Source organism: Anomaloglossus baeobatrachus, chromosome 2 (genome assembly GCF_048569485.1).
Source record: "Anomaloglossus baeobatrachus isolate aAnoBae1 chromosome 2, aAnoBae1.hap1, whole genome shotgun sequence".
Classification (NCBI taxonomy): domain Eukaryota; kingdom Metazoa; phylum Chordata; class Amphibia; order Anura; family Aromobatidae; genus Anomaloglossus; species Anomaloglossus baeobatrachus.
The window spans coordinates 77,967,714-78,544,429 of NC_134354.1; the positions used below are offsets into that span (position 1 = coordinate 77,967,714).

General features: G+C 44.7%; 1 protein-coding gene across 3 annotated transcripts; it reads left to right on the forward strand.

Annotated features, from left to right (window-relative positions):
• The first annotated feature begins 54,108 nt into the window (after positions 1–54,108).
• On the forward strand, positions 54,109–471,769 carry HTR1F (5-hydroxytryptamine receptor 1F). Of its 3 annotated transcripts, XM_075333085.1 has the most exons (5): positions 54,109–54,386; positions 278,632–278,701; positions 333,770–333,833; positions 430,351–430,499; positions 468,977–471,769. In XM_075333085.1, exon 5 carries the CDS (start codon positions 469,017–469,019, stop codon positions 470,106–470,108), a length of 1,092 nt encoding a protein of 363 aa, XP_075189200.1. In that variant the 5' UTR covers positions 54,109–54,386; positions 278,632–278,701; positions 333,770–333,833; positions 430,351–430,499; positions 468,977–469,016; the 3' UTR covers positions 470,109–471,769. The 3 variants fall into 3 exon arrangements, with proteins under 3 accessions (XP_075189200.1, XP_075189199.1, XP_075189201.1); XM_075333084.1 differs by lacking the exon at positions 278,632–278,701; XM_075333086.1 differs by lacking the exons at positions 54,109–54,386; positions 278,632–278,701; positions 333,770–333,833 and adding an exon at positions 410,617–410,734.
• Positions 471,770–576,716: the final 104,947 nt, after the last annotated feature.

Below are 576,716 nucleotides of genomic sequence, written 5' to 3' on the forward strand. Positions count from 1 at the left end.
TAGATATGATACAGTAATAAGATTGTACAGACCTGGAGTCCTGGGGTTGATTTAACTGCTAGTTAAGACACGTGCAGTACTTTGTAAGCAAATGTAGAAAGTTGCCCAGCGCGCTACAGGGACCGGATGGCTTGTGCGTGGACAATGGCATGCAAGCCACTAATATTGCAGAGACCCTCAAACTTCCCCAATCTGCATGCAGTAGGGTCTGGTATATACTCAGTATGCCCTAATGTCTGAAGATATGTATATTTGGCCAGTGAGGATTCAGGATAGGAAGCCTTCAGTATATTGGCTGTAAAAGTCAGTAAATGGTGAAATTCTAGGCCTCGGGCCTAGCAGGAGTCTTGTGGTGAAGAGAAACTCCACATAATGTCTTCCCTCAGAGGAGACTCAGCCAGAACCAGAACATTCCAGTTCTTTCCAGACAGAGGCTGGAGAATAGCTCCACCTTTTGAGCCATGTGACCAAGAACTGGCCAATAGGAAAACACCCAATGCACACTTCAGATTCTTACAGTTTTCACCAGTAGATGGTGCTAGAACACAGCAAATGAAAAATGCTTTACTTATAACATATAACATAATATTACATATAAGTAAATGTACTTAAAGAAACAGACACACTCTGGACCAGGCCACTACACCAGGACACAGGAAAAGATACAGGAACTCAGGCTGGCATCGGGCACAGGAATGGATACAGGAACACAGGCTGGTAAAGGGACACAAGAACGGATATAGGAATACAGGCTGGTACTGAGACACTGGAATGGATACACTAACTCAGGCCGCTACCAAGACATACCGTAGAAACTAATACTAGAACATAGGCTGGTACCAGAACAAATAAATGGATACAGGAAGACAGGCTGGCACTGGGACACAGAAACAGACATAGGAACACTGGCTAATATCGGGACATAGGAATGGCTACAGTAACACAGGCTGGTTCCAGGATATAAGAACAGATACAGGAATTTAGGCTGGTACTGGGACACAAGAACAGACACAGAAACACAAGCAGGCACCAGTATATGGGAACAGATACAGGAACTCAGGCTGGCACTGGGACACAGAAACAGACATAGGAACACTGGCTAATACCGGGACATAGGAATGGCTACAGTAACACAGGCTGGTTCCAGGATATAAGAACAGATACAGGAATTTAGGCTGGTACTGGGACACAAGAACAGACACAGAAACACAAGCAGGCACCAGTATATGGGAACAGATACAGGAACTCATGCTGGCACTGGGACACAGGAATGGATACAGGAACCCGGACTGGTTACAGCATATAAAAATGTGTATAGGAACTCAGGCTGGCACCAGAAACCAGGAACATACACAGGGACACAGGCAGGGATCAGGATACTGGAAGAGGTTTAGATACTCGAACAGGTACAGTTTTGGGTTCAGAATCAGGACTGGTTCAAGCATAAGGGCCAGTATGAAATCTGGAACAAGATCCAGTGACCAGACAATGAGCTTATAGCCACAAAGCACAGCAGTTAAATGTTGCACAGGTACCTCCCAATAGGGGAAGGTGCCTCAAATACCTGGTACTTCCCAGTGATAGGTTGAAAATACATCAAGTGTTACCTCTTACTCCCCAGTTATAGGCTGGAAACACATCAGAACTCACCTGGTACTCTACAGCAACAAGTTGGGACACATCAAGAAATATATCATACTTCCCATAGGCTGGGAACACAACAGCAGTGTGTGTTGCTGCTTTAAGAAGCAAGGAGCGCTTGTGCTTCTATAGCACCCCAGGGGTCGGGGGAAAATTACTCGTCACTGGGCCGGTAAGGATCAGGGGATGTCACGGGTGGCCCTGCCTGGTTTTGTGACCCCGAGGTGTACAATAAAGGGAAGGGGTGGTGATGGATAATGGTGAGGTTGATTTTGTTATGCTACCTGTGGTATGCGGCCAGGGAATTAGCCGCCATTGCTGTTGCTGTCCTCCAGGGCGGATGGTCATAGCAGCTGAGGTGTTTCTGCTCCCCACAGGTAGAGCGGGCCCTGGGGAGGATAATGAGGGGAGTAGTAATGGTGGCCGCCGAAGCGTGGGGCGTCAGTGCCGGCAAGGACAGGCGGATACAGTCTCTGCGGGTTCCAGGTGTTTTATTCACAGTTCTTTAAGTAACCCGGATGCCGCTTCCAAAGCACTGGCCACCGCTGAGATGAGCCCCAGCCAATCCCTAGCAATTCGAGGTCACCGCCGGTGTCGGGTTGCCTCCTATCCCGGTGTATGTGGATTGTGGAACGGTTCGCGGGTGTTTCCTGCACTCACCGGAGAACTTGGAATCCCGTGTAGCTGTAAAGAACTAGGGCTGAGCTGGATGCTCCTAGCTACGGGTCCTATGGCGCTCCCAGAAGTGTGAGTAGAAGAAGATTGGACCAAGGTCCTAGGTGCGTCTCACCCCACGAAGTGCCCGGGGCTAACTGACTATGTGTGAAGATGCTCCTTCCCTTTCTCCAAGTGGTGCCCGCCCCACAGGTCGCTGTCCCAGTAATCGGGAAAGTCCCATGCTTCGTGATGGCCACCCCCTATCTACCCCAGGCCATCCCCCCAGTGGGAAGGCACCTGACTGTGTATGGTTGTGAATGTGGGAATCACCAGCAATTAACCTCTCCTTACCTGGGATGAGTATTACATCTTAAAGGAGATGCAGTACCATGTGACAACTGAAGCCTCAGGGGCGCCACACTTCCTAAGTATGCAGCCAGTAGGCCTGCTTGGTGTGCACAGGCCCTGGGATATGGGAGCCGCCTCAGGCACAGAAGTTGAACAGATGGACAACTGGGCGGAGAGGAGCTGTAACTACGGTGGTGAACCTGCTGGTTAGTGCAGTGAAATCTAGTCTTATGTCACACCCCTGGACTATTCAGGTCGTCACAGGGTACTGCAGAAACTGCCTTCCCCATGCAGTATTCAACCCCCAATGGTTCTGGGTCTCTATCCTGCAGTGTTGCCTCCATCAGCATTCACAAATCCTAGTGACACCTTGCAACACACCTGTCAGGCACACCAGTGGGTTGCTTAAGCGGAATAGGGCAGTTCACCTAGGGGTCAGACAGAGTGGTGGGAGGGGGGAAGTCAGCAAGGGAGGAAGTGCAGAGCAGAGCTGACAGGCAGAAAATAAGTAGCTCCCAGTGAGAGAGGAGCTGGGAGAAGGAGCTCCCAGAGGAGGAGAATCCTAGGTCGCAGGCAGTGGTCTGGACCTAGATGAGTCGGATCCCCATTTGCAGGGGATTGAGGTGAGGTGCAAGGACCCGTCGAGTGGACAGTCAGCAGCCTGGGCCTAATCGCCGGTCTGGGGCCGAAGGCACAGCGGGGTGCATGGACCCTAGGTCGGGGAGAAGCTGTATGGAACCCGGCAATTAACCTGAGGAGAACGGCGCCTTCATGGACTGTTCCCACTAGCTCCAGAATCGGGGCACTAGTGCAACAATGGGGATAGGGCTTTCCAAACAAGCGTCGCATTGAAATCCCGAGCGTGAGCCCTGAGAGCAGGCTCCTTCACGTAGCCATAGTGGGGAGCGGGGCCCGGATAGCTCCAAGCTACCGGACCACAACGTACACTTTAAAATTAAGTGCAGGAGGCAGGTTACAGACTACCAGGCAACACTGTAGGGGACGGGACCCAGACGAGCTCCCTCTGAGAAACAATGGCAGTCAGAGACTTAGTTTACCCGGTTGTCAGCGTTTGCTTAATGACTGAGTACCTGAGTGGTCACTGCACCCTACGGCACCCCACCGAGTCCCGGAGCCTCCCCCAACTGTGGAGGGCAACGACACCTTGCTGCCCCACTCCATCACCCCGGGTACTCCCATCGGCAGTCGCGGTATCCCTTCATTACCGTACACCATGGGTGGCATCACGAACTATACCTCCCCTGTAAATAACTCCCCCTTAACGTTTAGAAGTGGCCCTAAGCCCCCGGGTCCGGAGACCCTCGAGCCACAAGTCATTACACGGATCCGAGCGGTTCGATCTGCTGCAGGGGCGGCACAGTTACGTACCCCCCTCCTTACGTACCCTCCAACTAGGCCCGAAAAAACTGTCTGAAGCCAAAAAAGCAGAAAGCCAAGCTAAAACAAAGTACCACCAACAGTAGCCAAAAATTCTGCCAGGCACAGACATACAGCTCAAGTAATGGGCAGTGTCACAAACCACCGGGGGGGTCACTCAGAAGTCCCCCGCGCTGGCTACCAGTACGTCACAATCGGGGGGTAACAAGTGGGGTCACCCCTCCTTTATACCTCCCGACCGACAGACAGAGCACGTGACGCGCTCTCTAGCGCCCCTCTTATAGTCAGGCCAATTATGGAATTGCCCGACAATAAGCAAGGAGGCCGCTATACTACTTATGCCGATTATTGAAGGGTCCCCGGTGAGAGTAAGGTATATATTCCCCCGACCTCCGCGGGCGGAATATATAATATCTTCCCGAGTCTCACTGGCCTCCCCACAATAATCCTTGGCACAACTCGCTGCCACCAACCGCTTCACGGTAACTATTAGCCGAACACACAGACGTGGGATTCAAGATCGAGATAACAGAACAGCCCAAGATTAATTATATAATTTAATCAGCCTAAAGCACACTAGAACTACAATATATACAATAGGGAATCTACAGAATATACATATGTCAGAGTACAGTTACAGATAAAGCATGGGTTACAAACAGGCATACACAGTTCCAGCAGTTACCTTGTTGCGTCTGGCCACAGGGGGGCGCTGTAGACCAGGTTTCCAGGAACCCCCTCACAGGTCTTTCCCAACCAGGCCCCCGAGCAGAAGAACACTGGAAAATGGCCGAAGTAGGGTTATCAACCTGGGCAGATCCAGGTCCCCTCCTACCTTAGTGACCTCACAGGGAAGCACTGCCACTCCCCCTGCATGGATCAGAATTATCCAGCAAAGGGGATATTGGCCATAACTTTGCCTGGGAGCGTCGTAGGCAGACGCCAATGCTCTCATTGTGACAGTTATGAATCTAGCTACAGAACGAGGGGACTCATGACCTGTCTACGAGTTCCCATATGGCTGATATCACGCCTGGGGTATTTCCCAAGCTCCCCCTTCCATAAAAAAGGTGTGCCAGCATCGTCCGCCTGCGCAAACACCATTTTTATGGTTGCCATATTTATCGGAGATATGGCTTGCGAGATATGAACCATTTTTTACTGGAGTCGTTCTGTCTGGCTACTTCCAAGCCTTGCTAATGAGATACAACTCTTGTTACAGGGTGACGGCAGGGAGTCATCCTGGGTCCATTGTCCTCACATCATCTCATCTCCATATCAGAGGAGATGGCTGTTGGAGGTGTAAGTGGGATGTGACACCTTCACAGATGCTGGACATTTGAGCACAAGAAGGGAGGGGGGCACTGCCAGGGAGTGATGAGAGCAATTATGACTTCTAGTCATAATTCCTCTTCATATCCCAGGATTTACCTCACACCTCCCCCCTTTTGAGGGCGCTAGGGGGCAGCACACTCCGGTGTTCCCCCGTGCGCCCGTCCGCGACCTCTCCTTGTCGGGACAGCCCGTCTGCGTTACCGTGGTCACGGCCCCTTTTGTGGCGAATGGTGAAGTCGTATTGCTGGAGCGCAAGGCTCCATCGCAACAATCGCCCATTCGTCCCAGAGACGGTGTGCAACCAGCTGAGGGGATTGTGGTCCGTCTCCACGATGAAGTGGCGCCCGTATAGATAGGGTTGCAGACGCTGCAGGGCCCACACTATGGCCAGGCACTCCTTCTCCATTGTAGAATAGGCCACTTCCCTTGGTAACAGCTTCCTGCTCAGGTACAAGACTGGGTGCTCTTGGCTCGCAGAGTCCACCTGGCTGAGCACCGCACCGAGGCCGAAGTCACTGGCGTCGGTCTGTACTACAAACGGCCGCGTGAAGTCGGCTGCCTGTAGCACGGGCGGGCTGGACAGGGCGTCCTTTAGGGCCCGGAAGGCTGTCTCGCAGTCCATTGTCCAATCGACTGCAGAGGGCAGCTTCTTCTTGGTGAGGTCCGTCAAGGGCTTTGCCAGGCTACTATAGCATGGAACAAACCTCCTATAGTACCCAGCGGTCCCCAAGAAGGACATCACCTGCTTCTTGGTCCTGGGGGTGGGCAAGGATGCGATGGCCTCCACTTTCTCAGGCTCGGGCTTCAGCGTTCCCCCACCTACCCGGTGACCGAGGTACTGGACCTCGCTCATGGCCAGCTGACACTTTCCCGGCTTGATGGTCAAACCTGCCCGGTGGATCCGCCTGAGCACCTGTGCTAGATGCTCTAGGTGGTCCTCCCAGGTGGGACTGAAGACGGCAATGTCATCTAGGTACGCGGCCGCGTACCCTTCAAGTCCCTTGAGCAGGGTGTTGACCATCCGCTGGAAAGTGGCAGGGGCATTCCTCATCCCGAATGGCATCACCGTGGACTCGTTGAGGACCCTTGGGCGAGCTGCTCCTCATCTTGTCCAGCAGTGCCCGGTTGTGCAATGTCCTCTGCAGAGCTGTTTTCTGGCGTCGAGCTCCTGGAGGACTCGTGGACAACCTCCTCATCGTCTCTGGCCTGAGCATCGGCCATTCCTTTGGCTTTGCTCCTGGTGCTCTCAGCCATTCTTGCAGACTTTTGGTCACTGACACAGAACTGACACCTGATGCCTCCACACACCTTACAGTATCTGCACTCTGACACTCTAGTGTTGAGCTAGTCTGAAGACCCCAGCAGCCACAGCTGCTGCAGGCAGTCTTTAGTGTCTGGGAGTATGGGTCTCACACTCACACACACTATTATCTCGATCCCACCGCTTGCCACCAATATGTCACAAACCACCGGGGGGTCACTCAGAAGTCCCCCGCGCTGGCTACCAGTACGTCACAATCGGGGGGTAACAAGTGGGGTCACCCCTCCTTTATACCTCCCGACCGACAGACAGAGCACGTGACGCGCTCTCTAGCGCCCCTCTTATAGTCAGGCCAATTATGGAATTGCCCGACAATAAGCAAGGAGGCCGCTATACTACTTATGCCGATTATTGAAGGGTCCCCGGTGAGAGTAAGGTATATATTCCCCCGACCTCCGCGGGCGGAATATATAATATCTTCCCGAGTCTCACTGGCCTCCCCACAATAATCCTTGGCACAACTCGCTGCCACCAACCGCTTCACGGTAACTATTAGCCGAACACACAGACGTGGGATTCAAGATCGAGATAACAGAACAGCCCAAGATTAATTATATAATTTAATCAGCCTAAAGCACACTAGAACTACAATATATACAATAGGGAATCTACAGAATATACATATGTCAGAGTACAGTTACAGATAAAGCATGGGTTACAAACAGGCATACACAGTTCCAGCAGTTACCTTGTTGCGTCTGGCCACAGGGGGGCGCTGTAGACCAGGTTTCCAGGAACCCCCTCACAGGTCTTTCCCAACCAGGCCCCCGAGCAGAAGAACACTGGAAAATGGCCGAAGTAGGGTTATCAACCTGGGCAGATCCAGGTCCCCTCCTACCTTAGTGACCTCACAGGGAAGCACTGCCACTCCCCCTGCATGGATCAGAATTATCCAGCAAAGGGGATATTGGCCATAACTTTGCCTGGGAGCGTCGTAGGCAGACGCCAATGCTCTCATTGTGACAGTTATGAATCTAGCTACAGAACGAGGGGACTCATGACCTGTCTACGAGTTCCCATATGGCTGATATCACGCCTGGGGTATTTCCCAAGCTCCCCCTTCCATAAAAAAGGTGTGCCAGCATCGTCCGCCTGCGCAAACACCATTTTTATGGTTGCCATATTTATCGGAGATATGGCTTGCGAGATATGAACCATTTTTTACTGGAGTCGTTCTGTCTGGCTACTTCCAAGCCTTGCTAATGAGATACAACTCTTGTTACAGGGTGACGGCAGGGAGTCATCCTGGGTCCATTGTCCTCACATCATCTCATCTCCATATCAGAGGAGATGGCTGTTGGAGGTGTAAGTGGGATGTGACACCTTCACAGATGCTGGACATTTGAGCACAAGAAGGGAGGGGGGCACTGCCAGGGAGTGATGAGAGCAATTATGACTTCTAGTCATAATTCCTCTTCATATCCCAGGATTTACCTCACAGGATTTACCTCACAGGCAGGTACACAGGGGACAGACAAGAAGCCCAAAAGTGGAGCAAAAATAAAACCCCCAAGACTAATAGGGATATCTGTGGGATCCATGGTCTGACCTTACTTCCATGGCCAGAGCGGAATGGCCAAAATGAAAAACGGGTCTGCACTATCCGCAGGTAAGTGAGGGTTATTTCTGATTTAAGGCTAGAGTGGAATGGCGGAAGCAGAAATTGGGTGTGCACCATCCACAGGTCCATGGTCGAAGCAGAGAACCGGTGTATACAATCCAAAGGACCTTGGTGAGGAATTGATCCTGTTAATCCTGCAGGAGAGACCCCTATAGAAAAACTCAGAGAGCAAGGGTAACCAGAGTCAATGTGATTCATAGCCTGTGCAATCCTGTGCAATCTTTTACAGGTGGAATGGCAATGACCGTTCTGGCTGATGCAGGGATATGGATCCACTGGGCCATGGATCATGGGCTTACCCTGAAAGGGCATGATTTAGCGGCTACTTGGTCTTTTCTAGAGTTTCTGGTGGTGAGGTTAAGTTTGTGTTGCAGGTAGTCTTCAGGTACCACTCCAACGCAGTCCCCAGATCTGCAGTGACAGAACAAAATCTAGATTACCTGCAGGGTGGCAGCTAGTACTGTACAGACGAGGCAGATTCAGGTCCGGTAGGGCCGGCATCAGTGCATCCGAGCAAGTGCCAGGGCCCTGAACCACTGGGGGAGCCCACTTGCCGTCGGCAGGGGTGGTGATGTATTCTGCAGGCCCCAGGCAGATTTCTAGGGACCGTAGTGTTTGGGTCAGCAGCTGCACTTTCCTGGCTGCCAGCCCTTTAAATCCACACTTGCACGTAGTTTTCACAGGTTTCATCAGACTCCTGTCCCGTCCCTCCCTGTGAGAAGGAGACGGGAGAATCAGATCAGAATTGGTAAGGTGCAGGGCAAAGATGGAGACTCAGGCCTCTCTACTATCAGAAATGTCCCTGAGATTAGGGATAGCATAGGGCCCCTTGCTTGAGGGACAGCTTAGGAGCCTGATTCCTCGCTATCCCATAGTCATCATGACATTCCCCTGCTCCTTCCTCACTAGGCCTTATGACTACATCTAGACTCTCTATAACACAATCTATGACATGGTAAAAGATAAAGCATATATACACATTAAAGTGGATCTTCCGGCAGGAGATCTGTGGCATTTGGGTTTTACGAGTGGTAAAAAATACTGAAGATAGTTATGTGTTCATTGTATTAATTAGAAGCAGAACTATTACGTAGACCTTCTTGACCTTTCTCTTAGATAAACTAGAGAGAGGAAAATAGATTTTTTTTTTATAGAAAAAATAAATTCTCTAATTTAAATATTGCCTCACTTTCTGTCATAAACAGATCTACTTGTTTTATTACTGATTTTTACTTTGACTCCTCAGAGACTGAGCAGAAGATGAATTTTAAAACAGTAACACTCAGATGTCAAGGCGCTCCCGGTTATCAGCGTCTATAGGCATACAGTATATGCAGGTCACACTGATAACCAAGACCGCCTTGACATCTAATTCTTTAAGTTTTAAAATTCATCTTTTGTTCAGTCTCTGATGAGTTAAAGTAAAATTCAGTGATAATATGTATCGGGCTGTAGGGTAGCCTCCTGTACTCATAGAGACAGCTCAGATTTCAGTTAGAAGTTTTCTCTATTTTGTTAGACTTTCTTGTAGTTTTTTGGAAAAGATAGAATTGTCTAGATGACCTTCATTACAAGATAATACACACTGATATTGCAGAGCATGCTTATTTAGCTCATTTTGGCAAGAGGACGATCAGAAATTATAAAGTGTGAGACATATACCGCCCTTTAACAGGTGTGGTTATTTTTTTATCTGCTTTTTTAATTGGTGGTGATTTTTTCTGACTTTCGAGGCATTTTTGCACTTGTTTACATTAATTTTTAAAAGTGAAAATGTTAATGTTATTGTATTTTTGACAAATCCCATGATCTCATTATGATGACTTGTCATGCTTTAAACACAACTAAAAAAACACTACAAAAAATGCAGGTATTAAAATTATTGGGGAAGATTTACTAAGTTTTAATAAGGCAGAATTTGCAGAAAAAGAAACTATCATAGAGGTCTTTCATCATATTTATGATTTAATTCAGGTGCTTTGTGGTCTAATTTGATAATATAACATGGGATTGCATGATAGGGCATCACTTGAGATGTGCATGAATGCAAAATAAGTCAAGCAAAAAGTAATGTAAACCTAGACAAAAGTATTATAAATGCACTAAATGGTAAAACATTTGTTTGTTTATATGCATTTTTTTTTCTAATATAAAAATTGAAGTGTAAATGAAGGTAACCATAAAGTTACATTTTACCTAACCCTTGGATGAATTAACATTGAAATGCAAGAAGGTAAAAAGTTGTGTAACTTATTATTTATGCACTGATCAACTTGTTATTTCTAAAGCCTGCTTTACATGTTACGATTCTGCATACGATATCGTATACAATCGTAACCGCCCCCATCGTATGTGCAGCATGTTCAATTTTGTTGAATGTGCCGCACAACCGATTAACCCCCGTCACACGTACTTACCCGTCCATACGACCTGGCTGTGGGCGGCGAACGTCCACTTCCTAGAGTGGGAGGGACGTTCGGCGTCACATCGACATCACGCTGCAGCCGGCCAATAGAAGCGGAGGGGTGGAGATAAGCGGGACTTAAACATCCCGCCCACCTCTTTCCTTCCGCATTGCTGGCCGGCAGCTGCAGGACGCAGGTAAGATCTGTTAATCGTTCCCGGGGTGTCACACACTGCGATGTGTGCTGCCCCGGGTACGATGAACAACCTGACGTTCAAGTCATGAGGAATGAACGACGTGCGTGCGATGAACGTTTCACCGTTCATTCGCAATCGCACGTAGCTGTTACACACTATAATGTACCTTACGATGCCGGATGTGGGTCACTTACGACGTGACCCCGCCGACACATCGTAAGATATATTGTAGTGTGTAAAGCGGGCTTAACTCTCCACCATTTATGCCAGGGCCTAAATGTGTATCGGGCAATACTGCCAAATGCCAGATGGGCCGGGCGGGCAGTGGGCCGTTTGGGTCACCTTACACGTATCAGATGTGAATACTGTTAAAAACTGAAAGAGGGGATAGTTTTTGTCTCCCTAATCCACACTCCCTCTGGCAGACCATATGAGGCTTGTAAGAGGTCAAGGACCACATAGGGGGTCAATGCCCTATACATCATATATTAATGATATGTATATACACTGCTCTATATAAAATAATACTGATAATCATAATAATTATATTATTTGTGCTCAAAAGTTTACACACCACAGCAGATTTTTTGCTTTCTTGGCTTTTTCTCAGAGAATATGAATCATAACACAAAAACTTTTCTTACCCTCATGGTTAGTGGTTGGGTGAAGCCATTTATAGTCAAACTACTGTTTTCACTTTTTAAATCATAATGAGAACCCGAATATATATATATGTATAGATGTATAAATGTATAGCTGTTTAAATGTATATATACATGTATAGACTGTTCATGCTAGTAGAGGCTTGTCAAAGGTTGGGATCACATATACTGACTATGACATTATGCAGAAACAAAAGGCCATCACCTTGTGGGAGTGAGGTGAGGTTTTTTTATTTTTGGGGTTCAATTTACAGAGTGTAAACCTACTAATAAATGGAGACAGAGATGGGGCACTGCTATTTTGTGGAGTCACAGAAGGTGCACTATCTATATTTAGAGGCAGAGGGGGGCACTATTACTTCATTGAGTTAATAATGGAATCTGTGATTTACAGTTAATTGCAGTTTTTCTAACAGACGGACATTCCTTGTCCTCGGTAACCCACCGAGTCCATCAGCCAAACAATATTCAAAGAGAAGCAAAATGCTATCCAGCATCTTCACATGGAAAAGTACTAACGTTAATCCACCTCTGCCGCCATCTATTCACCATGTAGGGAAATCCCCTGTAAGAGTCAGTATGTGGTGGTGTGAAGCATTAAGCTGGGTTCACACATAGTGACAGTGACAACGACGTCGCTGTTACGTCACCATTTTCTGTGACGCAACAGTGACCTAGTAAGACGCTGTTATGATCGCTGCTTAGCTGTCAAACACAGCAGATGCAGCAGCGATCATAACGACATGCGTCGCTGTGGAAGCCATGCTGTAATTGGTAACTAAGGTAAATATCGGGTAACCATTACCCGATATTTACCTTGGTTACCAGCGCACACGCTTAGCACTGGCTCCCTGCTCTCCTAGCCAGGGTACACATCGGGTTAATTACCCGATGTGTACTCCGGCTCTGGCTACGTGTGCAGGGAGCCAGCGCTAAGCGGTGTGCTCTCACGCTGCCAGTGCCGGCTCCCTGCTCACGTAGCCGGAGCCGGAGTACACATGGGGTAATTAACCCGATGTGTACTCCAGCTACGTGTGCAGGGAGCTGGCACTGGCAGCGTGAGAGCGGCGGTGCTAGTAACTAATGTAAATATCGGGTAACCAAGGAAAGGGCTTCTTGGTTACCCGATGTTTACCTTGGTTACAGCTTACCGCAGGCTGCCAGAAGCCGGCTCCCTGCTCGCTTCAGTTCGTCGCTCTCTCGCTGTCACACACAGCGATGTGTGCTTCACAGCGGGAGAGCGACGAGCAAAAAATGAAGCAGGACATTCAGCAATGAGCGGCGACCTCACAGCAGGGGCCAGCTCGTTGCTGGATGTCACACACAGCAACAGTGACGGGACGTCGATGCTACGTCACAGAAAATGGTGACGTAGCAGCGATGTCATTGTCGCCGTCGCTGTGTGTGACACCACCTTTACCCTCCATACACTCTTCCATGTGGAGACTGGTGAATTCTCTTCTCTTTCCACCTTCACACATTTACATAATTATCAGGTAATGATCGGCCACCAGTGTCTGTACTGGATGTGAATAGTCATTCTGTGGGAACAGAGACCTATAAAAGCCTCACTATGGTTTCCAAACTAGTTTTCCATGTTGGGCAAACCCTTTACTAGTACTGTTTATTCTGACAACAATGCTGTATAGGCAGATCAGGCTTTTTTTTTACATATACATTATTTATATTGAGGCCCCTCCTGTACTATCATCACATATAGAGGCCCCCCTGAAAAGTAAATACATATAGCCTAAGATAATGACACTGACACTAGGGGTACAGGATAATGACACTAGGGGTATGTGACGCCCTGGCCTGCCAGGTCGTCACAGGGTATTGTGCAATCTGCCCTTCTGTGCAATATCCACCTCCTCCTTGGTTGTGGGTCCCCAACCAAAGGTGTTGCCAACAGCAGCTAATTAAAATCCTAGGAACACTCTGCACCACACCCACCAGACATACCAGTGGATGGCCTGAGTGGAATAGGGTCGCCCACTTGGGGGGTTAGTTAAGGGGAGGTCAGGAGTGTCAGAAGACAGTAAGAGTTAGTGAGAGTCTGAGACAGGAAGTGAAAGGAGGTCAGGAGCTGGGCTCCTTGGAAGTACTAAGTAGCAGACAGTGGTCTGGGCCTGGTAGGAGTTAGACCCCCGGTCACAGGGGATCGTGATAAGGGGCACGGGATGGTCTAGGAGGACAGCCGGCGGTCTGGTACCATCACCGGGTCGGGACCAGGGCACGACGTGGACGCTAGGTCAGGGAGTAGCTTCAGGCAACCTGACAATTGAGCTGATGAGAACGGAGCCTTCGAGATCTGCTGTTGTGTCGCCCGGGGGATAGGGGTACTCAGATCCGGGCCAAGGGTCACTTCAGTAAGTATCACGGTGGCGCGACCTGGTCTGTGATCCCAGGCTCCACAATAAAAGGGGGATTAAGTAGGGGAAATTGTCCGTGACGCCACCTGTGGGTTGCGGTAATAAGGTGGTGGCACCGCCGCTGCCTCTGGGGACCGTGTGGGGGCAGCAAGGTGGGATCCCCTCCACGGGTAGGGGAGTTGTAGTCCCAGGGCCTAATTGAGAGTGGTGGTTTGGGGAATAACAGGTGCAGTCCACGGCTTGGACCGGGTGGTGCAGGAGTACTCACAGTATAAGCAATAACTGACACGAGTCCAGAATTGAACCAAGTTGCTGGTAACTGGTGCCCACGGCCAGTTGCTGTGAGGACGGGTCCCACACCCATGTGTGTGATTCAGGTGCTCTTTTCCTGCCCGAGGTCTGTGTCTGCTCTGCACACTGGTCCGGACTGCGTCCCGACAGCTGGCACTACCCTAGCCCAGTCCACTCCGGGTCCCCACAAGTGGCTGGCCTGCTCCTGAGGCCTTTACTACCACTTCTCCTCTGCTCCCAACGGAGCTGCTTCTAGAACTCTCTCCTCCTGCAGACTGACTCTAAACTCAACCCTGCTCTGCTCTTTCTAAGCTCCTCCCGCCCCTCCCTTTTCCTGGGGAGGAGGTGAGTGGGACCTGATTGGATGGTGTGTTTCTGTGTGTGGGGAAACTTCCCAAGGAAGTGTGAGATCGGCACCACAAACATGGATGCAGACCTTTGTGACACCCTGGTTTTGCCAGGGCGGCACACTCTCCACCTGCTCCAAAATCGGGGTAATAGCGCAACGAGGGGGATAGGACTTTCCACTAAAATGGTCCAGGAAATCCCAAGCATGAACCCTGAGAGCAAGCTGCCTCAGTTAGGCAGACTGGGGAGCAGGACCCAATTAGTTTCAGTCTATAGGGGCCATCTAGGAAGAGAACAGTGTGCCAAGGGAAAGATCACAGATCAGCAGGCAACACCAGCGGGAACAGGACCCAAATGTGCTTCCCTGAGTAGCAGCGGTGTCCATAACTTTGGTTTATCAAGTTGTCGGTGTCAGATTTCTTTGGACTGAGTGAGTACGCAAGTGACCCTTTCACCTCAACGGCACGTCCCTGTCACCATCACCGAGTCCCGAGGCACTTTCCCCCATCGCCACCGGGTACTCCCAGCTGCAGCGGTGGTACTCCATCTTACCAAACACCACGGGTGGCGTCACGAACTTTAACCATACAGCCCCCTGTAAATTCCCCCCTTTTATTTCGAGTGGCCAGACGACCCCGACCCCTGGGTCTGGACGCCCCTCGAACTACCGCGGATCCGGATCCCAGCAGCCCGGCTGCTGACGCGGGGGCAGCACAGGTACAAGTTAATGACACTGACACTAGGGGTACAGGATAATGACACTGACATTGGGGTAGAGGATAACGGCAGTGACATGGGGGTACAAGATAATGACACTGACAATGGAGTACAGGATAATGACACTGACACTGGGGTACAGGATAATAACACTGATACTGGGGGTACTGGATACTGATACTAGGGGTACAGGATAATGACACTGACACTGGGGGTACTGGATAATGACACTGGGGTCAAGGATAATGACACTGGGGGTCAAGGATAATGACACTGGGGTACAGGATAATGACACTGGGGTACAGGATAATGACACTGGGGTACAGGATAATGACACTAGGGGTACAGGATAATGACACTGAGGTACAAGATACTGACACCAACACTGGGGGTACAGGATCATGACACTGACACTGGGGTTACAGGATACCGACGCTTGATACTCGGTACAAGATAAGACACATGAGGTACAGGATAATTACTCTGGACACTCAGTTCTTTTCCTCAGCACCCAGCTTTTCTATGTTCTGATATCCATCTTGTCTTCAGTACCCAGCTTTCCCATGATATCAGAGAATGGAAAAGCTGAGAGCTGGGGAGCTGAGGACAAGATGGATATCAGAATATAGAAAGGCTAGGTGATGAGGAAAAGAGCCTCTTTGTCTCAGCTCATTAGCCATCTTTCCCAATCCCATCCCATACTCTGACTGCTGCTATCCCTCTTTCCCTAATCCCAACTGATATATGGTCACTGTGTGGACTTCTCCACATCACGTAGCAGGGACTGGTGCACACACCCTGCACCCCTGAATCACACACCCAGCCCCTTCATGCCCTGCATATCTCAGACAGACTGGTTGCACCCCAAACTACCCCTCAAACACACTGACACCCCATGTCCCACACACACAGTATCCTTTAACACCCCTCTGTCACAGTCTGGACCCCTGATATACCTCTCATCCTGCACCCCCCCATGATCCCTCCTTACCGGGTGCATCTTCCTCGGTACCTCCTGCCCGGCTCCTCCCACACGGTCACATGAGCATGACATCACCGCAGGTCCTGGCCATTGGATCATTAGGATGCATTTTCTTCTTCTCGGAAGGAGCTTTCTGCTCTGTCCCAGCCGCGCTTGATGATCATAAGCTCCGGATGCCCCTTCAGGTCAGGACCGCCCCCTCTGCCCCCCTGTAGCTACTGGCGCTGTCATAATCTGACTGCTGCCTACATACAGTATCATCACCTGCGGCGGCGTTCCAACAATCTAAAGAGCCACAGGTCATTTTAATACACCCCGTGGGGGCCCCTGCAGGCTGCCGGGGACAGCTTAGTTTGAAAACAAGGTTGGGGCCTACTGGGGGTTTCCCCGGTACCCTGGCACACCAGACCAACACTGTTCACATAGACATTAGAGGCTGGATTGTGGATATGTCATATAAAGTTAGAAGTATGCTTCCAATCTTCAATTGCGTAAACAGGGTTATTCTCATCATTAAAAGTTAAATCCGAGCGCTGTGGCTATCATTGGCAGTCCCATAGAAAATGAATAGAGCATTGGCTCACAACCACATTGGACAGCCCCATTTTCATGATGTGTTGGGGTCACAGTGGTCGGACCCACACTGATCCACAACTTATAAAAAGAGATGGATGAAACTTTTAAACTTCGAATTTGCCAGTTTTATCAAATTTAAAGAAAAAAAAATGATATGCAGTGAATTGAAGTACTGCGATCACTTTGGAAAAATGTGAAGGACACTGAGAACACCTAGGACTGTATCCAACCCATGTTATACCCTGTAACACAAACGCAGCCTTTGTAATGTCATACTAACCTCCAAGTATATGGCCGTGGGTAATCTGATTGAAACTGCTCTTCATTTATGTGCTGTCACACTGTAAAATGTGTTCACTCTTTTATGGCTTTCTCTCCTTATTTATATTGCTAAGCTATAAGCTGAAGCCATCAGGAGCTACAGGGAACTGCATCCTAGCCATGATGCAGGGTCTACTCCCAGGGATCCAGAAGACCAGTGCTGGTAACACCAAAACATTTATTCTAATCCCTATTTTTCCCTTCCCCAAAGACTGGTGACAGACTAGGGTTGGACCCAATGGATGGCCACCTGGGGGTGGAACTGATCCAGTCCACTAGACAACAACCAGGGAGGAGGGGTCAAACAGTCAGTTAGTGGAAGTGAGAGGAGACGGACATAACCGTACTGAGAGTAGAGTGTAACGGTGACCTGAGGGCCCAGGCGTGTGGCTGCCGGTGGAGTACGGTGGAATGCTCCCGGAATCAAAGCACTGATGGGGTACAGAGCCATAAGTCAGGCAAACGATCCAGACAGACCTGATAAAATCTGCACAGTGAGGGGACCATCCAGGACCTCACTGACCTTAAAGTTTGGGACAAAGTAGCAACGGGAGAACCGGGAAACAGAACCAGAGAAAACGACCCCACAGGGTTCAAGCTACCTGTTATACGGACTAAGACTGAAAGCGAACCGAGAGGGGACCCCCAGACACTCCAAACCACAATGACCCACTAACCAGAGACGGGTGCAGGGGAAGACAGCCACCAGGTCATCATGTTGGTACTGGAACTAAGTGGACAAGTGGTGAGGACCAGCCTTCATTGGGTTGCCAGCCATAACAATGCTGTGAGTAAAGAAACCAGTTACACTGCAATCCCTTGTGTGGCCTACCTTCTTTCTGTGCCCAACAACATCATCTACCCCCTGAGGTCTGGCCCTACTTACGGAGGGCCCAACATCCAGGCTGCCACCAACATCAGCCCCAGTAGTGAGAACTGTGCAGCGGTGGCTCCACTTAAATAGCTGCAACCCGCAAGCGGCATTGCGTTAAAAACTTTTATTCCAACGCCCCTGTAAATAACCCCCTTTTAAAGCGACCCCCAGGGTCACTGAAGCAGGCAACGGCCACCCAGTGACAGATCCCAGTGATACACCACCCGGGACCGAGTACCCCATAGACCTGGGGCGCGTCACTGTGACATCCTCTCCCTATCCTAACATGCCTATGCAGTACCCCTTTATTGGCTATACTATGCCATGTGATGCGATAGCCAGTGCTGGAATACCAATACGCATAGTAGGCAACAGGCTATCGGGTTCCGCATCTTTAAGGGGCTGAAACAACAGATGAAAAATAATATTGATTTGATATTGAAAGAAATTTACAAATGGCATGCCTACGCTGCTGCCTGACATTGGGGGTCAGGTGAAGTAACGGAGCTAAGATGTGAACATTACAACAAACAGCAGTGAAATTATGTTTTGGCTGTTGTGGGTTATTTGCAAGAATTCATGAGTAGTAGAGGAGGAGCATCTAAGTGATCAGGCGTGGCATGTGTGTGATTGGCCAGAATGAAGAATGGGAGTGGAGGAGAGGCAAGTGACCTCGAGTTCTAGCCTTCTTTAGATCATAACAGAACACTAATGAGTAGAAGCTTTGGGAACACAAAGTATTTTTTTAAGCCCTCGCCCGAGGTATTAGTTAATTTGATTTTCATGAAATTGCTTTGCTCCTTATTAGTTATTTCTTGTCCATTGAATCTTCATAGAATCATAGAATGGTAGAGTTGGAAGGAACCTTAAGGGTCATCGAGTCCAACCCCTTGTGAGTGCAGGTTATCCTAAATCATTCCAGCTATATGTTTATCCAGCTTTCACTTGAAGATTTCCATTGATGGAGAGCTAACAACCCCCTGCGGTAATTATAATTATAAATAAATAATAATTATAATTTAAAATGAAAAATAAATTAAATTCTTTACCAGGGCGGCCGGGCCAGGACTTGAACTCGTGAACTAATGCTTCTTAGGCAGTAGCTCTAACCATTGAGCCACTGCCTCTAATGAGAAGCATAGACAGATTTGGTAATCTTGACCTCTGCATTGCAGAGTGAAGTCTCCGGTGACAGCATGGCTCACTTCAGGTGCTGCGTGGAGAGGACACAGAGCGCTCGTGTTCTACGGCGCTTCCTGTCATCTTCATGAAGCAGAGCTGAAAGCGTCGTGTGGATTACGTCGGACCTGGATTGTTGTTTGGGGATTAATAAAGAGGTAAATGAGGGGTTTTTTTGTCTTTTATTCCAAATAAAGGATTTTTTGTTGTGTGTGTTTATTTACTTTCACTTACAGGTTAATCATGGAAGGTATCTCGGGAAGATACCTGCCATTATTAACCCCATATTACCTCAATTGCCACCACACCAGGGCAATTCGGGATGAGCTGGGTAGAGTCCCGGGACTGCAGCATCTAATGGATGCTGCAATTCTGGGTGGCTGCTGGGTGATATCGTTAGGGTGGTGAGCTCTCCATAACGTGGTGCTCCCCATCCTGACAATACCAGCCTCCAGCCGTGTGGCTTTATCCTGGCTTGTATCAAAATTGGGAGTGACCACAGTTTTTTTTTTTTTTTTTAATTATTTATTTATTTTACTGCACGATATAGACCTGCCCGCCGGCGGCTGTGATTGCTTACAGTGAGACAGCTGTCACTCATTGTGGGGGCAAGTCTGACTGCAACCAATCATGGGCGCCGGTGGGCGGGGAAAGCAGGGAATACCTGATTGAATATTTTAGTGGCAGCCATTTTCAAAAGAGGAAAAGCCGCCGGAGCTTTGTGACAGCCGTGCAGCGCCGCGCCCATGATTGGAGAGTAGGAAAGAGAGAGGGATTGTGCTGGGGACGCAGGACGCAACGTGCGCACATAACCTTACTGTGAAAAGCCAGGCTTTTGGTGATCGAACCGTTATCGAACGGTAACTCGAACTGCAGAACTTGAAGCAAATCGTTCAAGTTCGTCAAACGACTCGAACGCCGCCCAAAATCATTCGAATTTGAAATTGGCGAACCGTTCGACTCGAGCATCGCTCAACTCTAGTCAAGACACATTGTCAGCAAGGAGACTAGAAATGTGGGACTAACATAGTCAATTACAATCAAATAGATAGTAAAAAAACTATTGATGTCTCAGTTGTGGAGATTCAATTGAGTGTTACAAATACCAGCAGGGACAGGCTCTAGAACATGTCTCTATTCTATAGACATACGGTGGACGTGTGTACACCAACGACAATGTATAGAATTTATGCACTTTATTTCCTATCAGCAGAAAATAGGTCCATCTGTTAGAATAATTGTATCACGTCACAATTTCAATTACGGATTATTTTTCTCCAAATGAAAAAAGAATAGTGTTCTTGTGTTTATTGGAACTTCTCCAGATCAAGTATATTTATCCTTTTTTGCTTCTAGATGAAAGTCCTGCTTGTTTCAAAGAGATCAATCCAGTAGATTGCATATAAAATTGAAATCCTCTGTTACATATAGTTATTGTCAACATCACAATTACCACATATGATTTGTCAGGACTGTGCTGTAAATAGTAAAATGTGAAACACTGAGAGTTGCCTTTCAAGAATTTATGATTTATAGAAAGAGATAAAATCCTGTGATCACAATGTATTATTCTTATTGTTACCCCTCTATAAATCACTTGTAAGGCCACATCTAGAATATGGGATCCAGTTTTGGGCTTCAAATTTGATAAAGGATATTCAGAAGTTTGAGTCAGTTCAAAGGCGGGTAACTAGATTTTTACAAGATATGGAAGGCCTCACATATGGTGAGAGGTTGAAAAAGTTGGGCTTATTTAGCTTAGAAAAAAAGACGTCTCACAGAAGATCTCATTTCTATGTATAAATACATGTGTGGTCAATATAAAGGACTGGCACATGACTTATTCCTTCCAAAGACAATACTAAGGACCAGGGGGCACTCACTGGTGGAAGAAAGGCAATTCCAGCAGGTAAATAGGAAAGGGTTCTTTACAGTTAGAGCAGTCAGACTGTGGAATGCCCTACCACAAGAGGTAGTAATGGCAAATACTATAACAGCTTTAAAAAGGGCTGGAAGATTTCCTCACAACAAATTGTAAGTGGGTTATAAGTAATCTAGTGATAGAGAATGTATGGTTGGTGGAGAAAGGTTGAACTTGATGGACCTGTGTCTTTATTTTAACCTATACAACTATGAAGCCTGTCTTTGCATATGGAAGTGATAATATGGTTTTGAAGGTATTTTTCCCTAATAGATATGATACATTTTTTGTAGAGGTCTGATGTGCCAGTCATCAAAAATGTACATTATTAGCAGTATGGTAATCGGGCAGTGAGGGCGCTGGGGTGAGTCAGTGGACTATGATGCCTTCTTCTAAAAGGCATTAATACGCCCCCAGTGCACTTCTAAATCAAATTTGCATATGGTTTCTAGTCTAGATTTCTCATGACTGGCTGTCACATGAAGGTTTTTAGAAACATCACCAACTGTCATGGTGGTGTTGGGATCTGTTCAGACAACTGATTCTGACACTACACTTGATAACTCCTCTGTGGTCTGTAACCAGAGCTAGCAGACCCAGGCAGAGACCAAAAGATTGATTGTTCAATGGCAGGCTAGCCAGGGTTAATCTCTGCTGCTCCGTTTGTGAGTCATGTTTGATCACATGTTGTGTGGGAGCCAATCAATTTGCTATATTCCTATATATGCTGGCTGGAGAATTCCATTGGTGTCATCTATAGTTTATCTTAGCTGGTCTGGTGAGGTGTTGTGATCTAGACTGGTGGTTGTAGTAGTTGTGCATGAGTAGTTAACCCTTGTTGTCTTTTTGTCACTACATTCCTGTTCTTACTTTTCTCCAAAGTGTCTCACTGTTGGTTCCTGTGCATATACAGTGTGTTAGAATTTTTGTTTTTATCTGTCTGTCTTTATCTGTCTTTCCATCTCCCCTGCCCCTTCCTTCCATCGCTTTCATTGTGGGAGGGGGGAATTAGATCAGTTCTAGTCAGGAGATTAGCTAGGCATGCGACTCAGGCATCTCCACCATTAGGGGTAACCCTGAGGTTAGGGAAAGCCTAGGAACCCCTAGCGTGAGAAACAGCATCGGAGCCCCTGAATCTGCCTTCCTACAGTCACATCGTGCACAACTGATCTCTGTTGAAAAGGTATAATTTCTATTGGGCAACAAATGCCTACTGCGATTCTACTACTTCCATATGTAAAAGTATGCTGACAGGTTTCCTAGTTAATACAAATAGTCTTCTTACTTATGATAAGCCCATTTGCTGTTCACTGTGGTTTTGTATAACCTTCCTTGCAATGGCGACCTTAAACATGAAAACTTGTCATGAGTGGACCATGCAAAAATAGGTATTCCTAGTTTAGAAACCATGTTTCTTATTTAAGTTATTGTATTACGAATAGAGGAGTTTATCTTCTAAATTTCATATGGCTGGCTTTGCCAAATTTTTCAAAATATTTAATTTTCAGCAAATTAAGTCACTCAAATTTCACCAGTGGAAAGCTAGTAATTGCTCAGCAAATACAAGAGGGGTAGAGAAAGAGAGAGAGGACCGTGCTGTCACGGTTCTGATTTGCGGTGCATTTTTTGCGCTGTGACATTCTGATATGCTCTCCTGCAGAGCTGGTGATCGCCTGTTATTCCGCACAGAGCATTTTCTTTGATGCTCTGCTGTCTTGTACTCCTGTCGATGGGTTGCTTCCCTGCACCGGGTCCTATGCTGGTGCTGGGAGGGGCTTGCCCACATGCTCCGCATTCCAGGTGATTGCTCTCCTTTATTAGGGAGCATGCTTGGCCGGAACAACGCTAGCCATATTTCCTGTTCTACAGTAAGTGCTTGGCTTCTGTTATGTCTTGTTATCTGATCTCAGCTACTCGAACCTGGACTGTCATTGCCTCTGCTCTGCCTGTCCCCCTGGACCTTCTTGTTACCTTCTGGCTTCTGACCTCAGACATCCTCCTGACCACGTCCCTGCCTGCTCATTGCATCTCATACGTACTCTCCTGGTGTCCTGGCCATCGGTCTGTATCTTGACCTCGTTTCTGCCTGCTCCCTGTGTTCTGACATGTCGTCTTGGTTACTGATCCTGGCTAGTTTGATATCCCTCTGCTCTCTTAGTACACTAGTGCTTCCAGTGCCATCTAGTTACTAACTTCATACTACATCACATAGTGTCTAGCTTTTCTTCCAGCACCACCTAGTGACTAGTATCACACTACTCCGTAGTGCCAAGCATTACACCTGTTGACCATAACAGATTACACTCTACAGAATAATGAGAGAAAGGACCCTGCTGACCATAGCAGCTTACACTCTACAGGAGATAGAGAGAGGACCCTGCTTATTATAAGAGCTTACACTCTACAGGAGAGAGAGAGAGGACCCTGCTTATCATAAGAGCTTACACTCTACAGGAGAGAGAGAGGACCCTGCTGACTATAAGAGCTAACACTTTACAGGAGAGAGAGATGACCCTGCTTATCATAAGAGCTTACACTCTACAGAAGAGAGAGAGGACTCCATTGACCATAAGAGCTTACACTCTACAGAAGAGAGAGATGATCTGGCTGACCATAAGAGCTTACACTCTACAGAAGAGTGAGAGGACCCTGCTGATGATAAGAGCTTACACTCTACCAGAGAGAGAGAGAGGACCCCACTAACCATAAGAGCTTACACTCTACAGGCTTACAATTTACAGAAAAGAGAGACTTTCCCAGAGACTTGAGATGGAAAATGATGGCTGTACAAACTGTGCTCACTAGTACTCCGCTAATCTGTGATGTCTCAGGTACCAAATTGTCATAGACACAGGGCATCATGCTCAAACCTATGCTGCTATATAAAATAACATTGTAAAGGAACGATTTTGTTTTGCAAACTGTAAATCAAATCTCAAAATGTTAGAACTTACATTAAACTGTGAATTTCAGGAAATTCAATTTGAACTTGATCCTCGTCGGATCACTCCGCTCATCCCTGGTATTGTGTGAAATATCATGCTTTTGTATTTCCCCATCAGTAAGGTTATATAGGAAACATTTTAACACATGGACCATACATGTTCTACCAAAATGGTACTATATTCCAAAAAACATACATGTATATCTTCCATTGAAAGTATCATTTCTTTACCAGACACTACAGAGAGTAATAATAGTGGAAATCTTGCCACAATGTTGGTTAGGACTTGCTATATAAATACTTATTTTTATAGGTAAAAGTGCTGATGTCAACTTTCTCTTGCAAGAACAATGAGACCAAAGCCAGTCCCTGAGGGAATCTGGATATATATATATATATGTATATATATATATATATATATATATATATATATATACTGTTCCATATTTTGCGCTGTTCCCTGTACAACATAAGGAAGTATTTCTGTCTGTATAGGACTTCGTGTTCCCATTGAGAAAGGTCATGTCAAATGTTTCTAGGATGTCAGACTGTCAAAATGTAGACGACTACTATGAACTGTACAGTACTACTTTTTCATTTACAGAGGATTTATATCTTCATTTTGGATTGAGTCTCATTAATAAATGATAAAATTTTGGCTACATATAGCCATGGTCAAATGCTTTGATACTTGCACAAGTTTTAGTTTTCTCAATGTTCGATGCTTCATAGAGATGAGTGAGCACTACCATGCTCAGGTGTTCGGTACTCGTAAGTAGTGAAGAGCGAGCACTACCATGCTCAGTACTCGTTACTAGTGATGAGCAAGCGCTACCATGCTAGAATGCTCGGTGCTCACAACTAGTGATGAGCAAACACTACCATGCTCAGGTACTTGGTACTCGTAACTAGTGATGAGCAAGCACTACCATGCTCGGTACTCGTAATTAGTGATGAGTGAGCATTACCATGCTTGGGTACGCATAACTAGTGATGAGTGGGCACTATCATGCTCGAGTGCTCCATACTCGTAACTAGTGATGAGCGGGCACTACCATGCTCGAGTGCTCCATACTCGTAAGTAGTGATGAGCGGGCACTACCATGCTCGGGTGCTCAGTACTCACAACTGGACTGGCTACCGGAGGAATCTCCAGTAATGCCAGGCCTGGATTTAGTAACCTGCATTGCACTCCAGAGTTCTCACCTGAACTCCAGAGTACAGCCTAGACTGAGCCGCGAGCACCGAGTGATTGATTCCCCAGCGATTGCGGGTCAGTTTATGACAGCTACAGACAGGCCGGGGTGATCTCCAGTGCTCTCACCTGAACTCCGGAGATCACCCCGGCCTGTCTGCAGCTGTCATGAACTGAACCGCAATCGCCGAGAAATCAATCACTCGGCACTCGCGGCTTAGTCCTGCAAACTCTGAGATCAGTCCAGGCTGTAGGGGAAGCTCCGGAGTGCAATGCAGGTAACTGAATCCAGGCCTGGCATTACTGGAGATTCCTCCGGTAGCCAGTCCGACGCTGCTCGTAACTAGTGGTGAGTGAGCACTACCATGCTTGGGTGCTCGGTACTCATTGAGAGCAGTTGGATGCTCAAATGGATGCGACTGGAGTACTGAGTATAATGGAAGTCAATGGGGATGTTAGCATTTTTCAGTGAAATCTTCCAGAGAAATGCTTGAGTCCCCTTATTGACTAACATTATACTCGGGTACTCAAGTCACGCCCATCTGAGCATCAACTGCTCATTACGAGTATGGCGCACCCGAGCATGGTAGTGCTCGCTCATCACAAATGCTTCAGTTTTAATAAAGGCAGTTTGCATTAACATTGTTATGAAGTGTGATCAGATAAATTTCAAATTTCATTCCTTGCTATGAATATTAATTTAATAGCAAAAAATTGAAAATCAAATGTGAGCTCTACCCTGACTCTTGTATCATGCCAACAGAAAACCATCCTGAGACTATTCATGTGTGGGGCTACTTGTCATCTTTGGAGTGGGCTCACTCACAATTTTTGCCAAAACACTGCCATAAGTAAAGATTGAGATCTACACATACTTTAAGAACAGCTTCTTATAACGATCCCCCAGCATGATTGAGACAATGTCATAAGTCAAAAATGATAATTAAATGACTTGGTGAACAAAACACTGATATTTTTAGTCCATGGCCAGGAAACTCTCCAGATTTCAATCCCATTAAAATCAGAGGTTAAATCTTCAAAAGTAGGTAGGCAAAAAATCAAATTGTGATAAACGCTGATTAGACAACAATGGGTGGCCATCAGTCAGGATTTGGTTGCGGAAATCTTGGAAAATGAGGACAAACACAGTAAATATTGAGTCTTTCCGGAGACGTGATGTATTTGTCAATACAAGTTTAAACATTTCTGAAACGCTGATAGTTGTACTTCAGTAACCATAAAAATATCTACCTAAATGATCTAAAAACAACGAAGCAGCAAACTTTGTGAAAACAAAAATTTGTGTCTGTCTCAATACTTTTGGCCATTACTGTACAGTATGAGTGCAACTAAAGGAAAGATATTAAATATAGTATCATAAAGTAATAAAGTGTTATTGAATGTATTTGTACTAATAAATGGCCAGATAACATACTCTCATTTGATAGATAATGTCATAAACATAAAATATACAAATCTCCTTATTTGAAGATCAGGTAAACTTACACCTGAAAAATTAGTCCAAAGCTCTGGCCACTAAGTGACTTACTTCTATTGTCTTGTGTAGGTAGTCTGTAGCAGCACAGACACCGGATGGATCTCAAAATATGGGACTCAACCTTTGGCTCAAGGCAGAAGGGAGCCAAAGCAGAGCCATGGGCGTAGTGTCCCACGACTCTCCTTTGCAGGACAACCAAGGGGTTAATTTAGCTGCAGGGGAAGATCGGGCTTTTGTGGGGTCAATAGTTTAAGGGGTGGGTTAATAGGGCCAGGGGAGGCTAGAAGGGATGGGATGTTAAATATATGTCCAGGGGAGAGGGGGGGCCACCATATCGTCGCAAGGCACCAACAGAGGAGGTTCCGCCCTCCCGCCCTACGTTTCAATGTTTTGTGGGGGAGATGCTGGGGTAACTGTATTTTACTGTTGTGTGTTTGGGTCATTTCGGCGAGTGGTGGCGAGGGGGTTCTTGTAGTTGGTGGAAATGTCGGGGCATGGGGGTGGTACATTGGATGGATGGGGACCCCCCCCTTGTTTATTCTGGAATGGTAATTGCCTTGTGGACTTGGGGGCTCTCCAGGTTGGGGACCCCTGAGAGTCGATTAGGAACAAGGTTTTCAGGCAATGGTGGTGCCCCGAGCTTGTAGTCGCGGCTGGGGGCAAAAATGCCAGATGGTTTGATAAATAATTTTTTGTGTCAGTCAGGTTTTGGGGCTCCAAGAACCTCCCTTGTGTTTATCTAAATGGTTATTTATGTGTATTGTTTGTCAATAAAAGGGGCCGATCTGGCCAATTTATCCAATAATGGTGTTATGTGTTCATTAAGGGATGGGGAGTGGGAGTTGAATGGGTTAGTGGGTTAACAAGCTAGTTGGGAAGCCTCTGCAGTAGGGCAGTCATGGCTTTAGCTCCACCGTCTCCTGAGCAAAAACACAGACAAGTGATATCTGATGTCAATTTGGTATGAGAAAACAATTGCAACCTACTACACTTAGAAGCTTATATCGGATCATACACCCATACAAGTCTATGAGTATGTGCAAAACATACGAGTGAAGGCTGATATACACAGACACAGACAATGGAGGAGAAGGAGAGATTATGCTCTCCATCTTCTCCGCAACTGTTACCCGATTCTTTGCATGTGAGAGAATGCCATTCTTTTTAATTATTTTTGAGCAGTGCAGGTAAAACAGACAGTTGGGGACTGCAATCCTAAGCTGTTTTTTTTTTTTTTTTTTTACCTTGGCTTGTTATCAAAAAAGAGGGGATCCCTTGCCATTTTTTAAAAATATTTTTTTTACAACCAGCCAAGGTAAAGCAGACAGTGGGGATTTAGTATTATCGGGGTGGGAAAGTCCATGGCTATTTGGACCCTTCCAACCTAAAAATAGCAGCTTGCAACCACCCCAGAAGTGGCACATCTATTAACACTAGAAGTCCCAGAAATTTCGAGCTCCCCCCTGAAGTCCCGAAAGAGGGTCAAATGACCCTTAGTCCAAACTGAATAGAACTAACTAGAAACTAAATGGCTAAACTCAATGGAAAACATCAACCTCCTGTGGTGCGATAGTAATGGCCTAAATTACAGAACAAAAGACGGTGATTATAGGATGTTAGCTAAAATCCTTCAGGTCATTCGACCCGTCTCTGGGTTCCAAAGGTAGAAATGTTAAATGACCCCTCTCTGGTACTTCTAGTGTTAAATGAGCCAATTCTGTCTCTTTCCAAAGCTCTTCCTGAATGTCCTGATGCAGTGGCAGTCAAGGTGATACTTTTAAGGTTCCTGAGCAGAAGACATTCCAGGTCTGCCACTTAACGGCAGTGACCTATGGAGCCTTGTTCTGAGGATGTGAATTGATGGGCATTGTGGGACATTACTCCAGTGGATTACAGCAGAACTTCAAGGATTTTTTTTATTCAATAAATTGGTGAACAACGGAGTATAAAGAAGTATTTATTGAAAAAAAAAACTTTTTCCCTATCTATGTGGTTTTTTAACTCTATACTTATCAGGTTAGTAATGGGAGTGTCTTATATAGGCCCCATTACTAGCACCTGAGCTTGATGCTAGCTATCAATTCACAGCTGACAATAAACCCCAAAAGTATTACCCTGATTGCCACTGCACAAGGGCAATTGGGAAGAGCTGTGTAAATCACCAGAATTGGTGCATCTAATCGACGCTCCAATTCTTGGGCAGCTGCAGCTATTTTTAGGCTAGGAGGGGTAAAATAACTGTGGGTATTTCCAGCCTGATAATACCAGCCCAAGCTCCCTGCATTATCTTGGCTCATTATCAAAAATAAGGCAGAACCCCTGCTGTTTTTTAAAATTGTTTCTTTGAATAATTTAAAAAAAAAAAAAAAAATGTCATGGGATCCCCTCTATCTTTGATAACTAGACAAGGTAAAGCTGACATCTGAGGCTGCAGCCCTCAGTTGTCTTCCTTACCTGTGCTGGCTAAAATGTGGGAGAACCCATGTCACTTTTTTTAAATAAAATATATTCCTTATGTACATTAGTTTGCAGTGCAATTGCCCCCATTTTGTTGTCTTTTGCAGCCCCCTAGCCCTTACTGCGACCATTTTACATCCATTTTACATCCCAAAAGTTTGGGTCTCTATTGACTCATATGGGATTCGGGGTACAGTTTGGGTCATGTTCGGGTCCCGAACTAAATTTTTAACTAATGTCCAGCTGAACCCAGAGAATCTGAACTTGCAATTCATCTATAGTTTTACATATTACATAGTAAATTATCATATATCACATTAATGAAACTGAAGAATTTAACAATCCATAAATGTAGCAAAATTATATCTAATTCTTAATAATATCTGTATAATTTAACTGTAGCATTATTTCAAGTATAACAGGAGAATTAACAAATTAAGGCCTCATTCAGATATTCGTGATTTGTCATGTGTGCAAAAATATGCTCTATTTTCATCAGTGTTTTGATCAGTGTTTCAGTTTTTGCCAAGTGTCACTTTAGAATTTTAAATTTTTTACCAAGACTTGACCTGGACCCCAACGGAAGTCATTAAGTGGGGTTCAAGTCAAGTCCATCAGTGTACGGTCTGTGTGTTCGTTTTTGCCATCACTGCGATCAATGTTTTTCAGGATGGATAATGAAATAAATGATGAAGCCACTCCTATACTTTCCAATGTGAAACACGTACGGCATATGGATGCCATCAAGTGTTTTTTGAAAATCTTGTTATATTGACAATTATTATTTTTGAGAGTCCATAAATTAATTCAAACTTTCAATTAAGTGAATGGAAAGGATATGGAAATTTGTAGATGTATGAGTCACTTCTGATGAGAAAAATACATCTTTCTTTATAACTTAAATGTGGAAAAGCTATTTAGATGGGGAATAGTCTGCACTCTGGTGTGTTGCTGTGTTCAATAGTGGTGATGCGAGCTCTGCTATTATGCAGTCATCTTAGTTGATGCCTGAACCCTGCCCATCTTGTAAATATAGTTGGTTCTAGCTTATACAATGGTTCCTTGAGCTAACCATCACCAGATATGTCTAGCAGAAGATAGTTATTAGCCAATTCATAGTATAGTCAAAAACTATATTATGGGAAAATAATCACACTGCAGTGATACCTTAGTTTTTGTTGATAATCCGTCCCAAAAAAATCAGACAAATCCGAAACTGATGAAAACCAATGGCAATTTTTTCCATAGTAATCAATGTAAATCCAAATAATTTGTTTTAGACACTCCAAAATACATACCAACAACACATTTCATAGAAAAAAGATAGAATTTAGTACAAAAAAACCAAAAACAAAATAGTGTAAAATTAACATAAAAGACTAATGTAAAGAATAAGTCCGGCGTGAGCCAAAACACACACCAATAAGGAAAATGCAACAACAAACAAGGGGTACATCAGGGACACTTTAACAGCGGAGGACCCTAGGACTAGTGAGAGGGAAGATGGACACCTCCTCCACTCACCTGCCACTCTTCTCTGCACTCCAAGCCAGTCCCTATACAGGTTACTCACCTGTCACCAAGCCAGAACTTGAAGCCCTCAGAGACACTACAATTTTCCGGGACTAGGGAGTGGGCAGATGAAGGATGTTAGTGATGTGCCCGCTGGGTCTTGGGATTTACTCATCACCGCGCCGGTTTCGGGGTTTGTGTTATCACAGTGGCCTGGCATGGCTCCGTGATCCCGTGGTGTCAACCAAATGAGGGAGGGATGATGATGATGATGGGAGTAGTTGTCTTTCGTGAAGCCACCTGTGGTATGCGGCCAGGAAGGCAAACGCCGCTGCGCAAGGTCTCTCTCTGCTGGGGCGGATGGTAACGCACCTCAGATGTTGCAGCTCTCGACAGATAGAGCTAGACCCCAGGGAGGATGTTGAGAGTAGTTGTCCACCCCAGTGTGGGAAGCGCGGGGCGCGGGAAGGATCAGATGACACAACGGTTGCAGTTTAAGGTATTTAGACAAACAAAGAAAAAGAGCATGCCACAATAGGGATCACCAGAAGAAATGTTATTTTTTAGAAAATTGAAAAAACTTTATTATATCATAAGTGTACAAAATAATGGCTCAAGGGACATGGCTCCTGCTGTTGGACTGCCAGACTCCATTGTGATGGGCTCCAAGCAATCCAGGATAGTTCGGGGGCCAGTACCAATGGGATACTTCGTGAATCCTTCCGCCGTACACTCTGTTGTGTGAGTCCCTGCGACTTGAAGCTACACAGGGACCTGCATCCTGGGGGTGGTTATGTTCCCCGTCCCGTATAGCAGGCAGCATCAGTCCGTTGATGGGCTGCCCTGTAGTCATGGCTCCTGGCTCTATATGCTGCTTTGCCCCGGATGCTGTTGTGAGCCAGAGGACTTGAAATCCTCCGCCTGGCAGATTCTACAGGCAGGCCGTGAAGTGCCCACCAGCCTATGGCTCCGCACCTGAGATGTGCGCCGGTCCTGAGCTAATAGCTGTACCCTCAGTGACCGTGTTCTCCTGCATCTCACTTGGTTCCCGGTGGTGTCTCGACTATCAAAAATGTGTCTGGCTCCTACTCCCCAGAACAGTCGACCCGCCCACTTGAGCCCCAGAGCTAGTGGGTGGGAGGCCCCAGACGATATGGTGACCATCCTAAATGACCCTACCCTAACCCCATCTTGTGAGAGGGCAACTGGCTTATGTGTGGTTGTGGATGTTGTGAACTGGCACCGACCTCTTCCTTACCGGGATGAATACCGCACCTCTGGTGAGATACAATACCCTGTGGCAACTGAAGCCTCAGGGGCGCCCCATTAGCCTCACCGTCGGACTGAAACAACACACCGTGAAAGGAAAATAGACAGGGGGAGCATAACAACAGACTGCTGCAGTCAATACCAATACTGCAGTCACCAAAGCAACAGCAGCAGAGGCTTTTCAGCAGCTCCTTACACCTCCTGGCTCAGCATTCAAATGAAAAAGAGAATAACTGACAACCTCTGGAGGTAGCAGAGAGTATATAAAGAAACTGGGAAGGGTCCAAACCGGAAACAACTGAGCTAGTAATTAGTCTGCTTGCTGGCAACTAATACTGACATTCACCCTACAACTGCCAAAAGAATGGAAAACACATTTAATATTTAGAGTCAAGAATGGAAAATGACTCTTAAGTCCTGAATCTATCACTAGTCTCATAATACAGAGAGATGACTATGACAGGTACTCACACAATGCGACACAGAGCAGTAGAATGACTGGGTTGCTCTTTGTTGTCACAAAATTAGCAGCGTGGTCATGTGGGCATGTCGACACAAATCAACGAAATCCGAGGCAAGCAAAGAAAACCGAGTCAAATTTTCAGCGGAAAAAATTGTCAAACACCAAAACCAACGATAAACGACGACAATGAAAAACAAGGTATTACTGTATTTATTTGCTGAAACCAAAAAACTCTAAGATGCACTATCCAGCTGACATATATGTTCAATGCGTGTTGGAATGATGACATCTGCCAGGAGCATGAAGTTCAGGAGCTCAAAAAAAAGTATTTAAGGCAATCACTGCTGTCACTTTCTGGCCATCCTCATAGTGTCTGTACTTATTGCATATTAGCAACAAACTCTCTTGAGGATAATAGAGGTTTACAATAAAACTATAAGATCTTTGACTGTAAAAGAATACTTTTTTGGTTTATTTCTTATAAATGAAAAGACGTCAGCAGTTGACTTCTGAGCATTATATGAAACTAATCTGTTTTTTTTTGACTGTCTGGGTTCTTGGTGATTCAGACATATTTCCAGGGAACGCGTACTAGCAACAACAATCTGTACATCCCAATAAGAGCAAAAGAAGCCGAGCGCAGGAAACATGTCCACTTTAATCTGCCTTTGCTGATGACCTTATTTCTTTATCTTCCCACGTTGTTCCTCAGCACAGAGTGTTATTTGGTTCAGAATGAGATTACTGGATAGTGGCGATGTATGTTTCTCATCACATTTCATTCTAATTCATAGAACAGTATATCATTCATCTCAAGCTGTACTGTGATATTGCAAAAAAAACACAAAACAATTCAGAATAGCATCCGCAGGGACACAAGAAATTTAGTACCTCTAAAAGTCAGTGTAACTGATCTGCATTCAAAAAATATAAGAAAACGAAGATTTTACATCATTTAACAATGCATCATGCGTGTTTTAAAGAGACACTAAACTTTCAATTTTCTTTGCTAATTCTAAACAGCTTTGAAAGTTATTTAGGTTTGCAAATCCCTTTATTTAGAATTTTGGCTACAGTCTCATAAAAACGTTGTACCTAAGTTATCTCTGTCATGGGTGCACTGTTTGTGATAACGTGGTAGATATTAATAGGGCTGAATGGAAAGCCTTAGTGCAAGCCACTAGGGATGGGCGAACCCGAACTGTAAAGTTCTGGACCCGTACCGAACACATAGTGTTCGTGCACAAGGTCCCGAACACAGGTTTTCCTGGGAAACCCGTATTACAGTTTGGGTCAAAGGACTGTAAAAAAAAGCACTTTATTAAAAACATTATGATTATACTTACCGGTCCCTCGACGCATCCTGCAGACCTGCTATCTTCCAGCCACTTCTATTTTTGGGTTTCGATCATTAATGTCCGGTGGTATTCACTGCACTGTTCATCACTATGCAGTCTTTGGCTTTTTTCGGTTCATGGTGATGTCAGGGTTCACCCGAGTCCATGGCTTAGCCGTGGACTTGATTGAACTTTGACTATCACTGTCAGCTTGCTTCTCGCTCTGTATAGACACTTGTCTGTACAGAGAGATGAAGCAGAGCTGACATTGCTCTCCCTGTGGACTAAGTCGGACTAAGGATTTTTTTATAATAAAAATGGAGTCTCTAAATGTTTTTTTGTTTTATTTCTAATAATTTTTTATGTGTTGTGTTTTTTTTTTTTACTGTTTACTAGAAATTCATGGTGGCCATGTCTAATTTGGCATGACACCATGAATTTCAGGCCTAGTACCTGTTGATAATACAAAGCCGTCCGTAACCTCATTATTACCCAGCGTGCCACCACCATCAGGGCCGTTGGACGAGCCTGGTAAAGCACCAGAAAATGGCGCTTCTATGAATGCGCCATTTTCTGGGGTGGCTGGGGGCTGCAATTTGTAGTGGGGGAGGCCCAGCTTGGGCCACCCTGCGCCGAGGATTCCAGCTCTCCGTTGCCTTGTTTTAACTGGCTGCCCATCAAAATATGGCGGTAGCCCAATTTTTTCTTTAAAATATTTATTTAAATAATTAAAAAAATTGGGCTTCTCTGAATTTTGATTGCCAGCCAAGGTAAAGCTAGGCAGATGGGTGTGGCAGCCCGTAGCCGTCAGCTTTATCTGTGCTGAGAATCAAAAATACTGCGGAGCACTATGTCATTTCTTTTAATGATTTATTTGTTGGCAATGCTTAAGCATTCTGAGCCTCTCATGCTAAAAACCGCAGCCTGCAGCCACCCCTTAAAATGGCACATTGTTTCTTAGCGCCATTTCCCTACCCTAGCCCAGTCCCCAGTGGAAACAGTGCAACCTGATGTGTATTTGAGTGTGTAATGTGGTGTAACTGAGACTGATCTCCTCAAGAACCGGGTTTAGCATTACACCTAAATTTGGGTGCAATACTCTGTGGCGACTAAAGCCTCAGGGGCGCCACACTAACATATTCTGCAGCACTTTACATAAACCATCACTGTCCTCATTGGGGCTCAGAATCTAAACTCCCTATCAGCATGTCTTTGGAATGTGGGAGAAAACCGGAGGAAACCCATGAGAACATACAAACTCCTTGCAGATGTTGTCCTTGGTGGGATTTGAACCCATGATCCCAGCGCTGCAAGACTGCAATGCTAACCACTGAGCCACTGTGCCGCCCTATGATTAAATGATAATCAAAGCAAGATGTAAAATACTAACCATAACATACTGAATGTCATAGCCTCCAAACCATAGCTTACTCCTTAGCCTACTTCTCTGGCTTTTCTGTACTCCATTATTACTCTCTGGGAGTGCGAATTCTGACAGTGGAGGTGGAGGCACCTAAGGTATGTGTTCATTCCCTTGCAGGTTATTCAGTGCAGGTATCTCTCAGCGCTCAGGAGGATTCTGCTGTGTGCCCTGCATAAGTTCTGCAGCAACATGTGTCTCCTGCACTGAGCCATCATCACTAACTCTTCCAGCATGGTTGTGCCAAGTGTTAGTCACATTCATCTGCACTGCCGGCTTTATGGGTTTGTAGAATGAGCGTTTTTTCAAATATAAATATGAGGGGGATAATATATTTGATGTCCTAGTTAGCATTACTGCCCAATTCACTAACCTATTTGAAGGGTTTTAGTAGGTGCCATGTGTCCATCATAAGCTGCCAATAGTGGATTCCAAATTAACCCAAATTCCAGTTTGCTCTCTATACTATGTAATCAGTCATGTCTTTATGCTAAAATTATAAACACTCCAACATAGTGAACAATGAATTGTATCTCGTGTCAGTGTAGCAAATTAGGCACTCCGGTAAATTGTTCATTTTTTGCAAAACATTTTGCCTGTTTTACTTGTGATGGGCACTAACATCTTTAAGTGAGATATTTTTCTTTAATTTTCACATTCAAATTTAGACCCTGCACAACACATGCGTTACTTTGCCCAAGCGTGGTGCAGCCACAATGTCTCAGCCACTGACGTTAAGGGAAGCTGTCCCACTCCTGCCTCGCGAGCTGCCTTTTGATCGATCAATGAGGTTCTCAGGGCTCAGACCCTCACGATCTGCAGACATGGATATTGCCTACAATCTAATACAAAATATTAAAAGTTCAGTTACTCTTTAAAATAAAGTTGCTTGAAAGTCAGTGGACTGCAATACCCAGCGCTTGTACGGATGAGATTACACTTGGTGGACTATCTCAACCTCTTCATTATCCAGGGTTCCCAGAAGGTTTCCTTTTTCACTGAACATGTTTAATTATTGGAAAATGCTTTCATTTTTAAACATTGAAAGGTGGATTTTCATTAATTTAATAAAATAATAGGCAAGTGTGGTGCCCCTGACCTGGTCAGGCACCACTGAGTACTGCACCCATGCTGGGGACAGTATAATACAGGTAATCCAGAAGGCTGACCGGGGTGTGGAACACAGGCGCATAGTAATCAGCTCTCACACATGTACCCATGAGAGGACCCCTGGGGATCCCAGGAGGGGGAAAAGCCTTGACCTTCACTGGAATAGTGGAGGGGGCCAAAAGCCTCCATCTCCTCTCAAGGGGTGTGGTAAGAGAGTCTGGTTGCTAGGTGGCGTAGGCAAGAACAGGAGAGGAGGGGCAGTGAGTCAGTTAGAGCAGAACTCCATAGGGCTCAGTGAGGAGCAGACCTGTGGGGCTGTTGCTGTCTAACAGCGCCCGCGCAGTGGCTACTGACGGGGGAGAACGGTCAACTAGGAGTGCTACCCGAAATCCATCTTCAGCTAGAGAGAGAGCAACGGAGTGGGAAGTAAGGAGACTGCTAGAGAGCACCAGGCCCAAACGGGCGGCAGATCCCGAAGCGGAGATAGATTCAGCTTTCTTTTGCTAAACCTGCCGGTGTGGGGCTCTCAAAGCCCACGCCACAACACCACAAAAGCCGCAGCCACGTAGCCACAGTTAGGGCCCATAGGTCACAGGAGGCAAGCAGCTGGAGTGGCCTGGCCCAGGCGACAAGCACACGGCAAACGAAGGGGAGAGAGGCTTCAGCATCTTCCCTGGGTGACCCCCATAGGGACTCAAAGTCGGGGTTACCCCAAACCACCAAGGGCTAAGGAAGGCGAGTTAGTAGTCACCCTCACAAGTCAGCCTGAAGGATACCTGGTTCCCGCCTGGTTCATCCCAGCTACGCCCGGGTTACTCACCCTGCCATCAATTGTGAGTAAAAACCCTGAAAGACATTCTGCCTGTGTGGAGTCATTCTGCGCCTTGTGGTACTACGCACCTACATCGGGCCCTGGGGCTTGCCTCACTCTCAGGAGGCTATTCCAACTAACTGCACATACCATCAGCCCCAGGCGACCCTCAACCTGCAGTGGCGGTCCCTACTGGCCGCAATACTGAGAGTGGCGTCACGACAAGAAGAAGATCTCCTACCTGTGACCAGATCCAGCCGAGTGGAGTCCCTGAAGGTAATGCACCGACACAACACCTGTGGGGCTTCACACAAGCACTGAATAGTGATGAACTGCTAGTTACTCAGTCGAGTATCAGGGTTCTTGGGTACTAATCGAGTACTGAGTATAATGGAAGTTAATGAAAAACTTGAGTATTTTTAAATTCTGATGCTCAATCGAGCAACAAGCAGTGGTGAGCACGCTCTCTCATCATCACTAGCATTGAACGAAAAAAAGTCAGAAAAATAGTATTTCACTTTTTTTCCTCTGGCTTGCTCAAACATATTCTCATATTAATGTATGCAAAATAACATCCTCTTGAAGAAAGTAACCTATAATGTAATGTCATATGCATAGGGTATCTGTAAGACTATGTACAAAGATTGCAGGGACTAAGGGTACCTTCACACTTAGCGATGCAGCAGCGATCCGACCAGCGATCTGACCTGGTCAGGATCGCTGCTGCATCGCTACATGGTCGCTGGTGAGCTGTCAAACAGGCAGATCTCACCAGCGACCAGTGAACAGCCTCCAGCCAGCAGCGACGTGCAAGCGACGCTGCGCTTGCACGGAGCCGCCGTCTGGAAGCTGCGGAGACTGGTAACTAAGGTAAACATCGGGTATGGTTACCCGATGTTTACATTAGTTACCAGCGCACAGCTGTGTGTGCAGGGAGCAGGGAGCCGCGCACACTGAGCGCTGGCTCCTTGCTCTCCTAGCTACAGTACACATCGGGTTAATTAACCCGATGTGTACAGCAGCTACATGTGCAGAGAGCCGGAGCCGGCAGCACAGGCAGCGTGAGAGCTGCAGAGGCTGGTAACTAAGGTAAATATCGGGTAACCACCTTGGTTACCCGATGTTTATCTTGGATACAGCTTACCTCAGCTGTCAGACGCCGGCTCCTGCTCCCTGCTCGCTTCATTTGTCGCTCTCTCGCTGTCACACACAGCGATCTGTGTGTCACAGCGGGAGAGCGGCTTTGAAGAAAACGAACCAGGGCTGTGTGTAACGAGCAGCGATCTCGCAGCAGGGGCCAGATCGCTGCTCAGTGTCACACACAGCGAGATCGCTAATGAGGTCACTGCTGCGTCACAAAAAGCGTGACTCAGCAGCGATCTCGGCAGTGAGCTCGCTGTGTGTGAAGCACCCCTTAAGCAGGATTTACACTAAAAGATAGTAGTGAACAGTCGTAAACAGGCTGCCAATCACCCGGTGAATGATCAAAATGCTCATCCATCAGGTGAAATTATCTTTTTTCTAACAAAAATGATCTTTATTCTCGGTGATGCACTGTCTTGTGGAAACAGGACTCACGATGCCAAGAATTATGGAAGCCTATGTGCCCTGAACGATCTTCTGTGTTTTCCAGTTGGCGGTTGTCTAGTGCCACCCGTCGGTCCATCTAAATGGACCCCTAGGGTATGTGTGCAGGTAAAGTATTTGGTCCAGCACCATTTCTACAACTGTCTGTAAGGAATACACAGCATAGAGTATCACCTGAGGAACGGGACAGATCGTCCCAGAAACAGATTATGTATGGAAGTGAATAAACAGTTTTATAAATTCATGTGGAACCAGCTAATTGCAGCACCCAGATACCGCCGATTTCTTTCTTTTATTCTATTGTCTCATCTGGGAGCTGGTGGATGGTGCAGCAGCAAGTCCTGAGCCCACTGGGATTAGTAGATCAATAATTCCGCTGGTCAATCATTGCCCTACCTGGCAAATATGGAGGACGGAACCACATGTGCGTAGACTTGATGGGTCCGCAGTGAGAGACATCACTTTAGCCTCTGGCGGCACGGCCAGTTCAGCTCCTATTGTGGAGCCTCCAATTGTCTCCTGGGATTCACTGACAATGCCAGGAGTACAAGTCCCCTTTTACTTCCGGTAGAATGACTGAATCTCAGCAGTGGAGCCATCTCAACAATCCCTGAGACCAGTTACTAATGCTGGGTTTCAGTGTTGTATCTGTAAGCACAACCATCATAGATGAGTGAAACTCACTTTTAATCTACAATCCAATATCAGCCAGATGCGCACAGTAGCTGTCACAGGGGTGTACAGAGCTGTCACAGGGGTGTACAGATGGAACAGGGGCTCCTAGGCTGACCCTGAGACTGGGGCCCTTTTACTGTCCATTATCTTGAAGGTAGACTTTGTGGTAGCCAGGTTCAAGCCTCCAATGTGGCCCTGTCTCCAGTCCAATCCCTGATACTACTTCCCCCCACCCAGGGAGTGGGCCGGAAGCCCAGTTACTAAAACCCTACAAGTAACAGACAAGGGTAAATGAAAACTCATGCATACTGCACTCAAATACAAAGGAGGGATAGTATATGAACTGGGGAGTAACACAAAAAGTGTAGGAAATAACTACACAACTTGAGGATTCACATACCACGCTGAACTACAAACTGAAGATCACCATGCAAGTGGATTACAACAGGAACCAGGAAGAAAAGAACTCTATCCAGCAAAGAGCCCCAGAATCCAGAGCCTTATAAAGGCTGGAGATGGTGATCAGCAACCTGAGCTCCCAGCAGCTTGATCACATCCTGCCAGCATTGAGAAACATGTGATGGTGTCTCCGCGGCATTCTTGTTTTGCATATTTTCCCAGGGGGCCTTGTTCTAGTGTCACTGCGTTGATAAACACGTGATGGTGTCTCCGCGGTGTTGGATGTTGATTTCCCCGAGGTCAACCATCCTTACCTATGTAGCAGCTTGATCACAGGCCAGCAGAAATTAACTCCCGCTGTACTGGAGAGCAGTGAAGCCAGAACAAGCCGACGCCCATGAAAGGCTGTGCAACTAATGAATCCCAGGCAGTTTGTTGAACTCTGCAGTGTGAACAGAGTCCAACATCGCCATGACACCCAGCGAGTGCAACGCAAAACATTGCATGACAGTAGTGCTCATTGTCTCTTTTCTACTACATGTTCACGGATAAAAATAATGGTAAAATACATTAGTTGTTTTGTCTTTGGTGTTTTCACTCATTAGTATGGCTAAAATCTGTAGCAAAAATGCTTAAAGAATTGACAGACTACAGATTTAAATCTGCACCAAATCTGCTAGTCAAAAATAAGCAACATGTGCATAAGACTTCAGGATTCTCATTCGCTTTGTTGGTATCAGGAAACCTTTCAGAATTTTTTTTACAAATCTTCACAGAAAAACATCAAAAGTGTAAAAAAAAAACGTGTCTTATACTTTTACCTCTAAAGTCTTTGTTAGATCTTCTTAGGTTGCCACTAAAAAATAATCAGATGTCCTTAAGTTGGGGATCGCATGTACACAGCTTTTGGAGCCATCATGTGATGAGTATTTATAAATATTTATTGTGTTCAGTGATATAGCACCAACCTTTTCCAAAATGCTAGAGAAAGATACAGTCAGGATGTTTTTTCAGGAAGGGAGAAATTCCACCTAAACATGGGCAGAACATATAGTGTATATGTGACGCCCTGGACTAGCCAGGTAGTCACAGGTAGACCCCCGCATTACACCTGTCCCCCAATACGGTGTCATCAGCCAAACTTTAAACCCTAGTCACCCACCTCAGGACTGGATGGACACACCAGGGGGCAGAACCAAGCAGTTGGCCATGCCCACCAAGGAGTTCTGAGAGCTTGAGGCGGGAAAACGTGAATTAGTTAGTCAGTCAGTAGTTGGGGAGTTGAGTAGGGAGGAGTGAAGTGAAGGAGTCTGACGGGTGCCGGGGTCGGAGTCCTGGTACCTTGGCTAGGAGGCGAATGGTGGCCTTAGCCTGCAGGAGCTGGGAAGACGGCTCGGTGGAACTATGGTGAACCGGGACAGGGTAGTGGCCCGCCGGTACCGACCCGGGGAACCGACTCGGAAATCGGAGTACAAAGGAGGGTACTCAGACCCTGAAACGAGGTCCAGAACCCACTGGACTGAGTTAATTAACTGATTGCGGTCTGGACTATAGGTCCTTTCCCACCCAAGTCCCGACTGAAGACAGCAGCCCAACGAGGGGGATAGAAAGCCACCACACAGGCTGAGAGATCCCACGGGCCAGCGTCTGCAGACAAAAGGGCTCTCCCAACATCTACCAAGCCGGGGAGTGGACTCCTGACGCTGAAGTGCAGGCAGCCCAAGTACACAACACGGTGCAGGAGAAAGGCCAAGACCACCAAACCGGGTGGGGGACCAGACGCAGCCGGCTGCGGGCACCGACCACCATCAACTTGGTTTACCAGAGACTTGTGTGTGTCAATAACTGTGAGTACAACAGTGCCATCCAGCCGCGCACCGCCCTGCACCACCCAGCTATCCCCAATGGGTCCCGGGACCATCATCCCTACCCACGGAGGGGTTAACATCTTGCTGCACTACCATCTCCCCCGAGTGCCCAGTAATTGCAGCAGTGGTGTCCAACTTCACCACAACCCATGGGTGGCGTCACAAACTCAAATACGGCTCCGGCCGTGCACCTTCCTACCCCCTCCAAAAGCGCCAGCACCCCTTTCAGAGCGAGGTGACCCCGGGTCCGGAGGCGCTCGGGCCACCCACCAGCGAGCCCGGATCCAAGCGGCTCGGCTGCAGCCGAGCACGGGGCGGTGCATATACTTACACTTTCCAACTCTCACATCCGGTGAACTCGTGAAAAATGGGGATACCACCCAGAAAGGATGCACTTGGTTGAAGTCAAACCCCAAGCTATGGTTCTGCATAATAAAGGGATTTATGTTACAAACAGAAGCCTCACTTTAGATATGAACACTGTATGATGAAATGTTATACATTTAAATATGATTTATGGCTGACTTTTCCAGATCCCTGCTTGATGTCAGTGAGTATGGTCATCATTAAGTGGTCTCTCCAGATCAGCTTTCAGCAGTGATTGAGTCAGGTTATCAGATAGAAGACAACATATGAAAACACATAGGACATTCTTCATTCTTTCAGTAGTCATTGTTGGACTGGTAATCATTACCGAAGAAGAGTAAACCGATGGCTTACAGACAATTCATAATTAAGATCACTTCATGATTGATGAATAATGAAAGACAAGTAGTTGGTTTGACTTGGATTGGGTAGAATACTGATGAGCTGTATGTTACGGAATATCCTATTGTTTCTATACAAGGGGAAAAAAGTCAACTTGATAGGGCTTAGAGTTGAAGATAAAAGATACTGGAAATTGGAAAGATGTAGTAGGTCTATAGGGAATAACTGAATGCCATTGTAAAGCCCTTCAAACAAACAGCAAGGGTAAAACTGAATACAGAGTGTGGTTAGACATGATGGAAATTAAAAAGCTTAATGATTGCTGAAAAAAAAAGAAATTCTGCCAATGTGTTTTATGCAATTTACAGAACATGGTCATACTGTCCACATTCCTCCTGGAAGACGCAAATATTGTTGTGTTGTATGATGTATATTGTGACAATGTCATGCTTCAATCATGACGAGCACATTCGCACCAAAAGGAGTCTGACGCACAACGAAAAAAACACCAAAAACACACCACAAACACGGGGGAGATACACTGGCAACACAATAACAACAGTGGACCCTGACAATAGTTGTTGGTTAATGGGTATCTACTACCCTCACCTGAGGCTATCCCTACTCTCCTAGCCAGTGCCTATATATTGTCTGCAACTGTCGTTGAGCAACACCCTGAGTCCCTGGGAATCCCTATAGATGCCCTAACTAGGGAGAGGGAGGTAAGGTTCACTAGACCCACCGCTGCACTAATAAGACAAGAGGGTAGAGGAGACAAACAGGGAAAAAACTGCAATACAAAAAGATAAAGATCGGCTTCTGGAATGCTCCAACACAGCTCCTTCCACCAAGGGAGCCAGTATACAAATGGATTTGTATCTTCAGCAATGATTGCTGGGTAACACCTCTATTTAAACCTGAAGGGCATGACTACAAAGCTACTGCAGCTGAAGCACTCAGCTGGGAACTGCTGAAAAAGCTGCCAGCAGCAAAACTGATATTAGCCGTTTCAGTACAGAAGGAAACAAAACCCCATTTAAATGTAAATAGCTAGATGGAGATGAGAGGCTCCATTCTGAATGCTGCCACTAGGTCCAGAAACAGGGAGATGACTGTAACAGACATGCGTTATTTGTGACAGATCGTGCTTTGTTGATAGTAGGGAGAGTCAGGGTTAATGTTTGGGAATAGACCAGATGTGAGGAGCTAAAGTGAATAAACAGAGAGAGTTTCCTGTTAAGAGGTCAGATAAGCAAAGAGAGTGTCCCATGACAGAGTTCCCAAGTGTCAGAAACAGGGAAACTTAGTCCAGCCTTGTTGGCAAACCAACTCCATTAAATGGAAGATGATTGGAACTGCTGCTTGGGAATTGTACTCTTAATGACTGGACTGTATGACTGAACTGGATTGTGGTGACGGAAACAAGACTAGTTAAGACAATGACAAGTAGTGATGTGTTGGTCGTGAACGATCCGACACAAAGATCCGGTTCCCTGCTGTGAACGACAGGGGCCGGATCACCAATGTGAGCCACTCAAATCTCTAAACATCTTTTTTTGCCGCCAAAACCCCGCCCACCGTCGGCTAAACTCCGCCTACTCAGCAATCTAATTGGCCGCTTGTAAGTGGGCGGGGTTTACCCATGGGTGGGCAGGGATTTTGCGGCGTCACTATAATCTTAAATATGTGTTCACCTGGGTTGAACACATATTTAATGAGGATCCGAGAACGATCCGAAAGATCCGGTTCTTTTTGGTGAGTGGAGCCATGGGAACCGGATCACCAAAAAGAGCCTGGCTGTTCCAGTGTAAGTGACTGGAGTATGTGTTTAATATTCACCCCCTTCCTCCGCCCACCCTCTGTGCCGGCATCAGGGATTGGACTCTATGTTTATTGCCCATGAATATTCACCCTCTTCCCCGCCCATATTCCTACCCACCTTTCTGCACAAGCGTCATTGATAACGCAGGTAAAGCAAACAGCTGCTGATTGCAAGCCTCAGCTGTCTGCTTTACCTTGGCTGGTTATCAAAAATATTGGGGACCCCAAAACATTTTTTGAAATTATTTAAATAATTAAAAAAAAATGGCATTGCCTCTGCCCTATTTTTGTTAACCAGCCAAAGTACAGCAGTCTGAAGGAAGGGCTGTTATCATTAGGCTGGGAGAGCCCATCATTATTTGGCCCCTCCCAGTCGCAGCGTCTATTACATGAACCAATTCTGGCACTTTTCCTGGCTTTTTCCAATTTACCTGATGCAGTGGCAATTTGGGTAATTTCATTTGGCGCTAATATCAGCTGTAAATTGATAGCTGGTATCAAGCCCAGGGGTTAGTAATGGAGAATCATCTATCAGACACCCCCAATACTAACCCAGCAAATGTAGACTTAAAAAACACACACAGGAATAAAATAGTTTATTTAAAGAAAGACTCCCTCACACTCCCTCATTCACCAAGTTATTAATTTAAAAAAATCCTCCTCAAAGTTCCAATGTAATCCACTGGTGTAATATCCCATGAACGATTTCATGAGACTCCGTAGTTCACTGCTGGTCTACGGCAGGCATGGAATTTTTCCCATGTGAGAAAAATGCAGGGCCCACCTCTGGCCAAGAGTGACATATTCTAAACCTCTCTTAGAACAAGATCCATAGGAGTAAATGGGCATCATGGGACATTATACTGTTTGATTAAGATGGAACTTTGAGGATTTCTTTTTAAATAATAAATTGGTGAGCGAGGAATTATGGGGAGTCTTTATTCAAATAAATTATTTTTTTCCTGTGTGTGCATGAGTGATTGTTTTTAACTCTTCACTTGCCAGGTTAGTAATGGAATGTCTGATAGACACCTTTCCATTACTAGCCCCTGGACTTGATGCCAACTGTCAATTCACAGCTTACATCAACCCAAAAGGATTACCCTGATTGCTACTGCACCAGGGCAATCTGGAATAGCTTGGCAAGGTGCCAGAATTGGCATGTCTAACAGATGCACCATTTCTGGGGTGGCCGTGAACTGCTATTTTTAGGTTGGGAAGGACCAAATGACCATTGGCCTTCCCTGCATGATAATATCAGCCCCCAGCTGTTTGCTTTGCCTTGGCTGGATATCAAATTAGGGGGGATCCAGGGCTTTTTTTATTATTTAACTAAATTTAAAAAAGGAGTGGGGTCCTCTCTATTTCTGATGACCTGCCAGGGTAAAGCAGACAGCTGAGGGCTGCAGCTCCAATTGGTCTGCTTTACCTGCGCAGGGTATTTAAAACAAGCAGAACCCCTCATCATTTTTTTTTTCTTCTTTATTGTTCACAGCAGTGTACAGGCATTTTCCCCATGCAATAAAGCTTAATGATTGCCTGCATTGCAGCATTTCAACAAACTTTATTAGCCTACAAACAGCACCCTAACTCCGAACTCAGCCACAGATTTTTTTTAAAAAGTCCATGTTCGAGTTTGTGTCCTAGAGACACAGGTATCCGGTGTCTGGTATTGAAAGGAAATTTCAAATCCCAGAGAGACAGGAGACTATGGGAGTACAAACTTATGATGACCTTTGACACATTCAGAGCAGGAATAAATGTATCACATGGATTTATGTCTTTTTACATCAGTTAAGAAATGTGCTCCTCAGAGCATCTGGGGTCATCACAACTATGGGCCAGACCTCAATAAGAGGTCAATATAACTTTCACACTGCTTATCTATGAACTGCTCCAATATTTACTGCCACAACAGTTTGTCCTCTTCCTATACTGATAGTTCTGCTTCACATAACTTGTCTTATTTACTGCTTCATTCTATGTCCTGTTGTGTATCAATATTTGACTCTTCAGATTTTGTGTTATATTGAGCCTGATGAAGAGACCTGAGTAGTCTCGAAAGCTTGCTATTATTACCATCTTTTCAGTTAGCCATTAAAAGGTATCAAGCACTGAGAACTCTCAGTTCTTTTAAACATTTTTTTTTTATCTCTACTGGCTAACACTATACAAAGACATATTTTACCTGATATAAACCCAAAACTTTACCATTCAGGTTCGCTCATCCCTAGTTTTAACAAGCTCCAAGTTGACAAATAGGTCCTAAAAAAATCAAGTATACTGTAACATGTAAAAGTTTAGGCACCCCTTGTTAAAATTACAGTTATTGTCAACAATTAAGAAAGTTGGTAAAGAAATGATCTCTAGAAGACATAAAATTAAAGGTGACAAATTTTCTTTGTATTTTAGGGAACTTGAAACATTACAAAAAGGAAAATGGGCTGATGCAAAAGATTGGGCACCCTTGGAGACTTGTGTGCACATACAGTTAAGTCCAGAAATATTTGGACAGTGACACAATTTTCGCGAGTTGGGCTCTGCATGCCACCACATTGGATTTGAAATGAAATCTCTACAACAGAATTCAAGTGCAGATTGTAACGTTTAATTTGAAGGTTTGAACAAAAATATCTGATAGAAATTGTAGGAATTGTACACATTTCTTTACAAACACTCCACATTTTAGGAGGTCAAAAGTAATTGGACAAATAAACCAAACCCAAACAAAATATTTTTATTTTCAATATTTTGTTGCGAATCCTTTGGAGGCAATCACTGCCTTAAGTCTGGAACCCATGGACATCACCAAACGCTGGGTTTCCTCCTTCTTAATGCTTTGCCAGGCCTTTACAGCCGCAGCCTTCAGGTCTTGCTTTTTTGTGGGTCTTTCCGTCTTAAGTCTGGATTTGAGCAAGTGAAATGCATGCTCAATTGGGTTAAGATCTGGTGATTGACTTGGCCATTGCAGAATGTTCCACTTTTTTGCACTCATGAACTCCTGGGTAGCTTTGGCTGTATGCTTGGGGTCATTGTCCATCTGTACTATGAAGCGCCGTCCGATCAACTTTGCGGCATTTGGCTGAATCTGGGCTGAAAGTATATCCCGGTACACTTCAGAATTCATCCGGCTACTCTTGTCTGCTGTTATGTCATCAATAAACACAAGTGACCCAGTGCCATTGAAAGCCATGCATGCCCATGCCATCACGTTGCCTCCACCATGTTTTACAGAGGATGTAGTGTGCCTTGGATCATGTGCCGTTCCCTTTCTTCTCCAAACTTTTTTCTTCCCATCATTCTGGTACAGGTTGATCTTTGTCTCATCTGTCCATAGAATACTTTTCCAGAACTGAGCTGGCTTCATGAGGTGTTTTTCAGCAAATTTAACTCTGGCCTGTCTATTTTTGGAATTGATGAATGGTTTGCATCTAGATGTGAACCCTTTGTATTTACTTTCATGGAGTCTTCTCTTTACTGTTGACTTAGAGACAGATACACCTACTTCACTGAGAGTGTTCTGGACTTCAGTTGATGTTGTGAACGGGCTCTTCTTCACCAAAGAAAGTATGCGGCGATCATCCACCACTGTTGTCATCCGTGGACGCCCAGGCCTTTTTGAGTTCCCAAGCTCACCAGTCAATTCCTTTTTTCTCAGAATGTACCCGACTGTTGATTTTGCTACTCCAAGCATGTCTGCTATCTCTCTGATGGATTTTTTCTTTTTTTTCAGCCTCAGGATGTTCTGCTTCACCTCAATTGAGAGTTCCTTAGACCGCATGTTGTCTGGTCACAGCAACAACTTCCAAATGCAAAACCACACACCTGTAATCAACCCCAGACCTTTTAACTACTTCATTGATTACAGGTTAACGAGGGAGACGCCTTCAGAGTTAATTGCAGCCCTTAGAGTCCCTTGTCCAATTACTTTTGGTCCCTTGAAAAAGAGGAGGCTATGCATTACAGAGCTATGATTCCTAAACCCTTTCTCCGATTTGGATGTGAAAACTCTCATATTGCTGCTGGGAGTGTGCACTTTCAGCCCATATTATATATATAATTGTATTTCTGAACATGTTTTTGTAAACAGCTAAAATAACAAAACTTGTGTCACTGTCCAAATATTTCTGGACCTAACTGTATAACCTTTGACCAAAGATTTCAGACATTAATTAGCCTTTTAGTTTTATGGCTTGTTCACTGTCATCGTTATGAAAGGCCGGGTGATACAAATTTCACAGCTTTATAAATACCTGGCCTCCTCTAACCTTGTGCGAAAAAAACAGCAGCTATGGGTTCTTCTAAGTAGCTACTTAACACTCTGAAAATGAAAATTGTGGATCCCCACAATGCAGGAGAAGAGAGCAAAGAGTTTTCAAGAAACCCTTTCCTCAGTTTCAAATGCAATTAAGAAATGGAAGTTAACAGGTTCAGTGGAGGTCAAAATAAGGCCTGGAAGACCAAGCAACATTTGTGATAGCTGCTCATAGGATTACTAGATAGGCAAATCAATCAATAGCCCAGTTTGACTGCAAAAGACCTTCAGGAAGATTTAGCAGACTGTAGAGTTGTGCTTCATTGTTCCGCTGTTCAGAGACACTTGTACACATAAAGCCTTCATGATAGAGTCATCAGAGGAAAACCTCTCCTATGTTCTCACCACAAAATTCAGCATCAGAAATATGTAAAATAACATCTTATCAAGCTTGATGCATGTTGGAAACAAGTTCTGTGGAACAATAAGCTTAAAATATAACTCTTTGACCACAATGATCAAAGGTATGTGTGGAGAAAAAAGGGCACAGAATTTAAGGAAAAGAATATCTCGTCAACCATTAAGCATGGGGGTGGATCAATTATGCTTTGGGGTTATGTTGCAGCCAATGGCACTGGGAATATTTCATGAGTAGAGGGAAGAATGAATTCAATGAAATTTTAATAAATTCTTGATGCAAACATAATACCATCTGTAAAAATGCTGAAGTTTTAAAAAGGATGGCTTCTACAAATGGATAAGGATCACATCAAATACACATCAAAATTAACATTAGGCTACCTCAAAAGGCGCTAGCTGAAGGTTGTATAATGGCCCTCACAGTCCCCTAATCAGTCCCAAATCATTGAAGCTCTGTGGCTAAACCTCAAAAGAGCAATGCATGCAAGACGAGCAAGGAATCTCACAGAACTGGAATACTTTTCCAATGAATAATGGATGAAAATCCCACAAATAAAAATTGAAAGACTTTTGGCTGCCTACAAAAGTGTTTACAAGATGTGATATTTGCCAAACATTTGGATTGCACTGTAACAAAGACTACTATCAGTAACACACTACGCCACCAGGGACTCAGATCCTGCAGTGCCAGAAATGTTCCCCTGCTTAAGCCAGTTCATGTCCGGGCCCATCTGAAGTTTGCTAGAGAGCATTTAGATTATCTAGAAGAGTATTGGGAGAATGTCATATGGTCTGATAAAACCAAGGTAGAACTGTTTGGTCGAAACTCAACTCATTGTGTTTGCAGAAGACAGAATGCTGAGTTGCATCCAAAGAACACCATACCTACTGTGAAGCATGGGGGTGGCAACATCATGCTTTGGAGCAGGACGACTGATTCGTATACATTAAAGAATAAATGGGGCCACGTATCATGAGCTTGTGAGTGCAAACCTCCTTCCATCAGCAAGGGCATTGAAGATGAAACGTACCTGGGTATTTCAGCATGATAATGATCCCAAGCACACCACCAGGGCAATGAAGAAGTGGCTTTGTAAGAAGCATATGAAGGTCCGGGAGGGGCCTAGCCAGTCTCCAGGTCTCAACCATATTGAAAACCTTTGGAGGGAGTTGAAAGTCCAAGTTGCCCAGCGACAGGCCCAAAGCATCACTGCTCTAGAGGAGATATGCATGGAGGAATGGGCCAACATACCAACAACAGTGTGTGCCAACCTTTCAGAAGAGTTACAGAAAATATGTGACCTCTGTCATTGCCAACAAAGGATATATAACAAAATATTGAGATGTACTTTTGTTAATGACCAAATACTTATTTTCCACCATAATTTGCAAAAAAATCTTGCCAAATCAGATAAGATGATTTTCTGGATTTGTTTTCTCATTTTGTCTCTTATAGTTGTGGTCTACCTATGATGTCAATTAGAGGCCTCTCTCATCTTTTGAAGTGGGAGAACTTGCACAATTGGTGACTGAATAAATACTTTTTTCCCCACTATATAGAGTAATTACAGAGTGATCTATTTCAAGTGTTTATTTCTCTTAATGTTGATGATTTCAGAAATTTAGAATAATTACCACAAAACATCTGCAAAGGCTTCCTAAGCATTTAAAATGGTCCCTTAGTCTGGTTCAGTAGGCTACACAATCATGGGGAAGACTGTTGACTTGACAGATGTGCAGAAGGCAGTCATTGTCACACTCCACAAGGGGGGTAAGCCACAAAATGCCATTGCTAAAGACGCTGGCTGTTCACAGAGTGCTGTATCCAAACAATTAATGGAAAGTTGAGTTGAAGGAAAAAGTGTGGTAGAAAAAAGTGCACAAGTAACTGGGATAACCACAGCCTTGATGGGATTGTTAAGAAAAGGCCATTCAAAAATTTGGGGTTAGATTCACAAGGAGTGGACTGCTGCTGAAGTCAGTGCTTCAAGAGCCACCACACACAGACATATCCAGGACATGGGCTACAACTGTCACATTCTTTGTGTGAAACCACTCATCACCAATAGACAACGCCAAAAGCGTCTTACCTGGGCCAAGGAGAAAAAGAACTGGACTGTTCTCAGTGTCCAAGGTGTTGTTTCAGATGAAAGTAAATTTTGCATTTCATTTGGAAATCAAGGTCCCAGAGTCTGGAGGAAGGGCGGCTTTGCACACTACGACATCGCAGGTGCGATATCGGTGGGGTCAAATAGAAAGTGACGCACATCCGGCGTCACTTGCGATGTCGTAGTGTGTAAATCCTAGATGATACAATAAACGAGCGCAAAAGCGTCGTTATCGTATCATCGTTGCAAGCTCAGACTTTTCCATGATTTTGCTGCAGCGATGGTACAATGCTGTTCCTTGTTCCTGCGGCAGCACACATCGCTGTGTGTTACGCCGCAGGAGTAAGGAACTTCACCTTACCTGCCGCAGGCGGCTCTACGGAAGGAAGGAGGTGGGTGGGATGTTTACATCCTGCTCATCTCCGCCCCTCCGCCGCTATTGGCCGCCTGCCGTGTGACGTCGCTATGACGCCGCACGACCCGCCCCCTTAGGATGGAGGCGGGTCGCCGGCCAGAGCGACGGTCGCAGGGCAGGTGAGTGCATGTGAAGCTGGCGTAGCGATAATTTTCGCTACTCCAGCTATCACACGATATCGTACCTGCGACGGGGGCGGGGACTATCGCGTGTGACATTGCAGCATTGGCTTGCGATGTCGCAACGTGCAAAGCCCACCGAAGAGTGGAGAGGCCACAATCAAAGCTGCTTGAGGTCTAGTGTGAAGTTTCCAAAATCAAAGATGGTTTGGGGAGCCATGTCATCTGCTGGTGTAGGTCTACTGTGATTTATCAAGAGCAAAGTCAGTGCAGCCGTCTACCAGGAAATGTTACAGCACTTCATGTTTCCCTCTGCCGACAAGCTTTTTGGAAATGTAAATTTCTTTTTTGCAGCAGGACTTGGCACCTGTCCACACTGCCAAAGTACCAATACCTGGTTTACTAACCACAGTATCACTGTGCTTAATTGGCCAGCAAACTCGCCTGACCAAAATCCCAGACAGAATCTATGGGGTATTGTCAAGAGGGAGATGAGAGACACCAGACCCAACAATGCAGACGAGCTGAAGGCTACTATCAAAGCAACCTGGGCTTCCATAACACCTCAGCAGTGCCACAGGCTGATCACCTCCATGCCACATCGCATTGATGCAGTAATTCGTGCAAAAGGAGCCCTGACCAAGTATTGAGGCATTTACTGTACAGGCTTTTCAGTAGGCGCCAACATTTCTGAGTTTAAAACCATTTTTTCAGTTGGTCTTATATAATATTCTACTTTTCTGAGATAATGACTTTTGGGTTTTCATAGGCTGGTAGCCATAATCATCAACATTAACAGAAATAAACACTTGAAATAGATGACTCTGTGTGTAATGACTCTATATAATATATAGAAATAGATTCCTCTGTGTGTAATGACTCTATATAATATATAGGAATAGATCCCTCTGTGTGTAATGAATCTATATAATATATAGGAATAGATCCCTCTGTGTGTAATGTCTCTATATAATATATAGGAATAGATCCCTCTGTGTGTAATGTCTCTATATAATATATAGGAATGGATCCCTCTGTGTGTAATGTCTCTATATAATATATAGGAATAGATCCCTCTGTGTGTAATGACTCTATATAATATATAGGAATAGATCCCTCTGTGTGTAATGACTCTATATAATATATAGGAATGGATCCCTCTGTGTGTAATGAATCTATATAATATATAGGAATAGATCCCTCTGTGTGTAATGTCTCTATATAATATATAGGAATAGATCCCTCTGTGTGTAATGTCTCTATATAATATATAGGAATGGATCCCTCTGTGTGTAATGTCTCTATATAATATATAGGAATAGATCCCTCTGTGTGTAATGACTCTATATAATATATAGGAATAGATCCCTCTGTGTGTAATGACTCTATATAATATATAGGAATAGATCCCTCTGTGTGTAATGACTCTATATAATATATAGGAATGGATCCCTCTGTGTGTAATGACTCTATATAATATATAGGAATAGATCCCTCTGTGTGTAATGACTCTATATAATATATAGGAATAGATCCCTCTGTGTGTAATGAATCTATATAATATATGTGTTTCCCTTTTCATATTGAATTACTGAAATAAATTAACTTTTTGATTATATTCTAATTTATTGAGATGCACTTGTACAGGCAAGAGAAGAGAACACAATGAGCATGTGTTGCCTATTTTGATGCTCAGTAGGATTTCTTTTCTCACCAGCAGTTAGAGAGGCTTTAGAGCAGAGACCACTGACATAAAGAGAGGACACACTGAGTAGTAGTTTTCTACTAGTAGTCACTACAGCAGGATATCTACTGAGGGAAAAATACACTGAATAACATGCTGGGTGAAATCCACCATGAAAATCTGAATCATAAGTTGACGTACTGGAGATCTCAAATTTTTAGCGCAGGTCAATTATCGCTGCAGATTTACTAGAAATATGTACAGTATATGACATTTCATAAAATCTTTTCTTTAATTCTCAACCAGCATATTTGCCCTAAAATAGACATCCAGTCTTGGCCGAAAGTGTTGCCACCCTTCAAATTGTTCCAGAAAATGAAGTAGCTATTTTTCCCAAAACATTTTGCATTTGAATTTATGGGTAAATCATGAGTATAATTTGTCATGACAGTATATACATTTGAACACTCTTGTTACGCATGTCGAGGAGGCTTTTATTTGATAGCTTTGTATGTTGCAGTTGTAGGGATCTTTAGAATATACTGGACCTTAAAAAGTGATAAATGAGAGGTGGAAAACAATATGTAACAATGGATATTATATATTTGTTGCACTTTTTGGTAATGTGAAATTACAACTTTGACAAATGTAGCCATGAACGGATATTAATGTAATGACGTCTATGTCCTCAGCTGTTAGGCACAGTCCCATTTATTGAATACAGCTGTATATATGACCTTACAGTGTAAGTTGGTAACAGAGAAGCTTGTGTGCTCAGTGCTGAATCTTCACACAATGCTGAATGTGCCCAGCAGGTGGCAGTATCCTCTCTAGCTGGTGCCTATCCAGATCATGGAATGTTGCACAGTGGAGAAACACTCAGTACAATGAGCTCCTGGGCTGCCTGCGAGTCTCTCTCAGAACAGCTTTTGCCTTATTTTCCTACACAATTTTGCCTTGTCTTATTTAGTACGTTAAGGGTTTTCACATTGCCTTGTCCTTTCTTTCTGAGTTCACACATGGATTAACAAGGAATCAGATTCCAGGCGATATCTTCATATTCTCCTGCGTGTTTTTGGGGAAATGATAAGAAAGTTGGATCACACATTCTGAAGGGATATCAGCCAGGGCATACTCGGCGAACAGGTAAGATCTCACTTCAAATTAATTTACCATAAGTATTGGAAGGGTTAATTAATTCTGCACATGAAAAACTACACTTTTTTGTTTTCTCCTAATACCTGTACTAAAGTTACTGAAATATAGAAATACCCTTTAAATGAGTCTTCAGGTTATTTGGATTATTTTCAGTATAGCAGAGCTGTGAATGTGCAATGTGCAATTTGTGTTTTTACATGTTTTGCATTATCTTTGCTCATATGCACTTAGGTTCTGGCCAGAAGGGTTAAGTGACGCATTCAGCTCTGCTACATCTGTATAATTTTGTTTCTCACTTTGTCTGTAAACTTCTTTAATGTCTAGATTGCAAATACTAATATGACCCCAGACTGCAGCTCTACAGTATAGCGGAACCTAAATATTTGCTCTAGAGGGAGATGAATGGACGAATTCCACATTTCACGTGAGAATGGAAAGACTAATGGGATCTATCAGATCAGTTCACACACATTGTTCTCAGCATTTTTGTGTTTTGGGCATTTTTTTATTTCTTTTTTTTTTTTAAATAAAATACTCCGGGTTCTGATGTTGCTTTAAAGACTTTGGGGAAATATAGAAAACTTTAGAAATGCAGGCTTTTTTAAACTATTGAGTGTTTGTTTAAGCAGCATGCTACCGCTATGGAGGAGATGTTTTGGCATTTCCCCCATCGGCATCTTTATAATGCTTCAAGAACCTTAAGAACAAAATGTACAAAGGGTTACAAACTACAAATAAACCCCACTACATCCACCAGTATTTAAAATTCATTGGGCTGATTGATCAATACTGGCGCGGCGCACACTCACACTACACCAGGTTTATTGAAGAAGAAGGCGCCAAATTCATTATGAGGCACACACAACTACATGAACTTGGCGCCTCTTCTGAGTAGTGTGTGACTCCGAGTGTGTTGCGCCAGAAATGTTTTCTAGTCGGGGACTGGAGCGGTATAGACAATGAATGGGTCGGTGGTGCGCATACTTCACCTCCGTCCTATTTAAATGGGTATCTGCAGAGTTCCATTCACAACCTCTGTTGGGGGTCAATCTCTAGTTATTTTGGAATAAGTAATTGCTTTAACATTGGAAATTGTCCTTTAACGTTCAGCAAATTTGTCCAAAAGTTGTAAGCAATGCCCCTTCCTTATACTTCAAAGAACTGAAAATAAATGTTTGTGTATATATCACTACAGTACAAAAGCGTGTATATACTCGTAATCCAGCTGTCTGGTCACTGATATTCTCAATCATGTGTGACCACCAGCAAATATTATTAGAATTATTCCTTTATAGAGTACTATTGACCCCATGGCGCTGTACATGAGAAGGGGTTACATATAAAATACAGATATAAATTACTGTAAACAAACTAACAATGACAGATTGGTACAGAGTGGCGAGGGCCCTGCATTAGTGGGATTACCTTGTAGGGGATGATTGGTAGGGAGGCAGTGGGTTGGGGGAGGAGGGTTAGCCACAGCTCTGGTGGTGAGGTGGCAGCGGGATTATTGCAGGGTGTAGTTTTCTTGAAGAGATGGGTTTTCAAGTTCCATCTGAAGGTTCCAAATATGGTGGATAAATGGACATGTTGGGCACAGAATTCCAGGAGGATGAGGGTTAGTCAGGAAAAGTCTTGGAAATGAGTGAGGAATGAATAAGTGTGGAGGAGAGAAGGAGGTCCTGAGCTGACCAGAAATTACAAGATGGTAGATATCGGGAGATTAGTTTCGAGACATACAGAGGAGACAGTTAATTAACAGCTTTGTAGGTCAGTTCTAGTAGTTTGAACTGGATACATTGGGGAATTGAGAACCATTGAAGTATTTTGTAGAGGGAAGAAGTGGAGGAGTAGCGAGGAGGAAGATTGATTCATGTGCAGTAGAGTTAAGAATGGGCTAGAGAGGTCCGAGAGTGATAGCAGGAAGGCCACGGAGGATGATGTTGCAGTAGTCAAGGTGGGATATGAGTGCATGAACTAGCATTTTCATTAGTCCAGAGATGAGGAAGGGATGAATTATGGAAATATTTTTGAGTTGGAGGCTTGGATGTGCGGTTTGAAGGACAAGGCAGAGTCAAGTGTTACTCCAAGGCAGCAGTCTTTTGGTACAGGGGAAAGTGTGAAGGCATTTATTGTGATAGATAGATCAAGTAGGAGAGTTAAGTGAGATTTAAGATGGTGAGTTCAGTTTTGTCCACATTGAGCTTTAGGAAGCGTGATGAGAAAAAAGAAGATATGGCTGATGCCTAGGGATGATCGAATACCTCAAATATTCGGCAACGCCCATATTCGCCGAATAGGTCGCCGACTCGCCGGTATTCGACTATTTGCGAATATTCGATGCGCAATGTAAGTCTATGGGAAACCCGAATAGTTGCCGATTAGCAACTATTCGGGCTTCCCATAGACTTACATTGCGCATCGAATATTCATATAGCGCAACCTATTCGTCGGATATTCGCGAAGCCGAATATTGCCAAATATTTGTGATAGTCGATCATCCCTACTGATGACACTCCAGGACTCTGGACAGCAGAGGAGTGATGTCTAGGCCAGAGAGGTAGATCTGAGTGTAATCAGTATATAGATGGTACTGAAAGCCATGAAACTTTGAGTTTTCACAGGCGAAAAGCATAGCTGGAAAAGAGTAGAGGTCCCAGGACAGAGCCTTGAGGAAAAGCAACAGAGAGAGGGCAAACTAAGGAGGTCGTGTGGGAGTCTAAGACGCCAACGGAAGAGAATATTTATAGTAGGAGGGAGTAGTCAACTCTTTTGAAGGCAGGGGACACATCTAGGAAGAGAAGTATAGAGGATTGTGAGTTAGCTTTGGCAGTAAATCGTTAGTAAATTTGGTCAGAGCAGTCTCAGTAGAATGGTGGGGATGGAAGCCATATTATAGGTTGTCGAAGAGAGAGTTAAGGGTGCTTTACATGCTACAATATATCGTACGATGTGTCGGCGGGGTCACGTCGTAAGTGACGCATATCCGGTATCGTAACTTACATTGTAGCATGTAACAGCTACGTGCGATTGCGATTGAATGGTAAAACGTTCATCACATGCACGTCGTTCAATTCCTAAAAATTGAGCGTCAGGTTGTTCATCGTACCCGGGGTAGCACACATCGCTTCATGTGACACCCCGAGAACGATGAACTGCAGCTTACCTGCGTCCTGCGGCTCCCACCGGCAATGCGGAAGGAAGGAGGTGGGCGGGATGTTTACGTCCCGCTCATCTCCGCCCCTCCGCTTCTATTGGCCGGCTGCCGCGTGACGTCGATGTGACGCCGAACGTCCCTCCCACCCCAGGAAGTGGATGTTCGCCTCCCACATCGAGGTCGTATGGATGGGTAAGTACGTGTGACGGGTGGTTACTCGTTTGTGCGACACGTTCAGCAAATTGAAAGTGCCGCACATACGATGGGGGCAGGTACGATCGCATACGATATCGTATGCTGGATCGTATGGTGTAAAGCAGGCTTTAGATGAGAAGTTGCAGGAAAGTTTATTGCCAGGGCAAGGAGTATGGGTCCAGGGAAGGCCGCTGTAACTCAGCACCCCAGGGGAGGCTGTTTCGGAGGGTGTCAGCCATGTTTCAGTGAAGCCCAGAATGGAAATATTGCAAGAGGTAAGAGGTTTTAAATGACATGGAGTTTATTGTAGATTGAGAGGGCATTGCTGAATGGTCCAGAGGGATCGTGGAGTGGGCAGCAAGAGAATGGGTTTTATGTTGGAGAGAATAAGGTAGTTTCTAGTAGGCTTGGAGCTGTAAAATGGAGAATTAATGGGGAAGGGAGAATTAATGGGGAATATCATTAAATAATTGATAGACTATAACGGTTAAAGGCCGATAGACTATAACTGACAAAAACCCACAATAAAATCAGTAGTGATAGCCAAGATAAATAGAAGTATTTATTGAACAAATATTAAAATAAAACTTGATTAAAAGGAGAAAGTCAAACAAGGCAAAAACCAGCCAGGACTCCTCCAGAGGAAAATATAGAAGAAAACAGCTGTAGTATGGAGTGACATTTACAACAAATACACAGATTGCAAAAGTACCAAAACAAGTTGATGATGTTAGTAAACAATAGATCGCATCATCATAAATATACTGTGGAAAAACTCATACAGGGATCAGAGAGTTAATATACTCTAGACATCAACTGGTCAATTGTGTGAAAATACAGGATTCAATTGTAGTGATGAATGTGAATAGGGACCAAAAGCAGCTAAGAATGTGCAGAAATAATGAGGGCAAAACTTCTGCAAGATTGTACAAATACTACTGTAGTACAAATTAATAATGTATAAGTGAAAATGTAAATGAGGAGCTATACACAGGCATCTGTAGATTGTGTCTAGGCTAGGTCAGTGAAAAAATAGCCAAAAGTAAGTCATAGTAATTGTGAAAGAGCCAGTGTCTGCCTAAAAAGGAGGACAAAGGGTTAAATGCCTGATAAGGAGACTGCTGAACACTGCAGAGCTGAGAGAGAATAGACAATGTTGATGTGAATATAGGAGGACAAAAGACCTATGTGATAGCCAGAGAAGAACCCTTGATGTGTGTTTCGCGTGCAGCCTCCCCTGCAGGGGTTAAAACATAGATCTCAGCTGATGTGTCTCTTACCAGGCTGTGTGGTGTTGTTTACTTACAATGATTGTTTCAGCACCAAGAGATTATCATCGCTCCTTCAACAGTGTGTGCCTGGTAGTCTGATAAGCCCCTCTTCTGATAAGCAGCTCAGTGTCAATAGACATTGTACATAGAGAGTCTGGTGTGGGCAGGAGCAGCTTTCCCAGCTCTGCTGCATTGCTAAGTCTAAAAACTCTGATTCTATAAGAACTGCTGCACTCCGTAAAGTAAGTGATACATCGTTGGATTCAGGGTCTCTATGCCTACATCCTCCTGCTCTCAGATGAGGTAGCAAAAACCTGGTGACAAATTCACTTTAATAATATTGCAGTGATCTGAGATAGGAGAATAGTTTTTGTCCCTCTTTGCTGAAAGAAGATGTTCAGGTTCGGTATAAGGCCTAAAACACACTTCCGCAAAAAAAACCATCCATGTGACACGGTCCGTTTTTCGGGTCCGTGTTCCGTTTTTTTGGGGCGTTTCTCCGGTACGTATGGCATCCGTGTGATGGCGTATGCGAGCCGTGTGTACGTGTAAAATGTCCGTGTTTGTGTGTAAAATGCCCGTGTATGTGTACGTGGAATGTCCGTGTGAAATGTCCGTTTGTGTGTTGCACAATGTCATTGATACATGTCGGCTGACAGCAGACAGAGTTGCGCGATGAGAATCAACTCGGGTGAACTTCACCCGACTTCATTGTCATGCCGCGGCTCTGTCTGTGTGCCGCGTACTGATTAGCGGTCAGCTGTGAAGGATTCACCAGTGACCGCTAATCCCCCGAGTGACTGAAGTGAGCAGCCCTCTCTCATACTTACCGCTCCCCGATCACCAGCGCGGCGAGGAACAGCTGTGCAGAGAATACGCGGCAACAATTACTTTGAATATGCCGGCCGCTCATTAATCAATCTCCTATTCCCTGCTTTCCCACCCACAGACGCCTGTGATTGGTTGAAGTCAGACACGCCCCCCACGCTGAGTAACAGCTGTCTCACTGCACCCAATCACAGCAGCCGGTGGGCGTGTCTATACTGTGCAGTAAAATAAATAAATAAATAATTTAAAAAACGGCGTGCGGTCCACCCAATTTTAATACCAGCCAGATAAAGCCATACGGCTGAAGGCTGGTATTCTCAGGATGGGGAGCTCCATGTTATGGGGAGCCCCCCAGCCTAACAATATCAGTCAGCAGCCGCCCAGAATTGCCGCATACATTATATGCGACAGTTCTGGGACTGTACCCGGCTCTTCCTGATTTGCCCTGGTGTGTTGACAAATTGGGGTAATAAGGAGTTTTTGGCAGCCCATAGCTGCCAATAAGTCCTAGATTAATCATGTCAGGCGTCTCCCCGAGATACCTTCCATGAGTAATCTGTAAGTTTTAGTAAATAAACACACACACCCGAACAATCCTTTATTAGAAAAAAAAACACTAACAAATTGCCTTGTTCACCAATTTAATAAGCCCGAAAAAGCTCTCCATGTCCGGCATACTCCAGGATGGTCCAGCGTCGCTTCCAGCTCTGCTGCATGAAGGTGACCGGAGCTGCAGAAGACACCGCCGCTCCTGTCAACTCCACGCAGCTAATGAAGGGAATAGCGCGATCAGCTGTATTCAGCGTTGGCTGCGAGTAACCTCAGTGACAGCTCAGCTGATCGCGCTATTCCCTTTATTAGCTGCGTGGAGCTGTCAGGAGCGGCGGTGTCTTCTGCAGCTCCGGTCACTTTCATGCAGCAGAGCTGGAAGCGACGCTGGACCATCCTGGAGTACGCCGGACATGGAGGGCTTTTTCGGGCTTATTAAATTGGTGAACAAGGCAATTTGTTAGTGGTTTTTTTTCTAATAAAGGATTGTTCGGGTGTGTGTGTTTATTTACTGTAATTTACAGATTAATCATGGAAGGTATCTCGGGGAGACGCCTGACATGATTAATCTAGGACTTATTGGCAGCTATATGCTGCCAAAAACTCCTTATTACCCCGATTTGCCAACGCACCAGGGCAAATCGGGAAGAGCCGGGTACAGTCCCAGAACTGTCGCATATAATGTATGCGGCAATTCTGGGCAGCTGCTGACTGATATTGTTAGGCTGGGGGGCTCCCCATAACGTGGGGCTCCCCATCCTGAGAATACCAGCCTTCAGCCGTATGGCTTTATCTAGCTGGTATTAAAATTGGGGGGGACCGCACGCCGTTTTTTTTAATTATTTATTTTACTGCACAGTACAGACACGCCCACCGGCTGCTTTGATTGGGTGCAGTGAGACAGCTGTCACTCAGTGTGGGGGGCGTGTCTGACTGCAACCAATCACAGGCATCTGTGGGTGGGGAAAGCAGGGAATACGAGATTGATTAATGAGCGGCTGGCATATTCAAAGTAATTGTTGCCGCGTATTCTCTGCACAGCTGTTCCTCGCCGCGCTGGTGATCGGGGAGCGGTATGAGCCGGGGGAAGAAAAAAACCGAGCGCCAATGTAAGTATGACTGAAAACAGCAGGAAAAAAGGTAAGTATACTGAATTTAATTTAAAAAAAAACAAAAAATAAGATCGCTAGTGTAAAAACGCACACGCACGAAACGTGCTAAACACGGACATACTCCCTGTGCGGTACGTGCAGGCACGGACCCATAGACTTTAGCGGGTCCGTGCCTGCGTGATGCTGGCCAAAAACGGACATGTTGTCCCTGTAGAAAAGCGCACACACGTACTTACCACACAGACACACGTTCCGTGTGATTTTACGTGTGGTTGCCATCTACCATTGAATAACATGGGTCTCCGTGTGTTCGTGTCTCCGGTACGTGCAAATACGTACCTCACACGTACAAATTAAACAGATGTGTGTTGCGGGTCTAAAGAAGTGTATATCTGTGTTCTTCTTGCAAAGTGGAACATGAGTACATCAGCTCAGATTGCTCATATTGTACATCATCTTCCTCCCTTTTTATAGGGAATGACAATTGTTCTCACCATTGCCCTTAATATCTGCATCAATTTATATAAAATAGTCCCAGCTGCCCTAGATAACAGTACCATTCATCACATGCACCTGTACAATTATATTGGGGCCTTTGCTCTGCTGTTTATATACATCACCAGAATGACTGTGCTTATACTGTCCACATGAAATTTAAAATTGAGCAACATCTAATAAACAAAATTTGCAGAAATAAAAATGTAAATATTTCTTAATAGATAAAAGTAGATATTCCCAGTATATATATATATATATATATATATATATGCAGACAAGCACATTTTTTATATATATATATATATATATATATATATATATATATATATATATAAATATATAATGTGCTTGTCTGTATGTGTACAACCACCTAATGAGCTACAATGCATGGTTTAGAATACCATATATATATATATATATATATATATATATATATATATAATGTGCTTGTCTGTATGTGTACAACCACCTTATGAGCTACATATTTTATGCATGGTTTAGAACAAAGCATATTCATGTGTGTGAATGGTCCAGTCACAGTCCAGACCTAAATCCCATTCAGAATCTGTGGCAAGGCTTGAACGTTGCTGTTCACAAACACTCTCCATCCAATCTCACTGAGCTAGAGCTAGTGTGCAAGGAAAAACTGCAAACATTTCAGCCTCTAGATGTGAAAAGCCTGTAAAGACATCCTCCAAAAGACTTGCAGCTGTAATTGCAGCGAAGGTTGGTCCTACAAAGTATTGAGTCAGGGAGGTAGAATACAAATGCACATTCCAATTTTTAGATACATAGTTTTCTTAATACTTTAAAAATATATATCACTTCCATTACACTTCACATATATTTGCTATTTTATGTTGGTATATCACACAAAATCTCAGTAAAAATACATTTAAATTTGTGGGTGTAATGTGAAAAAAATGTATAAAAGTTAATGAGGTATTAATACTTTTTCAAACCACAGAATATGTATGGCGAAAAACTAACAATGTGCATCATCCTCAAAACACCAACCCCACCATCAAACATGTTGGTGGCAGCATCATTCTGTGGGGATGTGTAGCGCCCCATGGGGCAGGTGATTTAACCAACTTGTTGCCTGGTCGGGGCTGCAGATCCTCTGCATTGTCATGGGGTAGCCTGGCCTGGTTCCGTTACTCTGAGACATACAGGAAGAAGGGTTGGAGGATAGCAGGGAGGATGGGGGTAGTAGTTGGAGGTTAGGAAAGTCTTTTTGAATCGTGACACCACCTGTGGTATGCAGCCAGGGATGGAGGCCGCTGCTGCAAGGTCTCTCACCGGGGCAGATGTCAGATGCAGCCGGGATTGTGTTGCTCCCCACAAGCGGAGCAGTCACTGGAAGGATGGCGGGGGTGGTGGTAGTCCCCGTTGGCACCGCAGCGCTAGGCAACGGAGCCTGTCAAGGAGAGGCAGAGACAGGGGCTGTGATTTCAGGTCTTTTTACTCACAGCTAGTTCAAGCGCTGCCCCAGAGCACCGAGCTCCACTATGCTGGGCTCCAGCTGATCCTGGATCTGTGAAAGGTCAAGTCTGGTGTGTGTGTCAGCCTCTGAGACATTTCTTCCTTTGATGCGCTAAGTATTTGACCTCCGTGGCGTGAAGTACTTGGGGATAGCAGTGTCAGTAAAGTGTCCCGTTCTGTATGCTGATAGCACGGTTCCGTTATGGGGCCAGCGTCAACCCAGGATCCTATGTGCTAACTGCTGTAGACTCGTTGAGACGGGTCCAGTGATTGTTCTAGCCGTTCCCCGCGACCCTTGCAGAGTTGGTAGATAACGGGAAGTATATGTGCCCTAGGATTCTGTATCTCGACAGCGCCGGTCCTGTAGAAACAGCCGCCTGCTTCTCCCCAGCGACAGTGTTAAACACCTTGGCCTACAGAGCTGCTCCCGGCATGTGCACTCTGCTCTGTGTCTGAAGCTGTGCTGTCATGCGCTGCTCCGCTTACACACTAAAGTCAGTTGCCTGCATTAGAAGAGGTGGGGGAGCAGAGGTATGGGGAGTATAATTGTTTATTTTTTTATGTGTGTGGCATGTTGGGGGACTATATACCAGAATGCGGGACATATATACCAGGATGAGGGTCATATATACCAGAATGAGGGACATATATACCAGAATGGAGGACATATACACCAGGATGGGGGTCATAAGTACAGAATTGGGGGACATTACCCCTACAACAGTGTCAACAGAAGATCCCCCCCATAACAGTTCTTCATGACCACATTTTTGCTTTAATTTTTTTTTCCTATATTCCTCCTCTAAAATCTGGGTACATCTTATGGTTCAGTGTGTCTTATAACTAGCAAAAAATGGTACTTAGGAGGCATCATGAACAAAGTAGGAGAACTTCTCAGTTAAACACTTTTCTACTGTGAGCACAGGCTGCTCAGACTTTCTATTGCATTATCTTCAATATTGGAATAAAGCAATGCTTAGATGAATAACTCTGCTCCTTCGGTTTAGGGATCAACGGGGTTTCCAGAGCCCATACTGCTTCAATCAAAATGTCTCTAAAACATTTCAAATGTTTTTTGAAATTGCACTTTCTCTTTGCATTAATGTTTTGCGGGAGCCTGGATTAGAAATCAAGAGGATTGGTTCATATATAGTTAACTTTAATTATACAATTATTCTTAGAGCCCTGCATGCGTAACGAAATTGTGACACGTCCAAAATATTTGCAGCAAAATACACTAATCAACAATGAAATAGCAACACCATGATCAAAAAGTTGAGGAATTATGGAAATTACGGAACGGAGAAGCACAATAATGATATGCAAATGTGAAAAATTGTAAACATTTTCAAAACTTCTCAATTTATTGATTTAGTGAATAGTAACACCATTTACAGGAATCCCTACACTTACAAATCTTGTAATGGTATCAATAAGGTTATTAATGGTTCTCTAAGGAATGTTCTGCTGCACTGAAAGCACTAGAGCAAATCATCAAGATCTGTTGCTGGCAGCTCACTTTTCAATTACTGACCAATGATGTCCCAGGGGGGCTCAATAGGAGACAAGTCTTAACATGCTGCAGGCCATGGTGGCACGTATAGGCTTAAGGCCACTTTACACGCTGCGATATCACAAGCAATATCACTAGCGAGCATACCCGCCCCCGTCGGGTGTGCGTCACGGCCAAATCGCTGCCCATGGCGCACAACATCGCTAACACCCATCACACATACCTGCCTAGCGTCGTCGCTGTGGCCGGCGAACCGCCTCCTTTCTAAGGAGCCGGTTCGTGCCGCTTCACAGCGACATTACTAAGCGGCCACCCAATAGAAGCGGAGGGGCAGAGATGAGCGGGACGAACATCCCGCCCACCTTCTTCCTTCCTCATTGTGGGTGGCCGGAGGTACAAGGTTGTTCCTCGTTCCTGCGGTGTCACACGTAGCGATGTGTGCTGCCGCAGGAACGACGAACAACTTGCATCCTGCAAAACCAACAATAATCGGGAATGGAACGACACGTCAACGATCAACGATAAGGTAAGTAATTTTGATCGTTAACGGTCGTTCGTGCGTTTCACATGCAACGACGTCGCTACCGAGGTCGCTATGTGCGTCAAAAATTCCGTGACCCCCAACGACATCTCGTTAGCGATGTCATTGCTTGTAAAGCGGCCTATAGTCTCATTTTGAACAACGGCTCCTGGTAAACATTGGAGAAATCGTTATTCTATATTTTTTTAAGCTACCATACAATTTCTGAGATATGAGCCTTTTTATTTAGTAAGAATTTTTCTGGGCTTTATAAAGGGGGCGTTGCTTACAGGGTAATAATGCAGAGAAGCTGAAGGTCACACCCGTAGAGAATTTTGAGCCACGCCACCTTGGTAAACACTAGGGATGAGCAGACCCATGGAAATTCAGGTTCTCCAGGTTCAGCTGGATTTTATATAAAGCCCTGTTCTGGACCCGGACTTGACCCAAACTTCATTTGAAGTCACTGATTGGCAGTATGGCTCTCCACCCACATGTAGTCAGCTATAAGCAGAACACTTCTAAGGAAGGGTCAGTGAAGTTTTCCATTTTTTTAGTTTGGTGTACACTACATTTGATCATGCTGCTGTTACCTCCAGCGTGAGCCATTCAAGCGCTGCAAGCGGCTGCGCTGGGCCAAGCACCAAGTGTACTCGAGCACAGCGATGTTTGCTTGAGTGATCAGCATACGCAAAGCACTCAAACTCGAATTCTGATTTTTTTGTAAAGTCTGTGCTCTGTACAAACACCGAACTTTAAAGTTCAGGCTTACTCATCTCTAATAAAGACCATAAAATGTACCACTAAGTAAGAAAAATGTAATTAGAAGAGCAGTGGGAATAACATTAGAGCAAACACTAGCCACTTTTGACTTTGTGACAGGTTCTATTTATTTAAAAAATGTTCAAATGGTGTTTGTTACCTTAAAAAAACTACAGTGCATTGTAAAACCTGATGACATTGTAGGTGCGTAGAACACAATAACTTGTGTACAAGCAAGATCACAGGACAGGTCATTATATTTAGACTTACAGTATTTTTCATTTTATAAGACGCACCCCAAAAAAGGGAAAAAAAATGGGGTTGTCTTATAATCCGGTGGTGTCTTACCGGACTGGGGTGTCAGCGGTGGTGGAGCGGGGTCACAGGAGGCAGGCGCAGTGCTGGAGTAGGACGATGCTGCTGTTGGTGCAGCGGTTGTCCCAGATGCTCGCTGCGGGCACTGTGAAGCAGGAGAAACATCCAGGAACTGTTGGCGGTGCGGGCTTCAAAGAAATGGTGCCCAGAGTCAGCGCATGCTCAGATTGAGCTATCAACTCAATCACAAGCCGAGATCTCATCTGCGAACGCGTCACTTCTGGGTGCGATTTTCCTTAAGTCCATTGCTGAAAATCAATGGGCCGGGGGCAACGCGTGCGCAGATGACATCTTCAGCCGAGAGCTCCATCTGCGCACACGCTGACTCCGGGCACCGTTATTTGAAGCCCGCACTGTCGACATTCAGGATGGTGGCGCCTGCCTCACCACCTGCAGTACAGCAGAGCTTGCAGCGCATCACCCGCAGCACAGCCCAGCGCACAGCACAGCCCACAGCATCACTCCTGCCTCCTATGACCCCTCTCCAGCACCCTCCTAATAAGCTACATTCGGCTTATAAGACGCACATTTTTGGGAGGAAAACTGCGCCTTATAGTTTGAAAAATACAGTACATTTACATGAACATTTTCCTACCAGAGACAGGACTTTGACAAAATATGGTGATCCCCATTAACAGCAGATCTTGTGTGCTCCTCGTGAACTCCTTCAGTGTTCAAATAAATCCAGGATGATGGTGATGCTGTGGAAATATAATTACTATGAAGTTTCTTGATGTTTTCCCTTAATAAAATATCATTACATTATGTAGTATATGTAGTTATACTGAAGTAATACCATCCATTACATGCAGCAAAGCAAATCTAAAATTAGTTCTGCTATTAGATATGTACAGTGCGCACATACATTACAGCCGCCAGGTGTTCAGCTTCCGCTCACGGTTTACTAGGAAACCAATCATTTACCTTAATTAATTTAACCCAGTTATGAGGCTGAAGGATAAAAATCAAATAAAACATATCTATATATTCAATTATTTCTGTATATATTTGTTTTTCATCTTAAGTACATACAGTGCCTACAAGTAGTATTCAACCCCCTGCAGATTTAGCAGGTTTGATAAGATGCAAATAAGTTAGAGCCTGCAAACTTCAAACAAGAGCAGGATTTATTAACAGATGCATAAATCTTACAAACCAACAAGTTATGTTGCTCAGTTAAATTTTAATAAATTTTCAACATAAAAGTGTGGGTCAATTATTATTCAACCCCTAGGTTTAATATTTTGTGGAATAACCCTTGTTTGCAATTACAGCTAATAATCGTCTTTTATAAGACCTGATCAGGCCGGCACAGGTCTCTGGAGTTATCTTGGCCCACTCCTCCATGCAGATCTTCTCCAAGTTATCTAGGTTCTTTGGGTGTCTCATGTGGACTTTAATCTTGAGCTCCTTCCACAAGTTTTCAATTGGGTTAAGGTCAGGAGACTGACTAGGCCACTGCAGCACCTTGATTTTTTCCCTCTTGAACCAGGCCTTGGTTTTCTTGGCTGTGTGCTTTGCGTCGTTGTCTTGTTGGAAGATGAAATGACGACCCATCTTAAGATCCTTGATGGAGGAGAGGAGGTTCTTGGCCAAAATCTCCAGGTAGGCCGTGCTATCCATCTTCCCATGGATGCGGACCAAATGGCCAGGCTCCTTGGCTGAGAAACAGCCCCACAGCATGATGCTGCCACCAGCATGCTTGACTGTAGGGATGGTATTCTTGGGGTCGTATGCAGTGCCATCCAGTCTCCAAACGTCACGTGTGTGGTTGGCACCAAAGATCTCGATCTTGGTCTCATCAGACCAGAGAACCTTGAACCAGTCTGTCTCAGAGTCCTCCAAGTGATCATGAGCAAACTGTAGACGAGCCTTGACATGACGCTTTGAAAGTAAAGGTACCTTATGGGCTCGTCTGGAACGGAGACCATTGCGGTGGAGTACGTTACTTAAGGTATTGACTGAAACCAATGTCCCCACTGCCATGAGATCTTCCCGGAGCTCCTTCCTTGTTGTCCTTAGGTTAGCCTTGACTCTTCGGACAAGCCTGGCCTCGGCACGGGTGGAAACTTTCAAAGGCTGTCCAGGCCGTGGAAGGCTAACAGTAGTTCCATAAGCCTTCCACTTCCGGATGATGCTCCCAACAGTGGAGACAGGTAGGCCCAACTCCTTGGAAAGGGTTTTGTACCCCTTGCCAGCCTTGTGACCCTCCATGATCTTGTCTCTGATGGCCTTGGAATGCTCCTTTGTCTTTCCCATGTTGACCAAGTATGAGTGCTGTTCACAAGTTTGGGGAGGGTCTTAATTAGTCAGAAAAGGCTGGAAAAAGAGATAATTAATCCAAACATGTGAAGCTCATTGTTCTTTGTGCCTGAAATACTTCTTAATACTTTAGGGGAACCAAACAGAATTCTTGTGGTTTGAGGGGTTGAATAATAAATGACCCTCTCAATAAACTTTTCACAATTTAAAAAAAAAAGAAAAAAAGAAATAAAATTCTTTTTTGCTGCAGTGCATTTCACACTTCCAGGCTGATCTACAGTCCAAATGTCACAATGCCAAGTTAATTCCGAATGTGTAAACCTGCTAAATCTGCAGGGGGTTGAATACTACTTGTAGGCACTGTACATTAACATTTCTGTAGAAATTGGTAAAATTATAGAATTTTTGATATTACAATTTCTTAGTTAATTTTTTTTTTTACCTTTTTCAGAAGAAATGTTTTATAATTACAAATAAAACAATTTTAAGCCTTTGTACATTGTACTTATTTTCTCAAAATTATTCCATCCCCTATTTTTTGGAATATAGGACACACCTAAGGTTTAGATAGCAGAGAATGGAAAAAGCAGATTTCCTACTAAATAAAACTTTCCTTGTGGTGTAAAGAAGTTGAGGGATCAGTTCCAATAATCTCAATGTGTATATTTAAAATAGGTTCTTGGGGGTATCCGCTCTCCTGATAATGTTTCTCTGCTTTATACATATACAGCCGGTGAAATAAGTATAGAACATGCCACCAGTTTTTTAACTAAAGTTGCTATTGAGATAAATTTCCCACCAGATGTCAGTAACAACTCATCTAATCAACACAGACAAAGAAATCAAACCATTGTTGTCCATAAATTTAGTGATCTTTAATAAAAATGACTTTATAATACTTATCTAAACGGTAGGTGCGGTGCAGGTGGATCAGATAGGTGTCTCCGTTCTCCAGGTGCGGCGCCTCCTCTTTCAGCCATCTTTGTCCTTCTTCTTCTGAAGCCTGGATGCATGATGCGTCCTACTTCATCCACACTCGCCGGCATTGAGGTCCTGCGCAGGTGCACTTTGATCTGCCATGAGCAGGGCACATCAAAAGGGTGCTTTACACACTGCGACATCGCTAACAATATATCGTCGGGGTCACGGTGTTTGTGACGCACATCCGGCGTCGTTAGCGTCATCGTAGCGTGTGACAGCTAGGAGCAATGATCAACGATCGCAAAAACGTCAAAAACCGTTGATCGTTGACACGTCGCTCCTTTTCATATCGTTGGTGGTGCATGCCGATGGTTGTTCGTCGTTCCTGCGACATCGCACATCGCTATGTGTGACACCGCAGGAACGACGAACATCTCCTTACCTGCGTCCACCGGCAATGAGGAAGGAAGGAGGTGGGCGGGATATTCCGCCCGCTCATCTCCGCCCCTCCACTTCCATTGGATGGCTGCTGTGTGACATCGTTGTGACGCCGCACAAACCGCCCCCTTAGAAAGGAGGCGGTTCGCTGGCCACAGCGACGTAGCAGGGAAAATAAGTCCGTGTGACGGGTGTAAGCGATGTTGTGCGCCACAGGCAGCGATTTGCCCGTGATGCACAACCGACGGGGGCAGGTACGCTAGCTAGCGATATCGATAGCGATATCTCAGCGTGTAAAGGGCCCTAAAGTATTGCAGTGCGCATGAGCGTGACCTCGATGCCGGCCTGTGTGCATGACGTAGGACGCGTCATGCACCCAGGCTTCTTCTATTAATTCTGAGGTTCAGTTCCTTAAATTTTCTATGTGATTCAGGTCCTGGAATCGGCTGGGCCATTCTAGCTCCTCTCTGAAACCAGTTGAGCTTCCTTGGTTGTGTGTTTTGGATCATTACCTTGCTAAAATGTCTACCCAAATTTCATCTTTATCATCCTGATAGATGGCAGCAGATTTTTATCAGGAATGTCTGGATACATTTGTCCATTCATCCTTACTTTAATCATATGACTTTGGCCAGTGCCGTATGATGAAAACAGCAGCACACCATGATGTGCTCACCTCCAAACTTCACATTTGTTATATTGTTTTTGGCGCTCTATGCATTACCTTTGAGCCTCCAAACATCTAGTATCTTATGGCATCTAAAGAGTTTAATTTTGTTCGCATCTGACCAGACTATATTCTCCCAGTATTTCACAGTCGTGTCTAAATGTTGTTGAGCAAACTTTAAACGTACCTTTTATTCAGCCATGGGGTCTTGTGTGTTGAGCATGCATACAGGCCAAGGAGATTGTGCATTCATTATTGTTTTCATTGAAACAATTATACCTACCTACTGATTCCAGGTCTTTCTGAAGCTCTCCACAGGTGGTCTTTGGCTCTTGGACAACTCTTCCGATAATTCGTTTCATGTCTCTGTCTGAAATCTTATGGGGAGCAACTGGCCATGGCTGGTTTATGGTGAAATTATGTTTTTTTCTACTTCCGGATCATGGTCCCAACAGTGCTCACTGTACACTTCAACAGTTTAGAAATTCTTCTGTAACTAATATCATCAGTATGTTTTGCAATAAGACAGCTCACTGATTTTACCCATCATGAGATGTTTCTTGTGTGGCACCTTGGTAATGAGACACCTTTTATAGGCCATTAGTTGAACAACCTGATTTTATTTTTCACTATGTGGCAGGGTTGCTTTCTATTTACTGATAGATTTCAGTTGGTGTTTTGAATGTCAATGTATTTTTGCATATCTCTTCCTTCCTGTGTTAAATGCTTTTTCCCTGTGCAATTTCTCATTATTACACATAACTTAATTTATGGTTATCTATGGTTTGATTTCTTTGCCTCTGTGTATTGAATGGGTTGTTACCGACATCTGGTGAGAAATTCATGTCAAGAACACGTTTACAAATACATTTACATAGCAAATTGGCGATGTGTTTAATACTTATTTCACATGCTGTAAAGCTTTACAGCACGCATCATTATGTACACTCTCTGAAATGCACACAGATATACAACAATGCTGCATGCACAGTACATGCACACAGCTCTCCTACATACACCCACAGCTCATTTACACACTCTGCTACATGCACACATCGTTGTTACATACACATATAGCTTAACTACATATACATAACTCCGCTACATATTCAGATACCTTTACTACAGAAATGCACACATAACTTTCCAATGGGATATGAATGCACATACAGAAATCAGACAAATCTAACTGTCAGACAGCAAAGTGAACACAGTTATTTATTGAACTCACCCATGGTAATCTCTGTCAGTATATGGCACTCCATTGACCCCTATGCGCGTTTCGGGTCTTGAGACCCCTGCATTGGAGACATTACTCCCTCTCTATGGACTTTTGGTAATTGGCACTAGGCACTTTATTCTGCTTGTAGTCCTGCACCACGCCCTTTGTTGTAATGTATTGACTTGTTTTGTTGAGATATATATATATATATATATATATATATATTTAATAAAATGTATATGAAGTTTTTCAACATTGGTGGCGATTTATATGGCTCCATTTTGGTATAGTGTTATGATTATGCACAATTATAGATATTGCTTACATTATAATCTTCTCTTAAAGGAGTTGACTGGTTTTCAAATTTAATAGGAATTTGTAGTTCTTTTGGGGGGAATCCCTCATTTTATTAAGCAAAACACAGGGTGGTTTCAAAAAAGGTTTTTTTTTGCTGTTTAGGACCCAACATCTCCATGTACATTGTACACGTGAAGATGCACAATTAACCCCTCACTTTTTGTTATTACTCAATGTGGTAGTGATACAAGTTCATTATATTCTTCTCTTTACGTTTGTTATTATCACTATACTTTATCATTCTGTGATGTGCATTTTATTAAGTAGTGCATGTAATTAGCAGTGTTTGTGATCTGCAGCTAGACAGGTGACATGGCACCTCAGAGAATCAGTCCTGACTTCATGTATCTTTAGGCTACAGTCACTAAAGAGTAACCTGATGTGACATTATGGCGCAGTGGATAGGTAAAAATTATTGTGTTGTGCATGTGCATCTGTTTCAGTGGTGGTAGTTTGAAGTGATTGTTCGTTGCAGGATACCTGCTTATGTAAGGTGACTTCCCTTCTTGGTGAAGAGAGAAACAGACCTCCCCATCTTAAGAGTGAGAATATTCACATGGTGTTGGTGCTGCATAGTGTCCATTGTTGCTGTGGTGCTTGTGGAGTGGTGTGGCCTGGAGTCATGGGTACTGAGCCTCAAAACATGGCCACTGTAGAGCACCAGGTTGCCCACCATGGTGGTGCGCTATCACTGTAATGGTGGATGGCGCATGGTGCTACACCTTTTAAGGCTAGGAATCTACTAAGTGTTTCAAGGCAGTGGGCTTCTTACAGTTTGATCAGAATAGTAAAGGGGTATTGTGGGAAGGTACACATTTTTTGTACTGTCTCTGCCATCATGCACTGTAAAGCTGGGTTGCCTAGTAAAGTTCTATTATCTTTAGAACAAATGTAATTCACTTATACAGTAGCTGCTCTTTACTTCTCACCCCACCTGGATGGTGTGTTATGTCACACATCAGTGTGCAGCTCTTTTCTGTACCAGTCAGTCTCCTGCTGCTTCCACAGTTAAAGAACAGGGGTCATGACATCCCAGAAGCACTGTGCAGTATCAGTCTCCTGATATCTGCTTCTATGCAGAGAACAGAACTCATGGCCATGCCCTTTCTACTCAGACTGCAGAAGCATCAGGTAACTGATACTCATATCACGGAGCTTCTGGAACATCCTGGACCCTGATCTTTAGCTGCGGAAGCATCAGGAGACACAATGATACAGCACAAAGCTGCACAATGATGTGTGATGTAACATCCCATATAGGAAGGTCAGAAGTGTACTAGGTATCCCAGGGACAGCAATTTTTTTTTTATTTCCCCGGAGTGCTCCTTTAAACTAAGAACCAAATGCACAGTTTTGTCCATTTTTGTCTAGTGGCGCTAGAGCAATGTATGATTTCTGGATGTGCGGTCCATGTTTTTATCCTACAGTTCTGGTATGAATTATGGCATTGCCTACGACATCGTAGCACTTTATTTTCTTTTTCAGCCATTCTGATGTAGATTTGTTCATGTGCTTGATATCTCAGTCGTGACCCACATTTGGCCAAGTTTTACCTCTTGGCTAAATGACTTCAAATTAAAATCTACAATACTTTTGCAATTCAGAGGCTTCATGGTTGACTGAGTACCAAAATATTCCAAGGACCAGTAGTAGCAAATCAAGTTGAAATCATCAGCTCTCCACCAAAGTGCTGAACAGTTGGTATGACATGTTTGTTGTTTGCCAAACGTGGCTCAGGGCACATCTCCACTTAGGTCTCATGTAACCAAATGACATTCTTCCAGAAGTCTTGTGGTTTGCAAACATCACCCTGACAAATTATTTTTAGAGAAAAAGGCTTTCTCATGGCAACCCTTCCAAACAAGCCATACTTATTCAGTATTTTCTAATTGTACAACAGCAAATTTGAACATTTTACATTGCTAACAGAGGCCTCTATAATCTGAGCTGCAGGGTTTTTTTCAATCTCTGTGAGCATTGTGCAAACTGACCTTGGGGTGAATTTGCAGAGACATCCATTTCCCGGGAAGATTGTCATCATCAGGCTTGAATTTCCACTTATGACTTATCTTTCCCATTGTAGAATTATGGATACCAAATTATTTGGATATGGCCTTACAACCATTCCCAAATTGATTGGCAGCAACAATTGCCTCTTTAAGATCATTGCTGGTGTCTTTCCTCCTTTGCATTGAGTTTACATACACTAGCCGCTATTTACGCTCTTAATTCTTACGGGAGCAATTCTTAATTTTTCACACGCTGCTTCTTCGTTTTGGCCTAGTTTTTGTTAAATTTACCTAGGTTGTTGTTCATCTGAGATTGTATTTTTCTAATTTTAAGATTTTCTACTAATCTAATTTTTTATATCCTGATATCTATAACCACAGTTTTCAATTGTGTGTATTCAATGGTATTCTAACCCTAATAGTTTAAATCTACTTTGTATTTTCTTAAATAAAGGAGAAAGTATAACAATATAACTAAAGATAGTATCCCATTTCAGCAATCAGCGTCGTTAGCGTTGATTTAATGATGTCAGTGTAGGGGTGATTATCATTTTACCACTTTAGCAGTTTCCTATATGGAAGTGTTAGGGTACGTGCACACACTGCGTTTTTTTGACGCTGCGTTTTTGTGCGTTTTGGGCCGCTAAAAACGCACAAAAACGCACCTGCGTCGAAAAAACGCGGCAAAAAACGCACGCGTTTTGCCACGATTTGGTGCGTTTTTTTGCTGCGTTTTGCTGCGTTTTTGCTCACTGCGTCCTTATGCGTTTTTTATCAGTGAACAAAAAAAAAAAGGTCTGATGTCATTTCCTTCTTCAATGTGTTCTTCATTCTCCACTAGTGTATGCAGAAGAGCAGACAGCTGCAGAACTACAAGGCTCAGCATCCTCCATCCAATAGTGTATGCAGGAGAGCAGACAGCAGCTGTCGAACTACAAGGCTCAGCATCCTCCTTCCAGGACTGTATGCAGGATTTCTTTGCCCCCCCAAACAAAAAAAATGACGTGGGCTTCGCCATATTTTTGTATGCTAGCCGGGTACAGCAGGCAGGTACGGGCTGCCCCCAACCCCCAGCTGCCTATTTGTACCCGGCTGGGAACCAAAAATATAGGGAAGCCTTTTTTTTAAATTATTTCATGAATTTCATGAAATAATTTAAAAAAAAAATGACGTGAGCTTCGCCCAATTTTTGAGTCCAGCCGGGTACAACTAGGCAGCTGGGGATTGGAATCCACAGTGCAGGGTACCCATGCTTTCTGGGCACCCCCGCTGTGAATTGCAGTCCTGCAGCCACCCCAGAAAATGGCGCTTTCATAGAAGCGCCATCTTCTGGTGCTGTATCCAACTCTTCCAGCTGCCCTGAAGCCGGGTGGCTAGCTAGGTAATAATGGAGTTAGGGCTAGCTGTATATTATCAGCTAGCCCTAAGCCCGAAATTCATGGTGTCACGCCAATATTAGACATGGCCACCATGAATTTCTAGTAAAGATAAAAAAAAAACACAACACACAGAAAAATATTTTTATTAGAAATAAAACACAACACAATTAGTGACTCCATCTTTATTGAAACAAAGAACCCCCCTCCGCAGTAATCCTGGGTCAAGGGTCCCGCGCCGTCCAATCCGGATCCAATATCATCTGATCGGTTTGCTGGAAGGCAAAGCGATCAGATGATGTCAGGATCAAGTGCCTGAATCCCATCACACACATCACACATCAGCTGATTGTATAAAAGCCGATTATACAATCAGCAGATGCATCGGTGCAAAAAAAAAAAAAAAAATCACTTATGTGCTGATTACCGGCAGCTCCTGCAGCGATGGGGCGCGAGTCTGATCCTGTCCGATCGCTGCAGCAGCTGCCAGTAATCAGGGATGAAGTCTCCTGACGCATCCGCTGATACCGGCCGGGCGCCCGCGTCACCGCGATACTTACGATCACCTGATGCGTCAGGTGACTGCATCAGGTGATCCATCGCCAGGTCCTGCATCCATCGGAGCTTTCCCGGCCGTCTGCACACAGCCGGAGCGGGGGTGGCGATACCGTGAGAGGAGATGGGAGCGGGCATGGCACCGGGAGTCTGCAGACAGGTGAGTATAACTTTTTTTTTTTTCTACTGTTAACTTTTGTTTTCGCAGCCGCTTCCACCTCCCGCCCAGACATGGCGCCGCACGGCAGCATACATGCACAGGACGGGAGGTGGAAGCGACGGTGACGGTACCGGGAGGATTCACGCTTCTGTATATACGGACAGAAGGAATCCTCTTCCTGTACACGTCACTTCACTACCCACCTCCTGCGTTTATAGCTGCGTTTTTGGTCTTAGAAACGCACCAAAACGCACCAAAACGCAGCTATTTGCGTTTCTCATTGCGTCTTTCAACATCCCATTGCACTCAATGGATGAAAAGCGCAGTGAAAAACGCGGGAATAATTGACATGCTGCACTTTTGTGGTCACCACAAAAACGCAGCTGAAAAAAAACGCTGTGTGGGGACAGCAAAAATGAAAACTCATAGACTTTGCTGGGGAAGCAAAGTCATGCAGTTTTGAGGCCAAAAACGCACCCGAAAAACGCGCAAAAACGCCGAGAAAAACGCACTGTGTGCACATAGCCTTAATGTCATTACTTTTCTATACCTTAAGAAAAAATTTCTCACTTCACTTCCGTCATTAATGGCCTGAGTGAGAGATGTAGCACCTACCCTACTTCTGAATCATTGCTTTAATGTTTAGTAGAACTTTTGGTATCTATATGAATGCATCCCAGAAGCACATAAATAATATTGTGCAAGAAACCAAGCATCAACTTATTAGCAGAATACAGGCTTTTCTATGACAGTCTGCAGTCTGCATTCACAAATTGAAATACAGACTGCACAATACAATTGCAGCTTGTGGACTGATGACGAATATGAAAAAGGTCGATGTACTTAAATGGTCCTTTTTAAAAATATACCAAAAAATATAACCTCCCTTAAAAAAAGTCTGCATTAAATATTGTTTTAGATATATTGTTTTACTCCATGATTTTATGGTATTCAAAAAATATTAAAAAAGTATTTTCCCACTCACATGGATCTATTTCATGTCCTTAGGGATGTTGTGTGTGTATTGCATCTAACTAAAGGGTACTTTACACGTTGCGATATAGGTACCGATATCGCTAGCGAGCATACCCGCCCCCGTGGGTTGTGCGTCACGGGCAAATCGCTGCCCGTGGCACACAACATCGCTAACACCCGTCACACAGACTTACCTTCACTGCGACGTTGCTCTGGCCTGCGATCCGCCTCCTTTCTAAGGGGGCGGTTCGTGCGGTGTCACAGCGACGTCACACGGCAGCCGTCCAATAGCAGAGTAGGGGCGGAGATGAGCAGCCGGAACATGCCGTCCACCTCCTTCCTTCCTCATTGACGGTGGACGCAGGTAAGGAGATGTTCGTCATTCCTGCGGTGTCACATATAGCGATGTGTGCTGCCGCAGGAATGACGAACATCATACCTGCAGCAGCAACGATAATTGGAAAAGGAGTGATGTGTCAATGAGCAACGATTTTTCACGTTTTTGCGCTCGTTGATCGTCGCTCCTTGGTGCCACACGCTGCGATATTGCTAACGGCGCCGGATGTGCGTCACTAATGACGTGACCCCAACGATATATCGTTAGTGATAGCAATGTCGCAGCGTGTAAAGCACCCTTTAGGCTCCTGTCTGGTGCCAATATGTGTTGTTAACCTTTCCCGTTACAGTATATCTGTTATTTCAGACAGCTGTTCAGAAAAGCATTCACATCCGTAAACCAAAGGAGTAATACTATTGGTTACCATTATATGGCTTCTGTCCTTCATTTTTCACCAATACTGCAGGCCATAGTTCTAACTTTCAGTTCTCTGAGCTAGTAGTTGTGGAATGTTTCTCACGCACAGGACACTGAAACATGAGAGATCTGTTTTCTTCTGTCTATGTAATGTAGGTTCATTCCCAAAGTTCAGCATGGAGAACATTATTGTCATGGGTGCGCTAGGCTAGCTATGAGGACCTGAACTGGCCCTAAGACTGGGCTTACTCACAACCCAGAGGTACACTTAAAGGTAGTGAGGTTTGTGCCCCAGCATGTCCCTGTCTCCTATTTATGCCCTGTCCTAACCTCCTGCAACCCCCAACCCAGGGTTGGCAGAACACGCCAAAATAGCCCCTCTCTCAAAAAGACAGACGGGGGAATAACTGAAACTCATTCACTCTGCAATCAACCATGAATGGGAGATGATAATGGCACAGGAGAAAATAAAATATAGGGGAGGAAGTAAAACACACCAAGGGAAACTTCCACACCACACAAGCAACAGAACAGAGGTCACCAAAGAGGATCACCATGGGTACCAGATATTCGCAAGAGCATGAGCAAATGCTATCTTTGGCAATCTCTTTACAAACTCCCCAGTCTTAGATAGGGAGGCACCAGCTATGGATGCTAATCAGCAACCTGACTTTCCTAAGAGTTGCAAACTGCACATAAAAGGATTAACTCCTGCATGGCTGGGACAGTGGAAACAACTCAGCCAACGTCCAGCCGAACTTAGCACTTAAGAGAAACCAGGTTGCGGATCCGTATAGCGCATGACAATTATACAGCATTAATGAACAGTGTAGTCCTGAACCTAGTGTATTGAGGTAAGATAAAAAAAACTAGCCTGAGTATAACTAGTTAAAGGACTCATAGATTTTACATCAAATCTTTAAGGCATCATTTTCTCAAGCCACAAGTACTTCGCAAGGTAGCAAAAGTGCATAATCTTTTTTCATTACAGATACTCATGAAACTAGAATTCAACAGTATTGCTGATTTTCATTTTTAAATTTCATTTACAGAAAATCAATTTTTCATATATAGTAAGTACGGTAAAGCTTGTAATTGACCTTGAAAGGCATGTATTACACTCTGTGGTCTCCTAGGACTGTATGCAATCAGTTTCAAGCTCTTTAGTGTAAACAAAACATCAATAGTAATGTAAAATTGAACTCAACATATATAGCTACTAGTAAATGGATGGTAACTGTTCTTCAGCTCTGTGCTGCCACACACAGACTCTGCATGTTCTGTGGCTTTCTCTCCCTATCTTTATTGCCAAACTGTCAGATGTGAAGTCCTCTCACAATCATGATTTGCCAAGAAATGTCTGCTGCATTCCCTGCTTCTGCTTTTAAACTGACTCTGATAGTCGCTCCTGATTGTCAGCACTATATAATGTGATGTGATAGCTGCAAAGCATGATGGAGAAGTATGACCGAAGGTATACAAGGTCAGGTGACCATCCTCTTGCAATTTGTTGCAATGTTTAAGATGGCAGTGTCCATTTTAGTAGAGTCAAATCCAGCGAATTCCTAAAAATTTCACATAAATTTGATTGACATTGAATCACTTCATGTATCCTAAGTTTTCATAAAGTTCAAGGTAACAGATGTCAGTCACAGCTTTAAAGGAAAATTGTGAAAAAAACAAACTTGGTTTTTTAAGCCTCTTCATATCTTATTTCCCAGGTTTCAATATATTGACTTTTTCATCCTATATTTACAGCTATGAATCACAGAGAACGGCAAGGTTAAACCTGTTGACCTATGGCTGGATAGATGCTGCATTGCATGTACTATACTGCTATAATATCCAGCATTTCATAGCATAACCTCATTAGTTTACAGATATTTTAAACATGTGCCATGTGCTACGCCACATGATAGAAAACATTCAATAAAATCCCATTGTTGTAAAGATATTTTTCATCCATCATCTTGAATAGCAGTCAGTGGGAGCAATAAGCCAAGTAGGTTTTGATATAGCGTTAAAGGGAACCTGTCATGTGTAAAAACGCTATTAACTCCTTTATCCCCGAGCTGTTTTTCACCATAATGACTGGGCCATTTTTTTTTCAATTCTGACCAGTGTGACTTATAGCCTGCTTTACATGTTGTAATTTCGCATACGATATCGTATGCGATTTGCAATGCCCAATTCAATTTGTTGAACGTGCCGCACAAACGATTAACCCCCGTCACATATACATACCTTCCATACGACCTTGATGTGGGCGGCGAACATCCACTTCCTGGAGTAGGAGGGACATTCTGCGTCACATCGACATCACGCGGCAGACGGCCAATAGAAGCGGAGGGGCGGAGCTGAGCGGGACGTAAACATCCCGCCCAGCTCCTTCCTTCCGCATTACCGGCCGGGAGCCGCAGGACGTAGGTAATATCTGCTCATTGTTCCCGGGGTGTCACACACTGCAATGTGTGCTAACCCGGGTACGATGAACAATCTGACGTACAATTCATGAGGAATGTATGACGTGCATGCGATGAACGTTTTACCGTTCAATCGCAATCGCACGTACCTGTCACACACTGCAATGTAACTTACGATGCCGAATGTGCGTCACTTACGACGTGACCCCGCCGACACATTGTAAGCTACATTGAAGCGTGTAAAGCGGGCTTATGACTCTCGAATGCTTCAATGAATCCCGGTGATTCTGAGATTTGTTTCAAAGTTTATCAGCAATTTCTAATTTTTCCAACAAAATTTACCAAACTATTTTTTAGGGACCACATCCAATTTGAAGTGACTTTGAGAGGCCTAGGTGACAGAAATTACCCAAAAGTGAAATCAATCTAAAAACTGGTTTCCTCAAAGAACTCAAAACAATATCCAACAAGTTTATTTACCCTTCAGGTGCTTCACACTAACTAAAACAATGTGGAAGAAAAAAATGAAAATTTTACTTTTTCCCACAAAAATTTATTTAGCCCTAAATTTTGTATTCATTTTCTCAAGGGTAATGGGAGAAAATGCCCTGAACATTTTATTGTGCAATTTCTTCTAAATATGCCAATACCTCATATTTGGTTACAAATCTACTGTTGGGCTAACAGCAGGGCTCAGGAAGGAAGGAGCGCCATTTGAATTTAAGAGCGCACAATTGTCTGGAATATATAGCGGACACTGTGTCAAATTTGGAGAGTCCCTGATGTGCCTAAACAGTCGAGCTCCCCACAAGTTACCCCATTTTAGAAACTAGACCCATAAAGGAATTTATCTAGATGTGTGATGAGCACCTTAAACCCTCAGGTGTTTCACAGATTTTTATAACATTAAGCCATGAAAATAAAAAAATACATTTTTACGACAAATCTTTCATTTTGACAAGAATAACAGCAGATACTGCACAGTACAATTTGTTGATCAATTTCTCCTGAGTATGCCAATACCCAATATGTGATGGAAATCTACTGTTTTGATGCATGGCAGAGCTCAGCAGGGAAGGAGCACCACTTGACTTTCTGATCGCAAAATTGACTGAAATCATTAGCGGATGCTATGTTGCATTTGGAGAGCCCCTGATGTGCCCTAACAGTGGACCTCCCCCATAAGTAACCACCATTTTGGAATCTATACCACTTAAGAAATTTGTCTAGATGTGTGGTGAACCCCTTTAATCCTCAGGTGCTTAACAGAATTTTGGAACTTTGAACCGTGAAAATAAAAAAAATACCTTTTTATTGCAAAAATGTTGCTATAATCACAAATTTTTCATTTTCATTAGGGTAACAGGAAATAATGCACCATACAATTTGTTGTGCAATCTCTCCGTTGTTCGCCAATACCCCATATGTGGTTAAAAACTACTTTTGAGTCATAGTACAAAGTGAAGAAGTGAAAGAGCGCCATATTTTAGTTCAGATTGGTTGGAATGGTTAGCTGGTGCCATGTCACATTGGTAAAACTCCTGAGGTGCCTCAACAATGAAGCTCCCCCACAAGTGACCCCATTTTTGAACTAGACCCTCTAGGAATTTACTTTGGTGAGCACCGTGAACTCCCAGGTGTTTCACAGAATTTTATAATGTTGATAATGTTATAATGTTGAGCTGTGAAAATAAAAGAATACATTTTTAACCACAAAAAAGGTTGGTCTAAAGGGGGCTTTACACGCTGCGATATCGTTAATGAATTATCGTCGGGGTCACGGTGTTTGTGACGCACATTCAGCGTCATTAAAGATATTGCAGTGTGTGACAAGTACGAGCGACCTTAAACGATCGCAAAATCGGTCTAAACCATTTGCAACACAGAGGTGTCGTCCTGAAACAAAAAATTGTTCTCTGCTTATTAGCGATGTTGTTCCTCGTTCCTGCGGCACCACACATCGAGCGACGAACATCTCCTTACCTGCCTCCACCGGCAATGCGGATGGAAGGAGGTGGGCGGGATGTTACGTCCCGCTAATCTCCGCCCTTCTGCTTCTATTGGACGCCTTCCGTGTGATGTCGCTATGACGCCGCACGAACCGCCCCTTAGAAAGGAGGCAGATCGCCAGCCAGAGCGACATCGCAGGACAGGTAAGTGCGTGTGACGGGGTAAGCGAGGTTGTGCGGCACGGGCAGCGATTTGCCTGTGTCGCACAACCAACGGGGGCGGGTATGATTGCTTGCGATCTCGCTAGTGAGATCACAGCGTGTAAAATACCCTTAACTCCAAATCTTTACTTTTCATTAGGGTAACAGGAGATAATGGGCCATACAATTTGTTGTGAAACTTCTCCATAGTATGTCAAAACGCCATATGTGGTTGAAAACTACTTTTGAGGCACAGTACAAAGTGAAGAAGGGAATAGCAATCGTATTTGAGTTTAGATTTAGCTTGAATGGTTTGCGGGTGCCATGTTACACTGGCAGAGCTCCTGAAGTGCCAGAACAGCAGAAATCCTACACGTGACCCCATTTTACAAACTGAATGAATTCATCTAGGTGTGCAATGAGCATTTTGACACTACAGGTGGATTACAAAATGTTATATTATTGGGCAGTGAACAAAAAATAATTACATTTTTACCTCTAAAATGTTTTAACCCCAGATTTTGAATTTTTACAAGGGGAATAGGTAAAAAAAGGTCCCATAATGTGCTATAAAATTTCTCCTGAATGTGTCAATATCTCACATGTGACTCTACAGTACTGTTTGGCCGCACCACAGGGCTCGGGAGGGAACAAGCGCTATTTGATTTTTGAAGTACAGATTTTCCTAGAATAGTTTGTGGAGCCCCTAAGTGCCAGAACAACAGAAATCCCCTTCAAGTTACCAAATTTTGGAAATTATACCCCTCTGTTAATTCATTTATGAGTGTAGTGGCGATTTAGTATCTGGAAAAAAACATTGTGTCAAATGCAGTGAATGTTGCAGAATTAAAAATTGCAAATAATTCCATGCCATCCTGTACATTGTGTCCAGCTCAAGTTTCTGGAAACCTGCACCCCGTACATGAAGTGGGCTCTTCTCACTATAACAATGCCAAACATGTGGACATTGACTGTGGCTTAGGCACATTGTGGTACTCAGAAGGGAGGAGGACATTTGGGGAGCACAGATTTTGTTGGATTTCATTTTTGAAGGAGGCACAGCATTTTTCTACTGCTTTGGTGCTACCAGTAACGTGGAAGCCCTCTCTTTTTTCATTAACAGATGACCGATCTGAGTGGGGACTTGTGATTTTGTGGGCTGAGTTAAATGCTATTTGGTGGCAATTTGGGGTGTAGAACATTTTGAATCAGTTCACATTTATCCTGTGCTCTATCCTGAGTGCTTACATCAGTGGTTTCCATCTACATCTCCGAGATGCATGATTCATTGAAAACCCCAATAGATCCATTCACTAATGAGGTAGCTGAGTTACTCCGGACTCTGGCCTCTGTTCCGTGGTGTTTGTCTTTTCAAACGTGAACAAAAGTGTTGATGACCGCACTTTTGTGCACATCAAAAAGGATGGACACCGCCAGATCACAGGCCAGACGGGAGTTAAAAGTGACTCCATCATTTTCATTACAATGAATTTTCCATTGGGAATCTCGTTTTTCAGCTATTTTAATGTATTCCACAATGTGAACGCTCAGTGTAGAGTGCAGGATAAATGTGATAAGAGTTTGACCTGTGGATCTGCAGATATGTGGTTAATCTGCAGGTTAATAGTTTGAAATCTGCCGACACCTGCACATTAAATGTCAGTGCTCGGTGGAAAATAACTTTATTCCCCGCTGTAGTGTTTGGGTTTCAGTCATGGGGGAAGTGCTGGCATGGGTTCAGTCACTGCTCCTTGTATACAAAGCAGCAGCTATAACCACGCACCGTCCACTTATTGACAGCTACCTCCACTGCTGAGCGGCTGTTGGTCAGTGCAGGGGGCATGGTTACAGCTGCCGCTCTCCATATACAGATTGGTGACTGAACACACACTGGCACCGCCCCCATGACTGAAGCCTGAGAGCTGCCAGGGGAAATAAAGCTCTTTTCCTCCCAGCAGCAGGGATTAATATGCAGACGCCAGGCAGGTTTCAAGTGCTATTAATCTGCAGATTAACCCCATATCTGGAGGTTAACAGGGTGTTTACACGTGACAGGTTACTTTTAAAAGTCATTGTGGTTTTCCTTCACCATGAGGGAAATCAGTCATGCAAGAACATACTGTATCATCAGCCTAAAGATGATGGAATTGTATCAGATGTAATTACCTGTTATTAGTCATCACTTATCAGAACTTGAAAAACGACTGCATGGAAATGAAACATTATACTGAGGAACTGAAGCAATACGCTTTTCCATATTCATCTTGGTAAGAATTATTTGTAAATTCATATTTTTTCTGTAGTTACAAATTGCAAGTCAACCATTAATATTTTTTAAACCCCTGAGGCTCCATTCATTGTGCACCATGATATAGTAACTTTATTAAAAGGCATCTGTGAATGATAATCTGCCTTTGGAAACCTGCGATTTCGCAACAAAGAGAAGGTTAACACATTTCTAAGGGAACCTTTGATGTCATCATCTAGGGCTCTGTTGTGCTGAAATTCTTTACAATGGAGAACAGAAGAGACGTCATGCAGTAAAGCCTCTGTCACCACTATCAATCAAGATCATGGATCGGCACCAGCGAGACAAATGAAGAGGAGCCAAGCACTGCAAGTACACTCATATGCCTACAAGTGCACCAGTGAACCTAATTTGCATATGAATAAAAAATGAGTTTCAGTGAAGTGGATTCCCGGATGAGGATGGAATATAAACCCTTGGAAATATGTTATCCTACTCTATCCTGAATGGTTTCCTTGGCACATTATAACTTACGGGATCACTTTAATTCAGTGCATTAGACTTTCTAGCAGTTCACTGTAAACTGAAATGAATAATCACAGATAAAGATAAATGATCTTGCACTGAGTCATAACAAACTTGCTCCACAGTGCCTTGCGAAAGTATTTGGCCCCCTTGAATTTTTCAACCTTTTCCAACATTTCAGGCTTCAAACATAAAGATAAAAATTGTAATGTTATGGTGAAGAATTAACAACAAGTGGGGCACAATTGTGAAGTTGAATGAAATGTATTGCTTATTTTAAACTTTTGTAAAAAATAAAAATCTGAAAATTGGGGCATGCAATATTATTCATCCCCTTTACTTTCAGTGCAGCAAGCTCACTCCAGAAGTTCATTGAGGATCTCTAAATTAGGATCTGAAATGTGGGAAAAGGTTGAAAAATTCAAAGGGGCCAAATACTTTCGCAAGGCACTGGACGTCTGTATTGGTAAATCTTTCCCATATTAGGAGATTGGTTTTATTTTCTATATTAAAATATACTGTATATGCTTCAATATGAGTTCTTACTTAGAAGGAGGCATTTATTAGAAGACCTTATACTCCCTTTTTACTTTAAAGCAGATGTGACCCAGATTTTATGTCATTAATGGTATGCATTATTAATTAGATCTGTTAATGTTGAGGATGCTGGTGTACTTACATTGAAAATTTATGTCAGAATGACCGAATAATGTTGAAATTAAATTGAGCCTTTTATGAGTCCAGCTCAAGAATGAATTAGTCCAAGTATATTCAATATCATCCCATCCAGCTTGTACTGAGCAATGTCATGACCCTGACTTGTGGTGCAGCTCCTGTGCCAGGACTTTCTTTTGTGTCCTCTTGTGTGCGGCCATCATGTTATTCTTTGCATGTGCTGGCCGTTCCCTGCACTTGGTCTCTCTCAGGCAGTGGGTGGGGCTTACTCACATGCGCCACTTCTGGGCAATTGCTCTGCTTTATATGGGAGTGTTCGTGCCTGGAGCGGCACCAGTCATAATTTGTAGCACCCAGGGGGCAGGAGTTGTCAGGCATGGGGTATCTCATTCCTGCTTTACTCGTCACTGGATCGGAGTGATGATCTGGGATGTCACGGTGGCCTGCCCGGCTTCATGCACCGAAGTGTACACCAATAAGGAAGATGATGGGGATAGTAGTAGGATGAATGTCGTAATGCCATCTATGGTATGCGACCAGGGATTTAGCCGCCGCTGCTGTCGCTGTACTCCGGGGCGGATGATAGTAGCAGCCAGAGATAGTATCGAACCCCACAGGTGGAGCGGGCCCTGGGGATGATGGTGAGGGGAGTAGTGATGGCATCTGAGCGCCGAGGCGCGGGGCAGCGCCGGTAATAAGAGTCTGAGTCAAATGCTGCGGTTCCAGGTGTCTTTTCTCACTCTTTGTGCTGTGCCGCTCATCCGGATAGTACTGATCACTAGCTGTGATGGGCTTTGTCAACCTCGGATAAGTTAGGAGAAGTCACTGGTGTTTGAAAGAAGAAGAAAGTCCTTTTTCAGAGTTGCCCTTCCAGGGCGTTTCGCTCCAAGCCTCAGGCCCCGTGAAGAGAAGAGAAGAAAAAGAAGCTGGTGTCGTGTCCCAGAACTGGTGTCCCGTGTAGACTGACTAGTGATTGTGTGAGTGTGCTTCTACTTCTACCCTAAGTGGAAGGTGGCTGGCTTCAGTGACCGGGCAAGTCCCATGACTCAGAATGACCACCCCTCTGCCTACCCTGAGCTATTCCCCCTTGGGAGAAGGCTCCTAAGCTTTATGGAAATTGTGAATGTGGAACACCGGTGATTAACCCTCTCCTTACCCGAGGTGAATACCGCAGCTTAAATGAGCTGCCATACTCTGTGGTGACTGAAGCCTCAGGGGCGCCACACATTCTCTTGTTAAGTTGCAGTAAACGCCCGGATACTGGTTACAATGATTGATTTTGGTTCTTGACCCCAGACTGACCTCTGACTTGTCTCTGCCTGCTCCCCCTGACTTCTCTGTTCCCGTCTGGTTCCTCACTTTGGCTTCCCTCTGATTATCCTTAGCCTATCCCTTGTGTGTGTGCATACTTTCCTGGTTACCTGAACCCCAGCTTGTTTCAAGACCTCTCTTCTGTCTGCTCCCTGAGTCTCTTTGCGTCCTCTCGGTTCTGACCCCAGCCTGCCTGACTCCCCTCAGTCTCTAGCATCCTTATTGCCACCTAGCGTATTGCCTGTTTACTGCACCTCTCAGTGATTAGTTCCTCACTCCCCTGTGAGTGTGACGTTACAAGCAATACATCAACAGTGTGGAGGGTCACTGAAGAGTCGTACAGAATGCTAAGTGGCAGAGATTAAACAGCAGCATGAAGTACCGTATTTATTAACCACAAACATCAAATCAGAACATGAAGGAAAAATTGAGGAGCAAAGTATTTCGCAAAGCAATTTTTTTCCCCTTGCATAACATAGTTACATATACATAGTTACATAGTTACTTAGGTTGAAAAAAGACCTAGGTCCATCTAGTTCAACCTTCCTTGTATAGTGCTATACAGAATAGAGCAGGGTGGGTAGTTAATTTTCCCGAGGGGCCACATGAGAAACTGTAACTGTTGGGGAAGGTTGAACCAAAAGGCTGTATTTAACTTGGCCAAGACATCGCTCCTAATCACCAATTTTGGGGTCACCTGAGGTCCCATGGGTCTGACTACCAGTGATCAGCAAGTTTTGTCAAATGCCATATCTTGGGAATAACTTATTCTTGTGAATAACACTTGAATGGAATATTCACACTTGAAACTTGAATTTGTTAGTGCATATTTACAAGATATGTGCAGCAGTTTCTGAAACTCCTATAGATTTTGTTAAGGGAGCCATGCGGGTTCTCATAAAGTGTTAGTGAGATTTCAAAAAATATTTTTCCACTTCATAGAGACATGTCAAAACTAAGCGTGATCAGTAGGAGTCCAGGCGCTGAGACGCCCCAATTACTAAAACAAAGAAGTTGAATTGCTCAACTTTCTGAACTGATCTACAATGTCAGAGAAGAGCAGAACTCAATTCATCACTTCTGTTTCTTTATTTTAGATATCTCGACAGTTGGGCCCCAGCAATAAAAACTTTTGACCTCTCAGTAATAACTTAAAATAACTTTTAAATCACAGTTACATTTTAACTTTATCTGCTATACAACCCTGAGTTACTCAATTGTCTTGGTAGGTAATATTTTCTAAAATGAAAACTGTATTCACCTAACATTGTCAATATTGGGTTTAATGCTTATCTTGCACAATTAACTCATTAACGACCTAGGACATACTGTATATATACGTGCTAGGTCTCCTCCTTCCCTTTGATGTGGGCTTATTATTGGTCATCAGACATATGCAGCTAACATGCGCGGGTGGATCTCCGATCCACCCATGCCTGTTAACCATTTAGATTGCACTGTCAAACTCTGACAGCACACTCTAAAATGCACCGATGGGGATCATACTGTTCCCTGCCGCCATTGGCGGCCCCATGAGGCGGTCACGAGGTGACAGTGGGTTGTCATGACAGCGTGGGGTCAGCTAATAAACCCTGTCATGACTCACTTCCTGTGAATGCTGGCAGAGCATCAGCATTCACAGATTATCATTTCTGCTGTGCAGAGCTGTATTGAAGCATCACTCTGATCAGCAGAAGTGATTAGATAATGCAAGCATAAAGTTCCCTAAGGGACTAAAGTCAATTAAAAATGTAAAAAAAGTTTTAAAAAATATAAAAAAAACTAAACGTTCAAATAACCCCCCCTTTTTTCCATTGAAAACAAAACAATAATAGTACATACAGAAAGAATCAGGAAAAAAAAGTTTTAAAACCTATGAAGAAATTAAAAAAACTCAAAAGTTCAAATCACCCCCCTTTTGCCCCATTGAAAATAAAACAATAAAAAAAAATATATATACATATTTGGTATCGCCGTGTTCAAAAATGCCCAATCTATCAAAATATAAATTCAATAGATTAATTGATACACAGTTTAGTGAGAACAACAAATCAAAAAGCCAGAAATTAAGTTTTTTTTGGCCGCCGCAACATGGCATTAAAAAGCAATGAGGCGATAAAAACATTGTGTCTACCCAAAAATGGTATAATTAAAAGCGCCCACTCAAGACACAAAAAATAAGCCATCACTGATCCCCAGATCCCGAAAAATGAGAACACTACGGGTCTCGGAAAATGGCGAAAAAAGCGTAATTGTTTTTTTTACAAACTTATGATTTTTTTTTCACTGTTTAGATAAAAGTAAAGCTATACATGATTGGTATCTGTATCTATTAACTCTTCCTCACTTGAATCTTAGTGCCAGGTGAGTTTTACCATATAGGGAACATGGTCAGTAAAAAAAAAAATGAAAAACAATTGTGCAATTGTAGTTTTTATTTATTTTGAAATTTCACCACACTTGGATTTTTTTTTACCATTTTCCAGTACAATATGGAGCAGTGTTGTTCAAAAGCACAACTCGTCCCACAAAAAAACATGCAAAAATACAGCAATATGATGGAAAAATAAAAAAAAGTTATGGCTCTTGTTAGAAGGGGAGGAAAAAATGAAAACGAAAAACGGAAAATCGCATGGTAGTAGAGTTTATGTAAAGGTCTATAGATAAAATTGACAGTAAAGTTCAGGTCAGGTCACGAGAATTATAGCAAAAGTTGTTGATGATTTTAGAAGAATTTATTGCGTCTGAACATCTTTACCGTGTGTCAGAAGTATTTAAGGTCATCAGAACCATCAAGTATTTCCAAGGAACTTGTCAATTTTTATCACTTTCTATTTGACAGTGATAAACCCAAGAGCAGGAGTCAAATAATCTATCAAGCATTTCCTTCGACTTAATGTTTCCTTCAGTCTTGGCATAAAGAGCTTCACATCTTCACCCACCAAATATGTTAATACCAGCCAAGCTCCCGCATGACAATTCCATAATGTTTTATTCATCTTGTATTTGGCTTTTTAATGTCAATTCGTCTTCTTTTCTGGTTACTGTACTTCCTTACATCTCCATTTGGTAGTAAATTAAATAGTAAAAATATTATTTTATGTTAATTATTATTATTTTTTTTTCAAATATATAAGATCTTACTACCAAAAAGTGTCTTTGAAGTGACACAGCCTCTGGTGGATTTAGTTTTCCTAAGTTTCCATTCAGTGCTCTTTGTTGTAGCAAATCCATCTTTAGCTGCAGCGAAGCCGAGACAAATTTCTGGAAGTAGGACTGTCTCGATGCTTTATTTCTGCTTAGTTTATCAAGCTAGATCCATGAATAATAAGAAGAATCTTTTTTATATTAAATATTATTGCAATATAATATTATTAATAACATATTATTGTAATACATATTCTGTGACACTTCACAATTTATAGGGAACATGTACAGACCATAAGAGATATTACAATAACAGGAGAAGCAAGGGCCTGGCTCACAAGCTTACAATAGAATCTGGGGAAATAGGGGGGACACAATAGGTAAGATGTTCTTGTCTTGTGTGGTCCAGTCATACCGTCCAGCCATCAGTATAATAAATAAGGATATTAAAATAAAACAGTATGAGCCATCATCAGCCAGTATCTGTCAAAGTACAGATACAAATACTATTTTGTACATAGAGAGAGTCAGGAGACAAATGATAGAATGGACCAGATTCTAAAGAAAAGTTAGGAAGGGAGAGCAAGGAGAAGTTATATTGGGGAGGAGAAGTGATAGGCCAATCTTAGGAGTTACATTTTTAGAGCATGTTTAATACTGTGGACACTTGTCACGTCTCCACCAGAGTCTGCGGCTGTGATTTCTGCTCTGGGCACCAGGCTCCGCTGCATTCCCATGGTGGGCAGTGGTGGTGATAGAGGTGGAGCCAGTACTAGTAGCTCTGGTGAGCTCAGTCTCCACCCATCCACCAAGCTTGGTAGGCCTGGGACTTGCAGTACCACTGAATGACTGTGGTGGTGTGTGCCTTCCAGGTGAAGTTATCAGCTTCCAGCTCCAGCCTATTGGAAGGCACCACACCCTTCTTTTACCTTCAGTGGTCTGCATTTCTCTGGTTCACACACTGCTCTGAATATTTGATCCCTGTGTTTTGACCCCTGCCTGCTCTCTGATGACTCTCCTGCCTGCTGTGCTTGTATTTTGCTGTCATCTCTGGTTTAACCTTGGCCTGATTTCCCGACTACACATTTGCCTGCCAATTTTGTCCCTTTTCTGTACCTTCTGCCTGATGACTACTTGCCTCGGGATTGCAGCCTTCCATAGGCAATTACCTCCTGGGTCCTGTAGTAATTCCAGATCCCTGTACGAGGTTAAAAGGGTTTTGGGGTTATTGGGATCCTGCTGAGTGGGCAGTTAGCCTTTAGTCTGTCTGTGACAACCATCATGAGACTGTGGTCCCAGGCAAGCGTTAGAAATCCTCACCCATCCCTTGTAGACTGTGAGCCCTCACGGGCAGGGATCGGTCTCCTCCTGTACCTGTCTTTGCATTGTTTTGTTTATGATTATTGTATTTGGCCCTACTATTTGTGTACCCCTTTTCACATATAAAGCACCATGGAATAAATGGCGCTATAATAATAAGTAATAATAATAATAACTGAATGGACTGGGGTAGTAAATTCCAGGTTTGTAGAGAGATCGGGGAGCAGATGTAGGGCAGTGCAGAACTGTGGAGAGCTTTGTGGGTGAAAATAATCAGTTTATATAGGACTCTGATGCCTATAGGTAACCAGTGCAGTGACTGGCACAGAGTAGAGGCATCGGTGTAATGGCTGCATTCAGAATAGATATGGGAGGGGAAAGTTTACTAAGAGGGAGACTATTAGTAGAACATGATGATCAACTACCGTAAATTCTAGCACATGGGAGTGCTTACCTTAGTAGTAGATAGTGACATGCAAAAATAAATGATAGTGAAGACAATGTATTTCTATATGCCAACTAAGTTTTTTAGTTCATATATCTGAGTGTTTGCTTTTTAAGTATTGTGTTCTTGCCCCCGAATGGCTTTTTACCGAACAAATACTTGCTTATGTATTCCCTAAATAACTCATAGAAATTTTAACGATTTTAGTCATTGTTTTTTTTTTTTGTTAAAATGTCAACTATTCAAGGAAGATCTTTACCGCTGATCGGCATAAGATCTGATTTTCTATTTAAATAACGAGTGTGCTGGTAACATAGCTGCCGATCTGTCTTGTATAATGCAACTTTGCTATTCCTGATTAATGAGCACTTGAAGGAACAGTAGATATCCTGTAGCTATAGAAATATAATAAAGAACCAATCTAAATGGAAATGTACGACACCTCATTTTTCATGTTTTTTGTCCATCTTGCTACTCTGGTCTTCGGTAGGTAACGGAAATAATCAAACCGCATAGCTAAAAATATATTTTAACACACAATGAACTTAGAGCTTCATTTTGTTTAGTGACCACACTAAAAGATTTGCTAAAAGTAAAGCAAAAGACTAATGGAAGGTACTGGGTGAAAGTTTATTGTATTTAGCAAATATCCTATTTCATTTTTATATGATAAAAAGTCAAATTCTCTCTAAAACTTTCAGAATTTTTCAGGAAAACACTATCTCAGAAGGTAATAAGTGGCTGAAGTCACTGACTATACATAGTGACTTTCTGTCATTTCTCCTCTCCCCTCTATCTCCTAAATGTATCTACTATGGAAAAAAAATAGCTAAAAGCCCTCTTGTTTAGACAAGACTGACTGTAAGCTTAGTGTCATATTATCACACACAGAAAATTATACTCTATAGAGACGGGAGAGGGAAGAGAGAGGAGCAGAGTGAGGAAACAGGCAGAGGCAGACTCAGAAAGATTGTAGTGAACTTTCTAACAGGTCTTTTACCTCACATCAGAGTTCAATCCTCATCCCCACAGCCCGTAATTATTAAATGATGCCCTTCACATTGCTGCTGCTTATTTCTGTGATAAAAAAAGGACTGAAGAGCGAGAATCCATCTATGTGTACGGAGTTGAGTATTGGAGACATATAGCTAGTCTCCTTACATCAGCTAAATTCCAAGTTGCTTGCATGTATAAGTACATATCCATATATTTTTGAAAGGAATAGGGGAGCTACCTTGGTTTATACATCATTGCCTTCAACTTCTTACTTTGTAATTGATGTGGTTAATTTCATATATCATTACTGTAAGTTAATGACAGGCAATTTATTGCGGTAAATACTGCTGTGATGTTTGAATCTGGTCCATTACTAGGTACATGTGTGTATCCCAATGAGGATTGCTGACAGGTAGGAAGGGTCAATGTCCCTGAATCCTTGTGCTAAGTGTGAGATCACTATAAACAGCCAGCCAAAATGCAGGACAGCCCAAAGAAAGACCAGTAGTGGTTGATTTAGACTTGGATAGATGAGATGAATCAGTTAATGTAGTTTGCTATGGTTGGTGGGAACACAGATTTGAGTTTAAGACAAACGTTTGCTGAGCATTGCGATGGTCACAGTGGATTTGGACTGCTGGAAATATGAATGTAGAATTAATAGGAAGGAGCATTTGGTGACCAATTGTCTCAGAAAGTTAAAGGGATTGTCCACTACTAGAAAAACCTTTTAATTCCACATGTTTCCACAATTAATATAAAAAACGCACACATCTCCAGTGGTGGCGTTGTTTCAATAATATCGTAGAGCACTTGAGGTTGTTACATTGTGCAAGCCCCATGCCAAATCACCGTACCATGCCGTGCCTGTCTTCAGGCAGGACAAATCAATAAAAAGCGAGTGGTAGCCTCAGGTCTCACTTCCTGATGAGGAACTCAGATGTCTGAGGGTGTTGAGACAGAAGTGGTTGAGTTCAGGGCTTGTTTGACATCAGAACTTCATGTGTGCCCCAAGAATAGTGCCACCACTGAAAGTGAGTATGAGCTTCTTTATTTTATTTGGGGGACCATGTCATGTGTCACAGCTGGCTGACAATCCAATGGCAGCAAGTGTTAGAAAATCCCAGAGATTGGCAGCATGTGTTGTTATTTGACTGTTCCCTGTTTCTGCAGCAGCAGACTCTAGGACCCTGTGAAACAGTCAGTTTTTCCTCTCAATTGCCAGCTTCTGACTTCCTTTATAAACCTCACCCTGGGGGGATTTGGGTGTGGTTTATAATTTGTTCCTTGCTGAGCTCTGGAAATTTTGTCTTCTGTTGCTTTTGCTATCTACCATGGTTCTGGTGGTTGCAGTTGTATTTCCCTTATATTGTTCCCTTGTGTCTTCCTTTAGTAATAGTGGTGTTGATGAAGATCTCATACCTTCTATCCTTACGTAGGGCCCAGATCAGGATTTACCTAGAGTGAGGCATTCCTGCTCGGTGACCGATGCAGAACTTGTATAGGGTCGGTGAGGGCAGTGAGGGTGAGCTGCAGGTTGTTGTCATCACTTCCCCCTTTTACCTTGCGATAGGGCATTCCTCTCCTCTTCTCTTTGTGTTGTCCTATATGGCCGGTATAGCTTCTATCCCCGGTCGTGACACAGGTGGGAAGATATAATTAAATGATTAGACCTGCAATGAAGCATCGAGCACTTCAAATTGACTTGAGCAGTCACTCTGTAGTGACAGAGTCCCTTTAAAGGTTGTGGATTTAATTTATATAGGAAAAACCTGGTGACAGGTTTCTTTTAAGTAATGTCATAGTCAATGTGGTATGAGATGCATGGGAAAAGCATCTCATACCAAATGTTCACTTTCAATGGTGGCTGGTACGTTAGAGAGGTGTTCTCTACATGGATCAATTCTGGTTTTCACTGTATTGGGCAGATAGCAGACTGGCAAATGTGGTCACACCAGATACTTATTGGTTTTCTGACCTCCCGGACCTCCTCTACTTTAAAATTATATATTTTAGAGTGGCCTTGTATTGTGGCCAGCCTAAGGCACACCTGTGCTATTTAATCAGCATCTTGATATACCACACCTGTGAGGTGGATGGATTATCTCCGCAAAGGAGAAGTGCTCACTAACACAGATTTAGGCCCCCTTCACACGTCCGTGATACACGTGCGTGTTTGGTCCGTTTCCGTATATACCGGAGACACGGCCAAACGTGCACCAATGTTAATCTATGATTGTGGTCACATGTGCGTTATTTCATTATGTCTGTGTGTGCGTGTCCGTGATCCGTATGTGTTTGCGTTTTGCATGGATGCATGTCCGTTATCTGCACGGAGCACGCACACGTGGACACAATGAAAGTCTATGGGTATATGCACACACGTTAGTAAACACGTATGCATCTACTTATAGTCCGTGTCCGTTTGGTGTTTTTATTTCTAGTGATGTCGGCTATTCTTTCTATTTCTGTGTATGTCGGCAATCTCCCTGAGTCCGTCGGTCGGTCTCTCTGTCGGTCTCTCTGTCCCTCTCTCACAGTCTGTCGGTCAGTTTCCCCTCCTCTCTCATACTTACCGTTCCCCGATCACCGGCTCGGCGCTGCACGGCATTCACACTGCTGCGGCGGCTTTTACTATTTTGAAAAAGCCGGCCGCTCATTAAACAATCTCCTATTCTTTGCTTTCACCCCCCAACGGCGCCTATGATTGGTTGCAGTGAGACACGCCCCCACACTGAGTGACAGGTGCCTCACTGCACCCAATCACAGCAGCCGGTGGGCGTGTCTATACTGTGCAGTAAAATAAATAAATAAATAATTAAAAAAAAACGGCGTGCGGTCCCCCCCAATTTTAATGCCAGCCAGATAAAGCCATACGGCTGAATGCTGGTATTCTCAGGATGGGGAGCTCCACGTTATGGAGAGCCCCCCACCCTAACAATATCAGTCAGCAGCCGCCCAGAATTGCCGCATACATTATATGCGACAGTTCTGGGGCTGTACCCGGCTCTTCCCGATTTGCCCTGGTGCTTTGGCAAATCGGGGTAATAAGGAGTTAATGGCAGCCCATAGCTGCCACTAAATCCTAGATTAATCATGTCAGGCGTCTCCCCGAGATTCCTTTCATGATTAATCTGTAAATTACAGTAAATAAACACATACACACCAGAAAAAAATCTTTTATTAGAAATAAAAAACACACACATATACCCTGGTTCAACAATTTAATCAGCCCGAAAAAGCCCTCCATGTCCGGCGTCATCCAGGATGGTCCAGCGTCGCATCCAGCTCTGCTGCATGGAGGTGACAGGAGCTGCAGAAGACACCGCCGCTCCCGACAGCTCCACGCGGCAAATGAAGACAGCCGCGCGATCAGCTGAGCTGTCACTGAGGTTACCCGCTGTTACTGGATCCAGTGACAGCGGGTAACCTCAGTGACAGCTCAGCTGATCGCGCTTCTCACCTCAGTTGCTGCGTGGAGGTGACCGGAGCGGCGGTGTCTTCTGCAGCTCCTGTCACCTCCATGCAGCAGCGCTGGATGCGACGCTGGACCATCCTGGATGACGCCGGACATGGAGGGCTTTTTCGGGCTGATTAAATTGTTGAACCAGGGTATATGTGTGTGTTTTTTATTTTTAATAAAAGATTTTTTCTGGTGTGTGTGTGTTTATTTACTGTAATTTACAGATTAATCATGGAAGGCATCTCGGGGAGACGCCTGACATGATTAATCTAGGATTTAGTGGCAGCTATGGGCTGCCATTAACTCCTTATTACCCCGATTTGCCAAAGTACCAGGGCAAATCGGGAAGAGCCGGGTACAGCCCCAGAACTGTCGCATATAATGTATGCGGCAATTCTGGGCGGCTGCTGACTGATATTGTTAGGGTGGGGGGCTCCCCATAACGTGGAGCTCCCCATCCTGAGAATACCAGCCTTCAGCCGTATGGCTTTATCTGGCTGGCATTAAAATTGGGGGGGACCGCACGCCGTTTTTTTTTAATTATTTATTTATTTATTTTACTGCACAGTATAGACACGCCCACCGGCTGCTGTGATTGGGTGCAGTGAGGCACCTGTCACTCAGTGTGGGGGCGTGTCTCACTGCAACCAATCATAGGCGCCGGTGGGCGGGGAAAGCAGGGAATAGGAGATTGTTTAATGAGCGGCCGGCTTTTTCAAAATAGTGAAAGCCGCCGCAGCAATGTGAATGCCGTGCAGCGCCGCGCCGGTGATCGAGGAACGGTGAGTATGAGAGAAGGGGGGAAACTTCAGTCACTCGGGGGATTAGCGGTCACCGGTGAATCCTTCACAGGTGACCGCTAATCAGTATTCGACACAGACAGAGCCGCGGTATGAGGATGAAGTCGGGTGAAGTTCACCCGAGTTCATTCTCATCGCGCAACTCTGTCTGCTGTCAGCCGACATTTATAAACGACATTGTGCATCACACACACGGACATTACACACGGACATTACACGTACACATACACGTTAATTCCACACGCACACACGGACGTTCTACACACAAACACGGCTAGCATACGCAATTCACACAGGTGCCACACGGACCATAAAAACGGACACAAAAACGGGACACGGACCCGAAAAACGGCCCGTAACACACGTGCGTGTTTTTCACGGACGTGTGAAGGGGGCCTTAGACAAATTTCTGAACAATATTTGAGAGAAAAAGTCTTGGATCTTTGTGTTTGGCTCAGGAAAAATGGGAGCAAAACCAAAAATGTTGTGTTTATATTTTTGTTCGGTGTATTTAATTATCTGATTTAGAGAAAAAAAACATTTATAGCTCTTTTAAATTACATGTATGAAAAAAATGGATATTGTGTTTCATGTTGATCTGGTTAATTAGCGGCTTCCCTTGAGTTCAGACTGCAAAACATTAATGTCCTTTTCCTCTTGGCTGAGCACAGTTTGGGATCATTAGTAGGGGGTTTATAAGAAAGATGGTTTGTATTTTTGTGGCTAACAAAACACGTTTTTATTTTATCAAATCGAAAAACAATCATAAATTTTGTAGAACAAAATTTTATCCAAAGAGCAAAGAAATAAATGTAATGTTATTGCCCGTGGTTGCTGCTCAATGGTTAGACTCAGGTTAGAGATACAGTCATATGAAAAAGTTTGGGCACCTCTATTAATGTTAACCTTTTTTCTTTATAACAATTTGGGTTTTTGCAGCAGCTATTTCAGTTTCATATATCTAATAACTGATGGACTGAGTAATATTTCTGGATTGAAATGAGGTTTATTGTACTAACAGAAAATGTGCAATCCGCATTTAAACAAAATTTGACCGGTGCAAAAGTATGGGCACCCTTATCAATTTCTTGATTTGAACACTCCTAACTACTTTTTACTGACTTACTAAAGCACTAAATTGGTTTTGTAACCTCATTGAGCTTTGAACTTCATAGGCAGGTGTATCCAATCATGAGAAAAGGTATTTAAGGTGGCCACTAGCAAGTTGTTCTCCTCTTTGAATTTCCTATGAAGAGTGGCATCATGGGCTCCTCAAAACAACTCTCAAATGATCTGAAAACAAAGATTATTCAGCATAGTTGTTCAGGGGAAAGAGACAAAAAATTGTCTCACAGATTTAAACTGTCAGTTTCCACTGTGAGGAACATAGTAAGGAAATGGAAGAACACAGGTACAGTTCTTGTTAAGCCCAGAAGTGGCAGGCCAAGAAAAATATCAGAAGGGCAGAGAAGAAGAATGGTGAGAACAGTCAAGGACAATCCACAGACCACCTCCAAAGACCTGCAGCATCATCTTGCTGCAGATGGTGTCAATGTGCATCAGTCAACAATACAGCGCACGTTGCACAAGGAGAAGCTGTATGGGAGAGTGATGCGAAAGAAGCCATTTCTGCAAGCACGCCACAAACAGAGACGCCTGAGGTATGCAAAAGCACACTTGGGCAAGCCAGTTACATTTTGGAAGAAGGTCCTGTGGACTGATGAAACAAAGAGGCGTTATGCATGGAGGCAAAAAAACATGACGTTCCAAGAAAAGCACTTGCTACCCACAGTAAAATTTGGTGGAGGTTCCATCATGCTTTGGGGCTGTGTGGCCAATGCCAGCACCGGGAATATTGTTAAAGTTGAGGGCCGCATGGATTCAACTCAGTATCAGCAGATTCTTGACAATAATGTGCAAGAATCAGTGACGAAGTTGAAGTTACCCAGGGGATGGATATTTCAGCAAGACAATGATCCAAAACACCGCTCCAAATCTACTCAGGTATTCATGCAGAGGAACAATTACAATGTTCTGGAATGGCCATCCCAGTCCCCAGACCTGAATATCATTGAACATCTGTGGGATGATGTGAAGCGGCTGTCCATGCTCGGCGACCATCAAACTTAACTGAACTGGAATTGTTTTGTAAACAGGAATGGTCAAAAATACCTTCATCCAGGATCCAGGAACTCATTAAAAGCTACAGGAAGCGACTAGAGGCTATGATTTTTGCAAAAGGAGGATCTACAAAATATTAATGTCACTTTTATGTTGAGGTGCCCATACTTTTGCACTGGTCAAATTTTGTTTAAATGCGGATTGCACATTTTCTGTTAGTACAATAAATCTCATTTCAATTCAGAAATATTACTCAGTCCATCAGTTATTAGATATATGACACTGAAATAGCAAAAACCCAAATTGTTATAAAGAAAAAGGTTAACATTAACAGGGGTGCCCAAACTTTTTCATATGACTGTATCTATTGCATATTATCTGCATTGTCTTGCTGGGCCATAAGATTTATTGATGCTGGAGATGATTTGTGAATTCTGAAAACACCAACATGGGCCTATATGTATCATCCTGATTCAATAGTGCGGCAGCGATTACATTCATCCTCTATATGAAGCAAAGGACTTTTCTGCTACCACCTGCTATTTCCTCTTAGCTTTAACTGACACAGATTATTGATTTGATCGATGTAATTTGTTAAATTTATATCTTCCTAGAGATCCTCATTATGGGTATCCCAGGGAAATTTATATATCCAAGATTCTATTAAAGCATTTTTACCATTAAAGTGCAACTGTAATTTTAATTTCTATTTATAAATCAATAGTACACATAAAAATAAGCAACTTTGTGTTATATGTCTTATAAGAGAAAGTGCCTATTTACAGAATTGATCGGTCATTATCAAATTTCTCAATTCCAAGGTGAAATCTGTGTTCAGTGAAGGCTTTCCTTTTCTTGAAACAGGAGATGGTAGTTGGTGCTGATGAGATTCTATGTAGACAGAAAAGGGAGGAAGGATGGAGCTCTGCCTCTAGCTTCTCCCTGTGCCTCTAGCTTCTCCCTGTGCCTGTAGCTCCTCCCTCTGCCTCTAGATCCTCCATGTGCCTCTAGCTCCTCCCTCCGCCTCTAGCTCCTCCCTCTAGCTTCTCCCTCTGCCTCTAATGTCTCCCTCTGGCTCTAGCTCCTCCCTCTGCTTTTAGCTCCTCCTTATGCTGCTAGCTCCTCCCTCTACCTCCATCTTCTCCCTCTGCCTCCAGCTATTACCTGCACCTCTAGCTCCTCCCTCTGCCTCTAGTGTCTCCTTATGCCTCTAGCTCCTCAGTCTGCCTCTAGCTTTTTCCGCTACCTCTAGCTTCTCCCTCTGCCTCTAACGTCTCCCTCTGCCTTCAGCTATTCCCTGCACCTCTAGCTCCTCCCTCTGCCTCTAGCGTCTCCTTATGCCTCTAGCTCCTCACTCTGCCTCTAGCTTTTCCCTCTGCCGTTAGCTCTTCCCTCTGCATCTAGCTTCTCCTTCTACCTCTAACTCCTCCCTCTACCTCTAACTCCTCCCTCTGCCTCCAGCCTCTCCCTCTACCTCTAGCTCCTCCCAATGTCTGTAGATTCTACCTGTACTTCTAGCTCCTCCCTCTTCCCATCATCATAGAATCTCATCAGTTCCACTGCCATCTTCTTTATTAGAAATTTGATAATGACTGATCAATTCTGACAGAGAAAGAAGCAGATTTGTGGGATAAGATATATTGCAAAGTTCTTTATTTTCATGTGCACTATTGGTTTAAGAAATAAAAATGAAAACAACGGTTACACTTTAAATATATAGTATAAAAATAAAATAGAAATTATCATATTCTATGCAATCTTCATTTATTTTTGCCATTGCTGATTTTTTCTTTAATTATTTATTTTTCATTTTTACATATTTTTCTGTCATTTGGGTTATGTATGGGCATGTACATCTGTGGCCATATAAACTGGCTATTTATTCTGTTAATGGGTATATAATTGCTTATATTGCAATACTTTGTATATTCTAACTGATGCCTTTGTTATATACATGCTGTATTTTGTTGTTTTTTTTTATACTGCCCACTACATATATTGACTCCTGACTAATCATCGCCCCTACAGATCAGGGTGCCTCCCTGGCATGCACTGCACCACCCTACTTTGCCGTCGCTTTGTGGGTCTGTTGCCATAGGGACGTGGTGAATAATGCTTGTCATCCCCCTTGTTATGCATGCTACCAGCCACTCGTAGCATCATAGGAGGATGGGCATCATGTGATGAGACGCGCCCTCCTATTCTGCACTACCTTGTTGGAGGAGAGTTCATGATATCGGCGGAGTTCCGCCTCATCACATTGTCGCATGCCGGTCCAGAACTGTAATGATATAGGGGATGCCCTAGCCTTCCTCCCTTTATGCGCTGTGAGGTTCGGTTTCAGTGCCACAGACGGCTGCATACCATGCACGTTCTCGCACCTCATCACGCCATCCATGCCTTACAGCTGTGCAGTTCACATGATATAGTTGCTATGACAACTTGGGCTGGAGTACACATTCTGCCCACCATTTATTGACCTACTAATTCTATTAAAGGTGCCCTGTTTGTTACTAGCTATGCCTCCTGACGAAGCCTAGAAATGCGAAACGCGCATCAAGGTTACTTTCTTTTTCCCATCTGTGTATTACCACCCTGTTTAACGAAGCTCAAAGTATGTTTAAGATTGCTATTTGCCTGCCTCACTTGTGTTATTCTGTCTATTCTCTTTACTCGTATTATCTAAGCCACATAGTACTCTAAAAGCTACATAAGCTATTTAGCTTGTGATTAATGCCTGAGATTCATTAGACTTCTGTTGCATCATTGGTATTTTCCTGTATATGGGTCATTAGTTTTCCATACTTTGAGCCTGCATAACCCATTTATATGATTGATATCATTGCTTATTTTATCTACCATTGTGGATTTTTTTTACTGTTATACACTAGGGAAAACTGGTCTCTTCATAATCAGACGGTCTGATTTGGTTTGTGTACTGTGTGCCCATAGTTCTTTAACAGACCCTCTGACTGTTGTTTTTGTACACCTATTTTGAATATTTAATAAACTTTATACCTTTTTATTCATATTATCTCTAATAGTCGACTATTTATATGTCTCTCCTAGACTTAATAGTGACTTAGTGACTGACATATTGTTGTTTGGTTTAGATATCCTATATACAGTATTTGTCTTCATCCTCCAAACATCTGAGTTATTTCCTTAGTGACCATTAGTGATAAGCGTGCACTAAAATGCTCAAGGGCTCAGTACCCGAATCTAGTAGTTGAGCATTCGGACGGGCTCGACTCTATGTCGAGTGTACAGGTATGTGCGATTTCGTGAGTGTGTGTGAATGTATGCGATCGGATGTGTGAGTGTATGCTGTCTAATGTGTGAGTGTGTGTTCTGATGTGTAAGTGTCGGCAAGAGGCAGAGGAGGATGGTGTTCAGCACAACTGCTGGGAATGCCCACCGGAGATCACAGGGAGTAATGATGTGGAATCTCATGTGTGTGTGTATGTGTGTATGTGTGTGTGTGTGTGTGTGTGTGAGTGTGTGTGCTATCTGATGTGTGAGTGTGTGATCTGAAGTATGTGTGTCGGCCAGACGCAGGGGAGGCTTGCAGCATACCTGCTGGGAGATCACAGGGAGATCTGGGAGCCATACAGATGCCCGGGGCTGGTAAGTATGACAATCCTGGAAATGGGGGGTCTGCTTTTTTTGGGGGTAAACTTACCCCCAACCATGTCTCCTTGAGAATAAGACACCCCTGAAAATAAGACCTAGTGCTTTTTTCGGGGCAAAAAACAATATAAGACAATGTTTTATTTTCGGGGAAACAGGGTAATTAGAGGTACTTTACACGCTGCTATATCGCTACCGATATATCGTCGGGGTCACGTTGTTATTGACGCACATCCGGCGCCGGTAGCGATATCGTAGCGTGTGACACCAATGAGCAACGATCAACGAGCGCAAAAACGTGAAAAATCGTTGCTCGTTGACACGTCGTTCATTACCTTAATATCATTGCTGCTGCAGGTACGATGGTGTTTGTCGTTCCTGCGGCATCACACATCGCTATGCGGAAGGAAGGAGGTGCGCGGGATTTTACGTCCCACTCATCTCTGCCCCTCCTCTTCTATTGGCTGGCCGCTTAGTGACGTCGCGGTGACGTCGTTGTGACGCCAAACGCACCTCCCCCTTGAGGGAGGGATTGTTTGGCGGTTACAGCGACGTTGCTGACAAGGTATGTGCTTGTGACGCTGCCGTAGCGATAATGTTTGCTACGGCAGTGATCACCACATATCACAAGAACGACGGGGGCGGGTGCTATCGCATGCGACATCGCTAGGTATCGCTAGCGATGTCGCAATGTGTAAAGTGCTACTTAGAGTTAGCTATCAGCCTACTAGCATAGCTGAACAGGTAGGGGAGGAAATGCTGCAACAAATTAAAATGGCAGCAAATAATAATAATTGGGTCCTTATTAGAGTGGATTTCAACTATTCAGAAATTCAACGGGACATATAATCTTCTGTACTAAAAGCTGCAAGTTCTTATCTACAATTAAGAGAACATCTCTTAGTTGGTAGATGAACCAAACAAAAGAGATAATTTGCTGGATCTAGTTCTGTAAAACAGACCAGATACAATTTCAGATCTACAGATTTGGAAGCACTTGGGCAACAGCGACAATAATATGTTACGTTTAAATGTAATATTTTATAGAACACTTCAAAGGGAAATGCTAAAACCTGGAACTTCATGAAAAAGCTTAATTAGGAGGACTGGGATCATGTCATGGTAACTGGGGATACAAAAGTAAATGGGGACAAGTTTAATGATATGCTACTAGAATCCTGTAGAAAATCTATACCCTCTGGTAATAAAATGTCAAGGAATAAAAAGCAACCACTATGTAAAGGACAAAGAAATGGCTGAGATATTAAACAAGGACATTACATTCATGTTCATCAAGGAACTCACTGTTCCTGGGATCATTCAAAAAGGCAAAAATATTTTTTTTAATTTAACACAAGAAGAAGTACACCTGCATCTGAGCAAATCACACATTGACAAATCTACAAAACCAGATGGCATTCATCCACAGATATTAAAGGAATTGAGGTGAGGAATTAACAGACCGCTGTATCTTATCTTCTTAAGGGTGCTTTACACGCTGCGACATCGCTACCGATATATCGTCGAGGTCAGGTCGTTAGTGACGCACATCCGGCGCCGGTAGCGCCATCGCAGCTTGTGACACCAAGGAGTGACGATCAACGATCGCAAAATCGTTCAAAAACGATGATCGTTGACACGTCGCTCCTTTCCTTAATATCGCTGCTGCCACAGTTACGATGTTTTTCGTCGTTCCTGCGGCATCACACATCGCTATGTGTGACACCGCAGAAACAACGAACATCTCCTTACCTGCGTCCACCGGCAATGAGGAAGGAAGGAGGTGGGCGGCATGTTCCAGCCGCTCATCTCCGTCCCTCCTCTGCTATTGGGCGGCCGCTTAGTGACGCCGCAGTGACATCGCTATGACGCCGAACGCACCTCACCCTTGAGGGAGGGATTGTTCGGCGGTCACAGCGATGTCACTGACAAGGTATGTGCGTGTGACGCTGCCGTAGCGATAATGTTCGCTACGGCAGCAAGCACCAAATGTTGCACGAACGACGGGGGCGGGTGCTATTGTGCTCAACATCGCTAGCAATCGCTGGCGATGTTGCAGCGTGTAAAGCACCCTTTAGACTCTTTTGTAACAGAGTTGGTGCCTCAGGTTTGTAGATGGCTGATGTGGAACTGATGTTTATGAAAGGTAAAAGCATAGATCCAGGCAACTACTGTCCAGTAAGTCTGACATCAGTGGTGTGCAAAGTTTTTTAGGGTATTATTTAGAATAATATAATGACTGGCAACTAGAGATGAGCGAACCTCTGAAGTCTCGAGTTCAGTTCATCAAACGGAGGCTCCGTTCGACGAACCGTTTGATGAACCTCTCGAACCCCATTGAAACCAATGGCAGGCAAGCACAAACACATAAAAAAACATTATAAATGTACATATACAGTTAATAAACATTGCCATAACACTTACAGGTCCCCGCGACGCGTCCTGCACTCTGTCTCCTGACGCTTTTCCTTCCGATAATCACTAGAGTTGAGCGCGGTTCGTGGTTCGTGGTTCTCCAGTTCTAGGCTCGAGTGATTTTGGCGCCTGTTCTAGATCGAACTAGAACTCGAGCTTTTTGCAAAAGCTCGATAGTTCTAGAAACGTTCGAGAACGGTTCTAGCAGCAAAAAACCAGCTAAATCCTAGCTTGGTTTCTGCTGTAATACTGTAAGTCACTCTGTGAATCACACTATTATGACATTTCAGTGTATAGTGTGCGTGAACAGCGCCTTCAGATCACTGCTGTTTCTATAATGGCGATCGCCATTTTTTTTTTTTTTTTCTTGTCTTCCTTCCCTAAGCGCGCGCGTCTTGTGGGGCGGGCCAGCATGTCAGCCAATCCCAGACACACACACAGCTAAGTGGACTTTGAGCCAGAGAAGCAACGGCATGTGTGATAGGATGTCCATGTCACATGTCCCTGCATTATAAAACCGGACATTTTCTTCCAGGACGCCATTATCTGCCTTCTGCGTCTTTGGTGTCAGACATCACTGTCGCAGCTCCGTCCTCCTGAGTCCTATCGCCGATACAGCTGTATGCGCTGCATACACAGCGTTAGACAGCTTAGGGAGAGCACTTTATAGCAGTCCTTTTAAGGGCTCAAACCGGCAGGGTCAGAGTTAAGGTGACAGGTCCTGAAAACAGCGCCAGCGTCTGTGTAGCCAAGGTCAGGGATTTCCTCCCTGCATTTCACCATTAGGAGGGAATAGAAAGGCAGGCTTCCATTCCTCTACCCAGAGCCCCAAAATCCTGGCACTGTACCCTCCTGTCCTCTGCACACTCCAACTCATTATAACTAAGCCATTATACTAGCAAACACTCAGTGTACCTAGTGGCATCCTATACGTGGCTATTGGACTTTGCTATAGTCCCACTAGTGCAAAGACATTTGCAGAGCGCATCTGCCTGTGTTGCACACTCCAACTCATTATAACTAAGCCATTATACTAGCAAACACTCAGTGTACCTAGTGGCATCCTAAACGTGGCTATTGGACTTTGCTATAGTCCCACTAGTGCAAAGACATTTGCAGAGCGCATCTGCCTGCGTTGCACACTCCAACTCATTATAACTAAGCCATTATACTAGCAAACACTCAGTGTACCTAGTGGCATCCTATCTGTGGCTATTGGACTTTGCTATAGTCCCACTATTGCAAAGACATTTGCAGAGCGCATCTGCCTGCGTTGCACACTCCAACTCATTATAACTAAGCCATTATACTAGCAAACACTCAGTGTACCTAGTGGCATCCTAAACGTGGCTATTGGACTTTGCTATAGTCCCACTAGTGCAAAGACATTTGCAGAGCGCATCTGCCTGCGTTGCACACTCCAACTCATTATAACTAAGCCATTATACTAGCAAACACTCAGTGTACCTAGTGGCATCCTATCTGTGGCTATTGGACTTTGCTATAGTCCCACTAGTGCAAAGACATTTGCAGAGCGCATCTGCCTGCGTTGCACACTCCAACTCATTATAACTAAGCCATTATACTAGCAAACACTCAGTGTACCTAGTGGCATCCTATACGTGGCTATTGGACTTTGCTATAGTCCCACTAGTGCAAAGACATTTGCAGAGCGCGTCTGCCTGCATTGCACACTCCAACTCATTATAACTAAGCCATTATACTAGCAAACACTCAGTGTACCTAGTGGCATCCTATCTGTGGCTATTGGACTTTGCTATAGTCCCACTAGTGCAAAGACATTTGCAGAGCGCATCTGCCTGCGTTTCACACTCCAACTCATTATAACTAAGCCATTATACTAGCAAACACTCAGTGTACCTAGTGGCATCCTATACGTGGCTATTGGACTTTGCTATAGTCCCACTAGTGCAAAGACATTTGCAGAGCGCATCTGCCTGCGTTGCACACTCCAACTCATTATAACTAAGCCATTATACTAGCAAACACTCAGTGTACCTAGTGGCATCCTATACGTGGCTATTGGACTTTGCTATAGTCCCACTAGTGCAAAGACATTTGCAGAGCGCATCTGCCTGCGTTGCACACTCCAACTCATTATAACTAAGCCATTATACTAGCAAACACTCAGTGTACCTAGTGGCATTCTATACGTGGCTATTGGACTTTGCTATAGTCCCACTAGTGCAAAGACATTTGCAGAGCGCATCTGCCTGCGTTGCACACTCCAACTCATTATAACTAAGCCATTATACTAGCAAACACTCAGTGTACCTAGTGGCATCCTAAACGTGGCTATTGGACTTTGCTATAGTCCCACTAGTGCAAAGACATTTGCAGAGCGCATCTGCCTGCGTTGCACACTCCAACTCATTATAACTAAGCCATTATACTAGCAAACACTCAGTGTACCTAGTGGCATCCTATCTGTGGCTATTGGACTTTGCTATAGTCCCACTAGTGCAAAGACATTTGCAGAGCGCATCTGCCTGCGTTGCACACTCCAACTCATTATAACTAAGCCATTATACTAGCAAACACTCAGTGTACCTAGTGGCATCCTATCTGTGGCTATTGGACTTTGCTATAGTCCCACTAGTGCAAAGACATTTGCAGAGCGCATCTGCCTGCGTTGCACACTCCAACTCATTATAACTAAGCCATTATACTAGCAAACACTCAGTGTACCTAGTGGCATCCTATACGTGGCTATTGGACTTTGCTATAGTCCCACTAGTGCAAAGACATTTGCAGAGCGCATCTGCCTGCGTTGCACACTCCAACTCATTATAACTAAGCCATTATACTAGCAAACACTCAGTGTACCTAGTGGCATCCTATACGTGGCTATTGGACTTTGCTATAGTCCCACTAGTGCAAAGACATTTGCAGAGCGCATCTGCCTGCGTTGCACACTCCAACTCATTATAACTAAGCCATTATACTAGCAAACACTCAGTGTACCTAGTGGCATCCTAAACGTGGCTATTGGACTTTGCTATAGTCCCACTAGTGCAAAGACATTTGCAGAGCGCATCTGCCTGCGTTGCACACTCCAACTCATTATAACTAAGCCATTATACTAGCAAACACTCAGTGTACCTAGTGGCATCCTATCTGTGGCTATTGGACTTTGCTATAGTCCCACTAGTGCAAAGACATTTGCAGAGCGCATCTGCCTGCGTTGCACACTCCAACTCATTATAACTAAGCCATTATACTAGCAAACACTCAGTGTACCTAGTGGCATCCTATACGTGGCTATTGGACTTTGCTATAGTCCCACTAGTGCAAAGACATTTGCAGAGCGCATCTGCCTGCGTTGCACACTCCAACTCATTATAACTAAGCCATTATACTAGCAAACACTCAGTGTACCTAGTGGCATCCTATCTGTGGCTATTGGACTTTGCTATAGTCCCACTAGTGCAAAGACATTTGCAGAGCGCATCTGCCTGCGTTGCACACTCCAACTCATTATAACTAAGCCATTATACTAGCATTTTTTGCTGCCAGTTTAAGGGCCGTAGTTGCATTGTCAGGGATATTTATTCTTTATTATTCTGCTGTTAATAAAGCTAGACCACCACTGCAATCTTCACCACCTCTCAATTTTTACTACCACATTTTCAGTCCACAATCTTGTCACAATCAACATGAGTGGCAAAATGACAGATGCTGGTGGAAAGGGGAAGAGGCGTGGTGGAAAAGGCAAAAAAGGTTTTGTCTGTGGGGAAGGTGGCAAAGCTCCATTATCATCTGCTGAAGATAGACCATCTACCAGCAAAAGTAAGATGTCTACTACTTACCGTGGACAATCCGATGTGCTCCCTTTTTTACGGACACGAACAACAGGAAGAAAGGTAGATGATGGGCAAAAAAGGAAAATGCTTGAATGGATCTCAAGTGGTCCAACAAGTGCCCTCTCAGCCACTTCAAGTACCGCATCCAAAAAACACCAGTCCTCTGAGTTGTCATCCCAATCACACTTGATTTCTCCCAGCTCTGAAGTCTCCATCAGCCCTGCACAGTATGGTGGAACTGAGATGGCTGAGTCTGCAGAGCTGTTCAGTCACACTATAGCCTGGGAATCAGAGGTCTGCTCCCAAGCTACAGTGAGTACAGAACAGGAAATGGTCTGCAGTGATGCCCAGAACCTTTGTGACTCTGATTCAGGCCGTGAGGACCAAGTTTCTGAGCATAATGTTGACCCTTTGTCACAAACTGTAACACCTGTGGTTATAGACAATGAGGAACATACTGATGAAGATGAGACGCAGATACCCGATTGGGATGACAACTTAAATATTCGGTCAGGGCAAGAAGAGGCTCGGTCTGAGGGTGAGGGGAGTGCAAACACAACAATTGATGATGAAGTTCTAGATCCCACCTACTGTCAACCCCCAGTCAGGCACTCGAGGAGGTCAACAGAGGCGGTGGAGGAGGATGCAACCGACGACGAAGTTACCTTGCGCCTTCCTGGACAGAGTCGGAGCACTGGTAGCACGTCTACAACTGCATCCTCAGCCACCACTCTGCCTATGAGCATTATTCGGGGTGGATCAACAGGTCGCATGGCCTCTAAGCCTTGCCTAGCCTGGTCCTTTTTTGACATAGAAAAAGATCGCCCAAATTATGTGATCTGTAAACTTTGTCATGATTCTCTTAGTAGAGGTCAAAACCTCAGCAGTTTGACAACTTCTTCCATGAATCGTCACATGAATAAATATCATAGGTCCCGGTGGGAAGCTCACTGTGCTGCAATGCGGCCTAGCAGAGCGAACCATCCACCGCCTGCCCCTTCCAGTGCATCCGCGCGCTCTTCATCTTCTAGGACTGTGGGGACAGCTGTCACACCTATTTTTCCACGCACAACTTCCACCACTGTAACCGCAACAGGCAGTTTGCTTGGTAGGTCGTCAGTTGGTTTGGAAGGGGAAACAAGTGAGTGTGTACAGCTCTCTCAGACATCGATAGCACCAACGCTGGATGAAGGCAACATCATGTCTCCGCCTGCACTTTCCTCACAAACCTGCATTTTTCCAGGGACACCCTACTCAACACCGTCTACACACAGCAGCCAGATCTCTGTCCCTCAGATGTGGTCAAATAAAAGGCCACTTTCTCCGACCCATGACAAAGCTAAGAGGTTGACTCTATCCCTCTGTAAGCTGTTGGCTACCGAAATGCTGCCTTTCCGCCTAGTGGACACACAGGATTTTAGAGACCTTATGTCTGTCGCTGTGCCCCAGTACCAGATGCCTAGTCGCCACTACTTCTCTAAGAAAGGTGTGCCCGCGCTACACCAGCATGTCGCACACAACATCACCGCTTCCTTGAGAAACTCTGTGTGTGAACGGGTGCATTTCACCACCGATACTTGGACCAGTAAGCATGGACAGGGACGTTACATGTCGCTGACTGGGCACTGGGTAACTATGGTGATAGATGGTGAAGGGTCTGCTGCACAAGTCTTGCCGTCCCCACGACTTGTGTGTCAATCCTCTGTCTGTCCAAGTTCCGCCACTGCTTCTGCATCCTCCACCTCATCTGGGTCCTCCACCTCCGCCCCAAGCCTGCCTGGTCAGGCCACCAGCGTTCTCACTGCGCAGAAGGAATCACGCACGCCTCATTACTATGCTGGCAGCAGAGCGCAACGGCATCAGGCGGTCTTTAGCTTGACATGTCTTGGGAATAAGAGTCACACAGCTGAGGAGTTGTGGTCAGCTCTGCGGTCCGAGTTTAATAAATGGTTGGCTCCACTCAACCTGCAGCCTGGTAAGGCCGTGTGCGACAATGCTGCAAACCTGGGTGCGGCCCTTCGCCTGGGCAAGGTGACACACGTACCTTGTATGGCTCACGTGTTGAACCTTGTCGTCCAGCAATTTTTAACACACTATCCCGGCCTAGATGGCCTTCTGAACAGGGCACGAAAACTGTCTGCTCACTTCCGCCGTTCAAACGCCGCAGTAGAGCGACTTGCATCGCTCCAGAAGTCTTTCGGCCTGCCGGTTCATCGCCTGAAATGCGATGTGGCGACACGCTGGAATTCAACTCTCCACATGTTACAGCGACTGTGGCAGCACCGCAGAGCCCTGGTGCAATACGTCATGACGTATAGCCTGGGCCAACGAGATGCAGAGGTGGGGCAGATCACCCTGATGGAGTGGTCTCAGATCAAGGACCTATGCACCCTTCTGCACAGTTTCGACATGGCGACGAATATGTTTAGCGCTGACAATGCCATTATCAGCATGACGATTCCAGTCATTTACATGCTGGAGCACACGCTAAACACTATTCGGAGTCAGGGGGTGGGACAACATGAAGGGGAGGAACTACAGGAGGATTCATATGCGCAAGGGACAACAACATCACCAAGGTCCAGACGTTCATCATCACCAACGCAGCAGGCATGGGACCATGGGGGACAGGGATCGACAAGGGCGCATAGTAGCAGGCGAAATGTTGAGCAAGGTGCAGGAGAACATGAAGAAATGGAGGACGAACTGTCCATGGACATGGAAGACTCAGCGGATGAGGGAGACCTTGGTCAAATTTCAGTTGAAAGAGGTTGGGGGGAGATGTCAGAGGAAGAAAGAACGGGTAGCACCTCTATGCCACAAACACAGCGTGGACTTGGTCCGCATGGCTGCGCAAGACACATGAGTGCCTTTTTGTTGCACTACCTCCAACATGACAGTCGTATTGTCAAAATTAGAAGTGATGATGACTACTGGATTGCCACACTATTAGATCCCCGGTACAAGTCCAAATTTTGTGACATAATTCCAGCCATAGAAAGGGACGCACGTATGCAGGAGTATCAGCAGAAGCTGTTACTCGATCTTAGCTCGGCTTTTCCACCAAACAACCGTGCAGGTGCAGGGAGGGAATCTCCCAGTTGTAACTTGACAAACATGGGACGGTCTCGTCATCTTCAACAGTCTACCCGTACCAGTAGGACCGTATCTGGTGCTGGTAACAGCAATTTTATGGAATCTTTTCATAATTTTTTTAGACCCTCTTTTGCAAGGCCACCAGAGACAACAAGTCTGACACATAGTCAACGGCTGGAGAGGATGATACAGGAGTATCTCCAAATGAACATCGATGCCATGACTGTGCAACTGGAGCCTTGCTCCTTTTGGGCTTCAAACCTAGAAAAATGGCCAGAGCTCGCAACTTACGCCTTGGAGATTTTGTCGTGTCCAGCTGCCAGCGTTGTCTCTGAACGTGTCTTCAGTGCTGCTGGGTGTGTGCTGACAGATAAGCGCACGCGTCTGTCCAGTGACAATGTGGACAGACTGACGTTCATCAAAATGAACAAGTCATGGATCCACAAGGAATTTACTACCCCTGTGTCATCCTGGGGAGAGTAAATGCTTGTTGATTTGGAATGTGCTTGATGCAAATCAAAACATCCTGTTTGCAACTAGGGCCCAAGTGCTGCCACTGATGGGGTTGGGTGTCTGTGTGGCCCAATTTTTGGAAAAAAGGGAGACTCCGCTTGGAGTAACCCTTGCTTGCTGTGTTTTTAAAAGAAGCCAAGATGAACAGAGCTGGGATCAGGAAAGACTTTGCTACCTACCCCGGTGTCATCCTGGTGACGGATAAGAATGGCGTATTTTAGAATGTGCTTGATGCAAATGTAGCTGTGAAGTGTACAACTGGGGCACAACTGCTGCCACTGAAGGGGTGGGTGTGTGTGGGGCCCAATTTTTGGAAAAAAGGGAGACTCCGCTTGGAGTAACCCTTGCTTACATTGTTTTTAAAAGAAGCCAAGATGAACAGAGCTGGGATCAGGAAAGACTTTGCTACCTACCCCGGTGTCATCCTGGGGACGGTTAATTATGGCGTATTTTTGAATGTGCTTGATGCAAATCAAAACATCCTGTTTGCAACTAGGGCCCAAGTGCTGCCACTGATGGGGTGGGTGTCTGTGTGGCCCAATTTTTGGAAAAAAGGGAGACTCCGCTTGGAGTAACCCTTGCTTGCTGTGTTTTTAAAAGAAGCCAAGATGAACAGAGCTGGGATCAGGAAAGACTTTGCTACCTACCCCGGTGTCATCCTGGGGACGGATAAGAATGGCGTATTTTAGAATGTGCTTGATGCAAATGTAGCTGTGAAGTGTACAACTGGGGCACAACTGCTGCCACTGAAGGGGTGGGTGTGTGTGGGGCCCAATTTTTGGAAAAAAGGGAGACTCCGCTTGGAGTAACCCTTGCTTACATTGTTTTTAAAAGAAGCCAAGATGAACAGAGCTGGGATCAGGAAAGACTTTGCTACCTACCCCGGTGTCATCCTGGGGACGGTTAATTATGGCGTATTTTTGAATGTGCTTGATGCAAATCAAAACATCCTGTTTGCAACTAGGGCCCAAGTGCTGCCACTGATGGGGTGGGTGTCTGTGTGGCCCAATTTTTGGAAAAAAGGGAGACTCCGCTTGGAGTAACCCTTGCTTGCTGTGTTTTTAAAAGAAGCCAAGATGAACAGAGCTGGGATCAGGAAAGACTTTGCTACCTACCCCGGTGTCATCCTGGGGACGGATAAGAATGGCGTATTTTAGAATGTGCTTGATGCAAATGTAGCTGTGAAGTGTACAACTGGGGCACAACTGCTGCCACTGAAGGGGTGGGTGTGTGTGGGGCCCAATTTTTGGAAAAAAGGGAGACTCCGCTTGGAGTAACCCTTGCTTACATTGTTTTTAAAAGAAGCCAAGATGAACAGAGCTGGGATCAGGAAAGACTTTGCTACCTACCCCGGTGTCATCCTGGGGACGGTTAATTATGGCGTATTTTTGAATCTGCTTGATGCAAATCAAAACATCCTGTTTGCAACTAGGGCCCAAGTGCTGCCACTGATGGGGTGGGTGTCTGTGTGGCCCAATTTTTGGAAAAAAGGGAGACTCCGCTTGGAGTAACCCTTGCTTGCTGTGTTTTTAAAAGAAGCCAAGATGAACAGAGCTGGGATCAGGAAAGACTTTGCTACCTACCCCGGTGTCATCCTGGGGACGGATAAGAATGGCGTATTTTTGAATGTGCTTGATGCAAATGTAGCTGTGAAGTGTACAACTGGGGCACAACTGCTGCCACTGAAGGGGTGGGTGTGTGTGGGGCCCAATTTTTGGAAAAAAGGGAGACTCCGCTTGGAGTAACCCTTGCTTGCTGTGTTTTTAAAAGAAGCCAAGATGAACAGAGCTGGGATCAGGAAAGACTTTGCTACCTACCCCGGTGTCATCCTGGGGACGGATAAGAATGGCGTATTTTTGAATGTGCTTGATGCAAATGTAGCTGTGAAGTGTACAACTGGGGCACAACTGCTGCCACTGAAGGGGTGGGTGTGTGTGGGGCCCAATTTTTGGAAAAAAGGGAGACTCCGCTTGGAGTAACCCTTGCTTGCTGTGTTTTTAAAAGAAGCCAAGATGAACAGAGCTGGGATCAGGAAAGACTTTGCTACCTACCCCGGTGTCATCCTGGGGACGGATAAGAATGGCGTATTTTTGAATGTGCTTGATGCAAATGTAGCTGTGAAGTGTACAACTGGGGCACAACTGCTGCCACTGAAGGGGTGGGTGTGTGTGGGGCCCAATTTTTGGAAAAAAGGGAGACTCCGCTTGGAGTAACCCTTGCTTACATTGTTTTTAAAAGAAGCCAAGATGAACAAGTCATGGTTCAGCAAAGACTTTATCTACCTACCCCGGTGTCATGCTGGGGACGGTTAATTATGGCGTATTTTTGAATGTGCTTGATGCAAATCAAAACATCCTGTTTGCAACTAGGGCCCAAGTGCTGCCACTGATGGGGTGGGTGTCTGTGTGGCCCAATTTTTGGAAAAAAGGGAGACTCCGCTTGGAGTCACCTTGCGGTGTTTTACATGACTTTAGAAGGGCGTGCCATGCCTATATCTGTGTGTCCTCCTCTTTTTCCTTGTCCAGCTGTTTTGTTTTCGCATGAGTATATGTCCTTGTCACTTTCCCATGTGTTTGAGTTGTTTGTCACCTTTTGGACACCTTTGAGGGTGTTTTCTAGGTGTTTTTCTGTGTTTGTGATTGCCTGCCATTGTTTCCTATGCAGTTCGAGTTCGGTTCGTCGAACGTTCGACGAGCCGAACTCGAACGGGACCTCCGTTCGGCGAACCGACCTCGAGCCAAACCGGGACCGGTTCGCTCATCTCTAATAATCACTGCGTCCTCCTGGTAACCAGCACTGATGATAGGACCTTCCGTGACGTCAAAATAGCCATGTGTCTATTATCTCATTGGCTACAGACTGGTCACATGGCTAGACGTCATGCTTGGTCCAGTCAGTGCATCTCTCTGGTACGCGGTGGTCCGTGTACCGGCGAGATGCGCTGGCACATGGTCGGCTTCCCCGTTCTGCTTCCCCCTTCCGTTATTCACCGGCTGCCACAGCCGGTCAATAACGGAGAACACCGTTGCTATACCAACCCGCCTGTCAGCGGTGATGTCACTGCTTACAGCCTGCAGCTTCTGCTCATCCACTGAGTGAATAGACTGCACGGGGAGCAGCAGTGTCTTCCTCCCATGCAGTGCTGTCTGATGAAGCAGAGCTGCATGGGTTGAAGGAGAAGGAAGACAGAAGACCATGGATCGTGGAGGGCTGACAGGGAGTAATAAACATGGAGTCTCTAAGTGTGTCTGTGTATTTATTTCTATTAAAGTATTTTTTCTATGTGTGGTGTCTTTTTTTTAACCCTTTATTGGAGATTCTTAATCGCCGGGTCAAACTTGCCTGACATTAAAAATCTCTGACTTAATACTAGCTAGTAAAACAAAGCTAATATTAACTCATTAGTACCCAGCAAGCCATCCGGCTTCATGGCTGCTGGAAGAGTTGGATACAGCGCCAGATGATGGCACTTCTATGAAAGCACCATTTTCTGGGCCGGCTGCGGACTGCAATTCACAGCAGGGGTGCCCAGAAAGCTCAGGCTGACCTGTGCCGCGGATTCCAATCCCCAGCTGCCTAGTTGTACCTGGCTGGACACAAAAATGGGGTGAAGCTCATGTCGATTTTTTTTTAATTTCATGAAATTAATGAAAAAATTAAAAAAAGGGCTTTCCTATTTTTTTTGTTCCCAGATGGTACAAATAGGCAGCTGGGGGTTGGGGCAGCCGTACCTGCCTGCTGTACCTGGCTAGCATACAAAAATATGGCGAAGCCCACGTCATTTTTTTGGTGGGCAAAAAACTCCTGCATACAGTCCTGGATGGAGTATGCTGAGCCTTTTAGTTCTGCAGCTGCTGTCTGCTCTCCTGCATACACTAGTGAATGGAGCATGTTGAGCTTTGTCGTTCTGTAGCTGCTGTCTGCTCTCCTCCAAATGACGTGGGCTTTGCCCAATTTTTGTGTCCAGTCAGGTACAACTAGGCAGCTGGGGATTGGAATCCGCAGTTCAGGTTGCCCAAGCTTTCTGGACACCCCTGCTGCGAATTGCAGTCCGCAGCCGCCCCAGAAAATGGCGCTTTCTTAGAAGCGCCATCTTCTGGTGCTGTATCCAACTCTTCCAGCTGCCCTGGTGACGGGTAGCTCGCTGGGTAATAATGGGGTTAGGGCTAGCTGTATATTATCAACTGGCCCTAAGCCCAAAATTCATGGTGTCACGCCAATATAAGACATGGCCACCATGAATTTATAGTACAGATAAAAAAAAAACACAACACACAGAAAAATATTTTTATTAGAAATAAAACACAACACAATTAGTGACTCCATCTTTATTGAAATAAAGAACCCCCATCCGCAGTAATCCTGGGTCAAGGGTCCCGCACCATCCAATCCGGATCCAATATCATCTGATCGGTTTGCTGGAAGGGAAGAAAAGAAGAGAAGGAGAGAGAGAGAAGGAGAGAGAGAGAAGGAGAGAGGGAGAGAAGGAGAGAGGGAGAGAAGGAGAGAGAGAGAATGCAGCCTCATTCTGTGAAGCGGCTCATAGATGATGTCCGGTTACTCCCCTCTGTGCATAATTAAAATAATAATATTTTATAATTAATTATAAATAAAGAATAATAATTAATTTAAAATAGAAAATTAAAAAAAATCTCTACCGACACAGCCAGGACAGGACTTGAACTCGTGAAGTTATACTTCTTAGGCAAGTGCTCTATCCATTCAGCCACTGGCTCCAATGAGGAACATAGGCAGATTTCGTTATCTTGAGGTCTGCAAAGCAGATTGAAGTCTGAGCTGACAGTGCGGCTCACTTCAGGTGCTACGTGGAGAGGACACAGATCGCTCCCTGTCATCTTCATGTAGCACAGCTGACAGTGTCGTGTGGATTACTTCGGACCTGGAGGGGTATTTGGGGATTTTAATAAAATGGGGAAATAGGATTTTTTTTGTCTTTTATACCAAATAAAGGATTTTTCGTTGTGTGAGTTTCTTTACTTTCACTTACAGTTTAATCATGGAAGGTATCTCGGGGAGACGCCTGGCATGATTAACTCCTTATTACCCCAATTGCCACTTCACCAGGGCAATTCGGGGTGGGCTGGGTGGAGTCCCAGGACTGTCGCATCTAATGGATGCAACAATTCTGGGTGGCTGCCTGCTGATATTGTTAGGGTGGTGGGCTCCCGATAATGTGGTGCTCTTCATCCTGACAATACCAGCCTGCAGCCGTGTGGCTTTATCCTGGCTGGTATCAAATATGGGGGGAACCGCATTTTTTTTATTATTATTATTTATTTATTTATTTTACTGCACGATATAGACCTGCCCGCCGGCAGCTGTGATTGGTTGCAGTGATCGTCGGGGCGTGTCTGACTGCAACCAATCATGGGGGCCAATGTGCGGGGAAAGCATGGAATAACTGATTGAATAATGAAGCGGCAGCCATCTTCAAAAGAGGAAAAGATGCCGCAGATTTGTGACAGCCGGGCAGCGAGGCGCCTGTGATCGGTGAGTAGGAAAGAGAGAGGGATTGTGCTGGGGACGCAGGACGCATGCAGAGAGGAACATGTGCACATAGCCTTACTGTGAAAAGCCACGTTTTTGGTGCTTGAACCGTTCTCGAATGTAACTCGAACTGTCGAGCTTTTAGCAAAAAGCTCGAGTTCGGCGAACGTCTCGAACACCCCCCAAAATCACTCGAACATGAAATTGGCGAACCTCGAACCTTGCTCATCTCTACTGACAACCAGCATGGATTCATGAAAGAGAAGCTGTGTCTAACCAACATGTTGGGATTCTATGAAGAGGTAATTGCAAATCTGGATGTTAGTAATGCAGCTGATATGATTTATCTGAAGTTTGCAAAGCCATTTGATACTGCACCACATAAAAAACTTATAATGAAGCTACAGATGCAAGGACTAGGGGAAACTATATGCAGATGGATAAAGAATTGGATAAAATACAGGAAACAAAAAGCCATGGTAAGTGGTACATTCTCTAAATGGGATTTAGTCAGCTGTGGGGTACTGCAGGCATCTGAGCTAGCACCGATTCTTTTTAATCTCTTTAATAATGACTTTCTTTATGAGATTGAGAGTAAAGTGTCAGTCTTTGCTAACGATACCAAACTATGTAGGATATTAAAAACTGATTCTGATTGTACAATATTACAAAACATTGTGGATACAATGTCTGAATAGGCAAACACTTGGCAAATGAAAATTATTGTTGATAATTGTAGAGTAATGCACCTAGGATGAAATAATCCTATTGCTGCATATACATTAAATGGAAGTAAGCTCAAGACTACAGAACAGGTGAAGGACTTGGGGATTCTGATTACAAGTAAGGTGAGCAGCAGTACGCAATGTGAAGCAGCAGATGCAAAAGCAAAGATTTTAGGGTGTATAAAAAAAGAGATTAGATCCTGTGATCTCAAAATATTGTTACCCCTCTATAAATCTCTTTCCAAAGACAATACTAAGGATCAGTGGGCACTCACTGGCAAAACCAGCAGCCAACTAGGAAAGGATTATTTGCAGTTAGAGCAGTCAGAGTGTGGAATCAGTGTTAAAGGAGTTGTTTATGACTTTAACATTGATGGATTATATCTATAGGATAGATTGTCAGTATCCAATTAATGGGGGTTTGGCACCCAGCACCTCCACTGATCAGCTGTTCTTGGTGTCAGCGGTGGGCATAACTGCATAAATATGAAGCTGCACAGCACAACTTTGTTAACAGAATAGTAGCCACGGCTGGGTACTGCACATCTGCCCCCTATTGATTTGCATAAGGAAAATATATGCAGTACTTGGCCATGGACACTATAGAGTTGACGGAGCTGCGAAGTACAGCTATGGCTGCCATTGACACAGAGAACAGCTGACCTATAGGGTGTCACAATCTCAACGATAAGTCATTAATGACCTATGCTAAGGAAAAGTCAACAATGTTAAAGTCATAGACAACATCTTTAATCTTTGTATAGAGATTTTAAGCTAACAACATTATCATCTGCTGAGGTTCTCCTATAGCTGTCATTAAGGAGGGCCACCATTGGTGTAAACCGGTGTTATCCAGTAAGAGGCCAATTCAGATGTTTTGCACCTCTGAGCTAAAACCCTAGCTACGCCTCTGTGAGAAACTACATGTAAGGACTCAAATTACCTTGTTGTCTGGGGATTAGAGAGTTAAGGCGGCGTCACACGGTACGATATATCGTGAGATCGTATGAGCGATCGCACCCGCCCCTGTCGTTTGTGCGTCACGGGCAATTCGTTGCCCGTGGCGCACAATGTCGTTAATCCCCGTCACATGTACTTACCTCCCTAACGACGTCGCTGTGGACGATGAAAATCCTCTTCCTGAAGGGGGAGGGACGTTCGACGTCACAGTGACGTCACACAGCGGCCGCCCAATAGAAGCGGAGGTGCGGAGATGAGCGGGACGTAACATCCCGCCCACCTCTTTCCTTCCTCATTGCCGGCGGGACGCAGGTAAGCTGTGTTCGTCATTCCTGGGGTGTCACACGTAGTGATGTGTGCTGCCTCGGGAACGACGAACAACCGGCGCACAGAAGAAGGAACGACATTATGAAAATGAACAACGTGTCAACGAGCAACGATAAGGTGAGTATATTTGCTCGTTAACAGTCGTTCGGAGATGTCACATGCTACGACATCTCTAACGATGCCGGATGTGCGTCACAAACTCCGTGACCCTGCCGACATATCGTTAGATATATCGTAGCGTGTGATGGGGCTTTTAATCTGTTGCTATAAATCCAATCCTGGAAGACCTCATGGATGATCTAACTCTCTGCAATGTATACTGGATATTTAATAAAAGTTAATTTTCTAATGGAATCCAGTTTAATTGTAATACTGTTGCGTCTAATCTTATGGCTCCAATAGAACGATTTTCAGCTATTGTTCTATCTGTATTCTTAGGGGTACTTTGCACGCTGCGACATCGGAGGCCGATGCTGCGATGCCGAGCGCGATAGTCCCCGCCCCCGTCGCAGCTGCGATATCCTTGTGATAGCTGCCGTAGCGAACATTATCGCTACGGCAGCTTCACATGGACTCACCTGTCCTGTGACTGTCGCTCTGGCCGGCGACCCGCCTCCTTGTTAAGGGGGCGGGTCGTGCGGCGTCATAGCGACGTCACACGGCAGGCAGCCAATCGGAGCGGAGGGGCGGAGATGAGTGGGATGTAAACATCCCGCCCACCTTCTCCCTTCCGCATATTCTACGGAAGCCGCAGTGACGCCGGTAGGAGATGTTCCTCGCTCCTGCGGCTTCACACACAGCGATGTGTGCTACCGCAGGAGCGAGGAACAACATTGGACTGTCGCGTCTGCGTAATTATGAATTACGCTGACGCTGCACCGATGATACGTTTACGATGCTTTTGCGCTCGTTAATCGTATCATCGAGCCTTTACACACTACGATGTCGCATGCGATGCCGGAAGTGCGTCACTTTTAATTTGACCCCACCGACATCGCAGCTGCGATGTCGTAGTGTGCAAAGTACCCCTTAGTCTCTAGTGCCATTGAGAGCCTATGAAAATCAGAGTGGTCAGAAAATCTCATCAGACATGCAATTAGTATAACAAGAAATATATTCTGTGCTAAGCAAGAGGGAAGTGATTGTGAGATCTGTTTTTAAGAAATAGGCCGAATTCAGAGCTGATAATACAATGTAGAGGAAGAAGGGACGATGGCCAATAATAATATATGCAATTAACAAAAAAGATCAAACAAAAATCTTTATGCACCAAGATCTGAAATATAAAGATTATACATTCGACAAACAATTAAACGGAGTCTGTCAGCTCAAAATTAAACATATAGATTTATAGCGGATATACAGTCAAAGCCGAATGGCACCTTTCAAATTGGTCTAGAAAATAAGGTATTTTTTCCAGAAAATTATTACAATTACACATTTTGTTATAAACATGTTTATTTCCTTTGTATGTAATGGAACAACACAACAAAACAGATAAATAAAGGCAAATTGGACATATTTCACAAAACTACAAAAATGGGCCAGACAAAATTGTTTGCACCCCCAACTAAAGGCCGCTTTACACGCTGCGATATCATTTGCAATATAGCTAGCGTGTGTACCCGCCCCCATCGGGTGTGCGACATGGGCAAATCGCTGCCCGTGGCGCATAACATCGCCCGAACCCGTCACACTACTTACCTGCCTAGCGACGTCGCTGTGACCGGCGAACCGCCTCCTTTCTAAGGGGGTGGTTCGTTCGGCGTCACAGCGACGTCACTAAGCGGCCGCCCAATAGAAGCGGAGGGGCAGAGATGAGCGGGACGTAACATCCCGCCCACCTCCTTCCTTCCTCATTGCCGGCGGCCGCAGATAAGGTGAGTTTCCTCGTTCCTGCGGTGTCACACATATCGATGTGTGCTGCCGCAGGAATGACGAACAACATCGTACCTGCAGCAGCAACGATAATTGGGAATGGACCTCCATGTCACCGATTAGCGATTTTGAATGTTTTTGCGACGATTCAAAATCGCTCATAGGTGTCACACGCAAGGACATCGCTAACGCGTCCGGATGTGCATAACAAATTCCGTGACCCCCAACGACATCGCTTATGCTTTAGCGATGTCGTAGCGTTTAAAGTGGCCTTTAATGTTTAGTTGCACACTGTTTGGAATTAATAACTTCAATCAGTTGCTGCCTATATCCATCACCAAGCTTCTTACACCTCTCACCTGGAATTTTGGACTCTTCTTTTGCCAACTGCTCCAGGTCTCTCATATTTAAAGGTTCTTTCTCTCAACAGCAATTTTAAGATCTTTTCACAGATGTTTAATGGGATTTAGATCCGGACTCATTGCTGTCATTTCAGACCTCTCCATCACATATGTTTCCATCCATTTCTGGGAGTGCCTTGAAGTATGTTTAGGGTCATTGTCCTGCTGGAAGACCTATGATCTAGGACACAAACCCAGCTTTCTGACACCTGGCACTTCATTACCCCCCAAAATACTTTGGTAATCTTCAGATTTCATTATGCCTTGAACACAGTCAGGGCACCAAGTGCAAGGGGCTGCAAAACAACCCTAAAACATCTTTGAACTTCTGCCGTATTTGACTGTAGGTCCTGTGTTCTTATCTTTGTAGGCCTCATTCTGTTTAAGTAAACAATACAATGATGTGATCTACCAAAAAGCTGTTCCTTGGGCTCATCTGTCCACAAGACAGTTTTCTAGAAGGATTTTGGCTTATGTACATTCTTGCAAACTGCAGTCTAGCTTTTTTATGCCTCTGTGTCAGAAGTGGGGTCTTTCTGGGTCTCCGCCATAGCAAATGTGGACAGATAGTTGGAGCTGACACTGGTGCACCCTTGACGCTGCAGGATTGAATTCCTTTGGAACTTGATTGGGGCTGCTTATCCACCATCCGGATTATCCTTTGTTAAAGTCTTTCATCAATTTTTCTCTGCCGTCCACGTCTAGGGAGATTAGATGCAGTGCCATGGGTTGTAAACTTCTTGAATATGTTGCACACTAGGGACAAGAAACATCAGCATCTCTAGAGATGAACCTGTAGCCTTGAGAGTTCTAATGTTTTTTAACAATTTTGGTTCTCATGTCCTCAGAGTTCTCTTTTCTTTTTATTATCCATGCAGACACATAATACAAAGATTGAGTCAATCTCTCCCTTTTTATTTGGTTGCAGGTGTAATTTTCATATTGCCCACACCTATTACTTCCCACAGGTGAGGATAAACAAGCCTCACATGTTTGAAACAAAGTTGCTTACCACAATTTTGGAAAAGTGGCAACAATTCTGTCCGTCCAATTTTTGGAGTTATGTGTGAAATTATATCCAATTTGCCTTTTTTTCCTCTGATCCATTCTGGTCCTCATAGACTTATATGGGGACTAGCGTCTGGCCAGATATCCGGGATCAATTTCGGTCCGAACCGTTTTTTATTAAACCCAGTTGGACCCACCTATCTCAGGTATCTGCGAGTCTACTTACATATGGTTTGAGTCGTCCACTTACATATGCTGTGCAGCTCTCTACTCTTGTATATCTGTTACATCACCATCGGAGTCCGCTCCATCGACTTCTACTCCAATTGCCGTGTTCCTGCCGTGGATAGTGCTGGTGATGGGAGAGGAGTCGATGCCAGCAGCGCCGGTGGGTGCAGGCTCCGCTCATCCACTGGTCTGGGTTTCCTGGGGATCTGCAGTGCAACTGGCTGACTGTAGGTGGCGGGTGTCTCCCAGCTTAAGTACCATCATTCAGCTACAGCCTATGGGAAGACACCACACCCTTTTTAATGCCCCTCCTGTCTGCTGACCTCTGCCAGAGATAGTTCTGAAAATTCTGGCTCCTGTTTCGTCCTGTTCTGTGATTTTGTGTGCTGATTACCGCTTGTTTCCTGACTACCCTCCTGTCTGCTGTTTTTGTACCTCACTGCCCAATCCGGTTTTGACCTCTGCTTGTTTCTGATTATGTCCTTGACTGCCAATTCTGTTCCTCCTCCACAATTCCTGGTTTGACCCTGCCTGACGACTAGTCTTTCAGACTGCAGCCTTCCACAGATAGTGATCTCCAGGGCCCTGTGTAATTCCAAATCTCTGTATAGGGGTTAAAGGGTTTCAGAGTTCTGGGGTCCTGCTTGGTGAGTGGCTTCCCTCTAGCCTGTCCATTACAGCCATCTGAGTCTGTGGATCCAGGCAGGCGTTACAATATCCACCTTTAATATTTGCTTTTTGAATATTTTAGAAATGAAAAGTAAGTTTGTCAATAATATTATTTTAAGTTTTCTTTTCTGTGATTTATATCTGTTCATAAGAAGCTGGCAGAAAGTGACGATAATCTACACGAATATGGCAGAATGATGAGAGCAAAATACAAGTACCAACTATCCTTTAGTCAATGTGAATTCCCTTTCTCTGAAGTAGTCACAGACCATTGTAGATGTGACGATCACCGTGACCACTGCAATTCAGAGCAAATTCTATGTTATAAACCAAACATGTAATTAGATTTAGATGACGACAGTCAGTTTCATAGAATCGCTACAAATCCTAGTGTTAAAATGACAAATAGAAAGAAATTGTCTGCACATTCTGCCTAACAGCAGTGTAGTTAATGTTTGTTTAGATTTAAAGGGCTAGTCTGATAACACAGGATAGGTAATACGTTTTAGATTGGTATGAGTCCGACCGCTGAGACTCCTAATGAGAACTTTTTGCTCCCCATGGAGCGGTAGGCAATGCCCATGTTGGATCACCGCTTGACCTTTCCAACAATTCCTTGGAGAACAAATGGAGCAGTGATTGAGCATATCCACGATTGCTCCATTCACAAGAGGGAACAATTCCCCAATCTGCCTATCAGTGGTGATGTTAGTAGTCAGACCCTCTAATCTAGACAATATCCACAGCATAGGAAATATTTTGGTTACTGGAATACTCCTCTACTAATTTTTAGTTGCAAATCAACTTTTCTTATTTATATTATGACGTCACAGGGGAGAGATTGAGTGTATGCCACGCTATCACCAGAAAAACGATGTTGATTATTTCATCTCAAAGACTGTTCATTTTTACTTGAAGTCCTGATGAAGGAGACAGTGTTCTCTGAAACGCGTTGACCTGAATAAAGAAAAAAGAGATTAAATAACCAACATCAGTTTTTTCTGGTAATAGTGCGGCATACACCGGATCTTTCTCCTGTTAAGTCTTAATTAGTAATCCAAGAAGAACCAACAAATAACAGCATTGTATATCCCCTAAACCCCATGACAGGCATCCCTACAGCATTGCACACATCTCACCAAATCCCAACACAGGGACCCCCACAGCTTTATGGACCCTTAACATCCCACCAGCTGCATCCCTGAAAGCACTGTACACTCTCCAAAACCCACCACAGGCATCCCCCCACATTATAGACCCCACAAATCCCACAAAAGGCATCCACTTGTATTATAGACCCCCAAATTCAAACAGCATTATAGACCCCCTAAGCTCTACCACAATCATCTCACTCGACATTATACACCCCCTTAAACCTCACCCCAGAAATACCCATAGCATTATAGACCCTTCAAATCCCAACACCCCTTCACCTTTTTTACCTGCAGCTTCTTACTGATGCAGTGAACGAGGGCTAAAGATAGGGAGTGCACATCACATCGCTCCTGGGTACCAGCCACTTCACCCCGGACCGTAAATTGATGGCGACAACAAGTGATGAAAATTATGCCACATCTACTAGAAGCCCCTACATTATACTGTCTACCATTTGTACTGGGCGTTGCAGCCTCTTTAGCAGAAAAGTGTAAAAATTTCCCAACGGTTCTTTTTTTTCCCGTACGTTATGGATGGCAGAGAAAAGCACCCAGATTTCACATAAAATAATGTGATGGGCCAGATTTGGACCACGGGCCTTGAATTTGACAGCCCTACTTTAAAGTGTCACTTTACTTTGGAACCCGATTTTACCTCTGATGTGCAGAAAATGTGAGCACCAAAATTTTCGTATATAGGACTCCACTCAGATGTCATCCGAGTGCAGTCTAATGTCTTACACGCAGCCGCAGACTTGTATGGGTGCTCGTTATCTGAGATACGTTGCCAATGCCAGCATGCCACTTTTTTCTCATGCTGATTCGCTCATTCCATAGTATAACAATAGAGTGAGTGCTATCCAATAGAACATCGAATGGCACTTTTCCAAGTTATACAGTGGTGTGAGCTAGTCCTTAAGGAGTATTTCCACACATATTCCCATGCATAAATACCTACGCTGCCTTCACATAATAGTGCCTTTTAGCTGCATTCTATTGTTGATGTATACTTCAACTGCTGCAGACACTGGTGGAGCTAATAAGACTCTAATCTTACATTGAAACATGATGATTGCATTATGTACAGATGGGCACTGAAGGATGAACAGTGATCCTTAATTATGTGTGCAGATACAGATTAATGTGGTGCTGGGGTGGAGCTAGACTTCTTAAGGAAGTGTTTAGTACGCGGGAGGGAAGTGATGTGTCACGTGTAGACTGTAAGGGCTATTAGTTGGAAAAACGGTGGCCTATGGAGACTCCTTGGGGAGTGTCAAAATTCATCACTGTCACAGTGTAAAGATGGCGAGCATCTTCTATTGAGATTTTCTGTATGACATAATAGTTTCTTCTTTATATTGCTGCATGATATACTGGCATTAGATGACATGGCTGCAAAGTATTGTGATTGTACAGTTAATGCTATGGTGTATTATAATCTCTTTATGTGAATGTTATGGGAGAATAGGCAACTGGGCAAGGAAGAGTCAGACAGTTATAAAAATTGGGGTAAGATCAGAATACAGTGTTCGGACCAGCCTCTCTTACAACTTGAGAGGGACAGCTGCATAGAAATACATGAAGCTGTGGAACTCGGATTGGGAGAACTGTCGCGGGCGGGGAGGAGGGTGTCAGCACTGCGCTTACCCCTCTGCTCGGGTCCGGCTGCTGCTGCTCAGTGGTGGCTCGAGCGGTGGGCCGGATCCCGGGGGTTCTCGAGCGGCACTCCTCGCCCGTGAGTGAAAGGGGATTGGGTTTTGGGATTTAGTCTATTGTCTGTGACGCCACCCACGGTTGTGGTGATTTATTAGCACCACCGCTGCTCGGTGTGGGGATCCCGGGAGTGATGGTGTGAAGCAGCAAGTTGTTGTGTTGCCCCTCCGTGGGTAGGGGTTGGTGATCCCGGGGCCCAGTGATGAGATGGGAGATGCAGGGCTTGGTGGGCGCAGGGACGCGGGGGCAGCGCTGTGCCTTGCGGCACTATGGTACTCACTCAGCCTGAGACAATGACACAGTTCTCGGTAAAACACACGGCTGGAAAGACGGTTCCCACGGACGGCTGCACTTGCTTTCCCCAGTAGGTGACGGTGATGTCCCTTTTTCCTGCACCTAATGTTGTTGATGGTCTCGATGGGTTCCCACCGGTAACCCGCTCCCCGGCTTCAAGCTGGACCGGAGGACCTCTACTCATTGCCCGCAGGCGCTGGCCCTTAGAAACTGGTGCCCTGGCGGTGGCGGTGTCTCTACTGTAATGGTTGGGCTGTTGCCTTCAATCGGGACTTGGTTGTTGGGAGACAGATGTCCCCTTCACTGACGGATTTGGCAAATTATGGCGACTCCTAGCCTTGCCGGGGTCCGAGAGGCCCCTGCCCTGGTGCTGACTGTCCTTTGTACACTGCTCCAGACCGCCGGGCCACCACCCGTCCGCGGTCCTTCCAGGAACTTCCAAACGGTCACCCCTCCGGACAATCACCGCCGCTGCTGACCTTGCTGACTCTGTCCTGCACACAGCTGGACCAACTTCAGGCTTTTCTACTCTCACTTTTACTCCTTTTCTCCAGTTTTCTCCTTTGCTCCTCTACCACTTCACCTCCTTCCACTTCCTCCTCCTTTCCCTAACCTTTCTTGACTGTTCCACTTGTTTACTCCTCACTCAAGCCCTGCCTGGGCTAAACTGCCTGGTTCTTCCCGCCTCCAGGGCTGTGAACTCCTCGGTGGGCGGAGCCCACCGCCTGGCCCACCCCCTGGTGTGAACATCAGCCCCTGGAGGAAGGCAACAAGGATTTTGGTTAGCTGTGATGTTCCTAACTGGGGTGTAGGGTGTGGTGGTGTGATGACCTGTGACCCCTGGCTTGCCCAGGGCGTCACAGAACCGCTGGCCAATTTGTACTGTGTTCTGATCTCGCTCTGATTTATATGGCCACCTGACTGCACCCCAACAAAGATATGGGATAGAGATAGTGGAAAATATGGGTATAAATATTTTCCTCCCATATGTGACCCTCTTTTCTTTGACTTGCAGTGACACACGTAACCTCTGGTTTTGATTTGATGATTTAGAAGTTAAATCTGTTTTCCCCTTGTCCCATCAAAACAAATGGAGATATTCTCTCTCCTGTGAGCTGATAAGACAGGTGAAGTTTTAGTTGACACCTAAAAATGATATAAAGTGCCTCAAACTTTGCCCCTTTTTGTGTATTTTAAACTTTTGTTAGCAGACTGAGAACATTTTAGAAAGGGATCCATGTACTGATGATGGGACTAAGGAAAAACAGGTTTACATTCTAAATCCTCACATCCATTATGTCCCTTACCGCAGCACAACAAAATGGGATGTAGCAAGTTAATCCCTCGGGAGGAACCTACGCATAGATGTCAAAATTGACTGTCAAAGGCAGTATTTTCTGTAAATCTATACGAAAAGTCTTACGCTCAGTATAGAAAACTAATAGGAGTGGCCGAGGGGCCACGTTATACATTTGCTCCTCTGAATCAAGGAGCATAATGCAATTTATGAGGATGAAACTCCAGGCAGTCTCAAGAAGTTTAGCCTACAAACAACTGTTTGTTTTTAAAGTCAACCAATGACTAGCAAATCTTTGAGGAGGTTTTTCCCCTTTTTATCTTTTTGTATGAAAGTATTTTCTTCCAAGCTGGTGGTCCAAGAAGAGACAAGATGATTCCTTTGTCATATCAAGATAACACCACTGAGAATGATCTTCAGATGAGGTTGTCTAGCTAAGGAACTGGGAAAGAGAACACATATTATTAGTTTTGACAAAGGACAGACATTTTTAGGTAAAGAAATGGTGAAATCTCTGTACCAACTATTCTGGATGGGATAGAAGGCTCTGAATAACCCAGAGATTGAAGCTCATTCATCCTCTGCATACATTTAGCTAAAGAGATTTCCCTCAAGGACTCAAAGTGAGGACCACGTATTTGCAAAATTTTGATCCACACATGACACTGAAGTTAATTTTTTTTTTTTTGCAAGAAACCATATTAGTGTAATGGCAGTTCGGGACCACAGACACAAATTGGTTAACCTGAACCGATTACAGCAAGCCGCCCACTAAGCAGGATCCCAAGGTACCCTGAAACCCTTTAACCCCTATACAGGGATCTGGATTTACGGCAAGGTCCAGGATCTCGCTGCCTTTGGAAAGACTGCAGTCCAGGATGGGGAAATTGCCGGGCAGGGTCAAAACCAGGATGTCAGCAATGTACAAAGTCAGGAAACATGAGAAATGTCCAGAAAACAGGCCGAGCTCAAAACCAAGATGTCAGGCAAGTTACAGAGACAGAAGGCAAGAGGAATGTCAGGAAAACAGGCCGAGGTCAAAATCGATGGAACTAAGCATAAAACTAGTAAGTGGGAACCAGAGACACAGCAGTTAGAGTACATTTAACTATATCTGGCAAAGACCAGCAGGCACTGAAGGTATAAAAAGGGTGTGGTGCCTTCCAATATGCTGGAGTGGTAGTTGAAATGTGTCGCCCAGGGAAGGGGGTACTCGGTCCCGGGCAGAGTATTCAGTCGGGGATGTCACTTCTGTGGTCGTTGCCCAGTTCCATGCCCTGGGCCCCTTTTGTAAGTGGGGATATTTACAGGGGAGATTAGAGTTAATGTCATGTAACGCCATTTGCGGCTTGCAGTTAAGGATGAAGAACCGCCACTGCTAAATGTGGGTACTCCTAGGGCTGGTTGTTTTTGCAGCAATGGTGTTAGGCCCTCCGCAGGTAGGGCTGTGCCTGGAAGATATTGCAGGGTAATAACGGAGACCACACTGGGTTGTCTTTAACAGTCTTTACTCACTCTGACCTTTGGACCACTGGTTCAGGTCCCCTAGAGTATCAGTGCCAATGTAGTGACCCAGGTTGCTCTGTCCCCGGCACTCTCTGTTGATTGGGTCCCCGTAGCGTGGAGTGTCCCTTTTGGGGTACATTCTCTTTCTCCGTATGGTGGGCAGTGTGGACCCTTCGGGGAGGTAAGTGTCCAAACCCCGATTCTAGTTTACTGCTGATGCCCCCGGATTATTTGGTTCGGTGAAGTCTGTGAAGGTGTCTTCACTGGGCAGATATTTATCAAACTGTTTGAAACTGACGCTTGACCTAGGGTCCTGTGCCCCCACCGGTATCTCTGGTACCCGTCCTGGCGACCTCTCTCCTGTGCCCCCGGGCCCAGCTCAGGCACATCCGCACACCTCTTCCTCTAGACTGACTACAGACTGATCCCTCCCACCAGGCTGGCTAAACCCAGGGACTCATTCCCATGGCGATCATCCCCTTCCATGGTTATCCCTCTATGCCCACTGTGGAGTGGAGAACTAGGATTTTGGTCATGTTTTGGTGGTATCGGCACTAATACTGCAAGTCCCAGGGGTTAGGTCTTGCATCCCCAAGAGGATGCAGTTCCCTGTAGTGCCCTGAGGGTCTCAGGGGCACTACAGATACATCAGCTAGAATGCACACACCACCACAGTTAGCCAGTGGTACAGAGAGAGAGAGATAGAGAAAAAAAAAAAACGGATCCGGATCGTGCACCCCGCATCCCGGGTACTGGTCGGACTCGGATCGGGCTCTCAAACCGTGCGGATCTGGATTTTGCGGATCCGGGTCCGCTCAACACTAGTACTGACTCCTCCCTATCATTTGCACCACCTAACTTAGGTATACGGTGGCGCCTGGTGACCAGAGCAGTTGTTGCATGAGTAGACTCTGGTGGAGATGTGACAATTAGTAGGAGATCTATTAACTGTAGTAATTTATGAGATAGTGACAAGCTCTTGGAAGTCAGTTGACAATATGAATTTAGCCTAGAAGTTGACAAGTTTGGCTTCCTTTAGAAAATAGATTTTCCATAACTTCTTCTGCATTAATTTGTGAAAAAACACTCTACCTCTGGCTGCTATGACTATGACTGAATAAGCAAAAAATGAATCCCTAGTTACAAGTTAGAGATTGGCTGGATGCATAAATGATACTGCGCCAGATCCTGATAATCAAAAGATGCATTGAGGATGCCAGATGGTAAGAGATTTGTGGGTCTCCCTTCCAGCCTTTAGGTACCACTGAACCAGGATGCTGGACTGAAATGGGGTCCTGAGAATTGATCCTCTCATCTCTAGTCCCAACCGTTCCGGACACAGCAGGACAGTCTACACCCTCCAGTATCAGGTGTCTGCTGAATGTCCATCACTGCCACTGTTCATCACACATCTCTTTCTGCCAGAGTAGGAGGAGATTGTAAATAGGTGTAGATTGGGCATGATCAAAATTTTCCGCTACACACACTGCTTGGTTTGTCGCTCTTTCTTTTCTATAAAAGTTGGAAGGTATATAGTTAAAATACTAACCAAACGCTGCCTTCTGCCATTTCCATCACTGCTCTGGTTCTCTCCTCCATCATGTGACCGTAGTTCTTTCTTTACAGCAGAGACTGTGGTCCTTTTTTAAAAGTAAGTATATGAGATCCTTTTTCTGACTCTCATAGACATACAGTTAGGTCCAGAAATATTTGGACAGTGACACAAGTTTTGTTATTTTAGCTGTTTACAAAAACATGTTCAGAAATACAATATATATATATATATATAATATATATATATATATATATATATATATATATATATATATATATATTATATTATATATATATATATTATATAATTAAAATGGGCGGAAAGTGCATACTCCCAGCTGCAATATGAGAGTTTTCACATCCAAATCGGAGAAAGGGTTTAGGAATCATAGCTCTGTAATGCATAGCCTCCTCTTTTTCAAGGGACCAAAAGTAATTGGACAAGGGACTCTAAGGGCTGCAATTAACTCTGAAGGAATCTCCCTCATTAACCTGTAATCAATGAAGTAGTTAAAAGGTCTGGGGTTGATTACAGGTGTGTGGTTTTGCATTTGGAAGCTGTTGCTGTGACCAGACAGCATGCGGTCTAAGGAACTCTCAATTGAGGTGAAGCAGAACATCCTGAGGCTGAAAAAAAAGAAAAAATCCATCAGAAAGATAGCAGACATGCTTGGAGTAGCAAAATCAACAGTCGGGTACATTCTGAGAAAAAAGGAATTGACTGGTGAGCTTGGGAACTCAAAAAGGCCTGGGCGTCCACGGATGACAACAGTGGTGGATGATCGCCGCATACTTTCTTTGGTGAAGAAGAACCCATTCACAACATCAACTGAAGTCCAGAACACTCTCAGTGAAGTAGGTGTATCTGTCTCTAAGTCAACAGTAAAGAGAAGACTCCATGAAAGTAAATACAAAGGGTTCACATCTAGATGCAAACCATTCATCAATTCCAAAAATAGACAGGCCAGAGTTAAATTTGCTGAAAAACACCTCATGAAGCCAGCTCAGTTCTGATAAAGTATTCTATGGACAGATGAGACAAAGATCAACCTGTACCAGAATGATGGGAATAAAAAAGTTTGGAGAAGAAAGGGAACGGCACATGATCCAAGGCACACCACATCCTCTGTAAAACATGGTGGAGGCAACCTGATGGCATGGGCATGCATGGCTTTCAATGGCACTGGGTCACTTGTGTTTATTGATGACATAACAGCAGACAAGAGTAGCCGGATGAATTCTGAAGTGTACCGGGATATACTTTCAGCTCAGATTCAGCCAAATGCCGCAAAGTTGATCGGACGGCGCTTCATAGTACAGATGGACAATGACCCCAAGCATACAGCCAAAGCTACCCAGGAGTTCATGAGTGCAAAAAAGTGGAACATTCTGCAATGGCCAAGTCAATCACCAGATCTTAACCCAATTGAGCATGCATTTCACTTGCTCAAATCCAGACTTAAGACGGAAAGACCCACAAACAAGCAAGACCTGAAGGCTGCGGCTGTAAAGGCCTGGAAAAGCATTAAGAAGGAGGAAACCCAGCGTTTGGTGATGTCCATGGGTTCCAGACTTAAGGCAGTGATTGCCTCCAAAGGATTCGCAACAAAATTTTGAAAATAAAAATATTTTGTTTGGGTTTGGTTTATTTGTCCAATTACTTTTGACCTCCTAAAATGTGGAGTGTTTGTAAAGAAATGTGTACAATTCCTACAATTTCTATCAGATATTTTTGTTCAAACCTTCAAATTAAACGTTACAATCTGCACTTGAATTCTGTTGTAGAGGTTTCATTTCAAATCCAATGTGGTGGCATGCAGAGCCCAACTCGCGAAAATTGTGTCACTGTCCAAATATTTCTGGACCTAACTGTACATTCAGTAAGTGACTTCCAGATTTCACATAAGATGCTGTGTGAGCCAGTTAATCATAATTGCTGTCACATGGTGCAGTAGAGGACCAGAGCATTGCTGAAAATGGCAGAAGACAGCAATAGGGAAGTTAAAAGCATAAACGACATATATATTACTGATTGATAAAGGAGGGGGTAAAAAAAAAACTGCTGGAGTTGGCTTTTAAGAAAACATATACAATACTTTTAATTCTATTTTCTTACTGAGTGTAAAAACCCAAACTAGGTTAACAGTCCCTGTCTTAAAGGGAATTTGTTAGCATGTTTTTGCTAGGTAATCTGATGACAGCATGAAGTAGCGGTTAAAACAAAGATCTCAGCTGATGTGTCTCTTATCACAGGCTGTGTACTGTTGTTTACTTGAATGATTGTTTTAGCACCAGGAGATTATCATTGCTCCTACAGCAGTGTGTGCCTGGTAGTCCAATATGTCCCTCCTCTGATAAGCAGCTTACTGTCTACAGACATTGTACATAGAGAGTCTGGTGTGGGCAGGGGCAGCTTTCTCAGCTCTGCTGAATTGCTAAATCTAAAAACTTTGATTGTATCATAACTGCTGTCCTCAGTAAAGTAAGTAGTACATCATTGAATTCAGAGCCTCTTTGCCTACATTATGCTGCTCTCAGATGCAATAGCAAAAACCTGCTGACAGATTCCCTTTAATCATTCTCCAGAGGGACATCACAATATTTGCATGTTAAATCTGCTGCTGCTTTTCTTTCAGTGCTTTAAATATGCGGACACTCATTTGCATCAGACTGTTAGCAGGATACAAGCTCTTTACCCTTGCGTTACATGGCAGCAATGGTGACTGTTATCAAGAATACATATGTTATTATTATTATTATTATTTATTGTTATAGAGACATTTATTCCATGGCACTTTACAGGTGGAAAGGGTATAGAAAATAAAAAGGAGTACAATGATCATAAAAAATGCAAAACACAGACTGGTACAGGAGGAGAGAGCACTCTGCCCACAAGGGTTCACAATCTACAGGGGATGCATGAGAATACAGTAGGTGGGGGCAGAGCTGGTCGTGCAGCGATATAGTGGACTGAGGGTTACAGGCTTGTTGAAAGAGGTGGATCTTCAGGTTCCTTTTGAAGGTTTCCATAGTAGTTGAGAGTCTGATATGTTGTGATAGAAAGTTCCAGAGTATGGGCGATGCACGGGAGAAATATTGAATGCGATTGTGAGAAGAGGTGATAAGAGAGGAGTAGAGAAGGCAATTCTGTGAGAATTGGAGGTTGTGGGCAGGTAGGTACTGGGAGACTAGGTGAAAGAGGTATGGATGAGACAGGTTGTGGATTGCTTTGTATGTCCTGCTTAGGGCTTTGAACTGGAGTCTTTGGGCAATAGGAAGCCAGTAAAGGGATTAGCAATGTGGAGGGGCCAGGGAAGGGGAGAGGTGGATTAAACGGGTCGCCGAGTTTAGGATAGATTGGAGGGGTGTAAGAGTGTTAAGCTCGCTTTACACGCTGCAATGTATCTTACAATGTGTCGGCGGGGTCACGTCGTAAGTGACGCACATCCGGCATCGTAAAGTACATTGCAGTGTGTAACAGCTACGTGCAATTGCGATTGAACGGTAAAACGTTCATCGCACACACTTCGTTCATTCCTCATGAATTGAACGTCAGATTGTTCATCGTACCCGGGGTAGCACACAGTGTCTGACACCCCCGGGAACGATGAACAGATCTTACCTGCGTCCTGCGGCTCCCGGACGGTAATGCGGAAGGAAGGAGGTGGGCGGGATGTTTACGCTCCGCTCAGCCCCTCCGCTTCTATTGGCCAGCTGCCACGTGACGTCGCTGTGACGCCGAACGTCCCTCCCACTCCAGGAAGTGGACGTTCGCCGCCGACATCGAAGTTGTATGGACGGGTAAGTACATGTGACGGGGGTTACTCGTATGTGCGGCACATTCAACAAATACGATGGGGGCGGTTACGATCGCATACGATATCGTATGCTAGATCGTAAGGTGTAAAGCAGGCATTAGAAGGGAGGCCACAGAGCAGGAGGTTGCAGTAGTCGAGGCGGGAGATGATGAGGGCATGCAGTAGTATTTTTGCAGATTCTTGTTTAAGGAATGTACTAATCTGGGAATTATTTTTGAGTTGGAGTCAGCAGAAGGTGAAGAGGGCATGGATGTGTGGCTTGAGGGATATAGCAGAGTTGAGGGTTACCCCGAGGCAATGAGCTTTTGGGACTGGGGAGAATGGGCATCCATTGACTTTGATGGATACGTCAGTTAGGGGGTTGAGTGAGGATCAAGAAATATAATGAATTCAATTTTGTCCACGTTCAATTTTAAAAACAGAGCAGAGAAAAAGGATGAAATAGCGGACAGAGTTTGTGGGATTTTGTTTAGTAAGAAGCTGATATCAGGGCCAGAGAGGTAGATCTGCGTATCATCAGCATGGAGATTATACTGCAACATATGGGACTGTATGAATTGTCCTAGGCTGAAGGTGTAGATGGAAAAAAGTGGGGTCCAAGAACGGAACCTTGAGGGACACCGACAAATAAGAGGCGAGATGAGGAAGTGCTTAGAGAGTGGGAGATGCTGATAGTTCAGCCAGTTAGGTATGAGGAGATCCAAGATAGGGCCAAGGCTGTGATACCCAGAGATGAGAGAATCTGTAATAGGAGGTAATGGTCCACTGTGTCGAAGGCAGAGGACAGGTCCAGGAGGAGGAGGAGGACAGAGTAGTGTCGCTTGGCTTTGGCAGTTAGTAAATCATTGGTGACTTTAGTTACAGCAGTTTCAGTGGAATGATGCAGTCAGAAGCCAGATTGTAGTAGGTCAAAGAGGGAGCAGGAGAAGAAGTGAGAGGACAGTTCAAGATGGACATGCTGTTCCAGTAGTTTTGAGGCATTATGGAGAAGTGATATGTGGTGATAGCTGGACACAGAGGATGGGTCAATGGAGGATTTTTTGAGGATGGATGTGATCAAGGCATATTTAAAGCATGAAGGGAATACACCAGTTGTTAGTGATAGGTTGAAAAGATGGGTTAGAGTCGGGACTAAGACTGTAGTGAGGTATTGGATGAGATGGGCTGGGAGAAGGTCAAGTGCACAGGTGGTGAGATGTGATCTTGAGAGTAGAGCGGAAAAATGATCTTCTGTCATGGTATAGAAACTGGATTTGGAGGAAAAGGGCTGAGTAAATATGAAGAGGTGCTGTGGGGAATGTGGACCAAAAATTACTCTGATGTTGTCAATCTTCTGTTTGAAGAAAGAGGAGATGGAAGTGGCATTGGGGGATGTAGAATTGAGTTGAAAGTGTTGAATAGCTGGTAAGGGTGGTGAGACAGGGAGAATATAAGAGCTGAAAAGTCGGTTTGTTTTGCAGTAGTGAGTATGGCCTTGAAATTGGTGAGGGACTGTTTATATGTGATGGAGTACTCAGCGGAATGAGATATCTTTCATCTCTGCTCAGCAACCATGGAAGCCCGTCTTAGTTCTAGAGTCAGACATGTAAAACATGTCTAATACATATTATCTTGGATCCACTGAAAGAGGCAAAGTCTGCAGCTGAGATGAGAGGAGAGGGAAGTAGCATGGGGGGATGGAGGAGTGAGTTGAAAGTGTTGGATAGCTGTTTAGGGTGGTGAGACAGGGAGAATATGAGAGATGAGAAGTCTGTTTGCTTTGCAGTAGTGAGTGTGGCCTTGGAATTGGCGAGGGACTGTTTGTATGTGATGAAATACTCAGTGGAATGAGATCTCTTCCATCTCTGCTCAGCAACCCTGGAAGCCCATCTGAGTTCTAGAGTCAAACATTTAAAGCATGTCTAATACATATTATCTCGGATCCACTATGCTCCATGTTTACATAAAAGAAATAATTAGATAAACAATTATTGCACTATATAACTACTGAAATTAACATGCGCAGTTGTAGTATGATGCATGACCACAAGGCGGCTACAGTAGAGGATTTACAATCTCTCATTCTGGATGCTTACAAGGTGATAACTAGTAATGACTCATGAGCTAACTGCTCAGTGCTCAAGTGCTTGACAAGTGTAATGAGCATTTTGATGCTCAATACTCGTTTTACGAGTATAATGGAAGTGAAAGTTGAACCTAAGCATTTTTCCAGAAGATTTTACAGAAAAATGCTCGAGTTCCACATTGAATTCCTCTATACTCTGTAAATATGTACCGAGTGCCCGAGCATTAAAAAGCTTGTTACACTTGCCAAGAACTCCTACACCGCGCAATTCGCTCATTACTAGTGATAACAGAAAACAAGAGCTCACATAAGATTCAAAATCAAGCAGCAATTATTTAAGTATATCTGCAACAAAATACCAAAGTGAGAAGAGGTCAGAAAATGCACATCTATAATCATATACGGTATGTATTTTCAGACTTGTCTGTATCGAAGGAATTTTTTCTTTTTTATTTTCATTTATCTATTGATCTGTGGCAACCTTTGGGATTACATTAATCTACGGTCCTCTAATACATGTAAACTATGCAGGCATCAGGTACTGACAGTATGACGAATGTGCTTACATCTGACATTGATCTGCATATTAAAAGATTAGCACAGGTTTTTGATGAACCAATTCAATTAACTTCTACATCAACAGATCTTAAAGGGTCAGTGAACCAACCGGAGAAATATTCCAATCAGAAATTGAGAACTTTTGTGGATAGACGCATGATCCCACCTGATCTGCGTCTCCAAAAACCTCCCACATACATTTTTTCAGAAGAATTTTCATTACAATGGAATAATGTCCTCACCAAATGCTCTCGAACCAACATCACTTTAAAGGAGTATCTTAAAGTCAACGTGTCAGGTGTAATATGGGAACATATTCCTAATCCCTGCCTAACCGTCCCTGTACACACTAGCATAGATAAAGAGATCTTTAGAAAAAGTATTTACAAAGATCCTTCATTATATGCTAATGAGGCCAGTGACTAGTTGCAAGGGGGTTAATTCCCTTGGCTAGTAGGCCCCCTTAGCATGCAAGCACACCCCTGTAGGAATGCGTAGCATTAGAGGCACTTACCTCTGCTGCCACTGACTCCAACGCTGGATTTTGGGTCAGCGCACATGATCCCTGGACTTCTGGTCATGTGCACTATGAAGCCGGGTGTACTTGTCCCGGCTTCAAACTGATGTAGTGTGTATGACCGGAAGTGTCGGGGACTTCTGATCATGCGCACTCATCCTATGCCCAGCACTCTGAGGCGGTGAAAAGGACACAGTTACGTGCATCACTGCTGATGGTGACGCTGGCAGCGGGCATTGAAGAGCATGTTAGCATGCCCCGATAGGTGTGCTAACATGCTAAGAGGCGGACTAGTCGGGGGAAGTGATGCCCTTGTGACTAGTCCCTGCGCTCATGAACATGTAATAAAAGATCTTTAGAAATACTTTTTCTAGAGAACTCTTTCTACTAGATACAGGGATAGTTAAGCAGGTATTAGAAATATGCGCCCAGAACTGCTTGTGGTACTGGGTGCATATTGCACCTGACAGATTCCCTTTAAACCTATGGAGTTAAACAAAAAGATGTTGAATAATATTAAAACCTTGGAGAATACAATTATACAATTGAAAAAAATCAAAGTTTTCCAGGAACTTTAGAGATTACAGGATGGACGAGGTTTATACATGGAAAAAAAATAATTAATCTGGGCACAAAATGATCCAATTTGAATTTTGAAGCCCCGACAAACACATACAAACAAAACCAAAACCGACCTTTCCTTCGAGAGTTTCCTTTTCATCATTAGACTCTAATGGTTTCTGCTCTGATGCTTGCTCTTCTAGTAATTATTAGGACAATGCCTCCAGATTTCCAGCAACAAAAAACATAAGAGAACGAGGAGAGGTGGTAGAAGATCCAGGAATCTCAGAAGGGAGAACATATCCCATGAGGAACAGAAAGGAGATATCATTTGTAATGAGTTCAAATTTGCGATTTATCACAAACAAGAATTGTCCTCAACACATGGAGTCAGCCATTTGATTCAATCTTTTATCAACTGTGACTCTCACCCTGTTTATCTACTGCATTAAAGGGAACCAATCACCAGGATTTTTGTATATAAGCTAAAGCCAGTGCTATACTGGCACTATCAGGCTGAGTCTGTACATACCTTTAGTGGTCAGCTCGGATGTATAGGTTTTGAAACCCAAGAAAGTAAAGTTTATAAAATCAGCAGCTTCTTGAGTGACAGCAGCTGAGGATCAGACAGTATCTGAGGGGGGTAATTCATAGTTATCTGCTCCCCCTGTTATAGTTATCATAAGTATTATACAAAAGATTCACTTTTTTCCTTTCGTCACGACAGCACCCACGAGAGGGATCCGCCCCCTTCAGGACAGGAAACCTACAGATAAAAAGGGGCGGTCCCCCTCCCTCATCAGTTGGTTTCCTGTCCTGCAGGGATCGTAAAATACAGTACCTGGGTCCAGTTGAGTCCGTGCGGTCTCCAAGGGAACGGCGGAGCTCAGGAGCACGGTCGGTGGAGCTCCCCTCGTGGACTCCGTCCTCCGGTGCACCTCGTCCTCTTTCTCCTGGTCCGGCTTTGCCTCCGGGGATATGACGCCTGCAGCAGAGCGTGCTTCTACCGGAACGTGTGCGCGGGGGGGGCCCTGCCACGTCGGCGCACGCTCCCTGCTGCAGTGACCCGGAAGTATACAGGAGCGCTTCCGGGGGAGCAGCCGGGAAGGTTCCTGGTGAAGCCCGTGGTCCCCTCCATCCTGGCCGGACGCTGCGGTGATGGTGAGTTGCTATGGAGGTCGGGCCGGAGCCTCTCCCTGACGCGTGCCTGCGTCTTCACAGCTGAACGGCGTGTGTACGCGGGAGGGGGTGTCCTGGGCCTGCCGCGTCCGCGTTCTGTCTCCTCGACGGTAGCCCGGCAGTGCTCCTGCTTCTGCGGATCGGGGAGGGCTCGGCTGTGGATCTCTGCCAGCCCTTCCCCCTGCCCTTCTGTCCATGGTCGGTCCCCTTCTGGGACGGTCCCTCTGCCATCAGCGTCCCACATGCTGTGGAATTCCTGGCCGCCTCTGTTCTCTGTGGAAGGCGTCCTGGTGGTGTCTGCACTGGAGTGTGCGCTGGGGTGCCCTCTTGGTCTGTGCTCGGTGGCCTCTGTGCCCTCCTGGCTTCTGTAAGCTCCTGGGCCCCAGTGGACTCCTGGCCCCTGTGGCCTCCTGGCCTCGGTGGACTCCTGGCCCCTGTGGCCTCCTGGCCTCTGTGGCCTCCTGGCCCCTGTGGCCTCCTGGCCCCTGTGGACTCCTGGCCTCTGTGGCCTCCTGGCCTCTGTGGACTCCTGTGGCCTCTGTGGCCTTCTGTGGCCTCCTGTGGCCTCTGGGCCTCTGTGGCCTCCGGGCCTCTGCGGACTCCGGGCCCCTGTGGACTCCTGGCCATTGTGGACTCCTGGCCCCTGTGGCCTCCTGGCCCCTGTGGCATCCTGCCCTCTGTGGACTCCTGGCCTCTGTGTCCTTCTGTCCCCTGTGGCTCTGTGCCTCTTGGCCCCTGTGGTCTCCTGGCCTCTGTGTCCTCCTGGCCTCTGTGTCCTCCTGGCCTCTGTGTCCTCCTGGCCTCTGTGTCCCCTTGGCCTCTGTGTCCTCCTGGCCTCTGTGTCCTCCTGGCCTCTGTGTCCTCCTGACCTCCGTGTCCTCCTGGCCTCTGTGGCCTCCGGGCCGCCTGCCTTCTGTGGCCTCCGGGCCTCTTGGTTTCTGTGGCCTCCGGGCCTCTTGGCTTCTGTGGCCTCCGGGCCTCTTGACTTCTGTGGCCTCCGGGCCTCTGGGCTTCTGTGGCCTCTGGGCCTCCTGGCTTCCCTGGCCTTCGGACCCCCTGGCTTCTGTGGCCTCCTGGCTTCTGTGGTCTCTGGGCCTTTTTGGCTTCTGTGGCCTCTGGGCCTCTTGGCTTCTGTGGCCTCTGGGCTTCTGTGGCTTCTAAGCCTCTTGGCTTCTGTGGCCTCTGGGCCTCTTGGCTTCTGTGGCCTCTGGGCCTCTGGGCTTCTGTGGCCTCTGGCCTCCTGGCTTCTGTGGCCTCCTGGCTTCTGTGGCCTCTGGGCCTCCTGGCATCTGTGGCCTCTGGGCCTCGTGGCTTCTGTGGCCTCTGGGCCTCGTGGCTTCTGTGGCCTCTGGGCCTCCTGGCTTCTGTGGCCTCTGTGCCTCTTGGCCTCTGTGCCGCTTGGCCTCTGTGCTTCTTGGCCTCTGTGCCTCTTGGCCTCGGTGCCTCCAGGCTTCTGTGCTTCGGGGCCTCGGTCCTCTGTGCCTCCTGGCCTCGTGCTTCTTGGCCTCATGCTTCTTGGCCTCGTGCTTCCTGGCCTCGTGCTTCTTGGCCTCGTGCTTCTTGGCCTCGTGCTTCCGGGCCTCATGCTCTGGGCCTCGTGATTCCTGGCCTTGTACTTCCTGGCCTCGTGCCTCTGTCCCTCTGTGCCTCCTGGCCTGGGGCCTCTATGCCTCCTGGCCTTGGGCCTCTGTGCCTCCTGGCCTTGGGCCTCTGTGCCTCCTGGCCTCGGGCCTCTGTGCCTCCGGGCCTCGGGACTCTGTTCCTCCTGGCCTCGAGCCTCGGTTCCTCCTGACCTCGGGCCTCTGTGCCCTCTGGCCTCTGTGCCTCCTGGCCTCGGGCCTCTGTGCCTCGTGGCCTCGGGCCTCTGTGCCTCCTGGCCTCGGGCCTCTCTGCCTCTTGGCCTCGGGCTTCTCTCCCTCCTGGCCTTGGTGCCTCCTGGCCTTGGTGCCTTCTGCCTAGGTGCCTCCTGGCCTCGGGCCTCTGTGCCTTGTGCTTCCTGGCCGCTTGCCTCTGTTGCCTCCTGGTCTCGTGTCTCCGGCCTCTGTGCTTCCAGGTCTTGTGCTTCCTGGCCTCTGTGCTTCCGGGCCTTCTGGCCTCTGTGCTTCCTTGCCTCCTGACCTCCGGCCTTCCTGGTCTCTGGGCCTCCTGGCCTTTGTGGCTTCTGTGGCTTCTTGACCTCTGTGGCTTCCTGGCCTCTGGCCCTCCCGGCCTTGGGCCTCCGGGCCCTGTGCCTCTGTGCCTCCTGGCCTCCTGCTTCTGTACCTCCTGGCCTCGGGCCTCTGTGCCTCCTGCCCTCTGTGTTTCCTGGCCTCCTGCCCTCTGTGCCTTCTGCCCTCTGTGCCTTCTGCCCTCTGTGCCTCTTGGCCTCTGTGCCTCTTGGCCTCTGTGTCTCTTGGCCTCTGTGCCTCTGGGCCTCTGTGTCTCCTGCCTCTGGGCCTCTTGGCCTCTTGGCCTCTTGGCCTCCTGGCCTCATGGCCTCTGGCCGTCTGGGCCTCTGGGCTTCTGTGCCTCTGGGCTTCTGTGCCTCTGGGCTTCTGTGCCTCGGGGCTTCTGTGCCTCTAGGCTTCTGTACCTCTAGACTTCTGTGCCTCTGGGCTTCTGTGCCTCTGGGCTTGTGTGCCTCTGGCCCTCTGTACCTCTGGCCCTCTGTGCCTCTGGCCCTCTGTGCGTCTGGCCCTCTCTGCGTCTGGCGCTCTGTGCGTCTGTGCCTCTTGGCCTCTGGGCCTCTTGGCCCCTGGGCCTCTTGGCCTCTGGGCCTCTTGGCCTTTGAACCGCGGGGGCCTGTGTTCTGGTCTTCCGCCTCTGCCGCCTTGCGCCTCCCTGGCCTTGCGCCGGGCCTGGCGCCTCGGGCTTCATGCTTCGCTTCTGGTGTTCCTTGCTGCTCCCTTCTGGCCCTGCCATCCCTGGTTCTCTCTCCTGGGTGCCGTGCTTGTTCGAGCGCCCCTAGGTTCTTCCGTCCCGGCCAGCCCTCCTGTCACGGAGTCCCTTCCTTCCCCCCGCGTCACGGAACTCCCCTTGCCGGTGTGTTTTTTGTCGGGGCGTTGCTGCCTTCCCGTCCTTGCTGCGCTGTAGGCCGCCAGTCCGCACCCAACCTTGTGGTCGGCTGCGGATGCTCTTCCTGCCCTCCCTTCCTACCTCCTCATCTGCTGTATTCCGTTGTCCTCTGTTCTGCCATTCTCCTGTCGGGAAGGGTTATGGGTCTCTCGGTCGGTCCCCTCCGGGTGCCTGTTTCTGCCCTGGGTGCCCTGTTTAAATCCCGTCTTGCGGGTTCTGAAAGGTTGTGCGCTTCCTTCCGGCTGTGGGCCGCTGCCAGCCGGTCCGTATACCGGCTCTCCTCCCTGGGGTCTTGCTCTAGGGTTGGGCGCCCTACCCTTTGCGCCCTTCGAGCCCCTCTCTGTCGTGTGCTCTTTCTCCCTTCCTTCCTTTCGCGTCCTTGATTGGGGGGGCGCTGTCCGCCCCCCCCTGGGTCGCTCGGCGGCCCCTTGGCGGCTGGATGGGTCTTTTGTTTTTTGTCTTTCAGGGTTCCGGCTGTGCTCCGCTGGTGTCGTGCCGTCCCTTGCCCCGATGGCTGTGGGCTACTGTTTCCCTCGCGTCTGTGGTGCAGCCTGTTCTCCTGTCCTCCTCGGTGACAGATCGTTCTCCTGGGAGGTGGCTTCCTACTTGGTGGCTGTGGCGGATGTCTCCTCGACGGTTTTGTAAGGCTGTGCCTGGTCTTCTCCTTCCACTTTTCCGGGCTCTGCCGGCTGGCCTTTGGTTCTTCCACTGACCTTCCATTTGGCAGCTTGGCTCTTCACGTGGTTATCCCGCCCCTGGTGTGTCTTCTCTCTAAGTCTCTCGTGGGTGCTGTCGTGACGAAAGGAAAAGACTATATTACGTACCGGTAATGGGATTTTCCTGAGTCCACGACAGCACCCTTTATACCCCTGCCCTTTCTTTGTTTGTTTTTTCTCATGCTTCGGTGTCCTGGGCTTGGTCTGTGTTATTTACTAATTCTTTGGCGGTTCCTCTCCCGGTCTCTGCAACCAACTGATGAGGGAGGGGGACCGCCCCTTTTTATCTGTAGGTTTCCTGTCCTGAAGGGGGCGGATCCCTCTCTCGTGGGTGCTATCGTGGACTCAGGAAAATCCCATTACCGGTACGTAATATAGTCTTTCTCTTGCAGGGCCTGTGTGAGGTCATACCCATGTGACCAGAAGGGGCGGGGCCTCAGCCAACAGAAATATGTTGCTTCGTGGTATCAGCTTTGTTAGCTGAGGCCCCACCCTTTCTGGTCACATGGGTATGACCTCACACAGGTCCTGCAAAAGAAAAAGTGAATTGTTTGTATAACAATTATGCTAATTACAACAGGAGGAGGGGATAACTATGAATACCCCCCAGATGTTATCTGATCTTCAGCTGCTGTCACTCAAGAAGCTGCCGATTTTATAAACTTTACTTTCTTGGGTTTTTAAATCTATACATCCGAGCTGACCACTACAGGTATGTATAGAATCAGCATGATGGTGCCAGTAAAGCACTGGCTTTAGGTTAAATACCAAAATCCTGGTTATTGGTTCCCTTTAAGTGTAAACAGTGTTATTTAGGCTGTACCACAAGAGAATTAAAAATAAACAAACGCATTTCAGAACACATGGCCAATATAGGTAACTCCAACAGCTCATATTCCAGAGTGGTTAGACATTTGATAAATCAACACAGTTCGTATATGACATCTTTTTCCTTCATAGAAAGAGTGTAGTCTCTAAAAGGAGGTGAGGGATGGCGGAAATTACTCATGCTACTAGAAGCTTACTGGATATTAACCCTAGATAATAAAATACTCAGAGAAATGAATCAAAAAAAATATTTGTACTACAAGTATTACGTTTTTTGTTGGAGACAATGTAAGCATGTATTACTAATCTGTTTTCTAATCCCAATTAACAAGGCTTCGATGGACAGGTCTTTTCTTTTTGAAACATTGCGATTTGTTCAGGTTAATCCCAGATGTTATTGGTCATATATACTTGATCCTTTCATTTGTATTCATGCTATGTTTAAGAGCACTTGGTTGCTGGAAAAGCGTCAGAAGATGTAATCATGGATCTGTACTGGTTTTAATCTTTTTTTCTAATAAAGAAAAGGTTTTCTTTATTCATTGGGTGGTCGTGCTTTAGATTTTTTTTCTGATCTTCCATTGTATTTCAATATACACTACTCACAAAAAACTATATATATATATATATATATATATATATATATACCATAGCAGGCATATGAGAAGGTGCGGGAGCGCTTCATTTATTCTGAACAGTATTTAACCCTTGATGAGCCATGTGTCACCTTTCAAGGTGCTTTATGTTTCCATGATATATTCATGTGACTCAGCAAACACAGTGACACTGTGAATAAGGCCTTGGGTTAAGGTCGAAACGTCAATTTCTGTCGCATTTTCCTCTTGTATATATTACCCGCACCATCTCTACAGATCCACATGTGCACCTGCATTGTATAAAAAATGAAAAAATTCTTGTTAATAAGCAAATCAAGGAGTATGCAGCAAAATTTTCTTCATTTAGACATAATAGGGGTCCATAGGAACCCCCTTACACTTGCACCCTGCTCCACAACTGTGTGCACATCATATTGCTCTACTGAAATTTCAAGATGATCCTAAAATGCCCTCTAACATCTTCAGGTGACCTTAATGTGACCTTCTCTAAACTTTTGGATGCACATGTCCAAGTGTACAATCCTTCAATATTTTTTGCACAACTTGCTGTTCAGAGATTAATGGCAAAATTCATAACAGGTTTTTGATCCACGAATCACTCAATTAATTTCAGGGTTCAAATAGAATTGGTATTTAAATAGTCCTCCTCATCATGCTGTTCATATTTTGACTTCATGAGACCAAGACGAGACCTAATAGTTAATCAACAGTACCTCGCCATTGTGAAGCTTCAAGAAGGATGTTCTCAGATGGAAGTGGCCACTCACATTAGAGTGTCATAAGAAGGTTGCAACAGAGATACAGAGAGACTGTAGGAGTTACAGAAAGTGGACGTCCTTTGGCCACATCCCACACTGATGAACGCTTCATTGTGAAAAGTGCCCTTCGGAACCGGATGATGAATGTCACAAAACTCCAGGCACATTTAAGAGAGGTAAGAGGCATCCAAGTGTCACGTCAGACCTTTTGAAACCATTTACATCACCGTGATCTGCATGCTAGACGACCTGCAATGGTACCTGACCATGCCACCAGACACAAGCTTCATCATCTTGCATGGGCAAGGGAGCATCCACCCTAGATGAGGGATCAGTGGGCCTCAGCACTTTTCACTGTTAAAAGTCGATTCACACTGAGCAGAAATTATGGCTGCCAATAATATTGGAGACTTAAAGCGAGCGCTAAACATCAGCTTCTGTTGTTACCGTACAAGTCTTTGGTAATGGTGATGTTATAATGTGGCTAGGTGAGGCTAGTTAATAGAACTGCCCTACACTACCATGACTGGTACAGTGACAAGCTCCTACTACTTGAATAACATCATTAATGAAATCATTGTGCCTCTATATGAACAACACAGACCTAATTTCATTTTAATGGATGCCAGTACTCCAGCTCACATGCCCACAGGGGTGTGATACCATTGAAAAAGGGCAAACTTGTCTGGGAAACTAACGCCAACTAGTCACAGGCTTAATTAGCAGAGAGAAAGTGAGGTTTATAAGTAGTCCTTTAAAAAACATTAACATTAGTGAATATTGTTACACAGGGCTGGTTAGGGAGGGCATTTGGACATACAGGTATCAATGCTGCTGGGTTAGAATGCATGGGGGTCCTGACAGGTTCACTTTAACAGGACGACAACATATAATCTTCTTAGTTATTAGCATATATATTTGGATGACTTTAAAACCTAATATACAGTGCCTACAAGTAGTATTCAACCCCCTGCAGATTTAGCAGGTTTGATAAGATGCAAATAAGTTAGAGCCTGCAAACTTCAAAAAAGAGCAGGATTTATTAACAGATGCATAAATCTTACAAACCAACAAGTTATGTTGCTCAGTAGAGTTGAGCGCGGTTCGCGGTTCGAGGTTCTCCAGTTCGCGGCTCGAGTGATTTTGGGGGCTGTTCTAGATCGAACTAGAACTCGAGCTTTTTGCTAAAGCTCGATAGTTCTAGATACGTTCGAGAACAGTTCTAGCAGCAAAAAGCAGGGCTTTTTACAGCTACAGTGTGCAGGAGCCATCTCTGGCAGCCTGCCAGAAGCTAGTAACCAAGATAAACATCTGGTATACAAGCAAAGCGCTTTGGTTAGTAACCCGATGTTTATCCTAGTTACGTGCAGGAAGCCCACACTTCCCCGCTCAGCTCACTCCGCCCCCTCCTGCACGCGGCATGTACACACACACACACACACTCACACTCACCTGTCCCCAGCCAAGCAGTCCACAACACTGACGTCCTCAGCGCCACCCACTTCGCACTCCGCCGCCAGCACACATGGCTCCGCCCACCTGCACTCTGCACACATGGTCCCGCTCGGCTTAGCAGCGGTGATGAAGTCCCGACCTCAGCGCTGTCACTGTCCTCCATGGCCGCCGCTTGTCACATCACCTTCTCTCGCTTCCGACCCGAGACTGACTAGCGGTGACGTCACGGGCCGCTCGCGATACTTGGCTGTGAAGGCAGCAGTCATTGAACTCAGTGACAGGTGCTGTCAGCAGTGCATAAGATCAGCGCAGGTAATGTACCTCGCTGACAGCAGCACTTGTCATTCCCTGCAGTGACCTGGGCTGACCCATTGATGTTAGCTCAGGTGACTGCACTGCTCTCCCAGCCAATGGGGAACATCCTGCTCTTCATTGACTGGGACAGTGTGCATCGTCATGGCAACCCCTTGGATTACACCAGACCTGGATTTGTTTTTCTTTCTAATAAATTGGTTAAAGAGGCAATGTATTGGGGAGTGTTTTTTCAAATAAAAATGTGTTTGTCGTCTATTTTTTTTTATTACTGACTGGGTTGGTGATGTCGGGTATCTGATAGACGCCTGACCTCACCAACCCCAGGGCTTGATGCCAGGTGACATTACACATCTGGTATTAACCCCATATATTACCCCGTTTGCCACCGCACCAGGGCACGGGATGAGCTGGGGCGAAGCACCAGGATTGGCACATCTAATGGATGCGCCACTTCTGGAGAGGCTGCGGCCTGCTATTTTTAGGCTGGGGAGAGTCCAATAACCATGGACCTCCCTAGTCTGAGAATATCAGACCCCAGCTGTCTGCTTTACCTTGGCTGGTGATCCAATTTTGGGGGGACCCCTACTATGTTTTTTTTTTTTTAATTATTTATTTAATTTAAAATCACAGCGTGGGGTGCCCTCAGTTTTGGTTTACCAGCCAAGGTGAGGCTGCCAGCTGTGGTCTGCAGGCTGCAGCCGTCTGCTTTACCCTAGCTGGCTACAAAAATAGGGGGAACCCTACGTCATTTTTTTTTTCCATTTTTTTGGCTAAATACAAAGCTAAGCACCACTTAGTGCCACATGAAAGGCACCAAAGGTTGCAAAATTACAAAATGCAGGAGAGTTGGACATTATGTGTCTTTCTGCCATTATAATGACAGAAAAGACTGATATGAAGTGCACAAGCACAAGAAAATCACCAGAGCGCTCTACGCTGTGAAAAGCAGTAGAAAATGGCACTGGAGTGAACATGTTACCGCCTCATGTAGGATGAAGCTATGGATCCTGGGTAAATTTATGTATTTTCCCTTTTTCAGTGTTTTTGCAGTACACAAAAACAAAAAAAACGGAAGGCACACGGATGACAAACAAATGACATACGGACCGTCTACGGAACGGAAACGGATGCCACACGGATGCACCCGTGAAAAAAACCGGACTGTTTTTTGCAGACCGCAAAAATGGATCGGTCGTGTTAATGTAGCCTTATTCTGATCTGCCGTTTATAAACAGCAGGCAGAAATAAGTGAATAATGCCCCCCAGCGTCAGAAAATCTCTGGGGTTTCAGGGCTAGCTGAGACCCTGGAGATCATAATTCAGGACGGTTTTTCCGGTCCCCGCTCACGTGATCACAGGTATACAGCGTATACCGATTATCACGTTATAGTAAATGACAGCGTCGGTAAAAAATTATTCATCTCCTATCTGGCATGAACAAACATGATAAATCTCCTCCCCGGTCCCCCGGTGTCGCCAAAGTGCCCCCCCTGATGCCCTCCCAGAAATCCAAGATGGCCACGCGCACAGCAGCTCGCCGGCCGCATTCACCCTACTCCTCTGATTTCTGTCGCATGTGCCATGACACATGTGACAGAAAACTCCTCCCCAGGCCCTGCCAGGTCACCCCCTATAACCCCACCGGTGTTCCCCGGTGTCCCACGGTACCTGTGCAGCGTTGATCCCCCCACGGCCCTCTCCTTCACAATAGAGGCTGCCGCATGCACAGAACGGCTGTCAGCTCAGCTTCCTGTGTTCAGACACAGTGAGTGGTGGTTATGCATCTGTAAGCTAAATGGGCGTCACGGTGGCTCAGTGGTTAGCACTGCAGTCTTGCAGCACTGAGGTCCTGGGTTCAATTCTCACCAAGGACACCATCTGCAAGGAGTTTGCGTGGGTTTCCTCCAGGTACTCCGGTTTCCTCCCACACTCCAAAGACATGCAGCGCTATGGAATTAATAATGCTATATAAATGAATAAATTATTATTATTACCGCAATGCCCTGCTCATGAGGTAAGGAACATAATTGATCAGGAGAGCAATATACTACATTTCCAAATGGAGGGATTTGCTTTTATAGTTTCCCTGCTGAACGACTACCAAACATGAGAGTCCGTTATACGCCACAAGAAAACACATCTAAATAGCGAGCTCTGTTGTTAAGTATTCATTCAGCTGGATAACTGGACTTAAAGGGGTATTCCATCTCCAAGATCCTATCACCAATATATAGTAGGTGGAATAGCAATAATATCAGCAAATACCAATATTTGGAAATGTAGAATAGTTCTCCTGATTAGGCATGCCCTTACCTCATGAGCAGGGCATTGCAGCTTTGGTAGCAACCATTACGACATGGACTCTGCTGCTGTGGACCCGGGGAGAGTGAGTGCAAATTCATTGCACCCACACTCCTCACATGAAGGGTCTGCACTCCTAGAAAATGGGGGATACGTTCCCCGAGTGTCTCCCCCCATATTCTAGACGGTCCAGAGTCGTCGTGGGACCCCTTTATTTTTTTTCTTACAATAAATTGGTGAAAGAGGAAATGTTTTGGGGACTGTTTTTTCAAATAAATTTCTTTTGTCGATTTTTTTTTTGTTAGTACTGACAGTTTATGATGTTGGGAATCTAATAGACGCCATGACATCACAAACTGCTGGGCTTGATCTCAGGTGACTTTACAGCTAGTATCAACCCGATTTATTACCCCGTTTGCCACTGAACCAGGGCATGGGATGAGCTGGGGTGAAGCGCCAGGATTGGCGCATCTAGTGGATGCGCTACGTCTGGGGTGCCTGCGGCCTGCTATTTTTAGGCTGTGAAGGCCCAATAACTATGGACCTTCCCACCCTGAGAATACCAGACCACAGCTGTCCGCTTTACCTTGGCTGGTGATCCAATTTGGGGGGGACCCTACTTTTTTTGTGTAATTATTAATATTTATAAAATAATTATAAAAAAAGAGCCTGGGGGGACCTCCACATTGGATCCCCAACCACGATAAAGCTGCCAGCTGTGGTTTTCAGGCTACAGCCGTCTGCTTTACCCTAGCTAGCTATCAAAAATGGGGGGACCCAACGTCATTTTTTTTTTAACTGTTTTTTAAATAGAAAAAATTAATGGGCTTCCCTGTATTTTGATTGCCAACCAAGGTAACGGCAGGCAGATGGGGGTGTCAACCCATAGCTGTCTGCTTTATCTGCGCTGAAAATCAAAAATACCGCGGAGTGCTACGTCATTTTTTTTAAAGATTTATTTTTACAGCACTGTGGTGTCCAGCAATCAAAATACAGGGAAGCCCATTTTGTTTTTAGTTATTTAAATAAATAATTAAAAAAAATATATATGGTCTCCCGCTGCATTTTTTGTATTGCTAGCTAAGGGTAATCCAAGCAGCTACTGGCTGCTAACCCCCACTGCTTGGTGTTACCTTCACTGGCAATGGAAAATCCAAGGAAGCATTTTTTATTTTTTTTGCCAAAAAACTACAAAAAAAGGACGTGAGCTTCGCCATATTTTTGTATGCTAGCCAGGTATAGCAGGCAGGTGCTGGAAGAGTTGGATACAGCGCCAGAAGATGGCGCTTCTATGAAAGTGCCATTTTCTGAGGCGGCTGCAGACTGCAATTCGCAGCAGTGGGGCCCAGAAAGCTCAGGCCAACCTGTGCAGCGGATTCCAATCCCCAGCTGCCTAGTTGTACCTGGCTGGACACAAAAATGGAGCGAAGCCTACGTCATTTGTTTTCTAATTATTTCAGGAAATTCATGAAATAATTAAAAAAGGGCTTCCCTTTATTTTTGGTTCCCAGCCGGGTACAAATAGGCAACTGGGGGTTGGGGGCAGCCGTACCTGCCTGCTGTACCTGGCTAGCATACAAAAATATGGCGAAGCCCACATAATTTGTTCAGGGGGCAAAAAACTTCTGCATACACTCCTGGATGGAGTATGCTGAGCCTTGTAGTTCTGCAGCTGCTGTGTGTCTGTATGGAGAAGAGCAGATAGCAGCTGCAGAACTACAAGGCTCAGCATACTCCATCCAGGACTGTATGCAGAAGTTTTTTGCCCACCAAAAAAATGACGTGGGCTTTGCCATATTTTTGTATGCTAGCCAGGTACAGCAGGCAGCCACGGGCTGCCTCCAACCCCCAGTTGCCTATTTGTACCCGGCTGGGAACCAAAAATATAGGGAAGCCCGTTATTTTTAATTATTTCACTTATTTCATGAAATAATTAAAAAACAAATGACGTGGGCTTCGCCCCATTTTTGTGTCCAGCCAGGTACAACTAGGCAGCTGGGGATTGGAATCCGCAGCACAGGTTAGCCCAAGGTTTCTGGGCGCCTCTGCTGCGAATTGCAGTCCGCAGCCACCCCAAAAAATGGCGCTTTCATAGAAGCGCCATCATCTGGCGCTGTATCCAACTCTTCCAACAGCCCTGAAGCCGGGTGGCTTGTTGGGTAATAATTAGTTAATACTAGCTTTGCTTTACTAGCTAGTATTAAGCCAGAGATTCTTAATGTCAGGCACGTTTGACCCGGCCATTAAGAATCTCCAATAAAGGGTTAAAAAAAAGACACCACACAGAGAAAAAATACTTTAATAGAAATAAATACACAGACACATTAGAGACTCCATCTTTATTACCCCCTGTCAGCCCTCCACGATCCATGGTCTTCTGTCTTTCTCGTTCAACAAATGCAGCTCCATCACTGCTGCATGGGGGAAGACGCTGCTACCGTGCAGCCTTCACTCCGTGAGAGATCAGTGCTGCTGGCTGTTAGCGGTAACAGCGGTAACGCTGACAGATGCGTTACCATAGCAACGGTGCTCCAATCATGTAATTCCCGGACGTCACCGCTAACTGCGTTGCTATGGCAACGGTGATCTCCGTTAATGACCGGCTGTGTCAGCCGGTCCCTAACGGAATGGGGAGTCGACCGTGTGCTAGAGCATGTCGCCGGTACATGGCGATACACAAATGTGGACCCTGTACTGGAGAGTGCAATGACAGGACCTAGGACAGGACATGATGTCAAAGCCATGTGACCAGTCTGTAGCCAATGAGATAATAGCCACGTGACTGGTCACATGGCTATTTTGACGTCACGATAGGTCCTGCATCACTGCTGGCAGTGCTGGTCACCGGGAGGATTCAGCGATCATCGGATGGAATAGCGGCAGGAGACAGAGTGCAGGAGGGATCGCGGGGACCGGTAAGTGTTATGGCAATGTTTATTACCTGTATGTGTACATTTATAATGCGTTTTTATGTGTTTGTAATTGCCTCCCATTATTTCCTATTGGTTCGAGTTCGGTTCGCCGAACGTTCGCCGAAGTGAACTCGAACGAGACCTCCGTTCGACGAACCGAACTCGAGCCGAACCACAGCCGGTTCGCTCATCTCTATTGCTCAGTTAAATTTTAATAAATTTTCAACATAAAAGTGTGGGTCAATTATTATTCAACCCCTAGGTTTAATATTTTGTGGAATAACCCTTGTTTGCAATTACAGCTAATAATCGTCTTTTATAAGACCTGATCAGGCCGGCACAGGTCTCTGGAGTTATCTTGGCCCACTCCTCCATGCAGATCTTCTCCAAGTTATCTAGGTTCTTTTGGTGTCTCATGTGGACTTTAATCTTGAGCTCCTTCCACAAGTTTTCAATTGGGTTAAGGTCAGGAGACTGACTAGGCCACTGCAACACCTTGATTTTTTCCCTCTCGAACCAGGCCTTGGTTTTCTTGGCTGTGTGCTTTGGGTCGTTGGCTTGTTGGAAGATGAAATGACGACCCATCTTAAGATCCTTGATGGAGGAGCGGAGGTTCTTGGCCAAAATCTCCAGGTAGGCCGTGCTATCGATCTTCCCATGGATGCGGACCAGATGGCCAGGCCCCTTGGCTGAGAAACAGCCCCACAGCATGATGCTGCCACCACCATGCTTGACTGTAGGGATGGTATTCTTGGGGTCGTATGCAGTGCCATCCAGTCTCCAAACGTCACGTGTGTAGTTGGCACCAAAGATCTCGATCTTGGTCTCATCAGACCAGAGAACATTGAACCAGTCTGTCTCAGAGTCCTCCAAGTGATCATGAGCAAACTGTAGATGAGCCTTGACATGACGCTTTGAAAGTAAAGGTACCTTACGGGCTCGTCTGGAACGGAGACCATTGCGGTGGAGTACGTTACTTATGGTATTGTCTGAAACCAATGTCCCCACTGCCATGAGATCTTCCTGGAGCTCCTTCCTTGTTGTCCTTGGGTTAGCCTTGACTCTTCGGACAAGCCTGGTCTCGGCATGGGTGGAAACTTTCAAAGGCTGTCCAGGCCGTGGAAGGCTAACGGTAGTTCCATAATCCTTCCACTTCCGGATGATGCTCCCAAAAGTGGAGACAGGTAGGCCCAACTCCTTGGAAAGGGTTTTGTACCCCTTGTCAGCCTTGTGACCCTCCACGATCTTGTCTCTGATGGCCTTGGAATGCTCCTTTGTCTTTCCCATGTTGACCAAGTATGAGTGCTGTTCACAAGTTTGGGGAGGGTCTTAATTAGTGAGAAAAGGCTGGAAAAAGAGATAGTTAATCCAAACATGTGAAGCTCATTGTTCTTTGCGCCTGAAATACTTCTTAATACTTTAGGGGAAACAAACAGAATTCTGGTGGATTGAGGGGTTGAATAATAAATGACCCTCTGAATAAACTTTTCACAATTTAAAAAAAAAAAAAAAGAAATAACATCCTTTTTTGCTGCAGTGCATTTCACACTTCCAGGCTGATCTACAGTCCAAATGTCACAATGCCAAGTTAATTCCAAATGTGTAAACCTGCTAAATCTGCAGGGGGTTGAATACTACTTGTAGGCACTGTAAATCAATATATCCACATAAAAAGGGGATCAGACATCAGTATAAAAAAGATATATGTAAATTGTAAGCTCTGAAAACAGAGCAGTCACTGAAGCACGGACCTGCTATCAGGCTGCTGAAATGAATGCAATAACGGATAAGATTATAAAGGAGGATAATTCTATGTAATCTCTGTGATTTAGAGTCCAATAAGGACCTGAAAAAGAAAAGAAATATGTTAGTTTGCTTACCACCTGTCAAATTGAGCTCAATAAGAAATAAAAGCTTAAAGGGGGCAAAATTTAGGTCGCCCTATATAGTGTTCACATATCTAATACAAGTTCCCCTTGTCGTATCAGCTTGCAGAGTGGAGAATTTCCCATCTGTTGTGCTGCTCTAACGGACATAAGGAAAAGTAATATTTTCCCTTGCAATCATAATAGCTAAGCCTACCATACCTGCTAGAGATACTTAATATACTGTACAGTTTGTGTAAATCATAGGAAATAATCATGAGGATCCACACTTTACTCTGCACTGATGTTCAAAAATGTCAATGCGGCATTGGCAGATTGTATAAAAATATTGCATCTGCAAAGGTGGGGGATCGGCTGTCAGACACAGCCTGACTCCACACAGAGAAGGCAAACGTGGTTTATTATCATGGCTTTCTTTTTGATCGATGCATAAACAGTGCTGAGAAAGCACTGACAATGCTTCCTGCTCTGGACACAGTAGCCATGTGACCGCTGGGTATAGGGCGGGAAAAGGAGCTGCTGAGTGTTACAAATTACGGTGGATATACAGTAGATCCTGATACTTGTTTATTGGGTAGGAGAATTGGGACATTGGTACACAAATTTTTGTCTAAAAAATGCTACTTGGGAGACCAGCAGGAATATATTGGTTAGACTAACAGGAAAATTTAAGAACTGGTATATCACAATAAAGGACAAATTCTGTAGTCTAATAAGTTCTGGTGTCCATTAATGACATGTATTGTTGATAATTTGTCCCTCTCTAGCACTGTCCTTCATTACCAATAGCAACCAATCAAAGCTCCTATTAATGACCTGTAGCAAAATAGAAGCACAACTGTGATTGGTTGCTATAGGCCACCTGATAAATATCCAGGCTAACCGTCAAAACAGCCAATGTATTACCTCATAAAACCTCACACAATTAACATGTAAGGTAATTTGACTTACATCAGCCTCTACAACAGTGTTGGTTAAGTGTCACCACCAAAATCATATTAACTCACACATAAGCTGTCCTATACTAACAATTAGAGATGAGCGAACCGGTCCCGGTTCGGCTCGAGGTCGGTTCGCCGAACGGAGATCCCGTTCGAGTTCGGTTCGACGAACGTTCGACGAACCGAACTCGAACTGCATAGGAAACAATGGCAGGCAATCACAAACACATAAAAACACCTAGAAAACACCCTCAAAGGTGTCCAAAAGGTGACAAACAACTCACAACACAACACAAACACATGGGAAAGTGACAAGGACATATACTCATGCGAAAACAAAACAGCTGGACAAGGAAAAATAGGAGGACACACAGATATAGGCATGGCACGCCCTTCTAAAATCATGTAAAACACCGCAAGGTGACTCCAAGCGTAGTCTCCCTTTTTTTCCAAAAATTGGGCCCCACACACACCCACCCCTTCAGTGGCAGCAGTTGTGCCCCAGTTGTACACTTCACAGCTAGATTTGCATCAAGCACATTCAAAAATACGCCATAATTAACCGTCCCCAGGATGAGACCGGGGTAGGTAGCAAAGTCTTTCCTGATCCCAGCTCTGTTCATCTTGGCTTCTTTTAAAAACAATGTAAGCAAGGGTTACTCCAAGCGGAGTCTCCCTTCTTTCCAAAAATTGGGCCCCACACACACCCACCCCTTCAGTGGCAGCAGTTGTGCCCCAGTTGTACACTTCACAGCTAGATTTGCATCAAGCACATTCAAAAATACGCCATTCTTATCCGTCCCCAGGATGACACCGGGGTAGGTAGCAAAGTCTTTCCTGATCCCAGCTCTGTTCATCTTGGCTTCTTTTAAAAACACAGCAAGCAAGGGTTACTCCAAGTGGAGTCTCCCTTTTTTCCAAAAATTGGGCCCCACACACACCCACCCCTTCAGTGGCAGCAGTTGTGCCCCAGTTGTACACTTCACAGCTAGATTTGCATCAAGCACATTCAAAAATACGCCATTCTTATCCGTCCCCAGGATGACACCGGGGTAGGTAGCAAAGTCTTTCCTGATCCCAGCTCTGTTCATCTTGGCTTCTTTTAAAAACACAGCAAGCAAGGGTTACTCCAAGCGGAGTCTCCCTTTTTTCCAAAAATTGGGCCCCACACACACCCACCCCTTCAGTGGCAGCAGTTGTGCCCCAGCTGTACACTTCACAGCTAGATTTGCATCAAGCACATTCAAAAATACGCCATTCTTATCCGTCCCCAGGATGACACCGGGGTAGGTAGCAAAGTCTTTCCTGATCCCAGCTCTGTTCATCTTGGCTTCTTTTAAAAACACAGCAAGCAAGGGTTACTCCAAGCGGAGTCTCCCTTTTTTCCAAAAATTGGGCCCCACACACACCCACCCCTTCAGTGGCAGCAGTTGTGCCCCAGTTGTACACTTCACAGCTAGATTTGCATCAAGCACATTAAAAAATACGCCATTCTTATCCGTCCCCAGGATGACACCGGGGTAGGTAGCAAAGTCTTTCCTGATCCCAGCTCTGTTCATCTTGGCTTCTTTTAAAAACACAGCAAGCAAGGGTTACTCCAAGCGGAGTCTGCCTTTTTTCCAAAAATTGGGCCCCACACACACCCACCCCTTCAGTGGCAGCAGTTGTGCCCCAGTTGTACACTTCACAGCTAGATTTGCATCAAGCACATTCAAAAATACGCCATTCTTATCCGTCCCCAGGATGACACCGGGGTAGGTAGCAAAGTCTCTCCTGATCCCAGCTCTGTTCATCTTGGCTTCTTTTAAAAACACAGCAAGCAAGGGTTACTCCAAGCGGAGTCTCCCTTTTTTCCAAAAATTGGGCCCCACACACACCCACCCCTTCAGTGGCAGCAGTTGTGCCCCAGTTGTACACTTCACAGCTAGATTTGCATCAAGCACATTCAAAAATACGCCATTCTTATCCGTCCCCAGGATGACACAGGGGTAGGTAGCAAAGTCTTTCCTGATCCCAGCTCTGTTCATCTTGGCTTCTTTTAAAAACACAGCAAGCAAGGGTTACTCCAAGCGGAGTCTCCCTTTTTTCCAAAAATTGGGCCCCACACACACCCACCCCTTCAGTGGCAGCAGTTGTGCCCCAGTTGTACTCTTCACAGCTAGATTTGCATCAAGCACATTCAAAAATACGCCATTCTTATCCGTCCCCAGGATGACACCGGGGTAGGTAGCAAAGTCTTTCCTGATCCCAGCTCTGTTCATCTTGGCTTCTTTTAAAAACACAGCAAGCAAGGGTTACTCCAAGCGGAGTCTCCCTTTTTTCCAAAAATTGGGCCCCACACACACCCACCCCTTTAGTGGCAGCAGTTGTGCCCTAGTTGCAAACAGGATGTTTTGATTTGCATCAAGCACATTCCAAATCCACAAGCATTTACTCTCCCCAGAATGACACATGGGTAGTAAATTCCTTCTGGATCCATGACTTGTTCATTTTGATGAACGTCAGTCTGTCCACATTGTCACTGGACAGACGCGTGCGCTTATCTGTCAGCACACACCCAGCAGCACTGAAGACACGTTCAGAGACAACGCTGGCAGCTGGACACGACAAAATGTCCAAGGCGTAACTGGAGAGCTCTGGCCATTTTTCTAGATTTGAAGCCCAAAAGGAGCAAGGCTCCATTTGCAAAGTCATGGCATCGATGTTCATTTGGAGATACTCCTGTATCATCCTCTCCAGCCGTTGACTATGTGTCAGACTTGTTGTCTCTGGTGGCCTTGCAAAAGAGGGTCTAAAAAAATTATGAAAAGATTCCATAAAATTGCTGTTACCAGCACCAGATACGGTCCTACTGGTATGGGTAGACTGTTGAAGATGACGAGACCGTCCCATGTTTGGCAAGTTACAACTGGGAGAATCACTCCCTGCACCTGCACGGTTGTTTGGTGGAAAAGCCGAGCTAAGATCGAGTTACAGCTTCTGCTGATACTCCTGCATACGTGCGTCCCTTTCTATGGCTGGAATTATGTCACAAAATTTGGACTTGTACCGGGGATCTAATAGTGTGGCAATCCAGTAGTCATCGTCACTTCTAATTTTGACAATACGAGGGTCATGTTGGAGGTAGTGCAACAAGAAGGCACTCATGTGTCTTGCGCAGCCATGCGGACCAAGTCCACGCTGTGTTTGTGGCATAGAGGTGCTACCCGTTCTTTCTTCCTCTGACATCTCCCCCCAACCTCTTTCAACTGAAATTTGACCAAGGTCTCCCTCATCCGCTGAGTCTTCCATGTCCATGGACAGTTCGTCCTCCATTTCTTCATGTTCTCCTGCACCTTCCTCAACATCTCGCCTGCTACCATGCGCCCTTGTTGATCCCTCTCCCCCATGGTCCCATGCCTGCCGCCTTGGTGATGATGAACGTCTGGACCTTGGTGATGTTGTTGTGTCTTGCGCATATGAATCCTCCTGTAGTTCATCCCCTTCCTGTTGTCCCACCCCCTGACTCCGAATAGTGTTTAGCGTGTGCTCCAGCATGTAAATGACTGGAATCGTCATGCTGATAATGGCATTGTCAGCACTAAACATATTCGTCGCCATGTCGAAACTGTGCAGAAGGGTGCATAGGTCCTTGATCTGAGACCACTCCATCAGGGTGATCTGACCCACCTCTGCATCTCGTTGACCCAGGCTATACGTCATGACGTATTGCACCAGGGCTCGGCGGTGCTGCCACAGTCGCTGTAACATGTGGAGAGTTGAATTCCAGCGTGTCGCCACATCGCATTTCAGGCGATGAACCAGCAGGCCGAAAGACTTCTGGAGCGATGCAAGTCGCTCAGCTGCGGCGCTTGAACGGCGGAAGTGAGCAGACAGTTTTCGTGCCCTGTTCAGAAGGCCATCTAGGCCGGGATAGTGTGTTAAAAATTGCTGGACGACAAGGTTCAACACGTGAGCCATACAAGGTACGTGTGTCACCTTGCCCAGGCGAAGGGCCGCACCCAGGTTTGCAGCATTGTCGCACACGGCCTTACCAGGCTGCAGGTTGAGTGGAGACAACCATTTATTAAACTCGGACCGCAGAGCTGACCACAACTCCTCAGCTGTGTGACTCTTATTCCCAAGACATGTCAAGCTAAAGACCGCCTGATGCCGTTGCGCTCTGCTGCCAGCATAGTAATGAGGGGTGCGTGATTCCTTTTGCGCTGTGAGAACGCTGGTGGCCTGACCAGGCAGGCTTGGGGCGGAGGTGGAGGACCCAGATGAGGTGGAGGATGCAGAAGCAGTGGCGGAACTTGGACAGACAGAGGATTGACACACAAGTCGTGGGGACGGCAAGACTGGTGCAGCAGACCCTTCACCATCTATCACCATAGTTACCCAGTGCCCAGTCAGCAACATGTAACGTCCCTGTCCATGCTTACTGGTCCAAGTATCGGTGGTGAAATGCACCCGTTCACACACAGAGTTTCTCAAGGAAGCAGTGATGTTGTGTGCGACATGCTGGTGTAGCGCGGGCACACCTTTCTTAGAGAAGTAGTGGCGACTAGGCATCTGGTACTGGGGCACAGCAACAGACATAAGGTCTCTAAAATCCTGTGTGTCCACTAGGCGACAAGGCAGCATTTCGGTAGCCAACAGCTTACAGAGGGATAGAGTCAACCTCTTCGCTTTGTCATGGGTCGCAGGAAGTGGCCTTTTATTTGACCACATCTGAGGGACAGAGATCTGGCTGCTGTGTGTAGACGGTGTTGAGTAGGGTGCCCCTGGAAAAATGCAGGTTTGTGAGGAAAGTGCTGGCGGAGACATGATGTTGCCTTCATCCAACGTTGGTGCTATCGATGTCTGAGAGAGCTGTACACACTCACTTGTTTCCCCTTCCAAACCAACTGACGACCTACCAAGCAAACTGCCTGTTGCGTTTACAGTGGTGGAAGTTGTGGGTGGAAAAACAGGTGTGACAGCTGTCCCCACAGTCCTAGAAGATGACGAGCGCGCGGATGCACTGGAAGGGGCAGGCGGTGGATGGTTCGCTCCGCTAGGCCGCATTGCAGCACGGTGAGCTTCCCACCGGGCCATATGATATTTATTCATGTGACGATTCATGGAAGAAGTTGTCAAACTGCTGAGGTTTTGACCTCTACTAAGAGAACCATGACAAAGTTTACAGATCACATAATTTGGGCGATCTTTTTCTATGTCAAAAAAGGACCAGGCTAGGCAAGGCTTAGAGGCCATGCGACCTGTTGATCCACTCCGAATAATGCTCAGAGGCAGAGTGGTGGCTGAGGATGCAGTTGTAGACGTGCTACCAGTATTCCGACTCTGTCCAGGAAGGCGCAAGGTAACTTCGTCATCAGTTGCATCCTCCTCCACCACCTCTGTTGACCTCCTCGAGTGCCTGACTGTGGGTTGACAGTAGGTGGGATCTAGAACTTCATCATCAATTGTTGTGTTTGCACTCCCCTCCCCCTCAGACCGAGCCTCTTCTTGCCCTGACCGAATATTTAAGTTTTCATCCCAATCGGGTATCTGCGTCTCATCTTCATCAGTATGTTCCTCATTGTCTATAACCACAGGTGTTACAGTTTGTGACAAAGGGTCAACATTATGCTCAGAAACTTGGTCCTCACGGCCTGAATCAGAGTCACAAAGGTTCTGGGCATCACTGCAGACCATTTCCTGTTCTGTACTCACTGTAGCTTGGGAGCAGACCTCTGATTCCCAGGCTATAGTGTGACTGAACAGCTCTGCAGACTCAGCCATCTCAGTTCCACCATACTGTGCAGGGCTGATGGAGACTTCAGAGCTGGGAGAAAGCAAGTTTGATTGGGATGACAACTCAGAGGACTGGTGTTTTTTGGATGCGGTACTTGAAGTGGCTGAGAGGGCACTTGTTGGACCACTTGAGATCCATTCAAGCATTTTCCTTTTTTGGCCATCATCTACCTTTGTTCCTGTTGTTCGTGTCCGTAAAAAAGGGAGCACATCGGATTGTCCACGGTAAGTAGTAGACATCTTAATTTTGCTGGTAGATGCTCTATCTTCAGCAGATGATAATGGAGCTTTGTCACCTTCCCCACGGACAAAACCTTTTTTGCCTTTTCCACCACGCCTCTTCCCCTTTCCACCAGCATCTGTCATTTTGCCACTCATGTTGATTGTGACAAGATTGTGCACTGAAAATGTGGTAGTAAAAATTGAGAGGTGGTGTAGATTGCACTGGTGGTCTAGCTTTATTAACAGCAGAATAATAAAGAATAAATATCCCTGACAATGCAACTACGGCCCTTAAACTTGCAGCAAAAATTGCTAGTATAATGGCTTAGTTATAATGAGTTGGAGTGTGCAATGCAGGCAGAGGTGCTGCAAATGTCTTTGCACTAGTGTGACTAGACAACAGTCCAATAGCCACGTTTAGGATGCCACTAGGTACACTGAGTGTTTGCTAGTATAATGGCTTAGTTATAATGAGTTGGAGTGTGCAATGCAGGCAGAGGTGCTGCAAATGTCTTTGCACTAGTGTGACTAGACAACAGTCCAATAGCCACGTTTAGGATGCCACTAGGTACACTGAGTGTTTGCTAGTATAATGGCTTAGTTATAATGAGTTGGAGTGTGCAATGCAGGCAGAGGTGCTGCAAATGTCTTTGCACTAGTGTGACTAGACAACAGTCCAATAGCCACGTTTAGGATGCCACTAGGTACACTGAGTGTTTGCTAGTATAATGGCTTAGTTATAATGAGTTGGAGTGTGCAATGCAGGTAGAGGTGCTGCAAATGTCTTTGCACTAGTGGGACTATAGCAAAGTCCAATAGCCACGTTTAGGATGCCACTAGGTACACTGAGTGTTTGCTAGTATAATGGCTTAGTTATAATAAGTTGGAGTGTGCAATGCAGGTAGAGGTGCTGCAAATGTCTTTGCACTAGTGTGACTAGACAACAGTCCAATTGCACGTTTAGGATGCCACTAGGTACACTGAGTGTTTGCTAGTATAATGGCTTAGTTATAATGAGTTGGAGTGTGCAATGCAGGCAGAGGTGCTGCAAATGTCTTTGCACTAGTGTGACTATAGCAAAGTCCAATAGCCACGTTTAGGATGCCACTAGGTACACTGAGTGTTTGCTAGTATAATGGCTTAGTTATAATGAGTTGGAGTGTGCAATGCAGGCAGACGTGCTGCAAATGTCTTTGCACTAGTGTGACTAGACAACAGTCCAATAGCCACGTTTAGGATGCCACTAGGTTCACTGAGTGTGTGCTAGTATAATGGCTTAGTTATAATGAGTTGGAGTGTGCAATGCAGGTAGAGGTGCTGCAAATGTCTTTGCACTAGTGTGACTAGACAACAGTCCAATAGCCACGTTTAGGATGCCACTAGGTACACTGAGTGTTTGCTAGTATAATGGCTTAGTTATAATGAGTTGGAGTGTGCAATGCAGGTAGAGGTGCTGCAAATGTCTTTGCACTAGTGTGACTAGACAACAGTCCAATAGCCACGTTTAGGATGCCACTAGGTACACTGAGTGTTTGCTAGTATAATGGCTTAGTTATAATGAGTTGGAGTGTGCAATGCAGGCAGAGGTGCTGCAAATGTCTTTGCACTAGTGGGACTATAGCAAAGTCCAATAGCCACGTTTAGGATGCCACTAGGTACACTGAGTGTTTGCTAGTATAATGGCTTAGTTATAATGAGTTGGAGTGTGCGGAGGACAGGAGGGTACAGTGCCAGGATTGTGGGGCTCTGGGTAGAGGAATGGAAGCCTGCCTTTTCATCCCTCCTAATGGGGAAATGCAGCGACGAAATCCCTGACCTTTGCTACACAGACGCTGTCGCTGTTTTCAGGACCTGTCACCTATGGCTCTGACCCTGCCGGTATGAGCCCTTAAAAGGACTGATGGAAAGTGCTATCCCTATGCTGTCCAGCGCTGTGTATGGAGCGCATACAGCTGTAGCAGCGATAGGACTCAGGACGGAGCTGCCCAAGTGATGTCTGACACCAAGGACGCAGAAGAGATAATGGCGTCCTGGAGAAAAATGTCCGGTTTTATAATGCAGGGACATGTGACATGGACATCCTATCACACATGCCGTTGCTTCTCTGGCTAAAAGTCCACTTAGCTGTGTGTGTGTCTGGGATTGGCTGACATGCTGGCCCGCCCCACTACACGCGCGCGCTTAGGGAAGGAAGACAAGGAAAAAAAAAAAAAATGGCAATCGCCATTATACAAACAGCAGTGATCTGAAGGCGCTGTTCCCGCACACTATACACTGAAATGTCATAATAGTGTGAGTCACAGAGTGACTTACACTATTACAGCGGAAAGCCAGCTAGGAATTAGCTGTTTTTTTGCTGCTAGAACCGTTCTCGAACGTTTCTAGAACTATCGAGCTTTTGCAAAAAGCTCGAGTTCTAGTTCGATCTAGAACAGCCCCCAAAATCACTCGAGCCTAGAACTGGAGAACCTCGAACCACGCTCAACTCTACTAACATTGTCCTTTGTTGCCTATAGCAACCAATCAGAGCTCCATGGCCTCTAACAAATTAGAAACAGAGCTGTGTTTGGTTGATATAGGCCATCTGATAAATATCCAGCCTGTCAAAACAGCCAATATAATACCTCAAACATCCAGTTTCTGTGTGTCTCTGTGTTTGTGTCTCTTTCTATGTATGTGTCTTGTTCTGTCTGTGTGTCTCTTTCTTTATGTCTCTTTCCGTGTGTGTGTGTGTGTGTCTCTTTATGTGTGTGCTTCTCTTTCTGTATGTCTCGTTCTGTGTGTGTGTGTGAGTGTGTCTTTTTCTGTGTATGCATTTTTCTGTGTATGTGTCTCTTTGTGTGAATGTCTCTTTCTGTGTGTGTGTCTCTTTCTGTGTCTTTTTCTGTCTGTGTGTGTGTAGCTCTCTGTGTGTCTCTGTATCCATAATAGGAGAATATAATAGCAGATCTGTTCCCAGCTCCGTTGACTTTAATGTAAACAGGTTTTTTGGGGAATAACTGTAAAGTGTGGGGTTCAATTTTCCCCTCAAAACATAGTCTATAATGTTCCCTGAGTCAAATGACGCGGTTGTGCAAAATTTTGTGATCATTAATGCAACGGTGCAGATTCCTTTAGCGGACATACACACACACATTTACATACTGTACATACACTCAGCTTTATGTATTAGATTTTTAGCTCTGTTGGAATCCATTTCTCTCTGATTCTAATGCGGGCGTCACACGAGACGATCTATCGTGCGATGCATCATCGGGGTCACGGTTTTCGTGACGCACATCTGGCATCGTTCACGACGTCGTCTCGTGTGACATCTACGTACAATCGCAAATCGGTAAAAAATCGATGATCGTGTACTCGTCGCTTATTTTTAAAAAATAGTTTATTCTTAAAAGCGCAGGTTGTTCATCGTTCCCGTGGCAGCACATGTCACTCCGTGTGACACCACGAGAATGATGAACACAGCTTACCTGCGTCCCGCGGTACCCGCCGGCAATGCTGAAGGAAGGAGGTGGGCGGGATGTTTACGTCCCGCTCATCTCCGCCCCTCCGCTTCTATTGGCCGGTGGCTGTGTGACGTCGCTGTGACGCCAAACGTCCCTCCCCCTTCAGGAAGAGGATGTTCGCCGCCCACAGCGAGGTCGCTCATCAGGTAAGTACGTGTGATGGCGGTTTAACGATTTTGTGCGACACGGGCAGCGATTTGCCCGTGACGCACAAATGACGGGGACGGGTACGATCGCTCATGCAATTGCATGATAGATCGTATTGTATGAAGCCCGCTTAAGGCTGGGTTCACACAAGCATATTTTCTCCATTTGAGAAAAACTGTCTTATTTTTGCTTCAGAGTTTGATCAGTTTGATCATGATATTTTTCTTGGATGTGGAGAATATTACAAAAAAGTTTCTAAATCTTCTTCATTCTCTCAGTCTCTAAAAATCGGATGTCATCCAAGTACGGTCCGATTTTTTTCAAAAACCCATAGTGCTATCTAAGTCTTGGAGACAAATCGTGTATGCTGTTTATTTTTTAATCGCATCACTTGGTCCACTGCATGACTTGGTAACATTGGTCCAAGTGCAATCCGATTTTTAGGACAGATCACGTTTGGTTCAAAAGAAAATTAGCCCTAAATGTTTATGGGGGTGGGGAGGTTGATGAGAAAATAATCAGAAAATAATCAGAAAATAATTAAATAATTGTAATCGGTGTCTAAGTCAAGATTTTGTTTGTATGTTATGTTAAATAATTACTACTGGGGACATTATTCACATGAAAATTGAAATTGGGCACCCCATATGCTGGACACCATGCACATTTGTGCAACCTAATGGCGATATACTCTCTAAAAGCACACTGAAATGACTTCATCAGTAAAAGCTCTGATTCCATAGGGTTAAAATTGAAGCGTATCCCGCAACAAAAAGAACAAAAATTGGAACTAAAAATAGAAAAGATTTTAACTGGAATGGCAGAGACAATATAGAGGAACAGTGCTGCAAGCTACACAAAAAAAAGTCATTATAACAAAATAATGTGAAGATACCAAGGTCATGCCCGGGCACTGGAACATGCTGGGCTATCCAATTCATCTACATGCTTCTGCTTCACGGCTACCTTTTAGGAAGAAAACAAACCGCAATACGTACAGTAAGCCATGCATATATCTGAATTTAGCACAGTTCATTTCATCTGCTGTATTGCCAAATGAAACTCAAATGGGTAAGACGTGATCACTGTCTGAACCTGATTTCACATACATTACTTTCTTTGGAAACATAGACCATTCTGACAATTCATACAGAATAACTGAGAAATAATATCACTGTCCGGTATTAGGTTTAACCTACGTGCTCCCAATTCTTTTTACAATATATTATTTTTATCCTTTTTTTTCTAAATTTTTAAAAAAGCCAGGATCACAAAATATACGAGGACTATTCTTTAAAGTATTTAAGAGAATCTTTCAACAAATGTTTCATGTTTTACTGGACACACAATATAATAGGTCATTAGAGAGGGGGGAGCCAGCACTGCCTATGAATGGCATCCAACAAATAAAAAGTGTAAAATTCACAAATTCTTTCCTACTGTACTATAATGCAAAATGAGATTTTTTGCAAATAATTGATCAATAATTTGACCCACCCCTGCCTCGTCACAGCAAATCTCAATAGGGTGGTCCTACTCTATATTATATAGTTTACCATTGTGTCATTGTGTCATACAGCCTCCTAAATATTTCAATAAGTATCGTATCAATAGTATAGTATTGCAGTATATAGTATAAGCAATAGTATAAGCAGTTGGATAGTCGTATGGTAGAGTGGAGTAGAGATGAGCGAACCTTTGTTAGGTTCAGTTCACAGGCACATTTGAACCTTAGATAAAGTTCGATTTGTGACCTTGTCTTGAATCGAATCTTAATGGAAGTCAGTTATTGGGTAGTTTGTGTAAACCCAAAACATGCGGTTAAAGGAGTATCTCAATGGAAGAAATAGCAGAAATGTTAGGAGTGGCCAAATAAACAGTTTTGTACATTCTGGAAAAAAAAGCACACTGGTGAGTAAAGTTGAGCAAACTTGTTCAAAAAAGTTTGTGAATCTCAAATTTGGCAAAAGCTTTACCCATTTATATTCGGATTCCTGAACGCTTTCTCGAAATCGGCAAAATTTGGCCTTTGTTCGGTAACTGTTTGCATTTGCACTAATTCTTTTCTTCTACCTTATTAAGACTTTGGCTACGATAGTGGTTTTGCTTCCAGGTCCGCTAATAACATCTCATATAAATTCACTGCTTCCCCTGCCAACCATCTGTGACAATGGCTATGATTGGTTGCAGTCACTACTGGCTTGCCGGTGTCTCTGATTGATTGCCCTCACTGAGTCTGTTTGGGTACAGTGCCATCGCTGCCCGACACTGGATTTTGGCTCAGTGCGAATGATCCTGGACTTTCGGTCATGCACACTACTTCAGTTTGAAGCCGGGATGGGTACACCCGGCTTCATTGTGCACATAACTGAAACTCCATGGTCATGCGCACTGAGCCGAAATCCAGCGGCGATGGCAGCGGAGAGGTGAGTGAGATCATCCTCTGATGCTGTGCATTCATTAACATGATAGCACACCCATAGGGGGATGCTAACATGCTAATGAGGCCGACTAGCCAAAGTAGGTAACTCCCTTGAAACTAGTCCCCGCACTCATTAGCATACAATAAACGATCTTTAGAAATACGTTTTCTAAAGATCTCTGTATGTATGCTACTAGATACAAGGACTGTTGTGCAGGGATTAGCAATATGGACCCAGAACTGCTCGTGTTTCTGGGTTCATATTGCACCTGACAGGTTCACTTTAAAAGATGTACTGTACGCAGAAAATTAAGAGGCTGTTTTCTAATGATATACTTCGTCACGTTGAGGAATGATGTTGAAAATATTCCATCTTTTATCATAGTTTAATTTTGAAAAAAATACCTTTTTTAATGCATTACAGATGTTTTAAATATTGTCTCAGTTGGATGTAATAATATTGCTTAAGTTAGAATTGTTTGAGTGATAGGTTCCTAAAATGTGAGGGAAAGATCAAAATCACATAAATCTATAATGGTTTGCAAGATAAATGAGAAAATGTTATAATGAGGAAATCTATTCAATCCGGATTTAGTTTTGTGCATTTGTACATAAAACAATATTCTTAGTCGGGTACACTTAGTTATACAAAAAGTTTATTATATACACTTGGACATTTCTGAATTGATAGATTGGACATTTCTGAACGCGGCGATACCAAATATGTGTATAATTTTTTTAACCAATTTTCAATGGGGTGAAAGGGGGGTGAACTTTTAGGGGTTTTTTTATTTTTTAAAACTTTTTTTAACTTTTTTTTAAATTTTACTAGTCCCCCTAGGGGGCTATAGCGATCAGCAATCTGATTGCTCTGCACTATCTGCTGATCACAGCTATACAGCTGTAAACAGCAGATACGGTCACTTCCTGATTCACTCGGCTCCGGGCCGAGTGAAAACGAAAGTGATTCGTTATAGCTGCAGGCGCCATCACATGACCCTGTGCTACCATGGCAACCACCAAAAGTCACGTGATCACTCACGTGACTTCCGGTGGGGGCGGCGGTAAGTAAAAATCATGACCGCGCGTATATACATCTCGCTGCCAGACTTTGGCAGCGAGATGTAAGGGGTTAATGTTACGGATGGAATGCGATACCATCGTAACATGCAGGCACACATGACAGCTGTTAAAAACAGCTGATATGTGCGCGGATCGCCTCATCTTGCCCGCGGCAGGGGGCGGGTCTAACGTGACACGCTACATGACGGAAAGATCCGTCAAAGGTCGTGAAGGGGTTAAGGAACAGTGGCAGAACTGGGGACATATATACCAGGATAGGGGACACTGGATTTTGGCTCAGAAGGATTTAGAATGCAACAAGGGCCTATACATCTGACTAACATGCGGGGGAGGGTGGATCAAAATTTTACACTGGGAGCCATTGGACTCTAGTAACGCTACTGGACATTATTGTATATTTTCCTACCCAACCCCCAGACGCGTTGTAATAATGGGATTGAAATTTTTTTTTACCTGGTTTCCAATCCCTTTCAGCTCAGATTTCTGATTGTTATTTAGCCTGAAAGTTGTTTTCAATACACATGTAAAATTAGATCCAAAAACTCATGGATTCCTCCGTATTTCATTGTAGAAGACTCCCTAGACTATGACAATATCAATGATGGTCCTCTTTAATTGAGTAATTGTTTTTCATTGTCACCTTAAAACTTCCAACAAATAAGCTAATGGATACTAAATGGATTAATTAGAAATTTTTAATTTTAACTATGGTGATGTTTCATAATTAAGCGGTCAGGGGTGTAACCCAGTGTGCTGTCATAAGATGTTTATGATGCAGGAAGTTTTGTGAGTGCACATGGGTGCAGTATCTTGAAAGGGCCATATGTCTGTATGTAATGTCTCATATTGTGGTCGTAACCATGGATAATTAATCTGTAATGCCCTGTACATGAGGTATGAGACATGGCTATATCAAGAGAACTGTGCTACATTTCTAATTGGAGATATTTGCTAATAATATTATTATACCTACTACGGTATATATTGAGGTAGGATATTGGAGATTTGAATACCCGTTAAACCCCTTCAGCCCCCGGGCGTTTTCCGTTTTTCTGTTTTTTTGGGGGTTTTTTGCTCTCCTTCTTCCGAGAGCCGTAACCTTTTTATTTTTCTGTCAATCTTGCCATATGAGGGTTGGTTTTTGCGGGATGAGTTGTACTTTTAAATGAAACCATAAGTTTTACCATATAGTGTACTGGAAAACTGCAAAAAATGTGTGATCGCACAATAGTTTTTGGGATATTTTATTCACCATGTTCACTATATGGTAAAACTGATGTATGAATGTGATGCCTCAGGTCAGTGTGAGTTTGTAGACACAAAACATATATAGGTTTACTTGTATCTAAGGGGTTAAAAAAAAATTCACAAGTTTGTCTGAAAAAAGTGGCGCACGTTTTGCGCCATTTTCCAAAGCCCATAGCGTTCTCATTTTTAGGGATCTATGGCTCAGTGATGGCTTATTTTTTGTGCCTTGAGCTTACGTTTTTAATGGAACCATTTTTGCGCAGATGCTACATTTTGATCGCCTATTATTGCATTTTGCGCAAAACTCGTAGCGACGATAAATTGTAATTTTGGCGTTTGGAATTTTTTTTGCTGCTACGCCGTTTACCGATCAGATTAATTGATTTTAGATTTTGACAGATGGGGTATTTATGAATGCAGCGATACTAAATATGTGTATAATTTTTATTTTTTTTAACCCTTTAATTTTCAATGGGGTGAAAGGGGGGTGATTTGAACTTTTAGGTTTTCTATTTTTTTTTATTTATTAAAACTTTTTTTTTACCTTTTTTTATTTTACTAGTCCCCCTAGAGGGCTATATGGATTAACAATCCGATCGCTCTGCCATATCTGTAGATCTCAGCTACAGAGCCGAGATCTGCAGATATGCTGCTTTACTCTCAGTGCTGGCACTATGCCGACACTGAGAGAAAGTGACTCATGTTAGCTACCGGCGTCATCACATGCCCGTGTGCTACCATGGCAACTACCGGAAGTCATGTGATCATGCACGTGACTTCCGGTGGGGGCGGTGGTAAGTAAAAGTAATGGCCGCGCGCATATACATCTTGCTGCCAGATTTTGACAGTGAGATGTAAGAGGTTAAAAGTAGCGGGTGGAAAGCGATTCCACTCGTAACTAGCAGGCGCACATGTCAGCTGATATGTGTGCGGATCGCCGCGGCCTGCCCGAGGCAGGCTGCGGCAATGATAGTGATATGATCCATGAGTAAGTTTTTGTAAAAATATTTCTGGTTTGATTACATGAAATTAGAGTTGGAAAGATTAACATTCTTAAGTTGTATTATTTGTTATTTTCAAAATGCATCCAAAATTAAAAATCTTAATAATTTATTGCTCCAGCTTCAGGGATATACTCAGCTGCCACATGTGACACTAAAAGTGAATGCTATTCATGACAAATAGAAAGTGTTAAATGCTTGACACGTAGCTGATGTTTTTATAGAGGTGTTTATGTCTCCAGAGAATATGGCAAATCCAGCACTGTTGCTTTAGGAAATGAGATGTTTATCAACTAAATTCAAACATTATCTTACCACATATTGCATGTATACAGTATATTTATAGTCATAGCCAAAAAAGTGTTTGCACCCTTGAATTTGTTCCAGTAAATGAGTATTTTTCCCACAAAATTATTGCAATTAGGCCTAAGACACATGGCAAGAAAAACGGTGCGAGTGGAGTGCAATAAAAAATCGCATTCCACTCGGACCAATATTAGCCTGTGTGTCAGCGCACATGAGCGATTATTTTCTCAGCCTTAATCGTACCGAGAAAACAATCGCAGCATGCTGCGGGTGCAATGCGAGACTCTTCTCTCGCACCCATTCAAGTGTATGGGGCGAGAGAAAAATCGCACTGCACTCGCGGTACAACTGTGTACCGTCAGTGCAGTGCGAGAATGGCAATAGCTGGCTACGGAGGAGAGAGGGTGATAAATCTCTCCCTCCCCTCCTCTGTGCCAGCCCGCCCCTCCGCAGCGCCGGCCCTCCCCTCCTCAGAGCCAGCCCACTCCCCGCAGCTGAGGTCCACTCGCACGAACAGACCTCAGTCGCAGGGACACTCGCATGACACTCGGCTCTGCTGTACATCCAGCATGAGCCGAGTGTCATGCGAGGGGATCGCAGTAATCCCCGTGTGGCCCCGGCCTTACACATATTTTGGTATACAGGTTTATTTCCTTGGTGTGTATTGGAACAACACAAAAAAGACCAAAAAAGGCAAATTGGAAATAATTTCACACAACAGCCCAAAAATAGGTCAGACAAAATTGTTGGCACCTTCAACTTAATATTTGGTTGCACACCCTTTGGAATAAATAACTGCAACCAATCGCTTCCCATAAACATCAACAAGCTTCTTACATCTCTCAACTGGAATTTTGGACCACTGTTCTTTTATAAACTGCTCCAGGTCTCTCATATTTGAAGTCGCCTTCTTTAAACAGCAATTTCTTGATCTCTTCAGAGGTGTTCAATGGGATTTAGATCCAGATTTAGATCCAGACTCATTGGTACCACTTAAGAACTCGCCGACAGTTTGTTTCCATCTATTTCTGGGGGCTTCTTGAAGTTTGTTTGGGATCATTGTCCTGCTGGAAGAACCATGACTAGTGGTGAATGACGTGACTTGTGTGCCTAGTATACAACGATGAACAAAAGGCTAACAATGTTTTGAACTTTTGGCTTTCAGGATCCATATCTCACTATCCTTTACATATTTGAATGTGAGACTACCTTCATTTTATAGACAATCATCTTGGCTACGTCATACATAAATTTGACTTGCAATTATTTAGAATATGATTAGTTATGCAGAATCTTGTCAAGTCACTGCATTGTTACTGTTTTGCTCCTGGTGTTTGAAAACATTTTTCTTTTGTATATTACAAATTACAACCTGTTCTCACATTCCCTAATTGCTCAGTGCTTTATTAGGTTGATAAGAGGCTTATTTCAGCCACTACAGTTAGGTCCAGAAATATTTGGACAGTGACAAAATATTTTTTTCATTTTAACTAAAGATGAGAGGACCCATGGATATTGTGGTTCGTCAACTCCACATGGACTAAAAAAAATTGTCTTGGGAACTGAACTTGACCCAAACTTGACCTCGGACAATGACCCCCATGAAAGTCAATGGGGACAACATGTTCTCTGCTGTAAAATGGTCGTAGTAAGGACTAGGGGGCTGAAAAAGCAAAATAAATGAGGGTAAGAGCAGGACAGTTATACATACCATGTTTCTCAGAAGATAACACTGCAGTCAGACTCTTTTACTGGCCCATTCATTAAGCTTCATGAATATTCACTGTTTCCCCGCCCACGCTTTATGCCAATGTCTGTGATTTGTTACAGACTGCTATATATTCCCCAATCCTTTCTGTTGGCATCTGTGATTGGTTGCAGTCAGTTTGCTGTATAGTACTGTAAAATGAAATAAAATAATAATTTAAAAAAATAGCGCCGGTAAAACAGACGGCTACAGGCTGCAACCCCAGAGGTTTGCTTTGCCATGGCTGGTTATCAAAAATAGAGCATGAGTCCACACATAGCCGCTTATCTACACCATGACCACCACACAGTTCCCTGTATACAGCATGACCTCACACACAGCCCCCTATATGTTACTTGAGCCACACATAGGCCCCTATATACAGCATGAGCCCACACAAAACTCCCCTATATACAGTATAATACCACACATAGCACCACTGTATACAGCATGAGCCCACACTCAGTCCCCTATATACAGTATGAGACTATACATAACATCCTAAATAGAGCATAAACCCACACAAAGCTTCCCCATATACAGAATGAGCCAAACATAGCACTCTTGTATACAGCATGAGTCCTCATCCCATCCCCCTATGTACAGCATGATCCACACCCAGCCCCTTAAATAAAGCATGATCCACACACAGCCCCCTATATACAGCATTAGTCCACACACAGCCCCCTTATATACAGTGTGAGACCACTCATAGCACCCGTGTATACAGCATGTCTACACTCAGTCCCCCTATATACTGTATCAGACCACACATAATACCCCAATATACAGCATGAGCCAACACACATCTTCCTATATACAGTATGAGCCCATACATAGCCCCTTCTATATACAGAATGAGCCCACACGCAGCCCCCTTTATGCAGTATGAGCCCACATACCATGTGTGGAGCTCATGCTGTATATCAGAGGCTGTGTGGGGATCAGGCTGTATATAGGGGGCTGTGTGGGGATCAGGCTGTATATAGGGGGCTGTGTGGGGATCAGGCTGTATATAGGGGGCTGTGTGGGGATCAGGCTGTATATAGGGGGCTGTGTGGGGATCAGGCTGTATATAAGGGGCTGTGTGGGATCCTACAGTATATAGGGGACTATGTGGGGGCTCATACGGTATATGGAGGGGTGTCAGCATACTTAATTCTCAATATTAAATTATACAATTAATATTAATATAACATAATATGATTAATATGTTAATAGTAATGTTGAGCATAATTTATTTCAACCTGTTGGTTCAGCCTCCACAATAGTCACGGTTTCTCATATATATAGGATACAGATGAAGACTATTTTGGTTTGTAAATTAATATAAAGCTAAGCAAAACAAGAACAAAAGCTAAATATGAAGTGACAGTAATTAAAATTTTAAAGTCTTAGTGGAGATTGAGTCTTCTTAAAGTATAATTGAAGTTTCAGGGAACTTGCAGCAGACTGTGTCTGCCTCTAGCTCCCCCTCCATCTAACCCTTTCTCCATAGAACTTTGTAAGCACCAACTGCTCTCACCAATCTTAGTAAAGTAAAAGATTTTACCTTTGAATTGAAAATATTGTGAAAGATTATTCCAAGGGACAAAAATAGTAAAATTTTTCTCAAATAAGTTACATAACTTACAAGTCACATGACTTATTTCTTCCAAAGACAGTACTAAGGACCAAGCATACACTGCGAGTGGAAGAAAAGCGATTCCGGCAGCTAAATAGGAAAGGGTTCTTTACAGTTAGAGCAGTCAGACTGTGGAATACACTACCACAAGAGGTAGTAATGGCAGATACTATAACAGCTTTTAAAAAATGGCTGGATGATTTCCTCAGTACACACAACATTGTTAGTTATAAGTGACTAAAGCCTGCTTTACACGGTACGATCTATCGTGCAATTTCACGATCGATCGTACCCGACCCTGTCGTTTGTGCATCACGGGCAATTAGTTGCCCGTGGCGCACAAAGTCGTTAACCCCCGTCACAGTCACTTACCTCCTGTGGGACGTCGCTGTGGGCGGCAAGAAAATCCTCTTCCTGAAGGGGGAGGGACGTTCGGCGTCACAGCGACGTCACACAGCGGCCGGCCAATAGAAGCGGAGGGGTGGAGATGAGCGGGGCGTAAACATCCCGCCCACCTTCTTACTTCCGCATAGCCGGCGGGTGCCGCGGGACGGAGGTAAGCTGCTGTTCATCATTCCCGGGGTGTCACACAGAGCGGCGTGTGCTACCCCGGGAATAATGAGCAACCGGCGCCATTTTAATTAAACGAGATTATGAAACCGAGCGACGAGTACACGACTCACGATTTGTGAGCGATACTGCGTCGCTCGGAGGTGTCACACAGCCCGACGTCGCAAGCGATGCCGGATGTGCGTCACAAAAAACGTGACCCCGACGATATATCGCACGATAGATCGTCTCGTGTAAAGCCCCCTTAAGGGACAAAAAGGAGAATTGGTGGAGGAAGGTTGAACTAGATGGACCTAGGTCTTTTTTCAACTTATGTAACTATGGTTACAAGGTTTCTTATTTTCATGTGCGCTGTTGATATACATGGAATATATAGAAAGGAAAAAAAATGCTTTATGGGTAAACATTGAAAATTAGTGTTTTCCTATAAGAAATAATCTATTTTGCTAGTGACAGTGGCTTTTGTATAAATCAATCCACGCCTCATCAAGCCTTGCAAATTTATATCTTAAGATGATTTTTCTTTTAACTAAAAATATTAAGATTTTTTTTCCTATAAGATTGAAGAAACATATTTCTTGCTGTATATTTACACTTAGATTTTACAAACAAAGAAGTTAAAAGAAAGGAATGGTTAAATCAGTTGTTTGTTGTGTAGTTTTCCACCCACTTCTTTATTACTACTTCGCATTTCTACCGTCTGTTTTTGTTCCTGAAAGTCATACATATCATTTGCATTGAAATCATCCTCCCACAGCAAAATGTTCAAGACTTCATATACCAGGTTTAAAATGAATAAACAAATGAAAACCTCTGTATCAACATAATCAATTCATATGCATTGCAGATATCTGCTAGACGAAGCGAGAGATGTTCAAAGTTTACAAATACAATATTAAGCCTGCCTGTAGAGTAATTGTGCAGAAGTAAAAGAGCACCTTCCGTAAGTTCATTTTAAGCCACAGTTTTCTGATATTTTGCATATTGAACATTTATCATGCCCTTTACTGTTCCCTCCTCATGTACTGTATATGCCAAATGTATTCATAGACCACGCCAGCTCTGAAGTACCAAAAGAGTATTCTGATAATAGCTATAGATTAGGGAAATGTTTTCTATCAGCAACAAAGGCCCTTCAAAAATTATTTTTATTGGATAGAGGATATGGGCACTTAGGGGCATTTTTTAGTTACCGTACTTTTCGTTTTATAAGGTGCACTGGATTATAAGACGCACCCTAAATTTAGAGAAAAAAAGTGAAAAAAAATATGGGGTCCGTCTTATAATCCGGTGCTGTTTTACCAGAGGGGGGGTGACAGTGGTGGTGGATCAGGGTCACAGGAGGCCTGGGCAGTGGTGGAGTAGGGCGATGGTACAGATAGTCCAGTGTGTGTTCCAGATGCTCGCTGCGAGTACAGTGAGGCAGGAGGCGCATCCAGAAATTTTCAGCTTTGCGAGCTTCAAAGAAATGGCATCTGGAAGCGGCGCATGCACAGATTGAGCTCTCGGCTCAGTGACAAGCCGAGATCTCATCTGCGCATGTGCCATGTCTGAGTGTCATTTTCCTTAAGTCCACTACAGGGGATCAGTGGGCCAGAGGATTCGCGAGCGCAGATGAGATCTTGAACCAGGCACCATTACTTGAAGCCAATGAAGAATAAAATCCAGCTCACCACTATTTAACTTGAATGGGAGTGAACCACAGCAGATCCAGCAAGGATTTCTCAGGCCAGAGAATCAACAAACAGAACAACAAATTTCCAGAGGATCCAGGATGGGTAAAGTATAAAACTTACTTTTATTAAATAATTTAAAATGCCGGTTCACAGGTGTTCCATGGAATACAGTCATCCTACGCGTTTCGACATAAAAGTCGTATGGTCCTATTATTTTATACTTTACCCATCCTGGATCCGCTGGAAATTTGTTGTTCTATTATTTGAAGCCCACACCGCCGATAGCAGCCCCTGCCTCACTACCAGCAGCACAGCACTCAGCAGCACAGCACACTGCCCTCAGCATCTCCCCTGCTCCTTTGACCCCTCTCCGCCACCCCCGGTAAGCTGCTGATTTTGCTGGTGATGCTGGTGATTTTAAAATGCACCCCTCATTTTTCTCCCAAATTTCTAATCCAAAAAAATATGGTAAGGACAAATATTTTGTGCAATAAGATTTCTTTCAAAATGTTCTCGCATCTGCACTAGTTGGCGCATGTGCACCTATGCTTTCAAAGTGCGCCTGCATAAGCCGGCAATGTCTCTGTGCAGGAGTGAGATTTTTCCCAACTATGTGGATGTACCGGAGGCATAATCCACATCAATCATCAAAGGAGGACGGCAATCAGCACTGAAAGGAGAGACAGGAGCCGCAGACAAGGATGCCTATTGTACCAGACCCAAGGATTTGCATACAGGGCAAGAGATTTTGTAAAGTTATTTGTGGGATGCATAGTGGGGTCAGGGAATAACATGCTCCTATATGGAATACAGCACAGGCTCTGCTGAAGGTGCTAGTTTTGGTTTACAACTAAAAAATCTGGTGACAGGTTCCCTTTACTGCATTAGAAAGGTGAAGCAAGGCAGCAGAATATTTTTGTCAGGGAAAAAAATAAAATCAGTGACAGATGGTGTTCTTCCAACAAAGTGTGCGTGATGCAAACAATATTTTTGTGTACCCTTGTTCTACATCATGAGATGCCATACTAAAGCGGGCTTTACACGCTGCGACATCGCTCAGCGACCTCGTTGGGGTCACGGAATTTGTGACGCACATCCGGTCGCTTTAGCGATGCCGTTGCATGTGACACTTATGAGCGATTTTGCATCGTCGCAAAAACATGCAAAATCGCTCATCGGTGACATGGGGGTCCATTCTCAAATATCGTTACTGCAGCAGTAACGAAGTTGTTCCTCATTCCTGCGGCAACACACATCGCTATGTGTGACACCGCAGGAACGAGGAAGCTCTCCTTACCTGCCGCCCGGCTGCAATGAGGAAGGAAGGAGGTGGGCGGGATCTTCTATTGGGCGCGGGTTCAGTGACGCTGCTGTGACGTCGCTGTGACGCTGAACGAACCGCCCCCTTAGAAAAAAGGCCGTTCGCCGGTCACAGCGACGTCGCAGGGCAGGTAAGTAGTGTGACGGGTCCGGGAGATGTTGTGCGACATGGGCAGCTATTTGCCCGTGTCGCACAACCGATGGGGGTGGGTACGCACGCTGGCGATATCGGTCACGATATCGCAGAGTGTAAAGCGGCCTTAATATAGCTGCCTGTTGCAGGCTCTGGCTTCCCAGTCATTTACCTATCTATCATTTTTTTTTAATTTCCCATTTTTTTTTAGAAAAATAAATTAAAAAGATATTTATCAGTGCATGTCTGTTGTTAGACATCTGTTTTATAGCCTGATTTGACAATAGTACAATAGTATATGCTTCAGTCACCACATTTTGCTTTATGTATCTGTACCTACCTATGTAGCATTTTTTTTTTTTCCAAATGTGGAATAATTGGGGTTGAAAACATTATCAAAAGTTAACTATAGTGTTGTATGAAATGTATAAGAAAAATTGACAGTGACATTGAAATTGATAGTGTAAATTGAGAAAAAAACATACCAAGGTTAAAAATGTGGAAGCCGTTAGCAGCAGCAATCCGGACAGTAGTACTACCAAATGCAAGCAAGTGCAGCATCGAACAAGAAAGCCCAGTTGTAAAATGCCTGAAACCATTTTTGTCATTTTGAGCATCATAATTGTAATTTTAAAACTTCTGAGTCCCTATTTCCATCAGTATTCACTGATAAGTGGCTGCACGGAGGTTGATAATTGATGGATCTCTGATCATTGATATGCAGATTATGGCAAGTATTAGTCAGAGAGTGGAGTGCTTAGATGAATACTCTAGTCATACTGTTCTCTAATCTCCCATGTAACCAACTATTAATAGCAAGCTGTGACTTATCTGTCTAAATATTACCATTTCTTAATTTTTATTGGTGGTATTATTGGAGGGTTGCCAGCTGACAGTTTGATAATTGGGAGCTTTATAGTGATTTAGGAAATAATCAATAGCTTCTTAGAGTAGAAGGACTTTAATGGCAGCTGAACACACAGCAGCTGCAGAAATATAATGCGTTCTGAAGAGCTGAACCTTCCCCAACGTACTTTATCTACGTTCTATCTCCGATCTGGCATCAACAGTGTATAACCCTAAGTATAAATCATATCCAAAGTTACTGGTCATCATATGATTGAACTAATTTTTTAGTAGGAAAGCAAATAGTGGGGAGATTTACTAGGATAATGTTCCAGAATTCTGGTTCAATTGAATTAAAAAACTTTCCTATTTGATGCACAAAAATTTAGATTTGATGAATCCAGCAAAATGGCATTCAGACGTCTCCAGTTTGTTGTATTCTTTTGTGGGTCAGGAAGGTTTTAAAATAAAAAAAAAACCATGACACTGACCTTTACTCACCTGTTCTTATGCCTCCTCCACTTCCTGCACCACCACTGGTTTACCACCATCCCGTCTTCCTTTTTTATCCTTACATTCTAGGGTTGAGGTCAGTCTGAGACCGAGTTTGATGTGCATAATAATGGAAGGGGGGTCACTGGCAAAATAGAGCAACAGAAAACTGAGTGTCACACGGTGGTCAGCTCTAAGCTCACCAGTTATCATGGCGCCATCTGACCCATTTCACACTGCAGAGTCTGACACGCCACCTGATGCTTTTGAGTTACTCACCTGTTGTGTACTTACTAATGATCGGTCTTGCAGGAGTTAATTTCTGCTGGCCTGTGAATTGCTGCTAGGGTCATGGGCTTCTGCAGACCTATCATGGCTGCCTCCACCTTTTAAAAGAAGGTGGAATCTTCTCCATGCCAATAGTAGCTTTTGCGATTCTGGTGATGGTGATCAAGCTTCTGATGAACTGCTGTATGCTATCTTGGTATGTTGTGGGAATACTCTTGTCATTTGATTATTTCCTTCATTTTCTTTATTTCCTCCTGATAACATTTTGTCTATACCTTGGTGAGTGATTACTGTGCATTTGTGTTTGGGTTTCCCCCTGTTTTTTTTTCTGTGTTGGATTTACCACTACAGTCCCAGCCCTCTCCTGGTTTGACGGTGAGGGGGTATTAGACCTAGGGCTGATCAGGAGTCAGGGATACACTGGTTGACCAGACCTCTTCACCCTCAGAAGTATCACTGGGATAAGGGACAGTTAGGGCCCCCTAGCCTGTGGACCAGTTTAGGAGCCCTTGTTCCCAGTTACTGTATTAACACCCGTGACAATGAGGAGCTGAGACTGTGGTGGCATAAGAAAGGTGAATGTACCAGATTTAGATTTTTTTTTTTTTATAGTTTTGACCCTTTTTCTCCACTCTCAGCTTTCGGGGAGGATTTCTTTCAGACCGAGTCATATCTTTCAAATTTAAAAAAATCTGTCTGAAATGAATTTTGGAACATTTGATTGTTTCTAATTATGTTTTAAAGACTTTTGGCATTTCAAAAAGGGGCATTGATTAATATGACACAAATTTGCACCCAATTTTTGTCGTAAAATAAGTCAATGAAAAGAAGTCATAATGTTACGTCCCCACTGGAGTCCGCTCCATCGACTTCTGCTTCAATCACCAGGTGATGCTGTGTTCCTGCTGTGGATAGTGCTGGGTCGTTGGAGAGGAGTCAATGCCAGCAGGGCTGGTGGGCGCAGGCTCCGCTCATCCACTGGGCTAGGTTTCCATGGGATATGCAGTACCACTGGCTGACTAAAAACAAAAAACAAAAAAGTGAGCCGGAGTATGAGATGGTATACATAGTACTTGTGAGACCATGTTCACACTGGCCATGAGACAAAGAGAAACCAAGGAAAAAATTGTGAAAACATACCCTGCTGTAACTAAATAAAAGCATAGTGCATATAAACATAGGGTACTTAGTAAACACTGTTTTTGATCAAAAAAAGCATAAAGCTATCCCACCAACGCCAAGGTGTACCCAGTTGGGATAGTACCTACACTCTCTAATATTAAAACCTTACCATGGGTCTAAAATAGGCCTCAATGTGGCTAAGGGCTGAGAGCGACCGGGTCCCAACAGGACACACACAGTCAGGGGATTCACAGAAAGAAATGTCCAGCTCGCTGAGAAGGGGGCCACTCCCTGTTTGTACTGAATACAAAAAAACTACATAAAAACAAAAAAGTGAGCCGGAGTATGAGATGGTATACATGGTACTTGTGAGACCATGTTCACACTGGCCATGAGACAAAGAGAAACCAAGGAAAAAATTGTGAAAACATACCCTGCTGTAACTAAATAAAAGCATAGTGCATATAAACATAGGGTACTTAGTAAACACTGTTTTTGATCAAAAAAAGCATAAAGCTATCCCACCAACGCCAAGGTGTACCCAGTTGGGATAGTACCTACACTCTCTAATATTAAAACCTTACCATGGGTCTAAAATAGGCCTCAATGTGGCTAAGGGCTGAGAGCGACCGGGTCCCAACAGGACACACACAGTCAGGGGATTCACAGAATGAAATGTCCAGCTCGCTGAGAAGGGGGCCACTCCCTGTTTGTACTGAATACAAAAAAACTACATAAAAACAAAAAAGTGAGCCGGAGTATGAGATGGTATACATGGTACTTGTGAGACCATGTTCACACTGGCCATGAGACAAAGAGAAACCAAGGAAAAAATTGTGAAAACATACCCTGCTGTAACTAAATAAAAGCATAGTGCATATAAACATAGGGTACTTAGTAAACACTGTTTTTGATCAAAAAAAGCATAAAGCTATCCCACCAACGCCAAGGTGTACCCAGTTGGGATAGTACCTACACTCTCTAATATTAAAACCTTACCATGGGTCTAAAATAGGCCTCAATGTGGCTAAGGGCTGAGAGCGACCGGGTCCCAACAGGACACACACAGTCAGGGGGATTCACAGAATGAAATGTCCAGCTCGCTGAGAAGGGGGCCACTCCCTGTTTGTACTGAATACAAAAAAACTACATAAAAACAAAAAAGTGAGCCGGAGTATGAGATGGTATACATGGTACTTGTGGCTACTGTACCACTGTCTGACTGTAGGTGGCTTGTGTCTTCCAGCTGAAGTTACTATCATTCAGTTACAACCAATTGAAAGACACCACACCCTTCTTATTCCCCCTCTTGTCTGCTGGCCACCACCAGAGATAGTTCTGTATAACTGGTTTCTGTTCTGTTTGTATAATAATTCCTGTGCCCTGACCTCTGCTTGTTTTCTGACTACCCTCTTGCCTGTCTTTTTTGTACCTTGCTGCCAGTCCTGGATTTGACCTCTACTTTATTTCCTCATTACGCCCTTGCCTGACGATTCTGTTCCTGTATTGCTTCTCCTGGTTTTTGACCCTGCCTGACTACCACGGACTACAGCCTACAACGGGTGGTGATTTCTGGTTGAAGGGTTGAAGAGTTCTCGGGGTCCTGCTTGGTGAGTGGCTTTCCTCTAGCCTCCATTTACAGCCAGTCTGTGGCTCCAGGCAGGCGTTACACATTACTAGTGATGGGCCAATAGTAACTATTCGATTCAGATTATTCGTAGCGAATTCCAAAGTATTATTCCGGTATTTGTCACAAATACCAAACGTAATTCAATTTAGGGGAGAACCAGAGCATTTTTCTTGTCGTGATCAACACTGGAATAGTACTCGGTAAGCCTAAACCAAACACGAACAGTTGCTACTACATCACTAGTCTTAAAGAGGTGGTTCACTACTTAGCATAAGTGGCCACATCGATGAAAAACTCATGGGGAAGGTTTTTCTCAAATACCTTGTGTAGTACATTCTGCTTTTGAGCTGTGCTATTGTGATCACCTCATCCCCATCATATGACCCCTGGGCTCCATGACCTCTGAGATCTGGTGATATCACTTCCAAGCGGGCCCAAGTCTCCTTGAGTGACTGGGCTGTGGATGGAGTTTCACCACTTTCATAGTCCAATTTATTGTCCCTTATTATCTCTCAAGACCCCAGAGCATAATAAAAAATATTTAAAAAAACTAAAAAAAATACTTCTAGATACTTTTCAGGCCTTTCCGCTCTTCACGACACCCATCTGGCACACTGTAGTCCACTATAACAAGACCAATATACCAATAATATCACATACAAAGGACAAATACTATGACCAGATACTACCGCATGTACTGTGGTCACCAAATAATACCACCATACTAATCATTAAGAAAAACAATGTACTAAGAATAATATCACCAGTTTCAGGTATACTTTAGCACTATGAAGATAGTAAAGGGAAATCCTGTTTTATGACTGCTTCTAGCTAGAACATGTCTATATAGAATGTAATATGCAATTTACATCTTCAAATAGGATGAGGACTTGAACAGTGTTTTGGGGTATTGCCCCTCATCAGTGTAAAGTATGAGATCTGATTTGGCTGTATCAGAGGCTTATGATTGGGATCCAAGGGGTAACGTTTCTCCTTGTGAAGAGTGACAATGATTAACGTTTCTCCTTGTGAAGCATGCCTGGGTGAGGATGCTTAAAAGGCATGTGCTCCTTTTGGAAATTAAATAATGTCTCTCATAAAGCCTCTCCTATAGGCAAATAAGATCCCATACACTTCACTGATGAGAGGCAATAAGCCCAAAACACTGTGTCTGCCCAGAGCCTGGCACCTGCATAGAATGAAGACTGAGTCAAAGGTCATTAAACCCCTCTCTGCAGTTCTTGTCTCATATTCTTATGACTGTCCTTTTTTTTTTCTTTTTTTTATTTTGCTACTTCAACCTTCTTCTTTCCTTTTAGGGGTCCCATTTGGATCCACCACCCTCAGGTGTCTCCTGCAATGCCATTCATAGCCACCTGGTGCTTTGACTGGAGCTCAAACGCAATAATTTTCTTCAATTGCAGCCGAACCTAAGGGGCACACTGTTTCCCTCCTTAGCTAATTAGACGCTTGCATGGGCTATTCTCCCACTCTGCAGCATCCCCGTCATTTCCTTCCGAGCTACTACCATTTACTTACTCTGCAGTTTCACTCAGGCATGCCAGCAGTCTCCTGCAGGGTCCCAAAAGTATGCCACAGCTCTTGTCCATTAGACCTCTCCTCCAGCACTCCTCAGCCCAAGACTTGTAGGCTATCTGCCCTTGAGAACCCACATAAGTCTCTCACCCTTCTGGCACAAATCATCTACTTCATGACTAGCCCTACATTTCTTCCCCATTTTTCCAGTGTACCACCAGAAGTTTATCTGCTTTGTTGTCAACTAGTCCCACTTTCAGTTTGTGGTCTTTCCTTTCAAGTTAGCCTCAGATCCCCTGGTGTTGACAAAAGGTATAGCTGCCATAATAGCCCTTCTGCATCTCAGGAGTAATATGGTCATCCCCTACTCAAATTGTGACGCACTGGACCCCTGGGGTCACAGGTAATAACATCTACCACATACACACACACCCCCATTCCCTGTGAGGTCACACACATGTCACCCGAAAGGGAGACCTGATGCCTCCCTCAGGGCGAGTAGAGCACACCAGGTGGGCGGAGTCAGGCAGAAAGACACGCCCACCGAGGAGACTACTGTCCTTAGGCAGGAAGTTCAAGGAGATTAGTTTGTACAGTGACAGTGAGTGGTAGAGGAGCAGCTGTCAGGGACCCGGGTAGGATCCTAGGCCCCTTAGAGAACGTCAGGCAGTCAGACGGTGGTGGCTGTCTGCAGGAGTACTGGTACAGCAACCGGCGGAACCGTACGGACCAGGCCGGGGTTGGAGCCCGCCGGTCCCGAACTGGGGAGTTAACCGTGTACCGGAGCACCAACAGGAGGGTACTCAGACCCCGTCCTAGCTTAGAAGCCACAGAGTATAGGCAAATTGACTGATTGCTGGCCGGACCTCACGGGTTCATCCACACACAAAGTCCCAAAAGAAGGCAAAAGCCCACCGAGCCCGGGTGAGCGCCACCGCCAAGGGCCAAACACCCGACGGGCCAGTGCCTGTGGGCAACCGAGGGCTCCTCCAGCAGCTCAACGCCAGGGAGCGGGCCACCACTGCTTAGGCAGGGGGGGCCGAAACACAAACATCTAGAGGTGCACGGAAAAGGGGGCCACCATCAACCCCACAGGGGACATCAGCAGCCGGCCGCGGGGACCGATCACTACCGAACTTTGGTTTACAAGTGACTCTGAATGTGAATCAATCATGAGTACACCGCGGCACAGCGCCCTGCACCCTGACGACATCACCCCCCTTCCAGTCCCCCACCGGGGGACTCGGGACACACCTCCCTTACCCACGGAGGGGTTAACATCTCAGCTGCGGCCACAACACCGATCCCGGACGAGCCTGCCATCACTCCAGCCGCAGCAGTGGTGCATCCCCCATCACCTCGACCCGTGGGTGGCGTCACGACCTGATACACGACCACCAAACCCCCACACCGCCTCTCCTTAACAAGAGCAACGTGGCCCCCGGTCCGGAGGCGCTCGTGCCACCGAGAACCCGATACCGGACCTCGAGCGGCTCGGCCTGAGCAAGCGGAGGAAGCGGCCGGGCCCCTCTCAGGGCGGTACAAAATGACATGCATTTCAAGGCTACTCCTTACTCCAAAAACTTACAGAGTCTGCAAATCATGCTAGACACACTGTCTCACTTAAGATGGATCCACAATCAAAATAATTTTTGATACTGGCTCAGGGCATCATCTTACTAGGAAAGCTGTTTAATAGCGTCAATGGAAAAGTTTGCAAACGACATGATGTTGACTTTGCCCATTATCATGCAATCCCTGAGTCACCCACCTTTCTTTCCTCTCTTATTCTGCATACATGAGCATTCTAGGCAAGACAGGGGTGGCCATCGAGCTAGTCCCATTTACTCAGTTTCACACAGGACTTCTACAGCTGACCCTGCTTTCCTATTGTGAAAAGTCTGTCCTCTCCCTGGATTACCCACCTCTTTCATTTCAGAAAGTATCTGATCTACTAGTGGGACCTTGATTTTATTCTTCACGATTGTTCCTTCCTATTTATTGGCATAGTGCAATGACAGATGCCAGTCTTATCGATGGGGAACAGTCAACTAGAAGTTGATGGTGCAGAGTCAGAGTCACAAAGTATTTCTTCCCATCAATGTCCTGGAAATCAATTCACTGTTAATTTCTATGGTGGCAGGAGCAGCTGCCAGGTCCCCCAATCAAAATCTGGTCCAGCAATGATGCCACCAATCATCATAAATGGACACAGAGTCATCATGCAACGGCAGGCATCTCACAGATTCTGACGGGCAGAACAAATAATCTTAGCCATCTGATAAATCCAGTTTAGAACTGGGCCACAGACTTTCTAATTTGCGAAGTTTAACCGCAGGAGAATGTCTCTGCGCTTGATTGTCTTCGATCAAATCTGCCTGTAGGGAGGAACTACAATCATTGACCTGATGCTATTCAGACAAAAACACAAAGTTCCCCAGTTGTTGTCTAGATCCCAAGACCCTTTGTGATTGTGTTTAATGCTCTGGTATTTCATTGGTGTAAATGTTCCCTCACTTATCTATGTCCCCTCTTCCTATGCTGCCCAAGGTGCTCAATAAGATGAAGTCAAAAAGAATATCTGTCAGTCTTGTGGCTCTAGAATAACCCAAAAGATCATGGTAAAGACAGCCATGGGGGATTCTGGGGGCACAGAAAGCACTGGAGAACGCTGAGGCACAGAGAGCACTGCGGGAGGTTTTGGGCACAAAGAGCACTTCGGGAGGCTGGGGGAAAGTGAGTGTTAGAAGCGGCTAGGGGCACAGAGAGCAGTGGGGTTGGCTGGGGCACAGAGAGCAGTGGGGAGGCTGGGGGCAAAGAGCACTGGAAATGCTGGGGTCACAGTGAGTGCTGGGAGAGGCTGTGGTCACAGTGAGCGCTGAGGGAGGCTGGGGGCACAGAGAGTGCTGAGGGAGGCTGGAGGGACAGTAAGCGAAGTGAGAGGCTGGGAGCACAGGTCAGTGGGGGAGGCTGGAGGCACAGTGAGCACTGGGGACACAGATAAACCTGGGGGCACAGACAGACATGGAAGGGGTGACGTTGGGATGGCTGCTCCTTTTCTGTGGCACGGGAGCGCATTTCACATCTACCCCGCTCACAAAATACATCCTCACGCTAGCACTGGCCAGCATGGGAATGTAATCTCTTGGTATAGAAATCGCAATGTTTAGCTTTGAACGTTGCATGCAGGGTTCAGCACTGCGGTCCCTGGAAATCTGCCCGGGGGCCACAGAAGATGTCATTGCAGGCCACATACGGCCCACGGGCTGGAGGTTCCCCACCCCTGGCCTTGAAGGTACAGTTTTTCCTTGTAGACACTACAATCAGGCATAAATAGTCTTGCAGATAAGTCAATTATACTTGGAAAAAAGTATGCAAAGTTCCCCTCTTCCAGATAGAAAGAGAGACGTTTCTTTACTGCTGCCTATAAACTGAACTTGAAAACTTTCTCATACTTATGGAACCACAGAACACATACTTTAAAAAGCCATCTGAGGAACATGGCTCTCAGAAGACTACTCCCATGGACCAGTTCCCTGTGGCGTCTCCCCACCCTGCACTCCTTGATTAACAGGTTTCTCCCTATACACACACTTTGGATAAAAACTGTCTAAGGAAAGAGTGTGGGCAAAATGTAGCTATTGGTTGTCAGGGTCCTTTTGATGCAATACATAGCACATTGGTTCTACAAAAATCAAAAGGAAACATTCACATACTAGTAATATTTTTCCGAATGTTAAGGATATTTTTAAACCTTATCAGAAGAAAGAATAATTTTATTAGGGATTGTTCAAAATCTTATGTATAGAAAATCAATTTCATGAAGTGGAAACAATCATTTTGCCATTAATCGCTTCAACTATTTACAAAAATTGATTATTGCTGTGGTTGCTCATTTTGTTTATCTCTTACCGGTAATCACTATATATGTAAATGCAAGATATTACTTTATAATATACCGACTATCTGAGAGCCATGTCTCCCCCATCTCATGTGCTACGGAGTAATCATAGCTTCATAGGCACACTTGAGCATTTCAGGAATTAGGCAGACGTTCTTGCAGTCTTATGAAACGCTTCTACAAGCACAGTGTTCCTCCTCGGGCAGATACAAATGCCTGTTGAAGTGTCAGACTTCATTTCATGTTGACATGTTATTGGTTAAATTATATTCTCTAAAATTTTGGGTTTTGACAGATTTCTCTTGAGAGAATTTACCATAGATATTGCTTCATTTTTATTTTTCATTTGGTCTCTAGCTGCAGAAAATGAAGCTTTAAATCGTTTTGGCTTTTTCTCCCCCTTACGTAACATCTAGTTATCTAGATCTCTGATTCTGTATAACTTTTCATATGTTGAAAGTTCTCATTGAGAGAGGATTTGAAAGGTTTCCCTTATTCCTTTAATGTTTTTAAGTGGATTTGTTAGCTTCCCAAAAACTTTATCAAAGTGTACCTGGGAGAATACTATTTTGAAAGCAAATATACTAAGAACTAGAGATGGGCGAACCCGGCTCAGGACAGAACTTGATCAAACTTGAGCCCAGACACCGAATCTTATATATGTCTATGGGGACCTGAACTTAAAGGGGTTATCCAGCTTATTTTGACTTTTTTTCATTATTACCCTATTGGGCTACATTGGGGCAGGTAAGTAGATAGTGACCACTTACCTGCCCTGCTGTCAGCCCCTCTCCCCAGGCTCGGAGCGATCATGTGACCGCTCCTGCCACGATTTTGCTGCTTCAGGTCATTTCATGTCAACATGGGCAGGACCATGTTGACATGCAAATCTGGGAACAGCATGTTGCTGCCCTGCTGGGCGGGTACAGTGCGTGGAGTCCCCGCCCCGTTCCCTGCACCCTCCAACACATTCCCCAGCACCCCGTACTCTCCCCGCCCACAGCAGCAGCGGGCCCCCTGCTTACAGTGCTTAGGATAGCAGAAGTGCCTGTGCAGTCTGTGTCCCGCTCCCTGCCAGCCCCGCAGCTGCTCGCACTGCAGTGTATCCGCAGCTTCTCATAGTGCGTGCAGCCGCGGGGATGACAAGCACTGCTGGCAGGAGGTTAGATGAGATCATTACCTCCTGTGACGATCTCCTCCTCTGCCGACGTCACCGCTGTCACTGCCTTCTATGCCCGCCGCGTTCTCACGTCACGTCTCGCGGGTGGCCCGAGACTATCACCAGCGGGGACGTCACAGGCTCACGCGATACTGCTGAGAACGCGGCGGGCATATAAGTCAGCGACAGCGCTGACGTCAGTAGAGCAGGAGATCGTCACAGCAGGTAATGATCTCATCTAACCTCCTAACAGCAGCGCTCGTCATCCCATGCAGTGACCTGGGCTGACCTATTGATGTTAGCTCAAGTCACTGCACTGGTCTCCCAGACAATGGGGAACATTCTGTTCTTCATTGACTGGGACATTGACTATGGTATGGATCATTGTGGGACTTCCTTATTGGATTACGCCGGACCCTGATTTTATTGTTCTTTTCAATAAATTGGTGATGAAAGAGGGAATGTTTTGGGGAGTGTTTTTTCAAATAAAACTTTTTTTGTTGTCTTTTTTTTTTTTATTACTGACTGGGTTGGTGGTGTCGGGTATCTGATAGACGCGTGACATCACCAACTGCTGGGCTTGATGCCAGGTGACATTACACATCTGGCATCAACCCCGTATATTACCCCGTTTGCCACCGCACCAGGGCAACGGGATGAGTTGGGGCGGAGTGCCAGGATTGGCATATCTAATGGATGCGCCACTTCTGGGGCAGCTGTAGCCTGCTAGTTTTAGGCTGGGGAGTGTCCAATAACAGTGGACCTCCCTAGTCTGAGAATACCAGACCACAGCTGTCCGCTTTACCTTGGCTGGTGATCCAATTTCGGGGAGACCCCATGTTTTTGTTTTAAATTATTTATATAATTTAAAATAACAGCATGAGGTGCCCTCTGTTTTGGATTACCAGCCAAGGTGAAGCTGCCAGCTGTGGGTTGTAGGCTGCAGCCGTCTGCTTTACCCTAGCTGGCTACAAAAGATAGGGGGGACCCCACGTCGTTTTTTTTAAATTATTTATTTTTTGGCTAAATACAAGGCTAAGCACCCTTTAGTGCCACATGAAAGTCACCAAAGGGTGCCAGATTAGAATATGCAGGGGGGTGGGACATTATATAGGTCTTTCTCATCTATCTATCTATCTATCTATCTATTCCATTCATTCATCCGTCTATCTCTCTGTCTTTATATCTATCTATCCATCTCTATATCTACCCATCTATTTATCTTTCTTGCTGCTTCCGTTTTTTGCGGTCTGCAAAAAAACGGAAGGCACACGGATGCATCCGTGAAAAAAACGGACCTTTCTTTGCCGACCGCAAAAACGGAACGGTCATGTGAATGTAGCCTACATGTGTTCCCTATGGGGGTAGGGGTCGGTACAGAACGATGGTGGGGGGGGGCGGTACAGAGCGCTGGTGTTGCAGAGCCCAATGCGTGTGGGGGGCGCAGAGCCCGATGTGTGTGGGAGGCGCAGAGCCCGATGTGTGTGTCAGGCGCAGAGCCCGATGTGTGTGGGGGTCGCAGAGCCCGATGTGTGTGTGAGGTGCAGAGCCTGATGTGGGGCTGTTATTTCCAATGCTAGAGTGATAACAGGTCAGGTGCTGGGGCAGAATACTGACAGGGAATGTGTGTGCAGGGGGCAGGCAGAGGGCGGGGCTGGACACTGAGGGCGGGCAAGGGGCGAGGCTGGACAGTGAAGCAGGGTGGTGCCAGCTCTGACTGGGAGGTGTGGCACAGGAAGTGGTCAGTTTGCTGGAGCTGAATGTAAACAAGGAGCTGCAGAAAATAAAGGGATAATTCAAGAGGAACAAAAGTTAGAAAACAAAAAATAACAATGTAGGGGTGTTTTACATGACAATACAGCACAGATAAACTCAAAAATGTTTGGTAAGCTAATGTTGGACAACTCCTTTAAGTGCTATAAAATGGTAGGGGGCTGTAAAAAGTAATGAGCATTACTTGTATTATTGACGCTGCGTGTTTTTGATGTGTCAAAGTGGATGGGATTTATAGAAATCTCATGTCCACTTTGCTTCTTTTTCACTCTGCGTTAAATCACCTGCAGTGCGTTTCTCCAAGCCACAGCAGGTCAATTTCTCATGAGGGTACGCTGAGTTTTCAACTTGCAATTTCTTCATAGGTTTGCATTAGATCAGAAAACCTGTAGGTAAAAAAAACACAGTTTTTTTTAGTGTGGTTTCATAGTGTATATACACAAAAAATGCATCTAAAGAAAACACATCAGGTTTCAATAAAGTTGGTTGAAACACAGGCAGCAGAACAAACAGGAAGTTGCCCAAAGGAAAAAATTCAAAGCCCCAATACACATAAACACATATTTACAAGCAGAATTGGAGCATCTAATGTTGTGCCACTTGTGGAGTGTCTGAAGGCTGCAATTTGTAGGCTGGGAAGAGCCCAATAAACATGGATCTTCTCAGCCTGATAATATTGGCTTCCAGCTCTCTCTTTTACCTTTGCTGGTTATCAAAAATTTGGCGGACCCCACTCTGTTTTTTTTAAATTATTTATTAGATTAAACCACTCTAAACACCCTTAAGTGCAACATGAAAAGTACTAAAGGAGGTAAGTGCATATGTAGGTCGTGGTACATTATATAGCTACAGGATATCTATCCCTCTTTCTATTCTATCTAATACATTTCTGTAATCTACAGTTAGGTCCAGAAATATTTGGACAGTGACACAATTTTCGCGAGTTGGGCTCTGCATGCCACCACATTGGATTTGAAATGAAACCTCTACAACAGAATTCGAGTGCAGATTGTAACGTTTAATTTGAAGGTTTGAACAAAAATATCTGATAGAAATTGTAGGAATTGTACACATTTCTTTACAAACACTCAACATTTTAGGAGGTCAAAAGTAATTGGACAAATAAACCAAACCCAAACAAAATATTTGTATTTTCAATATTTTGTTGCGAATCCTTTGGAGGCAATCACTGCCTTAAGTCTGGAACCCATGGACATCACCAAACGCTGGGTTTCCTCCTTCTTAATGCTTTGCCAGGCCTTTACAGCCACAGCCTTCAGGTCTTGCTTGTTTGTGGGTCTTTCCGTCTTAAGTCTGGATTTGAGCAAGTGAAATGCATGCTCAATTGGGTTAAGATCTGGTGATTGACTTGGCCATTGCAGAATGTTCCACTTTTTTGCACTCATGAACTCCTGGGTAGCTTTGGCTGTATGCTTGGGGTCATTGTCCATCTGTGCTATGAAGCGCCGTCCGATCAACTTTGCGGCATTTGGCTGAATCTGGGCTGAAAGTATATCCCGGTACACTTCAGAATTCATCCGACTACTCTTGTCTGCTGTTATGTCATCAATAAACACAAGTGACCCAGTGCCATTGAAAGCCATGCATGCCCATGCCATCACGTTGCCTCCACCATGTTTTACAGAGGATGTGGTGTGCCTTGGATCATGTGCCGTTCCCTTTCTTCTCCAAACTTTTTTCTTCCCATCATTCTGGTACAGGTTGATCTTTGTCTCATCTGTCCATAGAATACTTTTCCAGAACTGAGCTGGCTTCATGAGGTGTTTTTCAGCAAATTTAACTCTGGCCTGTCTAGTTTTGGAATTGATGAATGGTTTGAATCTAGATGTGAACCCTTTGTATTTACTTTCATGGAGTCTTCTCTTTACTGTTGACTTAGAGACAGATACACCTACTTCACTGAGAGTGTTCTGGACTTCAGTTGATGTTGTGAACGGGTTCTTCTTCACCAAAGAAAGTATGCGGCGATCATCCACCACTGTTGTCATCCGTGGACGCCCAGGCTTTTTTGAGTTCCCAAGCTCACCAGTCAATTCCTTTTTTCTCAGAATGTACCCGACTGTTGATTTTGCTACTCCAAGCATGTCTGCTATCTCTCTGATGGATTTTTTCTTTTTTTTCAGCCTCAGGATGTTCTGCTTCACCTCAATTGAGAGTTCCTTAGACCGCATGTTGTCTGGTCACAGCAACAGCTTCCAAATGCAAAACCACACACCTGTAATCAACCCCAGACCTTTTAACTACTTCATTGATTACAGGTTAACGAGGGAGACGCCTTCAGAGTTAATTGCAGCCCTTAGAGTCCCTTGTCCAATTACTTTTGGTCCCTTGAAAAAGAGGAGGCTATGCATTACAGAGCTATGATTCCTAAACCCTTTCTCCAATTTGGATGTGAAAACTCTCATATTGCAGCTGGGAGTGTGCACTTTCAGCCCATATTATATATATAATTGTATTTCTGAACATGTTTTTGTAAACAGCTAAAATAACAAAACTTGTGCCACTGTCCAAATATTTCTGGACCTAACTGTATATTGCTATAGCTTAACCCCTTAACGACCGCGGGCCGTAAAATTACGTCCTAAATGACATAATCTTACTGCCCGCGGTCCTCCGGCGGCAGCATGCCGCGATCGGCACACATCTCAGCTGATTTTCACAGCTGAGATGTGTGCCTGCTAGGCACGAGCAGAATCGTTATCTGCTCGTGCCGATTAACCCCTTATATGGCGCTGTCAATACATGACAGCGCCATTATAAGCGCGATCGCGGTAAAGTTTTTACTTACCGCCGAAAACGGAAGTCACGTGACGCGATCACGTGACTCCCGATAGTTGTCATGGTAGCACAGGGTCATGTGATGACTCCTGTACTACACCTGACTTAGTTTCACTTTCGCTGTGCCCGGGGCACAGCAAAAGAGAAAGAGAGCGTATCTGCTGTTTACAGCCTTGCAGCTGTGATCAGCAGATACTGCAGAGCGATCGGAATGCTGATCACAATAGCCCCCTAGGGGGACTAGTAAAATAAAAAAAAAAAGTTAAAAAATAAGTTTTAAAAAATTAAAAAAAAACAAAAAAACCTAAAAGTTCAAATCACCCCCCATTCGCCCCATTGAAAATTAAAGGGTTAAAAAAATAAAAAATATACACACATTTGGTATCGCCGCGTTCAGAAACGCCCAATCTATCAAAATATAAAATCAATTAATCTGATCAGTAAACGGCGTAGCGGCAAAAAAATTCCAAACGCCAAAACGACGTTTTTTTGTCGCCACAAGTTTTGCGCAAAATGCAATAAGAGGCGATCAAAACGTAGCATCTGCGCAAAAATGGTACCGTTAAAAACGTCAGCTCGAGACGCAAAAAATAAGCCGTCATTGAGCCTAAGATCCCGAAAAATGAGAACGCTACGGGTCACGGAATATGGCGTAAAACGTGCGCCACTTTTTTCGGACAAACTTCCGATTTTTTTTTAACCCCTTATATAAAAGTAAACCTATACATGTTTGGTGTCTACGAACTCGCACTGACCTGAGGCATCACACCCACACATCAGTTTTACCATATAGTGAACACAGTGGATAAAATATCTCAAAAACCATAGTGCTATCGCACTTTTTTTGCAATTTTTCAGCATTTGGAATTTTTTTGCCATTTTCTAGTACACTATATGGGAAAACTGATACTTTCATTTAAAAGTACAGCTCGTTCTGCAAAAAATGAGCCCTCACATGACCATATTGACTGAAAAATAAAAAAGTTACGTCTCTCAGAAAAAGAATGGCGAAAAAAAAAACGGAAAGCGAAAAATCGGCCGGTCGTGAAGGGGTTAATATTTGTTTTGTGTCTGTATAAATGTGATTGCGTGTATTGGGATGTGGGCAGTAACAGCGTTTATGAGATAGTGAAGGTTATAATTTATTACTTTTTACCACTATAATCTGTAATAGTAAACTACTTGTTTCTTGTTTTGGACAACTTCTTGTTTACTCTTCTGCCTGTCTTTCAACCAAATTTATTGCAATAAAAATGCCTGAACCAAAAACACGTCAAAAATTGATGTAACAAAAAAGCACACAGAAACCCAAGGAAAAAAGGCAAGTAGACTAAAGGGGGCTTTACACGCTACGACATCGCTAATGCGAACTCGTTGGGGTCACGGAATTGGTGACGCACATCTGGCCGCATTAGCGATGCCGTTGCGTGTGACACCTATAAGCGATTTTGCATTGTTGCAAAAACGTGCAAAATCGCTCATCGGTGACATGGGGGTCCATTCTCAAAAATCGTTACTGCAGCAGGAACGAGGTTGTTCCTCAATCCTGCGGCAGCACACATCGGTAAGTGTGACACTGCAGGAACGAGGGACCTCTCCTTACCTGCCTCCCGGCCGCTATGTGGAAGGAAGGAGGTGGGCGGGATGTTACGTCCCGCTTATCTCCGCCCCTCCGCTTCTATTGGGTGGCAGTTCAGTGACGCTGCTGTGACGTCGCTGTGACGCTGAACGAACCACCCCCTTAGAAAGGAGGCGGTTCGCTGGTCACAGCGACATCGCCGGGCAGGTAAGTAGTGTGACGGGTCTGACCGATGTTGTGCGGCACGGGCAGCGATTTGCCCGTGTCGCACAACAGATAGGGGCGGGTACCCACTCTAGCGATATCGGTACCGATATCGCAGCGTGTAAAGTGGCCTTTAGGCGTGGAATTGGTGCAGAAATTCTGCAGCGTCCAAAACTCAAACACTGATCTTGGGAATGTAGCGTATCAGTAAATTTTTTATGCTGACCAGACATCTGGCCACTAAGAATCCAATACAATTGCTTCTATATTCTGACCAAAATCCTGAGCAGTAATCCATCTCCTTCAAGCCACACATCCAAGCCCTCTTCACCTCCTGCTGACTCCAACTTAAAAATATTTCCCGGAGTCGTACATTCCTTTCCCAAGAAGCTGCAAAAACCTTAGTGCATGCCCTTATTATCTCCTGCATGGACTATTGCAACCTTCTGCTCTGTGGCCTCCCTACTAACAGTCTGGCACCCCTACAATCAATTCTAAACTATTCTGATCGACTAATCCACCTGTCCCCCCGCTACTCCCCGACCTCTCCTCTCTGCCAATCCCTTCACTGGCTTCCCATTGCCCAACGACTCCAGTTCAAAACACTAACGATGACCTACAAAGCCATCCACAACCTGTCTTCTCCTCCTTAAAACTGTGACCTAGTCTCCCGGTACTTACCCGCATGTAACCTTCGATCCTCAGAAGATCTCCACTCCCCTCTCATCTCCACTTCCCATCATCGCATCCAAGATCTCTCCTGTGCATCCCCCATGCTCTGGAATGCTCTGCCACAACATGTCAGACTCGCGCCTACCTTGACCAGCTTCAAAAGGAACCTGAAGCCCCACCTCTTCCGACAAGACTACAACCTGCAGTAACCCTCAGTCTGATATAGTGCCGCACCACCAGCTCTACCCTCACCTACTGAATCCTCACCCATCATTTTTAGACTGTGAGCCCTCGTGGGCAGGGTCCTCTCTCCTCCTGTACCAGTCTGTGCCTTGTATTGTTTATGATCATTGTACTTGTCCCTACTATGTGTACCCCTTTTCACATGTAAAGCACCATAGAATAAATGGCGCTATAATAATAAATAAACTATATATATAATTGCCTTATTCTGTCTGTCTGTCTTGCTCCAAAATGATGTCATTACAGTGACAACCGTTGCCACACCGCGCGCGCTAAACAGCCTCTGACCAACAGCTCAGCTAACAAACAGCCCGAACTACAGGCCAACAGGACGCCCGACACTTTTCCCCGCACCCACACGGAGCCCCGACTCCCCGGTGAGTGCTGCACCCCAGGAGTCCACACCGGCAACCCAGACGACACATACCCACCGCTCAACTCCGCCCCCCACACACATTACCCCACTCGGCTCCACCCCCCCGCACTCCACCCTCCGCATGTATACACTGAACACACATACACGAATAATCACCTGTCCCCAGCCATGAAGTCCCCAGCACTAACGTCCTCAGTGCCATGGCCCCGCTCGGCTCCATCCCCCCGCACTCCGCCCCCCGCACACATTACCCCGCAGGATGGGGGTACATGTCAGGATGGTGGCTGCACCACGATGGGGCACATACCAGGATTTGGCCACATCACAGCATCAGCCCACATACCAGGATGGGGGCTATACCAGGATGGGAAACAGACCAGGATGCTGCATATAATTGCCTTATTCTGTCTGTCTGTCTTCCTCCAAAATGACGTCATTACAGTGACAACCGTCACCACACCGCGCGCGCTAAAGAGCCTATCAACCAATAAACAATTATAAGATTACACTAAATTAAACCTAACCCATCCAGTCCATTCATTACCTTATTATTCAATCTGCTAACCTACATACATATTCTAGACTACCCGATATGTTAGAATCGGGCCACCTTCTAGTAATAATAATAATCTTTACACCCCGAATAACACAAACTTATTTTTTGTCTGCATTATCGCTAATTGAGGCTCCCGCAGTGAGGAATCTTTTAATTTGTAATAATAGGGTCGCCCGTACAATGGAAGAAAAAATATACAGTGATGATGAAGATTTTGAAAAAGCGCTGTGAAAATTAGCTGTGCTATATAAGGGAGTAAAAATTAAATTAATATGAGATCTCTCATTGGAGGGTATTCACACTCGCCAGATTTGCTGTTATAAATACATTTCCTATGTATATTCGAATGTTTCATCAGCAATGATTTTTGCAAGTGCATATTTCCTCTAATAATATTTATTTATAAAGAAAAAATATTAGCTTTTTATTATTCCTATAACCATTATTTCTTAAAAAAAATGGCAGCTATCACTACTAAAAGAGACAGGAAAGGCATCACAGAGAGAGACGAGAATTCGATGGATCGCATTTTAAATTTGGTTTGACTTTTACTGCAGTTAACAAGCTCCACTTTACTGCGTTCAGCTATTAAAAATCCCTGGTTTCAGCAAAGTTTTGCTTTATTTCAGTAATATGAAGATGCTGATTTGACAAAAATGTGCCCGGTGGCACAAGAACGAGGGCAATGAGAGGAAGCAATCCAGGTCAGATCTGAGGGAATAAAAGTCATTCATTTACATTAGATTCAATTGGATAGTTAATGAATATTGCAGAATTACTACACTGTTGGGAGTAGGACGAACATATCTCTTAACCCCTTCACCCCTGGGCAATTTTTTGTTTACATTTTTTTCCTCCCCTTATTCCAAGAGCCATGACTTTTTTATTTTTTCCATCAACATAGCCATGTGAGGGCTCGTTTTTTGTGGGACGAGTTGTACTTTTGAATGACACCATTCGTTCTGCCACATATTGTATTGGCAAGCAGGAAAAATTTTCCAAGTGTGTTGAAATTGCAAAAAAAAGTGCAATTACACAATGTTTTTTATTTTTTTTTATTTACCATGTTCAATATATGGTAATAAGAAAAAAGTATTTCAGCTCACCCGTATATGTGCTCTCTCAGTTCCAGCGGGGTGCACGTAGTCCACCAGACAGGCAGGTCCGTAAGTAGAGTTGTAGAGGAGAGGGGTAGGGACTCAGCACCAATGCCAAAAGGAAAAAAATGTAAGTATATAAAAAAATAGAAACTTTATTGGATCATATTTTAAAAAATCAAAACATAGACGGTTCCATAAAAAACGTCATGGGCTTGACGCGTTTCGGATGGTAAAATATATGAAGTAAAGTCCTTAATCATAAGGCTTATGATTAAGGACTTTACTTCATATATTTTATTGTCCGAAACGCGTCAAGCCCATGACGTTTTTTATGGAACTGTCTATGTTTTGAATTTTTTAAATATGATCCAATAAAGTTTCTATTTTTTTATCTACTTACATTTTTTTCCTTTTGGCCTTGGTGCTGAGTCCCTACCCCTCTCCTCTACAACTTAATATATGGTAAGACTGACTTCAGTTCAGTACAAGTACACAGGTAGCAGATATACAGAGTTTTGTTTTGTCTAAGTGGTGAAAAATAATTTAGATATTTGTTAAAATAAAATGTTTTCACTTTTATCAACATTTTCCAAGACCCCTAACATTCTAATTTTTTGTCATCTGGGATTGGGCATTTTTTTTTTTCAGGTGTCATGAACTGATGTTTTTACTGATATCATTTTTGGGATACATAGAATGTTTTGATCGCCTCTTAATGCATTTTATTGCAATATTGTGGCAAACAAAAACACGTAATTCTGGAGTTTTGATTTTTTTCATATTATGCTGTTTACCAATCAGATTAATTTATTTTATATTTTTATACATCGGACATTCCTGAATGCAGTGATACCAAATATACGGTAAGAAAGAAACAAATGAAAATGGCCTGAACAAAAAATGACAGTAACCTTAATGGGTGGTCCTAAGGCTAAAGAAATTTTAATCTAAATGCCTATCTACTGTATTTTGCTGACTATAAGATGCACCGGACCATAAGATGCATCTAGGTTTTAGGGGAGGAAAATAGGAAGAAAAATTTGAAACAAAAAATGTGGTCATGACAAACTGTTATGAGGGGATCTGCTGCTGACACTGTTATGGCAGTAATGTCCCTCAATTCTGTACTAATTTCTCCCATATCTCCCATCCTGTTCCCCTTCCAGGTATATGTGTCCCCCATGCTGTTGTATGTTCCCCTTTCTAGTATATATGTCCCCATACTGGTATATATCGCCCTCATCCTGGGCCCATCCTGAGATATATGATCCATATTCTGGGCTCATTTAAGTATGTATGGCTCTCATATTTGGCCCCTTCTGCTATAAATCACCCTCATCCTGATATAAATGATCTCGATTCTTGGCTCATCCTAGTATATATGTCCCGAATCCTCATATAAATGTCCCCCATCTTGGTATATATGATCCCATCATGGGCCCATCCTTGTGTCTATGCCTCCCATTAGGCTACACAGAAAAAAAATAAACAATTATACTCAGCATCCCTCCACTACTCCAGTCAGTGCGCAGTGTCCTTTTCTGATACCAGCAACTGACTTCAGAGTGTAAATGGCGCAGCGCGTGATGGAAATGCTGTGCACCCCCAGCTACACTCTAATGTCAGCTGATGGAATATTCACTGCTCCCCATGCCCGGGATCATGGGCATGAGGACCAGTGAATATTCATTCTCTTTAATAGCAGACACATATAATCGCCAAGCCACTGCAGGAAGCTGTGATTACGTGTGCCTGCTATTAGAGATAATATTCACTGCTCCTCAAGTCCTTAATCCTGCCCACCTCTAGGTGATGTCTTAATTGCAGAGAAATGGGAGGGATTTTGAGTGTGGGGAGCAGTGAATATTCACTCCCTTTTTTATCAGGCACACGTGTTTACCCTAGCACTGGCTCCTGCATTCTGTGACCCTGCTCCTTTCTCCTGTGTCTCGCTCCTCTGCCCCCACTCTCTCCCCCGCAATATATCTGGTCCATAAGACGCACCCCCTCCCTTTCTCCTAAGATTCGGAGGAAAAAAAGCGCTTCTTATAGTCCGCAAAATACAGTATTTATTACCCCAATCTAAAATAATTTATAATAAGGCTACATTAAAAATTCCCTACCCTTCCCTCACTACACTAACTACTATTGATTGTTTTTTCCCTACTTCCTGGTTGATGGCGCTCCGTTTGAAAATCCCACTGCTTGATTGGATACTCGAGCAAAGTGACATATGGGGGCAGAGGATTTGCACAGTGACAGGGTGGTCTGTATTGCCGGCACATATCACTAGCGCCAGCACCACAGAGCAGCGCACCCTATAAGTTTGCGGTGTCATAATACCCGGAGACGTTCAGAAACAGTGCCACCCTGCAACTGAAATCACTGTGGGGGCGGCACTGGTCTTATTCAGACACTACTCCCCCAATATTCAAAGTTTGAAGAAATTGTCTCTAATTTACTTCTAATTTCTTTCATCAGGAAAATGTTCTCTCTTCCTATAATCATGAAACTAAGAAGTAGATTTTCAGCATACATTTAAGTACTCAGTTTTTTTCTTCCGTTATGTCATGATTCACTTTTATTTTGAGCCACACACCTTGTATATATCAAATCTAATATCTATTTTAAGATTTTTTTTCATATGTAAATTTTCCGTTCAACATCGCTTGAGTTTGATAAGACACTACCAGATCACATCTGTAAAAGTAGATAATAACCCATTTTCATCCCAGCTCCGAGCTATATATATCTTTAAAGCTTCACAAATTTTTCCTTTTATTTATTTCATATGAAGTTTAAAGAGATTTTTTTTCAACTTATGAGAAGTGTCTGATTTCCAAGGATCTGACCTTCAGGACTTCTACTCTGCACGAGAACAGGGTCTTCTGAAAATAGCCGAGTAAAGTGCTTGGCAATCTCCAAAAGTCTCATAGATAGTGGATAGAACAAAGGGCATACAAACATACCGAAGGTCCGTACACACAAGGGGCTCCGAAATATGCCCTGTGCCAGCTGTAATGCTTGGTGCATATATTGGGATGATATCTTTATTTAGGTCTTTTTCAATGAAGGGAAATCTTAATGCTTGAGAGATTTTGGACAGTTGTATGTTCCAACTGTCCTCTGTCTTCAAAACCCCAAAAAACTCCATCTCCAAATAAAACATAGGAAGTGTGAACAGGTGCAAACTGCAATAACTACACGAAACACAAACAAAAGGATACAGCAGCACTCTGTAAGTGCCAAGACTTATGCAAATAGTGCCAAAACTATATGCATTAATGCTATATAGCATATACTTGGAAACATGAAGGTTCTTAGCACAAAAATTGGCCAATTCAATTGTACCCATCAACTGTGACAAGGGGACCTCTCTTTGATGCAACCCTATCCTAGTGTCATGCCTCTCCTGCACTAAAAGTCTAGAAATATATGGGCAGATAGGATCTAGCAGTATTTAAAACCACTCTGGGGCTTATGAGAGGAGAACACAATGAGAATAGGAGGCTGTCTACACCTAGAATATATACTGCAAAAAAAACCCTGCATCTCCAAATAAAACATCGCAAGTGTGAACAGGTGCATACTGCTATAAGTGCACAAAACACAAACAAAAGAATACAGCAGCACTCACTCTGACATCATTACCTACTGACTTGTTCTAATTAACATTAATAGAATTTAAAAAACTATGTGGTTATCGATTGTACCAATTGTAAAATCTACAAGATACACAGCCCCTTGAAAGGTGCTAAATTGCGGACTAACAAACATAAAGCAAGAAATACAAGCTAAAAAAAATTACACTTCCAAAAAAATCATAAAATTCAATTCAAAATATGACATTCAGTGCCACAAATAATGAAGCAAGCACAAATATATTATATAAAGCCACATAGCTTTTTAAATTCTATTAACACTTCCTTACAATAGAAAGCTGACAGTCTGTACTTAAAGCAAGCCCAAATTGATTACATAACTGATTGTAAAATATTTTTACAAATGGCTAAATTATATATATATATATATATATATATATATATATATATATATATATATATACAGTATATATATATATATATATATATATATATATATATATATATATATATATATATATATATATATTTATATATATATAGAGAGAGAGAGTACAGACCAAAAGTTTGGACACACCTCATTCAAAGAGTTTTCTTTATTTTCATGACTCTGAAAATTGTAGATTCACATTGAAGACATCAAAACTATGAATGAATACATGTGGAATGAAATACTTAAAAAAGTGTGAAGCAACTGAAAATATGTCTTATATTCTAGGTTCTTCAAAGTAGTCACCTTTTGCTTTGATTATTACTTTGCACACTCTTGCCATTCTCTTCATGAGCTTCAAGAGGTAGTCACCGGAAATGGTTTTCCAACAGTCTTGAAGGAGTTCCCAAAAATGCTTAGCACTTTTTGGCCCTTTTGCCTTCACTCTGCGGTCCAGCCCACCCCAAACCATCTCGATTGGGTTCAGATCTGGTGACTGTGGAGGCCAGGTTATCTGGCGTAGCATCCCATCACTCTCCTTCTTAGTCAAATAGCCCTTACAAAGTCTGGAGGTGTGTTTGGGGTCATTGTCCTGTTGAAAAATAAATGATGGTCCAACTAAACGCAAACCAGATGGAATAGCATGCTGCTGCAAGATGCTGTGGTAGGCATGCTGGTTCAGTATGCCTTCAATTTTGAATAAATCTTCAACAGTATCACCAGCACACCTCCTCCTCCATGCAAATTTAGACTCATCAGACCAAAGCACAGATTTCCAATGGTCTAATGTCCATTCCTTGTGTTCTTTAGCCCAAACAAGTCTCTTCTGCTTGTTGCTTGTTTGGTCTGTACTGTGTATATATATATATATATATATATATATATATATATATATATATATATATATATATATATATATATATATATATATATATATATATATATATATATATAATATATAGATAGATAGATAGATATACTCGGCTCTGGCAAAAATATTAAGAAACCACTGCAACATTTTCAGTTTTTCTGATTTTTCTCTTTATAGGTATATTTTTGAGTGAAATGTAAATTGTTCTTTTATTCTATAAACTACTGACAACGTCTCTGAATTTACAAGCAATTAATTTTGTATTTATTTTCTGAAAATGAGAAATGGTCAAAATAACAAAACAATGCATTGCTTTCAGACCTCAAATAATGCAAAGAAAACAAGTTCCTAATCATTTAGAAACAACAATACTAATGTTTTACCTCAGGAAGAGTTCAGAAATCAGTATTTGGTGGAATAACCATGATTTTTAATAACAGTTTTCATGCGTCTTGGCATGCTTTCCACCAGTCTTCCACACTGCTTTTGGGTGACCTTATGCAACTCCTGGTGCAAAAATGTAAGCAGTTCTTCTGTGTTTGATGACTTGTGACTATCCATCTTCCTCTCGATTACATTCCAGAGGTTTTCAATGGAGTTCAGGTCTGGAAATTGGGCTGGCAATTCTTTTCTTATTAAATAAATTCAGAATTTTTTTTCACCACTTAAATAGTAAAACTATACATGTTCGGTATCTCCGAACTCATATTGACATGTGGAATCATAATGCCAGTCGGTTTTACCATATAGTGAACATGATAAACAAAAAGAACAAAAAACTTGTGGAATTGCACTTTTTTTTTGCAATTTCACAGTATTTGGATTTTTTCCCATTTTTCAGCACAATATGGGCAGATTGAATGGTGTCATTCAAAAGTACAACTTGTCCTGCACTAGACAAGACCTCGTATGGCAATATTGATGGAAAAATAAAAAAGTTATGGCTCTTGGAAGAAAAGGGGGGAAATGAAAATGCAAAATGGAAAATTGCTGCAGGTGAAGGGGTTAGTATTTATAACATCAGTAAGGTTTTGGTTCCACTTGCACATAGCTTCTGATGCAAGAGCATTGGAAGCAATATGCCAATGACACTCTGCTGTGAATGTCAGCCGAGGTTCATGCATCACAGCTGTGGAGGGGAGGGAGCACTTTCTCCCCATCTCCTCCGTTGCCTGTCTTTGCATACATCGCACTGTGGTCGGATGACATGCCAGTGCAGTGCGATGTTTCACATGCAACCATAGACTTGTATGGGAGTGTGTGAGCCAAGACTCGCTGCCAAATGCAGCATGCTGCGATTCATTTCTCATGCCGATATGGCATGAGAACTCAATCACAGATGGACACTGCCCCATAGTTTTGCACTGGTGCGAGTACAGTCCAATGTTTTGTCGGAATGTACTCGTCTGTGGAACCGAGGCCTAATACAAATTCTCCTTTTCTAATCTGTTTTATTTTTCTATACTATATTTATTCTACTTTCCCTAAATGATATTGGGGCAGTTATCTTTTAGATAACAGCAGGTAACATCAATTAGACATGTGCTTTACTGCAGCCACAGGGGTCATAAAGAGCAATGGCCAGACTCTCGCTGACTACTATAGAAGAGTTTTCTCATGCTGCGTCATCTGTGTAGAGCACATTACTTATGATTTTCATAGTGATAAAGTTAATTCCACTCAGGTAAAATTGCAGGTGATCGTGTAATAAATTATGAAAGTTCCAACGCTCTGGTGTCGTAGATCGTGCCTTTGTTATAGGTTTGGAGAACCATCACATTCAGCAAAGTGGTTTGCTTTGGAGAGGCTCCAATTTGTGAGTTATATTCTACAACTGACAGAAATAGCTTATATTTGATAAAGTAATAAGCTGCATATTGAAATCTGATGATTCTTCATTTTCTCTATATTTCTTTCACTCACTTGACTTCATAAAATGTGAATTTCGAAATACATTACCAATGAAAATCTGTCCCAGTCTACACAAAAATATAATAATGCTTTTCTCAGAGGGTAATTTCAACTTTGAACACCATTTTACAGTTTGCATACATAGGTAGAACTTTCTGCTTCTGGATCCAATGCATGATCTTTTATCTGTAGACCCTCAACCACCATGTGCCATGTAAATTAAAGCTAATAATAAACTGAATATTTTATAAGTAATCTGGACTCAAAACAAAATTTAATTTTCAAATCAGGTAGGAAATGTTCAATAATGAATATACAGCCGTTCTGAAATGGAGTTTTGAAAGTAAGCTCACCATCCTCATCAGGTCTAAGGGGTACTTTGCACACTACGACATCGCAGCTGCGATGTCGGTGGGGCCAAATCGAAAGTGATGCACATCCGGCGTCGCTGTCGATATCAGAGTGTGCAAATCGTTTTTTATACGATTAACGAGCGCCAAAGCGTCGAAATCGTATGATCGGTGTAGCGTCGGTCCTTTCCATAATTTCGGAAGGACCGATATTACGATGTTGTTCCTCATTCCTTCGGCAGCACACATCGCTGTGTGTGAAGCCGCAGGAGCGAGGAACATCTCCTACCTGCGTCCTGCGGCTCACGCCGGCTATGCAGAAGAAAGGAGGTGGGCGGGACGTTTACTTCCCGCTCATCTCCGCCCCTTCGCTTCTATTGGCCGCCTGCCGTGTGACGTCGCTGTGACACCGTACGACCCGCCCGCTTAGTAAGGAGGTGGTTCGCCGGCCAGAGCGACGTCGCAGGGCAGGTAAGTCCGTGTGAAGCTGCCATAGCAATAATGTTCGCTATGGCAGCTATAACACAATATCGTATGTGCGACGGGGGCGGGGACTATTACGCTTGGCATTGCAAGCATCGGCTTGCAATGTCGTAGTGTGCAAAGTACCCCTAAGAGATCTGTATAATGACGTAAACAATTTTTATTATGCAATCTGGTGACAAATCTGCCTTAAATGTTAAGATTCTGGTAATCTTTTGCCACCAGTATATGGAGCTTAGGTGTAAAGGCCCCGTCACACGCAGCGATATCGCTAGTGATATCGCTAGTAAGCGTACCCGCCGTTTGTGCATCACGGGCAAATCGCTGCCCTTGGCGCAAAATATCGTTCGGAGCCGTCACACGGACTTACCTGCCTAGCGAAGTTGCTGTGGCCGGCAAACTGCCTCCTTTCTAAGGGGCCATTTGTGCGGTGTCACAGAGGCATCACTAAGCAGCCGCCCAATAGAAGCGGAGGGGCGGAGATGAGCGGCCGTAACATCCCGCCCACCTCCTTCCTTCCTCATTATTGGCGGCCGCAGGTAAGCTGTAGTTCATCGTTCCCGAGGTGTCACACATAGCGATGTGTGCTGCCTCGGGAACGATAAATAACCTGCATCCTCAACAATGAACGATTTTTTGAAAATGAACGAAGTGTCAACGATGGACGATTTGGTGAGTATTTTCCATCGATAACAGTCGCTCGTTGGTGTCACACGCAACGACGTCGCTAACAATGCCGAATGTGCGTCACGAAATCCGTGACCCCGGCGTTATATCGTTAGATACGTCGTTGTGTGTGACAGGGCCTTAATTTGCGCACTGCTTATCTATTGATCTCAATAAAAAAGAAAGAAACAACAGATGGCTTGCTAAATGCAGATTGAGGCACAGCCATTAGTTTTAGATTTCTTCGATGAACTTTACAAAGACCTCACCCTTTTTGTATGGGTACAGGGTGAAGGGCAATTCTATATTAAAGGGGACAACCCTTACATATTCCCCCCTGTAAAAATAAATAATCCTATACTCAACCCTGGTCTGAAGTCGCATTTCCGAGGCCCATATGACATTTTTATTACACTCAAACTCCATGACCTATCAGCGCTCAGTGTCTATCTCTCCTCTTTTGGCCATTTGAGCAGGATGTGAGAGTTCCTGTTCAAACATCCAAAATCGGGGTTAAGGAAGCCAGCACTGATTGGTCACGGGATCCACATATCATAACAATTTCACATGTTCCCCGGGAACGCAACTTCAAATATCCCTGGAACCGCGGCCGCACTAAAGATGAGTATAGGCTTATTTATTTTTACGGGGGCAAACAAGGGGAATGAGTAGGGGTTTTCCAAGTAGTGGACATCCCCTTTAAGTTAAAAAAACACAAAGCTTTGATATGTCTGATGATTGGGCTCCTAGTAGAGATTAACCCCTTAACGACCCTTGACGTACTGGGTACGTCATGGTGACATGGTGCTAAACGACCCTTGACGTACCCAGTACGTCATGGCGAAATCGCGGTCCCGGAGCCCCGGGGAGTGCAATTTATCTAATTAAACAGTAGATTCGGAAAGGAGGGGACCTCTGCCTGACCTCAGGAGGGGTGGTGCCTCCACCCCGAACCCACAGAGGCAGTGATTGGCTGACGAACGCTGCTCAGCCAATTACAGTCACTGTAATGTTCCAGTCATTGAAAATTGAAACTGCTGTAGTACTGGCCATTGGCTGGAGCTGGGTGATCGGTGCTTCACCCGCCCCCAGCTCTGATTGGAGAGACCGGTCTTGTGACCGATCTCTCCAATCACCGTGGATCTGGTGCCGGTGACCTGTGTCCGTCCCTGAAAGCCGAGGAGAGCGGTCTCTGCGGGTGCCCATCGGTAAGTTGCTGCCCCCACTGCCCGCCCTTGTCACCGATCGCCCTGCCAGCCCCGCCGCTGTCTCCGATCGCCCCACCCGCCACCACCAGCCCCGCTGCTGTCTCCGATTACCCCGCCCGCCACCGCCAGCCCCGCCGCTGTCTCCGATGGCCCCGCCCGCCATCCCCAGCCCCGCCGCTGTTTCTGATTGCCCCGCCCGCCACCGCCAACCCCGCCGCGGCTCCGATCGCCACCGCCAGCCCCGCCGCTGTCTCCCCGATCGGCCCACCGCTGCTCCCGATCCACCGCTGTCCCCGATCACCCCGCTCGCCACTGTCCCCGCCGCCACGCTTGCCACTGTCCCCGCCGCCGTCGCACCCACCTTTTTCAGCCGCTGGTGCCCCCGAATCGGCCCCCTCTGTTCCCGATCGGCCGCCGCCGCCTCCTTCATCGGCTGCCCCTTCTCCATCGCCACTACACCTCCTCCCCCTCCATGTGCTGCAAGCCACCCTCCCCCCACATGTGCTGCAAGCCACCCTCCCCCCACATGTGCTGCAAGCCACTCTACCCCCTCCATGTTCTGGGGGCCCCCCTCCCCCCGGGGCCCCCCCTCCTTCATGTGCCATCTCTCTCTCCCATCAGACTCTGCCCTCCTCCCTGATCTGCTGCCTGCTCTCTCCCATCCTCTTCATCTACTGCCCCCTCCCACACTCCTCAATCTGTTGCCTCCTTCATCTGCTGCCTCTTCTGTCTGCTGTGATCCTGCTGCCTAGATCCATCCTGTAAGATAGGTATCCCCATCTCACCTCCCTCCCCCCCATCCTCCGCCGCTCCTCCATCCGCTGCGACATTTCCCATTATCCATCCGCTGCACCCTTTCCCATCCTCTGCCGCTCCTCCTTCCGCTGCGCCCTTTCCCATCTTCCATCCGCTGCGCCCTTTCTCATCTGCCGCCCCGCCCTCTCGCATCGCATTATCCAGTGCAGTTGCTCGCTTCCAGACTGGAGTGGATGATGCGATGCGAGACTCGTGCATTGCTCTCACGTTTGGCACTGGTCTTAGTGGCAGGCGCTCATATTTATTTTATTCATTTTTTTTTTACTGATGTCTATATTTTTTATTTCGCCAAACTAATTTTTTTGTATGGGGGGAATCTAGTTTCCAAAATGGGATCACATGTGGGGGAGCTCCATTGTTTAGGCACCTCAGGGGGTCTCTAAATGCAACATGGCGTCTGCTAATAATTCCAATCAATTTTACTGTGAAATGGCGCTCTTTCTCTTATGAGCCCCGCCGTACGCCCAAACAATTGATTTCCACCACATATTAGGTATCTGCGTACTCAGGAGAAAATGCACAATACATTTTATGAAGAAAAAACAAAAACCCAGCACTAAATGTGCACTTCAGCACTAAAAATTCCAAACTGTACTTATAAAATTTTGAGATTTTTGGCAAAAAATTGCAATTTCTTGAGCTACCTCGCCACGTCACGGCAAATCTCATTTGAGGCAGTCCTACACTAAAATATTTTTATAAAATGTGCCATACGGCCTCACATATGAATAGTAGAACTGCTCTTAGCAGCACTCACCTGGTCTATTTCAATCCCGTACCCATGACTGAGTCATGGCTGTGGGCGGGACAGGTCCGAGAAAATGCTGCATGAAGAAAATAGCCTGTGGACAAGGCCTGATGACTGAATGTGAACAGTCACCAACTGCCAAAATCTAGACAGGTGGAATACATCCCAAATTGGGGTGCATAGCAGGGTGGGGGTCAGCCACCGACCAATTCAATGAAGAAAAAACAAAAATGCACAATACATTTTATGGTGCATTTTTTCCTGTGATAAAAAAAGCTACCTGGTTGAAGCAACAATTTTGTGGTAAAAAAGTTTTTTTTTCTTTTCACGGCTCAACGTTATAAACTTCTGTGAAGCCCCCAGGGGTTCAAAGTGCACATCAAACATCTAGAAAAAATATTTGAGGGCTATAGTTTCCAAAATGGGGTCACTGATGGGGGAGCTTCATTGTTTATGCACCTCAGGGAGTCTTCAAACCTGACATGGCGTCCGCTAATGAGTGCAGCTAATTTTGCACTCAAAAATTCAAATGGCGCTCCTTGCCTTCCGAGCCCTGCCGTGTGCCCAAACATTTGATTTCCACCACATATGGGGTATCTGCGTACTCAGGAGAAAATGCACAATACATTTTATGGTGCTTTTTTTCCTGATACCCTTGTGAAAAAAAATGCTACCTGGTTGAAGCAACAGTTTTGTGGTAAAAAAAAAAAAAATTCTTTTCACGGCTCAACGTTATAAACGTCTGTGAAGCCCCCAGGGGTTCAAAGTGCACATCAACCATCTAGAAAAAATATTTGAGAGCTCTAGTTTCCAAAATGGGGTCACTTATGGGGGAGCTCCATTGTTTAGGCACCTCAGGGAGTCTTCAAACCCGACATGGCTTCCGCTGAGTGCAGCTAATTTTGCACTCAAAAATTCAAATGGCGCTCCTTGGCTTCCGAGCCCTGCCGTGTGTCCAAACATTTGATTTCCACCACATATGGGGTATCTGCGTACTCAGGAGAAAATGCACGATACATTTTATGATGCATTTTTCCTGATACCCTTGTGAAAATACTAATTTTTATGGCTAAAGTAACATTTTTGTGTTAAAAAAGTAAACTTTTCATTTTTTCTTCTACATTGCTTTGGTTGCTGTGAAGCTCCTAAAGGGTTAATAAACTTCTTGGATGTGGTTTTGAGCAGAATAAGGGGTGCAGATTTTAGAATGGGGTCACTTTTGGGTATTTTCTGTTGCCTAGGTTCCTCAAATTACTCCGAATGTGATGTGGTACCTAAAAAATTTTTTTTTGTACATTTTGTTGGAAAAATGAGAAATTGCTGACGAACTTTGAACCCTTCTAACTTCCTAACAGAAATTTTTTTTTTTCAAAAATTGCGCTGGTGTAAAGCAGACAAGTGGGAAATGTTATTTAGTAACTATTTTGTGTGACATATCTCTCAGATTTATGGGCATAAAATTTCAAATTTTGAAAATTGCAAAATTTTCAAAATTTTCGAAATTTTCACAAATAAACGCAAAACATATCGGCCTAAATTTACCACTGACATGAAGTACAATATGTCACGAAAAAATAATGTCAGAATCGCCAGGATCCACTGAAGTGTTCCAGAGTTATAACCTGTCAAAAATGACACTGGTCAAAATTGCAAAAAATGGCCGGGTCTTTAAGGTGAAAACAGGCTGGGGGCTGAAGGGGTTAAAGTGGTTTTAATCTTGTAACTGCCCCCTGTATATATCAATGGAAAGGAAAGGAAAAGATCCGGCACAACCTCTTCTTAGAATAAAACCATCATAATTTTTATTTCAAAGTATTAAAAATGCCATCCGTGAAAACCAAAAGAGATGTTAATCCATGGGAGCTTTACGCGTTTCGGACTTCAGTATAAAAACAAAAAGAGTCCTTAATCATAAGTATCCCATGTATACTACAGAGCTACTAAAATAGACTAGCTTGTCAAATGGACACAAGGGAGGGGCAGGCCTTACCTAATTACATGCATCTACAGGTGAGTGCTGCACAACATACAAAATCACAGCCAGCAGTATAATCAAGTGATATACTGGGTTTACAAAAATATATATGTATGTAAATACGTCAATCTAGATATATGCTGTTATGTTGACCCATAACTTTTTTCAATTTAACGGCGTTTTTTTTCTCCAGACGGCTGGATGCCCTATGGGAGCAAGTTTTTCATGTGCCCTAGCCAATATTTACATGGCCTACTGGGAGGAACAATATATCTATGCGGGTAACAACCCATTTATAGACTCAATTTCTTGGTACGCTAGATATATAGATGACCAGATTCTGATATGCAAAGCAGATGGTTTTGATTCCCCCCAGCAGGCCATGGAGGCTCTCAATACTTATTTTAATGGAAATTCTCTCAATTTGAGATTTACAATGAATCTATACATGGAATCAGCTCCCTTTTTGGACATCTTGCTGTCTGGAGATCCTTTGACGGGTACCATTCATTCTGCTTTGTACAGGAAGCCCATTTGTGGAAACACCTCCCTCCATGCTAGTAGCTGCCATATGCCCCACACTTTATACAACTTACCTGTGGGTGAATTCCTGCGAGCAAAACGGTCATGTTCATCAGAGGTGTCTTATAATGATGAAGCTGCCCGCATTAGACATAGACTTAGCAAGAGGGGATATTCTGATCGTGTTTTGAATAGGGCTACTTCTATTGCTGCCAAAAGGTCCAGATCGGACTTATTAAAAGATCGCTCTGCCACGGCTATTGTCAAAAATAGGGTCCCTTTCTCTACCCCTTTCAGTACCGATTTTTTTCAGATTAAGCGGATCATCCAGCGGTTTATTCCCCTGTTATGCCAGGATGCTGTCTTAAAAACAGTCCTCCATCCAGGTATAAATATAGTAGCTAGAAAGGCTTGTACTATTGGTAATCTAGTGGCTCCCAGCATGTATTCTTCTGAAAAATCTAAAAAATCCAATAGAACTTGGCTCAGTGTCTTTGGCTCTTACAAGTGTGGGTCCAGTCGCTGTGGCCTTTGTCGTTTTATGCGCAACAATAAGTCCTTTTTGAGCAGTAATGGGGAGAATATTAACATCCATTCTTTCATTAATTGTGCTTCCACGCATGTGGTTTATGTGGCCACATGCACATTATGCGGTAAAAATTACGTAGGCTGCACATCGAGAACACTCAGGACCAGAATTTCAGAGCATGTTCGGATACCGCCAACAGCCCAGGACAAAACCTCTTTGAGTTATGTGGCATTAGTTAAGAAACGTTCTCTATCTGGTTTAACCAGGCACTATATTGAATGCCATTCAGCGGACTTTTCATCTCTGGAAGTCACAGTAGAGTCTGTCCCCAGACCCCCCCGGGGGGGGACTGGTTCCAGGCTCTCTTATTATCGGAGGCTAAATGGATCCTGAAACTAGATTCAAGATATCCTGGCGGTTTCAACTATCGCTCTGATTTACGTTATATTTTTTAGAGAAATCTGGGTAACCTTAAAACCTTTTATGCGCATTTGCCAATGATATTCATGGTAAGGTTTGATTCCTCATATGTTCATATGTTTCCTTTTGGTGGATTTATTGTTGGAGACTGTTCACAGTCATTTAATTGTTGTTTCTTGCACATGATGCTCATACTTTAGATTTTTGGATCTTTTATTATTTTTCATATTGTATGCGCTCACATGGTTGGATTGTATCCCTACATTTGTCGGGTATCCTTCCCTATGTTGGATGAGCCATTCTTATATATATATATATATATATATATATATATATATATATATAATTTTTGGATAAATTATGGATTTTTGTAAAAAATATATATATATATATATATATATATATATATATATATATATATATATATATATATATATTTTTTTTTTTTTTTCTTCTTTATCCTTTAATATTATTGCTTATCAGATTAGGTTTTCCAACATTGGATGTGTATATCCAGATTGACGTATTTACATACATATATATTTTTGTAAACCCAGTATATCACTTGGTTATACTGCTGGCTGTGATTTTGTATGTTGTGCAGCACTCACCTGTAGATGCATGTAATTAGGTAAGGCCTGCCCCTCCCTTGTGTCCATTTGACAAGCTAGTCTATTTTAGTAGCTCTGTGGTATACATGGGATACTTATGATTAAATACTCTTTTTGTTTTTATACTGAAGTCCGAAACGCGTAAAGCTCCCATGGATTAACATCTCTTTTGGTTTTCACGGATGGCATTTTTAATAGTTTGAAATAAAAATTATGATGGTTTTATTCTAAGAAGAGGTTGTGCCGGATCCTTTCCTTTCCTTTCCATTGTTCCCCTGACCGGTTGGGACTCACCGGTGGATTCCTGGCACTCGCAAGGATCAGCAGCCCGGGCAGCAGGTGAGCTGAAGAAATTCTTCTCCCCCTGTATATATCCCCTATGATGGGTAGTGGAAAGTAAATATATGAGAAATGATCTAGAAATAACATAGAATCCAATATAGCAAATAAATGTGCACTGCAAATAGATTATTCAGAAGGAAGAGGAATGAGCTCTAAAGCGACCTATTGGATGTAGCAATCCTAAATGTCAATATTAACCTTCTAATGAGCTCTGCCACATGACGTATGATAAGTAGCCAAACCAAAACTCTTGCAAACCCTTCTGTTGGGGTGTTTACCCTTCTTCAGTGCAATCCAGTAAATCTTATTTGGCTAGACAGGATGCCTCTGACTGGCTAATGGCAAACCTTTCTTCATGTGGAGAGTGTTAAGGAGGCATAAGGAGACTTATTGGCCATGCATTACTTTTCTGATAATTTAAATATGCAAATAGCCCCATTCAGAAAGGAATACTAATTGAACTCTAGCATGCCTATGCCTTCGGACATATGAGTAGTCAGCAGGAGGTGAGCGACAGCCACAGCTCTCATCTCCTATTGATTACTCATACGTATGCAGTCGGGAAGAGAGAAGCCAGTGTCGATTGAGTGCGGGGCTGGAATGACGTAACAACTTCACATGAGCCCTGGGAATGTGCCAACATGGGAGGTGAGTATAAGTCCATGTCCAAGTTTGGTGTTTGGCTACTTTTCATGTGTTATGAAAGTTTGTTGAAAGGATGCAATCAACAAGCATAATTACATGCAGAAGATGACCTTTGTTGTGAACGATAAAGATTAAAAGAAAAAAATGACACCTATTTTGTACTATCAGCGCAGCTAATTCAGACAGCTGCCACCCTTAGGTGTAAGCTATACCTTGGCTAGTTATCAAAAATAGAGAAGGTCCTGTGCCTTTTTTTTACATTATTTAAATCATTTAACAAAAACAGCCTGGGCTCTGCCCTAATTTTGATAACCAGCCAAGGTAAAGCAGACAGCTGGTGACTGGTATTATCAGAGTGGGAGGGTCCATGGTTATTTGGCCCCTCCTATCCTAAAAATAACAGCCTTCAGCGCTGCAGAAGTGACTCATCCATTAGATTCGACAATTTTGGCATTTTACCCGGCTCTTCCTAATTGCTCTGGTGCAGTTGCAATCAGGGTAATACTTTTGGAGTTGATGTCTGCTTGGAATTGACCACTAGCATCAAGCCCAGAGGTTAGTAATGGATCTATTAGACACCCCTATTACTAACCCAGCAAGTACAATATAGAATTAAAAAAGAAAAGCACTAAAGCAGAAAGAAAGTGCATTAGGGTTTTAATGAGTTAAAGGGGAGGAGTAGGGAAAATGGAAGTGCTTCCTCACCAGGGGTGGGCGTGTGAGACAGAACTACTGATGTGCATAAAACAGGCTGCCACAGATCAATGGGTGTCCAATACCAATTAAAAGATAATATGAGAATAAGTGATTCCTCTGTGCTGCTGTGACAAGCCCGGTAAATGAGTCCAAGTTGAAATATAAGATGGTTTATTGTGACGTGTTTCAAAGCAATCCTGTCTCTTTACCAGGACAAAACCATACTGTACACCATGCAGTAAAGACTGCTATATATAGGTATACAATTCAGGAAAAACATGCCAACAACACATGCCAAGCAATCATGTGCCTTGTCAAAGTTCAACAGCAGACCCATAGTTTAAGAGAAAATATAATATATATTTTTTTTTACCTCTTTACTTGCTGGGTTAGTAATGGTGGTGCTTAATAGAAGCCTACCCATTACTAAGCTCTGGGCTTGATTCCAGCTGACAATTCAAAGCTGACATCAATCCCAAAGGTATTACTCCGATTGCCACCACACCTGGGCATTCGGGAAGAGCAGAATCTAATGGATGCACCACTTAGGGAATGGTTGTGGGCTGCTATTTTTAGAGCAGAAAGGGCCAAATAAGCATGACCCTTCCCAGCCTGATAACACCAGCCTACAGCTGTCTGCTTTACCTTGACTATGCATCAAAAATAGGGCAGAGCCAACACCATTTTTTACAATTCTTTAAAGAATTTTAAAAAACAGCATGGGGTCCCCACTATTTTTGATAACTAGCTGATGTAAAACTAACAGCTGAGGGTTGCAGCCCATAGCTGTCTGTTTTACCTGCCCTGGTTATCAAAGTTAGGTGGGAGCCCACGCCATTTTTACTTTTTATTTATTCTATATCCACATTTTCTCTGGCAATTGCCCCTATTTTGGTTCCTTCATCAGCCTTCTAGCACTTAATACAACCTTTTTACGCCAGAAGTTCTGGTTTGAATTGACTTATATGGGGTTCAGGGTTCAGGGTCAAGTTTGAGTCAAGTACGGGTCACAAACTGAACTTTTAAACTAATTTCCAGTCGAACCTGGCAAACCCTTCCAGGGGTCCACTCACCTCTAGAAATGATCAACTTATGGTATATATGGAGCCAATGAGCAAAACTATGTCATTTATTGCAATTTGTAGTATAAAAATGTGTAATAAATAAATAAATCTGGTGGACATGCTTCACTGTGCTAAGTGGGTAGGTTACTCACTCTCACACTGTAATTGAAATGAAAAGTTCATCTACGATATATAAACTCTCAGTGGAAGCTGAAACTCAATGTGAGTCTACAGAGCTGCTAATGCTAAGAAAAGCAGGGAAAACAGCTTCCCATAAACAGCTTTTCCCCCACTATTTTCATGGACGTAATGCTAGTTCCTGGAGTGCAGACACACTAAGGGAGCAGGCCAGGGATGGATGGGGCATGCTTTGCTGAAAAAGAGGTCTATCTTTGTAAATATAAATTTGGCAAGGATGTACTAATCTATATAGGAGGTTCCTCACAAAGTGGGACTACAGTTCTAGCAAATAAAGGAGTAGAGCATTGGACGAAGCGTGGAGGTGGAAACAGGCACCAGGTCTTACTGATGTGAGCAGCTAACAGTAAGCAAGAAAATGAAAAATTAATGTCAAAATGACTCTAGATCAAATCTTATAACAATTTGCAATACATGCTCTAATCGGACCATTTTGACAACTCTTCAAGCGAACATGTCAGGTGCAATATGCACCCAGAATCACGAAAAGTTCTGGGTGCATATTGCTACTCCCTGCCTAACAGTCCTTGTATCTAGTAGCATAGGTAAAGAGATCTTTAGAAAAAGTATTTCTAAAGATCTTTTATCATATGCTAATGAGTGCAGGGACTAGTTGCAAGGGTGTTTGTTCCTGTGTTCTTACTGCCTTCTTAGCATGGCAGCACGCCCACAGGGGCATGCTAACATGCTAGTCTATGCAGCATCACCAGCGGTGACTCACGTACCTGTGTCTGCTGTGATCACTGATCTGAATGCTGGGCATTTCTGGTCATGTGCAGTATGAAGCCGGGTGTATGCGCCCCGGCTTCAGAGAGGTCTAGTGTGCATGACCGGAAGTGTCGGGACTTCGGATCAGCGGACAGAGGTATGCGAGTCACCGCTGGTGATGCTGCTTTGAATAGCATGTTAGCAGGCCCCTTTGGGCGTGCTGCCATGTTAAAAGGGCAGAATGAGCGCAGGATCTAACTGCCTTGCGACTAGTCTCTGCGCTCATTTGCATATCATAAAAGATCTTTAGAAATACTTTTTTCTAAAGATCTCTTTATTTATGCTACTAGATACAGGGACAGTTAGGCAGGGATTAGTAATATACACCCAGAACTGCTCGTGGTTTCTGGGTGCGTATTGCTCCTGACAGGTCACTTTAAGACTTCCTTAGACAGACGTTGTGCTAGCCAATCTCAATCTGCTTAGCAAGTCCCAGGGAATGCTACAGTTTTTATTCTAGAACTGCACTATAGAGACCTGGACTGCATTTCAAACACCAATGGGTTGCATTCACATATTAGCATCTGCCCAGTGGAGCACATTGCAAATAGAATAGTTGAGTCAGAACCAGTCAAGCATGGTGGGAGTGTCATGGTATGGAGCTGCATAAGTGCTGCTGTACCGCCCTGGGGGCTCGGCTGCCTGCCGAGCCGCTCGGATCCGGGCTCGGGTTGCCGGCGGCTCGAGCGCCTCCGGACCGGGGGTCACGTCGCTCCAAAAAGGGGGGTGATCTTGCTGGCGCTATGGGTAGGGGTGGTGTGGTGGACGGTTCACTGCCAAAGCCGCGGTATTGTTAAAGTTCATGACGCCACCCACGGGTAGTGGTGATTGTAGACACCACCGCTGCGGTGAAGGTATGGGGGCTCCCGGGAGTGGTGTAATGGCGCAGCTAGGTGTTGACCCCTCCGTGGGTAGGGGATGTTGGTCCCGGGGCCCGGTTGGTGAGGGCCGGGGTGCAGGGCGGAGTGTTGCGGTGCGGTGCCTGATGCACTGTTGTACTCATGATTATAACCACACAAAGAGTCACTGGTAAACCAAGTTCGGTGATCATCGGTGCCTGCAGCCGGCTGCGTGTTCTCCTAGTAAGGTTGGTATTGTCCGCCTTTCTCCTGCACCTCTGTGTAGTGACTTTTGACTTCTATGCCTAAGCAATGGTAGTCCACTCCCCAACTTGTGTATGCCGGAGGAGCCCGTTTGCCCGCAGACGCTGGCCCTTTGGATCTCTGGCCCTTGGCGGTGGCACTTATCCGTACTGGTTGGCCTGTTACCTTCAATCAGGACTTAGGTAGGAAAGGACCCTGAGGTCCAGACCGCAATCAGTTAATTTGACAAAGATCCAGTGGCTTCTGGACTAGTTCGTGGTCTGAGTACCCAGCCTGGTGCTCCAGTATCCAGTTGGGTCCTCGGTTCGGTTCCGGCGGGCCACTACCCTGTCCCGGTCCCTTACGATTCCATCGGTCGTCTTCCCGGTCTCCTGAAGGCGGCTACTACCGTCTGCCTCCTGGCCAATAAGGGTACCTAGTCTCCTACCCAGGCCCCTGACAGTTCCTAGTTTTTCTCCTCCACTCCTACTCTGTCGACTGTCAACACTGTTCTCTTTTGTGTTCCCGCCCCAGGCCAACCGAACTCCTCGGTGGGCATGGCCAACCGCCTGACTCCGCCTGACCGGGTGTGAACGTCAGGACCTGGGAGGGGCGACTCAGGGTTTCAATGTCTGGCTGCTATTACCTTATTAGGGTGGGGTGTGGTGTGTAGGACTACCTGTGACCCCTGGCTAGTCCAGGTCGTCACACTGCCTGCTGCTGGAAACTACAGTTCATTGATAAAATTACAAATGCCAACATGTACTGTGACATATTGAAGCAGAGCATGATCCCCTCCCTTTGTAAACTAGGCTTCAGGACAGTATTCCAACATAACCACCCAAAACACATTTACAAGACGACCAGTGCCTTACTAAACAAAGGGTAAAGGTGCTGGACTGGCTAAGCTTGTCTCCAGACCTAAACCCTATCAAGCATCTGTGGGGCATCCTCAATTGGAAGGTGAAGAAGCACAATGTCTCTAACATCCAAAAAGGACCAAAAAGTCTAAACCGCAAAATAAATTTGGAGCACAACATATAAACGAATTTTTGGTGCAGATTGAGCCAGAATTCTGACTTATTTATTTACCATTGCTTTTTTCTGTTATCAAATATCATGTTTGTAAATTATTGAACATTCACTTCCTTAATTAAAACTTAAGATGACAAATAGTTGAAAGACACATTGTAAGTGTTAGAATGGAATCATATGTGCCTGTTTTGTATAATTAATCTCTTATCTGCTGTGTGAGTTATGCTCCAGACTGTTCTGAATTTTTAAGTACCGTCTCAAAAAACAATTTCATGTTACAATTTATCAGAACAAAACGAACATGTGATGTGATGACTTCATGAAGACTTTACTGATAGGGGGTTAGTGGAGAATAAAATGTATGATTTAAGTAAAGTTAATTTTTTTTAACTCTTTAGATGAATATTCCAAAAGACGTGACACAGCGTGATTTAACTTGCTGCTTCAGGCTTTTGTGTGTGCAAAGCTGCCATATAGCGTTATGTCCGTCTGTCACATTGATGATTAGAAAAAGCTCCAACTGTGTCATACATATTTAAAGATTGGGGAACTGATTTGCATTTTTTCAGAATCTACAAAGGTGGACAGGACCTGTTTAGTGAGAGCTTGCCAAATAGAAAAAGTTATGTACTAATTTTAAGGGTTTTATAAGGTTATAAACAGGTAACTTGATTTGCAAGATTCCTATTCTCTTAATTGATGGGGGAGATGCCATAGATGGGACATATATCATATGGATAGGCCATAAATCTGAGACTTAAGGCTTTGATCCTTCGAGTTATTTGGAACTATAATTAGGCCCAAAACAATGAGCAAAAACACACTATATCTTGGTGTAACGCCAGTTTCTTATGGAGATATACAAATATATTTTTCTCCTTTGGTTTCCAGAAGAGAATATTTCTGTAATATGTTGAGGTCTGAAGCCAACATATTGTGGTATGTGCAGTTTATATATTAGGGGTAATACACAGACTCCACACACAAAGGTCTGAACTAACATAGTACTATATACTAGTGACATAGCATGGGTTGCTAGAACCCAAGTAAAGGCAAATAAATAATCTTTATTTCTTATATTGAGCTAAAATATTCCGCAGCGCTTTACATACATCATCGTCACTGTCACCATTGGGGCTCACAATCTAAATTCCCTATCAGTATGTCTTTGGAGTGTGGGAGAAAACCCACGCAAACATGGGGAGAACATACAAACTCCTTGTAGATGTTGTCCTTGGTAGGATTTGAGCCCAGGACCCCAAAGTTGCAAGACTGTAGTGCTAACCACTGAGCCACTGTGCCATCATAATCGTTGTTATGTGTAGTTCTTTCCGCCAGTCCAGTATTGAATACATTATTCCCCATTGTAATTTGAGATAAATACTGATGTCATTTTAGTTTGCGCTTTGACCTCATAGTTATTTTTCTTCTTTATTTTAACATTTTAAAAATTAAGCTATTATTAAAGATAAGCGGTTTAATTCATGGAAGATTGAGAATGAGTTAAATATCATGGTTGACGCATATTCGAACGTTTTGAGATTTGATTCAATGTTCAAAAAATAATCTTGCCTGCCACTATTTCCCACACTACTGAAGCATCAAAGCGCAGGTTAATGTCATGTATTGTTACTGCAAAGGAACCCCCACAATGCCCAGCAGCTATGACATCTTATATCCTATCATACCTTGTATAGTGGTGGTCAGTACCTGGGCCATCACAGATCAGTGGTTCCCAGCAGAGCACAATTTGAATAGCAGAGTTACTTTCCATCTCCACATGGTCAGTGGGATCCTCTCTCTCTTACCTTTAACCCGTTCATGACCTAGGGCATATATACATGTTTTGGTCGCTTCCCTCCTCAGATCAGCAGACATGTGTGGAGATAACTGGGGGCTCACTGCACAAGCCCGCAGTCATCCTCGCATATGTCTGCTGAACTGATCAGCAGACATGTGCGGCTAACAGGCGCGGGCAATTGGAGATCCACCCACGCCTGCTTACCCCTTAAATCGTGTTGTCAAACTCTGACAGCGCAATCTAATGCTCTCCGGTGAGGATCGCGCTGTTTTCCGCTTCCATTAGCAGCCCCGTGATGTGTTCATGGGGCGCCAATGGTTTGCCAGGACAGTGCGGGGTCAGATGATGACCCCTGTCAATGTCATTACTCACTTCCTGAGAATGCCGGCAGAATGCTGGCACTCACAGGAACACAGCATTTCTCCTGATCAAATCAATGCAGAAACATTGTTCAGGAGAAACTGTCAAACACTGCAGGCAGAAAGTCCTCTAAGAGGACTAGTAAAATCAATGAAAATTGTTAAAAAAGGGGTTTAAAAAAATAAAAAAAATAAAAGTTAAAGCCATCGCCCTTTTGTCCCATTGAGTATAAATAATAATAATAAAAAAATAAAAAGCACACATATTTGGTATTACCGAGTTTAGAAATGCCCGACCTATCAAAATATAAAGCCAATTAATCTGATCGATAAAGGGCGTAGTGAAAAAAATCCAAACGCCAAAATTACGATTTTTTTTTTTGGTTGCCGCAACATTGCATTAAGATATAATAACAGGCGATCAAAACATTGCATGTATGCAAAAATGGTATAATTAAAAATGCCAGCTCAAGACACCAAAAGTAAGCCATCACTAATAATTAAATTCCTTTATATAGCGCTATTAATTCCTCAGCGCTTTACATACAATGGCAACACTGTCCCTATTGGGCCTCACAATCTAGAGTTCCTATCTGTATGTCTTTGGAGTGTGGGAGGAAACCAGAGTCCCCGAAGGAAACCCACGCAAACACGGGGAGAACATACAAACTCCTTGCAGATGGTGTCCTTTGCAACCAGTGAGCCACCGTGCCGCACTAAGCCCCAGGTCCCAAAAAATGAGAACACTATGGATCTCGGAAAATGGCGACAAAAGCGCAATTTTTTTTCACAAACGTCTGAATTTTTTTTCACCACTTAGATAAAAGTAAAGCTATACATGTTTGGTATCTACAAACGCATACTGACCTGGAGAATCAAAATGTCTAGTTATTTTTACCATATAGTGAACATGGTAAATAATAATAAAAAAAAACAAAAATCAATTGTGCAGATGCACTTTTTTTGCAATTTCACCGCACTTGAATTTTTTTTCCTGTTTTTCAGCGCACTATATGGTAAAATAACTGGTGTCATTCAAAAGTGCAACTTGTAGCGCAAAAAACAAACCCTCATATGGCTATACAAATAAAAATGTTATGGTTCTTGGAAGAAGGGGAGGAAAAAAGGAGAACTGAAAATGTAAAATCGACCAGGGGTGAAGAGTAGACGTTTTTAGTGTCAATATGGCCTTCTTTGTCTCCTCTCCCACATGTGTACTTTTTAAGCAATTACAAGCTGTCCAGTATTCAGATTTGTGCTTACTTATTTGGCACAAATCAAACAAATCAAATTTTAACATTTGGCAAAGTTGGCAAATTCAAATTTCAAAAGAGTCACTCACCTCTGTTATACAGTGTTATATTTTGTCAGTTTATTACCTTGGACCTATCCCTAACCAAACTTGGTCAATTGCAAATCAAACTTATAGAGAAATTTTGGAGCACCCAGCAAATTTCAATTTCACTTGATTTGACCATATCTATTTCTGAGCCATTGAGGAATGATTTTCACAAGACCCCGAAGGTGTCCTGTGGTATCTGTCATCAACATCCTATGCTTTGATGCAGTAATGTAGCCCTTGTAAGTTTTTCCCTTTCAAAGACCATCAGATAAAATGATTTGCTCATTTCTTCTACTTTAAGTGCATCATTGTCAGGAACTGACTGTTCACTTGCTGTATTATACATCACAACCTTGGCCATTAAGATAATGGTTATTCACTTCACCTGTAAATGGTAGTAATATCATGGCAGATCAGAATTCATGTTATAACTTGTAGATATTATCATGGTTGATCTTTGAAAGCTATATATATCTATATATATAATTGCCTTACTCTGTCTGTCTGTCTGTCTGTCTGTCTGTCTGTCTGTCTATCTGTCTGTCTATCTGTCTGTCTGTCATGCTCCGAAATTGTGTCCTTACGGTGACACAAAGCTGATTGGCCGCTAGGCTCGCCATGGCCCCGCCCCCCACACGGATTGGCCTCTCGCCTCGGCTCTCTGCAGGCCCCGCCCCCCTCACGCAATGCACGCTCGCTCTGGCCCAACTGACAGGGAGCTCCGATTCCCAGGTGAGTACACACACACATCAGATCACACTCACTCTCACACTCACTCTCACACACACCTCACACATCACAACATGCTGGGATATCGCTTGCTTCTACACCGGCTCCGTCAGGATCCCGGCAGCGCCAGACATAACCTTGCGATGCTGGGATCTTCACGGAGGCCGTGAAAGCTGGTAACCATTATAAACATCGGGTAACTAAGGTCCCTTAGTTACCCGATGTGTATCATAGTTACCAGTGTACACCGGCTCACACTCACTCTCACACACACCTCACACACACATCACATCGCATCCACACATCAAGGTCCTGCAGCTGCGGAACATACACACACATAACAGCACACACACACACACAAATCAGATCACACTCACACACACCTCACACATCACATCGCATCCACATACTCACAACATCCTGGGATATCGCTTGCTTCTCGGCGGCGATACTGTGCAGTTGTGAGCTTCCAGGACCTGCCGGGGGATCACATGGCCAGAAGCATGTGATATCCCCGGATGTTGTGAGTATCAGCGCGTATGTGCAATATCGTCAGTGTGTGTGTCTTTGTGTGTGAGTGTATGCGATCGGGTGTGTGTGAGTGGATGCGATCGGGTGTGTGTGAGTGGATGCGATCGGGTGTGTGTGAGTGGATGCGATCGGGTGGGTGTGTGTGGGTGTGTGTGAGTGGATGCGATCGGATCTGTGAGTGTCGGCAGAGGAGCACGGCGTGCTGGAGGAGGCTGAGAGGACAGAGGCTGATCCTGGGGAAGGCTGGGATGGGGAGGCTGATGCTGGAGACGGAGAGGCTGATGCTGGGGACAGAGAAGCTGATGCTGAGGACAGAGAGGCTGATGCTGGGGACAGAGAAGCTGATGCTGGGGACAGAGAGGCTGATGCTGCGGGAGGCTGATGCTGGGGACAGAGAGGCTGATGCTGGAGACAGAGAGGCTGATGCTGGGGACAGAGAAGCTGATGCTGGGGACAGAGAGGCTGATGCTGGGGACAGAGAGGCTGATGCTGGGGACAGAGAGGCTGATGCTGGGGACAGAGAGGCTGATGCTGGAGACAGAGAGGCTGATGCTGGGGACAGAGAGGCTGATGCTGGGGACAGAGAGGCTGATGCTGGGGACAGAGAGGCTGATGCTGGGGACAGAGAGGCTGATGCTGGGGACAGAGAGGCTGATGCTGGGGACAGAGAGGCTGATGCTGGGGACAGAGAGGCTGATGCTGGCGACAGAGAGGCTGATGCTGGGGACAGAGAGGCTGATGCTGGAGACAGAGAGGCTGATGCTGGAGACAGAGAGGCTGATGCTGGAGACAGAGAGGCTGATGCTGGAGACAGAGAGGCTGATGCTGGGGACAGAGAGGCTGATGCTGGGAGGAGAGAGGCTGATGCTGCAGGTAGAGAGGCTGATGCTGGCGCAGCATGGCGGATGGAGCACCTTTGGGAGTGCGCAGCATGGCGGATGGAGCACGTTTGGGAGTGCGCAGCATGGCGGATGGAGCACGTTTGGGAGTGCGCAGCATGGCGGATGGAGCACGTTTGGGAGTGCGCAGCATGGCGGATGGAGCATGTTTGGGAGTGCGCAGCATGGCGGATGGAGCACGTTTGGAAATGCGCAGCATGGCGGATGGAGCACGTTTGGGAGTGCGCAGCATGGGGGATGCAGCACGATGGGGAGTGCGGAGTATGGCGGATGGAGCACGTTTGGGAGTGCGCAGCATGGAGGATGCAGCACGATGGGGAGTGCGGAGTATGGCGGATGGAGCACGTTTGGGAGTGCGCAGCATGGAGGATGCAGCACGATGGGGAGTGCGCAGTATGGCGGATGGAGCACGTTTGGGAGTGCGCAGCATGGCGGATGGACCACGTTTGGGAGTGCGCAGCATGGCGGATGGAGCACGTTTGGGAGTGCGCAGCATGGGAGATGGAGCACGATGGGGAGTGCGCAGCATGGCGGATGGAGCACGTTTGGGAGTGCGCAGCATGGGGGATGGAGCACGATGGGGAGTGCGCAGCATGGCGGATGGAGCACGTTTGGGAGTGCGCAGCATGGCGAATGGAGCACGTTTGGGAGTGCGCAGGATGGGAGATGGAGCACGATGGGGGGTGCGCAGCATAGGGGATGGAGCACGTTTGGGAGTGCGCAGCATGGCGGATGTAGCACGTTTGGGAGTGCGCAGCATGGGGGATAGAGCACGTTTGGGAGTGCGCAGCATGGCGGATGGAGCACGTTTGGGAGTGCGCAGCATGGGAGATGGAGCACGATGGGGAGTGCGCAGCATGGCGGATGGAGCACGTTTGGGAGTGCGCAGGATGGGAGATGGAGCACGATGGGGGGTGCGCAGCATACGGGATGGAGCACGATGGGGAGTGCGCTGCATGGGGGATGGAGCACGATGGGAAGTGCACACCTCCCCCCAACACACACACATGCGCGCCGCGCGCGCACTGCACAACACACCACACCACACACACACACTGGGAACCACAAACAACTGCCCTACACAGACACCCACACACACACAGACAACGCTGCACACATAAATATACGCACATACCGCACAACACGCACATTGCACAAAACATACCTCCCCCCAAAACACACCACACACACACAAACTGCACAACACACACACAACGCTACAGACACACAGCACTCCACAAACAACGCAACACACAAACAACACCGCTCTCACCCCCCATCACACCCAGACAACATCCAGAACATGTACAGCCCCTACACAAACACTTGGTAACTACACACAACAACATCTATATATATCTATATATATAATTGCCTTATTCTGTCTGTCTGTCTGTCTGTCTGTCTGTCTATCTGTCTGTCTGTCATGCTCCGAAATTGTGTCCTTACGGTGACACAAAGCTGATTGGCCGCTGGGCTCGCCATGGCCCCGCCCCCCCACACGGATTGGCCTCTCGCCCCGGCTCTCTGCAGGCCCCGCCCCCCTCACGCAATGCACGCTCGCTCTGGCCCAACTGACAGGGAGCTCCGATTCCCAGGTGAGTACACACACACATCAGATCACACTCACTCTCACACTCACTCTCACACACACCTCACACATCACAACATGCTGGGATATCGCTTGCTTCTACACCGGCTCAGTCAGGATCCCGGCAGCGCCAGACATAACCTTGCGATGCTGGGATCTTGACGGAGGCCGTGAAAGCTGGTAACCATTATAAACATCGGGTAACTAAGGTCCCTTAGTTACCCGATGTGTATCATAGTTACCAGTGTACACCGGCTCACACTCACTCTCACACACACCTCACACACACATCACATCGCATCCACACATCAAGGTCCTGCAGCTGCGGAACATACACACACATAACAGCACACACACACACACAAATCAGATCACACTCACACACACCTCACACATCACATCGCATCCACATACTCACAACATCCTGGGATATCGCTTGCTTCTCGGCGGCGATACTGTGCAGTTGTGAGCTTCCAGGACCTGCCGGGGGATCACATGGCCAGAAGCATGTGATATCCCCGGATGTTGTGAGTATCAGCGCGTATGTGCAATATCGTCAGTGTGTGTGTCTTTGTGTGTGAGTGTATGCGATCGGGTGTGTGTGAGTGGATGCGATCGGGTGTGTGTGAGTGGATGCGATCGGGTGTGTGTGAGTGGATGCGATCGGGTGGGTGTGTGTGGGTGTGTGTGAGTGGATGCGATCGGATCTGTGAGTGTCGGCAGAGGAGCATGGCGTGCTGGAGGAGGCTGAGAGGACAGAGGCTGATCCTGGGGAAGGCTGGGATGGGGAGGCTGATGCTGGAGACGGAGAGGCTGATGCTGGGGACAGAGAAGCTGATGCTGAGGACAGAGAGGCTGATGCTGGGGACAGAGAAGCTGATGCTGGGGACAGAGAGGCTGATGCTGCGGGAGGCTGATGCTGGGGACAGAGAGGCTGATGCTGGAGACAGAGAGGCTGATGCTGGGGACAGAGAAGCTGATGCTGGGGACAGAGAGGCTGATGCTGGGGACAGAGAGGCTGATGCTGGGGACAGAGAGGCTGATGCTGGAGACAGAGAGGCTGATGCTGGGGACAGAGAGGCTGATGCTGGAGACAGAGAGGCTGATGCTGGGGACAGAGAGGCTGATGCTGGGGACAGAGAGGCTGATGCTGGGGACAGAGAGGCTGATGCTGGCGACAGGGAGGCTGATGCTGGGGACAGAGAGGCTGATGCTGGAGACAGAGAGGCTGATGCTGGAGACAGAGAGGCTGATGCTGGAGACAGAGAGGCTGATGCTGGAGACAGAGAGGCTGATGCTGGAGACAGAGAGGCTGATGCTGGAGACAGAGAGGCTGATGCTGGGGACAGAGAGGCTGATGCTGGGAGGAGAGAGGCTGATGCTGCAGGTAGAGAGGCTGATGCTGGCGCAGCATGGCGGATGGAGCACCTTTGGGAGTGCGCAGCATGGCGGATGGAGCACGTTTGGGAGTGCGCAGCATGGCGGATGGAGCACATTTGGGAGTGCGCAGCATGGCGGATGGAGCACGTTTGGGAGTGCGCAGCATGGCGGATGGAGCACGTTTGGGAGTGCGCAGCATGGCGGATGGAGCACGTTTGGAAATGCGCAGCATGGCGGATGGAGCACGTTTGGGAGTGCGCAGCATGGGGGATGCAGCACGATGGGGAGTGCGGAGTATGGCGGATGGAGCACGTTTGGGAGTGCGCAGCATGGAGGATGCAGCACGATGGGGAGTGCGGAGTATGGCGGATGGAGCACGTTTGGGAGTGCGCAGCATGGAGGATGCAGCACGATGGGGAGTGCGGAGTATGGCGGATGGAGCACGTTTTGGAGTGCGCAGCATGGCGGATGGACCACGTTTGGGAGTGCGCAGCATGGCGGATGGAGCACGTTTGGGAGTGCGCAGCATGGGAGATGGAGCACGATGGGGAGTGCGCAGCATGGCGGATGGAGCACGTTTGGGAGTGCGCAGCATGGGGGATGGAGCACGATGGGGAGTGCGCAGCATGGCGGATGGAGCACGTTTGGGAGTGCGCAGCATGGCGAATGGAGCACGTTTGGGAGTGCGCAGGATGGGAGATGGAGCACGATGGGGGGGTGCGCAGCATAGGGGATGGAGCACGTTTGGGAGTGCGCAGCATGGCGGATGGAGCACGTTTGGGAGTGCGCAGCATGGGGGATAGAGCACGTTTGGGAGTGCGCAGCATGGCGGATGGAGCACGTTTGGGAGTGCGCAGCATGGGAGATGGAGCACGATGGGGAGTGCCCAGCATGGCGGATGGAGCACGTTTGGGAGTGCGCAGCATGGGGGATGGAGCACGATGGGGAGTGCGCTGCATGGCGGATGGAGCACGTTTGGGAGTGCGCAGCATGGCGGATGGAGCACGTTTGGGAGTGCGCAGGATGGGAGATGGAGCACGATGGGGGGTGCGCAGCATACGGGATGGAGCACGATGGGGAGTGCGCTGCATGGGGGATGGAGCACGATGGGAAGTGCACACCTCCCCCCAACACACACACATGCGCGCGCGCAGCGCGCACTGCACAACACACCACACCACACACACACACTGGGAACCACAAACAACTGCCCTACACAGACACCCACACACACACAGACAACGCTGCACACACAAATATACGCACATACCGCACAACACGCACATTGCACAAAACATACCTCCCCCCAAAACACACCACACACACACAAACTGCACAACACACACACAACGCTACAGACACACAGCGCTCCACAAACAACGCAACACACAAACAACACCGCTCTCACCCCCCATCACACCCAGACAACATCCAGAACATGTACAGCCCCTACACAAACACTTGGTAACTACACACAACAACATCTATATATATATATATATATATATATATAACAAAAATCATACATGAACTACACAATACGTAAATTCTAGAATACCCGATGCGTAGAATCGGGCCACCTTCTAGTATATATATATTTTTCTGCCAGTTTTTCCATATAACTACATAAAGTAACTCGTTGATCATGATATATTATCAAAGCAACCTGGGCTTCCATAACACCTCAGCAGTGCCACAGGTTGATCGCCTCCATGCCACACCGTATTGTAATTTATGCAAAAGGAGCCCAAAAGAACCAATTATTGAGTGCATTTACTGTACATCTTTTCAGTAGGTGCCCACATTTCTGAGAGTCAAATATTTTTTTTTCAGTTGGGGTTATATAATATTCTAATTTTCTGAGATAATGACTTTTGGGTTTTCATTGGCTGTAAGCCATAATCATCAACATTTCAAAAATAAACACTTGAAATAGATCACTCTGTGTGTAATGACTCTGTATAATATATGAGTTTCCCTTTTTGTATTAAATTACTGAAATAAATTGACTTTTTTAGGATATTCAAATTTATTAAGCTACACATGTATCATCGGTAATGTCCACAAATTGCCTTTGTGTTAAATGTGTAACATTTAAGGACTATCTAGGCTAAAATGTGTTACACATAATTAGTAAATCTGTAAATATATTTTTCATATGAGTACGGACTTAGATAACCTTTTTTATTTCTTCCTATTTTCGGTTGGATTCCTTTCTAACGTCTTAGAGTGTTCTTCCCCTTTATTGTAGCATGAACGCCAAAGTAGAACAGTGCATAGTAAACGATACCATTAGTGGCAAAGTTATCATTTGTCAGATTTAATTTTCCACATGAAGTCACAAAGTATTTTTTTCCCCCTTAAGTGTAACTACAAATACTAAAGTAATCCTCGGCAAAGTAGGCTCCGAGCAGTTGGGTTAAGAAAATAGTTCAATCTCAGGGCCAGAACTGCAGCTATCCCTAACTGCCATGTATGCATGAGTCATCTCTTTTTTGTTGGCACTGTAGATGTACATTTAATGTTGGTGGTTGGGACATGGAATGATTAACAAGTCTTGTGATATTCATCACATTTATCAGCATTGGTCCACCGAGGTGGGCCATTTCTATTAGTGGCCTCTATTACTATCTCAATAAGCTTAATATTAAGCATGTTATGTCATTACATAAGACAAAAATTAAAGTCGCTATGACTAAGGGTGGCATTACCGCCAGCAACACAACACAAATAATTCAGGAATCAATTTTAAATCTACTCACTTCGTTTTTCCTTTTTGTTTGATCTTTGCAGAGAAGTGGCACCCGTCTACATAAGCATTGGAGTGACAAAATAAGCTTGCTGTCCATCACCAATATGCTTTTCCACCATGTTATTAGATAACTTTCATAAACCAGATAAATCATCGGCAAAACATTGCCCTCCAAACATTAACGCTACCTTTCAACTTTGAAAGACAGGCATGAGAAATGACTCGCCCACCCCAGGGCTATGGGACACCCGGTGCCGGGCCGGACCAGTCCGGAGGTCGTCAGTGGTGGCGGGGCCCGACTCCGTGGCCCTGGTGGGTGTCAGTTTAAATATGGCTGATGACTTGGTGATGAATAAAGTTTGTGTTCGTGACGCCACCTGTGGTTTGCGGCTATTAAGCCGCCGCTGCTGTGTAAGGCCTCCGGGGTGATGAAGTGGCAGCAATGGTGGTACTGCTCCCCACAGGTGGAGCGGTGCCCCGGGGCACAGTTGGTGCTCGTGAGAGTCTATGGTGTAGTGGAAAGCTAAGCAGATGAAATAACAGAGGCGACACCAAGGGTGCAGTTTCAAGTTCTTTACTCACACATCCTGGTTGGAGCTCACTGGTGCCCTCAGACGACTGGAACCCACTGTCAGGGACCTCCGTCGTTTCTGGGTGATTCCAGGAATGAAAAGCGGTACCCTTCTCTCTAAGGTGTTTCTGTCTTCAGCTGTCTTCCTAAGCCTAGCTCTTTTAGGATGAACCTGCTCGGCCTCCACTACAGCCTCCAGGCTGGGGGGTCACCTGTCGGATGATTCTCCCCTTTCTAGAGGTTCTGCTGTGGGCTGTGGCCCGGGGAGTTTACAACTTTCCCTGGGCCTCGGTTTTTACTGTTTGGAGATGATTTTGCACTCCTCCGGTTTCTAGGGACCGTCCCCTGTTGATCCCTCCACCGATGTTCCTGTGGAACAGGCCACCACAGCTCTACAGCTATCCGTGGCCCTGGAATCCCTTCTTCTCTCTGCTTGGTGTCACCTGGACCCTCTGAGTCCCAGGATCTTCACCAGGAAGCGTCTCTTTCTTCTTCTTAGCTCCTGACTGACTAGAGCTGTCTTTCCTTCTCGTCTGCCTCCTGCAGACCTCCTCCTCCTTCCCCACTCTCTCTCTCAGACTCTGTTGCTTTCTTTCTCTGTTGTGGACACTCTGAACTCACAGAGCTCCTTTCTCTTTCACAGCTACATGCTGGCTCCTCACTCTCTCACTCTCTGAGGTAAACTGAAACTCTGACCTTCCTTTCTCTGACTGCTCTCTGGTGGCTCCTCCCACCTCCCCAGTTGCTAAGCTGTACCCTATAGGAGCAGGGATGGGTCTTACGGCCCCTCCCAGCATGCAGCATGGGAGGGTAACTGCCACTGTCCCTTGTCCCAGTGTGTACCTAACAATGGGTGTTGTGCAGATTTACCAGGGGACCGGTGTTCATTCCTTTCCTCACCCAGAATGGGGCATCACACCGCTGGATGGGGTGCAATGTCCTGTGGCGACGGAAGCTTCAGGGGCGCCACAGAAACAGAAACTGTAAAGCGCACGTTGCAGTGTATCAATTTTTAATTTAACCCAAGCTGCTTTCTTGACCTCACCTAGTCCTTTATATCTGCCTACACAGAAATGTTGCTCCTAGTGTTGCCCATTAGTGATCTCACATAATATGGTACCCTTTTAATTGTCCCCCACAATGCCCGCCACATGCAGTATAATGCTCCCACACGTACTGTAATCCCACCCACAATACATTCCCTTGTGCAGTATTGATTCCCCACAGTCCCACCAAACACAATATAATGTCCACACAGTATATTCCTTACACATACAGAATGATTTAAATTTTCAACTGAATCTGTGTTATTAAAACACAAACACAGTTGAAGTTGGTTGGATAGAAAAGCAAAAAAGTGTGGTGCATGGGCGCTGGAGATCACTTGCTCCACACAGATATACTAATAAGTCTTTTATCACAACTTATTTCTGGGACCGCTGGCACCTGAGTAAGTTGACAGACCGTTTTGGAAATGCGTCCCAGAAACACATTGTAATTATAGAGTTAATAGTATACCTGTTTGGAGCAAGTAATCTGCAGGACCCAGGGACCACACTTTTTTTGCTTTTCTATCCGATATTTATTACTCCCACGTGGGAGCAGTTGGCTGGTGCTACAAGTGGTATCCACAGCCCACTAGGGTATGAACAGTTAAAGAAGACCCACCGACCACAGTCACCTTCTACCAAGTGGGATCACTGATTCATGTGAGTTAAGTTCCGACATCGCCTGGTGTGGAGATCCCCACCTGTTTGATAGGGCTTAGAGCATCACAGGAGGTGATCCGGGTGGTTCCCAAAGAGAAGGCTCTCTGGGTTCCAGTAGATCTTTCATTGCTGCTCCCCTTCAGTGTATGCCTGTCAGCACAACCATTACAGCATATGCTCTCTCACCATAGAGATTCACACAGGAGCTCTTCTCTGTTTTTTGTTTCCGCAGTTGAGTTGGGACATAGCCACAGCCTTCTGAGATAATGAGACAGCTCCTCCAATTCAGGACTGATGTGTAGGATGTTTGGGAAGCATTCATAAACCTAATATTACCATATGTACTGTAAATGGAAAGTTGGCTCAGGGTGCAGCTTTTCCCCATTGATCCAGATTCAGTTATTGTTATCCAGTGAAGCTGATTGTAGTCAACCCATTTTTATACAGTTGCCAACATAGTATAACTTAGTCTAGAGCAGTGTTTCTCAACTGCAGTCTTCAAGGGCCCTTGATAGGTCAGAATTGAAAAAATCCTATAGAGCAGACATGGGCAAAGTGTGGCCAACAGGCAACAGGTGGTATTCTGGAGCAAACTACCGAGACAGCCAAAGTTCTGGATACAATAGCATCACTTATCATGCAGCCATCCTCTTTCCAGTGTCTCACTTTTACTGGTATCTGCACCTTCAGGACATAAAAGTGCATCTCAAAAATTAGAATATTATAAAAAAGTTAATTTATTTCAGTAATGCAATACAAAAAGGTAAATGCAAATATTATATAGAGTCATTACACACAGAGTGATCTATTTTAAGTGTTTATTTATGTTAATGTTGATGATTATGGCTTACAGCCAATGAAAACTCATAAGTCATTAGAATAATTACCACAAAACACCTGCAAATGCTTCTTAAGCGTTTAAAATGGTCCCCTAGGCTAGTTGAGTAGGCTGCACAATCATGGGGAAGACTGCTAAGTTGACAGATGTCCAGAAGGCAGTCATTGACACACTCCACAAGAAGGGTAAGCCACAAAAGGTCATTGTGGCTGTTCACAGAGTACTGTATCCAAGCATATCAATGGAAAATTGGAAGGAAAAAGTGTGGTAGAAAAAGGTGCACAAGCAACTGGGATAACCGCAGCCTTAATAGGATTGTTAAGAAAAGGCCACTCCTTGTGGAGTGTGTTAATGACTGCCTTCAGAACATCTGTCAAGTCAGCAGTCTTCCCCATCATTATGTAGCCTTCTGTGTCAGAATAAGGGATCATTTTAAACACTTAGGAAGCCTTTGCAGGTGTTTTGTGGTAATTATTCAAATTTTCTGAGATAATGACTTTTGGGTTTTCATTGGCTGTAAGCCATAATCATCAACATGAACAGAAATAAACACTTGAAATAGATCACTCTGTGTATAATGACTGTATATAATATATGTGTTCCCTTTTTGTATTGAATTACTGAAATAAATTAACTTTTTGATGATGTTCTAATTTATTGATATGCACTTGTAGATACTGGTGAACACACAATGATGCAACAGGCTCCCTATTCCATTATTCAGCTTGTGCGATTGAGTCTCTGCTCAGTGGTAAGATGATATCATCAGATTTTGGCCACATAAAGGGCCCTTAGTTGTGACATAAAAAACATCTAAAATGATGGAGGTTACAGAGTGTTAACTTTAAATCAAACTGATTGAAAATAAATATTGCGATACTTCATGAGCTGAGGTAAGAATATACTGGTGTTTGATGTGTTACTCATTAATTGTATGAACATAATAACACCACTTAATCACTACGGACATAATTTAGTACTCATTGAACATCACAGTATCCAGAAATAAACTATGAAAATACATACCGTAGATAGAAATATATTACCTTTGCCCTCCAGCAAATAGAGACAGAGGCATAATCCGGATGGTCGTATATGAAGCTAACTAAGCTTCAGAAACAGTTATTATGCGCATCGAATAGAATGGAAAAAAATGTCCCGCAGAATGTGTCTAAAGGGGGCTTTACACGCTGCGACATCGCTAGCATTCAAACCCGCCCCCGTCGGTTGTGCATCACAGACAAATCGTTGCCCATGGCGCACAACATCGCTAACACCCGTCACACATACTTACCTTCCTAGCAACGTCGCTGTGGCCAGCAAACCACCTCCTTTTTAAGGGGGCGGTTCATGCGGCGTTACAGCGACATCACACGGCAGTCACCCAATAGAAGCGGAGGAGCGGGGAGCAGCCGAGAGAAAATGACGCCCACCTCGTTGCCGGAGGACACAGGTACGGTGTTGTTCCTCACTCCTGGGGTGTCACACATAGCAATGTGTGCTGTCTCAGGAACGACGAACAACCTGCGTCCTGCAACAGCAACGATATTTTGTATTAGAACGATGTGTCAACGATCAACGATTAGGTGAGTATTTTTGATCGTGAGCGGTCGCTCATACGTTTCACACGCAACGACGTCGCTAACGAGGCCGGATGTGCGTCACGAATTCCGTGACCCCAACGACATCTCATTAGCGATGTTGTTGCGTGTAAAGCCCCCTTTAGACAAAAAGAAGTATCGTACATCAAGGTAAAACAAATCAAGAGGTCATCATATTTGATAAGTAGCAGAATTAGCCACCTCGAGTTATAAAAAGCTATAAGTGAAGATTAGAAAACGAAAGGATACACAACAAATGAAATAGGGGTAAGAAAATAAACAGATATGTGTGTGAGTGACTATTAGGCATATGTCAGGTTTAGTATCGCTACTTTTGGTCAAAATGATCCAACTTTCATGCAAAACTGCTAAAAACAGCAAAAAACTGAAACAAATGGATATTGTTTAAACATACATACGGGATGCAAGCTGTCTTCACTGTTCACCTGAGCCGTTAAAGGCCTATCGTTCACAATTTTGCCTGTGCTTCTACATAATAATAAACTATTTTATTAAATGATGAGATATTACTTTTGTCTGCACTTAGAAAATCAAAGAAATGAGCCAGACCATATGTTGATATAAGTGCAAAATATAGGTCTATATTCACACTGTGGCCATTTAGCAGACAAAACATGAGATAGAAGCAAAAAGAGCAAATACAATGTTGTAAGTAAATGAATAGTTATAGTAAATATAAATATCACAGGGTATTAAAAGCCATCCCATGTCTGTATATAGGTGATATAGAGGAGGGGTGTACTAGTCATGACCAGGGGCCTACTGGGGGGGATTTAGTTGTTCCCCATGGGCCAGTCTGAGCTTGGATGGAACTGAATGTCAGTGAAATGATTGTCACAAAACAAAAGAATAAAAACTAAGATGTTAATAATTCAAAGTAACATCTTGGAGTTTTGTTCATGCTATTAGGAATACAAATGACAAATTCATAAAATCCAAGTCTCAAGACTAAAACTTTTTAGGGATGTTTGCATCCTTAAATTGGTGGGTAAATTTCATGGCTCATAAATGTAAGCAACATGTATCCCCATTGTGAACTGCAGTAAAATGATGGAAGATCGCAGAAATGTTGCGATTACTGCTCCCTTCTAGTGATGGGCAGACTCGGACCATAAAAGTCCGGTTCTGTGTGGTTTCAAAAGTATCTACATGCCGGCCTCAAAGTTCTTAGGGAACTCCAGGTAATGAAAAAAAAAGAAAAGAAGAATAAAGGAAGCTAGTTATACTTAGCTAGTCTCCGGTGCGGCTGTAATTGCTTCCAGGTCCTGTCACTCTACTTCAGGGGCCACTCATTATTGCTCATCTATATGCACTGCTTTCCCCCACTATCAGCAGTCCTGGAATCTGTGATTAGTTGCAGTCAACCAGCACCCCCACCCTGAGTGACAGCATGTCTGACTGCTTGCAATCACAAAGCCTGTCTGTGGGTCACTGTAGTTTGGTGTAAAACTAAATAAATAAATAAAAATACTGATGTGGGGCCCCCCCATGTTCTGATACCCAGCACAGATAAAGCATACGGCTTCAGTCTGCAGTGCCCAGCCATGCGCTTATCTTGGCTGTATATCAAAATAAGAGGAACCGCATGAAAGTCTTTTTTTATTTTTTTTATTTAAATAAATCATTTAAAAAAACGGCGTGTGGTCCCCATCAATATTCATACCCAGCCATGATAAATACCATAGGCTGGGAGCTGGTATTCTCAGGTTGGGAAGACCCATGCATATTGGGCCTACCAGCCTAAAGATAGCAGCCTGCAGCTGCCTGGTTTTGTTACATCCATTAGATCATGGCTGGGTATCAATATTGATGGGGACCGCACGCCGGTTTTTTTAAATGATTTATTTAAATTAAAAAAATTAAAAAAGACTTTCATGCGGTTCCTCTTATTTTGATATACAGCCAAGATAAGCGCATGGCTGGGCACTGCAGACTGAAGCCGTATGCTTTATCTGTGCTGAGTATCAGAATATGGGGGGACCCCACATCAGTTTTTTTATTTATTTATTTAGTTTTACACCAAACTACAGTGACCCACAGACAGGCTTTGTGATTGCAAGCAGTCAGACATGCTGTCACTCAGGGTGGGGGTGCTGGTTGACTGCAACTAATCACAGATTCCAGGACTGCTGGTGGTGGGGGAAAGCAGTGCATATAGATGAGCGATAATGAGTGGCCCCTGAAGTAGAGTGACAGGACCTGGAAGCAATTACAGCCGCGCCAGAGACTAGCTAAGTATAACTAGCTTCCTTTATTCTTCTTTTCTTTTTTTTTCTTTACCTTGAGTTCCCTAAGAACTTTGAGGCCGGCATGCAGGTACTTTTGAAACCACACAGATCCGGAATTTTATGGTCCGAGTCTGCCCATCACTAGAAAGGAGCAGTAATCGCAACATTTCTGCGATCTTCCATCATTTTACTGCAGTTCACAATGGGGATACATGTTGCTTACATTTATGAGCCATGAAGTTTAACCACCAATTTACGGAGGCAAACATCCCTAAAAAGTTTTAGTCGTGAGACTTTTTGGATTTTATGAATTTGTCACTTGTATTCCTAATAGCATGAACAAAACTCCAAGATGTTACTTTGCATTAGTAATATCTTAGTTTTTGTTCTTCTATTTGTTTTGTGACAATCATTTCACTGACATTCAGTTCCATCCAAGCTCAGAATGGCCAACTGAGAACAACTAAATCCCCCCAGTAGGCCCCTGGGCATGACTAGTACACCCCTCATCTATATGACCAGAAATTGGCACAATACACTTGATTTACTTGATTTACTGATTGATGCAATCCATATGAAGTCCCATGATGATTCTGCTACATGTGAAGTGACAGCAAGCGGCCATAGAACATAACCACCCGCTGTGAAGTTCTGTACCAAATACTCAGTGTGCCCACATAGCCTAAAAAGGAGTACATGTGCAATACTTTCTTACAATGACTCCTCGTATTGAACTAATGGCACAAAATCCATATAGATTGTGACCACTGAATACCTCATGAGCAAACACCTCACCATAGGCAAAACCGCTGTGACAGTCTGTCTGCATTTAGCCTTAAGCTGGGTTTACACACTGCAACATCGCAAACGACATCGCTGTAACGTCACCGGTTTTGTGATGTTACAGCGACCTCCCCAGCGACATTGCAGTGTGTGAAACCTATCAGCGACCTGGCCCCTGCTGTGAAGTTGTGATCGCTACAAATCGTTCAGGACCATTCCTAGGTCCTTTGTTTCCCGCTGTGCAGCATGCATCGCTAGCAAGTTTCAGTGTGTAAAGGGGACTTTACAGCGACTCCGCGGCTCTGTCTGTGTAGCGTCCTGATTAGCGGTCACCGGTGAAGGATTCACCTCAGTGACAGCTCAGCCGATCACACGGCTCTCTTCATTAGCTGCGTGCAGGTGACAGGAGCGGCTGTGTCTTCTGCTGCTCTTGTCACCTGCATGCAGCAGAGCTGGATGCGACGTTGGAGGACCGTGGATTACGCCGGACAAGGAGGGCTTTTTTGTGGGTAATAAATTGGTAATGAGGGAATGTGTTTGTGTTTTTAATTTCTAATAAAGGATTTTTTCGGGTGTGTGTTTATTTACTGTCACTTACAGATTAATCATGGAAGGAATCTCGGGGAGACGCCTGACATGATTAATCTAGGACTTATTGGCAGCTATTGGCTGCCAATAACTCCTTATTACCCCGATTTGCCAACGCACCAGGGCAAATCGGGAAGAGCCGGGTACAGTCCCAGATCTGTCGCATCTAATGAATGCGGCAATTCTGGGCGTCTGCTGTCTGATATTGTTAGGCTGGGGGACTCCCCATAACGTGGGGCTCCCCATCCTGAGAATACCAGCCTGCAGCCGTATGGCTTTATCTGGCTGGTATTAAAATAGGGGGGGACCGCATGCCGGATTTTTTAATTATTTATTTATTTACACGGCACACAGAGCCGCGCGGCATTAAATGAAGTCGGGTGAAGTTCACCTGCTGTCCCCAACGACCAGCTAGTCGCTCTGCAGGTCCGGATCGCTGTTAGGTCGTTGGCCAGGTCTGCCTGTTTGACAGCTCACCAGAGACTTTGTAGCGATCCCGGCTAGGTTGAGATCGCAGGTTGGATCGCTAGAAAGTCTCAGTGTGTAAACCCAGCATTACACACTTCTGGATTAAAGATTTTGCTCTTTCACTACTTAGCATTTGTATAATGAGAATGCATGAGATATACTATCAATTGTTAATTTAACTCAGGTTTCTCTATCCTGTACCTGGCCAAGTAAGGAAAGGAAGCACAGTCTGCAGAACCCTGTGTCTTTACATAAATAACAATGATAAGAAAAGCTGCAAACACAGGCTTAAAAATCAATGAGGCAGAGTTTTTGGAACAAAACAGCCTCCGGCTGCAACAGCTGAGGTCCATGGTGCACACAGCTGCTTTACAACAGAAAACAAACTAGTTGAATGGAGTAATGAAGTTAATGATTCTGTGCTCTGTTATATTAGTGACATATACCCACATTTAGGGGTGGTAAGGAGGGAGGCAGGGTTGTCAGTCACCTGTAGAGTCCTGTTCAGCTATAATAACAGTTGACGTTTGACAAATCTATGTACTGTCAGGTTTAAGATGCCTGTGATAGTTTTGTGTCTTCTTTATGGCAAACCTACTCGACTTGTTCTGAAGACGTGTAGATATGACCTGTGACATTTGGCTTTTGTGCTGTTTAGTGGTGTCAAGGTCTTTCCAGTAAACGGAAAAGAATGCTACCAGTGTGTTGCTATCAATAACTAACGTTCTTGTTATGTCTGGTTCTATATTTTATAGACACTACTGACCCTAATACCTCAGATTATTATAATGATAGTGTTATGTAAGGTAGCAGCTGGACAAGTCCTGGATGAAAGGTAGGTGTCACCAAGGTGGCTAGCCTTGGTGATGTAGGACCTGGAGAAGCAGGCTCCAGCATGGACAGTGCTTAGAGGTTATTTTTAAATGGCCCCGGGTTTTAGGAATGGCCAGAAGAATTGATGGGATTGATGGGATTGATACCGTTTGATAGGATTGATGGGATTGATACTGTTCTGATACCTCCATTCCAGGTTTTGATGGGATTTAAGCCATTTTTTTTTTCAACAAGCTACTTCATGCCAGTACTTACATCATCCGCTGACAGAGCGAGTAATAGCTTACAATTGGTGGAGAATGCGGGCAAAATAACAAGGAGTACAAGTAATTATGGGGTAAATTGGAATGTCCTTGGTGAAGGCAAGTTCAGGCACAGGCTGGAAACATGGAAGAGCTGATCAAGCATCTGGTCCAGGCCAATATTCAGGAGCAACAGCAATGGCAAAAGCAATAGGAGACCCAGCAAGAAACCAACAGATTCCTTATGCAGCAGTTCCAGCTAGAGCAACAACAATTACAGGAGAAGCAGCATCACCATCAGCAGATGGAACTCCTAGCAGAAGCTTTCCATAGCAGGTAAACTGCACCACCCCCACATTGAGGTGACAAGCTAAGATGTTGTACCACCCCTGCAGCAGTCGAACTGCTCGGATCAGGGGTTGCTGTGGCTCGAGGGTCTCTGGACCCGGGGGCTCGCGGCCACTCAAAAATATAAGGGGACTATGTACAGGGGATAAGTGTTCATGATGCCACCCGTGGTTCGCGATAAGGGGAGTACTGCCGCTGCCAATGAGAGTACCCGGGGGATATGGAGTGGGGAAGCCAGATGACATTCCCTCCACAGGTAGGGGAGGCCCCAGGACTCTGGATGATGGAGGCGTAGGGAAGCGTGGTGCAGACTATGCGGCAGGCAGGACGCAGGGGGGGGAGCAGCGTACTCCCTCAGGCCGTGTGGATGTTGGTGCGACCATTAAGTAGACTCTGACACAGGAGTAAATCAAGTCTCTGGGTGCCGCTGCCTCTCTGGGGAGCTCGTCCGGGAATCCGTCCCCGTTGGTATTGCTAATGGTACTGGGCCTGCCTCCATGCACTTGTGTTTAGACGTTTCTGAGTGACCCCTCAGCCTGAAGCTGTCGGGGTCCCACTCCCTATAATTAAATAGAGGAGTTGTGCTCTCGATGGCTGACAATTGGGATTTCAGTGGGCCACATCAGCTTGAAAGCCCTATGCCCCTCGTTGAGTTGGTGCCTTCGATCTCTGAGCTCTTGGGGAAAGTTCATGAAGAGACTATACTCCACAGGTTAATTATCAGGTTGCGTAAAGCTACTCTCTGATCTGGGGGTCACTGCCCTGCCGTGCTCGGTACTGGTCCGGTTACTAGATTTTCTGGTGCCGACCATTCTCCAAGACTAAGGCGGGCTTTGCACACTACGACATCGCAGCCCGATGCTGCGATGCCGAGTGCGATAGTGCCCGCCCCCGTCGCAGCAGCGATATGTGGTGATAGCTGGCGTAGCGAAAGTTATCGCTACGCCAGCTTCACACACACACTCACCTGCCGTGCGACGTCCCTGTGGCCGGTGACCCGCCTCCTTGTTAAGGGGGCGGGTCGTGCGGCGTCACTGCGACGTCACACGGCAGGCAGCCAATCAGAGCGGAGGGGCGGAGATGAGCAGGATGTAAACATCCTGCCCACCTCCTTCCTTCCGCATATCCTACGGAAGCCGCAGTGAGGCCGGTAGGAGACGTTCCTCGCTCCTGCGACTTCACACACAGCGATGTGTGCTGCCGCAGGAGCGAGGAACAACATCGGACCGTCGCGTCAGCGTAATCATGGATTACGCCGACGCTGCACCGATGATACGATTACGACGCTTTTGCGCTCGTTAATCGTATCATCCAGCCTTTACACACTGCGATGTCGCATGCGATGCCGGAAGTGCGTCATTTTCAATTTGACCCCACCGACATCGCACCTGCGATGTCGCAGTGTGCAAAGTGCCCCTAAGTCTGGGCACTCTTCTCCAATACCCTGCAACCGGGTCTCCGACTCCTCCGGTCCCAGACCACCATCTGGGACCTAACCAAAGTCTCCCAGGGAGCTACAACTCCCGCAGTTCCTCACTCTCTGAGGGCTACTACTCGACTCACTATGTCCCTCCCACCAGTCCGCCTGACCCCTAGGCGGGTGGCCCTTTTCCAGCTAGACCACCCACTAGTCTGCCTTGACAGGGTGTGGTGTGAGGTGTGGCTAGGATTTGATTGCTGATGAAAGCAATACCAATAGTTAAGATCCCAGAACCATGGAGGATGAGTTCTGTACCATAAGGAAAAGGAGTGCAGTTCCCTGTGACACCCTGATAAGATTAGGGGCGTCACAATGCGGAGATGGTAATAGAAAAAGAAATGAAGATTGTAATAGGGGCATTGCAGAAGATGACTCTGGGGAATTACATCAAGGCATTCCTTACTATGTTTGAGAGAGTAGCAGACATGGAGGAACTGCCTACAGAGCATTGGTCTGAGTTTCTGGCACCATAATTGACAAGGCAACCATGATGCCAAGGAGTATGGCAAGCTTAAGGAGGATACCTTGGCTCGTCTGGGCACAATGAGTGTGCCACTGGGACTATCATAGGGACAAACCTCCCAGGTCTCAGATGTTTTAACTCCTGTACTTGGTACAAAAATGAATGCAGCCCAAGACTTGTACCCCAGCACAGGTAGTGTAGCGAGTCGTGATGGACCAGTTCATACACTCAATGCCGATAATGGTTCAAAGCTTGATTACCCAGGGAAATTCCCAGAATACAGATGACTTTGTAAGCCTACTAGGGAGGTGTCTAGCCGCTGAGATATCCCTAAGTAGTCAAGGGTGTTTAATGTTCCCAAAAGAAAGGCACTAAATCCGCACCTGTTGGGTGTTCAAAATCCCAGGAGGCATCTGAACCATTGCCAAGGGATCAGTCCCACACCGTTGTCTCGTATAGGGGTCATGCCCAGGGTCATATAGTCCCCCATTGTGCCATGACCTCAGAGACCATGGACTGCAGCCTAAGCCTTTGCTGCTCCTACTTTACCTACCCGGCCTGCATGATGATGGACTTCAATAAATCTACCAGTTTTTTCACCAAGTTACTTAAGCCAGTACCAACATTATCTACTCTCAGAGTGAGTAATCTTTTACAGTTGACTCGAGCATGTTACTATGACTGTACTTTATCTATCATCATTGTACAATTCACAATAAACAGTAGATTAATGAACAGAATACATAATAAATCAATACACAAATTCAATTGAAAAACACCTAAACACTTGCCAGACTGTATATTATGCGCTCTTCTAACGTTTGCGATGGAGATGTCATACGCTAGAAATACAGTATATGAACTATGTTTGAGGTCTGCATAGTATATGTCCTTACAAAACTGAGTTGTGTCATTGACTTTAATAAATTGTATGATTTCAGTGTGTCAAATGTAGTTACATGTTTCAATTCCAACATTCACAAGGATCTGTTTTTGTTTCAGTAAGGAAATATGATACTGAGATATCGAAGACACATTAATTATCAACTCTGCAGGGAAGTTCTCATAGAGGTTCTATATGTGTAAATGTGATAGAAGCAATATTTGATAACCACAATACCCACATAGTTCTTAGTAAATCTTTCTTATATAGCATAGAAACATATTACTGACAAAAAATGTGTAAATCTACCAGTTTGCTCTAATATTTAAAACTCCTGAAAATTTGGGAGATTTATTGAAATTCAGCCAGAAAATTTGTCTCACATCAAATGTGCCCTAATTGCCATTAATAGATGTTTATTATACTGTGAGGTGCCTCCAAAACTCAAAGCACATTAAATGGATAGCTTGGAAAGGATTAAAAAACATAAACGATAATAAATAAGTAATTAAATATTACATTCAACTCTCATGTGTCCTACCGCTCCAATCCTCCACTTGCTCCCTCAGGCGCTGACCCCCAGGCCTCATGCACTTCCCACCTGACCAAGTCGCCAGCACATCATGGATGGTAAAGGAACTGCAGAGTGGTGTGGTCCAGGCACTGCAAAGGAGGACGTGAACCGGCACAGGAATAATAAATCTTTAATTAAACTACACGTTTCAGGGACGCCCGTCCCCTTCACCAGGTGTATCAAACAGGGAGTCACCCAAATATTTTTCGCAGGTCAATGGTGTTTTAAGATTGCACATGAAACGATCATCAAATTCATATAAATTGTCACAACTAATTTAAATATGTAGAACAATATAATCATAAGGTTTTACTTAAAAAATGAATTAATCATAAACTGTATAACATCTGAACAATAATAATCTAAAACCTAAAATTGGAAAAAAAAAATTATATATATGCCAATGTATGTAAAGCGCTGTGGAATTAATAGCGTTATATAAATGAATAAAACTATTATTATTATTATTATCTTCACTCGCTTCTGTTTCCTATCTAACCTCTCTAACTCACCTCTCCCACTGTCTGACCACAACCTACTCACATTCTCTTCCCTCTCTTCTCCAAGTACGCAACCCCCACTCCACAAACTTTCACACCCTCGCAGAAATATCAAACACCTTGATTTACACGCACTTTCTCAGTCCCTTCTCCCTCTCATAGACATTGCATTTTTACACTATGCTGCTTCAACTTTATACAACACTACAATCTCTGCAGCTCTCGAATCAGCTGCTCCCCTCACACACACCAAAACCCGCACAATCAACAGGCAACCCTGGCATATGAGTCAGACTAAAGAACCGAGACGGGCTTCCAGAATTGCTGAGCACAGATGGAAGAAGTCTCATTCCACTGAACACTTCATTGCATATAAAGAGTCCCTCACCACCTTCAAGTCCACACTCACAGCTGCAAGACAAACCTACTTCTCATCCCTCATATCCTCTCTATCTCACAACCCTAAACAGCTATTCAACACCTTCAATTCTCTCCTCCGTCCTCCAGCACCACCTCCCTCTCCTCTCATCTCAGCTGAAGACTTTGCCTCTTTCTTCAAGCAGAAGATTGACAACATCAGAGCAAGCTTTGGCCCACAATCACCACGGCCCCTCATCATAGCTACTCAGCTTTCTTCCTCCAAATCCAGCTTCTCTACCATGACAGAAAACAATCTTTCCACTCTACTGTCAAGATCACATCTAACCACCTGTGCACTGAACCCGCTCCCATCGCACCTCATCCCCAACATCACCACAGTCCTCATCCCAGCCCTAACCCATCTCTTCAACCTATCATTAACAAGTGGTGTATTCCTCTCATGCTTTAAACATGCCTCCATTACACCCATCCTCAAAAAGCCCTCCCTTGACCCATCCTCTGTGTCAATCTATCGCCCCATATCCCTTCTCCCCTAGGCCTCAAAACTACTGGAACAGCATGTCCATCTTGAACTGTCCTCATACCTCTCATCCTGCTCCCTCTTTGACCAGCTACAATCTAGCTTCCGACCACATCACTTTACTGAAACTGCCCTAACCAAAGTCACCAATGATCTTCTAACCGCCAAAGCCAAGCGACACTACTCTATCCTCCTCCTCCTGGACCTGTCCTCTGCCTTCGACACAGTAGACCATTCCCTCTTACTACAGATTCTCTCATATCTGGACATCACAGACTTGGCCCTATCTTGGATCTCCTCATACTTAACCGACCGAACTTTCAGCGTCTCCCATTCTCACACCACTTCCTCATCTCGCCCCCTTTCTGTCGGTGTCCCCCAAGACTCAGTTCTTGGACCCCTGCTGTTCTCCATCTACACCTTCAGCCTGGGACAGCTCATAGAGTCCTACGGCTTTCAGTATCATCTCTATGCCGATGACACACAGATCTACCTCTCTGGACCTGACATTACCTTTCTACTAACCAAAATTCCACAAAGTCTGTCTGCTATTTCATCCTTCTTCTCTGCGCGATTCTTAAAACTTAACATGGACAAAACAGAGTTCATTGTCTTTCCTCCTCCTCACTCATCTCCTCCAACAAGCCTTTCCATCAAACTTGATGGTTGCTCACTCTCCCCAGTCTCACAAGCTCGTTGCCTTGGAGTAACCCTTGACTCTGCTCTATCATTCAAGCCACACATCCAAGCCCTCTTCACCTCATGCAGACTACAACTCAAAAATATCTCCCGGATTCGTGCTTTCCTTAACCAAGTATGATCAAAAACATTAGTGCATGCCCTCATCATCTCCCGCCTCGACTACTGCAACCTCCTTCTCTCTGGCCTCCCTTCCAACACTCTTGCACCCCTCCAATCTATTCTAAACTCTGCGGCTCGCTTAATCCACCTCTCCCCTTGCTATTCCCCAGCCTCGCCACTCTGCCAATCCCTCCACTGGCTTCCCATCGCCCAACGACTCCAGTTCAAAACATTAACCATGACATACAAAGCCATTCACATCCTGTCTCCTCCTACATCTGTGACATAGTCTCCCGGTACCTACCTGCACGCAACCTCAGATCCTCACAAGATCTCCTCCTCTACTCCTCTCTTATCTCCTCTTCCCACAATCGCGTACAAGATTTCTCCCGTGCCTCCCCCATACTCTAGAACGCTCTACCTCAGCATATCAGACTCTCCCCTACCATGGAAAGCTTCAAGAGGAACCTCAAGACCCACCTCTTCCAACAAGCCTACAACCTACAATAGCCCTCAGTCCAGTACACCACTGCACAACCAGCTCTGTCCTCACCTATTGTACCATCACCCATTCCCTGTAGACTGTGAGCCCTCGCGGGCAGGGTCCTCTCTCCTCCTATTCCAGTCTGTTTTGTACTGTTAATGATTGTTGTACGTATACCCTCTTTCACTTGTAAAGCGCCATGGAATAAATGGCGCTATAATAATAAATAATAATAATAATAATAATATATATAGACATAATTTTATATATTTATAGAAAGGGGATATTTACAGGGGAGAAGCTTGTGACGCCACCTGCGGGTTGCGGTAATGGGAGCACCACCGCGGCTGGAAGGAGTACTGGGGCAGATGGTGTGGAGCAGCAAGGTGTCAGTCCCTCCTCCGCAGGTAGGGAAGGCCCAGGCCTCTGGGGATTTTTGGTGTGGGATGTTTGGGACCGCAGGGTGCAGGGGGAACAGGGTTCTCACTGTGAGTAGTCGTAGTGCAGGATGAGGATTTTAAAGCAGACACTCACACTGATGATAAAACAAAGGCTCTGTGCATCACAGTCTCTACAAGGGAGCCCGTTCAGGTGTCCGCTCACACCGGTGTCACTGGATAGTCCGGACTCTGCCTCCGTGCACAATTTTAGTTGTATGTTGTGACCCCTTGGCATGAAGCTGTTGGGGCCCCACTACCTGTGTGTAGGGCAGCTATGCTCTTGATGGCTGGCACTTGGGATTTAAATTGGGCTGCTTTTTATGGAGAACCCTATACCCCGCGGTGTGCTGATGCCTTCAATCTCTGAGCTCTTAGGGAAGTTCATGAAGATACTCTCCCTCCCAGGTTAATTATCAGGACGGATAAACCTGCTCCCGACCTAGGGTCTTGTACCCCGCCATGCTCGCTACCGGTCAGTTCTTTTGGGGTTCTGATGCCAACAGTCCTCCTAGACTATGTCCGTCGCACCCTTTCCAATGTCACTGCCACCGGTCCCTGAATCCTGTGGTCCCGGACCACCGTCTGTGACCCAACCTGGGTCTCGCTCCCTGGGAGCTACTACTCCCCAGCTCCTCACTCTTTTAAGGCAACCACTGTTCTCTCTCAGTCCCTCCCACTGAGATGAGGTCCAGCATGTGGCCATCTTTGTGAGTAGCTGCAGAAGACCATTGGGTGAGGCCAAAAGAGGAAGCGAGTGTTAAAAGTTTGGAGACAGATGAGTGAGAAGTGTCAATGGGGATATTGAAATCACCCATGATGATGGTGGGGATGGCGGTGGAAAGGAAGTGTAGTAGCCAGGTGGTGAAATGGTCAAAAAAGGCAGTGGCTGTCCCTGGAGGGCAGTAAATGACAGCCAGTTGAAGGTTAGAGGGGGCATAGATGCGTACGGAATGCACCTCAAAAGATGGGAGAGTAACAGAGGGTGGTAGTGGAATTGGTGCAAAGGAGCATTGGTCGGACAGGATCAAACCAACTCTCTACCATGCTTGTTGCTGGTGTGGGGGGTGTGAGAGAGTTGGAGACCGCCATAAGAAAGTGCAGCAGGAGAGGCTGTGTCAGAAAGGGTGAGCCAGGTTTCTGTGATGGCGAGGAAGGAAAGTTTATTAGTTCATGAATGTAGGATAGTTTGTTGCAGACAGAGCAAGCGTTCCATAGAGCTCCTGTTAGTGGGACTGGGGGAGCAGGGGCTGGGTGGATGTGTATGAGGTTAGAGAGGTTGCGGAAATTTGTGTTAGAGTGTGGATGGCAGTTAGATGTGACAATAGGGATGTGCTGAGGAGGACCAGGATTAGGAGAGATATCCCCAGCAGTGAGGAGAAGCAGAGGGAGTGTTAGTAGGTGGGAGCAGGAAAGGCCATGAGGTGGACGTGTGTGTCGCGGGCGGAGGAGGGGACGCTGCGCTCTCCCACTGCTCGGGTCCGGCTGCCGCTGCGGCTGCGGCCTCTGCTGCTCGGTGGCTCGAGCGATGGGCCGGATCCCGGGGACTCGAGCGGTGATCCTCGCCCGTGAGTGAAAAGGGGATTGGTTTTTGGGGATTTATTGTTGTCCGTGACGCCACCCACGGTTGTGGTGATTGTGTGAACACCACCGCTGCTCTGTATAGGGATCCCGGGAGCGGTGACAGGGAGCAGCAGAGTTGTTAGTTCTTCCCTCCATGGGTAGGGGTTGGTTGTCCCGGGGCCCAGTGATGGGGTGGAAGATGAGGGATGACAGGCCAGGTGCGGGGCCTGGTGAGGTGCAGGGTCGCGGGGGCAGCGCTGTGCCGCACGGCACGGTGGTACTCACTCAGCCTGAGACGTTGACACAGTTCTCGGTAAAACACACGGCTGGAAAGACGGTTCCCACGGACGGCTGCTGTTGCTTTTCCTCGGTAGTTGGCGGTGACGATCTCTGTCCCTGCACCTAGTGTAACTGTTGGTAGCGATGGATTCCCACCGGTTACTCGCTCCCCGACTTGGATATGGGCCGGAGGAGCCCCTCTTTTTCCCGCAGGCGCTGGCCCTGAGAAACTGGTGCCTTGGCGGTGGCGGTGTCTCTCTCCAACGGTTGGACTGTTGCCTTCAATCGGGACTTAGTTGTTGGGAGACCCGGAGGTCCCCTTCACTGACGGATTTGGCAAATTCACGGCGACTCCTAGCCTTGCCGGGATCCGAAAGGCCCCTGTCAATGGTGCTGGCTTCTCTTCGTATACCGTTCCGGTACCGCCGGGCCACCACCCGTCCACGGTCCTTTCGGCAACCTCCGATCAGCCTCTCCTGCAGACGGTCACCACCGTCTGCTAACCTTGCTGTCTCAGTCCGGGGCACACACCCGGACCAACTTCAGGCTTCCAACTGTCACTTTCTCTTCCACCTTAACTCCTCTCTCTTGCTCCTCTACCACTTCACTCTAACTCCTCAACTCATCTCCCTTCCTCCTCCAAACTCTAACTCTATCTGCCTGGTTTTCCCGCCTCCAGGGCTGTGAACTCCTCGGTGGGCGGAGCCAACCACCTGGCTCACCCCCTGGTGTGGACATCAGCCCCTGGAGGAAGGCAACAAGGATTTCTGGTGTAGCTTTGGTGTACCTATCCGGGGTGTAGGGTGTGGTGGTGTCATGACCTGTGACCCCTGGCTTGCCCAGGGCATCACATGTGTATCTGAAGACACTGGGTGAAATGTGGAGGAACATATCTGAGGGGAAGGTGAGATGGGTGGGGAGGATGGAGGGAGAGATGAATAGTTCATTACTGGGCTTAGGGATCAGAGGGTGCAGAAGAAAGTGAAGTATTATAGGGGTTAAAGTGAAGGTAAACACAAACATTGTTTACTGTGACTATTTATCCAGTTACCTTCTGGTCACTTTCGGCCCAATTCTGGCCAAATTGCATGCATTATACTTATATGGTGCATACTTGTATTGGTGCAGACGAAAAGTCTATGTGCAGACTTTTAGGTGCCCCAAGATATACATATACAAGAGCAATCAGCTGTGAAGGGATGGGGTGCAACAAGAACCTCTTGATCACTCAATCAAAGAAGCCAGATGCAGCATCACATAGGCAGAGTAAACAAAGGTCATAAAAGAAATGTGGGGAACAGGGAGGGGAGAGGTCACAGCGAGATGCTGGAGCATGCCAGGAAGATATTGAAGCAAAGAGAGAACAGGTCAGATATATTGGTACAGTAGGGTAGATGAATTAACATACCATGTATTAGCACACACAGCAGAGAGAAGGGGAAATCAGTTCAGTTCATGGAAAAGTAGGGTGGATGAATTAACATACCATGTATTAGCGCACACAGCAGAGAGAAGGGGAGATCAGTTCAGTTCATGGGAAAGTAGGGTGGATGAATTAACATACCTGTGGGAAGATAGACATGGTGATTAGATGATGGCAGATGGTAGATGATAGATTACCAAGTGCATCATAATAATATCTCTGGCCTAATTCAATGCATCATACTTATATGGTGCATACTTGTATTGGTGCAGACGAAAAGTCTATATATACAAATATAGATTGATGCACAGTTCTGGCACCTAATAATATACTCCATAATGCAATACCAATAATGAATTGCATTATCTGTAATTATCAGATGGGTAGAAACTACCGGCTATGAGGTCTCCCATACACTGCACTCACACAGATGGATTCATTCTCTTCTTTCCCTTTAACACAAAGACAGATCTAGCTGCACAAAGAACATTATACACCTAAACTAAGCTGTGTGACTGTTAATCCAGCACTGAAGTAAAATTAAGTTGCTACTAGCTGCCTGGCTTCTCACTGCTTCCCCATAGATTTTATTATGCTTGGTAACGTCTCCACAGGTTGGTAGTTTGTTTTGAATTGGGTTGTTTTTTTTTTTTTGTTTTTTTTTTACTGAAGTGGAGGATAAGTTTAGGAGGTAGGGAGAAGGAGCAGAAGTGGCTCATGAATGGAGAAAGAAGCATATTTCTATGACGAGATATATTACAAAGTTTCTAAAATTCACCTGTCGTATTGATTTATGAAAAGTGAGCACTGTAATATAAAGTTTATTAAACTTTTTAATCATCTAACACTACTTTAGGGTTGATGGCTTATCCTTAGATTAGGTCATCAATGTCTGATCGGCTGGGGTCCTACACTAAGCACCTCTGCTGACCAGCTGACCTGGGTGTTGGTGGCAGTAGGTGGTGGCTGGAAATGCTCAGTTCCTGAGCTGCCCCATTTCGAATCGTGACTGCGGCCAGGTACTGTACATCCTCTTATTTATTTGAATGGGTTGTGGATGTGCAGTAACAGCCTGGAGCCTCTATGAGGAAATGGGACAGCTCCGGAGCTGAGAATTTCTGGCCAGCTGATGCCTCCACCGGCGCAGAAAACAGCTGATCGGCGGGGGTGTAAGGTGTCATACGCTGGCCGATCAAACATTGATGATCTATCCTAAGGATAGGCCATCAATATAAAGTAGTGCAAAACCCCTTTAACCTGTACACAGCTTGAATTACAGGTCCACAGGTCCATATTGAACCCACAAACCACTCTAAAAGGCCCCGTTACATGCAACGACATCGCTAACGAGATGTCGCTGGGGTCATGGAACTCGTGACACACATCTGACCTCGTTAGCGACATTGTTGCGTGTGACACGTACGAGCAATCGCTAATGATCCAAAATACCAAAATACTCACTACATCGTTGATTGTTGACACGTCGTTCATTTTCAAAATATCATTGCTCGTTCAGGACGCAGGTTGTTCTTCGTTCCTGAGGCAGCACACATCGCTACGTGTGACACCCCGGGAACGATGAACAAAAGCTTACCTGCGTCCTCCGGCAATGAGGTGGGAGTAACCTTCATGCGGCTGCTCTCCGACCCTCCGCTTCTATTGGTTGCCTGCTGTGTGAGGTCGCTGTGATGTCGCATAAACCACCCCCTTAGAAAAGAGGTTGTTCGCCGGCCACAGCAACATCGTTAGGCAGGTAAGTATGTGTGACGCGTACCTCCGATATTGTTCACCACGGGCAGCGATTTGCCTGTGACGCACAAACGACGAGGCGGGTGCCATCGCTAGCGATGTCGTAGCGTGTAAAGCAGCCTTTAGTGTGCAGTCAGGCAAGAACAGATAGGTTTTGAGCAAATTCTAGACCCCACTGATCTTCAGCGTGTTTCAGCGCCCATCACATAGATACATTAAATAAGGAGTAGGTAGTCTCTTCAACGTGGGATTTTCCTCCTCCCATTCCTATAATCATAACGTTCTTATTTTTTCAATGCCATAATTTGCTTTACCATATAAAGTACAGTAAAACATGAAAAGGAAAATCTTTTTGTAGTGTAAGTGGAAAAAAATAGCAATTATGCAATAATTTCTTGAATTTTGATTTTACATTGGTTGATTTTGCGGTAACAATTAACTTTTGAGAACCATGAGTTTTTTTCTTTTCTCAGTCCACAGAATTCTTTCAGAGCTTATATTTGTAAGGACATGTTAGGGTGCATGTAACTATATTTGCTTTTTATTCCAGGCAAAGTAACCAAAAGACACTTTTTGTGCATTTACTTTTTTTTTTATATTCTTCTTTAGGCTAAGGACACACGACGAGTAAAACGGTGGACTGTGATAAAAAATTGCATTCCACTCAGAGCCATGTTACTCTATGGGGCCGCTCCCATGAGCAATTTTTTTCTCAGCCCTAATCAGACTGAGAAAACAATCGCAGCGTGCTATGGAATTCAAGTCTATGGGTACGAGAGAAACATCGCACTGCACTCACATTACACCTGAGTGCAGTGCGATATACGCATCAGCTGACAATGGAGGAGATAGGGAGATTAGTCCCTCCCTCTCCTTTGCAGCGCCTGCCTTCTCCTCTGCAGCTGTGATCTGATCACAGGATTGCATCACAGGGGCATTATACTTGGCTTATACTCGCAGCAGAGCTAGAGCCGAGTGTCATGCGATGCACTTGCATTAATGCTCGTGTGGCACCAGCCTTATGGTGTGCATTGTGCTAGAGAAATAGCTGTCAGAGGAAGCTCAAATAAAAATAAAAATGTTTAATTTATTATTTTTTTAGATTTTATTATTTAGGTTAATGGGGATGAACTGAATGTTTATGTTTTGAATGTTTAATTTTAAAAATATTTTAGTTGTTTTCTACATTTGTATTAGACACATGAACCTGCAACAACTCATATAGTACCCTGCAGAGTGCACTGTTTGCAGGTTTTTGCTGCCTCAGCTGACAGAAACATAATGTAGGCAGAGAGATCCTGAACCCAACGGTGTATCACATAGATTACTGGGTGCAGCCGTTCTCACATGATCAAAGTGTGATGCCCCTGACTCTATCAGGGTGTCACAGAAAACTGCACTCTTGTTTCTCATAGTGCAGAACTCACGCTCCATGGTTCTGGGTTCCTACACACTGGTATTGCTCCCATAAGCACTCAAATCCTAACTACACCTCACACCACACCCTGTCAGGCACACCAGTGGGTTGATCTAGCTGTAAAAGGGCCACCCGCCGAGAGGTCAGGCAGGCTGGTGGGAGGGACTTGGTCAGATGAGTAGTAGCCCTCAAGGAGTGAGGAGCTGAGGGAGTTGCAGCTCCCTGTGTGACCTTGGTTGGGTCGCAGATGGTGGTCTGGGACCAGAGGAGTTGGATACCCGGTCACAGGGTATTGGAAAGGGTGTACTGACTTAGGTTTGGAGAACGGTCGGCACCAGAACGTCTAGTAACCGCACTGGTACCGAGCACGGCAGGGTACAGGACCCTAGATTGGGGAGTAGCTTCACGCAACCTGATAATTAACCTGTGGAGGATAGTCTCTTTATGAACTTTCCCCAAGAGCTCAGAGATTAAAGGCATCAACACAATGAGGGGAATAGGGTTTTCCAGCTTATGCGACCCACTGAAATCCCAAGTCTCAGCCATCGAGAGCTCAGCTCCACTATATAAATATAGGGAGTGGGACCCTGACAGCGTCAGGCCAACGGGTCACTTAGGAACTTCTACACTTGAGCAAGGAGGCAGGCTCCGGACCACTAAGCAATACCAGTGGGGACGGACACCCGGACGGGCTCCCCAAAGCGGCAGCAGTACTCAGAGACTTGGTTTACTCCTGTGTCAGAGTCGGCTTAATGATTGCACTAACAACTTCATAGCCTGAGTGAATACACTGCCCTCCCTGCGTCCTGCCTGCCCAGCCAGCCTGCGCAACGCCCTGCACCATCCACAAAACCATCCTCCAGGGTCCCGGGACTTCCCCTACCCGTGGAGAGATCACCATCTGGCTGCCCTACTCCATCTTCCCCTGGGTACTCCCATCGGCAGTGGCGTTACTCCCCTCACCGTGAACCACGGGTGGCGTCATGAACTATCCGTTATAAATATCCCCCCCTTTTTTAAATCCTTTGGTCCCTGAGCCCCGGGTCCGGGTATCCTCGAGCCACAGCAAACCCCAGATCCGAGCAGTTTGCCTGCTCTAGGGGGCGGCACAAAAGAATTGAGTTTTTAGCATGTACCTGAGCCTACAGAGCTGTCCCAACCACACCAGGCTCTCAATAGAGATTGTGCATTGACTTTGAGGTGTCAGTCACAGCAGGAGGTGTGTCAGACTTATGTACCATACGTTTGAGTTTTTGGTTGTGTAATGTGATCACAGGGTAATAAAGCCATTAGTTTAATTAAAAAATAACACACACACTGATAAGAGAGGCATAGCTGCTTTTTGTTTTTTAACCCTTACATCATGCTGTCTTCAGCTTATATAGCAAAAATCTGCTGACTAAGGATGAATATTCAGTTCGGCGGGATCAACTGGACTTAAGATAAAGTTTGGTTTTGGACCTGGGTTCGGTTCTCCACCCACAGACAGACAGCCATAAACAGAACACCGGGAGCAGGTGAGTGGGGTTTTTCCATTTTGTTTTTTTTTGTTTGGCACACACTACATCCGATCACGCTGTTGTTACTTGTTACCCCCAGTGTGAACTATTCAAACACTGCAAGTGGCTCACACTGGGCTCAACATCGAATGTACCCGAGCACAGAAATGCTTGCGCAAGTGGTAAAGCACATGTAAAGCACCCGAACTCTGCTTTTTTAGTAAAGTCTCTGTTGTATGAACACTGAACCTCAGGTTCACGCATCTCTACTGCTGACAGATTCCCTTGAACTCTCTACTGTAAAGGAGCTTATACGGTTACAAACAAGGCAGTTAATGTGGGCCACCTGTTGGCCCCCATCTTGAATTGATAACACATTTGGGGGGTGTTGGAAGATAGGTCAAAGGCTGAAATAAATAACCTATTTTGATCGTCACAACCTCTGTTCAGCAGTTACAGTCAGGTGTTGACTGTATAGAACAGCCAGCACCCATAGCACTCTCCATACATATTATGCTCTAATTCAGAATACAGCTCTGGCAAAACATTAAGAGACCACTACAAAATTGACAGGTTTTTCAGATTTTTCTCTATTTGAGTGAAATGTAAATTGTTCTTTTATTCTATAAACTACTGAAAATGTCTCTGAATTTCCAAGCAATTACTTTTGCATTTATTTTCTGAAAATGAGAAATAATCAAAATAACAAAACAATGCATTGCTTTCACACCTCAAATAATGCAAAGAAAACAGGTTCATAATCATTTAGAAACAACAATACTAATAATGTTTTAACTCAGGAAGAGTTCAGAAATCATTATTTTGTGGAATAACCATGATTTTTAATCACAGTTTTTATGTGTCTTGGCATGCTTTCCACCAGTCTTTCACACTGCTTTTGGGTGGCCTTATGCCACTCCTGGTGCAAAAATGTAAGCATTTGTTCTTTGTTTGATGGCTAGTGACTATTTATCTTCCTCTTGTATACATTCCATAGGTTTTCAATGGGGTTCAGGTCTGGAGATTGGGTTGACCATGACAAGGTTTTGATGTGGTGGTCCTACATCCACACATTGATTGACCTAGCTGTGTGGCATAGCGCATTGTCCTGCTGGAAAAAACAGTCCTTAGAGTTGGGAAACATTGCCTAACCAGAAGGAAGCAACTGTTTTCCCGGATAACCTTATATGCGGCTTGATTCATATGTCTGTCACAAAGTTTAATCTGCCCAATTCCAGCCTTGCTTAAGCATCCCCAGATCATCACCGATCCCCCACCAAATTTCACAGTGGGTGCAAGACACTATGGCTTGCACGCCTCTCCAGGTCACCGTCTAACCATTAGACAACCAGATGTTGGGCAAAGCTGAAAATTACACTCATCAGAGAAGAGTACCTTACCCTAGTCCAATCCTTAAGGTCTTTGCCAAACTTCAGCTTTGCTCTCCTTTGCTTCTCATTGATAAAAGGCTTTTTTCTAGCTTTACATGACTTGAGCCCTGCCTCTAGGAGCCTGTTACGAACTGTTCTTACCATGCACTTCCCCCCAGCTACCATTTGCCATTCCGTTTGTAGGTCACTTCATGTCCTGCGGTTGCTGAGTGACATTTGAATAAGATGGCGGTCATCCCGGTCAGTTGGGAGTCGCTTTCGCCCCCTCTGACGGTCTGTACTCTAGTTGGAATTTAACTAACACTGGAATGGAATAGCTGTCAGACATATAGAATAGCAGATTTTAATAAAAATGTGCAGTGGTCTCTTTATTTTTGCCAGAGCTGTACATTAAAGAAGTTAAATTCCTTTGCAAAAACATAGAAAACTTTCTCCATTAATAAGTATGTTTCCCTGCTGTAATTACCTAATAGCTCTTCCTAGGCATACACTTCATTATGAGTCTCTGTATGCTTTCAATCATTGCTAGAAAATCACTCTGACTAGTAGTACATCTCTGTATTGTGCAAGTCACTTCACCATGAACACAGCCCACTTGCTCCCAGACTAATATTTATGTTGTTCTATTGCTATACTATAATTTTTCACACAATGCTTCTCATCAGCAGAGAACAATATGGCACACCGGGACAAGCGCACACACAAAGTCATGATTGTGTCAAGTAGACTTCAAGAAACTAATTGGAGCCATTTGCACCCCAGTATTTCAATCCATGTCTAATAAGACAGACAAACCGGTGCCGCCGCGGGAGCCGTGACTCACACGCTGTTTGATATTTCTCCTCATTAGGAATTTCATATTAAATGTAACATTTGGTTGCAGTGTGACTTAAAATTGTTATACTCCATTAGCAAATTAAGTAAGTGCTGTTAACAGGCGGCTCGTTGTATGCCAAACCTTTCCCACATTGGCCGTGTGCTTGGCTAATAAGTACTAATTTTCAGATTATAAAAAACAATTCTACGAACTACTAATGGTTTCTGCAGATCCTTTATGTTCCCTATTAGTGATAGGAAATAAACCGCTGCTCTATTTGTGGCGTCTGACAATGACTTCAAGGAGACGCCATGTCTAGTAAACAATGTTTTGCATCCGTGTTACTTATTTAAATTATCTCTAATTATTTCAAGCTTTTTAGACTTTGCAAATGTGTTGGGAAAATGTGTTTACCTCTTTTTTGAATTAAATCAGTACTTGAAATGTGTAAATTGAAGTCATTGTGTGAAAGTCAGAAATGACAAACATTATTTTGCCGCTATATTTTTTGGCTCAGACAGCTCTGACTACAATGCATTCCCCTCTAGACAGAATGTCTGGCACCAAAGTCTGTGCCCATCAAGTAGATGCAACTTATAAGAGTTATAATCATTTGTAAATGTGTACTTGGTGCAGTGTGGACACAGACAGATGTGGGCCCCTGTGCAAGAACAAAAGATGGGTTCTTAGCAGTCAATTCCATTTGCTTTGGAGGCAGAAATGGACCCCCTTAATTTCTGGGTCCCTGTTGCACCAATGATATTTCTGCCCCTGCCTTGGGGTAATTATGTATAATTAATAGTGATGAGTGAGCGTCCTCAGCACTGCTTGTTACTCGATTGAGCATTGGAATTTAAAAATGCTTGAGTTTCCCATTGACTTCCTTTATACTCGGTACTTTAGTACCACAATGCTCAATCAAGTAACCAGCACACTCGCTCATGACTAATAATTATTAGTGCTGAGCGATCACTACCATGCTCAGGTGCTCGGTACTTTTAATGAGCAGTTGGATGCTCGAATGTGTGTGACTTGAGTACCCAAGTATAATGAAAGTTAATTGGGAACTTGAGCATTTTTTCAAAAGATTTCCTGGAAAAAATGCTTGAGTTCCCAACTGACTTTCCTTAAGGCCCCATTACACACTACGATTTATCGGACGATATGTCATTGGGGTCACGGTTTCCGTGACGCACATCCGGCATCGTTAGCAACTTCATTGCGTGTGACACCTATGTGCGACTCCGAGCGATCGCAAATAGGTTGAAAATCGTGGACTGTTGACACGTCGTTGAGTTTCATAATTTTGTTTGTCGTTTGGATCGCAGCAGACATATTGGTGCGTTTGACACCCTGCCAATGACAAACAACATCCAAATGACCGCCTTGGTCAAACAATATATCGCTGATCGCTGTTGCGTCATTGGTGAGATGTGTACGTGTGACCGCTAATAAACGACTTATGTGCGATCTCGGCAAATCGTAACAATGATCTGGGCGTGTCACATCGTTTCTGAGATCGTCAGATAAATCGTAGCGTGTAACGCCGCCTTTATACTCGGATATTTGAGTTGCACCCATCCGAGCATCCACCTGCTTTTTACGCGTACCGAGCATCTGAGCATGGTAGTGTTTGCTCATCACTAATAATTAACTGATGAGCTAGCTTCACTGATGTTCCTGGTTAACTAACAGGGAGAGCAAATGGAGACCAATGCTATGTATGAACGAGACTAAAGCTGGGTTCACACATAGCGACAGCGACAACGACATCGCTGTTACGTCACCATTTTCTGTGACGTAACAGCGACCTTGTAAGTCGCTGTTATGATCGCTGCTTAGCTGTCAAACACAGCGACGCAGCAGCGATCATAATGTCGCTACATGTGCAGAGAGCAGGGAGCTGCGCACACTGCTTAGCGCTGGCTCCCTCCTCTCCTAGCTACAGTACACATAGGGTTAATTACCCGATGCGTACTGCAGCTACATGTGCACAGAGCAGGAGCCGGCACTAGCAGCAAGAGCGGCGGAGGCTGGTAACGAAGGTAAATATCGGGTAACCAGGGAAAGGTCTTCCCTTGGTTACCCGATGTTTACAGTGGTTACAGCTTTCCGCAGCTGCCAGACGCCGGCTCCTGCTCCCTGCTCGCTTCATTTCGTCGCTCTCTCGCTGTCACACACAGCGATGTGTGCTTCACAGCGGGAGAGCGACGACGAAAAAATGAAGCAGGGCATTCAGCAACGAGCAACGACCTCACAGCAGGGGCCAGCTCGTTGCTGGATGTCACACACAGCGACAGCGACGGGACGTTGCTGCAACGTCACAGAAAATGGTCGTCGCTGTGGTCGTCGCTGTGTGTGACACCACCTTAACTGACTGGTTGTTCCAATAGTTCAGCCAACCCTTTGGTCTGTCCCAGATAATACATAGATAGAGCAGGGGATTAGTTTAGCTATTGAAATAAGCTTTCAGTCTGCAATCTTCATTCCTTCACTTATTTTCAGATTCCCTGATATGCAGTTTATTTACCCCAAGGTTCCGATTTGTAAGAGTGTCTTCCTCGAATGATGACATCCACCATCCCACCTTCCCCAGGCCTCCCGTGTTCTCCGGCGCAAGTAAAACACATCACAACTGCTCTCTTTTGGTGGCTGGGGTCGGTCACAGCTTTTATTCAACTTTCTTCAAACTTTCCTTATAAACTTCCATTTAAAACCTGCAACTTCTTTCAACCAAAATGGTTTTCCCCTCCAGCTCCTGGAGGACATGTGCGTCCGAAGCATTTTAAATTACCACTAGCTCTGACTTCACACTCAGCAGTACAAAAACACATTCACGAAAAACTAAAAAAAAGGGGGGTGGGAACGGAGCTTCCGTCTGCCGATGCCGGAAAGAGGGGGAAGCATAATGAACCTATGGGATCAACCAACCTTACAAAACTGATAGGACAGAATAGGAAAGGTGGCGGGAACACACCGCTTATACCACAAGCAAGAGAGCCAAACCGGCACCCCTGCACAACTTGCCCTGACCATTTTTTTTTTAATTCATTTATTTATTTAATTTAATTTAACATTAACTCTTTTGAACCCGTTGTCGCTCACTAGGACACAGGGAGGGTCGCACCAAACAACCACTCCGCCTGAGCCAATCAGTTAGGGACCACTTGCCGAAAAGGCTCATAGTCCACCAAGCATTATAAGCTGGACATAAGCCTGAACCCTCGGTTCTGTTTTCTTCAGTAGTTCATATATCAGCATAGCTTCTATTCTACATATTTCCCTTTTCATATGCCTTCAAGTTTTACTAAAACCTGTTTTTTTCTGTCCTTCCTGAGATTGTACATATAATTTCCCACCTCAACAGACTGTGGATATCTGTCTACAATGCCTCCCTGTTCCTGCTGCTATCTATAATAAAAAAGGGAGAGTAAAGAGAGAGAGAGCGAGCGAGAGATATGATAGTAAGGAGCAGGAGCTCTGACAGATCTGTAACAATTTGCAAAGCACCACTACTACTAGTACTAACTCTCCACTGCTCCAGAGCCAGCTGCCTTTACAGACAAAACACAGTAAAAAAAAAAAAATATATATATTTATATATATATATACATATATATATAAAATATTTATGCCCATCCATAGATAAGAAACACAACTGAAGAACATTTCGCTGAGGCGTTATCTGGGGATTTGCTTTTTTTTATATTTATTTCTTGACTGTGTTTTCCCTCCTCTTTGGCTGCTGAGTTCTCCATAATTCAGAATGGGCTGTACTTAAAGGGAACCTGTCAGGTCCAATATGCACCCAGAACCAGAAGCAGTTCTGGGTGCATATTGCTAATCCCTGCCTAACTGTCCCTGTATACACTAGCATAGATAAAGAGATCTTTACAAAAAGTATTTCTAAAGATATCTTACCCTATGCTAATAAGCAAGGGGACTAGTCCCCTGGGCCTTAGTTCCCCTGGCTAGTCGGCTCCATTAGCATGTTAGTACGTTCCTGTGGGTGTGCTAACATTCTAATGAATACGCAGCATCACAGGATGATCTCACTCACCTCTCCGGCTGCCATCACCGCCAGTCGCTGGATTTCGGATCAGTGCTCATGACCCCGGAGCTTGAGTCATGCGCACTATGAAGCTGGGTGCACGCATCCTGGCTTCAAACTGAAGTATTGAGCTTGAACCAAACTCTGAGGTCATGCGCACTGAGCCGAAATCCCCCATTGAACGCGATGGCGGCAGAGAGGTGAGAGAGATCATGCCTCTGGCACTGCGCATTCATTAGCATTTTAGCACACCCACAGGGGCGTACTAACATGGTAATGGGGGCGACTGGCCAGGGAACTAACGCCCAGGGGACTGGTGTCCTTGCTCATTAGCATACGGTAAGAGATCTTTAGAAACACTTTTTCTAAAGATCTCTTTATCTATACAGGAACGGTTAGGCAGGGATTAGCAATATGCACCCAGAACTACTCGTGGTTCTGAGTGTATATTGGACCTGACAGGTTTCCTTTAATGTCAGTTATGTCATCTTAAATATTTATACTTAATTTACACTGGTCATCCATATACAAGTGTTCTCAATAAATTAAAATATCAAAAAGTTAATTTATTTCAGCAATTCAATACAAAAAGGGAAACACATTATATAGAGTCATTACTAGAGTTGAGCGCGGTTCGTGGTTCGTGGTTCTCCAGTTCGCGGCTCGAGTGATTTTTGGGCTGTTCGAGATCGAACTAGAACTCGAGCTTTTTGCTAAAAGCTCGATAGTTCTAGATACATTCGAGAACGGTTCTAGCAGCAAAAAGCAGGGCTTTTTACAGCTACAGTGAGCAGGAGCCATCGCTGGCAGCCTGCCACAAGCTGGTAACCAAGATAAACATCGGGTATCCAAGCAAAGCGCTTTGGTTAGTAACCCGATGTTTATCTTAGTTACGTGCAGGAAGCCCACACTTTCCCGCTCAGCTCGCTCCGCCCCCTCCTGCCCGCGGCATGTACACATACATACACATACACAAACACACACACACACACACACACACATCCACCCCCCCCCCCCGCCCGCCCGCCCGCTCGCTCGCTCGCTCGCTCGCTCGCTCGGCTTACCTGCGGTGATGAAGTCCCGCCATCCCGACCTCAGCGCTGTCACTGTCCTCCATGGCCGCCGCTTGTCACATCACCTCTCGCTTCCGACCCGAGACTGACACTGGCGGTGACGTCACGGACCTCTCGCGATACTTGATGTGAAGGCGCCGGTCATTGACCTCAGTGACAGGGGCTGTCAGTGTGCTGGAGATCAGCGCAGGTAATGTACCTCACTGACAGCAGCACTTCTCATGCCCTGCAGTGACCTGGGCTGACCCATTGATGTTAGCTCAGGTCACTGCACTGCTCTCCCAGCCAATGGGGAACATCCTGCTCTTCATTGACTGGGACAGTGTGCATCGTCATGGCAACCCCTTGGATTACACCAGACCTGGATTTGTTTTTCAATCTAATAAATTGGTTAAAGAGGGAATGTTTTGGGGAGTGTTTTTTCAAATAAAAATGTGTTTGTCGTGTATTTTTTTTTATTACTGACTGGGTTGGTGATGTCGGGTATCTGATAGACGCCTGACCTCACCAACCCCAGGGCTTGATGCCAGGTGACATTACACATCTGGTATTAACCCCAAATATTACCCCGTTTGCCACCGCACCAGGGCGCGGGATGAGCTGGGGCGAAGCACCAGGATTGGCGCATCTAATGGATGCGCCACTTCTGGGGCGGCTGCGGCCTGCTATTTTTAGGCTGGGGAGATTCCAATAACCATGGACCTCCCTAGTCTGAGAATATCAGGCCCCAGCTGTCTGCTTTACCTTGGCTGGTGATCCAATTTTGGGGGACCCCTACGTGGTTTTTTTTTTTAATTATTTATTTAATTTAAAATAACAGCGTGGGGTGCCTTCAGTTTTGGATTACCAGCCAAGGTGAGGTTGCCAGCTGTGGTCTGCAGGCTGCAGCCGTCTGCTTTACCCTAGCTGGCTACAAAACTAGGGGGAACCCTATGTCATTTTTTTTTTCATTTTTTTGGCTAAATACAAAGCTAAGCACCCCTTAGTGCCACATGAAAGGTACCAAAGGGTGTTCCACTTTTTCTCCATTTTTTTCTCCACTTTCTCTCCACTTTTTCTCCACTTTTTCTCCATTTTTTTCTCCACTTATTCTCCACTTTTTCTCCTCTTATTCTCCACTTTTTCTCCACTTTTTCTCCACTTTTTCTCCTCTTATTCTCCACTTTTTCTCCACTTTTTCTCCACTTTTTCTCCATTTTTTTCTCCACTTTCTCCACTTTTTCTCCACTTTTTTCTCCACTTTTTCTCCTCTTATGCTCCACTTTTTCTCCTCTTAATCTCCACTTTTTCTCCACTTTTTCTCCACTTTTTCTCCACTTTTTTCTCCACTTTTTCTCCTCTTATGCTCCACTTTTTCTCCACTTTTTCTCCACTTTTTCTCCACTTTTTCTCCACTTTTTCTCCACTTTTTCTCCTCTTAATCTCCACTTTTTCTCCTCTTATGCTCCACTTTTTCTCCACTTTTTCTCCACTTTTTCTCCTCTTAATCTCCACTTTTTCTCCACTTTTTCTCCATTTTTTCTCCACTTTTACTCCACTTTTTCTCCACTTTTTTCTCCACTTTTTCTCCTCTTATGCTCCACTTTTTCTCCACTTTTTCTCCACTTTTTTCTCCACTTTTTCTCCTCTTATGCTCCACTTTTTCTCCACTTTTTCTCCACTTTTTCTCCACTTTTTCTCCTCTTATGCTCCACTTTTTCTCCACTTTTTCTCCACTTTTTCTCCTCTTAATCTCCACTTTTTCTCCACTTTTTCTCCACTTTTTCTCCACTTTTTCTCCACGTTTTCTCCACGTTTTCTCCACTTTTTTCTCCACTTTTTCTCCTCTTATGCTCCACTTTTTCTCCACTTTTTCTCCACTTTTTCTCCACTTTTTCTCCACGTTTTCTCCACGTTTTCTCCACTTTTTTCTCCACTTTTTCTCCTCTTATGCTCCACTTTTTCTCCACTTTTTCTCCACTTTTTCTCCTCTTAATCTCCACTTTTTCTCCACTTTTTCTCCACTTTTTCTCCACTTTTTCTCCACTTTTTTCTCCACTTTTTCTCCACTTTTTCTCCTCTTATGCTCCACTTTTTCTCCACTTTTTCTCCACTTTTTCTCCACTTTTTCTCCACTTTTTCTCCACTTTTTCTCCACGTTTTCTCCACTTTTTTCTCCACTTTTTCTCCTCTTATGCTCCACTTTTTCTCCACTTTTTCTCCACTTTTTCTCCTCTTAATCTCCACTTTTTCTCCACTTTTTCTCCATTTTTTCTCCACTTTTACTCCACTTTTTCTCCACTTTTTTCTCCACTTTTTCTCCTCTTATGCTCCACTTTTTCTCCACTTTTTCTCCACTTTTTTCTCCACTTTTTCTCCTCTTATGCTCCACTTTTTCTCCACTTTTTCTCCACTTTTTCTCCACTTTTTCTCCTCTTATGCTCCACTTTTTCTCCACTTTTTCTCCACTTTTTCTCCACTTTTTCTCCTCTTAATCTCCACTTTTTCTCCACTTTTTCTCCACTTTTTCTCCACTTTTTCTCCACTTTTTCTCCACTTTTTTCTCCACTTTTTCTCCACTTTTTCTCCTCTTATGCTCCACTTTTTCTCCACTTTTTCTCCACTTTTTCTCCACTTTTTCTCCACGTTTTCTCCACGTTTTCTCCACTTTTTTCTCCACTTTTTCTCCTCTTATGCTCCACTTTTTCTCCACTTTTTCTCCACTTTTTCTCCTCTTAATCTCCACTTTTTCTCCACTTTTTCTCCACTTTTTCTCCACTTTTTCTCCACTTTTTTCTCCACTTTTTCTCCACTTTTTCTCCTCTTATGCTCCACTTTTTCTCCACTTTTTCTCCACTTTTTCTCCACTTTTTCTCCACTTTTTCTCCACTTTTTCTCCACTTTTTCTCCTCTTAATCTCCACTTTTTCTCCTCTTATGCTCCACTTTTTCTCCACGTTTTCTCCACTTTTTTCTCCACTTTTTCTCCTCTTATGCTCCACTTTTTCTCCACTTTTTCTCCACTTTTTCTCCACTTTTTCTCCACTTTTTCCTCCACGTTTTCTCCACGTTTTCTCCACTTTTTTCTCCACTTTTTCTCCTCTTATGCTCCACTTTTTCTCCACTTTTTCTCCACTTTTTCTCCTCTTAATCTCCACTTTTTCTCCACTTTTTCTCCATTTTTTCTCCACTTTTACTCCACTTTTTCTCCACTTTTTTCTCCACTTTTTCTCCACTTTTTCTCCTCTTATGCTCCACTTTTTCTCCACTTTTTCTCCACTTTTTCTCCACTTTTTCTCCACTTTTTCTCCACTTTTTCTCCACTTTTTCTCCTCTTAATCTCCACTTTTTCTCCTCTTATGCTCCACTTTTTCTCCACGTTTTCTCCACTTTTTTCTCCACTTTTTCTCCTCTTATGCTCCACTTTTTCTCCACTTTTTCTCCACTTTTTCTCCACTTTTTCTCCACTTTTTCCTCCACGTTTTCTCCACGTTTTCTCCACTTTTTTCTCCACTTTTTCTCCTCTTATGCTCCACTTTTTCTCCACTTTTTCTCCACTTTTTCTCCTCTTAATCTCCACTTTTTCTCCACTTTTTCTCCATTTTTTCTCCACTTTTACTCCACTTTTTCTCCACTTTTTTCTCCACTTTTTCTCCTCTTATGCTCCACTTTTTCTCCACTTTTTCTCCACTTTTTTCTCCACTTTTTCTCCTCTTATGCTCCACTTTTTCTCCACTTTTTCTCCACTTTTTCTCCACTTTTTCTCCTCTTATGCTCCACTTTTTCTCCACTTTTTCTCCACTTTTTCTCCTCTTAATCTCCACTTTTTCTCCACTTTTTCTCCACTTTTTCTCCACTTTTTCTCCACTTTTTCTCCACTTTTTTCTCCACTTTTTCTCCACTTTTTCTCCTCTTATGTTCCACTTATTCTCCACTTTTTCTCCACTTTTTCTCTACTTTTTCTATGGTCGGTCTACCCATTAGCTCTGCCATGCATAGTGTAGCTCTACACCTACTGCACATGTTACTTTATGATTGACATCTCTTTCGTACCAGAGCTGTCTAAGTCTACTCTGACCCCATATTTGTCATTACTATATTGTCCTTGTACTGTATTATGACATTTGTATCATGTGTTTCATTTCTTGCTGTGTTGCAATTTTTTTGCTGCATCCCAATTGTACCTCTACATTGTTCGAGTTTATGTTATTGTTCTCTCACTCTTATGTGATACTGATTATTGTCATTTTTCATGATTACATGCAGATAAGTCCAATCTGACGAAGGCTCAGGCCGAAACGTCATTTGTAACTTGTTTTGGACAAAAACATATATGCTTATGAAAAAAAAATTTTCTTAATACGGACCAATAAAGAGTGATTTTGCATTACTATCCGTTGTGACTTACTGACTTAGTCTGGGAGATATAGAGTGCCGAGGTTACTCACTAATTTTATCTATTATTACCTCTGAGCACCTATATACCAGTGAGCAGAGCTTCCTCTACAGTAGTTCTCCTGATTAGGCATGCCCTTACCTCATGAGCAGGGCATTGCAGCTTTGGTAGCAACCATTACGACATGGACTCTGCTGCTGTGGACCCGGGGAGAGTGAGTGCAGATTCATTGCACCCACACTCCTCACATGAAGGGTCCGCACTCCTAGAAAATGGGGGATACGTTCCCTGAGTGTCTCCCCCCCCATATTCTAGACGGTCCAGAGTCGTCGTGGGACCCCTTTATTTTTTTTCTTACAATAAATTGGTGAAAGAGGAAATGTTTTGGGGACTGTTTTTTCAAATAAATTTCTTTTGTCGATTTTTTGTTTTTGTTAGTACTGACAGTTTATGATGTTGGGTATCTAATAGACGCCATGACATCACAAACTGCTGGGCTTGATCTCAGGTGACTTTACAGCTAGTATCAACCCGATTTATTACCCCGTTTGCCACTGCACCAGGGCACGGGATGAGCTGGGGTGAAGCGCCAGGATTGGCGCATCTAGTGGATGCGCCACGTCTGGGGTGCCTGCGGCCTGCTATTTTTAGGCTGTGAAGGCCCAATAACTATGGACCTTCCCACCCTGAGAATACCAGACCACAGCTGTCCGCTTTACCTTGGCTGGTGATCCAATTTGGGGGGTCCCCTACTTTTATTGTGTAATTATTAATATTTATAAAATAATTATAAAAAAGAGCCTGAGGGGACCTCCACATTGGATCCCCAACCACGGTAAAGCTGCCAGCTGTGGTTTTCAGGCTACAGCCGTCTGCTTTACCCTAGCTGGCTATCAAAAATGGGGGGACCCAACGTAATTTTTTTTTTTTAACTATTTTTTAAATAGAAAAAATTAATGGGCTTCCCTGTATTTTGATTGCCAACCAAGGTAACGGCAGGCAGATGGGGGTGGCAACCCATAGCTGTCTGCTTTATCTGCGCTGAGAATCAAAAATACCGCGGAGCGCTACGTCATTTTTTTAAAGATTTATTTTTACAGCACTGTGATGTCCAGCAATCAAAATACAGGGAAGCCCATTTTATTTTTAGTTATTTAAATAAATAATTAAAAAAAATATATGTTAGCTCCCACTGCATTTTTTGTATTGCTAGCTAAGGGTAATCCAAGCAGCTACTGGCTGCTAACCCCCACTGCTTGGTGTTACCTTCACTGGCAATGGAAAATCCAGGGAAGCATTTTTTTTTTTTTTTGCCAAAAAGCTACAAAAAAAGGACGTGAGCTTCGCCATATTTTTGTATGCTAGCCAGGTATAGCAGGCAGGTGCTGGAAGAGTTGGATACAGCGCCAGAAGATGGCGCTTCTATGAAAATGCCATTTTCTGAGGCGGCTGCAGACTGCAAATCGCAGCAGTGGGGCCCAGAAAGCTCAGGCCAACCTGTGCTGCGGATTCCAATCCCCAGCTGCCTAGTTGTACCTGGCTGGACACAAAAATGGGGCAAAGCCTACGTCATTTGTTTTCTAATTATTTCATGAAATTCATGAAATAATAAAAAAAGGGCTTCCCTTTATTTTTGGTTCCCAGCCGGGTACAAATAGGCAACTGGGGGTTGGGGGCAGCCGTACCTGCCTGCTGTACCTGGCTAGCATACAAAAATATGGCGAAGCCACATAATTTTTTCAGGGGGCAAAAAACTTCTGCATACAGTCCTGGATGGAGTATACTGAGCCTTGTAGTTCTGCAGCTGCTGTCTGTCTGTATGGAGAAGAGCAGACAGCAGCTGCAGAACTACAAGGCTCAGCATACTCCATCCAGGACTGCATGCAGAAGTTTTTTGCCCACCAAAAAAATGACGTGGGCTTCGCCATATTTTTGTATGCTAGCCAGGTACAGCTGGCAGCCACGGGCTGCCTCCAACCCCCAGTTGCCTATTTGTACCCGGCTGGGAACCAAAAATATAGGGAAGCCCGTTTTTTTTAATTATTTCACTTATTTCATGAAATAATTAAAAAACAAATGACGTGGGCTTCGCCCTATTTTTGTGTCCAGCCGGGTACAACTAGGCAGCTGGGGATTGGAATCCGCAGCACAGGTTAGCCCGAGGTTTGTGGGCGCCTCTGCTGCGGATTTCAGTCCGCAGCCGTCCCAGAAAATGGCGCTCTCATAGAAGCGCCATCATCTGGCGCTGTATCCAACTCTTCCAACAGCCCTGGAGCCGGGTGGCTTGTTGGGTAATCATGAGTTAATACTGGCTTTGTTTTACCAGCCAGTATTAAGCCAGAGATTCTTAATGTCAGGCACGTTTGACCCGGCCATTAAGAATCTCCAATAAAGGGTTAAAAAAAGACACCACACAGAGAAAAAATACTTTAATAGAAATAAATACACAGACACATTAGAGACTCCATCTTTATTACCCCTGTCAGCCCTCCACGATCCTGCTCTTCTGTCTTCTTTCTTTCTAGTGTAGTAGTAGTGACGATTGTAGTGAGGGGCATCACTTGGGGCTGGGGAACCTCCATCCTAACTACAATGCTCACTACAATCGGGAAGCAGCGTGCAGCCTTCACTCCGTGAGTGATCACTGCTGGCTGCTAGCGGTAACGCTGACAGACGCGTTACCATAGCAACGGTGCTCCCGGAGCCGCGGTTAGCGGTGACGTCACCGCTAACTGCGTTGCTATGGCAACGGTGATCTCCGTTAATGACCGGCTGTGTCAGCCGGTCCCTAACGGAACGGGGAGTCGACCGTGTGCTAGAGCATGTCGCCGGTACACGGCGATACACATATGTGCACCGTGTACCGGAGAGATGCACTCGCAGGTCCTACATGACGTGTCATAGTCATGTGACCAGTCTGTAGCCAATGAGATAATAGCCACGTGACTGGTCACATGGCTATTTTGACGTCACGATAGGTCCTGCTTCTCTGCTGGCAGTGCAGGTCACCGGGAGGATTCAGCGATCATCGGATGGAATAGCGGCAGGAGACAGAGTGCAGAAGGGATCGCGAGGACCGGTAAGTGTTATGGCAATGTTTATTAACTGTTTGTGTACATTTATAATGCATTTTTATGTGTTTGTGATTGCCTCCCATTATAGCCTATTGGTTCTAGTTCGGTTCGTCGAACGTTCGACGAGCCGAACTCGAGCCAGACCCCCCGTTCGGCGAACCGCCTCGAGCCGAACCGGGACCGGTTCGCTCATCTCTAGTCATTACACACAGAGGGATCTATTTTAAGTGTTTATTTCTGCTAATGTTAAGAAATGTTGGTGCCTACTGAAAAGTCTGTACAGTAAATGCCTCAATACTTGGTCGGGGCTCCGTTTGCATGAATTACTGCATCAATGCGGCGTGGCATGGAGGCGATCAGTCTGTGGCACTGCTGAGGTTTTATGGAAACCCAGGTTGCTTTGATAGCAGCTTTAAGCTCATCTGCATTGTTGGGTCTGGTGTTTCTCATCTTCCTCTTGATAATACTCCATAGATTCTCTATGAGGTTTAGGTCAGCAGAGTTTGCTGGACAATCAAGCACAATGATACTGTGGTTATTAAACCAGGAATTGGTACTTTTGGCAGTGTGAACAGGTGGTCTTGGTCTTGATAAAACACAGTGGACCTACACCAGCAGATGACATGGCTCCCCAAACCATCACTGATTGTAGAAACTTCACACTAGACCTCAAGCAGCCTGGATTGTGGCCTCTCCACTCTTCCTTCAGACAGACTCTGTGTGTAATGATTCTATATAATTATATGCATTTCTTTTTTTGTATTGAATTACTGAAATAAATTAACTTTTTGATGATATTCTAATTTATTGAGATGCACTTGTCTATGCTTGGACAATATTGAGTACCACTGAAGAGTTGCTAGCTCACCACTTGGAAGTATTAGAATCCAGTATGCTCTAAAGCACAGTCTGTCAAGGCGTTGAGATAATGCAAATCAATAGGGATCGCGTTCAAAACATGTAGGTTTCTTCTGTTCTTCCCCACCATGAAATTTTTGGAATTCATTTTTAATACATTGTAATAAAAAGGAATTTTAACCACTAGCTGGAACCTTTTTTTCACCATTACTTCTTGTTACTATTACTATGCACAGTTTCACCACATTTGCACATTGACTTCTATCTATGACCACCTCTGTGAAAGTTTCCTGAGTACCATATGCTATTATTATAAATGTCCCCTCTAAGTGCATAAATTAACTCGGCACATCAGTGCTCTGTAAATACTGATGACTACTTTTTTATGTCTAACATAATCTATGTACCCGTTATGTGTGTTTATTGTTATAGTCATTTTTTTTTTCATTTGGACCTATCTAATTTTGCATATTTCCTATACTAATTATGCCTCTTGTCTCCTGTTTATTTGTGTTGTGATTTCTCTTTTAATTGAATAAATAATTACTTTTTAATTTTGTCTGGCATCTGATTCTCATATTTTCATGTAGACATCATATATTAAATTCATAGTTCATAGGATAGAGTGTGCGATAAAAAGAAAAAATGTGTTTCAAACATGGGAACATTTTTTTTAAGGACACGTTGACGTTTGAAACGCGTTGGTTCTTTATCGCACGCTGTAGATAAATTCCACTGCAGGTCCTCCATGTGTTCCACTGCAGGTCCTCGAACTCCACTGCACTGCATCCCATGTTCCCCTGGTGTCCAGAAGCATGCGGTATCACTGGATGTTGTGAGTGCCTGTGTGCAATCTGATGTGTAATTATGTGTGCGATCTGATGTGTGTGGGTGTGAATTCCACCACAGGTCCTTGATGCGTTCCACTGCAGGTCCTCCGATTTGGCATCTGGTGAGTGTGATTGCGGGGTCTTCTGTCTTCTTTCTTCTCTCCTTTGGGGGTGTACATTGTCTAGAATGACGTGTCCTGCAGTAGTCTAACTTTTTTAGCTGCATGGACACTTCATTATTGAACCGCAACTAGGGCTTATTTTCGGAGTAGGGATAATATTTAACACTTACGTCGAAAATGCTAAAAATTCCTGCTAGGGCTTATTTTCGGAGAAACACGGTAGTTACTATTCACTTATCACTATTATTTACTCCGTTAGGCCCCTTTCACACGTCATTGATTCTGGGACGTTTGTGCTTTTTTTTAAACGTACCAGAATCACTGACATACGCAGACCCATTATAATGAATGGGTCTGCTCACACGTCAGTGATTTATCACTGCACGTGTCTCCGTGCGGCGTACCCGCGTGTGCGTGATTGCTGCATGGAGACATGTCCTTTTTTTTCTGGCATCACTGATGTTCCACGGACTACGCAGTGGTGTGGTCCGTGAAACACGTGCCAGAAAAAAACGTGCATTTAAAATAATAAACATTTTAACTCACCCGGCGTCCAGCGATGTCCTCTGCAGCCCGTTCTGCTTGCTGCTTCTAAGCCGGCTGATTACTGTCGCGCATATTCATTATGCGCGACACAGCCGACCCGGATGCAGCTGCTGTGGGGGTCACCGCCAGCCGGATGCTGCACCGCGGGAGGATTCAGCACCATGGAGAGCGGGAGCGGGCGCAGGTGAGTTGATTTCTAAGTGCAATCACGGGCCACGGAGAACGGAGCCCGGATTGCACTTAGACAACCCACGTGTGCCGTGATTCACAGCACACGCAGGGACATGTGCGTGTTTTACACGCCATTGAAAAACGTCACTGTTTTTCACTGACGTGTGAAACGGGCCTTAAGTTGATATATGTTACTGAATTATAGTTTTTGAAAGAATCAAAAATTACAAATCATACTAAGTATAAACATACTACAAAAACTATATAAAAAAGTTAAATAGATTTAATAAAATAGTTATGAAAGTCTGTAAAAAACACACAAACTTTTTTGTACTTTTCTTTCCAATAAATAAACATTATAAAATATACCATATAAAAAAGGGAATTCAAAAAGTTGAGTTGGATCTCAAGGCTAAAATTGACCCAATTCTCATGGGGAAAATTGTGGCGGTGATTTTTGAATGGTAATGTGAACGTGAACTTATTCCATATTTGCTTGTTCATCGAGATATTTTTAGCAGAATATTGCGTGTTTTCTAGAAGGATGTCACGCTAGCAAACATAGATCTATAAATAACCTAGCCAGTAAGTGACCTGCGAATAGGAAAAATCCATATGACTTAAATCTCGTATATCTAGCAGAAGTGTAAAATTGGGAACAAGTTCTACTTCGCTTGTTAGCGCCGGAGATCTTAAGTGATATCCTGGAGCTGTAAATATTAATGCAGGCACATTTTTTACAGTGGAAATATTTTGTATGGGAACTCTGTGAAGCTAAACAAAAGATGACATGTGGGCAGATAAAATCTTTAAAAAATGGAGATTTATTATAGGGGTGCTCTGTTTCAAGTAAAACCCAATAGCCCTTCATTTCAGGGCTGCTAGAATTGCAATTATCATCTGTCTCTTAAGAATTGTCATTTTCCAATTTTTCAACAAAAAAAATACTCATTCTTATATCATGCAAAAAATGATTGCTCTTTAATGGCAAAACTTACAAATTCAGGCAGGAAAACCATGATGAGGCGTGGGGGAGGGGTGGATGACTATTATTAGATTTGCCTAACCAATGTTTATCATTTTTCCAGTTCAGTTAAAGGCTTCTTAAATCAGAAGACAGACATAGACAAGTTGCTAGACTATAATAATCATAATAATTCTATAAATCCAAGAAAATAAGAAATTAATCCTCTCATTAGGAAAAATTCGGTACACAGAATCACAGATTTAATAGCATGAATATAACTGATAGAACGCCTCAAAGTCATCTTATTAAATCTCATCAGTGCAAGGCAAGAAGAGAAATTATACAATGTCAAACATTTTAGGAAAACAAGGGCTAAGACGATGTTGAGAAATTGTGAACCTTTGGATGTTCAGCCCTCTTAACACACTGTTAGCCACCATACATGAACTCTCCTTGTTGGGCTTTATTGAAACGGTTGTTGTAAAACTCAAGGCACAGACATCTGAAAATTGTGGACATGATTTGCGCTGTGTGCATTTTCTTGAGACTGTCCACTTGGTCAATGGCTGCCGGGGCTGATTACTATTAATATTCACTAATCTGCTCCATCTGGCAATGTAGGGTGACAATATGACAGTTGTTTACTTTTCTGTGAAATGGGATACTAATAAGACATTGAGGTTGGTTATTTTCTTCCTTTAGTTCATAAAACATCTTTCTGTGAGTCTTAGGTGGGGCTACTTACTATATAATTCCTTGAGTTCCTGTCTTCTATTGTAAGTTCTACCCTTCCCTGGTCCACACCCCTGTTCCCTGCTGCTCTTATTCTAGTAATTATCACTGTTTCAGACCTCGGGTTTTTTTGTGACCATTCTTCTGCCTGAAAATGTTGTCCCATCCTGGTTCTGACCTAGCTATGTAACAATTTCTGTAAGCAGCTACTCCATGAACTCAACCCAGGGCTCCAGCATAATCGCAAATTCCTGTACATGAATTAAAGATCGAAGATTATTCTATAATAGCGGTCTACAAATATATGGAAGGTAGTCACAGTGCAGAGGGAACTATCCTATTCTCATTAGCACAAGGAAGTACTAGAAGCAATGGGATGAAACTTAAAGGAAGGAGATTCAGATTAGACATTAGGAAAAACTTTCTGACAGTGAGGGTAGTCTGATAGTGGGACAGGCTGCCGCAAGAGGTAGTGAGGGCAGTCAGAGAATGGGACAGGATAACACGGAAGGTAGTGAGGGCAGTCAGAGAGGGGAACAGGCTACCATGGAAGGCAATGAGCTCTCCATCAATGGAAATCTTCAAGTGGAAACAGGATAAACATATAGCTGGGATGATTTAGGAAAGCCTGCACTCGCAGGGGGTTGGACCCGATGGCCCTTGAGGTCCCTTCCAACTCTACCATTCTATGATTCTATGAAGATTAAGGTACCCCCGAGGATATAATAACTAGAGATGAGCGATGTTCGATTCGAACCGTTCTCCAATTTCAAATTTGAGTGATTTTGCGCGGTGTTCCAGTCGTTCAATGAACTAGAACGATTTGCTTCAAGTTCGGCCGTTCGAGATACCGTTCGATAACTGTTCAATCACCAAAGCGTGGCTTTTCACAGTAAGGCTATGTTCGCACATTGTGTATTTTCATGCGTCCTGCGTCCCCAGCACAATCCCTCTCTCTTTCCTACTCACCGATCACGGGCGCGGCGCTGCACAGCTGTCACAAAGCTCCGGTGGCTTTTCTCTTTTGAAAATGGCTGCCGCTCATTATTCAATCTGGTATTCCCTGCTTTCCTCACCCACCGGCGCCCATGATTGGTTGCAGTCAGACACGACCCCACGCTGAGTGACAGCTGTCTCATTGCAACCAATCACAGCCGCCGGTCGGCGGGTCTATATCGTGCAGTAAAATAAATAAATAAATAATTTAAAAAAAAACACCTGCGGTTCCCCTCAAGTTTGATAACAGCCAAGATAAAGCCACACGGCTGGAGGCTGGTATTGTCAGGATGGGGAGTGCCACGTTATGGGGAGCCCACCACCCTAACAATATCAGCCAGAAGCCGCCCGGAACTGCCGCATCCATTAGATGTGACAGTCCCGCTACTCTACCCGGCTCTTCCTGAATTGCCCTGGTGCGGTGGAAATTGGGGTAATAAGGTTAGGTTAATCATGGCAGACGTCTCCCCGAGATACCTTCCATGATTAACATGTAAGTGAAAGCAAATAAGCACACACAACGAAAAATCCTTTATTTGGAATAAAAGACAAAAAAACACCTCATTTACCTCTTTATTAATACCCAAACAACAATCCAGGTCTGAAGTAATCCACACAACGCTTTCAGCTCTGCTACATGAAGCTGACAGGGAGTGCCATAGAACACGACAGCTCTGTGTCAGCTCCACGTAGCAACTGAAGTGAGCCGCGCTGTCACCGGAGACTTCACCCAGGTAGTGCCTGCATGTGATATCTCTCTCTCTCTCTTTCTCTCTCTCTTTTTCTCTCTCTCTCTCCTCTTTGTAGCTGAATAATCCATGTCTGGATTCTCTACTGCAATACAGAGGTCAAGATTACTAAATCTTCCTATGTTTTTCATCACAGGCAGTGGCTCAATGGGTAGAGTTGCTGTCTAAGTAGAAGTAGTTCACGAGTTTGAGTCCCAGCTGTCCTGGTAAAGAATTTAATTACATTTATTTATAATTTTAAATTATAATTATTATTTATTTAAAATTATAATTTAATTTAATGATGCACTGAGGGGAGGAGCCGGACATCAGCTGTGAGCTGCGGGACACACCTCTAAAATCGGAGCAGTTCACGCAATGAGGCTGCTTTCTCTCTTTTTTCTCTCTTTTTCTCTCTTTCTCTTTCTCTCTCTCTCTCTCTCTCTTTCTCTCTCTTTCTCTCTCTCTCTTTCTATCCCTTTCTCTCTTTCTCTCTCTCTCTCTTTTTTTCTCTCTTTTTTTCTCTCTCTCTTTTTTCTCTCTCTCTCTCCTCTTTGTAGCTGAATAATCCACTTCTTGAGTCTCTACTGCAATACAGAGGTCAAGATTACCAAATCTTCCTATGCTTTTCATTACAGGCAGTGGCTCAATGGGTAGACCTGCCGCCTAAGAAGAATTAGTTCATGAGTTCGAGTCCCAGCCGTCCTGGTAAAGAATTTAATTACATTTATTTATAATTTTTAATTATAATTATTATTTATTTATAATATAGTTTAATTTAATTATGCACTGAGGGGAGGAGCCGGACATCAGCTCTGAGCCGCGGGACACACCTCTAAAATCGGGGCACTTCACGGAATGAGGCTGCTTTTTCTCCTCCATTTTTCTCCTCCTATTTCCTCCCTCCCTTTTTCCTCCCTCCCTTTTTTCTCCCTCCCTTTTTTCTCCCTCCCTTTTTTTCCTCCTCCCTTTTTCTCCCTCCCTTTTTAATACAGAGGTCAATATTACCAAATATTCCCATGCTTTTCATCACAGGCAGTGGCTCAATGGGTAGACCTGCCGCCTAAGAAGAATTAGTTCATGGGTTCGAGTCCCGTCTGTCCTGGTAAAGCATTTAATTAAATTTATTTATAATTTTAAATTATAATTATAATTTAATTTAATTATGCACTAAGGGGAGGAGCCGGATATAAGCTGTGAGCCACGGGACACACCTCTAAAATCGGAGCAGTTCACGGAATGAGGCTGCATTGCTCTCTCCTCTCTCTCCTTTCTCTCCTCTCTCTCTTCTCTCTTCTCTCTCCTCTCTCGTCTCTCTCTCCTCTCTCTCTTCTCTCTCTCAGACCTGGCGATGATCAGCTGATGCGATCACCTGACGGAATCAGCTGACACTATAAGTCGAGCGGTGAGGCCGGCTTTTTACCGCCCGGCCGGCTAAACTATCAGCTGATGCTGTCGGACAGGAGTCTGCACAGAAGTGTGTTGTTTTTTTTTTCTTTTGCACTGATGCATTAGCTGATTGTATAAAAGCCGTTTACACAATCAGCTAATGTGTGATGTGATTCAGGCCCTTGAACCTGACACATCATCTGATTGCTTTGCCTTCCAGCAAACCGATCAGAAGATATTGGATCCGGATTGGACAGCGCGGGACCCTTGACCCAGGATTACTGCGGAGGGGGTTCTTAATTTCAATAAAGAGGGAGTCACTAATTGGGTTGTGTTTTATTTCTAATAAAAATATTTCTCTGTGTGTTGCGTTTTTTTATCTGTACTAGAAATTCATGGTGGCCATGTCTAATATAGGCGTGACACCATAGATTTCGGGCTTAGGGCCAGTTGATAATATACAGCTAGCCCTAACCCCATTATTACCCAGTGAGCCACCCGTCAACAGGGCAGCTGGAAGAGTTGGGTACAGCGCCAGAAGATGGCGCTTCTATGAAAGCGCCATTTTCTGGGGCGGCTGCGGACTGCAATTCGCAGAAGGGGTCCCCAGAAAGCTTGGGCACCCTGCGCTTCGGATTCCAATCCCCAGCTGCCTAGTTATACCTGACTGGACACAAAATTTGGGTGAAGCCCACGTCATTTTTTTTTTTAATTATTTCATGAAATTCATGAAATAATTTTTTTAAAAAAAGGGCTTCCCTATATTTTTGGTCCCAGCCGGGTTCAAATAGGCAGCTGGGGGTTAGGGGCAGCCTGTAGCTGCCTGCTGTAACTGGCTAGCATACAAAAATATGGCGAAGCCCACGTAATTTTTTTGGGGGGCAAAAAACTCCTGCATACAGTCCTGGTTGGAGTATGCTGAGCCTTGTAGTTCTGCAGCTGCTGTCTGCTGTCTGTCTGTATGGAGGAGAGGAGACAGCAGCTGCAGAAATACAAGGCTCAGCATCCTCCATCCAGGACTATATGCTGGAGGGAGATGCAGGTGGAGCAGAACTACAAGGCTCAGCATACTTCATACACTAGTGTATGCAGGAGTGCAGACAGCAGCTGCAGAACTACAAGGCTCAGCATGCTGCATCCAAGACTGTATGCTGGAGGGAGAGACAGGGGGAGCAGAACTACAAGGCTCAGCATGCTCCATTCACTAGTGTATGCAGGAGAGCAGACAGCAGCTGCAGAACTACAAGGCTCAGCATACTCCATCAAGGACTGTATACAGGAGTTTTTTGCCCACCAAAAAAATGACGTGGGCTTCACCATATTTATGTATGCTAGCCAGGTACAGCAGGCAGGTATGACTGCCCCCAACCCCCAGCTGCTTATTTATACCCGGCTGGGAACTAAAAATATAGGGAAGCCCTTTTTTTAATTATTTCATGAATTTCATGAAATAATTAAAAAAAAAAAAAAACAACATGGGCTTCGCCCCATTTTTGTGTCCAGCAAGGTACAACTAGGCAGCTTGGAATTGGAATCCTCAGCACAGGTTGGCCCGAGGTTTCTGGGCCCCTATGCTGCAAATTGCAGTCTGCAGCCGCACCAGATGATGGCGCTTTCATAGAAGCGCCATCATCTGGCGCTGTATCCAACTCTTCAAGCTGCTTTGGTGATGGGTGGCTCGCTGGATAATAATGGGTTAATACTAGCTTTGTTTTACTAGCTAGTATTAAGCCAGAGATTCATAATATCAGGCATGTTTGACCCGGCCATTAAGAATCTCCAATAAAGGGTTAAAAAAAAGACACCACACAGAGAAAAAATACTTTAATAGAAATAAATACACAGACACACTTATAGACTCAATGTTTATTACTCACTCTCACCCCTACACGATCCTGGTCTTCTGTCTTCTTTCTCCTTCAACCCATGCAGCTCTGCTACATCAGATAGCACTGCATGGGAGGAAGACGCTGCTGCCCTGTGCAGAAATCACTCAGTGAGAGTGACCACAGGCTACCGGCTGTTAGCGGTGACTTCACCGCTCACAGCCGGGTTACCATAGCAACAGTGCTCCGATCACGTGATTCCCGGTGCCGCTATTTACCAGCTGTGACAGCCATTCCTTGCATGTAAGCTGACTCTGTAAAGAGCGCCCCATGCAGGAACGGGCAGTCGTCCGTGTGCCAGAGCATGTCGCCGGTGCACAGAGATACACAAACGATCACCGCATACTGGAGAGATGCACGGACCTAGGACAGGAGATGACGTCTAGCCATGTGACCATGAGGAGATAAGGTATGCACACCAGTGACTATGTAAGGGGAATACATGAAATAGCAGAAACTGCTGTGTGAATACTGACTTGAAAAATCCAATAGCTATATGTAAGAGTGAAAATGTGAACAAATGGAATCTGCATTACTGCCATGAACATATGAATCAAGAGAAATTTAGCTACTGAATTGATCAATGCAATAGAGCCCCAACACTACGCCAAAGTATTTGTCTACGTTGGGGTCCCTAGCTTGTGTGTGTCCTCTCATGCAGTTAAAAAAACTTACCGTGTATGGGAAGCTGAGACCCAGGCTATTTATGCGTATGATATGGATTGGCAATAGGTGTGGTTGGGGAGGGTTCACAAACGAAAAACTACTAACAAATAAGGAATAACGTTTGGAACACCATTTTAAGTCTGAACTGGGTGCAAAAACCTAAAAAAACATCACTATGGGGAGATAAGGTATGTACACCAGTGACTATGTAGTCTTGGAGCTCTATTGCATTGATCAATTCAGTAGCTAAATTTCTCTTGATTCATATGTTCATGGCAGTAATGCAGATTCCATTTGTTCACATTTTCACTCTTACATATAGCTATTGGTTTTTCAAGTCAGTATTCACACAGCAGTTTCTGCTATTTCATGTATTCCCCTTACATAGTCACTGGTGTGCATACCTTATCTCCCCATAGTGATGTTTTTTTTAGGTTTTTGCACCCAGTTCAGACTTAGAATGGTATTCCAAACGTTATTCCTTATTTGTTAGTAGTTTTTCGTTTGTGAACCCTCCCCAACCACACCTATTGCCAATCCATATCATACGCATAAATAGCCTGGGTCTCAGCTTCCCATACACGATAAGTTTTTTTAACTGCATGAGAGGACACACACAAGCTAGGGACCCCAACGTAGAGAAATACTTTGGCGTAGTGTTGGGGCTCTATTGCATTGATCAATTCAGTAGCTAAATTTCTCTTGATTCATATGTTCATGGCAGTAATGCAGATTCCATTTGTTCACATTTTCACTCTTACATATAGCTATTGGATTTTTCAAGTCAGTATTCACACAGCAGTTTCTGCTATTTCATGTATTCCCCTTACATAGTCACTGGTGTGCATACCTTATCTCCCCATAGTGATGTTTTTTTAGGTTTTTGCACCCAGTTCAGACTTAGAATGGTGTTCCAAACGTTATTCCTTATTAGCCATGTGACCAGTCTGTAGCCAATGAGATAATAGACATGTGACTGGTCACATGGCTATTTGACGTCATGATAGGTCCTGTCATCACTGCTGGTTACCGGGAGGACGCAGCGATTACTGATGGAAAAGCTGCGGGAGACAGAGTGCAGGACGCATCGCGGGCACCGGTAAGTGTTATGGCAATGTTTATTAACTGTATTAAGAATCTCTGGCTTAATACTAGCTAGTAAAACAAAGCTAATATTAACTAATAATTACCCAGCGACCCACCGTCACCAGGGCAGCTGGAAGAGTTGGATACAGCGCCAGATGATGGCGCTTCTATGAGAGCGCCATTTTCTGGGGCAGCTGCGGACTGCAATTCGCAGCATAGGGGCCCAGAAACCTCGGGCTAACCTGTGCTGCGGATTCCAGTCCCCACCTGCCTAGTTGTACCTGGCTGGACACAAAAATGGGGCGAAGCCTACGTCGTTTTTTTTTTTAATTATTTCTTGAAATTCATAATTAAGAAAAGGGCTTCCCTATATTTTTAGTTCCCAGCCGGGTACAAATAGGCAGCTGAGGGTTGGGGGCAGCCCATACCTTGCTGCTATACCTGGCTAGCATACAAAAATATGACGAAGATCACGTCATTTTTTTTTTTTAGTTTTTTGAGAAAAGAAAAAAAATGCTTCCCTGTATTTTCCATTGACAGTGAAGGTACACCAAGCAGTGGGGGTTAGCAGCCAGTAGCTGCTTGGATTACCCTTATCTAGCAATACAAAAAATGCAGCGGGAGCCCATATATTTTTTATTATTTATTTAAATAACTAAAAAAAATGGGCTTCCCTGTATTTTGATTGCCTGAGATGACAGTGCTGTAAAAATAAATATTTAAAAAAAATGACGTAGCGCCCCGAAGTATTTTTGATTCTCAGCGCAGTTAAAGCAGACAGCTACGGGTTGCCACCCCCATCTGCCTGGCGTTACCTTGGCTGGCAATCAAAATACAGGGAAGCTCATTAATTTTTGTTATTTAAAAAAATAGTTAACAAAAAAATTACGTGGGGTCCCCCCATTTTTGATAGCCAGCTAGGGTAAAGCAGACTGCTGTAGCCTGAAAACCACAGCTGGCAGCTTTACCGTGGTTGGGGATCCAATGTGGAGGTCACCCCAGGCTCTTTTTTATAATTATTTTATAAATAATAATAATTACAAAAAAAGTGGGGTCCCCCCCAAATTGGATCACCAGCCAAGGTAAAGCGGACAGCTGTGGTATCGTATTCTCAGGGTGGGAAGGTCCATAGTTATTGGCACTTCACAGCATAAAAATAGCAGGCCGCAGGCGCCCCAGAAGTGGAACATCCACTAGATGCGCCAATCCTGGCGCTTCACCCCAGCTCATCCCGTGCCCTGGTGTAGTGGCAAACGGGGTAATAAATTAGGGATTGATACTAGCTGTAAGGTCACCTGACATCAAGCCCAACAGTTTGTGATTTTATGGCGTCTATCAGATACCCGACATCACAAACTGTCAGTAATAACAAAAAAAATAGACAAAAAAATATGTATTTCAAAAAACACTCCCGAAAACATTCCCTCTTTCACCAATTTATTGTAAGGAAAAAAAATAAGTGGGTCCCACGACGACTTTGGACCCTGTAGAATATGGGGGGGGACACGCTCAGGGAACGTATCCCCCATTTTCTAGGAGTGCAGACCTTCCATGTCAGGAGTATGGGTGCAATGAATCTGCACGCACTCTCCCCGGGTCCACAGCAGCAGAGTCCATGTCGTAATGGTTGCTACCAAAGCTGCAATGCCCTGCTCATGAGGTAAAGGCATGCCTAATCAGAACTATTCTACATTTCCAAATATTGGTATTTGCTGATATTATTGCTATACCACCTACTATATATTGGGGATAGGATCTTGGAGATGGAATACCCCTTTAAGTCCAGTTATCCAGCTGAATGAATACTAAACAACAGAGCTTGCTATTTAGATGTGTTTTCTTGTGGCGTATAACGGACTCTCATGTTTGGTAGTTGTTCAGCAGGGCAACTATAAAATCAAATGCCTCCTTTTGGAAATGTAGTATAGCTCTCCTGATCAACTATGTTCCTTACCTCATGAGCAGGGCATTGCAGTTGCTTACAGATGCATGGTTACCGCCACTCACTGTGTCTGAACACAGGAAGCTGAGCTGACAGCCGCTCTGTGCATGCAGCAGCGTGTATTGTGAAGGAGGGGGCCGCGGGGGATCAACACTGCACAGGTACCGTGGGACACCAGGGAACACCGGTGGGGCTATAGGGGGTAACCTGGCAGGGCCTGGGGAGGATTCTTCTGTCGCATGTGTCATGGCACATGTGACAGAAATCAGAGGAGTAGGGTGAATGAGGCCAGCGCGCTACTGTGCACACGGCCATCTTAGATTTCCGGGAGGGGGTCGGGGAAGGGGGGCACTTTGGCGACACCAGGGGACCGGGGAGGAAATTTATCTCCCATCTGACATGTTTGTTCATGCCGGATGGGAGATAAATAATTTTTTACCGGCACTGTCATTTACTGTAACGTGATCATCGGTATACAGTGTATACCGGTGATCACGTAAACGGGGACCGGAAAAACCGGCCTGAATCATGATCTCCAGGGTTTCAGCTACGCCTGAAACCCCGGAGATTTTCTGACTCTGGGGGGCGTTATTCACTTATTTCTGCCTGCTGTTTATAAAGGGAAGATCAGAATAAGGCTACATTCACACGACCGATCCGTTTTTGCGGTCCGTAAAAAAACGGTCCGTTTTTTTTCACGGGTGCATCCGTGTGGCATCCGTTTCCGTTCCGTATACGGTCCGTATGTCATCTGTTTGTCATCCGTGTGCCTTCCGTTTTTTTTTGCGTACTGCAAAAAAACTGAAGGAGGGAAAATACATAAATTTACCCAGGATCCATAGCTTCAACCTACATGAGGTGGTCACATGTTCACTCCAGTGCCATTTTCTACTGCTTTTCACAGCGTAGAGCGCTCTGTTGATTTTCCTGTGCTTGTACACTTCATATCAGTCTTTTCTGTCATTATAATGGCAGAAAGACACATTTGCATTCGTTGGTGCCTTTCATGTGGCACTAAGGGGTGCATAGACTTGTATTTAGCCAAAAAAAAAATAAATTTAAAAAAAAATGACGTAGGGTTCCCCTTATTTTTGATAGTCAGCTAGGGTAAAGCAGATGGCTGCAGCCTGCAGACCACAGCTGGCAGCTTCACCTTGGCTGGTAATCCAAAACTGAGGGCACTTCACGCTGTTTTTTAAATTAAATAATTTAAAAAAAAAAACCACGTGGGGGTCCCCCCAAAATTGGATCACCAGCCAAGGTAAAGTGGACAGCTGGGGTCTGATATTCTCAGACTAGGGAGGTGCATGGTTATTGGACTCTCCCCAGCCTAAAAATAGCAGGCCGCAGCCGCCCCAGAAGTGGCGCATCCATTAGATGCTTCGCTCCAGCTCATCCCGTTGCCCTGGTGCGGTGGCAAACGGGGTAATATATGGGGTTAATACCAGATGTGTAATGTCACCTTGCATCAAGCCCTGGGGTTCGTGAGGTGAGCCTAGCGGGGCCATGTGTGCAGGCGGCGGAGTGCAAAGTGGATGGAGCCTAGCGGGGCCATGTGTGCAGGCGGCGGAGTGCGAGGTGAGTGGAGCCTAGCGGGGCCATGTGGCGCTGAGGACGTCAGTGTCGGGGACTGCATGGCTGGGGACAGGTGAGTGTGAGTGTGTGTGTGTGTGTGTACATGCCGAGTGCAGGAGGGGGCGGAGCCGAGCGGGGAAGTGTCGGCTCCCTGCATACGTAACCAGGCTAAATATTGGGTTACCAAGCAAAGCGCTTTGCTTGGATACCCGATATTTACTTTGGTTACCAGCTTACGCAGGTTGCCAGCGATGGCTCCCTGCACACTGTAGCTGTAAAAGCCCTGCTTTTGGTGATCGAACCATTCTCAAACGTAACTCGAACTGTCGAGCTTTTAGCAAAAAGCTTGAGTTCGAGTTCGATCTCGAGCACCCCCCAAAATCACTCGAACATGAAATTGGCAAACCTCGAACATCGCTCAACTCTAAACATGAGTACTAATACAATACCCTATTGCATATGGAAAGGTGGTAGCCCATATAGTAAGAGAGTGGAAACAAAGCATAATCCAAAAGAAGGGAAGATCCCACACATATAGCTTCTCAAGGCAGCTTCATCATGGGAGGTATAGAAGTCAATTCAATTCTGACCAGTGTCAATTTATGAGTTAATAACTCTGAAACATTTCAACATATCACAGTGATTCTGAGATGGTTTTTTCCGAGACATAATGTACTTCATGTTAGTGGTAAATTTAGAGAGATTTTGCTCGTGTTTATTTGTGAAAATATTGGAAATTTGGCAACATTTTTGTCAATTTTGCAGTTTTAATATTTTTCACATTATGCCCTTAAAGCAGAGAGATATCTCGAAAAAAATAATTAATAAACAACATTTACCACATTTCTACTTTACATCAGCACCATTTTTAAAACATATTTTTTATGAGCAATTTCCTATTTTTCCAACAAAATGTACAAAACTATTGTTTTAAGGGACCCTACAAATTGCTCAAAATCACATCCAAGAAGTTTGTTATCCTGTTATTTGTTATTGGTGGGTGCTTGACAAGAACTAAATCAATTTGGAAGGAAAAAATGAAAATGTTACTTTTTCCCATAAAAATTCTCCTTTAGCCCCAAATTTTGCATTTTCAGAAGAGTAACAGGAGAAAATGCAGCTTACAGTCCGTTGTGCAATTTCTCCTGAGTATGCTGATACCCCACATATTTTGGAAAACTACTATTTGAGGCCAAGTCAGGGCTCGGAAAAGAAGGCACTGTATTTGAATTTTGGAGCTCAAAATTATCAAAAATTGATAGTGAATACCATGTCTTGTTTGCAGAGCCCCGGAGGTGTCTAAGCAGTGGGAACCCCCACAAGTGACCCCATTTTAGAAACTAGACCCTTCGATGAATTTATTTAGATATTTCGTGAGCACTTTAAACCCAAAGGTGCTTCATAGAATTTTATAATGTTGAGCCGTAAAAATAAAAAAATGTTCTATGAAACTCAGTCTTGTCAAAATGTTGGAAATTGTTTTTGCATTCAGTGAAAAAATGATTAAAATTTTACTTTTCCAAGGGGGTGCATTCATTTATGCTGAGCGCTAAATGAGGGCTCCCAAAATCCATCTCCTAGTAAAGCTGATAATAATATCAACACCGTATTATACACCCCTTAAAGAAGGCACATGAACAGGTGTTTCCATACAAAATGGCATAAGGTAGATCATCAGGAAGCCAGGGATCCACCGCACCCGATGGGCATTTTGTTTGGAAATCAATATTTACATTTCACTTCATCTTGTTGCCTTTCATGGTTCATTAGACTAGTACAAAATATTAATTTGATTGAGATTTTTCTTTTGATCAATCATTTTGCATATTATTAATTGCTAACAAACTACAGTATATACATTTCAATTTTTGAACATATTCTTACTTAGCTAACTTTTTAGGCAGGTGTGAAAATATGTTGCTTTTTTATGTATATGTCTTTAATATTTTATTATGTTTGTGGAGTAAAATCCCTTGTCTTTCTTGTTTTTCTGCCTGAAGAAAAAAATAGTTCTTATGTTAACAGTAAGCTAAAGAAAAATATATAATTTATGTAAAGAAACATAAAACTGCTCAAGAACAAACTGACACAGCACAAAGGAGGGAAAGTAACCCACCTATGGCCTCTTTCACACGGCTGTGAAAATCACGCCTGTTTTTCATGGACGTGTCAAAGGTGCGTATTGCACTCCGTGTGCCGTGTTTATGGCACACGTGTGTTCTCCATGTGTTATCCATGATAACACATGGAGAACGGGAGCTTTCTGCTCACTTGTCCCTGGCGTTGCTGTCCTTGGTGCTGATCTTCGGTCTCCGGTCCTGCCGACACCCCACTCCTGCTGCTTCCGACCCGCAGTGGAGTGAATATGCAATGAGCATAATGAGCGTGGCTCGGAAGTAAGTGACAGCAGCGGCATAGACAGCAGAGCTGGAGAAGTTGAGTATAGAAATTCACAGGCACATGTGTTTTCTCCGGTGCATGTCACATGGATCACATCCGTGCGATCCGTGTGTGGTCCGTGTGACACCTGTGATGTTGGAGAAAAACAGACATGTCTACGTGTGGAGCACACGGGCACACGTATGCTCCACTCGGACACACGGTTCATGGCAAAACATGCACGTGAGCGCAGACCCATTGATTTTAATGGGTCTACGTGTGCCCGTGTCTCCGGCACGTGAGGAAACGGACCAAACACGTGCCGGAGACACGGACGTGTGAAAGGGGCCTAAAGCTAAGTTCACATGTCCAGTTATCCTCCATTAGAACGGATCCAGCGGCAATCCATTGGCAAAAAGTTCTGCAAACATAACTTTTTATTTGTTTTTAAACAACTGATTTCCGCTGGATCTATATATTGCTTACTGGATCAGTTTCAAATGGAAGATAAATAACAAATCCGTTTTTCATAGACTCCAATGTAAAAAAAAATCCATCCCCCTAAAATCAGGTATTTAAAGGGAACCTGTCAGGTCTAATATGCACCTAGAACCATGGGCAGTGCTATTTTGCTAATTCCTGCCTAATCGTCCCTGTATACACTAGCATAGATAAAGGATCTTTAGACAAAGTATTTCTAAAATTTTTTACCGTATGCTAATGAGCACAGGACTAGTCCTCTGGATGTTAGTTCCCCTGAAAAGTCGGCTACATTAGTATGTTAGTACGCCCCTGTGGGCATGCTAATGAATATGCAGCATCAGAGGATGATCTCGCTCACCTCTCCACTGCCATCTTGTCCGACACTGGGTTTTGGCTCAGTTTCAGTTATGTGCACTACTTCAGTTTGAAGCCAGGACCAGTACAATCAGCTTCATAATGCGCATGACCGGAACTCCGGGGTCATGCACACTGAGCCAAAATCCAGCGTTGGACGCGACTGGAGTCAGAGAGGTGAGTGAGATCATCCTCTGACGCTGCGCTTTCATTGGCATGTTATCACAACCACAGCGGTGCACTAACATACTAATGGGGGCAACTGGTAGGGGCACTAACTTCCAGGGACTAGTCTCCTCGCTCATTAGCAATATCTTTAGAAATACTTTTTCTAAAGATCTCTTTATTTATGCTAGTGTATACATGGTCTGTTAGGAAGGGATTAGCAATATGAACCCAAAATGTCTCGTGGTTCTGGGTGCATATTGGACCTGACAGTGACAGGTTCCCTTTAAAACAGACAAAAAGTTGTGTTTTCACAACTTTTTACCAATGAATTGCTGCTGAATATGATCTAATGTATGATTACTAAACATATGAGCCTAAAACATGTGCTAAACACTCAGATTCCATACAATTTTATCTTTGGAAAGAAATGTAATTCTTCAAACCAAATATATAAAGAAATGTATGCTTTAATTTAGAAAAAAAGTTTTCATTATATTTTCAAAAGTTCTTCCTTTGTCTGAATTAACGTACTAACATTAAATCAGGAATGTCAAACTCATATAAACAGAAGGTCAAATTTAAAAACTTGGACAAAGTCATAGGCCAATCTAGTCGCAAGTCCCACATAGTCTTTCATACAGAAAAATGGGCCCCACATAGGCCTCCCTACAAAATAATGAGCTTCACTGTCACAATGTGACTGTAGCAAAGCAATGAACAGGGACTCCAACGCTGTTCCTCACGCTAGGGTTCCCTAGGGTTTCTTTAACTTCAAGGTTACCTGTAATGGTGGGGATGCCTGAATCCTGTGCCTGACTAAGCTCCTGACCACAACTGATCCCACTAGGGAAGGACAGAAGAGATGGAAGCACAGATTAAGACAGACAGGTGAAAACCAAAACTCTGACACAATGTAAATACACAGGAACTAACATTGCGAAATTTAGAAGAAAAGCAAGAGCCGGAAGGTATCGACAAAAAAAAACAACAAGGGTTAACTCCACAACTGCAAACAGCAACAAGTACTACAACCACCAGTTATTCTGGAACACAACACTTCACCAGACCAGCTAAGACAAAATATAGCTGGCACTAATGGAAGTGTCCAGCCAGAAAATATGTAGAAGGGGAGCAGATGAGATTGGCTCCCCCACAACATGTGGTCAAAGATTACTGACCAGCAGAGAATAACTCTTCTAGCCTGTCCATGAACAATGAAACCCACATAGTCCTCCATATAGAATAATGGCTCCACATAGTCCTCCATACAGAATAATGGGCTCTGCATAGACCTCCACACAGAATAAAGGGGACCACATAGCCCTGCATACAAAATAATAGACCTCCACATAGCTCTCCATGAAGAACAATGTGCCCCACATAGCCCTCCATAGACAACAATGGGTGCCTTATAGCCCTCCATAAAGAATAATGCACCCCACATAGTTCTCCATACAGCATAATGTGCCTCACATAGTCCTCCATACAGAATAATGGGGACCACATAGTCCTCCATACAGAATAATGGCCCCACATAGCCCTTCACACAGAATAATGGGCCCTACATAGTCCTCCATCCAGAATAATGGGCTCCACGTAGTTCTACATACAGAATAATGGGCTCCACATAGCCCTCTATACAGAATTATGGGCTCCACATAGCCCTCCATACAGAATAATGGGCTCCACATAGTCCTCCATACAGAATAATGGGCTCCACATAGTTCTACATACAGAATAATGGGCTCCACATAGTCCTCCATACAGAATAATGCACCCCAAATAGTCCTCCATACATAATAATGTGCCTCACATAGTTCTCTATACAGAATAATGGAACCCACATAGTTCTTCATACAGAATAAAGGGGACCATATAGCCCTCCATACAAAAAAATAGACCCCACATAGCCCTCCATGAAGAACAATGTGCGCCACATAGCACTCCATACAGAACAATGGGGGCCATATAGCCCTCCATACAAAACAAAACAATGCACCCCACATAGTCCCCCATACAGAATAATGCACCCCACATAGTCCTCCATACAGAATAAAGGGGACCACATAGCCCTCCATACAAAAAATAGACCTCACGTAGCCCTCCATGAAGAACAATGGGGGCCATATAGCCCTCCATACAAAACAATGCACCCCACATAGTCCTCCATACAGAATAATGTGCCTCACATAGTCCTCCATACAGAATAATGGGCTCCACATAGCCCTCTATACAGAACAATGGGGGCCACATAGCCCTCCATACAGAATAATGCACCCCACATAGTCCTCCATACAGAATAATTCACCCCACATAGTCCTCCATACAGAATAATGCACTCCACATAGTCCTCCATACAGAATAATGTGCCTCACATAGTCCTCCATACAGAATAATTGGCTCCACACAGCCCTCCATACGGAACAATGGGGGCCACATAGCCCTCCATACAGAATAATGCACCCCACATAGTCCTCCATACAGAATAATGTGCCTCACATAGCCCTCCATACAGAATAATGGGACCCATATAATCCTCCATTCAGAATAATGGGCCCCACGTAGCCCTTCATACAGAATAATGGGCCCCACATAGTCCTCCAAATAGAATAATGGGCTCCACATAGCCCTCCATACGGAACAATGGGGGCCACATAGCCCTCCATACAGAATAATGCACCCCACATAGTCCTCCATACAGAATAATGTGCCTCACATAGCCCTCCATACAGAATAATGGGACCCATATAATCCTCCATTCAAAATAATGGGCCCCACGTAGCCCTTCATACAGAATAATGGGCCCCACATAGTCCTCCATACAGAATAATTGGCTCCACATAGCCCTCCATACAGAATAATGGGCTCCACATAGTCCTCCATACAGAATAATGGGCTCCACATAGTCCTCCATACAGAATAATGGGCTCCACATAGTCCTCCATACAGAATAATGGGCTCCACATAGCCCTCCATACAGAATAATGGGCTCCACATAGCCCTCCATACAGAATAATGGGCTCCACATAGCCCTCCATGCAGAATAATGGAATAATGGGCTCCACATAGTCGTCCATACAAAATAAAGGGGACCACATAGCCCTCCATACAGAATAATGGGCACCTGGCATCGCAGACCAAATAAAAGCAGACTGCGGGCCAGTGTTTGACATATGTGCATAAAATAAATGAGGCTTTCCTGACTCATTTAAATATCAAATATTCGTCTCAAAAACAAGGTTCGTACATGAAGGCAAATATCCCAACCATCTAATAATGCTCTACAATATCTGACTCTCTTGTGGTTACCACCATATCTCTTAGGCGGGCTTTGCACGTTGCGACATCGCAAGCCGATGCTGCGATGTCGCACGCGATAGTCCCCGCCCCCGTCGCAGGTACGATATCGTGTGATAGCTGGCGTAGCGAAAATTATCGCTACGCCAGCTTCACATGCACTCACCAGCCCTGCGACCGTCGCTCTGGCTGGCGACCCGCCTCCTTCCAAAGGGGGCGGGCCGTGCGGCGTCATAGCGACGTGACACGGCAGGCGGCCAATAGCGGAGGAAGGTGCGGAGATGAGCAGGATGTAAACACCTCCTTCCTTCCGCATATCCTACGGAAGCCGCGGTGACGCCTGTAGATGTTCCTCGCTCCTGCGACTTCCCACACAGCGATGTGTGCTGCCGCAGGAACGAGGAACAACATCGGACCGTCGCGTCAGCGTAATTGGGCGGCTTTGCACGTTGCGACATCGCACGTGCTATGTCGGTGGGGTCAAATCGAAAGTGATGCACATCCAGCGTCACTTTCGACATCGTACTGTGTAAATGCTAGATGATACGATTAATGAGCGCAAAAACGTCGTTATCGTATCATCGTTGCATTCACCGACATTTCCATAATGCCGGTGCAGCGACAGGTACGATGTTGTTACTCGTTCCTGTGGCAGCACACATCGCTGTGTGTGAAGCCGCAGGAGCGAGGAACATCTACCTGCCGCCGGCGGCTCTACGGAAGGAAGGAGATGGGCGGGATGTTTACATCCTGCTCATCTCCGCCCCTCCGCCGCTATTGGCCGCCTGCCGTGTGACATCGCTATGACACCGCACGACCCGCCCCCATAGGAAGGAGGCGGGTCACCGGCCAGAGCGACGGTTGCAGGGCAGGTGAGTGCATGTGGAGCTGGCATAGCGATAATTTTCGCTACGCCAGCTATCACAAGATATCGTACCTGCGACGGGGGCGGGGACTATCGCGTGCGATATCGCAGCATCGGCTTGCGATGTCGCAATGTGCAAAGGCCGCCTTATGGATTACGCCGACGCTGCACCGATGATACGATTACGACGATTTTGCGCTCGTTAATCGTATCATCTAGGATTTACACACTACGATGTCGCATGCGATGCCGGATGTGCGTCACTTTCAATTTGACCCCACCGACATCGCACCTGCGATGTCGTAGTGTGCAAAGCCCGCCTTAGAGTTTTCTACCAATCTTTGCATTAGTAAGCATTTTTTATAACCTCTGTATAGAAGCCGTTTTTCTGAATATTTATCCTCATAATCCTGGCATCTGCTGAACAATTCCTACAGGCACACTGCGTTTTTCCTACATTTTTTATGTGCATTTTCCAAGGGTAAAAATCCCGCATTTTACATTACCAGTGCGTAAATCCCATGCACATGCTGCTTTATTTTTTTCCTTGGGGATTTGAACCACCAATATGTTTTTTTCAAATCTGCAGCATGTCAATTATTTCAGCATTTTTCACACATTTAGGCCTTGTCACACGTTCGTGGAAAACACACGTTTCTCACGAACTGTATTGAAGGTGCATATGGCCCATCCGTGTGCCGTGATTTTGGCACACGTGTTCTTCATGTGCTATCCGTGATAGCACAAGGAAATCAGGAACTTTTTACTTATCTGTCCCCGGCGCTGCTGTCCGTGGTGCTGATGTCTCCGGCGCTGCGGTCACACTTGCTCCTGGGTTTGCGGTGCAGTGAATATGCAATGAGCATAAAGAGCGGGACCTGAAGCAAGTGTAGCAGCTCTAGGCCATGGGAGCCCATGAACAACAAGCGTGCACGGAGCACAGCCAACCCAGGTCACAGCTAGCATGGAGAACAAGGGGAGCGGGAACACCTGTAACCGGCACCACCAGCGGCCAGTAAAGGCAAGTTGAAACTGCAATGCCTGTGTGGACTGTTTCCTTTGTGTCTCTGCACATACACTGACGGTCCCCTATCATTTCCCCCTCACCACCCACTGCTGGGGCCTGTCCCTGCACTACTCCTTCAGCCCCAGCAGGACCCTGCAGCGGCGGCCCCAATAACCTGGACGCATACCGCAAGTGGCGTAGCCGAAAAACACTTTATTTTTATTTCTCCCTTTCCCTTTTATTTTTATCCCTTTATTTTTACCAACCCCTAGGGTCACAGAACTGGGCAACGACTGATCCCTCCTGCGCACCGCGTGCCGCGGGCTAAGTACCCCACAGCCCTGGGGAGTCATACAAGAGACAACAGTGCTGGAAATGTGGCGCCCCTGAGGCCTCCGTCGCCACAGAGACATTTCACCTCAACCAGAGGTGTGATGTCCCATCCTAGGTAAGGACAAGGGTAAATACCGGTTCACAGGCAAATTCACACTACACCTATTGTTAGGCATATATTGGGACCGGAGATAGTGGCAGCTACCCCCATGCTGTAGTTAGGGGGGCTGTAAGACCCATCTCTTCTCCCATAGGGTGGGGCCTAGCAACAAGGAAAGTGGGAGGAGACAACTGAAATTGAGAGTAGAGACAGGAAGTTCTAGTGCAGTGAGTCGTTGAGAGGGAGAAGGAGAGGGAGGTAGTTACCTCAGGAGAGTGAAGAGAGAGTGACAGAAAGAGAAGTTTCCTGGTGGAGATCCTGGGGCCCAGCTAGGCCCAGGTGACACCACAGGCAGAGAAGAAAGGATTCCAGGGCCACGGAAGGGCTTATTAGCTCGTGGCCTGTTCCACTAAGAAGATCGGGTGGAGGGATCTGGCTGCATTCGGGGACGGTTCCCAGACAGAGGGAAGAAAGACATTTCCTCATAAAGTGACACCGAGGCCCAGGGTGGCTGCAAGCGCCCAGGGCCACAACCTGCCGTAGATCCCCTGGGAAGAGGGCAAGATTCCAGTCAGGCAAGCCCCCTTGACCAGATTCTATGGTGGAGGCCAAGACAAGTTCATCTATTAAAGTCAAGGCTGTGCAGTCAGTCGAGGAACGAGACATAAAAGTGGTGCACCGGTATTAACCCTAAGAATTACCTGGGACCGGTGGAGGTCCCTGACAGTGAATTCCAGCACTCCAACGGCAACCAGTCTGCTGCAGCCCTGGCAACAGTGAGTAAAGACCTTGAAACTGCAACTCCTGGTGTCGCCTCCCTTTTGTTCTACACCGCACCACCATTGCATAGACTCTTATAAGCACCAACGGTTGTCCCGGGGTACCGCTCCACCTGTGGGCAGCACAACCATCCCAGCTGCCATTACATCAGTCCCGGAGGCCTATCCAGCAGCGGCGGCTCCATAGCCGCAATCCACAGGTGGCGTCACGAATCTCCCATAAACTTAATTATAATCACCATCCCCAGCAGTCGTCATATTAGTTGACCCCGCCAGTGTCACGGAGCCGGGCCCTGCCACCGCTGACTACCCCCGGACTAGTCCGGCCCGGCACCGGGTGTCCCAGAGCCCTGGGGTGGGCGAGTCAGAGACAGGTGAGTATAGAAATTCATTTTATTTCAAAGATATGTGTTTTCTCCGGTACATGTCACACGGATCACACTACTTTGTGGTCAGCGTGACATCAGTGCTACTGGAGAAAAACTGACTTCTCTCCGTGCAGACCACATGGACACACGTGTGCTCCACATGGCCCACGGTTCTTCTGAAAACACTGATGTGTGCGCAGACCCATTGATTTGAATGAATCTGCGTATGTCCGTTATTCCGGTACGTAAGAAAATGGTGTTATATGTACTGGAATCACTGACGTGTGAGGGGGGGGTCTTAAATTAATGGAGAAAAAGCATCTAAAATTGATGTTAGAACACGGCTTTTTATCCAGAAAAATGCTCTGCAACTATACAACGTGCGCACATACCCAAATATTTTGCCTCCTTCTCAATGTTGGCATCTGTTCAAAGCTCGTACACAAATTATACAATATTAATAAAACTAGGAACAAAATGCAAATTATGTTTTGTTTTTGAGGCTTTTTACAATATATGCAATAAAATGGGAATTTGTAAACTAATTTCATCCTTTAATTGAGTCTGTTTTTGTGTCTCTTACACATGAATAATCGCTGTTCAATGTGGAAACATTAAATAGTTTGGAGGATTTAATTAAAGGTGATATCTTGAACAAAGCAGACAGAGAACCAGGGCATAATGTCTAGTCAAAAAAGCAAAAAAATGTAATTATTCTTAAATTTCTTTCAGCATTTTACTCTGATTACAGCCTACTTTTGTTTCCAGATTTGGAGCCTATTACCCTGAATGATCCAATTTTGCGTACTTTGCCTACACTGTGAATTTATAGCAAAAATATTGGGATTGGTTGCAGGTTCTTCATTTTTAGTAGAAGATACCAGTGCAAAAACAATGGGCTAGAATTACCGTGTTTTTCCAAAAATAAGACACTGTCTTATATTTTTTTTGCCCCCCAAAAAAGCACTAGGGCTTATTTTTGGAGGAGGTCTTATTCTTGGAGAAACACGGTTGGGGATAAGTTTACCCCCCAAAAAAACAGACCCCCCCCCACTTCCCAGGAGACTCATACTCACCAGACCAGGACGTCTGCGTGGTTACCAGGTCCTCCTGTGATCTCCGGTCGGTGCTGCACGCCGTCCTACCCTGCTGCTAGCTGACATACTGACACACACAGATGATCCCAGACACACACAGCAGATCACACACACACACACACATACACACACACACACACATACACACACACACACAGCAGATCACACACACACACACACACACACAGCAGATCGCAGCCACACACACAGCAGATCACACACACACACACACACACACACAGCAGATCACAGATATACACAGCAGATCACACACAGCAGATCGCAGGCACACACAGCCGATCACAGATACACACAGCCGATCACAGATACACACATCCGATAGCAGGCACACACACACAGCAGATCGCAGATATACACAGCAGATCACACACAGCAGATCGCAGGCACACACAGCCAATCACAGATGCACACACATCCGATCACAGATACACACACACACACAGCAGATCGCAGATATACACAGCAGATCACACACAGCAGATCTCAGGCACACACAGTCATCACAGATACACACATCCGATCACAGGCACAGCCATCACAGATACACACATCCGATCGCAGGCACACACATCCGATCGCAGGCACACACAGCCGATCGCAGGCACACACAGCCGATCACAGATACACACATCCGATCGCAGGCACACACAGCCGATCACAGATACACACAGCCGAACGCAGACACACACAGCCAATCGCAGACACACACAGCCAATCACAGATACACACAGCCGATCACAGATACACACAGCCGATCACAGATACACACAGCCGATCGCAGGCACACACAGCCGATCACAGATACACACAGCCGATTGCAGGCACACACAGCTGATCACAGAAAAACACAGCCAATCGCAGACACACACACAGCCGATTGCAGACACACACAGCAGATCACACACACACACACACACACACATCACATCACATCACATCCAGCACTTACGGCAGCAGGGAATGAGAGCAAGTCACGTGTCTGGCCGCAGGTCCTGTTCGTTGCGCTCCACTGCACTGCCTCTCAGGATTCTCCCAGCGAGAAGAGATTGGTGTCGCTGGATGAGGTGAGTGTGTATGCGATCCGATGTGTGTGCGATCCGATGTTTGTGTGTGTAATTTGATGTTTGCGTGTGATCTGATGTTTGTGTATGCGATCTGACTGTGTGTGCGATCCGATGTTTGTGTGTGAGATCTGGTGTGTGTGTGTGTGTGTGTGTGTGTGAGAGCTGATGTGTGCGGGTGTGTGATCACTGCATGTCCTGCCGCTCAGCATCGGGTGAGTGTGATTGCCGGGTGCCGCTGTGTATAATGAAGTGTCCTGTAGTATCTATAATTTTTTTAGCTGCACGGACACTTCTTTATTGATCCGCGACTAAGGCTTATTTTCGGGGGAGGGCTTATATTTAAGCCTTTCTACGAAAATGCTGAAAATCCCTGCTAGTGCTTATTTTTGGGGGAGGTCTTATTTTTGGAAAAACAGGGTACTAATGTGCAAAAAATACATAAAATACAAGGTATTGTAGCTCTGTGGACGTCTGCTGCACATTTCATATTTCTACATATATCATGCCAGGTAAAATCATGAGAATTTGCAACATAATTTAATGGATGGAAACATTAATAGCTCTCATTTTTTCATGCATATCTTATGCTATATGTACAGTATATGGGGTGATATACCTCCATCTATATTTGATGTACTATAAATTGCTATGTATTCACAGTGCAAATTGGAGCAGACCCACAACATATGAATTCTCACTAAGCCTTTTAAATGATCAGAAAAAAATTGGAACTAGAGATGAGTGAATACATTAGAGCAGAATTGAATTCTACTAAAATTTTACCAAAATTTGTATTTGCCAAAATACTGATTTTTAAAAAATTGCTTCTGCATGTATTCACTAACATGGTGACCACTGGCCATTTTTCTGAATAATGATTAATGGGCCATTAAAAGATTAAAAAAAAGTTGTTATGCTCACCTCACTGCTCAACACTTCGGCCTCTCCGCTACCCACTGCCCCCTTGTGGTCCTTGCTGCATCTTCTGATCACCGGCCATTCGCGGTGGTTTTTTCTGGCCTCTTGCACTGTTCTGGACTTCCAAGAGTCATGGTGGGCAGGAAGGTCATAGCACATGTTGTGATTTCATGACATTTCATTCAAATGTACAGAACCCTCCCAAGTGACATGGTTTGAAATGCAGAACAAAGTCAAAGGTTACACCAAGGGGGCATACTTGATAGACAGGTAAAATAATGAAGTTCTTAGGTAAGTTTGATAGATCTGGTAGAGGAGTTGAGTGAGATGAGGAAAGATGATAAGTTAAGTTTTGCTCATGTTGCGTTTTAGAAAGGAAGACAAGTATGTGGATATAGCTGACAGTCAGGGATTCTGAGGGAGAAGCAAGGTAGATTTAAATGTTATCTTTGCAGAAATGGTACTAGAAACTGTGAGACTTAGTAAGAGTCATTATTCTATCAGGGACATTCATAGAATTCATTGCGCCCTGTAGTTGGAGTCCTAATTGGGCATCAACACAGAATAATGGCCCTTAAACAGTCTTTCATACAGTATAATGGCTTTCACACAGCCTTCTGACTCGCCCACCCCAGGGCTATGGGACATCCGGTGCCGGGCCGGACTAGTCCGGGGGTAGTCAGTGGTGGAGAGGCCCGACTCCGTGATCCTGGCGGGAGTTAATTAATATGGCTTCAGTGGGGGTGGTGATTATTAAAGTTTGTATTCGTGACGCCACCTGTAGTTTGCGGCTATTAAGCCGCCGCTGCTGTGTGGGACCTCCGGGAGTAATGGAACGTCAGCAATGGTGGTACTATTCCCCACAGGTGTAGCAGTACCCCGGGGCAACAGTTGGTGCTTGTAAGAGTCTATGAGGGTGTTGTAGACGGTGAAGTGCAGGTGAAATAATAGAGGCGTCACCAAGGGTGCAGTTTCAAGTTGTTTACTCACAGTTCCTGGTTTGTAGTGCACTGGTGCCTTTGGACTGCTGGAATCCACTGTCAGGGACCTCCGCCGATCCCGGGTAGATCTGAGAATAAAAGCCGGTGCACCCTTCTATTGTGTTCCTCTCTTCAGCTGTCTTCTAAGCCTTGCCTTTGCTGCATGAACCTGGCTTGGCCTCCACTACAGCCTCCGTGACAAGGGGGCTTGCCTAGCTGGAACTTCACCCTCTTCCCAGAGGTTCTGCAGTGGGCTGTGGCCCTGGGCGCTTGCAACCACCCGGGGCCTCGGTTTTTACCTTTGGAAATGACTTCTCTTCCTCCAGTTTCTAGGGACCGTCCCCTGTCTGCAGCTTGATCCCTCCACCTGATCTTTCTGTGGAACAGGCCCTGTGCTTGAAAGCGGTTCAGTGGCCCTGGAATCCCTTCTGTATTTCTCAGCTGTGGTGTCACCTGGACCTAGCTGGGTCCCAGGGTCTCCACCAGGAAGCGTCACTTTCTCCTTCTTGCTCCTGACTGACTAGAGCACTTCTCTTCTCACTCCTCTCAGCTCTCCTCCTTACTTCAGCTCCTCTCAACTAACACTGACTAAACTTGACCTTCCTGTCTCTACTCTAATCTCTGCTGGCTCCTCCCACCCACCCAGTTGCTAAGCCCCACCCTATGGGAGAAGGGATGGGTCTTACGGCCCCCCCAGCATGCAGCATGGGTGTAGCTGCCACTATCCCCGGTTCCTGTGTGTACCTAACAATGGGTGTAGTGCAAATTTGTCTGTGGACCGGCGTTTACTCCTTTCCTTACCCAGGATGGGACATCACACCTCTGGCTGGGGTGCAATGTTCCTGTGGCAACGGAAGCCTCAGGGGCGCCACACTTCCATACAGTATAATGGCCCATACATAGCCTTCCACACAGTATAATCACCCCCCACAGCCTTCCATACAGTGTAATGGCCCTTACACAGCCTTCCAAACAGTGAAATGGCCCTCACACAGCCTTCCACACAGAACATACAGCCTTTCATACAGTATAATGGCCCCTACACAGCATTCCACAGAGAATAATAGCCCTCACACAGCCTTCCACATAGAATAACATCCCTCATACAGCCTTCCATACAGCATAATGGCCCTTACACAGCATTCCACACAGAATACTGGCCTCACACAACTTTCCACACAGAATAATAGCCCTCACACAGCCTTCCATACAGTATAATGGTCCTCACACAGCTTTCCACACAAGATAATGGCCCTCACACAGTCTTCCATACAGTATAATGTCCCCCACACAGCCAGCCTTCCTCACAGTATAATGGTTCTGACACAGCCTTCCACACAGTATAATGGCCCTCATACAGCCTTATATATAGTATAAATGCGCCTATACAGCCTTCCACACAGAATAATGGCCCTCACACAATGTTCCACACAGTATAATGGCCCTCACACAATGTTTCACACAGTATAATGGCAGTCACACAGCCTTCCACACAGTATAATGGCCCTCACACAGCCTTCCATATAGCATAATGGCCACGCACAGCCTTCCACACAGAATAATGGCCCCCACATAGCCTTCCATCCCAAATAATGGCCCCAACACAGCCTTCCACACAGTATAATGGCCCTCACACAGCCCTCCATATAGTATAATTTCCCCATACAGCCTTCCACACAGAATAATGGCCCCCTCACACAGTCTTCTGTCGTGGGCGGAGGAGGGGACGCTGCGCTCACCCACTGCTCGGGTCCGGCTGCTGCTGCTCGGTGGTGGCTCGAACGGTGGGCCGGATCCCGGGGACTCGAGCGGCGTTCCTCGCCTGTGAGTGAAAGGGGGAATGTTTATGGTTTAGGGATATTATCCGTGACGCCACCCACAGTTGTGGTGAAATTGGTGACACCACCGCTGCTCTGGACGGGGATCCCGGGAGCGATGACAGGGAGCAGCCTAGATGTTGGTAGGGGGGTTGGTTGTCCTGGGGCCCGGTGATGGGGTAGGGATGGTTGGCAGGCAGGTTACGGGGCCTGGTGAGGTGCAGGGTCGCGGGGGCAGCGCTTTGCCGCACAGCACGGTGGTACTCACTCAGCCAATGACAAATGCAAAGTCTCCAGTAAAATAAACGGCTGGATGGACGGGTCCCACACACGGCTGCGGTGTTTCTCCTCCCGGCAGGTTGATGGTGACTGACTTTCCCTGCACCTGTGTAGTGTATACGGTTCCAATGGATTCCCACCGGTAACCCGCTCCCCAGCTTGGATAGGTGCTGAAGGAGCCCCTTTTGCCCGCAGGCTCTGGCCCTGGGAACTGTAGCCTTGGCGGTGACTGTGTTTCCCTTTATGGTTTGAGCTGTCGCCTTCAATCGGGTCTTGACTGCTGGGAAACCCCGGAGGTTCCCTTCGCTAACGGATTTGACAAATTCAACGGCGACTCCTAGCCTCGTCGGGGTCCGTAAGCCCTGCCGGATTGTGCTGGCTTCTCTTTGTTTACTGGTCCGGTACCGCTGGGCCACCGCCCGTCCACAGTCCTTACGGCTCACTCTAATCGGCCTCTCCTGCAGACGGTCACCACCGTCTGCCAACCTTGCTGTTCCGTCCGGGCCACACACCCGGACCACCTTCAGACTGCTCCTCTACCACTTCACTTCACTCCTCAAACTCCTCTCACTGCACTGACTCATCTCACTACCTTTTCCCACCTCCAGGACTGTGAACTCCTCGGTGGGCGGGACCAACCGCCTGGCCCACCCCCTGGTGTGGACATCAGCCCCTGGAGGAAGGCAACAAGGATTTTGTGTTTGGCTTCGGTGTGCCTAACCGAGGTGTGGGGTGTGTTTGTGTTGTTCTGTGACGACCTGGCTTGTCCAGGGCACCACATTCCCCCTTAGTAAAATGCAGACCGTCCGCGCGCTGCCCATCCATCACCGGTTTTATTTTAACTGTAAAAGAGTAAAACGGTAAACATGTAAAACAAGCATCTTGTATTCTTCCCACATCGGGAGGCACATTTCTTAACCATTACTAAATGGTTGTCTTTATTAACGGTACGGCTTCCGCTCTCTTCCACCCAAGCAACGTGGCCCTGATGCTGCCCCTAAGCAAATGGGCAGCACCCCTTGACCCCAGTCCAGCACCAAGTTGCCTAAGCGGGTTCTGTCTCTTTCAGGGGACCCACGTCCATGGGGACCCCTGAACCCCCCGGAGGATCGCCACCGGTTACGGAATTGGCGGGCCTGGGCCATCCCTTTCCTCCAGGCCCATCCTCCCAAATCAGCCTCTCCGGAGGCGGTAACGGAATCAAGCCAACAACATATTTATTTACATGCCACTCAGTTTGTGGTTGCCCTGCAAGTTCTCGGGCTTGTCCGTAGCAGTTTCTACGCATCGGTTTACAGACGGTCCCCACGGGGACAACAGTTGCCGGAAACGACCGGTTCAATCAAAATTGCAAATCAGGTAAACTTTCCTTCGGTTGATCATTCTTATCATTCTCAAACTTCTAAACGGTACTAGTAGTCCCAACGGGGACAACTTGCAGCGGAGCTCCGCTGCCATCACTGCTCACCTTCCGCTGAGGTGGCCTCATCCTCTGCCACCAACATATCGAACATGCAGTGACAGGCCTGCTGGGAGAGGGGTGCCCGGTATCCGTTCCCACCGGTGCGTGGGATGTAATAATCCACCGGCTCTCCCTCATAATGGAGACGCTCACTCGCCTTCTCGAATTCAGAGGTGGGCTCAGCGCCGGAGCTGGAGTCACTATCACTTGTCTCTGCGCCAGGCGGGTTGCCGTCAGCTGCCGCAGCCTCCAGGCTTCCAGCATCCAGCACATCCGCTCCTTCTGTAGTAGCATGGGGTAGCAGGTCAGGTTGGTTAGCGCTGAGGCGCCCCATAAGTAATGGCAGGGACGATGCGAGGGCCGAGACTGGGCCGGGCCCCCCAGCCGCAGTGGCCGGTCCTGGCAGGACATGGGGACGTGGGTCACCCATCGGCACCGTCACATCTGCTCCCATCCCATACATTGGGGCAGCCGCAACCAGCGTTTCCACCTCATTGGTCCACTGCTCCATCATGAGGTATATCTGATTCTGCTGGCGTTGGTTGAACTCAATTATTCTGGCCTTCATCCACGCCACGGTTCCGGGCTCGGGCACAGTGCCTGGTGCCATCCTGGCCGGGGCCTCTGATACATCTTCGTTAAGGGGCCGCGGTTTCGGCGGCTCCCACAGGAGCGGTTCAGGGCGGCCCTGAGCGTCTGCAGCCGGTTGGTCCGCCGGGGCGGGTTGGCAGGGTATCGCTACCAGTTGGACTGGTAGCGGGCCTAGTGGCGGGGCGGCAGCAGCTAACACGGGTAGCGGGGGAAGAGGCAGGGTGAGCGGGTGCAGGCCGGGCCCCCCAGCCGCAGTGGCCGATCCCTCAGGAATACAGGGACGTGGGTCTCTTACCCGCTCCTCCAAATCCTTCTCCACCTCGCGTCTCCACATAGCAGCCACCACGTCCGCCATGTCGGTCTCCCACTCCTCCAGGAGGATCTGCATGTGGGCCTGCAGACGGTCACTCAGCGGGGCGGTCCGGTCCCTCACCCACGCCGCTGTGCCGGGCGCAGGGGTCTCACTGTTGGTAGTTGGACTGTGCATCTCGGCAATGAGGTTTTTCCAAGAACCCAGAATCGCTGAAGAGTCCTGGTGTCCCTGCTTTTATAGCCGCGGGCTACATGCGGCCAGACGCCATCCGTCCCCCTTAGTCTTTTTCCCGGCTCCTCCTCTACAGGGGCGGGGTTTTGATTTTCGCGCCTCCACTGCTCGAGGAGACGCTCGAGCGGGGACTTTTCGCGCCCAAAATGGCAGCTTCTCAAAATTTTCGGCCGGACACCTCCGGCGGTCACAAGGCGCACCTCTACCAGACGGCAGAGCGGTAAGATCCTGTTCATGACGCCAAGTTGTCACGGGCGGAGGAGGGGACGCTGCGCTCACCCACTGCTCGGGTCCGGCTGCTGCTGCTGCTCGGTGGTGGCTCGAGCGGTGGGCCGGATCCCGGGGACTCAAGCGTCGTTCCTCGCCCGTGAGTGAAAGGGGGAATGTTTGTGGTTTAGAGATATTGTCCATGACGCCACCCACGGTTTTGGTGAGATTGGTGACACCACTGCTGCTCTGGACGGGGATCCCGGAAGCGATGACAGGGAGCAGCCTAGATGTTGGTTCTCCCCTCCGTGGGTAGGGGGTTGGTTGTCCCGGGGCCCGGTGATGGGGTAGGGATGGTTGTCAGGCGGGTTACAGGTCCTAGTGAGGTGCAGGGTCGCGGGGGCAGCGCTGTGCCACACGGCATGGTGGTACTCACTCAGCCAATGACGAATGCAAAGTCTCCGGTAAAACAAACGGCTGGATGGACGGGTCCCACAGACGGCTGCGGTGTTTCTCCTCCCGGCAGGTTGATGGTGACTGCCTTTCCCTGCACCTGTGTAGTGTATACGGTTCCAATGGATTCCCACCGGTAACCCGCTCCCCAGCTTGGATGGGTGCTGAAGGAGCCCCTTTTGCCTGCAGGCTCTAGCCCTGGGAACTGTAGCCTTGGCGGTGATTGTGTTTCCCTTTACGGTTTGAGCTGTCGCCTTCAATCGGGTCTTGACTGCTGGGAAACCCCAGAGGTTCCCTTCGCTAACGGATTTGACAAATTCAGCGGCGACTCCTAGCCTTGTCGGGGTCCGTAAGCCCTGCCGAATGGTGCTGGCTTCTCTTTGTTCACCGGTCCGGTACCGCCGGGCCACCGCCCGTCCACGGTCCTTACGGCTCACTCTAATTGGCCTCTCCTGCAGACGGTCACCACCGTCTGCCAACCTTGCTGTTCCGTCCGGGCCACACACCCAGACCACCTTCAGACTGCTCCTCTACCACTTCACTTCACTCCTCAAACTCCTCTCACTGCACTGACTCATCTCACTACCTTTTCCCACCTCCAGGACTGTGAACTCCTCGGTGGGCGGGACCAACCGCCTGGCCCACCCCCTGGTGTGGACATCACCCCCTGGTGTGGACATCAGCCCCTGGAGGAAGGCAACAAGGATTTTGTGTTTGGCTTCGGTGTGCCTAACCGAGGTGTGGGGCGTGTTGGTGTTGTTCTGTGACGACCTGGCTTGTCCAGGGCGCCACACTTCCGCACAGTATAATGGCCCCCACATACCCTTTCACACAGTATAATGGCCCCCACAGCAGCCTACCATACAATATAATTGCTAATACATAGTTGTCCATATAGTACAATGGAAGTAATGAGTGGTCAACAATGTCAAAAGCAGAGGACAGGTCCAGAAGGATGGTTCATGTTTGCTTTGGTAGTTAACAGGAAATTTGTGACTTAAGTTAGAAAAATTGTTTAAAAGAACAGAGAGTCCTCAGTGGTTGATACCTTTTAATGGCTAACTGAAAAGATGGTAATAATTGCAAGCTTTCGAGACTACTCAGGTCTCTTCATCAGGCATGGTATAACACAAAATCTGAAGAGTCACGTATTTATACACAACAGGACTTAGAATAGTGCAGTAAAAAAAAAAAAAAAAAAAAAAAAAAAAAAGTTAGAGCAGTTTTAGTAAGACATATGATCAGGGCAAGGTTGTCTAAGGCAAAGTAACCCTATAATATGCTCCATATGCTATTGCAAGAAATGAAGGTCCCAGATAAAGACACCACAGTGATAACTTATGAAGACCACAAACCAGCAATAAAGTGTACATGCTTAATCTCTCATAATTTCTGATATTCCATATATGATATAATTCTATTAAACACTAGGACTATATCAAAGTAGGGCATAAATCGTATCATACAATATGAAAAAGAAAAAAGAACAAACGATCGAAGCCCAATAAATTTTATACAAAAATATTTTTTTATTTTGCAAGTGATGATATAAGTGTTATAGTGGGCACAATTTATGCATCATATATATCATAGAATATACATTTAATTCACACAGCGGAACTATAAAGTTGTGACCGCAAAATGTATCCCCTTATAGTATATATCCACCAGTCATACATATAGTGTCCATATTAATCAATTGGGAATTATGGTACTCAAAAGTATCCAGCATATAAATAGTATATATACCATTAATTTGTATACAAATAATTTGAACAGATAACCAGCCGGGATCACTATATATCAGATTTTACCCGATATTGATGTCAAAAATTAATTAATGAAAGCCTCTATATTATATGCTGGATATTAAGATTTTAGTCAGTGATACTGTACCCAATCTCAAAGGAGGTGGATGATCTCATAAATTATAGCATGTCTATATGCTAGGATTCACCTAAAAAGAGGTTTTTATCAAGCAGGCAGCGGAGATCACTCTCTCATAATTCAATAATATAAACCATGCCTGATCAAAAAAGGGGGGGGGGGCCTTGGTAACATATGTTATATATTAGATCAGATATCTCGATCCTGCAAGCCTCCAATCCACATACCATACTGGGTGTACGGCTTCCAAAACAGGCACATATATTATGGTGATACTATTTGTCTCCACTAGTAGTTAATATACAACCGGACTAGCATGCACTCTTATAGTTTATAGTAAATTGCCCTGGTCAAAATACACCAAGATATAAAGTATATGTTTTATATATCACTGCATGCAATATGCCGCACAGCAGTACTACCGAGTAAACGGCAGGAATTACCATACCGTTGTGTACACAAGCGGTAATTATAATCTATATGTTTCACTATTTATTATTGAATGTGGTTGTGACCTGCTGTAACAACGATAGCCTAAGGGAACTTCGGCCTGCATGTGGTGTGGCTGCTTGGTGTTCTTACAACACGGACAGTTTATATGGACGATATGGGTCTGTTTCTTTCCACTAGTTAAACCAACGGTATGGTAATTCCTGCCGTTTACTCGGTAGTACTGCTGTGCGGCATATTGCATGCAGTGATATATAAAACATATACTTTATATCTTGGTGTATTTTGACCAGGGCAATTTACTATAAACTATAAGAGTGCATGCTAGTCCGGTTGTATATTAACTACTAGTGGAGACAAATAGTATCACCATAATATATGTGCCTGTTTTGGAAGCCGTACACCCAGTATGGTATGTGGATTGGAGGCTTGCAGGATCGAGATATCTGATCTAATATATAACATATGTTACCAAGGCCCCCCCCCCCCCCTTTTTTGATCAGGCATGGTTTATATTATTGAATTATGAGAGAGTGATCTCCGCTGCCTGCTTGATAAAAACCTCTTTTTAGGTGAATCCTAGCATATAGACATGCTACAATTTATGAGATCATCCACCTCCTTTGAGATTGGGTACAGTATCACTGACTAAAATCTTAATATCCAGCATATAATATAGAGGCTTTCATTAATTAATTTTTGACATCAATATCGGGTAAAATCTGATATATAGTGATCCCGGCTGGTTATCTGTTCAAATTATTTGTATACAAATTAATGGTATATATACTATTTATATGCTGGATACTTTTGAGTACCATAATTCCCAATTGATTAATATGGACACTATATGTATGACTGGTGGATATATACTATAAGGGGATACATTTTGCGGTCACAACTTTATAGTTCCGCTGTGTGAATTAAATGTATATTCTATGATATATATGATGCATAAATTGTGCCCACTGTAACACTTATATCATCACTTGCAAAATAAAAAATTATTTTTGTATAAAATTTATTGGGCTTCGATCGTTTGTTCTTTTTTCTTTTTCATAGTGATAACTTATGATTGACTCATAGATTAAACAAAGTTATTTACTGAAGCTCGTTTGCGTTTGCAAACTGTATGGTGACTAATGACCGTTACTGTAATTGTTCTTTCCAATAATGTTTGCATACCCCCGGTAGAAGCAGCCTGTATATATAAGAGCATGTGCTGGTAACAAGATTGATTTTTTATGCCACCATAAAGGATGTTATCAACTGATAGACCAGAACTGGCGCGTTCCAATGATTGGAGGAGACTTTTTCTATAAATGTTTCTTTGGCGGTTTATCGCCCCATGTAAATGGCCTGAGGAGGCTCTGGTCTTAGTGAGCTGGAAGTAACACTCATCTGTTTTTGCCATAATATAACGAATATCAGGATTATGGACTTCCTTACATTAGAATGTATTGTACAATCTATCGGCAGGGCTGTATCTATCCCGATGTCTGCTTTGTATGACAATAGATAATAGAAGTCTTCTCCTCTTAGAATTACACGTGGATCTTCTGCCTCTACTCATTACTTTGATTTGTTGTAATATTTCGAGAGCTATTTAGGAGAGGCATCATTGCATTTCTTTTAACAGTTTACCTCAAGTAAAGCATAAAACATTTCTATGGCAACTGTCTCAACGGAATCAAAGAACACGAGAGTGAAGGGCTGTGCGTATTCTATAACCCCATTTATATCCTCCTGTTAGTGGAGATGTTGTGTTATATCCATGGAAAGATCTATTTAAAGATTACAGCACAACTGCTATACAAAATCAACACGCTGCAAAGTGACAGGGCGCAGGACTGTCCATTTGCTTTAGCTTCTTGCTCGGAGCATGCAAACATCTTCCTTCTCTTGTCTAGATTTAGTGTTTTCAGTTCTTTTAATAGCTAAATTCCAAACCACTGCGTTTACGGAAATTTCCTGCTTTCCTAACATCCGACGGCTAACACTATAAATAATGGTGAAAAACTGAATATGCGAAATATCTTGTGCGCGGTACTGAGCATACAAACAGCTTGTGAGATGTTAACAGTCTGGGGCATAAGTCGACCATCATAGGTTACCCACCCGCTGTTGCCAAGCTGAATGGTGGAACACACTGCCCTGCATCTTGACGCGTTTCACCAAAGCTTCGTCCTGGAGGTGCAGGTAAAGTGTCCGTGGGTGTCTGTGGCATCTTAAATAGAGCCCCCCTCTTTCTAACACACCTGTATTCATCAGCGCACGACCACCATTCATCTCCGCATTCACCACCACGGCCAGCGGCCCGGAAATCATCACTGCGCATGTGCACAATGCTTCTATCCAATAGGATGCCAGACGCAGTGGGAAGGAGGAGATGATCAGGCCGGTGCACGCATATCCAGTGCTTCCTCATTGCCATACTTAGTGAGGGTAAATTTAAGGGCAGAGGTGCATTACAATTGCCATTGCATTTAATAGTCCCATTATATGGAACTCTCCTATACAAATGCTACAATATACATGCATATGATTTTAAACTATTACTTTATCAAAAAATGGCCCAATTTAGTAACAATATTTGTTCCAGATCTCTTTTATGATGGTATTCAATCTGGAGGGGAAAAATGGAAAAAGAAGGATGCCAGACACTGGTTTCCTGTGAAAACATGTAACGATAGAATTGTAAATTTTAAAAATGAAATGGAAGTGAGACATACGGACTACATATATCACTCCCCATGCCATCATGCAGCCTCTTTACAAGAACGGTTTGAAACTAATCGCATCATTTAGCCCGTTGGGTTTGACAGTATTCAACATTGTGATCCAGCGGGCTTCCCTTTGAGCTAGATTATTTTTTAAATTGCTTCCTCTCGCTCCTAATTGTACTTTGTCTATGCCTCGAAATTTAAGTAAACTCCAATTGCATCTATGCATATCCCTAAAATGTCTGGGAATGTTTTTTAGTGCATCTATCTCCTCTGGTTCTATTTAAGATGCCACAGACACTGTACCTGAACCTCCAGGACGAAGCTTTGGTGAAACGCGTCGAGGTGCAGGGCAGTGTGTTCCACCATTCAACATGGCAACAGCGGGTGGGTAACCTATGATGGTCGACTTATGCCCCAGGCTGTTAATACTGAAAACGGTTTTTCAATCCTTTAAAATATCAACTATGGGGGAAGTGCATATATGCATATATGTTATATAAATGACTTATACAAAGGACTTATAGATAATAATTGCACTATGCTAATTGCACAATGCTTCTATTCGATAGGACGCTGACGCAGTGGGAAGGAGGAGGTGATCTGGCTGTCGCGCGCATATACAGTGCTTTCTTATTTCCATACTTAGTGAGGGCAAATTTAAGGGCAGAGGTGCATTACAAGTACCTTTGCATTTAATAGTCAAATTATATATGTTATATAAATGACTTATACAAAGGACTTATAGATAATAATTGCACTATGCTTCTATCCGATAGGACGCCGGACTTAGTGGGAAGGAGGAGATGATCTGGCCGCCGCGCGCATATACAGTGCTTCCTTATTTCCATACTTAGTGAGGGCAAATTTAAAGGTCTTATAGCTAAGCACTTTATTATATGGCTCATTCTATATATACATTATTTATTGATTTTAAATGCATTAGAGCTTTTTTGTATTAAATGTATCCCCTACATACAAATAGGATTGTTTCAAATCATGTTTAACCTGTGTCTGCATCACACTGTCCTGTGATGCTGTTTCTCTGTACTTTTTATGCATTGGTTTTAATCTTGCACTTTTTTGCACTGTGTGACACCAATACAATTTTTATCAATAAAATTTAGTTTACTTATAATAATTTGTCCATTTGGATTAATACCGTATAATACATATGACAATAGGTCAATTGGAGGTATATGATGGGGAAGAGCGGACTGCAATAGCGCCGCTCACAGGCAAAATTGGCAACACAAGGTATTTGAGAGAGTGGCCAATAATAAATATGGGTGAACGACTTCTTTACGTTTTACTGATGAGTCTTTAGTTTAAGGGTTTAGTTGCCATTAGCAAATAGTACTGACAGGTCTCCAGCACTGCAGGTGTACTGCCCCGCTCTCAGCAGCTGAGCTGCTCAGATCCGGTCCTTCTGTGGGTGGCTCGAGGGTCTCCGGACACGGGGGTCTCGAGGTCACTTCAATTGAAAAGGGGGTTATGGTGTGTGGGGTTTTAGAAAGTTTGTACGTGACCCCACCCACGGTATGTGGTAAATGGGGTACCACCGCTGCCATTAAGGGGACTCTTGGGGGCGTTGGGCTGGCAGCTGGACGTTGTTAACCCTCCATGGGTAGGGATGGATGCCCCGGGGCCCAGTGTGGTGTGAGAGGGATTGCAGGGAGCAGGAAACTCACAGTTCGGTTGTCCTGGTGTTGGATGAGGCTGTGTTGATGTGGAGGGTCAGAAAACACAGAGTCCAGTACTTAACCAGAAATTGCCGGTGTCCGTAGGCCTTTGGTACGGAGGTGTTCGGATCCCACACCCGGTACAAGAAGCAGTGCCCTCTTTCTCTCCTGCACTCCAGCTAAGAGCCACCTTCTCTGTTTTGGATGGGGGAAGTTCTCTCTTTGCACAAGTCCGGGGTCCCGTGCACACTACCGGCGGGCCACTACCCTGCCCTGGTCCACTACGGGTTCCCCTGAGCCTACTTTCCACTTCAGCTCCAAGACTTCTGCTTTTTTCTTTGCTTCACTTCCCCTGCAGCACAGGAGCTACAACCCCTGTAGGCACTCCTCTCCTTCCTTCCACCGACTGACCCAACTCCTCCCCTCCTGCTCTTTTTGTTACACTGGGGGGGGTGCGGCTGCCTCACTGTACCAGTGTGGGATCAGGTGGTACCATGGAGGTTTATCTCTTTCTGTGACTACCTGGTTTTGCCAGGGCGTCACACAGGACATGAGTAGAGATGAGCGAACCTTTGGAAGTTCGGTTCAGACGGCACAGTCGAACCTTAGATAAGGTTCAGTTTGTAACAATTTTGCTACATTTATATGCAAAGGATTCCTGAGCATGCACTAAGGGCCAAAAAATTAGCCTTACTTTTATGTACTGTAATGAAATAGTTTTTTGACATCCATCAACATAGGGCTAGTGTCTTAAGATATATTTACCTTTTATCCAACTAAAAATCGAATATGTAATTCATATAACTACAAAATCATCCCAAATACTAAACTAAAAATATTTGTTCTTACAATGGACCTTCAGTGTCATGACTACTTAAGTAACAGAAGGATATTCTCTGCTTTTTACTGTATTAGGTTAGGACCTTTAAATTTGTAAGACAAGCCCCAGAGATGGATAGTGGTGGTGGAGAGACTTCTTCTCAGAAAAGCCTCCTATCTAGCAGGTTTGGTTCATAAAAGGTGAAGTAATTGATAAAACTCAGCTTGCCTAGCTGCCTAAATTGCTTCTTCTATTTAAACTGAAGCTCAGAAGGTCAAATCATCCTGAAATGCAGGATAATTCCTGTCTACTGAACTGATTTATATGGTAAGACATGACTGCTAGATGGAAAGATGCTAATTTCCAAGATTGTGTGTTCATGGAAAATATCATCAGATTGATATAATGCACCATAAAATAGGTCATAACTCTGTAGTGAACTGACATCATGATTTGAGCTTATATTTAGTGGTTCAGACAAATCTTTGACCCGAAAAATTCCAGAAATGTATGGATGCAATAAGAGTTGTTGTAACAGACATTAAGATGGGTTGAAAATATTACGACTAAATGCATAGGACTTCTGTTGGACTTTGACATAATTTTGTATTACTGTCAGTGTTATATTAGTATTTGCTAAAATTAAAAAGTAAGATAATGTAGTTCATGTTGCAAGCTGTCAAAGTCCACGATGAAGACATCCTCATATCCTCCTAGTCAAAGCAGTACAAAGGCACAGGTACAGGCGAGGGGAAGAAACACATCATTGGTGCAACCTGTGCAGTCACAGGGGGGTCCAAGAGGTAATGGGGTACATTTTTACTTCCAAAGCAGCCAACAACTATCACAGACACGTAATGGGGTGCATTATGATGATCTTTTGAAACGCAAAGGCTCCATATATTGTTCTTGCACTGGAGACTTTGTTTTGTCTGTGCTTGCCCCAGATAGTGTAGCGGTAACTTAGGAACCACCGCTGTGCTGGATTCAAATATGGTACTCAAGTTGAGATTGCAGAACCAAGGGTAGGTTTATTGACAGCCAGAAATTAAATGTTTTGCAACGGAACAGGGGAAGATAAATTGGCAACAAATAAGATTTAACACACAGAAACTCCTAGCTGGGAGGCACCAAATGTCAGTCGCCCCACCTGTTATAACGAATACTACACCAACAAACTACACTGCAATAGCGACCCAGCTGGCCTTCACTAATCAGGCTGCACAGCTACTGCACTCTAGGTACGGAGGCCTACTCTATGCCCTACTAAGTGTGCACAACGGTACAGACTCACGATCTGGTCAAGAAGGAACAAGTCAACTCCCAGGAGTTTGGAGCTGTGATCCTTGTCAGTTTGCACTTCTCCTGGCAGGGCAGCGGGGGAACTCTATTTTTTTTCTTCTCAGAATGGCTGTCCTAAAGAACGTTTTGGTCCAGTGCTCACTCATCGGTTGTCAGGGCTTTCCGGCTCAAAATATCTCTCACAGCCGGTACCATGCCTTTTCCCAAAGCACTGTTCTTGGACAGAACACAGAACAACACTCTTTTCTCCCTCTCTCTCGCAACCTGACTGCTCCAGTTCCTGCCTAAACTCTTCTCTCGTTCATCTTCTCCTCTTTTCCACATTTTTTGTGGCAGGGTAATCCAAGTTCCCAATTCTAGAGGGGGAGCCCCGGGTCAGCTGGTCAGTCCATAATTTGCAGAACAACAGGGGAGCACACTCTCTTAAAGTTGTAGTACCCTTAACCATATCGTAGGTGCAATACCCCTACAATACTACAGGCATAGGCACAGATGAAAATACATAATTAAAGATTAAGCTACAAAGAAATGAGAGGGAAAGAAGGAGGGGGGAGGAGCAGCAAAGGATTTGCATACATGCAAAGTGTTCAGGTGGCCCGTAAGCTTGGAGCTGTCCGGGCCCCGCTCCCTACTATTGGTAGCAGAGGAGTGCAGCTGCCGACCGTCCTCCTCGACTAAGCCAGCACCCAGTCCCAATCTCCCACGATCGGGTCTCCGACTCCTCCGGGTCCAGACCACCGTCTGCAAACCAATCTGCGTTTTCCTCTGGGAGCTCCAACTCCCAGCTTCCACACACTTTGCTCCCCTGGAGCCAACTCACTTGTCACCTCCCTGCCTCACCCCTAGGTGGGCAGCCCTATTCCAGCTTAGCAGCCCACTGGTGTGCCTGACAGGGTGTGGTGCGAGGTGTGATTAGGATTTGTAAATGCTGGTGGAGGCAGTACTGCAAGTTGGGAACCCAGAACCATGGGGGGTGGAGTCCTGCACAGGGAGATAGAGAGCGTGCAGTACCCTGTGACGACCTGACTAGTCCAGGGGCATCACACACACATACGCACCTACAACAAGGACCATCCAAAACATGTGTGCTTTGCACAGATATGTGAAAGAGACCTAAAGTGTGTGGTCTCAGATGGTAAAAAGAAAACAAGCCCTGAGGCTGTCACTAGTCACAAGGCATGTAGTGACAAGCGTGACAACACTTGATCATCACTAATGATGATGTCTACCGATTGCCAAATACAGTACAGAGGATGCTTTTTTTCCTATTAACCCCTTCACGACCAATGATGTACCTATACATCATAGGTCGTATCTGTCTTTTCAATGGCCTTGCATGGCGTGCCTGCTGATTAGAGATCCACCCATGCTTGTTAACAAGATAGATCATGCTGTCATACTCTGACAGCGCGCTCTAACATGCCACATGGTCACAGGGCCAATAGATTGTGATGGCAGCGTGGGGTCAATGATGGCAGAGTGCTGGCACTAACAGTAGATCAGCATTTTTGTTGTACTCATACAGAGGGATGTTGAAAAATGAAACATTGCTCTGATCAAGAGAAGCGACCGTACACTGCAGATATAAAGTCCCCTAAAGGGACTAATAAAATCAATTAAAAAATGTAAAAAAAAGTTTTAAAAAATATGTAAAACACAAACAAAAACACCTCTAATTTTTCAAATCATCCCCCATTCCCATTGAAAACAAACAATAATAAAAACAAAACACATATTTGGTATCCCCGAGTTCAGAAATGCCCGATCTATCAAAATATAAAATCAATTGGTAAAAGGCGTAACAATACGGGTGATAAAGGGGGTAAAATAAACAAATGATCAAACATATTACTGGAAAAAGTCCCTTATACCCTAAACCTAAATGGTAATTAGTGCATGGAAAACAATTTTCCATTGATTGTGAATTTGTCATAATTTACAGACATACAGAAAAGTAAATTGACAAATAATTGAAGACATACTTTGGATAGTTTTCTGACATTTCAGCCTCTTAATTTGTCCATTAACGTTAAAGGTCAAATGTAGAAATATTTTCATGGCTGTAAAGTCGTATAATTCATGTGCTGTTTTATCTGCTTTATCCCTTTAAGAGACACAAGTAAATTAGATGTAGAAATACAAATTAAATATTAGGAGCATTAAGCCAGAAAGATGACAAGTGATGAAAAAAGTTCGGAAAGATTCAGCACATTAAAGAGGATTTATGACAAGTGCCTGGGGTCAGTATAAGGAGCACTGAACTAATGTCAAGGCTTTCCCATGTGGCTGGACCATCTGGTTCCAGAAATAACAATAGCTAAAGATTGGCCTTTTGAGTAGTAGAAGGCAAACAGAATATGATGGGTGCTCCTCCAAGTCCAAATCAAATATGGGTGTACAAACATATACGTACAGTCGTACACTGATGATCAGCACTAACACTGTTATACTGTTACAAGTACTGCATGCATTGATCTGTTGCTCCATATCAGTGGGAGACCTGGGACTCTGGTTCTTGTGATCAGTGGGGGTAAGTGCCGGTGAGGATTATATCCGTACTAGGTAGGAGAGGGATTTTTTAGGATAGAATACTATAGAAATGTAGGAAGGGGCCTACATAAATATTCACTTTTTCTCTCCCTTCCTAACAACAGAGAGTGTCTTACTTTTTTGGACACCCCCCCCCCCGCTCCAGGTGGCTTAACCTACCTATCCCTACGAATTGTAAGAGAAATGGCACTCACCAGGTTGTTGCTGTGCATAAGGTGATTTTTATTCAAACGTGGAGGTTACATGTATGGGGGCCGGCGGGGAGAGAGCATTCGCAAACACGTCAGACGACGGCCGTTTCGCACTTCAAATGTGCTTCAGCTGCAGGGTGTTGCTCACCTCTGGGGTTGATGTTAACGCAACTCAGATAGTTTGGCTCCCCACAGGTGGAGCGAGCCCCAGGGAGGATGAGGACGATGGCTGATGGCGCCGAAGCGCGGGGCGGCGGCACCGACAATGACAAGGATGACACAGGGGGCTGCGGTTCAAAGTTTCATTTACTCATAGTTCTTAAGGTGCCCCGGAGGTGTTGCTCTCCGCCGCCATGGATGGATTCCAGCCGATCCTGAGGGAATTAGAAGCAATTACCGGTGTCTGTGGAAATGTGTGAGACCTTCCTCCTTGCGCTGACACACAGTTCCCCGTAGCTTGAAGCAATTTGGGGACCCTGCTGTCAGTGTTAAGTGTCCCATCCTGTATGCAGGTGATGTGAGTCCTCGCCATGGGGTCCTGACACCAGATCCTATATGTCACTGTGCTCCGGGAAAGTGGGTAGTGGATGATGAGACATGAAATCCCCATCTCCGGCAGATTTGTTGAAGCCCGTGCAGGTGTTCGCAACCGAGGGTCCTGCACCCCGACTTGCACTGGAACTGTGGGAACAGTTAGGCTCGACCTCAGCTACCATCTCCTCTTGTCCCAACATCTCCTCCGGCTGCCTCTGTCTCTTGCCCTCTTTCAGTCTCACTCCTGTAGACTCAGTCCCAGGGCCACAACACTGCACTATCTCCACCTGTCTCCCGTCCCAGGGCCAGCCTGTTAAATGCTTCTCCCTCTAGGCTGTCTTTTCTGTTCTCTGTCCTGGGCTGTTCTCTAACTAAAAGTTAAATTACTTGTCTTTTTACTCATTGAGAGCGGCCCCCACCTCAGGAATGACTCAGCAGTGCTGGGGGATTTTCCCAGCCTGGTTTCCTGTGTGTGGTGACTGGCTCACTATCTGGGTGTTTTAAGTAAGTTATGAGTTCAGGATTTAGTGTAAGTGAAACAAACTAATGATTAACCTCTTCTCACCCGGGAGAGAATTACAATCTTAAAACAGATGCAATACTCTGTGGCGACTGAAGCCTCAGGGTGCCACAGATACCCTCACTAGATAGGTGTAGGGATAGGTAGATTAAGCCACCTGGAGCGGGGGGGTGTCCAAAAAAGTAAGACACTCTCCGTTGTTAGGAGGGGAGGGACAGGGAGTATTTATTTAGCCCCTTCCTACATTTCTATAGTATTCTATCCTCGAAAATCCTTCTCCTACCTAGTACGGATTTAATCCTCACCGGCACTTACACTAATATTGTGTTTTAGCATGTCCATGTCTTGAATATTGTTGCATGGAAGTTGACTGCATGTTTTTAATCAAAAGTAATAAAGTGTATCGATTTTAGAGGTTTTTTATTTTGGTGTCTTTTAGAATTTATATACCTCAGTGAGTATTATCCTTTTTGGTTTTGATCAGTGGGGGTACCAGTGGTATTACGCTCAGAGATTAGGGTCCTATTACTTATCATGTGAATATGTTCTAATTAAATGAGTTCAGGATTATTGTCTTCTGACTTGTCAAAAGATTTCCATTACTAGAGAAGCAGTTTGCGCTTCAGAGCTATTGGTCATAATATACATATATAGTTTTCTTACAGTGATATTAACGGTTGTGATAAATAACTACAGTTGAAACCAGAGGTTTCCATCCACTAAAAGACACATATTCATGTTTTTTTTACTATCTGACATTAAATCAGAATAAACCTTCCTGTTTTAGGTCAATTAGGTACCAAAATGATTTATATTTGCCAAATGCCAGAATAATGAGAGAGAGAATGTTTTATGGCATTTTTATTACTTTCTGCAAAGTCAAAAATTTACATACATTAAGAGTACTATGCCTTTAAACAATATGAAACAGCCCATGTGATTATGTCATGTCTTTGCAAGTTTCTGATAGATGTACAGTCCCTGAGAGAAGTTCTGTCGCTTATCCATGTTATGTAAATAAAAGCTTATAACCTGACTTTAAATTCATCCATTAGTTTCATAAATTACTCTTTTGAAAGCCGAAACCCTCCCAAATTTGGTTTAGGTAATGAAAATAAAGTTGCTGCAAAGCTGAAATATTATTTCATTTAATGAACACAGAAAGGTCAGATTTTGCCAAGACAAAAGTTTTGTCGCCCACAGAAAGTAATGTGAAATTCAAACAAATAATTAACTTCTAATACAAAGATATGTTGCATAACATTGGTGAATGAAGTTGTGGTGCTATTAGAGCCATATGTAATATTTTGTGTAATTTCCATGAGCTTGAAGGACTGCATACATGCAGTTCAACAATGATTCATACAGTTTATTGAAGTCATCAGGAATAGCTAAAAATGCAGTCTTACATGTCTCCCAGAGTTCATCCAGATTATTTGGTTTTGTCTTCCAAGCTTCCTCTTTCATTCTACCCCAAACATGCTCAATGATGTTCATGTCTGGTGACTGGGTTGGCCAGTCCTTGAGCACTTTGATCTTCTTTGCCAGGAGGAACTGTGTTGTAGCGATGGATGTATGAGATGGAGCACCATCCTGCTGCAGAATTTGACCCCTTTTATAATTGGGAATGTAAGAGGTAGCTAATAATTCTTGATATTTTAGGCTATTGATATTGCCTTCCACTTTGCAAATGTTTTGCACACCCCCATACTGAATGTAACCCCAGACCATGATCTTTCCACCCCCAAACTTGATCCATACTGGCTCCAGTAGGTCTCCTGCAGTATTTTCAGTGGCTGTGGTGCAATTCAACTGAAGATTCATCAGAGAAATCCACCTTCTGCCACTTTTCCAGCGTCCATCTGTTTAGCAGGCTGTGGGACTTGGCAAATGCCACATGGTTTTTTAATTGCCTTTTGTTTAGTGCTGGCTTCTGGGCACTGATTCGACCATGGAGGCCATTTTGAGACAGAATCCTACAAACTGTTCTAGTTGACACAGGGACTTGAGGTGACCAGGCCTTTTGGAGCTCTGCTGTAGTGGAAGAGGGGCTGGCTTTGGATTTTCTAACCAACAAACATTCCTCTTGAGCAGTTGTCTTGTGGGGTTTGCCGGACCTGGTCTTGTCAAAAACATCTCCGGTCTCTTCAAATCTTTTTTTAATTATGTATACTTGATGCTGAGACACATTAAAGGTGCAAGCCACCTCTGCAGTGGATCTGGTCTTCAGCCTTTTGATAATCAAGGCTTTGGTTGCAGGGTGGATTTTGGCATGTTGTCAGAGGTCAAGTTGCAGTTCAAGTGAAGGTGCTGGCATTCTTTTTATACACACCCACTAATTAACCGATCATTTAGTGAGCACAGGTAAGGATGTAAACTAGGATGGAGTGCATTATATGACAAGGCGACAAAACTTTTGTCTTGCTAAAATCTGACCTTTCTGTGTTCATTAAATGATCAATATTTCAGCTTTGCAGCAACTTTATTTTCATAACCTTAACCAAATTTGGGAGGGTTTCAGCTTTCAAAAGAGTAATTTATGAAACCAATGGATGAATTTAAAGTCAGGTTATAAGCTTTTATTTACATAACATGGATAAGCGAAAGAACTTCTGTCAGGGACTGTATTGGCAACATCTATACGTGATGCATGTCACTTTTTGCAGGACATGTATGGGCACGATGTAGCTTTGCTATAAACTACAGTATATATTTGCACTTTTCATTTTGCTGCAAGGTTTATGGTTGATTCTGGATACCCACACTGACATAATTAAGTGTACAGCGGAGTGAAGGTTTACCCAGGGCTGTGAATTTACAGATTTCCATAACTGACCAGTGGGATATTTTGTATATCTGTACTTGTAGCGGTGCCGGCTTACATAGTTCTGTCGATGGCTGTGAATTTGCTATTTAGCGCTACTGATCCCTGGAAGGATTTTGCATATTTTCACATGTGGCTTGGCTGCAATTAATGGTTTTATAACACAATTTATTACACTTAAATGGTGCTTTTTTATATTACTGATTAAAGGTTATGTTTTGGTTGTGGAGACCAATATCTTCTGGCAGTTTTCAATGACATCTCTGAAACTATGAAAAAGACATTCCACTGCTGGTAGGTCAGGGTCCCATCAGTTCATCTCTTGCAACTGTTTGATGATGGGATGAGACCAAAGACTATATCAACATCATTGACTTTTCTGGTTTAAAGGGTTATGTAACCAAAATAAATAAATGAAAAAAAAAAATATATATATATATATATATATATATATATATATATATATTAGCTTTTTCCATAGCTCTAAATAACTTCACTGGAGAATTGTGCACAAGCATAGCCTTAACCATAGCGCAAACAAAACAGCTTTGGGCACCCATTCTCATTATGCATGGAGCTCCCAGAAGAAGAACCCTCATATCAGGCATTGATTGTGCGGTCTGTGGATATACCGTCAATACTTCATAAGGGAATATCTCTGCAGGGCTTCTATACAAGTAGTATGTCTCTAGTGACAGAACCTTGTAAAAATTCTTACTGATAAGTTAACTGTAATTATTGTGAAATTACATTTTTTCCTCAAAGAAAACTTCATATTATTTTTAAATAAATCATCAATGGAGTTAAATGTTCCACGAACCTAACAGCAAACCTAATGATGACTCAAAAGCCTAAAGCAAGCTCTAGATTTTGCCAACTGTGTATTTCTCATGTTGTTCTATAAGCCTGTCGATGTTCCTACCAGTAGTGTATTTACAGAGAGCACATCTACAAATTCATAGGAAGCCAAATATACTATCAATATGTTTATGGAGTCAGTTAGGAAACTTGTGTTCTGCAGGAAATACACAAACATGGAGAGAAATTTGTATGCTCTCAAGGACCAGATAATTACTTTAAATGCCTACATATACAGTTGAAACCAGAAGTTTACATACACTATCTAAGAAGACATGTCTGCATGTTTTTCTCACTATCTGTTATTTAATTAGAAGAAACCTTTCCCATTTTAGGTCAGATAGGAACCAAAATTATTTATATTTGCCAAATCCCAGAATAATGAGAGAGAGAAAGAAAGAGAGAGACAAAGTTTTAAGGCATTTTTATTACTTTTTGCAAACTCAAAAGTTTGTATAAATTCATTAGTATTTGATACCATTGCCCTTAAACTTTATGACTTGGGTGAAATGTTTTGGATCTCCTTCTACAAGCTTCTCACAAACAGTTGGTAGGAATTTGGGCTCCTTCCTTCTGACAGAACTGGTGTAACTGAGCCATGTTTGTAGGCTGCCTTGCTCACATCGACCTTTTCAGCTTTGCCCATAACTTTTCAATAGGATTGAGATCAGGGCCTTGTGATGGCCACTGCAAAATATTGACTTGTTATCCTTAAACCACTTTGCAACCAGTTTGGCAGCATACTTCTAGTCATTGGCCATTTGAAAGACGCCCAAGTTTATTTTCCTGGCTGATGTCTTGAGATGTTGCTTCAGTATTGCCACATAATCTTGTTTCCTCATGATGCCATATATTTTGTGAAGTGCTCCAGTCCCTCCTGCAGCAAAACAACCCCACAACATGATGCTGCCCCTCCCATGTTTCATAGTTTCACAGTTGGGATCGTCTTCTTAGACTTCAAAGCTTCCCCCTTTTTACTCTAAACGTAACAATGGTCATTATAGCCAAACAGTTCAATTTTAGTTCCGTCAGACCACAGGACATGTCTTTGTTTCTGTTTGCATTTACAAACAATATTCTGGCTTTTTTATGTTTCTTTTGGAATAATAACTTCTTCCTGGGAGAGTGACCTTTCAGCCCATGTTGATACAGTACTCATTTCACTGTGGATAATGACAATCTTACCAGCTTCCGCCAACATCTTCACAAGGTCTTTTGCTTTTGTTTTTGGGTTGATATGCACATCTCTGACCAAAGCACGTTTATCTCTGGTACACAGAACTCCTCTCATTCCTGAGTGGTATGACGGCTGAACATTCCCATCTTGTTTGTACTTGCATATAATTGTTTGTACAGATAAACGAGGCAAGTTTAACTATCTGGAAATTGCACCCAAAGAATGAACCAGATTTGTGCAAGTCCACAATTCTCTTCCTGAGATCTTGGCTGATTTCTTTTATCTTTCTCATGATGATACACAAATAGGCAGTGTGTTTCAGGTGTGCATTAAAATACATCCACAGGTGTGTCTCTAATTAGCTCAGATGTTGCCAATAAACCTATCAGAAGCTTCCAAAGACATTACATCATCATATGGGCTGTCCCATATTGTTTAAAGACGTAGTACTCTCAGTGTATGTAAACTTTTGACGTTGCAGAAAGTAATATTAATGCCTTAAAACATTCTCTCCCTCTCGTTATTCTGGTATTTGGCAAATATAAATCATTTTGGTTCCTAATTGACCTAAAACAGGAAAGTTTATTCTGATTTAATGTCAGATAGTGAGAAAAACATGCAGATGTGTCTTTTTAGATAGTGTGTGTTAAATTTTGGTTTAAATATAAATAATTTTTGGTAATCCTAATTGACCTAAGATGGGAAAGGTTTATTCTGATTTAATATTAAATGATCAAACAGAAGTGAAGCTGAAAATGGTCTTCAGAAATGGTTAAACCGTGATTTTATTACGCGTTTCGGAGATCACATCTCCTTTTTCAAATAAATCACACATGTACGACAGCGCCGGACTCCACTTCTGTTTGATCGTTTAATGCTAACCTCCATATGGTGCCTGCTGCAGCAGTAACGTATACGCTTTAATAGTAGTTGTGACTGTTTCACAACTGCAGTCATATGAAAAAGTTTGGGCACCCCTATTAATGTTAACCTTTTTTCTTTATAACAAATTGGGGTTTTGGAAGAGCTATTTCAGTTTCATATATCTAATAACTGATGAACTGAGTAATATTTCTGCAGTGAAATGAGGTTTAGTGTACTAACAGAAAATGTGCAATCCGCATTTAAACAAAATTTGACCGTTGCAAAAGTATGGGCACCCTTATCAATTTCTTGATTTGAACACTCCTAACTACTTTTTACTGACTTACTAAAGCACTAAATTGGTTTTGTAACCTCATTGAGCTTTGAACTTTATAGGCAGGTGTATCCAATCATGAGAAAAGGTATTTAAGGTGGCCACTTGCAAGTTGTTCTCCTATTTGAATCTCCTATGAAGAGCGGCATCATGGGCTCCTCAAAACAACTCTCAAATGATCTGAAAAAATGATTATTCAACATAGTTGTTTAGGGGAAGGATACAAAAAGTTGTCTCAGAGATTTAAACTGTCAGTTTCCACTGTGAGGAACATAGTAAGGAAATGGAAGAACACAGGTACAGTTCTTGTTAAGCCCAGAAGTGGCAGGCCAAGAAAAATATCAGAAAGGCAGAGAAGAAGAATGGTGAGGACAGTCAAGGACAACCCACAGACCACCTCCAAAGACCTGCAGCTTCATCTTGCTGCAGATGGTGTCAATGTGCATTGGTCAACAATACAGCGCATGTTGCACAAGGAGAAGCTGTATGGGAGAGTGATGCAAAAGAAGCCGTTTCTGCAAGCACGCCACAAACAGAGTCGCCTGAGGTATGCAAAAGCACATTTGGACAAGCCAGTTACATTTTGGAAGAAGGTCCAGTGGACTGATGAAACAAAGATTGAGTTGTTTGGTCATCCAAAAAGGCGTTATGCATGGAGGCAAAAAACCACGGCATTCCAAGAAAAGCACTTGCTACCCACAGTAAAATTTGGTGGAGGTTCCATCATGCTTTGGGGCTGTGTGGCCAATGCCGGCACCGGGAATCTTGTTAAAGTTGAGGGTCACATGGATTCAACTCAGTATCAGCAGATTATTGACAATGATGTGCAAGAATCAGTGACGAAGTTGAAGTTACGCAGGGGATGGATATTTCAGAAAGACAAGGATCCAAAACACCGCTCCAAATCTACTCAGGCATTCATGCAGAGGAACAATTACAATGTTCTGGAATGGCAATCCCAGTCCCCAGACCTGAATATCATTGAAAAGCTGTGGGATGATTTTAAGCGTGTTGTCCATGCTCGGCGACCATCAAACTTAACTGAACTTCATTCCGGATCCAGGAACTCATTAAAAGCTACAGGAAGCGACTAGAGGGTGTTATTTTTGCAAAAGGAGGATCTACAAAATATTAATGTCACTTTTATGTTGAGGTGCCCATACTTTTGCACCAGTCAAATTTTGTTTAAATGCGGATTGCACATTTTCTGTTAGTACAATAAACCTCATTTCAATCCAGAAATATTACTGAGTCCATCAGTTATTAGATATATGAAACTGAAATAGCTATTGCAAAAACCCAAATTGTTATAAAGAAAAAAGGTTAACATTAATAAGGGTGCCCAAACTTTTTCATATGACTGTATATCAGGTGAGTACATCTAATTTTATCTGTATACGTTCTTTAACAGTACTAGCCTATTAGTGCCTTTTGTCTTTTCAGTCCTCTTCCTATTATTCTGATTTCATGTCAGATAGTGAGAAAAATATGCAGATGTGTCTTTTTAGATAATGTATGTAAACGTCTGGTTTCAACTTTAGTTAATATAACAACCGATAATATCATTGTAACAAAACTATAAACTTTTATTATGACCAACAGCTCTGAAGGTCAAACTGCTCCTTTAGTAATGGAAAGTTTTTGATCGTTAACACATTTAATTAGGAGATACAGGATATACCCACAGGATAAGTAATAATAGGACCCTAATCTCTGAGCGTCCTACCAGTGGTACCCCCACTGATCACAAGAACCAGAGTCCCAAGTCTCCCACTGAAATGAAGCAGCAGATCAGTGCATGCAGTACTTGTAACAGTGTTACAGTGTTAGTGCTGATCAGTGTATGTATATGTTTGTACACCCAGATCAGCGTATGCAGTACTGCTTAATTTTTTTTATATGAATAACAGAGATAATAGTGGATACAGCGCTAACAGCCATTGTCCTTCACACCACTCCACATCACACCGGGGTTGTCAACTATCCAAAAATTTCATGACAGCTTGGGCGATCCATAAAAACAAATTTAGACATCCGTGATGTTTTTGAACCTGAAGAAACTTAGACAGATTATTTTGACTGTAATTATCATAATTTTACAGTTTACAATGAATGCAACTAATGTTTCATATCAGAAATATGGGCTGTAGACATGGATCACTTTAATCATGAAGACTTATTATGGTTTTACAATATATTGGTACAAAAATATTGTCTTTCCTTGATTTTGTTTTAGAGCTGTCCAGAAAAAAAATAATAAGTCAAGTTGGCAACCCTGCATCACCCCAGGCACTGACCGAGGTCCTTACTAACCTAAATTGTCTACCTTCTTCATAGGTAGAATAATTCGACCCATCAATACCATCAATAAAGCTATATCATCTTCATCGCCATCTATCCAAGTGTCGTGGTTCTTTGGACCCATGGATAGTTGACAATCTGAGATTTTTACTCAACCAATTTTACATATTGTAAATTTTCATGAACTGCTAATTTCATTTTTGTGAATTCCAATTTACAAACTATTAGTACCAAATATTTAAATTCACATAAAAATACACTACAAGCCCTTATTTATACCATTAAAATCTAATACAAAATATTTCAGTGTTAAGATAATTATATATCCCGAAATTGGTAAACTAATAACAATACCAATGAGAGTACACAATACCTGAGGAGTAGGGAGGGGAAATAAACTCACCCTAAAAAGTTCCTTATCCATGTCCTACCTAACCTTGTTGGTCCTATTCCTAATCTTTTTTTTTTTTGCATGATGGCTATCATGTACTACTTTAAGCATTGGATTAGGATTGAGTGCTCTATCATTAATGAGCTGAATATAATTTGGTTTCAGTGAGCTAATTATTGTTTTATTGTAAGAATACTGCTATCTACCCCTTCCTGTTTGACACCATTGAACAACAGGATCCTTAAGCGGGCTTTACACGCTACAATATCATTAATGAATTATAGTCGGGGTCACGGTGTTTGTGATGCACATCCGGCTTCATTAACGAGATCGCAGTGTGTGACACTTGTGAGCGACCTTAAACGATCGCAAAAGCAGTCAAAATCGTTTGCAACGGAGAGGTCGTCCTGAAACAAAAAATCATTTTATGCTTATTAGCGATGTTGTTCCTCTTTCCTGCGGCACCATACATCACTGTGTGTGGCACCACATGAGCGATGAACATCTCCTACCTGCCTCCACCGGCAATGCGGAAGGAAGGAGGTGGGCGGGATGTTACGTCCCGCTCATCTCCGCCCCTCCACTTCTATTGGACGCCAGCCTTGTGACGTCGCTGTGACACCACACGAACTGCCCCCTTAGAAAGGAGGTGGGTCGCCGGCCAGAGCGACATTGCAGAGCAGGTATGTGCATGTGACGCTGTCATAGCAATAATGTTCGCTAAGGCAGCGATCAAACAATATCACACGTACGACAGGGTCGGGTGCTATGGCGCTCGTCATCACTAGCCGATGCAAGCGATGTCGCAGCGTGTAAAGCCCGCTTTAGGGTCAGTCATTGCTCAGCGGGGGTTGCATTTGCGCTTACTAGAGTGCCAACCTCCGTGGTTAGGTAGGACATGAAATAGGGACTTTTTAGGGTTAGTTTATTTCCCTCCCTTCTCCTCAGGTATTGTGTACTCTCATTGACATTGTTACTGGTTTACTAATTTGGAAATATATAATCTTAACACTGTCAAATATTTTAGATTAGATTTTAATGATATTAATAAAAGTTAATTTTTATTCTAGTGTATGTATTTTTCTGTGAATCTATTGTACTCTAAGGCGGGCTTTGCACGTTGCAACATCGCAAGCCAATGCTGCGATGCTGAGTGCGATAGTCCCCACCCCTGTCGCAGCAGCGATATGTGATGATAGCTGGCGTAGCGAAAATTATCAAAATTACATGCACTCACCTTGCCCTGCGACATCGCTCTGGCCGGCGACCTGCCTCCTTATTAAGGGGGCGGGCCGTGCGGCGTCATAGTGACGTCACACGGCAGGCGGCCAATAGAAGCGGAGGGGCGGAGATGAGCGGGACGTAAACATCCCGCCCACCTCCTTCCATCCGCATAGCCGACAGGAGCCGCGGTGAAGCAGGTAGGAGATGTTCCTCACTCCTGCGACTTCACACACAGCGATGTGTGCTGCTGCAGGAACGAGGAACAACATAGGACCGTCGCAGGAAGGTAATTATGGTTGTCGCCGACGCTACACCGATGATACGATTATGACGCTTTTGCGCTCGTTAATCGTATCATCTAGGCTTTACACACTACGATGTCGAGAGCGACGCAGAAAGTGCGTCACTTTCGACATGACCCCACCAACATCGCACCTGCGATGTCGTAGTGTGCAAAGTACCCCTTACACTCGTATTACAATTGTTCGATGAACGTGCCAAATAAATAGCTAAGAAAAAAAAATGAGTTATATCCCAACGTCATTTAAAGAGAATCGCTCAGCCTAAACTGACAATATAAAATAAGCACATAGACTTGTAGGGATATAGTGCCCATGTGACAATTGGAGCACAGCTAAAGAGAATATGGAGAACTTAATTTCTCCATCTTCTCCACTGTCTGTGTCGGTGCATATCTATGACATCTGAGTCCAGGCCAATGTTTTGCGTGCATCGTTGACTTGAATGGCCCACGTCATCCAATATATGCTGCTGTCATGCTGTACAAAGGGCTGGTAAGACGTAGTACAGCGTATTCCCCACTAGGTGGCAGCAGAGTAGTGGAGTATCAAAGAAACACTGTAACAGAAAGGAGGCTAACGTATAGCAGAGTAACATCAGCAGGCAGTTCACAGACGAACCACCAGGGGGCAATAGAGTAGTCAAGCAGTCAGGGTCTAGCCAGGAAAGCCAAGTCACTGCAAAGGTAGGATCAAAATCAGGTCAGAAAACATAACCAAAGTCGGATACTGGGAGATCAGGTATGCAGAGGGAAAGACAAAGGGTACAGGGAATAGAAGACAAGCCCGGAGGGTAAGGAGACATAAACATAGGAAGGCGGATGAACCAGGATGGGAAAACAACTGACAAGAGCGGGAAGTTAGAGATTGGGACAGACAAACGAACGGGGGAAGGTAAAGGTCAGGGCACGGCAACAAGGAGTCAGATCAAACAGGAAATCTCACCAGAACCAGTCAAAGGCTGCAGAGGGAAACTATAACCAGTACAGGAATGAAAGTGCAGCGACCAGATATAGTGTCTCTTGAAACAAGAAGGAGGCTAATGGGAGTTAACTCCTGACTTGACCAGGCCGGGTCTGGGAAACTCTGGAGCAGGGAATACTGGTCCTGGATCATGACAGCTGCTACTTGCACCAAGCAGCAATTTTTTTTCATGCTAAATCAGTTTAAGAAACTTACCGCAGATCGGAACTGCACCATAGTATAATATTAGGCCGAGTGCTATCCAACAAAACATCAGATAGCAGCTAGCCATGTAAGTGAGCCTTTATACTGAATATTTTTTCACAAAACTATATATTAATGTGCTCTCCTCTTGCTTCTCTATAAAACTATGCCTGCAGATATGATCACAATTTCATGGTGAAAGGTTCTGTTTAAAAAAAATATGCCGACCAGGGTGCTCAGTGCACCCTTAGGGGTACTTTGCACGCTGCGACATCGCAGGCCGATGCTGCGATGCCGAGTGCGATAGTACCCGCCCCCGTCGCAGCAGCGATTTCCTTGTGATAGCTGCCGTAGCAAACATTATCGCTACGGCAGCTTCACATGGACTCACCTGTCCTGCGACCGTCGCTCTGGCCGGCGACCCGCCTCCTTGTTAAGGGGGCGGGTCGTGCGGCGTCATAGCGACGTCACATGCCAGGCGGCCAATCGGAGCGGAGGGGCGGAGATGAGTGGGATGTAAACATCCCTCCCATCTCCTTCCTTCCGCATATCCTACGGAAGACGCAGTAACGCCGGTAGGAGATGTTCCTCGCTCCTGCGGCTTCACACACAGCGATGTGTGCTGCCGCAGGAGCGAGGAACAACATCGGACTGTCACGTCAGCGTAATCATGGATTACGCCGACGCTGCACCGATGATACGATTACGACGCTTTTGCGCTCGTTAATCGTATCATCTAGCCTTTACACACTACGATGTCACATGCGATGCCGGAAGTGCGTCATTTTCAATTTGACCCCACCGACATCGCACCTGCGATGTCGTAGTGTGCAAAGCCTGCCTTAGTGTGACCAAGATGCTCAATGCACTGTTCCATCCACTGGTTTTTTATGTTCCTGACCATCTCACTGGTGATTGACAGCGCTGACTTGCATGAGCTTTCTCTATAGACAGTGTTGACTCCATTCAAGCTTGTGCTATTATTGACCAATGAGGGTGACAGGTCAAAACCAGAGGGAAAAATAGCGCACTGAGCTTCTTGGCCATACCAAGAGTGTACTGAGCAATTTCTGTAACATGCTTAATTAAACTTCACTTTCTGGAGAAAGGAGGCACTGTTAAACACACTATAGGTGTGATTTTTGTAAAAAGTGTATCCCATTTAAGGCTTTGTGCTTAGATTATTTCTGAGAGTTCTGATAGCTTCCCAATAATTCTAAATATGAAGCAAATGATCAATAAAAAAAAATTACCTTATTTTCCGGATTGTAAGATGCACTTTTTTTCCCCAAAAAATGGGGGTAAAATGGGGGTGCATCTTACAATGCGGATATACTGGGGCGGCGGTGGTAGAGCGGGGTCATAGGAGGCAGGGTCTGCAATACTGAGGATGTTACTGCAGTGTCACGGCGGGTGCATTGAGCTGACTGCGGGCTCTATTGATTCGCCCACTGTTGACGAGATAAACTTCAAGAAAATGGCTGCGGAGTATTAGGATTAAGACACACTAGGATTACAAGACGCACCCTCATTTTCACATTAACAATTATTTTTTCCTATTTTCCTCCTCTAAATTTGGGGTGCGTGTTATAATCCGGGGCATCTTATAAACCAAGAATTATGGTATTTAAAAAAGGAAGACATGTTTTGGGATTTTTGCCCTTCGTCAGTGCAAACCGTGAGAGCCGGCACTAGAGTCAATGTCTTCTTCCTCTATAAAGTTTGCAAATTTTGCTAATAAACCTAGTTTTCAATGGGGTTGAATAATTTTGATTGTAACTGTGTTACTCAATGCTGACATCAAAAGGGATGAATCAATAAATGTACATTGCAGTGTGTTTCATAGGCTTCAGGCATATTGAAGGTATTCTGTTGAGTAGAATGGTTGAAGCAGCTCTGAGAGTGAAATATGATGCCGAGGTTGGTAAAGTGCCCGGGGCGTTATCTTTATGAAATTTCTGACTCACTAACTTCAGCCCAATAATTTTATTTTCGGGTATTTTTAGTCCACAGCTATAAACTATGTATTTTTATATAACAGTTTAACATTGTCTCCTAGTGCTTAAAAGGGTACTCCGAGGAGATAAAAAATTATTCTACTATCCGTGCACTCGTAAACTACAAGGATGAGATGCACAATGCTGTTCCATATCTTTATACTACCTGTAATTCAGTATGATGCTGGAGCTGCTATTTGCTGCTCAGTGGTGTAACTAGAGTCCAATGGGCCCAGACCTAAAATTTGGACCTGGGCTCCCACCCGCATGTTGGTCAGATGTATGAGCCCTGTGTTGCCTCCCCCTCTCCCTTCAATATGTAGCAATGTCCCTTATCCTGTACTAATGTCCTCCAGTCTGGGCCCTTTCCTTCTAAATAGGTCCCCATCTTGGGTTTATTCCTGGTAAATATAGTATATCACAAAATGTGAATATACCCTTCACATTTTTGTGAATATTTTATATCTTTTCATGGACAACACTGAAGATAGGACACATTAATACAGTGTAGAGTAATCAGTGTACACCATGTATAACAGTGTAAATTTGGTGCCCTCTAAATAACTCAACACATCCTCTTGCAACAAAAGTGAATACACCCCTAAGTGAAAATGGCCAAATTGTGCCCAATTAGCCATTTTCCCTTCCCGGAGTCATGTGACTCATTAGTGTTACACGGTCTCAGATGTGAATGGGGAGCAGGTGTGTTAAATTTGGTATTATCGCTCAGACACGCTCTCATACTGGTCACTGGAAGTTCAACATGGCTCCTCATGACAAAGAATTATCTGAGGTTCTGAAAAATAGAATTGTTGCTCCACATGAAGATGGCTGAGGTTATAAGAAGATTGCCAAAATCCTGTCCCTGAGCTGCAGCAAGGTGGACAATCTGCGGGAAGCTAAAGTTCATTGAGGGAAGGAAGCAGAAATGCAAACATGTACTATGACATACTGTTCCCATCCCAGGACCGTTCTTGGTAAATATGTTCCCTGTTCTGCCACTAATGAATAACCCCCCCCCCTTTTTCACCTTCCCCAGCTTCAATCTTGAACGGTGGCCTCCCCAGCAGCTGACAATGGCATTCCTGCTATGGTGATGCATGATGTCACTGCGATGCGCCTCATCTCACAGGCATGCTGAGTTTGCTGACATCTAATGTAGTCCTATGTTTGGCCAGAGGCATGTACTGAACTCCAGATCAAATCAAGTGATATGTACATTATGCATAGAAATGTATCTAATGAGAAATTGGCCGCCAACTGTACATTTTTTATGGGAATCACATAGGGATCTGGTAATAACAATGTTTGCATGAATCGAATAGTAAGGCTCGGGCCGTGTGGGACCATATGAGATAATATCACAACGTCATGCTGCTACATTGCAACTAATAATAGTATATGTGTTCACATTGCCGCGATCTTGACATGACAGTTAGCAGCCCCGCTAGCTATCTGTGTAAGAATACTCGCTATCAATATTTGCAATAATAATGGTCATGTTTTTATATCGAATTGCCATGTTGCTCTATCCTATTAGCCACTAAAATGTTATATTTCTTATTTTTATAGGTTACCTACACTAGATAAAGCTCTAAATCCATGGATGACATCAAATTAAAGTTACATCATGCATGTGAGTAACTGTGTATAATTAATTGGTAAATGACCCAATTTCTGTAGCTTTATTTATTGTAATGTGTATCTCCCTGATTTCACATAACTAAGATCACACAGCCATTTCATTGACTACATTTATGCTCCTAGAATAAGAAACTCCAGAAATACAACAAATTGTATTTCACAGAACTGTGATAACTTTTAAGCATGTAGGAAAAAATGCTGCACGGTGAGAATGATTTCAAAAATAGAATCTTCAATAGTTTATATTAATCAATCAAGAAAAATGCAAAGTGAATGAACAAAAGAGAAAACAAAATCAAATAAGTATTTGATCAAAATAATAATTGTTCAAAACAGCATCAATTCTCTTAGGTACATTTGAAAACAGGAAGGGATTTTTTAGGATTATAGCCTGGTGTATGAATAACAAATTATACCAAATAAATGATAATAATCATTGTTGATATGTAGGCAAGAAAATAATTAATAGAAATATGAACCACAGTGTAGGAGGCACAAAACTTATTGAGGAACAGCCAAGTTACAAGGGTGAGGTTGTGGAAAACAGTTTAATGTAAAAAATCATTAAAAATGGTAAGACTGAGTACAGCAAGCGGACACAAGGTAGTTATACTGCATTATCAAGGTCTCTCCCAGGCAAAGACTTCAAAGCAGACTTGGGTTTCAAGATGTACTGTTGAAGCGCTTTTGAATACCAATAAATAATCACCATAAGTGCAGTGGTCGGCCAATCAAACTTGGTCAGATGAAAGACATATCTAGCATGCTTGTCTTCAATATCAGAAAATGTCCAGCACTGCCATCAATTTAGAACAGGGGTTTATGGCAGGAAAATCAGAGGGAAGGTTCGGCATGCCACGCTGCTTCCACATGTGTAATGAGTAGATGTGTACTAGAAACACTTTCAGAATAAAGGTACTGTCACACATAACGAGATCGCTAGCGAGATCGCAGCTGAGTCACCGTTTGGTGACGCAGTAGCGATCCCGTTAGCGATCTCGTTATGTGTGACACTTACCAGTGATCAGGACCCTGCTGTGAGATCTCTAGTCGTTGCAGAATGGTCCAGGCCATTTTCTTCAAAGGCGATGTCCTGCTGGGCAGGACACATCGCTGTGTTTGACACTGTGTGACAGGATCACAGTGACTGCTGAGATCGTTATACAGGTCACTACTGCGACCTGTATTGTTCCTGCATCGCTGGTAAGATCTGACTGTGTGACATCTCACCTGCGACCTCCCAGCGACTTACCTGCGATCCCTATCAGGTCGCATCGTTTTCGGGATCGCTGGTAAGTCGTTGTGTGTGACATGGGCCTTAAGCTGGGTTTACACACTGCAACATCTCAAACGACATCGCTGTAACGTCACCGGTTTTGTGACGCAATAGCGATGTTGTTTGTGATGTTGCAGTGTGTGAATCCTATCAGCGACCTGGCCCCTGCTGTGAAGTTGTAATCGTTACAAATCGTTCAGGACCATTCCTAGGTCCTTTGTTTCCCGCTGTGCAGCATGAAGTTTCAGTGTGTGAATCCTTTTCAGCGACTTTGTTAGCAACTTCCCTTTCAAAAGGCTGCTTATCAACGTCCCCAACAACCAGCTAGGTCGCTCTGCAGGTCCGGATCGCTGTTGAGTTGTTGGCCAGGTTTGCCTGTTTGAACGCTCACCAGAGACTTAGCAGAGACTTAGGGAGGTCGCTATTGCGTCACCAAACCGGTGACGTTACAGCGATGTCCTTTGCGATGTTGCAGCGTGTAAACCCAGCTTTAAGTAGTACTTTATCTCCTAAATGGAAAGTGGACACATTGCTAGATCAGACTAATCACTTCCTCAAGGTTGTTTGGCATACAAAGGTTCACATGGACATGATATCTAAAAGATAAAAAGGGCTTTAAACAAGTGACACTCTTGTGAAGTGGAGCATACGTTACTGTTATCTGACAGTTCCTTCTGTATTATTAGTAGTTCATTTTGTAATTATTTGTCTATTCATAATAAAGATAATGCCATGTCACAACACCAATTGTCATGGCTCCACCCCAGGGAACCTGTGATCTCTGGTTGTTGGTCAGTTTCCCTCATGGTTAGACCTCAACCTGATTTATGTTGTCCCAACTCCTGAAGGATGTCTTGTCCTGTCTTCCTTTATTATTCTCTGCCTTCCTTTTTCACTTCTTTTCAGGTGTGTACACTTTCTCGCTAGGTTTACCCAATCACGTTTTGGGAGGTGTTATTTATACTTACTACTCACATGCCTCAGTGGTGGCTACATTTTTGGATGAGGGCTTGACTGGAGTCCCAGCTCCTCGGTTAAGGCTTTTTTACTGGGACATTGCTTTTGTGATTCCCTGCAGTTTGTTTCTGAGAATCCCTTCCCAGTTATCTCCTATTTTATGTCATTTAGGTTTGGGAGGATTTCCACTCTTTCTTTTATTCTTTTTGGTATCTTGTATTCCATCATTTCTGTATGACTGGATTTGCATGTTCCTAGCCCTGTGTCTCATCCTCTGCCTGTGAGCACCTAATTTTTGTTTACTGTTGTTTTTGTGTTACACTTGGTTTATATCTTATAGTGCAGTTAAGGACACTCAGGGTCAGCCATTGACAAGTGAGTTCACCAACCTCCGCTGTCAGGCAGGGACAAATCAGTATCAGGTCTTGGGCAATTCTAGCCTGTTTTGGGACCTGTGAATTTCCCTGAGAATGTTAGGGTTTAGTTGTAACAGCTATATTGTATATTATTTCCTTTTATTAAATAAAATGTATTTTTTACACACAGATTCAAAACACATTGTGAGAGCCATTTAGAGACTGCGTCTCTCAATTGGAAACTAGCTCCCATCATTCACTGAAGGCAGTCAGTTCTTTGTATTGGTTCATTCACAAGTGACCCATCTGATCACCCTTGATACTCAGCTGAGTATTGAGCTTTCCCAAACAACCCAATGCTCGCTGATCAATAGTCACCATATTTTGATTTTTTTCATTATTATTTACTAGTATTCTTCATCTTACACATCTCAACTGGAATTTTGAATGACTCTTCTTTGCAAACTGCTCCTAGTCTCACATTTGAAGGCGTCGTCTCACAACAGCAATTTTAAGATCTTTCCACAGGTGTTCAAAGGGATTTAGATCCGGACTCATTAATGGCCTCTTCAAAACTCTCCAGAACTTTGTTTCCATCCATTTCTGGGTGCTTCTTGAAGTGTTTGGGTTCATTGTCTTGCTGGAAGACCCATGACTTAAGATGTAAAAACAGCTTTCTGACAATGGGAATTACATTGCTACACAAAATCTTTTGGTAATCTTCAGATTTCATGGTGTCTTCCACACAGTCACGGTACCCAGTGCCAGAGTCTGCAAAAAAAAACCAAAACAAAGCATTTTTGAACTTCCATCATATTTGACTGTAGGTACTGTGTTCTTTTCTTTTAAGGCTTCATTCCATTTTTGGTAAACAGTAGAATGATGTGCTTTACCAAAAAGCTCTTTTACTCTCGACAGCTGAGTTTGAATGAACATCACATGGTTAAAACAAAGTTGTTTATCTACAATTTATGAATAGTGGCAACAATTTTGTATGGCCCATATTTGGGATTTTGGGTGAAAATATGTCCAATTTACCTTTTTGTCTTTGTCTTTTTTTGTGCTGTTCCAATACACACAAAAGAAATAAATATGTATATCACAAAACATGTGTAATTGCAATAATTTTCTGGGAGAATTACTTCATTTTCTGGAACAATTTCAAGGGTGACAACAGTAGAGATGAGCGAACTGGCCGTGGTTCGGCTCGAGTTCGGTTCGCCGAACGGGGGTCTCGTTCGAGTTCGGTTCGTCGAACGTTTGACAAACCAAACTCGAACCAATAGGTTATAATGGGAGGCAATCACAAACACATAAAAATGCATGATAAATGTACACAAACAGTTAATAAACATTTCCATAACACTTACCGGTCCCCGCGATCCCTCCTGCACTCTGTCTCCTGCCGCTATTCCATCCGATGATCGCTGAATCCTCCCGGTGACCAGCACTGCCAGCAGAGATGCAGGACCTATCGTGATGTCAAAATAGCCATGTGACCAGTCACGTGGCTATTATCTCATTGGCTACAGACTGGTCACATGACTATGACGCGTCATGTAGGACCTGCGAGTGCATCTCTCCGGTACACGGTGCACATTTGTGTATCGCCGTGTACCGGCAACATGCTCTAGCACACGGTCGACTCCCCGTTCTGTTAGGGACCGGCTGACACAGCCGGTCATTAACGGAGATCACCGTTGCCATAGCAACGCAGTTAGCGGTGACGTCACCGCTAACCGCGGCTCCGGGAGCACCGTTGCTATGGTAACGCGTCTGTCAGCAGCACTGATCACTCACGGAGTGAAGGCTGCACGGGGAGCAGCAGCGTCTTCCCCGATGCAGCAGCGATGGAGCAGAGCTGCATTTGTTGAACGAGGAAGACAGAAGACCATGGATCGTGGAGGGCTGACAGGGGGTAATAAAGATGGAGTCGCTAATGTGTCTGTGTATTTATTTCTATTAAAGTATTTTTTCTCTGTGTGGTGTCTTTTTTTTAACCCTTTATTGGAGATTCTTAATGGCCGGGTCAAATGTGCCTGACATTAAGAATCTCTGGCTTAATACTAGCTAGTAAAACAAAGCTAGTATTAACTCATTATTACCCAAAAAGCCACCCGGCTTCAGGGCTGTTGGAAGAGTTGGATACAGCGCCAGATGATGGTGCTTCTATGAAAGCGCCATTTTCTGGGGCGGCTGCGGACTGCAATTCGCAGCAGAGGCGCCCAGAAACCTCGGGCTAACCTGTGCTGCGGATTCCAATCCCCAGCTGCCTAGTTGTACCCGGCTGGACACAAAAATGGGGCGAAGCCCACGTCATTTGTTTTTTAATTATTTCATGAAATAAGTGAAATAATTAAAAAAAACGGGCTTTCCTATATTTTTGGTTCCCAGCCGGGTACAAATAGGCAACTGGGGGTTGGAGGCAGCCCGTGGCTGCCTGCTGTACCTGGCTAGCATACAAAAATATGGCGAAGCCCACGTCATTTTTTTGGTGTGCAAAAAACTTCTGCATACAGTCCTGGATGGAGTATGCTGAGCCTTGTAGTTCTGCAGCTGCTGTCTGCTCTTCTCCATACAGACAGACAGCAGCTGCAGAACTACAAGGCTCAGCATACTCCATCCAGGACTGTATGCAGAAGTTTTTTGCCCCCTGAAAAAATTATGTGGGCTTCGCCATATTTTTGTATGCTAGCCAGGTACAGCAGGCAGTTACGGCTGCCCCCAACCCCCAGTTGTCTAATTGTACCCGGCTGGGAACCAAAAATAAAGGGAAGCCCTTTTTTTATTATTTCATGAATTTCATGAAATAATTAGAAAACAAATGACGTGGGCTTCGCACCATTTTTGTGTCCAGCCAGGTACAACTAGGCAGCTGGGGATTGGAATCCGCAGCACAGGTTGGCCTGAGCTTTCTGGGCCCCACTGCTGCGAATTGCAGTCTGCAGCCGCCTCAGAAAATGGCACTTTCATAGAAGCGCCATCTTCTGGCGCTGTATCCAACTCTTCCAGCACCTGCCTGCTATACCTGGCTAGCATACAAAAATATGGCAAGCTCATGTCCTTTTTTTGTAGTTTTTTTGCAAAAAAAATAAAAAATGCTTCCCTGGATTTTCCATTACCAGTGAAGGTAACACCAAGCAGTGGGGGTTAGCAGCCAGTAGCTGCTTGGATTACCCTTAGCTAGCAATACAAAAAATGCAGCGGGAGCCCAAATATATTTTTTTTTAATTATTTATTTAAATAACTAAAAACAAAATGGGCTTCCCTGTATTTTGATTGCTGGACATCACAGTGCTGTAAAAATAAATCTTTAAAAAAAATGACGTAGCGCTCCGTGGTATTTTTGATTCTCAGCGCAGATAAAGCAGACAGCTATGGGTTGCCACCCCCATCTGCCTGCCGTTACCTTGGTTGGCAATTAAAATACAGGGAAGCCCATTAATTTTTTGTATTTAAAAAATAGTTAAAAAAAAATGCCGTTGGGTCCCCCCATTTTTGATAGCCAGCTAGGGTAAAGCAGACGGCTGTAGCCTGAAAACCACAGCTGGCAGCTTTACCGTGGTTGGGGATCCAATGTGGAGGTCCCCCCAGGCTCTTTTTTTATAATTATTTTATCAATATTAATAATTACACAATAAAAGTAGGGTCCCCCCCAAATTGGATCACCAGCCAAGGTAAAGCGGACAGCTGTTGTCTGGTATTCTCATGGTGGGAAGGTCCATAGTTATTGGGCCTTCACAGCCTAAAAATAGCAGGCCGCAGGCACCCCAGACATGGCGCATCCACTAGATGCGCCAATCCTGGCGCTTCACCCCAGCTCATCCCGTGCCCTGGTGCAGTGGCAAACGGGGTAATAAATCGGGTTGATACTAGCTGTAAAGTCACCTGAGATCAAGCCCAGCAGTTTGTGATGTCATGGCGTCTATTAGATACCCAACATCATAAACTGTCAGTACTAACAAAAAAAAAATCGACAAAAGAAATTTATTTGAAAAAACAGTCCCCAAAACATTTCCTCTTTCACCAATTTATTGTAAGAAAAAAAATAAAGGGGTCCCACGATGACTCTGGACCGTCTAGAATATGGGGGGAGACACTCAGGGAACGTATCCCCCATTTTCTAGGAGTGCGGACCCTTCATGTGAGGAGTGTGGGTGCAATGAATCTGCACTCACTTTCCCCGGGTCCACAGCAGCAGAGTCCATGTCGTAATGGTTGCTACCAAAGCTGCAATGCCCTGCTCATGAGGTAAGGGCATGCCTAATTGGGAGAACTATTCTACATTTCCAAATATTGGTATTTGCTGATATTATTGCTATTCCACCTACTATATATTGGAGATAGGATCTTGGAGATGGAATACCCCTTTAAGTCCAGTTATCCAGCTGAATGAATACTTAACAACAGAGCTCGCTATTTAGATGTGTTTTCTTGTGGCGTATAACGGACTCTCATGTTTGGTAGTCGTTCAGCAGGGCAACTATAAAATCAAATACCTCCATTTGGAAATGTAGTATATAGCTCTCCTGATCAACTATGTTCCTTACCTCATGAGCAGGGCATTGCAGTAATAATAATAATTTATTCATTTATATAGCGTTATTAATTCCATAGCGCTGTATGTCTTTGGAGTGTGGGAGGAAACCGGAGTACCCAGAGGAAACCCACGCAAACACGGGGAGAACATACAAACTCCTTGCAGATGGTGTCCTTGGTGAGAATTGAACCCAGGACCTCAGCGCTGGAAGACTGCAGTGTTAACCACTGAGCCACCGTGCCGCCCATTTAGCTTACAGATGCATAACCACCACTCACTGTGTCTGAACACAGGAAGCTGAGCTGACAGCCGCTCTGTGCATGCGGCAGCGTCTATTGTGAAGGAGAGGGCCGTGGGGGGATCAACGCTGCACAGGTACCGTGGGACACCGGGGAACACCAGTGGGGTTATAGGGGGTGACCTGGCAGGGCCTGGGGAGGAGTTTTCTGTCGCATGTGTCAAGGCACATGCGACAGAAATAAGAGGAGTAGGGTGAATGCGGCCGGCGCACTGCTGTGTGTGCGGCCATCTTGGATTTCTGGGAGGGCATCAGGGGGGGCACTTTGGCGACACCGGGGGACCGGAGGGGACCGGGGAGGAGATTTATCATGTTTGTTCATGCCAGATGGGAGATAAATAATTTTTTACCGGCGCTGTCATTTACTGTAACGTGATCATCGGTGTACGGTGTATACCTGTGATCATGTGAGCGGGGACCGGAAAAACCGTCCTGAATCATGATCTCCAGGGTCTCAGCTAGCCCTGAAACCCCGGAGATTTTCTGACGCTGGGGGGCGTTAATCACTTATTTCTGCCTGCTGTTTATAAACGGCAGATCAGAATAAGGCTACATTAACACGACCGATCCATTTTTGTGGTCTGCAAAAAACAGTCCGTTTTTTTCACGGGTGCATCCGTGTGGCATCCGTTTCCGTTCCGTAGATGGTCCGTATGTCATCTGTTTGTCATCCGTGTGCCTTCCGTTTTTTTGTGTACTGCAAAAAAACTGAAGGAAGGGTAAATGCATAAATTTACCCAGGATCCATAGCTTCATCCTACATGAGGCGGTCACATGTTCACTCCAGTGCCATTTTCCACTGTTTTTCACAGCGTAGAGCGCTCTGGTGATTTTCTTGTGCTTGTGCACTTCATATCAGTCTTTTCTGTCATTATAATGGCAGAAAGACACATAATGTCCCACTCTCCTGCATTTTGTAATTTTGCACCCTTTGGTGCCTTTCATGTGGCACTAAGGGGTGCTTAGCTTTGTATTTAGCCAAAAAAATGAAAAAAAAAAATGACGTAGGGTTCCCCCTATTTTTGTAGCCAGCTAGGGTAAAGCAGACGGCTGCAGCCTGCAGACCACAGCTGGCAACCTCACCTTGGCTGGTAATCCAAAACTGAGGGCACCCCACGCTGTTATTTTAAATTAAATAAATAATTTAAAAAAAAAACACGTAGGGGTCCCCCCAAAATTGGATCACCAGCCAAGGTAAAGCAGACAGCTGGGGTCTGATATTTTGAGGTCCATGGTTATTGGAGTCTCCCCAGCCTAAAAATAGCAGGCCGCAGCCGCCCCAGAAGTGGCGCATCCATTAGATGTGCCAATCCTAGTGCTTCGCCCCAGCTCATCCCGCGCCCTGGTGCGGTGGCAAACGGGGTAGTATATGGGGTTAATACCAGATGTGTAATGTCACCTGGCATCAAGCCCTGGGGTTGGTGAGGTCAGGCGTCTATCAGATACCCGACATCACCAACCCAGTCAGTAATAAAAAAAAATAGACGACAAACACATTTTTATTTGAAAAAATACTCGCCAATACATTCCCTCTTTAACCAATTTATTAGAAAGAAAAACAAATCCAGGTCTGGTGTAATCCAAGGGGTTGCCATGACGATCCACACTGTCCCAGTCAGTGAAGAGCAGGATGTTCCCCATTGGCTGGGAGAGCAGTGCAGTGACCTGAGCTAACATCAATGTGTCAGCCCAGGTCACTGCAGGGGATGACAAGTGCTGCTGTCAGCGAGGTACATTACCTGCGCTGATCTCCTGCACTGCTGACAGCCCCTGTCACTGAGTTCAATGACCGCCGCCTTCACAGCCAAGTATCGCGAGAGGCCCGTGACGTCACCGCTAGTCAGTCTCGAGTCGGAAGCGAGAGAAGGTGATGTGACAAGCGGCGGCCATGGACAACAGTGACAGCGCTGAGGTCGGGACTTCATCACTGCAGGTAAGCCGAGCGGGACCATGCGTGCAGACTGACAGATGGGCGGAGCCTAGCGGGACCATGCGTGCAGAGTGCCAGGATGATGGACGTGTGTGTGTGTGTGTATGTATGTATGTGTACATGCCGCGTGCAGGAGGGGGCGGAGCGAGCTGAGCGGGGAAGTGTGGGCTTCCTGCACATAACGAGGATAAACATCGGGTTACTAACCAAAGCGCTTTGCTTGGGTACCCGATGTTTATCTTGGTTACCAGCTTCTGGCAGGCTGCCAGCGATGGCTCCTGCACACTGTAGCTGTAAAAAGCCCTGCTTTTTGCTGCTAGAACCGTTCTCGAACGTATCTAGAACTATCGAGCTTTAGCAAAAAGCTCGAGTTCTAGTTCTATCTAGAACACCCCCCAAAATCACTCGAACCGCGAACTGGAGAACCACAAACCACGAACCGCGCTCAACTCTAGACAACAGTTTTGGCCGTGAGTGTGTTTCATACATGATCGTTTTGAATAAATTTGTAATATAAATATGTGAAAATGTGCTAACGTTTACACACATTATCGGATATCTATAAACTTTTATTTTATAAATTGGTTAGGGTTTGAGATTACTATTTGTTAAATAATATTTAAAAAAATATCTAACATGTCATAGTCTGTAACCAGAGAAGACACATAGGTCATCAAAGGGATGAAAATTAAAAATAGTGGGTTATGTTTACTCAACAATGCAAAGATGCTTCATTTATTTGCAGCTCTTCTTAAAGAACTTTCATTGTTGGGGACCTGGACCCTCAATAACTGTGTGGAACATTGATCTTCTTTGACTCCTTTGGTTCTTCTCAGGTTTTAAAATCTTTATTTGGGAGAGGTAATGACTTAGCTTGCCAGTCTTGTGCTATACTAATTGATTTATAAGGATCTCCATGGAAAAACTTCCACTAGTGAAACCCAAAGAGTAGTGTTGAGAGAGTAGTTAACCATTCATACTCGCTATGCTGTTAGTGAGTACTGTCCACTACTCACATATTCGTTACAAGTAGGGGTGCAATGTAAGTCAATGGGAAATACTCGATAAGTAGCAAGTAACCCGAAAGCCGTACTATTCGCTACTCGCACAAAAAGTACGGCTTTCGTGTTACTCGCTACTTAGCGAGTATTTCCCTTTGACTTGCATTGCACTCGCTACTCGTAACGAATATGCGAGTAGTGGACAGTACTCGCTAGCAGCTTAGTGAGTACAAATAGTTAACTACTCGCTCAACACTACCAAAGAGCCATGACAGAGGTTTTCTTTAGGTTTTGGTCCTCTTTAAGACTTTATATTGTAGGACTTCTACTTTAAAAAGTAGTAAAACAAATGATTCAGTAACAACTAATTCTTACAGACATCTGCTTTTAAGGAGCGGATTCTTCCAGATACTTTCGGCTTATTGTACACGCTTTCTTAACTACATTTTGTTCGTGTCCCCAATGAATACGTCTATCAGTCAAATGAGCAGCTGACCTTTCAGTCTAAATGAATTCTGAATTATTCATCCTCAGCATTACAGATTGACAATAGCGAAAATCCCATGTTAATGCTGCTAGATGGCAGCTGGCAAAATAAACAGTTAATGTAATGTATTAATCAAAACTGAATGGTGATTGACTAATTGTGGGTTTTCTGAAAAGATGCAATGGATTATCTAATATTTACACAGTAGATATTCCACTTCATTGACTTCTACATTGGCTGCATATTATACACTAGGCTCACATTTATCACTAGAATATTATAATATTTTTAATGTGGAGAGAGACATGCCAGAGTAAGGAGGCTTATAAGCCATGCAAAGTTGCCCTGGGAAATTAAGTATGCATAATGTCTAGTCAGAGAGGAAGAGGACTTGAACTCTTGCGCCACCTATTGGAAGTAGCAATCCTAAAAGTCAATATTGACACTTTAACTAGTTTTGAAATATGAATTGGGATAAAAGCCATACCAGAATCTCAATTTGCAGGCACGTGTTGTGGGGTGTTGCACCTCCTCATAAAGGATGAGCTTTTTAAAGGGAACCTGTCACCAGATTTAGCAACTATAAGCTGCGGCCACCACCAGTGAGCTCTTATATACAGCATTCCAGAATAATGTATATAAGAGCCCAGACCGCACTATAGAACGTAGAAAAACACTTTTATGATACTCACCTAGGGGTCAGTCCGGTCCGATGGGTGTCACTGCTCTACGGTCCGGTGCTTCTTCTCTGCTTCGATGGCCATCCTCCTTTTTTGCAGGCCTGTGTGCTTGATGCATCCTACATCATACTCCCAGGCCGGCATTGCAGTCCTACGCAGGTGCACTTTGATCTGTTCTGCTGAGAGCAGATTAAAGTACTGTAAGCGCAGGCACTAGGAAAGGTCAAAGACTGCTCATGGATGCGCACTACAATACTTTGATCTGCCCTGAGCAGGGTAGATCAAAGTACACCTGCGCAGGACCGCAGTGCTGGCCTGGGTGTATGACGTAGGACGCGACATCCACACGAGCCTGCAAAGAAAGAGGATGGCTATCGCAGCAGAGAGGAGTGCCCCCTAGTTGAGTATAATAAATGTCTTTTTATGTTCTACACAGCGGCCTGGTCACTTATATACAGTATTCTGGAATGCTGTATATAAAAGCTCACTGTTGGTAGCCGCACCTTATAGTAACCAAATCTGTTGACAGGTTCCCCTTAACTTTCAATGGGTGACACCAGAAATCAAGTTGTCTTCCTCTCTGAAAAGGCAATTTGCATTTTTAATTTTCCAGATGATCATTGCATGGCTTATAAGTCTCGTTACACTGACATATCAGGCATGTCACTCTCCACAAGGAGAAACGTTACCCCATAGACCTCAGATGCCTCTCATATAGTCAATAAGATCTCATGCTTTGCACTGAAGATGGGCAATATTATGTAAATTGACATACTGGTTTGGCTTTTTTCCTAAGTCATATGGCAAGGCTTATTAAAGCATTAAAATTGACTTCTAGGATTGCTACTTCCAAAAGCTGGCACCAGAGTTTGTCTTTTTCCTCTCTGAAGAAGCAATTTGCCTATAGAATGTTGACGTTTTAAAGAGGTTGTCCAATCAATAAGTCTCCAAGTGCAAATACATACTGATAGGGAATTTAGATTCTGTGACAGTGATGATGTATGCGAAGCACTTTGTAATCCGTTAGTGCTATATAAAAATAAAGATAAATAATAATAATAATAAATATATTGTTTAACCCCTTCACGACCGTGGGCAGTAAAGTTACGTCCTATTTTTACATGACTTAACGACCAGGGATGTAACTTTACTGCCTAAAGTTGATTTGATTGCCGTGGCCATAGCAACGGCTTTCAAATTATGTCCCCTGCTGTTTCTTACAACAGGGGACCTTTGCTTGACCCCAGGGGGACTGGCATCGCCACCCCCCATTGACGATCGTTGTGATTGGCTGTTCAAATCTGAACCGCCAACCACATCATTCGCACTGATTTCGGCTAAAATAGTGCCTTAACCAGTGCGATATTGTGATATCCTGATATGATGTGCTGTAGCAGCTGCAGCAGATCATAGCTGGAGCTCAAACATGGCTACCCCAGCCCCTGCAGCACTGATTGGAGCGATCGTGCTATGACGTGCAATCACTCCAATCAGCGTGCAGTGGGGCTGTCTGATCTGCAGGGAAGCCCTCTCCCAACATGTCTGCAGCGTGCACTGGCTGGTACTTGTAGTACCATGCCGACGCTGCCGACGACGACGACGACACCACTCTGCTCCCATTGTAAGTATTGTGCTCCCCTTGTAGACGCTGCATGCTCCCGCGATGTCCCCTGCACGCTCCTGCGATGTCCCCTGAGCACTCCCGCGATGTCCCCTGCCTGTGCCGATGTGCCCCCCCCGCCGCAATCTCTACTCTGCTCCCATTCTCCTGCCTCTGCTTCTCCGGTCTCTCTCTCCCCCTCCCCATCTGCTCTCCCTCTCCGACAGTCCCTACCTGCCTCCACCGGGTCATCCGAGGTATTCACTGGCTCGATCCCATCTGCCTCCATCGCTGGGTTCTGCCTGGGTCCTTCCTGGGTCTTCTGATGAGCTGTCCTACTGCTTGCCTGCTGCTTCTGTAAGAAGCTGTCCACTTTCTGCCTTCTATTCCTCCTGCAGTTTCCCTGGTCAGTGATCCTCCTGCAAATCTTCTGGGTACTGTGAGTATATATATATTTTTTTCTTATCCTCTATCCATTTTTACACATCCGTCCGTGCATCCCGCCGAGTGATCAGTGATGCAGATAATGTATCTGCATCCTTGGTCAATTTTTGGCGGGACTTTTTTTTTTGTCCGTATCTTGCGTCATTTTTTTGCATCTCATCCATGTCTGCATCCTGCAGCGGCTGAGCGCTGATCAGGGATGTGCATAACGGATTGGGTTACTTGCTCAATTTTCGTTGTGACTTTTTTTTCCCGTTTCCCCGACGCTTTTTGTATCTCATCCAACCATGCGTCCTGCAGCGGCCGATCAGTGCACGGCATCTGTGCGTTTGAAAAGTCAAATGGCGCCCCTTTTCTTCCAAGCCCTGCCGTGCACCCAAACAATTGATTTCCACCACATATCAGGTATCTATGTACTCAGGAAAAATTGCACGATACGTTTTATGGTGCATTTTTTCCTGATACTATTATAAAAAAAAAAGCTACCTGGTTGAAGCAAAAATTTTGTGGTAAAAAAAAAAAATAAATAATTTTCACGGTTCAACGTTATCAACTTCCGTGGAGCCCATGGGGGTATAGGGGGCTCACCAAACATCTAGATAAATTCCTTGAGGGGTCAAGTTCCAAAATGGGGTCACTTGTGGGAGAGCTCTACTGTTCAGGCACCATAAGGGGTCTCCAAACATAACATGGTGTCCACTAATGATACCAACCAATTTTGCTGTGAAATGGTGCTCCTTCTCTTCTGAGCCCCACGTGCACCCAAACAATTACTTTCCACCACATATGAGGTATCTGCGTACTCAGGAAAAATTGCACAATACATTTTATGGTGCATTTTTTCCTGATACCCTTGTGAAAAAAAAAAGCTACCTGGTTCAAGTTTTGTGGTAAAAAAAAAAAAAAAAAAAAAATGTATTCATGGCTCAACATTATCAACTTCTGTGGAGCCCCTTGGGGCTCACTAAACATCTAGATAAATTCCTTGAGGGGTCTAGTTTCCAAAATGGGGTCACTTGTGGGGAAGCTCCATTGTTTAGGCACCTCAGGGGGTCTCTAAATGCAACATCACGTAGCTAATGATTCCAACCAATTTTGCTGTCAAATGGTGCTCCTTCCTTTGTGAGCCCCACTGTGCACCCAAACAATTACTTTCCACCACATATGAGGTATCTGTGTATTTAGGAGAAACTGCACAATACCTTTTATGGTGCATTTTTTTCTGATACCCTTGTGGAAGAAAAAGCTACCTAGTTGAGGCAACAGTTTTGTGGGAAAATTTTTTTTTTCTTTTCACGGCCCAATGTTACAAACTTCTGTGAAGTGCCCAGGGGTTTAAAGTGCTCACCAAAGATCTTGAAAAATTATTTGACGGCTCTAGTTTCCAAAATTGGGTCACTTGTGGGGGAACTCCATTGTTTAGGCACCTCAAGGGGTCTCCAAACCCGATATGGCGTCCGCTAATCAGTCCAGCTAATTTTGCGCTCAAAAATTCGAATGGCGCTCCTTCCCTTCAGAGTCCTGCTATGCGCCCAAGCAATTGATTTTTACCACATATGGGGTATCGTCGTACTCAGGAAAAAATGCACTATAAATTTTATGGTGCATTTTTTCCTAATACCCTTGTGAAAAAAAGCTACCTAGTTAAAACAACAGTTTTGTGGTAAAAATTTATTTTTTTCTTTTCACGGCTCAACATTATAAACTTCTGTGAAGCCCCCAGGGGTTAAAAGTGCTCACCAAACATCTAGAAAAATTATTTGAGGGCTCTAGTTTCCAAAATGGGGTCACTTGTGGGGAAGCTCTATTGTTTAGGCACCTTAGGGGTCTTTAAACCCGACATGGCGTCCGCTAATGAGTGCAGCTAATTTTGTGTTCAAAAATTCAAATGGTGTGCCTTCCATTCCAAGCTCCACCGTGCGCCCAAACAATTGATTTTTACCACATATGGTGTATCAGCGTACTCAGGAGAAATTGCACATTAAATTGTATAGTGCATTTTCTCTTTTCTCCCTTGTGAAAATGCAAAATTTTATGGCTAAAGTAACATTTTATGCTAAAAAGTAAAATTTTCCTTTTTTCCTTTCACATTGCTTTGGTTCCTGTGAAACACCTGAAGGGTTAATAAACTTCTTGGATGTGGTTTTGAGCAGTGTGAGAGGTGTAGTTTTTAGAATGGGGTCATGTTTGGGTATTTTCTGTCACCTCGGCCTTTCAAAGTCACTTCAAATGTGATGTGGTCCCTAAAAAAATGATTTTGTAAATTTTGTTGGAAAAATGAGAACTTGCTGATGAACTTTGACCCCTTCTAACTTCCTAACGAAAAAAAAAATTGTTTCGAAAATTGCGCTGATGTAAAATAGACATTGTGGGAAATTTTATTTAGTAACTATTTTGTGTGACATAATTCTCGGATTTATGGCCATAAATTTTCAAAGTTTGAAAATTGCGAAATTTTCAAAATTTTCGCAAAATTTCCGAAATTTTCACAAATAAACACAAAAAATATCGGCCTAAATTTACCACTAACAGGAAGTACAATATGTCACAAAAAATAATGTCAGAATCGCTGGGATCCATTGAAGTGTTCCAGAGTTATGACCTATCAAAGTGACACTGGTTAGAATTGCAAAAAATGTCCCGGTCATTAGGGTGTTTTAGTGGCCGGAGGTGAAGGGGTTAAAATAATAATAGAATCTATACTCACCCTCACTGATCCCCTTAAATCTCATTTAATGCTTAGACTTGTCTATGCTTCCGAAACCACTCTCAGTACATCCAAAATGGCCTCAAAAGCTTACGGTGGGAAAGTTGTCATGACTTAAACAAAAGTCTGAGAGTAAAATGAGGCCATAATTGATTTGGCTGGCACACAATCTAGAAAATATTAATTAAATTAAATGTTTCAATCACATTTAGAAAAGAAATTCTTGAGATAAATGACCGCCAATCGATAAATATTTACTGATCGATTGTCATTTAATCCCTTAAGGACTTGACCATTTTATAACAAGTTGTATTTGTCAGTGACAGCAGTTTGAGTAGATAAAAACTTATTATCTATCTTTTATTAACTCTTTATGGGGAGAAATAGAAAAAAAATAACAGTTTTGCTGTTGTTTTTCATGTTTAATATTTTCCACTATTTATGTGCTACATATATACCATAGTTTTATTTATGTTTTACAACTGGTGTACCAAAAAATACACTGAAAAGTAAATCAAATACTGTTGTGTTGCTTGAGAGGCATAAGTTTTACAATCCTCTGTGAATGGAGCCGAACGAGGGTGTATGTTTTGCATGTTAACTTGTCATTCTCGGTAATACTATTTTCCACTACATATGACTTTTAGATTATGTTTTCATTTACACTTTTTTGAACGTGGAATATACAATATAAATAATTCTGGAGGTGTAACTTTTTAAACCCTGTTCATTATTTAGTTTAACTGACATATTAACTTTATTTTGCAGGTCAAATAATATACCCAATTTATATACCGTATTTTTCGTTTTATAAGATGCACCGGATCATAAAACGCACCTCAAATTTAGAGATAAAAAAAGTTAAAAAAAAAATGAGGTCCGTCTTAATCTCCGGTGTTGTCTTACCGGAGGGGGGCGGCAGCGGTGGTGGAGGAGGGTCACAGGAGGCAGAGGCTGTGCTGACAGCAACGGTGGGTCTGTGCTGGCAGCGGCGGCGGGTCAGTGCTGGCAGCGGACACTGCGGTGGTTGTGTGGTGGAGCGAGCAGGCCAGTGTGGCGAGTGCCCCAGATACTCTGTCAGTGGTCCAGACTTCAAAGAAATGTCTCCCGGAGCGGAGCGGCGAGTGCGCAGATGGTGGTCTCATCCATGAGCTATATCTGCGCACGCGCTGACTCCGTGCACCATCATTTGAAGCCTGGACTGCGGACAGACCATCTGGGACACACGCCTCACAGCTATTGTAGCTTCTGCTGCCAGCCAGCACAGCCACCGCAGTCCACACAGCCAGCTGGCACAGAGAGGCAGCCACCCGCTCGCACCAACAGGCAGTTGGCCGCCCGCACAGAGAGTCGCACAAACAGCACCTCGCCAATTCTCAACCTCCCGGTAAGCTATATTTGGATTTTAAGACGCACCCCTCATTTTGCTCCCAAATTTTTTAGAGGAAAAGTGCGTCTTATAATCCAAAAAATGCAGTAGGTTTCTTTTTATGTAATATACATTAACACACACATACATTTTTTACAAAAATCTTTTTTAAAGAGGTTTACCATATCCCTAGACCCATACATTTTTTATTTTTCCGTAGACAAAATTATACAAGTGGCTTATTTTTTGTATGACAAGCTTTTTTTTTTTTTACTTGTGTCATTTTTTTGATCACTTTTAACCTCTTTACCCCATAGTGATTTTCCATTTTTTTTTTGTTTTTTGCTCCCCTACATCCTACTGTATTGATCAATGCTCTTTTGCATTGATCAATACAATGGTTAAACATCTCTTATATTCCTATTATTCATAGCAGATATGCATATTCCATTTTTCATGTTTTTTCACTTTTTCAGATAGTTCATTGTATTTTTCAGTCCAGTATTCCCATAGCAGTTCTGCTTTTCATCATTCCCATATACATTGTGACTTGTGTGCAACTCTTTATCCTATTGTATAGTTATGTTTTTTGAGTCTAGGCACCATGTTCACACCATTGGTGTTCCAGACATACATTCTTTAATTAATTTTTAGCACCAAATCTGCATCTTCTGGCAGAAAAAGACACCAAAAGTGCAGTGTGTTTTTGTTACGTTTTTGGTGTGTATTTTGCATGTGTTTTTCATATTGAACTCATTGGGTTGAAGGGCTGAAAAGTGCAGGCAAAAATGCACCAAGAATTGACATGCTGCAGTTTTTGTTTGTGTACCAAATCTGCAAAGAAAAAATAAGCAACATGTGCATGGGATTTACTTTGTCTGTTGCAGGACCTGTGTGATGTCATACCCATGTGACCAGAAGGGGAGGGGCCTCAGCCAACAAAGCTGGATACCAGGTCACATGGGCATGGCCTCACACAGGTCCTGCAACAAAGTGAATTGTTTGTATAATACTTATTGTAATACTATTGTATGTACTGAGGATTTCGATTGCGTTAGGGCAATGACAATCAGAGACGAGTTCTTGGTGCAGAAAAGTTTATAACATGTAACCAACGATATTTACATAAACGGAACAAAACACAGTAGAACAATAAACACCGGAAATACCTTCCAGGATCGGAGCGAAGGGAATTCCCGGGACCACGCACCGGACTCCCCCAGGGAGACCACCAAGAGAGAACCCCTATACAGGGACTGTCTGGCAATCACCCCAGAAGGCCTAAATGCGCAGCAGCCGGGACACAAAGGGCCAGAGGTATAGTCCAAAAATGTCCGCACGAGATGAGAGTCCAGAGTGGTTACGAACCGGAAGGAACCGGGCAGAAGTGCTGACCAAAGACGGCAGACGGAGTCCGGGCACAGCTTGATGAGTCCGGGTGAAGTCCAAGTCGGTGTCGGTTGTTTTTCGGGAGGATCCAAAATGTCAATCAGGAACCAAGAGCAGCAAAGCAGGAGTACACAGCAAGCAGTATACTCAGGCACTGGACTAAGCTTAGAGGCGGCCTTTTAAACAGCTGGACAGGAAGTAGGGCAACAGAACAGCAAACTCCATGTTAACCGAGGGCAAGCTCTTTCAAAAGAGAACTGGAAATCCCGGAAGTCTGACAGTACTCCCCCCCCAGAAATGGCCTCAGGACGGATCAGGGCCTGGCTTGTCCGGGTACCGCCGATGAAACTGAGCAACCTTCCGGGGCGCCCGAATGTTACCCACCGGTTCCCAGGAATCGTCCTCGGGGGAGTACCCCTGCCAACGTACCAGATACTGAAGCCGATGACGATGGAGCCGGGAGTCAATAATGTCCTCAACCACGAACTGCTCCTCGCCGTCAACCATCACAGGCAGAGGAGGAGGCACGACACGACCATGAAACGTATTAGGGGAAACGGGTTTGAGGAGAGAAACATGAAAGACCGGGTGTACCTTTAAATGATGCGGCAACCGCAGCCGACAGGCCACAGGGCTCACGATCCCGGTGATCTTAAACGGACCGATGAATTTCTGTCCCAGCTTCTGCGAAGGAACACCCAATCTCAGGTTTTTGGTGGATAACCACACCGAGTCCCCTACCTTATACATGGGTGCCTGTTTCCGGTGAGTGTCTGCCGACCTCTTGTAACGCTCCTGAGCCGAAGCCACAGTGTCCTTTAGAACCTCCAGATTCTGTCGTAGCTCCGTCAATCTGTCCTCCACCGCTGGCACCGAAACCGCAACCGGTGACCTAGGCAAAACATTCGGATGGTAACCCAAGTTAGCGAAAAAGGGCGTTACCTTAGTGGAGCTGCTCTGAGTGTTGTTATACGAGAACTCCGCCAAAGGAAGCATCTTCAACCAATCGTCCTGCAGATGGCTGACATAACATCGGAGGTACTGTTCCAGGGTTTGATTAGTCCGTTCGGTTTGCCCATTTGTCTGAGGATGGTATGCAGAAGATAAACAGACATCAATCTGGAGTGCCGAACAAAACCCCTTCCAGAACTTAGACGTGAACTGCACGCCCCGGTCAGAGATGATCTCATCTGGTACCCCATGCAATCGGAATATGTTCTGGATAACTAAATCCACTGTCTCTGCAGCTGAGGGAAGACCGGTACACGGAATAAAGTGAGCAGCTTTTGTCAACCGATCCACCACCACTAAAATGGTATTGTGACCGCCTGAGACTGGCAACTCCACAATAAAATCCATTGAGATGGATCCCCAAGGGCGAGATGGAACGGGTAACGGTTGGAGGAGTCCCGTAGGAGCCACACGAGGGACCTTGCACCGGGCACAAACCACACATGAGTGGACATAGTCTTTTACATCCTTTAAACAGGTAGGCCACCAGAAAAAATGACTCAGAAATTCCTGCGTCTTCTGTACCCCCCTATGACCAGCCAACACGGAGTCATGGACCAACTTGAGAACCCGAAGTCTTACGGCCTCCGGGACATAAATACGTCGCTCTCTCAACCACACACCATTCCGAAGAACAAGAGTCACATCATTCGGGGGGCAGCAAGAAATACGTCACCATCATAGGCCAGCTTGATGTCCTTCCACAAGTCCTGGTCCTGGATTACTCCAACGAAATTGGCATCTGATAACACGGTCTGAGACGGGGTTCCAGGCACGGAGTCCATGGTGTGGATTCGGGACAAGGCATCGGCTTTCCCATTACGTGAACCTGGACGGTATGTAACGATAAAATTGAACTGGTTAAGGAATAAGCTCCAACGGGCTTGCCGTGGAGACAGGCACCTGGCAGACTTAAGAAATTCCAGGTTACGATGATCTGTGAGTACTATCACTTGCTGCGCAGCTCCCTGTAAGTGGTGTCTCCATTCCTTAAAAGCTGAAATAATCGCCAACAATTCCTTGTCCGCAATGTCATAGTTCCTTTCTGCATGGGACAACCGGCGAGAAAAGAAAGCACACGGATGCAAGAGACTCTTGTCCCCAGTCCTTTGGGAAAGGATAGCCCCTAATGCATAATCGGAAGCGTCGACTTCCACAATAAAGGGGAGTGCGGGATTCGGGTGTACTAGTATTGGCGCTGAGGTAAAACAAACCTTGAGACGATTGAAAGCTTCCTGGGCCTGGGCGGACCACACAAACTTCTGTCCTTTCTTGGTTAACAGAGTGATGGGACGGACGATCTCTGAAAAGTTACGGATAAAGCGTCGGTAAAAGTTGGCAAAACCGACAAAGCGTTGTACCTCCTTGCTGTTTCCCGGTTCCGGCCAGTCTAGAATTGCTTGTATCTTGCCAGACTCCATGTTCAGTCCCTGAGGAGAGATGACATATCCTAAAAATTGTATTTGTGAGCAATGGAATTCGCACTTCTCCAGTTTAATGTACAGGTGGTTATCCCTCAGACGGGTAAGAACTGTCTTGACGTGCTCCTGATGTTCCTGTAGGGAATCAGAAAAGAACAAGATATCATCCAGGTAAATCACCATGAATTGGTCCATTATATCCCTAAAAATATCGTTGACTAGGTGTTGGAAAGCCGCAGGAGCGTTACAAAGTCCAAAAGGCATCACTAGATACTCATAATGTCCATACCGACATCTGAATGCTGTCTTCCACTCGTCTCCGGGACGTATGCGGAGTAGATTATATGCCCCACGGAGATCCAATTTAGTGAATATCTTTGCCTGTTGGACTCTCTCCAATAGCTCAGGAATCAACGGTAACGGATACCGGTTCCGGATGGTTATCTTATTTAGTTCCCGGTAGTCAATACAAGGTCTCAGAGTCCCCTCTTTCTTTTTCACGAAAAAGATGGGTGCCCCTGCTGGTGAGGTAGAAGGGCGAATAAATCCCTTGGCTAGACTTTCACCGATGTAATCCTTTAGTGCTTCTAGCTCAGGTGCCGCCAACGGGTAGACATGACCAAACGGGATCTCCGCTCCTGGGAGTAAGTCTATGGGACAATCATACGGTCTATGCGGGGGAAGCCGATCTGCTTTTCTTTTGTCGCATATATCAGCGAAGTCATGATAAACCGGGGGTAGAACAGGTACCTGTACAGTGCCCTCCGCATTCGGTGTTACTGGAACCGGTACAGTTGGACTAATGGTCGGACCACTCTGCGGTGGGAAGGATATTTCCTTAGTCTCCCAATCGATGACTGGATTTGTAGACCGTAGCCACGGAATTCCTAAAATAATCGGAAAATAGGGAGAAGAAATCAACATGAAAACAAGGGTCTCCTGCTGACCTGGCTTCATCACACATTCTAGGGGTACTGTTTCCCAATCAACTGGTCCAGAAACTAACGGAGATCCGTCTACCGTCTCCATGGTAACCGGTGAGGATCTTTGTTGAGTCCGGATACCGTGTTTCCTGGCAAAAGAAGGGTCCATGAAATTACCCCCTGCCCCAGAGTCTATCATAGCAGATGTAGGTATTAACTGTCCCTCCCACCGAATCTGAATGGGAAGCGAGCAATGGGTGTATTTCCCTTCTGAGTCCTTAGGTGATGTTGACATTACAGTCAAGGGAAATACCGCATCCAGGTGTCCACTTGCCTCAGAGATATCGGACTCTGCGTCCGTGTTGTCACACTCTGCCATGGCTGCCAATACCTTATTTGGGCGATTTGGACGTCTTGGGCAGTCAATCAAAAAATGGTCCGATTGACCGCAATAGAAACACAAACGCTCACGGAGCCGGTGTTCACAACGTTCGTTGGTCTCTCGCTTTTGCAGAGAGTCCACTTGCATAGGAACGTCCTCGGCCTCCCGTGGCGTCCTGAGAGCGGGTTCTCTGGAAGGAAACGCAAAGTTGGTTACCCGGTTTACAGCTGCCCATTTTTCCTGTCTACGTTCCGTCAAGCGGGTATCAATACGCACACAGTGTTGGAGAAACAGTTCAAAATCCCCTGGAGATTCGGAACGAGCTAACTCGTCCTTGATGGTACCGGCCAAACCTTTTCTGAAAACTGACAATAACGCATTGTTTCCCCAGTCGGTGTCTACCACTAACCTCTTGAACTCAGTGGCGTATTCAACGACAGACCGCTTGCCCTGACGTAAGGAAAGGAGAGCCGATTCAGCGATAGCATGGCGATTCGGATCATCAAACATTTGCGCCATTGCGGTCAGAAAGTCATCCAGGTGATTTAAACGGATATCCCGATTCTCTATCATAGGATTAGCCCAAGCCAGTGCTCGTGAGGTTAACAACATGATTATACATAACACTTTTGACCGGTCAGAACGGTAATAATCAGCATGTACATCAAAAAACAGTATACACTGGTTAACAAATCCACGAAACTGACTACGATCACCACTGAAACGAAATGGGGGTAACCTAGTCATACTGGCAGCTGATACGGACGTAGTGGGGACGGCTTCCTGAGCCTCCACTCTGACTTGCAAATCCTGAATAGCCGGACCCAGTACCTGGTGATCATGGCCCAGCTGTGCCTCCACATCTCTAAGTTTAGTCTGCACCGCCTCCATCTCCTGCTGCAAGGAGTTAATCATGGAAAAAAGCTGATCTACTCGTGTCTCAGTCATTGCCCCAGCGAAATCCTTTTATGGCCTGAGTATAATGTAATACTATTGTATGTACTGAGGATTTCGATTGCGTTAGGGCAATGACAACCAGAGACGAGTTCTTGGTGCAGAAAAGTTTATAACATGTAACCAACGATATGTACATAAACAGAACAAAACACAGTAGAACAATAAACACCGGAAATACCTTCCAGGATCGGAGCGAAGGGAATTCCCGGGACCACGCACCGGACTCCCCCAGGGAGACCACCAAGAGCGAACCCCTATACAGGGACTGTCTGGCAATCACCCAATCACCCAATCATCATACGTAACGTGCATGTACACTAATGCCCGAAGCCTCACAAATAAGGTGGAGGAATTAGAATTAATATTGTTGGAAGAAAATTATGATATAGTGGGGATATCAGAGACATGGCTGGATGAGAGCTATGACTGGGCTGTTAATTTACAGGGTTATAGCCTATTCAGGAATGACCGTACAAATAAGCGAGGGGGAGGTGTGTGTCTATATGTAAAATCATCCTTAAAACCCATCCTGCGTGACAACATATGTGAGGGTACTGAGAATGTAGAGTCCCTATGGGTGGAGATAAGGGGTGGGAGAATGAATAATAAAATACTGATAGGGGTATGTTATAAGACGCCGAATATTATGGAAGAGGTAGAGCATCTCCTCATAAAGCAAATTGATAAAGCAGCGAGTCTTGGAGAGGTAATTATTATGGGGGACTTTAACTATCCTGATATAAATTGGGGAACAGAAACTTGCAGTTCCAGCAAAGGAAATAGATTTTTGATAACAATGAAAGATAATTACCTTTCACAAATGGTACAGGACCCCACAAGAGGGGGAGCACTACTAGACCTTGTACTAACCAATAGGCCAGACCGCATATCAAATATACAAGTTGGGGGTTACTTGGGGAATAGTGATCACAAAATAATAAGTTTTCATGTATTCTTTAGTAAGATGTCTAGTAGAGGGGCTACAAGGACACTAAACTTCAGGAAAGCAAATTTTAAATGGTTGAGAGATGTTCTTAGTGCAATAAACTGGGATGATGTACTAAGTAATAAAAGTACACAAAGCAAATGGGAGACTTTTATGAGCATCCTGAATAGGGCTTGTGCAGAAAATATACCCTATGGGAACAAACATGCTAGAAATAGGAGGAAACCCCTATGGCTAAATAGAGCTGTAAGGGAAGCAATAAAAGAAAAACAGAAAGCCTTAAAAGAATTAAAGAGGGTAGGTAGTGATGAGGCATTATATAATTATAGAAAATTAAATAAAATATGTAAAAAGCAAATTAAGTTAGCTAAGTTTGAGACAGAGAGACTCATTGCGAGAGAAAGTAAAAATAATCCTAAAATATTCTTTAACTACATAAACAGTAAAAAACTGAAAAGCGATAGTGTTGACCCCCTTAAAAATAGTCTTGGTGAAATGGTGGAAGGGGATGAGGGTAAAGCCAACCTGCTGAATGACTTTTTTTCTACGGTTTTTATACAAGAAAATGCCATGGCAGATGACATGACCAGTGATACCATAAATTCACCCTTGAATATTACCTGCTTAACCCAGCAGGAAGTACGCCGCCGCCTCGAAATCACTAAGGTTGACAAATCTCCGGGCCCGGATGGCATACACCCCAGAGTACTACAGGAATTGAGTTCTGTGATAGATAGACCATTATTTTTAATCTTCTCAGATTCCATAATAACAGGGTCGGTACCGCAGGACTGGCGCATAGCAAATGTGGTGCCAATATTCAAAAAGGGGACAAAAACTGAGCCGGGAAATTATAGGCCGGTAAGTTTAACCTCTACGGTTGGTAAAATCCTTGAGGGATTCTTGAGAGATGCTATACTGGAGTATCTCAAGAAAAATAACCTTATGACAGAGTATCAACATGGGTTTATGAGGGATCGATCCTGTCAAACTAATTTGATCAGTTTCTATGAAGAGGTAAGTTCAAGTCTGGACCAGGGAAATGCAGTGGATGTTGTGTATATGGACTTTTCAAAAGCTTTTGATACGGTGCCACACAAAAGGTTGGTACATAAAATGAGAATAATGGGGATAGGGGAAAATATGTGTAACTGGGTTAAAAACTGGCTCAGTGATAGGAAACAAAGGGTGGTTATTAATGGTACGTACTCGGACTGGGTCTCAGTTCATAGTGGGGTACCACAGGGGTCAGTATTGGGCCCGCTTCTTTTCAACATATTTATAAATGACCTTGTTGGGGGCATGCGGAGTAGAATTTCAATATTTGCAGATGATACTAAACTCTGCAGGGTAATCAATACAGAGGAGGATAATTTTATATTACAGGGAGATTTATGTAAATTGGAGGATTGGGCTGAGAAGTGGCAATTGAAGTTTAATGTAGATAAATGTAAGGTCATGCACTTGGGTAGAGGAAATAACATTTATGATTATGTACTTAATTGTAGAACACTGGGTAAAACAGACACAGAAAAAGACTTGGGTGTATGGGTGGATGGTAAACTTCACTTTAGTGGACAGTGTCAGGCAGCTGCTGCCAGGGCTAATAAAATAATGGGATATATTAAAAGAGGTATAAGTGTTCATGAAAAAAATGTACTTCTACCTCTGTACAAGTCACTAGTGCGACCGCACTTAGAATACTGTGTACAATTCTGGTCACCGATATATAAGAAGGACATAGCTGAACTGGAGAGGGTGCAGAGAAGAGCGACCAAGATTATTAGAGGAATGGGTGGGCTGCAATACCAAGACAGGTTATTAAACTTGGGGTTATTTAGTTTGGAAAAACGAAGGCTTAGGGGGGATCTAATCACAATGTATAAATATATGAGGGGACAGTACAGAGACCTTTCCAAAGATCTTTTTACACCTAGGCCTGCGACTGGAACACGGGGGCATCCGCTACGTCTTGAGGAAAGAAGGTTTAATCATAATCACAGACGAGGATTCTTTACTGTACGAGCAGTGAGACTATGGAACTCTCTGCCGCATGATGTTGTAATGAGTGATTCACTACTAACATTTAAGCAGAGCCTGGATGCGTTTCTTGAAAAATGTAATATTACCAGTTATGTATATTAGATTTTATGACAGGGTATTGATCCAGGGAACTAGTCTGATTGCCGGATGTGGAGTCAGGAAGGAAATTTTTTCCCCATTGGAACTTGTTTGCCACATTGGGGTTTTTTTTTGCCTTCCTCTGGATCAACATGTTAGGCTACGGGTTGAACTAGATGGACTTAGAGTCTCCCTTCAACCTTAAAAACTATGATACTATGATACTATGATACCCCAGAAGGCCTAAATGCGCAGCAGCCGGGACACAAAGGGCCAGAGGTATAGTCCAAAAATGTCCGCACGAGATGAGAGTCCAGAGTGGTTACGAACCGGAAGGAACCGGGCAGAAGTGCTGACCAAAGACGGCAGACGGAGTCCGGGCACAGCTTGATGAGTCCGGGTGAAGTCCAAGTCGGTGTCGGTTGTTTTTCGGGAGGATCCAAAATGTCAATCAGGAACCAAGAGCAGCAAAGCAGGAGTACACAGCAAGCAGTATACTCAGGCACTGGACTAAGCTTAGAGGCGGCCTTTTAAACAGCTGGACAGGAAGTAGGGCAACAGAACAGCAAACTCCATGTTAACCGAGGGCAAGCTCTTTCAAAAGAGAACTGGAAATCCCGGAAGTCTGACACTTATGCTAATTCTAACAGGGGGAGGGGATAACTATGAATATATTATTTGCTCCAGTGCAACTGTCACTCAACAAGCAGCTAATTTTATAAACTTTACTTTTTTGGATTTCAAAACCTAAACATCCGAGCTGACCACTGATGGTATGTATAGAATCAGCCTGATAGTGCCAGTATAGCACTGGCTTTAGCTTATATATCAAAATCCTGGTGATTGGTTCCCTTTAAGAGGTTAATAACCGGGATACACAGGTTGACCATTGGTAAATGATGTGCTTTGAATGATCAGTAATGGATTGTTCAGGACACATAGATTGACATTGTACTCAGCAGCACAAGTCTTGTTTACACAAGTCAATGTGCTGCCAAGAATAATGATTTTTAAGTCTACTTAAAAATCATATAGCAAAATGAAGAAATGTTTTGCTCGTTCATCAGGTGATTGGCAGCCTGTTTACACTGCAAGATCGTTGTGAAATGAACATTCTTGGGAACGCTCCTTCACAATAATCTTACAGTGTAAATGCACCTTTCTCCTCACTTTGTTCAGAAGATCTTTATCTAGTTTGCTCTGTATTACTTATTCCCATAGCAGCTTATACTCAGATATTAAGAATTCTAAGTTTTGTAAAAGTAATTATTAATGTAAGATGCATCAGGAAACATAGAAGGAGCATTAATAAATGTATTAACTCTTCCAAATATAACCTTTGGAGCAAAATATCTATTTCTTAAAAATTGCAAAGGTTTTAATCTTGAAAATAGATGTTTAACTAGTTCAAGATTCTGCCATTTTTCCTCGTTCATTACCAGGTACATTTTCATAGATATTTACTTTTTAAATCCGGTTGCATGAGCTCTGAAATATTTTCTAATTCAGCTATATAAATACTTTTTTTGTGTGAATTGTGGTGCCTAGTTGATTTGTCATATTTGTATCTGTAGTTCTTGTCAATTTTATTGGAAAATATAAAAAAAGGCAATATGTGTTACTAAAATTTTAAATAGTGTAAGAAAATATCATATACCTGAACTTAAGAAACATACATTTATATGAAATTGATAATCCTATAAATAAACATATTGAAAAATAGGCACAAAATAATATATCACAATAGTAGGTAGTAAATGCATTAAAATGTACACAAATAAATATGGTATACAGAAAAATGGAATTTCGACTAAAAATATTTTTATTACAATTAAGAGAAATTTCAATTAAAAATAAAACAATCAGAATCTAGGAGAAGTAAACTATTACATAGTTACATAGTTACATAGTTACTAAGGTTAAAAAAAGACCTAGGTCCAGCTAGTTCAACCTTCCTCCACCAGTTCTACATTTGGTCACTAAGTCAACCAACAATGTTTTGTGTACTGAGGAAATCATCCAGCCCTTTTTTAAAAGCTGTTATAGTATCTGCCATTACTACCTCTTGTGGTCGGCATTCCACAGTCTGACTGCTCTAACTGTAAAGAACCCTTTCCTATTTAGCTGTCGGAATCGCTTTTCTTCCAGTCGCAGTGAGTGTCCCCTGGTCCTTAGTATTGTCTTTGGAAGAAATAAGTCATGTGCCAGTCCTTTATATTGACCACACATGTATTTATACATATAAATGAGATCTCCTCTGAGACGTCTTTTTTCTAAGCTAAACATATCTAACTTTTTCAACCTGTCATCATATGGGAGGCCTTCCATTCCTTGTAGTAGTCTAGTTGCCTGTCTTTGAACTGACTCTCTACTAGTGATGGGCGAACCCGAACTGTAAAGATCCGGACCCATATCAAACACATAGTGTTCTTGCACAAGGTCCCGAAAACAGGTTTTCCTGGTAAACCCGTGTTACAGTTCAGGTCCAGAGGCTGTAATAAAATCAAATTATTAAAAAATATTATAATTATACTTACCAGTCCAGTGTCTGATGTAGTCCACAGGGAGAGCAATGTCAGCTCTGCTTCATCGCTCTGTACAGACAAGCGTCTATACAGAGCGAGAAGCAGACTAACAGTGACAGTCAAAGTTCAATCAAGTCCATGGCTAAGCCACGGACTTTGGTGAACCCTGACGTCACCGCGAACATGGCCGAAAAAAGCGAAGACTGCCGAGTGATGAGCAGTGCAGTGAATACCACCGGAAGTTAATGATCGGACCCATAAGCAGAAGCAGGTGAGAGACAGTGGGTCTGCAGGACGCGTCACGGGACCAGAAAGTATAATGACAATGTTTATTATTAACTATATTCTTTATTTTACAGCCCCATCTCCCCATCCCATAACAGTAAAGTCCAAGTAGGGGGTTCGGACAAAAGTTTGCATTATCTCTGGCCCCAAAACCGGACTTTACAAAAAGCTCGGACGAGGCTCCCAATCCCGAGCATCGGGGGGTTCGCCCATCACTACTGTTTACTCAATAATAATAACAATAATAATAATAATCATATTTGTAGTTACGTATTAAGAAGATAATTAGATATAGTTAGGTCCAAAAATATTTGGAAATTTACACAGGTTTTGCTATTTTTGCTGTTTACCAGAAAATATTCAAGTTATGTAATCAATATGGACTTAAAGTGCAGAATCTCAGCTTAATTTAAGGGTACTCACATCATAATTAGAGTAAGGGTTTAGGAATTACAGCTCTTTAATATGTTGCTGCCTTTTTTCCAAGGGGCCTAAAGTAAGACTGTTTTGCATATTTTCAAAAGTTATCAGGTTCAGTTATGAAATCAGTCGTTCCTTAGTGATTTTGACCTCCTGAATTCAAATCTGACAATTAAAAATTATATTTGGATCTTGTTTCTATGATATCAAAGAGTTTTCATTTTCGTGCTATATATAATTAATGCATAAAAGTTTCAATACTTTAAAACATTATTTTTGCAAATTTGAAGATACAAAATATTTTGTTTGTTATGCAAATTTTCTGATATTCATTTAGAAGAAAATTAGCAACAATGCAAATAACTAAAACTCATCTAAACACTATTGCGACTTATGAACAATTACGGAAATTGCGCTACAAAATTTGCTCCTCATTCAGTGGCAATTCTTTTTTGCTGGTGTCTTGTTCTCCTGCATCAGATTATTTCTTACAATTGTCCACCAGTAATGTGGAAGCATTGATGGGTTCCATTTTCTTTTCTTCATAGTCGCAATATCTTGGTGAAATTTTTCACCAGGTTAGTTTTTGCTGTACCACAGTTTCGTGAAAAAGATCCTAGATGTGTGACGCCCCTGAACTAGTCAGGGTGTCACAGGATACTGCACTCTCTATCCTTTGGTGCAGGACTCAACCCCTCATGGTTCTGGGATCCTGACTTTTGGTGTTGCTCCATCAGCATTCAAATCCTAGTCACCTTACACCACACACTGTCAGGCACGCCAGTGGGTGGTCTAACTGGAATAGGGCCACCCGCCTAGGGGTCAGGCAGACTGGTGAGAGGGACTTAGGTCAGTTCAGTGTCAGCTTTCAGAGAGAGAGAGAGAGAGAGGAGCTGAAGTGGCAGCTCCTGGGGAGCTGGGAGAGCAGTTGAGTGGTAGCCCTCAGAGAGTGCGGAGCTAAGGGTAGTTGGAGTTCCCTGGGAGACGTTGGTTAGGTTGCAGACGGTGGTCTGGGATGGGAGGAGTCAGAGACCCAGTCACAGGGTATTGGAGAAAGGAGCCAGACTTAGTTTTGGAGAACGGTTGGCACTGGAGTACCTAGTAACAGAACCAGTACCGAGCACGGCGGGGTACTGGACCCTAGATCAGGGAGTAGCTTCACGCATCCTGCTAATTAACCTGTGGAGGATAGTATCTCTATGAACTGTCCCCAAGAGCTCAGAGATTGAAGGCATCAACACAACAAGGAGGATAGGGCTTTCCAACCCATGCAGCCCACTGAAATCCCAAGTGTCAGCCATCGAGAGCACAGATCCTCTACCTAAGCGTAGGGAGCAGGACCCTGAAAGCTTCAGGCCGAGGGATCACACAGAACATCTAACACTAGTGCATGGAGGCAAGGTACCGACTACCCGCAACACCAAAGGGAGCGGACTCCCGGACGAGCTCCCCCAGAGAGGAAGCGGCACCCAGAGACTTAGTTTACCTTTGTGTCGGAGTCTGCTTTGCGGTCGCATCACTACCAACACTGCCTGAGTGAGTACGTGGTCCTCCCCTGCTTCCAAGCAGCGCTGCGCTACCCTACACTTCCACCATACAGAGTCCCGGGGCCTCCCCTACCCGTGGAGGGGACGTCATCTGGCTGCCCCCACTCCATCTCCCCCGGGTACTGCCACCGGTAGTGGCGGTACTCCCCTTACTGCGAAACACAGGTGGCGTCAGAAACTCTTATCCCCTGTAAATACACCCCCTTTTCATTTGAAGTGGCCGTGAGCCCACGGGTCCAGAGACCCTCGAGCCACAGCAGACCCCGGATCCGAGCGGTTCGACCGCTGCTGGGGCAGCACAGATGCAAATGTAAGAAATTAATCTTAAAGGACATGTTACAGTCAGGATCCAAATTTGTTTTGAAATTTTTCACCAACTTTTCATACTTATTTGCTCTTGGGTTTCCCAAAAAATTAGTTACCACTAATGTGACTGCTAGCCATGTAGCCTTTCCATGCCCTGCAAGAAACTGAGAAACTTCTCATCTTGAAAAGAGCAAATCTGAGATCCAATAAGGACTCCTTCCTTTATCTTTGGTTCACCCACTCTTGGAAATTCATCAACAAGATACTTGAATACTTTTGCAGTTTTAACCGTTACCACACAAAGTTCTTTATTTGGCCCACCTTGATATGCAATGGTGATAATAAAATCCTCTGTGGGTCAACAAGTGCTGGATGCCGGACATTTTTACTCCCTGGCTGAAGTGAATGTCGGAGAGGCCAGTCTCTTTTATTGTAGTGATATTTTCTTGCACGACTGTCCCAGTCACATTAGAATGCAACATTACTTTGTATATCCACCTTAGAGACCATGTAAGAGGGCAATTACCTTAATGCCTTCACAGAGGGACCACAATTTTTGGTCATGGTTCAGGTACCTGAACAGCTCTTTCATGTTGTTTTAGGTTTCCTTCATGTGGACTGCATAGCGAAATGGAATTGAAGGTAGCACATTTGCATTATGCAGCAACATGGCCTTTATGCTTGTTTTGGATAAATCAATGAAGAGCCTCCATTCCTCTGGATTATGACTTATCTTGAGAGCTTCCATTAATCTATGTTGTTACACACCACAAAATGTCCCTCCATGAAGAAGTATGGAACAAGATCTTTATCATAGTTGCGGAACAGAGAAATCTGAACATTCCAAATCTCTAACAAGATCATTCAATTTACTTTGTGTTATAAGATGTTGTTCAGTTGGGGTTGCTGACAGAAAGTCTGGGTCGTGAGGAAGATGCTTCATGACATCCGAGCACCGTCTTCTTCAACACTTGACTCGAGTGTGAGTATTTCGGGTGCTTTTGGAACCAGCATCTCTGTATGTGGTACTGGGCGTATTGCAGGTGAAATGTTTGGATACTGTAAAGTTCACTTCTCCCCTGAAATTCCTTTCTTAATGGGGAGCACCATGTAGAAATAGCAATTGGTAGTTATGATCGGTTGGCTCTCTCCAGATCATTGGGACTGTAAAAGGCATCAGTTGCCTCTTCCCACGCAACCAATAGATAAGATGTGAGGCACATCTAAATAAAGAGTGCAATGGTGAGCTTGGGACTCAAAAAGGCCTGAACATTCATCGTAGACAAAAGTGTCGGATGATCGCAGAATTATTTTCATAGTGAAGAAAAATCCCTTCACGATAGCCAATCAAGTGAATAACACTCTCCAGGAAGTAGATGTTGCAATATCTGTCTGCCATAAAAAGAAGACTTCATGAGAGAAAATACAGAGGGTTCATCACAAGGTGCAAACCATTAATCAGCCTTAAAAATACAAACGAACAAAGAATGCAAATAAAATGATCAAAAGGTTGTATGTATTCCAATATAATAATAATAAATATGTAAGTGTGACGCCCTGGGCAAGCCAGGGGTCACAGGTCACAACACCACGCGCACCCCACATTCCCTGCAGGCACACCGAAGTCAAACAAAAATCCTTGTTGCCTTCCTCCAGGAGCTGGTGTCCACACCAGGGGGTGGGCCAGGTGGTTGGCTCCACCCACCAAGGAGTTCACAGCTCTGGAGGCGGGAAAACCAGGCAGATGAGTGTTAGAACTGAAAGTGAGAGGAAGTGGTAGAGGAGCTAAAGTAAGAGCAACAGAGAAAGTGACAGCAAGAAGCCTGAAGTTAGTCCGGGTGTGTGCCCCGGACTGAGACAGCAAGGTTGGCAGATGGCGGTGACTGTCTGCAGGCGAGACTGATTGGGGGTTGCCGAAAGGACCGTGGACGGGTGGTGACCCGGCGGTACCGGAGCGGTATACGAAGATTTGTCAGCACCAGGGCAGGGGCCTTTCGGATCCCGGCAAGGCTAGGAGTCGCCATAATTTGCCAAATCCGTCAGTGAAGGGGACGACTGTCTCCCAACAACCAAGTCCCGTTTGAAGGCAACAGTCCAACCGTTAAGGGGAGACACCGCCACCGCCAAGGCACCAGTTTCCCAGGGCCAGTGCCTGCGGGCAAGAGTGGAGCTCCTACGGCTCATATCCAAGTCGGGGAGCGGGTTACCGGTGGGAACCCATCGCTACCAAACAACAACACATAGGTGCAGGGAAGAGACCGTCACCGTCAACTGCAGGGGATATCAGCAGCACAACCGTCTGAGGGACCCGTCCAACCAGCCGTTTGTTTACCGAGAACTGTGTCGTGTTTACTGGCTGAGTGAGTATTTCCGTGCTGTGCGGCACAGCGCTGCCCCTGCGCCCCTGCACCTCCACAGGCCCCATAGCCCACCTGTCCACCATCCCAACTCCATCACTGGGCCCCAGGATCACCAACCCCTACCCACGGAGGGGCAACACAACAACTGGCTGCTCCATACCATCACTCCCGGGATCCCCAGCCAGAGCAGCGGTGGTGTACACTCAATCACCACAACCGTGGGTGGCGTCACGGACAATCAACAATCCCCACACCCCAAACCCCCTTTCACTCACGGGCGAGGAGCGCTGCTAGAGTCCCCGGGATCCGGCCCATCGCTCGAGCCACCGAGCAGCGGCGGGCCGCGGCAGCCGCGGCAGCCGGACCCGGGCAGTGGGAGAGCGCGGCGTCCCCTCCTCCGCCCGTGACATAAGCTCAATCAAAAAATAAAGTGACAAAAATGACTATTTCCTGATCATGCAGGGGTTGAACTAGTCATCTCTATTCATGAAGACAGCCTTTTCTCTAAACCATGTCCATGGTTGGCCATTTATTTGCACGGCTGGTATGTAATACTACATCTCCTCCTCATCACGAATGTTTTTTGTAACCAAACCCATAGCAATCAGCTGACTTCCATGCAAGCTTTAATTTTAAAATAATATATGTTTATGAGACATTACCTTTAAGTTGGAAATGCACATTAGATCACAACAATTTTCACCAGGTTTTCCAACTCTCTACAGCCTCATTCACACATCAGTGAAAAATACACAGGTTTTTCACTGACATGTTAAAGACGCATATGGCCCTCTGTGTATCGTGATTTTGGAACATGTGTGTTCTCCGTGTGCTATCCGTGATAGCACACATAGATCAGGCACTCCTATACTCACTTGTCCCCGGCGCTGTTGTCCAGGGTGCTGATGTCTCTGGCTCTCCTTTCTCGGCCGCCGCTGTCTCCCCTTTGCTGTTACGTCCGGGTCGCGGTGAATATTCATGAGCATAATTAGCCTGCCTGGAAGCAGGAGACAGCAGCGCTGAAGATAGCACCGCTGGAGACACGTGAGTATAGAAAATCATTTTCATAGATACGTGATTTCTCTGCTACATGTCACATGAATCACAGCACTGCGTGGTCCATGTGACATTAGTGATACCAGAGAAAAATGGACTTGTCTCCATGCGGAACACATGGATAAGTGTGTGTGTGCTGCACGGAAAAACGGTTAGTGAGAAATCACTAATGTGTGTGCGCAGACCCATTGATTTTAATGTGTCTGCGTATGTCCATGATTATGATACATATAAAAATAGTAACATATGTACCAGAATCACTGATGTGTGAAGGGGCCTAATATGCATAAGAAAAGCCCAATTTTCCATGATATGTACAGACTAAGAACAAAAAATTAAGATGAAATAGGGTTTTACTTACGCCACCCTTGGCTCTCCTAAGTAATAAGTTGCACTATATGTGTTTGGTAGCTGCAACTCTTACACCCCTTTCCAAATTTTGGGTGAAGATAATTGAATGGTGCAAATCAGCTGACACTTATCTTACTTGCATGTGTATGTGTAGCCCAGCACAGACAATCTGCAGGTGATTGAGATAAATAGGAACAGATTTAGAAAAGAGTATAAAAAAGTACAATAAAAAATATAGTGTAATAATAAAACAAATAGGATGTTTAAACATAATTAAAAAAAGTTTAACTTGCTAGAAGAAAAAACTCTTACTGGGTTTGGTCTTGTGGTTTCCCTTAGGCGGGCTTTGCACACTACGACATCGCAGGTGCAATGTCGGTGGGGTCAAATTGAAAATGACGTACTTCCGGCATCGCAGGCGATATCGTAGTGTGTAAAAGCTCGATGATACGATTAACGAGCGCAAAAGCGTCGTAATCATATCATCGGTGCAGCGTCGTTACGCTGACGAGACGGTCCGATGTTGTTCCTCGTTCCTGCGGCAGCACACATCGCTGTGTGTGAAGCTGCAGGAGCGAGGAACATCTCCTACCGGCGTCACTGCGGCTTCCGTAGGATATGTGGAAGGAAGGAAGTGGGCGGGATGTTTACATCCCGCTCATCTCCGCTCTCCGCTCCTATTGGCCGCCTGCCGTGTGACGTCGCAGTGACGCAATATGACCCGCCCCCTTAATAAGGAGGCGGGTCGCCGGCCAGAGCGACGGTCGCAGGACAGGTGAGTCCATGTGAAGCTGCCGTAGCAATAATGTTCGCTACGGCAGTTATCACAATGATATCGCCGCTGCGACGGGGACGGGGACTATCGCGCTCGACATCGCAGTATCGGCCTGCGATGTCGCAGCGTGCAAAGTGCCCCATAGACCATAATACAATTTTGAACTGGTGTAAACCAGTAAGATTTATTTGACTACAACAATTCAGCCCCAATGTCCAAGATATCCAGCAGTCAATGGCATTCATCTAAAAAACAGCCAGCAGAGCAAATCAAATCAGATGTTTAAGCACATGTGAAGCATTTAAGTAGTTTTATTAATTTATTACATTAGGTAATAGATAACTTGATTACAGAGTGCGTTCTCCAAGCAGATGTCCTGAGAATTTGTCCTTGAAGTGGAGTAGATGTGCACGGTCGTTATGAAGGAGCAGGCTCAGGGCTCGCATCTATTTGTCTATTTTGTGGATAAAGAATCTATTGCAGAGTCCAACATCTGCTGAAAATTCTGTTCTGTCTGTAAAAAGGGAATTCTCATATAAATGTAAATGGCAGTAATTTTTTTTTTTATTTTATTTTTCACAGAACTAGAACTGCAAACACTGTAGAAGCAAATGGCAATTCTGTTTCGTTTTGCTATTTGGTAATTTTCCTTTGCAAAAATTAAAAAGAAAATATACATTTATTAGGCATTGGCTGAAGAACGAAAAGTATTATCTGTCATGCTCTATCTATGCTGACTGTGTACATGAGTTATTAAAATTATACTTCTGTCAATCTGTGACCCAAATTACTCTGGTAGACATGGTGCAAATATATTGGTCTGAATTGAGTCAATGGAGTACTGTACATAGATATTACAGCGCCTTTATACAAAGAATGGGGCCAATCTTTTTTGATAAATTATATATATTTGGTTGCAAGCAATGACCAATAGTAAGTGCTGACTGTATAAGTGATGTGTTAAATCTAAGTTTTCTTGCAATTTATGGACTGTCCATCAATGAAGGAGAGAAGGAGAGGTTTCTAGTATGTTGTCAGAGGGGTTTCCCTAGGTCAGGAGAAGCCTTGTTGTATCTGGGACACTGAGCACAGAAGCCTATCATCAGCTGTAAAGAGAAGCTTGCAGAACTCGAAACAGAAGGTAGTTCTCACAGTACAGATATGGAGGGAAGAGAAGGGGGTGTAGACACACTGCTCCCAGAAACAGGTGTGACGCCCCAGGGCTGTGGGGTACTTGGTCCCGGGCGTGAGGTGCGCAGGGGGGGATCAGTCGTGGTCACGACCAATGCCCGGTTCTGTGACCCTGCGGGTCGGTCTGTAAAAAAGGGGGTAAAAATAAAAAGGAAATAAAAATAAAATAATTTTTTACTATGCCACTTACGGTGTGCGGCCAGGTTATTCGGGCCGCCGCTGCAGGGTCCTGCTGGGGCTGAAGGAGTAGTGCAGCTTAGGTGTTTTAATCCCTCTGTAAGCAGTGACAGGTCCCAGCAGTGGATGGTGAAAGGACAATGACAGGGGACAGTCAGTATATGTGCAGAGGCACAAAGGAAACAGTCCACACCAGTATTGCAGTTTCAACTTGCCTTGTTTTACTTTGTTTTAGTGTTTGGACCCGCTGGTCCTGGTTCCAGGTGTTCCCGCTCGCCTTGTTCTCCGTGCCAGCTGTGACCTGGGTTGGCTGTCCTCCATGCACACTTGTTAATGGGCTCCTGTGGCCTAGAGCTGCTTGGGAGTCTCTTCTCTTCAGTCTTGGTCCTATTGCAGGCAGCCTAGACTATTTAAGGGGTTTAGTCCCTGGTCCCATCATCGCTGCTGATGCTTCAGACTCTTTGGGTTGGCGATGGACCCTGGAGATCTTCTCCCCTGGCAGATTTAACAGTTGACCATAAAGTGTCCCGCTGTCCTAGGGTCTGCACCCCGCCTTGTGGTGAGTCCTGTGAGCCTTGGTTCCAGACTTCCACAGGCGTCCCATGGTCTATGGAGTCTTACACTTCCACAGGTAATCCACGGTTCTTTGAGTCCTGGTTCCATACTCCACAGTCCCTCACTCCCATTACAGCACTCCGTTGTTACTTCAGGTCTTTGTGTACTTTAAAGGGGGCTTCACACGCAGCGACATCGCTAGCGATGTGGCTGGTGAAAGCACCCGCTCCCGTCGGTTGTGCGTCACGAGCAAATCGCTGCCCGTGGCACACAACATTGTTAGGACCCATCACACGGGACTTACCTGCCTAGTGACGTCGCTCTGGCCGGCGAACCGCCTCCTTTCTAAGGGGGCGGTTTGTTCGGCGTCACAGCGGCGTCACTAAGCGGCCGCCCAATAGAAGTGGAGGGGCAGAGATGAGTGGGCGTCCCCCTCAACCCCCTCGTTGGGTCTCTCCCTACAAATTGGGTGGCGACTATCCAATTAGTGCCCATCCCTTTTACCTGTTGCTAGGCAGTCTCCCAGTCTGGTGTTGGGTGTTGTGTATGGCCTGAAGATGTTGGTGCCCTGACTGGCATGGATATTCCGGTGTTTGAGTTTCCACATTCACATTTTGTGGCACCTGGTACCGCATGGGTGCTACTGCAGGGCAGCTCCTCATTGTCGTACTCCACCAAGGGGGCTGGTCAGTGCAAGGCAAGATGGAAGAAGGGATACACTGAGACTAGGAAAGGAAAGGAAAGGGAGGGGCCACTCCTGACACTTACTGTAAGCAACTTCAGCTCATTGATGTTCCTAGAAGGGTTCTTTCACTCTGTGCTGGAATCACGTTTCTATCCCTGTCTTACCCTGAACACAGGCAGTGGGAACACTAGTACCGCTCTAGGTTCAAGACACAGATGGGATAAGGCAGGAGTAAAAGAAACAGCAATTGTACGAGGTACACCAAACTACAGGAAGGAGTAAAGGGAAAGGATAAGTGATGCAAACTGAATTGGGATAAAAAGGAAGGGAAAACACCAAACAACTTCCAAAAGCAATCTCCAGCTATGGTTCCCAAAATGACTTCTTAGTCCACAGCTCAGAAGTTCACTCCTGAGGAAAGCTATAGCAAAGCTATCACTGGCAACTACCTGAGCTGAGAGGAGAGTATTTATAGCAGAGGTGAATGGGAAACTCAGAACAGCTGAGACCTTTTTATCCTGAATTAGACCAGATGAACTGCTTAACCCTTGAAGCACCACATCAAGGAGAATTTGCACAGACAGCAGTTTTAACCTCTACAAGTGTAGGCATGCAGTGCGATCTCCTCACACCTGAAATAGAAGGGGCCACTGTCCATTGTGGTACCCTTGTGATAGCAGTTTGTTTTGCTAAGTAAGGTGAAGTGAGCAAGTTACGGAGTGTACAGGGAGCAAGCAATTAAAAGATAGTGGTCTTAGGTTGTGCCATGTAGGAGTTTTCCATGTTGGCTTCCATCCAACAAGTGGTGGGTGAGGTGTAGCATGAGCTTGCAGATTTGTTAACTTGGAAGAAGCAACTGGGTCTTTTTAAATAGTCAGGCAAGTTCAAAAGGGGTTGAGAGCTTACATTTGCCATGTTCTTAATTGGGAGAGGGAGTATCCCTATAAGCAGTGACTGCAGAAATTCATGTTCAGCCCCTGAAATCCTTTTAACATGCAAGTAGATGCGTGAGAGACAAAGGAAACAGTATTACAGAAGTGAAACCCATGAGATTTAGGGAGTTGTGATACAGAGACAAAGTCCTTGGATCACAGCAACTGATGGATTATGTAGGGCCCTGGAGAGCAAGGTCAGGGCAAATTGATAAAGCTTTATGTATAAGATCTGTTGCGTATTTAGGATAGACAGTAGAGCAGTGATGGTGAACCTGTGGCACTCCAGCTGTTGCAAAACTACAATTCCCATCATGCCTGGCCATTCAAAGCAAAAGCTTTGGCTGTGAAGATATGATGGGAATTGTAGTTTTGCAACAGCTGGAGTGCCACAGGTTCGCCATCACTGCAGTAGGGTGCGAGACTGTGCAGACACTGGGGTCAATGTTAGGCCCCATAGTAGTCTGGTTGTAAGTAAGCCAATGAATAGAAGGGAATTTTCAGCTAGAAATATACTCCCTACAGTACAATCTTTACATTGTCTCACTGCTGCTCAAGTAGTCAGCATCTGAAGGGGAACTCTATGTGTAGAGCAAAGGAAATAAGTCTATGTCGATTTATACTGCATGTACACGGCAGCAAATGTATAAATACTGCATTCATATAATGGAGAAATTTTGCATGACTAGATACAGACATTAACGCAAACTATATGTTCTTTTTTTATAAAATACTGCCGTATTTTATCTGTTATATAACCACAATATTTCTTCATATTCTGAAATCCCACAACTTTTCCCATACAGAACATTAATTTAATTGTTTCCAACAATCACAGTGCAGTTATTGTTGTAAGAGAAAGCAAAAGCAACCTCCAGAGTTTATACACCACACTTAAAGGGTTATTCCTCAACTTAAAAGTTATCACCTGTTCACAGATCCATAGAACGGGGCTCTAAAAATCCCCCATGGGATTGCTGGAGATACAGTTCAAACTAAAAGTTTACATACACGATCTAAAAAGACACATCTGCAGGTTTTTCTCACTATCTGACATGAAATCAGAATAAACCTTTCCTGCTTTAGGTCAATTAGGATTATCAAAATTATTTATTTTTGCCAAATGCCAGAATAATGAGAGAGAGAGAGAGAGAATGTTTAAGGCATTTGTATTTCTTTCTGCAAAGTTAAAAGTTTATATGTACTGAGTAATATACCTTTAAACAATATGGATCAGCCCATATGATGATGTCATGTCTTTGAAAGCTTCTGATAGGTTTATTGGCAACATTTGATTTAATAAGGGACATGCCTGTGGCACTGCTTCTTTGTATAGTATCATGGGAAAGTCAAAAGAAATCAGCAAAAATTTCAGGAAGAGAATTGTGGACTTGCAAATGTCTCATTCATCATTAGGTGCAATTTCCAGGTACCTGAAGGTGCCTCAGTCATCTTTACAAATAAGTATATGTAAGTACAAACAAGATGTGAATGTGCAGCCATCAAACTGCTCAGGAGGGAGATGGGTTCTGTGAACAAGAGATGAACGTGCTTTGGACAGATGCGTGCATATCAAAATATCTAAATATCTGCATCATATCTAAACTCTGCAGCCCGCTTAATCCACCTCTCCCCTCGCTACTCCCCAGCCTCGCCACTCTGCCAATCCCTTCACTGGCTTCCCATCGCCCAACGACTCCAGTTCAAAACATTAACCATGACATACAAAGCCATGCACAACCTGTCTCCTCCCTACATCTGTGACCTAGTCTCCTGGTACCTACCTGCACGCAACCTTAGATCCTCACAAGATCTCCTTCTCTGCTCCTCTCTTATCTCCTCTTCCCACAATCGTGTACAAGATTTCTCCCGTGCATCCCCCATACTCTGGAACGCTCTACCTCAGCACATCAGACTCTCCACTACCGTGGAAAGCTTCAAGAGGAACCTCAAGACCCACCTCTTCCAACAAGCCTACAACCTACAATAGCCTTCAGCCCAGTAGACCACTGCGCAACCAGCTCTGTCCTCACCTATTGTACCATCACCCATTCCCTGTAGACTGTGAGCCCTCGCCGGCAGGGTCCTCTCTCCTCCTATACCAGTCTGTCTTGTACTGTTAATGATTGTTGTACGTATACCCTCTTTCACTTGTAAAGAGCCATGGAATAAATGGCGCTATAATAATAAATAATAATAATAATAATAATAATAACCCAAGAACAAAAGCAAAAGATCTTGTGAAGATGCTGGCAGAAGTTGGTAAGATTGTGTCATTAGTAATGTATAAACATGGGCTAAAAGGCCACTCTGCTAGAAAGGAAACATTACTCGAAAAGAAACATAAAAGGCCAGATTAATGTTTGCAAATGTGCACAGGAACAGAGACCCTAATTTTTGGAGGCATGTCCTGTGGTCTTACTAAACTAAAATTCAACTGTTTGGCCATAATGACCATCGTTATGTTTGGAAGAAAACTGGAGAAGCTTTGAAGCCTAAGAACTCAAACTGAAAAACACAAGGGTCGCAGCATCATGTTGTTGTGCTGTTTTGCTGGTGCACTTCACAAAATAGATGGCATCAAATGCAAAGAACATTGTGTGGCAATAGTGAGGCAACATTTCAAGACATCAGCCAGTAATTAAAGCTTGGGCTGGAATCGGTCTTCCAAATGGACTATGACCCAAAGTATACTGCCAAACTGGTTATAAAGTGGCTTAAGGATAACAAAGTCAATATTTTGGAGTGGCCATCACAAAGCCCTGATCTCAATCCTATTGAAAATTTATGGACAAAGCTGAAAAGGCCAGTGCGAGCAAGGCGACCTACAAACATGGCTCACACCAGTTCTGTCAGGGGGAATGGGCCCAAATTCCTACCAACTATTGTGAGACGCTTATTGAAAGATATCCGAAATGATTGACCCATGTCAGACAGTTTAAGTGCAATGGTACTAAATATTAATGAAATGTATGTAAACTTTTGACTTTTCAGAAAGTAATAAAAATGCATTAAAAAATATTCTTTTTCTCTCATTTTTCTGGCATTTGGCAAATATAGATAATTTTGGTTCCTAATTGACCTAAAATGGGAAAGGTTTATTCTGATATCATGTCAGATAGTGAGAAAAACATGCAGATGTGTCTTTTTAGATAGAGGATGGAAACTTCTGATTTCAACTATAGATGAACGATAGTCTGCTAAGTTGGCTTCAGTGCCAGCCCTCGTTCACTTCTCCAATGGCCTCCTCCCTTGGCAGTTGTTCATACTGGATTTCTCAGGTAAATCGGCAAATTCTTCTGACATTACCGCCGTATGGTTTTTAAGGCTGATGGTGGCATAGGCTAGTTGCTTGGACAATACGTAACACTGCATAAAGTTGCCTCAAGTTTGTCAATGAAATGCTTCTACTTCACATGGCTAAGCTCTAGAAAAATGTCTTTAATCTTTTGTTTTACTCCAGACTTCTATTCTACAACCAGTGTTATGTCCAAGCTTGGTCTTACTTACTAGGTGTTGTCCACACCAAGTTTCAGCAAGTTACCAACTTCTCAATACTGCTCAGTGCTGTTCTCACCTGGCCTCCACAATCAAGGGAATGATGCATGAAAGAGAATGTTTGGAGATTATCTGATGCTTGGAAATCAAATTATATTTCATGGCTAGGTGAAAAGCAACTTCCAAGCAAGCACAGTTTTTAGAAATTGTGCTGGTTAATAATGTAAGAAGTAGTCAATAAAAATCATTTCGGGGGAATGCATTTAATTTTATAAAAATATCTGTTGTTTTAAAGGAGTTGCCCCTTTACAAAATTTTTTGTTGCTATAGCTATAACAGCACAAATTTTGACTTAGACGTTCTGGGTAAAGTGCCAATTCTCCACTGCAGTTCTGGTCTTTGTTGTCCATCTGCAGAACTGATGTCATGTTAACAGAGCTGAAGTCGTCACTGCACTCAGTGGTTCTGAATGTATACATGGCATGAGCAGCTGAGGTCACTGATTGGCTGCAGCACTGTCAACATGATGTCAGCACTGTAGACAAACAACAGAGACCGAAGCAGCAGTTCAAAGTTATTTAGCAAATCTTACCTAAAATTATATGCTTCAAAGCTTTCTGCGTAGGTGTTGTCCCTTATGCATTCATCTTGCCAGTATTTGTTGGCATATTTTATATTTTTTTATTTTTTTTCTATTAGGCTGCGTGCCCTCTATCAGGATTAGCAGTGTTTTGGATGCAGCTTATTTTCATTGTATTCAAAATACTACATTGTACAGTACAAGCACAGTGGATGGGATTTATAGAAATCCCTTGCCTATCGGACTTCTTTTGTTTGTAGCGTAATGTGACATGTGGCACAACTTCCTGAGTCGCAGCATGTCAACGTATTCTTGCAGAGGCACAAATGTTCTGGGTGGGAGAACACAACAAAAATCCACTGCGCTCAATATCCAGATTGTGGGTATAGACCGCTACACTCTGCCGCCAAGAACACTAGCGTCTCTGTGCCGCCCCTCTGCAGTGGATCGAACCACTCGGATCCGGGAGTAAAGTCCGTTCGTGGCTCAAGGGTCTCCGGACCCAGGGGCTTAGGGGCCACACTCAAATGTAAAGGGGTATTTACAGGGGACATATATAGTTCGTGACACCACCCGTGGTGTGCGATAATTAGGAGTACCGCCGCAGCCTTTGGGAGTACCCGGGGTGCTGGAGTGGGGCAGCTATGTGATGTTGCCCTCCACGGGTAGGGGTAGGCCCCGGGACTCGGGATAGTGATGCAGGGGACAAAGTGCAGGGGTCAGTCGGGTACTCACTCAGCAATGAAGCAGACGCTGACAACAGGGTAAACCAAGTCTCGAAATGCTGTTGCCTCTCAAGGGGAGCTCGTCTGCATCCCGTCCCCTGCTGTGATGCTGGTGTTCTGTAACCTGCCTTCTGGCACTTAAATTGAGAGTGTCCGTTGTGGTCCAGAAGCTTGGAGCTATCCGGGCCCCGCTCCCCACTGTGGCTAAGTGGAGGAGCCTGCACTCAGGGCTCACGCTTGGGATTTCAGTGGGCTGCTTCCTAGGAAAGCCCTATCATCCTCTTTGCGCTGGTTCCCCCGATTCTTGAGCTGGTGGGAATAGTCCATAAAGGCCCCGTTCTCCTCAGGTTAACTGCCGGGTTGCCTGAAGCTTCTCCCCGACCTAAGGTCCGTGTATCCCGTCGTGCCTTTGGTCCTGGACCGGTGATAGGACCAGGCTGCTGACCGTCCTCCTTGACAGGTAGCAGTCACCTAGCCTCAATCCCCAGCGACCGGGGGTCCGACTCCTCTAGGTCCAGACCTTCATCTGCGACCTAGTTTTCCTCTCCTCTGGGAGCTCCAACTCCCAGCTTTCTCAGAGCTCCTCACAGCTCAAGGATCACTCCTAAACTCCTCACTACTGACTGACCTTGACACCTCCCACCTCCCTGTCTGACCCCTAGGTGGGCGGCCCTATTCCTGCTTAAGCAGCCCACTGGTGTGCCTGACAGGTGTGGTGCAAAGTGTATCTAGGATTTGTGAATGCTGATGGAAGCAACACTGCAAGATAGAGACCCAGAACCATGAGGGGTTGAATACTGCATGGGGAGGATACTTTGTGCAGTACCCTGTGACGACCTGAATAGTCCAGGGGCGTCACATCTCCACAAGATGAATGACGCTGCATCTAGAACCCAGCGTCTCCTGATTGTGAGCACATGGCCTTAGTGTACAGTAATTGACTTCACAATTCTTTACAGAGCACACATATCACTCAGCATCATTTTTTTTATATGGAAGACTATAGACGTATACAGTGGCCCATGTGTAAGGTGTACATTGGAAAATCCTTCCAACATAGACTGGCAATGAACACTGCCAATAAATGGTGAATAGTTCACCCTTAAAAAATTGTATAAAGGTGGCTTTACATGCTACGAGATCGCTAAAGCGATCTCGTTGGGGTAACGGAATTTGTGACGCACATCCGGCCGCTTTGGCGATGTCGTTGTGTGTAACACCTATGAGCGATTTTGAATCGACGCAAAAATGTTCAAAATCGCTCATCGGTGACATGCCCCCTCTTCCCAATTATCGTTGCTGCTGCAGTAACTATGTTGTTTGTCGTTCCTGTGGCAGCACACATCGCTATGTGAGATGCCGCTGGAATGACAAACATCTCCTTACCCGCGTCCACCGGAAAAGGAGGAAGGAAGGAGGTGGGTGGGATGTTCCGGCCGCTCATCTCCTCTCCTCCTTTTCTATTGGGCGGCGGTTCAGTGACGCTGCTCTGACGTTGCTGTGACGCTGAACGAACCACCCCCTTAGCAAGGAGGCGGTTCGCCGGTCACAGCGACGTCACTGAACAGGTATGTGCGTGTGACGCTGCCATAGCGATAATGTTCACTACGGCAGCGATCACCACATATCGTGCCACCGACGGGGGCGGGTGCTATCGCACGCGACATCGCTAGCCGATGCTAGCGATGTCGCAGCGTGTAAAGCGGTCTTTAGGAATTCCTAATGATGAATTAAAGTTGTATCACAATAATTTAAGACTTGCTAACGCAACAACCCATAGGAAATGGAAGTAATGAGTGCTGATATTGGGTCTTTGTACCTACTTGAAGTTATACCAGGAATTTTACAGTAACAACATTATCTAAACTGGTTTTATTCTGGATTTAATATTACTTTCATTAAAAATTAATAGCGTATTTAAGGGAAATATCTTAGAGATTCCAAACTTTTAAGTGATCATATAAATGTCACATGAGATCTTGTGCAGGTATTTGCCTGCATGGATATGATGCACCATAAGCCGAGTCATCGGAAACACCTTCTATAAATGATTGTGATCTACATCTTCAGTTAAGCGGAATTTACTAGGAAAAATTGATGCCGTCTCTATTTTTATCACAGTCCCAAGGGACTAGTGAGAGCTAGATACGCGCACACCCTGAAGCACGAGCTGATGGGTGCTTTGTGCAGTTAATGTTTTTATGCTCCTCCATAACAAACACTTCTGAAGGATTACTGATAACAGTTCTGGAATTTAAGAAGCTGTCATAACATTTTAAGTAATACATTTTATGTAATAGTTGTTCAATAATTATATTTTAAAAAATGGATTGATTTATTTTGCATGTATATATAGTGTCAATATATTTTCGAATGCTTTATGGATATTTTCGAGGACTCAAAATCTAAACCCAGGACCACAGCATTGCAAGACTACAGTGCTAACCACTGAACCACCATGCTGTGAAGGAGGCTGAAGAGCAAAGGACTAGGAAAACTAGATACACACATACAATAAAGCATGAACTATTTATTGGGTGCTCTATACAGTTAACAGGAATCTGACACCAGGTTTTTGCTGTGTAATCTGAGAGTAGCATATTGTAGAAACAGAGTCCCTAATTCCAGTGATGTGACAGGGTACCGTCTCACTAAACGACATACCAGCGATTCCGACCACGATACGACCTGGTCAGGATCGCTGGTACGTCGATACAGGGTCGCTAGTGAGCTGTCAATCAGGCAGATCTCACCAGCCACCAGCGACTCATGTAACAATACTGCGCTTGGTAATTAGGGTAGAAATTGGGTAACTAAGCAAAGCGCTTTGCTTGGTTACCCGATATTTACCCTGGTTACCAGCATCCACTGCTTACAGGCTGCCGGCGCTGGCTCCCTGTATACGTAGCTAGGGTACACATCGGGTTACTAAGCAAAGCGCTTTGCTTAGTTACCCGATATTTACCCTGGCTACGTGTGCAGGGAGCCAGCGCTGGCAGCCTGTAAGCGGTGGATGCTGGTAACCAAGGTAAATATCGGGTAACCAAGCAAAGTGCATTGCTAAGTTACCGGATATTTACTAAGGTTTCCAGCGTACGCTGCTTACACAGAGTCGGTGCTCATTGGTCTCCCGCCGTTAAACACAGCGATGTGTGCTACACAGCGGGAGACCAACGAGCAAAAAATTAACCAGAACAGTGTGTAACGATCAGCGATTTCACAGCAGGGGCTAGGTTGCTGCTTAGTGGCACACACAGCGAGATCGCTGATGAGGTCACTGGTACGTCACAAAACCTTTGACTCGGCAGCGATCTCGCTAGCGATCTCGCTATGTGAGAAGCACATCTTACTGTCTGCTTGCTATAATTTTGTAGTTAAATTAGACTACATAATTGTCCTCCAAATGATGCAAACTAGTATATCGCAGGGCGATGATGCAATCTGCAATTAGCAGGCATTTCACAAATTAGCATACAAAAGGGGAGCACCGGACAGTCTCATGTGAAACACTGGCTTATTTCCCTTGACTTACTGAACAAAGGAACAGGATGTCTGCCATAATTAAGAATAGTTCACCACAGCATAAGTAGCCACATTGCTGCTGTTATTGTCGCGGGCGGAGGAGGGGACGCCGCGCTCTCCCACTGCTCGGGTCCGGCCGCCGCGGCTGCGGCGGCCTGCTGCTGCTCGGTGGCTTGAGCGATGGGCCGGATCCCGGGGACTCTAGCGGCGCTCCTCGCCCGTGAGTGAAAGGGGGTTTTTGGGTGTGGGGATTGGTTATTGTCCGTGACGCCACCCACGGTTGTGGTGATTGAGTGTACACCACCGCTGCTCTGGCTGGGGATCCCGGGAGTGATGGTATGGAGCAGCCAGTTGTTGTGTTGCCCCTCCGTGGGTAGGGGTTGGTGATCCCGGGGCCCAGTGATGGGGTTGGGGATGGTGGACAGGCGGGCTATGGGCCTGTGGAGGTGCAGGGGCGCAGGGGCAGTGAGGTACTCACTCAGCCAATCAAGACGGCACAGTTCTCAGTAAACAAACGGCTGGTTGGACGGGTCCTTCAGACGGTTGCGCTGCTGATATCCCCTGCAGTTGACGGTGACGGTCTCTTTCCTGCACCTATGTGTTGTTGTTTGGTTGCGATGGGTTCCCACCGGTAACCCGCTCCCCGGCCTAGATATAAGCCGGAGGAGCTCCACTCTTGCCCGCAGGCGCTGGCCCTGGGAAACTGGTGCCTTGGCGGTGGCGGTGTCTCCCCTCTACGATTGGACTGTTGCCTTCAAACGGGACTTGGTTGTTGGGAGATAGTCGTCCCCTTCACTGACGGATTTGGCAAATTATGGCGACTCCTAGCCTTGCCGGGATCCGAAAGGCCCCTGCCCTGGTGCTGACTAATCTTCGTGTACCGCTCTGGTACCACCGGGTCACCACCCGTCCATGGTCCTTTCGGCAACCTCCAATCAGTCTCGCCTGCAGACGGTCACCGCTGTCTGACAACCTTGCTGTCTCAGTCCGGGGCACACACCCGGACCAACTTCAGGCTTCTTGCTGTCACTTTCTCTTGCTCCTTTACCACTTCCTTCCACTTCACTGTTTACTCAAGCTCTCCCTGAGCTAAACTGTTTACTCCTTCTACTCCAAGCTCTCACTCTCATCTGCCTGGTTTTCCCGCCTCCAGAGCTGTGAACTCCTCGGTGGGTGGAGCCAACCTCCTGGCCCACCCCCTGGTGTGGACACCAGCTCCTGGAGGAAGGCAACAAGGATTTTAGTTTAGACTTTGGTGTGCCTGCAGAGAATGTGGGGTGCGTGTGGTGTAGTGACCTGTGACCCCTGGCTTGCCCAGGGCGTCACATTATCACAGGGAGGAAGCTACAGTACCTGAAGGAAATGCACACAAAGGCCAGGAGAACATATACAATTTTGTTCTAACCCAGGATACCAGTATTGTGTGGAAAAAGTGCTAACTACTGAGCTACTGTTCTATCCTTATGTACATTTAAAGAGGAGGCCTAAGAGCAAAGATTAAACTGGACAACAGTGTAGCCCAGATGCCTGTGTAGCCTGATTGTTTCCCTCTTCATATCCTCTTTATGAACATTGTAACTGTTGATTACTTCTAAATGTCCACCAACTAGATGATATTCAGTGATACTAACTCATCATCTAAAGTTAAAAGAGGTGTCTCCACTTTCCACCAAAAGCAGATATTTGGGGGGAAAAAAGGATTAGACATGCCCAATTTAAGAAAAAATAGAACAATCAGTGCTAGCTCCTCTATGTGAAATAGTTTGAGTAATGAATCTGATTGTCATTAAATGAAACCTGTTACCAGGTTTTTCCCATATAAAGTAGGACCAGCCCTCATATACAGCATACTAGAATATATGGCCCAAAGCCACTGTACATAGCTCAAAAAATACTTTTTATTATACTCCCCTATGGAGCAGTCTTGTCCAATAGATGTTGCCGGTCTTGATCCAAAATCTAGAGACATACTGCACCCCCCTATCACATACAATATTAAGAGGAGCATCATGCAAACGGACCACATGAGTAATAAACAACTTAGCAAGCGTCTCAGCATCGGGCAGTCTAGGTAGAGGAACAAAGTAGGTCTGTTTGCTGAAACTGTCAATAATCACCCAAATCACAGTCATCCCACCAGAAACAGGCAAGTCTATAAGGAAGCCGGCCTACACAGCAAGGGTGAGAAACTAGCACTGCAGGATGGCAGGCCTGCAGAGCATGGTCATGACAGTTAACATGGTAAATTAAAAAAAACTCAGAATAACATTGGGGAATTGCACTTTTTTTTACATTTAACCGCACTTGGAATATTTTTCCAGTTCTCCAGGACAATATGTTTTAGCATGAATGTTGCATTCAAAAGTACAACTCATCCCACAAAAAAAGGTCCTAATGTGGCTATATTGACGGAAAAATAAAAAAGTTATGGCTCTTGGAAGAAGGGGAGATAAAAACAAAAAAGAATAAATGGAAAATTGCCCAGGCGTGAAAGGTTAAAATTTTCTCTATGAGTGTAACTTACTATTTCATGTCTCTTCTTAATTGGCCTCTATTTCCAGTTCTGGCACTGAGCGGCGCTATCCTGTACGCTCAGTGCCGGTCACATGGCCACTTGGTGCTGTGGCCGCTGGTATCCACTGACGTCACGTCAAGTTCCAGGCTCTCAGACTTGACGGTTACATCAGGGGTTGCCAGCGCCACTCACACTGATTGACTGGGCTGTGGGTGGTGATTACCGCACGTCACAGCCCAGCATTGAGGGGAGGATCTGGAGGATGGTACAATGTGGGAGGTGAAGAGTGTTTAGCATCCGGCAGATTTGTGAGGTACGGGGTGCCAGTGTGGAGTATAGGGAGGGTTTCTTCAGCTGAACCCCCCCCGTCGCACAAGTATCTGATCACACTATCCAGCACAGCCGTCTGCTCTGCTCAGCTGTTAGGAGAGCGTGCAGTGCCGGGCAGTGTGATTCTGTACTCCCACAAGCACTACAGGTGACCGAATGCAGCTAGAGACTGACAAGTTGGTGAAATGCAGCACAGCATGTGTTAATCAGAGCATGTCACCAACTTGCTTTGCTCTGTCACCAGTCGTGTTGCATCTCACCAACTTGCTCTGCTCTGTCACCAGTCGTGCTGCATCTCACCAACTTGCTCTGCTCTGTCATCTGTCATGCTGCATGTCACCAAGTTACTGCACACTGTGACTTGTTGTGTTGCATGGGACCAACTTTTTCCACTCTGTCACCAACACAACAAGTCAAAGAGTGGAGCAAGTTGGTGACATGCAGCACAGCATGTGACAGAGCACCTCTCTTCCCTCTCTCTCCTCCCTCTCTTTTTTCCCTCTCTTCCCTCTTTCTCTCTCTTCCCTCTCTCTCCCCCCTCTCTCTTCCCTCTCTCTCTTCCCTCTCTCTCTTCCCCCTATCTCTCTCTCTTCTATTTCTCTTCCCTTTCTCTCTCCCTCTTCTCTCTCTCTCTTCCCTCTCTCTCTCTTCCCTCTGTCTCTCCTCCTTCTCTCTCTTCCCCCTCTCTTTCTCTTCCCTTTCTCTCTTCCCACTCTCTCTCCTCTCTCTCTCTCTCTCTTCCCACACTCTCTCTTCTCTCTCTTTCTTCCCACTCTCTCTCTCTTCTCTCTCTATCTTCCCTATCTCTCTCTTCCCTCTCTCTCTGTTCCCTCTCTCTCTTCCCTCTCTCCTTCTCTCCCCTCTCTCTCTTTCTTCCCTATCTCTCTCTCGACCAAGATCATGGAGGGGTGAGAGGGAGTAATAAAGATGGATAATAAAGTATTTTTTCTCTGTGTGGTGTCTTTATTTAATCCCTTATTGGAGATTCTTAATGGCTGGGTCAAATTTGGCCTGAACTTAAGAATCTCGGGCTTTATACCAGCTGGTAAAACAAAGCTGTTATTAACCGCTTATTACCCAGTGTGCCACTTGGCACCAGGTCCTCTGGGAGAGTTGGATACAACGCCATTTTCTGGCACGGCTGTGGACTGCAATTCGCAGTGGGTGGGTGGGGGCAGAAAGCTTGGGCCACTCTACGCTGAAGATTCCAATTCCCAGCTGCCTAGTTGTACCTGGCTGGACACAAAAAATGGGTGAAGTCCACATTGCTTTTTTTTTAATTATTTCATGAAATTCATGAAATATTTAAAAAAAAGGCATTCCCTATATTTTGGGTTCCCAGCCGGGTACAAATAGGCAGTAGTTGGTTGGGGGCAACCCGTACCTGCCTGCTGTGCCTGGCTAGCATACAAAAAATTTGGCGAAGCCCACGTCACTTTTTTTTTTTAGTTTTTGGGCAAAAAAACTTTAAAAAAAAGGGGGCTTCTCTGGATTTTCCATTGCCAGTGAAGGTAACACTAAGCAGTGGGGGTTAGCAGCCAGTGGCTGCTTGGGTTATCCTTAGCAATAGTAAATGCAGCGGGAGCCCATGCATTTTTTATACCCCTAACCATAGGGTTAGGGTTATGTGTTTGGGGTTTTTGTTTTTTTTTATTTGTAAATCAATTTTTAAAAAAAAAAAAAAAAAAATCAACATGGGCTTTACCCTTCGAGCACCCAAGCATTTTACTGCTCACTTGTCCCTACTCATGACCACACAGCCATCAGAACAAGTAATCAGATCATCTGACTCCAGTGCTGGCCGATTACTTGTTCTGTGTCCCCCTGCATCCATTGCAGCATTAACGGGCTGTGAGGTAACCTAAGTTCGGCCAGCAGTGAACTCCTGACCACACAGCCTGCAGTGACTGCTGTTAACCTGCATCCATCACAGCGTGTGCAGGCATTGAGATCAGGAGTCAGCTGACTCACGATCAGCTGACTCCAGTGCCGACCAATAAATTCTGTGTCCTGCTGTATCCATCGCAGCAGCCATAAAAAGTTGAAGTAGAAGGATACAGTAAAATAACAATTGCGGTTGCATGCGTTGCACATTCAATCCACCGTATCCGGTCATATGCAGTTTGTGTTTTTTTGCTTACAGACAAAAAAGCGCTGATGTGAAAGTAGTCTGCAAAATGCATGCCACACAGATGATGCGGACAACACACAGAGACTAGGCAAAATGGGAAAAAAGCAATCTCATGACCCCATCATTTTTTCTCCCAATTATGTATTTCTTTCGCATGTTGCACCGGCTAATCGTAATTTGTGTACACACGCACACACACACACACACACACAACACACACACACACAACACACACACACACACACAAACACACACACACACACACTATGAACTATACCAGAACAAGCAGAAGATAGACGCTTTCTTTCCCTGGTTGTGCAGAGCTTGGAGCTGCTGCTGTCACTGTTGTGATTTCTCAGTGCTTCCATAACTTGCAGACACAGTGAAGAGAGCAGGGAGGAGTTGGGTGGAGAGCTGAGTGGGTGTATTAGATGAAGCCCACGCCAAGGATCATGGAAGTTTTAGGAACTGGACCCAGGAAGTCAGGAGAGAGATTAACCACATCAGAGCTGGAGCCAGAAATGAGGATGTGCTGCTACAGCATGATAAAAGGTAATATTGCTGAAATAACATAACAGATGTGTGGAGAGGCACAAAATAGCAAGATTTATGAGGAAAAAAAATCAGTTTTGGTAACTGGACAACTTCTTTAAAATCCTTGTACCATATAATAGCAGCAGGATAGCTCTTCAGACATTCATGATGGGCTTAATAACAAACTAAAAAATAATCATATCTATAAAATGTAATTAGGGTTTGGGTACCTCCTTAATTCCTTAATTTGTAGACATTAATCAGGCAGGCAGAATGTACAAGGTATTAAAGGGAACCTGTCAGGTGCAATATGCACCCAGAACCATGAGCAGTTCTGGATGTATATTGCTAATTCCTGCCTAACTGTCCCTGTATACACTAGTATAGATGAAGAGATCTTTAGAAAAAGTATCTTTTAAAGATCTTTCATCTTATGCTAATGAGCTTGGGGATTAGTCCTGAGGGTGTTTCTCCCCTTAGCTAGTTGCGCACATAGCATGATAGCACACCCCTGTGGGTGTACTAACATGCTAATGAATACGCAGCGATGCTGCAAATACCTCACAGTTCATGGTGGCTGGCAGAGGATGAATGCGCAGTATGCATGATCCAGAGTTCCCAGCACTTCCGGTCATGCGCACTATACCTCACTGAAGCCGGGAAGCTTACACCTGGCATCAGTTTAGTGCACATGATGAGAAACCTCGGGGTACTCCTTATCATGCATACTGCGCATCCATCCTCCGCCGGCCACCATGAACACCGCTCATTAGTATAAGATTTAAGGTCTTTAGAAATACTTTTTCTCAAGCTATGTTTATCTATACTAGTATATACAGGGACAGTTATGCAGTGATTAGCAACATACACCCAGAACTGCTTGTGGTTCTGGGTGCATGCAGGACCTGAGAGATTCACGTTAAGCTCAACATTTCCACTAGTGACCCTATTTTATAACACCAGGATGGTGATTAATAATTCAAAATTATTTTTTTTGTGTAAAAATAGACATTGGTATGAAGGATATCAAAAGAGAAGAATTAAAGGATTTAGGAACTTCATTCTAGTGACCATAAGGGGAGGTGGGGTAGTGATTAAACATTTAAAGCATTTTCTGCGAAGATTTGGCATGGCTTTAATCTGTTTTTGCCTGCCAAGTCTTCTTCCTTTGTGCCAGGCCCTCGTTATTTAGCCGGCTACAGTAATGACCCAAACAAACTTAATTTTCCTCATCTTCCATCCAGGTATTAATGTTTATCCTGATAGTTCCTCAAATGTTGCCTATAGAGCACTAAAAACCATGAAAGTTGTTGACTTGATTATGCCATTTTCACCATTTTGATGTACATTTTATGGACAGAAATATTGGGACACCAAGATGTTACATGTAGATATTATACCTTTTATGACATTACATTCTACATTCATTGGTGTTAATATGGAGTGGCTTCCATTTGCAGCTACAACAGTTTCCATTATTCTTTCTACAAGATTTTCTGTCTGTGAATTTTTGCCCATTCATCCAGAAGAGCATTTGTGGGTCAGACACTGATGGGAGATGTCCAAGGTTGCTATCTCGTTTCTATTTCATCCTAAAGATGTTGGATGGGGCTGAGATCGGGGCTCTGTGCGGGCAGTCATGTTCTTCCACACCAAACTTGACCCACCATGCTTTTATGGATCTTTGTTTGAACATTTTTGACCATATAGTTTATTTGGCACGATATGATGACACGTTTAATAACTCCTCGCATTCTACAGTCATGGCCAAAAGTTTTGAGAATGCTACAAATATTAATTTTTACAAAGTCTACTGCTTAAGTTTTTCTAATGGCAATTTGCATATACTCCAGAATGTCATAAAGAGTGATCAGCTTAACAGCAATTACTTGCAAAGTCAATATTGGCTAAGAAAATGAACTTTAACCCCCAAAACACATTTCAACATCATTGCATTCCTGCCTTAAAAGGAGCAGCTAACAATGTTTTAGTGATTGTTCCATTAACACAGGTGTGGGTGTTGATGAGGACAGGGCTGGTGATCAATCAGTCATGATTAATTAAGAATGACAACACTGGACACTTTAAAAGGAGGCTGGTGCTTGGTATCATTGTTTCTCTTCAGTTAACCATGGTTATCTCTAAAGAAACATGTGCAGCCATCATTGCTCTGCATAAAAATGGCCTAACAGGGAAGAGTATCGCAGTTACAAAGATTACACCTCAGTCAACAATCTATCGCATCATCAAGAACTTTAAGCAGAGAGCTTCCATTGTTGCCAAAAAGGCTCCAGGGTGCCCAAGAAGGACCAGCAAACGCCAGGACCGTATCTTAAAACTGTTTCAGCTGCGGGAACGGACTACCAGCAGTGTCAAGCTAGCTCAGCAATGGCAGCAGACTGGTGTGAGTGCTTCTGCACGCACTGTGAGGCGGAGACTCTTTGAGCAAGGCCTGGTTTCAAGGAGGGCAGCAAAGAAGCCACTTCTCTCCAGAAAAAACATCAGGGACCGACTGATATTCTGCAAAAGGTACTGGGAGGGGACTGCTGAGGACTGGGGTAAAGTCATTTTCTCAGATGAATCCCCTTTTCGATTGTTTGGGACATCTGGAAAACAGCTTATTAGGAGAAGAAGAGGTGAGCGCTACCACCAGTCTTGTCTCATGCCAACTGTTAAGCATCCTGAAACGATTCATGTGTGGGGTTGCTTCTCAGCCAAGGGACTCGGCTCACTCACAGTCTTGCCTAAAAACACAGCCATGAATAAAGAATGGTACCAGAATGTCCTCCAAGACCAACTTCTCCCAACTGTCCAAGAGCAGTTTGGCGCCCAACAATGCCTTTTCCAGCATGATGGAGCACCTTGCCATAAAGCAAAGGTGATCACTAAATGGCTCATGGAACAAAACATAGAGATTTTGGGTCCATGGCCTGGGAACTCCCCAGATCTTAATCCCATTGAGAACTTGTGGGCAATCATCAAGAGACGGGTGGACAAACAAAAATCAACAAATTCTGGCAAAATGCAAGCATTGCTTATGCAAGAATGGACAGCTATCGGTCAGGATTTGGTCCAGAAGTTGATGGAGAGCATGCCAGGGAGAATTGCAGAGGTCCTGAAGAAGAAGGGTCAACACTGCAAATATTGACTTGCTGCATTAACTCATTCTGTCAATATAACCTTTTGGTACTCATAATATGATTGCAATTATATTTCTGTATGTGATGTAAACATCAGACAAACACAATTAAAAACCAGAGGGCAACAGATCATGTGAAAATATAATTTTGGTGTCATTCTCAAAACTTTTGGCCATGACTGTACTATTGATATTTTACCCTGTTATCTGAAAAAGTCCTCATTATTTCCAAATTCCAGGAAGCCTGTGAAAATCCTGGAATAATTGGACTGCCTGGACTCCCTAAAGTATTGGAATCTCACAGACACCACATAAGCTTCCCAGGAAAACAGCCACCAAACTTTTTAATTGCCAAAATACTGATCCAAGTTTCCTTTTGCCCATCAGGAACCAGTAACAGGGCGTAGAGAGAGGGTCTGCTGGGAAAAAGGAATACTAAATGAGGAGAAAACAAGCACAATAGGGTCTGATCTGTGATAAAGGGTGAAACCTAGTATATGGTTTAGCTCACATGGAGGGGTTGTGTCAGACACAACCACTGAAAAAAGCCTTGGATAAACAGTTGCAGCAACCCCGCGTATCGAGGATACTTCAATTAGCCAAAGGATCAGAAAGAGTTAAAGCCGAGCTGCTACATAAAGCATGAATGCTGGATCTTTCATATGTAACTTTAAAGAGAACCTGTCAGGTGCAATATGCACCTAGAACCACGAGCAGTTCTGGGTGTATATTACTAATCCCTGCCTAACTGTCCCTGTATACACTAGCATAGATAAAGAGATCTTTAGAAAAAGTATTTCTAAAGATCGTATATGATATGCTAATGAGCGCAGCGACTAGTCGCAAGAACATTAGTTCCTGTGCTCATTCCTCCCTCTTAGCATGTTAGCACACCAACAGGACCATGCTAACATGCTATTCAATGCCCATTACCCAGCGTCTTCATCAGTGGTGACGTGTGTACCTGTGTTCATTGTTACCACTTCAGAACGCCGGGTTTAGGGTCAGTGCGCATGAACAGCATATACCTCTCTGAAACTAGGACACGTACACCTGGCTTCATAGTGTATATGACTGGATGTGCTGGGACTTCTGATCATGCGCACTGAGCGTAAAGCCGGTGTCTGAAGCGATGACAAAGGACACAGGTGCATGCATCACCATTGATGATGCTAGGCAGTGGTTATTGAAAAGCATGTTAGCATGCCCCTGTGGGAGTGCTAACATGCTAAGAGGGCGGAATGAGCGCAGCAACTGACGTCCTTGCGCTCATTAGCACATCATAAAGGATTTTTAGAAATACTTTTTCTAAAGATCCCTTTATTTAAGCACTAGATGCTGGGACAGTTAGGCAGGGATTAGCAATATACACCCAGAACTGTTTGTGATTCTGGGTGCATATTGCACCTGACAGGTTCACTTTGATCAACATGTTTCGGAGTAATTTTTAATTATCAGGATCACCACATGTGACGATCTGTGATGAAGGAGAATTACTCTGAAACATGTTGATTAAAGTCACATATCAGAGATCCAATATTCATCCTTTTTGTACAGCAGAACGTATTAAACTCCTCCAATCCTATAGGAATGAGTAATAAAAATGTATGCCCCATAATCCCTAACCTTCTGGAAAACAATTTTAAAAAAGTGCAAGGCCATTTATAGAGTAAGGCTATGTGTGCACGTTGCGTTCTGCCGTGACAAATATTCTGCAGTGTTTTGTCGCTGCATGTGTGTGCCGCCCCCTGTGCCGGATCCGGACCTTCAGGGGTAGTGGCTCGAGGGTCTATGGACCCGGGGGTCTCACGGACACGCCGAATAAAATGGGGGACGTAGATGTACGGACTGGGCTCTGGTTCCTGGCTACAGGGTCCGAGTACCCCCTTTTGTGCTACGGTTTCCGGGTCGGTTCCCCGTGTCGGTACCGGTGGTCTCCAACCCTGGCCCGGTCCACCTTGGTTCCACCGAGCCGTCTTCCCGTCTCCTGCTTACGGAGACCACCGTCTGCCTCCTAGCCAGTGGCACCAGGGATACTACCCTGGTACCTGTCAGTTTTCTTCAGGCCTGACACACAGGCCTGACCTCCACTCTCCACTACTCTGAACTGATCTGCTGCTTTTCCCGCCCCGGGATGTCTAAACCCCTGGGTGGGCGTGAACCAACTGCCTGGCCACACGCACTGGTGTGTCTAACTGTCCCTAAGGGGGGGTGACTAGGGTGTAATGGTTGGCTGTGTGTTTCCTAATGAGGGAAAGGTGTAATGCGGGGGCCTATTTGTGACTACCTAGTTTTGCCAGGGCGTCACATGTGCGTTTCAAAACGCAGTCAAAACGCTGCATTTTGGATGCATTGTGCAGCGTTTTGGCTGCATTGTGAATGCAGAATGGATGCAGAATTCATGCGGTCTGGATGCTTGCTCTACCATTGACAGAGTGGGAAAAGCATCCAAACACACAAAAGAAGTGACATGTTGCTTTTTTGAACGCATCAATTTTGTAAAAAAAATTGGTATCCAAAACGCTGCATTTTCAACGCAACGTGTGCATGAATTTTGCTTAATTGTCATAGACTTTGCTGGGAACGCAGAACACATGCATTTAAAAATGCTGCATAAACGCATGAAAAAAACGCAATGTGCGCACATAGCCTAAAACTACAATGTAGTTGCCAAATACCTTGCATCTCTGCTATCATACAAATTAAATTCCCCAAATAATGAACTGAGTGTTCATTATATAGTGTGTGTTAAGTGGAAAAGGAATCAGAAGTAGCGATCCAGGCTCCTCTCCAGTCTGATTCATCCTGGACACATGCATCCTTCTAGTGGTTGACATATCCCCTTATATGCACTTTATTTGCTTTATCATTGTAACAGACTGAAAACTGTGCTGGTAAAGATAGCTGAATGGCTGTGTCTTTTATTACAAATAGCTGACAGATGACAAAGCAGAAAAAATATAATGGCAGTAAACCAGAGCTACAATACTTCTGTCAGTGGCCACTTAACAAGCGAACATGAGTCGCACCGATCAATGTGATATACGCACAGTCCTACAGTATATGGGGTTACAATTTCCAGGATAATTACCGCTCTGTAACACAAGACATTGGCTGCTAACCTCAATCTGGTGTTGAGATGCTCGTTTCCTTTTAATTTCGGCGTTATAAAAGCGATGACTGCTACCATCTTCCAAGTGTCACATCACTTATTTGCCGAGAGCACTTTAGCGGTTTGTAAGTATAAATAAAGTATTACTAGACAGTAGACCGTAGTCACATCTAAAATAATACCAGCCTGGAAAAAGTAAGTGAAAATACCTTGTCATAAAGTAAAAAGAAGTGGCATAAATGTGTACAGGATATGGGGATCCTTGCTTTTTAACCCCAACCTTTTGGCTCCCGATCCTTATCAATGTGATCCAGAAGAAGGTAAATACATTTGTCTTCAGCTCTCTAAATTCTACTCAAAATATGCAGTAACTGGCATATTTTTTTTACACAATTCAAGTAAAATCAATAAAAAGAAGCAAGGTTTAATTAAACCTCACAAAATAATTTTGGCATTTTGGTGGACTTTGAGAAGATACATGGAATCCTAAGTTTTACCAGGGGTGGTTGGTGGTCTTAACTAAGGCGGGCTTTGCACGTTGCGACATCGCAAGCCGATGCTGCGATGTCGCACGCGATAGTCCCCGCCCCCGTCACAGGTACAATATCTTGTGATAGCTGGCGTAGCGAAAATTATCACTACACTAGCTTCACATGCACTCACCTGCCCTGCGACCGTCGCTCTGGCCGGCGACCTGCCTCCTTCCTAAGGGGGCGGGTCGTGCGGCGTCAAAGCGACGTCACACGGCAGGCGGCCAATAGCGGCGGAGGGGCGGAGATGAGCAGGATGTAAACATCCCGCCCACCTCATTCCTTCCGTAGAGCCGCCGGCGGCAGGTAAGGTGAAGTTCCTCGCTCCTGCGTCGTAACACACAGTGATGTGTGCTGCCGCAGGAACGAGGAACAGCATCGTACCTGTCGCGGCAGCATAATTATGGAAAAGTCGGAGCCTGCACCAATGATACGATAACGACGCTTTTGCGCTCGTTAATCGTATCATCTAGAATTTACACACAACGATGTCGAAAGTGATGCCGGATGTGCGTCACTTTCGATTTGACCCCACCAACATCGCACGTGCATGGTTGCAACATGCAAAGCCGCCCTAAAAGAGGGGAACTCCATTGATTCTGTTGCTTTCTTTCCATTGTGCTGTCCATTTATGTCACTTTATTGCAATGGTATGCATATTTATTTCTTCAGAAGAGCAGTATGTGAGAGCTCTGTTTGGAGACCAACTGGGCGTTTCTTTAGAGTCTACCAGGATGGGGTACATTAATACAGAAAGGTGCCCAGGATGGAGGATCAGGAAGACATTATTACAGAAAGAAACAAAGTATGGCAGACACTATTACATAATGGGGACCAGGATGAGGGACATTATTACAGGATGGGGGCCAAGACAGGCAACATTATTACAGAATCGGGGCCAAGAAGAGTTACATTATTACAGGATAGGAGCCAGGACCAAAAACATTATCACAGGATATGAGCTAGGACAAGAGGACACTATAAAAAAAAAGGCTAGCATGGGTGGCATTATTACAGGAGAGGGCCCGGCAAGGAGGACATTATTACAGGGGCACGTACATCTACCAACATGCTGGTGATGACCAGGGTCCAAATTTTGAACCATGACCCATAAGACTCTAGTTAAGCCACTGTTTGTTTTAATTTGCATAGGAGCAAATATTAACTATTTAAATGCCAAAGAGGGTAGATTAGAGATTTATTCAATATATCTCCAGTGGTCAAAAAATTCTTAGATTTTAAAAAAAAAACAAACAAACAAAAAAAAACCCAAACAAACAAAATATAGGTCCCCAGTAAGAGGAGAGTTGGAAAACGAAGGCCATGTGCACACGTTGAGTATTTAGGGCGGGTTTTTTTTACCTCACTATTTGTAGCCAAAATCAAGAGTGGGTGAGAAATACACAAGTGGTGACGTGTTTCTATTAACATTTTCCACTGATTTTTTTCCACTCCTGGTTTTGTTACAAATACTGAGGTAAAAAACTCCCCAAATACTCAACGTGTGCACATGGCCGCCTAAGGGTAAGGTCCCATGTTGAGTTTTGGTGATCATTTTGCTGTGCAAAAACCACAGCACATTACAGTTCAGCAAAGTGGCTGGGACCTATAAAAATCTTTTGCCCTCTGTGCTCTTGTATCTTGCTGTGTAAACTGACCCACGGTGTGTTTGAAATGCGGAAAATTTCAACTTCTCTTGCAGGTTCGCTGAGTTTCAGGTGCAGGATAAGATCCTGATACAAGACATTCAAATTCTCTGATTCTGCAGCTCTCACCATTACTCTGAACCCTTTAGTCACTCTCATTAAGATTTTTTTTTTTCATTTGATTTCAATTGAGTATAAAAGATCTCAGCATTTTAAAGTGAAGGTGCGTGCTAATTAATATTGGATATTCAGTCAGCACAAGTATATTATGACATCCTCTAAAATCTGAACCTCCCACTCCCGCCTCCAAGACTTCTCTCGAGCTGCGCCATTTCTCTGAAATGCACTACCCAGGAACAATTTGAATAGTTCACAATACCCACAGTTTTAAGCATGCCCTAAAAGCACATTTCTTTAGACTGGTCTATCACCTCATCTTACTTATCTTAAATTCACATTTTGCCCTTACAAATGTTACCTTCCAATCTAGTCCCTTGTATCAAGTATTATTTTGTCCCACACCCTCTATGCACTTATTAGCACTCTGTACTTGTACATATACTGGCTGGTCACTGGTTTATGCAGTTTTATTTTAATCCCCTATTTATAATAGTGATAGCAAGACCAGACAACACAAGCACTTTTTACTATTTACCCTTTGTGTCGCCATTATTTCCTCATAGATTGTAGGTTGCGAGCAGGAACCTCACTTGCTATCTGTTGACTTATGTGTTTGATAGCAAAAACTGTGGAAAGAAAGCGCACATAGGGTTTTAACCGATAGATATAGGTGCAGGGAATAGGACAGGTACTCACCTGCTTCAGTTGTGACAGGCACAACTCCTTGTCAGCATGAAATAAATGAATACAAAAATGGTCAGCTGCAGCCCCGATATTGCAACAGGATGGGGGATGATCAAAAGAAATCGGGTTAAATGCTGCGCTTAAAACCACAATCCAAAGATATATCGTGAATTCCTTTTCTTTATTTTCACAGGTCAACGCGTTTCAAAGGCATCTCCACCTTCTTCATCAGGACAAAAGTCAGAAAGGAACAGCATAACCTGTGCATATGCTGTTCCTGTCTGACTTTTGTCCTGATGAAGAAGGTGGAGATGCCTTTGAAACGCGTTGACCTGTGAAAATAAAGAAAAGGTATTCATGATATATCTTTGGATTGTGACTTATGTGTTTGAAATTTCTTTATTGTCTGCACATGTCATCTTTGAATTGTAAAGTGCTGCACGATATGTTAGCTCTATATAAATCAAAAAATATTATTATTATTACTTGCTCCAAAATGGTTCCAATTTTACAGCTTTTTATCCCAGAATGCAGGAGGAAAAGCTTTGATGACTTGTTGCCTTCAATTGCACTTGTTCATCATTTTTTTCCCACCATATAACAAACTGCACTTGCAAAGTTTTTCACACTTTTCAGTACATTATATGGTAAAGTGTATGAGGTCATTCAAAGCTGCAACTCGTCCAGCAGCAAAAATAAAAACATTATGACTACAGATGGGAGAGCACTAAAATGCTAAGGAGCTCGGTACTTGAGTCGAGCAGGTTAGATGATCTAAAAGTGCTCAACTCGAGTAAGGCTGGTTTCACATCTGTGGTATTTTGATCTGGCACAAATGCGGTACAGTTCTATGCAGTTCACAGGCATTGTGGCAAGCTCCGGTTACAAGCTGTCTCATGCTCCAGTACATGACCGAATGTGACCGGAGCTTGCCGCGATGCCTGTGAGCTGTATAGAACTGTACCGCATTTGTGCCGGATCCGGAAGTGCGGCAAAATACCGCAGATGTGAAACCAGCCTAACGAGTATAAAGGCGGCGTTACACGCAACGATTTATTGTGCGATCGCACCCGCCCCAGTCATTTGTGCGTCACGGGCAATTCATTGCCCGTGTCGCACAAAGTCGTTAAACCTCCGTCACACGTACCTACCTCCCTAACAACGTCGCTGTGGGCAGCGAACATCCTGTTCCTGAAGGGGGAGGGACGTTCGGCGTTACAGCGACGTCACACAGTGGCCGCCCAATAGAAGCGGAGGGGCGAAGATGAGCGGGATGTAACATCCCGCCCACCTTCTTCCTTCCTCATTGCCGGCAGGACGCAGGTAAGTTGTTGTTCGTCGTTCCCGGGGTGTTACACGTAGCGATGTGTGCTACCACGGGAATGACGAACAACCGGCGCGCAGAAGGAGGAACGACATTATGGAAATGAACAACGTGTCAACGAGCAACAATGAGGTGAGTATTTTTGCTCGTTAACAGTCGTTCGGAGGTGTCAAACGGTATGACATCTCTAATGATGCCGGATGTGCTTCACGAATTCCGTGACCCCGACAACATATCGCATGATATATCGTACTGTGTAACGCCGCCTTAATGAAAGTCAATGATTGGCCAGTTCTGTTCTCTATCCACATACATCCAGCCATGCATTTCCGGGGAAAGGGAGGGCGTAGTTTTTTCATTTTCTTTTGATACACTACATCCGAAAATGTTGTGTCAACCCTTAGTGAGAGCCATTCAGAAACTATGACTGGCTCTTCCATTGGTGCCTGCACCCATCATACAGTAAAGCATGTGTCACAGTTACGATGTGCAGAGCATCTTGTTCTCTGTTATGTTCTGCCTTGCTCTAGTGCAAAGCCGGTACTTGCCTGTTCCGTCGCGCAGAGCATTTTGCAGGTTTAGATGCTCTGCTGTTTGTCTTGAGCTCGTGTGGATGGGTTGTTTCTCAGCACTGGTTTCTTTGCTGGTTCTGGGAGTGGCTTTCAGAGATGCTCCTCATTTTGTGTGATTGTTCTGCTTCGTTAGGAATCATGCTCGTCCCGAACATCGCCAGTCGTATTTCCTGCTTCTGCAGTAAGTGCTCTTGGCTCCCGTTTGTGTACAGTTATCTGATCGTGGCTTCTTGACCCTTGACTGTAGATAACTCTGCTATGCCTGCCTCTCTGACTTTGTTGTTACCTCCTGGCTTCTGACCTCAGACCTTCTCCTGACCACGTCTCCTCCTGCTCCCTGTATCCTATATGTACCCTCCTGGTTCCTCATCACAGCTTGTTTGACTACCTCTCTGTTAACACTGTACGCAAGTTGTATCTATTGCGACCTAATGACTAGCATCACACTACGCCACATAGTGTCGAGCATCACAGTAAGCCTGTGCTTTGTGGTCGTTGTTTCACAGATGATACATCCGAGCATCCGCAATAGTCAGCTGAGCACAGAGTGTACCTAAACACCCCAATGCTCAATTGAGTACAGTGGTGAGCACTAGTTATGACTCTTGGAAAAAAGAGAGGTAAAAAAGGATGAAACAAAAATTGGGTGCAGCAGGAAGGGGTTAACTATGCTACATGAAGAAATCACTTTTAGCAAATGATCAACAATTTTTATTAAATTCCTTACTGTTATATATTGTTTTTATGTTTATTTTAGTCACCGGTGAACAACACTTCACTCAGATATAATCTTATATTAGTGTGCCTGCAGATCCATTATGTCCTGTTATCAGTATTCACTTTCAAAGCAATTATGGGATGTCTCACCCTACAGTCATGTGAAGCAGTAAGGTTCTTTAAATTGCAATGTATTTAATCAATCGTTGCTTTATGTCATCTGAGATGCTTAGGTTAATCTCAAAGGGGGATTTCTAAGCATATGGATCAATGTTATATAATTGAAATCTTACTCTTTTTCTCTTTTCCTTACATTCTTTCTTGGAATAATGCAAGCAGCACAAATCACAAATGATTTTGTGTTCTTTTTATTATAGGCTGATTGGAGCCCTCCAGGCTCACCCTACTAAGGTTTATGTGCTTCGGTATACAGTGGAGAAAATAAGTATTTGATACACTGTCAATTTTAAAACTTTTCCACCTACAAAGAACGGAGAGGTCTGTTAGTTTTTATCGTAGGTACACTTCAACTGTGACAGACAGAATCTCCCCAAAAAATCCAGAAAATCACAATATATGATTTTTAATTAATATGTATTTTATTGCATGAAATTAATATTTGATCCCCTACTAACCAGCAAGATTTCTGGCTTTCACAGACCTGTTATTTTTTCTTTAAGAAGCCCACCTACTCTGCACTTACTTGCATTAATTGAACCTGTATGAACTCGTTACCTGTATAAAAGACACCTGTCCACACACTAAATCAATCACACGCCAACCTCTCCACCATGGCCAAAAATAAACACAAAGCTGAGATGGGCTAGGGGACAGTAGGCAAGCAGCTTTGAGAGAAGGCAACAACTGTTGGCTCAATTATTAGAAAATGGCAGAAACATGACTGTCAACTTGGTCTAGGTCTCCGTGCAAGATCTCGCCTGAGCAGCATGAAATGACAGAGTATCAAATACTTATTTTCCCTATTGTATGTGCAGCAGGGCCCTGATTTTTTTCTCAGTAAGGCTATGTGTGCACTTACCGGATTTTGCCGCGGATTTGCTGCATGTTTCGCTGCAGAAAATGTTCATAACATCTCTGCAGTGAATCACCAGCAAATCCTATGGAGAAAAAAAATCCTGTGCGCACTGGGCGGAATTTGACAGCTGCATGTTTTGCTGCGGGAATCCCGCAGCAAAAACAACTGCATGTCACTTCTTTTCCGCACATCGCTGCGGGATTTCACTCCATTGACTCCAATGTTAATCATGAAATCCCGCAGGGAATAACGCAGGCAGCAAATTCTGTGCGGTTCACTGCGTTTTCCTGCGTTATTCCCTGCGGTATTTCGCGGTTTACCTCCGGTAATGTACATCGCTTGTCTGCGGTTTGCAGGGAAGTGATGTCATTACAGGAAGAGGAAGCCGTGCAGAGAGTAAACACACACAGATCACACACACACACAGACATCACAGACATAGAACACATCACAGACATAGAACACATAGACACAGACACATAGAACACACATAGAAAGAAAACGGAAATATAGAAAACAAAGAACGTGGGCTCCGCTGCATATTTACCTTCCAGTCGAGGTAAGCACACAGCGGCGGCCCGGTATTCTCAGGCTGGGGAGGGAGAGGGGCAGGGTTAATGTCCTCCGCCTCACTCCCCTCCGGCAGCCGAGAATATCAGCCGCAGCTGCCCCGGCACTGTCGCATTCATTATGCGGCAGCACCGGCGTGTCCTCGGCTCTTCTTGCCACCGTGTAGCAGTGGCAGCAAGGTAATACAAGGGGTTAATGGTGGTGGGGGACCACCGCCATTAACTCCAGGCTTGATCATGGCAGCGTCTATGTGACAGCTGACATGATCAACCCGTAAGTAAAGTGAAAAAAACACAGACACCGAAAAATCCTTTATTTTAAATAAAACAAACAAGCCTCGTTCACCCTTTTATTAACCCCTCCCGCACCAAAGCTCCGGCGTAATCCACCGCTCCGGCGTAATCCACAGGTCCTGCGCTGCTTCCATCCAGCCGTGACTGTCACAGACACAGCGCTGAATGAAAGCAGCAGGCAGCAGAGGTAATTACCGGTCATTTCCCACGGCCGGTAATGGGAACTCACTGCCGACCGTGGGAAATGCAGCGATCTGTCATCTATCTATCTATCCCTCTGTCTGTCTGTCTATCTATCCCTCTATCTATTCTTCTGTCTATCTACTATCTCAGAATTAAATTACTTTTTTTTTTTTTTTTCAATGTGCTTTATTGCATTGAATGCAATAAAGCACATCCCAACCCGCACGCGGCAAAACCGCGAATAATACCGCGGTAAAACCGCAGCAAACAGCGGCAAACCGCATGCGGTTTTCGGGTGCGGTTTCCCGCGGTTTTTTACCGCGGGTGCGGTAATCTTTGAGAGCATGCGGAATTTTCTCAAGAAAATTCCATTTCCCAGTGCGCACAAGGCCTAATAGTTGAGCTCTATGTACTTTCTAAGCATTATGCTTATGAAATTGAAATTAGCTATCAATGCACTGACTTCTTAAGCCTGCTTTACACGTTACCATTAATCGTGCGATCGCATCTGCGATCGCACCTGCCCCCATCATTTGTGCGGTACGGGCAATTTCTTGCCCTTGTCGTACAATGCTGTAACCCCCCGTCACACGCACTTATTTTCCAAACGACGTCACTGTGGAAGGTGAACATCCACTTCCTGAAGGGGAAGGGACGTTCGGCGTCACAGCGACGTCACACAGCGGCCGGCCAATAGAAGCGGAGGGGTAGAGATGAGCGGGACGTAAACATCCCGCCCACCTCCTTCCTTCAGCATTGCCGGCGGGACGCAGGTAAGCTGCAGTTTATCGTTCCCGGGGTGTCACATGGAGCATTGTGTGCTGCCCCGGGAACGATGAACAACAGGATGTGCGATTTTTAGAAAATGAGCAACGTGTCAGCGATGAACGAGAAGGTGAGTATTTCTGCTCGTTCATAGCTGTCACACACTACAATATCACTAACGATGCCGGATGTGCGTCATTTACGACGTGACCCCGCCGACATCTAGTTAGATCAATCGTAGCGTGTAAAGCCCGCTTTAGCAACCGACTGATAAATTTGTGCTCGTACAAGACAACAAACCAAAAGGAGGCAGGAAGAGAACAGCAGCCTGGGCCAATGATAACACGATCTGTCTCACACTACTACAGACTTCCTGTACATGATGTAGCTAAACTGTAGTCACCGATCACAGCTCTGCCCTAATGGAGATTACTACAATAAAAAGCAACAAACAGCAAGGGCTGAGGAAGATAAATGTCAGATAACATATCTATATATACAGTACAGACCAAATGTTTGGACACACCTTCTCATTCAAAGAGTTTTCTTTATGTTCACGACTCTCAAAATTGTAGATTCACATTGAAGGCATCAAAACTATGAATTAACCCATGTGGAATGAAATACTTAACAAAAAAGTGTGAAACAACTAAACATATGTCTTATATTCTAGGTTCTTCAAAGAAGCCACCTTTTGCTAAGATATATAAAATATATACGGTATATATTTTTTTTATTTTTTTTTTATTTTTTTTTGATTCCTAAATGAATGGTCACTTAAATTCAGTGACTGACCTGTCAAGACAATTTTTTAATAAAAAAATGGTTCACTGTGACCCCATATCCTATACTAATATAGAAAGCAAAGATTAGCATGAAACACTCGCATAAAGCAGTGTGTTCCAATATTTTGTAACTATGTAAGAAAATGTGATATTAATAGAAATAAATGTAATAAAGGAAAAAAAATAACTATATTCAGCCATCACCCACTACCCCTGCCCCAGTGATCCAATGGCCATGACCAGTTTCTGTTTACCTCATTGCAGCTATGGCATCACAAACATCCGTGTGACCATTTCATGCCATCACTTGCCTAAGGGGCTGCTGGAATATTTGGTTGAAGACCACTGAAGCCAATGATTGTTTGCAGTGGTGAACATTATCCTACATAATGTCATCTCTGCACTGGCATGTGAACAAAGTTGGATGAGTTCTGCCGGAGCATCAGCACTGGAGCACAGTATTACTAATTATTCTTTAACTTTATGTTTCCTGTCGTTTTATTTTAATCCTACACAACCATTTTAACAGTTCCTATTTAATATCTGTATAAAATGTTGACAAATGTAAATCATTTGCTTATCTGCTCCTTTCATGCCTAAAGGAATATTAAAAATTCTGTTACTAAACTGTTTTGCAATGCATGAGATCAGATGAGCTGTTAGGTCAAGTGTCTGACAGGGGTGAAACTAAACCACCGTGAGGTTCCAAGGTCGGCCAACCGCATTTAGAAAGTGGTAGTGTATGTAAAACCGGCCGTGTTTTTGTTTTGCAGCTCAACATCATTTAGGTGAATAGAGCTGAGCTATTGACTATGAAGAAAAGTTTCAGCTAAAATAATATGTATAATACTTAAGGCTGCTTTACACGTTACAATTTGTCGTGCGATCGCATTTGCGATCGCACCTGCCCCCATCGTTTGTGCGGCATGGCCAATTTGTTGCCTGTGTCGCACAAAGTCTTAAACCCCCGTCACACGTACTTACCCCCCAAACGACCTCGCTGTGGGCGGCGAACATCCACTTCCTGAAGGGGGAGGGACGTTCGACGTCACAGCGACGTCACACAGTGGCCGGCCAATAGTAGCAGAGGAGTGGAGACGAGCGGGACGTAACATCCCGCCCACCTCTTTCCTTCCGCATTGCCGGCAGGACGCAGGTAAGCTATGTTCATCGTTCCCGGGGTGTCACACGGAGCAATGTGTGCTGCCCCGGGAACGATGAACAACCGGCGTGCAGAAGGGCATTCGATATTTTGAAAATGAGCGATGTGTCAACAAGCAACGATAAGGTGAGTTTTTTTGCTCGTTCACCGTCGCTCGTAGCTGTCACACGCTACGATATGTCAAACGGTGCCGGATGTGCGTCACTTACGACGTGACCCCGACGACATATCGTAAGATATATCGTAGCGTGTAAAGCAGCCTTTACTGTGTGTGTGTGTGTATATATAGATATATATATATATATATATATATATATATATATATATATATATATAAAATGTTCTCTTTTACTAATGGAAAGCAAGTATCTTAAAATCATTAAGTTTTAACATTACAGTCTTTAAGCTTTATAAGCTTAAAGAGGACGAACCACCAGGATTTTCCTATATAATCTAAAGCCAGTGCTATACTGGTGCTATCATGCTGTTTCTATACATACCTTTAGTTGTGAGATCGGATGTATACTTTCTGAAAAAGGCAAGTAACATTTGTGAAATGCACTGTTAATTGATTAATTTGCTAGTTATTCCCGCCCCTGCCTGCCTGTCCTTCCCCCCTCCTTCCTCCCCCTGTAATAACAGAGACAGGGGGAAGAAGGACAGTCAGGCAGACAAGGGTGGGAATAACTAGCAAAACCCGACCCACTTATTAGATATTCCGCTGCACATATTAAATAACAGAGAATTCACAAACTGTACTTGCCTATATTTCAGAAACTATACATCCGATCTCACAACTAAAGTTATGTATAGAATCAGCATGATAGCGTCAGTATAGCACTGGCTTTAGTTTATATATGAAAATTCTGGTGGTTGGTCCTCTTAAAATTCAGGAAATCCGTTAAAGGCTGCATTCACACATCTTTAAGCCACAATCCATGATTAACAACCTAGATGCATTTCTCCTGACCTAACTTTACTGTATGAGGCTGTCAAGTTCGGGTGAGCAGAATTGTGGCCAGTCTGTGTATCAAGGTCCATACTTGGCCCGCGTAACTTGGATGTGTGAATCCGTCATCATCCTGATCTTTTTTATGTAAGATCAGGGAAGTATTCTGGAGTTGACCAGATGTCAGAAACAAATGTGGTAATTGTTAACGATTTAGCAAATTTTAACCTTTTATGGTAGACTTTGTCTTACTAACCAAAGGTGACAATGTATGAGGCAGAAAATGTCATCATGCCCTACACACATCTGTGAAGAGTGAACATGTGAGAGAGTGAAGTATGTTGAATTGTCAGTTTATTTCATCTATAAACCCTTGGCCACACATGGTAGCTCTTATAGAGGAACTTTTTTTATTTTCAAGCCTCTATTGAAAGCTTTTCTTTAGTACAAGAGGTAAATTACTAAAAGGATTCACTCAGAAATCAGTAAAGCAACTTTATTGAACGGTTTACAGAAGTCAAGAGTGTACAGACATACTGAAATGTACAACAAAGCAGAAAAACAAGATTTGTTCAAGAGGAGTTGAAGATTTTGAAGTAGCGATTCACTTCAAAGTCCATGGAAAGTTGCCACTAAAGATGGGCAAACCCACAGATGATCGGATTAGGCATGTCATGCCACACTTATACAATTGTGCAGTTTGAGACTGGACTTGACCCGGACATAAAACTCCATAAAAGTCTATGGAGTGCTATAAAATGGTGGTAGTAAGGCCTAGGGGGCTGCAAAGGAAGCAAAACTGGGATTAAAGCAGAACAATTATACTTACTGAGATACCTCTTGGCTGTCAAACTGCTTCTGGGTCTGCTCATTAAACCTTATGAATATTCACTGCTTCTTTTGCCCACTTTCTGTGACAGCATGTGTGATTGTTTGCAGTCAGACTGCGTCCCGACCCCCTGTGCCGGAATTTTGATTGGTTGCCCTCACACTAGCTGTCTGAGTCCCCAAAGTGGAGTTTAAAAAGAAATAACTTGAAAAAATGGTGTAGGGTCACCCATATTTTGATACCCAGCACAGATAAAGTAGACAGCTGGAGGCTTCAGCCCCCAGCTGTGTGCTTTATCTTTGCTGTGCATCAAAATACGAGGGAACCCAAGAAGATTTTATATTATTATTTAAAATAATGATTAAAAAAATCAGTGTGGAGTCCCCCCCATTTTTGACACCCAGCCAAGATAAAGCAGCCACTTGGGGGCTGGTATTCTCAGGATGGGGAGGCTCACGGTTATTGGGCCCTCCCCAGCCTAAAGATAACAGCCTGCATTTGCCACAAAAATTAGGCATCCATTAGATATAACAATCCTGATGTTTATGTAATGCCCCTGCAACCGGGTCGTTACAGGGTATTAAATGTTACCCCATTTTTCCCGGGCAGGAGGAGAAGAGTCCACACACACACTGGCAGGAAGGAGTTAAAAATTCTTCAGCATGTAGTTTTAGCCTGCATGACTCATCCTGTCTCCTTAACGAGCAGGTGTGCAGGTCCCCATGAGAACCTGATGGGAGGGGGGCCTGATATGAAGAGTGAAGTGCAGAGCAGGCAGAAAGTTTAGTCAGAACATCAGAGGCTGCTAGAGAGTGCAGTCCTCCATAGGACAGCTCCTGTTGAGGAGATGCCACGAGACCAGGGCTGATAACATCTGAAGAAGGGAATGGAGCTGAGGACTGGGGATCTTTGGAGAGTGTTGTACCCGGTGGCGGTTGGTATTGTGCCTGCTACTGGGCAAGAGAGAGACAGAGAGGCGGCGAGTTCCTAAGATGCTCTATGCCACGGGGATAGCATTAATGCACCGAAAGAGAGGGACCCCAGATCACCTCACAGGACCCCTTCCTCCTACCTGCCCGGGACCAACCAGAGGCTACAGGCAGCGAGGACCAGCACCCAGGTGCGATGTGGAACGGACTTTAAATGAAGAGAAGCTGGAACCGCACTCCGTGACTGGTGTGAGCAATGCCGCCGCCCTGTGCCCCCGGTGTCTCTGAGGACTGTTGCCTTGGGTCTCATTAACCTACCGGGGCTCCCCCGCTCCACCCGTGGGGAGCGATTCCACCCGGCTGCCTGTAACAGCTGCCCCGGAGAGAGACTGTACAGCGACGGCTGAACACCTGGCCGCATACCATGGGTGGTGCTGCTAGTATCCCCCCGTCCCCATCCCGTACCATTTCCTGGGGAAGAGCGGTGGCAGAGGAGGCCGAGACCTCAGTGGCCACCGTGAGCGAAGGCAAGCTCCTCAGGAACCCTGTATCCTCCTTCCTTCCCCACCTTGTAACACCGGACTGACCTTGGGACTTTCCTTTCCTTTATTGAAACCCGCCGGGGTCACGGAAGCCAGGTCGAGCCACTCACAGCCTGACCCCAAATTCCACTGGCCCGGGGACCATGCCATCCCTGCAGACCCCTGCGCGGGTGTTTCACTTACCTGACTCATCCCAATAGGCCTAGTGCGGTGGCAATCGGGGTAATATAAGGGGTTAAAGACAGCTGTTAATTGTCAAAAATCACAGGTGCCATGAGGCTCTGTATTATAAATGGGTAAGGGTCTATGAGAAGCTTCTGGGATCATGCTCCTGTCTCAATCCTTTGATCAATATCGATCACGGCATTTATGGTGTTAGACAACAAAGAATGGTGCAGGGGACAAGGAGATAGCAAGGTGTGTTAAAACAATCAGAAATCCAGTGTGAGATAAACTGAAACAAGTTCAAATAAGGTGAAAGGTTTAGGGGCTGGGAAGGAGAACACACCAACTCACAGCAGACACTCAACTAGTGTTTACTGCAAAGGTAAGCCCCTAAAGGTCCAGTCACACTAAGCAACATACCAGCGATCCCAACAATGATAGGGATCGCTGGTAAGTTGCTAGGAGGTTGCTGGTGAGATGTCACACTGCGACGCTCCAGCGATCCCACCAGCAACCTGACCTGGCAGGGATCGCTGGAGCGTGGCTACACGAGTTGCTGGTGAGCTCACCAGCAACCAGTGACCAGCCCCCAGCGCCGCGTGGAAGATGCTGCGCTTGGTAACTAAGGTAAATATCGGGTAACCAACCCAATATTTACCTTGGTTACCAGCGCACGGAGCTACACGTGCAGAGAACAGGGATCAGCGCACACTGAGCGCTGGCTCCCTGCTCTCCTAGTTACAGCACACATCGGGTTAGTTACCCGATGTGTGCTGCAGCTAAATGTGCACAGAGCAGGGAGCAGCGCACAATGCTTAGCGCTGGCTCCCTGCTCTCCTAGCTACAGCACACATCGGGATAATTAACCCGATGTGTCCTGCAGCTACATGTGCACAGAGCAGGAGCCGGCACTGATAGTGAGAGCGGCGGAGGCTGGTAACAAAGGTAAATATCGGGTAACCAAGGACAGGGCTTCTTGGTTACCCGATGTTTACATTGGTTACCAGCCTCCGCAGAAGCCGGCTCCTGCTGCCTGCACATTTAGTTGTTGCTGTCTCGCTGTCACACACAGCGATGTGTGCTTCACAGCGGGACAGCAACAACTAAAAAATGGCCCAGGACATTCAGCAACAACCAACGACCTCACAGCAGGGGCCAGGTTGTTGCTGGATGTCACACACAGCAACATCGCTAGCAACGTCACAAAAGTTGTTCGTTAGCAGCGATGTTGCTAGCGATGTTGCTTAGTGTGACGGGGCCTTTAGATGAAGAGCTGGAACTCTCAAGAACAAGTCCACATTGAAATATAGCCAGCAAAGAAGTGCAGTGAGGGATGAACATATATAACTAAACCCAAAATGTATTAGTGCAAGCAATAAAGAGAAAATGAGAAACACCTGGAGAAAAGCAAATCGGAACGGAAAACAAAGGAACCAGCAGTATTTGGACAGGGAAGAAAATACAACATTCCAGCAGACAAAGGAACCGAGCATGAGACCACAGATCACCAGATCGAATCCCAAAACTGAACCATGACAGTTAGCACACAGACAGAAGTAGCTTGAAAGGCAATATACTGCAGTACTAAACTTTTTAGTTGTGAATCAATCTATGCGGTGAAGAAGTGTGTGGTTGAAGCAGCATGATCTTTCTGAATATCTCCAACTGCTGGTTTATTCACTCTGCTCCTCAAGTTATTTCCCCTTTCCATAGAATATAATGGGCTATAAAACCTGATACTCTGGCAATATCTTGCAGTAAGCACCCTGGAGTTCACTAGTTATTCTCAGATTGTACAGTGAGTTCAGAAAGATGTCATCTGGGCTCTCCCTCCAATGAACACATGTGGTAATGAAGGGAGGATTGTACTTGCCAATTGTCCGCGGGCCAACAGAGTTCAAGGGCTCTTACCAGAATTCGAACCCAGGACCTTTTGCACCCCAAGCGAGAAGCCTACCACTAGACCAATGAGCAAAACTAATTTCCCTCAGGGAGTTCAGAAAGCAAAGGGGAGGGGTGAAAGTGGCTTTTAAGTGAGGAAAGAAGCAAAATGCTCTGATATTACAAAGTTTCCTATAGTCACCAGTACTATTGAGTTATACAAGGTTTGTCAATATTACAGATCCCTTTTAAGGCCACCATACACAGTGGAATAAATGCAGCCAAACCTGCTAATTTTGGGGCTTCTGTTGTCTGCCCCTCAACAGATGGAGCTTTAGGAAGAGCTTGATCCCATTTGTTGATTATCACTGTCTTTGGTGATCAGATAAGCTGCTAACTGAAGAGTCTGATAGAGATCATAGAAGAGCTCATCTAAGCCATGTGTTTCTGTGTATGGGAAAATTGAAAGCAACAGCTAATTAATGTGTATGGGCAGCTTTTGACTACCGCATCCCACAAAGTTCCATTGGAGGTTAACTAGACTGAAACTCACAACGACCTCCATCATCATTCATGACTACTGTTTGGAATATGTCAATGTTGAATAGAATCATGTATCATTATACGTTGTTTAAAATGACATTTAAAGTGTCACATCTAATAATACTTAAAGAAAAAATGTAACAAGACACTTGGTACTTCTTCTGAATATTTTTGGTTTACTCCTGTGACAATTTATTTAATCTCCCAGATGTTTAACGTCATGCTCAATGTCTCTCTGCAGCCTTCTGTATGGCAGACTCTTTTCGAGAACCAAGAAGGATTGATAGTGGATTCTATATCATTAAGTCACTCCTTGAATACAACATATAATATATAGCATTTGACAATGTGACCTTCTGTTTGGTTAATGTCCAGAAATTTCCACTGAGGAACATACGCCAGATACAATAATAAGAGAATCATACTGGAAATTTCAGTTTAATATTTTTAATTTCACATTCTTGTCCTTTTACTCACAATGTAGAATTCCGTGTGCATCTTCCTTTAATAAGCCAGAATTACCAAACTCTTCAGAGATCCCAGAGGTCGCTTGCAATAAGATTTACTATGCAAGAATTCTCCAAAATGGGGCTCCCGGGAGCTGCCATCATCACAGTGACAGGTTAGATGTCTCACAGATTTAATCAAGTGCTTTCTTCTGTTAATTAAATTGTAGCAAGCTGTGCCCACCTCATAATGCATTATCAATGATCATGTCTTCTACAGAAGGTGGCCAACTGCCTATCACTATGGCTGATGTCCAAGGCAAGGTGAAAAATGTGTCATTTTCCAAACCCATGGGTCATTTTTACAATAACACTCCAGCTTTTACTGTATTTTTTTAAGCCAAAGATGAAAGTGGATTCAAATGGAAAGGAAAATTAAGTAAGGAGTTACATAATGAGTTGAGTTAACCCCTTAGTGACGGAGCTAATTTTCACCTTAATGACCAGACCAAATGTTGCAATTCTGACCAGTGTCACTTCATGAGGTTATAACTCTGGAACGCTTCAACGGATCCCGGTGATTCTGAGACTGTTTTTTCATCACATATTGGGCTTCATGATAGTACCAAATTTAGGACAATATTTTTTGCATTTATTTATGAAAAAGATAGAATTTTGGCAAAATTTTTGAAAATTTAGCAATTTTCAACTTTTGAATTTTTATACCGTTAAACCAGAGAGTTCTGTGACACAAAATAGTTAATAAATAACATTTCCCACTTGTCTACTTTACATACGCACAATTTTGGAAACACATTTTTTTTTTGTTAGGAAGTTAGAGGGGTTCAAAATTTATCAGCGATTTCTCATTTTTACAGCAATATTCACAAAACCATTTTTTTAGGGACCACATCACATTTGAAGTGACTTCGATAGGCCTAGATGACAGAAAATACCCAAAAGTGACACCATTCTAAAAACTGCACCCCCCCAAAGTACTCAAAACCACATTCAAGAAGTTTATTAACCCTTCAGGTGCTTCACATGAACAAAAGCAATGTGGAATGAAAAAAAGCAAAAATTAAATTTTACCTAAAAATGTTGCTCTAACACAAATTTATTCACTTTTAGAAGAAATAACACAGCAAAATGGACCCCAAAACTTGTTACCCACTTTCTTATGAACGCACTGATACCCCACATGTGGTCAGAAACCTCTGTTTTGACAAATGGGAGGGCTCGGAACAGAAGGAGCAATATTTGAATTTTGGAAAGCAAATTTGGCTGAAATAGATTGCGGGCACCATGTTGCATTTACCGGTCCACTAAGATACCTAAACAGAAGAACCCCCTCACAAGTTACACCATTTTGGAAACTAGACCCCTCAGGGGCTCTCCTAATGCAACATGATGTCCGCTATTGATTCCAGACAATTTTGCAGTCAAATGGCACTCCTTCCCTTCCAAGCCCCGCCGTGTGCCCAAACAGTTGATTTCCACCACATATAAGGTATCGCCAAACTCAGGAGAAATTGCACAATAAATGTCATGGTAATTCTTTTCCTGTTACCCTTGTGAAAAAAAAGCTACCTGGTTGAAATAACAATTTTGTGGTAAAATTTTATTTTTTTATTTTCATGGCTCAAAGTTATAAAATTCTGTGAAGCATCTGGGGGTTCAGGGTACTCACCAAACATCTAGATAAGTTCCTTGAGGGGCCTAGTTTCCAAAATGGGGTCACTTGTGCGGGGTTTCTGCTGTTTAGGTACCTTAGGGGACCTCCAAATGCGACATGGTGCCCGCAATCTTTTTCAGCCAAATTTCCTTTCCAAAATTCAAATATTGTTCCTTCCGTTTCAAGCCCTCCCATTTGTCTAAACAAAGGTTTCAGACCACATGTGAGGTATCACCGTGCTCATAAAAAAGTGGGTAACAAACATTGAGGTCATATTTTTGGAATTATCTCTTGAAAAAGTGAGAAAATTGATGCTAAAGCAACATTTTTGAGAAAATTATTAAAATTTTCAATATGACAATGTAACGTTAACAAAATCTGTAAAGTACCTGTGGGTCCAAAATGATCACTATACCCCTAGATAGAAGCCTTGAGGTGCCTAAACAATGAAGCTCCTCAACATGTGGCCACATTTTGGAAAATAGACCCCACAAGGAATTTATCTAGATGTTTGGTGAGTACCCTGAACCCCCAGGTGCTTCACAGAAGTGTATAATGTTGAGCTGTGAAAATAATAAAATACATTTTTACCACAAAATTGTTACTTCAACCAGGTAGCTTTTTTTTTTACAAGTGTAAAAGGAAAAAAATCAGCATAAAATTTATTGTGCAATTTCTCCTGAGTATGCTGATACCTTATGTGTGGTGGAAATCAACTGTTTGGGTGCACAGCATGACTCGCAAGGGAAGGAGCGCCATTTGACTGCACAATTGGCTGGAATAATTAGCGGACGCTATGTTGCATTTGGAAAGCCCCTAAGGTGCCTAAACAGTGGAGGTCCCCCACAAGTGACCCCATTCTGGAAACAAGACACCTCAAGGATGTTATCTAGGTGTATATTGAGCAGTTTGAATCCACGAATACTTCACAGAATTTGATAAGCTTAGGTTGCCATATTGAAAATTTACATTTTTTTCACAAAAATGTTGCTTTAGTATCAAATTTTTTACTTTTTCAAGAGCCACCAACAAAACGTGGACCCACAGGTTGTTATCCAATGTCTTATGAGCACAGGGATACCCCACATGTGGCCAAAAACCTCTGTTTGGATAAATGGGAGGGCTTGGAATGGAAGGAGCACCATTTGAATTCTGGAAAAGTTGAAATAAATTGCGGGCACCATGTCACATTTGCAGGGCCCCTTGGGTACCCATACAGCAGAACCCCCGACAAGTGACCCCATTTTGGAAACTGGACCCCTCAAGGATTTTTTTCAGGAGTATAGTAAGCATTTTGAATCCACAGGTATTTCGCAAAAATGTTGCTGTAGCAACAAATTTCTCACTTTTAGGCTATGTGGCCATGATCCAGCGACACGGCGTCCAGTACACAGTATCAGCCTTCTGCAGAGATGTGAGTGTTGTCCATGGGAGAACGCAGCTGCCCATGCCCACGATTTGGGTTCAGGCTGCTGTGGAGCTCTATGCTACCTGCAGAGAACACTCTTGTCTCCGCAGCATAAATTGACATGCTGAGGCTCGGGAAGCTGCGCCACAGGTCAGTTTATGCTGCGGAGAAGAGAAGCACAGTGGGCACGGGATTTCTAAAAATCCTTCCACTCTGCTTCTACTGCACAATGCAGCGTTATGGACGCAGGGAAAACACTCTGCGCCCAAAATGCTGCAAACCCTGATTATAGGCACACAGCGTAAAATGCTACAGTGGATGAATGGATAGATGTCAAACATATATAACGTCCCACCCCCTGCATATTCTAAGCTGGCGCCTTTTAGTGCCTTTCATGTGACACTAAAGGGTGCCTATCCTTGTATTTAGCCCCCCTAAAAATTAATAATGAAAATAAACGATGTGGGGTCCCCCCTATTTTTGATAGCCAGCTAGCAGACAGCTGTAGCCTGCAAACCACAGCTGACAGCTTCACCTTGGCTGGTGATCAATTTGGAGGGCTCCCCAGGCTGTTTTTTTCTTTAAAAATAAACAAACAAACGTGGGGTCCCCCCCCAAATTAGATCACCAGCCAAGGTGAAGCGGACAGCTGGGGTCTGGTATTCTCAGGGTGGGAAGAGCCATGGTTATTGGACTCTTCCCAGCCTAAAAATAGCAGGCCGCAGCCGCCCCACAAGTGGCGCATCCATTAGATGCGCCAATCCTGGCGCTTCCCCCATCTCATCCCGCGCCCTGGTGCGGTGGCAAACGGGGTAATATATGGGGTTGATACCAGCTGTAATGTCACCTGGCATCAAGCCCTGGGGTTAGTGATGTCATGGCATCTAATCAGATACCCGACATCACTAACCCAGTCAGTAATCGAAAAAAATAAAGACAAAAAAAAAAAAATTATTTGCAAAAACACTCCCCGAAACATTTCCTCTTTTTTCAATTTATTGAAAGTAAACAAATTCCGGTCACTGTAATCCATTTTGGAGGTACACGACGACTCTGGACCTTCTAGAATATGGGGGGGCACGTTCAGGGAACGTATCCCCCATTTTCTGGAAGAGCAAGCTCTCCATGAGCAATGTGGGTGCAGTAATCTGAGAATACTGCACTCACACTGCCCCAGTCCAACCTAGGGCAGAGTGACCTGCAGTAACCTCATTCCAGAATATGAGGGGCATGCTCACAGAACGTACCCCCCATTTTCTAGAACAGCAGGCCCTCCATGTGAGGAGTGTAGCTGCAGATTACTGCACTCACGCTCCCCCGGTCCACCATACAGCAGCATGTGCAGCAGCGAGGTCAGCGTCCCTGCTTGCAAGGAGCTGGCTGACAGCCGCTGTCTGCGCATGCGCCGCCAGCTTTCCAGAAGGAGGAGGAGGGATCGCGGGGACCGGAGCAACAGCCAGGTACCGGGGAAGACCGGGGGCTGATGGGGGGTGACGGCGGGAGACCTGGCGGGACCTGGGGATGACTTTTCTGTCGCATGTGAAGTGTCACATGTGGCAAAACGAGCAGGATGAATGCGGCCGCGCGCTACTGTGCGCTGCGTGCCGCCATTTTGCATGCTCCGGCGGGGGGAATGGGGGGCTCTTTGGAGAACCGGAGGGGGCTCCGGGGGATCAGGGGGCTCCGGTGTACCGGAGGAGGGGTCAGGGGGAGGACATTTCCCTCCGATCTGAAATGTTTGATCATTTTAGATCGAATGGAAATGAATGCAGAGCCGGCGGCGGCAATTTTCGGTGCGCTTCGGCGCCATTTTGAAAGTTCCGGAGGGGGGGTAGCGGTGGGGGGGATCCTCCGGTACCGGGGGCCTTGGGGGTACTAGGGGTTTATATTTCTTTCTCATCTGACATGTTTGATCACGTCAGATGAAAAAGAAATCCGTTTTTCCGGCCATTTCTTTTTTTTTTATGTGATCGTCAGTATATGGTGTATACCGGCCATCACATTATCGGGGTCCAAAAAAAACACCCCGATTCATAATCTGGGGGGTCTCAGCTACCCCCCCGCTGGGGGGCGCTACAGGGTTTTTTCGGACCGCCGCTTTAAAGCGGCGGAACAGAATAGGTACCCTGTTTTGCCGCCGCTTTAAGTCGTACGGCCGTTGTTATGAGGTTAATCTAACATTAAAGGCTACTTTACACACAGCGACACCGCTAGCAATGTCGCTGGTGAAAGCACCCGCCCCCGTCGGTTGTGTGTCATGGGCAAATCGCTGCCCATGGCGCACAACATCGCTAACACCTGTCACACACACTTACCTTCTTAGCGACATCGCTGTGGCCAGCGAACCGCCTCCTTTCTAAGGGGGAGGTTCGTTCGGCATCACAGCAGCGTCACTAAGTGGCCGCCCAATAGAAGCAGAGGGGCGGAGATGAGTGGCCCACCTCCTTCCTTCCTCATTGCCGGCAGCCGCAGGTACGATGTTGTTTCTCTTTCCTGCGGTGTCACACATAGCGATGTGTGCTGCCCCAGGAACGACGAACAACCTGCGTCCTGCAACAGCAACGATATTTGAGATTAGAACGATTTGTCAACGATCAACGATTAGGTGAGTAATTTTGATCGTTAGCGGTCGTTCATGCGTTTCACATGAAACGACGCCGCTATCGAGGCCGAATGTGCGTCACGAATTCTGTGACCCCAACAACATCTCGTTAGCGATGTCGTTGCGTGTAAAGCCCCCTTTAGTTCAATTTGGTCAGATTTGCACAATTCAAGTGTATGCAAGAGGAGAGTGGGTTAAATTCACATAAAAAACCCATTTGATTTGAATTGGATAGACCACGACGGAGCTAAAACAAATATCTTATATTCACTTTTCCTCGAGCTTCCCCATACTTCGTTTTCAATTCATATTGATGAGTGTAACTAAATATGTCATCTGGATGGGTCCCAGCGAAAGGAAGATCTGGTCGAAAGGAACATAAAAGAAAGGAAATGGAAAAACTAATAGGAGCACTAGAGACACAACACATAGTAGGAGGGCTGAGGCGAGGTGAGATTTTTTTTAATTCCCCTCTTGTCCTTTATAATTCAGCAAAATAGCAGCTAGCCAACCAGCCACATTTACCTAGATTTGGCAAAAATTAATCACAAGAAATTCAGGCTCTGGTGAATCCAAATTTTTTTCTAAGTTCAAAGAGAATTTAGTTTGTCTCAAATCAATTTTTTCAATTATTACTTATAGGCTTCGTTGTGGCACTGGTTCTTTTTAAAACTAACTAGTGATGAGCGAACCCAGACTGTAAAAGTCTGGATCCACGCAGTTTCAAAAGTATCCGTCCCCGGGCTCAGAGTTCACAGGGAACTCCGGCTAATGATCCAGTTCTGGCACTCAAGTAAAACAAAAAAGAAGTAAAAATAAAGAAAAAAATAATAAAGTAAGTGGCGCTTCATCCTTACCGAGCCTCCGTCGTGGCTGTAACTGCTCCCATGGCCCATTCACTCCCAGGTCGCTTATTAGGCTCATGGATATGCATTGCTCGGTGTCTCTGATTTGTTGCATTCAGATGTGCCCCCACCCTGAGTGATAGCGTTTCTGATGCTTCCAATCACAAGTGCTGCCTGCCGTTCAATATCGTACAATAAAAATAAACAAACAAGGAAAAAAATACTGCAGCTTTCCCCAATATTTTGCTACCAGCACTGATAAACTTTATGGCTACAGGCTGCTGCCCCCACCCATGCGCTTATCTAGGTTGTGTTAACAAAAAGGAGCAGCATAAATTTTGAAAAACAGCTTGCAGTCCCCCTCAATTTTGATACCCAGCCATGATAAAGCCCAACATCTGGGGGCTGGCATTATCAGGTTGGGGTGACCCATGGCTATTGGGAGCCCCCAGCCTAAAAATAGCAAACTGCAGCCTCCCAGGATTGTCACACCCATTAGATGTGACAGTCCCAGCATTTTACCTGGCTCTTCCCTATTGACCTGATGTGCTTGCATTTAGTGTAATAAGGTGATAATCACAGCCCACAGCTGCCACTTAGCTCTAGATTAGTAATCGTAGCGCTCTATGAGACCCCCATTACTAAAATAAAAACAAACATTTCAGCACCAAATTAGCACCTCCTGGAAGAAAACTGCACCGAAACGGCATCAAAATTGTTTTTGTGCATTTTTTTTTGCCAAGAGATGCAGATTTGGTGCTGAAATATTTATACCATATTCCTTCACCTAATCCACACCTCATGCATAGTGATGCATTTTATTTTTTTATTTTTTTTTACCAGGAGGTGTAGATTCGGTGTAGGAATATGGTGTAAAGATTTCAGCACCAAATCTGCATCTCTCGGCAAAAAAAAATGCAGTTTTCTGCCAGGAGATGCAAGTCTATGAACTCAGTGAGGTCACCTGGGGTCAGGTTACTTGCAATCACAGGTGGCGGACAATGGGAACCTCCAGCTGTGACCGCAACTAATCTGAGTGACGTCACTACTTATCACAGCCCAGTCTCTGCCTGAACCTCACAGTGTTTAGTCATGTTCCATGATCGCACACTATGCCTTAAGTAATGTAGCAGAGCTGGAATCATTGTGGGACCTCATGTGGATTACGTAGGACCAGCAGAAATGTTTTGGCGTTAATAAAGTGGTGAAAAAGGGTGTTTATTTGTCTTTTATTTCAGATAATGGATTTTTTTGTTTTTTTGTGTTTATTTACTTTCACTTACAGATCAGTCATGGGTGATCTCAGACACTTCTCACTACTAACCTAGGGCTTAGTAGCTGCGATTAACCCCTTATTACCCAGATTACACCTGCACCAGCGCAATTAGGAAGAGCCGGGTAAAGTGATGCTATTGTCGCATCTAATGGATGTGACATTCTTGGGTGGCTGCAGGCTGCTATTTTTAGGCTGGGACACCCAGCAGTGAGGCTTTATCATGGCTGGATATCAAAATTGGGGGATATTGCACATCATTTTTTTAAATCATTTATTTAAATAATTTAAAAAAGTTGCATGCTGTTCCTTTTATTTTGATACACAGCCAAGATAAGTGCATAGCTGGGGGCTGCAGCTTGTAGCTGTATGCTTTGTCTGTGCTTGGTATCATAATACGGGAGGACCCTATGCCATTTTTTTAGTCATTTATTTATGTAATTATTTATTTATTTTTATACCTTGATAGACGCACATAGCGTCAGTGATTGGAAGCAGTCAGCTGACACCCTGATACTCAGGGTGGGGGCGTGTCTGACTGCAACCAATCACAGATGCTGGAGGGCGGGGAAAGCAGTGCATATGCATGAGCCTAACGAGCTGCCCAAGAAGTGAATGGGCAGCCGCGGAGCAGTGACAGCCACACCGGAGCCTTGGTATGTATAGCATACCTGCTCTCCATATCCCTCCTACCACATTTTTAATTGCCGGGTTCTGGTCCCCACAGATTTATATGGGGACTGGCTTTTAGACAGATATCCAGGATCCAAAACCATATTTTGTTTTAAATCCGATCATGTCCACCGGTCCCAGGTATCTGCGAGTCCACTCATCACTAATGATATTCCTAAAAAGTATTTACTTACCAAGGCATCCAGTTTTCTAAATACATGAGATTCAGCAGCTGAAGGAAGAGAAATGACTAATTAGGGGGCTTTTCACTATCGATGTCGTTGGTGAAAGAACCCACTTCCGTCGGTTGTGCGTCACGGGAAAATCGCTGCCCGTGGCGCACAACGTTAGGACCCATCACACGGACTTACCTGCCTAGCGACGTCGCTGTGGTCGGTGAACCGCCTCGTTTCTAAGGGGGCGGTTCGTGCGGCGTCACAGCGACGTCACACAGCAGGCAGCCAATAGAAGCGGAGGAGTGGAGAGCCGCCGCAGGAAAGTTACGCCCTCCTCGTTGCTGGCAGGACGCAGGTACGGTGTTGTTCCTCGTTCCTGGAGTGTCACACGTAGCGATGTGTGCTGCCTCAGGAACGATGTACAACCTGCGTCCTGTACGAGCAATGACATTTGGGAAATGGACGACGTGTCAACAATCAACGATTTGGTGAGTATTTTACATCGCTCGTACGTGTCACACGCAACGACGTCGCTAACGAGGCCGGATGTGCGTCACGAATTCCGTGCCCCCAATGACATCACGTTAGCGATGTCATTGCCTGTAACGGGCCTATAGCCCTGAAATACTGGGGATGAGTTTGTTAATAGATGGATGGCAGTATGTAAAAGACGTAGAATGATATTTGCAATAGATCTTTTACTTAAAATATAAATTGGAAAACTAGATAAAGAAAAGTTACATATAAGTCTCATAATTGCAGACAGTGTTGCCTTGCAACGGCACATCCAGTGATTGTTGCGTTACGATTTACAGGGGCCATAACAAAGTTACTGCAACATGTAATCAATGCAATAAATAGTTTAATTGATCACAAAATTAAAGAAAGCTTTAGAAAACACGGACGGTGAAAAAAAGCAAAAAAAACCTGAACGTTCCTGTGCACATCCTAAAGCTCCCTTGTGTATACATGCTGCACGTTCCCAGTCTCTCCTCACAGGGGTATCTTACAATTCAGAAGTAAGACCGTTTTCAGATCTGTCAAAACAGCAAAAGCAAACTCCAGCCTCCCTCTCTTAAAGGGACAGAGCTTTTATCACTAAATTAAAAAAAATGTTCCTAATTGTATATATTTGAGAAATATTTGTTCTTGATCTTTTTTTTTTTTCAGGAACATGTCTAAGAGGTGATAGGTGTTTTTTAAAGGGAATCTGTCAGCAGGTTTTTACTACCTCATCGGAGAGCAGTACAATGTAGGCAATGAGATTCTGATTAAAAATGATGTATCACTTAGATTACTGAGTGCAGCTGTTCTGACACAATCAGATTTTTTAGATTTAGCCATGTAGCAGAACTGAGTGAATTTCCCTGCCCACCCCAGGCTCTTAATAAAGATTGTACATTGACAGTGAGGTGTCAATCAGTGGAGGTGGCGTTCCTGTCTGCCATGTGTGGAAGGAATGATAAGGGTCCTGCTGCTTAAAAAAATATAGCAAATAAACAACAGATCGGACTGTGACAAGACAGGCATCTCTATACTTTGTGTTAACCCTTGCAGCATGCTGACTTCATCATACATAGAAAAAACCTGCTGACAGATTCCTTTTAGTAGGGTTACATAGTTACAAAGGTTGAAAAAAGACCTAAGGCAGGCTTTGCACATTACGACATCGCAGCATCGGCTTGCGATGTCGTAATGTGCAAAGCCTGCCTTAGGTCTTTTTTCAACCTTTGTAACTATGTAACCCTACTAAAAGGAATCTGTCAGCAGGTTTTTTCTATGCATGATGAAGTCAGCATGCTGCAAGGGTTAACACAAAGTAGTTGCAATAGTCCCCGCCCCCGTCGCAGGTACGATTCTTGTGATAGCTGGCGTAGCGAACATTATCGCTACGCCAGCTTCACATGCACTCACCTGCCCTGCGACCGTCGCTCTGGCCGGCGACCTGTCTCCTTCCTAAGGGGGCGGGTCGTGCGGCGTCATATCGACATCACACGGCAGGCGGCCAATAGCGGCGGAGGGGCGGAGATGAGCAGGATGTAAAAATCCCGCCCACCTCCTTCCTTCTCATTGCAGCCGGGAGGCAGGTAAGGAGATGTTCCTCGCTCCTGCGGCCTCACACACAGCGATGTGTGCAGCCATAGGAACGAGGAACAACATCGTACCTGTCTCTGCACCGGCATTATAGAAATGTCGGAGAATGCACCGATGATACGATAACGACGCTTTTGCGCTCGTTAATCGTATCATCTAGGATTTACACACTACGACATCGCAAGTGACGCCGGATGTGCGTCACTTTCGATTTGACCCCACCGACCTCGCACCTGCGATGTCGTAGTGTACAAAGCCGCACTAAGTCTATCTAGTTCAACCTTCCTCCACCAATTCCATGACAAACATATTCATGGCCTATACTTACGTTAGCTCATAAGTATCAGATCAAAACCTATATAAAGTCTGCACAAAAAATATGGGAATGTGTTATTGTCTGACATGACCAAGGTTTAACTTTTTGGCCATATTTCCAAAAGGTTTATTTGGCACAAAGCCAATCCTGTGCTGTGGAAAAAAGTTCTTTCTATGATTTTTTTACATGACAAAAGCCTCATATTTGAATTGGGGGGTGTATACTTTTTTATCCACTGTACACATTTTTTGGTATAATATCTTTGCTTTTTAATACACTTTGTCCATCTGTCAGTTACTTTTTTTTCCTTCATTAATAAATATTTTTTGGCTGAGCTGCAAATCACAAATGCACTTGTTTCTTCTCTTCACCATATGTGAGTCTTCGTCTTCTTTTTTTCTGGGGACCTAAAAGGTGATAGGCCAATGGGGCAAGATCAGGATTATAGGTAGGATGCTTTAACACCGTTGGCACCACTTGTGGATGTGGATGAGGATCCATCTCCTCCTTCATGGCTGACACTTGTGCGACCTTCCTTGAACTTCTCTATCCAGTCATATACACTTCTTTGTGAAAAAACACTTAATCTACACTGTGCAAATAGTCTTCAATAAATATCAAAACCAGAGACACCCTCAGATTTCAAAAGAATTAATAATTTCACACTGTTCTTATTTACAAGTCAAAATTGGGGCAGCCATTGTGTCTCACATCCTAGTCACAAATCAGCTTACGTAACACTTACCAGTAGCGACTGGTGAGACAGCAACCACCAACGTAAAGTGCTTGATAAGACAGTGCAGCCAACAGAAGTTTTAGTATAACTGTAGTACGCACAAATTTTTACTTATCCTCACAGAATTAGCCTTGGAAGCGTCCCTGTATTACATTTTTTAGGCCTCCTTCACACGTCAGTGATTCTGGTACATGTGGCGCCCCAGGATCTGGTTGCCACAACAGCATTGCCCCCTCAAAAGGGTTAATGCTGAGCCTGGAGGTAATTGGGAGGTCCATTGACCAGTGAGTGCCAACATCCAACGCAGTTTCTCCCTCAGGCCAGCAGAGGGAGCTCTGAACCTGGAGTTCCAGGGAGCATTCCTCAAGCCTGACCTGAGGGAGGAGTTAGTGTTCAGTCTGTTAGGGAAGTTTGGAGAGTGAAGACGCAGAGTAGTGCTGTCCTGTGAGCTGGGGTTTGGAGCTCAGATAGCTCAGCCCAGAAAAGCAGGATTTGCAGAGAGGCACAGCAGAAGAATTAGACATCGGAGTCTGTGGTTGTCAGGGTGTAAAACCCTTTCCTGGTAGCCGAATCCGGAGGGCAGGAGAACTGCAAGCCCCTAGCCCATAAGCAACCTGAAGGTACAGCTGCATCACCAGGGCCCGGTGTGGACTCCAGCAGAGAAGCACCAGAGAGGGCCTGCGCAGCCTACCACACAGGGAGAGGGATGTACTACTGGTCCCAGCAGCGAGAGGGCCATTGCTAATCCAGAGTGCAGGGTCCTATGAAAGTAAAGGAAGAACAGGGAGTAGGTCTCATACTCAGCTAGCCAAAAAGATCACCCCAGTTACTTTCAGGCCGGCCGGAGCCCTCTACCACCTGTAACGGTCTCCCAGGACTAACCGTTTATCCAGTAAAAGAGGAGAAGGTAAAGACACTGTTGTTTGTGTCCGGTCCTTTCACCGCCCTGTCGGCCCTGCACTACACCGCAACTACACCGACACTTACAAGCACCAACTGTTGCCCCGGGGTCCAGCTCCACCTGTGGGGAGCACTACCACCATTGCTGCCGTTCCATCACCCCCAGAGGTCCCATACAGCAGCGGCGGCTTAATAGCCGTAAACCACAGGTGGCGTCACGAATATAAACTTTAAGCACCCCCATTGAAGCCTTATTAATTGACTCCCGCCAGGGTCACGGAGTCGGGCCCCGCCACCCCTGACGACCGCCGGACTAGTCCGGCCCAGCACTGGGTGTCCCATAGCCCTGGGGTGGGCGAGTCAACTTTGGCGTCATGAACAGTATTTTGTGCCCAGTCCCACCGGGTACTGTGCGCCTTTGAAAGGACTGTGTGTTTTACTGTTTGAAAACTGCCGCCGCCATTACCGCTTGCAGAGCGCGGGAAGAAAAGGGGCGTGTCTGAGAAAAAGAGCGCGAAGAGAGCGCGCCATCAGAGCAGAGGTTCGTTAACCCCGAGCGACTCTGAGGAGATTTTGAAAAGAGAGCGGAGCCTGGTAAGGTCCACTAAGGGGGGAGAAAGATGTCCGATTCAGAGGGAGAACAGGTGGCTGTGATAGCTCAAGACGCAGCAGCACCGGCCAATGGGATCCCAGTCGCCGTCGCCCCACCCCCGCTGCAGCGCCTGTAATGCCGCTCACCATGCCATACCTTCCGTGAGCGGACTGGCTACCGCAGTATTCCGGGGAGTCACATACCCTGAGCGACTTCAGAGAAAGACTGCACAGCTTGTTTAAAGTGTACCCTCTGACTGAGAGCCTGAAAGTGGGCATAATAATAGGACAGTCAGCTTGCGCAGCCCAGCGTGAAGTAAAGTCCTGGCTTGACACTGATAAAGGGACAGTCACCCAGATACTGGCCAAGTTAAAGAGTACTTTTGACACCCGCACTGCAGCAGAAATAAAAATGAGATTCTTTGGGTGCAAACAACGGGCCACGGACAGCATACAGGACTTTGCCTTAAACCTGCAAGAGGCCCTGAGAGCAATTAGACAGGTGGACCCAGAGAGCGTACGTGAGGAAGACAAACTCCTAACTGAGCAGTTCATACAAGGGCTCCTGTCAGACGCCCACAGGATACAGCTGCGTATCATGGTCTTGCAGAACCCTGCTCTGGACTTTGCAAAGTTTAAGGACCAGGCCATTCGAGTACTGAGGGAGTCCACATCAAATGACCCGGTACCCCTCCGGCCACTTGCTATCACGTACCCGGAGGTAGTGCCTGCAACCCCAGCCACTGCAGGGGCCAAGGTGCAGTCCCTGGATAAAGATCCCTCTGCCAAGCTCAGACAACAGGTCCAGGAACTGGCCAAGACTGTGGCTGTCCTTGAAAAGACCGTGCAGTCTCTACAAGTGACCCCACCGCCGGCGAGAATCGAGTTGGCCTCCAGTCCAGATGACGTCCCGTGGATGCGACAAAAGAGGATTCCGCCGACCAGAGGAAAAGACACAGACCGGTACGACCCAGCTGGACAACCGATCTGCCGCCGCTGCAGCCAGGTGGGCCACTTAGCAAGGCACTGTCCTTTAAACGGGCCGACCCTGGGGCCAGGAGCCAACCCCCAGGTGTAAGAAAGCCTGGCTCAACTCCCTGGCGCAGCAAGTATGTGGGAGGACGACCGGTCCTTCCTATTGTGCTGGATGGGATCCCTTTGACTGCCCTCCTGGATACGGGGTCCCAGGTAACAACCATCCCTTATAAACTGTACAAAATATATTGGGCTGATTCAGACATTGACCATGGCCCAGATGATGATTTAACAATTGTGGCCAGTAATGGTCAGCCCTTGCCTCAGATTGGGTATAAGGAAGTAACCATTAAAGTGGGGCGGGTAGAATTGCCATGTCAGGGGATGATAATTGTAGATATTGATCGCAAAGAATCTAACCCACTGCTAACAATTGGTACAAATGTAATGGAAAATTGTCTTGCCGAAGTAATAATTTTGTTGCAGCAGGCGGCTGAAACTGCCAGCTCCGGGCAGCAGTGTGCCCTACAGAGGGAGATCAGAGCCCTGATGAGGAGGCAGCAGGTAGAGCTGGCCGGAGGAGAAATTGGCAGTGTGAGGGTAAGTGACCCCTTTCCCATTGCAATACCCCCAAGAAGTGAAATGTTGATATGGTGTCGGGAAGCAATAGGCCTCAAAGGTCAAGATTACCAGGCCCTGGTGGAACCTGTGTATTCAGACAGTAGACCTGGAGTCCTGATAGCCAGAGGGGTAGCAGACGTCTGCAAGGGAAGAGTGCCCGTCTGCGTCCTGAATTGTGGGGAGGAGGAAGCCAAATTGCCCCGGTACGCCACTGTAGCAACACTGTACACTGTCAGTAACAATACCATCAAAGCAGTGGAACCCTTGATCTCGTCCGACCAGGCGGAAGACAATGGCTCCAAGGGACAGCTGGAGGACTGGTGTCAAAAATTACATGTGGGCACCGACTCCACCCCCTCACACCAAAGCATGGGGTTTTCCGGGTGGTACAGGAGTATGAGCGGGTCTTCAGCAAACACTCCCTAGATTTTGGGCAGGTAAAAGGGGTTAAACATCAAATCCCCACTGGTGACCATCATCCCATTAAAGAGAGATACCGCCCTGTACCCCCAGCACATTATCAGTGTGCCAAAGAAACATTACGGGAAATGAAGGAGGCTGGGGTTATCAGAGATAGTTGTAGCCCCTGGGCAACTCCCCTAGTGCTCGTAAAGAAAAAAGATGGCACAATGAGAATGTGCGTTGATTAGAGGCAAATTAACCACATTACACATAAAGATGCTTATCCACTACCTAGAATAGAAGGGTCATTAGCAGCTTTAAAATCAGCTAACTATTTCTCCACCTTGGATCTCACCAGTGGGTATTGGCAGGTTCCCATGGCAGAGGCAGACAAGGAGAAGACTGCATTCACGACACCAATGGGTCTCTGCGAGTTCAATTGTATGCCGTTCGGGCTCTGCAACGCCCCAGGAACATTTCAGAGATTGATGGAGTGCTGCTTGGGCAATTACAACTTTGAAACCGTGCTATTGTACCTGGATGACGTCATAGTCTACTCCAAGTAGTCAGAGACAAACACCAGAGCTACGCAGGTCCCAACGTAGCACTCGGGGACAGCCCCCTCCAAAGTATAGAGAGTAAAAAGAAAAAGTAGCTATTAGAGTGTATAAAGTTATTTAAAATGTCTCGTATAAAATGCTTTTTATTTTAGGTGATTAAGTAAATGGACAATTGGGCCACTGGACTATGGGTGGCCAACACTTTAATTGTTTATAGTTTGCACCTACTGTGCTCTTCACCCCTGAAGAAAAACCTGTCCGGCGTGCATAGAGTGGGGTCATCAATGCTCTGACGCACGCCCAGAGCCTACGTTGGGGGTTTTATCGTGGCGGGTCCCCCATGGAGCAGTGTAATGGACACCCGGCAGGGAGCCACACTGGACTCTTATAGTGTTATTTAAGTTGTAACGTTTAAGAAAATGTGCCTCCCTCCATGGGATGAAATGTTCAAATATTCTTCTTTTTGTTTCCTTTGTCCAGGAGAACTAGTTTTAACTAAGGGGGAGTGTGGCGCCCCAGGATCTGGTTGCCACAACAGCATTGCCCCCTCAAAAGGTTTAATGCTGAGCCTGGAGGTAATTGGGAGGTCCATTGGCCAGTAAGTACCAACATCCAATGCACTTTCTCCCTCAGGCCAGCAGAGGGAGCTCTGAACCTGGAGTTCCAGGGAGCATTCCTCAAGCCTGACCTGAGGGAGGAGTTAGTGTTCAGTCTGTTAGGGAAGTTTGGAGAGTGAAGACACAGAGTAGTGCTGTCCTGTGAGCTGGGGTTTGGAGCTCAGATAGCTCAGCCCAGAAAAGCAGGATTTGCAGAGAGGCACAGAAGAAGAATTAGACATCGGAGTCTGTGGTTGCCAGGATGTAAAACCCTTTCCTGGTAGCCGAATCCAGAGGGCTGGAGAGCTGCAAGCTCCTGGCCCATAAGCAACCTGAAGGTACAGCTGCATCACCAGGGCCCAGTGTGGACTCCAGCAGAGAAGCACCAGAGAGGGCCTGCGCAGCCTACCACACAGGGAGAGGGACGTACTACCGGTCCCAGCAGCGAGAGGGCCATTGCTAATCCAGAGTGCAGGGTCCTATGAAAGCAAAGGAAGAACAGGGAGTAGGCCTCATACGCAGCTGGCCAAAAAGATCACCCAAGTTACTTTCCGGCCGGCCGGAGCCCTCTACCACCTGTAACGGTCTACCAGGACTAACCATTTATCCAGTAAAAGAGGAGAAGGTAAAGAGACAGTTGTTTGTGTCCGGTCCTTTCACCGCCCTGTCGGCCCTGCACTACACCGCAACTACACCGACACTTACAAGCACCAACTGTTGCCCCGGGGCCCAGCTCCACCTGTGGGGAGCAGTACCACCATTGCTGCCGTTCCATCACCCCCGGAGGCCCCATACAGCAGCGACGGCTTAATAGCCGTAAACCACAGGCAGCGTCACGAATATAAACTTTAAGCACCCCCACTGAAGCCTTATTAATTGACTCCCGCCAGGGTCACGGAGTCGGGCCCGGCCACCACTGATGACCCCCGGACTAGTCCGGCCCGGCACCAGGTGTCCCAAAGCCCTGGGGTGGGCGAGTCATACATATGTCGCCATTTTTATACATACGCAGACCCAATAAAATCAATGGGTCTGTGCATATATCAGTGATTTCTCATGGATCATGTGTCCATGTGGTGCACAAGTGTGTCTGTGTGTTCCACACAGAGACATGTCTGTTTTTCTTCAGCACCACTGATGTCACACGGACCACACAGGGGTGTGATCCATGTGACACATACCGGATAAAACACATGTCTGCGAAATAAAATGATATTTCATACTCACCTGTCTCCAGCGATGCTGTCTTCAGTGCTACTGTCATTGCTTCCAGGCCCACTAATTATGCTCATGAATATTCACTGCTCCGTGGACCTGGAAGCAAGTGTGACCACAGCTCTGGAGACATCATCACCACGGACACCAGCGCCGTGGACAGGTGAGTATAAAATTCCTGCTCTCCGTGTGCTATCACGGATAGCATACGGAGGACACACGTGTGCCAAAATCACAGTGCATGGAGGGCCATACGCACCTTCAACACATCAGTGAAAAACGTGTGTGTTTTTCACTGACGTGTGAAAGACGCCTTAGGCAACTGTATAAAAGTGTTATTTTGCCAACTTACAGGACTATTATGGCAGAAGGCACTACAAAAGGTTGCTTTGAAGATGAGACAGTTCTGACTAAACTGTTTTACGCTAAAGGAAAAAATTGTGGATGCCGGCATGCTGTGTGCTGGCAATACTTTCCCCACAATCTATGGTATTGATTTAGAAACCAGCAGTGTTCACGAATGAAACGCAATGTGAAGTCCATCAGCTAGGAAATATCTGGATATTGATTGTAACAAGTGTCCTCTGAAAGTTGATGAATCATTTGTGATTGTCCCACTTTTACCCAGTAGAGATGCTTTGAGGTAAAGAAAGAATTAGTAATTGATAGCCTCAAACTATTACTAGATGTCTTACAATAAAGCCCACCTTGTCTGCGGAAATTCACTGAAAAATCAAATTAATGAAATGTAATGCAAGTCACTACTACAGGTAGTACAGATGGAAGAGTAGGCAGGAAAGCCAGGGTCCAGTAACAGAAGGACACGTATGGGCACAGGGAGAATTCAGGCATAGTCAGGTCATGATCCGGGTTCATTATGCCAGGAAGACATGTAATAACTTCAGGGAGACTTAAGGCCACTTTACACGCTGCGATAGCGGTACCCACTCCCATCGGTTGTGCGACACGGGCAAATCGCTGCCCGTGGTGCACAACATCGCCCGGACCCGTCACACTACTTACCTACCCTGCGACGTCGCTGTGACCGGCGGTCCGTGCGGCGTCACAGCGACGTCATTAAGCGGCGGCCCAATCAAAGTGGAGGGGCGGTGATGAGCGGGACGTAACATCCCGCCCACCTGCTTCCTTCCGCATTGCGGGCGGCGGCAGGTAAGGTGAAGTTCCTTGTTCCTGCGGCGTCACACGGAGTGATGTGTGCTGCCACAGGAGCGATGAACTACATCGTATGCGCTGCAGCAGCGATATTTGAGAAGGGACCCCCATGTCACCGATGAGCGATTTTGAACGTTTTTGCGCCTATTCAAAATCGCTCATAGGTGTCACACGACATCGCTAATGCGGCCGGACGTGCGTCACAAATTCCATGACCCCAACGACATCGCATTAGCGATGTCGTAGCGTGTAAAGCGGCCTTTAGTCAGATAACGGTCCGGGGTCAAAAGCCAAGAAGTCACAACAGGATCAGGGAGCAGGCAAAGAGAAGTCAAGCAACTGTCTGGGGTCAGAAAACAGAGATCAAGGCAAAGCAAAGACACAGGTTAACAGCACAACTACCAAACCAGAATGTACGACTGGCAAGGTTCTGGGGGAGCATGCTTAGTAAAGAAACAGGCCAATTACCAGAATGATGAAATACTTGAGCACACACCTCCCAGAACCAGAATAGAATCCTGCACAATCACTCAACCTGCCATCTCTGCAGTCCAGAAAACACCGCAGAGCATCTCCAGTGCAAGATGCTCTGCATAGTGGAATTGTGGCATGAAATTGACTTATTATTAATGATCAGGATTATCCTGACTATTCAGTTTAATCTGTGTATCCTGAATACATTTGGAATTAATTTTTCTGCAGTTTTGGGAGTGATTTATCAAAATTGGTGCAAACAAATGGAGGAGGTGCCCATAGCATTTAATAAATTGACAGTTCTCATTTAATATTGAACAGTTCTTTTCCCAAACTCTCATCTTGATAAATCCCCCTCTATATATTTGTTTCTAGCGTCCTAGCGTTGCCTAAGTTGTCTCACTTTATTTAGTTAGACGGTTATTCATGGCTATACTTTGCAAACAATCAATGAATATTTTCAGTAATGTTATATTGTTTCTTTCTAGATGTCTATAAATAGATTCGGCACCGGAGATTGGCACAGATTATAATTCCTTTGAAATGTACAAAGCGAAAAAGACCAAAAAGAAACACAATTATACAGCCCGGAAGAATTATTCTCAGCATTTTACATTACAACAGTCACAAAATGAAGGTATGCTAATAACATTAATAAAATGTTTTAAAAAAAATAATTGTAAGAAGTTTAAAGGGATTTAAATGTGATATACATCTTCAAATAGAATTATTTTTGATTCCTCATTTGCTTGAAAAGCATGGTTAAGCAATTTTTGAAATAGCATTGATTAAAAACTGTCTAGCATTTTGCCCCTGCTGAGTGTCTGTGATGATTTTTGTAGGTTTTATAAAAATGTTACAATGCTCCATGGACTGTGGACATAGGAAAAAGCATGTAAAATATCAAGAAGGTTAGAGAATACAGGCTGCAGAAAAGTGCATAAGGAGGAAATAAGTGCAGCATAGAAGCTGTGTTGATGAGATTAACTGATATAAAGAGTTACTGCATACTCTACAGTCCATTGCAAAACAATTCACAATAATGCAATTTGCAATAATGCCTTTGGTTTCAGCAAAACGTTATCATCAGCGACAAAAGATAAGACGATTCGACCCTCCTAGGTCTTTTTGACATGAGATGAAATGACATAGACAAAAGAACCCTTGATACAAACAGACATCATATCCAGCCTATGTTACAGGGAGAGTCGCTCCAATAACAGAAAAATCGGAAACTTAAGGGTGCTTTACACGCTGCGACATCGCTATCGATATATCGTCGGGGTTACATACTTAGTGACGCACATCCGGCGCCGTTAGCGTTTTCGCAGCGTGTGACACCAAGGAGCGACGATCAACGTTCGCAAAAACATGAAAAATCGTTGATCGTTGACACATCGTTCCTTTTCATAATATCATTGGTGGTGCACGTCGCCGCTTAGTGATGCCGCAGTGACGTTGCTATGACGCCGAACGCACCTCCCCCTTGAAGGAGGGATTGTTCGGCGGTCACAGCGACGTCGCTGAAAAGGTATGTGCGTGTGACGCTGCTGTAGCGATAATGTTCGCTACAGCAGCGATCATCAAATGTCGCACGAATGACGGGGGAGAGTGCTATCGCGCTCGATATCACTAGCAATCGCTAGCGATGTCGCAGCGTGTAAAGCACCCTTTAGATCAGACAGCAAATTGCAGGTTAAATGGTCTGAGAAAGAATTAAGATTTCAAACTTAAACTCAGTACAATTTAACATAGCAAATTTACATTACTAGCCATTATAATCAGTTTAACAAATTGTACAAGGTCCCTACTCAATACCAAGGATTAGAAATGAACTTACCTTCTGAAATTTGAATTCTCCAGCCTCGCTGTATTTTTCCCCTAGAATTTGATTTATAGTGAATACATTCTAAGCAAATCACATAATTAAAAAGCCTAAAATATATGTATAACACTCTGAATCCCCGTTGGAAACTATTGAGCTTGTCTTGAGCACTGTAGTGCAAATATAGCCTTTTAAAGGGAACCTGTCAGGTGCAATATGCACCCAGGACCATGAGCAGTTCTAGGAGCATATTGCATATTGCTAATCCCTGCCTAACCATCCCTGTATACACTCGCATAGATAAAGAGATCTTTAGAAAAAGTATTTCTAAAGATCCTTTATGATATGCTAATGAGTGCAGGAACTAGTTGCATGGGCGTTAGTTCCCCAACTAGTCTGCCCTCTTAGTATGTTAACATGCTAACATGCTATTCAATTCCCAGTATCATCAGCATAGATGTGTGTACCTGTCCATTGTCAGTGCCTCAGACGCTGGGTTTAGGCTCAGTGCTCATGATCAGAAGTTCCACCACTTCTGGTCATGCGCACTATGATGCAGGGTGTACACATCCCGACTTCTGAGAGGTCTACTACGCATGACTGGAAGTGTGCTCATTTGCATATCATATAGATTCTTTAGAAATACTTTTTCTAAAGATCCCTTATCTTTGCTACTATAGCCTTGGACTGTTAGGCAGGGATTAGCAATATGTATCCAGAATTGCTCATGGTTCTGGGTCCAAATTGGACTTGACAGGTTTCCTTTAAATGCCCAAGTGGCATTAACCTATTTGGCAAAATTCAACTCCGCACTTTTACCTATTTGGAGTCTATTTTATATATTTCCTTGTTTTTCAGTTTGCCACTAATGGCCATATTTTAGAGTTTCTAGATGTTTTTGCTTGATTTATCATTCAAAATTTGTCATAAATGTACAACAGACTTTCCGTTGGGGGATTTTAACATGAACATTAGACATTTTTGTAGCATGCGACATTTTGCTGTGGACAATGGCAAAAAAGACTGAAAACAAAAAAATAATAATAGATGTTGCTCAAAATGTATTATCCATGTTGGCCATTTTGATGAATTTGGTGCAAAAATTGTCAGCGAATATGTCAAAATAAAAAAGTGTGTTTAAAAATATTAAATAAATAAATCAAACCTATAGTCTCATTGGTTACATATTAAGGACCAGGAGTGAGTTATGTGGAGTGAGCTATGTCTCAATGCTGAACTCACTACTTCATCTAAGGTATGTAAGGTGGGATAAGGAAATAGCAGGAAAAAAAGAATTTATCAGGTTGAATTTCATTATGCTATCCTTTTATTTTCCCATTAGACAGGCTGCCACCCGAGATGTGTGCCAAATGTGCATGTGTATGGGGTCTAGTGATATAAATGGTAAAAAGTCATCAGTCATTTAAGTTGCAGCTTCACCTTTAAGGGTACTTTACATGCTGTCACATCGTTAACGATATATCGTCGGGGTCACATCGTTAGTGACGCACATCCGGCGCCGTTAGCAACATCGCAGCGTGTGACACCAAGGAGCAACAATCAATGAGCGCAAAAACATGAAAAATCGTTGCTCGTTGACACATCGCTCCTTTTCCAAATATCGCTGCTGCAGGTACGATGTTGTTCGTCGTTCCTGCGGCAGCACACATCGCTATGTGTGACACCGCAGGAACATCTCCTTACCTGCGTCCACCAGCAATGAGGAAGGCGGCATGTTCCGGCAGCTCATCTCCGCCCCTCCTCTGCTCTTGGATGGCTGCCGTGTGACGTAGCTGTGACGCCGCATAAACCGCCCCCTTAGAAAGGAGGCAGATCGCCGGCCAGAGCGACGTCGCAGGAAGGTAAATCCGTGTGATGGGTGTTAGTGATGTTGTGCGCCACGGGCATTGATTTGCCGTGACGCACAACCGACGGGGGCGGGTACGTCCACTAGCAATATCGGTACCCATATTGCAGCGTGTAAAGTAACCTTTACACATTATAGCCCCTGATTCACCATTTGTGGTTTTTATTCAAGTCCCTTTTCTTTTCTTGTCTTGTGCTCTTAGTTGCCATTTTTTTGCGACAAATTTTAAAAAATTGGGCATAAGGCTCTCAAATTTTGTGAAAAATAAAAAATTGCCTTTTTTCATTCTAGTAGCACAAAATCCACATGTTTTGTAAAATGTCACAAAAATTTCATCAATATAACTGGTATACTAAAAAACACTTCTGGAGGGGACACATCTGGAAATCCCAAATGCCACGCGCAATAATGAACATGTAAGGAAGTGGAAATGCTGCCCTAACCCTCCCCTCGAAAAAACAACGTGATTGTTGCAATGAACTGCATTATTCCCATTGTGGTTAAATGTGTGTTACATTAGCATCTCGCATGCTTTCTCAGCGCAGCCCTACTCACTGCATTTACCACTCTGCTTCCAAAATCTCAAATTATCTTCCTGTGCTGCCTTGTGCCCACTGCCAGCTTTGCTCCTAGAGAAACTCCACCTGACTATAGAGAGGGATGGCCAGTCTCTGCAGGAATTTAACCCTGCTGTGTCCTGCAGAGATTTGGATCCCTGGCCAATCCCATTCTAGCATGGCCTATTTAAGGCAGCTCCTCCCTCCACCCTCTGGCCAAACACTGCTTCTTAGTCAGCTTGTCTGCTAATCTCCAGTTCATGCATTTACCCGTTTTGACTTTTCCATTATCAACCCAGCTTGGATACTCATCCTATCTAACCTCACCATTCCTGACCACAGCTTTGTACTCTACCCTTATGCTGCTTGCTCTGACCTAGGACCATCTAACTATGTCTCGGTCTTGCTCTCAATGTGCCTTTGACCCTCGAATCAGCTGCTGCAGTATCGGGCATTGCCCAGGAGTGGTACCTGGTACCTGCAAGGAGCCACGCCTATCCTCACCATCAGAGGTCCTAGTGAAAACCTGGTAGTCATGCCTCTCTAGAGTGAGACTGGCTTGTGGCTTGACATTCACCCTCCAGCATAACATTGTTTTTGTTGTTTGGAATGTACTTAGTTTGGTACAGGTTAGGTTAATGTTTGAGATTGAATCAGGAGTTATGTGGCAAGACAAGACTGTTGCTTCCTCGGAAGTCACAGTTATTTAAACCAAGAGTTTGTGGGTTTTAAACCTAAGGTCCGAGAGTTTGCAAACTCCTGAGTTTCAAGGGAGATCTGTGTGGAGAGAACCGGACTAAGAAAGGACTTGTATTGGAATGATGTGAGTGACCAATGCACTACAGAGTGAGAGGTACCTTAGCTGCTAGGCACATCTTGGTCACCATATTGGGGCACAAATTCTTCAACAGGACATTGAGGGTGCATCACAGTCTGAAGTCTGTGATCCTCAGCGAATGGTCTTTGTATATAATAGCAAAGAGTTATATCAACGCAATCTCTATGACAGAGGCCTTACAGGGGAAGACGAAAGCTCTCATGTTGTTAACTAGACTGAAGTGAGATGAAAGTATGTGGAAGGCAAGCGAAAGGAACTGTTGTGTGATTTAAACAAGAAATGTTCATGCCTGCGTATAGAAGGTGGAGTGTTAAATTGTGCCTACTATCTGTACCATCTGATCCAATCTTGCCAAATCCCAGGGCATTCGACAGTCTACGGAGGCGTATCGCCCAGGAAAAGAGAGCACAAACCTAGGCAGGATCTTCACTTTCATGTAGTGTGGCGGGACATTTTAGAAAAAGTACCACACCCACAGCTACAACTCACAACCACTTTACAAACACAAGATAAACAGGCGATCACACATACAATAGAATTTGTAAAAGGCGTCAACTACAAGAAAAATTAAGAGTAAAAGAAAAATCCAGCTATCGTCCTATCTAATCTGCAGTATGTAGTGGATATCTATCATCCGTCTAATCTATGTAGCGGATATCTATCATCTATCTTTCCATTTATCTCAATACTTAACAATGTTGGAAGTTATCGTAACATCTCCTTCTCTTGCTTTTTTTTTTTCTTTTGGCGCCGGAGGTGTCCAAATGTTTGTCCCTGTAATTATCATCATTTCAAAATGAGGTACTTACATTTTCTTTCACCTGAATTTGAAATCAGCGACATCAAACCAGCAGGCATGCATAATGGCAAATTTCACACATAAACAAGACAATTAAGTGAAAAGATTCTGCCCAAATGAGTTCATTACCTAGAAGAGCTGTCAGACGCGCAGAATATTGCCAGATTGCCTTTATTACCATTTATTTAGTTACAAATTACTGTTTGATGTAAGTATATATGACATTAAGTTAACATTTTAATAGAACATAATCCCAAAAATATTTCCATTATTAAAAGGTATATCTGGAACTTTACAATAAACAACCAATGTGCCTGAGCACTAATGTGGTGCCTTGTGCCTGAGTCGCTACAAATAATAGCTTCATGTGTATCGCAATATGTATAACATGTATTGTCAGCTTTAATGAGATAGAAAAAGGAGAACAAGACGCTTGACCATAAAAGGCACTCACTCCAAGGATATATACAAAGAGTTAAAAAATTATTTTATTAGTGTATAGCATATTAAAAACAATGACAAAATGTGATAAAGTGCACCAAAATGTAAAATAGACACCAAAGACAGTATATAATACCCAGTTTGTCTTCCTAACGGTATAAATAGTTTGCCATAACAATTCACAAAGGTTAGATCTGTATAATATCTAAGACTGAAACAACTCAATAGATATCAAATAACCATTAGAGTTCAGAGGTAGAATAGTTAAGTATAAATAGAGTGACCTAATAATCAAACTATTTTGGTACGCCAGTATCTACAAAACCATCCTGAGCAAATAGCTAAAAGTTGACTAATTACTTGCTAGGGGTAAGAAAATAAACAACCCAGCACAGTGGTAAAAAGAATCTAAATCCACCAATACAGTGCCTATTGTGGCAAATACTTAGCTCATCATAAGGGGGGAGGACCTGGCCCAGCTTTAATGAGATATGCTTTTCTCTGCTGTTCACCATATACACACATTTGCCCACACTCCCTTACTGGGGTTGTTCACCTGAGCTGATAACAAAGCTTGTGTGTGCGCCCTAGAAGGAGATAGGGGAGGAGCTTAGGTGTGAGGTAAATTGAGTTGGAGTTGAAGTCAGAGTGAGCATGTGAGAGGAGTGTAATATGGAGATGGTCCTATCCTGAGGTAACTGTTAAAACCTCTGGAGGGGCCAGCTGCAAATTGGCTGTGGATCAGTCCCTAGGCCACCTGGACTTTCAAGGTCAGTGGCAAACTGATAGATTGATATTAGCCTTTTTATAAGGAGCAGTGAATTTTCCCAGGAGCTCAGTCACATGATTGAGTCTGGAAACTTCTAGAAGAAACAGTGAGTTTTCCCTCAGGATTCAACTTGCATGCTTGCTGGAAGGGATTAAAGATCCATAGTTCTCTTCTTTTGAAAATCCCATGATTTCAAGACACCAATTCCCAGGTAGAGAAGTAGCAGCAGGAGGAACACACTACCACCACACAGCAGAGAAACCAAACTCTTATTGGGGCAGGTCAGACCACCATCATTGTGAATGCTGTAAGGAATATTCTGGACTGTCCTGAAGAGCTACAGTAAGAGGTAAAAGCTCCCCGTCCTGTCTCCGGTTGAATTATTCTCTGCTGCACCATCACTACCCCAACATCCCCAGCCCATGTTGGAAGGGACAAGGGGACAAGCCCCTGGCACTGTGCATCATAACCTAGCCTCTGGGGACCTTCAGCAGTGCACGGCCATACCAAAGCCGAACATCCCAATTGGTGTCACAAACTCTTTAGTTATTTATTTTATTATTTTTCTCTCCCTCTGTTTAATATTATTTTTAATCCCATCACAAATGCCGGTACAGCCACATCGCCATTTGGACCCACCATCGTGACATCAGAGGTCTACCGGGGGCAGCACACTAATAGGCAGGTTGTTGCCACCTACCTGCCTGTTGTGTCCGATGCCGATCTTCTCCAACATGGAGCAGTCACAAAGCTGCTTCCACTAATATCACGACAACAAAGCGGCATCTTCTCTGCTTTGTAGAAAGGGCGGGACTGCCAACGTCATGCTGATTGACAGCCTGCTTCCTGCTACCGAACTGGAAGAGTCGGCTGTTAATCAGAATGAAACTGGCTGTCCCCCCCTGTCTACTAGGCAGATCGGAAAAAAAGCCTCTGCTCTGTTGATGAAGCCAATGTATCGCTGGTAGGAGCCGTCTATGACTACCCTGTGCAATCAAAGTGCAGCACAGGGCACAGCTGGCAGGTAGGTAGCAACTACCTGCCTTTAAGTGCTAAATAATATTTTAATAATAATATAAAAAAGTCCCAGGAATACCCTTTAAGAATTGATAAGGAAATATTTTTTTCTGTTTCTTATGGGAGTAGGGGCAATATAATAAAAATCATAATGACATCCCAGTACTGGTTTACACCTCCATTTTTAGCCTATTTAGGACAATCATATAAACTCAGTAATATGATTATTTTTTCAGTGCAGCCAGATAGTACTAAAAATGTGCGCATTTTACATATACTTTCCAATTTCTATAATAAGAAACAAATCTTGTAATACACAAATGGGTTTTCCAAAACTCTCGCTTACCACCTGAGAAGAGAGGAGAGATGATAAGTCTTTAATCACAGTGGAGCTCTTGCATGGACCCCATTAATCACAAGCATGCATACTAGAGTTGAGCACGGTTCGTGGTTCGAGGTTCGCCAGTTCTAGGTTCGAGTGATTTTGGGGGGTGTTCTAGATCGAACTAGAACTCGAGCTTTTTTGCTAAAAGTTCGGCGGAGCGCTACGTCATTTTTTTTAAAGATTTATTTTTACAGCACTGTGATGTCAGGCAATAAAAATACAGGGAAGCCCATTTTGTTTTTAGTTATTTAAATAAATAATTAAAAAAATATATATGGGCTCCAACTGCATTTTTTGTATTGCTAGCTAAGGGTAATCCAAGCAGCTACTGGCTGCTAACCCCCACTGCTTGGTGTTACCTTCACTAGCAATGGAAAATCCAGGGAAGCATTTTTTATTTTTTTTGCCAAAAAACTACAAAAAAAATGACGCGATCTTCGCCATATTTTTGTATGTTAGCCAGGTACAGCAGGCAGGTACGGGCTGCCCCCAACCCCCAGCTGCCTATTTGTACCTTGCTGTGAACTAAAAATATAGGGAGCCCTATTTTTAATTATTTCATGAATTTCATGAAATAATTAAAAAAAACACGACGTAGGCTTCCCCCCATATTTGTGTGCAGCCGGGTATAACTAGGCAGCTGGGGATTGGATCCGCAGCATAGGTTAGCCCAAACTTTCTGGGCCCCTCTGCTGCGAATTGCAGTCCGCTGCCGTCCCAGAAAATGGTGCTCTCATAGAAGCGCCATCATCTGGCGCTGTATCCAACTCTTCCAGCTGCCCTGATGCCGGTGGCTCACTGGGTAATAATGATTTCAGTTGATAATATACAGCTAGCCCTAACCCAATTATTACCCAGCGAACCACCCGTCACCAGGGCAGCTGGAAGAGTTGGATACAGCGCCAGAAGATGGCGCTTCTATGAAAGTGCCATTTTCTGGGGAGGCTGCGGACTGCAATTCGCAGCAGAGGGGCCCAGAAAGCTCAGGCCAACCAGTGCTGCGGATTCTAATCCCCAGCTGCCTAGTTTCTAAATTGAAAATTTTAAAATTCTAAATTGAAATTCATGAAATAATAAAAAAGGGATTCCCTATATTTTTGGTTCCCAGCCGGGTACAAATAGGCAGCTGGGGGTTGGGGGCAGCCCGTAGCTGCTTGCTGTACCTGGCTAGCATACAAAAATATGGCGAAGCCTACATAATTTTTTTAGGGGGCAAAAAACTCCTGCATACAGTCCTGGATGGAGTATGCTGAGCCTTCTAGTTCTGCAGCTGCTGTCTGTCTGTATGGAGGAGAGCAGACAGCAGCTGCAGAATGACAAGGTTTAGCATGCTCATTCACTAGTGTATGCAGGAGAACAGACAGCAGCTGCAGAACTACAAGGCTCAGCATACTCCATCCAGGACTGTATGCATGGAGATTTTTGCACACCAAAAAAATGACGTGGGCTTCGCCATATTTTTGTATGCTAGTTGGGTACAGCAAGCACCTACGGCTGCCTCCAATCCCCAGCTGCCTATTTGTACCCGGCTGGGAACCAAAAATATAGGGAAGCCCGTTTTTTTTAATTATTTCACTTATTTCATGAAATAATTAAAAAACAAACTACGTGGGCTTCGCCCCATTTTTGTTTCCAGCCAGGTACAAGGCAACTGAGGATTGGAATCCACAGCACAGGTTAGCCCGAGGTTTCTGGTCGCCTCTGCTGCGAATTGCAATCCGCAGCCGCCCCAGAAAATGGCGCTTTCAAAGAAGCGCCATCATCTGGCGCTGTATCCAACTCTTCCAGCTGCCCTGATGCTGGGTGGCTTGCTGGGTAATTATGAGTTAATACTAGCTTTGTTTTACTAGCTAATATTAAGTCAGAGATTGTTAATGTCAGGCAAGTTTGACCCAGCCATTAAGAATCTCCAATAAAGGGTTAAAAAAAAGACACCACACAGAGAAAAAAATACTTTAATAGAAATAAATACATAGACACATTAGAGACTCCATGTTTATTACTCCCTCTTATCCCTCCACGATCCTTGGTCTTCTGTCTTCTTTCTCCTTCAGCCCATGCAGCTCTGCTCCATGAGCAGCACAGCATGGAAAAAAAGACGCTGCTGCTCCCCGTGCAGTCTTCACTCCGTGAGTGATCAGTGCTGCTGGCTGTTAGCGGTAATGTTACCACTGACAGACGGTTACCATAGCAACGGTGCTCCGATCATGTGATTCCCAGTGCCACTGTTAGCAGTGACGTCACCGCTAACAGGCGCGTTGCTATGGCAACGGTGATCTCCGTTATTGACCGGTTGTGTCAGCCGGTCCCTAACAGAACAGCGAAGCAGAACGGGGAGTCGACCGTGTGCCAGAGCATGTCGCCGTTACACGGTGATACACACACGTGCACCGTGTACCGGAGAGATGACAATGACAGGACCTAGCATGACGTCAAAGCTATGTGACCAGTCTGTAGCCAATGAGATAATAGACACGTGACTGGTCACATGGTTATTTTGACGTCACGATAGGACCTGTCATCACTGCTGGTTCCCGGAGGACGCAGAGATCATCGGGAGGAATAGTGACAGGAGACAGAGTGCAGGATGGATCGCGGGCACCGGTAAGTGTTATGGCAATGTTTATTAACTGTATGTGTACATTTATAATGTGTTTTTATGTGTTTGTGATTGCCTCCCATTGTTTCCTATGGGGTTCGAGTGGTTCGCCAAACCGGTTCGCTGAACCGGACTCGAACGTGACCTCCGTTCGGCGAACCAAGCTCGAGCCGAACCGCGACCGGTTCACTCATCTCTAATGCATACTCATCTGCCGTTTTCTTCTATTGGAGAAAAAGAGGACCACCAAGAATTAGACACCTATCACTTATCTTGTGGAAGCCCCTTTAAAGTCAAATTGGTGAATTTATGTAGTCTGGCATTTTATATGGTAGTCTTGAACTAAAAACCTACTGGAGTAATGTGTGCCAAAGGTCTGAAACAATTTACAAGCTATTGAAAGGAATTTTAATTAATAGTGGTCCCTTGATTAATGGGTCTAATAATTCATCCTTTGAAAAAGTCAGTGTTAAATATTGGAAAGGCATATATCTGTCTACTTGATTAAATGGTTATGCTCATTGAGTCTATGGAAAAGAGATTTGTTCAGCAAGTAGAAGATTTTAATAGGGGAGGAATTTATAGTAGACACTATATTGATCAAGGCTTCCCACCGAGACCTCAGCAGTGACCAATGTGATGCGTGGCCTTCCTTAGACGAGTGCTTCTGAAATGCAGGACGGCATCACCAGTGAGCCTCCAGCTGGGTCGTGAAGAGCAGGAGGCTACTCTCTTTGTTTTCTGTGAAATGATTATATTCTGCACATTTACCATACTTTTAGGCTTTAATTACCACTTAGAACCAAAAAGTTCTGCATGTTTGGTATCCCCATGTTCATACTTACGTGGAGAATCATATTGCCAGGTAATTTTTACTGTATAATAAACAAATAATTATTGCAGAATTTTTTTCCCAATTTGCTGTACTTGGATTTTTTCCCTGATTTTCAGTACAATATATGATAAAATGAACGGTGTCATGTAAAAGTACAACTCATTCCTCATAAAAAAAAGCCCCATATGAGTATGTCAACTGGAAAAAAAAGTCATTGCTCTTGGAAAAGGGTAAGGAGAAAACTAAAATATTTTATAGTGGATATGTTCAGAAAACTGATGGCACTTCCTGACAGACAAATGTGAACAGGTGCAAGCTGAACATGATATATACTCTATATAAACACCTGGACTCTGAGATGCTAAAGCATGCATACATGAATACAGGAATTTGGACCTGCATTACTACTAATGAAATAAATTTAAAAATTGAGACACTAATCTCACAGGAAAGGCTAGCTTTATGTGAGTTCAGCAGCCAACTTCAAGGCGTATCACTTATGCTGTGTCCCTACCTAAATGTCTCTACTTGGGCTCAATAGCCTACAATTTTATGGACGGGCAGGACCCTACTAATAAGAAATCAAAAATTGCCTTAACCTGGTGGGAAGGAGTGCTCAGTCAGAACAAGAGCCTATAATCTGAAATGAGAAAACTGATAGCACCTCCTAACAGACAAATGTGAACAGCTGCAAACTGAACATGAAATATACTCTAACAAATAAGCACCTGCACTCTGAGATGCTAAGGTGTGCAAACCCTGAATATAGGAATTTGCCAATGCAGTACTGCTAAGAAAATGAATTAAAAAATTGAGCACTTAGCACTTGAGCACTCAGTCTCACCAGCCTAAGGCGATTTTTAATTTCCTATTAGCAGGTTCCTTCCCTCTCATAAAATTGTTCAGTCTAGGTATAGGCATTAACCCCTTCACACCCGGGCAATTTTCCGTTTTTCATTTTCGTTTTTTCGTCCCCTTCTTCCGAGAGCCATAACTGTTTTATTTTTCTGTAAATACTGCCATATGATATTTTATATTTTGTGGAACAAGTTGTACTTTTGAATGCCACCATTCATTTTACCATATAGTGTACTGGAAAATGGGAAAAAAATTCTAAATGTGGAGAAATAGTGAAAAAAGTGACATTCCACAATGATTTTTTTTTTTTATTTACCATGTTCCCTATATGGTAAAACTGACATGTCAGTATGATGCCTCAGATTGGTATGAGTTTGTAGATACCAAACATGTATAGTTGTACTTTTGTCTAAGTAGTGAAAAAAAAAATCTGAATTTTGCCCAAAAAAAGAATAGCGCTTTTGTCACCATTTTCCGAGGCCAATAGGGTTCTATTTTTTTGGGATCTGGAGCTCAGTGATGGCGTTTTTTTTTGCAGCTCAAGCTGATAGTTTTAAATATACCATTTATTTTGATCGCCGGTTATTGAATTTTAAAACAATGTCGCGGCGACCAAAAAATGTAATTTTGGCATTTTGAATTTTTTTCTTTCTGTGTCGAGTACCGATCAGATTAACTGATTTTCTATTTTGATAGCTCGGGCATTTCTGAATGCGGTGTTACCAAATATGTGTATTTTTTTAAAATTCTTTTATTTTCAATGCGGCAAAAGGGGGGTGATTTTAACTTTTAGGTTTTTTATTTTTTATATTTTTTAAAACTGTTTTTTACATTTTTTACTGATTTTACTAATCCCCCTAGGGGACTTTATGGCTACACTATCTGATCACTTCTGATCAGAGCGATGCTTCAGCATCGCTCTGATCAGGAGAAATGCTCATCTCATGTGAGTGCAGGCGCTCTGTCGGCTCCACAGAAAGTGAGTCATGGTAGCATCAGGGGTCATCAGCTGACAACGCGCTACCATGACAACACATTGGCGTCACAAGCTGCTGATGGCAGCGGGGAACGGCGTGATCCCCGCCATAACCCTTTAAATTGTGCTTAGTGTTAGCGCGATCAAAGGGGTAAATAGGCGCACATGTCTGCTGGTCAAATCAGCAGACATGTGTGGAATACCTCAGGCCTGACGCTGGAGCCCACAGTAACTGGAGGGAGATAACCAAGGAGGATGTACCAGTACGTCCTTGGTTGTTAAGGGATTAAGACACAGACCCAGCATGTCTGCTGGGCTCACATAAAACTGCCCTTTTTATGCTCAAAGAGTCTCAATTATTACATTTATTAATATGTTATGAGAAGTAAAGTATCCTTTCTCATTTTGAATGTATGAATAAAAATAGCCAAAATTTAATTTTTACATATACTTCTAAAGAAAAATATATGTTAAAGAAGGTTTATTCAACACCTTTGCATTGTGTATGAGCCACTTGACTATTGGCCTGCAGTATAGACAAGAAAATTAAAGCATTTCTAAAAGAGACACAAAAACAGGATTTTCCCTATTGATTTCTTCAGTTAAAAATCACATGTGCAGTTCCAGTTCAAGCTGACAAGTATCTCACGTATCGCATGCCCTTAGTCATAGAAATAATTCACCTTAAACTATGACTACATTTAAACCAATGATAACCTATCATATGTGAACAACCACATAATATGCATAATTAATTTAGAAACATCTGTTATACACAGCATTGCTATAAACAATATTATCATCTTCAATACATATACCTTGCATCATTTCTATAATTTAACCCATTAGGTATTTGGTCTTTAACAGCAAATTCCAGTACATTTCTGGCTTAACTTATTTTTTACGCCAATCACTTCCCATTTTGAGGAAAGTAAATTTTTCTTTCCCATAAAAAACAAATCACTAATACTATTAGGTTTCTCTATTAAGTGCTTGTTGTGCCTGAATAAGTATTATTACCATTTAAGATATTATGTATGTGTTCAGTGTCACACATGGATTAGGGGAGGTGCGGCATTAGGCCAAATATACAACAAAACACACTTTAACAAAGGTGGGTCTAGGCGCTAGTGAGAGGGAAGATGGACACCTCCTCACTTACCTGCCGCTGTACCCTGCACTCCTAGCCAGTTTGTGTACAGGTTTCTCACTTGTCACTGAGCCGGAACCTGAGGCCCTGAGATAAACCTCCAATAGACCCTGGCTAGAGAGTGGGAAGGTGACGGAAGCTAGCCCCACCATTGCACTGAAACAACACACTGGAAAAGGAAGGCCGACAGGGGGAAAACACCACAATAGAATGCTGCAGTCAGAACCAAGGAGAAAGAAGGAAGGTGATCCAGCTCAACTGGGGCAAGGTCCGGCATGCACGGATAACAGTCTGGCAGTGCAAGGGTCCAATAGAAGAAGAAAAAATCCAGCTTCCGGAGTTGTAGTAAAACTATTACAAACTTTTATTGAAGAACGTCAAAATTAATGTGATGACAAGGACAAAAATAGGGAACCCATATACGGCATAAGGCTACCTAGCTTTATGCAGTATATGGGCTCCCTATTTTTGTCCTTGTCATCACATTAATTTTGACGTCCTTCAATAAAATGTTGTAATAGTTTTACTACAAGTTGGATTTTTTCTTCTTCAGTCAGAACCAAGACTGCAGCCACACCAGCAACTCCAAGAGAGAGTTTCCCCCATCTTCTTTCATCTCCAAGAACAGAATTCTAATGAATCAAGAATAACCGGCACCCTCTGCTGGTAGTAGAGGGTATATAAAGGGACTGGGAGTGGTCCCAAACCAGAAACACCAGGGATGGTAATTGGCCTGCTTGCTGTCAAGGAATACTGCCATTAACACTGTAACTGTCAAAGGAAAGGAAAACAGATCTAAATAGCAGAGTCTCACAGGGGAAAGTGAGACTCAGTCCAAAAACCTGTCATTAAACTGCTAAAGTAGAGAGACGACTGTGACATTCAGACATGTTTTTTAAACTTCCTAATGGTGCAGCATACATAAAATAAATTGCACTCTGTGAAGTAATGCAGTGTGCAATGTGTTCAGTATCACAATTCATAAAGCTACCGTATTTATCATTTTTTGAGGACTTTCCATAGTTTTATATGTAGTGTAAATTGACAAATATTACACTTGTTTTTTCACTTTCAATTATACTTATAGAAACCTTATTTGACAGGTCTTTCTGTTGCTGCTATGTTCTTTGTATAAACTAGGGTATAAGTGATTGGCTAATGAGGAATCTCATTTGGCCATAATTTTATATCCCTGATCAAGATTTTTTTTTAAACTCCTGATGTAAAATAGAAGAGTATTTTTTTATTAAAGATTTAATTTAATGGAACTGGAGACTATATGGTGTACAGAAAGTCAACAGCAATAAAACTGCTGGCGAACAGCTGTCACCCAGAACATAAAATTACGGCAGTTCCATATAATGCATTTAATCGTGCACGCCGTATTTGTTCTAATCAAAAAAATTTCAGTAATAAGTAAATAATAATAAAAATAAACTTATTACAAGTAGATTGAAGGCACGTGGCTATAACAGAAGCAATATTAATAATTCTTGAGAAAAAATTAAAAAAAAAAAATTGTTAAATACAAAAAATAAAAACACTAATAATAACACAAATAACCTACTGACATCATATGTAACTGCACATGTGATATTTTTACAAATAAATTAATAAATAAAATTCTGTTTTTATATCTCTTCTTCGAATGCCAATTCCTTTCCCATGAATTTTCTTGAAAAATTACGCTATTTACATACTGTATAATGATTTCTATAGGTAATAATTAGAGATGAGTGAATCCGAGATTCGGTGTTTGGTGTTTGTACCAAGCACAGACTTTACAAAAAAAAAAGAAACAGAGTTCGGGTTTGGAGTTCGGGTGCTTAACAAATGAACACTACTCTAGCGAGTATTGGGTACGTTCGATGCGCAAGCTACTTGCAGGGTCTGAATGGCTCGCACTGGGGGTAACAACCACGTGATCGGATGTAGTGTGCACCAAACAAAAAAATGAAAAAACCCTACCTACCCTCCCCCGGAAGTGATCTGTTTATGGCTGGCTGCATGCGGGCAGTGACCAGAACTGTCCAATTAGTGACATCCATTGGGGTTCAAGTCAAGTCCAGGTGCTAAACCAAACTTATCTGAAGTCCGGCTGAACTTCCATGTGTTCGCTCATCTCTAGTAATAATACTATTAAAAGTAAAACCTTGTTTAAACTTTCCAATTTTAATAGCTTTCTTGAAAGCACTAGCTGCTAACTTCAGCTCTGGATTACCCAAAAGGGAAATTTAGAGGCTAAAAGGCAATTGTACTGAGGTTAGGGACTTTATAGAAAAGGCAGTTATTAACAAGGTTCATGGAAATAAATTGTGATAAATCCTTTGTGAAAAAAGCCATAAATGAGATAGGAAGATAGCAGAAAAATATGAAGGCTAAGGAGAGTAACAGAATATGTGAACAACAGTTAAAACCTATCTTTATTAGGGCTTTTCCCATAAATTGTAAGGTCTGATTGAAGAGATGGTGACATTAGCTAAGTTTTCTGTAATTATCACTAGAGATGAGGGAGCGTGCTTGGCACTGTTCGGTACCTGATCAAGTATCCGGGTACTCGGGCACCATGCTGGATTCCCGCGCTGCATGTTTCGCGGTTGATTTTCAGCCACTAAACATGCAGTGATTGTCTGCCAATCATGGTAATGCTGTAACCAGATTGGCTACTGGCATTACTGTGATTGACTGGCCGCATAGCATTATCGGGTCTATATAAGACCCTGTGACGCCATGCTCCATGCATTGTACCGAGAAATAGTGAAGGAAGAGCTTCTGCTAGAGAAAGGACAGCGTGTAAGAGCATTTTATAGCCTTACAGTTCTTGTTGGTGCAACGTTAAACAAACAATCATTGTGAGAGCTAATTCAAATAGATTATAATCGCTAATAATACTGCTTTAAATTGGAATTAATGTAAAGGTAAAAAAAATGTTTATTTCATCTGAAAATTAAAAACACAGGAGGGGGATGCGGGAAACGTCTGGGACGACAATGACCATTTTGCACGCAATGGTGCTTTGTCGGGTCCTGGGTGTCAGGACCCTATGAAGCACCGCTGCATATGAAAGAGGTGTTAAGCCCCTGCAGCGGATCGAACCACTTGGATCCGGGGGTGGTGATTACTCGTGGCTCGAGGGTCTCTGGACCTGGAGGCTAGGGGCCACACTCAAATGGAAAAGGGGGTATTTACAGAGGATATGTATATAAATAGTTTGTGACGCCACCCGTGGTGTACGGTAATTGGGAGTACCGCCGCTGCCATTGGGGAGTACCCGGGGTGTTTGAGTGGGGCAGCAAGATTCCCCTACCCTCCACGGGTAGGGGAGGAGGCCCTGGGACTCTGGATTGTGCTATGGTATGCAGGGGGAGCGCAGGCTCGCTGGTTGCAGGGGTCAGTCGGGTACTCACTCAGCAATAAAGCAGATGCTGACAGTCTCTGACTGCCCTTGTCTCATGAGGGGAGATCGTCCAGGTCCCGTCTCCTGCAGCACTGCCTGGTGGTCCGTGACCTGCCTCCTGGCACAAATTTAGAGTGTCCTTTGTGGACCATCAGCTTGGAGCTTTCTGGGCCCCACTCCTCACTGTGGATAAGTGAAGGAGCCTGCTCTCAGGGGCTCACTCTTGGGATTTCAAAGGGCCGCTTGCTAGGAAAGCCATATCCCCCTTATTGCACTAGTGCCCCCGATCTCTGTGCTTGGTGGGAACAGTCCATATAGGCCCTGTCCTCCGTAGGTTAATTGCGGGGTCGCCTGAAGCTTCTCCCCGATCTAGGGTCCGTGTACCCCGATGTGCTTTTGGCCCCGGACAGGTGATTAGGCCCAGGCTGCTGACTGTCCTCCAAGACAGGTCCCAGGCACCTAGTCTCAATCCCCTGCGACCGGGGATCTGACTCCTTTAGGTCCAGACCACTGTCTGCGACCTAGTCTGCTTCTCCCCTGGGAGCTACAACTCCCAGCTTCCTCATAGCTCCTCACAGCTCAAGGCTACCACTGAACTAACTTGACACCTCCCACCTCCCTGCCTGACCCCTAGGTGGGCGGCCCTATTCCTGCTTAAGCAGCCCACTGGTGTGCCTGACAGGTGTGGGGCAAGGTGTATGTAGGATTTGTGAATGCTGGTGGAGGCAGTACTGCAGGCTAAGTTCCCAGAACCATGGGGGAGTTGAATCCTGCACTGTAGAAAAAGAGCGTGCAGAACCCTGTGACGACCTGAATAGTCCAGGGCATCACACAGTCACTGTTGTCCCAAACATTTTCCACATCCTCTGCCTGTGATTTTAATTTTCAGATTAAATTAAGAAGTTTTTTCTTACGAAAGGTGAGTGCCACCAGTCTTCCTTTCTTTTTGCTGGATATGGATTTGTTTGCTGTTTGCAATGTAGAGCACCACCCTGTTTGGATCTGATATTGAATAGACTTTTCTTTCCTTTGTGGATTTAGTGTAAGGTTAGCTTCTGGAGTAGGCATAGTGTATTGGAGGCATCCAGAATTGGATTATTGGGTTACAGACCTACGTACAACCAAAGGTCCTTTCATGGGCAAGTGAAATAGATTTAACTGTCTAATAATATTCTCTTAGCTACATTTAGTGCAGGGAGAGCTGCTGGAAAAGGAACAGCATATTAGAGGCATCTAATCAGAGATTTTTGCCTTATATTCTTTGGTGCTGCCACATATAAAAGTTCTTCCAAATAGAATCTATTCTCTAATAAAACTGCTCTTAGCTGTGTACTGAATTTAAAATGCGCAAAGTGTGAAGTAAGGAATGGGGAAGTAGACATCCTGTTGATGGTCATGCACACAGAGGCCGTGGCCGGAGGGCAAACTGGGCCTGCTACTGAAGCACACCAAACACAGTCATCATCTAGACCTAGCTTACCCTCAGATTTTGCAGGGGGTTGCGAGACATCACTGTTGAACCCAAAACAGTGTGAGTAGGTGGTGAGTTAGAGGGCAGATAATACCTCCAATCTGCTTGTCAGCACCACCCTGTTTTACACACCATCCAGTCTCAATGCCAAGAGTCTGGACCACACAATCCTCACCTTGATTCTCCTTCCTCCCACCATGTAGAGTCCCTGTAAACAAATTATACCACACTTGGACACTTCGAGGAGCTGTTTACTTTTACTTTTATGGCTTCTTCTTGTCTCTCACCGAGCATGCTTTAAGACAGGCATGAGGAGATCATGGGCAATGATGCACAAATATTTGAGCAGCTATGGTCAGAAGAAGGTAATGCTGAAGAATGGCAATTACAATCTCAAGAGGTGGATGATCATGAGACACATTTGCCAACAAGTCATGTTAAGTGAACAAGTCAGGAGACCAGAGAATGGAAGTGGAAGACAAGGTAGTGAATAAGGAAGTCACTGACCCCTGTCTAGGACGCAGGCACCAATGCCTCCTTTCCTGCACCTGTTTTGCAACCATCAACATCAACCACATCCACATTCTTGTCCCAGTGCAGCATTTAGCTGTCTGGCCTTGGAACACAAGCATAAATACGCAGCCACCCAACCACAAGCCCAAACACTAAACAGGTACATTTTCAGACTGTTTACCATGGAAATATTGCTGTTTAGGTTTGTGGACATGGAGGCTTTCCTCAGCCTGATGGTGGTGGCCATACCTCAGTACTTGGTCCCAATCTGTCACTATTTCTTCTGGTTGCCATCCCTGCCTTACACACGCACATGTCCCATAACATCTCTCCTGCCCTGACTAATGAAGTTACTTGGAAGGTCCACTTAACCACCGATAGTGCCTTGGACCACCAATGAGTTGAGAGGAGGGAAACACACATCAGGTCTAACAGAGGCAGAAGGTCTGGGACAGTTTAATTGGATCCTTAGCGCCAGGGCCCTGATTTGCGGGGTATTATGATAAGGAGGGAAACATTTCTGAAGATGGTGAAAGAGTACCTAGTTGACCGTACAAGTGTCCTCTGTGATTGCGCTGTGCTGTAAAGGGCCATTTACATGCTGCGACATCGCTAACGATATATCGTCGGGGTCACGGTGTTTGTGACGCACATCCGGCGCCGTTAGCCACATTGTAGCGTATGACAGGCAGGAGCGACCTTAAACGATCGCAAAAGAGACAAAATCGTTGGTATATGAGAGGTCGCTCATTTTCCAAAAATCATTGTCTCGTACATAGCGAGGTTGTTCCTCGTTCCTGCGCCACCACACATCGCTATTAGTGATGAGCGAGTATGCTTGTTACTACTCGGTACTCGCACGAGTATCACTGTACTCGGGCTACTCGGCGGGTACCGAGTAATTTCACGATACTCGTGCTGTACTCGTGGTCTTCATCCCTGCATGTTGGCGCTCTTTTGAGAGCCAGCCCTCATGCAGGGATTGGCTGGCAGACCACTGCAATGCCACAGCCCTGTTAGTTGTGGAATTGCAGTGATTGGCCGGCCCGCACAGCGTGACCGAGCCTTTATACCGGCGGGCGCGCTGTGCTCTGCACACAGCCATCTCATATTCCCTGCTTTCCCTGCCCACAGGTGCCTATGATTGGTTGCAGTGAGACACGCCCCCACGCTGAGTGACAGGTGTCTCACTTCACCCAAACACAGCAGCCGGTGAGTGTGTGTATACTGTGCAGTGAAATAAATAATTAAATAATTAAAAAAACGGTGTGCGGTCCCCCCAATTTTAATACCAGCCAGAATTGCCGCATACATTAGATGCGACAGTTCTGGGACTGTACCCGGCTCTTCCCGATTTACCCTAGTGCGTTGGCAAATAGGGGTAATAAGGAGTTAATGGCAGCCCATAGCTGCCACTAAATCCTAGATTAATCATGTCAGGCGTCTCCCCGAGATTCCTTCCATGATTAATCTGTAAATTACAGTTAAAAAACACACACACACCCGAAAAATCCGTGGGGGCGAGTCTCACTGCAACCAATCATAGGCACCGAAAAGCAGGAAAGCAGGGAATACGAGATTGTTTAATGAGCGGCCGTCTTTTTCAAAAGAGGAAAAGCCGCCAGAGTTTAGTGAACAGCTGTGCAGCGCCGCGGCAGTGATCGGGGAACGGTAAGTAAGAGAGATGGGGGAGACTGACCGACAGACTGTGAGAGGGAGACAGACAAGACAGAGAGAGACAGACAGAGCGAGACCAACCGACGGGAGATAGAATGAAAAAAAAAATGACCGACATCGCTAGTAAAAAGCACAAAACGTGCGCTTTGGACATCGGAGTGCCACACAATGTTTTACGTAAAATCTTTCATGTATTAATCTCAAAAAGTAACATACACCAGCTTTATCTCACTATTGGGTATGTGCCCTTAACATTTCCGCCATGAAAATTCATTTTGGTGTCATTTTGGAAGGTTTTCTGGTGAGTCCGTAAAAATGACGTAAAACTCGGACAAAATTGTTCACAGCTGTGACTTTTGAGTGATAAATGCTTCAAGGGGTCTTCCCCATGCTGTTGCCATGTCATTTGAGCACTCTTCTGAGACTTTTGTGACATTTTTAGAGTTTCTACATGCTGCCGGGGGTCATTTCAGAAAAATACTCGGGTCTCCCATAGGATAACATTGGGCCGAGTACACGAGTATCTTGGGATGCTCGGCCCGAGCCTCGAGCACCCGAGCTTTTTGGTACTCGCTCATCACTAATCGCTATGTGTGACACCGCAGGAGCGCCGATCATCACCTTACCTCCATCCACCGGCAATGAGGAAGGAAGGAGGTGGGCGGCATGTTCCGGCCGCTCATCTCCGCCCCTCCTCTGCTATTGGGCGGCCGTTTTGTGACGTTGCTGTGACGCCGAACGCATCTCCCCCTTGAAGGAGGGATTGTTCGGTGGTCACAGCACCATCGCAGAACAGGTATGAGCGTGTGACACTGCCATAGCGATAATGTTCGCTATGGTAGCGATCACCACATATCGCACGAATGACAGGGGCGGGTGCTAACGCTCGCGACATCGCTAGCAATCGCTAGCGATGTCGCAGCGTGTAAAGCACCCTTTAGACTTTAGGTCATCCAAGCTGAACACATGGCATGAAATGTGTGAGGTAATAAGATGTCGATGGGGAGATGGATAGAGAGAAGCATAAAGAGACAGACAGACAGAGACACAGACAGAGACAGACGTGGAAAGAGACAGACAGAGACAGATGGGCAGAGAGACAGACGGGCAAAGAGACAGACCTGGAAAGAGACAGCCCTGGAAAGAGACAGATAGGGAAAGAGACAGCCCTGGAAAAGAGACAGCCCTGGAAAAGAGACAGCCGGGCAAAGAGACAGCTGGGCAAAGAGATAGCCGGGCAAAAAGAAAGACAGACTGGGAAAGAGACAGACCTGGAAAGAGACAGAGCTGGAAATAGACAGATGGGGAAAGAGACAGACAAAGACAGACGGGGAAAGAAACAAATGGGGAAAGAGAGAGACAGACACAGAGATAGAGAGAGACAGACAGACACAATGATGGAGACAGATAGACTGATACAAATACAGACGGCGAGATAGAAACAGACAGACAGAGACATAGACACAGACAGACAAGGAAAGAGACAGAGAGACAGACAGACAGCAACCGGGAGAGAGACAGAGACAGTTACTATCCCGGGTACCACAGCTAGTATATATATATATATATATATATATATATATAAACATATATATACACCATGTGCAGAATTATTTGGCAAGTTGTGTTTTAGAGGATTTTGTTTTATTATTGATCAACCACTATGCTCTCAATCAGCCCAAAAGACTCATAAATATCAAAGATTAATATTTTTGGAAGTTGGAGTGTTTTTTTTTTTAGATTTGGCTATCTTAGGAGGATATCTGTTTGTGCAGGTAATATTACTGTGCAGAATTATTAGGCAACTTAATAAAAAACAAATATATTTCCATCTCACTTGTTTATTTTCACCAGGTAATCCAATATAACTGCACAAAATTCAGAAATAAACATTTCTGACATGCAAAAACAAAACCCCAAAAAATTAGTGACAAATATAGCCAGGGCCAGATTAAGGTTGGTGGGGGCCCCTGGGCAGAGAATCTGGTGGGGGCCCCATAACGTTAACATTTTTAGCCATAACAGTAGAGCGCGAACTGTAGCATTTAGATATAAATCCAATGAACATTTATCTTAACCTGTTCTGCCACATTCAGATTTACAGTACTACAATACAGATACAGTGCAGGATCACTCACACTTATACACAGAAGGTAGAGTTATTCACATATTTTTAATTGATCCCAATGTTAAGGCAACCAGGGCCGGCTCCAGGTTTTTGTGGCCTCCGGGTGTAAGAGTCTCAGTGGACCCCATCCACACACAGACACGCACATACACATACAGGCATACGTACATATACATATTTGAAGACAAATTCAGAAAAATACATATAAACAGACAAATATATGCACAGTCATATACACTGACATACATGCTGTGATACCAATGTGATATGACTGAAAGAATAAGTGTGATGTAGATAGGGATCATAATCAAAAGATATAGTGATCCCAGATATTATTTGATCCATCAATAATTCAGTATCAAAGAGAGATGTCCTCTGGATAACCAATTTTACCATAATGAAGAATACGTGTCAAACAGATCTTAAGCAAAACCACGATAATGAGGAAGTAATGTTTACAGTTCCACTTACAGGAAATTCGTGGTTATTTGACAACAGATGCAAGGAAGCTGGCCTGTAAAATTCACGTCTCCTTGCAATATCTCCAGGAAACTGTGGTCGACCAGTTGACAACTGGCTAAATGTGCAGGAAATGTGCAGGAAGCTGCTGGTGCCCACAGCAGCTTGTGGTCAAGTTACATGAACATGACTCAGCTGTCACATGCTGGTTACCAATTAACCATTCAGAGAACACAACATACAAAGTTTCTTATAAAAGGATCGGACTCTTTTAATGAGATTGGGGACATTTCCAGGACGCTGAAGTGTACGCAGTACTCCTGTGATGCAAGATGCCATGTTGTTTCCTACTCATTAAATAGAGTCCCTCCGAAGAGAAGGATTGCTACAACAAATGGTAATGTTGATGCATATTTCTGTTATTGTATAAGATTCTATGACTATAGTTCTAATGCCTATGTACCATTGACTATTCATGTGCTATTAAAATAAATAGTATCTTGCTATAAAGAATATTAGTATTCGTGCCTGATTAGGATATCAGTGAGTGCTTCGTAAGTACGGGCTTTCAGCCCCCTTTTTAGTAGAATTTAGCAAGACACATGCAGACACAGACGCATTAGGGCTCGTGCGCACGTTGTGTAATTCCATGCATTTAGCTGCTTATAGCACTGCAGCTTAAATGCATGCGTCCTGCGTCCCCTGCACAATCTATGAAGATTGTGCATGATACGTGCGCACATTGCTTTTATGAACACAGCGATTTGGGTGCTAAAATGTTGACCCAAATCTGTGCGTTCATAAAATGAGCGTGTCAATTATTCCGTGCACTTTGGATGCAGCTCCCACTCTAGCTATGGTGGGGGCAGCAGCCATAGCGCATGAAATCGGCTTTTTTTGTACAGAAAAACTGCATCCATTATGCAGTGTTTCTGCAGCGATTTGATGCGCACATGTGCTGTCAAATCGCTGCAGAATATTCAGCAGTTACGTGCGCATGAGCCCTTACAAGTATTAATATGGGGAAGTCGTCAGCAGCCTCACTCACCTATCCCGCTTGTTTCCGTCCAGCTCCTTCAGGACATGTGGCTGTGTTTCACGATGGCTGTCACTAACAGACATGACTGCACACTGACAGCACTGCTGTATATACATCACAGGAGGGGCTGGCGGCTATAATATATGCATTACAGGAGGGGCAGGGGGCATAGACGTTACTGGAGTGGCAAACAGTTCTGGTGGTGTACTCATTACTGGGATGGGTAACATAGCGCTCTGGGGGACCCATATAGTTCTGGGGGGTGCACAGACTGCTCTAATTCATATATACACACACACAGTACTACTTCTTACACACACAGCTCTGACACACACACACACAGCTCTGACAAACACAATGCACCCCCATCACCCCCTACACACACACAAACACACACAATACAATGCACCCCCCCTCACCCCCTTCACACACACACACACACACAAATACAATGCACCCCCCATTACTCTACACACACACACACAATGAACCCACCCATCACCCCCTACACACACACACACACAGTGCACCCCCCATCACCCTCTACACACACACACACACAATGCACCCCCATCACCCTCTACACACACACACACACAATGCACCCCCATCACCCCCTACAAACACACACACACACACAATGCACCCCCTCACCCCTACACACACACACAATGCACCCACCCATCACCCCCTACACACACACACTACACCCCCCCATCACCCCCTACACACACACACACACACACAATGCACCCCCCATCTCCCCCTACACACACACACACACACACAATGCACCGGCTCCGCTGCGCTCCTTAGCAGTGTGTGCATGCCGGACACACACCACACAGCAGAGCCGACACAGCACAGCGCTTCCTCCTGCTCCTGCTGCAGCTAGTGTGTCGGGCATTCATGCACACACTGCGGAGGACTGCGGCAGTGACAGCAGATACAGCGGCCCACTACACCGTCCCCCTGCTTCTAGGTGGGGGGGAAGCTGCCCCTCCCCTGCCCCTCGCTGGGTACGCCCATGACGGCCGCAGCACATAGCAGGGAGCTCATTGGCACACCTCTGACCCCGGAAGTACAAGCGCTGGTACTTCCGGGGTCAATCAGCGTCCTGTGCCCGCAGTTTGTTTTTGCATCTTTAAGACGCAGATACAAATAAATGGTGGTGCGCCCCCCCTCCCGAAAACACAGCTGATTTATTAGACTGTCTTTACAGAGGGGGAGAGGGTGTGAAGAAAAAAAAAGAAAAAATGCTGACAGGTGCCTAGTGGCAAGTATGGCCCTGGTGGTGGGGGCCCCCTTAGAAGCTCTTTTGGTGGGGGCCCTGGGGCTGGAGCCCCGCCTGTACCGCCTATAATATGGCCTTGAATATAGCCACCTTTCTTTATGATGACACTCAACAGCCTACCATCCAAAGATTCTGTCAGTTGCTTGATCTGTTCACGATCAACATTGCATTCAGCAACCACCAAAGCCTCACAGACACTGTTCTGAGAGGTGTACTGTTTTCCCTCCCTGTAGATCTCACATTTTTGAGGGACCACAGGTTCTTTATGGGGTCCAGATCAGGTGAAAAAGGGGGCCATGTCATTATTTTTTCATCTTTTAGACCTTTACTGGCCAGTCCTGCTGTGGAGTAGTTGGATGCATGTGATGGAGCATTGTCCTGCATGAAAATCATGTTTTTCTTCAATGATACCAACTTCTTCCTGTACCACTGCTTGAAGAAGTTGTCTTCCAGTAACTGGCACTAGGTCTGGGAGTTGAGCTTCACTCCATCCTCAACCTGAAAAGTCCCACAAGTTCATATTTGATGATACCAGCCCATACCAGTACCCCACCTCCACCTTGCTGGCGTCTGAGTCGGAGTGGAGCTTTCTGCCCTTTACTGATCCAGCCTCTGGCCCATCCATCTGATCCATCAAGAGTCACTCTCATTTCATCAGTCGATAAAACCTTTGAAAAATCAGTCTTAAGATATTTCTTGACCCAGTCTTGACGTTTTATCTTATTTTTCTTGTTCAAAAGTGGTTGTTTTTCAGCCTTCCTTACCTTGACCATGTCCCTGAGTATGCTTTTTGATACTCCAGGAATGTTGGAGCTCTGAAATATGGCCAAACTGGTGGCAAATGACATCTTGGTAGCTTCATGCTTGATTTGCCTCAATTCATGGGCAGTTATTTTGCGTCTTTTTTGCCCAACATGCTTCTTGCAACCCTGTTGGCTATTTGCCATGAAACGCTTGATTGTTCAGTGATCACGCTTCAAAAGTTTAGCAATTTCAAGACTCCTGCATCCCTCTGCAAGACATCTCACAATTTTGGACTTTTCAGAGCCCGTCAAAACTCTCTTCTGACCCATTTTACCAAAGGAAAGGAAGTTGCCTAATAATTAAGCACACCTTATTTAGGGTGTTGATGTCATTACACCGCACCCCTCCTCATTACAGAGATGCACATCACCTAATTTACTTAATTGGCAGTTGGCTCTCAAGCCTATATAACTTGGGGTAGGACAACATGTATGAAAATTATCGTGATCAAAATACTCATTTGCCTAATAATTCTGCACACAGTGTGTATATATATATATATATATATATATATATATACATACATAAGCAAGGATGGTTGACCTTACGGAGATCAACATCCAACACCGCGGAGACACCATCACGTATCACATTTCTCAACGCAGCGATTCTAGGAGCAATGCCCCCTGGGACATATTCAAAACAAGAAAGCCTGCGGAGACACCGTCACATGTTTCTCAACGCTGGCAGGAAACTAGCCAGGTCTTTCACCGGGAAGGAACAACGACGGGAAGGGCAGTCTCCATGCCAAACATGGTATCCATCCACAGACAGCTGTTTCGGGGTATTTGCCCCACATCAGTGTGGAGTAGGAAACTGGCTAGTGGGAGCAATGTCTAGTAGAAGACTACATAAGCAAAGATGTTTGACCTTAGGGAGATCAACATCCAACACCGCAGAGACACCATCACGTGTTTCTCAACGCAGTGATTCTAGAGCAATGCCCCCTGGGAAATATTCAAAACAAGAAAGTCTGCGGAGACACCATCACGTGTTTCTCAACGCTGGCAGGAAGCTAGCCAGGTCTTTCACCGGGAAGGAACAACCACGGGAAGGGCAGTCTCCAGTCAAGCAGACCACCTATGCCAAACATGGTATCCATCCACAGACAGCTGTTTCGGGGTTTTTGCCCCTCATCAGTGTGGAGTAGGAAACTGGCTGGTGGGAGCAATGCCCAGTAGAAGACTACATAAGGAAGGATGTTTGACCTTAGGGAGATCAACATCCAACACCGCGGATACACCATCACGTGTTTCTCAACGCAGTGATTCTAGAGCAATGCCCCCTGGGAAATATTCAAAACAAGAAAGCCTGTGGAGACACCCTCACGTGTTTCTCAACGCTGGCAGGAAACTAGCCAGGTCTTTTACCGGGAAGGAACAACCACGGGAAGGGCAGTCTCCAGTCAAGCAGACCACCTATGCCATACATGGTAGACAAATAGACTGACGGTACTCCCTAACCCTAACATGCAGTGTGAACAGGTGCATAATTGAACATGACATATAATGACAAAAAAAGGCAGTTGCACTCTGAAATGCTAATGCATGCAAACCATAAATGTAAGAATATAGACCTTCATTACTGCTAAAGGAAATCTAAGAAAAAATTAGGATATGTTTGTTTTTATTACTGGATTAGTAATGAGGGTGTATGATAGACACCTCTGCTGACATTATTACACAGCTGACATCAACCACCCCCCAAAAAAATTACCCCAATTGCCAATCGTGATGATCGTCAGAATTGGTACAGCTTATGAATGTGCCAATTCTGTAGTAACTGCAGCTGTTTTTTTCCAGCTGGGGAAGGTTCAAATAACCATTATCCTTCCCAGCCTGATAATATTACCCCCAGCAGTCCACTTTACCTTGGCTGGTTATCAAAACTAGGGGACTCTACTTCATTCTTTTCACTTATTTATTTATTAACAAGTACAGTAAACACACAAGGCACATAGATATCCGTCAGATACATAATTTGTGCCTTGCATGTGTAATTTAATGTGCTTGTTAATAAATTAATGAAAAAAACGAGGTAGGGTCCACCCTACTATTGATAACTAATAATAAACTTTATCTTACCAAAAATTGCTGTGTGCAGAATAAGGACATTAAGTCCAACCCCTAGTTCTGCTTGGAAACACCACAGACCCCACCTGAGTGTCCCCAAACTGAGCTGGACCACTCTTTTCTGGTCAAGGTTTACATACATTGTCTTAAAAAGTTGGGACAGTCCTGACAAATCCAAGACTTTTGCCCATTAAAAATAATCCAAGGAACTTCTTATTTGGAATATTAGTTCCAATGACTTATGGATAACACCTTATTATGGCTCTAGATGACATCTGAAGTGCACAAAGCCCTTAAAGACCTTATAGAGCAGCCACAGACTTTACTGGCTTCCACCATATCTTCATAGTCTCCCCAGAATCAATGCTTCTATTGCTTCGCTTTGCTCTAAGGACCGTGAAGGCACAAGGATTCCGTGGAGCTTTGTCCTGTACACGAGGCCTCACTCAATAGTGACAATATTGGTGGTCAAATAAGTCTTTTTAAAGATTAATATGTGAATTATTCTTTCATGGAGATGTAGTAGTAAAGAACATTTCTCTGACTAATGAGGCATTTACATTAATAGATAATCAGTGAATGAGCATTTGTTAAAAAACTCATTCCTAATTATCCACCGGAGTAAACATGCCGGTGATAATCTGTCAAGTGAACAAAACAGTTACTCATCAGGTGATTGGATTGTTTATATCAGCGAAAAAAAATCATTGTTCTTTGCGACACATTGTCCTGTGTAGGAGATGCACTGGCCATAACATGACACTGTATTAACGATCGTTAGTCATCATAGTCCTTTGTTTTATGTAAACAGGCCTGTAAATGAGCACCAAATGAATTGTGTAATGTATAGATGATCCATGCTCAGTCATGGAACTTAGACAGATGAAATCAACAAAAATTAATTCACGAAAAAACAACCATACACATAGGTACGCTCCAGCAGAATGCTTAATGACTTATCCCTACTGAAAGCAGAAGGATAAGACATGTAAGTCAACATTACCATCCTTCTTTTTCTTCACATCATCTGTCAGAGGAGATTTGGGACGTATTCGAACAATTGTTTGATAATTGACAGATCTGGTCTATATTAATGTAATGTATATCACCAGATTTACAAATTTAGTCTTACCAAATTATTTCAGCAGTAGATTATTCCCTTTATATACTGGGCTATGGAAGCCACCTGTCACGATCGTCTCCCTTCCCTGAATGTTAAGACAAGTGACAGCCTTTGGACTGGAGCCTCTCATCTGGCTCTCTTCATTTAAATGGGTTTCATTTCTCTTGGCACTGAAGTGGTTAAGTGCCAATTTTGCTATTACAGCTTTTCCAAAGCAGTTCCTTGCTGAGTTATCAGCTGCACTTACTAAGTAGTCATGCCCTTTAACTTTAAAAAGGGGTATCCCAGCATTCCCTGAAGATACAAAGTCATTTGTGTCCTGGCTGCCTTTGAGGAAGGTTCTGCTAGTCAAGTTCCTGTGCTCAAGCTATATCCTTTTGGTTGTTAATTTTCCCCCTCTTTGCCTTTACTTCCCTGGTGTGTTGTTAGTGCAGCAGTGAGGTCTAGTGAACCCCACCTGCCCCTCACTAGTCAGAGCTATTATAGTGTTTTTATAGCGACAGTTGCAGAGACTGTATAGGGACTGGTGAGGAGAGGAGGTACAGCTGCAGGTGTGGTTAGGAGGTGCCTACCTACCCCTTTTACTAGTTCCAGGGAGTCACATTGTTTTAGTGTGCATCAGACGCACATAGGTCTGAATGCACCTCACCATGCTTGCTACACTCGGCAAGCATGACACCACCCCAATAAATTGTTAATCACTTCAGAGGTAGTTTCTGAAACCCACTGCAATCAGCTGCTGTTAACAAAGGCAGCAGCCATACATTTCACCTGCTGCAAGTCTTACAAGAAGTGTTTAGTAATAAATGCCGGCCTTTGAAATTAAATGTCCAACCAAGAAATACATGAGCAGTCCGGCAGATTGAGAAGAGCTCCTTGTGCTTTTCTTTTTTGAGTAATAAGCATGGTCATGAACGGTTTCCCCCTTTCCATCTATGAAGTTTATATGCCTTAGTAAGGCGTATGGAAACGGATCATTTTATTGAAACCTCTTTAGCCAGTAATTCTTAGACAAATCTGACACATGTAAGCTGCATTAGGAAATCAGGCTCGGCTCGTTTCTCTTGGGTTCTTCTTCGGTGTCTTTCATCTACAAAAGATCACATTTGGGGCTGCCGTCATTTACAAATAATGAACAGTGTTAACTGATCTTACAACATTTTGTGGGCTGATGAGCCTGCACTGTCAGGGCGGACAAGTATATTTAATAAAATAATGCAACATGCCAGTGTCCGCTAACACAATCCGCTGTTCAGCAGGGTCACTTTTCCTTTTCTAATCATTGCTTCATTAGATATTGCATCGTAATTAGTAGCTTGAAGAAACCAAGTGAGCTGTAATAAAAACTGATTAATAGCTTGTGAAAGACTCATCTATGGACCAGAGGGTTATATCATCATATCATATAAATCCAATATGCATAAACAAGACATGCAATATGCCGGGTGAATGGAGTCATTACAGAGGATCAGATGAGCTTCATTCTTCGTTAGGCTCATTAGGAGGCTGCTTGCATTCACTTCAATTAGAACTATTCTTCATAAGTACAACAATGTCAGTAATGTTCAAATATTCTATACTAAGGGCTCATGCATGTTGTGTAGCACCGTAATAAGACACGCATACAGCGCATTGCGGCACGCTCCATCGAATGCATTATGTTCCACTGTATTCTCCACTAGAAGCGTAGTTTCCAAGTATATCTTCAAATGTACAGATGGCTCAGGATGCAGCCTGTACGGCATAGCCCGGAGGCCGCGTGGCTTCACACCAAAGGGAAGTACTGTCTCTGCGCATTTCAATTGCCATATGAATGAGACCTTAGGCTACTTTCACATCATGCATGGGATTTATATTCAGTTTATATGATGGTCCCTTTTACAGATTAAATGAAAATTATGATGACACTTCCTAACAGACAAGTGTGAACAGGTGCATACTGAACATAACATATATGCTAACAAATAAACAGCTGCACTCTGAAAACATAAGGCATGCAAACATTGGATAGAGGAATTTAACATTACTGCTAAGAATTTATACATTACTGCAAACATTGGATAGAGGAATTTAACATTACTGCTAAGAATTTATACATTACTGCTAAGGAAATAAATAAAAATTTGAGAGCGCACATAAAAAAGGCCAGTTTTATGTGAGCCCAGTAGCCAGCGTCAAGACATATCTTTTTGTGCTTGGTCCCTGCATGCAAATGACGCCAGCAACTAGTCGCAAGGTGATTACTTGCCTTGGCTAGTTGGCCCCCTTAGCACGTAAGTACGCCCCTGTGGGTGTGCTAACATGCTAATGAATGTGCAGCATCAAAAGATGGTCTCACTCACCTCTCTACTGCCATCGCGTCTGACTCCTGGATTTCAGCTCAGTCCACATGATCCCAGACTTTTGGTCATGCCCACTACATGAGTTTGAAGCCAGGACACGTACACCCGGCTTCATAGTGTGCATGATCGAAACTCCGGGGTCATGCACACTAAGCCGAAATCCAAGCGTCGGACACGATGGCAGCAGAGAGGTGAGTGAGATCATCCTCTGACGCTGTGCATTCATTAGCATGCCCACAGGGGTGTGCTTACATACTAAGGGGGCCGACTAGACAAGGAAAGTAACACCCAGGGGACTAGTCGCTGGCCTCATTAGCATATCATATGGGATCTTTAGAAATACTTTTCTAAAGATCTCTTTATCTATGCTAGTGTATACAGGGACGGTTAAGCAGGGATTAGCAATATGTATCCAGATCTGCTTGTAGTTCTGGTGTATATTGCACCTGACTGGTTCTCTTTAAAGTTTACACTGTTTTGTATTTCTATCCTGGATTCGTGGCAGATAATCAAATTTATTATTTTTTAAATGCAAGATTAAGTGGCATCACTTTATATGACTATGCCATAGGTTTTTCATGAATATGATGAAAAATGCTATAAAGTGGTATTTTTCATATTATGCGTGCTCATCAGGCTGTCGTACAGTCTGACATATGCTGAGCGTGTGAGATGTGAACATTTGATATTGAAGGAGATAATGTATTATGATCAGGGGATGGTGAAGAATGATTTGTGTTTTATCTTTATTTTATTATACATTGCCATTGTCAGGATGTCAACCGCGCTGTGCTATAAAATCTGGACTGCTATTTATGTGGACTGATGTATGATAAGAAAAGAAACAGAAATGTAAAATCACGACACGAGCAGAAAACAAATGAATGTACAAAACGTGCCTGAAAAGGTAATCGAGAAGACGAGACTTTCTTATGACACCAAAGTTAAAGATGGCCGAGTAGCTGAAGTGATTTATAGGGATAGATTAGCTAGAAAAGAAAATATCTGGAAGCTCCAGGATATATTGATGACTACAGAGGTGTATTAGGATATATTCACACCATGTGGTCATAGAGTGTGTATGCAATGCAATTGTATCCCTAAGAAATTAACAAATTACTGCATAGAATAGACTCAAAACCTATGTCTGATGCCCTGATATCGGCTGCTATAATTTTACTGCATATACAGTACAGACCAAAAGTTTGGACACACCTTCTCTTCTCTAGAACAACTATTGAGAGGAGACTTTGTGCAGCAGGCCTTCATGATAAAATAGCTGCTAGGAAACCACCGCTAAGGACAGACAACAAGCAGAAGAGACTTGTTTGGGCTAAAGAACACAAGGAATGGACATTAGACCAGTGGAAATCTGTGCTTTGATCTGATGAGTCTAAATTTGAGATCTTTGGATTCAACCACCGTGTCTTTAGCCTGCTTTACACATTGCAATTTTGCATACGATAAGGTATGCGATTTGCAACGCCCCCATCGTATGTGCGGCACGTTCAATTTGATGAACGTGCCGCACAAACGATTAACCCCTGTCACACGTACTTACCCGTCCATACGACCTCGCTGTGGGTGACGAACGTCCACTTCCTGGAGTGGGAGGGACGTTCAGCATCACATCGACGTCACTCAGCAGCCGGCCAGTAGAAGCGGAGGGGCGGAGATGAGCGGGACATAAACATCCCGCCCACCTCCTTCCTTCCGCATTGTCAGCCAGGAGCTTCAGGACGCAGGTATGATCTGTTCATCGTTCCCGGGGTGTCACACACTGCGATGTGTGCTACCTCAGGAACATTGAACAACCTGCCATTCTATTTTAGAGAAAGGCAAGATGTGTATGCGATGAACGGATTTTCGTTCAATCGCAATCGCACGTACCTATCACACCCTGCAATGTACCTTACGATGCCGGATGTGCGTCACTTACGACGTGACCCTGCCGACACATTGTAAAATATATTGCAGCGTGTAAAGCGGGCTTTTGCAGAAAAGGTGAATGGATTGACTCTACATGCCTGGTTCCCACCGTGAAGCATGAAGGAGGAGGTATGATGGTGCTTTGCTGGTGACACTGTTGGGGGTTTATTCAAAATTGAAGGCATACAGAACCAGCATGGCTAACAGAGCATCTTGCAGCGGCATGCTATTCCATCCGGTTTGCGTTTAGTTGGACCATCATTTATTTTACAACAGGACAATGACCCCAAACACACCTCCAGGCTGTATAAGGGCTATTTGACTAAGAAGGAGAGTGATGGAGTGCTGGTCTCCACAGTCACCAGATCTGAGCCCAATCGAGATGGTTAGGGTGAGCTGGACCGCAGAGTGAAGTCAAAAGGGCCAACAAGTGCTAAGCATCTCTGGGAACTCCTTCAAGACTGTTGGAAAACCATTTCCAGTGACTACCTCTTGACGCTCATCAAGAGAATGCCAAGAGTGTGCAAAGTAGTAATGAAAGCAAAAGGTGGCTACTTTGAAGAACCTAGAATATAAGACATACTTTCAGTTGTTTCCTACTTTTTTAAGTATTTCATTCCCCATGTTTTAATTTATAGTGTTGATGTCTTCAATGTGAATCTACAATTTCTAGAGTCATAAAAAAAAGAAAACTCTTTGAATGAGATGCGTGCAAACATTTGGTCTGTACTGTGTGTATATATATATATATATATATATATATGAGATAAGTACATGTAATAGCTGGTTATCTTGACATTATAGCCTTTATAAACATAGCTTTCTCCTTTATTAGCATGTTTTTTCATCGATATTGCTGTGTAAGGTTTTGCATTCTTTAGTTCATTCACGTAACTTTTATTTTATATCCTTTTTTGGTAAATGTGAAAAAAAATATTTCTGCCACTATTCCCTCTAAATTACATGATAAGTGTAACTGCACTTAGCATACCATTTGCTTCACTACAAAGAAGATAAAGTGCCCGGAGACAGCACAGTGTAAACATTGAAGCGGCTGCAGAGTTCACATGTGCACTGCCAATCCTTCAAAAAATTGATCCTATGGGACTGCCGAGAGTCAGACCCCACTCATGTAATATTGATACTCCCCCCAGAGTAATGATAAAGCATCAAAAGTTTCCTTATCCACCTGTCTGCCTGATGTCTACTGTTTTAAATATGAGCAAACACATCTGTTGGGAAGGCACAAAGCTCAGCAATTTCACTTAACGAGAAATCATTCAGTCATTTGTATCTATCATTATTATTGATACTTTGAACAATGGATTATGTGGAAAGAATTTATTTCTTTCTTTACTCCCTCCCTCCCTTCCTTCTTAACTTGCTTCCTCCCTCCTTTCCTCCCTTCATTCCTTAAGGACTGGTTGTTCGGGGCTTCCATCCAGGAGTGGATCCAGTCCGGTGGTATGCTACTACAGTCATAAGCACTGCATACATCAGCAGCCATCTCCCGATTACCAGGAAAGGGTCTGTTCGCCATGGGGATGAAGGTTCCACACACGCAGGTAACCTGTCCCAATCTGATGGAGCTGAACATAGTGGTGTGGTGGCGTGTGTGGGACCATGGGACACCATGTTGCCCACAGGTTTCACTGCCTGGGGGAATATGAGCTGCTGTATTCCCCAGTTGCCAGGCAACCCAGGATAAAGTTGTGTCTGGTTCTAGGCAGTAGTGGGATAGTGTCCATTCTGCTTTGCAGGCTAGCAAGGAGTGGCTTTCTAGAAGTGATTGGGAGGTACTATTCAACACCTGATCATTTCCACCAGCATCAGGTGGTCTATTTCATCCATTTTTTTCAGCCCAGGTCAATGCTGTTTATTGCAGTTTCTGCATGGCAGTGGTGGTGAGTGGTTCTAGCAGCACTTGTCTCTTTTAGCAAGGACTATAAGGCTATAATCCCTGTCTAGTTGCCTCCAAACACTTTCCGTTCTCCAGAAGCCAGTCTTACACTAAGTGCAGCCAACAGTGGCATCACTAAAGAATAGAATAGATTTTTTTATGTTGCAGCAGCAAGGTCTGTAGATACCCACAAGATCATGAAAAATGTCATTCACAAGCTCTTAAAACACAACTGGGGCATTGCAGAGCTCAAAGGGCATGACACAATACTCATAATGAATGAGAGAGGTAACTGGTTACTTATAGTTATACAATTGAGCTCAAGAAAGTCAATACATAGTCTCAAACCTCCATCCTTCTTGGCCACAAAAAACCCCAGCTCCAACCGGAGATTTAGAGGGATTGATAAACCCCGTGGCCAAATTTTCCCAAATATACTATCTCATGGCCTACCTCTCAGGTTCCGCCAGGTTAAACATCTTACCCTTGGGCTTCATCCGCTTAATGAGCTGGATGAAACAGTCATAAGTTTTATATGGTGGCAATTTCTGAGTTTCCTTCTTGAGAACACCAGCGGGAACTCTGAGACATAACAGAGAACCTGGGAGGTGGAACCTAGCACCTGAGCTGGCCTAATTATACATTGGGTTTGGCAGCTGTTGGACCACTTAACAATATCCCCTTTTTTCCCAGTTAATAATGGGGTTATGGGTACAAAGCCAAGTAAGACCTAACACCACTGCAGTCAGAAAATCCTGTAAAATAAAAAAGTATGCCTTCTCCCGGTGTAGACAACCTGTTGTGATAGACACTTACTCACCAGTGCATTATGTACCCAATATTCTAAGGCAGGGGAGAATTGTCCAGAGAGGATAGCCTTATAGAAGCATCCAAGGAAGTAAGAAGAATCTCCAACTCCTTGGCCACAGTGGCATTCAAAAAAACTTATTTCAGCCCCACAGACAACAAAAGCATAACCCTCCTCACATTTACAGTTAAAATAGACAAACATGCTGGCTTCACTCACCACCACTACTAAGCAGAAAATGGATTAAACAGCATTGACCTGGGAGGGAAAATGGTTGAAATAATCGGCCTGATGCTGGAGGAAATGTTTAGGAGTTGCATATCTCCCAATCACTCCAAGAAAGCCACTCACTGCTAATCTGCACAGCAGAATGGACACAATCCCACCACTGCCTAGAACCAGACACAGTAGTGTCCTGTGTTGCCTGGCAACCTGGGAAAACAGGGTCCCATATTCTCTATCTCACGTCCTTTCATAACTTACCATTCCAATATACACAGCCCTCTCAGGTAGTGAATGGGTTACCTGTGTGTATGGAAGTTCTGCCTCCAGGGTGAGCAGACTCCTTCCTAGTAACCGGGGGAGGCTGAAAATGTACCCTTTTAGGGCCAGCAGGATAATAGCAGCACGTATGATCGGAGTAGCGTAGCTTTGGCCCTGATCCACTCCCAGGTGGAGACACAGAACCAGCATTCCTAACAGTAATACAATAGGGGATAACTTGATGAATGCTGGGGAAACTGACTTTAGGGACAAATATGGCTCTAGAACTGAGAAAATGGCTGAAAAGTGCTCCATCTTTAATAGAGCATATGTGCACATACTCCACTCCATTCATTATTTGCTGAATTGCTGCGAAAGCGGAGTGCTGTACTCATCTATTTCCGTTAGTCACATTGACAATTAAAAGAGCGAAGGCCAAACATGCTCAACTATGCATTCAAGTAGAGGCTGCAGACCCAAGTTCTCGAGGTTATAGAGTTTCCATCTTGAGATCACTGAGGATTCCAGAGGTCAAACCAATAGTGCTAATCAAGTTATTCCCCATTGTCCATTGGATAGGGAAAAACTTATCTGTGAAATAACTCTTACATGTATTTGACTATTTCAATAGTTTTTGTAAACCAGAACAATGGACATTTACTTTTAATGGAAAACCCCTTTAATCCCATATATAAATGAAGTGCTTCCTCCATAATGATAGAATGGTATACTTAAATGTGTCTTGTTTTCTTTTTCCAGTTATCAACTCCCCACTGTGAACTCTCCATTTAGAAAGAATATGGATATTCTCAACAGCACGGAATATAATAATTGCACGGAACAACTAACGAAAGGGATTACAAGCAGAATTCTTATCTCACTCACTCTGTCGATCTTGACATTGATGACAACTGCAATAAACTCCCTGGTAATTGCTGCAATAATTGTGACACGGAAGCTTCATCATCCTGCCAACTATCTGATATGTTCCCTGGCAGTGACGGATTTTCTGGTCGCTGTGTTGGTGATGCCTTTTAGCATTATGTACATTATAAAGGAAACGTGGGTCATGGGTCAAGCGGTTTGTGACATCTGGTTAAGCGTTGACATAACCTGTTGCACATGTTCTATACTGCATCTCTCTGCTATTGCGCTGGATCGTTATAGAGCTATTACGGATGCAGTGGAGTATGCCAGAAAGCGAACACCCCAGCATGCTGCCTTCATGATTGCCATAGTGTGGATCATTTCTATATTCTTATCTATGCCACTTTTATTCTGGCGACACCAAGTACAAAACCGTGATGATGAATGCATCATCAAACACGACCACATTGTTTTTACTATTTATTCGACCTTTGGAGCCTTTTATATCCCGTTGGCATTAATACTCATCCTTTATTATAAAATTTATAGAGCTGCAAAATCCTTGTATCATAAAAGGAACATGAGTCGATGTGAAAAAGAACAGAACGGACAAGTTCTTCTAGAAGCTTGTGGAAAAAGTTCTACAATGTGTATAGCAGAGAAGTCTTTCTCAGATCACTCGACGGATTTCGACAGGATCCATATCACAGTACGGAACCCCAGAGCTGAAATGAGGCATGAGAAAGCCATGAGGAAGCAAAGAATATCTAGCAACAGAGAACGCAAAGCTGCCACCACCTTGGGCTTAATCTTGGGTGCTTTTGTAATTTGTTGGCTTCCGTTCTTTGTTAAGGAAGTCATTGTAAATATTTGTGATGCATGTTATATCTCAGACGATATGTCCAATTTCCTTACGTGGCTTGGATACCTCAACTCCTTAATTAACCCTCTTATTTATACCATCTTCAATGAAGACTTTAAGAAAGCATTCCAGAAACTAATACGCTGCAGACACTATCTATGAAAAAATATCATATGAAAGGTTTCTTTATGTGTTTCTTTTGTTTTCTGTAACCTCATTTTACGCAACAGAACAATTAAGTTAAGCAGACCAACGACCACCATATTTTCTTACAGAAAAGTTTCACCTAAAAGCTATAATAACCTTTAACCTTGACATTGCCTGATACTATGCTGCTGTTTATTCATTTATCTATTACTGTGAATACATCTTTTGAAGGATGAGAATATGTGAAGCACATATGCAAGATATAAAGGAAGCAGTTAAAGCTGTTAAAATTATTTTTTCAAATAACATCATAAAAATCAACATAAACATCATAAAAATCATTCATATGCCTATGAATATAAAATAGAACATTTAATAATTCTATCTAATATTTAAACAGTTCAAACTCAGACTGGAAAGTCTAAAATTTTGCCAAATTTAATGTATCTTTAATCGTTTTGTCTGACCTTACCCCATCTTTTAGTTAACGTATCTTTGGTCACTTTGACATTACACCATCTTTAAGTTTGTCTTTCCTGTGCCACTTTTTTGGCACAATTTTATGCACATTGTTAATATTATATCATGCCCTTTTTTTGTTACACCACGTCGTTTCCCTATAATACACATCCATTCTGCAGTACAAACAGTTCTAAAGCACAAATATATTAGTCTAAATTGTGCATCTATCACATAAGCGGCTGCACACTCAAAATAGTAAACCTGCCAAAACATGTGTTTGGATCAGAATAAAATGCATTTTAAAGTGTACCTAAATGTATGCGTTTTTGCTGCATTTTTGCTGCGTTCATTTCGTTTTTGCCTATTTTTTTGCCCCTGCGGTTTTGTAACATTGTCAATGGCAAAAAGCAGGGAAAGACGCAGAAAAGAAGCGACATGCTGCTTCTTTTTTCTGCAGCCAAAACTGCAGGCAAAAAAGAAGCAACGTGCGTTTCGGATTTCTCATGGACCTTGCTGGGGAAGGTCATACATGCAGTTTAGAAACACAAACTGTACCCAAACTCCACAAAAAAAGCAGCAAAAATACAGCAAAAAAAGCAGTGTACGCACAAGACCTTAGGGAGTTTTTGGATTAGAAAATTAGTGGAAACTCTTCAAATCCTCCTCAAAAACTTGAAGCTTCTGTTCATTAACCATTTCAAAAACTAAGGAAAAAGACTCATGGTAAGTTTCCAAGACTGTGATGAGTTTTTGATGCCTTTTTTGGACTTTGATGATTTATAGAAATCTCCTTAGATTTTAAAAATTTGCAGGTAAAAATGCATATGTGTTTTCAGAGTGTTTCTGAAGCAAAATGTACTAAAAACACCTGAAATTCGCACTTGACTGATACTTAGCTTTTCAAAATGTATTTTTTTAATGTTTGAAAATTCAGTGTTTCTTATAATAAGATGTTCATCAAGTATGTTGATGTTAGATATTCACATTTTTTGGCCATGTAATGTATGTCCATGTCACTATTTCAAGTTATTTAGGTCAGATGGATGATTAGACTATGAACAAAGTTATCCCAATATATTCAATGATATGGCTTTGTTTTATCTACTAAATAAGAACTTGTTAAAATGATCATTGATATAATATGTCATATTTCATTTGTTATGTCTGTATTGATTTAATTTAACTACATTGTGTACATATGGCATTTTCAACATTTCCGATAAAATTAAATGTGAAAAGATCAAGAGAATATGTAACAAAATGTGAAATAAATTCTTTATTTTCAAAAGAAATTTTATAATTTGCTTGTAATTGTAGCAACAACAGGTCTAAGAAAGAGCTTTATATGCAAATAGCCTCTTCAAAAGGAAGAGGACTTGATCTCATGTGCTACCTATTGGATGTCGCAATCCTAAAAGTCAATATCAACCCTTTCATGAGCCTTGCCAGTGCCACATGACTTAGCATAACATGCCAAAACATAAATTGCATTGGTTGAGTTTTGCCCCTCCTCAGTGCAAAGCAGGAGATTGGATTTGGCTAGGTGAGAGACCTCTGAGTGGGAAGTTAACAAATAACATCTTCTTGTGGAGAGAGATATGCCAATGTAAGGTTTGTGAGTCAGTTGTGGTAACAGGAGGGAACACCCACATATTGATGATCGGCCATACAAGTTTGTCAGTAAATTGGGGGTTATTTGGGACCACATGTGGGTGTGTATAGGTCATGTGAAATTTAGACACACCATCTGTTCTTGCCCTTACTTCTTAAAGGGGTTCTCCACTACTTGGAAAACCACTACTCATTCAACTTGTTTGCCTCCGAAAAAATAAATAAGTCTATACTCACCTCTGATGCAGCCATGGCTCCAATGTTGTTTGAAGCCGTCTTCCCAGTGCCCACTTGACACTGTTATGACACAAGAGTCTACTGACCAATCAGCAACCGGCATCTGTCTCCCTGCCTTCGCACATTTGAGCAGGATGTGAGAGTTGCTCAGACTTCTTGCTCAAATGTCCGAAGGCAGAGAGAAGGAAGTTGGGTCTAATTGATCACAGGCCTTGCCTGTCATAAAAATGTGTAGTGGGCCCCGGGAACATGGCTTCAAACATCGCTTGAACCACAGCCGCACCCAAGGTGAGTATAGGTTTATGTATATTTACAGAGGTCAACAAGGGGAAGGAGAAGGGGTTATCCAAGTAGTGTACAACCAATTTAATAGAGCCCATAGTAAGTGTAAGACTGGCACTAAATGATTTCACCAGATTCCAATCTCATAGCCATTGCATTCAACATCAAGTGTTACCAGGAGGCTCATGTTATACAGATTTATACAGCTCTCTTTGCTTTAAAACTAATTGTATAAATCCATAAGCAGGGTGCTCCCTCTAGTGGTGGCTGTAAGAAGCCAGAGTGTTATCCTCAAAATCTTGTGACTGTGTGACAAGGAGTAGGAGCTTTGGCTGAAAGTTCACATAAAACTAAGTGTGTTTCAGAATTTCGGACAGGGCATAATTAACCATCAGTAGCTTTTGAAATGAGTTGTCTTGTCAGACTTATTTTGCCAGGGAAAGCCACAGAGGCAGAAGACTATCCTGATCAGCAAAGATGGGAAAATGTTAAAATAGTATGATCTTTGGCAGGATCGGAAAGGGATTGAACATCCTAACATTTACGACAAAAGTCGGCAATTTTGCCAATGATCTGTAAATGTTTGGATAGCAAAAACCATCCTCTCCCTGCTATCCCAGCCATGTGAAGTAATGAAGTCATTAACCAGAGCCAGCATGGGTTTGTAACTAATAAGTCATGTCAGACTAACTTAATTTCCTTCTATGACAAAATCACTGACTGGGTGGATCAGGGAAATGCAGTAGATATAGTATATCTTGACTTCAGTAAAGCATTTGACAAAGTATTTCATACAATCCTTATTGAAAAAATGACCGAGTGTGAAATGGACAAGGCAACTGTTAGATGGATTCGTAACTGGCTTAGTGATCGGAGTCAAGGACTGGTCATAAATGGCTGCACATCTAGTTGGAAGACTGTCTCAAGTGGGGTACCACAGGGCTCTGTCCTGGGCCCCGTGTTGTTCAATATCTTTATCAATGATTTAGATGAAGGTATTAAGGGTAAACTGATTAAATTTGCTGATGACACAAAGCTAAGAGGAATAGCTAATACTAGAAAAGAGAAAGAGAGGATTCAACAAGATCTAAACAAGCTGGAATAATGGGCAGCAACTAATAGAATGGTTTTTAACAGTGAGAAATGCAAAGTCATACATCTTGGCAAGAATAATGAAATGAGCATGTACAGCATGGGAGGAATAGAGCTAGCCAAAAGCATGTGTGAAAAAGACTTAGGTATACTAATAGATCACAGACTGAACATTAGTCAACAGTGTGACGCAGCAGCAAAAAAGGCAAACACAATTCTAGGATGCATTAACAGACGCATACAGTCTAGATCACATGAAGTCATTATCCCCCTTTACTCCTCTTTGGTCAGACCTCATCTGGAATATTGTGTCCAGTTCTGGGCACCACATTTTAAAAAAGACACCAACAAACTGGAGCAAGTTCAGAGAAGAGTGACCAGAATGGTGACTGGTCTGCAAATCATGTCATATGAGGAACGGTTACAGGATTTAGGATTGTTTAGCTTGCAAAAGAGAAGACTGAGAGGAGACTTAATAGCTGTCTACAAATATCTTAAAGGCTGTTACACTGTAGAGGGATCAGTTTTATTCTCATTTTCACAAGGAAAGACTAGAAGCAATGGGATGAAACTGATGGGGAGGAGACACAGATTAGATATTAGAAAAAAAATTTTGACAGTGAGGGTGATCAATGAGTGGAACAGGCTGCCACGAGAGGTTGTGAGTTCTCCTTCAATGGAAGTCTTTAAAAAGAGGTTGGACGGACATCTGTCTGGGATGATTAAATGAATCATGCTTTGAGCAGGGGGTTGGACTAGATGACCCAGGAGGTCCATTCCAACTCTACCATTCTATGATTCTATGATTGGCCACTGTAAAAAAAAAGGAAGCAAAAGGGTTAAAGCAGTACATACTTACAGAGTCTCTCTACGACTTCAGCTCTACTTCAGTAGCCGATAATTATCCCTCATACATATTCACTGCTTTCCCTGCCCACCAGCATCTCTGATTGGCTGCAGACAGACCGCGCCACTACTCTCTCTGACAGCATTATATTGCTGCTGTAAAATAAATGAATAAATATATGAAAAAATGCTGTGCAGTTATTTTGATACACAACCATAATAAGCACATGGCTGGGGCTGCAACCTGTAGCCATGGCTTTATCTGTGCTGGTGTTAATACAGAGGGGACCCTATTACATTTTTATTTATTGATCACTAGTAAAAGGACACAGACATTGTTGGTGATTCCAACCAATCACAGACACTGTCTCCAAGAGTGTGGGTGTAATCCAACAATATCCAATCAGAGATGCTGGTGGAAGGGGAAAGCAGTGAACACGTATGAGGGATAATTATCCACTCTAGAAGTAGCACTGCAGCCATGGAGAGACACTGTAAGTATGTACTGCTTTAACCCTTTTTTATTTTTTTTATTTTACAGTTCCCCTAAACCTATTTACAACACATCACTTTTGCCTCCCATTGAATTTAATGGGTTTGGCTAGGATCGACGATCGAATCAGCTAGGATTGACGATCTGATTGGCAATCTCAGGCAGGTTTGGCAATTATGATCCAATCCACGCTCATCTCTACCGAAGACTCTTATTCCAGCAATGTGTCACTTACTGGGCTGCTTGCTGTTTATCTTATCCAGATCTACCAGTTCTCTGAATGCTGAGCTCTGTATAACCTCCTGCTGATAAGAGTAATTTTATCAAAACTATAACAAGCAGACCAGTAAGATACACATCGCTGGAATCAGGGCATCTTTTTCTACATTATGCTGGACTCAAATTAGGTGGCAAAAACCTAGTGACATATTCCCTTTAACTGGGCCATATTGAAATTAATTGCATTGGCATGTAAGGTCTTCTAGTGTAATAATAGAACCAACCTAGCAAATAAATATTCCATTATGTCTATATAAACAGAGCATTAGTAGAACAGTAGACGGCTTATTATGTCAGCTACACAAAAAATTGGTTTACAATAGAAAGTTGGTAAAATACGTATATACAGTAATAAAGTCCCCAGAGTTCCCCCACAAAAAAACTAATAGTTTGTCAGAAGGTTAAAATAAAAAAAAAGCATACATGTTGCAAGATCATCACTGGTAAAATACTAAAGGGTAGATATAGTCATATGAAAAAGTTTGGGCACCCCTATTAATGTTAACCTTTTTTCTTTATAACAATTTAGGTTTTTGCAACAGCTATTTCAGTTTCATATATCTAATAACTGATGGACTGAGTAATATTTCTGGATTGAAATGAGGTTTGTTGTACTAACAGAAAATGTGCAATCTGCATTTAAACTAAATTTGACAGGTGCATAAGTATGGGCACCTCAACATAAAAGTGACATTAATATTTTGTAGAGCCTCCTTTTGCAAAAATAACAGCCTCTAGTCGCTTCCTGCAGCTTTTAATGAGTTCCTGGATCCTGGATGAAGGTATATTTGACCATTCCTGTTTACAAAACAATTCCAGTTCAGTTAAGTTTGATGGTCGCCGAGCATGGACAGCACGCTTCAAATAATTCCACAGATGTTCAATGATATTCAGGTCTGGGGACTGGGATGGCCATTCCAGAACATTGTAATTGTTCCTCTGCATGAATGCCTGCGTAGATTTGGAGCTGTGTTTTTTATCATTGTCTTGCTGAAATATCCATCCCCTGCGTAACTTCAACTTCGTCACTGATTCTTGCAAATTATTGTCAAGAATATGCTGATACTGAGTTGAATCCATGCAACCCTCAACTTTAACAAGATTCCCGGTGCCGGCATTGGCCACACAGCCCCAAAGCATGATGGAACCTGCACCAAATTTTACTGTGGATAGCAAGTGCTTTTCTTGGAATGCCGTGTTTTTTTGCTTCCATGCATAATGCCTTTTTGTATGACCAAGCAACTCAATCTTTGTTTCATCAGTCCACAGGACCTTCATCCAAAATGTAACTGGCTTTTCCAAATGTGCTTTTGCATACCTCAGGCGACTCTCGTGCTTGCAGAAACGGCTTCTTTCGCATCACTCTCCCATACAGCTTCTCCTTGTGCAAAGTGCGCTGTATTGTTGACCGATGCACAGTGACACCATCTGCAGCAAGATGATGCTGCAGGTCTTTGGAGGTGGTCTGTGGATTGTCCTTGACTGTTCTCACCATTCTTCTTCTCTGCTTTTCTGATATTTTTCTTGGCCTGCCACTTCTGGGCTTAACAAGAACTGTACCTGTGTTCTTCCATTTCCTTACTATGTTCCTCACAGTGGAAACTGACAGTTTAAATCTCTGAGACAACTTTTTGTATCCTTCCCCTGAACAACTATGTTGAATAATCTTTGTTTTCAGATCATTTGAGAGTTGTTTTGAGGAGCCCATGATGCCACTCTTCATAGGAGATTCAAATAGGAGAACTACTTGCAAGTGGCCACCTTAAATACCTTTTCTCATGATTGGATACACTTGCCTATGAAGTTCAAAGCTCAATGAGGGTACAAAACCAATTTAGTGCTTCAGTAAGTCAGTAAAAAGAAGTTAGGAGTGTTCAAAACAAGAAATTGATAAGGGTGCCCCTATGCACCTGTCAAATTTAGTTTAAATGCAGATTGCACATTTTCTGTTAGTACAATAAACCTCATTTCGATTCAGAAATATTACTGAGTCCATCATTTATTAGATATATGAAACTGAAATAGCTGTTGCAAAAACCCAAATTGTTATAAAGAAAAAAGGTTAACTGAATCTTCTGGGTGAGGGCGGCAAAAGTATGAGAGCACAGTTGGACAAAATGGAGGAGCTAGTGCAGGCCAATATACAGCAATAGCAAGCCCTGCATTAGCAACATAAAACAAATTAACTGCTGATTCAACAGGTCCAGCAGCAACAACAGCAAGTGCAGCAGCAGCAACAGCAGGCGCTTCAGTAGCAGCTGGATCTTCTAGCAGAACCAGTCTATGGCATGGCGATTGCCCCACCCTCAAACCAAGGTGATGAATCCCACATCTGTAAGGCGGTAAGATGGCTGTTACAAATCATGACCTTGGGGGATGATCTTGGGGCATTTTTAACTGCCTTCAAAAGAGAATGGGAGAAGCTGCAACAGGAGCAATGGGCTGAGATGCTGGCACCATATTTAACCAGAGAGCCACAGAAAGCACATTATGATCTGACCTTAAAGGATGCTAAAGAATACAGAAAATTAAAACCAGAAATATTGGCGCACCAAGGGGTAAGTATGACTGTTATTGCACAATGGGTCCACCACAAGGCGTATCACAGCGAAAAACATTCTCACTCCCAGATGTTTGATTTGCCAAGAGTCATCCACCCCAGACAAAAAGGTGGAGTGGGGTGCAGACTTGGGTTGCCCAAGGAGATCCCCAAAATGCCGATGACCTTGTGGGGCTGATGGAAAGGTACTAGGTGGTAAAGAATTCATTGGAGTAGAAGCAATGGGATGTACCATCACCAGACTGGGGTCTCCAGCAGGGGACTGACACCCAAAAGAAGGAAACTAACAAACCACAAATCAGGAGCATCCAGGGTGCCAAGAGGTGGGTATTGTCAAAGGCCCCAGAAAAGGGCATAACTTATTGGAGCTGTCATGGCCCAGGACACATAGTTGCCCGTTGTTCCATGACTGCTGAGCCAATGGACTGCAGAATGGGTTGGCATTGTTCCTTATGTATCCTGCTATACTGGTGACTGTCAACCCAGCGAGGGAGGGACTGCAGGTATATCCCATGATCATAAATAGCATGTCATTAGACTGGTGTGCTAGGCTCAGGGAGTTTTGTGACCCTAATAAGGGCCACACTCCCTCTCTGACTGATTCCTAGCAATAAAGGCGGTGTTTGCTGCATCCATGGGGAATGGGTGGAGTGTCATTGCACATCACAGCCCAGTATCTCACATGCTCTCACCTTCATCTCTTAACAGAGAGCTGCAAGAGATGATGTGACGTGCAATGAAACTCTGCCCATAGCGCAGTCACTCACGGAGACTGGGTCCCGCCTCGGTGATGTCAAGTCAACTTCCAATTTCGGAAGATGACATGACATCACTGGACATCAGAGGCCACAGCAGCCTAGGTCACCAGTCATGTGATGGGGATGAGCTTACAGTGATAGTGGAGTGGAGAGCTTACAGTGTCGCTCACAGGCTGAATTGGAAAAAGAAGGTATTTAGAAAAAGCCAGCTTTCCCTGCTTTAAATTGATGTGGCCCCATCTAGCCACCTCTTTAAGCTTCCTCTATGTTAAAATAATAAAAATAAGAAACTCAAGTGTTATTAATCTCCCTTTCCATGTCTAAAGGGTGCTTTACATGCTGCGACATCGCTAGCGATGTCGCGAGCGATAGCACCCGCCCCCGTCGTTCGTGCGACATGTGGTGATTGCTGCCATAGCAAACAATATCGTTACAGCAGCATCACATGCACATACCTGTTCAGCGACGTCGCTGTGGCCGCTGAACAATCCCTCTTTCAAGGGGGAGGTGCGTTCGGCGTCACAGCAACGTCACAGCGGCGTCACTAAACGGCCGCCCAATAGAAGAGGAGGGAAGGAGATGAGCGGCCGTAACATCCCGCCCACCTCCTTCCTTCCTCATTGCCGGCGGCCACAAGTAAGGAGATGTTCGTCGTTCCCGGGTTGTCACATGTAGCGATGTGTGCTGGCTCAGGAACGACGAACAACCTGAGTCCTCAACAATCAACGATTTTTTGAAAATGAACGACGTGTCAACAATCAACGATAAGGTGAGTATTTTCCATCGTTAACGGTCACTCGTTGGTGTCACACGCAACGACTTCGCTAACGATGCTGAATATGCGTCACGGAATCCGTGACCCCGGCGATATATCGTTAGATACGTCATTGCGTGTAACGGGGCCTTAACTCTTCACCTCTCCTGCTATTCACAGTAGTGACATCAAGATTACAGCGCATGTGACGGATGCAGCCAATATTTGGGCTAAGTGGCCAATGCAGATGACAAAAGCCGCTTAGCTCATATTCTCTGCATTCATGTCACTGCTGTATCCTGTCAATAAACACCAGAGCAGCATTGGAGAAGCACCACTGGAAAAGGGCGGGTAACAAGTGAGGTTACTATTTTAACCTAGCAAATGCTGATTGGGAGGGAAAAGTTACTCCTTGAAAACCCCTTTAACAACTAAACACTATGGTCATTACTATGTTTACTATTCTGGTTCTTAGTTCCTTGCTGACAATATATATTGCACTAATTGTGTCATTGTTTCCAACAACCCGAAGCCCAATTGTGGACCACTGAAAAAAGGTTACCATCAAAATAGATAAAATTAAAATAATATTTTTTACTGAAAATTCACCAATATAATAATAAATAAGTAAAAGAGGAAAAACAAATCATGTTTTATTTCTTATTATATTGGTACATTTTCAATAAAAAATATTATTTTAATTTTAATTATTTTGATGGTGACCTTTTTTCAGCGGTCCACAATTGGGCTTCTGGTTGTTGGTAATTAAACTGTGCAGGTCTTATACATCCCTGTGGGATTTGTGTTGTTCTATACTAATTGTGTCATTGGTTGGGTTACACCTGGCAGCAAGAATAATAGTCTGGGAAATAAAAAAGTGACAACTTTGTGCATTAATAAGTGGCCATAAATTGAACTTTTATGTTTTTAAAGCACACCAATCACCAGGATTTTCGTATATAAGCTAAAGCCAGTGCTATACTGGCACTATCAGGCTGATTCTATACATACCTTTAGTTGTCAGCTCGGATATATAGGTTTTGAAATGCAAGCAATTAAAGATTGTAAAATGAGTAGCTTCTTGAATGACAGCAGCTGCCCATCAACTGATAGCTGAGGTGGGTATTCATAGTTATCACCTCCACCTGTTATTTATGCTAATTCTATTATGCAATCATTTTACTTTGTGACTATAAGGACCTTTGCTGATGTAATACCATGTGACCAGAAGGGGCAGGGCCTCGGCTAACAGAAAAATAATGTTGCTTCCTGGTATCAGCTATATTGGATGAGGACCAACCCCTTCTGGTCACATTGGTATGACATTGGCACAGGTCCTTCTAGTCACAAAGTAAAAAAATTGCATAATAAAATTAGCATAAATAACAGGGGGAGGGGATAACTATGAATACCCACCCCAGCTGATTGGCAGCTGCTGTCATTCAAGAAGCTGCTGATTTTACAATCTTTACTTACTTGTGTTTCAAAACCTATACATCTGAGCTGACCACTAAAGGTGTGTATAGAATCAGCATGATAGTGCCAGTACAGCACTAGCTTTAGGTTATATAGGAAAATCCTGTTGATTGGTGTGCTTTAAACAGAAGTGACGGAGAAAAGAGATAAAAGGAAATCCTCTCTTAATAGATATTAAAATATCTTTTATCTTCATATAAACATGGGTGAAAGTTTAGGAATAAATACCAAAGATTCTCCTTATAACTGAAATTCAAGTGAGAGACGGGGGTGACTGCAACAATGATATCTGATGAAGGAATAAGATTATTTAATGCATAATTCATCACAATTATGATAAGATCACAGGAGGAAAAATAATCACTGCACAGAAGGATTTAATGACATCCAATTAAAAAATGATTACTACAGCGGCGGACATATCATTGGTGCAACCTGTGCCCCAGAGGTAAGGGGGCCCGCTACCACCTCCAAACCACGGAAATTGTGCACTATAATGAACAGTTGGACTGGGAAAGCCACATATACTGTTCTTTCATAGGGGCCCTCATCTGTCTGTGTCCGCTAGTTGATTGCTATAAAGGGATTGGGATTGTGAAATGTCAGCTCCGCTGTCAAATATCCAATTATTCGCTCATGGATTGACTTTTTATCTATGTAACAAGGATTCTCTAGATCTAATCAATTTCCATTCATTTTGGATTAGTGCGCCTTGTAGAGCCAGTCTTGCATGAAGTTGCCTTAAATCATCAGTAGGACAAACATTGTGCAATCTCTTCTGCTTTTTTTATTCCATTTATACTATAAAGTTATATACAGTTAGGTCCAGAAATATTTGGACAGTGACACAATTTTGGCGAGTTGGGCTCTGCATGCCACCACATTGGATTTGAAATGAAACCTCTACAACAGAATTCAAGTGCAGATTGTAACGTTTAATTTGAAGGTTTGAACAAAAATATCTGATAGAAATTGTAGGAATTGTACACATTTCTTTACAAAAACTCCACATTTTAGGAGGTCAAAAGTAATTGGACAAATAAACCAAACCCAAACAAAATATTTTTATTTTCAATATTTTGTTGCGAATCCTTTGGAGGCAATCACTGCCTTAAGTCTGGAACCCATGGACATCACCAAACGCTGGGTTTCCTCCTTCTTAATGCTTTGCCAGGCCTTTACAGCCGCAGCCTTCAGGTCTTGCTTGTTTGTGGGTCTTTCCGTCTTAAGTCTGGATTTGAGCAAGTGAAATGCATGCTCAATTGGGTTAAGATCTGGTGATTGACTTGGCCATTGCAGAATGTTCCAATTTTTTGCACTCATGAACTCCTGGGTAGCTTTGGCTGTGTGCTTGGGGTCATTGTCCATCTGTACTATGAAGCGCCGTCCGATCAACTTTGCGGCATTTGGCTGAATCTGGGCTGAAAGTATATCCCGGTACACTTCAGAATTCATCCGGCTACTCTTGTCTGCTGTTATGTCATCAATAAACACAAGTGACCCAGTGCCATTGAAAGTCATGCATGCCCATGCCATCACGTTGCCTCCACCATGTTTTACAGAGGATGTGGTGTGCCTTGGATCATGTGCCGTTCCCTTTCTTCTCCAAACTTTTTTCTTCCCATCATTCTGGTACAGGTTGATCTTTGTCTCATCTGTCCATAGAATGCTTTTCCAGAACTGATCTGGCTTCATGAGGTGTTTTTCAGCAAATTTAACTCTGGCCTGTCTATTTTTGGAATTGATGAATGGTTTGCATCTAGATGTGAACCCTTTGTATTTACTTTCATGGAGTCTTCTCTTTACTGTTGACTTAGAGACAGATACACCTACTTCACTGAGAGTGTTCTGGACTTCAGTTGATGTTGTGAACGGGTTCTTCTTCACCAAAGAAAGTATGCGGCGATCATCCACCACTGTTGTCATCCGTGGACGCCCAGGCCTTTTTGAATTCCCAAGCTCACCAGTCAATTCCTTTTTTCTCAGAATGTACCCGACTGTTGATTTTGCTACTCCAAGCATGTCTGCTATCTCTCTGATGGATTTTTTCTTTTTTTTCCAGCCTCAGGATGTTCTGCTTCACCTCAATTGAGAGTTCCTTAGACCGCATGTTGTCTGGTCACAGCAACAGCTTCCAAATGCAAAACCACACACCTGTAATCAACTCCAGACCTTTTAACTACTTCATTGATTACAGGTTAACGAGGGAGACGCCTTCAGAGTTAATTGCAGCCCTTAGAGTCCCTTGTCCAATTACTTTTGGTCCCTTTAAAAAGAGGAGGATATGCATTACAGAGCTATGATTCCTAAACCCTTTCTCCGATTTGGATGTGAAAACTCTCATATTGCAGCTGGGAGTGTGCACTTTCAGCCCATATTATATATATAATTGTATTTCTGAACATGTTTTTGTAAACAGCTAAAATAACAAAACTTGTGTCACTGTCCAAATATTTCTGGACCTAACTGTAATGTGTGCAATCTAAACCAGAGGGTTTTTTGAATTTTTAGGCTTAAAAGGAACCTGTCAGGTGTAATATGCACCAGAACCACGAGCAGTTCTGGATACATATTGCTAATCCCTGCCTAACCGTCCCTGTGTACACTAGCATAGATAAAGAGATCTTTAGGCCTCTATCACACCTTCTTGTCTCCGGTACATGTTTGGTCCTTTTACTCACGTACCGGAGACACGGGCACACGTAGACCCATTAAAATCAATGGGTCTGCGCTCACGTGCGTGTTCTGCCATGGACCGTGTGTACGTGTGGAGCATACGTGTGTCCGTGTGCTCCACACGTCAACATGTCCATTTTTCTCCGGCATCATGAGTGTCACACGGCCCGCATACGGACCACACGGAGGTGTTCAGTGTGACACGTACCAGAGAAAACACATGTGTCTGAGAAAAAAATAACAAATCTTTACTCACCTTCTCCAGCCCTCCTGTCTCTGAGGCTGCTGTCACTTGCTTCCGACCGCCGCTCATTGAATATTCACTTCACTGCGGCCAGAAGCAGCAGCAGCGGGGAGTTGGCAGGACCGGAGACCAAAGATCAGCACCACGGACAGCAACGCCAGGTACAGGTGAGCAGAAAGTTCCCGTTCTCTGTTTGTTATCATGGATAACACACGGAGAACACATGTAGGCCATAAACACGGCTCACGGAGGACAAAACGCACCTCTGACACTTCTGTGAAAAACGTGCGTGGTTTTTCATGAACGTGTGAAAGAGGCCTTAGAAAAAGTATTTCTAAAAGATCCTTTATGATATTGTGGCGCCCCTGAATACATCAGGGTGCCACAGGGTACTGCATCCTTACCCAGGGTGCAGGGCCCACCCCCCATGGTTCCAGGTGCCCAAGAAGCCGATGTCACTCCCATCTGCACCACAAAACCCAATCATTTCACAGCAGTCACTGCCAGACACACCAGGGGGGTGGACAAACTGGAAATGGGCCGGCCACTGGAGGACTGAGCAGACTGTAAGAGGGAGTCAGAGAGAGGTGAAGTAGGCTTCAAAGAGAGAGGATTTGGGAGAGTGAGCTCCTGGGGATCTAGGGACACTGGTTGGGTCGCAAGCGGTGATCCAGGTCCAGAGAAGTCGGGGACAGTAGCAGGGACATTGCACAAGGGTGTGACGGACATAGTCTTGGAGGACTGTCAGCACCAGAAGGCCCAAAAGAACTGACCGGTACTGAGCACGACGAGGCACAGGACAGGACCCTAGGTCAGGAGCCGATTCAATGTCCTGACAATTCACTTGTAAGGGAGAGGACCTCCAAGCACTTCCCTACGAGCTCAGAGGTTGAGGGCATCAGCACAACGAGGGGAACAAGGGTGTTTCCAGACACAGTAACCCACTAAAGTCCCGCGTGCCAGCCCTCAAGAGCACAGCTACACTACAAATAGTGAGCAGGGCCCCCAACAGCTTCAAGCCACGGGGACCATCAACGGACTACAAATTATGCACGGAGGTAGGCTCCGGATCACTAAGTAACATCGGTGGGACTGGGTACTTTGATGGACTCCCGGCAGCGGCAGCTGTATACAGAGACTTTAGTTTACCTGCAGTGTGAGTGTCTCCTTTCTAAACCTCATCCAACACCATGACTACCCACAGTACCCAGGTCCCCTGCACCCTGTCCTTCCAAAGCACCAACACCCAGAGTCCGGGGCCTTCCATACCAGCGGAGGGACTGACACCTTACTGCCCAACACCATCTGCCCGGGACTCCTTCCAGCAGCGGCGGTACTACCATGAGAGTATTGCCTCTGGGGCATGCGCAGTGTACTGATTAAGCTGAGGGCAGTATACCCAGTATCTAAGACGTTGTGCGCACTTTCAAGAGTTCAGGGGCTAACGAAAGGATGAGAGATGGAGAGGGAACTTCAATCATGTACACAGGGGAAGATTGAAGCTACTAAGAGAAGATTAGTAAAGGAAGAAAATGCCCCACCATAATGGTCCTGGTTCATTTTCATATTGTCCATGTTGGTATATAGGTTGATTTTGAACAAATATGTGCATTTATAGCACAAGAAACATAATTTTAATAAAGGAAAAAGGTTGTTGAACCAAATGATGGTGGTAGGGCACCTGAAAGCTTTAAAGTTACTGTCTGGTGAAAATAAGTTATCACGTTTCCACAGGATAGATGATATCTTGTTGATTGGTGGGAGTCCAGCATCTGGGACCCGCACCTATTTGTAGAATAGAGACCTTTTATCCCTATTAAAATGGAATGACAGTCCACATTCTCCGCTGCTCCCCTGCTGCTTTATTTGTTCCTGATGGGGCTGTGGTCAGCTTTTTCCATCATACACACCACTGCATTGATGTAGCACCTGTCCCCGGTACCGGCGCAGCATCCCCGCATGCTCTCACTCCCATGCTATGGCAGGGGTGCTGTTCTTCTCACCTGTCCAACAGTCTCAGGCGTCCCATTCTTGCCCCAGGCCTGTGGCAGAATCTTCCTGCTTCCAGGCCACACACAGGCCTTCTGTGAGTACCCAAGGGGTGTGTGCGTGGCCACGTACCCTTTCTTAAAGGGCGTCCTATTACCCAGAAGTGACCCCTTGGGTCAGCAATCATCCTGCGAGTATTTAAGTCATTCTCTCCTTATGAGAGATGCCTGAGCAACGTTACCTATCTGTAGTGTGTTGCTAGTTCTAAGGTCCCATGTCCTAGTACCAGTTCCTTGTACCCGCTAACCTTTGTTTCTTTCTAGAGCCTGTTTGCTACAAATACCTCTGTGCCGCCACGTCTGAGTCATCACCGCCCTACCACCACGTCTGAGTCATTACCTCCATGCCGCCACGTCTAAATTATCACCTCCATGCCGCCACGTCTGTTATCACCTCCGTGCCACAGCTGAGCAAATCCGTATCAGACTTCAGAGACTCTCCAGTCCATCTGAGCCTACACTACTGGTCCTGGCTTCCGTGCATTTAGGCTGCTTGGGGCTCCGCCTGTATGAAGGTTAGCCCAAGGTTAGCTCCTCTAAGGGAGTCTGGAGTACGGCCTAGTGAGTCCACTCCTGGATGCTCGCTGACCCTCAATGACCGTAACAACTGGTCTATGTCCAGGATAACACAAACATATTTCCCCATCTGTATAGATGAACTTTCATGCCTGGTCTGACCCATTGACAGACCGAACACTGTAGTGTATAAACAGATCTTGAAATATGCTCTTGTAAACCCTACCTAATGGAGAAAAAGTCAAACGTTCTGTGACTTAGTGCAGATCCCAACAAGCAGAACTTCATCCTAATGTTTTTTTCACTATCTCTTTAATGCAATCTACAAACCTACCTATTGTAATAGGAACAGTAGAAGTAAAAGAGCACATTTGCCAAACAGATCTACTTCTACAAACTGCTATCAAAGTGACAGACATTGGGCAGTTGCATCAATAAATAAAGATTGCTATGCTTTTGGACAGATGGGTCATTTGGTGTCTGCATAAAAATAAGCTCAGACAAACAAGATAAAAACAAGGTAATAGCGCCAGAAAATTCAAAGATTAATGCAGAGGGTGAATTTATATTCTCGCTGTGCTCACTGAAGGTTGGAACACCCATTTATATTGGGGACACATACATCACAGTGCTAACACATTCTGGAGCTGCCTGCAATGTGATACAGAGGATAGGCGATAACGCTCAATTCTGGGAATAACAAGTAGGATTCCACATATGGATCGAGTTAAGATTTATGTTTTATTTTTAATGGGGCAAAAGGGGGGGTGATTTAAATGTTTGTGTTTTTTTATTGTTTTCATATTTTGATAAAAATATTTGTTTTACTTTTTACTGCATGTCCCTTTAGGGGACTTGAAGCTGCAATCATCTGATCGCTAGTGCTATACCTAGCAGTGCAACAGCACTGCTATGTATAGCTAAAATCACGGTCTTCAATAAACACCAGATAAACGTAGGCTTTTATGGGAAAATCGTAATGACAGGGACTGGGATTTTCAGTAGAGCCCCAGATGTCATGATAACTCATTGGTGCATTGCGATTATGTCAAAGGCGAGGCGATTGCCACGGGACACATACCCCTTCTAGCACATGATAAATGCCCTTGTAAGAGATTGACAGCGGCATTCAACAGGTTAACAGAGGAGAGCAAAATGGAGCTCCACCCGCAGCTGTTAAAGGCACATGTTGGCTGATTTAGGCCCTGTGCGCACTAGAAAATGGAATTTTCTTAAGAAAATTCCGCAGGGTCTAAAAGATTACCGCATCTGCGGTAAAAAAAAACGCGACAAACCGCAACCGAAAACCGCATGCGGTTTGCCGTGGTATTGCCAAGGGTTTGCCGTTGGTTGGTACATGTGTTTTAATGCATTCAATGCAATAAAGCACATTGAAAAAAGAAAAAAAGAAAAGTCATTTCCTTCTGAGATAGATAGTAGATAGATACATAAATAGACAGAAGAATAGATAGATAGAGGACAGATCAATCAACAATCGACACACTGCAGTTCTCCCGAGCGGTAATGTGCTCACATTACCGGCCATGAGCATACAAGATAAGGCAGAAAAGGGGTTAATGCTGCGCATCAGCCAAATGAAGACGTATAATGTTGATGAAGATGAGTATTCTTTTATTTCATAGGTCTACGCGTTTCAAGGTGACAACCTCTTCCTCAGGACCAATGCATCAACAACAAGACTTGTTGTTGATGCATTGGTCCTGAGGAAGAGGTTGTCACCTTGAAACGCGTAGACCTATGAAATAAAAGAATACTCATCTTCATCAACATTATACGTCTTCATTTGGCTGATGCGCAGCATTAACCCCTTTTCTGCCTTATCTTGTATGCTCATCCACGTGGGGCTGCAGCAGACGCCATTATCTCATGCGCACTAGTGGTTGTGACTGTCACAACTGATCCAGGTGAGTGTATATTTTCCAGGTATACCCCACTGATCACTTTGGTGTTACACTATCAGCGCTCCTTATTTTCAGATCTATAATTACCGGCCATGAGAAATGACCTGTGGTTACCTCTGCAGGCTCGTTATGAGGCTGCATTCTGTACAGTGTCAGTCGCGGCTGCAGCAGTCTGCAAGCATCGTGGGACCTGCGTGGATTACGCCGGAGCTGTGTGTTGGGGGGGTTAATAAAGGGGTGAAAGAGGGGCTTTTTTGTGTTTTATTTAAAATAAAGGATTTTTTCAGTGTGTGTGTTTATTCACTTTACTTACGGGTTAATCATGTCGGATGTCTCATAGATGCTGCCATGATTGAGCCTGGACTAGTGGCGGCAATCCGCTGCCATTAACTCGTTATTACCCTGAATTGCCACCGCATCTCGGTAATCTGGAAGAGCCATGGACACTCCGGGACTGCCTCATAATGGATGCGACAGTCCCGGGGCAGCTGCGGGCTGATATTCTCAGCTGCGGGGGGTGGGGGGGAGGCGGCATTAACCCTAGCCCTTGCTCTCCCCAGCCTGAGAATACCGGGCCGCCGCTGTGTGTTTACCTGGCTGGACGGTAAAAATACGGCGGAGCCCATGCTTGTTTTTTTGTAATATGTATGTTTGATTTCTATGTGCATTCTATATGTCTGCGTCTGTGTGTGAGTGTGTTTACGCTCAGCTCCGCTTCCTCTTCCTGTCATAATGACATCATTTCCCTGCAAACCGCAGGGCAGTGATGAACATTATGTCCTGAAACCGCGAAGTACCGCAGGGAATAACGCAGGAAAACGCAATGAACCGCACAGCAAAACATGCAGCTGTCAAAATCCGCATAGTGCGCACAGCATTTTTTTTCCCATAGGTTTTGCTGGTGATTCACTGCAGATATGTTATGAACATTTCTGCAGCGAAACATGCAGCAAAACCGCAGGAAATCTGAGGCAAAAACCGGCAAGTGCGCACAGGGCCTAAATTCTCCATCATGTGCCGGGAAAGATGCAGACTCACCATGCGAACCTGCATCAAATGCAGGGACATGACTAGAGATGAGCGAACCGGTCCCGGTTCGGCTCGAGGTCGGTTCGCCGAACGGAGGTCCCGTTCGAGTTCGGCTCGTCGAACGTTCGACGAACCGAACTCGAACTGCATAGGAAACAATGGCAGGCAATCACAAACACAGAAAAACACCTAGAAAACACCCTCAAAGGTGTCCAAAAGGTGACAAACAAATCACAACACATGGGAAAGTGACAAGGACATATACTCATGCGAAAACAAAACAGCTGGACAAGGAAAAAGAGGAGGACACACAGATATAGGCATGGCACGCCCTTCTAAAATCATGTAAAACACCGCAAGGTGACTCCAAGCGTAGTCTCCCTTTTTTTCCAAAAATTGGGCCCCACACACACCCACCCATTCAGTGGCAGCAGTTGTGCCCCAGTTGTACAATTCACAGCTAGATTTGCATCAAGCACATTCAAAAATACGCCATAATTAACCGTCCCCAGGATGACACCGGGGTAGGTAGCAAAGTCTTTCCTGATCCCAGCTCTGTTCATCTTGTCTTCTTTTAAAAACAATGTAAGCAAGGGTTACTCCAAGCGGAGTCTCCCTTTTTTCCAAAAATTGGGCCCCACACACACCCACCCCTTCAGTGGCAGCAGTTGTGCCCCAGTTGGACACTTCACAGCTACATTTGCATCAAGCACATTCAAAAATACGCCATTCTTATCCGTCCCCAGGATGACACCGGGGTAGGTAGCAAAGTCTTTCCTGATCCCAGCTCTGTTCATCTTGGCTCCTTTTAAAAACACAGCAAGCAAGGGTTACTCCAAGCGGAGTCTCCCTTTTTTCCAAAAATTGGGCCACAGAGACACCCACCCCATCAGTGGCAGCACTTGGGCCCTAGTTGCAAACAGGATGTTTTGATTTGCATCAAGCACATTCAAAAATACGCCATAATTAACCGTCCCCAGCATGACACCGGGGTAGGTAGATAAAGTCTTTGCTGACCCATGACTTGTTCATCTTGGCTTCTTTTAAAAACAATGTAAGCAAGGGTTACTCCAAGCGGAGTCTCCCTTTTTTCCAAAAATTGGGCCCCACACACACCCACCCATTCAGTGGCAGCAGTTGTGCCCCAGTTGTACAATTCACAGCTAGATTTGCATCAAGCACATTCAAAAATACGCCATAATTAACCGTCCCCAGGATGACACCGGGGTAGGTAGCAAAGTCTTTCCTGATCCCAGCTCTGTTCATCTTGTCTTCTTTTAAAAACAATGTAAGCAAGGGTTACTCCAAGCGGAGTCTCCCTTTTTTCCAAAAATTGGGCCCCACACACACCCACCCCTTCAGTGGCAGCAGTTGTGCCCCAGTTGGACACTTCACAGCTACATTTGCATCAAGCACATTCAAAAATACGCCATTCTTATCCGTCCCCAGGATGACACCGGGGTAGGTAGCAAAGTCTTTCCTGATCCCAGCTCTGTTCATCTTGGCTTCTTTTAAAAACAATGTAAGCAAGGGTTACTCCAAGCGGAGTCTCCCTTTTTTCCAAAAATTGGGCCCCACACACACCCACCCCTTCAGTGGCAGCAGTTGTGCCCCAGTTGGACACTTCACAGCTACATTTGCATCAAGCACATTCAAAAATACGCCATTCTTATCCGTCCCCAGGATGACACCGGGGTAGGTAGCAAAGTCTTTCCTGATCCCAGCTCTGTTCATCTTGGCTTCTTTTAAAAACAATGTAAGCAAGGGTTACTCCAAGCGGAGTCTCCCTTTTTTCCAAAAATTGGGCCCGACACACACCCACCCCATCAGTGGCAGCACTTGGGCCCTAGTTGCAAACAGGATGTTTTGATTTGCATCAAGCACATTCCAAATACACAAGCATTTACTCTCCCCAGGATGACACAGGGGTAGTAAATTCCTTGTGGATCCATGACTTGTTCATTTTGATGAACGTCAGTATGTCCACATTGTCACTGGACAGACGCGTGCGCTTATCTGTCAGCACACACCCAGCAGCACTGAAGACACGTTCAGAGACAACGCTGGCAGCTGGACACGACAAAATCTCCAAGGCGTAAGTTGCGAGCTCTGGCCATTTTTCTAGGTTTGAAGCCCAAAAGGAGCAAGGCTCCAGTTGCACAGTCATGGCATCGATGTTCATTTGGAGATACTCCTGTATCATCCTCTCCAGCCGTTGACTATGTGTCAGACTTGTTGTCTCTGGTGGCCTTGCAAAAGAGGGTCTAAAAAAATTATGAAAAGATTCCATAAAATTGCTGTTACCAGCACCAGATACGGTCCTACTGGTACGGGTAGACTGTTGAAGATGACGAGACCGTCCCATGTTTGTCAAGTTACAACTGGGAGATTCCCTCCCTGCACCTGCATGGTTGTTTGGTGGAAAAGCCAAGCTAAGATCGAGTAACAGCTTCTGCTGATACTCCTGCATACGTGCGTCCCTTTCTATGGCTGGAATTATGTCACAAAATTTTGACTTGTACCGGGGATCTAATAGTGTGGCAATCCAGTAGTCATCATCACTTCTAATTTTGACAATACGAGGGTCATGTTGGAGGTAGTGCAACAAAAAGGCACTCATGTGTCTTGCGCAGCCATGCGGACCAAGTCCACGCTGTGTTTGTGGCATAGAGGTGCTACCCGTTCTTTCTTCCTCTGACATCTCCCCCCAACCTCTTTCAACTGAAATTTGACCAAGGTCTCCCTCATCCGCTGAGTCTTCCATGTCCATGGACAGTTCGTCCTCCATTTCTTCATGTTCTCCTGCACCTTGCTCAACATTTCGCCTGCTACTATGCGCCCTTGTCGATCCCTGTCCCCCATGGTCCCATGCCTGCTGCGTTGGTGATGATGAACGTCTGGACCTTGGTGATGTTGTTGTCCCTTGCGCATATGAATCCTCCTGTAGTTCCTCCCCTTCATGTTGTCCCACCCCCTGACTCCGAATAGTGTTTAGCGTGTGCTCCAGCATGTAAATGACTGGAATCGTCATGCTGATAATGGCATTGTCAGCGCTAAACATATTCGTCGCCATGTCGAAACTGTGCAGAAGGGTGCATAGGTCCTTGATCTGAGACCACTCCATCAGGGTGATCTGCCCCACCTCTGCATCTCGTTGGCCCAGGCTATACGTCATGACGTATTGCACCAGGGCTCTGCGGTGCTGCCACAGTCGCTGTAACATGTGGAGAGTTGAATTCCAGCGTGTCGCCACATCGCATTTCAGGCGATGAACCGGCAGGCCGAAAGACTTCTGGAGCGATGCAAGTCGCTCTGCTGCGGCGCTTGAACGGCGGAAGTGAGCAGACAGTTTTCGTGCCCTGTTCAGAAGGCCATCTAGGCCGGGATAGTGTGTTAAAAATTGCTGGACGACAAGGTTCAACACGTGAGCCATACAAGGTACGTGTGTCCCCTTGCCCAGGCGAAGGGCCGCTCCCAGGTTTGCAGCATTGTCGCACACGGCCTTACCAGGCTGCAGGTTGAGTGGAGACAACCATTTATTAAACTCGGACCGCAGAGCTGACCACAACTCCTCAGCTGTGTGACTCTTATTCCCAAGACATGTCAAGCTAAAGACCGCCTGATGCCGTTGCGCTCTGCTGCCAGCATAGTAATGAGGCGTGCGTGATTCCTTCTGCGCAGTGAGAACGCTGGTGGCCTGACCAGGCAGGCTTGGGGCGGAGGTGGAGGACCCAGATGAGGTGGAGGATGCAGAAGCAGTGGCGGAACTAGGACAGACAGAGGATTGACACACAAGTCGTGGGGACGGCAAGACTTGTGCAGCAGACCCTTCACCATCTATCACCATAGTTACCCAGTGCCCAGTCAGCGACATGTAACGTCCCTGTCCATGCTTACTGGTCCAAGTATCGGTGGTGAAATGCACCCGTTCACACACAGAGTTTCTCAAGGAAGCGGTGATGTTGTGTGCGACATGCTGGTGTAGCGCGGGCACACCTTTCTTAGAGAAGTAGTGGCGACTAGGCATCTGGTACTGGGGCACAGCGACAGACATAAGGTCTCTAAAATCCTGTGTGTCCACTAGGCGGAAAGGCAGCATTTCGGTAGCCAACAGCTTACAGAGGGATAGAGTCAACCTCTTAGCTTTGTCATGGGTCGGAGGAAGTGGCCTTTTATTTGACCACATCTGAGGGACAGAGATCTGGCTGCTGTATGTAGACGGTGTTGAGTAGGGTGTCCCTGGAAAAATGCAGGTTTGTGAGGAAAGTGCAGGCGGAGACATGATGTTGCCTTCATCCAACGTTGGTGCTATCGATGTCTGAGAGAGCTGTACACACTCACTTGTTTCCCCTTCCAAACCAACTGACGACCTACCAAGCAAACTGCCTGTTGCGGTTACAGTGGTGGAAGTTTTGCGTGGAAAAACAGGTGTGACAGCTGTCCCCACAGTCCTAGAAGATGAAGAGCGCGCGGATGCACTGGAAGGGGCAGGCGGTGGATGGTTCGCTCCGCTAGGCCGCATTGCAGCACAGTGAGCTTCCCACCGGGACCTATGATATTTATTCATGTGACGATTCATGGAAGAAGTTGTCAAACTGCTGAGGTTTTGACCTCTACTAAGAGAATCATAACAAAGTTTACAGATCACATAATTTGGGCGATCTTTTGCTATGTCAAAAAAGGACCAGGCTAGGCAAGGCTTAGAGGCCATGCGACCTGTTGATCCACCCCGAATAATGCTCATAGGCAGAGTGGTGGCTGAGGATGCAGTTGTAGACGTGCTACCAGTGCTCCGACTCTGTCCAGGAAGGCGCAAGGTAACTTCGTCGTCGGTTGCATCCTCCTCCACCGCCTCTGTTGACCTCCTCGAGTGCCTGACTGGGGGTTGACAGTAGGTGGGATCTAGAACTTCATCATCAATTGTTGTGTTTGCACTCCCCTCCCCCTCAGACCGAGCCTCTTCTTGCCCTGACCGAATATTTAAGTTGTCATCCCAATCGGGTATCTGCGTCTCATCTTCATCAGTATGTTCCTCATTGTCTATAACCACAGGTGTTACAGTTTGTGACAAAGGGTCAACATTATGCTCAGAAACTTGGTCCTCACGGCCTGAATCAGAGTCACAAAGGTTCTGGGCATCACTGCAGACCATTTCCTGTTCTGTACTCACTGTAGCTTGGGAGCAGACCTCTGATTCCCAGGCTATAGTGTGACTGAACAGCTCTGCAGACTCAGCCATCTCAGTTCCACCATACTGTGCAGGGCTGATGGAGACTTCAGAGCTGGGAGAAATCAAGTGTGATTGGGATGACAACTCAGAGGACTGGTGTTTTTTGGATGCGGTACTTGAAGTGGCTGAGAGGGCACTAGTTGGACCACTTGAGATCCATTCAAGCATTTTCCTTTTTTGCCCATCATCTACCTTTCTTCCTGTTGTTCGTGTCCGTAAAAAAGGGAGCACATCGGATTGTCCACGGTAAGTAGTAGACATCTTACTTTTGCTGGTAGATGGTCTATCTTCAGCAGATGATAATGGAGCTTTGCCACCTTCCCCACAGACAAAACCTTTTTTTCCTTTTCCACCACGCCTCTTCCCCTTTCCACCAGCATCTGTCATTTTGCCACTCATGTTGATTGCGACAAGATTGTGGACTGAAAATGTGGTAGTAAAAATTGAGAGGTGGTGAAGATTGCAGTGGTGATCTAGCTTTATTAACAGCAGAATAATAAAGAATAAATATCCCTGACAATGCAACTACGGCCCTTAAACTGGCAGCAAAAATTGCTAGTATAATGGCTTAGTTATATGAGTTGGAGTGTGCAACGCAGGCAGATGCGCTCTGCAAATGTCTTTGCACTAGTGGGACTATAGCAAAGTCCAATAGCCACAGATAGGATGCCACTAGGTACACTGAGTGTTTGCTAGTATAATGGCTTAGTTATATGAGTTGGAGTGTGCAACGCAGGCAGATGCGCTCTGCAAATGTCTTTGCACTAGTGGGACTATAGCAAAGTCCAATAGCCACAGATAGGATGCCACTAGGTACACTGAGTGTTTGCTAGTATAATGGCTTAGTTATGAGTTGGAGTGTGCAATGCAGGCAGATGCGCTCTGCAAATGTCTTTGCACTAGTGGGACTATAGCAAAGTCCAATAGCCACGTATAGGATGCCACTAGGTACACTGAGTGTTTGCTAGTATAATGGCTTAGTTATGAGTTGGAGTGTGCAATGCAGGCAGATGCGCTCTGCAAATGTCTTTGCACTAGTGGGACTATAGCAAAGTCCAATAGCCACGTATAGGATGCCACTAGGTACACTGAGTGTTTGCTAGTATAATGGCTTAGTTATGAGTTGGAGTGTGCAACGCAGGCAGATGCGCTCTGCAAATGTATTTGCACTAGTGGGACTATAGCAAAGTCCAATAGCCACGTATAGGATGCCACTAGGTACACTGAGTGTTTGCTAGTATAATGGCTTAGTTATATGAGTTGGAGTGTGCAACGCAGGCAGATGCGCTCTGCAAATGTCTTTGCACTAGTGGGACTATAGCAAAGTCCAATAGCCACAGATAGGATGCCACTAGGTACACTGAGTGTTTGCTAGTATAATGGCTTAGTTATGAGTTGGAGTGTGCAATGCAGGAAGATGCGCTCTGCAAATGTCTTTGCACTAGTGGGACTATAGCAAAGTCCAATAGCCACGTATAGGATGCCACTAGGTACACTGAGTGTTTGCTAGTATAATGGCTTAGTTATGAGTTGGAGTGTGCAATGCAGGCAGATGCGCTCTGCAAATGTCTTTGCACTAGTGGGACTATAGCAAAGTCCAATAGCCACGTATAGGATGCCACTAGGTACACTGAGTGTTTGCTAGTATAATGGCTTAGTTATGAGTTGGAGTGTGCAATGCAGGCAGATGCGCTCTGCAAATGTCTTTGCACTAGTGGGACTATAGCAAAGTCCAATAGCCACGTATAGGATGCCACTAGGTACACTGAGTGTTTGCTAGTATAATGGCTTAGTTATATGAGTTGGAGTGTGCAACGCAGGCAGATGCGCTCTGCAAATGTCTTTGCACTAGTGGGACTATAGCAAAGTCCAATAGCCACAGATAGGATGCCACTAGGTACACTGAGTGTTTGCTAGTATAATGGCTTAGTTATGAGTTGGAGTGTGCAATGCAGGCAGATGCGCTCTGCAAATGTCTTTGCACTAGTGGGACTATAGCAAAGTCCAATAGCCACGTATAGGATGCCACTAGGTACACTGAGTGTTTGCTAGTATAATGGCTTAGTTATATGAGTTGGAGTGTGCAACGCAGGCAGATGCGCTCTGCAAATGTCTTTGCACTAGTGGGACTATAGCAAAGTCCAATAGCCACGTATAGGATGCCACTAGGTACACTGAGTGTTTGCTAGTATAATGGCTTAGTTATGAGTTGGAGTGTGCAATGCAGGCAGATGCGCTCTGCAAATGTCTTTGCACTAGTGGGACTATAGCAAAGTCCAATAGCCACGTATAGGATGCCACTAGGTACACTGAGTGTTTGCTAGTATAATGGCTTAGTTATATGAGTTGGAGTGTGCAACGCAGGCAGATGCGCTCTGCAAATGTCTTTGCACTAGTGGGACTATAGCAAAGTCCAATAGCCACAGATAGGATGCCACTAGGTACACTGAGTGTTTGCTAGTATAATGGCTTAGTTATAATGAGTTGGAGTATGCAGAGGACACGAGGGTACAGTGCCAGGATTTTGGGGCTCTGGGTAGAGGAATGGAAGCCTGCCTTTCTATCCCTCCTAATAGGGAAATGCAGGGAGGAAATCCCTGACCTTGGCTACACAGACGCTGGCGCTGTTTTCAGGACCTGTCACCTTAACTCTGACCCTGCCGGTTTGAGCCCTTAAAAGGACTGCTATAAAGTGCTCTCCCTAAGCTGTCTGACGCTGTGTATGCAGCGCATACAGCTGTATCGGCGATAGGACTCAGGAGGACGGAGCTGCGACACTGATGTCTGACACCAAAGACGCAGAAGGCAGATAATGGCGTCCTGGAAGAAAATGTCCGGTTTTATAATGCAGGGACATGTGACATGGACATCCTATCACACATGCCGTTGCTTCTCTGGCTCAAAGTCCACTTAGCTGTGTGTGTGTCTGGGATTGGCTGACATGCTGGCCCGCCCCACAAGACGCGCGCGCTTAGGGAAGGAAGACAAGAAAAAAAAAAAAAAATGGCGATCGCCATTATAGAAACAGCAGTGATCTGAAGGCGCTGTTCACGCACAGTATACACTGAAATGTCATAATAGTGTTATTCACAGAGTGACTTACACTATTACAGCAGAAACCAAGCTAGGATTTAGCTGGTTTTTTGCTGCTAGAACCGTTCTCAAACGTTTCTAGAACTATCGAGCTTTTGCAAAAAGCTCGAGTTCTAGTTCGATCTAGAACAGGCCCCAAAATCACTCGAGCCTAGAACTGGAGAACCACGAACCACGAACCGCGCTCAACTCTAGACATGACCTTTAATGTATTTGACGTATTTGTACATCAAAGGTCATAAAAGGGTTAAGGCAAGCCCTTCTACACTTCTGTCAAAACAAATGGGACTGGCCCCTAATTGTGAATTGAATTCTTTGTTGTTGATGGGAAAGGATTCTTTCTCCTTTTCTGTAAAACAGCTATGGAACTAGATGTACTATACAGATATCAACGTGATGCCTCCTTTACACGTTGCGACGTCGTTACCGGCGCCGGATGTGCGTCACTTTCGATTTGACCCCGACGATATCGCAGTAGCGATGTCGCAACATGCAAAGTACCCCTTACAGTAAATTGTGTTTTGTTTTGTGTGTGGAATTTAACTTTTATTGCCTGTTCAACGTACTTGGGATTTTTTCCTGCTTTCCAGTTTATGACATGATAAAATGAATGGGGACATTCAAAAGTACAACTCGTCCTGCAAAAAACAAGCCCTCATATGGCTGTCTGGAAGGATAAATAAAAATGTTATATAGAATAGATTTGAATTACCCTTGAAAATAACTTTTGGGTTTACATATCAATAGCAAGATCTGTAAAGGCCCCCCTTTACACATTGAGACTTTCTAGCGATCCCTCCAGCGATCCCAATCTGGCCGGGATCGCTACAAAGTCTCTGGTGAGTCACTGGTGAGCTGTCAAACAGGCATACCTGGCCAACGACGTAGCAGCGATACGGACCTGCAGAACGACCTAGCTGGTCATTGGGGACATGTCAAAGCAGCTATTTGAAAGGGAAGTCGCTAATGAAGTCGTTGTAACGGTGTCAAACACACCGATGCATGCTGGACAGCGGGAAACAAAGGACCAAAAAATGGTCCTGAAAGATTTGTAGCGATCAGCGACCTCACAGCGGGGGCCAGGTCGCTGATGTGTTTCACACACTGCAATGTCGCTGGGGAGGTCGCTATTACGTCACAAAACTGGTGACATTACAGCGATGTCATTAGCAATGTTGCAGTGTGTAAAGGGGCCTTAAGGCTAGAATCCCTGCCTACATGCCTCTAATACACTATCTCTACTCCACCAGCTTTCCCTTCACTAATTGCAGCTAAAAGCAGTTACATTAAAAAACAGAATATAATTGAATAGCCCTGAATAGGACTTTTGGGTTAATGTAGCAGCAGCAGTGTCAGTAAGGCTAGAATGCCTGCCTACATGCCTCTAATACACTATCCCTTCTCCAGCAGTTAGCCCTACACTAAGTGCAGCTAAGAATGATATTATTACAAAATAGAAGAGACTTGAATTAACCTTGAAAATGACTTTTGCGTTAATGTAGCAGCAGCAAGGGCTGTAAGGCCAGAATCCCTGCGTATGTAAACAGGTGTGACCCACTGACCCCTGCTACAGGCAGATGATCGGGCTCATGAACGTTTGGGCTTTGCTCACTTAATTGCTTGATTCTCTGTTCCTTCTGTATTTCACTTCAATCAGGCAAGGAGACTTCTTTCTTTTGAAACAACAACTTTTATTCAACTTCTTAAATGGCAGAGTTCACATACATGGAAATGCAGGCACTTAAATCGTCAGTTTCAGTTTCGTCGTTCGGCTGCACTCAGTTACCAGCCAATTTTTCCTTGTGACCAATGGGTCCCAGGAATCCCTTACATCGCCTAGCAGGCCGCCGACAACAGACCCACTTGTAGGGAACCACTGCCACCGTCAGCAGCTTTCACCCTGCCCCGAAGGCAGCCTAGCTCCAACTCCCTGACCACTTCCCACTTCCCAGGGATCTAGTGCCCACAACTCCTCCCAGGTGTGAAATCTACATTTAACCCCCTGTGTGCCGGCTGTGAATCCTGCAGCTACCCTGCATTACATAATAACACATACAAACGTTCTTTACATTACATTAACATGTCATACTCTGCATTGGCAGCTATATGGCCTCGGCGCACACCCATCATAAAAGATAGCATAGATTGTAAGTTACACTAATACAGACATTTCGGTCGGCATCTTCAGGGGAGAGTTCTCTCACATCGACCACCTTCTTATTTGTACATGCCTCTAATATAGCAACCCTTCTTCACCAGTCTTACCTTCACTAATTGCAACTATGCGTGATATTATTAAAAATTAAAATGTATTTGTATTAGCCCTGTAAAGGACTTTTGAGTTAATGTAGCAGCAGCAATTTCTGTAAGGCTAGAATCCCTACCTCCATGCCTCTAATACACTATCCCTTTTCCATCAGCTTGCCCTACACTAAATGCAGATAAGAGCAGTATTATTATAGAATTACATAGATTTTATTTACATAGCAGCAACAAGGACTGTAAGGCTTGCATCACTCTAATACAGTGTCCCTTCTCAAGCAGAAGCTCTCCCTACACTATTTCCAGGTACAGTGCGCTGAGCATGGCATCATGTTGTCTTATACAGACCCAATGATACAATGCGGCTGACCAAGCACAGTAATGCCAGTAGTTGGCTACTGCATTATTGTGATTGGCTGGCAATCCCAATATGTTTAGTGGGTGAAAATCAGCTGCAAAACATGCGGGTGTGAAATCAAGCATGGCACCGGTATACCATGTTACTCAATCGAGTACCAAGAGTCTTGAGCACCAGGATGAACACAGGATGAATACTGTCTTTCCCAATGTAAAATTAAAATTTTCACTAGTGTAGCGGAGTCCCTTCTAAATGTTGCCTTTCTGGATCAAAAGATAAAAATGGGCAAAGAGTGCATTTTGAATGTTCTACACATGGTGACTTTCTAAAACATTTGTCTCACTAAATGTCATTTTTTTAAAGTTTTAAGGATTCACCTAAATAACTTGGCCTTAAACAATTAATCCAACATATAAAATATGGTCAAAACTCCCAGAATTTTAATATTGTTCCAAACTCTACTTTGTAATTCTCGATGATACATCTCGACGTTCTTAATCTTCCACAGAACACTGATTCCACATGCAACATCTATCAAGAACATCACCAGCTGGGTTTTCCATTATCCTTTAGAAAAATCTTTATTTCTCTGCAGTCTTCTTTTTTTTTAACAAGGCAGGACATGTCTCCCCTTGCGTTTTACTGGCCTAATACCTCGAGTGAAAATAAATTCTTTAAAAGTTATTGATTTCCTGTAATGTATCTGGCAACTCAACACACGACGCTTAATTCTATGATTATGAGCATCTAATGTTCTTGACATTTTTAGATTTAAAACTGTAATAGATACGATTAATCATTCTTATTTCCATTACTGTTTATGACACAATATAAATCCTGCCATTTTTACTGGGAAACTAGATATTTCTTAACAACCGACTCTACAATATTCCTTATCAATGATGGAGAAAAGTATTCTAAAATAATACTTACTGGTAGAAAACATGAGCAGAAAAATTAAAATACACAGCTTAATAACTGTTTATTAACTTTTTAGAATTATATCAAGGGTTAATAGAGACATTTGTCAATTGACATACTCAGGGTAAGTGATCCAAGGTGGCTTCCATGCCATCTAAATGGTTCAAAGCCTTTTTTGGTCTATGCAAGAATGTAACGCCCATACCGGTGTCCCAAAGCTGTTCTGCCCCTCTCCCCCGGCAGTGACGTCGGATCTCTCACCTGCCCGGCTGTCCTGCGCTAGCTGCTCCATCTCTGGTCGATGCTGCTGTCTACCAGAGCCTCTGTACACCTCACAGGCTTCCTAGTACTGCCTGAAGGTTGAGCGCGCAACCATGCCCTTTTTGTTTAAGGGCCAGCGCATCCTGACTCGGAAGTGCCTTTCAAGTCAGCTGAGAGGTCTCAGGTATTTAAGGCACCTTTCCCTTAAGGGAGATACCTAAGTAACGAGTTAGTTATGTTGCTAGTTCTTAGGTCCTCTATGCTGCCTTTGCTGCTGCTGTTGTTGATAGCTACATTCTGCTGCTGATTTGTGCCTCTGTTTCAGTGCACTCGTTATCTGCTGCTGCTGTTATGGCTACCTATGCCAGATGTCTGCTATGATACTAGTTGCTGCAAGAATCCACACCAGTCGCTGCTGCCATAACCATCCATCCATTCACCCATCCATCCCTCCATCCCGGATGGATTCACAACCCTGCCTTCTGCAGCTGTCGCTACTACCAGAGACTGTACTGTGTAATTTGTGCCAGCTGCCTTCTACCACAGATCCCTTGGTGCTACCATCTGCTGGATGCTTAACAGCGCTTGTACCTGCTACCACCTTTGGTGGCAGTAGTGATGACTTGTCGGCCAGTCCAGTTTCCTTCCCCAGGCAAGTGAACGGTACGTTCGGACCAGTGGACCCACTAATACAGTACTCGCTCCGCAAGCATAACAGACAGTCACATGGTGCAATTAAAAGATTTGTCAGGAGAAATTAATATTCAAGCTGCTTATATTATAAAAAAAAATATTTTTTTAGAGCTGATGAGGCTGGTGTAATTATTTTCAAAATTCATGTCTGAATACCTGTATGAAACTTGAACCTCCATCTCCACTAAACTAGCCTCACTACCATCTTAGCATCCCTTTTCACTGCTGTTGCTGAAATTACATACTACTACATACAAGCTAGAACAAGCTGGAGAGGAATACATTTGGACTTATGAGCTCTCTCACTCTATCTGGGCATTTTTTTTAATATCAGGAATTTTCAGACATATTGACATTGATTTTCAAGTAAGTATATCAGCCCCATCAGCTTTATAAAATTAATAAAAAGTGTAACTGTTGTTTCACAACTTGCAGTAGAACATCTGTGTATACCTCTAGATCCTCCCTCCTCTTTTAGGCTCTATTCTCTATAGAACTTTCTGAACACCAACTGCTATCTTTTATCTCAGTACTGGGAAAGTCTGTATTCACTGAATTGAGAACATTGAGAATAGATCAGTCCAGGAGGAAAAAGAAGTAGATTTCTCTGATAAGATATATTATAAAGTTGCTTATTTTCCTGTGTACTATATATTTCTAAATCAAAAATTAAATTGACAGTTAAGGCCACTTTACACACAGCGACATCGCTAGCGATGTCGCTGGTGAAAGCACCTGCCGGTGTCGGTTGTGCGTCGCGGGCAAATTGCTGCAAGTGGTGCACAACATCGTTAACACCCGTCACACGGACTTACCTTCCCTGCTACGTCGCTGTGGCCGGTGAACCGCCTCCTTTCTAAGGGGCCGGTTCGTGCGGCGTCACAGCGACGTCACACGGCAGCCATCCAATAGAAGCGGAGAGGTGGAGATGAGCGGCCAGAATATCCCATCCACCTCCTTTCTTCCTCATTGCCGGCGGCCGCAGGTACGATGTAGTTCCTCGTTCCTGCTGTGTCACACATAGCGATGTGTGCTGCCGCAGGAACGACGAACAACCTGCATCCTGCAACAGCAACGATATTCGGGAAAGGAATGATGTGTCGACGATCAACAATAAGGTGAGTAATTTTGATCGTTAATGGTCGTTCCTGCATTTCACACGCAACAACGTTGCTAACGAGGCTTGATGTGTGTCACAAATTCCGTGACCCCAACGACATCTCGTTAGTGACGTTGTTGCATGTAAAGCGGCCTTTACTCTTTAATAATACATACAATTTGTGTTGTAAGATTTGCTGACAGATCAACTTTAACTCACTTTCACTTACAGTAGACATACAGTGACAAGCAAAAGCGTAACAATGTTTTGACATTTTGACTTTTAGACTCTGTATCTCTCCATCCTCTACAGCTTTCAGTGTGAGAGTACCATCATTTTGCAGGCATGGCTTTGATTGGGTTGCTTGACACTCGGTGCACATCACCCCTGCTGCCAGTCGTTAATGCCATCCGGTAGTGAGACATGCAACATCAGAGTTCAATTGGCCAGCCAGTTTTTTCTTTATTTTTATTATTCACACCATTATGACAGACATGGCCTTCCTTTCTCTCTCTCTCGGGTAGTACTCTTCGTTCTGTCTCCCACTATCTCGGATCTCAGCCTCAATACTCCAGGGTCTGAGCTTTCTTGCCTCTAATATTGTACAACTTCATCCGCTTTTGGGTCCTAATGGCTTCTCTAGCCAGACAAATGTCTAAGCTCGCCGGGGTGAACCGTTGGCTCCGAACCTCCAGAGGTCACCTTGTAGTTCCTTGAGTGACTCTAGCACCGAGGCAACCAACTTCTCAACTGCCCTTCCTTTGAAGCTCCCTCTCCTAACCATATGCCTTGCCATCTGTCACTGCTCCCTTTCACTATTTTAACCTTATCTTAGCTAATATCACTTCTAAAACTCACTCTATCGCCGGCTAACCCAACCACTAGATGGTAGCATTCAGTAATCTGATTGATAGTCCAAACTTTGCTACATGCTAAGCTAATATTCTCTAAAAACACATAAATATAAGCATAAGACATAGCACAGACTACTTATTATAGCATTTTATAATAATTCTAACAACAAACATGTATTTTACATCCTTCATAAGCTACAATGAAAAAAGTCACTTTCATGCACAACCATCTTTTCTTCTCTACAAAAAGGATTCCCAAATATATTGGTGCCAGAGATGGCTAAAGGTCAGAAAAATGGCATTGCTGGCTTCATGCGTCCTACCATCTAATTATGTTACATGGTGAGGAGGAAGCGATGGGGTGACAGACAACTGCTAAGATAAATTGCTCGCTATTGACTGCCACATTTAAAGGTTTAAGCCCTTAGGCTATGTGCGCACGTTGCGTACTGTCCCGGCAGAAATTTCTGCAGCGATTTGAACAGCACACGTGAGCTTCAAATCGCTGCAGAAACAGTCCATAATGAAAAAAAAAAGCCGATTCCATGCGCTCTGACTGCAGCTCCTCCCATAGACAGAGCAGGAGCTGCATGCAGAGCGCAGGAAAGAAGTGACATGTCACTTCTGAGAACGCGCGCTTCGGGCAGCAGCCAAAGCACTGTGCTCTAAGACGCCACGTGCGCACGGCTCCTGCATAATCTTCATAGATTATGCAGGGGACGCAGGACGCATGCAGTTACGCTGCGGTGCAGATCGCAGCGTAACTGCATGTAAATACGCAACGTGCGCACATAGCCTTAATCTGAGTCCATACCTGGTTTTAGAGCTGAACCTATATGCTCTTGCTTTGTAAAAAGCAATTTGGATAAGTAATAATTTACTCTACAATTCCACAACCAAACTTAACTTTACATAGATCGTCATCAAAAACATTTTTTTATTTTTTGGTTACTGGTAACTGCTGCAAAAATAGTGTTTAAATACATACATACAAATGTTGCAATGATGCGGATGATATCACTAAAAATAGGAACAAGTTTCCATAGGAAATACATTTTTGTCTATAAATGTGAACAGTACACAGAAACCTGGCAGCTCTGAGAAGGTTTCCAAAAGCAGACTTTTCACAAAGTGCTCTGCTTCACAGGCCACAGAGGAACCCTGGCCTTCACTCAGTAAAACCCGATACAGAGTTCTGGACTTATAACAAGGTCCCCTTGGTTGATTCCAAGAAGTAGCTACCAGCCGGAGAGATCCAAGAGAGAGCCATTGGAGAAATCAAGTCAAAACTAATAATGGTAGACACCAGTTAAAGTCAGCTGACAGGGACAAGGTAAGTGAGGTAGGCAAGGTTAGATCCGGTAGGATGAAGTTCGTGGCAGAATTGTCAGGCAGAAGGTAACAGTCTAAGGTCAGCAACGGGAATGAAACAAGCAGAAGCACCAGGAGAATCAACCAGTCAGTATATACAGTACACTCATGAGCAAATGGTGAACAATATTTTGAACTTTTGACTTTCAGGCCCCATATCTCACCATCCACTACAGTTTTGAGAGTGAGACTATCTTCATTTTATAGACAATCATCTTGGCTATCTCATACATAAATTTGACTTTCAACTAGTTAGCATATGATTATATGTATATAAAATGATAGTAGTCTCACGTTCAAAGCTGTAGTGGATGGTGAAATATGGAGCCTGAAAGTAAAAAGTTCAAAACATTATTACTGTTTTGCTCATCAATGTACTGATAACTGGCAACTCCTACAAGTAAGCTGGGAGTTTAAGTAGGGTGTGGAGCTGCGCAATTGGTTATACAATGAAGCTGATTCCTCCTGTTAGACAGTAGACGCACACACACATACTGCCATATTGGGTGACACTACAGGTTTCATCCACACTAGTATCTTTTACGGACTGAGCCTTTGTCACCCATACCACACTGGCATGATCTGCGCCACCTGAATGAATATGCTGGTGGCAGAAGCAGACCATACTGGCCATGACCTGCACCGCCCGATTGAATATGCTGGTGGCAGAAGTAGACCATACTGGCCATGACCTGCACCGCCCAATGGAATACGCTGGTGGCAGAAGCAGACCATACTGACCATGACCCGCACCGCCTGATTGAATATGCTGGTGGCAGAAGCAGACCATACTGTCCATGACCTGCACCGCCCGATTGAATATGCTGGTGGCAGAAGCAGACCATATTGGCCATGACCTGCACCACCCGATTTAATATGCTGGTGGCAGAAGCAGACCATACTGGCCATGACCTGCACCACCCGATTGAATATGCTGGTTGCAGAAGCAGACCATACTGTCCATGACCCGCACCGCCCGATTGAATATGCTGGTGGCAGAAGCAGACCATACTGGCCATGACCTGCACCGCCCGATTGAATATGCTGGTGGCAGAAGCAGACCATACTGGCCATGACCTGCACCACCCGATTGAATATGCTGGTGGCAGAAGCAGAGCAGGTCCAGGTGGTGGGGTGACATTACCTTTGCCCCTTTATGAACTAGTATTTTAATAAAAATCACACTGCTCATCATATTGTGGAGATACCTTTACGTGCCTCATGTGTTATCATTTTATTTTTACCAAGTTGACAAGATGCAATATTTTTTAACACACAGATGAGATAACAACAAGCCATTTAATACAACGGAGCTTTGTGGTTTTAAACCATCTCCACACAGACAACATAGTTTCTTTAACCTAAATGTCTGAGGATCATGTAGCTGTCGCTATAACTTAGCTCACATACACTTAGATGATTTTTTTTTCCCTGAGTTTTTTTCTAGAGAAGCACAGGACATTTCTTGTGGTCCTAATTCTGGTTACCATGGTAACCGTGCCCGGCCTACACAATGAGCTCTAAAGAAGCGTAAGGCAGAGAAGACATTGCATAACAGGAAAGGAATAAACGGAGAGAAGGTGAACTCCTGGAAACTACAGGGGAATCCCGGAAAGCTTTGTATACTTATTTGTTATCTATTAAAGCTACAGCTATCCATATTTTCGGGAACCTACTGGAAAGCTGTCATGGCGCATTATAGCTGCGCTGCCTCTCTATATATTGTATTACAGTATATCTCTCCCTGTGTGATTCAATACCACACAGTACAGTAGAGAAATATTCTGCAGAACGTGCCTTTATTTTACAATATCCATCAACTAAAAAATGTTTGAAACAATTTAAGCTTTTACTCGTAGTTGTCAGATTTGTACCAGAAATTTCTGTGACTGTCATCTACAATAGCTTGCAGCTAGCCATATGTTTTCCACCGGAAACAAACCAATTCAGAAAAATGAAACCGACTTTTCTGCATTTGAAAACCGTAAGCTTAGAACAATAGGATTGTTCTATTTCATAAACAATGGCACAACTGCCCGCACCAAACGTTTTACCTAATATTAACCAATAGGCTGGGTTGGGGGGGTCACTTTGGTAATAGTGATCACAAAATAATAAGTTTTCATGCATCCTTTTTTAAGGCCGCTTTCACACTGCGTTATAACCTTACTGGTCCCGGTGGAGCTTCCGTCCAAACCCCCAACGCAAAATGAGTTTTGGACACATGTGCCGACCGAGCTATTGACTATAATGGAGCAGATGGAGTCACACTGTGCTCTGTCTTGCACCATTTTGGGGAGTATATGCTTTCTGCAGGCGATCACCCAGACATAGTAAACTGCGCCTGGGTGTCCGCCTGCAGAAAGCATATACATTCGAAAATGGTGCAAGACAGTGTGACTACGTCTACACCATTATAGTCAAAAGCCCGATGGGCGCATGTGTCCGAAACCTGTTTTGCTGGGGGTGTTCGGACAGAAGCTCTGACAAGACCAGAGAACATAGATAATAAAGCAGTGTGAAAGAGGCCTAAGGCAATGTTCACACAAGGCATCTTTTATTGCGTTTTTAGTGCATTTTTGAGGTCACAAAGATGCACCAAAATGCATGCATTTCCTTCCCCCAGCAAAGTCTATGAGATTTCTATTTTGCTGTTCACACTCGGCATGTTTTTTTGTCTGCATCTTGGCTGCATTTTTGATGATGCAGCATGTCAATTCGTTTGTGTTATTCCAGTGTTTCTGAGCCCTACCGGTCAATAGATTTGACTTAAAAAACACATTGGGCAAAATGTGGTAAAAATGCGTCAAAAACATCCTGCTTAACCCAGCAGAAAGTATGGCGCCGCCTCAAAATCACTAAAATAGACATATCGCAAGGTCGTGATGGCATACACCCCCAAGCACTGCAGGAATTAAACACGGTGATAGACAGACGATAATTATAATATTTGCAGACTCCATAATAACAAGAATTGTTCCGCATGAGTGGCGCAAATTCCGAGCCTGGAAATTATAGGCCAGTAAGTTTAACCTCTACTGTGGGTAAAATACTTGCGGGTTTCCTAAGAGATGTTATGCTGGAGTAATAACCTTATGACCCAGGATCAACATGGGTTTATGAGGGATCGATCCTGTGAAACTAATCTAATCAGCCTCTATGAGGAGGTAAGTTCCAGACTGGACCAAAGAAATGAAGGGGATGTTGTCTATAGTATATGGATTTTTAACCACACAAAAATTTGGTACATAAAATGGAAATAAGGGAAAATATGTGTAACTGTGTTAAGAACTGGCTCAGTGACAGCAAACAAAGAGTGCTTATTAATGGATCATACTCAGACTAGCTCACAGTTAACAGTGGGGGTACCACAGGGGTCAGTATTGGGCCCTCTTCTTTTAATATATTTATTAATGACCTTGTAGGGGGCATACAGAGCAGAATTTCAATATTTGCAGATGATGCTAAACTCTGCAATGAATAAATTCAGAGTAGGATAATTTAATATTACAGAAGGATTTATGTAAGTTGGAGGTTTGGGATGAAAAATGGCAATTGAATTTTAATGTGCATATGTAGCGCCCCTGAAGCCATCCTAGGGACCCGGAAAACCAGTGCCGGTAATACACAAACACTCCAGGTAATCCCTGTTTTTCCACAATCATCCCCCATAGAATGATACAAGGCTAGGGTCGGACCAATGGATGGCCGCCTAGAGGTGGAGCCACTCCAGTCCACTAGACAACCAGGTGGGAGGGGCAGACAGAGGAGACAGTGGAGATGACACAGTAGTAGTGGTGGAGTGAAAGTGAGCAGACGGACTGACTGGAGTGAACAGTGACCTGAGGGCCCAGGCAGTTAGTTGCTGGTGGAGTACAGTGGAGTATGCACAGTACAGAATCCTAGGTCAGGCAAAAGCTTCAGGCCGACCTGATAAAATCTGCACAGTTAGGGGACCATCAAGGACCTCACTGACCTTGAAGTTTGGGATTCAGTAGCAAAGGGAGAAATGGAGACAGGACCAGAGACTCTGACCCCACAGGGTTCACGCTACTGTCATACGGACTGCTGAAGAAGACAACCAGGAGGGGACCCCCAGCCGCACTACGCCACAGGGATCCACCAACCAAAGACAGGTGCAGGGGAAAAAACCAGCAGTGGGACTAAGGAGACCTGCAGTTAAGACCAGCCAGCCTCGAGTGACCAGTTACCAGCTTGCAGTGAGTAAAAAGAACCAGTTACACCAAACTCCCGTTGTGGCCTAACTTCTTTCAACACCCACCTGCATCACCTATCCTCTGGGGCCTGGCCCTGCTTGCGGAGAGGCTAACAGGCTGCCACTAACACCAGCCCCAGTAGTGAACATTGTGTAGCGGCGGCTCCATCCCTATAGCCACACCACAAGTTGCGTCAAGTATAAATTTTATTCAACCCTGTAAATATTCCCCGTTTCAAAAAGCACCCAGGGCACGGTACCAGGCAATGGCCAGCAAACTGACATTCCCCAGTTATACACTGCCCAGGCCCCAGGACCGAGTAACCCATAACCCTGGGCAACACACAAAAATGTAAGGTCATACACTTGGTCAGACAAAATAAAATTTATAATTATGTACTTAATTGTAAAACATAGGGTAGAGCGGTCACTGAAAAAGACTTGGTGTATGGGTGGACGGCAAACTCAACTTTACTGACCAGTGTCGGGAAGCTACTGCCAAGGTTAATAAAGTAATGGGATGCATTAAAAGTGGCACAGATGCTCATGAGAAGAACATGGTTTTACCCCTATACAAGTCACTAGAGCGACCACACTTAGAATATTCTAGACAAAGTTTGGTCTCCGGAGTAAAAGAAGGACATAGCTGAACTAGAGCGGGTGCAGAGAATAGTGACCAAAGTTATTAAGGGAATGGGTGGACTGCAATTCCAATATAGGTTATAAAAATTGGGTTTATTCAATTTGGAAAAACAAAGACTTACAGGTGATCTTATTAAAATTTACAAACATATGAGGTGACAGTACAGAGACCTTTCTAATGATCTTTTTCCACCTAGCCCTGTAACGGGGACAAGGGGGAATCAACTACATGTAGAGGAAAGAAGGTTTAATTATAATCACAGATGCAGATTCTTTACTGTAAGAGCAGTGAGGCTATGTAACTCTCTGCCATAAAATGTTGTAATGGTTGATTTATTACTAAAATTTAAGAGAGACCTGGATGCCTTTCTTTAAAAATATAATATTACTAGTTATGTGCTGTGATAAGGGGTTGATCCAGGGAACTAATCTGATTGCCATATGTGGAGTTGGGAAGGAATTTTTCCCCAAAAATGGAGCTTACTGTTTGTCTCATGGAGTTTTTGCTTTCCTCTGGATCAACATGTTAGGCTGTGGGTTGAACTCGATGGACTGAAGTCTACCTTCAACCTCAAAAACTATGAAATTATGAAACTTTGAAACTTCTCTACTGCTTCTATTTTGAAGGACTGATGCTACTCACTGCTGTACTGTGGCTCCATTTCAATTAACTCTACAGCCCCAGTTCTTTCCTGATAACTAAAGTGTTTTTTAATTAATTAATTAACCTTGGAATATTTGTGTACCAATACTTAATTGGTTTTGTACATAGAGGTGTGCACACATTTTCTGTACTGCCTTTTATCCTTTTTTTTGGATAATTAAAGTGTAATTATATTTTTACTTCATTATCCGATAAATGTGTAAAGCTATGAATTTTTGTAATATATTTAATTACCTTATTTTGCTTTTGTCTCCCCAAAAAACTAAGATGCAGTGCTGTTTCAATATTCAGTTAATGCTCCTTTAGAGCCTACTTTCAACTGCTGCTCAGCAAAACTTTCTGCACAACATCATCCGAAGTCTTAAAAGGAGCACAAACTAGGCACACAGGCCTCAATTTATTGATTACAGATTAGTAATGGAGGGGATCTCATAGACACCTTTCATTACTAATTTAGGGCTTAGTGGCAGCTGTGAACTGTTATTAACCACTTACTCCGCCAACAAAATCCAAAAAGGAGACTCCAGGAAAGTAGAATAAAAACAAATTTCTTTATTAAATTACAAACACATACATCTACAGCATAAAACACAACAATGGAGAAATGGAGAAGATACAACAAACCCAGCAGGTAAGTGATGTAATTATCCGCAGGCCACTGAATTTACATGTGGTAAATATATATAAAGATCTCTCTGTCAATTGTGTATGTAAATTGTGTTATCTTCCTATATATTTACCATATGTAAATTGAGTGGCCTGCGGATAATTACATCATCTGCTTGGTGGTTTTTGTATCTTCTCCTTTTCTCCATTGTTGTTTTTTATGCTGTACATGTATGTGTTTGTAATTTAATAAAGAAATTTGTTTTTATTCTACTTTCCTGGAGTCTCTTTTTTGGATTTCGTTATTGTAGTAACTCCTACGCAATCTATAGGTGTATTAGAAAAGCACTCATTACCCCGATTGTCACTGCACCAAGGCAATCAGGAAGAGCGGGGTAAAGTTCCGGGACTGTCATATCTAATGAATGCAGCCATTTCGGGCGGCTGTAGGTTGCTAGTTTTAGGCTGGGGGGAGGGGGCTATAACCATGGGTCTTTCTAGCCTGAGACTACCAGCTTTCAGCAGTCAGGCATTATCGTGGCTGGGTATCAAAATTGGTGGGACCGCACGCTATTTTTTTTTTTAAATTAATGTTTAAAATTATTTATTGAATTACTTTAAAAAAAAAAAAAAAAAAAGCTGCATGTGGCACCTTTTATTTTGGTAACACAGCCAGGGTAAGTGCGCAGCTGGGGACTGCGGCCTGTAGTTGTGGCTTTATCTAGGCTGATATCATAATATGGGTGGACCATACACCAATTTTTTATGTATTTATTTTTTTATACCACGATGGACCTGTACACAGCATCTGTGATTGAAAGCAGTCAACTGACACGGTACCACTCAGCAGAGGGGTGCATCTGACTGTAACCAATCCCAGATGCTGGTGGGCAGGGAAAGCAGTGCATATGCAATGAAGGTAGATGAGTGCCCCCGTAAGTGAATGAGAAGCTGCAGGATCAGTAACAGCCGCGCCAGAGACTCAGTAAGTATAGATCGCTTGCTCCAATTCCCCATCCCTTCTACGACCATTTCTAATAACCGGATTCTGGTCCCCATAGACTTATATGGGGGCTGGCATCAGGCCCAGTACCGGATTTTTTTTTTTTAATCCGCTTGGACCCGCCGATCCCGGTTATCTGCGAGTCCGCCCATCACTAGTTATAGTCTCTTTGTGCTTCAGTCATTTGTGTTCTCTAATTATGATCATCACGTTTTGGGCAAAACAAAGGGTTTATGGTGATATACTTTGATTCTCTTGTAAAGCACTGTTTTAGTGGCATGGTGCACTCCTTACAAAAAACCTTCAAATGTTGATCAATGTAAATTTCATTATTTCGGAAAAAAGCAAGTGATCATACATTGTCCTTTAATTTGGATATCCAGTGTATAACAGGGATCTGATATCAGTCCACCATGGATTGCTGCAAGACGTTTCCTGCCGATCTGTAATCCAAATAGCCCACCTCCGCTAACTGGACATCTCTAAATGTCGCAAACACGGACAGAGTCAATGGAAAAGAGTGGTTACTCTTGCCTAGGGTTTCCTCTCCTACAGACCCTAGGTTTGGGGGTCTGCCAGCTTCTCTGGACAGGAGCAGATTATATTTTCTGCACTTCTGTAGTCAGGGCTGGTGTCAGCACCCGGCATACCCGGGCAAATGCTGGGGCCCTGGAGAGCTGGGGGGGCCCACTCGGCCTCGTCACTTCAGTTGCCCCCGGGCCCTGCCCACTCTCCTTCAGTTCTGCTGCCCCCAGGCCGAGTTACGGGGGCCGCAGTCCTTGGCAGGAAACTGTGGCTGCTGTCCCTTAGCTAGTTTCACACTTGCGTTGCAAAAAGTGTGATAATAAAGGCCCCAGATTCCAGTGAAATAACGCGTTGCGTTAAGTTTTCTTTAGCCGAGAGAGAGAGCCCTCATCATCACCGCACACATCCCGACATCACCGCACACATCCCGACATCACCGCAGACATCCCGACATCACCGCAGACATCCCGACATCACCGCACACATCCCGACATCACCGCAGACATCCCGACATCACCGCACACATCCCGACATCACCGCAGACATCCCGACATCACCGCACACATCCCAACATTACCGCACACATCCCGTCATTACCGCACACATCCCGACATCACCGCACACATCCCAACATTACCGCACACATCCCGACATTACCGCAAACATCCCGACATTACCGCACACATCCCGACATTACCGCACACATCCCGACATTACCGCACACATCCCGACATTACCGCACACATCCCGACATTACCGCACACATCCCGACATTACCGCACACATCTCGACATTACCGCACACATCCTGACATTACCGCACACATCCCGACATTACCGCACACATCCCGACATTACCGCACACATCCCGACATCACCACACACATCCCGACATCACCACACACATCCCAACATTACCGCACAGACCCTGACATCACCGCACACATCCCGACATTACCGCCCACATCTTCACCGCACACACACCGGCACTACCGCACCCATCATCACCGCACACATCCCGACATTACCACCCACATCTTCACCGCACACATCCCGACATTACCGCCCACATCTTCACCGCACACACACCGGCACTACCGCACCCATCATCACCACACACACACCGGCATTACCTCAGTGACGTCCCCGCTGACAGCGCGATTCACTTCAGTTGCAGCGTGGAGCTCACAGGAGCCGCAGTGTTCTACTGCCGCTCCTGTCAGCTTCATGCAGCAGAGTTGGATGCGGGACCTCGTGTGGTTTATGCCGGACCTGGAGGGGTATTTGGGGATTTTAATAAAGTGGTGAAAGAGGGTGTTTTTTTTGTCTTTTATTCCAAATAAAGGATTTTTTCGAGTGTATGTGTTTATTTACTTTCACTTACAGGTTAATCATGGAAGGTATCTCGGGGAGACGCCTGCCATGATTAACCTAGGACTTAGTGGCAGCTATAGGCTGCTGCCATTAACTCCTTATTACCTCGATTGCTGCTGCACCAGGGCAATTCGGGATGAGCCGGGTTGAGTCCCGGGGCTGTCGCATCTAATGGATGCGGCAATTCCGGGCGGCTGCTGGCTGATATTTTTAGGCTCGGGGGCTCCCCATAACGTGGGGCTCCCCATCCTGAGAATACCAGCCTTCAGCCGTGTGGCATTACCTTGGCTGGTATCAATATTGGGGGAGACCGCATGCCGTTTTTTTAAAATGATTTATTTAATGTACTGCATGATATAGACCAGCCCACCGGCGGCTGTGATTGGTTGCAGTGAGACAGCTATAACTCAGCGTGGGGGCGGGTCTGACTGCAACCAATCATAGGCGCCGGTGGGCGGGGGAAGCAGTGAATACGAGATTGAATAATGGGCGGCCGGCTTTTTCAAAAGAGGAAAAACCGCCGGAGCAGTGTGAGTGTGTCTGTATGTATGCAGCAGAGCAGTGTGTGTCTGTATGTATGCAGCAGAGCTGTGTGTGTGTCTGTATGTATGCAGCAGAGCTGTGTGTGTGTCTATATATGCAGCAGAGCTGTGTCTGTATGTATGTATACAGCAGAGCAGTATGTGTGTGTCTGTATGTATGTATACAGCAGCAGTGTGTATGTGTCTGTCAGTATGTATGCAGCAGAGCAGTGTGTGTGTCTCTGTATGTATGCAGCAGAGCAGTGTATGTGTCTGTATGCAGCAGAGCTGTGTGTGTTTGTCTGTAGGCATGTATGATGTGTATCTATATATGTCAGTGTATATGACTGTATAGATTTGTCTGTTTATATGTATTTTGTGAGTTTGTCTTTAAATATGTATATGTACGTATCTGTGTATGTGTGTGTGTCTGCGTGTTTATGGGGCCCACTGGGACTCTTCCACCCGGGGCCCACAAAAACCTGGAGCCGGCCCTGTCTGTAGTAATAACACAACCCCTTGACCAAACAGTGTTACTGCTGCTGCTAAGCCATCTTGACACGGTTGATCTGCATTGACTCAGGAGGGACGGCGGTTACCAAGGGAAAAAGTGTGAATGGCATCTGGAAGGACGATGTTAGACACAAGGATGTCTTGACATTTGTCACCTCTCTGGATCGCTCCTGGAACCTCAGAAAGATCCAAATAGCCAGAGAGATTAGAATGTCCAGAGTGGTAGAAACATTAGAGCCAGCAAACTCATCCTTTCTCCTACCTGATAGACCCTCCCAGAGGGAATTGGACCGCATATTGACCCATAGTTAGGTTATTCTGTCGCAGTCTTAGAAGTGAAGAAGCGGCTGATGTAACTCGACCCGACTCATCAAAAACTTGCAGAACGCCTTTAGAAAAAGCTGCAGATTCACAGTCACCAAATCACACTTCTCACACAATGGATAGAGCCCTACATGAGTTTCTCCACCTAAATGGGACATTAATAACACCAGCTTACTTCGGTCAAAAAAATACTGATGTGACATCAACTCGTAATACAGCGCACACTAGTTAATAAATCCTCGGCATTCTTTAGGATCCCCGTCAAACCTAGGTGGAGCAGATAGGCATGGACTAACTCAAAGTGCAGGTTTGGTGGGAAGTGGAGGAACAACAGATTGAGTAGGAGCTGGTGTCATCGTCAAGGTGTTTAACTGGGTATTTATGGAGCACAAGAATATCAGGATCTGATTTTGCAGCCCCCATTGGTGGTTTATCTCCTAGAACAACTCTATAAGAGGAGTGGTATTGGGTTCAGTGGGGTCCATGGCCTTTGCAAACTGTCATGAACGAGGCTGTGGACCCCATGTGCCACAGGACTAAGCTCACCCTGGAGGGGACGTAACTAAGTAACTACCAGGTTCTTCAATAGAGCCTCTGATGGTGAGTTTATACTTGCTGCATTAGGGAGCCACCTGGTACCACTTCATGGAAACTCTCAGTACAGTAGCAACTGACGCCAAAGGGTCAGAGATGCTTATACAGATTTGGGAGAACAGGACCACAGGCTGGAGAGGATTCGGGTGCTGGTAACAACAGGATTGTGCAGGTTAGTCAGGTTCTGGTTACGGGTCACTGACAGAATTTTTTCGGAAACAGGTGCAATCACAGCTGGATCAGCCTGGAGCAGGATACAGCCACAGGACATGAATACAGGATACTGGGTACCGATACTTAGCAATTGCACAGAACACTGACACTGGATACTAGACACAGATGCAGGATACAGGACATGGGCACAGGATACAGGACATGATACAAAGACAGGTTACAGGCACAGTAAAGTCCCCATCACACACAATGAGATCGCTAACAAGATTGTTGCTGAGTCACAGTTTCTGTGACGTAGCAATGATCTCGCCAGCGATCTCGTTATGTGTGACACCTACCAGCGATCGGGCCCCTGTTGTGAGATCACTAGTCATTGCCGAATGGTCCGGACCATTTTCTTCAAAGGCAATGTCCTGCTGAGCAGGACGCATCACTGTGTTTGACGCCTACCAACGACCTCCTAACAGAGTCCCAACGCCCGCTGAGATCGTTATACAGGTCTCTGATCGTTACTGCGTTGTTGGTAAGGTCTGATTGTGTGACATCTCACCAGCGACTTCCCAGCGACTTACCAGCGATCCTTATCAGGTCGTATCGTTGTCGGGATCCCTGGTAAGTCATTGTGTGTGACTGGGCCTTAGCACAGGGTCAGGAACCTTGCTGCAAAGGAGCTCCCAAAGGGGTAGTGTGCCCTAAATACCAAATGCCTTCCAGAGATATGCTGGAGGCCTGACTTAATTGAGCACATTGCTTCTTTAGGAGGCAGGAGGTACATGTGCACCCTAAGAGTGCTCCTGGGAAATTTGCATAGCATGTGCAGGTCCAGGGGGCAGATGGCAGTGGCGAGGACAGTAGACAGAAATAGGACAGCTGGGAAGGTGAGAGCAGCTGCGTCCATGTGAATAGAAGATGGGGGAAAGCAGTGCAGTTGCACCGCTGCTGGCATTACAGTCATTATTGGTTGTCTGAATAATGTTCTGCCACACTGAATGCACTTGGGTACATCATCAAGATCCCCTGCTGGCAACTCCCTTTGCAATTGTCAACAAATTACATCTCAAATGTGCACATTGGTAGACAAGTCTAGAGACACTTTGGCCCATGGCAACACGTTTAGGTTGCTTAAGCTGCTCACATTGTAACAGGGTAAAAATGTACATAAGATAAATTTGCATGTTTGTTAATGTATTCTATATATATATTTATGCTATAACTTAAATGGCCACTAGGTGTCACTAGAGGGCAGGCACACTGCTAAACAGTAAGGGGTTACATTAGGTTTCCCTTGTAACGTAGACACAGAGAGATGGTTGAAAATTTCAGTCAGGATCTGAGGGACTGCGCAAGAGAAAGACGGCTGTCGTTTTCCTGTGTTTGGATTTATAGGATTGCCTGTTTTTTTTCCTTTTTTGGACTGCTTACTCGTTTTCTTTCTTTGAAGCTCCTACTGCCCCTGACGAGGGGAATTCATCTGAGTGAATTTTTCTCCAGAAACTGTTTGGATAAAATCATCTAAGAGTGAATCAGAAGCAGTCTGAGGGCATGGACGGCATCTTGGGTGAAGACTTCAGTGAGTAACAATTGACCTGAGACCGATCAGTGTATAATAGTCAGTCAGGGACAGACAGATAGGATAAAGAAGAAGGAAGATTATTCTTCAACAGATTATTCACTGAGAAGGAGCTGTGTTTCTTGTTTATCCTGAGGCGTTTGCTCTGAAGTTATTAGAGGTTAAGCTGTGTTGTGCTGATAATAACAGACTATTCTGCCTTTGCTTCATCACACTATCTGGGGGCAGTGAGGTACAGAATATTGAATAGAGGTACACAGTAGAGGTACAGGTATAAAGATACATGTGCATATATTTACTTGTTTGTGAATGTATATGGGAAGGTGGCCGGGTACTATAATTGAATTGTAAACATAAGGGGAGGTGGTTGTAAGATTATATCCTTGGAGGGATCACGTGCCATTATCTGTAGTAGTGCACCCGGGTAAGCCCCATTAATAGATAAGGGAGGGAGCGGTATAGTGGAGGGAAATATAGTCCAGTTCATCCCTACAGACCGACACTTGAAGTCCTCCAAGTTGCATAAACTGTTATTGTTTATTCCGGGCTGTTGTGGCCCATACGTTGTAAGAGAACTGTTGTTTTTGTAAAAACAATGTTTTGAGACTAAAGAAAACTGTTATTCCCCATCTTTGTGTCCCTGGGTTTTCCATAGTGCCATCGTATCTTAATAATCATAACGACCGGCATTCAGTCGTTACAACATGACCAATATGTATTATGGTGTTGCGGTGCTGAACAATGCATCCTAGGACACTTAAATTGTCATGTAAAAGTTTGGGAACCACTGGTCAAAATTACTGTTATTGTGAAGAGTTCAGAAAATTGAAGATGAAATTATCTTTAAAATTCATTTAAGTTAATAAAGCTAAAGATGACACATGGGCTCTTCAGAGCATAGACCTCTGAAAATGAAAATGGTGGAGGCCCAATTTAATTTCTCTCCATACTGTGATTTCCATATTTCCATGCTGAGGAGCGTAATATACATAATAGAGAAGGTTGTGTTTATACTGTAGGCAGAATAATTTCATATACTGAAAAAATGAATAAAAATACTGATGAATTATTATGAATTATTTAAGATTAGGTAGAGGAAGAATCAATACAAGAACAAACCTTCAATAACTGGAAAAGAAACAGAAAGACATCTATAAATATTTGCTTGGAAAAATAGAGAGAACTCATAGATTTCAGAAAGTAAGCTGTAAGAACTGAGAAATAATTCCAGCCAATTTAGTTAACCTCTTCTTGACCGCCCGCTGTACAGTCATGGCCAAAAGTTTTGAGAATGACACCAAAGTGATATTTTCACATGATCTGTTGCCCTCAGGTTTTTAATTGTGTTTGTCTGATGTTTACATCACATACAGAAATAGAATTGCAATCATATTATGAGTACCAAAAGGTTATATTGACAGTTAGAATGAGTTAATGCAGCAAGTCAATATTTGCAGTGTTGACCCTTCTTCCTCAGGACCTCTACAATTCTCCCTGGCATGCTCTCAATCAACTTCTGGAGCAAATCCTGACTGATATCTGTCCATTCTTGCATAAGCAATGCTTGCATTTTGCCAGAATTTGTTGGTTTTTGTTTGTCCACCCGTCTCTTGATGATTGCCCACAAGTTCTCAATGGGATTAAGATCTGGGGAGTTTCCAGGCCATGGACCCAAAATCTCCATGTTTTGTTCCATGAGCCATTTAGTGATCACCTTTGCTTTATGGCAAGGTGCTCCATCATGCTGGAAAAGGCATTGTTGGGCGCCAAACTGCTCTTGGACAGTTGGGAGAAGTTGCTCTTGGAGGACATTCTGGTACCATTCTTTATTCATGGCTGTGTTTTTAGGCAAGACTGTGAGTGAGCCGATTCCCTTGGCTGAGAAGCAACCCAACACATGAATCGTTTCAGGATGCTTAACAGTTGGCATGAGACAAGACTGGTGGTAGCGCTCACCTCTTCTTCTCCTAATAAGCTGTTTTCCAGATGTCCCAAACAATCGAAAAGGGGATTCATCTGAGAAAATGACTTTACCCCAGTCCTCAGCAGTCCACTCCCTGTACCTTTTGCAGAATATCAGTTGGTCCCTGATGTTTTTTCTGGAGAGAAGTGGCTTCTTTGCTGCCCTCCTTGAAACCAGGCCTTGCTCAAAGAGCCTCCGCCTCACAGTACGTGCAGAAGCACTTACACCAGCCTGCTGCCATTGCTGAGGTAGCTCGGCACTGCTGGTAGTCCAATCCCGCAGCTGAAACAGTTTTAAGATACGGTCCTGGCGTTTGCTGGTCCTTTTTGGGCGCCCTGGAGCCTTTTTGGCAACAATGGAAGCTCTCTCCTTGAAGTTCTTGATGCGATAGATTGTTGACTGAGGTGCAATCTTTGTAGCTGCGATACTCTTCCCTGTTAGGCCATTTTTGTGCAGAGCAATGATGGCTGCACGTGTTTCTTTAGAGATAACCATGGTTAACTGAAGAGAAACAATGATACCAAGCACCAGCCTCCTTTTAAAGTGTCCAGTGGTGTCATTCTTACTTAATCATGACTGATTGATCGTCAGCCCTGTCCTCATCAACACCAACACCTGTGTTAATGGAACAATCACATTGACTTTGCAAGTAATTGCTGTTAAGCTGATCCCTCTTTATGACATTCTGGAGTATATGAAAATTGCCATTAGAAAAACTTAAGCAGTAGACTTTGTAAAAATTAATATTTGTAGCATCCTCAAAACTTTTGGCCATGACTGTATATAAACATCAGTGCTTGCTGGACTTTGTGCAGGATTGTTATTTCTCTATGATCGGTGGTCAGGCTGGGTTCCACAAACATTGGGATTCCAGTGCAGAATGCTAGTTATTTTTCTAAACATCATCAAGACTAGAGTTGAGCGTGGTTCGCGGTTCGAGGTTCTCCAGTTCTAGTCTCGAGTGATTTTGGGGCCTGTTCTAGATCGAACTAGAACTCGAGCTTTTTGCAAAAGCTCGATAGTTCTAGAAACGTTCGAGAACGGTTCTAGCAGCAAAAAAACAGCTAATTCCTAGCTGGCTTTCCGCTGTAATAGTGTAAGTCACTCTGTGACTCACACTATTATGACATTTCAGTGTATAGTGTGCGTGAACAGCGCCTTCAGATCACTGCTGTTTGTATAATGGCGATCGCCATTTTTTTTTTTTTTCCTTGTCTTCCTTCCCTAAGCGCGCGCGTGTAGTGGGGGGGCCAGCATGTCAGCCAATCCCAGACACACACACAGCTAAGTGGACTTTTAGCCAGAGAAGCAACGGCATGTGTGATAGGATGTCCATGTCACATGTCCCTGCATTATAAAAACGAGTATCTGCCCGTCCGGACGCCATTATCTCTTCTGCGTCCTTGGTGTCAGACATCACTGTCGCAGCTCCGTCCTTTGTCCAATCGCTGATACAGCTGTATGCGCTCCATGCACAGCGCTGGACAGCTTAGGGATAGCACTTTCCATCAGTCCTTTTAAGGGCTCAAACCAGCAGGGTTAGAGCCATAGGTGACAGGTCCTGAAAACAGCGACAGCGTCTGTGTAGCAAAGGTCAGGGATTTCCTCCCTGCATTTCCCTATTAGGAGGGAATAGAAAGGCAGGCTTTCTTTCCTCTACCCAGAGCCCCACAATCCTGGCACTGTACCCTCCTGTCCTCTGCACACTCCAACTCATTATAACTAAGCCAGTATACTAGCAAACACTCAGTGTACCTAGTGGCATCCTAAACGTGGCTATTGGACTTTGCTATAGTCCCACTAGTGCAAAGACATTTGCAGCACCTCTGCCTGCATTGCACACTCCAACTCATTATAACTAAGCCATTATACTAGCAAACACTCAGTGTACCTAGTGGCATCCTAAACGTGGCTATTGGACTTTGCTATAGTCCCACTAGTGCAAAGACATTTGCAGCACCTCTACCTGCATTGCACACTCCAACTCATTATAACTAAGCCATTATACTAGCAAACACTCAGTGTACCTAGTGGCATTCTAAACGTGGCTATTGGACTTTGCTATAGTCCCACTAGTGCAAAGACATTTGCAGCACCTCTACCTGCATTGCACACTCCAACTCATTATAACTAAGCCATTATACTAGCAAACACTCAGTGTACCTAGTGGCATCCTAAACGTGGCTATTGGACTTTGCTATAGTCCCACTAGTGCAAAGACATTTGCAGCACCTCTGCCTGCATTGCACACTCCAACTCATTATAACTAAGCCATTATACTAGCAAACACTCAGTGTACCTAGTGGCATCCTAAACGTGGCTATTGGACTTTGCTATAGTCCCACTAGTGCAAAGACATTTGCAGCACCTCTACCTGCATTGCACACTCCAACTCATTATAACTAAGCCATTATACTAGCAAACACTGAGTGTACCTAGTGGCATCCTAAACATGGCTATTGGACTTTGCTATAGTCCCACTAGTGCAAAGACATTTGCAGCACCTCTACCTGCATTGCACACTCCAACTCATTATAACTAAGCCATTATACTAGCAAACACTCAGTGTACCTAGTGGCATCCTAAACGTGGCTATTGGACTTTGCTATAGTCCCACTAGTGCAAAGACATTTGCAGCACCTCTGCCTGCATTGCACACTCCAACTCATTATAACTAAGCCATTATACTAGCAAACACTCAGTGTACCTAGTGGCATCCTAAACGTGGCTATTGGACTTTGCTATAGTCCCACTAGTGCAAAGACATTTGCAGCACCTCTGCCTGCATTGCACACTCCAACTCATTATAACTAAGCCATTATACTAGCAAACACTCAGTGTACCTAGTGGCATCCTAAACGTGGCTATTGGACTTTGCTATAGTCCCACTAGTGCAAAGACATTTGCAGCACCTCTGCCTGCATTGCACACTCCAACTCATTATAACTAAGCCATTATACTAGCAAACACTCAGTGTACCTAGTGGCATCCTAAACGTGGCTATTGGACTTTGCTATAGTCCCACTAGTGCAAAGACATTTGCAGCACCTCTGCCTGCATTGCACACTCCAACTCATTATAACTAAGCCATTATACTAGCAAACACTCAGTGTACCTAGTGGCATCCTAAACGTGGCTATTGGACTTTGCTATAGTCCCACTAGTGCAAAGACATTTGCAGCACCTCTGCCTGCATTGCACACTCCAACTCATTATAACTAAGCCATTATACTAGCAAACACTCAGTGTACCTAGTGGCATCCTAAACGTGGCTATTGGACTTTGCTATAGTCCCACTAGTGCAAAGACATTTGCAGCACCTCTACCTGCATTGCACACTCCAACTCATTATAACTAAGCCATTATACTAGCAAACACTCAGTGTACCTAGTGGCATCCTAAACGTGGCTATTGGACTTTGCTATAGTCCCACTAGTGCAAAGACATTTGCAGCACCTCTGCCTGCATTGCACACTCCAACTCATTATAACTAAGCCATTATACTAGCAAACACTCAGTGTACCTAGTGGCATCCTAAACGTGGCTATTGGACTTTGCTATAGTCCCACTAGTGCAAAGACATTTGCAGAACCTCTACCTGCATTGCACACTCCAACTCATTATAACTAAGCCATTATACTAGCAAACACTCAGTGTACCTAGTGGCATCCTAAACGTGGCTATTGGACTTTGCTATAGTCCCACTAGTGCAAAGACATTTGCAGCACCTCTGCCTGCATTGCACACTCCAACTCATTATAACTAAGCCATTATACTAGCAAACACTCAGTGTACCTAGTGGCATCCTAAACGTGGCTATTGGACTTTGCTATAGTCCCACTAGTGCAAAGACATTTGCAGCACCTCTGCCTGCATTGCACACTCCAACTCATTATAACTAAGCCATTATACTAGCAAATACTCAGTGTACCTAGTGGCATCCTAAACGTGGCTATTGGACTTTGCTATAGTCCCACTAGTGCAAAGACATTTGCAGCACCTCTGCCTGCATTGCACACTCCAACTCATTATAACTAAGCCATTATACTAGCAAACACTCAGTGTACCTAGTGGCATCCTAAACGTGGCTATTGGACTTTGCTATAGTCCCACTAGTGCAAAGACATTTGCAGCACCTATGCCTGCATTGCACACTCCAACTCATTATAACTAAGCCATTATACTAGCAAACACTCAGTGTACCTAGTGGCATCCTAAACGTGGCTATTGGACTTTGCTATAGTTCCACTAGTGCAAAGACATTTGCAGAACCTCTACCTGCATTGCACACTCCAACTCATTATAACTAAGCCATTATACTAGCAAACACTCAGTGTACCTAGTGGCATCCTAAACGTGGCTATTGGACTTTGCTATAGTCCCACTAGTGCAAAGACATTTGCAGCACCTCTGCCTGCATTGCACACTCCAACTCATTATAACTAAGCCATTATACTAGCAAACACTCAGTGTACCTAGTGGCATCCTAAACGTGGCTATTGGACTTTGCTATAGTCCCACTAGTGCAAAGACATTTGCAGCACCTCTGCCTTCATTGCACACTCCAACTCATTATAACTAAGCCATTATACTAGCAAACACTCAGTGTACCTAGTGGCATCCTAAACGTGGCTATTGGACTTTGCTATAGTCCCACTAGTGCAAAGACATTTGCAGCACCTCTACCTGCATTGCACACTCCAACTCATTATAACTAAGCCATTATACTAGCAAACACTCAGTGTACCTAGTGGCATCCTAAACGTGGCTATTGGACTTTGCTATAGTCTCACTAGTGCAAAGACATTTGCAGCACCTCTGCCTGCATTGCACACTCCAACTCATTATAACTAAGCCATTATACTAGCAAACACTCAGTGTACCTAGTGGCATCCTAAACGTGGCTATTGGACTTTGCTATAGTCCCACTAGTGCAAAGACATTTGCAGCACCTCTGCCTGCATTGCACACTCCAACTCATTATAACTAAGCCATTATACTAGCAAATACTCAGTGTACCTAGTGGCATCCTAAACGTGGCTATTGGACTTTGCTATAGTCCCACTAGTGCAAAGACATTTGCAGCACCTCTGCCTGCATTGCACACTCCAACTCATTATAACTAAGCCATTATACTAGCAAACACTCAGTGTACCTAGTGGCATCCTAAACGTGGCTATTGGACTTTGCTATAGTCCCACTAGTGCAAAGACATTTGCAGCACCTATGCCTGCATTGCACACTCCAACTCATTATAACTAAGCCATTATACTAGCAAACACTCAGTGTACCTAGTGGCATCCTAAACGTGGCTATTGGACTTTGCTATAGTTCCACTAGTGCAAAGACATTTGCAGAACCTCTACCTGCATTGCACACTCCAACTCATTATAACTAAGCCATTATACTAGCAAACACTCAGTGTACCTAGTGGCATCCTAAACGTGGCTATTGGACTTTGCTATAGTCCCACTAGTGCAAAGACATTTGCAGCACCTCTGCCTGCATTGCACACTCCAACTCATTATAACTAAGCCATTATACTAGCAAACACTCAGTGTACCTAGTGGCATCCTAAACGTGGCTATTGGACTTTGCTATAGTCCCACTAGTGCAAAGACATTTGCAGCACCTCTGCCTGCATTGCACACTCCAACTCATTATAACTAAGCCATTATACTAGCAAACACTCAGTGTACCTAGTGGCATCCTAAACGTGGCTATTGGACTTTGCTATAGTCCCACTAGTGCAAAGACATTTGCAGCACCTCTACCTGCATTGCACACTCCAACTCATTATAACTAAGCCATTATACTAGCAAACACTCAGTGTACCTAGTGGCATCCTAAACGTGGCTATTGGACTTTGCTATAGTCTCACTAGTGCAAAGACATTTGCAGCACCTCTGCCTGCATTGCACACTCCAACTCATTATAACTAAGCCATTATACTAGCAAACACTCAGTGTACCTAGTAGCATCCTAAACGTGGCTATTGGACTTTGCTATAGTCCCACTAGTGCAAAGACATTTGCAGCACCTCTACCTGCATTGCACACTCCAACTCATTATAACTAAGCCATTATACTAGCAAACACTCAGTGTACCTAGTGGCATCCTAAACGTGGCTATTGGACTTTGCTATAGTCCCACTAGTGCAAAGACATTTGCAGCACCTCTGCCTGCATTTCACACTCCAACTCATTATAACTAAGCCATTATACTAGCAAACACTCAGTGTACCTAGTGGCATCCTAAACGAGGCTATTGGACTTTGCTATAGTCCCACTAGTGCAAAGACATTTGCAGCACCTTTACCTGCATTGCACACTCCAACTCATTATAACTAAGCCATTATACTATCAATTTTTGCTGCCAGTTTAAGGGCTGTAGTTGCATTGTCAGGGATATTTATTCTTTATTATTCTGCTGTTAATAAAGCTAGACCACCACTGCAATCTACACCACCTCTCAATTTTTACTACCACATTTTCAGTGCACAATCTTGTCGCAATCAACATGAGTGGCAAAATGACAGATGCTGGTGGAAAGGGGAAGAGGCGTGGTGGAAAAGGCAAAAAAGGTTTTGTCCGTGGGGAAGGTGGCAAAGCTCCATTATCATCTGCTGAAGATAGACCATCTACCAGCAAAAGTAAGATGTCTACTACTTACCGTGGACAATCCGATGTGCTCCCTTTTTTACGGACACGAACAACAGGAACAAAGATAGATGATGGCCAAAAAAGGAAAATGCTTGAATGGATCTCAAGTGGTCCAACAAGTGCCCTCTCAGCCACTTCAAGTACCGCATCCAAAAAACACCAGTCCTCTGAGTTGTCATCCCAATCAAACTTGATTTCTCCCAGCTCTGAAGTCTCCATCAGCCCTGCACAGTATGGTGGAACTGAGATGGCTGAGTCTGCAGAGCTGTTCAGTCACACTATAGCCTGGGAATCAGAGGTCTGCTCCCAAGCTACAGTGAGTACAGAACAGGAAATAGTCTGCAGTGATGCCCAGAACCTTTGTGACTCTGATTCAGGCCGTGAGGACCAAGTTTCGGAGCATAATGTTGACCCTTTGTCACAAACTGTAACACCTGTGGTTATAGACAATGAGGAACATACTGATGAAGATGAGACTCAGATACCCGATTGGGATGACAACTTAAATTTTCGGTCAGGGCAAGAAGAGGCTCGGTCTGAGGGGGAGGGGAGTGCAAACACAACAATTGATGATGAAGTTCTAGATCCCACCTACTGTCAACCCACAGTCAGGCACTCGAGGAGGTCAACAGAGGTGGTGGAGGAGGATGCAACTGATGACGAAGTTACCTTGCGCCTTCCTGGACAGAGTCGGAGTACTGGTAGCACATCTACAACTGCATCCTCAGCCACCACTCTGCCTCTGAGCATTATTCGGGGTGGATCAACAGGTCGCATGGCCTCTAAGCCTTGCCTAGCCTGGTCCTTTTTTGACATAGAAAAAGATCGCCCAAATTATGTGATCTGTAAAATTTGTCATGGTTCTCTTAGTAGAGGTCAAAACCTCAGCAGTTTGACAACTTCTTCCATAAATCGTCACATGAATAAATGTCATATGGCCCGGTGGGAAGCTCACCGTGCTGCAATGCGGCCTAGCGGAGCGAACCATCCACCGCCTGCCCCTTCCAGTGCATCCGCGTGCTCGTCATCTTCTAGGACTGTGGGGACAGCTGTCACACCTGTTTTTCCACCCACAACTTCCACCACTGTAACCGCAACAGGCAGTTTGCTTGGTAGGTCGTCAGTTGGTTTGGAAGGGGAAACAAGTGAGTGTGTACAGCTCTCTCAGACATCGATAGCACCAACGTTGGATGAAGGCAACATCATGTCTCCGCCTGCACTTTCCTCACAAACCTGCATTTTTCCACGGACACCCTACTCAACACCGTCTACACACAGCAGCCAGATCTCTGTCCCTCAGATGTGGTCAAATAAAAGGCCATTTCCTGCGACCCATGACAAAGCTAAGAGGTTGACTCTATCCCTCTGTAAGCTCTTGGCTACCGAAATGCTGCCTTTCCGCCTAGTGGACACACAGGATTTTAGAGACCTTATGTCTGTCGCTGTGCCCCAGTACCAGATGCCTAGTCGCCACTACTTCTCTAAGAAAGGTGTGCCCGCGCTACACCAGCATGTCGCACACAACATCACCGCTTCCTTGAGAAACTCTGTGTGTGAACGGGTGCATTTCACCACCGATACTTGGACCAGTAAGCATGGACAGGGACGTTACATGTCGCTGACTGGGCACTGGGTAACTATGGTGATAGATGGTGAAGGGTCTGCTGCACAAGTCTTGCCGTCCCCACGACTTGTGTGTCAATCCTCTGTCTGTCCAAGTTACGCCACTGCTTCTGCCTCCTCCACCTCATCTGTGTCCTCCACCTCCGCCCCAAGCCTGCCTGGTCAGGCCACCAGCGTTCTCACTGCGCAGAAGGAATCACGCACCCCTCATTACTATGCTGGCAGCAGAGCGCAACGGCATCAGGCGGTCTTTAGCTTGACATGTCTTGGGAATAAGAGTCACACAGCTGAGGAGTTGTGGTCAGCTCTGCGGTCCGAGTTTAATAAATGGTTGTCTCCGCTCAACCTGCAGCCTGGTAAGGCCGTGTGCGACAATGCTGCAAACCTGGGTGCGGCCCTTCGCCTGGGCAAGGTGACACACGTACCTTGTATGGCTCACGTGTTGAACCTTGTCGTCCAGCAATTTTTAACACACTATCCCGGCCTAGATGGCCTTCTGAACAGGGCACGAAAACTGTCTGCTCACTTCCGCCGTTCAAGCGCTGCAGCTGAGCGACTTGCATCGCTCCAGAAGTCTTTCGGCCTGCCGGTTCATCGCCTGAAATGCGATGTGGCGAAACGCTGGAATTCAACTCTCCACATGTTACAGCGACTGTGGCAGCACCGCCGAGCCCTGGTGCAATACGTCATGACGTATAGCCTGGGCCAACGAGATGCAGAGGTGGGGCAGATCACCCTGATGGAGTGGTCTCAGATCAAGGACCTATGCACCCTTCTGCACAGTTTCGACATGGCGACGAATATGTTTAGCGCTGACAATGCCATTATCAGCATGACGATTCCAGTCATTTACATGCTGGAGCACACGCTAAACACTATTCGGAGTCAGGGGGTGGAACAACAGGAAGGGGAGGAACTACAGGAGGATTCATATGCGCAAGGGACAACAACATCACCAAGGTCCAGACGTTCATCATCACCAACGCAGCAGGCATGGGACCATGGGGGACAGGGATCAACAAGGGCGCATAGTAGCAGGCGAAATGTTGAGGAAGGTGCAGGAGAACATGAAGAAATGGAGGACGAACTGTCCATGGACATGGAAGACTCAGCGGATGAGGGAGACCTTGGTCAAATTTCAGTTGAAAGAGGTTGGGGGGAGATGTCAGAGGAAGAAAGAACGGGTTGCACCTCTATGCCACAAACACAGCGTGGACTTGGTCCGCATGGCTGCGCAAGACACATGAGTGCCTTTTTGTTGCACTACCTCCAACATGACACTCGTATTGTCAAAATTAGAAGTGATGATGACTACTGGATTGCCACACTATTAGATCCCTGGTACAAGTCCAAATTTTGTGACATAATTCCAGCCATAGAAAGGGACGCACGTATGCAGGAGTATCAGCAGAAGCTGTTACTCGATCTTAGCTCGGCTTTTCCACCAAACAACCGTGCAGGTGCAGGGAGTGAATCTCCCAGTTGTAACTTGACAAACATGGGACGGTCTCGTCATCTTCAACAGTCTACCCGTACCAGTAGGACCGTATCTGGTGCTGGTAACAGCAATTTTATGGAATCTTTTCATAATTTTTTTAGACCCCCTTTTGCAAGGCCACCAGAGACAACAAGTCTGACACATAGTCAACGGCTGGAGAGGATGATACAGGAGTATCTCCAAATGAACATCGATGCCATGACTTTGCAAATGGAGCCTTGCTCCTTTTGGGCTTCAAATCTAGAAAAATGGCCAGAGCTCTCCAGTTACGCCTTGGAGATTTTGTCGTGCCCAGCTGCCAGCGTTGTCTCTGAACGTGTCTTCAGTGCTGCTGGGTGTGTGCTGACAGATAAGCGCACGCGTCTGTCCAGTGACAATGTGGACAGACTGACGTTCATCAAAATGAACAAGTCATGGATCCAGAAGGAATTTACTACCCCTGTGTCATCCTGGGGAGAGTAAATGCTTGTGGATTTTGAATGTGCTTGATGCAAATCAAAACATCCTGTTTGCAACTGGGGCACAACTGCTGCCACTGAAGGGGTGGGTGTGTGTGGGGCCCAATTTTTGGAAAAAAGGGAGACTCCGCTTGGAGTAACCCTTGCTTACATTGTTTTTAAAAAGAGCCAAGATGAACAAGTCATGGTTCAGCAAAGACTTTATCTACCTACCCCGGTGTCATCCTGGGGACGGATAAGAATGGCGTATTTTTGAATGTGCTTGATGCAAATCTAGCTGTGAATTGTACAACTGGGGCACAACTGCTGCCACTGAAGGGGTGGGTGTGTGTGGGGCCCAATTTTTGGAAAAAAGGGAGACTCCGCTTGGAGTAACCCTTGCTTACATTGTTTTTAAAAAGAGCCAAGATGAACAGAGCTGGGATCAGGAAAGACTTTGCTACCTACCCCGGTGTCATCCTGGGGACGGATAAGAATGGCGTATTTTTGAATGTGCTTAATGCAAATCTAGCTGTGAATTGTACAATTGGGGCACAACTGCTGCCACTGAAGGGGTGGGTGTGTGTGGGGCCCAATTTTTGGAAAAAAGGGAGACTCCGCTTGGAGTAACCCTTGCTTGCTGTGTTTTTAAAAGAAGCCAAGATGAACAGAGCTGGGATCAAGAAAGACTTTGCTACCTACCCCGGTGTCATCCTGGGGACGGATAAGAATGGCGTATTTTTGAATGTGCTTGATGCAAATCTAGCTGTAAATTGTACAACTGGGGCACAACTGCTGCCACTGAAGGGGTGGGTGTGTGTGGGGCCCAATTTTTGGAAAAAAGGGAGACTCCGCTTGGAGTAACCCTTGCTTACATTGTTTTTAAAAAGAGCCAAGATGAACAGAGCTGGGATCAGGAAAGACTTTGCTACCTACCCCGGTGTCATCCTGGGGACGGATAAGAATGGCGTATTTTTGAATGTGCTTGATGCAAATCTAGCTGTGAATTGTACAACTGGGGCACAACTGCTGCCACTGAAGGGGTGGGTGTGTGTGGGGCCCAATTTTTGGAAAAAAGGGAGACTCAGCTTGGAGTAACCCTTGCTTACATTGTTTTTAAAAAGAGCCAAGATGAACAAGTCATGGTTCAGCAAAGACTTTATCTACCTACTCCAGAGTCATCCTGGGGACGGTTAATTATGGCATATTTTTGAATGTGCTTGATGCAAATCTAGCTGTGAATTGTACAACAGGGGCACAACTGCTGCCACTGAAGGGGTGGGTGTGTGTGGGGCCCAATTTTTGGAAAAAAGGGAGACTCCGCTTGGAGTAACCCTTGCTTGCTGTGTTTTTAAAAGAAGCCAAGATGAACAGAGCTGGGATCAGGAAAGACTTTGCTACCTACCCCGGTGTCATCCTGGGGACGGATAAGAATGGCGTATTTTTGAATGTGCTTGATGCAAATCTAGCTGTGAATTGTACAACTGGGGCACAACTGCTGCCACTGAAGGGGTGGGTGTGTGTGGGGCCCAATTTTTGGAAAAAAGAGAGACTTCGCTTGGAGTAACCCTTGCTTGCTGTGTTTTTAAAAGAAGCCAAGATGAACAGAGCTGGGATCAGGAAAGACTTTGCTACCTACCCCGGTGTCATCCTGGGGACGGATAAGAATGGCGTATTTTTGAATGTGCTTGATGCAAATCTAGCTGTGAATTGTACAACTGGGGCACAAGTGCTGCCACTGAAGGGGTGGGTGTGTGTGGGGCCCAATTTTTGGAAAAAAGGGAGACTCCGCTTGGAGTAACCCTTGCTTACATTGTTTTTAAAAAGAGCCAAGATGAACAAGTCATGGTTCAGAAAAGACTTTATCTACCTACTCCAGAGTCATCCTGGGGACGGTTAATTATGGCATATTTTTGAATGTGCTTGATGCAAATCTAGCTGTGAATTGTACAACTGGGGCACAACTGCTGCCACTGAAGGGGTGGGTGTGTGTGGGGCCCAATTTTTGGAAAAAAGGGAGACTCCGCTTGGAGTAACCCTTGCTTGCTGTGTTTTTAAAGGAAGCCAAGATGAACAGAGCTGGGATCAGGAAAGACTTTGCTACCTACCCCGGTGTCATCCTGGGGACGGATAAGAATGGCGTATTTTTGAATGTGCTTGATGCAAATCTAGCTGTGAATTGTACAACTGGGGCACAACTGCTGCCACTGAAGGGGTGGGTGTGTGTGGGGCCCAATTTTTGGAAAAAAGGGAGACTCCGCTTGGAGTAACCCTTGCTTACATTGTTTTTAAAAAGAGCCAAGATGAACAAGTCATGGTTCAGCAAAGACTTTATCTACCTACTCCAGAGTCATCCTGGGGACGGTTAATTATGGCATATTTTTGAATGTGCTTGATGCAAATCTAGCTGTGAATTGTACAACTGGGGCACAACTGCTGCCACTGAAGGGGTGGGTGTGTGTGGGGCCCAATTTTTGGAAAAAAAGGGAGACTACGCTTGGAGTCACCTTGCGGTGTTTTACATGATTTTAGAAGGGTGTGTCATGCCTATATCTGTGTGTCCTCCTCTTTTTCCTTGTCCAGCTGTTTTGTTTTCGCATGAGTATATGTCCTTGTCACTTTCCCATGTGTTTGTGTTGTGTTGTGAGTTGTTTGTCACCTTTTGGACACCTTTGAGGGTGTTTTCTAGGTGTTTTTCTGTGTTTGTGATTGCCTGCCATTGTTTCCTATGCAGTTCGAGTTCGGTTCGTCGAACGTTCGACGAGCCGAACTCGAACGGGAGCTCCGTTCGGCGAACCGACCTCGAGCCGAACCGGGACCGGTTCGCTCATCTCTAATCAAGACCCTCCCTTCCGAGCCTCACTTTGTTCCTAAACCACATTTACCATCCATGTTTGGGATTACTGTAATGAGGAGAGCTTGCTTAATATACAGGGTGCATGTCTTCGCAAGCACAAGCTGGGCACAATGTACAGGGCACTACTATGTATGGGCACTACAATGGCAGATTGCAAATTTCACTCAGCAACACCCATTGCTGCTTGTTTCTGGAAAACACTCATGGAGTCAAAATCGGCACTACACCTGAGCTGTAGATAAATTCCCAGGTGGTTGTAATTTCCAAAATAGGGTCACTTGAGGGGGTTTCTGCTTTTCTGGTATTTAGGGGCTCTGTGTATGGAGTCTGAAAACTATTATAGAAAAATCTGTGCTCCGAGAGTTGAATAGCGCTCTTCCCTCCTGAGTCTTGATGTGTGGTTAAGCAGTACTGTACAGCCACAAGTATTGCCATATATAGCGGAAATTGTGTGACAAATTTTGGTGCCTATTTTACACATTTCCCCGTGTGAAAATGTAAAATCTGGGTCTAAAAGCTAATTTTTCTGGTAAAAATGTAATTTTTTCTTCACCATCCAATGGTATGAAGTTATCTGACACATTTGTTGTGTAAATATCATCACTTCACCCCTAGATTAATTAATTGAGAGGTGTAGTTTATAAAATGAGTTAATTTTATGGGGGGTTCTGTTGTACTGGCACCTCAAGGGCTCTGACAATGTGACATGGCACCCGCAAACCATAACAGCAAAATATGCATTATAATATTGCACTTCTTCCCTTTTGAGCTTTGCACTATGCCTGAAAAGTAGTTTCTGACCACATACAGTCATGGCCAAAAGTCTTGGCACCCTTAAAATTGTTCCAGAAAATGAAATATTTCTCCTAGAAAATTATTACAATTACACACGTTTTGTCCTAAACATTTATTTCCTTTGTATGTATTGGAACAACAAAAAAACTGAGAAAACAGGCAAATTGCACATAATTTCAGACGAAATCCCCAAAATGGGCTGGACAAAATTGTTGGCACCTCACAAAATTGTGGGTAAACAAGTTTGTTTTATGTATGTGAATGTATATTAAGAAAGTAGCTTCACGCGTTCCGGTAATTTACCCGACGGGGGTGAAGACTTCAAGTTCATCCCCAACCCGATCCAAAATCGGGGTACTAGCGCACCGATGGGATAGGACTTTCCCACTACAGTCCAAAGAAATCCTACGCGTGAACCCTGAGAGCAAAGCTCACTCCGTTAGCTATACGGGTGAGCGGGACCCGGAAAGTTTCATACCAATGGGTCCAATCGATACTAAGGTGCCAGGGATAGGGCCACAGATCAACAACAACACCAGGGGCACGAATCTAGGCGTGCTCCCCGCAGACTAGGGTGGTGCTCAGAACTTTGGTTTACAAGCTGTTGGTGTGGTTATTCTGGGACTGAGTGAGTACATTGGCAACCCCCTGCACCTATCCCCCAATGGCACCCAAACACCATCCATCACCAACAAGCAACTGTACACAAACCCCCTACCCACGGAGGGGTTAAACATCAGGCTAGCGCACAATCATCACCGGGCTCTCCAACGGCAGCGGTGGTCCCTTACATTACCACGCACCGTGGGTGGCATCACGGACTTTCCAAAATCCTCCTGTACATATCTCTCCCCCTTCTTTTAATCGAGTGGCCGTGCGACCCCCAGGGTCTGGAGACCCCTTGAGCCAGCACGGATCCGGATCCGAGCGGCGGCAGCAGCCCGGCTGCTCTCCCAGGGGCGGTACATGTGCACAATTATTTTGTGAGTATTTTGACCCTATTATCACTTTTATACTGATTTTCCAACTCTAAAGGGGGCTTTACATGCTGCGACATCGCTAATGCGGAGTCGTTGGGGTCACGGATTTTGTGACGCACATCCGGCCGCATTAGCGATGCCGTTGCGTGTGACACCGATAAGCGATTTTGCATCGTTGCAAAAACGTGCAAAATCGCTAATCGGCGACATGGGGGTCCATTCTTAAAAATCGTTACTGCAGCAGTAACGAAGTTGTTCCTCGTTCCTGCGGCAGCACACATCGCTCCGTGTGACGCCGCAGGAACGAGGAAGCTCCCCTTACCTGCCTCCCGGCCGCTATGAGGAAGGAAGGAGGTGGGCGGGATGTTATGTCCCGCTCATCTCCGCCCCTCCGCTGCTATTGGGCGGCGGTTCAGTGACGCAGCTGTGACGTCGCTGTGACGCCGCATGGACCGCCCCCTTAGAAAGGAGGCGGTTCGCCCGTCACAGCGACGTCGCCGGACAGGTAAGTATGTGTGACGGCTGTTGTGCGGCACGGGCAGCGATTTGTCCGTGTCGCGCAACAGATGGGGGCGGGTACCCACACTAGCGATATCGGGACCGATATCGCAGTGTGTAAAGTAGCCTTAAGCTGTATGAACGTAATGCTTACTGGATGAAGCAGATCAGGTGATTTGTATTTGTGTAAAGATGAAGGGGGCGGCCTAAGCAGACAATACTCTTTATCAAAGTGTGCAGAATTATTAGTTAGCTTGTTTTCTTCAGGCAAAATGAGCCAAAATAGAGAACTGACTCTGAAAAGTCCAAAATTGTTAAATGTTTTACAGGAGGATACCGCACTCTTGAAATTGCTAAGATATTGGGACGTGTTTTGTCTCGCATATACCCAGGATCAACGGGTCCAACTGGGTTTTAAAAAAAAACAAAAACTTTGATCAGGCCCAGGATTTATCTAGGATATCTGGTTAAACGCCTCGTCCTCATATAAGTCTGTGGGGACCCAAATCAGGCGCTTAAATATGGTGGTAGAAGGGATAGGATGGTGGTGCGTTATACTTTTCCGGTGTTTGTGTTTATCTCTTTTCACTTACATATTAGTAATGGTCGGGGTGTCATCGACACCTCCCACTACTAATCTAGGGCTTAGTGGCAGCTGTGAGCTGTTATTGTTGGGGGAGACCTCTAAGGGGGTCCCTCAGGGTCTCAGAGGATGTTTCCAGATCAAGTCCGTACAGACGTATATGAATTAAAATGACAACTCAGAGACATGTCTCTATCTGGGAAAAGGTACTATGCCCTTCTAACCCGTATATTATAAAATACACGCAGTTATACAGTTCAGTTTGAACCAGCTACTGAATACTTGCATTGTTCAGTATAGCATAATCTGTTTCAATAAGACATTCCAAAAGGCACATCCTAGTATACACATTAGCATCTGAGCAATAATCATACAAGCACAGAATTCGGACAATTGATTCATAGCTAAGCCCTCACATTATTAACCCCTTATTACCCCAATTGCCACTGCACCAGGGCAATCAAGATGAGCTGGGTAAAGTTCTGGGATTATCACATCTAATGGATGTGACAATCCTGGGTGGCTGCAGGCTGCTACTTTTAGGCTGCGGGGCCCCAATAAGTATGGGTCTCCCCAGCCTGAGAATACAAGTCGCCAGGTGTCAGTTTTCTCATGGCTGGATATGAAAATTGGAAGGGACTTCACATCAATTTTTTTTAAATATTTATTTAAATAATTTAAAAAATCCGCGGTCCCTCTTATTTTGATACACAGCCAAGATAAGTGCACGGCTGTGACCTGCAGGCTGTAGCCGAATGTTTTATTTGTGCTGAGTTTTCATATTATTGGGGGTCCCAACAGAAACTTTATTTATTTATTTTTACAGCAATATAGACACACACAGACAACGTCTCTAATTGAAAGCAGTCAGACACAAAGGGTGGACACGTGTGTGACTGCAACTAATCAGAGATGTGGGGACTGCCGGTGGGTGGGGAAGCAGTGAATATGCAGGGATAATGATCGTCCCTGGAAGTAGCATTATAGCCGCACGGGGGACTCGGTAAGTATAATGCACCTTTCTTTTATTCTTCTTTAATTACTCGAGTTTCCAGATCCAGAGTGCATATGCAAGAAGGATAATGAGCGGCCTCGGAAGCAGTATGAGTGGTCCGGAAGCAGTGTACAGCTGCACGAGAGACTCGGTAAGTATAATGCGCCTGCTTTACCCTTTGCTTCCTTGTTTTTCCTTTATTTTTTTTTTTAATTACCCAAGTTATCGGACCTGGATAATTACCTGGAGTTCCCTGACAACGGGCCCTGGGTCGGTGCTCTGGTACTTTTGAACCCGTTTGGATCTGGACTTTTACAACGTCAAGGCGGAAAGTAAAGGCCCAACTCATTTGGACACAGCATTGGAACAAATGTTTGTTTGTTTGTTTCGCAATTTCCAGCTCTCAATGTTTGATCTTTGCTGCTTGAATGCGTAGCTTGCTTTTTGACTGGAGACGGTGCTTAGTGTTCTGGCTGAAGTGCTTGACCGCAATGTCTGGTCCTCCTCTGTTAAGGTCTTTGAGTTCCTCTGGTAATGGTATTGTATTTGGTTTTCAGATTCCTGTGCGACGGTATTCAGTCTTTGGATTTCCTCTCGTGGCGATAGAGCTCAGGTTTTCTGTGGCCACACTTCCAGATACTTCCACTACAGACAACATGGGTCTCCTCTGCTGTATACAGGTTTTCTCTCTGGTAATCGTGGTGCCAACTTCGCCTTTTTGCAGCCGGCCCAGCCTTTTATAGTTTGTAACTGCACCACAGTTGTCACCTGACCCGATGTACCCTTCTATCTCTTCCCTCAAGGAAATACACTGTATACAGTTCAGCTCTTAGTGCTTTTGGTTCATTGACAGATGGCGATGTTGACCTATATATGTCGTAGAGCACTGAACATGGGCATCTTCTGTCAGCCACTCCCTTACACCCTTCCTCTCCTGTCCTCAACTAAATTGAGAATTTGTTGGCCCTTCTGAAAGAACGGATTTAGATTGAAATAAAACAGTCAACTCTTTGAACAGTGTCTGGGGGACTAGGGTTGGTGCTATCAAAAATGTTGATGGTCAACAAATTAAGAAACAGACAGACTCCATGGATGGAGTTTATGTCTGTTATAGAAATGAGGGACAGCTATATTGGTCAATGATATTTTTTTGGAAATGTCAGATATGTATTTTTGTACATTTTGAGCTCCTTTTTTTTGTATTATCACTTTCACAGATGAAACTAAGCTATTGAGATTTAGTTGACCCATAATTCTGCACATATAGATATTCTCCTAGGAAAGACCAAACCTCACTTTTACTTTCTTCAATATTCAGGTTTCAGGTTTATTAAACAGCGATGTAGTTGTTTAGTAATTAAATTCAATAATCAAGAGTACAAATTGCCTAATATTTGTGAACATAGATGCAACTAAATCTATTTCTGTTTTTGAGCAGTTCTAATTCTACTTAAAAGTATCTGGAATTTATTTAGCGGCCCATGATCAAAAGAAGTCTGAGACACACAAAAGATTAGGCCCATAGATTTCTCTGCGATTCTGTATACTAAATAAAACATAATTTATCCACTCGCATTGATCCTTTCTGTCATTTTGCTAAAATATGAATATATGACTTTTTAAAGCACCACTCAAGCAGTTTGTTTGTTTTTTACCGCTAGCATGGTGCTTTAAATATAAGCAGGGTCAGACTGGGGACCCGGGGCCCACAGGAGGATTCCCCAGTGCTCCGGTAGGCCAGTCCGAAAATATAAGCCTCTTACCCCCTTCTATATACACACCTTCTGGTAGCTTCAATCTTTTTTTTGCGTCCCTTCGGTCTTGCGGCGCCATTTTGTGCTCAGAATTTCTGACTGGCTGGAGGTCAGAAGTTATGTCACAAGCTCTCAATGTAAGTCTATGAGAGCTAGACTACTACTACCCTATTTCCAAACTATTACAACCCATCATCTCCCTCTATGTAATTCTGTACAGATAAAAAATAAATAAAGTGCCTTGCGAAAGTATTCAGCCCCTTTGAATTTTTCAACGTTTTCCCACATTTCAGGCTTCAAACATAAAGATAAAAAATTGTCATGTTATGGTGAAGAATCAACAACACGTGGGACACAATTGTGAAGTTGAACGAAATGTATTACTTATTTTAAACTTTTATAAAAATTATTAAACTGAAAATTGGGGAGTGCAATATTATTCAGCCCCTTTAAGTTAATACTTTGTAGTGCCACCTTTTGCTGCGATTACAGCTGCAAGTCGCTTGGGGTATGTGTTTATCAGTTTTGCACATAGAGAGACTGTAATTCTTGCCCATTCTTCCTTTGCAAACAGCTGGAGCTGAGTGAAGTTGGATGGAAAGCGTTTGTGAACAGCAGTTTTCAGCTCTTTCCATAGATTCTTGATTGGATTCAAGTCTGGACTGTGACTCGGCCATTCTAGCACCTGGATACGTTTATTTCTGAACCATTCCATTGTAGATTTTGCTTAATGTTTTGGATCATTGTCTAGTTGGAAGACAAATCTCCATCCCAGACTCAGGTCTTTTGCAGTCTCCAACAGGTTTTCTTCAAAACTGGTCCAGTATTTGGCGCCATCCATTTTCCCATCAATTTTACCCATCTTCCCTGTCCCTGCTGCAGAAAAGCAGGCCCAAACCATGATGCTGCCACCACCATGTTTGACAGTGGGGATGGTGTGTTCAGGGTGATGAGCTGTGTTGCTTTAACGCCAAACATAGTGTTTGGCATTGTGCCCAAAAAGTTTGATTTTGTTTTCATCTGACCAGAGAACCTTCTTCCACATGTTTGGTGTGTCTCCCAGGTGGCTTGTGGCAAACTTTAAATTACACTTTTTATGTATATCTTTGAGAAATGGCTTTTTTCTTTCCACATTTCCATAAAGGCCAGATTTGTGCAGTGTATGACTGATTGTTCTCCTATGTACAAACTCTCTCACCTCAGCTGTATATCTCTGCAGTTCATCCAGAGTGATCATGGACCTCTTGGCTGCATCTCTGATCAGTCTTCTCCTTGTTTTAGATTAAATTTTTGAGGGACGGCTGGGTCTTGGTAGATTTGCAGTAGTATGATGCTCCTTCCATTTCAATATAATCGCTTCTTGGGATGTTTAAAGTTTTGGAAATATTTTTGTATCCAAATCCGGCTTTAAACTTTTCCACAACAGTATCACGGACCTGCCTGTTGTGTTCCTTGGTCTTCATGATGCTCTCTGTGCTTTAAACAAAACACTGACACTATCATAGAGCAGGTGCATTTATACGGAGACTAGATTACACACAGGTGGATAATGTTTATCATCATGAGTCCTTTAGGACAAATATTGGATCATTCAGAGATCTCAATGAACTTCTGGAGTGAGTTTGCTGCACTGAAAGTAAAGGGACTGAATAATATTGCACACTCCACTTTTCAGTTTATTCTTTTTTATAAAAGTTTAAAATAAGCAATAAATTTAATTCAACATCACAATTGTGTCCCACTTGTTGATTCTTCACCATAACATTAAAATTTTTATATGTTTGAAGCCTGAAATGTGAGAAAAGATTGAAAAATTCAAGGGGGGCCGAATACTTTCGCAAGGCACTGTATGTGCAGTTAAGGACTTACCACTCTCTTCTCATCTGATTGGAGTAATGCAATGTTCACACAGGGCATTTTTGTTGTATTTTTTCGTTGTTTTTATGGAAATCTATAATAAAAAGCTGATTTTTACAGCACCAGCAAAACCTATGAGAGTCCAGAAATTTTATGCACAAACACACATTTGCTTTTTTTCCTGATTGAAATGGCAAAAAGCTGCATTTTTGCTGTTTTTGAAAGAAGCAGAATATCAATTCTATCAGCATTTTTGTTGCTTTTCTCACCATTGAAAGCTGCATTTTTTTGCTGCCTTTTTCCTGTATTTTTGCTGTTTTTTGGTGACTGAAACTAACTTTATTTAAACAGGTACTGTAAGCAAACAAACACAAAAATTAATTTACAACCTAATGGTCGCGCTGCGGTGGATGAGGGCCTAATGGGCATCTCCGTTTTCCAGTGCCGGAGCCGCCTCTTTCAGCCATCTTTGTTCTCCTTCTTCTCTAGCCGCGGTGCATGACGGGTCCGACGTCATCTACACTTGCCGGCATTTCGGTCCTGAGCAGAGCAGATCAAAGTATTGTAGTGAGCCTGCGCAGGACCGGTGCGTGTGTATGACGTAGCCGCGTCATGCACACAGGCTTCAGAAAGAAACCGAAGATGGCCAAAAGGGGAGGCGCCCGCACCGGACAACGGAGACACCCATTATGCCCTCATCCACTGCAGAGTGCCGTTAGCTAAGTATTGTAAAGTGTTTTTTATGTTGTCACAGCAGCCTGGGCTCTTATATACAGCATGTTAAAATGCTGTATATAAGAGCCCGGTGGTGGTGGACGCAGTTTATAGTCCAAAAAAGTGGTGACAGGTTCCCTTTAATAATACACAAGGAGCGTACCCCCAATAATTTACTCAGATTGTGTTATAGATGAATAAATAATATATCAAATAGGTTTAGACAACTCCAATGCCATGTATTACTGTTATGCCTTGGTACCACTTGCGTTTTGCATGGACAAGTGCAATCTGATAAAACATCAGATTGCACTTGCACCAGTGCAAAACTCTGCGGCAGTGTCCATCTGCGATTGATTTCTGATGCCATACGTCTGAGAGATGAGACATCTCATCTCTCAGAACACTTCCGAGACATTTTAGGACCTTTCACGGCTGTGATCTGTCTGGATTAAAAATTAAGGGCATTGATATTTTGCATTGCAGTATCAGAGGGGGCGATTTAAAAAGGCAATTGGCACAATTGGAATGCCGATGGATTATCACTTGGGGAACTATGATAACCAGATGGGTTAAATGAGAAATTGAGCTTTTCCCCTTCCTTATAGGGAGCATTGTTGATAAAGAACATTGATGCTGTACTGTTATTCACTATTAACATTTGTTTGTCGTATCTGTTGTCTTTACTGACCAATCATCATAATATGTGTCCCCTTTTCTACAAAAATTTATCATCAGAGGGATATTAACTACTTTAATTGAGTTAATATGTTGAAGAACAGATGACATCATGCCACCAAGCATTCCAATTGTTATAAAATGTTATATGTATTTATTTTATATATTCTTATTATTGAATTGATATGCAATGTTATTTATGACTGAACTTATATGGTATGAATATGAGAATCCAGTATATCTATTTATGTGGGACAGTAGCAATATAGGTGGAGGTCCTATTGATTATCCCTGGTTAACCTAATATAATTTTAGGGTCCCTGTACATGGGAAATCTATGTTTTCCTTCCCTTTATTATTATGATTTAATTTCCCTATTAATAGTGATCATTACCATCATTATTATTATTTTTATAATCCGGCTTCCATTAGACTATCTTATTTGAGGGGTTGATGATACTTAACTTTTGCCGGATGGATGTGAGGTGAATGGCACTTCATAATCCTTCAGTGTAGTATGTAGTTTGTCCTTTAATCCATTTAGCCTGTAGATACAAATGTAGGATGTTCCTTGCACTGCAGCTTATGTTCCTGTGTTGTGTTCGCGCGCCGTACACACGTGCTGTGGTTGGAACTTCCGGGTGGCTTCCGGTGGCTTCCCAGGGCTTGGTGTGCATGTTCTGCGATTTCTCCCTGAGCATTCACATCATGGCTGGAATGCTGCCTTGTAACGTGCACAGTTCCGGATGTCTTCCACAGCGTGTGCGCCGCATCATCTGGGGGCAATCATCCTTATCAGGACGCACTATGTAATATGGGCAAATGGGGTACAACATACATCCGTCTTCCTTTCCTTCCCACTGACACGCGTGACTGGGATCAGGAGCCGTGTACCCTCATGACTTTTGACATTTGAGAATCCACATCTACCTATAGGTCAGCAGTCCTTGTATGAGTACTTGGCTTTGGTGCCTTGGACTATTAGATTTAATTATATTGTCTGTATCACCCCTTTATTGTTTAAGAGGAGGAGCTCTTTTTGTGAGTATTGCATGGTTGTAAATTGATTTGGATCAATTGACATTGTGAATACGTCTTACTGATCATATGCAATATGTATTATTATTTTTGACTCCCCTAGTCCGGGGGGTATATTGGTTATGGAGCCCTCTATATATACCTACAGGAGACACAGCCGCACACATTTCACTGTGTTCGGCCATATACGTGTTATAATGGCATTATGCAGCAGGCGGCCAGCCCTATAAAGCACTTGGGTGAGCGGCCCGGGGGGCAATTGCCTGCCTGCCCCCCGGGCCAGCCCACCCCTTTCTAATTAGATATTTGATGATTAAGGACATTTTTTAAGATATGTATGTGTTTGTAATTTTTGTATCAATAAAGTTTGTAATTTTTTGCATATGATACTCCTTGTGTGTTTTATAGACAGTTTGAAAATTACTTATATTTAGTTTGTGGTGTTGATCTACAATGTACTGTCAGTCTCATACTAAAAACACTAAAACCATAACATAAAATCCTGATTCACTCGTAGTCTTACAGTCCAGAGGGAGCAGCCTAGAACCATTGGGACCCACCAGGGGCTCAGATCAGCTCTTATGATGATTATTTAACACTCTGCCTAATTATAAGATGCAATTAATTAACTTAAATATTAAAATACTTACTTTAGATTTGCATAGCCCCATTAGAGGCTAAAATACATCTGGCAAGAGCTCAATTAATAAAAATAATATTTTTTTTAAAAGAAAACTCTACAGTCTGGGGCTTTGCTGATTCCGCTGCTCCTCTGTCACTGAAAATCATAAAGGTCAAAAAGTATCCCAGGCATATGGCGACTTTCTTATTATGCATCACCAGGGTACACACTTTACTGCTTCAGGTTTGCTGTCACGGTTTGTTCTTCATTATATTTTTAAATGGCAGAATAACTTAATGTTATGGCTCCGCGGTCACCATCTGGTCATCATCAACTGTGTTTGGATCATATCAGATTAGCATAAATGAGCACTCGCCGAACTCGTTGACTTTTTTTATATATATATATATTTTAGTCAATGTATCTAGAATAACTGTTTTTATGGTTTTCTATTTGAAAATATCATGATATGACTTGTGAAGACAATTTTGGGGCTTGTTTAAGATGCAGGTGTCCAGTAATGTCTACAGGATTCTCTTAGACTCGGCTGCATACAGTAGGCTGTCACATTTCGGCAAGTAAACAGCAGCCCGGGCTGACATTTCTCTTCCCCATCACTTTCTGTTGTCAAGAAGACAGCTGCAGAGAGAAGAGACAGTTCTGATTTTAGCAGCGGGATCACCTTAGAACTTCAACTTGTGATGGATGAAGAAGACAATTTCAAAGTCTACAGAAGAGGAGTGAACAAAAGTATTAGACTTTTTAAAAAAAGGAGTTCTATTGGGGTGAAAAAGTATTTAGCTTTGTAACTAAATTGAAACCTGCTGCCAGTCCGGGGACAGGATTTGTAAGGTAGGGTAAGTCAGGCTCACTGCTTTCAAGGATAGGTGCAAAACAGTACTATAAAAAAAGTGAATAATGCTTCGGCATTCTGTAGAAAAACAAAATCATAAAAAAAGAGAAATATAGTTCTTTTAAATACTTTTTTTTATTGTGTGCTCAGAGGCAAAAAAAAAAAAGGCAAATGTCCAACATTTTGGCTAATGTTTGTCAGCCTTTATCAAGGAGAGCATGTCTGTGTATAAGAAAAGATCATAGTGTCAGATAAATTTATGTGACATTCCACGTTACACACAATATATACAATCTACCTTTTTTTCGTTTTTTAAGAAGCACTTTTTTCCTCCAAAACTGGGGGAAAAATGGGAGTGCATCTTACAAACTGCATATGGCTTACCGGGGCAGCAGTGGTGGTGCAGTATTGGCAATATGGAGGGTACTGCAGTAGACAGTTCAGGAGGGTCAGTGTGCAGCAGCGGAGGGTCGGCGATACTGCGGACTCGTGGGGTGTCACGGCGGTGGGCGCCATTGATCTGCCAGCAGGCTCGGAGATAGGAGTGTCGCGGCTCAAGACGGTCAGTGTGCGGCATCAGAGAGTCAGCGATACTGTGGGCTCATGGGTTGTTGCGGCGGGTGCCATTGAGGTGCGGGGGCTGCTTTGAATCACTGGCGGTTGACGTGATGGACTTCAAGAAAATGGCCAAAGAAGCCAATCTGCGCACGTGCTGCTTTTACAGCCATTTTCTTGAAGTCCATTGGATCAACGGCCGGTGATTTAATGAAGCTTGCAACCTGCCAACAGATCAATTGCACTCGACGTCACGGCACCCGAGCCCGCATTATTGCCGACCCTCCGCTGCCGCACACTGACTCTCTTAAGCCATGTCATCCTCACCTCCAAGCCCTCCGGCAGATCAATGGCACATGTGGCCATTTTCTTGAAGTCCATCACGCCAACAGCTGGTGACTGAATGAAGCCTGCAGTCCACTGGCAGATCAATGGATTACTGACCCTCTTGAGCCATGACACCCTCTCCTACGAGCTCGAAGCATCACTGACCCTCCTGAGCTGCGACACCCCCTCCTCCAAGCCCACAGCATAGCCTACCCTGCCTCCTGTGGTCTTCCTAAACTGCTCCACCACCGCCGCTCCCCCCTGGTAAGCTAATATAAGAGGCGCTAGGATTATAAGATGGACCCTCATATTAACAGCAAAAATTATATTTTTCCTGATTTCCTCCTTCAAATTTGGGGTGCGACTTATAATTCAGTGCATCTTATAAAACTAAAAATATGGTATGTACAATATAGAAGAAGGTTACACAAGGTATGACTTATTAACACTCAAAAAATATAATGTACCCCGTTTATATGGAAAAAAAAGCTTTCTAGGTTATAATACACTGTTAAATAATGATTGCCAATGTATCATATGTGGCTCCCCTGACCTGGTCAGGCACCACTGAGTACTGCACCCATGCTGGGTCAGTACAGCACAGGTAATCCTAAAGGCTGACTAGGGTGTGGACACACAGACACTAGTAACCAGGACACACCACACACACAGCTTAGAGGGGAGGGGGCGTAGCCCTCGCATTCCAGCTAGTGGTGGGTGGTGGGCCTGGAGACGAGGAGGTTGCAGTGGCAGGCATAGAGGGGAGGTAGTAGTGAACCAGTCTGAAGTGAGGAAGCGCAGTGTGCAGTCGCAGAAGGAGGACGTGCGCGGTGTCACTAGTCAGACCCTGCACGTGTAGTGGCTGTCGGCGGGGGAGATCGGTTACCACACAGTCAGACTGAAAGGCACTTCAGGAAGGAGCGAGGTGACCGAATAAGGGGACTCCTGGTAGACCAGGTCCGCACAGGGAAACAGATCTCTAGAGCAACAAACCAAGAATTCGGTCTGCTAAACCTGCTGGTCAGGGTGCTGAATGTGCCTCACCAACCTACACAGAGTCCGCAGGATCAGCAGCAACGAGGGAGCCCATAAGTGAAACAGGGCAAGAAGCCATCTCTACTTGGTGCACGCTGCCAGCAAACGAGCCAGAAAGGGGAGAACGGCAGTTGCGACTTCCCTGGGTGATTCCCGCAGTACTAAAAGTCAGTGGTCACCCCAAACAAGAAGGGCTAGGAAGGCGAGTTGGCAGTCACCCCTGGATCAGCCTGAAGGATACCTGGTTCCACCTGGTTTATCATAGCATTGCCCGAGTTGTCTCACAACTACCAACTGAAAGTGAGTAAAAACCCTGAAAGATATTGCTGCCTATGTGTGAGTTCTACTGCGACCTGTGGTACTACGCTCCTACACCCGAGCCCCTGGGGCCAGCCTCACTCTCGGGACGCCATAACACCAGACTGCATTTACCATCAGCCGCAGACGCCCTCTAAACTGCAGTAGCGGTCACCCCCTGACCGCAATTGTCGAGAGTGGCGTCACGATTCCCATTGAAGTTAACCTGACGTTCCTGATTCCCAGCACGTGAAGACCCTGAGGCGATCTGCAGGTAAGAGGCTTCACACATACATCACATATAGCAAGAGGGTTATGCAAAAGGGAAGCATTGCACGTACCGAGTGGAGTAACCTGAAGAGGAAGATCACCCATAGGTAGGGGTGTAGTTGAACTGGGTATGTGCCTAGAGAAAAACAGGATATAAGTACACATAAAAGGGGACAGGAAAATAGTTCATGGATTATAATAGAGTCAAAGGAACTATATAGTACAGTCATGGCCAAATGTTTTGAGAATGACACCAAAATTATATTTTCACATGATCTGTTGCCCTCTGGTTTTTAATTGTGTTTGTCTGATGTTTACATCACATACAGAAATATAATTGCAATCATATTATGAGTACCATAAGGTTGTATTGACAGTTAGAATGAGTTAATGCAGCAAGTCAATATTTGCATTGTTGACCTTTCTTCTTCAGGACCTCTGCATTTCTCCCTGGCATGCTCTCAATCAACTTCTGGATCAAATCCTGACTGATAGCTGTCCATTCTTGCATAAGCAATGCTTGCATTTTGCCAGAATTTGTTGTTTTTTGTTTGTCCACCCGTCTCTTGATGATTGCCCACAAGTTCTCAATGGGATTAAGATCTGGGGAGTTTCCAGGCCATGGACCCAAAATCTCTATGTTTTGTTCCGTGAGCCATTTAGTGATCACCTTTGCTTTATGGCAAGGTGCTCCATCATGCTGGAAAAGGCATTGTTGGGCGCCAAACTGCTCTTGGACAGTTGGGAGAAGTTGCTCTTGGAGGACATTCTGGTACCATTCTTTATTCATGGCTGTGTTTTTAGGCAAGACTGTGAGTGAGCCGATTCCCTTGGCTGAGAAGCAACCCCACACATGAATCGTTTCAGGATGCTTAACAGTTGGCATGAGACAAGACTGGTGGTAGCGCTCACCTCTTCTTCTCCTAATAAGCTGTTTTCCAATTGTCCCAAACAATCGAAAAGGGGATTCATCTGAGAAAATGACTTTATCCCAGTCCTCAGCAGTCCACTCCCTGTACCTTTTGCAGAATATCAGTCAGTCCCTGATGTTTTTTCTGGAGAGAAGTGGCTTCTTTGCTGCCCTCCTTGAAACCAGGCCTTGCTCAAGCAGTCTCCGCCTCACAGTGCGTGCAGAAGCACTCACACCAGCCTGCTGCCATTGCTGAGCTAGCTCGGCACTGCTGGTAGTCCGATCCCGCAGCTGAAACAGTTTTAAGATACAGTCCCACGGTTTGCTGGTCCTTCTTGGGCGCCCTGGAGCCTTTTTGGCAACAATGGAAGCTCTCTCCTTGATGTTCTTGATGATGCGATAAATTGTTGACTGAGGTGCAATCTTTGCAGCTGCGAAACTCTTCCCTGTTAGGCCATTTTTGTGCAGAGCAAAGATGGCTGCACGTGTTTCTTTAGAGATAACCATGGTTAACTGAAGAGAAACAATGATACCAAGCACCAGCCTCCTTTTAAAGTGTCCAGTGGTGTCATTCTTACTTAATCATGACTGATTGATCGCCAGCCCTGTCCTCATCAACACCCACACCTGTGTTAATGGAACAATCACTAAAACAATGTTAGCTGCTCCTTTTAAGGCAGGAATGCAATGATGTTGAAATGTGTTTTGGGGGTTAAAGTTCATTTTCTTAGCCAATATTGACTTTGCAAGTAATTGCTGTTAAGCTGATCACTCTTTATGACATTCTGGAGTATATGTAACTTGCCATTAGAAAAACTTAAGCAGTAGACTTTGTAAAAATTAATATTTGTAGCATTCTCAAAACTTTTAGCCATGACTGTAGTACCTTGTTCTGAGCTTACAAGAAGGAGGACAGAAATATGGTGGTACGCAGAGGTGTATCTAGGCTTTCTGGCACCCGGGGCAAGAATTCTGTTTAGCGCCCCCCCCCTTCACTCCCGAGGTTTGTTTAGTCATCATGTGATTGCTCATTCATATGATTTGCACAATTAGTCACATGCAGTTGGGCTGCTGTTCCTGACTCTCTCAATGTTCAATGAAAAACAGAGAATTAGGAAGAGAAGTGAATTGTCCCATGACTAAGTATGAAAATTGCTTATGAGTTGGAGCGGCCATATGATGACTTTTGGAACCAGCATGCAGAGCTGGATTCTAACAGAGAGAATATTACATGCTGTTAGGGCTGGGCTGCACTGCTTAATTTTATAATTAAAGGGGTTGTCCAGGTCTATAATGAAAGTCTGCAGCCATTCTAGGTGACTATAGGCTTCTGAATTTTTACAGTGCTGGCTCTGCACACTTTTAGGATTCTCCCATGCCAGTGCAAGAGGGGATGGTCATGTTAGCACAAGTTTGCCGGATAGTGCACATCCGCCTCATTGATTTGAATAGGACCGGATGTGCATTACCCAGTCGCAGCCACTTTCAGAATATGGAGCAGATCTAGAATTGAGCACTTCAGCCATCTGCCACCGCCGGTACCTAGAACAGCCAATTGGCAGGGGAGCCAGATCCTGTCTCATCAGACATTGATGACCTATCCTAAGGAACCCACCTCATATCCTCAGTTCAATCGGCCAGGTTCCAAGGTCTACAGCAGGGGTGGGGAACCTTTTTTTCTGCCGGGGGCCATTTGGAAATTTCTACCAACCTTCGTGGGCTGCACCACATTATCAGCATGAAAATTAGCCCAATATGTTTGGTTTAACAATTAACTCACCCCTACTGTGGTGGTTGGAGCTGGTTCTCTTTGGTGCGGTTGAGATGTTTGGTGATGTTGATCATATTGCTTCTCACAATTGCTTTTCCAGGTTTGTCTCGGTCTGGAGCGCAGTCATGAGATTGGTAAATAATATAAATCACAAGAGGTGCTGGAGGGCTCACATATACATCACAGGAGGGGATGGAGGGCTCCCTTATACATCACAGGAGGTGGTGGAGGTGTGGTGCCCCTGAGGCTTCAGTCGCCACAGTGTACGGCACCTGATTTTAGGTGTTGATCTCATCCCGGATTCTTGGGTGATCAGTGCTGGATCCATACCACACCACAAACTATACTCTGCAGACTTCCTCCCCAATGGGGACTGCGACCAGGGTCGGTTTACAAAGGGGGTTATCACAGCAGTTGGAGCTATGGGATGCCACTGCACTTAGGGACTCCCGACCCACTGGGTCCAGGACTCAGGGTCAGAGAGGAGGAGTCACTGGGGAGTGGGAGGAGTCTAAAGAACTGATAGGGAGAGTTTGAAAAGTCAGTTAGCGAGGGACTTTGGTCCAGAGAAGAGCTCACCTAGTGACTTCGGTGGGACAAAATGAGTACGGTCACCGGGGATAGTACGGTGTCAGTACTCATGGGGCCAAGCACAGGTGGGGTGCAGAGACCTAGTACAGGAAGACGCTTTAGGCTCACCTGTTAAATTTGCCAGGTGAGGGAATCATCAAGGTTCCTCACCGATTTTAGTGTCCGGGGCACAGCAGCAAAGAGGGAACCTGGGAACAGGGACAGAGGTCCAACCCATTGAGAGGTTCAAGCTGCCTGCCATTCGGGACAGGAATGTGAGATTAGGAGGGGACCCCAAAACGCTTCAGGCCACGGGGACCCACCAATTACATCAAGGTGCATGGAGGAAGAGCCCACCAGATCACAACACTGGCACTGGGATTTGAGGAGTTTGGGAACGTCTGGAGCCCATCTTGGTGGAGACTGGCACCCCATGAGCATAAAAAACAATTTGTGAGTAAAGACATCTTGAGCCGCAGCCCTTGTGTCATCTGAATTCTTCCCGCACCTCTGCATCACCAACTTTCACTATACTACAACCATCATCATTCCTCCCTGGGGCCTAGCTCTGCTTGCGGAGAGCTGAAACATCTTAGCTGCGTCACACCAACAGCCCCAACCATGAGAGACAACACAGCGGCTGCATCCTCTCATAGCCGCAAGCTGCAAATGGCGTCACTTCCTTTTTTTTATAAAAACCACAACTCCCATTATCATCCCCCTTTATTTTAAAGACACTGCCAGGGTCACGGAGCCGGACCCCGTCGACCCGGTTCCGAGTACCATAAGGCCCTGGTGCGGGCGTGTCAGAAAGCTAACATATACATCACAGGAGGGGGTGGAAGGCTCACATATACATCACAGGAGGGGGTGGAGGGCTTACATATACATCACAGGAGGGGGTGGAGGGCTCACATATACATCACAGGAGGGGGTGGAGGGCTCACATATACATCACAGGAGGGGGTGGAGGGCTCACATATACATCACAGGAGGTGGTGGAGGGCACACATATACATTACAGGAATGGGTGGAGGACTCATATACATCAAAGGAGAGGGGGTGAAGGGCTCACAGCACTGGGTGATGGGCTCACAGCACTGGGTGGAGGGCTCACAGCCCTGAGTGGAGGGCTCACAGCACTGGCTGGAGGGCTCACATATTCATCACGAGAGTGGGTGGAGGGCTCACATATACATCACAGGAATTGGTGCAGGGCTCACATATACATCGCAGGAGGGGGGGAGGGCTCACACCACTGGATGGAGCTCACAGTACTGAGTGAAGGGCTCACGGCACTGAGTGGAGAGCTCACAGCCAAGGCTGGAGGACTCACAGCCCTGAGTGGAGGACTCACAGCCGAGGCTGGGGGGCTCACATATACATCAGAGGAGGGGGGAAGGGCTCACAGCACTGGCTGGAGGGCTCACAGTGGTGAGTGGAGGGCTCACAGCACTGAATGGAGGGCTCACAGCACTGAGTAGAGGGCTCACAGCACTGGCTGGGAGGCTCACATATACATCACAGGAGGGGGGAATGGTTCACAGCACTGGTTGGAGAGCTCACAGCACTAGGTGGGGGCTCACATATACATCACAGGAGGAGGGGGAAGGGCTCACAGCTCTGAGTGAAGGGCTCACAGCACTGAGTGGAGGGATCACAGCACTGAATGGAGGGCTCACAGCACTGAATAGAGGGCTCACAGCCCTGGCTGGAGGGCTCACAGCACTGGCTGGGGGGCTCACAGCACTGACTGGGGGACTCACAGCACTGGCTGGGGGGCTCACATATACATCACAGGAGGGGGTGCAGGGCTCACATATACATGACAGGAGGGGGTGGAGGGCTCACATATACATCACAGGAGGGGGTTAAGGGCTCACATATACATCACAGGAGGGGGTGGAGGGTTCATATACATTACAGGAGAGGGGGTGGAGGGCTCACAGCCTTGAGTGGAGGGCTCACAGCACTGGGTGGAGGGCTCACATATACATCACGAGAGTGGGTGGAGGGCTCACTTATACATCACAGGAGTCAGTGCAGGGCTCACATATACATCACAGTAGGGGTGGAAGGCTCACAGCACTGGATGGAGAGCTCACAGCACTGAGTGGAGGGCTCACGGCACTGAGTGTAGGGCTCACAACACTGGATGGAGAGGTCACAACACTGAGTGGAGGGCTCACAGAACTGGGTGGGGGCTCACATATACATCACAGGAGGGGGGCTTACAGCACTGAGTGAAGGGCTCACAGCACTGAGTGGAGGGCTCACAGCCGAGGATGGAGGGCTCGCAGCCCTGAGTGGAGGGCTCACAGCACTGGCTGGGGGCTCACATATACATCACAGGAGGGGGGAAGGGCTCATAGCACTGGATGGAGAGCTCACAGCACTGAGTGGAGGGCTCACAGCACTGAGTGGAGGGCTCACAGCACTGAAAGGAGGGCTCACAGCACTGGGTGGGAGCTCACATATACATCACAGGAGGGGGGATGGGCTCACAGCTCTGAGTGAAGGGCTCACAGCCCTGAGCGAAGGGCTCAGAGCACTGGCTGGGGGGCTCACATATACATCACAGGAGGGGGGAAGGGCTCATAGCACTGGATGGAGAGCTCACAGCACTGAGTGGAGGGCTCACAGCACTGAGTGGAGGGCTCACAGCACTGGGTGGAAAGGTCACAACACTGAGTGGAGGGCTCACAGCACTGGGTGGGGGCTCACATACACATCACAGGAGGGGGGGGAGGGCTCACAGCACTGTGTGAAGGGCTCACAGCACTGAGTTGAGGGCTCACAGCCGAGGCTGGAGGGCTCGCAGCCCTGAGTGGAGGGCTCACAGCACTGGCTGGGGGGCTCACATATACATCACAGGAGGGGGGGAGGGCTCACAGCACTGGGTGGAGGGATCACAGCACTGGGTCGGGGCTCAAATATACATTTCAGGAGGGGGGAAGGGCTCACAGCACTGGCTGGAGAGCTCACAGCACTGGGTGGGGGGTCACATATACATCACAGGAGGAGGGGGAAGGGCTCACAGCAATGAGTGAAGGGCTCACAGCACTGAGTGGAGGGCTCACAGCACTGAGTGGGGGGCTCACAGCCCTGGCTGGAGGGCTCACAGCACTGAGTGGGGGGCTCACATATACATCACAGAAGAGGGAGGAGGGCTCATCGCAGTGGATGGAGAGCTCACAGCACTGAGTGGAGGGCTCACACCACTGGATGGAGGGCTCACAGAATCACGAGGCGTGTACAGCAGGGAGGCCGGTAAACCTGTTGCTGCTCTTCTTCTGTGAGACAGCAGCACACCTCGTGCTTACTCCACCCACAAAGTACGTCCTCTGGACGCTGACACATGCCTGCATGCTGAGGATCTGATAGTATGCTGTGTGCGTTCTCGCATCACATCATACATTCTGATTAAAAGGGCAAGCAGCCGACAAGATTGCAGCTGCCGCCCAAGCACTGCGCTCCCCAGGAATGTGCCCAGGGGCCACATAAAAAGTAATGGTGGGCCATAAACGGCCCGCGGGCCAGAGGTTCCCCACCCCTGGTCTACAGTGTGTGAATCCTGAAGGACTCCTTTGCTTTAAGTCTCTTCATTCTGTTACCACCTCTCCTATTGATTAGTACCTGCTCGATCACCTAGTACCTGAGTTGTGAGATAGTGTGCCAGTGTTGTATGAAATATGATGGTTTGAGAAGTAATGTTTGATTGCACCTTATGGTTGATATGTACATGCTAATGCTGTCTCGGATATGAGATGTACTTAAAGTATAGAATTTCAGATTTATTAAAGTGATTGAACAAACCTATGAAACGTTTAGGTACTGCAACCATTTCTCTACAAAGCCTCCTCATTTCGGGGGCTCAAAAGTAATTGCCCAAATTACCTTTACCATAAATTAAATGTTACTTTTTAATACTTGGTAAAGAATCCTTTGCAGGCCATGACTGCCTGAAGTCTGAAGGCCATGGACATCACCAAACGCTGGGTTTCCTCCTTTGTGATACTTTGCCGTACTTCACTGCAGCTGACTCAAATTCCAAATACTGGTATTGGCGCTCTTTCAAACAATCCAGAGAATTGATAGGGATTAGAGATCCTGATCGGCAAAGATCGGAAAATGTTAAAATCATTAGATCTTTGGCCAGATCAGATCGGGATCGGACATCTGAACATTTGCGGCACAAGTTGGCGATCTTGCCAAGGATTAGTAACAGCCATGACAGCCAGTTCAAGTATTGGCATGGCAGTGATTAGCCACTGAAAAAAAAAAAATTAAGCAAAAGGGTTTAAGCAGTACATAATTATCGAGTCTCCCCATGGCTGCAGTGCTACTTCCGGGGCCAATAATTATCCCTTATACATGTTCACTGTTTTCCCCACCCGCCGGCATCTCTGATTGGCTGCAGTCAGACTGTGCCCCCACCTTAACTAACAGTGTTATACCGGTGTAAAATAAATGTAAAAAATGCTGTGCGGTTCCCCTATATATTGATACCAGCACAGAGAAAGCCCACGGCTACAGGCTGCAGCCCCTAGCCGTGTGATTATATTGACTTTATATCAAAATAAGAGGAACCACATGCGGCTTTTTTTTTTTTTTTAAATATTTAAATAAATAATTTTTTAAAAAAACAGCTTGGAGTCCCGCCCAATTTTGATACCCAGCCAAGATAAAGCCCAACATCGGGAACTAGTATTCTCAGGCAGCCACCTAGGATTGTCGAATCCATTAGATGCGACAATCCAAAAACTTTACCCAGCTCTTCCTGATTGTCCTGGTGCAATGGCAGTCAGGATAATGCAGGGTTAATGGCAGCCCTCAGCTACCACTAAGCCCTAGATTAGTAATAGAGAAGGTTTACGAGACTTGCCCATTACTAATCTGTAAGTGAAAAGAAATAAACACAAACACTGAAAAAATTCTTTAGTTGAAATAAAATACAAAACACCCACCCTTTTTCGACACTTTATTAACCTCCAAAAGACCAGGTCAGACGTAAACCACACAAGTTCCTACGACAATTTCAGCTCTGCTACATAGAACATGACCACCCACTGTGAGCTCCAGGAAGAGACTGAGCCTGAGCGATCAGTGGTTATGTCACTCAGGTTAGTTGTGGTCACAGCTGGAGGTTCCCACAGTCCTCCACCTGTGCCACAGGTCCCAGTCTACGCATTTCGAGCAAAAACGCTCTTAATCATGACACCACAAACCTGCATTCTGTCTATTATGGCATGTTTTTTATTTCAGTGTGTCAGGTTTAGTGTCATGATTAAGAGCGTTATCGCTCAAAACACGTAAAACTGTGACCGACCTGTGTCTATGTTTTTAATTTTTCTATGGAATCAAATAAAATGAAGATTTTATGAAAGGTTGCGGAGGCTGTTTTTTCTATTTGGATTACTGTGACCAGGAGCTTGCCTGTTTTCCGTCCACTGCTTTTCCTTAGAATGTCCCAGATGCTTGAATTGGTGAGCTGATGCATGTTTTTTTCTCTTTGTGCTATGGTGCAGATATTGTGGTCCATATGTTGAATGTCAGATGTGTGAAACTGTTTTTCTGGACACACACATCATGGTGGCTCAGATGTTAACACAGTCACCCTGCAGCATTGGTCCTGGGTTCAAATCCCAGAAAGAACAAAAAACCTACAGTATATGGAGTTTATTATTCCGTTATGGGTTTGCATTGGTGTAATTTACTTATCTTCCGAAAGGGAACCTGTCACCAGATTTGGCAACTATAGGCTGCGGCCACCACCAGTGGGCTCCTATATACAGCATTTTTGAATACTGTATATAAAAGTCCAGGCTGTTGTGTAGAATCTAAAAATCACTTTTTTAATACTCACCTAAGGGGCAGTGCAGTACAGACTGGTCGCATGGGTGTGTTACGGATGGACCTACTGATATGGTAAAAGATGAGAGTAAACCGATATCAGTGGTCAGGGTCCACCGTGCAATGGTGGTAAACTGCAGCTGATAGAATAAGGCTCTACTGATATTCAACAAAGCCCCAGGTAATAATATACGCCCATGTTACAGATCACACAGGCGTTAACGCAGGTATAATAAGTACTCAGAACCTGCGTGTGCAGTCTCTGTGTTCTAGGCAACACAGAAGCTGTGGCATAATATAGCGGGACCCTGTTAACTCACAGGGCCTGAAGCGGGTAATAATATATAAAGGACAGGACCCTGTTAACTCACAGGACCAGATATGGCGCAATGCTCTCCTGTGACTTCACAGAAGTTAATATATGTTGCATACACAGTATGGATAGGGATAGGCCTGCATAACACTACCTGTATTCTGCTAGTATATGCCCTGGGTATATGCAGGAGTGAGCGTGTAGGGTACTGCTCCTATATCGGGATGTATTAGGGTGTAGCCGGCTTCTCACCCTAACTCGGTCTAGATGTGACCGCGACGCCTCGCCCTAACCTACCTCCTGACCCTCAATCAGTCCGGTTGGACCTCGCCGCGTATCCCTACCTAAGACGAGTGCGCACCTCCATGTGGGCGTCAGGGCATTTATCACCTCTGTACCGCCCACAAGATGGAGGAACCACGTGTAGCCAGCCCCTTTGACCAATGAGAGCCTTACACATCATAGATGATGTCACGGTAGCCAATAAGAAGGTGCCACATCACTGATAATGTCACCGGCCAATAGGAATGTGCCCCATCACCGATGATGTCACGGCGGCCAATAGGAACGTACCACATCACTGATGATGTCAATGTGGCCAATAGGAACGTGCCATATCACTGACATGCTCAGATAGTGTCAAAAGACCCATAGGAATCCCGCACATGCTCAGTAGGCTATTTTTGACACACTGTCAGAATTCCAAAAAATCCTGGTCACCATCCGTGGCTCAGGAGATCGGGCAGAGCGACCTCGGGTACGGAGAGGAACAGCTCCAGAAGACAAAAGAGGAGCCCCCGTACCCCGATTCATGACAGTACCCCCCTCTCTAACACCCCCCTCCCTCCAACGCTCAAATACTGCAATTAAGTCAGGGGCATGAATGTTCTCAACCGGTTCCCAGGAGTGATGCTCGGGACCATAACCTTCCCAGTCCACTAAATAATATCGTCTGCCCTTGACCACTTTTGTCTTCAGAATGGCTCGAACTAAATATTCAGATGATGACGAAGTAGGCGACGAAGGCTCCTGTCTAGGACTAGTGGACAAACGCACTGGCTTAAGTAGTGACACATGGAAGGTGTTATGGATCCAGAGATGGGCAGGCAGGAATGCGTAACTGGTACACTACAGGATTTATTTGTTTAATGACTTCAAAAGGACCCAAATACCGTGGAGCAAATATGGGTGACTCCACTCGGAGTTTTATATTCTTTGCAGACAGCCAAACATAGTCTCCCAGAGAGAAGATAGGAGTAGGGCATCGGAATCTATCTGCTCCACGCCTCATGCACTCCTTAGCAGCTGTGATGGCTGCCTGGGTGTCATCCCACGTCTCCCTGGCAGAGGATGCCCAGTCTGCAGTCGCAGGCAAGGGAGAAGAGACAGGCATGGGTACTGGTACCCGGGGATGTTGCCAATTATTTAAGAGGAAGGGTGTTTGACCCGTAGCCTCCGAGACGGAGTTGTTTAAAGCAAATTCATCATGATTAGCACTTACGAAGTTCCGTAAATAAGTTAGGAGAGATTGGTTTGTGCGTTCCACTAAACCATTGGTCTCAGGATGGTAGGAAGATGAGATATTTAGCTCAATACTTAGGAGGTGACACAAAGCCTTCCAAAACCTGGAGGCGAATTGAGGGCCTCGGTCACAAACAATCCTGTCGGGTAACCCATGTAATCGAAAGATGTGCTTAATGAACAAGTTGGCCAAAAGGCGTGAAGATGGTAAACCAGAGAGTGGAACCAGGTGAACCAGGTCGTTGACGGGAAGGTCGGTTCCTGGCACAAGACATACAGGCATGGAGGTATTCCCTGACATCTCTCGACAGTCTTGGCCACCAATACCATCTTTCGATTAGCTCCTGGGTACGCCGAACTCCAAAGTGACCACCTACCTTAGATATATGTGCCCAAGACAAGATGTCATTTTGTCTATCAGGCGGGCCATATGTCTTCCCAGGTGGTACCTGGTCTAAGGTCACTGGTGCGACAGCACGTATGGAGCAAGGAGGTAGAATGAACAGATGTTCCTCATCCTCATCCTCATCTTCTACCGTAAGACAAGACCTAGACAGAGCATCCGCTCTAATATTTTTCTCACCCGGAAGAAAATGGAGAGAAAAATTAAACTGAGAGAAAAAAAGAGACCAACGTGCTTGTCTCGGGTTTAATCTCTGAGCGGATTGCAGATTTTTATGGTCCGTAAAAACCTGAAATGGGTGCTTATGTGGAACCCTGCATTACCTTCAGGTGCAGGTCGCCGCAGGATCTCCACGGGCTTGGAAATCTTCTGGTCACAGGTAGGTTAACTTCAATGGGGAATTCGTGACGCCACTCTCGGTATTTGCGGTCAGGGGGTGACCGCCACTGCAGTTTAGGGGACTCCTGGGGCTGATGTTAGATGCAGTCAGATGTTGTAGCCTCCCGAGAGTGAGGCTGGCCCCAGGGCCCAGTGTAGGTGTGTAGTACCACAGGTCGCAGAAGAACTCAGACACCAAACAGCAACGTCTTTCAGGGTTTTTACTCACTTTCAGATGGCAGGGGTGAGTTAACCCGGGCGATGCTATGGTGGACCAGGAGGAACCAGGTATCCCTTCAGCTGATGTAGGGGTGACTGCTGACTCGCCTTCCTAGCCCTTCGTGTTTTGAGGTGACCCCGAACTGAAGTCTTGCTGGGATTACCCAGGGAAGTCGCATACTCCGTTCTCCCCTTTCTGGCCCGTTTGCGGGCAGCGTGGACCAAGTAATTCTGTCTGCTTGCCTTCTGTCACTTATGGGCCCCTCGTTGCTGCTATAGCTGCGGACTCGGTGTAGGTTGGTGAGGCGCATAAAATGCCCTCACCGGCAGGTTGGGCAGGCCAACTGAATGGGCCTCTGCTCTGGGGACCTGTACCCCGTGTGGGCTGGGTTTACTGACAGTCCCCTTACTCAGCCACCTCTACGCCAGGTGGATTTCAGGCAGGACTGAACAGTAGCCCTTCTCCCCCGCCAGCAGCCACGAACGGTGCAGTGTCTGGAAGGGCCCTGCTCCACTGCTCTGCCCTCCAGACGTGACTCCTCCACTTCCTTCTCCTTTGGCTGCCTCTGCACAACTCCCTTGTCTCCAGTGACACAACCCACCACTAGCTGGGAGGCGAGGGCCCGTCCCCTACCTGGATCTACCCAGGAGTCACCTCTAGCTGTGTGTCTGTTCCTGGTTACTACTGTTCCGTGTGTCCACACCCTAGTCAGCCTCTGGGATTACCTGTGTTGTACTGACTCAGCATGGGTGCAGTACTCAGTGGTGCCTGACCAGGTCAGGGGTGCCACACTTAGCCCCCTCAAGAAGGTAATGCCACTCCGAAAACGCTAACTTCATAGCTAAAAGCTCCCTGTCCCCTATTGTATAGTTCCTTTCAGCTGGAGAAAAGGTCTTGGAAAAGAAAAAGCAAGGTATTTTCCTACCATTGCTATCTTTCTGGTATAACACTGCTCCAGCTCCTACCGAACAAACGTCCACCACCATCATAAATGGTTTCTCTACATCTGGCCGATGTAAGATCGGGGAACTCACGAAATGGTCCTTTATAGCTTTAAAGGCCTTTGTAGTCTCAGGTGACCAATTTTTTGGATTAGCTCCCTTTTTGGTAAGGAGCACCAAAGGAGCCACCAGGGTAGAGAAATGAGGTATAAATTGCCTATAATAATTCACAAAGCCAAGAAAGCATTGAATAGCTTTCAACGACCTTGGCTCTGCCCAGCTCTTCACTGCCTCGGTTTTTGATGGATCCATGGCTAGACCTTTATGAGAAACTATATACCCGAAGAAGGAAAGAGACGGTTGCTCGAAGATACATTTCTCTAATTTGGCATAAAGGGAGTGAGCTCTCAAGTGGGTCAGGACTCGTGCCACATCCTGGCGGTGTGTTTCCAGATCTGCGGGGGCATTACACAATCCGAAAGTCATGACGAGGTACTCATAATGGCCATCACGATTATTAAATGCCGTTTTCCACTCGTCACCCTCTCAGATTCGTACTAAATTATATGCCCCCCACAGGTCCAGTTTCGTGAATAAACAAGCTCCCCTTAAGCAATCAAATAACTCAGAGATGAAAGGCAAGGGATACTTGTTTTTTATGGTTATGGCATTAAGTCCCCGATAAGCAATGCACAGACGCAAGTCCCCCTCCTTTTTTCTCACAAAAAAGAATCCTGCTCCAGCAGGCGACACAGACTTTCTAATAAACTCCTTCTCAAGACTCTCCTTAATGTAAGCTGACATGGCCTTAGTTTCCGGAATGGAAAGAGGATACACCCTACCCCGAGGTGGTTCTGTCCCTGGTATGAGATCAATAGCACAATCATATGGACGATAGGGAGGTAGTGCTTCAGAACTCTTTTTGAAGAACACATATGCAAACTGATGATATGGAGATGGTAACTCAGAGAGCAAAGAAGAGGTACTAGAAGAAATAGATTCTATTGTACGAACCAGGCAACTTTCTTGGCACATGGAACCCCAAGCAAATACTTTCCCAGAAGCCCAATCTATGTGTGGAGAATGGCGTTTAAGCCATGGTAGTCCCAAAAGAATGGCGTTTACCCCTTCTGGTAATATCAAAAATGAAATGACCTCCTGATGGTCATGAGGCATACATAGGGTAAGGGGTACGGTTCTATGGGTTACCATCTCGGGTAGCACCGAACCATTCACCACACGTATGGGAATAGATTTGGGGTGCAGTAGTAAAGGAATAGCATGTTGTCGAGCAAAATGGGAGGATAGAAAATTCCCATCTGCCCCAGAGTCCACACATGCCACAACCTCTATCTTACAGGTGTCAAAAGAAAGAGAGCCCGTGAGGGTCAATTTAGAGGTAGAAGTAGGCACATCTAGTGACCCCACCCCCTAAGGGTCACTAGTTGGAAGCGTTTCCCTGATGGGCAGGACACCTGTTAGCATAGTGTCCAGACTGGCGACAGGCAAAACAGATAGGTGGAAGAGCCTGTCGATAAACTCTAGCACCCGTCCGAGCTATCTCCATAGGAGTAATAGAAGACTCAGACAACTGAGGAGCTATGGGAGTCGAAAAAGGAGGAGCCAGTCGCACCTTAGGACGTGCCTGAGTGACTTCTAACTTTCACTCAGAACGTCTGACGTCAATTCTAGTAGCTATGGTTATTAAGGACTCTAGTGTAGTGGGAATTTCCCTTGTGGATAGGGCATCTTTAATGAACACAGCTAATCCTTTCCAGAAAATAGCTACAAGAACCCTGTCAGGCCAATCCAGTTCAACAGCCAGAGTCCTGAACTTAATCGCGTATAGGCTGGCACTAGAGGACCCATGAGAGAGTTCCAGTAATTGTTGGGCTGAATCATGTGTGACTTGAGGACCCATGAATACTGCTTTTAAGGTCTGAAGAAATGTTTCTGCAGTGGCAACTACTACATCCTCTCTCTTCCATAAAGGAGTAGCCCAGTCTAAAGCTGTTCCTTCCAATAGGGAAAGAATAAATCCCACTTTGGTCTTCTCAGTGGGATAGTCTTTTTCAAGCAGCACCAAATGGTTGTGACATTGGTTAATGAAACCACGGCACCTTTTACTCTCCCCAGAGAACTTATAGGGAAGAGCCAACTTAGGTCGCGCCTGCAGGAGTAACCAATGCTGCTGCTTGATGGGCTGCACATGCAGATACTGTTTCAAGGTTAGCAGTTAAAGTGCCTTCCTCCACAGTTTTAAGTCTGGCCTTCCAACTGCTGGATATACTGGTGCAATTGCTGAATATTAGACATTTCAGCCAGACCCTTGGCGCACTCGTACTGTTACGGATGGACCTACTGATATGGTAAAAGATGAGAGTAAACCGATATCAGTGGTCAGGGTCCACCGTGCAGTGGTGGTAAACTGCAGCTGATAGAATAAGGCTCTACTGATATTCAACAAAGCCCCAGGTAATAATATACGCATGTGTTACAGGTCACACAGGCGTTAACGCAGGTATAATAAGTACTCAGAACCTGCGTGTGCAGTCTCTGTGTTCTAGGCCACACAGAAGCTGTGGCATAATATAGCGGGACCCTGTTAACTCACAGGGCCTGAAGCGGGTAATAATATATAAAGGACAGGACCCTGTTAACTCACAGGACCAGATATGGCGCAATGCTCTCCTGTGACTTCACAGAAGTTAATATATGTTGCATACACAGTATGGATAGGTATAGGCCTGCAGAACACTACCTGTATTCTGCTAGTATATGCTCTGGGTATATGCAGGAGTGAGCGTGTAGGGTACTGCTCCTATATCGGAATGTATTAGGGTGTAGCCAGTTAACCACCGGTCCCTTAGCGGCACAACTCCGATATCTATGGAACCCTGCCTAGCCGGCTTCTGACCCTAACTCGGTCTAGATGTGACCGTGATACCTCACCCTAACCTGCCTCCTGACCCTCAATCAGTCCGGTTGGACCTCGCCGCGTATCCCTACCTAAGAAAGCTGTGTGCTGCTGAATGCACAAAGACGAGTGAGCCCCTCCATGTGTACCGCCTACAAGATGGAGGAACCACATGTAGCCACCCCCTTTGGCCAATGAGAGCCTTACACATCACAGATGATGTCACGTTGGCCAATAAGAACGTGCACATCACTGATAACATCACCGGCCAATAGGAATGTGCCACATCACCGATGATGTCATGGCGGCCAATGGGAATGTGCCACATCACTGATGATGTCACGGCAGCCAATAGGAACGTACCACATCACCGATGATGTCACTGTGGCCAATAGGAACATGCGACATCACTGACATGCTCAGATAGTGAGATAGTGTCAAAAGTCCCATAGGAATCCCGCACATGCTCAGTAGGCTATTTTTGACACTTAGTGTCAGAATTCCAAAAAATCCTGGTCACCATCCGTGGCTCAGGAGATCGGGCTGAGCGACCTCGGGTACGGGGAGGAACAGCTCCAGAAGACAAACGAGGATCTGCAGTATCCCGATTCGTGACAAGGTGTCTCTGTTCTCCAGTACCAGCGCCTCCTCTTTGGGCCATCTTTGTCCTTCTTCTTTTGAAGCCTGGGTGCATGATGCATCCTACGTCATCCACACTAGCTGGCATTGAGGTTCTGCGCAGACACACTTTGATCAGGGCAGATCAAAGTATTGTACTGCGCCTTCGCGGGACCTCAAGGCCGGCTAGTGTGAATGACGTAGGACACATCATGCACCCAGGCTTCAGTAGGAGGATAAAGATGGCCGAAAGAGGAGGCGCCGACACCTGAGAATGGAGACACCCATCCGACCAGTCTACACTGTACTGCCCCTTAGGGGAGTATTATAAATTGATTTTTACGTTCTACACAGTGGCCTCTTATATACAGTATTCTGGAATGCTGTATATAAGAGCCCACTGTTGGTGGCCGCAGCTTATAGGGGCCAAATCTGGTAACAGGCTCCCTTTAACTCAATAATACAGTACATACTGGTAAGTTAACTGGCTTCACATGAAACGGCCCCTAGTATGTGTCTTAAATCTGGAAATACATTGTGAGCTCTATTAAGAAAAGGGACAAATGTGAATAGTGATCATTTCTGTACAGAGCTGCAGAACAAACCATCGCTATATAAAAAGATACAGGTATCAGCAGAGTCGTCACGGTCAAAGGAATGTGAGCGAAGAACACAATGTCCTTTTGTCTTGGTTGGCTTTTCAGGTATGTATGCATGCTCTTGGATGTAAAGTAACTAAAAAAAATCCATGTCCAACATTAAAAGCTCACTTTAATTAAATCTTTTCTTTTTGCATAATTTTTCGTCTTTGTGGTTCCAAAATGCATGAAGAGAATAAAAGAATTTAATGAGCAGGTTCAAGTGTGATATAACCTCCGATTCTGAAACATATGCCTCCCAAGTGACCTAGACGTGTATTTCTCTAGCAGCATTTTAAATAAGGTTTCTAATGATGTTGAAACAAGGGTGTCTAAGAGCACCTGTCAGAGCACATTACATGACTACTGAATAAGCATCCAGCGGAAACGAAGCAAGTCAACTGTTTCAAACCAGTTCTGTATGTGCTGACAATTTTGTTACACATTTGTAATAATTAATAATAGTTTTTATAATAGTTTTTATTATTCATTTATTCATGTACTTCAAAAATACATAGTTATGTTTTTTTTAGTTATTAATATGGGCATACAGGTAGCATAAAAGTGCAATTAGCCATACCTGTATGCCTCCTGGATGGAGGAATGTTTGGCAAAAATCATCTTTCATATTTTCCAGGCTATGGGGCGTGTGATGCCCACGAAATAAGCCGGCCTCCATTATACATGATTCCTCCTCCCCTTCTCTTCCCTGGTGTCCCTGTGACGTCAGGTGCGTGGACAGAAATCTTGCACCCGCGTATTATGCCTGCTGTCCCTCCCTGCACTATTCTGCCCCTTCTATGGGCACAGGCTTCGATATTGCTGTGTGCAGGCGCCAGGGAGTCAAGGCTGCTTCACAGTGCAGGGGAGAAACGGCAGGCAGAATGCACATGCTTGTGATTTTTGTCCGCGCACCTGATGTCAGCGGGACTCTGAAGAAAAGGGGAGAAAGAATCCTGTATAATGAAGACCAGAGGCAGGCTTATCTTTCGTCAGTGCACGCCCCATAGCCTGGAAGATGGAAAATATAAAAGAGTACTTTTGCCAAACGACTTATCATCCAGAAGGCATACAAGTATAGCTAATTTCACCGTTATGCCACCTGTATGATCATAGTAATAATTTAAAAAAAACACAAAAGGGTAACTTTCCGAATAGACTTCGTAAAAACATGTCCACCCACCTTGCTAGGTAATCAATGCACTGCTCCTGGCTCTTTCAGCTCTAGCTCTGCTTTTCCCCTGTCTTCTAAGTTAGGGAGTGTGCACACGACTGTTTAAATCAGACAAGTGCTATCTGTGGTTTTGACAGATAGCATTTGCACCAATGTTATTCTACTGGGCTGGGACCGTCTGAGTGGTTAGAGATAAAAAAATCATTGACATTTTCTATTTTGATCCAAGTGTCAGATCAAAATCAGGAATTCTATAGGTCTATACAGTCTATAGGACTGTAGAAAACATTGGGCCACATTCGGATGAGATCCGAGAGTGGTCCGATTCTCACAGACAGACTGAGTGGAGATGGCGTAGTAACTTTCTTTTTTTTTTTAAGATTCTCCATCTACGAGAAAAACAGATCCCGCTCTGATCAGACTCTGATCAGCATAATTAGACCATTTTTTCCAGATGTGGGGAAACCAGTCATGTGGACCTACCCTATCAGATAGCAGCTTAGTCGGGCAAAATTTAGGGAGAAATACACAATACTTCATGAGCTGTATAAGGGGAAATCAGTTTAGGAATAAAGCTGCAGCTATACATGAGAGCTGGTATTACTGGGAGGAATATTACTGAATATTATTAATACGGGATACAGGGAGGAATATGTAATAAGATCTGAATTAAAGTAATCTATTTCTAGCCTGATGTGTAACTAGAAAAACTTTTTAAAGGGAATATGTCACCAGGTTTTTGCTTCCCCCATCTGAGAGCGGCATAATGTAGGGGCAGAGATCCTGATTCCAGTGATGTGTGACTTACTGGGCTGCTTAGTTTTGATAAAACCACTGATTAATCAGCAGGAGATTATCATTAGAGGACTACTTGGGGTACTGCCAAGTAGTCCAGCATATTCATGAGCTCTGTATAACTGCTAGATCTGCAGCCGAGAAAACAATGATTTTATGAAAATTACACTAAAACGCTCAATAAGTGACACATCGCTGGAATCAGGATCTCTGCCCCTATGTTATGCTGCTCTCAGATGGGAGAGCAAAAAAAATGGTGCCAACTTCCCTTTAAAGTTTCATACAGTTTTACAAAAAAATGATTGGTCCAATGTGTCTAAAAAGTAAAGCAAAATTGAAATAAACTTTGATTAAAAAATTATCTAATTCTTTGAGCAGACACTATGCATCTCAATGGTTAGAAACTACAAACAAATCAAATGTAGTCTGGTCATGTAATTCACCCTTTTAGATATAACAATGGCTAACAATTTGTTCTCCGGGTCATGAATAGGCTGGTGTTGGTAAGTTTTCTTAATTTTCACCCCCGAAACACCGTGTCTGCAAATTGAGGTTCTGATCTGGCATAAATCCTAAGTCATATGACAAGGCCCGTTAAAGGGTCACTTTTGACTTTTAGGATTGCTACCTCCAATAGATGGCACCAGAGTTCGTCTATCCTCCCTGAAGGGACAATTTGAATACGTTTTCTAACATACGGGGCTAGCATTTTAGCCTTAAGGCCACTTTACACACAGCGACATCAATAGCGATGTCGCTGGTGAAAGCACCTGCCCCCATCGTTTGTGCATCACGGGCAAATCGCTGACCGTGGCGCACAACATCGCTAGGACCCGTCACACATATTTACCTGCCTAGCGATGTCGCTGTAGCTGGCGAACCGCCTCCTTTCTAAAGGGGCGGTTTGTGCGGCGTCACAGCGGCGTCACTAAGCGATCGCCCAAAAGAAGCGGAGGGGCGGAGATGAGCAGCCGGAATATCCCGCTCACCTCCTTCCTTCCTTATTGCCAGCGGCCGCAGGTATGATGTTGTCCCTCGTTCCTGCGGTGTCACATACAGCGATGTGTGCTGCCGCAGGAACGACAAACAGCATCGTACCTGCAGCAGCAACGATATTTGAGATTAGAATGACGTGTCAACGATCAACGATATGGTGAGTATTTTTGATCGTTAGTGGTCGTTCGTACGTTTCAAACGCAACGACGTCGCTAACGAGGCTGGATGTGCGTCACAAATTCCGTGACCCCAACGACATCCGTTAGCGATGTCGTTGCGTGTAAAGTGGCCTTTATTCATCTATATTGACCATGCTGCTGGAACAATGTATGACGTTTCTCTATAGATGTATGTCACCATTATTACATGCAGAGTGTTTATAAAGTTGGCACCACATTAGCACCTTAGCAATGGTGTATAACTCCACTGTAGTCGGTCTCTCACATTTCTATCGCACATATATTCGTAGAGTACAAAATAATGTGTTGACTTTACCGAAAGCTTTTTCCAATTAGAAAACGATGTTCCTCTAAATGTCTCCTGTTAAAAATCAATGAAATTAACTTTAGAAACATTCCCCAAGGTCGGTAATGGACTAAAAAGTAAGTTGGTGTGAAGTCAGAGAATGAATGTCATTAATCTTTTATCCCTAACCTGGGATATTGGTCCCAACTCAATTTTCACTAGGACCTGTAATGAATCAACCACAGTCAAGGGTTTGTTAAAAGAAGCGGCTGTCACCACATTTAGAAAATACAAGGAAATTATTCTGGCCTAAAATTATATTTCCTTGCTGAAAAATAGCTTATTCACACTCCCAAATCACCTGGGCATAGGACTAATACAACCGTTATACGGAAACATTCAACCTTCAATGCCTATCTCTGAGAGCATCCAAAGGCAAGAATCTAGGATATTCTGCCTTCAATTAATCAAAAAATACAGAAACCGCCAAGAATAATATCAGAAGAGTAGGAATACACACAGGGATATGCTAATAAAATGACCAGGTTTACTGGTTAATAGCTGCCCCCACAATCTGCTAAAATAGCCTTCTCCCTAAAATCAATGACCCAGAAATATAAATCCTAAAAATGTCCTTGAGTGTGACATCTTGTAAAATTCTATTCAGTCTTTTCTGAGTTATCTTGGTCTCCTACAAATGTGTTTCTCAACCATTCTGTACCAAGTGCCCCGGAGTGCCAAGACGTTCCAACCGAGAGCTGATAAATTATAAAATGTTACATAATAAATGGATCTTTGTCATTGCAGTCCTTTTAAAACAAAAAGCAAATATTATTTAATTGCTAATAAAAAACTATTATTTATATAAAATAATCCATTTCATTCTCTATGAAGAACAGACATGAAATGGCTGCCTACTTTATGACTATACTGTAGAAGCAAAGCAGCCAGAATTCCCTATAAATGCATATATCTATTATATAAAACTGCGTGTATGCACTGATGTCACAGGGTTAGGTGAGTCCATTGTGAACTCACCTCACCTGAACCCGTGGCGATCCGATGCCGATGTCGTGGGTCGCTCGGCAGTGATGTCACGGGGTCAGGTGAGATGAACGCTAGTGTCGGCTTGTACCTCCGGTTTGTTCTCCAGCTCATCGTGTCGCATCCTCCGATCAGCTGTTCCTGGGGGCAGCCTCCACTGCTGTTGTGACCGTGCGCGCTGCCGCAGTTACGAGAGCATAAGATGCAAGGACGCATGCACCGCCCTCTCAGCTGCAAAAATAGAATAGCAGGGGTCACACAATCTTCACAAAGATGGCGCCGGGGATAAGTGCTATGCGCAGGTGACAACTTCGACGCCATCTTAGTGAAGAAATTAGTAAAAGGCTTTTCTAGTAAAATTAACATAAATAACAGAGAGGGGGAGGAACAACAGGCAGGGGGGCAAGAATCACTATGAATACCCCCCCCCAGCTATTAGCTGATCCCCAGCTGCTGTCCCTAAACAAGTTGCAGATTTTACAAAAGTTTACATTCCTGGATTTCAAAACTTATACATCCAATCTGACCACTATAGGTATGTATAGAATCAGCCTGATAGGGCCAGTACAGCACTGGCTTTAGGTTATATACAAACATCCTGGTGATTGGTTCCCTTTAAAGTTCAAATTTTAAATCATGACAGGCAGGTCGATTTTTCCTGGGCAAAATGTTAGGATCTGAATCCATAAAAAAATGTTGTTTTTTTTTGTGATATTCCAGATAAATCAGTTAATGTTTTTAATAGTATCAAAAACATCCAACTTGTTATTGGAGGGCGCAAAAGTCAAGCCTTTAGAAAGCAATTGATGTTCAGGGTCAGTTAAAGTTCCCTACAGAGAATCTTTACCCAGGTGACCCTTACAGCCAAGATTGCCTGAGATCTACCACATAGCACCCAATTTTTAAAAAGGCCCTCAAACAGCGTCTTTACCTGGTTGACCAAAACAGCTAACGTTGCCCGAGATCTACCACACAACACCCAATTTTAACCCCTTCACCCCAGCCACTAAAACACCCTAATGACCGGACCATTTTTTGCAATTCTAACTAGTTTCACTTTGACAGGTTATAACTCTGGAACACTTCAACGGATCCTGGCGATTCTGACATTGTTTTTTCATGACATATTGTACTTCATGTCAGTTGTAAATTTACACACACAGGAAAAGAAGCGATCAGACTTCCAGTACAATTGATAAATATTTATTGTGAGCAATTAGATAAGGCACAGTGACAAGCATACAACAGAGGTGCACAATCCGGTGGGACCAATGTGGATTGTTGGGAAAGAAGGAAAGGATAGTAAACAACCCCCAATCCGTATCACAGTGGTTACTCAGAACCTAATGTGATAGTTGTATACTCCAGGAGTACTCAATAGGCTGATCTCCATATCACATTGGTTACTATGAACCTAATATGCCAGTTGGGACTCAAAGAGTATACCATAATCAGAAGCTCCCATGTGAGACAATACCACTATTAAACCCCAATGGTAGTGTGGTGTTGTATAAGGAGTTGTGAACAACTTACCAGGGAAGGTGTCACAGGTCACACCGGATGGCACCCCCACCCGACGAACGTCCGTTTCGGCGGATGCCTACGTCAGGGGTGGTGTCATGCCAGAGATTGTGCGTGTGTTAAAAGGACCCGCCGGCCAATCAAATGCGCGATGTATCTCCGTGACGCAGGCGAGCCCAGAGCAGCTGACCATCCACTTCCGCCGCCGCGTCAAGGGCTAAGCTCCGCCCACCCGACCAAGGAGGTCACATGATCGGACAGGTAGAGCCGCCCCTGGAGACACGGCCAGGGAAGGGAGGAACATGACGGCGCTGGGCGCGCATGCGTCTGAGTGATCACAGCGATACTTAGTGAATCAAGCATATAAACAGCAGGCAATGTATACGCAATACAACCATATCAATAACAATAATAAGCGCAACATGCAGTATTGATCTAGGCCTAGAGCAATGTTAGTGACAACTGTCACCAATGTCACAACCACTTAAAATCAATATTAACAAAACATTATATCACAACACAAAGGGATCACAAAAGTATAACGCTGTGTAGTCCATATAACAAGGATTTCATGTCGGTGGAAAAGATGGAAGTCGCATATCATGTCGGCCATAGTTTGGAATTCCAGAAAGATAAATTCCAGGACGGGCAAGGACTAAAAATAATAACCAAAATTGAGAAGAGTTAAAAACACATAAAAAACACATAAAAGAGACATGACATAGAAAGTGATCATAATGAATGATCATAAAAAAGCAGAGAAACCACTATTTTCATTTAAGCCCATAGGTTGTAGGGTTTTTAAACGCCAAATCCACTTGGCCTCAAGGCGCGCCAAATTAGTACCAACTCTCCCTCCTCTAATGTTAGTCTCAATGGAATCAATCCCGCGAAATCTCAAAAGAGTCCCATCAGACTGATGATGTAACTTAAAATGTTTAGGCAACGTTTTAAGACTGGAAATGTCCCCTTCACTTAATGCGGAATTGATTCCATTGACATGTTCCCTAATCCGAATTTTAAATGGACGTGTGGTCAAACCAACATATATTTTCTGGCAAGGGCAAACCGCATAATACACCACCGCACAAGTGGTGCAGGTGATGGATTTTTTTATCTTAAAGGTTTTTGTCCCTGATGAATCGACAAAATGATCGTGTCGGTCCATATTAGCACAAGCCAGACAATGTCCACAAGGTCTGGAACCAGACGGTCGTTTACTGACATCAAGAAAAGATGAAATCGATTCCTGAGTTTCATAGTGACTCGTAACTAAAAGATCACGTAAATTTTGGGATCTTCGAATAGAGATAAGTGGTCTATTAGGTAAAATTTTTGACAGTACTGGGTCCGTCAACAAGATAGGCCATGCCTTCTCTAAACATTTTCTCATCTGAGAAAATCTGGAATGGTATGTAGTAACAAACCTGAGTGGTTCCGGACCCCCGGATTTTTTAGGGGTGTAAAGGAGGGTATCTCTGGACGCATATTTTGCTTTATTATAGGCACGTTTGATAGAACGCCTACTATATCCACGTTCCAAAAACCTGTTTTTTAATTCCTGTGCACGATGATTGAAGTCAGAATCAACCGAACAAATCCTTCGCAACCGAAGGAATTGTCCGGTCGGAACCGAGTCAATCATATATCGGGGATGAGCAGAAGAGGCATGGAGCAACATGTTACATGATGTGGCCTTCCTAAATATGTCTGTTTGAACAATATTTTGATCATCCCTCCGAACCGCAACATCCAAAAAGTCCAAAGAGTTAGCGCTAAATTGATATGTAATCTTAATGTTCCTATCATTGATGTTAAGTGTCCCCATAAACTCATTTAATTGATCCTCAGACCCCCGCCAGATCAGGAAGGGGTCTGAGGATCAATTAAATGAGTTTATGGGGACACTTAACATCAATGATAGGAACATTAAGATTACATATCAATTTAGCGCTAACTCTTTGGACTTTTTGGATGTTGCGGTTCGGAGGGATGATCAAAATATTGTTCAAACAGACATATTTAGGAAGGCCACATCATGTAACATGTTGCTCCATGCCTCTTCTGCTCATCCCCGATATATGATTGACTCGGTTCCGACCGGACAATTCCTTCGGTTGCGAAGGATTTGTTCGGTTGATTCTGACTTCAATCATCGTGCACAGGAATTAAAAAACAGGTTTTTGGAACGTGGATATAGTAGGCGTTCTATCAAACGTGCCTATAATAAAGCAAAATATGCGTCCAGAGATACCCTCCTTTACACCCCTAAAAAATCCGGGGGTCCGGAACCACTCAGGTTTGTTACTACATACCATTCCAGATTTTCTCAGATGAGAAAATGTTTAGAGAAGGCATGGCCTATCTTGTTGACGGACCCAGTACTGTCAAAAATTTTACCTAATAGACCACTTATCTCTATTCGAAGATCCCAAAATTTACGTGATCTTTTAGTTACGAGTCACTATGAAACTCAGGAATCGATTTCATCTTTTCTTGATGTCAGTAAACGACCGTCTGGTTCCAGACCTTGTGGACATTGTCTGGCTTGTGCTAATATGGACCGACACGATCATTTTGTCGATTCATCAGGGACAAAAACCTTTAAGATAAAAAAATCCATCACCTGCACCACTTGTGCGGTGGTGTATTATGCGGTTTGCCCTTGCCAGAAAATATATGTTGGTTTGACCACACGTCCATTTAAAATTCGGATTAGGGAACATGTCAATGGAATCAATTCCGCATTAAGTGAAGGGGACATTTCCAGTCTTAAAACGTTGCCTAAACATTTTAAGTTACATCATCAGTCTGATGGGACTCTTTTGAGATTTCGCGGGATTGATTCCATTGAGACTAACATTAGAGGAGGGAGAGTTGGTACTAATTTGGCGCGCCTTGAGGCCAAGTGGATTTGGCGTTTAAAAACCCTACAACCTATGGGCTTAAATGAAAATAGTGGTTTCTCTGCTTTTTTATGATCATTCATTATGATCACTTTCTATGTCATGTCTCTTTTATGTGTTTTTTATGTGTTTTTAACTCTTCTCAATTTTGGTTATTATTTTTAGTCCTTGCCCGTCCTGGAATTTATCTTTCTGGAATTCCAAACTATGGCCGACATGATATGCGACTTCCATCTTTTCCACCGACATGAAATCCTTGTTATATGGACTACACAGCGTTATACTTTTGTGATCCCTTTGTGTTGTGATATAATGTTTTGTTAATATTGATTTTAAGTGGTTGTGACATTGGTGACAGTTGTCACTAACATTGCTCTAGGCCTAGATCAATACTGCATGTTGCGCTTATTATTGTTATTGATATGGTTGTATTGCGTATACATTGCCTGCTGTTTATATGCTTGATTCACTAAGTATCGCTGTGATCACTCAGACGCATGCGCGCCCAGCGCCGTCATGTTCCTCCCTTCCCTGGCCGTGTCTCCAGGGGCGGCTCTACCTGTCCGATCATGTGACCTCCTTGGTCGGGTGGGCGGAGCTTAGCCCTTGACGCGGCGGCGGAAGTGGATGGTCAGCTGCTCTGGGCTCGCCTGCGTCACGGAGATACATCGCGCATTTGATTGGCCGGCGGGTCCTTTTAACACACGCACAATCTCTGGCATGACACCACCCCTGACGTAGGCATCCGCCGAAACGGACGTTCGTCGGGTGGGGGTGCCATCCGGTGTGACCTGTGACACCTTCCCTGGTAAGTTGTTCACAACTCCTTATACAACACCACACTACCATTGGGGTTTAATAGTGGTATTGTCTCACATGGGAGCTTCTGATTATGGTATACTCTTTGAGTCCCAACTGGCATATTAGGTTCATAGTAACCAATGTGATATGGAGATCAGCCTATTGAGTACTCCTGGAGTATACAACTATCACATTAGGTTCTGAGTAACCACTGTGATACGGATTGGGGGTTGTTTACTATCCTTTCCTTCTTTCCCAACAATCCACATTGGTCCCACCGGATTGTGCACCTCTGTTGTATGCTTGTCACTGTGCCTTATCTAATTGCTCACAATAAATATTTATCAATTGTACTGGAAGTCTGATCGCTTCTTTTCCTGTGTGTGTTGTTGGCTGGCGATTTTTCCATGGTCCTATTATGTCACACACCATGTCACGGATATAAATGATGGTGTAATTGGGTTATCATGGTGGTGTATGTGCTGGAAAGTAATTTTCTCAGTTGTAAATTTAGGCTGATATTTTTTGCATTCATTTGTGAAAATTTCAGATATTTTGCGAATATTTAGAACATTTCGCAATTTTCAAACTTTGAAAATGTATGCTTACAAATCTGAGAGATATGTCACACAAAATAGTTACTAAATAACTTTCCCACATGTCTACTTTACATCAGCGCACTTTTCGAAGCAAATTTTTTTTCCGTTAGGGTGTTAGAAGGGGTCAAAGTTCATCAGCAATTTCTCATTTTTCCAACAAAATTTACAAAATAATTTTTTTTAGGGACCACATCACATTTGAAGTGACTTTGAGAGGCCGAGGTGACAGAAAATACCCAAAAGTTACACCATTCTAAAAACTTTACCCCTCCCACTGCTCAAAACCACATCCAAGAAGTTTATTAACCCTTTAGGTGCTTCACAGGAACCAAGCAATGTGGAAGGAAAAAATGAAAATTTTACTTTTTAACACAAAAATGTTACTTTAGCCATAACATTTTCATTTTCACAAGGGAGAAAAGAGAAAATGCAACATACCATTTATTGTGCATTTTGTCCTGAGTACGCTGATACCTCATATGTGGTGGAAATCAAATGTTTGGACACACGGCAGGGCTCGGAAGGCAAGGAGCGCCATTTGAATTTTTGAGTGCAAAATTAGCTGCACTTATTAGCGGACGCCATGTCGGGTTTGGAGACCCCTTGAGGTGCCTAAACAATGGAGCTCCCCCACATGTGACCTCATTTCGGAAACTAGAGCCCTCAAATATTTTTTCTAGATGTTTGATGAGCACTTTGAACACCTGGGGGCTTCACAGAAGTTTATAACGTTGAGCCGTGAAAAGAAAAAAAAAATTTTTACCACAAAACTGTGCTTCAACTAGGTAGCTTTTTTTTTCACAAGGGTATCAGGAAAAATGCACCATTAAACGTATTGTGCGATTTCTCCTGAGTACGCAGATACCTCATATGTGGTGGAAAGTAATTGTTTGGGCGCATGGCGGGGTTCAGAAGAGAAGTAGCACCATTTGACAGCAAAATTGGTTGGAATCATTAACGGACGCCATGTCACGTTTGGAGACCCCTTATGGTGCCTAAACAGTGGAGCTCCCCCACAAATGACCCCATTTTGGAACTAGACCCCTCAAGGAATTTATCTAGATGTTTGGTGAGCCCCTTGTACCCCCAGGGGCTCCACAGAAGTTGATAACGTTGAACCGTGAAAATTATTATTTTTTATTTTTTTTACCACAAAATATTTGCTTCAACCAGGTAGCTTTTTTTTTACAACGGTATCAGGGAAAAAAGTATCATAAAATGTATTATGCAATTTGTCCTGAGTATGCAGATACCTCATATGTGGTAGAAAGTAAATTGTTTGGGCGCACGGCAGGGCATGGAAGAGAAGGAATGCCATTTGACTTTTTAAACGCACAGACGCGGTGCATCACTGATCGGCTGCTGCAGGACGCACGGTCGGATGCGATACAAAAAGCGTCGGGGATACGGAAAAAAAAAAGTCCCGCCGAAAATTGACCACGGATGCAGATGTGTTATCTGCATCCCTGATCAGCGCTCGGCGGGATGCACAGACGGATGACGTATAAAAATGGACAGGGGATACAGGAAAGAAAAAAAAATTATACTCACAGGACCCAGAGGATTACCAGGAGGATCACTGACCAGAGGAACTGCAGGAGGAACAGAACGCAGCACGATGGACAGCTTCTTACAGGAGCAGCAGGCAGGAGGTTGGACAGCTTATCACAAGACCCAGGAAGGACCCAGCGATGGAGGCAGATGTAATCGGGCCAGTGAAGACCTCGGACGACCCGATGGAGGCAGGTAAGAGGACGTCAGAGAGGGAGAGCAGAGGGGGAGGGGGAGAACGGGGAAGCAGCTGCAGAAGCAAGGAAGCAGAAGAGAGATCACGGGGGAGGCAGGCAGATCTCGGGGGGAGCAGATCGGGATGTCGGGGGGCAGATCGGGGCGTGGGGGGGCAGATCGCGCGGGGGGGCAATGGGCAGGGGCCATCATGGGAGCGTGCAGGGGCCATCAGGGGGAGCATTACTTACATAGGGCGGCGGCGGCAGCAGCAGCGACGGCGGCGCTTGGTACTACAAGTACCAGCCAGTGCACGCTGCAGACATGCTGGGGGAGGCTCCCCAGACAATCACAAGTCAGGGGAGGGCGGTCCCCTCCAGATCAGACAGCCCCACTGCACACTGATTGGAGCAATTGCACGTCATAGCACGATCGCTCCAATCAGTGCTGCAGAGGCTGGGGGGCGACATGTTAGAGCTCCAGCTATGATGTGCTGCAGCTG

What these genes read in the sequence shown, in the direction of transcription:
- HTR1F (XM_075333085.1), top strand. Translation starts at nt 469,017, where the DNA reads ATGGATATTCTCAACAGCACGGAATATAATAATTGCACGGAACAACTA.